The sequence below is a fragment of the Schistocerca gregaria genome, chromosome 2 (assembly GCF_023897955.1).
Source record: "Schistocerca gregaria isolate iqSchGreg1 chromosome 2, iqSchGreg1.2, whole genome shotgun sequence".
Taxonomy (NCBI): Eukaryota; Metazoa; Arthropoda; class Insecta; order Orthoptera; family Acrididae; genus Schistocerca; species Schistocerca gregaria.
This window is the reverse complement of record NC_064921.1, coordinates 141,041,811-141,618,526: the sequence shown is the minus strand read 5'-3', so window position 1 is coordinate 141,618,526 and position 576,716 is coordinate 141,041,811. Positions and strand designations below refer to the sequence as shown.

At 40.0% G+C, this 576,716-nt stretch overlaps 4 protein-coding genes and 1 non-coding gene across 8 annotated transcripts; 2 read left to right on the top strand and 3 right to left on the bottom strand.

Moving 5' to 3' along the window:
• The first annotated feature begins 2,402 nt into the window (after window positions 1–2,402).
• On the top strand, window positions 2,403–60,256 carry LOC126336527 (ER membrane protein complex subunit 5). The gene is made up of 3 exons (XM_050000322.1): window positions 2,403–2,605; window positions 34,593–34,645; window positions 59,439–60,256. Exons 1-3 carry the CDS (start codon window positions 2,527–2,529, stop codon window positions 59,661–59,663), a joined length of 357 nt encoding a protein of 118 aa, XP_049856279.1. The 5' UTR covers window positions 2,403–2,526; the 3' UTR covers window positions 59,664–60,256.
• Window positions 60,257–116,399: 56,143 nt separating this feature from the next.
• On the bottom strand, window positions 116,400–216,041 carry LOC126336526 (mitochondrial uncoupling protein Bmcp). Its single transcript, XM_050000321.1, has 8 exons — window positions 215,903–216,041; window positions 215,559–215,695; window positions 186,944–187,091; window positions 186,588–186,855; window positions 161,173–161,291; window positions 131,062–131,122; window positions 127,235–127,327; window positions 116,400–122,054 (listed from the first exon to the last, which is right to left on the bottom strand). The coding sequence occupies exons 1-8, from the start codon at window positions 216,025–216,027 to the stop codon at window positions 121,935–121,937; spliced, it is 1,071 nt and encodes a 356-aa protein (XP_049856278.1). The 5' UTR covers window positions 216,028–216,041; the 3' UTR covers window positions 116,400–121,934.
• Window positions 216,026–492,257, top strand: LOC126336524 (calpain-5-like). Of its 4 annotated transcripts, XM_050000316.1 has the most exons (15): window positions 216,055–216,099; window positions 282,329–282,438; window positions 294,940–295,126; window positions 323,750–323,881; window positions 338,857–339,065; window positions 351,759–351,951; window positions 389,550–389,671; window positions 392,118–392,195; window positions 411,272–411,421; window positions 420,817–421,015; window positions 435,667–435,786; window positions 449,195–449,400; window positions 449,484–449,605; window positions 475,079–475,215; window positions 490,313–492,257. In XM_050000316.1, the coding sequence occupies exons 2-15, from the start codon at window positions 282,386–282,388 to the stop codon at window positions 490,496–490,498; spliced, it is 2,094 nt and encodes a 697-aa protein (XP_049856273.1). In that variant the 5' UTR covers window positions 216,055–216,099; window positions 282,329–282,385; the 3' UTR covers window positions 490,499–492,257. The 4 variants fall into 4 exon arrangements, with proteins under 4 accessions (XP_049856272.1, XP_049856274.1, XP_049856273.1 ...); XM_050000315.1 differs by lacking the exon at window positions 282,329–282,438 and having other exon boundaries at window positions 216,026–216,402; XM_050000317.1 differs by lacking the exon at window positions 282,329–282,438 and having other exon boundaries at window positions 216,043–216,099.
• LOC126336525 (uncharacterized) lies at window positions 351,933–376,387 on the bottom strand. The gene is made up of 3 exons (XM_050000320.1): window positions 375,850–376,387; window positions 361,584–361,780; window positions 351,933–353,180 (listed from the first exon to the last, which is right to left on the bottom strand). The coding sequence occupies exons 1-3, from the start codon at window positions 376,191–376,193 to the stop codon at window positions 351,985–351,987; spliced, it is 1,737 nt and encodes a 578-aa protein (XP_049856277.1). The 5' UTR covers window positions 376,194–376,387; the 3' UTR covers window positions 351,933–351,984.
• On the bottom strand, window positions 443,414–443,488 carry Trnap-cgg (transfer RNA proline (anticodon CGG)). Its single transcript has one exon. It is a non-coding gene; the product is annotated as a tRNA-Pro (tRNA).
• Window positions 492,258–576,716: the final 84,459 nt, after the last annotated feature.

Genomic DNA, 576,716 nt, shown 5'->3' with positions numbered 1-576,716 from the left:
AGATTAATATACACAATACATTGATTAGTCAGAACATCATGATGACTCACCTATTATTGTTACAAATCCATCCGGGTGATAGCAGCATTACCTGACAGAGAACGAAAGCTAGTCAGGCACACGCATGGTGCATTTAGTATCAGTGAGCGTGCTATCCGTGTGTAGAATGGGGAAGGCATGTGATTTATCTGAGTTTGACCGAGGGCAGGTTGTGATGGCCTAGAGGCCTGGAATGGACATTTTGAAAATGCTCGACTTGTCAGGTCTTCTAGGAGTGTTGTAGTGAGTGTCTTCAACACATCATGAAACAAAGGTGAAACCATGTCCACAAATTGTGCAGTTGGGCAGTCACCCTCAATTACAGCTATTGGACATTGTAGGCTCGACAGACTGGTAAAACAGGACAGGCACTATGGTGGAACTAACATCAGACTTTAATGTTGGGCAGAGCACAAGTGTGTCTCAACAAGCAATGTACCAAATACTTCTAACGATGGGCCTCTGCAACCAACAACATATGTTTCTGCCAATTTTGACACCACAACATTGGCAACTACAATTGAAATGGCCATGTGACCATCAGCACTGGATGTTGGTGCAGTGCAGAGTATTACATCTTCCAATGAATCGCATTACCTTCTTCATCGTGCCGATGGGAGGGTGCAAAACTGCCATCTTCCAGGTGAACAGCTTATTGACACCTTTACTGTGGGCCAGCAACAAGCTGGCAATGGCTCTGTTATGCCCTGGGGAACCTTAAGGTGGGCACTCATCGGTCCAGTGGAGCTTCTGCAAGGCACTATGACATCCAAGGACTATTGTACACACGTGCCCCTTCATGGTGAACGTTTTTTGCAAAAACAGTGGCATTTTTTAACAAGATAATACACCATGTCACAAGGCCTGGAGTGTGATGGAGTGGTCTTACGAGCACAGTGGTGAGTTCCAGTCAGGGGCTATAGCCCCCCCTCCTCACTTGACTGACATCTAGAATCGCCTCTAGTTCCATTTGATGTGCAGGCCTCCCAGTTCATCATATCTGAACTCAACACAACACACCTGGGATGTGAGTCAACAAGGTGTCAGAGCCAATTGCCTTCCCTCCCAGAAATTTACAGGGATTAGGTGACTTGTATATATATTTTGCACTTCTCAGGACAATGAGTTGAACATTTTCAGAGCGACAATTGGAAAACTATCTTGTGTTCCAAACAGTCGACATCTTTGTATATCAACGTTCCGCTCACTGCAGATGTCATGATTATGTGTATCTTGTCTCATGCTGAAAACCACTTGGTTTTTTTCCCCACTAGTAACGCCTAAAAACATGTACTGGCGGAAGATTGTCGTTATTTCTAAGCGGGTGAATATAGCCTTGCAGTGCTCCAGTCTTTCGCTCGGTGCAAGGATTTTGATGGTTTTCTTTTGTAGCATTAATAATCCCTTGCAACTTGAAGTGTTCCCAAAATAGTAGACCATGACGTATGTGGCTATCAAATAGTGCATAATACACTTTCGTAAGGTGTGGGTCAATTAATACACCTTTTAGTCTCTTCAGAAGGCATTACACAGGAGAGCTGTAGCATACATACACACACTGTGTGCTCATCCATTAATAGTTTACTGTCATTCATGAATCCCAGCAGTTTGACAGCCTCCACATTATTGTGGTATCCAACGTTTCAGATGTTGTGTTTCTTCTTCGTTCATTTTCATTTTATAATAAAATGATTTTACTATTGATGAATCATTCTCTGATGTTTTCAAAGAGCTTGCACAGCAGCTTTTCCTTTCGCAAAATGAGTGGCGTTATCAGAAAACTGTAACAAGCGGTTGTTACAGTCAAGATCGTTGACACAAATAAGGAATACGAGAGGTCCTGTGACGGACCTCTGTTTATAGCTGAAATAAGAGGAGTCAGATAGCAGAAGTTTTCTCAGTGTAAGATGTTTAACGTCAACAGCTGCAAGATAGATGTAAAATTGCCGTTTATTTTCAAACTGGGAGCGCTTTGCTGCGCGATAGTAGGAGTGATATGCGCTGAACTGTGTAGGCTCTGCTCTGCCGTGCCTCTGCTCTGCTGTGCGCGGTGTGCAGCAGGCCTACTGTATCTCAAACGCATTGATTAGATGATTACAGCTAATAAGAATGAAACGTTTCCTGACAGATAGCTGACATAAATAGTTTTAATGTTTTGCAAACATTTTTAAACCTCGCAGATTTATTGTATATATTACATTAACTTAAATCCATTTTTAATGTTTAAGCCAAGTATAATACGCATTTTGTACTGAAAATTTAGATTGCTTTTTGTGCTACAGCGTCGAAAGCCAAATACAAAGGTAAATAAATAAATAAAATAAAATTTCCCTCAAATCAAATCGCTGTAAGTTTTGGCTTTTCAATGTTGCCTACCATGGAAGATCATTGTTTATGTTGTTGTCGTCTGCAAAAGTTGTGCTGTGAACACATAATAGTAAGGTCTAAGGTTGCAATATCGGAGAGAGTCGGAAGTGATATTACAATATGGCATCATTAACACACAAATTAATTCTTTCGTTTGGATTGTTATCGTTATTACATGCGGCGTACTCTGCTGCACAACGTGAGTAGTAATCTACATCTGCATTGTTTGAAGTTCTTAATTGCTGATATTACTGTGAAAGCGACAAGAATTTTAAATAATGTTTTGATGGGCCACTATTGTTTTATTTTCAGGAGAGTATTTCGTAAATTGTAAAATTTTGACCTTGGTGCTTGTAAATAAAATAATAATACCTTAGATAGTTAATGGATTTTGACTTGAGTCGTTTCAGACCAGTTCAATTCCATTTATTAGCAGTGTTGTATCTCATAATATATATTATTGTAAGATCTGTTGTAGCTGATATTGCGCCAAGCAACTTTATAATTTTATGTTACTGTTACTTGATAAAATAGTATATGAAGCAATTTTAAAATTATATGTCACTGTTACTTGATAAAATAGTACACGAAGCAATTTGATAACTATATTTTATGTTACCTGATAAAATACTTGTAGGCCTATACAGAACATTAAGCGAGGCGCATCACAGTTGAGATCACAAATTAGCAATGTAAATGAAGTTTTTCGAGGGTGGCCAAATACAATTATAATTTAAAAAAATGAGTTGCTCAATTAGCTTAACAAAGAAAATAAGCTGCCGCACCTTTAATGCTGACGATTCACGTATTCACAGTGCTATAAAAGCTGCTGATTACGTTTTTCTCGAGTTCTTTGTTTTGAATGTGTGGAATTCCGATCACCACATCGTTGGTAATGCACTAAATAGGATTATTGTTTGATAAAGGGTAATTTTTCAATACATGACTCTTGCAGGCCTATGTATTGCACTAGGCCTATAAATCGCCCCTATTTCTTGCTTCATAGCTATAGACTTGACTGTTTAACACTGAGCGTTTCTGAAGTATCTTCAGAAAACATATACTTTCACAAGTGTATTGAGGTGTTAGACTTCCTCATTTTAAATTCCTCGAAGAAATACTTACTTTATTCTCTAAATATGATCCTCCAATTTTTGTAATAGCTGTCTTTTGAAGTAGGCAGACTGGTATTCTCCCAAAACACTATGCCATACCATTACGTGCTGTGTGCAAGTGCAGAGTAGATACACAACACTGTGTCAGTACTACATTAATTTTTAAGCGTCCTTGGCCATGACAATACTGACGTATTTTTTGTTTAACTGTTGTACGTATTTTCCCCACCTTAACAGTTCATCCAGCCATACTCCCTAAACAAAATACATGTGATGTTTGCTCTGTCGTGAACTTGTCTGCATTGGCACTCTGTTAAATATAGCTATGTGATTCTGCCATGGAAGTAAAATCTGACTATTAGCTATGAAGTTTGCTAACAGTGTCACTAACCTTTATGTAAACTGTGCAAAGGATTTTCTGCACACTCCAGATGACTTAGCGTATTTTTTATTGAAAAGCTCTAACTCGTTACTAGTTTTACCACAGGTAATCACTGTGTAACACCATCTGTAAAATGAGGGTAAAAGTAATGTGGCTTTTGTATGGAGTCTACATCTACTTACATATTCGGCAAATTGCTGTGAAGTGCGTGACAGAGAGTACTTAGGTTTTCCTCCTTTCACATAAGGAGCATTTTAGGAATATCTCCTTAAATGCCACTGTGTGGATGTAATTAATCTAATCTTGTCTTCACAGTCCCTATATAAGCAATGCATAGGGAGCTGAAGTATATTCTAAAGTTGTTCACTTAATACTTGTTCTTGAAACTTTATGTGCAGGCTTTTGTGGAGTATCAAGTTTTAGCATTTCAGTGATCGTCTCTCATAAGCTAGAGAAAACTGTGACCACTTGTGCTGCCCTTTGAATACATGCCATATCCTTTTTTAGGTGTATTTGATGAGAGTCCCACACTCCTGAGCAATATCGTAAGACCAGATGCATTAGTGTATTGCAGTCTTCTTAGCAAAGTGCATTTTCCTAGAATCCTCTCAATGAAGTTAATCCTGCCATCTGCTTTATCTATGACTGAGCTAATGAGATCATTGCATTTCATATCCCTGCAAGTTCTTACAATCAGGTATTAAGATCAGAAATTAATGCCAGTTGTGATTTCTCGGCATTGTAGTCGCTGGATTCAAATTTTCTATGTTTTATGAAACACTAAGTTTTACATTTCCCAATGTTTAAAGCAAGTTATCAGTCTTTGTCCTATTTGAAATTGTTCAAGATCTACTTGGATATTTATGCAGCTTTTCATAGATAGCACTTTGTCATGGAAAATTCCAGGTCATTAATATACAACACAGTTAGAAGGGTCCCAAAACACTTTAGGCACACCAGAAATTACTTCTGTTGATGTCTACACATGCAAGGTTACATAGTTTGTGCTCACTCCCAAGACATCCTTAAACCCGTCACAGATTTTGCTTGATACCCTATATGATTGTACTCTTCGCCCTATATGATTGTACTTTTGGTAATCGCTTTTGGAGTAGTATTGAATGAAATGCTTTTTGGAACTAAAGAAATACTGCATCTCGCTTATTGCCTTGATACATGGCTTTCAGAATGTCCTGTGAGGAATTTGGGTTTCATATGATTCAGGTTTTCAGAATTCTTGTTGGCTGGTATGAAGAGTGTCATTCTGTTCAAAATACCTAATTATGTTTGAGCTCAGATTATGTTCCAAGAACCTATAACACATTGCTTTATGGTCCACTTTTGCTACCATTTTTGTAGGCACAGTTTTTTTTTCCAACCTCTGGGCATAGTTTTCTGTCTGAGTGATCTCCAATATAGTATGATTAAAATAAGAATAACACTGCCTCAATTTATGTGTAGAATCTGATGAAGATTCCTTTGCTCCCAGGAGCCTTGTTTCATTTTAGCAATTCAAACTGTTTCTCAACACTACTGCCACTAAAATCTATGTTACATATTTACCTATTTTTGCACTTGTTTTAGTACTTAACTTGGGCACTACTTCATGTTCTGTTATAAAGGAGGTGTAATCCATCTCACTTCTGGCAAAGGGGTTACCTTCATAGTCTCAGATGTTATTGAATTTAGCATATGTTAAAATTTAGGAGCAAGTAAGACATTTTTATTAAAAAAAATAATAATAATAAGTGAAAAGCCTTGCACCTAGATGCAGGTTTCCAAAGATGACACCGCGAACACCACATTGAAGATCCGAGTTTTGTAAAAAAAATTTAAAATGCTGTATCTCTGTAACAGTTCTAGATATTTTGTTGGAGTTGGTATTTTTTTCTTTTTCTTTGAAGGATAACTGCTTTATAATTACAATGGTATCCTCCGTTTGGACATATATGTCAAAGTTCTTTTACCGCCACCTTTTGAATTATTTTTTTATGTTTATAGAAATTTTTTTCCAAAAATACCAGTGATCCAGAAAAATTAGATTTTTTCATGTTGATTAGTAGCATGTAGTACTATATTCTCTGTGAAAGAGAGTTTCCACTTTTAAGTCGGACAGGTTTTATTTTAAAAAATCCCTTTTCTTTAACTTTCAAGGCTGATGAATGTCTTCACTGAAATTGATACTTACTAATTTCTTTGTTACAATGTTTATTTGTTGTAGTTTCTTTGTTGTGGTTGTTCTTTGCAGGTTTCTGTATTTTAGTTGTTCAGTGCTAATTTGTTTACTGAAGAGGCTTTAAAGGAATCGGAGACAACACAGTTGTAGTGAGTTTTGTGAAAAGGACTGTTTGAAATGTCATCTGACTTGGGCCACAGGAGAGTACCTATCCATAAAAGAGTGATATATAGGACAAACAAAAAAACAGACTTTCATCTACATCTACATTCATACTCCGCAAGCCACCCAACGGTGTGTGGCGGAGGGCACTTTACGGGCCACTGTCATTACCTCCCTTTTCTGTTCCAGTCATGTATGGTTCACGGGAAGAACGACTGTCTGAAAGCCTCCGTGCGTGCTCGAATCTCTCTAGTTTTACATTTGTGATCTCCACGGGAGGTATAAGTAGGGGGAAGCAGTATATTTGATACCTCATCCAGAAACACACCCTCTCGAAACCTGGTGGGCAAGCTACACCGCGATGCAGAGCGCCTCTCTTGCAGAGTCTGCCACTTGAGTTTGCTAAACATCTCCGTAACCTTATCACGGTTACCAAATAACCCTGTGACGAAACGCGCCGCTCTTCTTTGGATCTTCTCTATCTCCTCCGTCAACCTGATCTGGTACTTTGTTCAGATTAGGTATAAATGTTCTCATATGAAGGCTCAGTTTCAAAGTGATGATGTTTCCAGTGATGGCTCTTTGTGTTCTAAATGTTTTGACAGAATAACAACAATGATGGTATCTGAACAAGGTGAAGCCTCCTATGGTGCAGATGATGTAGATTTTGCATCAATAGAGGAAGAATTAAATACCCTGAATCAGTCAATTAGGTAGGTAGGTAGGTATTAGCCCTGTTAAAGAACTGTGGTGAGTGAAGTCAAGTCATAAGCTCTATGCATCAAGAAAGTGCAGAGAAATTACTAAAGCTATGGATGAATACACTACAGCAAAACTGACCACACTCTTCAAAGCAGAAATTCTATCTTCAGAAGAAAATGAACCAAAGCATTCGTGCACTTCTTGCAAGGAATTTTTCACAAATATAACTTCAGCTGTCGAATATTCTACATCCTACAGTGAAAAGGTGCAAGTTTTAACTATTATTCCAGAGACATTTTCAAAGAAAACAATTTTGAACCACATTTTCAATCAGTATCAAAGTACATAGTAGACAAATCAAGAAATGTGAGAACTGTAGAAGGAGTCTTTGGAAGTCCAAATCCCTATTATGGTCATCCTGTAGAAGTAGCTCTAGTTCAAATAGCAGTCATTTTATCTGGAAGATAAGTGGGACTGTTCTTGCCAGAGTGCCAACAAAAAAGGCACTATAACTGTAACAGTTGAAGGTCAAAAAATTGTGAAAGTGAAGGGATACATGACTCGCAGTATTAAAGAAACTTTTGCAATTTATAAGAGCAACTATACAACTTCATGTATTGGAAGATCAAAATTTTATGCTCTGTGAGCTAAGTGGGTAGCTCCCCATCCACCTAGGGATGTCTGTTTAAGTGTGTATTGCACAGATTCTGAACTTTGTGGGATAGTTTTGAAGAAATTACTGGAGCACGTGACATATGACACCTTGGTCAGGCATGTGAAGTCATTAGTAGTTTGTGTAGTTTGTGACGTAAAGCGAGAGACAAGTGTTTCAAGAATGTTGTGGCTGCCTTGGAAAGGGAGGACTGTCTTTACAGACACTTGGCCTGGAAGAGGTAGCAGATAACTATGCAGGAACAAACTAAGTAAGAAAACTGTTGCCTTTGACAGTTTCATTGGTGAACTTGGTAAATTGTCAGTGAAATCAGTAACGCACCATCATCTGAAGAAACTGCAACAACATCACATCGGCACATGCTTTGCTAGCAACACACAGAATACTTCAACAATGGCAGCAAAGATCATCATTAGTTCTGTTGGTGCTCCTAGTCATTTTAAAAATCGTTACCACCTGTTTGAATTGAGTAAGTTGCTTGTGCCAACTGACTGGATATACAGTGCTACTGCTCATGAAAAGGGGCCTTGTGATGGTGTAGGGGGCCTGCTGAATCACCATGCTACAAAACATAATCTTTCCAGACCAAATGCAGCTGTGATTCAAAATGCTGAGGATTTTATGAGAGTTGTGAAATCATATACATCCACTTCCCTCATTCTTTTGTCCAAAGAGGAAATCGAAGAATTCCGCGAGCAGAAAAAAAGAATAGTCCAAACGAACTACTGTGAGAGGAATTCAGAAGACACATTTTTGGACTCAAAGTGATGTGCGAACTCCCTTTGCACGCACTTTAAAGAGCAAGAAAGAAGAAATTTCATTTGTTTGGCCAACACCTCAGAAACAGCAGGATAATATTCAGATTCACAACCTGAGATGGGGGATGTTTTTGGTGTTTGTGTATGACTGTGACTGGTGGATTGCAGAGATTATAGACACTAGTTATGAATTAAACAAAATTGTAGTTAACTTTATGCTACCACATGGACCAGCTGCTGGATATAGATTTCCAGCTGAAGGACAGCAACATCGCCATATGTCCTCACTTCCTGTTCACGATGTTGTGAAGATTGTAAGTGCTCCAGTTCCTATTGGATCAGCAGGAAGGCATCACTCTATATCAGCAGAAGATACTGAAGCAATGGAACACAATTTTAGTTCATTGACTGGCTAATTTCAGTACAGAACAGAGTACGCAGGAGTTGTATAAGCTGAAGCCTTTAAGGCCTTGGACTTTTCACATACATTTTGAAACCATTTAAAATTCTTGGAAAATGAGTCCCGTACTCATCTTTCGAAACTAAAATTATGTTAAAGAAGGCTAGGTTTTGGTTTTTATGAGCCTGTTATTTGATAATGTGGTAATAAAACAGGTTTTATTTCTGGCAAAAATTTCAATTGTTTATAAAACCTGTTCAACCTAAAAGTGGAAGCTCTTCTTTTCAGGGAATGTAGAACTGTGTGGTACTAATCAACAGAAAAAAATTATGGATTGGCATTTTTGAAAAAAAAGTTTTTTTTCCAAAAATTATAAAAAAGTTTGGAACCATATAGTAAAAGAACTTTGACAGGTAAGTCCAAATGGAGTATTTCTTTGTAATCACAAAGCAATTACCTTTCAAATATTAAAAAAAATTTGAACTGTTCCAGAGATTAAGATTTTTAAATTTTTTCCAAAATTCGCATCTGTAAAATGGTATGCGCAGTGTCATCTTTGGAGGGCTGTATTTCAGAGCAGAAATTTTTTTGGAGAAACAAAAAAAAAAAGTGCTCTTTACTTAGACCTTCATTTTAACATATGTTGAATTCAATAATATCCGAAACTATGAAGGTAAGATCTTTTCCTAACCTGTCTGAATTGATATGGACTATGCCAGGAACAAAAACTAAGTTGAACTATTGTGTTTTTAATCAGTTTTGGTTCCTGTGTCATCCATATGCGCCTGTCTGTTAATTTTGGTGCCATTGACAGTCTTTACGTATGACCAGAATTGCTTTGTGTTTTGTGAAAGATCTCTTCTCTCTTAACAGTGATTTGGCATTTCATTCAGCTTGCCCCTATCTACAGCTATATTGTTTTTTTTACATTTATTAAGGGGTAGTCATTGTTTCCTTAGAAGTTTCTTTACCGTGACTGTATACCGTGGGGAGTTACATTAGTCACAGACTAATCGGTACATATCTGTCCACTGCTTCATCAACTACCCTTGTAAACTTAAGCCACCATTCGTTTAAATTGTTCTAGCATAAGGTAAATGTTTCAAGTTATTTTTGAGATGTGATAAGACTACTTCTTTATGTAGGTTATTGAACGCGTAAATCTTTACGTTGGTTGTAAGTGCCTTTTCTACTTCAGTAATCACTGTTATTGCAACTGTGGTATGATCAGTGGTAGCAGTTTCAACAAGGACATCATCAAAGAGATTACATATTTTTGTTGCCAAATATATAACATAATTCCATTATGAGCCAGCTTCCAAATTATATATTGTGGGGGTTAAAGGGACCAGACTGCTGTGGTCATCGGTCTCCAAACTATATATTCCAGGTAGTTTTCAGAGGATGTTGTCATACCCACCAATTACAAAACTGTAATTTGTTAGATGATTAAAGTGTTCTCCATTGATGTCAGTATGATTTGGGGTCATATAAATTAGTGAGTTGCAAGTTTCTGAAAAGTTTTTGATTACATCTGGGGTGAGTCCAGTGGTCAGTAGGACCCAATTATGTATAAGTTTATATCCATCCTTGACAATGAGTCTTAGCTAATTAGCGTCACATGCTGCTTCAGTTTTGCATCTCTGTGGATCTGAGTTTTTTTTTCCAATTGCAACAAATACGTCACCTCAATTTACAGTTAGCCTATTTTTTGAGATAGACTTAGGCTTACCATAAAAATCTCACAGCTGTCAAATTCAAGTTTTAGGGAAATTTTTGTTTCTAGTACTGCATGACTTCAATTTTTTTTAGAATTGCTTCACATTCTGGGCCTGTGTTGTGAAAGATTTGACAGTTGATCACTGAATTTTTAATTCTTTCACCTCTTTGTGGGGACGGAGGGAAGGGAGGAGAGTTTATCTGGTCTTACGCTGATGTTTTGGGGTCTCCTACAGCTAAATTGTATGGAGAGGCACATAAGTAAAAAAGAAAAAAGAATACTTCTGCACTCTACACAGTCAGCCACTCAGGTAGCAGCCTCTGACTTGTAGTGCAGCCCTGACACATTTAGGGGAACCATAAGATTCTCAATTCCCAGCTCGTCACTCCCTAGCTGGTCACAAAAATATCAAAGTCTCAGGTTCAAGCGGTATAGGGCCATTGTTCCATTTTGCGAGCTTCTTTAGAACTGTGTAGCAAGGCAGGTCGTCTTGACCACCTCTGACTGTCACTATAATGTACCGAGCATGACCCAAAGACATTAGGGGTGATAGACGTCACACACATAACATAATACAGTTGATAATTGAAAGAAGCAACAAGCTAGTTGTTAACATTACAGTTTTATGTTACAGTTCGCCCATTTAGGATCAAAGAAACATAACTACAAAAACAATGTTTTAAGATAAATCGATTTAAAAGTTTTGTCTGAGAAACTGAGTATTTTCTAATAGCTTTTCACAAACCTTTCTATGGTAAATAAGAAGTATACTTCATTGACTGTTGTTTTCTAGTAGGTGTTACATATTTTAGTCACTCGATTGACACTAATGAAATATTTAGTGAAATTATGCATGCAGTTACATATGTATGACATATAAATGCCAAACAAATAATATGCAGCTTTAAGCGATAATATCATATTAAAGATTACTGCAGTTTTGTTATTAATGTATTTATAGATAAGGTTCACGCGGAACAAGTTATGGGAATGTGTGTCAGTGCTTTCAATGAGAACTATAAGCAAGAGAACTGTTTTCCAGGATGTTTATCAACAGTTTATGATGGAGAATACATAAAAGCCATTATTATTTTCACTTTGCATTATTTGTCTGCAGTATCATTGAATTACAATGAATAATTTGGATTCCGTAGAAATGTTGGAACACATGTGGCAATACTGATCCTAGAAAATAGATTAAGGAAAGGCAAACCTACGTTTATAGCATTTGTAGACTTAGAGAAAGCTTTTGACAACGTTGACTGGAATACTCTCTTTCAAATTCTGAAGGTGGCAGGGGTAAAATACAGGGAGCGAAAGGCTATTTACAATTTGTATAGAAAACAGATGGCACTTATAAAAGTCGGGGGCATGAAACGGAAGCAGTGGTTGGGAAGGGAGTGAGACAGGGTTGTAGCCTTTCCCCGATTTTATTCAATCTGTATATTGAACAAGCAGTAAAGCAAACAAAAGAACAATTTGGAGTAGGTATTAAAATCCATGGAGAAGAAATAATAACTTTGAGGTTTGCTGACGACATTGTAATTCTGTCAGAGACAGCAAAGGACTTGGAAGAGCAGTTTAATGGAATGGGCAGTGTCTTGAAAGAAGGATATAAGATGAACATCAACAAAAGCAAAACGGGGATAATGGAATGTAGTCGAATTAAGCTTGGTGATGCTGAGCAAATTAGATTAGGAAATGAGACACTGAAAGTAGTAGATGAGTTTTGCTATTTGGGGAGAAAATAAACTGATGATGGTCAAAGTAGAGAAGATATAAAATGTAGACTGGCAATGGCAAGGAAAGTGTTTCTGAAGAAGATAAATTTGTTAACATCGAGTATAGATTTAAGTGTCAGGAAGTCATTTCTGAAAGTATTTGTGTGGAGTGTGGCCGTGTATGGAAGTGAAACATGAACCATAAATAGTTTCAACAAGAAGAGAATAGAAACTTTCGAAATGTGGTGCTACAGAAGAATGATAAAGATTAGATGGGTAGATCACATAACTAATGAAGAAGTATTGAACAGAATTGGGGAGAAGAGGAGTTTGTGGCACTACTTGACTAGAAGACAGAATTGTTTGGTAGGACATGTTCTGAGGCATCAAGGGATCACAAATTTAGCATTGGAGGGCAGTGTGAAGGGTAAAAATCGCAAAGGGAGACCAAGAGATGAATACGCTAAGCAGATTCAGAAGGATGTAGGTTGCAGTAGGTACTGAGAGATGAAGAAGCTTGCACAGGATAGAGTAGCATGGAGAGCTGCATCAAACCAGTCTCAGGACTGAAGACCACAACAACAACAACAACAACAACAACAACAACAATAATTTACAGGGAACAGAAATGATATTCTTGTTTTCTAATCTTCACATAACAAACATAGGAAAAATCATTTTAACAAAACACAGTGTTCCCTCAGACCTGTTTTTCTGTTTATGGAATGTTGATTCAAAAATAATACAACACAGACATTTAAATGAACCAAAATTAGTGGTTTATATGAAATAGCTAAGGTTATGAACTAGCAACAATAATAAAGGAGACAAAACCAGAAAATAAACATGAAGTCTATTCCTGTGATTCTTCCATGTTTTCCTCATTTTCTGAATCATTATAGCATTGAGTCCTTGATATAGTGTGTGATACCTGGGAGGTATAATACCCTTGTTACATAAATCTAAAAGATCATTTTTCTTTTCTTTACTTTTGCAGAGAGGACTCTCATTTGCTAGGCACAGAGTATTGTCTTCAGGTCCTGAATTCGAAGAATTTCGTAGGCCAGGTCTTTTCTTGGTGTGCAAAACTTGAAAGTCAAGATCATCGTTGGAATGCTTGAAAAACATGTCAGACTGATCTTTCCTATATTGCATCCAAAGAATCTTAAGCCATTTTACAGTTTCTCCATTCTCAGCAGTTTTCCTGTTCTGAATATTTTCTTCTGAAGCTGGTTGAAATCTAAAATTTGAGTGTTGTCCATTTCTGTTACTCTGTACTTGTTGGAAGTCATTCTTACAATTGTATACCAGCCAATGGGATTGAAAACATCGACATGTTTACTTTATCTTTCGATGCTCGCATGCACTGAGTCTACTTCCATTTGTGTGTGTCCTGGCTCAAAAAAGCATTGGTCGATAGTTGGAGTGTCCATTGTATTTACTGCATGCAAAAACATAGTGCTCATGCTGGCATTCCTGTTCTGGCCCACACATGTATCAGAAAACAAGGTTATCGGTTATCATTATGCATGATTTTTCAAAAAAATACCACAAATATGAAGCCACCTCTATGGACTCCCTTTTTGCTGTTGTCCCGTCCCACATTTAGCAGTCGGTTTTGTTGTCTCCTACATTAAGAACTGTGAGTTTGCACACGGAGAGCATTCTTTTATAGAATACTGCCTTTGCATTCACTTTAGGGCAGCAAAGCACAACTTGTAAGTCAAATTCAGCTAGCAAAGATTCGCCTTTTCTGGCACTTTCTTTTTTAATTTTCTTAAATTCCCGTGCCATTTCTTTCCTTTTCAGATGCTCTTCCTGATCCCTTTTAAAATATTTACCTCCCTTTTTCTCAGTTGAAAGGTGTGAAAACTTTAAACATTTATCACACATATCTTTTCATCGCCTGTGGAATTTCAGATTAAATTCCGTTGTGAATATCTCCCTATACAGCCATAATTTCGTGACTATGTGTCCTTCCTCGTAGTGTTGTTCCTGATGTAACTCATACATTACCTTAGTACTCATCAGCAGGTAAATAATCTACTGTACACTCTTTCCTCTTGTAATGAGAAGGAAGGGTAGGAAAACACATACTGTGTTTCCTTATAGCCTCTTTACTTTCTTTGGATCTCTTTATACCTGGCTCATGACATCCTCTTTGTTCTTTCTCAATTACATGATGTTCATCTCTTTTTTTAAATAGTATTTCTTACAAAGATTTCAGAAATGTCAAATGTCTTGAGAAAAAACTGCATAAACACTTGAATCTTATCAGATCCCTTTATTAGATAGAATTTCTTGGTCCTGTTCCTTCGTGAGTTTTCCAATTTTGTCCGCACACTTCGTTTCTCTTCTTGTTCTACTAACTTATTTAGGTATTTCCTTTGTAGCTCAACTGACCCAAGACCCCAATAGGCTCTAAGGATATTTTGTCTGTCTTGTTCAGTAAACTTACTAGTGCACTGTCGTGGACATTTAGAGCAATCTTTTGGCTTCACATTTCTTGCAGAACTTAGGAATTCTTCGTAGAAATATACGCCCTACCATGCTGTCGATTAATTTTTCTTTGATTTCTTTTCCATTCCTCTTTAACCGCTACCCTTTTCATTTTTTTGTTTTGTTACTATTCTCAGTACCAGTATTGTCATCTGCTGTTTCCCCTTCCTGATTGTGATGATTTACTTGTGCATTAGTAGTATCCTCATCAGTTTTTGTGACATTCTTTACAAGAGATGTACAGTGTTCAGTACTGCTGTCTGTAACAATAACATGACTGGTATTCAGAGGAAGGGAAAAGGTAATTAACTGGAACTGCTATAGTGTCTAGTAATTATTTGGCTACTCGCCAGAATCTGTAGTGTTGTCCAGTTCATAAGAAGGATCATCATCTGTGTCTGAACCAATGAATGTCCTGACCATCTCCACATCATGTTTTTCCTCAGTTATGAATATTATCAATAATAATAAATAAAATAGAAAGAAACATTCCACATGGGAAAAATATATTAAAAACAAAGATTCCATGACTTACCAAGCGGGAAAAAAGGATCCTTTTTTTCCCCCTAAGGTAAGTCTTTCCGCTCCCGGGATTGGAATGACTCCTTACCCTCTCCCTTAAAACCCACATCCTTTCATCTTTCCCCCTCCTTCCCTCTTTCCTGACGAAGCAACCGCCGGTTGCGAAAGCTCGAAATTTTGTGTGTGTGTTTGTGTGTTTTTTATTGTGCCGATCTACCGGCTCTTTCCCGCTTGGTAAATCAATAATAATAATAATGACAACAGCAGTAATAGCAATAATAATAATAATAATAATAATAATAATAATGACAACAGCTGTAACAACAGTAACAACAACAACAATAGTAACAATAATAATAATAATTATTATTATAGTACTTACTACCGAAATATATACACTAAGAAACAGTTTCTAGTAAGATTCCATTAAATTCTGTTCCTTCTTGAGGCACATTTGAACCATCCTCTGGATTCCATAGCACTCCTACTTTCTTGTAAACCCATTCACAACTGAAACAATATTTATCTTTCTCTCCAGGAAGTAGCATTTCATTGTTGTCACACAGTGACAGCGACAATGCCTCTAAAGAGAAATAGCAGGAAAAGCAACTTCTAACAGTTCTGTTAGGATCAGAGAAACGTAAGACCTGTTCCGTTTCACAAATTAACACTGCGTCCAGTGGTCTAAAGACGGATCAGCTCTTCCGTCTATTTGATTCTTACTATTTTTTGTAAAATGTATATATGTTAACAACTAAAATGGAAACCACATAAGATAGAGTTATGCTTGTTTGATTGTAATGTAGGTCTTGATTTCTTGTACCTTATGGTACCAACAACTCAAAAGTGGCAAAAATGTAGTTATGTCTGTCTGATCCTAAATGGGTGAGTTGCTAAATTCCTTTATGTCATAAAATAAGTGTGCTACTAACTAGTCGTGTAGTGTTTGCTGAATGCTCATTCTGGTAAATTTTGTAGAGCTTGTGGAAGCTTATTAAATAATTTTTGCCCCCTGAGTTCATAGCTGTTAAGTGATTTCAAGCTGTTAAGTGATGGTATGGAGTATAAATGCATCTGTTGCTTCGTGTGTTGTGTGTTGTTTGTGTTGTGATTTCCAGTCCAGAGACTGGTTTGGTGCAGCTCTCCATGCTACCCTATCCTCTCCATGTACCTACTGCAACCTGCATCCTTCTGAATCTGCCTAGTGTGTTCATCTCTTGGTCTCCCTCTACAATTTTTACCCTCCACGCTTCCCTCCATCACTAAACTGGTGATCCCTTGATGCCGCAGAACATGTCCTACCGACTGATCCCTTCTTCTAGTTAAGTTGTGCCTCAAATTCCATCAAGTTGTACCACAAATTACTCTTCTCCCCAATTCTGTTCATTATCTTCTCATTAGTTACATTATCTACCCATCTAATCTCCAGCACTCTTCTCTAGCACCACATTTCGAAAGCTATGTTCTCTTCTTGTCTAAACTGTTTATTGTCCATGTTTCACTTCCATATATGGCTGCACTCCATACAAATACTATCAGAAACTACTTCCTGACACTTAAATCTATGCTCGATGTTAGCAAATTTCTCTTCTTCAGAAACACTTTCCTTGCCATTGCCAGTTTACATTTTATATCCTCTCTACTTCCAACATCACCAGTTATTTTGCTCCCCAAATAGCAAAACTCATCTACTACTTTAAGTGTCTCATTTCCTAATCTAATTCCCTCAGCATCATCGGATTTAATTCGACCACATTCCATTATCCTCGTTTTGCTTTTGTTGATGTTCACCTTATGTCCTCCTTTCAAGACACTGTCCATTCTGTTCCACTGCTCTTCCAGGTCTTTCACTGCCTCTGACAGAATTACAATGTCATTGGCAAACCTCAGTTTTATCTCTTCTCCATGGATTTTAATTCTTACTCCGAATTTTTCTTTTGTTTCCTTTACTGCTTGCTCAATATACAGATTGAATAAAATCGGGGAAAGGTTACAACCCTGTCTCACTCCCTTCCCAACAACTGCTTCCCTTTCGTGCCCCTTGACTCTTATAACTGCCATCTGGTTTCTGAACAAATTGTAAATAGCCTTTCGCTCCCTGTATTTGACTCCTGCCACCTTCAAAATTTTGAATAGAGTATTCCAGTCAACATTGTAAAAAGCTTTCTCTAAGTCTCCAAATGCCAGAAATGTAGGTTTACCTCACCTTAATCTATGTTCTAAGATTAGTCATAGGATCAGTATTGCCTCAAGTGTTCCAGCCCAGCTGATCTCCCCTGAGGTCGGCTTCTACTAGTTATTCCATTCGTCTGTAAAGAATTCATGTTAGTATTTTGCAGCTGTGACTTATTAAACTGATAGTTTGGTAATTTCCACACCTGTTAACACCTGCTTTCTTTGGAATTGGAATTATTATATTCTTCTTGAAGTCTGAGGGTATTTCACATGTCTCGTACATCTTGCTCACCAGATGGCAGAGTTCTATCAGGGATGACTCTCCCAAGGCTATCAGTAGTTCTAATGGAATGTTGGCTACTGCCTGGGCCTTGTTTAGACTTAGGTCTTTCAGTGCCTTGTCAAATTCTTCACGCAGTATCATATCTCCCTTTTCATCTTCATTTACGTCCTCTTCCATTTCCCTAATACTGTCCTTGAGTACATCGCCATTATATAGACCCTCTATATACTCCTTCCACCTTTCTGCCTTGCCTTCTTTGCTTAGAACCAGTTTTCCATCTGAGCTCTTGATATTCATACAAGTGTTTCTCTTCTCTGCAAAGGTCTCTATAATTTTCGCGTAGGCAGTGTCTATCTTACTCCTAGTGATATATGCCTCTACATCCTTACATTTGTTCTGTATCCATCCCTGCTTCGCCATTTTGCACATCCTGTCAACCTCATTTTTGAGATGTTTGTATTCCTTTTGACCTGCTTCATTTACTGCATTTTTATATTTTCTCCTTTCATCAATTAAATTCAGTATTTCTTATGTTACCCAAGGATTTCTACTATCACTCGTCTTTTTACCTACTCGATCCTCTGCTGCCTTCACTATTTCATCTGTCAAAGCTACCCATTCTTCTTCTTCCCCCCATTCGTGTCAATCATTCTCTAAAGCTCTTTCTATAACTCTCTACAAGCTCTCATTCTTTGAGTTTATCTAGGTCCCATCTCCTTAAATTCCCACCTTTTTGCAGTTTCTTGAGTTTTAATCTACAGTTCATAACCAGTATAGTGGTCAGAGTCCACACCTGTCCCTGGAAATGTCTTACAGTTTAAAAACCTGGTTCCTAAATCTCTGTCTTATCATTATACAATATATCTGAAACCTTCCAGAGTCTCCAGGCTTCTTCCACGTATACAACCTTCTTTCATCATTCTTGGATCCAAGTGTTAGATATGATTAAGTTACGCTCTGTGCAAAATTCCACCAGGTGATTTCCTCTTTCATTCCTTATCCCCTCCTCTTTCTTTTCCTACTATCAAATTCCAGTTCCCCATGGCTATTAAATTTTCTCCTCCCTTCACTATCTGAATAATTTATTTTATCTCATCATACATTTCATCAGTCTCTTCATCTGTGGAGCTAGTTGGCATATAAACTTGTGCTACAGTGGGTGGTGTGGGCTTCATGTCTATCTTGGCTACAATAATGTGTTCACTATGCTGTTCATAGTAGATTCCTTGCACTCCAATTTTTTTTTCCATTATTAAACCTACTCCAGCATTATCCTTATTTAATCTTGTATTTATAAACCTGTATTCACCTGACCAGAAGTCTTGTTCCTTCTGCCACTGAACTTCACTGATTTTCACTAAATCTAACTTTAACCTATCAATTTCCCTTTTTAAATTTTCTAACCTACCTGTTGGTTTAAGGGATCTGACATTCCACACTCCGATCTGTAGAACGCCACTTTTCTTTCTACTATTAATCAACAAGTGAGGTAGCAGTAATTCTGTCCCTCTGTTTTTTGATGAGAGGCAGAGCCGGATTCCAAGCAGCATTTAAACAAAATCCACCATCTCTGTTAATAAGGTTGCTTGATAGTCTGATTTCGACAGCTTCCTTAATAACACTATCCCAATAGCTGGACTTGCAAGCCAGAGTCTCAGAGTTGTTGTATTCCGTAGGATGACCGGTGTCAAGGCAATGTTCTGCTATAGCAGATTTGCTCGGCTGTTATAAGCGTGTGTGACGCTTATGTTCAATACACTGGTCTTCCACAGTCCTGATTGTCTGACCAATATATGACATGCCACAACTGCAAGGAATACGATAGACCCCAGCCGTACGCAAACCAAGATCATCTTTTATGGACGCCAGCAGGGCCTTAATCTTAAAAGGTGATCAAAAAACACATTTCACATCATCATATTTCCGCAAAATACGGCCAGTCCTGTTGGAAATTCTTCCTGCGTAAGGCAAAAAGGCTGTAGACGTAGGTGCCATTTCGTTGCTATCGTCAGTCACCCGTTACACAGAAGGCTGATAGCACAACGCACGTTTGATCTGCCTCTTACTATAACCATTCTGACGAAAGGTGATTTCGAGATGTGATAGCTCAGCTGCCAAACTTTCAGGGTCTGAGATAACGTGGGCCCTGTGAACCAAGGTGCGAAGTACTCCTTCACGCTGAGCTGGATGGTGACAACTATCAGCTCGCAGATACAAGTCAGTGTGAGTAGGCTTCCTACAAACAGAATGTCCCAACGTACCATCAGTCTGCCTTCTGACCAACACATCAAGGAAGGGAAGGCATCCATTCTCTTCCACCTCCATAGTGAACTGAATATTCGGTTGGATTGAATTCAGGTGTTCCAAAAACCGGTTTAAAATCTCACTACCATGAGGCCAAACAACGAAAGTATCGTCTACATATCTGAAGAAACGCGCAAGTTTCAAGGTCGCTGGCTCCAATGCACGTTCCTCAAAGTCCTTCATGACCAAATTGGCCACAATAAGTTACAACGGGCTTCCCATTGCAGTTCCATCAGTCTGTTCGTAGTACTGATCACTGAATAAAACGTAAGTGGAAGTCAGTACATGTCGAAACAAATTTGTTAACTCGACACCAAATTTAACCTCAATTAGCTGCAACGAATCACAGAGAGGAACGCAAGTGAAAAGAGAAACCACATCAAAACTGACTAAAATATCAAAGTCATTCAAACGCAACCTCCGTGTGATCAAGAGATTAATCACAGAACGTCAAGAATTAGAATTAGACACTGAGCCAAGGAAACGTTCAAACTTCGCCGAATGATGAACAGTTACAGATTGAAATCCCCAGTCAGACTGTGACCAAGAGGCACAGTCCATCCAATCCCAAGAAAATTCAGAAACATTAGACGCCATCATTAAATGAAGCTGAAATAATTCCTTAGAAACAAAATCTAATTGATGGCGATATAGTGGATGCTTTCACGAACAAGAGCTAAACCAGCATGTTGCTTGATGCGATTGGCGGCAGGAGAATTAATATGATGCGCAACCATAGCAAACGTTGGAACCACACTATGACTTCGACACTTCAGGCCTGGATTTCATCCACAACCATATGATCCAACACTTGGACATTCCCCAGAGCCAACAGGTCCTAAAATCTTCAACCACATTTGGCTAACAGGTGCTTTTCCGTCATAATCGTGAGACAGTGTAATTATCCCTGACCTTAAGCCCAGAAAAAATCCAATGTCTCTAGACCCAGTTAGCCTGACGAATGTAATTTGTAAACTGCTCGAAAGGATGATCAGCTTCAGATTATGTTGGGTACTCGAATCTCTGAGCCTTTTTTCCTGTATCAGTGTGGCTTCCGGACAGGGCAATCTCCAACTGACAATTTACTCATGGAATCAGCCATCGAACAGGCTTTTACTCATCGCCAGCACCTTGTTGTGGTCTTCTTTGACCAGCATAAGGTGTGTGCACATGGCTTGGCACCATCACGTTTTAGTTATCCTCCATGACTGGTGCTTCTGGGGTCCCCTTCTGATTTTTATGTGAAAGTTTTTATCCCACTGGCTCTTCCGGGTTAGAGTTGGCGCTTCACTCTGCACCCCTCAGATTCAGGAGAATGGTATCCCACAGGTTTCTGTGCTAAGTGTCACACTTTTCCTCATTGCCATGGGCTTGTGACCTCTGTTGGGCCTCTGGTTACCCTGGCATTGTACGTTGAAGATTTTTGCATCTGGTGCTACTCTTACTCGGTAGCATCTGCTGAGCGCCAGCTCCAAGGTGCCCGCCAGGCCTCTGCGTGTGTCACCGCCCATGGCTTCTAGTTATCTCCCCCCAAAATGTGGGTTATGCATTTCTGTCGTCGACCCACAGTACACCCCAACCCATAACTTTATTTAGGCAACCAGGTCCTTGATGTTGTAGCACAGTCCTGTTTCTGGGGCCTTATTTTTGAGAACAAGCTGACATGGCTGCCCCACATTCGCCACCTAAAGACTACATGTATGTGGAAGCTTAATGCTCTCCGCCTCCTGGCCCACACATCTTGGGGTGCAGACTGTTTCACTCTTCTCCATATTTACCGTGCTCTGATCTTGTGCAGACTACATTATGGTAGTCAGGTTTATGGTTCAGCAGCTCCTTCCACTTTGAAGCTCCTCCACCCTGTTCATCATTGTGGGGTGCATCTGGCTGTTTGTGCCTTTTGCACTAGCCCTGTTGATAGTCTCCTCATAGAAGCAGGGATTGTCCTTCTACACATCAGACGGAGCCAACTCCTTGTTTCTTACGCAATCACCGTTCACCAGTTCTCTGACCATCCTGTGTACCCTGTGCTCTGTGCCAATGAGGGAAGTCTCCCTCCTAGCACCCGCCCGTGGGTGGGATTTCTGATTGATATGTGTCTCACTTCCCTCTGTCAGGATCTCCATCTTCACTCACTGAACTGCACCCCGTGTCTTTCCTCCCATAACCCCACCCCCCACCCCCGCACCCCTTGGATGGTGCCTAGACCACAGATTAGGACCGATCTGTTCCAGGGTCCTAAGATCTCTGTCAGGCCTATGGTTTACTGGTGTCTTGTATGAGCCTTCTTGCAGAGTTCCAGGGTGCCACCATCTTTTACGCTGATGGTTCTAAGACAGTTGATAAGGTGGAATATGCTTTCACATTTCCTACTGGCTTCAAACTCCATTTATTGCCAGGATCATGTAGTGTGTTCACAGCAGAGCTTCTAACCAGGGCCCTCCTTTTTGTTTCTCAGGCCTCCCTCCGCAGTGTTTTAATTTATTCAGACTCCATGAGCAGCCTGTAGGCTATTGACCGATGCTACTTTGTCACCCTTTGGTGTCTGCTATCCACGATCTCTCTGCCCTAGTGCATGCCCCCTGTTCAGCCAGTCACCACCTTTCTCTGGGTCCCAAGGCATGTAGGCATGCCAGGAAATGAATTGGCTGACTGTTTGGTTTGAGAAGCAGATACTTACCACCACCACCCCCCCCCCCCCCCGCACCCCATTTCCTTTCATGATTCCAGTTGTGGGCATGTGGATCTACATCAAATGTAAAATCTCTCTTTGCCCTAAATTGGAATGCCATCTGGAGTGCTACTGCTCATAGTAATAAACTCCGCACAATCAAGGAGTCTGCTGCAGTTTGGTGTTCTTCCTTCTGCTCCTCTCAGAAGGAGTCCACTGTTTTATGCTGTTTAGACAATGGTCGCACTCGGCTCACCCATTGTTTCCTCTTACTTAATGACCCACCCCCACAATGTGATTATGGAGCCAGACTGACGATATCTCACATATTGGTGGAATGTCTGCTTCTTTCAGCCCTTCTTGTTAAGTATGGTCTTCCCAATACCTTAAATTTAAAATTAGACAATCCACGGATGCTTGAACTGGTCCTCATTATCCTCCGTGAAAGTGGTTTTTTTTCCCAGATATAAGGTTCTACTTTAGTCTTGGAGCAGGGCAGGTTGGTTGTGGTTGGGACTTCTTTTACAGTCCTCTTGGTCTGTGACCCCATGACCGCCCCCTTTTCTTCCAGTTTTTAGATTTGGTCTCACCTTTTATGCCTTTACTGTGTGTGATCAACGATCATTATTTTATAATTTGACTCCTCTGGGTTGATCTGTCCACTTTTAGCAGACAATCTTTCTTCTGTAACTCACTTTGGAATTGTGGGACTGCTGAAATCGCCATTTGGTCCCATAAACCCTCTCAATTAATCAGTCAATCAATACTTTAGAGAAAGCTGGGAATATAAATTATTTTGAAAGTGAAACTAAATGAATTGATATTGGGTTGATAACAGCATTTCCCATGTCTTCAGCTGATTTAATAAAAAATATTTGAATTTTTGGGGACAGATTTTAATATTTTTGTTTCTTGCATCTTTTACAACTTTGTTTATTAGTTTCCATGTGGCTGTGCAACTATTGGTGGAATTCTTAATACTGCTACAATTTTGTGTGTGTGTTTTTTGGTTTTTTCCCCCCCTTCAGTGACGGATTTTTTTATACTCATTCCTGCATCAACTTAGGTTAATCTGGCATTGTCAGTCTTCAGACTGTTAAATGTGTTGTACTACAATATAACTCGTGATTTTTGAAATTTGTCATCTGTTCAGTATACCATGGATTTTGTTTATTTGGAACCTTAATTTTGAAGCCTTTTTCAGGTATTTCGTATTTCTTTATAGGGATATTGTCATCAAATTCTATCAAAAATACTTTGAAAAAACTTATCATTGGGGGGTTGTACCCTTTCAGATGAGCCCCCGACAACACAGGGATCACACTTCTGATGCCTGAGCAGCTAGCTCCCCACCAGATGTTTTGTACAGAAATGTATCAAATTACACTAAAACATTGATCATCTGATCCTGGCCACTCGTCAGATAGGTCTAGACATTTCATTGCAGACTCTTATGACACCACTGCTTTCCCTTCCCTGGCTATCCTATAGAAAGAGGGACAAGGCAGATACTTGGGAGCGTAGCAATTTATCCAATACTAAGCATGTACTCAAACTGCTGGAGTACCTTGACTGTGACAAAGTTGTTATTTTTTGTGGAACATATTGAAGATGAAGGTGGAGAAGCTGAGTCTGTGATCATTGCCCAACACAAAATTTTGAGTATGGTCCATGGAATCATCTTTCAGAAGCCTTATGCCCCAGACAGACAATGATCTATGGGCTAATCTCGAGTGGCATACATGTTGCTCGACACATCCAAAAAAGTTCCATTGATAATGGACCAGATACAGGCACCTTTATCTTAGTGTTTGAAGGAAATGTCCTGTTGGACATGATATACAGGCATGATGTGAACACTTAAGCCTCATCACCCGTGAGGTGCTTCCAGTGTGTACACTTCCATCATATGCTGCATGTTGGACCCAAAATGTGGACACTGTGGACGATCTCTCCACTAAGGTAGCTCTTGTGAATAACCACTTTTGCGTGTGTCAGTTACACAGATTCATCATTTTGTCCAGTCTTCAAGAACGAAAAGAAAATACAGGAATATAAATTGACTGAAGTGTCTGTCATATACTGAGGCACGAGGAAAATGTGAACAGTTACAAAGTGCTCAAATGATGACCAGTTATACTAGTCAACAGCCATTTTGCATCTGGGATGTGATACATCAACTAGTATGTATTCTGGTGTGTAGAATCCGAATATACATTTCAAAATGTTCTAGCACATACCATTTTTGGGTGTTTAAAGGTTTTTTTATTTATCATATTCAGTATTTTGCTTTTTGGTGTTCTTCTGTTTTGATGTTTAATGTTTGTTTTTGATTTGCAGAGGAGAGCTAGAAGATCTACAAATCATCTGTAAATGGTTGGTGTGGTAATCCAGTGGTGTGAAAGAAATTCTCAGAGAGTGTTTCCTGTGAAGTGAAAGATAGTGCAAACTTTTTGTGTTTAAAACTTACACTAAGAAAAATGGCAACTAGTAAATCTCATTGCTGTCTAAACCACCCTGACAAATTTTGTTGTGTGCGTGGGAAATTCGCTCCATAAGCCCAAAGAAAAACAACCACTGATTTGGTTAATAAGGCATATAAATTGTACTTTGATTGTCCTGTTGGTGATGAATATAAAAATTTTGCACCTCATATTGCCTGTGTAACCTGTACTACAACCTTAACCAAGTGATTGAAATGAAAACACCGAGCCATGCCATTTGCTGTTTCGATGGTGTGGTGTGAGCCTAAAGACAATTATTCAGACTGTTACGTCCGTCTTAAAAATATTTCGGGACAGTCAGGCAAAACTAGACATAAAATAAAGTATCCAAATATATCTTCAGTGCATTTGCCTGTGCCCCATAATGAGGGGTTGCCTATTCCTGTCTGTAACTTGAAAGCCACATAACCAGACACCATGTCAAGCGAATCAGAAAGTATTGGACATACAGAAGAGTACTGCCCTCAGTATCATGACACTTCTCCTCAGCTCTTTAATCAAAAGGAATTGAACAATTTGGTTTGCGATCTAAAACTTTTAAAACAGCAAGCTGAACTCTTGGGGTTGAGACAATGGAACCTTCTAGCTCCAGGGACAAAAATTTCCTGTTTCAGATCAAGAGGTGCTTCCTTCGCTCAGTATTTCGATATGCAGAATTCTGTGTGTGTATGTAGAGATGTCAATGGTCTGATGATGCAGCTAGGTGCACAACATAATCCTCAGGAGTGGTGACTCTTTGTTGACTCCAGTAAATCCAGCTTGGAAGCAGTACTACTGCATAATGGCAATGAATTTCCATTGGTACCTTTGGCTTACGCAGTAGACATGGAAGAAACTTATGAAATCATGTCTTTGCCGCTACAGACAATCAAATATAAGGATCACAAATTTTGCCTCCTGTTCATATCAAGTTGGGCCCTATCAAAAACTTCGTAAAAGCTCTGGATAAAGAAGGTGAGGCAAACTTAAAAGAAAAGTTTTCCAAGTGAAGTGAGGCAAAGCTGAAAGAAGGTATATTTGTTGGACCGCTAATAAGAAAATTGCTGAAAAATCCAACCTTTGATACCAAACTCGCAGATATCCAATTAGCTGCTTGGTCTTCTTTTAGAACAATTGTGAATGGTTTTTTGGGTAATAGAAAAGATAAAAACTATGTAACCATCGTGAATGATCTGTTGGACAACTATAAGAACATGGGGTGCAGAATGTCGCTTAAAATATGCTTTTTGCCTTCTCAACTTGATTTCTTCCTGGAAAATTTGGGAGCGGTAAGTGATGAGCATGGTGTATGCTTTCACCAAGACATTCTTACCATGGAACACTGTTACCATGGTTATTGGAATCCTTTGATGATTGGTGACTACTTCTGGGTCTTGTTAGGGAGAGTGATGAAACGGCAAACAAAAGAAGAGCTCTGTCATCACGTTTTTCAAAAACCAAAGATGATTAAAGGTGAAAATATCTTCTGAACTAATCTGGACCTTTTATTGGCATCATGCCCTTATGTACATTCAAAATAGTATTGATTTCAAACGTTCTGAATGTGTATTTTTGTTTGACTTAATTGTGTCAGTTTTCGCCATTACCATTTTTTAAACTGCTGTGTATCTAGGAATGTGACATCATAGAGAAAAACTGATTTCACCACTGTATTCAGCACCCCAAAATTAGGTAAATCCACCCATTTACAAACCAATTGCAGAAAAAAAGTTTAAATTTCTGAACTAGTGTTATTTGAAACTCACAGGGTCCATAATCCCCATTACCTGAATTTCTTTTCCAAACCACATATGTCTCACACCCCTCTCTCGTGTTCCCATGGCTCCATCTTGGGGAACCATCTCCTGTACCAAGCCGCAGAAGCAGCTTCCTCCTCCAGTGTGTACCAGTGACCGCTTCCTCTTGGGCCAACCTCTCCCTGGATCCAAGGACTGACACCAGCCGATGGCAGAAGGAACTGTGGCCTGTGTTGGCAAGGCTGCTTGCTCTTCATCTGTCCCCACACTCACCATGGATGGGCCCTCACAAGAATCCCGATCGCCAAAGGCTGTGGAGGACGAGGAGGAGGAGAATGAGAATGAGGGCAAGGCTACTCTGGTGACAGTGGAGGGGCCACATCCAGCCTCCACCCCCAGCCTCCGTTGATGCAGTCAGACTTTGAACCAATGCTTATTTATGTGGTTCCATTCCCATCGGTTGCAGGCACTGATCCTGGGGCATGACTGGTCCTTCTTCACACCTAACCTTGACACGTATAATGTTTTCATTCAGTGAAACTATAATGGATATTACTGTCACATGCCATAACTACAGCACCTTATTTTTTCCCTTTGTGCAATTTGTGTTTTTCTACAAGAAATGTGCTTCAGTAATGACCATTCATCAGTGTTCTATAGTTATCAGAAATGCTGTCATAACTGTGCTGGCCTCTCTCTGTCAGATTGCAAGATGACTCTTGACACACACACGCGTCAGTTGAACTGCTATTCCTCTTTCTACATGTACATTGATACTGTGCAAATCACACTTAAGTACCTGGCAGATGGTTCATCGAACCACCTGCACAATAATTCTCTATTATTCCAATATCGAAGAGTGTGTGGGAAAAACGAACACCTATATCTTTCCTTGTGAGCTCTTATTTACCTTTTTTCATTATGATGATCATTTCTCCCTATGTAAGTTGGTGTCAAGAAAATATTTTCGCATTTGGAGGACAAAGTTCATGATTGAAATTTCATGGGAAGATTCCGCCACAACAAAAAACGCCTTTTTTTTAAATGATGTCCACCCCAAATTCTGCATCATGTCAGTGTGGCACTCTCTCCCCTGTTTCGCAATAATGCAGAACATGCTGCTCTTCTTTGAACTTTCTGGATGTATATCATTAACCCCGTCTGGTAAGGATCCCAGAATGCGCAGCAGTACTCCGAAAGAGGACAGACTAGAGTAGTGTAGGCAGTCTCCTTAGCAGACCTGTTACATTTTCTAAGTGCTCTGTCAGTAAACTGCAGTCTCTGACTTGCCCTCCCCACAACATTTTGTGTGTGTTCTTTCCAATTTAAATTATTCATAACTGTAATTGCTAGGTATTTAGTTGAATTTATGGCCTTTAGATTTGACTGATTTACCGTGTAACCGAAGTTTAATGGATTCCTTTTAGCATTCATGTAGGTGACTGCATACTTTTCATTACTTAGGATCAATTGCCAAGTTTTTGCACCACACAGGTATCTTTTCTAAATCATTTTTCAGTTTGCTTTGATCTTCTGATGAGTTTACTAGACAATAAATGACAGCATCATTTGCAAACAAGCTAAGATGGCTACTTTCTACAGGTCCCTTACATCACCAACCAGTGCCATGGTGGACCAGAAACATTGCAGTAGCTGTTCAAGATAATCACAGAGGCCTACAACATTTCAAGTGAAATCCTTTGGAAACCAACCTTACCACTTTTAAGCAACTTCATGCTAAGGCTTGCCATTTAATTGAATACAATAACAAGGGATGATGGGAGCACTATGCCTCCTTCCAGAGAATGTATGCCTCCTAATCCCAGGTGTGGGCCAAACAATGTAGTCTTCTGGGCAGCCAAAAATCCAGAACAGTGCCAGGTATCTTTCTTCGTGGTGGTCTTTGTACTGAAATCTTGGCTTTTGCTGAACACCTTGTTACCCACCTTGTGATGGCCTTGATGTCCTCTTCTTATGCGGCTGCTTTCTAGATGTGTAAGTGAAAACGAGTCTCACTCTCCTTTTCGCCTTGGCATGCTGAATTATACACAGTCTCCAGTATAATTGGTCAGTGTTCAGAGATGTGACGGGAGTCGTCATTTGAAGCAAAAAAGTGTAGTAAACATAAGCCCCAAAAAGCATACTTTAAGAGCTATGGACACTAGTTCATTAGAACAGATGTGTTTCATAGTAGCAAAGATGAAAAAGTGCTCATAGCTCTTAAGGTGTGGTTCCTGTCAAATCCCTGAATATTGACCGATCCTCCTGGGACAGCCTGGAGAATGAAGCATTCTGGGGATTGGTTCAAACTGTTGCCTCATCTCATGATATGGCCCTGGGCCATGATTCTATTCACAGTCAGATTATCCAACATCTGACTATTATTCAGCAGTGCCATCTCGTCAGGGTCTTCAGCTGTATTTGGAAACAAATGCTGTAGACATTTTGAAACTGACAGGCTGGGTTGGCTCTGATGCCATGATGAGAGGCATCCGTTTGGAACTGAGGCTGATACATTATTAAAAAATGGGCAGACTGTAGGCAAGTTTCCGAAGTTTGAAATGTCAGCTGAGAAACTGTGGACCATTGAAAATGAAAGCACTTTCACTGCAACCTATTCAAAAGATAAGCTATGGAATCTTCTACAAGACTGGCATAATAGGTAATCTTCCCGAGAAACATCTGGATATCCTCACAAGTCTGGGAAAGCATATCTTTGATCTCCTTGACATAGCCCTCTGTGCGCTATAACCCTTCTTTACTAAGGACATATTGTAGATAAGTGACAGAAGATTGAAAAAATCAACATTTAGAAAAATTACACTTGAGATGCTTTCCAGGCATACCTGTGAAAACCTGACTTGAATTGTGTAGATATTCTTTGTCTGTACTGCCTATAACCAGGATGTCATCAAGGTAGTTGTCAAAATGGGGGCATATATGCTATAATCTATTCTAAACATACCTTGGAAAATAACAGGTGTACTTGTGATCCAGGATAGTAGCCTCTTATACTGGTAAAGGCCAAATGTTTTTATAAGACTAAGATTTTCTTTGACTTTTCGGCTAGTGGGACGATCTCAGTGGTGTGAAGTGAAGCAGTCAAGACTGCTTGAGAGTAACCAAAAATGAAGCATAAATTATATGCAATACCACTGGTAACAATGGATCTGACCAATACACACCTCTAGTACAAGTGAGAGAACAATTGGTATCTCCATTTAAACTTTTTGCCAAAAGTGCACACAAATGTACACTTCTAATACCTACTTTGAAGCTCTGCTGCATAGCTTACCAAGTCTAATTTATGCTGTTACAAAAATTCTGGCAGAGCTGCAACCTTATGCATTTTAGTAGAAATATATTCTGCTAACAAAGCATAAATGTCCAAAAGCAGTAACTGAAGGTTCCAAAAATGGGGCCTGTTTATGCACATAATACAACTGAGGCTGCTGCATAGCAATGTTGCCCTCTCCCATTTCAGGCACTGATGTGACTTGTCTGGTAACATAGTGTTAACAGCTTAATGGTAAATGTCAGTGTCCTCTAGGAAATCATTAAACAGTTGGCAGGCTTGAATAGCTAACATGGCTTGCAGACAGAAGTGAACCTGGGCCAGCAGCCCCTTGATCTTAAATTGGCTGGCTAGTGGGCTTGCATTCCTGCGGACCAGAGGTGCTGTATGGTTTCCCATTCACAACGGCCCTGCCGGATGTAGGTGGAGTGCAGCATATCAATAGTTAGCCATCATCTATCAATATGTCCAGTGAGATAAGATTAAAAACCTCATTGTTGTGTGCCTAAACAAACATACTATAATTATGTGAAGATATGCAATATAGTACTAGATTTAATTCAGTTGATTAGAATCAGAGCCAATGAATTCTTAATGCTGCACTCAAGAAAATTATGATTGGCTGTACATGTCTGAGCAAATTTGAAAGTTAATGTGGCAAAGTTAACTTATCTGAAAAGGCCGTCAAAACTGGTGCAATAGTTCATTTCTATCATGTGATATAATATAGGTTCTCTAATGTGTCAATGATGTTACACAGAGATGTTACACAGAGATGTTACACAAACAATCACAAAACCCATAGAGTATTCCTTTGTAGATTTTAGTCCATGTTTATCACTATCACCTTATGGTTCAGCAGGAAGCTATATTTTAATAGAATTGTTGAAAGATGATTCTGTCAGCATAATTTGAAATATTTACTGTAGGTACACTTTATGAATAAGCTCCTTGTAAGCTCTGGATCTCCTTATGCAATAATAATCGTCAAACATGGAAAATACTCTCTTCATGTGAGTATGCTCCACTTAACTTTCATAATTGAAAGATTTGCTCAGAATAAATTCACCTTGAACTTCAGATTCACCAAATGCCCATGAGAAATTGCAAATTTGACTTAACTTGAAAACAGACAAGAAAATAAATACTTTACAGCTCAAAAAAGAAAAAAGAAAAAAAAAGAGAGGTTATTAGACAATTTTCCCCTGCCAGACATAGCATTTAAAATAAAACAATTTTTGTGGAACATAATTTTTTGTGAAAACAGCATTAACAAACCTTTATTCTCTCTGTAAGTATTTCAGTACTAAAGGAAATCACTCACTGAAAGGATGAAAATAATGAACACTTGCTACTTTTTGGAGTAATCCTTACTTGAACTAGAGTACAAATACACAGAAAAAGGAGACGCATGCATGCATATATGTGCCTGTGCCCTGCATGGCGCCATTTGGATGCACAATTTAGGTAGGTGGGATCGTGTCGGTTAGGGTGGATAAAGGGAGAGAGAAATCGAAGACAGGGAGAGGGGCTGGGTTGGGGAATGGGTGGCTAGCAACTTGGAAGGAGACAACTGGTTCGCCAGCTAGAAATGCGGGATGGTGGAGTGGCAGGTGCACAGGCTAGGCATGTGATGCGTGGGTGTCAGAGCCAATGGGAATTGGTGCACACTAAAGGTTATATGGGAATGTGAATTGGGAGGGGTTGATAGTATGTTGGGTGGAGGGTGTGGGTTACTGGAGATTAATGCGAAGATAGTTATGGGAATGAAGGATGTGTTGCAAAGATAACTACGATCTGGGTCATGAAGCAGCCATTGAAATTTAGCATGTTATGTTCAGCTGCATGTTGTTCCACTGGGTGGTCAGCTTTTGTTATTGGAAACAGTTTGGCAGTGGCTATTCAAATTGGTGGACAGCTGATTGGTATTCATACCAACATAAAAAGCTGTATGGTGTTTGCATTAGAACCAGTTTATAGCATGACTGCTTTCACAGGTGGCGCAACCTCTAGTGGGGTAGCCCATGTCATGACTGGAGTAGGAAATGCTGGATGGGAGGATTTGCAGAGTCTTGCACCAGGTCTTCCACAGGGATATGATCCCTTATGTCAAAGGGCTGGGAGTAGGATTGGTATAGGGATGGACTAGGATGTTGTGTGGGTTGGGTGAGTGCCAGAAGACTGCTTTAGAAGTTAGGAGGGTTGGGAAGGATCTTGGTTAGGATATCCCTCATTTCAGGGCATGATGATATATAATGAAAGCTTTGATGAAGGATATGGTTCAGTTGCTCAAATCCAGGACAATATTGAGAGACTAGGCAGATGCTCCTTTGTAGCTGATTATTGTGGGTGTTGGGAAGATAAGGGATGTTTGAGGATATGGCATGGGAACTCTGTTTGCGGGCTAGGTTTCGAGGATAATGCCCATCTGTGGAAGCCTTTGTGCAACCTTCAGATACGGGGCAAGGTAGTTCTCTACACAGCGGGTATGTCATCCGTGGGTGGCCAAGCTGTATGAAGGGGTGTTCTGATGTGGAAGGGATGGCAGCTGTCAAAATGCTGGTACTGTTGGTGGTTAGTGGGTTTAATGTGGACATTGGTGTGGATGGAGCCATCAGAGTGGTGGAGGTTTGTCCATGTTAAACCCACTAACCACCAACATTACCTGTATTTTGACAGCTGCCATGCCTTCCACACCCAAAAATTCCTCCCATAAAGCCTGTGGATAGCATGTCTTTGGTAATGAGAACTTCCTTGCCTAATATGATGAAAATCACATGAAGCCTTCACTTACAGGCACCACCCTCCCAAACCTAATCCGCAAACAAATTTCCTGTGCCCTTTTCTCACACACTCCTAATCCTCCCACCTTCCCCCAGAATTGGCTACAAAGCAGCACATTCCCCGTATCACCCATTGTGACTCTTCACTGGAGCAACTGAGTCATACTTGAGCCAGAGCTTTGATTATATATGCCCTGAAATGAGGGACATTCTACCCAAGATCCTTCCCACCCCTCCATAAGCGGGGTTCTGTTGCCCATTAACCTACACAACATCCTATTCCATCCCTATGCCACTTCCACTCTCATCCATTTACCACGGGGATCATATCCTTCCTGCACTTCTTACTCCAAGCTTGTCACGGGCTTATCCTACCCCTTCATAGGCCAGGACAACTGTGGAAGTAGCCGTGTCAGATACCAACTCTGCTGAAAACATTGCACAGCTTTTTATGTCAGTGTGACTACTAACCAACTGTCCACCAGAATGAATGGCCACCACCAAACTGTTGCCGATAATAAAGTTGACCATCTGGTGGCGCAAATGCACCTGAACACAACATGCTTAATTTTAATAGGTGCTTCACAACCCAGGCCATTTGTGTCCTTCCCTCCACTACCAGCTCATCTGAACAACATAGATGAGAACTATAATTACAACACATCCTTTGCTTCTGTAATCATTCAAGCCTTCATCCTCTGTAACCCATTGTTCCCACATGCTACACTAAACTATTTCCCCTTCCTCCAGCCTGTCACCATCTCCCAATTTGCATCCCGACATCAGCTTCAGCATTGGCTCCGATACCGACACGTCACTTGCTTAGCCCAGGCTCCTGGCACCCCTCTCTCTTGGTAAACAGGCTGCCCCTGCTTTGTCCTCCCAATCTATCCCGCCCAATGCAACCCCCACCCAAACCAGTCCACATGCTGGAGAGAGGGGGGGGGGGGGGGGGGAGAGAGAGAGAGAGAGAGAGAGAGAGAGAGAGAGAGAGAGAGAGAGAGAGAGAGAATGTGTGTGTCGCCAACTCAACACCTCTGCTTTTTAATGAGGGGTCTCCTTTACTCCTAAAATATTTACATTCTATCAGAACTTTATTGTGTATATGTGCGTGATATGTCTTCAAATTAGCACGTCTTCAGTAATGTAACTATCTTGAAAATCATTTACGGATGCTAGCTGTCACTATGTATTATGACATAGCTTTGCAGAGTGCACTCCATGACATATTATCACTACTTGTAACACTACAGGTAAAACATCATGTTGTTAAGTGGATGGCTGTGTGTGTAATCATCTGTTTTCGTGTGGTATCGTGAACTATACTTAATGTTTTTCTTTTTTTCTCTTTGTATAATAGAACAAGAAGGATGTAGTGGTGTTGTCATGAAGGAGATAATGTAATGCGTAGGAGATATTACTCGTATAGAATTTATAATTATGTAATGCGTAGGAGATATTACTCATATAGAATTTATAATTAGATATTTATTATAAGAAATATGATATCTCTGTTTAATATTCTGTATTGCTTCTGATAAGCTGTAGTATATGAAATAAAAAAAAAAACTTGTAATGATAAGTATTCTTTGCACTTTGTTTCAGATCGTTCATACCTTCGAATCACTGAGCAGGAGTTTGTCACCTTGCCATTTGATGTAAGCGAACTTAAGTAGCAAATACAAGTACTTTAAAGATTCCTCTTGATTATCAGTATGTTAACTCATTGTTTTGTGTGATTTTAGAAACACTAATGTTAAGTCTAAACAGCATGTTTTACTGGATAAATTGAAAGTGGCATGTACACATTTATTAATGTTGTGATGAAAGGAAAAAGTTTTAGTATTCACTGTAGATTGTTATTCCTAGATATGTTATGAAATATTTTTGTTTTTATATAATGTTCATTGCAGTTACAAAGTAAAGCTCTATCCTGAAGGAAAAAAAAAAAACATACCATTCATAACTAAAACTGTGTTGTTCAGACCTTATAATTTACAACAGGTTATGGGCCCAGACCACATCTAAAGAACAAAATAGTTCTTTTTAGAAAAAAATTGATTCAATCCAGTGTGTGCTGACAGAAGAATTTTTTGTTAAAACTATTTGTTCAGTAAGAACATAGCTACAATTGGAGGTGAATATTGATAAACTTGAAGCAAATGGGCAAAATGTAATTGGCACATGTCTATGGTGCTCCATTCATATGGTCTCAGACAGTGTTATTGGTATGTGCAAACCTGTTGTGTTGCCTCAGGATTCTACTGTTGAACAGAAGGCAGCATATGCAGAACAGCAAAATAATTATGCGAAAGCAGCAAGGCTTGTGGCAAGTGTGCTAAGCAAACCAGTTGGTGAACTGGTGTAGATGTGCAAAAATGCTAAAGAAATATGGAATAAACTACATGCCCGATTTAAACATAGCAGCATTCAATGTTTGAACATGTTAATTGAAAACTTGTTTTGGATCAAACGCAATGAAAGAGAAGCACACATGTGATTAAGCTGCAGAAGTTATTTGTAGATCTAAATGATTTAATGAAACATGAAGAGAACAAATTGTCTAAAAGAATATTAAATGGTTGAATTATATTTATGCTTGGAAAGGAATATGATAATTTTAAAGATCTCTGGGAGACAGTGCCAGCGGAAAATCAGAGTTTCTACTTACTTATCAAAAAACTGTGTACCATTGAATTGCATGAACAAAATGCAATGGACATAATTGCATTTGTTCATTTCTATGATGTTGGAAGAGCGAGCAGAACAAAAATTTCCATGCAGTAAATGTGAACTACTAGGTCACTGGGCAGAGGGGTGGGCAGCGGGGTGTCCACTGGATGCTCTTGATGCATGCGGTGAGAACAGAAGGTGGGTTGTAACACTATATTTACTTCATGCGCCATGGGTTTGCGTAGTAGAAATTGCATTGACGTAAATAAATGGTATTTTGATAGGTGCTATGAAGCATATCGCTTGGAATAATCAGTACTTCATTTTGTGCAGTGAATTTGATGTTCCTGAAGTGGTTTTGTTGGGAAAGCAAGGTAAAATGTGTGAATGTGATCAAGGTACAGTCTTTATCGAAATAAGACAAAAAAATAAATGGTACAATGCTAGAATGGAAAATGTTTCATATGATCAAAGTACTCATTTCTTCTCTGCCAGAGCAGCTGCTTGTAACAGCTACAATATAATGTTTGGCAGCAAAAGTGTTAGGATTCAGGAAAGAGCCATTGGCAGCATCATCATGACAGGCTATGTGAAAAATGAGCTGTATGTGTTGAAAGTGTGTTGTTTGGCCAGCAAAAAGTAATCAAGTGAACTTAGTGATATCATCTGAAACATTACAAATGTACCATGAAAGAGTTGGTCATCAGAATAAACAAAACATCAAGAACACCTCGGAGAAACTTAAAATACACTCCTGGAAATGGAAAAAAGAACACATTGACACCGGTGTGTCAGACCCACCATACTTGCTCTGGACACTGCGATAGGGCTGTACAAGCAATGATCACACGCACGGCACAGCGGACACACCAGGAACCGCGGTGTTGGCCGTCGAATGGCGCTAGCTGCGCAGCATTTGTGCACCGCCGCCGTCAGTGTCAGCCAGTTTGCCGTGGCATACGCAGCTCCATCGCAGTCTTTAACACTTGTAGCATGCCGTGACAGCGTGGACGTGAACCGTATGTGCAGTTGACGGACTTTGAGTGAGGGCGTATAGTGGGCATGCGGGAGGCCGGGTGGACGTACCGCAGAATTGCTCAACACGTGGGGCGTGAGGTCTCCACAGTGCATCGATGTTGTCGCCAGTGGTCGGCGGAAGGTGCATGTGCCCGTCGACCTGGGACCGGACCGCAGCGACGCACGGATGCACGCCAAGACCGTAGAATCCTACGCAGTGCCGTAGGGGACCGCACCGCCACTTCCCAGCAAATTAGGGACACTGTTGCTCCTGGGGTATCGGCGAAGACCATTCGCAACCCTCTCCATGAAGCTGGGCTACGGTCCCGCACACCGTTAGGCCGTCTTCCGCTCACGCCCCAACATCGTGCAGCCCGCCTCCAGTGGTGTCGCGACAGGCGTGAATGGAGGGACGAATGGAGACGTGTCATCTTCAGCGATGAGAGTCGCTTCTGCCTTGGTGCCAATGATGGTCGTATGCGTGTTTGGCGCCGTGCAGGTGAACGCCACAATCAGGACGAGGCACACAAGGCCAACACCCGGCATCATGGTGTGGGGGAGCGATCTCCTACACTGGCCGTACACCTCTGGTCATCGTTGAGGGGACACTGAATAGTGCACGGTACATCCAAACCATCATCGAACCCATCGTTCTACCATTCCTAGACCGGCAAGGGAACTTGCTGTTCCAACAGGACAATGCACGTCCGCATGTATCCCGTGCCACCCAACGTGCTCTAGAAGGTGTAAGTCAACTACCCTGGCCAGCAAGATCTCCGGATCTGTCCCCCATTGAGCATGTTTGGGACTGGATGAAGCGTTGTCTCACACAGTCCGCACGTCCAGCACGAACGCTGGTCCAACTGAGGCGCCAGGTGGAAATGGCATGGCAAGCCGTTCCACAGGACTACATCTAGCATCTCTACGATCGTCTCCATGGGAGAATAGCAGCCTGCATTGCTGCAAAAGGTGGATATACACTGTACTAGTGCCGACATTGTGCATGCTATGTTGCCTGTGTGTATGTGCCTGTGGTTCTGTCAGTGTGATCATGTTATGTATCTGACCCCAGGAATGTGTCAAAGTTTCCCCTTCCTGGGACAATGAATTCACGGTGTTCTTATTTCAATTTCCAGGAGTGTAATTGCAGAAGGTTGTAAGAATGAATTTTGTGATGGTTGTGCATTAGGAAAGATGCATAGACATAGACTACCATTCAGACAATGAGCAAATCGCTCCACAGCTGCTGGTGAATTAATCCATGTAGATATCAATGGATCAAAGAGTATATAATCATTTGGAGGTGCTTGATATTATATAAGTTTTACAGACAATTTCAGTAAATTTTACTGAAGCACAAAAACGAAGTGTACAGCATGCTTAACAATTCTAAAAAGAAGCTCGTGAAACCAAAGGCCATGCTGTTAAACAGTTCTGATGTGATCGAGGTAAAGAATTTACTAGCAACAGACTTAAGGAATTGCTCATAGATAAGGGAACAGAATTACTGATTCCTCCACCCTATACTCCTGAACAAAGTTGTTTGTCTGAAAGTGAAAATGGAACTGTTGAAGCTGCATGTTCATTGCTGAACGCAAGCAAACTACTAAGAGGATTATGGGCAGAAGCTTGCAATACAGCAGTTTATATTTTAAGTCGAACTGGAAGGTCTTTGGTTCCAGACAAATTTCATGAATGTGTTTTTTGGAAGATGGGGCTAGAAATTGTGTACAGTTTTTATCACTTGTCATAATTTAGTAGAGGCAAAAAAAGTGACAGTTGTAAAATTTGTATCCCATACTTCAGCTGACCCACGTCAGTCAACTGAAGAATAGGATACTAGTGCTAATGAAGGTGAAACAAATTATGTTCTGCTAGGGGTATTACATTTGTAGTTCAGCTGAGACACAGGACATCAGTGTTACATATATTGGTTTTTGCATCGGCACTAGCACTAGTAGCCTATTCTTCAGTTGAACTACATAGGTCAACTGAAGAATAGGATACTAGGATTCAAAAAAGAGATATATCTAAAATTGTATTTAAAATTTGGATGTATGTGATGTATGTCCAACATATGTGTTCTCTGTCCTGCATTCCTTTGTTTCTGAACATTCATCTGTGTTGTTGTTGTTGTTGTTGTTGTTGTTGTGGTGGTGGTGGTGGTGGTGGTGGTGGTGGTGGTGGTCTTCAGTCCTGAGACTGGTTTGATGCAGCTCTCCATGCTACTCTATTCTGTGCAAGTTTCTTCATCTCCCAGTACTTACTGCAACCTACATCCTTCTGAATCTGCTAAATGTATTCATCTCTTGGTCTCCCTGTACGATTTTTAACCTCCATGCTGCCCTCCAATGCTAAATTTGTGATCCCTTGATGCTTCAGAACATGTCTTACCAACCAGTCCCTTCTTCTTGTCAAGTTATGCCACAAACTCCTCTTCTCCCCTATTCTATTCAATACCTCCTCATTAGTTACGTGATCTACCCATCTAATCTTCAGCATTCTTCTGTAGCACCACATTTCCAAAGCTTCTATTCTCTTCCTGTCTAAACTATTTATCGTCCATGTTACACTTCCATTCATGACTGCACTCCATACAAATACTTTCAGAAACGACTTCGTGACATTTAAATCTATACTCGATGTTAACAAATTTTTCTACTTCAGAAACGCTTTCCTTGCCATTGCCAGTCTACATTTTATATCCTCTCTACTTCAACCATCAGTTATTTTGCACCCCAAATAGCAAAACTCATCTACTACTTTAAGCATCTCATTTTCTAATCTAATTCCCTCAGCATCACTCGACTTAATTCGACTACATTCCATTATCCTCGTTTTGATTTTGTTGATGTTCATCTTATATCCTCCTTTCAAGGCCCTGTCCATTCTGTTCAAATGCTCTTCCAAGTCCTTTGCTGTCTCCGACAGAATTACAATGTCATCGGCGAACCTCAAAGTTTTTATTTCTTCTCCATGAATTTTAATACCTACTCTGAATTTTTCTTTTGTTTCATTTACTGCTTGCTCAATATTCAGATTGAATAACATCGGGGAGAGGCTACAACCCTGTCTAACTCCCTTCCCAACCACTTCTTCCCTTTCATACCCCTTGACTCTTATAACTGCCATCTCGTATCTTTACAAATTGTAAATAGTCTTGCGCTCCCTGTATTTTACCCCTGCCTTCTTTAGAATTTGAAAGAGAGTATTAAAGTCCACATTGTCAAAAGCTTTCTCTAAGTCTACAAATGCTAGAAATGAAGTTTTGTCTTTCCATAATCTTTCTTCTAAGATAAGGCGTAAGGTCAGTATTGCCTCGCGTGTTCCAACATTTCTACAGAATCCCAACTGATCTTCCCCGAAGTGGACTTTTACCAGTTTTTCCATTTGTCTGTAAAGAATTCGTGTTAGTATTTTGCAGCCGTGACTTATTAAACTGATAGTTCGGTGATTTTCTCATCTGTCAACACCTGCTTTCTTTGGGATTGGAATTATTATATTCTTCTTGAAGTCTGAGGGTATTTCGCCTGTCTCATACATCTTGCTCACCAGATGGTAGAGTTTAGTCAGAACTGTCTCTCCCAAGGCTGTCAGTAGTTCTAATGGAATGTTGTCTACTCCGGGGGCCTTGCTTCAACTCAGGTCTTTCAGTGCTCTGTCAAACTCTTTACGCAGTATCATATCTCCCATTTCATCTTCATTTACGTCCTCTTCCATTTCCCTAATACTGTCCTCAAGTACATCGCCCTTGTATAGAGCCTCTATATACTCCTTCCACATTTTTGCTTTCCCTTCTTTGCTTGGAACTGGTATTCCATCTCAGTTCTTGGTATTCATACAAATGGTTCTCTTTTCTCCAAAGGTCTCTCTAATTTTCCTGTAGGCTGTATCTATCTTACCCCTAGTGAGATAAGCCTCTACATCCTTACATTTGTCTTCTAGCCATCCCTGCTTAGCCATTTTGCACTTCTCGTTGATTTCATTTTTGAGACATTTGTATTCCTTTTTGCCTTCTTCATTTACTGCATTTTTATATTTTCTCCTTTCATCAGTTACATTCAATATTTCTTCTGTTACCCAAGGGTGTCTACCATCCCTCGTCTTTTTACCTACTTGATCGTCTGCTGCCTTTCTACTTCATCCCTCAGAGCTACCCATTCTTTTTCTATTGTATTTCTTTCCCCCAGTCCTGTCAATTGTTCCTCTCTACAACTTCTGGTTTAGTCAGTTTATCAAGGTCCCATCTCCTTAAATTCCCCCTTTTTTGCAGTTTGTTCAGTTTTAATCTACAGTTCATAACCAATAGATTGTGGTCAGAGTCCACATCTGCCCCTGGAAATGTCTTACCAATTTAAAATCTGGTTCCTAAATCTCTGCCTTACCATTATATAATCTATCTGATACCTTTTAGTATCTCCAGGGTTCTTCCATGTATCCAACCTTCTTTCATGAGTCTCGAACCAAGTGTTAGCTATGATTAATTTACTGTATTTACTCGAATCGAACCCTCACTCGAATCTTAGCCGCACCTGAAATTTGTGACTTAAAATTTAAGGGGAGAGAAAAGTTTTAGGCCACACCTCCAAATCGAAACACAGTTGGTCCATTGTAATATGAGACACAATTTAGGTCAAATGAATGACGATACAGCTACAGTAGTTTGGTTCGAGTCGTAAGCTTAGCAGTTAAGCTTTACCAGGTAGCCATTGCTATGCGTCATGTGCTCCGTCCGTATTTATACGGGTACCCTTCCTTTTTCACGTGCTTCATCTGGTTTAAATTGATTGCTTATTTTTCTTTGATCTCATAAGTGCCGTTCTCTTTCTTATAGGTGGTTACGTCACTCTAAGCTGAAAATGCGTTACTGTACTGTGTCATGCATTGTTAAGCCTGTCTCGCCGCTCGCGGCATGGCTTACTTTTGTGTGCGTTACTGCCGCATACAATTCTCTCTCTCTCTCTCTCTCTCTCTCTCTCTCTCTCTCTCTCTCTCTTTTTTTTTTTTTTTTTTTTTTTTTTTTTTTTTTTTTTTTTTTTAAAAAAAAGAGGGGAATCATCTCATTAGCGAAACAATGGCAAGAGACTGCTATTTGTTGTTACTTACACTGCTGCTTTCTTTGATAATGGTCAACAAGAACCAAATAATAGACTGCGTATGATAGAAGATGTTCTGAACGAGAGATTAGCAAAAATTTTTCTCCGTTTAAAAATCTTTTTCAGACGCCTCTTTAGTATATTACATTCTGCACAAAAATTAGAGTCATCTTAGATTTATAAATCAAGTCAATTATCGTGCTTCATTTGTGACTGTATCACTATTAGGCATAAGAATAATACAAATATAAACATGAATGATATGTATATTTTTTCACCTTTGCTGTTGTCTCATTCTAGTTTCGTAGTTTATTAGGGAGACAGAATTTAAATGAGATAGGAGCAAACACAAAAGAATACATGGCAAAATGTTTGTATTCATATTATTCTTATGGTGAAGAGAATACTGCATGTGATTCACAATTCATAAAAGTTCCCATTAGCAACCATCTTTTCTCACAGGTAGGAAAAAATTCAGAACGTAGAGTTGGCCATATTGACAAACGTCCCAAACAGTCTTGCCAGTCGTTTTTTCGTAGTACATTGAAATGCTGCGATATTTGAAGATGAACAATACAGAATTTGTATTTACTTCTTTGGAGAATGTATGAAAATGCTATGGTCAGGCCAGAGAAAAAGAGCTCGTCTTTCCCCTTTTTTTTTTAATTGTTTACTGGCGCAGAGGTTTTGGCGCCAGTATTTATCTTTGTGCGTGCAAAGCATTCCTGTGTAGCGCTACATATATTCGACGGCAGAAGTTAGTTGTGGCGGCACCTGCCAACATTTTTCACAACTTCCGCTTACTTTGCACTCGATTCTAAGCCGCAGGCGGTTTTTTGGATTACAAAAACCAGAAAAAAAGTGTGGCTTAGGTTCGAGTAAATACGGTATGCTCTGTGAAAAATTATACCAGACGGCTTCCTCTTTCATTGCTTACCCCTTATCCATATTCACCTACTATATTTCTCCCTTTTCTTACTCACGAATTCCAGTCACCCCTGACTATTAAATTTTCGTCTCCCTTCATTATCTGAAAAATTTCTCTTATCTCATCATACATTTCATCAATTTCTTCATGATCTGCAGAGCTAGTTGGCACATAAACTTGAACTACGGTGGTAGACGTGGCCTTTGTATCTATCTTGGCCACAATAATGCGTTCACTATGCTGTTTGTAGTAGCTTACCCGCACTCCTATTTTTTTATTCATTATTAAACCTACTCGTGCATTACCCCTATTTGATTTTGTATTTATAACCCTGTATTCACCTGACCAAAAGTCTTGTTCCTCCTGCCACCAAACTTCACTAATTCCCACTATATCTAACATTAACCTATCCATTTCAGTTTTTAAATTTTCTAACCTGCCTGCCCGATTAAGGGATCTGACATTCCACACTCCGATCCGTAGAACGCCAGTTTTTTCTCTCCTCATAGCGGTGTCCTCCTGAGTAGTCCCTGCCCGTAGATCCAAATGGTGGACTATTTTACCTCTGGAATATTTTACCCAATAGGATGCCATCATTATTTAACCATACAGTAAAGCTGCATGCCCTCGGGAAAAATTACAGCTGTAGTTTCCCCTTGCTTTCAGCCATTCACAGTACCAGCACAGCAAGGCCGTTTTGGTTAGTGTTACAAGGCCAGATCAGTCAATCATCCAGACTGTTGCCCCTGGAACTACTGAAAAGGCTGCTGCCCCTCTTCAGGCTCCACACTTTTGTCTGGCCTCTCAACAGATACTCCTCCATTGTTGTTGCACCTACTGTACGGCTATCTGTATCGCTGAGGCACGCAAGCCTCCCCACCAATGGCAAGGTCCATGGTTCATCTATGTCATTATATCTGTGCAATACATCATATATGGTGACATCATTGGTCACAGCCATCAGGTTGTATCCCATTCTTCATTATTCCAGAAAACTTGATCACCTCAGAATTTTTTGTACAGGTTGCCATGCTCACATAAACAAACATTTTTGTTCAATGTTTGATGGTAAGGCTGTTTTTGGTCATCTTGTTGGGTATGTCAGTGACAAAGATGGATGTAGAGTCTGGACTCCAGTTGAAACATATGACCCCCCTACAGGTTGGGGGTAAGAATAGGCCCGCGGTATTCCTGCCTGTCGTAAGAGGCGACTAGGAGTCTCAACTGTTTTGGCCTTTAATTTGATAGTCCCCTAAGGGGTTTGACCACTTCATTTCAAAATTTTTCGTTAGTGCGTACCATTTGGGGAAGTACGCCTTACGTAGTACATTCTATATCCATCTTGCCTAAGATCTGGCACTTACGATATTGTCATGGAGTTGGACTTACACCGGGCTTCTGGCCACATCAGCTGCAGTGTGTTCTGGGTAGCATCCATCTTTGCCCTTGTGATGTACATGGATATTCAACACCCGGCATCCAGCGCAGTAGCCAGTCCGTTGTGGTGGGGTCGTCATGTACCCTCTTGGTGGTAGCCACCTGACTACACAGGGATCGCACTGCTGATGCCTGAGCTGCTACCTCCCCCTGTATGCCAAGGAGTAGATGCCTATCCCTCTGGGGCATCAGGACTCCCGGCAAAGGCCATCCTGTCAGGTGATCTTTGCTGTGGGTGGGTGGCGCCTGTGGGGAAAGCCCCTGTTCGGAGTTGGTGGCATCAGGGCAGATGACCCGCAATGAAGCGTGGTGCATCATCTCTCGCTGGTGGGCCTCCACCAGCAGTCTCTAAGCGATTGAGGTCTAACCTCAATGGCAAGAAATATGATCCGAGATCATTTCCCTCCCTGGCCACTCCATGGGGGGAACATATGGCTAAAGACGGCAGTGCAGATTATGTACCCTGGTTCCTCATCTGTACTCAAGTTGATGGTGAATCATTTATGCCGACGAAGTCTCAGCTTGTTGTGGAGCATGTAGAGGACAAGTTCGGGGAGGTGGAGGGCTTGTCAAAAATGCGCTCTGGTTCAGGTCTAATCAAAACAGCACCCTCTCTCCAGTCACGGCAGTTGCTCGCTTGTGACAAGTTGGGGGGATGTTTCAGTTACCATCACGCCCCATAAGAGTCTAGACATAGTCCAGGGTATTATATTCCACAGGGATCTTCTTCTGCAGTCAGATGATGAACTACACGCCAACCTAGAACAACGAGGTGTTCACTTCGTCTGGCACGTCCATCGGGGTCCGAGGGATAATCAGGTAGCCACCAGTGCCTTCATCTTGGCCTTGGAGGATGATGTCTTACCCAAAAAGGTCAATGTGATGGTTTACCGCTGTGATGTGAAGCCGTATATCCCTCCTCCGATGCAGTGTTTTAAATGATGGAAGTTTGGGCATATGTCATCCTGATGTACTTCCAGCATCACGTGTCAAGATTGTGTACGTCCTTTGCATCCCAATACTCCATGTGCCCCGCCTCCCATATGTGTTAACTGCGGAGAACACCATTCCCCCTGCTCGCTGGACTGCCGGGTATTCCAGAAAGGATGGATCATGGAATATAAGACCCTGGACTGCCTGACCTACACTGAGGCCAAGCAGAAATATGAGAGGCTACATCCTGTGCCAATGATGTCACCCTACGCCGCTGCTGCAACAACGGTTCTCCCATCTCCTGTGTCGTGACATACGGTTGGCTCTATGATTCATCAGAATCCGCCGGCCCCCTTCATTGTGGAGGGCCCTTCACTCCCAGTTCCTCGTGCTCCATCTACTTCAGGAGCAACACCCCGCCAACCATCGGGGACATCATTTCCCACTTCCCAGCCGGAGAAGCGTAAGACCTTCAGCTCCTCTCACCAGGACGGGGTCCCTTGGGGACCTCCCTTCGCAAGTTCTGACCAGTGGAAAAGCAGACACCTGTAAGTGGCTGAAACAACCACCGTTCGCAGGTTGTATGGCTTCACGGTCGTCGTCCGTCCCTGAGAGTGACCCAGTCAAGCTCTCCCAGCCAGAACCACCGCAGGCACAACGCGAGAAGCAGAAGCAGAAAAAGAAAAAGGTTCCCAAGAATCCCGACATTGCAGTGGCACCCATCCCACCGTTTCGTACGATCTCAGTGTCTGTGGATGAGATTGAGATTCTGGCGTCTGCTGAAGACCTGGATCTCACCGGACCCTCGGACACAATGGATGTCACTCCTGCGGGTACTGAACCGGTGGCAGCAAGTGACCCAGCGGCATAATCTGCCTCCCCAGTCCCTTCACACTTTTCTCAGCCATGGACAATGTCACCCTCCAGTGGAACTGCGGCCGTTTCTTCCACCATCTTGCTGAGCTCCAACAACTTCTCAGCCTTCACCCTTTCTTCTGCATTGCTCTTCAAGAAACTTGGTTTCCAGCTATGCGAACCCCTGCCCTCCGTGGCTATTGGGGTTATTATAAGATCCGGGCAGCTTATGAAAGGATATCTAGTGGCATCTGCATCTATGTCCTTAACTCTCTTCACAGCGAGTCTGTCCCTCTACAAACACCTTTAGAGGCTGTCGCTGTTCGGGTGTGGACACACAGGCTGTTACTGTCTGCAGTCTCTATCTTCCACCAGATGGCGATGTCCCACAGCATGGCCTGGCTGCACTGATAGCCCAATTGCAGCCACCTTTCCTGTTACTCGGCAACTTCAATGCCCATAACCCTCTATGGAGTGGGTCAGTGGCAACAGGTCGAGGCGCTGCCATTGATCATGTATTGACATAGCTCGACCTTTCCATTTTAAATGATGGTGCCTTCACACATTTCAGTGTGGTGCGTGGCACGTACTCAGCCATCGACCTTTCGATTTGCAGCCCTAGCCTCTTACTGTCTGTCCAGTGGAGTGTGCATGACGACCTATGTGGTAGTGACCACTTTCTGATCTTTCTGTCACTGCCACAGTGTCACTCTGCTGGGCGCCCTTGCAGATGGGCTATGAATTAGGCTGACTGGGACTTGTTCTCCTCCATGGCTGCTATTGCGCCTCTTTCTAATGAAGCCATTGAAAGCGGTGGTTCACTCAGTCACCACCAGCATTGTTACTGCCGCAGAATCTGCCATTCCCGGTTCTTCTGAGTCTCCTCGTCAGAGGACTGTGCCGTGGTGTTCGCCTGTGATCGCCGAGGCGATTAAAGATCGCCGGTGGGCGCTCCAGCGTCACAAGCAACATTCCTCAATAGAACACCTCATCGCCTTTAAACGGCTGCTTGCACGAGCCTACTGCCTTATTCACCAACACAAGCAGGAGTGCTGGGATAAGTTTTCCTAGTGGATTGGAGAAGACTTTTAGCAGGGCTAGAATTAGGCTTTGCTCTTTTGCAGACTCCACAGTCATTCGCCATCCTCTCAACATCCTTGTATAAGGAAGACCAAACCACATGGCGCCTAATATTAGTGATAGTTTTGTGGACGCTCAGATACCCCCAAACACCATATGATGAAAGTACCGTAACACAGGCTGGACGAGCTGATAGGGCAAACAGATCCTAAAACCACCTGACTTTGCCCCAGCACGACAAACTAGGCCTTTATGGATGAGATGACCAACCACCTGTTCACCATTCAATAGCTTACCCTTAATGGCCGTAATCTTGGGATCACTGTCCGTCTTTGCCTGAGGTCCCCGAAAAGTTCTGGAACTTCAGATAATATCCTGCCTACACAATCCCCTGGACTGAATACTTTCAGGCTGCTGAACCCCAAAACTCAGACATCTGAATCAAGACATCGGCAACCTGATTGTAGTTGCCATGGATATGTTGCACCTTGTATTGGAAAGCTGACATTCGGACAGCCCAGCAAGCTATACGACCTGTCTTACGTGGGTGTGCCAGCACCCACCTGAGGGCTTGATTGTTAGTTTCAAGCAAGAATTTGTGGTGCTCAAGATAAAAGCTAAACTTCTCTAAAGCGATAAGCACCCCTAGCACCTCCCATTCTTAGACATAATACTTAAGTGCTGACAGATAACCTTTTAGATGCATAGGCCACTGGTCTATGATCCCTTTCCTGTTCCTGTAGGGGGACTGCCGTTACTTCACAAGTAGATGCATCTGTTTGGACCACAAAGGGAAACTCGAATTTTGGTATAGCCAGGATGGGTGGGTTACTGGCAACATGCTTAATAGCTTCGAAGGATGCCTGGTGAGTTTGGTTCCAACAGAAATTAACTCCTTTCCTGGGTAATTCTTTAAGAGGGGTGGCCAGTTGTGCAAATTTAAAAATGCACAAAGTTGTGCTGTCTGTGACAATATTATTTATTCTACTACCAGTTTCGATCTGAAACTATCATTGACAGCAGCTCTACCATATACATAAGTCAAAGTGACTTTTGTATGTTGTACAGCTGCTGTTGGTGATGTTTTAAGACCAAAACCAGTAGCAGAATAAATAACATTATCACAGACAGAACAGCGTTACACGTTTTGTAAAATTCATACATGCAGTTTACAAGTGGCTAAACAAGATGTTCAGTTATGCTAAGTTAGTCACATATTTGTGGAAATAGTTGGCCATCCCAATGTTCATTTACAGGAGGGGGAAATTTTTGGAGATCTTTCATATGCTCCTGATTGATGCTAACCCCTTCGGCAGAGACTAAATGGACTAAAAAGGAAATCTACCAGTGCGTCAAGTTGACCTTAGCAGGTTTCATGGTCAATCCTCCTTCGCTAAATCTCTCTAACAGTGCTTCCAAATGCTACAAGTGCTCCTCAAAGGTGGGGCTATAGATAACATCGTCATCCAAGCAGTTATATATAAACTTAAATTTTAAGTCGCCAAGCACTGGATCCAATCACCTAGATAAAACAGCCACTCCTGTTGACAGGCTGAAAGGAACTTTGTTAAATTCAAAGAGATTCCAATCCGTACAAAATGCAGTAATGTGTTTGGACTCCTGTGACAGCAGAATTTGGTAATAGGCTTAGTTCAGGTCCAAAATGGTGAAATATTTTGCTCCAGAGACCCATGGGCAGAATGATGGATATCACGTAAAGGTATAGACTCCAGTATAACCTTTTCTTTCACCAACCTGTAATCAACTACCAGTCACAACTCTCCCTTACTACCCTTGGGTACCAAGAACATAGGTGATGTGTAGGAGGAAGTAGAAGGTCTTATAACCACTGCACACAACATACCATCTATGAGGGCACACAGGCTCTTCCATCTTGACGAGGGTTAAAAAAGGAGGGGGGGGGGGGGGGGGTACGTGATAAACTGTCGGGAGATAGTGGAACTGGAACATTATAAATCACCCTGATTTTGTACTGGATTTTATTGGTCATGCCAAGCCTATTGGTGAGCACTTTCAGAAACTTATTGACACTCACAACAAGTGATCCCTTTGTTGTGGCTCCAAATGACTCCATTCATAACACCTTAGCAGGCAAAACAGAACATACAAGCAATGAGATTCTATGTGAGCTTAAACCAATTTGTTATCCAGGACAAAATTTAAAATAAATAGTGTGTTGTAGACCATCAAACATTAATAAAGTGTGGTATACAAAATCACAGCCCAAGATTAAATTAACAGACAAATTCTTAACTACTAACAACTTAACTGGCCAGGAAAAGTTCTCAATACTAAAACTAACCACAAACTCACCCACTAAAAGCAGCTGACGGCCGCTAGCAGGTTGACATTTCCGAGAAGAAGCTCATAAAGGAGAAAACTTACATAAAGACCAATACTCCAGGCACCAATGATAGTCCAACAGCGATCCTGAGCATCCAGAATCAACAAGGATGCAGACTGGCTCATGATTCCAGTGAGCAAACACAAAGGGTAAGGGCTCGCGCACAACGCCCCCGGTCTGACGACAATACCTGGAAAAGGAATGTATAGGCTCGTTTCCCAACTTCCAACACTGTGAGCTGTCTCTCTCCCACTTTCACTGAACCGGAAACTCAAGAACAAAATGTCCTACCTGCTGGTAACAAAAACAGTCGTGAGATTGCTGTTATGGGTCACTGTGGAATTTGGATTGCACGGAGCAGCCACTAGCTACCAAGCAACCAAAAGATGACTGAACTCACTGATTATCAGCGTAACTAAGTGTGCCTCAATGCTGAATCTGAAGCACTTAATTGATCAAAGATAGTAGACTTACTAGCAAAGGTGATGTGAGATTGATCCTCTCTGACACCATCCTTTCCAATATGTTATCGACAATTTGACCCTCGGAAAATTGTAGTTCTAAGGCCAAAACAGCGATATCGATCCTCTGGCACCATCCTTTCCAATATGTTATCGACAATTTGACCCTCAGGAACTTGCAGTTCTAAGGTCAAAACAGCAATTCGGTTCCACTCTATATATTTACTCAAGGTCTCGTTACTACTTGATTGCACCCGCCAGTGCCAGTAATACTTACACTGCAGATTGTTGTTCAGATGGAGTGACAGCTTTAAACTGATCACCTGTTGATGTAACTACCTCAACTCTTTTCCCTCGCACAAAATATCAACAAACATTTGATTCGATGTCCCACTAGTTAACGGGTACAATAACTGAAGATCCTGATTATGAGGCAAAATTAACACATTCTTGTGACGCTCAAATTTAACCAAAAGCCATAAAGCTTCCTCAATGTTACTCCTGGACTCAATGGAGAAATTTATCAATTTCCCTCAATAAAATTCCCATAGGGTGTGGTAATTTACAGAAATTACTCATACCAATACACTGAGGCGAAGTAAGTGCTTGAACAGGATTATTCAAACTTGGGTATCAGAAACCTGGTCCCCATTTGAATTTGTTAATTCCTCTAAGACAAACTGATTTACAACGTCTTAAAATTTGGCTGCTTGACCTTGCTGTTGTCAGATAACTTGGACTTGTTCGTCATCCGCCTTAAGACGGCCAAGATCACTAACCCAGTTTCCCAATGGAGAAGCTGTGCTTGAAGGCAAGCGAATTGCTAACAAATGGGAGGAGCACTGTCAAGAAAATCAGTGCTCGGTTCTAAACTGGCCAACACAGCAGTGTGCTGTGCCAGGGCATCACATACCTCACTAACAGTTTCTGCGGTAACGACGAGTGGCTTATCCAATGCCGCCCTCACCCGCGCAACAAGATCGGTAACGCTTCCCTCCACAATTTGAGAGCTAATGTTACATTCATAAGTTTCTTTAACAATTTGAGCCCTAGGCAATGCTACACCTCCATAGTGAACTGTGGCCTGAAAGTCACAAATGTACTCGTAACAACAGTTTACCTTAACTATTACATCACTATATAAACACTCAAGGTGAAAGATACTTAAACATTTGCCTCTCCCCATTCCCCTTCCCACCTCTCCCCTCCTGTGCAATAAAAACCACACATTGCTGCCAGTAGACATGGCCAAATGAATACAGTAACAATTTAAAAAAAAGTAAGGCCAATGGGCCGTGGAACAGCTAGAAAATTTCAGGGAAAATATCTTTTGCCTTTTAGTAAAACACTTTATTTAAACATGACAAGATTGTTGAATTAAAAATTTCCCTGGGGTTTTAAGAAATATAATTTAAAGCAACAACCTGTTTTTTTAATTAAACAAAAAAGAAAGAAAGAAAGAAAAAGAAATGTTTCAAGCATTTAAGAGGAAAAAACACAACAAGAAAGCTGTTAAAATCTTAATGAAATTCGCCAATTCTTAGGATATATGTTAACCATCAAATGTACACCCTTTCTGCAATTTAAAGCAACAATCTTTTCTAAAAAGTTTCCAAGCATTTAGGAGGAAACAATCATTTTAAAGATCAGCCAGATATGTATTCAGGGCAAGCTTCAGTTATTTATAATTGCCACCACATTTAATAAAACCTTACAACTTTCAGTTGAACAAGAAGAAAACTTTAAAATCTTAATGAAATTAGCCAATTCTTACGAGAAAGTTAACCATCAAGCTTACACTTTTTCAGCAATTTAAACCAACCACTTTTTCTAAAAGGGTCCCAAGCATTTAGGGAGAAAACAATTATTTTAGGGACTGGTCACATTTACATTCAGAGCAAACTTCAGTTACGAGGGGCGTTTGAAAAGTTCATGCAAAGTCTGAGAGATGGCACCACCGGCCTGTATCGAGGTCATGTTTAGTTAATAGCATCTTTGGAAAGAACGCACACCATGTTTCAGCCATATTGCTCTATTTGTTTGTGTTTGGCATTTGTGTAAATCAAGGAGTCGAGTTTTGTGTTTGGCATTTGTGTAAATCAAGGAGTCGAGTGATTGTCAAAAAATGGATGAAAAAGGATTTCGTGTAGTGATTAAACATTACTTTATAAAAGGCAAAACGCTTCAGGAGACTAAAGAGAAGCGTGATAAACATTACGGTAACTCGACACCTTCGATTAGAACAGTTTATAAGTGGTTTCAACATTTTCGGAATGGTCATATGGGCACAAGTGATGCTGAACGTTCTGGACGCCCTGTGGAGGTTATGACTCCAGAAATCATTGATAAAAGCCATGATATGGTGATGGATGACAGAAGAGTTAAGGTGAGTGAGATTGCTAGTGCTGTGGGCATCTCGAATGAATGGGTACATAATATTTTGCATAAACATTCAGACATAAGAAAACTATCCACAAAACGGGTTCCGCGATTGCTCATGCTTGACCAAAAATGGAATCGTGTGAAGTGTTGCAAGGATGGTTTGCGGCTGTTCAGGAAGAATCTGCAGGACTTAGTGTCGTTTCGTCACTGTGGATGAAACATGGATACATTATGATACTCTGAGACCAAACAGCAATCTAAACAATGGGTTGCCAAGGAAGAATCTGCACTAAAAAAGGTGAAGACCATTCCTTCAGCCGGAAAGGTTATTGTGCCTGTCTTAGGATTCGCAAGGGATAATCCTCGTCGACTATCTGGGGAGGGATAAAACTATTACAGGTGCATATTGTTCATCATTATTGGACCATCTGAAAACTGAGCTGCAAGAAAAACGCTGCCTATTGGACCGCAAAAAAGTCCTTTTCTATCATGACAATGCACCAGCACACACCTCAGCAGTTGTGGTCTCAAAATTATTGGAAATAGGATTCCAACTCTTTTCACCCCCCCCCCCCCCCCCCCCCCCTCCAAATTTTCCAGACTTCTATTTGTTCCCCAATTTATAGAAATGACTGGCGGGTCAAAGATTTTATTCAAACGAGGAGGTGATTGCAGCAACTAATAGCTATTTTGCAGACTTGGACAGTTCCTATTATTCGGAAGGGATCAACAAATTAGAACACCGTTGGACAAAGAGTATAAGCCTAAAAGGAGACAATGTCGAAAAATAAAAAAGATTTACCCCAAACATGTAAGTAGTTGTTATATTTGCATCGACTTTTCAAATACTTAATAAAATCTTACAAATTTCAATTAAACAAGAAGAAAATGATTAAAATCTTAATGATTTGAGAAAAGCAGGAGAACAAATTTGAGAGCCCTGGCCAAGGTACATCAAGGCAAGCCTTTAACTACATATAATGCTTCACTTAACTCTTGATTCAGTGAGCCAGCTGCTGATCCACCATCCCTCAGTTGTTGCAGGTGTGGGTGTCCTTCCACCCCATCAGATCAGTGGCGTCTTCTACAAGACGTGGCCCTCACATCAGCTAGACTAGAACACCATAAGGCGTGTGTTAATGGCCGGTTCCATACCACTGGTTGAGAAGTAGTTTCAATAAACACACACAGGAGATAAATAAAAGTCCAGTGCGAAACAGCACAGTGAGCCTGTAAAACCACAGTAAATTTGGAAAAGTCAGGCTTCCAGGGGTTCAAAGAGAACAGGCAGAAACTAAAGCCCACAACTCAATGCGGCCGAATCGAACCAAAATACCACAGAGATGTTAGTGAAACTAAGAACGACTGAAAAGGCAATCCCTCAACTTAGGTCAGCTCAAAGAAGCCAGCTACTTATACAGTCCATGGGTGGATTTAACAACCACACAGCCCAATAATATGCTGTTCAAATTAAATGTCATTCTCAGCAGCAATTCTCTTTCTACAGCATTTTGAAACTGGATCTGTAATTATGGACTCCATGCACTAAGACATCATGGAATAACTGGTGTAGTTTTAGAGGGAGCAATTGGGGGGGGGGGGGGGGAGTGGGGGTGGGGAGGGGGGGGGGAGGGGTAAACAGTGTAGGGGAAGACAAAGACTGGAATATATCTGACAAATAATGGAGAATATTGGGCATAAGTGCTACTGTAAAATTAAGTTGGAGGGGGATGTTAGGCTAGGAAGACGGGTTTCTCGGCTAGATGAGGAGGTAATGTTGACCTGCACAGGACTGTGCAAGATCTTTGGGATACTGGAAGAGTGCTACTCACGACTGAAGATGTGGCAGCCATAGGCAGTCAGGCTGTATGAGAGAGATCTTTTTGTGTGGAACTGTTGAAATGATGACATTGTTGGGATTAGTGGCATCCGTGTGAACAGAGATTCTTACGAAGTTGGAAGTCAACATCCAGGAAGATGGCATGATGAGGACCAGGTGAACTTTCTGGGAGAGCGAGTGTTGTTATTCTGGAAGAATAAGGAGGGGATGTGGGATGTGTGTGACTTAAATGCAGATCATAAATATTTCATTACTGAATCTGGACCAGTTTTAAGTTTATAGTTAATGAAGAACAGTTTTGTAGATGACCTATGAAGATTTTGAAATAGGTGTTTGTGTTCCCAGCATAGTGAGTTTTTGGGTGTAGTTCACTCTTGAATAGTAGGAAGGAAGTGGCAACAGTTGAAATCAGTCAATCACTGGGTGAAGTAGTTTTCAGTGCTAGCAGGACCACAGGTATTACATTTAGCTGGTGCAGAGAAAGTTGCCATTAACAACAAAAAGATGATTACTATATAATAAAGGTACAGGAAGTGTGTAGAGCTGGTGCAGGAAAGTAGTTCACGTTTTTTAGATAGATAGTCTTCAGGTAATGGTTTGAAAATGTAGGATATAGATTCTTTCAGTAGAAGTGCAGGAACCAGCCACAGTATGGTATCCCCCATGTTTGGGAAGCATAACAGGAGAGGGACATGGGGGGGGGGGGGGAGACAGAGAGAGAGAGAGAGAGAGAGAGAGAGAGAGAGAGAGAGAGAGAGAGAGATTAAACATAATCTGGACTTCTGATTGGAACGTCTCTTGAACATAATCAAATTTAGACTTGTGGATGTTTGAGGAAGTATGCATATCACACAATATTGCACACAGGATTCTGAATGAAGAAGCTGAGGTTGTGATGGATGGCATATTTGTTGATTGACATCACAGATGCACATGGAAGAACTTTTCAATTTTGAGTTTGTAAACATTATGTAGATCTTAAGTATAATGCAAAGTCTCCCGATATTCGTATGGGACAGTAGACAAAATGTGAAGCCACCATTACACTTTGGGAGACACAATTAAAGTCAAAACAATGCGTTTATGTATATGAAACTTTGCAAAAATGGCAAATGCAGTTGTGTTGATATGAAATGAAGTGTTGACTAACTCTCTTTCTTTCTCAAAGTATATCATTGTGGTTGACTGCATAGGCAAGTGTAGAAAAGTGACTGTCTCTCATTATCCAAAATAATTGAACTGTTGGCATAGGAATTGAAGCAGAAGTTTCCAGCATTTTGGTTCAATGACACAAATACATGTGTCTCAAACCTTTTGGGTCAAATCAAAACAGCAGGTAGTGGGACCACAAACGATTATATTAAGATAGGGGACCAGTGGTCAGAAATGCATATTTATTGTGTTATGGGTGTAAACAGTGTACACTGCAAGAAACAAGGTAGCACGTAGTAATTGTTCAAAGCAACGACCACCAGTCTGCGGATGTACTGCAACAGTGCTTGCGGTTCCACTGCTTGCTCACAAAGATTCTGGGTGTCTGTTGTATACTGAAAAAGGCAGCGGATTATAAAACAATGTACAACCCTGACCAGCAAACAGACATACTGTACACAATTTAGATCATAGCACATGCATCATGTGATAACCACTTGCATCACACCAGTGCTTTAACCTCTGTTGCATGCACAACACTATCCCTAGTGTCAGTCGTCCATCTCATCAGACAGCTTGTGATGTGTCCATGGTGTGTTGGTATGTACAGTGCAATGTTACTTGTCACATGAGGTGGCAGGCATTCATTTGGGAAGTATGGTGCAACAAGATGTAGTGCCCACAAAGTGGCACAAATGCACAGAGAAAATTTTCCAAACAGGCATTGTCCTAATTGGAAGACGTTTATCTCCATGGATACCAACTTACAAGAGGAGTCATTCAACCACATAGAACCATCAAGGATCCCGCCAAGAAAATGTGAGAACACCAGATTTTGAGGAAATGTTGTTGAATCGAGTTTTCAGCTACCCAGAAATAAGCAGCCATCAAGCTACCCGTGAAGGCTATAGTGTGGAGAGTACTGTTGGAACACCCCTATCATAAAGAACATGTGCAAGCACTGGGATCAAAGGATTTTGAACCACACATTCATGTCTGTCAATGGATTATCCACTGTACTGCTATAGTGCTGAACTTCGTAACAGTTTGTGTTGTTCGCAGGTGAGGTCTCATTCATCTGGACGGACATCATCCAAGATCACCTAATAGGACCTTATTTGCTGCCTCCCTGTTTGACTAATTCACATTACTTGGGGTTTCTGTTGGATGTGCTGCCACAGTTCTTGGAGACTGTATTCCTTGTTGTTGACTAAAGGATGTGCTTTCAGCATGAAGATGCATCGGCCAGTTTCAGTGTTTATGTCCATGAGCGCCTAAATGACATGTACCCTCATCGCTGGATTGGAAGGGGAGATCTTGTCTCATGACCAAGGCAGTCATTGAATCTCACAACTCTGGACTTTTTCCTCTAGGGTTACATCAAGATGTTGGTGCATGAAACACAAGTAAAAAAGGATGAAGACCTGCTTGCTAGGGTCCAAGCTGCCTGTCTCCTTGTACAACAGACACCAGGGATTTGAGAGAGAGTGGCAGAACTTCATGCGTCATTGCCATGTGTACATCAAGCCTGCCATTTGTCACTTTGAACAGTTACTAAGAGCCATATTGCTGTTATGCGGTGGTTGCCGTGTATGTCTCTAACACAATTAAATATGCGTTTTCGACCACTTCTTACCTATCTCAATATAATCAGTTGTGGTACCACTACCAGCTGCTTCAATTTGACCCAGAAGGTTTGAACCACCTGTATACCATCTAGAACTGAACTGTTCCCTACCCAGTATTTTACCCAGTTTTGGCTCCACATAAATTCAGTTTTTCCGAATCTCATAACATTGCTTAGAAGGATGAGATTATAACTTAGTGAAGAGAGTATCTTTGCTGCAAGGAACAAATGCATTGATCAGAGTGAAGAATATGTTGAGAAATAAATTTTCAATTTGCCTAAAGAAATTTTTATTTTTCCGCATCATGGGATACAGTACCCTACAGGTGTAATACATTGTGAAGATGGCTTGTGGACAACAAAGACCTCTGTGATTGTGTTTGGAGGACTCAGTTTGTAAACTTATGCTCTTGCACTGAGGAGTTATACCTCCCTCTGACTATGACTATGTCAGAACAATGCCAAGTGTGGGATTGCTGTGGCCTTCTCCACCAGACATCAAGGCACCTAGAGTATCAGCAACCAAACTGACAGCCTGCAGCCGCAGCTTGCCCACTTCGCAGGCACACAGAAGCACTACCCAACTGACAGGCAGTATTGATGAATGGCCACAACAAAAACAACAACAACACATCAGACACCAGCGGTCACCAGGGGCCACTACCGGCCCACATAAACATAAGGAAGAGGTCGCTGCAGATCCCGGAACTATTTTCACACATCAAACCACGTGATGGAAAATAGGTCCGAGGTACTCATCCGCCGAAGCGCTATAAAGTCCGGAGCTCGGCCGCACATTGGCAGTTCATCAACTGCCAGCAGACGTGGATAGCTGCCGCCCCGGCAGCCTGGCTTGGATCTTCTCACTGGTCTCTGGATTAGGCTTGGTATATCGGAGAAGTCTCTGGCGGAGACTAGTAGGAAATTATTTCCTTTGTTTTCTATATTATTCTTGTATGTAGTTGTGATTTGAAGACAGATTGCTGTTTTGTGTTGGTATTACACTTGGAGAATTTGTTTTGGTTAATTGAACAGTCCATTAAATTTTTTTTTGGACTTTGTTCGTTAGTTTCTTGTGCTTTTGCAGACATAACAGGGACAATTATGTTTTTTAATGTCACATACTATTTCACAGCCGTCCCTTGTTATGAGAGTTTAAAACAGTGACTGTAAACATTTATGTGCCACTAAGGATAAGGGTGTGCTCTATGAACTTACCACTACAAGAGGCAGTAGAGCATGAGACTCTCACTGATCATGCAGTTAAACTCCCTAGCCACCTTCTCTCATTGGACTTCAGGACCCACAATGAAAACAGTTTAATTCTGGTGTAAGAGAGTATAGATATAAGGGGCTTTTGAAAAGAAACAAGCCAGAGGCATAATTACAGAAACCAGTACGTGTATGTTAGAAGTATTGACCCTGACTGTTAAGACACTTGTCCCACTGTGACACAAGTTAGTGAATGGCTGTCTCATAAAATTCCCGGGGCTGCGATGTTAACCAGTTCCGCATGTATAGATGGACATTGTCCGAAGTGAATTGTTTGTCCCTTTTGCTGAGGTTCTTCTTTGACCAAAATGCCCCCCTTCTGATTCATTTCCTGCAGCACAGGACAACAGTGAATAGTCAGCGTTACTCGCAAACCTTGACCACCCTTTGCCAAGCGATCAAATCAAAATGGCCAGGCAGTCTCACCCATGGGGTCATTCTGCTTCACGACAATGCCAAGCCTCACAGGGCCAACACAGTTGTGGGACTCCTGCAGAAATTCAAATGGGAGGTTCTCGGCCAACCTCCATACAATCCGGGCCTTTCCCCCTGTGATTATTCCATTTGTAGTCCCCTTAAAAAGGCTCTGAGGGGCAAACGATTCACCTTGGACAACAATGTCATGCTGTAGGTGCGGAACTGGTTAACATCGCAGCCCTGGAAATTTTATGAGTCAGCCTTTCACTGCCTTATGTCACAATGGGACAGGTGTCTCAACAGCTAGGGTCAATACTTCTAACATACAGGTATTGGTTTCTGTAATTATGCCTCCGGCTCATTTCTTTTTGTATAACCCTTATAGAAGTGTGTGAATGTGATTTTTAGCTATGTTTTAATTTATGTATATAATATAATTTAACAACATTTGTATTGGATTTATTAAGAGTGTTAAAAGCCTCACTGTTAAAAACCTCACCTCTGCATGCTTGTCTACAAAGGGGTGCTGCAGTTAACTGATTTTTTTCAGGAGGTATCAAAGTTTTCACTTTGAAACCTCTGTTGGGAAATATATATTTGATTTGGAGTAATAATATAAACAAATGAACATGCGTCAAGTACTAACATAAATTTTAGTTCTGATTTAATTTTCAACTTTAGATTCGTATTGCAGTTGGATTCTTTATTGTGTGTTAAACTTCATATTAAACTTGGCTGCCTTTTTTGGAAGGACCTCTCCATGTTTTGTTATCATAGTATGGTGTCTTGTAAAAAAACCTCTGTATATAGGACATTTTATAGTGTACTCGTATAATGTTAATCCCTTATATTCCATTTACATATGTAAAGTGTAGACAATTTTAAATTACAGCAGACTTTTTCCGTCTTTTTTCAGATAATGATACAAGGAATTGTGAGTCTCTTTGTGACATTATATGGTGTCTTACATATAGCTGGAGACTTTAAGGAAATAAGAGCCACAGTTGATCTGGAGAATAAATCTTGGGAAACTCTGAGAAATATACCTTCATTTTATGTGTTTAGTCACAGAGGAAAAGCTTTGTCACCAAATTATGTGCCACCAATACAAAAATCTGCACTTGAAGAGCCACAGTCATGATATTAGAAATGGGTATATTTTAAAAGTGAAGGAAAATATGTGGTTTGCACATTTGTCTTTCGCTATTTCAGTAACTAATCATTATCCATTCCTTTTTCATCTGCAGAATAATATCTGACAAACTTTTTGTTAAATATGTTCACAATACTATTCAGTTAACATTTGATTTCAGAGTATTTTAACATCACGTTCAAGAAAGTTGAATTGAGGAGCGCACATAAATTTGCAGTGTTGAATAGCATTTATTGAGTTGCTATAATTAATGTAGTAGACCTTTGAAGTTTATACTTTATTAGTTATTCTCATATATTGAGTTGTGTGTAGCATAAGATTTTGAATCCTGGCAATCTTGCTGCAGGTAGAGAGAAACCAACATGCTGCAAATAAACTTTTTGGAAGTGAAAGAAAAGATAGTGTTGTAAAAGATTATTCATTATCTGTATTCCTGCATTCATAATAAGTATGAAAGCAGGCATTTTAGAAACAGCAGCAATGGTGCAATGAAAATGATTTCGTTCAGAGTTACTTAATGCTAGGAGAGGTGTTTAGGAATGGGAAAACACACACACACACACACACACACACACACACACCTCAGGTCATCACCATCTGTACAAGCAAACTCTGTATGAAATAAAGCAAAATATGCCAGGCAAGAAGTGCGTCACAGAAAAATTGTGAATCTACAAATAGTTATCAAAAGGTCAAATATCAGTGAGGTTTGTTGATGTCTTATTTGAGCTATGAGATAATGTTTTATTAACATTTTACTTATCTGTTGGAATTAAAATGTTGTATTATATGACAAAGAGACTAGTAAAAACAATAAATTATTTTCCTTCTTTCCCTAAACTATTCAAAATGTGTATTGTTATTGATTTGAATACATCTGTATGCAACAGCTGAACGGATTGTAACTAAGATACAGTGTTTCTTTATTCTGTAGCAATCTCTGACTTTGATTCAAAACTCCTAACCACAACTTATCTTCCGGGGGCATCTACTGAATGAAAGTATTGACCAGCAATTGAATGGTACACCTCTCCAAGTTTCAATTCATAATACAAGCTGTGGTGTTGTTGCAGAGTGCACCACCAGGGAGCAGGGATATAATACCATGTAGACAAGTCATCTGCTGCATATTGTCACATTGAATTAGTTGTGCTTGTGTATCGACCACTAAGTACCACCAAGTAGGTAGCAGTGAATTGAGTGAATTACATGCATGTGCTCTTATGCCCATATTGATTTATGCCACATCATAAATTGTACCCATACTGAACACCTGCAGTTTGAGTTAAAAACTAGGAGACGTGTTGTATCCAGAGAAATGTGTTTATTTTGTCTATGTCTTGTAGTTTTCACGCAGTCTTCTACTTGGAGGTACTTGTGAATAACTCTGTAGTCTTTAATGTAAAAGGCTGATTTTCTTACAATTAATATTCCACTGGCAGTACCATCACAGCTGAATTAATCTTTCAAGACAGTCTGGTTGCTAGGTTCAAGTTTTGTTTTATTCATAAGCAACAGTAATGCAAAATAACTGAAGTTGATAAATGTAAAATTAGCTCTCATAAAAACACATGCACGTGTGCAAACATATGGTACTGATCACAACTTTTATATTAAAAACAAAGATTCCAAGACTTACCAAGCGGGAAAGCACCGGTAGACAGGCACAGTAAAATAACACACAAACACACACACACACAAAATTTCAAATTTTCGCAACCGGTGGTTGCTTCGTCAGGAAAGAGGGAAGGAGAAGGAAAGATGAAAGGATGTAGGTTTTAAGGGAGAGGGTAAGGAGTCATTCCAATCCCGGGAGCGGAAAGACTGATACACTACATAGATTAAGTTTTTATCTCATGTTAATGTGTACCTTGGCTTATTCAATTTCCCTTTTTTATGGTATACAGGTTTGGACACGGATGTATTTTATGACAAGGAACATTATTCTTCTTTTATTGTAAATGGGTTGCATAAGACAATGCAAAACACTTGATGGCCTTGCATTTATCCCAGTATTCTGCCATGCAGAAAGATTGTGTGTGTTTGTGGTGCTCCATCCATGTCTTCTGTTTGGTCCTTTAAATTTAGTGATTAAAGTTCCTTAATATCTTTTACTGTTTGTTTGTACCAGTTGATTCTATTACTTTTATTTTTTGAGAATGTGTGAATTTGATGGATTAGCTTGTATGGGTTTATTCCTTTTGTGTGCTCCACATTTTGGATTCATTGTGTACACATTGTGACTGTGATTTTTAAGGACGTTCCTATAGATTTCTATGTTGACTTTGTAGATATATTTCCTCTCTCATTCCTTTTTTCATAATTTTACATTCTTTTACTTATAATTGTTGTTTTAACATTTGTACTAGAGAGTGTGTGTCTGATACCTAGAGTGCTCCTGATTTTGTCATTGTTGTATAATGGTGGATTTCACACTTATAAAGAAAGTACTTTTGTTAACTGAAATGTAGTTCCTATTTTGTGAAGTGTGGATTCTGTGGCCTTCTTTTTGTTATAATTTACAGCAATCCATTCACCTATGTGCTTAAACTGTTTGACATGGAATACTTGGTGCTCTGGTCTTGCGGTAGCGTTCTAGTTTCCCCATGCATGGGGTCCTGGGTTCGATTCCCGGTGGGGTCTTCCTGCCTCGAGATGACTGGGTGTTGTTGTGTCGTCTTCATCATCATCATTCATCCACATTACGGTTGGAGGAAGACAATGGAAAACCACCTTCACTAGGATCTTGCCTGGTACAGCGGTGCGGGTCTCCTGCATTGTCCTCTACGCTCCTCGGAGTATGGGACTTCATCATCATCACTTGATGCTAATCTGGTGCTGTTTTTATATCAGTCATGAGATTCCCCCTGAATTAAATTTATACTCGCAAGTTTACCTACTTCTTACTGCAGTATTTAACAGTTCTTTTTAAAATATGTATATCAGTGATGTCTTTGGCAGTTAATGCTGTGTCATCTGCAAAAGCTAGGCAGTCTAATTCAACACCTTGGAGTTTAAGTCGCAGTTGGTGTGTTGATGCAACTGCTCTTTTCTAATCTCTAAAACAATTTTCAGGAACATAGCTGAGTAGTAATAGGGACAGACCAAACCATGACTGTACATCTGTGTCTATTTTAAATTTCCAGTTAATATCTGTTCTTCTGATTCTGTCTGTGTGAGTGATTCCTTTATAATGTTTTTTTGTTTTCTGTACTAATCCAGTGTCAGCTATTACTGTAAAGAGAAAAATGTTTACAAACTGACATGGCTCATTGAGTATACAACAAGGATCAGCAATCACATAGGAACAGGGGATCTCAAAGGTCATCTGGGTCTACTAAATGCCATCGCAGTTATTTAATCGCATGCTACAAATTAATGCCCATTACCGGAGATGCTCAAAGTTCTATCTAGATGCATGGAGAAAAGAAACACTTGACATTGACACTGCATTGAACGATGCACCCTTTCAGAGATACCTGGTATATTTCAAACACATCCTGCTGCCCATTAGGTCCTCCGGTGATATAACAGGTGGCTCATACACAAGGACCTTCAGATACCCCCAAAGAAAAAAATCGAATGGAGACAGATCGGGTGATTGTAGTGGCCATGCAACTGGCCTAATGTGGCCAGGAAAGGTTGCCTGCAGATGCGCCCTCACTTGTCTGCTGAAGTGCGCAGGGGTTCCATCATGCTGAAATCAAATGCAACAATGAATGGACATGGGAATATCATTCAGCATGTCTGGCAGAACTCTTGCAGGAATACGAGATATGTATGACTATCAAGTTGGTCCGAGAGAATAAATGGCCCAGTTAAACAGTCTCCAATGATGCCAGCCCATACATGACCATAATGCCCTCTAGTGGTATTTGTTACTCCTGGTTCCTATGTGATTACCGATCCCTGCTGTATGCCTGATGTGCCATGTCAGTCTGTAAATATTTTTCTGAATCACCCTGTATATGTGCTGAATCATCTAAAACTTGCACCAAAAGTACTGCAGAAAGGAAAGTGCTATTGATGTTCAGTTTCCACAGAATGGATTGGAGTAAGGGTCTCATAATGTTAGCCAATAAACAGATTGCAATATTACTTAAAAGGTGTATTTTTTGTGCACATGTACACTTTTTTAAGTAGAACAATGCCTCTTGACATTAACAGACTAAAAGTGGGGTAAAATAGAATGTCAGTGGTGTTTGTTGCAGGATTCTAATGCCAGTTGTTTACGAGATATATTTGGAAAATTCCCCACACCCAAACTTATACAATACCTGTGATAGTACCCTCTGAAGAACAACCAGGTGCATACACTAGTTATGTGGATTCTGTTCAGCAATGAGACAATTGACCCTCATCAGTTGTGTTCAAAATGACCACCAACAGTAGCAATTCACACTTACAGTCTGTTATGGAACAACTGCTGCTTACATGCTAGCATATCAGTGGGGATGTCTCAGCAGGCTGTAGTAATTCATTATGGCATATCATTGGGTGTAGTTGGTATATCCTTGCAAATAGCCTCTTTCAGATTTCCCCACAGAAAAAAGTTTACAGGCCTCAAATTCAGGGATTGGGATGGCCAAGGTACAGCTCCTCTGCATCCAATCCAATGATTTGGAAACAATCACTGTGCACTAAAGGCTGGACAGCCATCATGTTCGTACCACAGGTTCCTCCTAGTCTGCTGACGAAATTCTTCTAGCATCTATGGAAGGATGGTCTGTTAGGAGGCTGTGATACTGGTGCACATTCAGTGTTAAGTCTATGAAAAATGGGCCTATGAGCTGGTGGTTCACTGTCCCACACTATATGTTTATACCCCATGGACACTGACATTCCACTTGATAAGGCCAACGGGAATTGTCAACAGACTGATAGTGCATGTTTCGGCAGTTTACCTGGTCATGATTGGTAATTGTGGCTTTATCACTAAACAAGAAACATGATATATCTGGAGTATCCTGTTTTAATGCCCATGTGCAGATGCTAACATGATTCTCATGATAGTTTCAATGGAGCCGTTGATGAAGAGAGATGTGATAGGGATGGAACCCATGTCAATGGAGAATGTGTAAGACACTTGCCTGACTCATGCCATTTACTCGTGGGATTGTGGGGGAGCTAATGTGTTGATCAACTGCAACAGCAGTAAGAACATTAATTTCCCCCTTTTCTGTCATCACTTGTTTCCTTCTGTTATGTTGTCTAGATGTTACACTACCACCTTCATGTACCTGTTCAAAGAGTTTGATAAATAATTACTGAGATGGTTAACATCTGTTGTGATATCTTGCTGCATACATTGATTGAAGAAAAACCATCAGGCAAAAATCGAAAATTCAGGATGGAATGTAACAATATTATGAAAAGGAAAGTTGCTACACAGACTCAAACAAAGACAAATGTTGAACTCTGCCTAACTCATTTCACTCCTCCATCCAACCATATCACCCCTTGTTAACTTTCTAGAATTTCCTAACCTCTAACCTTGCCTCACTATCATTCCCCAAATCTCTCAACATGTAAACTAACCTTACATCTCTGGAAGAACCACAGTCCACCACCTAAAAACTGATCCTGATGTTATAATCCTACCTGCAGACAAAGGCTCCACCACTGTTGTTTTGAACTGCAAGGATTACCTGGTAGAAGAACTCCACCAGCTGTCAGATACTTCCACCTACAAACCTTGCCACAGTGACCCCATTCCAGAAATCCAGCAGGATCTCCAGTCACTCCTCAGATCCTTAAGCCCATTCCAGAACCTCTCCCTGGGGTACATCTCTCTGCTCACACCTACCTCTCCCTAAAATCTTACCTTCTACATGCTCCCTGCAATCTTACCTTCTACATGATTCATAAGTCCATCAACCCAACCACACTGGACATACCATTACAGCTGGTTACTGTGCCCCCATTGAGAGAATCTCTGCTCTCGTACACTAACACCTTCAACCTATTACCCAGAACCCACCCTCCTATATAAGAGATACCAACCATTTCCTCCACCCACTCTCCAAAGCTCCTGTCCCTTTACTACACGGTGCTCTGTTTGTCACTATTGATGCCACCTCCATTTACACTAACATCCCTAATGTCCATGGCTAGAGGCACCTGTTTGTGGTGAAAATTTTTGCCCGATTTCGTCAGTTTTAAAAAGTTATTTCGGTATATTTTTTGCTAGATCTTTTTTTTCCATTTTGTCAATAATTTCGCTAAATTTTATTTCCACTTTTCAGCAGTAAAAGGTAAAGGAAATACATTTATGGCACATTTGCAGAGAAAAATCTTTTATTTTAGATAAATTAAAAAAGCACAAAAATTATAATTCTTATTTAAACACAAATACCAAATCATGAAAGTTTGGAAAACATTTATCCTGTCCTAGTCTATGTACACAACACACAAGTCAGTCTGAGAATGACAAGAATACCATGACTTCCATATTAATGGCAGTCAGAGCTGTTCTGTCAGACATTATATTGCAGTTTCTAGATAATGATCTCTCACTATCAACATTACTGACTGGGTCCACAAAGCCTTCACTGCAGCTTCCACAAAAAGTCCATAATCTGCTTTCAGGGAAAGAAGAATACCAATCACATCAACATCTTTACCTTCTATACAAGAACTAGCTACTAAATCCCTAAACAATGTGTATGGTACAAGAAATTCTGACGTTGGAAGTTCTTGTAGAATGGGAATTTTCTTTACCAAAAGAGAAAGCATGCATACATTCAGTTCTTAGCTCAGAAATATGTAGGTGTACCCACAAAAGCTAAACTTTTCCCTATTCCTGTCATCATCAGGTGGAACTCGTGGTTTGAAAGTGTCAAGTACCTTGGAGAAGATCTCTGTGATATAGTAGAATTAGTTGAAACTGTTTAAGATGAGAGAATACCTGTCAATTATTTTAAAGCTTTTACCTCTGCTGAAGCAAAAAAAAAAAAGTACAATACAATGCCTAGCTATCTTTCTTGTTGAGCACTGCTCAAAATGTTGCAATTTGCTGCTGACATTAGAGGGCTCCAAGATACTGTTAATTCATCTTCTGCAGTCTAAGCTCCGTGACCTTGGCAAGAGCTTCAAAAGGACAGGTATACAATCACGCGCGCACACACACACACACACACACACACACACACACACACACACACACACACACACACAGACCCAAGCAGACATTTGTAAAGGCAAAGAGTTTGGGCAGAGATGTCAGTCGAGGCGGAAGTACAGAGGCAAAGATGTTGTTGAATGACAGGTTAGGTATGAGCGGCGGCAGCTTGAAATTGGCGGAGGTTGAGACCTGGTGGGTAACAAGAAGAGAGGATATACTGAAGGGCAAGTTCCCATCTCCGGAGTTCTGACAGGTTGGTGTTAGTGGGAAGTATCCAGACAACCCGAATGGTATAACACTGTGCCAAGATGAGCAGGCCGTGCACCAATGCATGTTTAGCCACAGGGTGATCCTCATTACCAACAAACACTGTCTGCCTGTGTCCATTCATGCGAATGGACAGTTTGGTGCTGGTCATTCCCACATAGAAAGCTTCACACTGTAGGCAGGTCAGTTGGAAAATCACGTGGGTGCTTTCACACGTGGCTCTGTCTTTGATCGTGTACACCTTCTGGATTACAAGACTGGAGTAGGTGGTGGTGGGAGGGTGCATGGGACAGGTTTTACACTGGGGGTGGTTACAAGGGTAGGAGCCAGAAGGTAGGGAAGGTGGTTTGGGTATTTCATAGGGATGAACCAAGAGGTTACAAAGGTTAAGTGGACAGCGGAAAGACACTCTTGGTGGAGTGGGGAGGATTTCATGAAGGATGGATCTCATTTCAGGGCAGGATTTGAGGAAGTTGTATCCCTGCTGAAGAGCCATATTCAGAGTCTGATCCAGTCCCGGAAAGTATCACAAGTGGGGCACTTTTGGGGTTCTTCTGTGGCAGGTTCTGTGTTTGAGGGGATGAGGAAGTGGCTCTGGTAATTTGCTTCTGTACCAGGTCGGGAGGGTAGTTGCGGGATGCGAAAGCTGTTTTCAGGTTGTTGGTGTAATGGTTCAGGGATTCCGGACTGGAGCAGATTCGTTTGCCATGAAGACCTATGCTGTAGGGAAGGGACCGTTTGATGTGGAATGGGTGGCAGCTGCCATAATGGAGGTACTGTTGCTTTGGGTTGGCAGGCCTGGGAAACCAAGAAGGCTTCCTCTAAGTGACCCATAAATAGGTTGGCGTATGAAGGGGCCATCCTGGTACCCACGGCTGTTCCCTTTAATTGTTGTTATGTCTGGCTGTCGAAAGTGAAGAAGTTGTGAGTCAGGATGAAGCTGGATAAGGTAATGAGGAAAGATGTTTTAGGTAGGGTGGCAGGTGATCGGCATGAAAGGAAGTGCTCCATCACAGCGAGGCCCTGGACATGCGGAATATTTGTGTATAAGGAAGTGGCATCAATGCTTACAAGCCGGGATGATTGGGTTTGTGAATTTTACGAAGTAGATAGAAGGTAGGGGTGTGGCGTGTCGGTGGGGTCAGGAGGTTGATGGAGTCAGGTGAAAGGTTTTGTAGGAGGCCTAAGGTTCTGAGGATTCCTTGAAGCTCCGCCTGGACATCAGGAATGGGATTACCTTGGCAAACTTTGTATGTAGAGTTGTCTGAAAGCTGACGCAGTCCCTCAGCCACATACTCCCGACGATCAAGTACCACGGTCGTGGAACCCTTGTCAGCCGGAAGAATGATGATGGATCGGTCAGCTTTCAGATCACGGATAGCCTGGGCTTCAGCAGTGGTGATGTTGGGGGTAGGAAGGATTAAGGTTTTTTAAGAAGGAATGAGAAGCGAGGCTGGAAGTGAGAAATTCCTGGAAGGTTTGGAGAGTGTGATATTGAGGAAGAGGAGGTGGGTCCTGCTGTGACGGAGGACAGAACTAATCCAGGCAGGGCTCAATGTGGATAGTGTCTTGGGGAGTTGGACCATTAGGAGTAGGTTTAGGATTATTTTTCTTCGTAGCAAAGTGATATTTCCAGCGCAGAGAGTACAAGTGTAGGACAGTAAATCTTTGACGAGGGCTGTTTGGTTGAATCTGGAAGTAGGGCTGAAGGTGAGGCCTTTGGATAGGACAGAGGTTTCGGATTGGGAGAGAGGTTTGGAGCAAAGGTTAACTACTGAATTAGGGTGTTGTGTTTCCAGATTGTGTTGATTAGAATTTTGATGTTTTGGGGGGAGTGGACCTGGAAGTGGGGAGAGACTGGGTCTGTGTGCAATGAGAGTAGGTTGAGGTTTGCTGGAAAGGTTGTGGAGGGCATGGGAGAAGATTGGATAGTTTTTGAGTTGGAGTATGGCATGCTGTTCTACTTTACGGTTGGACTGTAGGAGGATGCTCTGATCAGCCGGTGTGGATGTGGGAGACGTAAGATTGAGGACTTTTATTATTTCTCAACCCTTTAATGTGTTTTGGCATCAACACAACCACCTAACCTATGTGCACATCGTTGTTTACCAACCCAAGTTCACCACAGGATCAACATAGCTTAGCTTTAACCAACACTTTTTCGACTTTTTTCACACCAAATCTCCAGTTGCTTTCTAGTTCACCTTTATCTCTCCCCATATATTTTTTTTTAATTTTTATTTCAGCCTCATGTTACACTTTCCACCTTCTAATACCTTGTCACCCTCACAACATCCCCTCAACGACCCCATTAAGTTTTATTTACATTACCTCCACAAACATGCCTTCACCCTAGAGAAATTACACTCCCATATTTTATTTACTCAGGCTTGTCTGACATTTGGCATTACCCCCAAAGGCCTCACACTTAAAGTTCCGATCTCTGGCTGTAACTCTTCTTTCCATCAGTCCCTATGCCAGTTCCAAACTGAACAATCCATTGCCCTTGCCCACCTAATCCTTCATCTACACATCAGCTCAGCCAGTGAACACACCCGTCAACTCCTGTTGTTGTTGTTGTTGTTGTGGTCTTCAGTCCTGAGACTGGTTTGATGCAGCTCTCCATGCTACTCCATCCTGTGCAAGCTTTTTCATCTCCCAGTACCTACCGCAACCTACATCCTTCTGAATAGTGTATTCATCTCTTGGTCTCCCTCTACGACTTTTACCCTCCACGCTGCCCTCCAGTACTAAATTGGTGATCCTTTGATGTATCAGAACATGTCCTACAAACCGATCCCTTCTTCTAGTCAAGTTGTGCCACAAACTTCTCTTCTCCCCAATCCTATTCATTACTTTCTCATTAGTTATGTGGTCTACCCATCAAATCTTCAGCATTCTTCTGTAGCACCACATTTCAAAAGCTTCTATTCTCTTCTTGTCCAAACTATTTATCGTCCATGTTTCACTTCCATACATGGCTACACTCCATACAAATACTTTCAGAAATGACTTCCTGACACTTAAAACTATACTCGATGTTAACAAATTTCTCTTCTTCAGAAACGCTTTCCTTGCCATTGCGAGTTTACATTTTATATCCTCTCTACTTCGACCATCATCAGTTATTTTGCTCCCCAAACAGCAAAACTCCTTTACCACTTTAAGTGTCTCATTTCCTAATCTAATTCCCTCAGCATCACCCAACTTAATTCGACGACATTCCATTATCCTCGTTTTGCTTTTGTTGATGTCCATCTTATATCCTCCTTTCAAGACACTATCCATTCCGTTCAACTGCTCTTCCAAGTCCTTTGCTGTCTCTGACAGAATTACAATGCCATCGGCTAACCTCAAAGTTTTTATTTCTTCTCCATGGATTTTAATACCCACTCCGAATTTTTCTTTTGTTTCCTTCACTGCTTGCTCAATGTACAGATTAAACAACATTGGGGAGAGACTACAACCCTGTCTCACTCCCTTTCCAACCACTGCTTCCCTTTCATACCCCTTGACTCTTATAACTGCCATCTGGTTTCTGTATAAATTGTAAATAGCCTTTCGCTCCCTGTCTTTTACCCCTGCCACCTTCAGAATTTGAAAGCGAGTATTCCAGTCAACATTGTCAAAAGCTTTCTCTAAGTCTACAAATGCTAGAAACGTAGGTTTGCCTTTCGTTAATCTAGCTTCTAAGATAAGTCGTAGGGTCAGTAATGCCCCACGTGTTCCAACGTGTCTATGGAATCCAAACTGATCTTCCCCGAGGTTGGCTTCTACTAGTTTTTCCATTCGTCTGTAAAGAATTCACATTAGTATTTTGCAGCTGTGACTTATTAAACTGATAGTTCGGTAATTTTCACATCTAGCAACACCTGCTTTCTTTGAGATTTTAATTATTATATTCTTGAAGTCTGAGGGTATTTTGCCTGTCTCATACATCTTGCTCACCAGATGGTAGAGTTTTGTCAGGACTGGTTCTCCCAAGGCCGTCAGTAGTTCCAATGGAATGTTATCTCCTCCGGGGGCCTTGTTTCGATTCAGGTCTTTCAGTGCTCTGTCAAACTCTTCACGCAGTATTGTATCCCCCAGTTCATCTTCATCTACATCCTCTTCCATTTCCATAATATTGTCCTCAAGTACATCACCCTTGTATAGACCCTCTATATACTCCATCCACCTTTCTGCTTTCCCTTCTTTGCTTAGAACTGGGTTTCCATCAAAGCTCTTGATATTCATGCAAGTGGTTCTTCTATCTCCAAAGGTCTCTTTAATTTTCCTGTAGGCAGTATCTATCTTACCCCTAGTGAGATAAGCCTCTACATCCTTTCATTTGTCTTCTAGCCATCCCTGCTTAGCCATTTTGCACTTCCTGTTGATCTCATTTTTGAGACGTTTGTATTCCTTTTTGCCTGCGTCATTTACTGCATTTTAATATTTTCTCCTTTCATCAATTAAATTCAATATTTGATCTGTTACCCAAGGATTTCTACTAGCCATAGTCTTTTTACCTATTTGATCCTCTGCTGCCTTCACTACTTCATCCCTCAGAGGTACCCATTCTTTTTCTACTGTATTTCTTTCCCCCATTCCTGTCAATTGTTCCCTTATGCTCTCCCTGAAACTCTGTACAACCTCTGGTTTAGTCAGTTTATCCAGGTCCCATCTCCTTAAATTCCCACCTTTTTGCAGTTTCTTAAGTTTTAATGTACAAGACATAACCAATAGATTGTGGTCAGAGTTTACATCTGCCCCTGGAAATGTCTTACAATTTAAAACCTGATTCCTAAATCTCTGTTTTACCATTATATAATCTATCTGAAACCTGTCAGTATCTCCAGGCTTCTTCCATGTATACAGCCTTCTTTTATGATTCTTGAACCAAGCGTTAGCTATGATTAAGTTGTGCTCTGTTCAAAATTCTACCAGGCAGCTTCATCTTTCATTTCTTAGCCCCAATCCATATTCACCTACTACGTTTCATTCTCTCCCATTTACTACTACTGAATTCCAGTCACCCATGACTATTAAATTTTCGTCACCCTTCACTATCTGAATAATTTCTTTTATTTGACCATACATTTCTTCAATTTCTTCGTCATCTGCAGAGCTAGTTGGCATACAAACTTGTACTACTGTAGTAGGCGTGGGCTTCGTATCTATCTTGGCCACAAAATGCGTTCACTATGCTGTTTGTAGTAGCTTACCCGCATTCCTATTTTCCTATTCATTATTAAACCTACTCCGCCATTACCCCTATTTGATTTTGTATTTATAACCCTGTAGTCACCTGACCAGAAGTCTTGTTCCTCCTGCCACCGAACTTCACTAAGTCCCACTATATCTTAACTTTATCCTATCCATTTCCCTTTTTAAATTTTCTAACCTACCTCTCCCACATCCACACCGGCTGTTCAGAGCAGCCTCCTACAGGCAAACCGCAAATTAGAACAGCATGCCACCCTCCACCTCAAAAACTATCCAGTCTTCTGGTTTCCCACCTCCGGAAAGGCAACTCACTCACTCTCCACAACCTTTCCAGCAAACCTCAACCTACTCTCATTGCACACAGACCCAGACTCTCCCATCTACTCAATATCCCACTTCCAGCTCCACTCCCCCCAAAACCTCAAAATTCTAATCAACACAATCTGGTACCACAACACCCCAATTCAGTAGTTAACCTTTCCTCCAAACCTCTCTCCCAATCTGAAACCTCTGTCCTATCCAAAGGCCTCACCTTCAGCCCTACTCCCAGATTCAACCAAACAGCCCTCGTCAAAGATTTACTGTCCTACACTTGTACTCTCTGCTGGAAATATCACTTTGCCATGAAGAAAAATAATCCTAATCCTACTCCTAATGATCCAACTCCCCAAGACACTATCCAAATTGAGCCCTGCCTGGAACAGTTCCGTCCTCCGTCACAGCAGGACCCACCTCCTCTTCCTCAATATCACACTCTCCAAACCTTCCAGGAATTTCTCACTTCCAGCCTTGCTTCCCAATCCTTCTTAAAAAACCTTAATCCTGCCTACCCCCAACATCACCACTGCTGAAGCCCAGGCTATTCGTGATCTGAAGGCTGACCGATCCATCGTCATTCTTCCGGTGGACAAGGTTTCCACGACTGTGGTACTTGATCGTCGGGAGTATGTGGCTGAGGGACTGCGTCAGCTTTCAGACAACACTACATACAAAGTTTGCCAAGGTAATCCCATTCCTGATGTCCAGGCGGAGCTTCAAGAAATCCTCAGAACCTTAGGCCCCCTGCAAAACCTTTCGCCTGTCTCCATCAACCTCCTGACCCCACCGACACACCCCACCCCTACCTTCTACCTACTTCCCAAAATTCACAAACCCAATCATCCCGGCCGCCCCGTTGTAGCTGGTTACCAAGCCCCCACAGAACGTATCTCTGCCTACGTAGATCAACACCTTCAACCCATTACATGCAGTGTTCCATCCTTCACCAAAGACACCAACCACTTTCTCGAACGCCTGGAATCCTTACCCAATCTGTTACCCCGGAAACCATCCTTGTAACGACTGATGCCACTTCCTTATACACAAATATTCCGCACGTCCAGGGCGTTGCTGCGATGGAGCACTTCCTTTCACGCCGATCACCTGCCACCCTACCTATAACCTCTTTCCTCATTACCTTATCCAGCTCCATCCTGACCCACAACTTCTTCACTTTCGAAAGCCAGACATACCAACAATTAAAGGGAACAGCCGTGGGTACCAGGATGGCCCCCTCATATGCCAACCTATTTATGGGTCGCTTAGAGGAAGCCTTCTTGGTTACCGAGGCCTGCCAACCCAAAGTGTGGTACAGATTTATTAATGACATCTTCATGATCTGGACTCACAGTGAAGAACAACTCCAGAATTTCCTCTCCAACCTCAACTCCTTTGGTTCCATCAGATTCACCTGGTCCTACTCCAAATCCCATGCCACTTTTCTTGACGTTGACCTTCATCTGTCCAATGGCCAGTTTCACACATCCGTCCACATCAAACCCACCAATAAGCAACAGTACCTCCATTATGACAGCTGCCACACATTCCATATCAAACGGTCCCTTCCCTACAGCATAGGTCTTCGTGGCAAACGAATCTGCTCCAGTCCGGAATCCCTGAACCATTACACCAACAACCTGAAAACAGCTTTCGCATCCCGCAACTACCCTCCCGACCTGGTACAGAAGCAAATTACCAGAGCCACTTCCTCATCCCCTCAAACACAGAACCTCCCACAGAAGGACCCCAAAAGTGCCCCACTTGTGATACTTTCCGGGACTGGATCAGACTCTGAATATGGCTCTTCAGCAGGGATACGACTTCCTCAAATCCTGCCCTGAAATGAGATCCATCCTTCATGAAATCCTCCCCACTCCACCAAGAGTGTCTTTCCGCTGTCCACTTAACCTTCGTAACCTCTTGGTTCATCCCTATGAAATACCCAAACCACCTTCCCTACCTTCTGGCTCCTACCCTTGTAACCACCCCCGGTGTAAAACCTGTCCCATGCACCCTCCCACCACCACCTACTCCAGTCTTGTAATCCAGAAGGTGTACACGATCAAAGACAGAGCCACGTGTGAAAGCACCCACGTGATTTTCCAACTGACCTGCCTACAGTGTGAAGCTTTCTATGTGGGAATGACCAGCACCAAACTGTCCATTCACATGAATGGACACAGGCAGACAGTGTTTGTTGGTAATGAGGATCACCCTGTGGCTAAACATGCATTGGTGCACGGCCAGCACATCTTGGCACAGTGTTATACCATCTGGGTTGTCTGCATACTTCCCACTAACACCAATCTGTCAGAAAGCTGGAGATAGGAACTTGCCCTTCAGTATATCCTCTCTTCTTGTTACCCACCAGGCCTCAACCTCCACTAATTTCAAGTTGCCGCCGCTCATACCTCACCTGTCATTCAACAACATCTTTGCCTCTGTACTTCCACCTCGACTGACATCTCTGCCCAAACTCTTTGCCTTTACAAATGTCTGCTTGTGTCTGTGTGTGTGTGTGTGTGTGTGTGTGTGTGTGTGTGTGTGTGTGTGTGTGTGTATTGCAACATTTTGAGCAGTTCTCAACAAGAAACATAGCTAGGCATCGATTTCTTTTTTTTTTTTTTTCAGCATAGGTAAAAGCTTTAAAATAATTGACAGGTATTCTCTCATCTTCAACAGTTTCAACTAATTCTACTATATCACAGAGATCTTCTCCAAGGTACTTGACACTTTCAAACCACGAGTTCCACGTGATGATGACAGGAATAGGGAAAAGTTTAGCTTTTGTGGGTACACCTACATATTTCTGAGCTAAGAACTGAATGTATGCATGCTTTCTCTTTCGGGTATTAAGGAAGACGTTTTTTGTCTGCTAGACACAATGGTTCAAATCACAAAGTTCTGCAGCCCACACATCGCCAACCAAATTTAATTTATGAGCCCAGCATTGTGTGTGTACTATCCCTTCTGAAACTAAACCTTAACTACATTTATACACTTGTCCATATAACGAGCTGAATCTGAAGTTATAGAAACTACATTTCTGTACTGAATTTCAAGTTTCTGTATTACACTCATAATTGCTTGCGCACATTCTGTTGCATTTGCGATAACTTTCACTTCCCCGACAAATAATTTCTGAACTGCACCATCGCCACAACTAAGTATTTTATTCAGAACCTCGAACACACACTGCCCTTTCCTGTCTGTGGTTTCATCACAAAGAATTGAAACTCTTTCGTCTTTCACGGCTCCTTTTAATCTTTACTCTTCTTCTGTGATGATTCAAGGTATGTAACCTTCCCGTAGTCTTCCAGCTGAGAGTAAGTCTCCAGCACCTTAAAAATGTCAATAGAACTGCTATTAGGGTACTATGTAACGAATTAAATCACCACATTACACAATTATAAGACTTTTTAAAGAGGGTGCTCGAGGAAAAATTATTTTTAATATAGGCCTATTCTGACCAACAAAAATTATTGGCTATCGAGATTACCTAATCTTTGCTGCGATTAGCAGACAGTAAATTAATTATTACACAAACCTGGTATGTATTTGTTCGTCTATTCTCTCAGCTTCAGATGATCAACTTTTTCCATCGGAATGTTAGCCTCAATGAAAGCTCGAATAGTCGATAAAAGAAATTCTTCTTTATCATTTTCACTCGTTTTGCCGCTGCAGTGACTTCTGTGAGCGCAGCTTGTCTTTTTGTACAAGTAGTTGTTAGCGCCTTCGCTTTGTTCTTCTGATGGGAAGAAGACTCGATGTATTATATATATCGAAATGGTGTACAATCAATATCCGGATTGTATTACCATAAATCCAATCGAATTTCTGCAGTTAAGTTCAAATGACAAGATTTTGCCAAGTTTCATCAATTATTTTGCGATTTGGCTTAAAAGTAAATAGTTTCACGTTTTCAGCAAAATGTGTAAAATTTCGTGATTTCGCACTTTGCGGAAAACAGGTGCTTCTATCCATGGCCTTACCGCTATTGAACACTACCTTTTCCAACGGCTGACGGATTCCAAAGCAAAACCTCATCCTTAGTTGCCATGACCAATTTTATCTTTACCCACAAATTACTTCTCCTTTGAAAGCATTATCCACAAACAGATCCGGGGTTTATGGCTATAAGCACCCGCATGACATCGCCCTACTCCAATCTATTCACAGACCATTTAGAGGAATCCTTCCTATACACCCAGAATGCCAACTCTTTCACTTGGTTGAGATTCATTGATGACATCATTGCAATCTGGATCAAAGGTGAGGACATCCTGTCCACATTTCTCCAGAACCTCAACAACTTCTCCCCATTTGCTTCACCTGGTCCTACTCAACCCAACAAGCCACCCTCCCAGATGTTGACCTCCACCTCAAAAATGGCTACATCAACATCTCTGTCCATATCAAACCTAATAATTACTAGCAATACCTCCACTTTGACAGCTGCCACATTTTCCGTACCAAGAAGACCCTTTCATACAACGTAGCCACCCATGGTCGTTGCATCTGCAGTGACGAGTGGTACCCCTCGAAATATAACGAGGGTCTCACTGAATCCTTCACAGACCATAACTATCCTTCCAACAATGTGCAAAACCAAATCTCCCGTGTCTTATCTTTCCAGTCCCCCGCCACTTCCCAAAGTCTCACTGGCCATAGAGGAGCATTCCCCTCATAACTTGGTACCACCCAGGACTGGAGCAACTGAATTACCTTCTCTGCCAGAGTCGTGACTACCTATAATTATGTCCTGAAATGAGAAATGTCCTGCCAACTATCCTTCCCATCCCTCCCACAGTGGTATTCCACGGTCCACCGAACTTACACAATATACTTGTCCATCCCTTACCTTATGGCTCATATCCCTGTAATAGACCTAGATGCAAGACCTGCCCCATATATTCTCTCACCACCACCTTCTCCAGTCTGGTCACAAACATTACCTATCCCATCAAAGGCAGGCCTACCTGTGAAACCAGTCGTGTGATCTACAAGCTAATCTGCAACCACTGTGCTGCATTCTGTGTGTGCATGACAACCAACAAGCTGTGTGTCTGCATGAATGGCCACTGACAAACTGGGCGGACCACTCTTTTGCTGAACACACTACTGAACATGGTATCCTTCATTTCAGTGACTGGTTTGCAGCCTGTGCCATATGGTTCCTTCCCACCAGTGCCACCTATTCTGTGTTGTGCGACAAAGGCCTTCTTGGCTGAAAGCTTATTTGTGACTACCTTTTTGTTGTGCCTATCTGTGACTCAGCATCTCCGCTGTATGGTTAGTAGCAACTTCCGTTTACATACTATTATTATTACAGTCTGTTTATTGGATAACAATGCAAGCCCCTGACTTCCAGTCCATTCTGTGAAAACTGCGCACCAATAGCACTGTCCATTTCTGCAATATTTGCAGTGGTCCATTTCTGCAATATTTGCAGTGCATCTTTTATGTGATTCGCCCTGTATGTACCAACAAAAATGATGACTTACTTTGGCTGTGTTTTCATTGAATTCTTCAGGACATTATTGTTGCGTACGACTTTGTAGACAATGGTAAGGAGAGGTGGGCTACAGAGTGCTGCGGCAACTGTCGTCATAAGAAATTTAGACAGGAGCAAAAATGATCAGCAAATAAGTTAACACAGTAAACAGGAGATTTACTTAACTTGTATTTCTCCATGAGAATGAAAATTCTTTACTAATACTGCAGCAAGAAATAAAGTTCAATGTCACTGAGGATGAAGCTGTCTGAACTGTGCACTAGCAGTGGTGTTCGAGCCACAACCAGTCAGCAGCTGCGTAGCGTCATGTAGTGAAGTGGCTCCAAGGGCAGGTGGGCTATTTGGCTGCTACCAGCCATCAGGTATTGCACTGGCAGAGGACACTCATGGTACTGAGCCACTGAAGCCAAGGACCAGCGGCATGCTCCATGGTTCCATCGTATCCCTCACGACCACTACAAGTGTCTGATGGAAACTTGCAGTTCCGTTACCAACTTTGACGCCCATAGGGTGATATCGATACATGATACCATAATTATTCAGTTTATTGTCAAAATATTTTTACATCTCAGTAGTTGGCAATTATTTTTCTTGTAGTTATGCAAGTGGTGCTGTTCTTAAGTTATGATCTTGAAATAATATTCAGACAGACCATGTAGATTGCATTAGTGTCACCATTGCAGCTGTTCCTATGCTGGAATCTTGAAGCTTTGATAAATTTTCATCTTTCTACTAAATAATAGAGAGCACTTCCTGTGAACACAGTTATATTGCACCTTATGTTACAGTTGGTGTGTACAGAAGGAATGGTCATTATTCATGGATGTGTTAGGAGTGGTCATTCATAGTCTAGTAAGTATGGGCTCTAAAGTGAAACCCCTATTTTACATTTTCATATGGTCCAGACTTTTCTTTAAAAAAATGCGGAATTAAGAAAACATTAAAATACCCAAAATACGCACAAGAACATACAGAATTGGCATATATGGTTAAAAATTGTAATTGTTACCAATACATTGTATAAAATCTGTATAAGTGAAGGAAATTTACAGTACAAAGTTTATACAATAATTTATTGCAATGAATTTCATAAGTTCTTAAAAAAATCACAGATGTGTAACACCAAGTAAAGACGCATCAAAAAATTGAAATTGATATCTGGGTACAAGGTAATCGAGCTATCTGCCAAGCTACGATCACAAATTGTATGTCAAAACATGCATTTTTGAGACACCTTTCCTTTGTGCTTACCCAGATAAAGCAAAAATTGATGAATATGGTGAATTAAACCAGAAACTATGAAAGGCATCAGGATGTAACGTGTGGGGGCAGTTTAACTGGGTTGAGTAGACTGCACACTAGACTTTGCAATGGTGATGTCACTAGTGCGCTTTCGACCATCAACTTTTGCAAGTGCTTGCGAATGCCCTTGTGTGAACTGTGTGCATTTCAATCATTCAGTTCCTTTGTAGTGTGTAATTTATATCCGCAGTATGCTGTTTCAAAGCAATGGTGGATTGAAAGTGTATCACAGATACGTCATACTCAACATTAAATATCAATAAAGCATCAGTGATGTAAAGCTTCAAGAGATTTTATGACAACTAATGCACAGTACGAAATGCAGATGAGTAGGCCTTAACATACTGTATAATGTCATGGTTACCGTATTTACTCGAATCTTAGCCGCACTTTTTTCCGGTTTTTGTAATTTACTCGAATCTTAGCCGCACTTTTTTTCCGGTTTTTGTAATCCAAAAAACCGCCTACGGCTTAGAATCGAGTGCAAAGCAAGCGGAAGTTCTGAAACATGTTGGTAGGTGCCGCCACAACTAACTTCTGCCGTCGAATATATGTAGCGCTACACAGGCATGCTTTGTAGGCACAAAGATAAATAGTGGCGCCAAAACCTCTGCGTCAGTAAATAAATTTAAAAAAAGGTGGAAGACGAGCTTTTTTTCTCCGCCTCGAGTTTCAGCCACTACATTTTCATACATTATCCAACGAAGTAAATACAAATTCCGTATTGTTCATCTTCGAATGTAGCAGTCTTTCGATGTACTACGAAAATCCGACTGGCAAGACTGTTTGGGACGTTTGTCAATATGGCCAACTCTACGTTCTGAATTTTTTCCTACCCGTGAGAAGAGGAACCTGATGAAACGTGAATCACATTCAGTATTCTCTTCACCATAAGAATAATACGAATATAAACATTTTGTCATGTATTCTTCTGTGTTTGCTACTATCTCATTTAAATCCTGTCTGCCTAATAAACTACGAAACTAGAGTGAGACAACAGCAAACGCGGAAGAATATAGTATCGTGTCATGTTTATATTCGTATTATTCTTATGCCTAATAGTGCTACAGTCAGAAATGAAGCACGTCAACTGACTAGATTTTTAAATTCTGTGCAGAATTTCATGTACTAAAGAAGCGGCCGCAAAAATTTTCAAACGGAGAAAAATTTTTGTCTAGCTCTCGTTCAGAACATGTTCTATTATACGCAGTCTGTTATTTGGTTCTTGTTGACCATATCAAAGAAAGCAGCAGTGTAAGTAACAACAAATAGCAGTCTCTTGCCATTGTTTCGCTAATGAGACGATTCCTCTCTCTCTTTTTTTAAATTGTAAGCGGCAGTATTGCGCACAAAAGTAAGCCATACCGCGAGCGGTGACAGGCCGTAAACACACACTATCAGAATGCGACAAACAATGCATTTTCAGCTTAGAGTGACGTAAACACCTATAATAAAGAAACCGGCACTTATCAGATTAACGCAAAATAAGCAATCGATTCAAACCAGACGAAGCACGTGAAAAGGGAAGGGTACCCGTATAAATACGGACGGAGCGCCTGACGCATAGCGAAGGGTTACCTGGTAAAGCTTAACTGCTAAGCTTACGACTCGAACCAAACTACTATAGGTGTAGCGTCATTCATTCGACCTAAATTGTGTCTCATCTTACAATGGACCAACTTTGTTTCGATTTGGAGGTGCGGCCTAAAACTTTTCTCTCTCCTTGAATTTCGAGTCTCAAATTTCAGGTGTGGCTTGGATTCGGGAAACTTTTTTGCTCTTTATTTCGAGCCTCATTTTTCAGGTGCGGCTTAGATTCGAGCAAATACGGTAGCTGAGTTAGAGGTTATAGGTTCGCAACTTGCCGCATGCTAATATTTTTTTCAGTTTAGTACTGTCATCACGTTCCGGAAGTTTGTTATGATTGTAATACAATGTGTTCTGCAATATTTGATGTTATTTAACATTTCTGTCTGATTAGAGAACGAACAATGAAATAAATATTTGCTTGTTTACTTTCAAATGTGTGGCGATTTCCAAGTGTGTTGCTAGGCAGAAACCTAAGAGGACAGCTTAATTCCTGTGATTGAAACAAGCAGCAATCATATTGTTCATTGTCACAAGTACTTCGCTGTTTATTTCTGAATATGTGACAATTTCCGGGCTGTCTGATTAAGTAGGAACCTAAGAGAAAAGCTTAAATTGCTGCAAGTTAAACAGTGAGCAGTAACATACATATTCTTCCTTGTCACAAATATTTCGCTCGCTGCAGAACCACAAACACATTCCCTCTGAAGAGTTCTTTCTAGAACTGAGATTCTTGTGTCACTAACACATCTGGAAACATCAACTTGGTGCTATAGCAATTGACAAATATATAGCCTCATTCCTGGTTGCACCACATCACAATTACATCAGTTCCTTCCTGCAAAAAATAGTGTGAAATGAACTCAACCCATAACATTACACGGTGAAGCTAAACATTGCAAGTTGTGCTGGCAGCACTTATAAACCATTGTCACATCAAATCTCAATAAGAAGAAAATGTGATGAAGTCGAGCAAGACATCGAATAAGAACATAGAATCAAGTAAACCTTACTAGCAAGAAATGTAAAATTGGGGATTTTTTTGCATTGATTTTATGGGCTTTTCACAGGGACTATGAATTCTTAGTGTAGAATAATGGGAAACAAAATCAGAGAATGTAAAATCGAACTTACACTTTACCTTAAGAGCTATCAGCACTTATTCATACTTATACTGATATAAGCTAACATTCCCATACAAAAATTAGGCAAACCCAGCCATAGCATTCACTGGAATTCAAACAGTACAAATTCCGATGTAACAAACACTTTGCAAAAAAATGGTTCAAATGGCTCTGAGCACTATGGGACTTAACATCTATGGTCATCAGTCCCCTAGAACTTAGAACTACTTAAACCTAACTAACCTAAGGACAGCACACAACACCAAGTCATCACGAGGCAGAGAAAATCCCTGACCCCGCCGGGAATCGAACCCGGGCGTGGGAAGCGAGAACGCTACCGCACGACCACGAGCTGCGGACAAAAACACTTAGCAACCACTGTTAACATCACCCATAAGAAAACAACACAAACCCTCAGCAGACATTGCCAGAGCATAAATTAAACATACTGAATCCGTACATATTTACTGATGTATATTTGCAAAATATACATACATGATGATTCATTGAATATATACAATCGTTATTATGTTTGATTGTATTCCTCAATAGACATTATATGTTTTACCAAAGCATATATTTATTGATTGTGTCACTGTCATCAGCAAGAGGAGTTACAATGTTAGTGCAAATAGTAATCTTTTGTAGCATTGCATACTATATTCCCTTACTTATTATTACCTACAATATAAATACTACTAAAACTGAGGCACTCATATTCTTATTATTCATTTATTAAACAAGTATATTAATTTTGAAAATGTATTGCCTCAGAAATTCATTTTTAGATTTACAAGGTGTGATCAAAAAGTACTTGGAATTTTAGCATTCTCAGTTGTTTTGGATATTTAGTTTACTGTTGACAGTCAAAAAAATTGTACATGTTTTTGAGTGCTCAGCAAACTTTTATTTTATTTTATTTTATTTTTTTTTTTTTAAAGAGGGATCAAAGAATGTGTATTAAATTTTGCTTGAAAAATGGGAAGAAAGTGCAGCACCACATTCAAAATATTGACTGTAGCTTTTGGTGAATCTAATATCTGATTAAGACACATGTTTATGAGTGGTATGAATGTTTCAAAGAAGGCCAAGAAGATAGTGAAAACAGCAGCTACACTAGATGCCCTATGACATCAATTACTGATGACAATCTGCAAGAAGTAAAGAATACAATTCTGGAAAATTGCCAAATCACCTTCAGAGAGGTTGCTGATGATGTTTGCATATTTTTTGGCTCACGCCAAGCAATTTGATGTTTTGGGCATGAAATATGTAGCTGCAAAGTTTGTTCTGAAATTGTTGAATTTTGACAAAAACAGTGTTGTGTAGACATCCCTCAGGAACTGCTGAATAAAGCTGCCAATGATCCAGAACTTTTAAAGAAGGTTATAACAGGTGACGAAACATGGTTACACGTGTATGACATTGTAACCGAGGACCAATCGTCCCAATGGATACTGCCTGAACAGCCAAGACCGAAAATTTTTGCTAAGTTTGATCACATATCAAGATTCTTCTTACTGTTTTCTTTGATTACAGTGGGACACTACATGACGAGTTCCTGCTGTATGGTCGTATGATCAATAAAGAATGGTACCTGGAAGTTATGTGCCATTTGCTGGAGGCAATCTAAAGATAATGACCAGAATTGTGGCGGAACCACTCATTGAAACTGCACCACAATAATACTCCTGCTCACATCTCCATGATTGTTCATGATTTTTTTAGCAAAAAACATAATTGTTACGTTGTCCCAGCCACTGTATTCATCGGATATGGCTTCCTGTGACTTCTTTCTATTCCTGGGGTTGAAGAGTACCTTGAAAGGATGTTGTTTTGCTACCATTGATCGCATACTTGAAGGAGCTGAACACTGTAATGAAAAGTGAGTTCTACAAATGCTTCATGGTTGGTAAAAGTGCTGGCACAAGTTTATTACATCTGAGGGTGATTTGCTTTGAATGGATAGAGCTGATGTTGATGAATAAATGAAGATTCTTAAAATCCTTTTCTCTTTGACCCTACGACTTATCTTAGAAGAAAGATTAAGGAAAGGCAAACCTACATTTCTATCATTTGTAGATTTAGAAAAAACTTTTGACACTGTTGACTGGAATAATCTCTTTCAAATTCTGAAGGTGGCAGGGGTAAAATACAGGGAGTGAAAGGCTATTTACAATTTGTACAGAAACCTAAATGGCAGTTATACGAGTTGAGGGACATGAAAGGGAAGCAGTGGTTGGGAAGGGAGTGAGGCAGGGTTGTAGCCTCTCCCCAATGCTATTCAATCTGTTTATTGAGCAAGCAGTAAAGGAAACAAAAGAAAAGTTCGGAGTAGGTATTAAAATCCGTGGAGAAGAAATAAAAACTTTGAGGTTCGCCAATGACATTGTAATTCTGTCAGAGACAGCAAAGGACCTGGAAGAGCAGCTGAATGGAATGGACAGTGTCTTCAAAGGAGGGTATAAGATGAACATCAACAAAAACAAAAATAGGATAATGGAATGTAGACGAATTAAGTTGGGTGATGCTGAGGGAATTAGATTAGGAAATGAGACACTTAAAGTAGTAAAGGAGTTTTGCTATTTGGGGAGTAAACTAACTGATGATGGTCGAAGTAGAGAGGATATAAAATGTAGACTGGGAATGCCAAGAAAAGCATTTCTGAAGAAGAGACATGTTTTAACATTGAGTATTGATTTAAGTGTGAGGAAGTCGTTTCTGAAAGTATTTGTATAGAGTGTAGCCATGTATGGAAGTGATACATGGATGATAAACAGTTTAGACAAGAAGAGAATAGAAGCTATCGAAATGTGGTGCTACAGAAGAATGCTAAAGATTAGATGGGTAGATCACATAACTAATGAGGAGGTATTGAATAGAATTGGTGAGAAGAGGAGTTCGTGGCACAACTTGACTAGAAGAAGGGATCGGTTGGTAGGACATGTTCTGAGGCATCAAGGGATTGCCAATTTAGTACTGGAGGGCAGTGTGGAGGGTAAAAATCATAGAGGGAGACCAAGAGATGAATACTCTAAGCAGATTCAGAAGGATGTAGACTGCAGTAGGTACTTGGAGATGATGAAGCTTGCACATGATAGAGTAGCATGCAGAGCTGCATGAAACCAGTCTCAGGACTGAAGACCACAACAACAACAAGGAGATATTTTAGGTGGGAGTGGACAAAAGGTGGTGTCCTAAGATAACTCGGGCTAACAAAAATCTCTGCAAATATTTCTTAAAACATATTATTTATTACAAAGATGAAGACTGTTGATATGCGTACACAAATAAAATGATTGATAAGATATGTGTATGAGAATCACACACTAGAATGATATTAGAAATCTATTTGTGTATGACACATTATGAAGTGTGGTGTGAGACACAAGGAGACCTGTCTCTGGGCAGAAGTATCATGTTTCTCTCCAGTCATGCTTATCACACACATCTAGCTCCTTGGAGCAAACTCATGACAGATTGCTCTTCTACCCTGTTGGCTTGATGAATTTTGAGAAATGTCTTTCTGTCAACCAAAAAGGATGGGGCATTTGTCCTGGTCTGCCTGGATTAGGAGGAATGACAATCTCTTTGTGCTTCTCCATTAATTTTTCTGAGAGGGTCAACATAAATTCCAGTGAGTCCTCTTTTCCCCTCTAGATTTGCCTTACAAAGTAAACAAATTCCACACACAAATTTCCAGCAAATGAAAAAAGATTTTCTTGTAATGATTCAGGTTTCACTTGTTGTTTGGGTATTGGATATGAAACCATTCTCAGATTGGCTTTGTAGAAGGGGAGGGGATGACAATTGAGGAAGGCCTTGATGAGCTGAAATGCTACTGTATTAACAACATATACAATGGATAGCCCCTGATTTCACTAGGCTTGGTGCATTGACCCCCCAGCTACTGACCAGACACTCACAGCAGTTGCTACTTCTCCATCACAGAAAGGTCGTGCACCATGGCAGGCGGTGGTGGGGAGGGCTATGGCTGAATCACTGACCTCCGAAGTGCAGGAGATCCATGTTGTATCCCTGGTGAGGGTAGGGCAGTCTGAAACTCCTCGTCTTTTCCACTCGGTTGGTCACAGGGTGGATCATGGCTTCCTGAGCAGGAGCTTTGCTGAAGGGTAGGGGTTCAGGGCCCAGCAGTGGAAGTAGCAGCTGCATCATCTGCATGGTGAGGAATGTTAAGGACTGACCATACATCAAGGTCCCACTCAGGAACATAAGAAGCCTTAAATATATTTTCAAGGTACTGGGAAACTGGCTAGATTTTGTTCACTTTAGGATTTCAATGATTTGGAGCATCATAAACTTCATTATTAGAAAAATGAAAATACTTTTTCATTTTGCAAAACCTCTGGTAAGACATTGCATCATTGAAAAATGGAGTTGATATGCTTGCCTGCCATGACCAGTACTTCCGCAGTTCAGGCTCCTGAACAACACATTTCAGGGTTAGAGCAAAGAAAATTTGAATTTTTCACATGACAGATGCAAAAAAAAAAAAAAATTTACAGCCAGTGGTTGAAACACATTGACTGATATATTTAGCTGTTTCCACATTTATTGTTTCCAGCAAATCTCTATCAAAAACGCTCAAATATATCAAGTTAATCATTGGCAAAAGGAATTGTACAGCAGAGATTAGCAGTAAACAAAAGTTATGGGGGAGCACAATCAGTATTTGGAGCAATAAGAAGTCATACTCTCACCTGAGGCCAATCTATACCTCTGTCTTCCTCTCTTGGTGGAAGTTCAAAAGAACCGTCACCAGATTCCGAAACAGAGATATCTTCCCACCACTCTTGCTTCCTGGGAGGATCACTATTCGAGCATCAAAATGCTAGTAAAGGACACTGTTATGTTACAGTGACTATGGAAACTCTACTGATACAGTTCTTAATCCCTCAACTCCAAGTGTCTTAAAGGCTTCATAAGCACAAGCCAGCAGATACAAACTGAAACAAATGTGAAACCACAAAAAATGATAACTAGCAGCAGCAGAAGGGACTACAATGATTATAATTGGGATGATGGTGCTAAGTAGTGGCAGCAGAAGGAAATAACATGATCATAACCAGATTTCTGGTGCAGGGACTTGCAAAATTTGGGAATCCAAGTTATCTCTGGATAATATGTCTCAGCAAAACAGTTTAATCTGAGTTATCTTGGGATAAACATTTTGGACTGCACTACTACAACTGAGGTAGGTTCCTCTGTTTTGTAACTATGGAGTATTATTATTATTATTATTATTATTATTATTGTTGGAACATATTGTGCTGCTAGGCACTTAAAACCCCTTCAAATTTCATGAGGCTAACTCCCCTCATTCAACTACTATGTAAGGATACCCTTTTTGACATATCTGCTTTGACATGATGATTTTAACATCCAGTATTCGTATAAGTAAAATATGATTAAATATGTAGGAAAAAAATTCGTATTTGAGTAATGTGCCTTTTCCCTGTTCATTAAACATTTACAAGTTTTGAGGTAATTAACAGAAAACTATTCCTTACAAACTGTGTTCAGTTATCAGTAAGCAATGTGTTTGGCCAGCATCTACAGAATACTCTGTAAAGATCCTAATAAATCTGCTGCTATTAAACCATTTAGAGCTTTTGATATTACTGGATACATTTTATAAGTCCGGTAACTACTATCTTCTTTAACCTTTTAATGTAATTCATGTGTTCTGAAAACTTTCATTGCTTCTCTACTTAAATTATTAATTAATACATTTCTGTATAGTGAAATGTTCATAACCTTTATGCAAAAACTGTATTAGCTCTTCTATCCGAGATGAGAAAGAAATAACTTCTACTGGTAAGAACTGTCATTTACTCTCCAAAACAAAGTATCTTCATTTGTAAACCACTTCTTATCTGTCTTTTATATTGTCCTTGCTCATAGGATTTGATATTGTTTCCAAAATATTTGTCGGTTTTCAATATTCCTTCTATACTTCTAATTAGTACTCTTACTTGATTCTAAATGAGTGCCTGGCACTGTGTTAAGTGAACTTATATTATATATCTGTCTTAAATTCCTGTTAAGGAGAACCATCACATTATTGTACCATGTAGTAGCTTACTCTCCAGCAAGAATTCCAATGCTTGATGATCTGTAAATATTATAATCTTTCAATCCCAGATTACAGTTTGGAATTTTAGAAAATGCCAAATTACAGAAAACTAGTGAAAATGGCAATGATTTGCAATTGCTCCCCCCCCCCCCCCCCCCCACTCTTCCCATCCCCCCCTCCAATCCCAAAAAAACCCTCTCTCTCTGTCCATTTTCTCCCCCTCTCTGCTCATGTCCTCTTCTGCTCACACTCCGACCTAGAGCCTGGTTCATTGTTACTGTAAACAAAATCTCGATTGGGAAATGAAGTCACTTAAAATGAGTGGATAAATCATTTGGGATCATTAATATAAGGGAGAGACCTCTCCAGCTGTTGGATCTGTGAGGATAGTAGCTTCAGTGACAGCATTTCTCAGTGTTTTAATCTGTGAACAGGTAGGATTGCGAAGTTTCAGATGATTCAGACACCATAGTAGTATTCTATTTAGAACTCAATAAGCCATAAATACAACATTTCCCTTCCCTCTTCAAGCTTACTGCAATGAAGAAAACAAAACAACATACTGTTGGGTATATAATTTTTGTTTAAAATTGTAAACACGCACAGCACATATATCCATCTGAATAGCACATAGGTCCATCTGAATGCTAGTAGAGTATCAAATAACACTTTATAGTAAAACAGTCCAGCACTTTTTGAGATTTTTGCTAACATAGTTTCCTCTTTTTTATATTCAGTTCTTGACAGATTTAGTCCAGATTGTTACATGATATACTGTAATGTACTTTGGGATGGACCCAGGCTAAATGTTTCTTTCACCTATATACATTAAATATGTATCATATATATCTAAAAATATACGGCCAATGTCTGTCTGAAAGTACACTATAGCCTCGTGAAAATATTTCAAATACATTGGTGAAGAACTTTATATATATATATATAGCTAATGCCTGTCAGAGGATTTATTAGGGTATTGTGTAAAATCTGAAGCTGTGATGGATCTTATTTTGGTTTAGCCATAAAGTATGTCATTTAATAAGTATCAGAACACTGTGGGGCAAACATGCAATATAAACAAGCCCACATCAAAAAGATATTTGTACAAAAAGAAAGATAAAGATGAACATGTATCTGTATCCTAAGGTTTCCTTAAGCCAATATCAAATTTTTCACTCTTTAGCTAACTGTCTCTTCATGTCCATGAGTCTAAGTGGACGTATTGCTTACATGTCAGAGAACAATATACCAGTATATACATTTGTGTACAAGTTTATACAATGTATCTTCTGGAAAGGGAGGTGGTGTCTTCCATTTCTAAATTGATCATCCTGAAAATGATACCTAGATATGCCATAGCCTGCAATCTTCTGATATAATGATGACATCATTTATGATTGTAGTATACTACAGTCTTTATTATGGAGATAGATGGCACATCTCTTTCTTCAACAAAGAAGAGGTAAATATCACTCAGTTCAAAGGACAGTTAATATATCAATCGATTTAGACTGTTTCAGTAGTAGTTGTAGCGAAGAGACTGTGGAGGTATGAACCTAGAGATGTGAATTGTGTGTGTGTGGTATATATATACTTACCAAGCGGGAAAGTGCCGGCAGACAGGCACAATGAACAAAACACACAAACACACACACAGAATTACTAGCTTTCGCAACACATATATCCATCCGCACATACACAATCACAAGCAGACATATTGGCCGTGTGTGTGTGTGTGTGTGTGTGTGTGTGTGTGTGTGTGTGTGTGTGCGCGTGCGTGCGTGCGCGAGTGTAGACCTGTCCTTTATTTCCTCCTAAGGGAAGTCTTTCCACTCCCGGGATTGGAATGAGTCCTTACCCTCTCCCTTAAAACCCACATCCTTTCATCTTTCCCTCTCCTTCCTGAAGAAGCAACCGTCGGTTGCAGAAAGCTAGTAATTCTGTGTGTGTGTTTGTGTGTTTTGTTCATTGTGCCTGTCTGCCGGCGCTTTCCCGCTTGGTAAGTCTTGGAATCTTTGTTTTTAATATATTTTTCCCATGTGGAAGTTTCTTTCTATTTTATATATGTCATGTTTACTACTGTGGCTTTTACTGGCAAAAGCAACAGTTGTGTGTTCTTCTTATAACACCTATATGTATACATACATTATGCCAAATACGACTTTAACAAGCGTTACCCTCTGGGAGGAATTTTGAATTGTTTGACATGTGTTAACCTAATGGACAGAAGGTATCGAACATAAATTTCATTACTATGGCAATTAATAGAAAGCTGAAAGACTTTAATTTAGGAAATCATGAAAGTAGTGAAAGTTTTCGTGAATGAAATGATAAACGGTCACCAGCCTAATTAGGCATAATAATGTAGGAACATTCAGTTCAAAGAATTTAATTATAATTTTGCAGAAAGGACTCTCATTATTTCTCCCTTTGTAAAGTGCAATGAACACACACAACTACCAGATCAACTGAACAGTGATTAGCAATAGTTATCATTCGCATAAATTAGCAGTCACAGAAAGATAAATGGTACTTGACTCCTGTTAATAATAATCATCATCTCAACCATTAACCTATTCAGCACCAAAAAGCTATCAAAGACATCACGAGACTAAGGACACCTCAGCACATCAACAACAGATGATAACATTGAACCTGTGAAGAAAATTGTTTTGGGAAATCATCAGATTACTGTAAAAGAAGTTGCTGAGGATGTTGGCATATTGGTCGGTTCATGTCATGCAATTTTTTTGGGTGTTTTGGGCATGACACATGTGTCAGTGAAGTTTGTTCCAAAACTTCTGAATTTGATCAGAAGAACTGTCGCATGAGCATCACTCAGGAGCTCTTGAATGACATCAAAGGTGATCCTGATTTGCTCTAATGGGTCATAACTAGTGACGAAACATTCCAATGCATGCATCCGGGAGAGCCAAGGGCAAAAAAACATGCCAAGTTCGGTCAAGTGTCATAGTTTTGTGTACTGCTTTTTTTTTTCATTTACCATGGCATAGTGCATAATGAATTTTTTGCCTCAAGGTCGTACAGTCAATAAGGATGTTACCTTTACTTTACGTGCTGTTTGTGCAAAGCAATATGCAAAAGACGTCCAGAATTGTGAAAAAACAATTCATGGGTCTGCATCACGACAATGCAGCTGTTCATTCATCATTGCTTGTGAGAGATTTTTTGGCTAAAAACAATGCGACAATCATGTCTCAGCCACCACATTCACCAGATTTGGCCACCTGCGACTTTCCCTGTTCCCAGAACTGAAGAGACCAATGAAAGGATGAAGATTTTCAATGACTGAGGAAACAAAAACTGCACTGCTGGAAGTACTCTAGGCTATACCAAAAATTGCTTATGAGAACTGCTTTGAGGATTGGAAGAAATGTTGGCACAAGTCTACTGTATCTTAGGGGCATTACTTTGAAGGGGACAGCATAAATATTGATGAATAAATAAATATTTTTTCTCAAAAATATAAAATCTCCATGCCGCATTGTCTGCTTGCATAGAATACAGTACACCTAATTCTGCCTTTTTTTTCCTGCCACTACTGGTGGCATTTGGGTCTGTTTAGTAGTTGCAAAGAGAGCGTATTGTTGCATAATGTTCAACTATCATATCATGGATATTGCCATAATAGTACTCCAGTGTATAAGATCCAGTTGAAATTCCACAGATGTTCTCCTGTCATCCTTTCTCATTGTCCTTGTATCACCATTTTGGAAGGGAGTGTAGTTCCAACAAAGGAATCACGCCATGTTGACATGCAATGATGGTTCTGCCATGAATTATCTGAAGTAAGAGCCAGCCAATTGCTGCTAAGAACTGTGTTTTCCTAACCAAACCCAGTAACCAACAGTTAGTTAATGATGTGAAAAAGACTAAGAGAACCATGAAAAACGAACCAAGGGACTGTTGGCTGCTGAAACACTATGATGTAATGGTGGTCGAGAATAAGACTAAGTTGATCTATCCTGTTAAATAAGGTATGAGTGCCATACAATTTTATGTTGCAGACTCTGAGTTATTTGACATACTCCGTAAGGCCCATTTGCCTACTATTCCTGGAGGACAGGACAGGATGTTCAAAAAACTTTCACTGAAGTATAAGAACATTACAGATCATGATAATCAGGTGTACATTCACCTTCGCAAGCTTTGCCAGAAGAAGCAAAAAGGTTTTAAAAAATATGGTGTGACCAAGCTAGCATTTTTTTTTTCCCCAGAATGCAGTTCCTACTGTCAGGTCGATCTGTCCGATTTTTGGTCCCATCCTCATAGAGAGTACTAGTTTATAATTGTCTGCCAATATCATCTCACTAAGTCTGTAGTTCTTAGGGCTCTGAAATCAAAGAGAGCATATGAAGTAGCCTACAACCTCATCAAGATACATTGTTTGGTGCTCCACCAATTCTACAGTCTAATAGCAGCAGGGAATTTGCAAACAACAGGGTAAACAGCCTAAAGGGAGTATTGGCCCACCTTGAAGATCATCTTTGACGAGCCACGGCATTCACAAAGTCAGGAAACTTTTGAAAGTGCAAATCAGGACATTGAAAATATGCAGTGTGCTTGGGTGCAAGATGAAAAAACTGGCTGCTGGAATGACAAACTGCTGTTCATCCACTTACGAAAAATGGAGATTTCATTCTGGGATTTACAGGTCATCACACAAAGATCTGTTTGGCAGCAAAGCTAGAGGAGGTTTTTTCATGTGTCCCTATCTGATGACAATTTACAAGACGTAGAGACTGAGGAAGAGCTGGAAAAAATAATGGAGAGTGTACAAAAAACACAACAGCAGGAAGAAAGACGAGATGAATCAATGTAAGAGGCACAGCTCTCTGCAGAAGATATAGAAGAGAATGCAATCCATGATGGAGGAAATCAAAACAAGAGAAAGCCTTGGTTATTGAAGAGCCTTCCATTTATATGGTTACTGAAAATCCTTTTTTGTGATATCTGTTGTATCTGCTTAAAAGAAAGCATTGGTACTCATACATGTCACAAGTGTGGTCAAAAAGTTCATGCTACATGTGGGCATTCTCCCCAAAACAATGACAGCAATGAAGTAGAAGGTATGGAGTTAGCATTTTGTGCAGTGTATGCTTCAATATCGAGAATAGCTATCCAAAGTAAAACAGAATTAAAATTGAACCTTGAGATTCAGGTTTTGGCTGCCACTGTGCGAGTCCCGATTCCCGATGTCGACAAAGGTGGGGTGACTCAAACAATCTGGTGGCAGTTGTTATGAATGTGATGGAAATTGGCTTTTACTGACTTGGAACTGCAGAAGGAATCTTAAAGTTGCCGTACGCGAGATCAGAATTCACCATATGTCCAAAGAACTTAAGAAATGAAGACATTCATGACGGTGAAATACGTCTCCGGTCTGCACCTACTTCTCAGTCCAAACGAAGCGCCCAAGGATATGTGCAATGCAACACAAAATGCCAAAATATGAGGTCCCTTTGTGTGGAAAAGCCGGCCACGGTGGTCTCGCGGTTCTAGGCGAGCAGTCCGGAACCGTGAGACTGCTACGGTCACAGGTTCGAATCCTGCCTCGGGCATGGATGTGTGTGATGTCCTTAGGTTAGTTAGGTTTAAGTAGTTCTAAGTTCTAGGGGACTGATGACCACAGCAGTTGAGTCCCATAGTGCTCAGAGCCATTCGAACCATTTGTGTGGAAAAGCAAATTCAATTCAAATGTCAGTCTAGCCTCCCTGCTGCAACAATTACATCATGCCAGTTTTGCTTTGTGTTTTACTGCTAACAATATTCTGTTCGCATTCTTCTTTAAGTCATGAAATGTATGTAAAAGATCAAATTGCCAAAATCATATGTTTTATCATGAAGAAGAAAAGGGAGAACTTATTGTAACAAGTATTTCAATCTCAGCTCTGCTGCTTTCACTGTTTTCCGGTAAGAATATCCTGTGCTTTATTTCATAGTTTTGTTCTTTCAGTTTCAAATGAGCATTTATTAATAAAGGCTTCTCATTTTGTGCCCTTTAAACACACTTTATAAATGGAACTGGTCATTCTGTATAATGCCAAGGAATTGTATAGAAAGTCTCCTAGACTAGAGTATGTAACGTTTTCACAAAAAACTTACGTTTCATAGTTTGTCTAAAACCATCAAACATTTTATACAATACTGGGATTTCACACAATGCTGGTAACATATGAATCAATAATTCAAAATACATTTGATGTGACATTGTGTGCACTATGTCTGACAGTTAGGAATGACAGCTCTATACGAATCTGACAGATAAATAATTATTTAATTGGATAGATAAAAAATATACTCATCAAGCAAAAGAAGAACACACATTTAAAAGACTGTTGTAATTGGCAAGCTTTTGGAACCAGTGGAGCATTCTTCAGGCAGAAGGGTTGAAGAGGAAGCAAGAAGGGCGAAGGAAAAGGACTGAAGAGGTCTATGAAAAGGGGTAGATTCCGGGAAAGTCACCCAGAACTGATGACTCTGGGGAGACTTACCATACGGATTGAGCAGGAAAGACTGATTGTTGGGAACTTCATTGGACGAGATTTGAAAACCTGGGACCTTAAAAGTGGAAGCCAGGGTAATATGCAAACATAAATTACTGCTTAAATATCTTGCATGAGTTAATAAGAGTGGAAAGCTAAGTGCATTTTATGTAACAGAGTTAGGAGGTGTGGGCGGTAAAAAATAGATGCAAAAGATAATGAAAGCTGTAGAAAACTAAAATGGAGTGAAGCAAAGAGTAGTTACAGTGAAGAAATGCTGAGACGGAAGAAATTAACATAAATTAAGGTCAGGTGGATGGTGAGAACCAAGGACACGTAGCGTTAGTTTCCACCTGCGGAGTTCTGAGAAACTGGTGTCTGGGGGAAGAATCCAGATGGCGCGTGTGGTGAAACAGGCACTGAGGTCATGGATGTCATGTTTTAGAGCATGTTCTGCAACAGGATATTGTGAGTTGCCTAAGCTGATTCACTTTAATTGATAATTTGGTGGTAGTCATGTCGATGTAAAAGGCCAAACAGTGTTTACATAACAGCTAGCATACAACACATCATATGCCAGCTGTTATGCAAAAATTGTTTGGCCTTCTACATCGGCTTGACTACCACCAAATTATCAGTTAGGATAAATGGGCATAGACATAGGACGTATACTGGCAACTCACAATATCCTGTTGCAGAGCATGCTCTACAACATGATATCCATGACCTCAGCACCTGTTTCGCCATATGCGTCATCTGGATTCTTCCACCAGACAGCAGTTTCTGAGAACTCCGCAGGTGGGAACTAGCACTACAACATGTTTTCGGTTCTTACCACACACCAGACCTTAATTTACGTTAATTTCTTTAGTCTTAGCATTTCTTCATTGTAACTATAATTTGCTTCACTCCATTTTAATTTTCTGCAGCTTTCATTGTCTTTTGCATCTATTTTTCACTGCCCACCTCTGTTACATACAATGCACTTAGCTTTTCAGTCTTATTAACTCATGCATGATGTTTAAGCAGTAATCTCTGTCTGTATATTACCCTGACTTCCACCTTTAAGGTCTCAGGTTTTCAAATCTCATGCGATGCAATCCCTAACAATCGGTCTTTCCTTCTCAGCCCGTATGGTAAATCTCCCCATCTTTTATGTGTGTTTTACTGCTGCTTGGTGAGTAGATTTTTTTATCTATCCAATTAAATATTTTTTCCATAATTGATTGTTTTTGTTGTTATGACAGATAAATAAGCATCATATGGCTTCCACAATGTCAGCACCATTGTCTTAGGACACCCTTTCATATAATGGCATGCCACACCTCTGCAATCTGGGATGCCACAGCCTGGAATAACTACCACGCCTGCAGGTATCACAACATGTAGAAAAGTATTGTCATCCCACCTTGCAGATGCACAGCAACCATCTGGAGCAAAGATTAAGAAAACTTTCTGTTTGCCTTTCTAAACTACTTACAAAAAAAACTTTTGACTGTTGCTATCACTGGTCAGTCACTTTACTAAAGTAATATGTTACACCACACCAACCTCTGTTTTCACATATCATGGTAAGTAGTCACAGGAAAGGAACAGTCACTACACTCACTTTATTCAGTAGATTAGTGTGTTTAGAGCTGTTAATAGTGAGAAACACGCATCACCTCTCATTTGCCTATAATAACGATTTCAAATGAAAATCATGCCAAATGTAAAATTTATCCTTTAATACTGTATTTATATGCATAAAACCTGAAAGCTGTTGACATTTATTGAAAAATTGTTCCTGTGCACAGACTGAATGTGTTGAGTGTCAATGGTATTGTTTGATTTGACAGTGGGAGGATGAATATTGATAATAACAAAAGTTGCCATCGGCCTAGTCATCGACAAAGTTGTGCAGCATATTTGACAAAAAAGTTCATGAGATCTGGCGTTCTCTCACATTTCAACTGTCAGGACAGCTATCTGCAGATTTGTTTTGCAGGAGATCATGACCAGATAATTAGGGTACCAAAAGTTGTATGTTGGATCAGTTCAAAAACTCCTTTCTGAGAACAACATAGCTCAATGGATAAGTGCTTCTGTGAGCTTTGTTTTTCATTACAATATGGAAGAACAAATCCTACTGAATAGAATCTTAACCAGTGGTGAGACATTGATTCCTTTATTAACATGGAGACAACATAGAAGTTAATCGTGTGTGATTATTTAAATTTGCAGCCAGCCAGAAAGGTCACAGCTGCCAATTTTTGGGGCACTAAAGGAATTTTATTTAGTAATATTTTTGCAATATGGAAGAACAATCAGTTATGAAGCCTACAGTGGCCTATTATGAAAACTGGCAAGAGGCCTTCAAAATGAGCAGTGTGGTTTCTTGGTTAACAGTGTTGTGTTTTTGTACTACAATGCTCAGCCACAAACACATGAATTGTTTCTTTAAAGCAAATCAAACATTTTCGAACCTCCACCCGACACCATATACTTGGTCCAAGAGATTTCCACATCATCATGCACATGAAAATGAGTCATGGCTCACAGTGCTTTGACTCCAACAAAGAGCTTAAAGATCTGGCTGCAATCTTAGATAGCAGAATTTTTAAGAGATATGATAAATACTAAATTTTCCTGATGACTTTAGTCATGGGCTTTCAACTAAAATCACCAAGCTGGAAATTCCATGAAAGTCCATATTGTACAAGCCTGCAAAAATTTTGACTTACACATGTATCTGCACAATTTAGTAACATTTAAGTGCACACATAATGCAGATGGTTAGCTCTAATCAAGATTTAAAGATCCATTTCAAACAATAACACACAACTTTTCATTAATCTTAAAATGTGAAGAAAGATTCAAATTTTCAAGAGAAAACTTCATAAAGTAAGCTGTATTAAAATCCATAATGACAATAGCAATGAAATAGATTATATTAAATGTAAATCATCAGCCAGTATAGTCATTGGATTCTTCTTAATAGCAGCTGAAAATGCAAACAAGAAAGGGAGAAAAGGTCTATTAGATCAGTATGTACCAAATACACCAATCCAAATGAGACCACAAAAATATTCTCTGGTTGTGGTGGTACTGTTTTTATTTATTACTTCATCCAAAGCAGTTTACACACTGGAAAAGTTAAAAACATGTAGTATGATCATTAGTGTTGACGTGAATTTATAGAGTTTAAATTTGTAATAAACCACAGGAGAGGCTAGTAAGGTACTCTATTATCTTTGAATATCTGGAGACTTCTAGTTACCTTCATAATTTCTGCTGGCATCTTATTAGAGATTTTGGCAACAGAATATAAAAATCTATTATGAACCCTAAATATAGTAGGGAAGTTCTGATGGAATGTAAATAATGTAGGAATAGAGGAGATCACTCACTAAACACAAGAGTTGTTTTGACAGGTACTCACGGAAGAGAAGGCAAAAATGCTAGCTTTCAGAATAAATCTTTTCTTGAGCTAGAGTGCAAATACACATACAAAAATTCAGAAGTCCAGAAAAACCTCCAATCTCTGCTGAAATCCTTTGGCCCATCTCAGAACCTATCATCTGAGTCCATATCCATCTTCACCCCTACAACCCACACACCCACCTATGTGTTCCCCAAAATCCACAAACCCACACAATCCTGAGCGCCCAATTGTAGCAGGTTATTGTGGCTCCTAATTGTAAGAATTTCCACTCTTCTTGACCAATGCCTCCAACCAACTGCCCAAAACCTAGCCTCTCAGATCAAAGACACTAACCACTTTCTTGACTGACACTCCACCCCTTTACCACCTTGGATCCCAACTTCTCAATGTTAATGCCACTTCCCTATACACCAAAATCCGTCATGCCCACGGCGTTGCCACTATTGAACACTACCTCTCCCAATGTCATTCAGACTCCAAACCCACTAACTCATTCCCACATACTCTTTACCAGCTATATCCTGATAGATTACTGCTTCTGCTTTAAGGGAAAGGTATACAAATGAATCTGCAGTACAGCCAAGGGCATCCACATCACATCTTGCTATGCCAACCCATTTATCGGTTGTCTAGAGGAAACCTTCTTAACCTCCCAAACCCATTGCCTGGTTCGGGCTCTCATTGATGATGTCTTCGTGATCTGGACTTGGTGCCAAGATATCATACATTTCTCCAAAACCTCAACACCTCTTCTTCCACCCAGTCCACCTGGCCCTCCTCAATCCAATGTGCCAGCTTCCTGGATGTTGCCCTCCACCTCTCTGATGGCTCTGTCCACATTAAACCCACTATCCACCAACAGTACCTGCATTCAATAGCTGTCATCCCTTCTACAGGAAGAAATGCTTCCTCCACAGCCTGGCCACCAAAGGCCAGCACTGCAGTGATGAGAATTCCCTTGCACAGTGTGAAGAAGACTGCATGTGGGCCTTCACAAACAGGCACTACCTTCAAACCTAGTCCACAAATGTACTTCCCATGCCATGTCCTCACAAGCTGTAATCATTCCACCACCATCAAGAATCAGCTACAAAGTAGTGCACCCTTGTCACCCAATACCACTCATGGACTGGAACAACTGAGTTATTTCCTTAGCCATGGTTTTGATTATTTATTCCCTTAAATAAGGGATGTCCTATGCAAGGTCCTTCCAACTCTACTGGAAATGACCTTTTGTTGCCCACCAACCTACACAACATCCTAGTCCATCCCTATGCCACTACCACTCCCTGTCCCTTGCCACAAAAGAACAAACTCGACCATTAAGAGGCACAACATGCAGCTAAGCATGAAATGCTCAATTTCAATTACTGCTTTACAATCCGGATCCTTTCCTCCATTGCCAGCTTCTCTGAACCACACACACGGGAGTTATCCTTGCAACATATCATTTGCTCCTGTAATTGTCCTGGTCCCAACCTCTGGTAACTAAATGTCCCCACACCTTCCACCCAACAGTTTCCCCTTCCACCATCTTATCACTTCTTCACCACTCACTCACAGAAAGATTCGTACCTAAAGACTGGAAAATTGCTCAAGTCACACCAGTACTCAAAAAGGGAAGTAGGAGTAATCCGATGAATTACAGGCCTATATCACTAACGTCAATTTGCAGTTTTGGAACTTATACTGAATTCGAATATTATGAAGTACCTTGAAGAAAACAATTTATTGACATATAGTCAGCAAACAAAACTAGCTCTTTATACTCATGAAGTAATAAGTGTTATCGACAGGGGATGTCACATTGATAAGGATATTTTTAGATTTCCAGAAGGCTTTCGACACTGTTCCTCACAAGCGTCTTTTAACCAAACTGCATGCCTACGGAGTATCGCCTCAGTTGTGTGACTGGATTCGTGATTTCCTGTCAGAAAGGTCACAGATCATAGCAATAGTTCATAGTAATAGACAGAAAGTCATCGAGTAAAACATAAATAATATCCAGCGTTCCCCAAGGAAGTGTTATAGGCCCTGTATTGTTCCTGACCTATATTAATGACATAGGAGACAATCTGAGTAGCCGTCTTAGATTGTTTGCAGATGATGCTGTCATTTACCGTCTTGTGAAGTCATCAGATGATCAAAAAGACTTGCAAAATGATTTAGATAAGATATCTGTATGGTGCGAAAAGTGTGAAGTTATTCAAATAAGTTCTAAAAGAAATCAGCTAAATACTTAGGGATTACAATTAAAGATAACCTAAATTGGAATGATCACATAGATAATATTGTTGGTAGAGCAAAGCGAAAACTGCGATTCATTGGCAGAACACTTAGAAGGTGCAACAGAATCTACTAAAGAGACTGCTCACATCACACGTGTCCGCCCTTTTCTGGAGTATCCTCTGTGGGATCCGCATCAGGTGGAACTGATGGGATGAAATCGAAAAAGTACAAAGGGCAGCTCGTTTTGTGTTAGCGAAATAACGGAGATAGTGTCACAGACATGATCTTCTCATGAAATTTCAATCACCAGTTTTCTCCTCCAATTGCGAAAACATTCTGTTGGCACCCACCTACATAAGGAAAAATGATCATCACAATGAAATAAGAGAAATCGGGGCTTGCACGGAAAAATTTAAGTGCTTGTTTTTCCCGCATGCCGTTCGAGAATGGACGGTAGAGAGACAGCCTGAAGGTGGTTCATTGAACCCTCTGCCAAGCACTTTACTGTGAATAGCAGAGTAATCATGTAGATGTAGATGTGCCACTCCCCACCATCTGTCACACACTTAGCCCATGCACCTGCCAAATCTCCCTCACACATTTGTAGCCAGCAAATCAGCTGCTTTCCTTTGAGCCAGTAGCAACTCACTATCAACCCCTCTTCCTGCCTCCCACCTCTCTCACCCTCCACCCACACAACAACCACCACTAGATCAGTCCACTTGCTGAACTGCAATCCCTGCATTGTGCATCCAACTGGATGTAATCACACAGGCATACCTATTTGTGTGTGTGCTTGTACTCTAGTTCGAGAGAGGATTTATTCAAAAACCTAACAAGTTTTTCTTTCTTATGTGTGTGCCTGTCGACAAGTCAGTGCTTGTGCTATTTGGTGAGTGGTCTCCTTTGCTCCTAAATTATTCTGAACCCTAGACAGGGATGCATAGTCTATAAGGAAATTATTGTGACTGTGAATTTCACTCTAAAGATCAACTGCAAATACATTATGGAGTTAACATACTCCGTAATAATCTATGTGAGTAGTTTTGGAGAAGTTGCCAGCAGTGGATACTTTTACAGTACCTGCTGCTGTATAACTTGACTCATTCCACATCTGTAACGATTTTATTCCTGATTTAGTTTACAGAACACAATGTGTCAATTAATGAAAAAATAATATAAACCATGTATTGCCAAGTGCAAGTAACTTTTTGTAATTAATTGTAGATATACCAACAGAGAAACTGAAGTTGCAGAAGTCTCCAGGATGATTTCCACAGTACTGATCATCACATAAATCTTGACACTACACCCAGATACTGCTGTTCACTCACATATCAAAATAATGTTCAGGTATTTGTCTTACAGAATGAGACACTGTCTATCTTGTTAGTAGCCATATGGATTAGTGCTGAAACTGGTGAGAAATACTCATTGTTACACAATAATTTGGAGGATCAACTAGTACGCGAAATTTACGTATCTTCAGAGTGTGAGAAAACTACTCATATACAGTCTTCTGTTCTAGTCATTTTGGATGCATTTCCACACTTGCAAGTATGGAATGAAGTGAAGTGGTACAATGGTTTAGACACTGAACTCATATTTGGGATGACGGTGGTTCAAATCCATGTCTCATCATCCAGTTTTAGGTCTTCTATAGTTTCTCTAAACTCCGTCGGGCAAATGCCAGGATGGTTATTTGAAAAGTACCCTGGCAGTGTTTCCTCCTTCCTCCTCACAGATGTATCCTAGTGCACAGCATCAAATTGCTAATCTGCTTCACGAAGTTCATTATCTGAAATACAGTTCCAGTTTCACATACAAGATAAGAATTTTTGTATGCACACTTTGAAAGATAATTCACAAATGCAGCTTCATTTGAATGTCTGTCTGTTGTGACACTTGAAATATGTTGGCTTCGCAACAACTCTTATCCACAACTATGTTAGTACAATAACTTTATAAATAAATAAAAGGATGCACAGTACCAACATAATACACTTTCATAAAAAAATGAGTACACCCTCTTAGAGAATTTGTTGTAGCAACAGTGCATATAGAGTACATGAAATGACTACATTTGCAGATCAATAGCACAAGCTGTTCTGAGGTACCAGGTATCGAACCCTGCTGAAACACACATTAGTACAATCTCTATGGGCGGCAATGCGGATGCTGACTCGGGGCATCCAGTCAACTGTACAGATTGAAAATGCTGTCCTAGGATACATTATGCCAGTTCTGTAAGAGTTGTTGGTTGATGACTCACAAGAGTCACTTCTCATCGCATCACCCCCCACACATACTCAACTGGAGACAAGTACGGAGATGATGCTGCCTCGGGAAGTTGTTGCACATCTTGCAGAGAACGTTGAGGTTCATGGGCAGTGTGTGGGTGAACCTTTATGTTATAAGAATGGGTCTAACAACCTTCTGCATGTGCCAATTGCTAGTTGGTGCCCACTTCAGAAACACCTTAGGTGAACATTTGTTACTGTATCACAGACCATAAGGCCTGATGTGGAGTCACTGTGTCTTGAATGAATGCATTCTACGAGACAGTGTTCATTAGTCTACGTCGTACGCACAACCAACCACCACTTGCATGCAGACAGACTCTGCTTTCATCGCTGGAGACCACACCGCACCAGTCCATCTTCCAAGTGACCAGTTAAGCCATGCACATCCATAGTTCAACTGCTAATAAACAGTTTGCAACAGTTCGTGCTGACGTATTTGAGCTCACAGGTCCTCTTACCTTTGCTGTACAATCTACCACTACAGCCATTAAGATCCTGGCCGGCGTCTGTGCTGGCTGGAACCTCATTTATGGATGTCAGAATATTCACGTGACCACTGACACCAGCACTGTTGCACAACTGATTCAGCACATCCAAACTGTGTGTCAGTTCTCCAAATAAGCAGTCCCACCAGTCGGAAAGCCACAATTTGATCCCTTTCAAACTCGCTCAGTTGGCTGTAGGAAGCAAGAGTGCATCTCCGTGTCATGGTTGCCAGCTTACTTCATGTTTACACCACACGAAGCCTTCTGGATGTGAGCATTCCCTATTAAAGGGTAGACACAGATGGCATTATGGTAGCTATGCCAGTATGCTATCTGTCAATGAATGATGACGGAACCAGCCCATTTACTATCCTCCAGGTGACATATGTCTTCATCAGATTAAAATCGATGTTGTTTTTTCAGGCCTACAATTTTTTTCTGGTAATGTATTTATCTGTCATGAGTCTCAACAAAACCATGACTCACACACAATACAAAAATAAATATGATACAAAAGAACAGAAAAATACAGGGTATTCAGATTAAGAATATAATAATATAAAAAGCAATAACTTGAGAAGTAATTGAGATATTTATTGAGAGTCTGTTTCTACTAGTATGGTAACTTAAAATGTTTTTTCTTGCATACACCTCAATATGTGCACCATTTGTTTTGCGATAGACATCTGCACTGTTTTCCACTTCTCTCATGTTTTGCAGCATCACTGATGTAACATTTGCGATAATTGCTTGAATGCAGTGGTACAGATCTGGCATATGACAAACAGGTGTCCGGTACACTTGATTCTTGATAAACCCATTTTCATCCAATTTTGCCAGAATTGTCTTCACAAATGCCTTCCATTAGAACCTGTTTTCAGGTTTGATTTTGTGGTGAAGCTGCAGTTACATTCTCTTAGACACAGCTTTTTATGGGAGAATGTAAGACATAGTGTACTGCCAAACAAGGTAACTATAACTGCCTACTTGCTTGTCAGATTGACTTATGAGGGCTCCACTGGAAGGACTTATGGTTTAAATCAACAGTAATCTCTGGCACAGTGGTCGGACATCAAAAGCAAACTCCTAGTTTTCCGAAGCCACTTGTCCCATTTTTTTATTGTTACGTTAAGTAGGAACATTGTCAGTGGGTTGCTGTCCATACTCACACAGAAAAAGACAACAGACCATTGTAACTAAATAGTGCACAGAACACCTTCCGCTGTGGAGTCCACGTCTACTGACATACGTTTATGTGAACAAAGCGGTTACGTGCATTCACACATGATAACAACTGCCACAAGCAAAAACAGAAAACATTTTGAATTACCATATTTGTAGAAGCAAACCATCAATAAATCTCTTAATTATGTCTTTAGTTATTACATTTTATACCATATATGTTTAACCAGGACATCCTGTATTGTAAAACAAAAATAAATTAATATTTTGGGAATACATGATTTTACAATTGGTATGTATAATTACAAAATTTTAGTTTTGAGAAACTAAACATGTACAACACATTAACAGCAGCATTAATCAGTCACTCTGAGGAAACCTGAAAGAGCATGTATAATGAATTTGTGTCGGCACTGTTTACGCACAGCCACTAGCTGTTTTCCAAGTCCAGTAGCTCCACTGTATAACAAGGGCTTTGTGACCAACACTATAAAACTTATGCACTTCAGTTAAAAATAGGGGAAAAAAATCCATTGTCTTATGACTCAATACGGAGAAAATCTGTTACAGTATCTTATAATCTAAAGCCTGCAAACTCCTGCTTCAGGTTTACAGAAAATATTGGTCATATGCAAAGAACCTCACTACCCAAAAGATAAAGAAATTACATTACATACTATCATGGTCAGTATTCATGGTTTTATGAACTTTATGCCATGGCCTAAGAGCCTTATGTTTCATCTCATACTGTGTAAGACATTCTGAGGCTATAAATACATGCAATCACGCAAGCATTTTTTGGGTGTACTTTTACTAGAGTTCAAAAGGTAGAGTGAATATCATTCTCTGTTGTGTGTTTCTATGCACCATCTATCTGTCTGCAACATGGGCAAGTGGATGACGTTCCATTATTTTATGCATTTTTCTTTGACACTTATGTTACAAATATCCACTCTCACCTACTTCAAAGCTGTCTTTTTTTATCAGAATCTTTAGAACTGACTGATGACACATTTTAGTGGGTGTGTGTGACTTTCTACATATAATAAAATGGAAAAGGTGGCAGAAGCTGACCTCAGTTGGGATTCTGGAGAAATGCAGGAATTTGCAAGGCAATACTGACCCTACTACTTCTCTTAAAGGTAGGTTCAGGAAAGGGAAATCTATGTTTATAGAATTTGTGGACTTAGAGAAATTCCCTTTGGAATTCTGAAGGTAGCAGGGGTAAAATATAGTGAGTGAAAGGCTATTTACAACTTGTTCAGAAACCAACAGCTGTTATATAGATTGAAGGACATGAAAGGGGAGCACTGGTTGAGAAGAGACTGAATAGCTTATCCCTAACATTATTCAATCTGTGCATTGTGCAAGCAGTAGAGGAAACCAAAGAAAAATCTGGAGAAGGAATCGAAGTTCAGGGAGAATAAATAAAAACTTTTCAGGATTGCCGATCATATTGCAATTCTGTAGCCAGCAAAGGGCTTGGAGGAACAGTAGAATGGAATGAACAGTGTCTTGAAAGGAGCATATAAGATAACATCAACAAATGCAAAACATGGATAAGGGAATGCAGTCAAATTAAATCAGCTGATGCTGAGGGAACTAGATTAGGAAATGAGATACGTAAAGTAGTAGATGAGTTTTGCTATTTAGGCAGTAAAATAAATAATGTTGGCCAAAGTAGAGATGATATGAAATGTAAACTGGCTATGACAATGACAACAAAAGCGTTTCTGCAGATGAAAAATTTGTTAAAATCAAATATAGATTTAAGTGTTAGGAAGTCTTTTCTGAAGGTGTTTGTCAGGGGTGTAGCCATGTACAGAAGTGAAACATTGACAATAAACAGTTTAGACAAGAAAAGAATAGAAGCTTTTGAAATGCAGTGCTACTGAAGAATGTTGAAGATTAGATGGATAAATTACATAACTAACGGAGAGGTACTGAACTGAATTGAGGAAATGTATGTATGTGTGATGAGATAAAACAAGTTAGTCAGGTAGTGAAGGGGGACGAAAATTTAATAGTCATAGGTGACTGGAATTCGTCAGTAGGAAAAAGGGAGAGAAGGAAACATAGTAGGTGAATATGGATTGGGGGGAAGAAATGAAAGAGGAAGCCGTCTGGTAGAATTTTGCTCAGAGCATAACTTAATCATAGCTAATACTTGGTTCAAGAATCATAAAAGAAGGTTGTATACATGGAAGAATCCTGGAGATGGTAAAAGGTATCAGATAGATTATATAATGGTAAGACAGAGATTTAGGAATCAGGTTTTAAATTGTAAGACATTTCCAGGGGCAGATGTGGACTCTGACCACAATCTATTGGTTATGAACTGTAGATTAAAACTGAAGAAACTACAAAAAGGTGCTAATTTAAGGAGATGGGACCTGGATAAACTGACTAAACCAGAGGTTGTACAGAGTTTCAGGGAGAGCATAAGGGAACAATTGACAGGAATGGAGGAAAGAAATACAGTAGAAGAAGAATGGGTAGCTCTGAGGGATGAAGTAGTGAAGGCAGCAGAAGATCAAGTAGGTAAAAAGATGAGGGCTAATAGAAATTCTTGGGTAACACAAGAAATATTGAATTTAATTGATGAAAGGAGAAAATATAAAAATGCAGTAAAGGAAGCAGGCAAAAAGGAATATAAACGTCTCAAAAATGAGATAGACAGGAAGTGCAAAATTGCTAAGCAGGGGTGGCTAGAGGACAAATGTAAGGATGTAGAGGCTTATCTCATTAGGGGTAAGATAGATACTGCCTACAGGAAAATTAAAGAGGTCTTTCGAGAAAAGAGAGCCACTTGTATGAAAATCAAGAGCTCAGATGGAAACCCAGTTCTAAGCAAAGAAGGGAAGGCGGAAAGGTGGAAGTGGTATATAGAAGGTTTATACAAGGGTGATGTACTTGAGGACAATATTATGGAAATGGAAGAGGATGTAGATGAAGACGAAATGGGAGATAAGATACTGTGTGAAGAGTTTGACAAAGCACTGAAGGACCTGAGTCAAAACAAGGCCCCGGGAGTAGACAACATTCCATTAGAACTACTGACGGCCTTGGGAGAGCCAGTCATGACAAAACTCTACCATCTGGTGAGCAAGATGTATGAGACAAGCAAAATACCCTCAGACTTCAAGAAGAATATAATAATACCAATCTCAAAGAAAGCAGGTGTTGACAGATGTGAAAATTACCAAACTATCAGTTTAATAAGTCACAGCTGCAAAATACTAACGCAAATTCTTTACAGACGAATGGAAAAACTGATAGAAGGGGACCTTGGGGAAGATCAGTTTGGATTCCGCAGAAATGTTGGAACATGTGAGGCAATACTAACCTGACGACTTATCTTAGAAGAAAGATTAAGAAAAGGCAAACCTACGTTTCTAGCATTTGTAGACTTAAGAAAGCTTTTGACAATGTTAACTGGAATACTCTCTTTCAAATTCTGAAGGTGGTAGGGGTAAATAAAGGGAGTGTAAGTCTATTTACAATTTGTACAGAAGCCAGATGGCAGTAATAAGAGTTGAGAGGCATAAAACGGCAGCAGTGGTTGGGAAGGGAGTGAGACAGGGTTGTAGCCTCTCCCTGATGTTATTCAATCTGTATATTCAGTAAGCAGTAAAGGAAACAAAAGAAAAACTCGGAGTAGGTATTAAAATTCATGGAGAAGAAATAAAAACTTTGAGGTTCGCCAAAGACATTGTAATTCTGTCAGAGACAGCAAAGGACTTGGAAGAGCAGTTGAACGGAATTGACAGTGTCTTGAAAGGAGGATATAAGATGAACATCAACAAAAGCAAAACAAGGATAATGGAATGTAGTCAAATTAAATCGGGTGATGCTGAGGGAAATTAGATTAGGAAATGAAACACTTAAAGTAGTAAAGGAGTTTTGCTGTTCTGGGGAGCAAAATAACTGATGATGGTCGAAGTAGAGAGGATATAAAATGTAGACTGGCAATGGCAAGGAAAGCGTTTCTGAAGAAGAGAAATTTGCTAACATCGAGCATAGATTTAAGTGTCAGGAAGTCGTTTCTGAATGTATTTGTATGGAGTGTAGCCATGTATGGAAGTGAAACATGGATGATAAATAGTTTGGACAAGAAGAGAATAGAAGCTTTAGAAATGTGGTGCTATAGAAGAATGCTGAAGATTAGATAGGTAGATCACATAACTAATGAGTAGGTATTGAATAGAATTGGGGAGGAGAGGAGTTTGTGGCACAACTTGACAAAAAGAAGGGACCGGTTGGTAGGACATGTTTTGAGACATCAAGGGGAACATCAATTTAGTATGAAGGGAAGTGTAGGAAAGGAGTAAAAAAATGAGAGGGGGAGATCTGAGGATGAATGCAAAATCGAGAGAAATAAAGAGACGACAAAGAGGATTACTAAATCTATTCTATGATACTGCAGTCTGTGGGAAAAATTAGAAAACTGTTGAAACCATTGCTTCCTGAAAATTCATTTCCATCAAAAAAGGCAAAGCATACCTCTGAAAAGTAGGTCTACATGAACTTCATACCATTATGGCATGTTGAAGAACTTAACATCAGAAATGTAATTGACTGAAACAGCCGACTTATCATGAAATAAGGATCTCAGAAAATCAAATAAACTGGATTGAGATTTCAATTTAAGCAATTTTAAGATCCAGTACTCATTGTACAAAGATCTCACCAGCCATTTGTCAGAAGCTTTTCATTTGCGTTTACTGTTATAAGGGTTATTTTCTGCTGCTTGTATCAAAAGGAAAAATTACCTGAGAAAACTGTAAAATTACAAGGAGACAAAATTGCTGGCCAATACTTTCTTTGGAGCAAAATTCCATGTACGACCAATATAAAAGTATTACAGGACCTCACTTCCCACTTTTGAAGCCACTGGTTTCTTTCTCAGAGGTGATAAAGGTAGGATATGTTGGGAAGGAGAGGCATAATTTCATTCAGACCACGGATGTGTGTGTGTGTGTGTGTGTGTGTGTGAGAGAGAGAGAGAGAGAGAGAGAGAGAGAGAGAGAGAGAGAGAGAGAGAGAGAGACCACCTGCCGTAAAAGAAAGATCACAGGAGGCAAAGATTAAGGTAGGCACCAGAGAGACGATGAAGAGGCTGAAGATATAAAGCATTGGTAGTCACTTTGAGTAATTCAATCCAAGGGTGACAGTACAGAGTTAAAAGTAAAGATGGATTATAACCCCATTTCCAGAGGCAAAGAAAACTTGCAAACACATGCTGCCACTATTATGCTTGCCTGTCATACACTTTACTGGCCAGTTAATAAAGTAAAATACCATGTAACATATTGGCCTCATGCACCTTCCACCACTGCTGTCTAAGAGTTCAGCAACTGCCACTATATGGATCTGATCTTGTTTTGCTTTCGTTCATTTGACAGCACACATCTTGAATCATCTGTTTGTATGCGTGAGTAGTTAGTGCCATGGAAAAAAATAAGCCTTGTCTTCAATTCAATAAATAAATAAATAAATAAATACGAGGTCTGTTCAAAAAATTCCGGAACTTTGTCCACAAAATTTTTTTACACTAACCTATTACTTACTATGCATGGGCTCCTTCGAAATATCCTCCTCTAGAATTGATATGCCACTCCAAATGCCATTTCCATTTCCGGAAGCAGTTTTGGTACACCTCTTGCTGGATCATGCGAAGCACCATCTGCAAATTTTCTTTTATTTCGTCTATCATTGCAAATCTTCATCCTTTCAATGGGGATTCCAACACTGGGAATAAAAGATAGTATGCAGGGGGCAGGTCTGGAGAATATGGAGGTTGAGGCAACACTGCGATTTAGTTTTTTGTTCAACTATCATACACCAACAGGGATGAACACGGGTGTGCGTTATCACAATGCAAGAGCCATGAACTGTCCTGTTTCCTTCTCACAGGTGGCGCAACACTTCACAACAGATTAACAGTTTGTGCCTGTGGCACAAATTCATGATGAACTAATCCTTCAAAGTCAAAGGAAACTACCAGCATGGCTGGGTCTCTTAACAAGCATCTCATCTCATTTGTGCAATCTGAAAGCTCTTCACAGATTACAAGACGAAGGTCTTTCTGGTCTTTACTTAGGAGCCATGGAACGAAATTGGTGGCAACATGATGTATTCTAAGACGCTATCTCAGATTTTCATGACATGATCCAGCTGAAATCTTACATTCTTTTGCAATCTCTCAGACGGTAGTCTTCGATTGGCATGCACAATTTCGTTGACGTTCCTAACATGAGTGTCATTGGTAGGCATCAAAGGGTGTCCAGCCATTTTTAAACCACGTGAATCATTCATAACAATTAGTACAGCTTAGGCACTCGTCACTGTAGGTTCCCTGCATCATTTTGGTTTTCTTGAGTTTCATGCTAAATTTAATGCAGATGCATTGCTCCTTTAACTCTGTCATCTTGAAATTTTCAAACTGTATGACACAACATTCTACTAAATATAGCAGTGAATAATAACTAACAGACATACAACAATAAAACTTCCAGCAGTTGCACATTAAACACAGGCATATGCATGGATGCCAACTGCATTTTGCTCCAACACACCACTGGCACAAAATTATGAACATTTCATGAACAATTTCTTGAACAGACCTCACGATTTGTACAGTTGCAAAATGTTCTTCAATCGCATTCTAGTCTTCAGCAAAAGATCTTAATCTCTTAACACAACGTCATTTGCAGCAACACAAAGTAACAGGTGATAAAAAAGCCAGTATAAATTTGAAAACTTAATAAACCATGAAATAAACCATGAAAATTGACACACATGCTTGGAATGACATGGGGTTTTATTTGGGGTGGGGGAAAACACCCGATGGGGTTTTATTCGGGGGGGGGGGGGGGGGGGGGAAATCCCATATTGCTAGACGTGTGAAAGATCTCTTGCGCATGCCGTTTGGTAATGATCGTGTGCTCAGCCACCAGTTTCGTCTTGCTCGGCCTCCCAGGTCTCCGACCTGAAATCGCAAGTGTATCGTGATCGACAGACATCTCTAGGGATGTTGAAAGACAACATCCAACGCCAATGCCTCACCATAACTCCGGACATGCTTTACAGTGCTGTTCACAACTATTGTTGAGGAATGATGGTGGACATATTGAGCATTTCCTGTAAAGAACATCATCTTTGCTTTGTCTTAATTTGTTATGCTAATTATTGCTATTCTGATCCGATGAAGCGCCATCTATTAGACAGTTTTTGAACGTTTGTATTTTTTTGTTTCTAATAAAACCCCATGAGGTCCCCCTCAGGGAATTTCCAGCTATTTCTAGAAAACTTGGATGCTTTGTTGTGCTATCTGTCAGACGGGGGGAAGCAAATTATCATTTGTGGGGATTTCAATGTTGATTCCCTGAAAGAGTGTAATAGGAAGAATGACCTTTTAGTATTACTCAGTTCTTTCAATTTGAGCTCCGTCATTGATTTTCCTACTCGGATAACAAAGAACAGCAGTACATTGATAGATAACTTTTTTATAGACCAAGATAAGTTTAAGGACATAAATGCTTATCCTGTTGAGAATGGTCTTTCAGATCATAGTGCACAGCTTGTTACAGTACATGACATAGCTCCATGCAGTATAATAAATCAGACTTTCAAAGCAGTGCGTTCAATTAACAATATAAATATTGCAAACTTTAGGGAAAGCCTACAGCAGCTAGACTGGGATGAAGTGTATAAGGAACCCGATGCAAACTTGAAATATAACTTATTTCACAATACATTTTTAAGGGTATTTGAAAATTGTTTTCCCAAGAAAATAGTTAAACATAATTCCAAGAAAACATATAAAAAACCTTGGCTAACTAAAGGAATAAGAATATCTTGCAACCGAAAAAGAGAACTGTATCTAACAGCAAGAGGGAGTACTGACCCCGAAATTGTTCAATATTATAAAAACTATTGTGCGGTACTAAGAAAAGTTATTAAAAAGTCCAGAAGCATGTGTATCATGTCTGAGATCAGTAACTCTGATAATAAAATTAAAGCAATTTGGAATATTATTGAAAGGGAAACAGGGCAACCAAGAGCACAGGAAGACTTTAGTGCAATAAAACTGAATGACAAGTGCACTAACAAACAATCAGAAATTGAAAATATTTTGAATAATCATTTTTTAAATGTTGTGGAGAAAATAGGATCTAGATCTTCACTAGAAGAGGCAAGGCTATTAATAGAAGAGGCCACACCTGCGCAGTTTGAAACAACTGTAATTCCACCAACCTCTCCCTCTGAAATCAGTAAAATAATAAACTCACTGAAAAGTAAAAGCTCTTACGGAATTGATGGCATTTCCAGCAAAGTACTTAAAGCTTGTTCCCCACAGATAAGTAGGATTCTTAGCCACGTATGTAATAGCTCTTTGGAGCAGGGTGTTTTCCCTGATAGACTGAAATATGCCATTGTAAAACCATTGCATAAAAAGGGGGATACGTCAGATGTCAACAACTACCGCCCAATCTCTCTTCTGACAGCTCTATCAAAAATTTTTGAGAAAGTAATGTATTCAAGAGTAGCCTCCCATATTTGTAAAAATAAAGTACTAACAAAATGTCAGTTTGGTTTTCAGAAAGGCTTTTCAACAGAAAATGCTATATATGCTTTCACTGATCAAATATTAAATGCTCTGAATAACCGGACATCACCCATTGGTATTTTTTGTGATCTCTCAAAGGCCTTTGATTGTGTAAATCATGGAATTCTTTTAGATAAGCTAAATCATTATGGTTTGAGTGGGGCAGTGCACAAATGGTTTAATTCATACTTAACTGGAAGAATGCAGAAAGTTGAAATAAGTGGTTCGTGTAATGTTAAAACAACAGCTGATTCCTCAAACTGGGGTGCTATCAAGCACGGGGTCCCACAGGGTTCGGTCTTAGGTCCTTTACTGTTCTTGATATACATTAATGACTTACCATTCCACATTGATGAAGATGCAAAGTTAGTTCTTTTTGCTGATGATACAAGTATAGTAATAACATCCAAAAACCAAGAACTAAGTGATGTCATTGTAAATGATGTTTTTCACAAAATTATTAAGTGGTTCTCAGCAAACGGACTCTCTTTAAATTTTGATAAAACACAGTATATACAGTTCCGTACAGTAAATGGCACAACTCCAGTAATAAATATAGAATTTGAACACAAGTCTGTAGCTAAGGTAGAATTTTCAAAATTTTTAGGTGTGTCCATTGATGAGAGGTTAAACTGGAAGCAACACATTGATGGTCTGCTGAAACGTCTGAGTTCAGCTACGTATGCTATTAGGGTTATTGCAAATTTTGGTGATAAGAATCTCAGTAAATTAGCTTACTATGCCTACTTTCATTCACTGCTTTCGTATGGCATCATATTCTGGGGTAATTCATCGTTGAGTAGAAAAGTATTCATTGCACAAAAACGTGTAATCAGAATAATTGCTGGAGCCCACCCACGGTCATCCTGCAGACATCTATTTAAGGATCTAGGGATCCTCACAGTAACCTCACAGTATATATATTCCCTTATGAAATTTGTTGATAATAATCCAACCCAATTCAAAAGTAATAGCAGTGTGCATACCTATAACACCAGGAGAAAGGATGATCTTTACTATGCAGGGTTAAATCTGACTTTGGCACAGAAAGGGGTAAATTATGCTGCCACAAAAGTCTTTGGGCACCTACCAAACAGCATCAAAAGCCTGACAGATAGCCAACTAACATTTAAAAATAAATTAAAAGAATTTCTAGATGACAACTCCTTCTACTCATTGGCTGAATTTTTAGATATAAACTAAAAACTTAATCATTAGTGTCATGCAATATTTTGTGTAATGTAATTTCTTGTACAGGCATCTTTTATTAACCTGACACGTTCCACATCATTACGAAGTGTCGTATTCATGATCTATGGAACAAGTGTTAATCTAATCTAATCTGTCATTCCAAGCATGTGTGTCAATTTGTACCTCTCTATCTACATTATTCCATGATTTATTCAGTTTTCAAATTTATACTGACTTTTTGATCACCCGGTATTCCAAAATTATTGTTACATAGAAGGGGCTTACATAGTTTCACATTAATGCATAAATGTCAGTATTGTTAAGATGTTTTAATTTCAGCATAATAACAATAGAAATAATTGTTTTGCTTTAGTTACTAAATGTAAATATTACAATTAAATGGGAATAGAAAATGTATTTGTGCCTTCAGAGATTTAAAGTTACTGTTGTTCTAAATGAAATGCCATGTAAATATACACTACTGGCAATTAAAATTCCTACACCATGAATATGACGTGCTACAGACGCTAAATTTAACAGACACGAATCAGTGGGTTCAGGAGGGTAATATGGAACACCGCGCTGGATCCCTATAGCCTCTTATCACTAGCAGTTGAGATGACAGGCATCTTATCCGCATTGCTGTAACGGATCGTGCAGCCATGTCTCGATCCCTGAGTTAACAGATGGAGACGTTTGCAAGACAACAACCATTTGCACGAACAGTGCGACGACGTTTGCAGCAGCATGGACTATCAGCTCGGAGACCGTGGCGGCGGTTATCTTTGATGCTGCATCACAGACAGGATGTCTGTACTCGACGACGAGCCTGGGTGCACGAATGGCAAAACGTCATTTTTTTCGGATGAATCCAGGTTGTTTACAGCATCACGATGGTCAGATCCGTGTTTGGCGACATCGCGGTAAACGCACATTGGAAGCATGTATTCATCACCATACTGGCATATCACCCTGCATGATGGTATGGAGTGCCATTGGTTACACGTCTCTGTCACCTCTTGTTCGCATTGACGGCACTTTGAACAGTGGATGTTACATTTCAGATGTGTTACGACCCGTGGCTCTACCCTTCATTCGATCCCTGCGAAACCCTACATTTCAGCAGGATAATGCACGACCGCATGGTGCAGGTCCTGTAAGGACCTTTCTGGATACAGAAAATGTTCAACTGCTGCCCTGGCCAGCACATTCTCCAGATTTCTCACCAAATGAAAATGTCTGGTCAATGGTGGCCGCAACTGGCTCGTCACAATATGCCAGTCACTACTCTTGATGAACTGTGGTATCGTGTTGAAGCTGCATGGGCAACTGTACCTGCACAACCCCTCTAAGCTCTGTTTGACTCAATGCCCAGGCATATCAAGGCCGTTATTACGGGCAGAGGTGGTTGTTCTGGGTACTGATTTCTCAGGATCTATTCACCCACAATGAGTGAAAATTTAATCACACGTCAGTTCTAGTATAATATATTGTACAATGAATACCCGCTTGTCATCTGCATTTCTTCTCGGTGTAGCAATTTTAATGGCCAGTAGTGTAGATGTGTTCTTATTGGTACAGTCCCTGAATGATTACTGGTTGTGTACAGCAGTACAAAGTTTGGTTACAAAATTAAGTACAGGAAAAGCTCTATTTATGGCACCTGTGACCTCTCAGAATTCTAACTTAAAAAAGAAAAAAGTAGAAACTGCACTTTCAGGAACACAATAAGGATACAGCAGTGATAAATAGGGTTTACAGTTACCAGGCATTTCAGTATTACTTGTAACACAAGCTGCCATATCGTCTTCTGATTAGAGTAATAAATGTAACTCAAAAGGGATTCAAAAGTGGTGTTACTTATTCGCTTACTTCTAGAAGACATTTTGTTCTCTGTTGAAAACAGTTTTGTTAGTGTTTTGATGCTCCCAAATGATTTTTATGAGAAATCCATTCTCATGCAAATATTTGTGAGACCATGTTCTGCTCATTAACATTTCACTAAGATTTCTAGAATTACATTTACAACTGCAAAATTTCAGTCAATGACATCTTGAATACATTGCTAGTAAAGAATCCGACTGCGCATGTGGAAACACTTGCTGGTCATTAAGGGTGACAATTGGTGGATGCAATTGCAGGCTTTCGTTGTCCATGGAAATGCCACTTGAGACGAAGAGGAATGAGAAATACATCAATTAATATATAACACTTGGTAGATAACGCTGTAATATAAAAATGCTTTGTGTTGTGAATGATTTGTAAATTATGAGGTGTTTCTTTATTTAATGAAACAGAATCAGTTACAGGCTCTAGTTCAAAACAGCCAAGAACATACAGGTATTTCATTTCACATCCATAATTTAGTTTCAACAATGAGTAAGAATACTCAACACATACAGTAACAAAGATGAATTGTTTTTCACTGTATGAATGCTGACACTGACATCTTTCACCGTCAAGAAAAAATCCAAATTTATTCACTGTTTGATGGAGCCAACAAACACACACACTTGCCGATTTGTCATGAAATAACTGCAAGGATATTATTAAAAAGTGGTTTGTCTTATCTGCCGAGAATATTTCTTTCTATATTGTTTTACATTTTGTTATCAGTTTTTCTGTGAAGCATATGCCTATAATTTACTTCATTCATGCATACACCTTTAGGCCATATCCCAGCAATCACCGTTCTCTTAAATGAATGGCCCCAATGTCACGTCTGTTACAGTTTTATTGTTCTTTTAATGAGAGAGTCTCCATTTTGGTCATCAGCTCTTCTTTTTTTCATATTTATTCCATAAAGTGGATCAAATATGTTTGTACAGAAGAAAATGTGTGAAGCCTTGTTCAGAGAACATAGGAAACTGAGAACTAATGCCTTATGTGAGGATACATCTCTCATTTGAACTTAAATGCAACTTGAAAATTTATTACTTTAAAGATAACACTGATGAGGAAAAGTTATCACTGTATTCATTTACATTGCACTTGCTAGTGACAATGATTTACTTTGACAAGGTAAATGTAATTAAGTGGATAAGAATTGTATAACTTCAAGCAAATTATTCTTATTCTTTACAACATTCCTCTGAAATAAGTCATACTCTTTACAAATACACAAAATATGTAAATTACAAGGAACTTAATATACTGTTGTATAGGGGATTTTTAGTTTTAGATGTTATAGCTGGAACCTCTCTTTAGAAGAATACGCATACAGAACAACATGCAAGAGTACAAACAAAGGAATAAACTTCCTCAACATTAAATGAATGGATGACATACATCAGACATTAAAACCATACATATTTATTAGGATTTCACAGTTTATTTGTTACAATTGTAAATACTGATCTCTTCCTGAGAGACTTTTCAATAATACCTTCAGTTACAGAAATGACATCCCTGTTTCATTCCTACCTTTGTAAATGATGAACATAAGTTTTCTCAGAACACTTCACGCAGTGAACTCTTCTCGTCACTATACCAGCCTCCATGGCCTCCCATATTAAAGATAATGACCTGTTTTAATTATCTACAGTTTAATCAGATTTAGTATTGTGAAATTAGTCTTATTGTTTATAAAAGGCTATTACAAAGAAAAGGTCAACTTTTTTATAATTACAAATAGACAAGTACCAACAACAGTAAGGTATGAGGCATGTAAGGATCGTGAGACACTGATATCTCATTCCTACAAACCCTTGGGCGAAAACTTCTCAAAGAAATATTAAAGGTCCCTCTGAGATTGTACACAAGGGAACAGTGCATTAACAGTTCGCCACTGAAGCAAATATAAATGAAGATTTGGCGATATCAGAAGGCTGGGATGAGGTGCAGTGGCACCAGCTTGGGCCAATGTGAGATAGCTTGGGCCAATGTCAGGTAGGAACAGATGAGTGGGTAGCAAATTTCATCAAGCTGTCAACTATGTGATGCATCCCGCAAACCTTGATTTTTATGACACCTACCTTGATTAAACTACAGTTTTCGTGAATCCAAATGAAATAGGAATAGGACTGTTTTTACAAATTGATAAGATACTTAGCAACAGCATACATTTCTACAGAAGCGAGAGTAATTATAAAATAAGTAAGTTTGCCCAGAACACTTGAGATGCAACACAATACATGAAACACAGTGTTTGACAACAGTGCTAAAGCTCAGGAACACTGCTGATTTTCAAGTTTGGCAACAAATGAAGGGCAAAGTTAGTCCAACAAGGTCCAATTTCTGTTAATTCCGCCCTAGTAAGCTGAGGGGCTAACATACTGTTGTTATTCAGTTTGCTTACTGCTATAAAAACAGTAAATTGCAGTGATTGATAACAGATGAAAGTGACAGCCGTGACTGTTGAGAGTGAAGTTCACAAATGGTGCACGCTGGCAATATGGCACTAATTTTAAGACAACAGTTATCTACAAAGCAGAGGCCACACACAACTGTGAAACAGAAAGAAAATTTGATGTCCCAGAAGTAAATTTTCATAGGCAGAGTCAGATAAGAATGAATTAGAGATCATTAGTTCTACATGCCAAACTCTCAGGGGACTGAATCAGGGGAATGTTTCACAAAACAGAGCAACAAGTGGTCCAGTATGTGTAAGACAACTGCAATTAAGGATTCCTGATTACTTGAAAAATAATCCAAATTAATGTGCAAAGTTGCATGACAATAATGCAGAGAGTAGAGCTCACATTATGGTGAATAAGAACACTTGATCATTAGTTTCCCACGGCATTTGATGAAAAACTACTTGTATATCAGCATCAGATAATTTACTTAAAAAAGTCACCGCTGTTTACAAATGATGGTATAAACTTTATTAGGCAGACCTGAAGATAACGTATAAATAAAGTTTGCAAATGTGATTAATCAGAAGTGTTAAAACTAAAAATTTCTCACACGGAATATCTTCAAAAAATTGAGGTCAATTAAATACAGTATACAGGGTGTATCAAAAAGGATGGCGCAAACTTACACAGCTGAAGGTACACAATAATAGAAGCACAAATATCAAGTAAACATGGGCTCTCAAACGCATACCTTAAGAGCTATGAAATAGTCTTGATTTTTAATACTGTGAAACAAATCTCTTCTACTGCAAGATCTTTGCTTTCCATATTTTGCGAAGTGGTAGTATGGAACAAAACAAGAAAAAAATGTCCCGTAAACATGTGCTCTAAAATGCATACCTTAAAAGTTCTGAGCACTTGTTCATTAGAAGAGTTGTGTTATAAAGTACCGAAAATGAACAGGTGCTCATAGCTGTTAAGGTATGCATCTTAGAGCACAAGTTTACTGGACATTTGTACTTCTATTATCATGTACTTTCAGCCGTGTAAGTTTATGTCATCCTTTTTGATACACCCTGTATAGTTTGTATTGACTATGTGGGTTCCTCTTGATAAATGAGAACACAATGAGTGTTTCTATACTGGCAAGTTACATCTTCAATCTGTATTTAAGGTGAATTGAACAACTTGACTAGGTTAGTTAAGAATTACTTCAATGATCAACATAATACTGTATTATAAATATCCACTCTACAGGAAGAAAAGGAGAAACATACTGAAAGTGACTTAAACAAAAATACACAATATCTAGTTACTATCAAAACAAACCAGCTTGAGTGGATGCATAGATACTGTAGAACGTTTTTGAATTTCAACAGTTCTTAAATAGTGACTTAGTTTGAAATTTCTATTCATCTAGTTAAGCAGGATGATTATTAGAAAGGCAACGCTCTTTTTCATATTCATATGCTGATATTTGACACTATGCACATATATGGTCTTACACAGGCACTTTACAGCATTCAGTTCTTAGAATAACTTGATTTAGCTCCAAACACATAGAGTTCAACAAAGAAAAAAACTAAGCAGCTAACTGCAGAAAGTAGAGTTTAGGCAAGAGATGACATATTCCACGTAATATTATAAAATATTTTCAATATGAAGTAAGAAAAAATTAAACAAAAATTTAAACGTGCATTGAAGGGACAGTTCAGAAAGAGATTTGTATTGGAGCTTCACTGACAGACAGTCTGTAAAATTTAATCAACATGTGTGTCCAACAGGGAGAGGGGAGGGCGGGGGGGGGGGGGGGGGGGGGGCAGACACACAATCCTGAACCAGTTAGATTCTGTATAATTTAACCCTATAGACAGAAGTCAAAATTTGATTCCTATAGTGGATAAAGTACTAGAATCAATAACAGAGTAGAGAACAATATTGATTGGTATGCTGCACTGGATGTTATACCAATGTCATAAAAAGTGCACAATAAATTTCTGCATTCTGTACAGAATTAGAGTAGACTAACTTTGTAAGTGTAAGTATGTTTGAACAAATGTGAATCTGAGCAAGAATGAAGGGGTGGAGTATAAATGCAGGTTTTATATTAATACATTTTTTTTTTCAGTGGAATTTGTCCTAATTCTTGCTCATGCCACTAGTAGTAACATATCTTTTAGAGATCCACTTCTTCTTCAAGCCAATTTTTAAATTGTAAAACCCAATTCAAAATTGATTCACAAATACCACTGTGCATTCTGATTGCAGAAATTTAACAGTTACATTTTGACAGTTTCTTGCCTACCTTTTTTCTGAAAATATTGATTATGTAAATAAGCTGCCAATATTCAAATTCATTGATACATAACTGGAACTTGACAGTGCTGGGACTGACCAATATAAGAGTATTTCTGGAAAAGTACTAAAAATTACACCACTGCTTACCTTTCATGAAATTTAGAATAATTGATGGATAACAGTATTTATGCAATTGAAGGAACCTTTATATCCAATCAGTTGTGAACAATGATTGCAATACTGGTAAGTGTCATTCTTTGTCTGCCACTTGTTCTTTAAATCTTTGGAAATGAGTCACATCACTTACTTAAGGCAAACTGACCAGCAGTTGCTACACAAGAATAGTCAGAAGCATCTAATGCTTTGAACACTACTTGAAATTTTTCAGTCTTCAAAGTAATAAACCATTATAAATATGTTCTGTTATAAGTTAAATAAAAAAGTTTTTTAAAATGTTATATTTAGTGTGATTCCGTGAAATGAATTTTTTTTATCAAAAGTGTATAACAATATTGAAACAAAATTCTGCTCAAATGCAACCAATTTGCTGTTACAATGGAATTAAAAAAAGTATCTACGCAATACAATTTTTGACGTATCACAGTTCCTCTTTTGTCAACAGATACTGGACCTCATTATAAGGCCTATCTTAAGTACTAACAAACATAGTTAATCCAAACATAGAATTCCCAATTCTCAGGTGATTCATTAGAATATCTGGAACAGTACTACACATTAAATGTAAAGGTCCATCCCTTTACAGGAATACTGTGCATAATACTTTTTCTATGAAACATTGTACAATGATTAAAAACTGACTCTTCTGACTTTGAAACCTGCTGTTTCTTGATGTATGCCATTTCTTTAAACATAGATTTCAGATGTGTCCATTAAATACTGTATTTTTATTTATTTTTTAGTCAGCTGTGTGTTTCCTTTAACAAGAAAGCATAACTTCTTCAAAAACAATGACAAAAATGGAAAATGAAAAGTGAGATTCACTGCCACAAATTAAAGCTTTGACTACATAAACAGCACAATCTGAAAATGCAACAAACACAATGCTTTGACCACTCTTAAAAATATGAACCTTTGGGCTGTGCTCTACAAGCAGAATACTTAAAAGAACAGTGTAAAATAAATAATAAGTATTGTGTTTGGTAAATGCTGTAAATGGCATGAGTAGAATGCTCCTCAGTACAACTGCTTCAGCTGTTCGTAAGTTACAAAGAATATGATATTCCAGGGCCCCATTCGAACCCATGTGGGAATAAAGCCTTTGTATAAGGCAAGAAATCCTTCATTCTTCACTGTCTGAAACAACGTAACAAAAAAAAGAATAAAATCATTTCTTTGTAACATATGCAAATTACATATGAAAAATAACAATGCCAGAAATGTTGGGAAGACCTTACCTGTAGCAACTTTACAGCAAAGTTTAAAAAACATTGCATATGGTAAGTATTGAAATACTTCATTATGATTTCAATCCAAATTGCAACTGCAAAATACATTTTTTCCACAGACACATATGCTCTCTTGCAACCACTACACTTACTACAGTTATGATTTATATCAAAGTTACTGAGTCACAACGTAATTTTCAGTTTCCTCTTTATGTACTCTGATTCATTAAAAACAAATTTCAGCGCAACATTCCTGGGTCTAAAAGTTATTGACTCCCTTACAAAATATGCAGACACTGCTAATAGTTTGGCTCTTATGTAAGAAATAAGGAATCAGGTTTGTCTGTCTATCTCATGTACAGAAATGAATAATATAGTCATTACATTTTTCCCAATCAAAATTCCTCAGTTCAATGCTCGGGCGTGTACAACATACAACACTGTGGGAAATGGTGGGCAATAGCAAATCAGCAGCTGGTATCCATGGGGTAATGTTTTTCTGTTGTGAAGCATTAAGTCCACACATCAATTCTTTCACTGTTTATGTTGTTAAGTGGTGCTGTTGGCTAATGAACTCACACAGTTGGCAAGGCTAGAATCGCTGGCAGCCAGGACGTAGGTATGTCACGGCCATCCTCCCTGGATGAATGTAGGTTACCTGTTGCTTGTCTGCCAGCAATTCTAGTATCCACATGTTTTCGCGCCAGCCAGCAGCACCATTTGACTCAAGTTTAGCAATATAAACAGCTGTCACGAGAGATCTGCCATGTGGCCTTAATGCTTTGCTGCATGAAAATGCTTTGCTGCTGGACACTAGCTGCCGTTTTGCTATTGCCTACCATTCACCAATGAAAGTTATCTACCAATCACTTAAGGGAGGGCCACAGGCAATAGCCTGCTAGTATACTACTTCCTAACAATCACCTACTACAGCTGCCTTCCAAATAGCAGCCACCAGATTACTGTACTGCCATTCCCCTCCATAGCAACATCTCTTTGAATCCTCCAATGGGAAGATATTCATTAGTATCCTGTTAAAATGACATGGCTTAACACACAAAATTATTTTATTCAAGCTTACTCGGTTAACTGAGCCAAGATTAAATTTACACGATATTAGTTCAATGATCTGATTATAAATTACTAATTAATGGAAAATCTTATATAAAGATGTGAAACAATTACTAACAAAGAGATAGAGGGGCTGGCCAGTACTTACCTCAGCTCAGTACAGCCGATAGATACACGAAAAACAGAACCAAAAATTTACATTCCTAGCTCTCGGAACAAATGTTCCTTCATCAGGGAGGAGAGAGGGGAAAGAAAGGGAAGAAGGGAAAGTGGATTTAGTTACTCACAACCCAGGTTATGAAGCAACAGGTAAAGGAAAACAGGAAGGGTAGCAAGGATGGAGGCATGGTTGTCAGAGGGAAGCCAAAGATATTCTACTGTAGGTACTGTGCCAGCTTCAAACCAAAGAGGATGCATACAGAAGAGGTGTATAGTATAAAGATGTAGGATGAAAAGATGCATGGACGGCTAAAGAGGAAAGGGAAAGAGGAGAAGACTGAAAAGTAAATGGGAGTGAGGTTGTTTAATGTAGGTTCAGTCCAGGGGGATGGCGGGATGAAAGGATGTGCTGGGGTGCAAGTTCCTATCTCCGCAGTTCAGAGGGACTGGTGTTGGGTGGGAGAAGCCAAATGGCACATACGGTGTAGCAGGTTCCTAGGTCCCTAGAATTATGCTGGAGGGCATGCTCCGCTACTGGGTATTGGACATCTCCTAGGCGGACAGTTCGTCTGTGTCCATTCATGCGCTCAGCCAGTTTAGTTGTTGTCATACCAATGTAAAAGGCTGTGCAGTGCAGGCAAGTCAGCTGCTAAATGACATGTGTAGTTTCACACGTGGCCCTGCCTTGAATTGTGTATGTTTTACCAGTAGCGGGGCTGGAGTAGGTGGTTGTGGGGGGTATGCATGGGGCAGGTTTTGCAGCGGGGTCGGTTACAGGGGTAGGAACCGCTGGGTAGAGAAGGTAGTCTGGGAATATTGTAGGGTTTAACAAGGATGTTACGGAGGTTAGGGGGACGACGAAAGGCAACTCTAGGTGGTGTGTGGAGAATTCTGTCAAGGGATGACCTCATTTCAGGGGTTGACTTGAGAAAGTCATATCCCTGGCAGAGTAATTTATTGATGTATTCGAGGCCAGGATAATATTGGGTGACAAGGGGGATGCTTCTGTGTGGTCTGAGGGTAGGAATATTGTTTTTGGACGGAGAGGAATGTATTGCTCGGGAGATCTGTTTGTGGACAAGGTCTGCAGGATAGTTGCGGGAGAGGAAAGCACTGGTCAGGTTATTGGTGTAATTGTTGAGGGATTCGTCACTGGAGCAGATACGTTTGCCACGAATACCTAGGCTGTAGGGAAGGGAGCATTTGATGTGGAATGGATGGCAGCTATCAAAGTGAAGGTACTGTTATTTGTTGGTGGGTTTGATATGGACAGAGGTGTGGATGTGAGCTTCAACAAGATGAAGGTCAACATCCAGGAAGGTGGCTTGGGTTTTGGAGAAAAAACAGGTGAAATTCAGATTCGAAAAGGAGTTGAGGTTATGGAGGAAATTAAGGAGTGTTTCTTCACCATGAGTCCAGACCACAAAGACATCATCTATAAACCTATACCAGGCCAGGGGAAGCAGCTGTTGGGTCTTCAGGAAAGCCTCCTCCATGCGGCGCATGAAGAGGTTGGCATAGGACGGAGCCATCCTGGTTCCCATGGCAGTTCCCCTGATTTGACAACAACTAAACTAGCTGAGCGCATGAACGGACACAGACGAACTGTCCGCCTAGGGGATGTCCAATACCCAGTAGCGGAGCATGCCCTCCAGCATAATTCTAGGGACCTAGGAACCTGCTACACCGTATGTGCCATTTGGCTTCTCCCACCCAACACCAGTCCCTCTGAACTGCGGAGATAGGAACTTGCACCCCAGCACATCCTTTCATCCCGCCATCCCCCTGGACTGAACCTACATTAAACAACCTCACTCCCATTTACTTTTCAGTCTTCTCCTCTTTCCCTTTCCTCTTTAGCCGTCCATGCATCTTTTCATCCTACATCTTTATACTATACACCTCTTCTGTATGCATCCTCTTTGGTTTGAAGCTGGCACAGTACCTACAGTAGAATATCTTTGGCTTCCCTCTGACAACCATGCCTCCATCCTTGCTACCCTTCCTGTTTTCCTTTACCTGTTGCTTCATAACCTGGGTTGTGAGTAACTAAATCCACTTTCCCTTCTTCCCTTTATTTCCCCTCTATCCTCCCTGATGAAGGAACATTTATTCCGAAAGCTAGGAACTTAAATTTTCGGTTATTTTTTGTGTTTCTATCGGCTGTACTGAGCTGAGGTAAGTACTGGCCAGCCCCTCTATCTCTTTGTTAGTAATTGTTTCACATGATTATAAATTACTACAGGTTAGAATTAATCGAATCACTGAAAGATAAAAATAAAAGTAAGTGAATGAACTGATACTACTTAAATATCTGAACAAAAGGAAAGTTCACTTCAGAAAATTATAAAATTATGAGACAGAATTGTACTGCCAATACACACATAGAAAATTACACAAAACTATTCCTTCTTTTGGAACTATAACTTCTAATAGTTATGACAGTTTTATGTATATTTGTGTGTCAATTGGCAGTATTAAAATTTTTACCTTCTGGCGTTAAGTACTGAACAGCTATTCTGTCTCATAATTTTACTTGAAATTTTTTCCGATTGGTTCAGTCATCACATAAGGGGGCATCCAAAAGAAAATAATTCCAACTTTACTCACATTTTAATCTCAAACCTTCAATGTACTTCAAAGTACTCTCCATTTGCACTAATAGACTTGTCCAATCTTTTATTCCATTTTCCAAAACATTGTTTAATTTCATCTTTAGCGATGCTAAACAGCAACCCCTCCCCTTTTCACTCTAGGAAACAAAATAAAAGTTACACAGAGCAAGCTCAGGTAAGGAACAGGGGTCATAAAATTTTGGTCAAGAACCATCACACATATAGGGCTGTGGGAACAGGGCCAGTGTCATGATGGAATAACCAGTACCCTACTGCCACAAATCAGGCCGCTGCACACTGTTGTGCAACCTTTTCAAAACTTCCAAGAAGAAAGCCTGGTTGATTGTCTGACCCTGTGGAAAACACTCTGAATGGACAACTCCTCCCACATTGAAGAAACAAATCAGCATTTTTTTTTTTAAATGTCCGATTTCACCTGATGAGCTTTCTTGGGGTGACGCAAACTTCAGGTCTTCCACTGGCTTGATTCTTTATTTGCTTCAGGATCTTAATTGCAGAACCAAGTTTCATTACCAGTGATAATTTCTGAAAAGGGGTTTGGATCATTCTGGGACTCTTCTTTCAAAGCACAGCACACTTCCATGTACTCTTGTTTTTGTTCAGCAGTAAGCAGTTGTAACACAAATTTGTTAATTACCCTTTTTCACTCCTAAAGCTTCTGTCACAATTCGCTCGACTGAACTCTAAGTTGCTCAACAATTTCTTTAATGGTCTGCCGTCTAACTTCATTGTTGATTGCACAAGTGTTTTCAACATTTTCATGTATTCGAGCCGTGGAAGAATGACAAGACGGAGATTTTTCCCCATTTCTGAAACGAGAAAGCCGCTCAAACACTTGAGTTTGCCCATAGCATCATCCTTGCACTCCTTTTTTGACATTTCAACAGTTTCAGTTCCTCTTTTTCTGAGCAAAAGGCATACTTTAACCACTGCTTGCAGTTCACAAAAATTGCCATTTGTAAAATGAGAATCATACAAAACAGTTGCCACTATATACTCTGCTGAAACTAGTCCTGATCTTATAAAGCTTACTGACTCTGGAATGTTCACTCTATGGGCTCCTAGTGGCAAAACACAGTACTACAAAAACTCTGCAACCAAAATATTAGTTAAGTTTCTTTTGGGTACTCCCTCATAAACAAAAACAAAGGTTCTATTCACTTTGACACCTCAATATATATTAACAAACCATAAAACTCTCAGCCAACTTTCAAATCCATACCTGGACAAGGCAATCAATACTGCCAGTATATATGCGAACAGATTTGGTATCACGGGTTACAGCTTTAAGTTTCCTCTGGTTCATCAGCCTTGTCTGAGAGAGAGAAAAAAGAAAGTTGTGATTAGTCTGCAATCCAAACATGCAAATAATTGATTAGATAAGTTCCATTTTTCATGCTGATATAAACAAAAGTTGGTTTTAGACATTACTTTTTTTTTAATGAATTTGGTAGTAACGTAATTCATATTTAGACATTGTTATAACTTAGGGTGCAATAAGTTATAACTTGGGCTGTAAGTTGGTGCTTCTTCATTAAGAGTTGGTTTAATCAGCCAAAGGTCCAAGGATTGAGCCTGGTAAAGTCAGTCCTATGATTCTCTGTGATGTTTAAGATAGTTGTCAACTTTGTCTAAACTTTGTTTTTGAGTATAACATTAAGCTGTATCACAGGGCAGGTGCCACAACTTAAAAATGGTTGTTTGAAGTTTTGACACTGGTATTCGATTGCTTATACTATACAGTGGGAGGTACGTATGTTGGCATCATTGCTGTTGTTTTGTTTTTGATGTTGTTGCTGCTGCTGCTTCTGCTGGAGAAAAGGATGGAATTATTGTCTGATTGTAGCTGCACATACTTTAAATAAGGGCAAAGACATTGTTCTTGTAGACCAACAGACATTGTTATTTTACTGTTCTTTACATTCTGGAGACAATATTTTAAGCTGTGAGTAAGCAATTTCTCATGTATGTCCTTTCTTCCAGGAATACTAGTCCCACAAGGTATGCAGGAGAACTTCTGTGGAGTTTGGAAGATAGGGGAGAGGTATTAGCAGAAATAAAAAGGGAAAGGGTCCAGGTTTGAGTCTAAGTCTGCCAGGAATGAGTCCTAGTCTGACAGGAAGTTTCATTATTGTTGAAGATCAACAGGTAATCATCAGCAATTTTTATATGCTCCTCCTGTCACTTAAGCATGAAAACAGTATAGGCAATATTGTGGTAATAGAGGAAGTATTTGTCAGCAGCAAGCAATATTTCATAAAAGTGAAAGCTGTTGGGCACTTCCCAGCCCCTACTTATGTAGTGGCATATTTAGTAATTCATATTTCAGCTATATGACATTTATTAAACTAAGTTTTTTTAACACAGTGCATTAAAAGGAACTTAATACTGCTATGTGCTACTTTGACAAATAAGAAATAAAACTGTCTGAATACATAGGTTTACATTACAGAAGGGAAAAACAAGAGTGCTCTTATATGGCTCCTTGGAAAACAATGTCAGAAATGTTTTGAGCAACGAGGGAGGAAAAAATAGGGAGGGAAGACAAAAAGAAGAGAAATGAATGAAAGCATGTGTTAACACAAATTAGACATACTTTGTAGGAGACACCACAAAGTGATATTTAGTAAATGGGTCTGAAGAGATTGATCCTAGTCTAAGGACATAATTCACAGCCAAAAAACAATTGACACACAACTACAGTGCTTTAGTAATGTGAGCAGTACTGTTTCTTTTATACTGACAAAGCATGCAATAATGTGACTGAAAGAGATACCATAACAATAATTTTTAATGATACAGAAATACTAATTACATATTCACTCAGCAATACCAGATGTCCCATTGCCCAAGGCAGTCATGAGGGACACATGTAAAACAATGCTAAGAATCCATGTGGCGCACTGTTCTAACAATGCTATAACACTGTGCGACGTCTAAGCATGCTCTGATAAAATGTAATTAACAATAATTTAGAATCTCACTTTAATAAAAAATGATAAAAATTATGTCACTATTGCGGGATGGTGGTTTATGAAATCTAACATTACATTGTCTCCTCTGTACAAAACCCACTCATCATCTCCCTATCCTACTCTTTCTCCTAACGAAGCAAAACTTCCAGTAAATCCTTTCACTTCAAATCAACAAAAGTATACTTAGAATAATTACATGACCTTGAAACACAACTAGTATTTTATAGCGAACACTGTGTGAAATGGCTGATCTAGTTTTGCTCTTTGCCGTAATGGAAGCCCCACTCTCTTGAAGTCACTGAACTCTTTTCTCAAGGTCTCTGGAATACAAAAAGTACATAGTAGCATTTAAAAGCACTGTGATACAGTTTTAAACACTGAATGTACAAAAATGTACCCTTTTATCTACCTCACTTCTTAAACATATTAAAAACAAAGATTCCAAGACTTACCAAGCGGGAAAGCGCCGGCAGACAGGCACATGAACAAAACACACAAACACACACACAGAATTACTAGCTTTCGCAACCGATGGTTGCTTCTTCAGGAAGGAGAGGGAAAGACGAAAGGATGTGGGTTTTAAGGGAGAGGGTAAGGAGTCATTCCAGTCCCGGGAGCGGAAAGACTTCCCTTAGGGGGATAAAAAGGACAGGTGTACACTCGCGCGCGCACACACACACACACACACACACACACACACACACACACACACACACACACACATCCATCCGCACATACACAGACACAAGCAGACACTCGCGCGCGCACACACACACACACACACACACACACACACACACACACACACACACACACACATCCATCCGCACATACACAGACACAAGCAGACATGTTGTCTGCTTGTGTCTGTGTATGTGCGGATGGATATGTGTGTGTGTGTGTGTGTGTGTGTGTGTGTGTGTGTGTGTACACCTGTCCTTTTTTTCCCCCTAAGGGAAGTCTTTCCGCTCCCGGGATTGGAATGACTCCTTACCCTCTCCCTTAAAACCCACATCCTTTCGTCTTTCCCTCTCCTTCCTGAAGAAGCAACCATCGGTTGCGAAAGCTAGTAATTCTATGTGTGTGTTTGTGTGGTTTGTTCATGTGCCTGTCTGCCGGCGCTTTCCCGCTTGGTAAGTCTTGGAATCTTTGTTTTTAATATATTTTTCCCATGTGGAAGTTTCTTTCTATTTTATTTACATCACTTCTTAAACATATTGTTTTGATATTTGTTCTTGAAATATTTGAATTTAGTATCAACTGGAAAGGGGAGAATGGACTTAATTTAGCTTCTGAAAGCTTAAGTTATAGTGTCTTGTTCTGTGTGTTGTCATCCTTAGCAAGAACTTTTTTTCTGGAAGATAGGACTGCTTATAAAACAGAATTAATTAATTTATGGTAAACAATTCCTGTCTGTCACCTAATCCTTATTCAATCATAATTAGTCTTTTGACTCAGAATAAAAATGAGAAATGCATTGAATTATGAGGCGCAATGATGACACTAAAATATTAAAAAATTCAAACAAAACTTAATAAAATCCCAGAAATTATGAATAATGGAGTTACAGTTTGTTTATATTGAAATAAGAATACTTTATACCAGATTTGATTTGAGCGATAAGTTCCTTCAGACAGATGCTTTGCAGTGGCACAAAAATGAAATTATTTTAACATTCAATACGTAGATGTTCAACTCAAAAGCTGCAAATGATCCGCTTTTTGGGAGGTAGCAAGCTTATACACCTACAATAAATAACTAACTAAAATCAAGAAACTGAAGCAATATGTGTTTCCAGATCGTAAACAGATACATAAAAGAAACAGAATTTTTAAAAGAAAAGTTGATTTCATCATCAAGTTCACATCACACGTAAATAGTAGCTTCATATATAATATTATTAAAGTTGCAAAGTTGAAAGTAATGGAAGTTATTTGTCACTCAGTTACTTCTTACATTTTTTTACTTGAAAAGTATAAAACATATTTTCATGATGTTTCTCTTTTTTCCCGTTCTTTCCCTGTTGAACCCAAATAACACACAGTTCAGGAAATACAATATGGAAAATACTTACACGTACAACATCAATTGGTGTTGATGCTACTGCACTACCAAGGCTTGCTATGAAACTGGAACTGTAAAATAAAAAACAGTATCACTACAGCTCCTCTGAAACAGCTGAAACAAGTTATGAGAGTTCAACTTTTTACATGTGTTTTCTGTATTCTCATTTTAGTGGGGTGTGTCCATTAGTGTTTTTTCTTTTTTTTAATGTGTGATATGTGAGTAGGATGACAATGTACCTTCCGTCAAAAGCATGGGGTGTGTTGGCGAGGGAACACTAGCCTACGCTAGCCGGTCGCTCTCACCCCATCTGCAACAGACACCCGACAACTGTGAAAAGCAAACACAACAGCTGCCGCATTTTCTCACCCATTACATAAAGCTTAACAACCCACCTACCATATGATTACGAGAAAACAGATTTGCCAATAGATAACTGTCTTGAGGTATACAGTAATTATTAAGTTGTTACAAGCTAAATGAGACCTGTATACTGAAATTTAAAATATAACTAAACAAAGCAAATATCAGACTCAAGAAATGACCATAAACGCTTGCAAAATAAACAATGGTTCTCACACTGTAATGAAAGTCCCACATGGCAGTTCAATGAAGGTGACTTTTCCTAGTCATGTTTCAGAATATAATGCCACATAACAACTGTTAAAACTCCAATATATTGCTAATAAATCATCTAATATCTATTATTAGGGAAAATAAAGATACGGGAAACATCTTATGTAAATCAACTACAAGGATCAAGGCATGAAAACAACTGTTGTGGATATTGTGCAACTGCACTTGCACACATCAACACTGCAGGTCACTAAATGAAACAACAAGTTTTCTGTTACCAATCACTGTTTGTTTATCTCCACAACGTGTTTCAAAGGTTTAAACCTCCATCATCAGGTGGATTTACATTTTGTTATTAAGACATTTGTGTGTGTTGTGTTACGATTTTTTTTTCCCCCGCGGGGTGCACTTGTGGCACTGTCTCCAGTGGTCACAGGTTCCTTTCGCTCTCGTAACACATCACATGCATACTGTCATACTTCTAAACAAATGTTTGCATTTAAACTGAATGTCACGTCATGCACGTCGGGAACGGTGGAGAAAAGACACAGAAAATTTGGGATGAGAATACAATTAGGAAATTGTGGAAAGAGAAAAAAGGTTAAAATGAAGGATAAAAACTTATTAAAAATATTTGTAAGCTACTATATTGTACAGAAATAATCTTCTACATGATGAGGAGAATGCAACAATACTACAATTCACCTATTGGTATTTGAAATATTTTTATACCTGTTATGCAAGTACTTTAAGCCTGTAAACTAACAGTATATGTTGGTGCTAGATACTTAGTGTTCGAACAGTGATGGCAAAGTTGGATGTTACATTACATATTACAGATTCACCATAAAACACCTTTTGTGTTAGTCCGATGCCCACTGAGTACTGTGATCTCTGCTACATCAGACTGGCAGTTTTCAACAGCGTCGCCTATGTCTGGGAAATCATATAGGGGAAGTAAATGAAGTAATCTCTTCAAATGTTGATCTAGCAGCTGCACTGCAATAGGATAATGTCCATTAACATCTTTCATGAGTTGCCCTAATAAGACACAGCTTCTTCCCTGATCTGCCCTTTTGCCTGAAATCACTGTCATTTGACAACAAATGTTGAATAAATTCTTTTCTAGATTTTTCCATGCATTAAAATATTTAGCTTTATGCATCCTTGTTGCTTCTGCATGTTTATTAATGTCACCTAGATAGTAAGGTCTATCTTTTCGTATCTCATGGAGTCGAGCAAAGAACTTCATTGGTCCACCTACTATCCATTCATTTGACTATATGTCCCACTGATCTCTATTTCATTACAGGCACAAATATATATATTCAATTCTTATCTGTTCAATCGTACACTGTTTTTCCATGAATCAATGAACAGCTCTGTTTTTGAACGATCTTATTGCCATAAGTAGGGATTAAAATTCATTGAGAAGAAATAAAAAATTTGAGTTTCGCCGATGACATTGTAATTCTGTCAGAGACAGCAAAGGACCTGGAAGAGCAGCTGAACGGAATGGACAGTGTCTTGAAAGGAGGATATAAGATGAACATCAACAAAAGCAAAACGAGGATAATGGAATGTAGTTTAATTAAATCAGGTGGTGCTGAGGGAATTAGATTAGGGAAGGAGACCCTTAAAGTAGTAAATGAGTTTTGCTATTTGGGGAGCAAAATATCTGATGATGGTCGAAGTAAAGAGGATATAAAATGTAGACTGGAAATGGCAAAGAAAGCGTTGCTGAAAAAGAGAAATTTGTTAACATTGAGTATATATTTAAATGTCAGGAAGTCGTTTCTGAAAGTATTTGTATGGAGTTTAGTCATGTATGTAAGTGAAACATGGACGATAAATAGTTAAAACAAGAAGAGAATAGAAGCTTTCGAAATGTGGTGCTATAGAAGAATACTGAAGATTAGATGGATAGATTGTGTAACTAATGAGGAGATATTGCATAGAATTGGGGAGATAGAAATTTGTGGCATAACTTGACTAGAAGAAGGGATCGGTTGGTAGGACATATTCTGAGGCATCTAGAGAACATCAATTTAGTATTGGAGGGCAGTGTGGAGGGTAAAAATCATAGAGGGAGACCAAGAGATGAATACTGGGAGATGAAGAAGCCTTGCATATGATAGAGTAGCATGGAGAGCTGCATCAAACCAGTCTCTGAACTGAAGACCACAACAACATATAAAATAAGAAAGCTCAGTCATGACAAATCCTGCCGTCCTCCAACCATTAAGGGCAATTTGTGCGGTCGCATGTTTTACACCAAGATTGGTCTGTCCAGTTATTGAAAACACATCCATAAGCTGAGTTGAAATGTTTACTATGCAGGAAGAAGTTATGCATATTCAGAATTGAGTTGCTGCCTATGGCAGTGGCACACTGACTAATCTTCCCATTTCAGAATATCAGATTTTTAATTTTAAAACTACAATTTACTTTTCCAATTTTACTCATTTGTGTATTTCTTTTATTGCCATTCAGTCATTTCCTTGAAGTGCCATAAATAAAAATTTTATGGTTCTATGACTTCACTGTCAATTTGTACAACATGATTTTACGACTTCACTGTTAATTTGTATTATTTACTTTCAAACTGATGGCGATGTCTCACCAGGATTGATTTTAAAACCTATTTTTAAACTTGTCCTATTAAAATTTTCCATTCATTTTTGAAATCTATCTGTGCTAGATGCAAACAATATAGTGTCATCCAATAAACAGACACAGTTCATACATATTCTACTATGTATTTTTTGTTTAGCCAGTTTAAGGATCTGAAGACTTCTTATAGGACTCCTGAAACATGGAATTTCCTTGCCTGACTTCTCAGTTGGCTTAGTATTTCCTACTACCTTGCTATAGACTTCATTTGCCCATGACTCAATTATGACATTCATTCAGCAATAACTACAGTGGTGCTAGGACTCCAGTCAAAATTATGTGTATTGTTGATCTTAGTACATATTCGAAGCCTGTGTGATCTGATATCATGAAGTTCAAAGTTTCTCATTATGTCATAAGTAGCTTCATAAAATACTGGGTTGAACATTCAATGTTAATTTCTTACTGTTTATCCCATAATTGTTTCTATCAGTTTTAGTTGCAGGTGGACTAAAATTCATTAATACTAGCTTGTAACATTTTGGTTGTATCTAATGTAAAGTTTGTGTAACAGTATTTGTAATATAAAATAGAAACAAACTTCCACATGGGAAAAACAAAGATTCCAAGACTTACCAAATGGTAAAGTGCCAGTAGACAGGCACAATAAAATAACACACAAACACACACACAAAATTACGAGCTTTCGCAACCGGCGGTTGCTTCGTCAGGAAAGAGGGAAGGAAAAGGAAAGATGAAAGGACGTGGGTTTTAAGGGAGAGGGTAAGGAGTAATTCCAATCCCGGAAGCGGAAAGACTTACCTTAGGGGGAAAAAAGGACATATTTGTCTGCTTGTGTCTATATATGTATGGATGGATGGATGTGTGTGTGTGTGTGTGTGTGTGTGTGTGTGTGTGTGTGTGTGTGTGTGTAATAGTATATACCTATCCTTCTTTCCCCCTAAGGTAAGTCTTTCTGTTCCCGGAATTGGAATGACTCCTTACCCTCTCCCTTAAAACCCACATCCTTTCATCTTTCCTTTTCCTTCCCTCTTTCCTGACGAAGCAACCGCCGGTTGCAAAAGCTCGTAATTTTGTGTTTGTGTGTTGTGTGTTATTTTATTGTGCCTGTCTACCGGCGCTTTCCCGCTTTGTAAGTCTTGGAATCTTTGTTTTTAAAGTATTTGTAATATTGTGCTTCTGTCACGCCTTTCAGTTCAGAGCATCATCTTCCTTGTTCACATATTTACCATTATGTAATATCACATTTCTGAAAAAGGCTTTACCTTTGGCCATATCCTTTTCATAAGTGTTGGTATTCCATTTCATAATATCATTAATAGGCACAATACCATCAAACTTTATGAAAAATGTAGTAATACCAATTCCAAAGAAAGTAGGCACTGACAGGTGTGAATATTACTGAATCATCAGTATATAAATAAAATAGAAAGAAACTTCCACATGGGGAAAATATATTAAAAACAAAGATTCCAAGACTTACCAAGCGGGAAAGCGCCGGCAGACAGGCACAATGAACAAAACACACAAACACACTCACAGAATTACTAGTTTTCACAACCGATGGTTGCTTCTTCAGGAAGGAGAGGGAAAGACGAAAGGATGTGGGTTTTAAGGGAGAGGGTAAGGAGTCATTCCAGTCCCGGGAGCGGAAAGACTTCCCTTAGGGGGATAAAAAGGACAGGTGTACACTCGCGCGCGCACACACACACACACACACACACACACACACACACACACATATCCATCCGCACATACACAGACACAAGCAGACAAATATGTGTGTGTGTGTGTGTGTGTGTGTGTGTGTGTGTGTGTGTGTGTGTGCGCGCGAGTGTACACCTGTCCTTTTTTTCCCCCTAAGGGAAGTCTTTCCGCTCCCGGGATTGGAATGACTCTTTACCCTCTCCCTTAAAACCCACATCCTTTCGTCTTTCCCTCTCCTTCCTGTAGAAGCAACCATCAGCAGCGAAAGCTAGTAATTCTGTGTGTGTGTTTTGTTCATTGTGCCTGTCTGCCGGCACTTTCCCGCTTGGTAAGTCTTGGAATCTTTGAACCATTAGTATGAATTATTTAAAGAAAAATGGAAAAATGGCAGAAGCTGACCTTGGAGAAGATCAGTTGAGTTCCAGAGACACGTAGGAACATGCGAGGCAATATTGACCCTACAACTTATTTCACAAAATACAGGGTGTCCAGTGAAGGAGTCCCTGATTTTAAAAACAAATATCTTGAAAACTATAAGCAGCAGGTGAGTACAACAAAAGGTATGTTTATTGTGAAAGCTGTAAGAAGTTAATACAGAAAATACTCAGAAGTTTTGAAGTAATTAAAAAAACGGCTAACAGATGATATTGTACACTGTGCAGCTCATATGGAGTATCAGGGTGCGCAATTAAACTTGTGCTCTACAAACAGTATTTTCAACCACATCGCAATCTTTTTGAAATTTCCACCACTCACAGAACAAAGGTGGCCCAAACACACCATTAAATTTGTCATTACATACGGTAGTGTATCAACTGAAAAGGTTTAAAATGCCACACTGACCACCGATTCAAGCTCGTGAAGTGTGGTGGGATGGTTCTAGTATACAACGTCTTTCAATGTGCCCCACAATAAGTGGTTACAAGAAATCAGGTTGGGTGAACATGGAAGCTAATCCATTTCTTCAACAATAAATTGGCAATAATCCAACATAATGGCTCTCTTCCTGAAGTATTCTTCAAAAAAGTGAAACACTTATTCAGTACGATGTGGTTTGGTCCAATCTTGCATGAACCACTCAGTGCTGGTTGAGCCTCCAATGCTACCTGTGTGGTAACAAACTGTTCTAAAATTGAAGCTTAACATTCACTAGTGATCATTTCTCACACGAAAAAAGGGCCAATAATGCCTCTGCAGCCCAAACAGTAACTGGAATTATACAGTGGTTTCACTTCAAACAAATTTTTTAGACCCCACAATCACCAGTTTTGTTTATTCATGAATCTATTCAAGGAGGAGGTCAGATTGTAGATGGGGGCCAAGGAGACTACCAAAAGGAAATTTAAATGCCAGAAGTTTCAATAGTTACACAGAGATGGAGAGACTTGCACAAGATAAGACTAGAGTACGGAAGTGACAACCAAACTAGTCTTTGGACTGATAATTGCAACCACAATATAAATATTACTTATGGAACACTGGTTGTACTAATTTGCTCTGCTTTTGGTTTCTAGATTACTATACACAAACTGATGGCTCATCTGATACTTCTAACTTTAACAATTATGAAATAATGTAAGACGTGTGTGTCCCAGGAAGAATGGCCAATATTTAGGGATAACGCAAAAACGTCTAGTAAACACAGGTTCTAAAAAGCAAATCTTAAGAGCTATATGCACTTCTTTATCTTTGATACTGTGAAACAAATCTCTTTTACTGCAGTCTCTTTGATTTCTACATTTGGAGGCAGGTAGTATGAACCAAAATAAGAAAAACATGCCTTGTACACATGGGCTCTAAAATGAATACCCTAAGAGCTATTAGCACTTGTTCAGTAGAAGAGGTAAATTTAGGATCACATAAACCAAATTTATCATATGGCAGATACACTTAATTGAAAATTATGTCATGACAGAAGGACAGTGTCATGAAAAACATTATGTAAGTTTCGATCTTTTTTGGTAATGTTTTCTTTTCTGGTACTCGGATTATAAAGGTACAAGAAAAATATAAGAGTCACAAACGTAAGATTACTACCTATAGAAAAGACGACTTAGGTTTCTCTTGTTATTTTTCCATGGTTTACACCACTTCTCTTCAATGAAAATATTGCTATTTGCATTTTAATCATGTACAATACCAGGTGAATATAGTCACTTTATTCATTATATGCTGTTAGTCAAAACATACTTTTCATTACTTTTACAGATGAGTGAAACTATCCGAGAAAGAGGTAGATAGATAGATAGATAGATAGATAGATAGAGAGAGAGAGAGAGAGAGAGAGAGAGAGAGATCTAATAGTCAGGCCACTGCAGACGAAGAAACCAAGAAACATAAAGGACTTAGTGTCTTTGGAAACCTATGTTTCCCTTGCTTTGAAAACCCAAATGAACGGGTATAGTGATAAAAGGTGTCTCCAAATAATTACAATTTCATCACATCCTCCCATCTTCCCTTTCTCTTTGCCTAAGCTCCTGAACAGTCTTTCTTGTTCCTTGATTCCACCCTTCTTTTCTCTCTCAAATTAAAGAATCCCCAATACTAAGAACTTGCAAATTCTTTGCATTCTGTGCGAGTGCACTCATTACCTGGTGCCGCATAGTAACAAAATATCTTCTTCTCATAGTATATCTTTTCTGCATTATTTTTTTCCCTCTCATTCAAACTAAACTCTAGTACTCAATTTCTACAAGTATATGTCTCATGGCAATTTAAATACGATTTTGTTCCTCTTAAAATACAAAATTAAGTCTAAATTACTCAACATAGAAATATGGGAATGATAAACTAGCCCACCATTCAGTAATGTACCTACCACTTAAACTGGTTAATAGGCATTCAGTTATAAGACAACATAATTATCTGCAAGCCAGTAGACTTTCTGCTTGTGTGTGTACATAATCATACAATAGTAACATACATTAAACATGCCCAAATTCTTAGTTGACGCAATGATGAAATGTGACAGCTGCATGCTTTATCATGTAACCACTTCACAAGCGTTACATCAGCACTGCATGTACCTTGTGAGAAATCTTCATGCTTTCTCCTCCTAGTCCTCTTCTTCATCACTTACATCAATGCTTTCCTGCACACTTCTGATTATTTTTTCATCTGTTCAATTTGAGTTGTCTTACAGCTTTGCCCATTCAGCCACTTAGCAACATCATCATCATCATCATCAATTTTTCCTCCTCCTTGTGGAACATGCAAAGTATTAGTAGCTTATGATCATGAATTGACTGGCTCATCACTGTCACTCAGTACTGGATCCAACGCTGAATCAACAGGCAGCCACACTTTTCTCCAGCTCTTCACCATGGTAGTGCCCTGCCCTCGGTCCAATGCTTCAGCAGCTTGGAAAAACATCAAGAGAGTTGATTCCTTTCCACACCTTCAGCTTAGCATCAGAACAGTCATCTTCATATTCATTCAGCAAGGAGACAAGTACCGCAGTTCGATAACGACGTTTACCTGATTACAAAATTCACTGATCCACTGGTTGAATCTGGGCTGTCACATAGGGTGGAAGAAAGAGAGCTTGGTATACCATAGGACTTTAGAGTCACATTGGAACGATGACCAGAGCACTGTCAGTAATAAGGATAGCTTTCAGCAGACTACAATTCCTTTACTGTGTTGTTTTATGAACTACCTACTGACAATTATGACCAGTTCTTCATTCTCGTTCTTTTGCTTACCCTTCAATTTTCTCAAGTCACTGTCCTTTTGGGTTGCAAATTCTGCAATAACAACTTTCTTTTTGATGTCATAAACAGTTGCTCATCCAACATTGTACTCAGCCGCAATGGCTTTCTGCAAAAAACTTGGGTTCAACTTATCTAAAATTTTGAGTTTCAGCTTGAAGTCTAGCGTAAAGTGTTTTCTTCTAGAAGACGACATACTGAACTGTAAAGAATGCCCGACTTTCAAATACGTACAACATTGTAATTCACTAACATTGTTGCACATAATAATTCATTGTTGTGGGCCATTTTGGATGTTGGCCAGATTACTTAGAGGCCAGACTACCGAGGCCTGGATTAGTGAGAGTTTAGTGCACTTTTTTAGAAAATGAGAAAAAGATTAGTGATTTCACTATACAGTTTCATAATTAAAGGAAATGGATAGAACAAAATTTTTAGTATTAAGTATTTTTGTTTCAGAAAAATAATGGTCTGATCACTTTTAAGGCCATTTTCATGAAACATCAATAACTGCACCCCAACCTGCAGGCTACAATGGTCCCTATTTCGTGAACCTGCCAAAGATCACTGGCAATGCTGTACAGTCCTGATTATTATACAGGGTGTATACGCGGACAAGGAAAAAAAAATCCTTTGTTTCCTGGTTAGAAGTACACTTTCTCCCGGGTGAAAATATACTTTTTCCTGTTAACTGACAGTACATTTTCTCTCAGAACTGTATAACTTATCAGTCCTTTGAATGGTTATGGTTTTGTATATACACATAGAAATCCCTGGCACTTTAGAAAATGAAACACAGGGAACAAAACACGTTTTGGAAAGATATTAGATGAGCAGCAACATGTACGCTGCATATTTTTGTATTACGAAAGTATAAATTCGAATTCCACCAAACACCCCATGTTACTTTCTGAAGCATTTAAATCGAGTATGCAATGCGCTTTTGTAAGCCAGGCATAGCTCATGTCACGTAATCTCGCCAGCCGATGACAGCGGGTATTCAGAGCTGAGTACACATGATGTAGTCAGCAATAGCAACATCACTGTTAAGTGGCACGAACACACAAACAGGGAAAGTTAATCGTTTAAATTAATATACATAGTGTTGCTACACGAAAAGCAAAGCTTTCACATATAATATTGATCTATAAAATTAATACGCTGCAAGATACACTAAATTTTCACATACAATGTTGGTCATTTATGCTCGTATTACAATGTAAGATATATCACACAAATGTGCCTATAAAATATTTAATAACGACATAAATGTCTGATCTTCTGGGCTCAAAATTCATCTAAATGGCTCATCATCAAAGAGTTCATTTTTAAATGAGAGCCAAACGCTCATGATTTAAGAAATTCATCATACGTTCTCGCACATAGTTCAACTTGCGTAAAAGGAAATTTACTTTGATAGCAATGTTTTTCAAACCACCATTTAGTATATTTTCCTGCGACCTATTCGAATTATTTGAACGTAAGTGTTTAATTCCACACACACTGTTCGCTGCATTTCAAGTGCACGTTTTCAACTTCTAGCACGTATGGCATTATGCCATAATAAAGAACCAAACGTGAGATAACATAGTACTGGTACTCCAAGAAAATTTACATCCCGAAAACTACATTGAAAAGCTTAATATCAGATTGTGGCCTACTTCACTGGGAATCTGGACATACAAATGTGCACTTTAAATATGTCCTTTAAATGTGCACATTTTAGTATGGATCACGAAATTCCGATGCTCTTGAAGTATCCTCTGATGTCTTGTTTCTTTTATGACATAATGTAAGATCTTTTAATGTTTTACACGTACGGACATATGGGCTCCCTACGACATCGTAGCTGCAAACACGCCGTGGCGCCTGTCATCTGGCACTCTCTGGCAATGGCACAAACGAACCTAGTGCATTGCTACTGACATGTTCTCCATAGTTTTTGTACAGTTGGGACTTTAGAACACAACAATGTCTCACACCTTTTGATAAACTGAAGAGAATCAGATGTGCCAGCACTTGTTTTCACAGTCGCAAGATGATTACTGTACATACTTCTGATCAGTGCCTTTCAAGTTTGGTGCAAGCATCTGTCACAACTTTTCACAGACGAAACAGTCAAATGCTTTCCTATACTCAAGGAAGAAGATGAAGACACGAACAATCAGTAACTTTCCATTATTGTTTCTGTTATTAATCCAACAAGAAAGGTTTCAAGAATAATTAAAAGTATTATTCACAACTCTCATGATTTCTTCACAATTTGTCATATGTTGGGAATCTGTTCACAAGCTGCATTTCCTTCAACAAAATCTGCTTGTTCTGTGCAAATGTGAAGCTGAATGTATGTCTTCAAATGTTGGTTCAAGATGTACAGCAAAATTTTGCTTGTGTGGGACATGGGTGCAATGGTTTGGTAGTTGGAGCAGTTTCTGATTGATCCTTTCTTGTAGGGGACGAAGAGAGCTTTCAACCAATCTTCTGGCCCCTCTCCAGTTTCCCATATTACTGCAAATATTGAATGCAGCACATCAAAAACTTCCTGTCCCATTTATTTGATCATCTCACCAGATGTAGTGCCTAGACCAGGGGATTTATATGTTGAACTGTGTTCTCTATTTTATTGTGTAAGACTAAATTCCAATGCAAGTTGCTAAACTGCTGAAGTTTTCATACTGCTGTTAATCCCATAATACAACTTTTCACACAACTGTTCCCACTTCGCAATAGTGTCTCCCTTGTCTCTGATAGGATGGTCTATTTCATGATCTACCATCAGTGTATGAGGATTGAATTCATTGGGGATGCTGTTGAGTTTCTATAAGAGAACAAGTACTTGACTGTGATTACGACATTCCATCTCATCACAGATACTGTTCATTAAGTGTGATCTGCTGTCCTTGCTGCAATGCCACTGTATTTTTTTTGTTAAGATTCTTTATCTCTGTCCTGATCCTGGGTGGCGTTGGATACCAGTTTTCTTCAGCTTGCTTCTCTCTTCTATTAGGTTTAAGTGTGGATTGTGATATCTAAGGATGTTTTGCACATTCAGGCTGTTCTGATGTTGGAAATGATGAGCTAGGAAGTGCTGAGCTAGGAAGTGATGAACAGACTACCTCCTTCATTTGGTCTCATGCTCAAAATGATGATGCAACCTTATCAAGATTGATGTTGAGTTTTCCACTCTTGTTGGTAGACTGGTGCTTAATACACATTTTCGTGGATAGAAGATTGTGATCATTTCCACAATCAGCTCCAGGGAAAGTCTTGCAATCCAAGACTGAAGTCTTCTAATGTCTTCGCATTACGATGAAGTCAGCCTCATTTCTAAATCTACATTCAAGTCATTACTCACACAGTAAGTACTTGCCTCAGTCATTTCTCTCACCTAGACCATAAGGTCCAAAATCTCACCTAGACCATAAGGTCCAAACACAGATTGTAGGTGTTCATCTTGGGTAATATCTCCTATTTTAGCACAGAAATCTCCTTGAATTATTGCCTGTTCTTTGTTAGGGATCTAAGGACATCAGTATACACTCCACATACTCTGTTATAATTTTATTGATTGGGAAATATGATATTATGAAAACTTTGTGAAATGCATAGTTCTATTATTGCTATATGTCAAGGGCATATTATAGTTAATAACATAAACAACCCCAGACAGAAGGCTGCATATGGAATATCTTTGAAATAAAGCAATTTGCAGTGAGGAAACAAGTCACAGGTTGTTGAGATAAGCTTGCTCAGTCAGTGGGTCAGGCGATTTGCCAATATCTGCATAATGAGACACACTGTTATTTGTGACTGGCTATATACATTTGAGTGTACATCCTCAATAAATAAACTGCAATCACTTTCTGTAATGCAGTAGCTGCTTGTTACTGCATATGACATTTGTCTATCAGCTGGTTCCACAAACACATCAAAGTATAGTAGTATGCTCTGCAAAAGCTGAAATGTCATGATAGATACGACAAACCTACTTCCTGTCAGCTATTCATTCAGCCATATTCAAACTAACTCACATGCTGATATTGCACCCTTTGACACCAGACATTAATCTATCTGGCCGCACAAAGAAGTGTGACGTGGTGCCTACCTATACACTTTTCAAGTTTGTATTCATTTGGACCATTCTTTCTCGGTTTATAATTTTCACAAATGTTAACATGAATCCAGTTTCTTCTCACATTTCACAAATACCCTAAGTTGCAACCAGGTGAAAAGACAGAAACCTACTTAATAAGGATTGTGCACAAAATATGGCACACTAGGGCATGGGTTAGCTATACAGCAAACACAAGGGCACAAATGATGATATTTGAACTGCACCATTATCTGCAACTAAAATGGGCAATTCTGTACCATGCACTTCCTCTCTCACTTATAAAACTATGAATAATTTCCTAATTTATCTAGCTCTGTATCGCACAATCTGCATCTAAGGAGTTGATTTTTATTTTATTTTTAGAACCTTATGATGCAATAAACTCACACTTTTTCTTCTTTGCTCTTCATTTGTACATAATTTTGTTTCACAAAACAGTTGGAATACAGTAGTTACAAATAATTATGAAATATATTTTTTGTGGGAAAAACAGTTATTTGGCTTTAGAACTGAATTAGGACAATATTAAATCACAAAACTAGAGCTTGAATACACAACCTTGACTTTTGGTGTAACAGTGAACTGGTGGAGAAAAATATTTATACCTCTGGCAAATTCTGAAACCTATTCAGGGTACACGTTTGGACGTATCGTAAAAAATTTTTAGTCTGCTACAAAAATTTCTTTGTACATTTCACAGGTTCTAAAATTTTTTCCAATGTTTTACAATGCTCATATTTATGACATAGAAGTCATTTCATTATTCATCTACACTTCAACTTATAAAAAAAAAAATAGGTGCAAAGATACATAATGACTTGCCTCTTCACCAGTCATGTTCAACCGGCATCTTGTCCTCCACATCAGTATCTTCACCACAGTATCTATGTTGCAACTCACATCTTTGAAAACTGTTTACATTCAATATTGCCATGTCTTCAGTTTCTTCATCCCATTGTTATTTTCAGGGCAATAACAACTAGCTCCAACTGTCACAAGGGCTTTTTTGGGATTTGTAGAGAAGAATAGTAATATCATATCTGACTTGGAAGTTACTCCAACATGTTTCTGATGTAAGATCGACTACAACTTAAACCAAGTTAAATACATAACAGCAGCACCTACTGTCTGTAGTTGGAAGGTTTCATTTATTCATGTTTATAACAACATCTGTTAGTAACACATGATTACTTTCAAAAATAGATTTATCATCACAAGACAAAGTCTTACAGAACACTATCATTATTAAATAAGAATTGCATCCTTCCAATTTACAGATGACTTCTAATCAATTTTCAGTTACTGCATCTTTAAGCACTATACATTTCATTTGAGCTACTAATTCTTGTGGCAAGGAAAAAGATTCTCTACATGTTCTAAACAAGTATATCAACTGGATCTTTCTAAAATTTCAGAAGATTATCTACTAAAGTAATATGGATATTCAGCATTCTACTGTCGAACAGCACTTTAAAACAACACCTTTACACAAAACCTAAAATGTGTGTAACAGCATAATATTCCAATGCAGTAAATTGTGTGTCTCATTTTATATTAAGCACTAGTGTTACAAATATTAAATAGTACTGCAATCGACACTCAGATTCCACTTGCAAACAAGCTCACAGGACAGAAAAAGGTCAGTTACTTCCTATGTTTTAAGCTAATAGTACCATCAGTGTCCTCAACCATTGGGCATGTATGTTAAGGTGCCTGTGTAAGATCGTTTAGTGCAACTAGAAAAAGACAGGTAGCTTGAAAGCTAGTGATGTTTCCAGGCTGCACTGTTACGAGAGTTTTATGCCATGCATCAAAGAGATCTCTGGGAATGGTTGTCTTCTCACATTTTTATTTTGTTGTTTCTGTACTGCAATTTAAAGAATTGGAATGTTCTAATTGTGTGGGAATGGGCACTTTGATAGAGGTAACCATCTTGTATTACCAGTCTTATATTTCACAAAGACAATATTTGCATCTTCTAACCAAACTCTTTACTGCATGATCAGAGGAAATTCATGAGCAATCACATTTTTTCTCTACCCTCCAAAGTTCCCACATTTGAGAGTGCCTGGAGAAATTAACCACACACTGGAGATGTCATTCTCTGTCTAATAATTAAGTTATCCACTGTCTGTTGAGGCATACAGGAACTATACTGTTGCTCTACCATTAAAAATTCAATAATGGAAGGAAGACGGATGTTATGTCTCACATCACAAAAGGGCATCACTTGGCTATCGCTATTCACCCAGAACATCCTTACGGTTGAAAATTCTGGATCTAGACCTCTTACATAAGAGTGCAATGGACAAAAACACTCTGGTATGTTTATGTAAAAATACAAGGTACCATGAAGTGACGCATTTTGTGTTTGTGCTGAGGGATGCTACTGTTATACGAGCCAAAGTTTGCTCCATTCTGTTTACTGGTTTCATACTGAAAACCAGAGGGTCACTACTGTAGCTACAGTTAACTTTAATGAAGAATACATGGGTGGCAGGATTGCACATTAACCTGTTTTCAGCCAGAAGGTGGCCACTTCTTCATAGCATGAAAAATATACCAACAAATCAATAACCTGAATTGCTGTCACTGTCATATTCATTAAATAGCAGATATTTTGAGTTACACGCAATTCCTTCTAAATAGTTCCTCCTTCCTAAATTTGGTAGCATTTAGCTTTATTTTGTTTCAACGTAATGCTACTGCCAATGTACAGTTTTCAGATTACTGGAGCTTTCATATGAATTACATATATAATGTGTAAACTATTAATTCATGTGTATACAGAAACAGTGACTAAAAAATACACATTCCTTTATTAATAATATAGCAATGACTTGTTAGCAAAAAAAATTATGGGGGCATAAAGGCATAACAACCTAGTGGAAGCATGGGGTAAAATTGTGGCTCTGATCTTGTCTTGTATTTCCTCTTTTTCTTGATGTACAATACTTCAAAATTTGCTAAAAATGTTATTTACATATAAATATTTGACATGTCTCGACTAATTTTTTTACTGTGATTATAATGATGCCAACAAATTAATGGCTGCGCAATTTATATATATTTTTTATTTCTATGCAGATGTTAGATTTTTCATATTAGATTATGATCACATTATCATATTACATTATGGTAACTGTTGTGTGTAAAGACAAGTTATTTCTTCAACATAACATAAGCAATTAATTACAATGTGTAATTGTAACACTGCAATAAGCATCTAAATCAATTATTTGTTTGTAGTTCTGAGGCACTGTGAAGAATTCAGAGTTTTATCCCGCATGCATAAAATGAAACAGATTATTCACTGTCCACATCCCTTCCCCCCAGTGTTGACGACAATTGAGTCTGAAATGTACAAGGCACCTAAAACAAGTTGTGACTTGATTTTTACTTGGAGGCACTGGCTGTGGTGGTGGAAAACTGGGTGTCTTTGCGGGTTAGCTGCTGTTCCTGTACTGGTACGAGTCTCAGCTGGGGTAAAGTCTGGCTTGAGTCTGCTGATGGCTATCATAACCGAAAAGACATTGATATCAGTATGAATGTTTTGTCATGGCATGCCAACAATGTGCACTGACCATCCTATGGTAGCTGGATAGGTTTTTGAATGACATTGTGTCAGACAAAAAAACTGTTTGCAGGACTGTAGGTTGCAGAAGACAAATGGTCATTCAATAGAATGTTCTTCTGAAATGACAGGACAGAGCACACAGATCTGCAAGCAAAGATGCTGTGCAAAGTCTGAGGCTTCAATAGCATTACGAAAAGGATTGATTGCTACTCACCATATAGTGGAAATGTTGAATTGCAGACACAGACAGAAAGACTGCTAAGTACGTAAGCAAGATTTCGGCCAAACAGCCTTTTTCTGAATTAGAAAACACTCACACACATTCACAATGCAACTCTCACACACATGACCACTGTCTCTGACTGTTGAGGACAGATTTTCTATAGCAGTGTTTTTGTTTTGCCTGTCTGCGACTCAACATCTCCACTATATGGTAAGTAGCAATTTATTCTTTTCATAATACTGTCATTATTCCATCCTGAATTTTCCACTGTTTGATTCAAGAATACCGGTTGATATGTTAGTAAAGAATGCCGCTGGTAGTCAAAGTGTTTGTGCGCACACTAACTGTTACGTTGAGATCTAATTCGAAACCCTTCTACAGGCCAAGTGGGACAATGAGGCTGTCAGTCCAGTGTTCTGTGGCATGGCATCTAAGAGAGGCCTTTAACTGTTAATGGAGCTGTTCCATGAGACCATTATCAGTCGGGTGGTAGGCACAGGTTCAAATATAATTCACTTGAACCAGTGCTGAGAGAGCTTTACAGAGGTATGACTCAAACTGTTTGCTCTGATCAGTTGTGACACGGAGAGGAATGCCAAAGTGTGTGATCCACTCATGAAAGAAGGTCGTGGCTTCATTTCATACCACTGTGCCTTCATAAAATACATTTCAGGCCAAAGAGAGAAACAATCATTTGTTGTCAGGCAGTATTGGTAACCTTCTGATTGTGGTAAAGGCCCAATGTGATGATGTGGACATGTTCAAAGTGTTGATTTGCTGGGAGGAAAGTACCAAGTGGAGCTATAGCATGCTGAACTATTTTGTTGATCTGACAAGCGTCGTACTGGTATCGCATGTCTTCATATTTTTCTCAATGTCTGACCAAACAAATGCCTTATTCGCAAGTCATACAGTAGCCATCGGTCCTTGACGAGACAGGCTGTGAAGACAGGGAACTGTTCGTGAAAATCTGCCGTAACAAATGGCTGTGCTTGTGACATTTACATGTTAAAGTATAGTATTATGTTTGAGCTCAGTATTCAAATATATTGAAGCTGTAAGCCTCATGATGTTTGAAGACATACCTTCAATTTTATGCATCCTTCGTGGGCATTGGAAAGTGCTATGAAGTCAAGTTCCTTTCCAATGGTGTCAACATAAGGTGGAGCTGCTGATCCATTCTGCTCACAATTAACATGTTAAATGTTTGTAGTAAATTGTGCAATGAAGTTCAAATGCTGCAATTGGTGCAGCTGATTGAGCCACATGATGTCTTGACCTCGTAGTTATATGTTGACCAAATTGCTTGTGTAGGTGACAATTTTTTGCTTAAAAAAGCTAAAGACTGTCAGTTATGGTGCACATGTTGTTGTAACACAGTTTGAATTGCAGTGTTTTTCGATTCCGAAGGACTCTTGCTTGTGGACATCATGCCAAGTGGAACCAACATATATTCTGATGCATATGTGACGACACTGAAGAAACTTCAATCTCGACTGAGTCATCTTCGACCACATCGGCAAAAGCAGGATGTTTTGCTGTTACATGACAATGCATGGCCACAGGTCAGTCAAAAAATCATGGAAGCGATCACAAAACTTGGATGGGCAACACTGAGACACCTGCCTTACCGTCCTGATCTGGCTCCATGTGACTATCATCTCTTTGGGAAACTGAAAGACTCTCTTCGTGGAAAAAGGTTTGAAGATGATGCACGCTGCCAAACAGTGGGTCCAACAGGTTGGTCCAGAATTTTACTGTGCGGGTATACAGGCGCTGGTCCCAAGATGGCGTAAGGCAGTTGAGAGGGATGGAAATTATGCGGAGAGATGAAAATATTGTTCCTAAAGGATGTATCTATACACTGTAAAACTTTCAAACGTGTGGTATAAAAGATGGATTTAAAAAAAAAATAGTTTGCATTTCTTTTGGAGTGATCCTCGTGCCTAAGGAAACTCGCACATATGAATGTAATTTTTGTTAACATACCACATGGTTATGACCTTTTGAATGTATCCTGAGTAAATCAAGAAGTCAAAAGAGTGAACACTTATTTACCTAAAATATGCCAACAATTCAAAAATTTCAGTATTTTAGATTCAAATGACATTGGAAAGAAGATTTCACACATACCACTGTCTTCACCTCAAAGGCCTTGGAAAGAATTATTTACTACAGCTGAAGTGGAAAATTAAGAAAGTCAAGATTGGGTATGTTAACTAAGTTGGTCATCAGATTGTAATGAATGTTTTTTTTGTTTTTTTTGTAAGTGATGCACGAATGGCCACAAAACTGCAGAGAATTAATCACCAAAATTGCACTGAGACTACCCCCAATAAGCTGTTATGCAAACATGTAGCGTCCACAGGCATTTTTCTTAAAGCAGTAATGGTAACAAAAATGTTATTGGCTGTGAGCACTTTGCGACTTAACATCTGAGGTCACCAGTCCCCTAGAACTAAGAACTACTTAAACCTAACTAACCTAAGGACATCTCACACATCCATGCCCGAGGCAGGATTTGAACCTGCGACTGTAGCGGCCGCGCAGTTCCGTAAATACTCCAGAATCCACAGGCTGTAAACTGAATACTAACACAGTCCTCTTCATTTTCTATCAGAACATACAATCAGTCAGAAATAAGCTCATGTAAACTCTGTCGTACTATCTTAATGAACTGAAAAATTTACACGTACAAGTAATATGCTTTACAAAACACTGCTTAAAGTTATTGATTCTCATTATTTTTTTTATTTATTTCTTATTTCATAACACTAGCCCGTATTACGAACTATAATACTGACATATGCTATGGCAGGACTTCCAAAAGAGGAGGTGGTTGTTTGTTATTAGTCAGAGAAGGTATCTGGTTCTGTTAATTCATAAAAACTAGCAAGCTAATGTTGAGAAACATGTTGAGTACTGTGTTAGATCAACCAACTGAAACAAATCACTGTCTGCATTTACAGGGCACCGGATGGCAATCTATCAATATTTCAAGAGAAATTAGAACAAGTTATGTTTGACTACATGACAAAAAGGGAAAGAATTATATTAAGTAGGGATTTTAATGTAAACTTTGCTATCGAGTCACATGACTCAACAGATGCCATGTTATAAACACTAATTCTATACGTGTACTTAATTTACAAAACCTCACCCAATGGACTTTTTGGCCACGAAGGGCTCTTACTTAACCTCAAACAAACCCTTATTACCAATGATCATGCACAGAAGAGATTAAAAGATATACCAACAGCTTAATGTTAATTTCGCACCTGCTAAAGCAAGAGAGCAGAGAAAAGCTTATTCTGAGGATGACACTCAAAACAAAACAAAATTATTTATTGATAATTATTCTACTATTTTAACACTGACTTTCACCACAAAAACATACAGAATAACCACTGAGAAGCAACTGATACAAAGCCAAACAATGGAAATTCCAGGATAGAATGTAACAGTATTATGAAAAGGAAAGTTGCCACTCACCATATTTGTGACAGTCTTTCTGTTGTACATATCTGCGAGTCAGCATTTCCGCTATACGGTGAGTGGCAACTTTGCTTTTCATAATATTGCTACATTCCATCCTGGATTTTCAACTGTTTAATATTATGAAAAGGATAGTTGCTGCTCACCATATAGCAGAGATACTGAGTCACAGATCGGCACAATGAAAAGACTGTCACAAAATAAGCTTTGTCAAAAATTGACGACACACACACACACACACACACACACACACACACACACACACACACACACAATCACAGTCCCTGGCAGCTGAAGCCAGACTACCTGATTGCTACAAAGGATAGATCACCAAGGGAATAATTACATCCTGTGCAGCCAAGAAACAAACTTTTCATAGAAAGTAAGACAAACAGTGATCCAAACTTCCAAAGATACTTCAAATGTACAAAAAAAATCCTCAAGAAGGTCATCACTAATGCAAAACGGATCTCTAGAAACTAGTTTATTGTAAACTCATGTAACACAAGTAATGCACTTTTGGAGGTTGTCAATGGTAGCATAGGAACCAAAGCCGAACGGGTCTCACGTGAAGACCTCCAGCTACATGAAACAAAAGTCTCTATTGAAGAGATTAACTTGAATTTTTCAAAGATTTCCAACAATGCAGTGCCAGGAATAACTATGCCAGCAGCATCATACAAACCTACATTTCAGTCTTCAGAAATGTCAATTTTCCTGATCCCAGTAACTGAACAAGAGGTAATAAAAATCATAAGCGCCACAAAATCAACATTTTCATGTGGATTTGTCTTCAATCAAGAGCAGTTTGCTTCTGGACTTTACACTGACCTCTTTATCTCATTACTCATTCACTGTTGCTTCAGATGCTAGAATCATATGGCATCAGAGGTACAGCAAATAACTGGTTTAAATCATACCACACCAAATCAAATCAAATGGTAGAAATTACAAGCCCTAAGTCTATAAAAATTTATTCTGAAAGCACCCTGATAAGCTGTGGAGTCTCACAATGTTTGGAATTGGGACCTCTCCCTTCCTAATATTTATCAATTACATTCCTATGAGAAGAATACATTGCTATTCACAAGTCACAGATATGCACAACAACAAGACTGTCAAACACACAAGCTTTCGGCCTTCGTCAGAATTAGACAACACACACACACACACACACACACACACACACACACACACAAACACACAAGAATGCAACTCACACATATGGTGTGTATGTTGTCTAATTGCAACGAAGGACTTTTTGGCCAAAATCCCACGTACCTGACAGTCTTTTTGTTGTGCCTATCCATGACTTTACATCTCCACTTTACGGTGAGTGGCAAAATGAAATGAAATGATCGTATGGCATTGCTGGCCGGGGGGCCCCATCCAGGAAAGTTCAGCCGCCGAGTGCGATTCTTATTGCAGTCAATGCCACATTGGGCAACTCGCGTGCTGGTGATGAGGATGAAATGATGATGAAGACAGCACAACACCCAGTCCACGAGTGGAGAAAATATCCAACTCAGCCGGGAATCGAACTCGGGCCCACTGCATAGGAGGCAAGCAAGTTACCACCCAGCTAGGCAGGCAGACTGGTGAGTAGCAGTCTATCCTTTTTATAATATTTTCATCATTCCATATTGAATTTTGCCTAATACTTTTTCTATTGTTTGCAGATTGCACAAATTTGCTCTTCTAACCAAACTTTTCTCTGCAATTGAAGCTCAAAATTAATAACACAACTGAAAGACTCCTCTATGACTCCACTACAATAAATTACTGTTAAACACAAACAAGGCAGCTCATATGCTCTTCTATCCATCATGAAACCATCCTGCCTATATGGTAACTGAACTAGTAACAGGAACAAAGTTTTTAGGAGACTAGATTGAGAGTAGTTCTCTCCAGAGGAACCACTATGGGGCAAAACTATTAAGCTTTCAGAGTTCTTAGGCAATCAGGTGATATGAACACACTAAAAACATTTTATCACGGGCTTGGGCACTCGAAGTGTAAGCCATCCCTTTCATCACCCATAGCAAAATTTTTCATAATGAAAAAAAGTATATTAAAAATAATGAAGAAGAGATTACCAATATGATCTGCCATCAAAGAGATTAATGAACCGTGTTTTTTTATTATCTATGGACACACTTTTTTTTGTCAAACAACAACTTGAAATGTCCTCTGCGAATGCACATGAACAACAGTTAACATTCATCTGGTGAGAGAAAAACTCAAAAGTTACAGTGGGGTGCGAAATATGGGCAGCCTACTTTTCAACAAACTGCCCCTCACAATTAGAACAAAAGCAATAACTTCATTAAGAAAGGTAAGGATTTACTAACGAAAAATACTTTTTATTCTGTTGATGAGAACATGGAAGCAAACTTGCATTAAATACTTGACCTTATCCTGTCTCACACAGTGCTAAACATAGCTTATAATTACTTTTAATGCTTGCCTCTTGTTAAAAGCAGAATTTCTATTTTGTCAAACAATGGAAAATACAGGACGGAATGTAACAACGTTATGAGAAGGAAAGTAGCTACTCACCATATAGCGGAGATGCTGAGTCGCAGATAGGTACAACAAAAAGACTCTCACATTTAAAGCTTTTGGCCACTGGTGTTTGTCAACAATAGACACACACACACACACACACACACACACACACACACACACACACACACAGCTACAGTCTCAGGCAATTGAGTGTGGTTTCAATTGCCTGAGACTGCAGTCGTGCGTGTGTGTGCGCGTGTATGTGCGCATATGTGTGTCTATTGCTGATGAAGGCCAATGGCCAAAACCTTTAATTGTGAGAGTCTTTCTATTTCGTAGAGTCAGAACAAATAATATGCTTGCAATCATATACAGGGTGTTTATAAATGAATATTGGGGTTTTAAAGCATTATAATATTTATTATATTAAAGTGTGACTTCAGTGATTGTAGCAACAGCTGCTTCAATCCGGTTTCTTAATTCTGGGAGGTCTGCTGGTAGCGGAGGCATGTACACTCGATCCTTGATGAAGCCCCAAAGAAAAAAATCGCATGGCATTAGGTCGGGTGAATGTGGAGGCCATGCAAAGCAAGCCCTGTCATTGTGCCCCTTGTGGCCCATCCAGCACTTGGCTATAGACTTGATGTGTGTCGTGTGACAAATGGTGCTCTCAGTGAACATTTATAAGGTTCTTGGTAAAACTGAGTTGCTCTTTCATTTGTATCATTTATAGCTGTAAGTTTAATGTAATAAATATAATAAAGCATTAAAACCCCGATATTCATTTATAAACACCCTGTATAACATGATCTGTTATGGTATTACCATGTATCTTCTACATATTAGTACATTCAAGTAGATGCTGAGTCTTTTGTCCTTCATGCTATTATAGCCACTATTGTATTTCAAACAATATGAGTGCTGAATTTTTGTGTATATTTCAAGCCAGTTAGCTACTTAAGATAAATGTTAGGTTATTTCTGTCATTACCAAACACCTTTGCATATACAATATGTAAAAATGTAATTAACATCAGCCCCACATCTTTACGCTTAAACAGAATAAGAATTCTGGGCTTCAAAGACACAAGTTTTAATAGCCATTTGCAGTGACAAGCATTTCCTCTATGTTTCTGTTCATCAGTCAACAAACTTGGCACAAATATTGCACTGTCATGATGCATCCCAAGTTTGTAACACATGGCATCGCCCTATGCTGATGCCCACTTTGTTAGTAGCTTCTGTAACAGTTAAATGACAATTCCATGAGTCACAGCACAAATTTTGTTGAAATGTTCATCATCTGTTGATGTGGAAAGTTGTTTAGGCCTAGGGTTCTCACCAACTGACATTTTGCCATGGCCTAAACTTTTAAACCACTCACAGCACTGCATATGTCTTATGTGGTCCTTCCTATCTGCTTGACTTAACAATTAAAATGTCTATGTACATGTTTTGCCACATTTGCAGCAACATCTCTCTCTCTCTCTCTAACACACACACACACACACACACACACACACACACACACACAAACAAACAAAGGACAATTTGTTGTATAAATCTGCTGCTAGGGGTGACAACAGCTGCACACTGTGCTGCCTCTGTTGATTAATGTGCTATTTCAGCCTTTTTTTTGAACACTCCTCATGCAAATTTAACATCATGATCACTTATTGCCATCACAGAGAATAATCAGTGACTAGACAAGCCTTGGTAGAATTAAATCTGCAACTCATGATGGGCTATCAGTTACTGACAAGTATGGCGGCCTTCTTCGAAATTAAGTTTCTAAGGGATCTTAAGCGATTGTAGTGGCCAATCTTGGGGTTGCATATTTATCAGCATTGCTTATCTTAAGGAGCTCATTTTGTTTCCTAGCACTGCACTTTTTATTTTCTATTTTCAGCCTCAGTGCTCAATAGCTTCTGTTTTCCATCTCAGTGCTCAAAGCACTGAATTCCTTCCCAAACTTCGCACAACCATAATGGACCGTTAAGTGCAGTAGTTTTCCAGCAACCAGTTTCAGTCTGACATTGTTTCATGTTGTTCTTTAATAAATCTTTGTATAGATTCTGTTGTCCTCCTAGTTTTCTTTGACCATCATTTAGATGGGAATGCTTAATTTGTTTTGGTAGACGGAACTCAGGCACATGAAAAATGTGGTCCCTCTAATGGAGTTGATGCTTGATAATCATGGCTTCAAAGCTAGTAGAGTTTGCTTCTCCCAGGATGCTGATGTTAGTGTGCCAATCTTGCCATTTCACATGTAGGATCCTGATGGTATTTTTCCAGACATCATAAGTGTAAGTATTTCATGCTTCACACCCATATGTGAGAGATGGCATAACAGTGCCTTGGTATACATGCAGCTTGGTTGTGATGCTGCTGTTATGGCTATCAAAGACCCCCACCCAAAAATTGTACTGGCACATTTGAGGTGGTGTTGTATTTCAGCATCCATATTTGCATTTGATTGATTAATCTGCTTCTCATACTAGTGTTTACTGTATTGTCATTCATGAAAAATCAAAACTGACAGAATGGGACTCAAGAGCCAGACATATGTGAAGTGAAGAAAAACTGCAGTATCAGACATGTTGTGATGGCAAAATTGTTGATGCAGTGGCCACCAAACTGCAGTAATCAGGTCTGTCAAGTTCACCCTATAAATTTCCTATGAACAATGGCAATGATACTCTTATCAACAGTTCTTCCGTTATTTTTTTATTGGGTTCAACAGCTTTTATAAAAATTGAGGTGCTCTCTGAAATGCCGTACTGAATCAAGATAGAGAGCGTCAAACATTTTAAATGGTTATACCACTTGACAATGGCCAAAGAGTACTTGGCAAAAAGCTCATGCAATTTTATTTCCTTGATATGGTTGGCAACCCGAGAACTTTTTATTCAATGTTAGTGCCACGAGACTCAGCATTCTTACATTTTAAATAGTTTTTTATTATTTAAAATTCTTGTACACAGACTAAATTGCAGTCAAATATGAAGGAAATATTGTGGTTTCAGGATATATGATGTGATAGTGTAATATGTACGAACTACTGACTGATCTGGATTTCAGTTAAGTACAAATGACATTATGTAATACCTTAAGCTGCTGTTCTATTAATTCTTTATTATGTGAATGTGATACATGTCACAGATGTGGAAAATATTTCTAGGGTGTTGATGACCTTGCCATTTATTGGTCTAAACCACTAATCATCACCATCCTCCTCGTCATCATGTCATCATTATCGGAAAAATTTCAGAAGAAAAGAATCTCTCTCTCTCTCTCTCTCTCTCTAACACACACACACACACACACACACACACACACACACACACACACACACACAGAGTCAAAAATATAATATTTATAAATAATGTTTTGTCATGCAGAGGTAGACAATATAGACAAAGTGACAGCTACAGACAATTAGCCAAAGAATATTCAATCTAAAAAAGTGAAGAACTGCCTTCATAACCAAGATTACCTTTGCAACAATATATCACAAAAATTTACAAAATATTTCTTATTTGTCAGCTCAAATTGTTCATTTGAAATAGAAATTGGATTTCCTATATAATGTGAAAAAATTTCTGTGTTCCACAAGCTCCACACATTTACCTTTCCTTGTGTTATGTAAAATAGTACTACTGATGTCAATTTTGTATACTCCATGCTTTTCATTTCTTAAATGCATACCAAATGTCAATGGATTGCTGTTCTTTGTATGGTGTACATATTTTTCTACCTGTCTGTCCAATGCAGTATTTACTGCAATCACTGCAGTGCACTTTATATATTTCAAATTAGTGGTGGTATGATACTGGGTCAGATTTATGTCCTATATGAGTCGGAATCTTTAAAGTGTCAGAACCTGTTTTACAAAAATGTAGCTAATTTGTCAAATATTTTCCTGATATATGGTAAGACTGGATATTTTCACTTCTGTTTTATCTCTTCACTTATCAAGATTGTTTCTAGATAAGTTATGAGAGAATGTAAATAATTGAGGACTAATGGAAACCACTCACTGAATAGAAGAATTATTGAGTTGTTGACAGGCACACAGAAAAGAGAATCTAAACTTTGCCAGCTTTCGGAAGAAATACTTTGACAAGCCAGAATACAAATGCAGCCCCCGTCCCACACACAAAATCATGCATCTACACTGTACCGGCAGGAGACACAATGCTGGGTTTGCAGTTCAGCTGGTGGACTGGTTAGGGGTTGTGTTGGGTGGGGATTGAGGTCAGGATGATTATAAGAGTGAAGGTTGTGTTGCATCACAGAGTCCAGAAGTATGGGGACATCCTACCCTATAACCTTCCCACCCCTCCTAAAGTGGTATTCTAACACCTACACAACATCCTGGTCCATTCCTATGCAACTCTCCCCCACCCCTTGCCATGGGGACCATATCCCTGCCATATACCAGCTCTACTACAACTGGTGAACCCTGTTTTATGTGAGCAATGAAACCAATCAGCTGTTCACCAGAATGAATGGTCACTGTCAAACTGTGGACAAGAACAAAGTTGACAACCCGGTAGCATGACACACTTGAGTTCCATGGTTGGTTCACAACCTATCTACTAGGCACAAACCCATTACTCGCACACCATCCAAACAACTGTTTTCCCTTCTTCTGTTATTTATCATGGGCCACACCTGTGTGCCACACGCCAAGCATGTGCACCTACTATCCTCATTCCCACACTCCTTTTATACACACCCGCTGCCTCCTTCTGAACTGTTAGCTACCCATCTCCAACTCCTCCTCCTGCTTCCTGTGCCATTCTCCCCACTCTATCTGACGCAACACCCATCCAGTTAACTTGTTGAACTGAAAACCAGGCATGTATAGCGTCCCCAGCGAAATAATAAGAAAACATAAAAAACATTATTTATAAAGAAGAGACATTTAAAAATTGAATAATATACATTTTTCTCATGTATCCGTATTATAACAATTTCTCTGTGCAAGTTTCGAGGGCAAAGAAATATAACAAAATGATCTAAAGAGACGACAGGATACGTTCTTTTGTTAATTTTTTAGTCGTCTTCACTTCTTCTCGTCTTGATTGCGTGTAGACGGACATCTTGCGAGTGCTGGCAAATGTAAGCATTTTTGTATTAATTAAGCAGATAATATGTTGATTTAATATTATTGTTCACTTTTAATTTGTAAGAGGTGATCCCAATTTCATGTCCGCCTTCCTTGAATTAACTTGCATTAGAGTCATTTACAGTGCAACAATCGCAGCGGCCGATGCAGCCAACGACGCCATTACGTGGCAATATTAACTTATAAAATTTAGCGGAAGCGAAAAACTCGCCCGCTACTAACATAATATACATTTTTCTCCACAGCCGCCCGACACTGTAGGAAATACGGAGCTTTAAGATTCTTATTTTTAGTACAACAGCTGAGAGCCAGAGCCAGGACTCCGACTACAATCAATGGTTAACGGAGGTAAGAAAAAATACTCTCGGGCATGTGGGCCGCGATTGTAATTAAAAACTAAAGATTTTTTGCTTTAAAGTGAACTGACTAGCCGAGGAAATTAATATGAAAAGTTTATTCCATTGTTCAACTTATATGTTCATGCTTTAAGATTCAGTGAGTCTAACGTTCATTAACGTAAAAAATAATTTCCACTCAAGTTTAATATTGTCAAAAAAAAGAGAACTTCACAAAAGCATTTAATTGTAAATCAAAATTGAATGAAATATTATTTTGATTAAGGCCCACCACATAAGTCGGCAACAATCAACATTACCAATAAATAATATATTAAATTACACCGGCCGAGAGACATGGTGTGTCCAGCCGGAACAATGTACGTACACAGGTTCTTGCAGCAGCTAGTTAAATTTTGATTCTCTTTTGTGTGCACCTGCCAATGACTTAACACTTCTTGTTTTTCAGTAAGTGATCTCCTTTACTTCTGAATTATTAACATTATTTCTCTGCTACTTACCTCACAGTTCTTATTTTTCTTATCTCAATAATTTTCATAAACATTTTCACGATTGTATCCATTTTCCATGGGTAAACATCTCAATATATTTAGCTCTATTTCAATGTTCTTATCAGATAGTAGTGGTAAGCAGTTAATTCTGTCTACCATAGCATGTAAACCTCTTTTACTTGTCATGGATGACATGAGGTATTGTGGATTATCTCATTGGGTGTGATTGGTTTTTGGACATCATTAAATGCATGAGTCACAGATAGGCACGCGAATGCACCTTACTGATGACTGCAGTCATACTGCAGTTGATAGAGACAGCAGTCCTGTGTGTGTGTGTGTGTGTGTGTGTGTGTGTGTGTGTGTGTGTGTGTGTGTGTGTGTGTAATATTAGTACATACAGTAATTTTCACAATTTTTGTATTCTTTTGCTCTTTGTTCCAGTACTTTCCTAATTTCTACAACCAAATTTATACAAGCAAGTTTATCTTTAATTATCAAATGTTTAAATCTACTTCATTCTTGAATTGGAGAACACTAATTGTATCACTATCAAAGCTTATCTTAGAGAGAGAGGATGTCTGTCTCTATTAAACTTTTCTTTTGCCCACTATTCCCCACTTAGACTTAATCAATTCTTTTCCTACTGTAACGCCTGGACATATTAATATGATTAAATTCTCACCATATTTCACTCCCTTAGTTAAGTTCCATATTTTCTATAATGTTTTGCAGTATTTCATCAATGTGAAAGCTGATTGCAACCATTTATTAATGTCACAGAATTAGTCAGTTTAGTTTCTGACTCGGCATCATAAAGCATTCCATCAGGGTTTAGTGCACTGTGCCCCACAGAAATAAAGACCTTAGTGAAGGAGCACTGCTGTAAGTGTTGCAAAAGACACACGAAGGAACCCATGAAGGCCTTCAAAAAAACCATTCTGGCATCTGACTGTCTTATGAGGATTGTCTGAATAGCATTTGACCCGATATTCCTAATAAGTGTACTCCATTAATGCAACAATACTTGATTCACCACAATTAAAACTTTATAACAAGGTACATTGCCGACATAAGTAAGTAATAAATGCTACACTTTAAAAGGTAAACTGCATTTTGTAGGTATGTACTGCACTTTTCAAAAGGAAAAAAAATTAAGTATATAATAAGAACTATACTATTTTGAATTTCAGTCAAATAAAGGTGTATGCATGCACCAAACATTTGTACAACACAGATTTTGTTTTACTGGTTTACAAAGGGAACCATCACAGAATACTGAGTTCCTTGAGACAATGCAAAGTGCACACACAAGTAAATTACTGTACAAATAATGTAACATGGATTATTTTATAAGACACACACACACACACACACACACTTTATAGAAAAAGTAAAAAAATAATTATTCAAAAGCATTATACATACTTAATATTTGTATTTCTCTTAAGTTGACATTAAAGAATAAGATGACAAGATGTATACTTTTACAGAGTTAAAGACTGGTGCACTGTTAGCAACATGTAACAGTGAAAACAGGTGTGGAACATTAAATTAGACCAACAAAAATTCGATAAAAATGAACATAAATACTTACATAAAGTGATTAGCAACATGATCGCCAAATGTTGTCATTAGGTGTTGTTTACAGAAGTCATAAACAGGCAATTCCACAGCCGCAATGACTGCTGCTCGTTGGGCTGTGGGTCCAACACCCTGGAAGATAAAGAGTGTGGAATATGATCTAAAATAAAATGTTTGGGTACAAAATATTTCTGATGAAAGATGAGGGAACTATTACTCTCTAAGAAAAATATAAATTATTATTATGCTCTCTCTCATTTTCTTGTTTGCTTTGCGTCTTATTTAATTGGCAAGGTGGCACTGGAACAAAGGCAGAGTTTAAATGTTTTATCAATGATAAAACCATTCATGACGGTTCACAAGCTTGCGTGTGCAAATACAGAGGAGCAAACTTGCCTTGGCATTGTTAAAGGGACTGTGCTATAATTCACCTGAAGTAATTTAATTAAAATATGGAAAATAAATCTATATCAGCAGACAGGCATTTGTACTACACTCTTCTTAAATGTGAGTCTAGTGCCACCTCACAGACTGTGATGTCACTAGAAATGAGCAATAACTTAGTTTGGGGGAAAAAACAAGTGGGGGTGGAGGAAGCAGATATGACTTTCTCAGAGAAACTCTCAATGTATAGCTAAACACAATCCCTAAATAGATAGAAATATATACTTTGGTGATCAAAAATCAGAAATGAGTGAAACTCAAGTTCAGTTAGTCAATGTGGTGACAGTGTGCATATAACACTTTCTAATTATGAAGCAACAGGTAACTCGAGAAGAACATTAAATGCATTTCCAAATACCTGACAAGTAGCAACAATATCTCAATATCTTATGCTATTATTAGACACTTATCAAATTTAAAATCTCCAAAAATTTTGAAACCAGCTTTTTTTCCCCCTCTTGATCTGTAAATCTTCACATGTAGTGTTTCCTGGATTTAACATCTTACAGATAAAGTGAGTGCTCATTTGCAAGAGGATGAAGAAAGAAAACAGCTGTGACCTTTTGTAAGCAATGTTCCACTAGTAGCCTGAACTGATTCACAAAAACCTCAAGCTGAGGTAACTAACTGGCGGGATGAGTAGGAAAGATACATACAGTGAAACCTCTTTATAACGTTCCTCCATATAATGTTTTCCTCTATGTTACGTCCGTTTTTTTCGGCCCCGACTAAAGGCCCATATAAACAATGTTAAATTTTCCTCTTTACTGTGTTTCCTCTATATTACAGTTTCCTCCATGTAACGCTCATATTTTTGGAACCCTGGTCAATTATTTACCTCTTTATAACGTTTAAGTGACTGGATATAGACGCATCGTTTTCCGTTATGTGGTTTCACAGTTTGCACTGGCTAGGAAAGCCCGCGCTCAGCATATTTCATATGTCAGCGGCAAAACCCGGTCATGTGACATGTGACGCACATTCTGCTTGCGATCTTTTTGGCGCCATTTCAGTCGACGGTTTGTATTAGTACTTAGCGTATTGTGTGAACTGAGCAGCAAACAGTTCGTGTGCCTAGTAAGTGTGTGACTTCGATATAACGTTTTTTTAAAGCTTTCTCATCTGTGGACATGGGTGAAAAGCAGAAGAATATTTCTCTGGAAGAGAAGGTTTCTATTATTAAAAATGTGGAGGCATCTCCTGGCGTGAGTCGCATGGCGCTAGCGAAGCAATTGGAACTGGCCCCTTCAACACTCAACACTATTATGAAAAACAGATCGTCGATAATGGAAGGGTTTGAGAATTGTGGAAATTCAAAACGTATGCGTTTGAAACAATCAACTTACGACGAAATGGAGAAAGTTTTATTAACTTGGTTTCAGCAAGCACGTGCTGCAAACATTCCTATAAACGGAAATATTTTGAAGGAGAAGGCGCTTCAAATATCACTTCAGTTAGGAATAGACAATTTTAAGGCGTCCAATGGATGGATTGATAAATTTCGACAGCGTCATGGTGTTGTGTACAAATCGGAATGTGTAGAAAGTAAAAGTGTAGACGAACCAACTGTAGCTCAATAGATACAGACTCTCCCTAATCTGATACAGGGCTACAAACTGCGTGACATTTATAACGCTGACAAAACCGGCATGTTTTTCAATTTTATGGCGGATAAGACATTTACTTTTCGTGGGGAAAATTGCCATGGCGGTAAGAAGAGCAAGGAACGTCTTACCATTTTGTTGTGTACAAATGCTGATGGCAGTGAAAAACTGAAACCTTTGGTTATCGGGAAGCCAAAAAATCAGAGGTGCTTCAAAAACATTTCCACGTTTCCGTGCAAATATACAAACAATGCCAAGGCATGGATGACGAGTGAAATATTTTTACGTTTTCTAAGAGAATTTGACGCCAAAATGGGGAGTGCTGCAAGAAAAGTGGTGCTGTTTGTGGATAGATGTGCGGCACATGCACCAGATGTACCCCTTCTGAGAAATGTTAAAGTAATTTTCCTGTCACCCAACTGCACCAGCTGTCTGCAACCTTTGGACTTGGGCATAATACATGCCCTTAAGGTTAAATAAAGGACAGCCCTTGTAAAAAAGGCCTTGAATTTGATGGACCAAAGAAAACCGGGAAGCCAGCAAAGATCACAACTGAAACTGAACATTTTACAGGCAATAAATTTAATTATGTACTCGTGGAGGGAAGTAAGTGCTGAAACTATTAAAAACTGTTTCACAAAAGCGGGATTCTGTGAGAATGAGATGGCAGCTCACGTGGAAGAAGTTGCAAGTGATTTGCAAGAGTTTCGCCAATTAATAGGCAGTGATTCTGTCACTTTTGAGGACTTTGTGGCTGTGGATGACAACGTGGCAACCAAAGGAGTACAAAGTATTGAAGAGCTGACTGCAGAGAGAAGCTTGGAGAGTAATAGTGACAGTGACAAGGAAGATGATCCTGTGCCCTCATATACTAAGGCAGCTGAAGCCTTTGAAACATTCAGGAGATACATGATGGCCCATAGACTTGAGGACAGAACAGTAGTTCAACTTGCTCATTTGGAGCAAGAAATGATTGCCATAGAGTCTAGGAGAAACAGAAAACAAGCAAGCCTGCTTGAATATTTTAAAAAAATCATAAGTATTTTCAGATTGCTTAGGTTCCTAGAGTTTTGTGCAAATTTAAGTTCCATTTCATAATTTAATTATTGAAGTAATTTTTTTTTAATCTGTCCCATTTACTGTGTTTTTATGTAATATGTTCAGTAAATATAAACAAAATTTGGCTCATACTCTATAATTGGGTCAACTGAAGAATGGGATACAACGTCATCTTTGGAGAATGTCAAGAAAGAAAGAAAAACGAATCACTTGATACATTGATCATTTGCAATGAATATCATATATTGTGAAAATTTAAAATGTCATCTAAGGCACCATTTGTCAAAGCTGATTAGTGGTATCCTGATCTTCAGTAATGCCCTATAATTATTATTTGGAAGCCTTCCTCTTTATAGTGTTTTCCTCTATACAGTGTTCAGAATTTGTGGTCACTTGAAAAACGTTATATAGAGGTTTCACTGTAAATGAGTGTTTCCTTCTCATCCCATCCAGTAAGTCTCTGCTGAGCCGTGTTCTGGGTGACTTTTCTGAAATCTATCCCTTTTCCTAGAACATTCCAGCACATTTTCTTCACCTCCCTTCCTCCCCCTTAAATCCTTCTGCCTGAAGAAGGAGCCATTGGCTTCAAAAGCTTTCCTAATTATAACCTTCTTTTATATGTGTGTCCTGCCACTGCTTGGCGAATAGATTTTGTATCTATCTAAAAATTAAGTGTGAAATATAAGACACAACATGCACTGAAAAGAGGCAAAAAGTTATCAGGTTTGATTCCACATGGGACTACGTGTATATACATGTGTTTCTAATGTTTTAGCTCACATTTATTGCCTGAAGATGGGCACACAGTGACTGAAATCTAGATATGCAATAGAAATCATTTGCGATTGATTGCTACTGATTACTATTTGCAAAAAGGTGTGTTTCTAAAGATTAAAACCTCCTACAACACCAAATTACTGTTGGATGTAATGTACACTGTTGTTCTGCACACTGAGTAATCACCCCAATTACCAGGAACTTGTAAACTTCCGCAAATGTACGATGCAGAGAATCACTATACAGCATACAAACAGGGAATTATTTAAGCAAGAATAACAGTTCATGTTACTGCTACTTGAGATATACTTTATATACTTCATATTCCTTTTCTGAAGAAGAGATTATTACAGACTGTAAAAACTTATACTTAGTGTATAACTGTTATTTCATATGGTTATTCCTAGCGTTTTTTTTTCTTTTTCTTTTCTTTTTTTCTCCTCTGTTTGGCAATGCTTTGTTGTGCTACAAAGCGAAACAGATATATATTTGATTTGGTTGGCCTGAAAAGTGGTTGATTTGGGCACAAAGCAGGGAGGCGTGCTCATACTAAAATGCGCACACACGCGCGCGCGCACACACACACACACACACACACACACACACACACACACACAGAGGGGGGGAGGGGGGAGAGGGGGGGAGAGAGAGAGAGAGAGAGAGAGAGAGAGAGAGAGAGAGAGAGAGAGAGAGAGAGAGAGAGAGAGAGAGAATGTTCCTCAAAAGAGCTGTCAGGTGAATTTCCTCATCTGCAATTTCGTTTACAGGGTGTATATGTGGACAAGGAAAAAAATTCCCGGATTTTTCCCGATTAAAAACACACCTTTTCCCAGATGAAAATACACTTTTTCCGTGTTACGTGACAGTATACTCTTCCTCGGCAATGTAAAAGTCATCAATCCTTTGAATGGTTATGGTTTTATATACCGACGTAGAATTTCCCGGCACTTTAGAAAACGAAACTCAGGGGGAAAAACAAGTTTTGAAAGACCTTTGATGTGCAGCAACATGTACGCTACATATTTTCGTATTACGAAGGTATAAATTTCAATTCCACCAAATAACGCACGTCAGTTCCAAAGCATTGAAATTGAGATTGCGATGCGCTTTTGTAAGCGTCATAGCTCATTCACGTGATCTCGCCAGCTGATGACAGCTATAGGACATGTGATATAGTCATCCAATAGCAAGATCACTCTTAAGCAGCGCGAATACAGAAATAAGAAAAGTTAATGGCTTAAATTAATATACATAGCATTCACATATAATATTGGTCTCGAAGATGAATAAGTTGGACGAGAAGCTAAGCTTCCACATATAACGTTGAACTTATTTGCGTGTGTTGCACTTTAAGATACACACACATTTGTGGCAGTAAATTTTTTTAATAACTACGCAAATGTCTTACCTTCTGGCCTTGAAATACTTCTAAATGGTCGTCCTCAAAGAGTTGATTTTTAAATGAGAGTCAAATGCTTTGTGATTTAAGAAATTCATCGTACACTCTCGCATATAATTTGTCTTGCATAAAAGAAAATCTGCTTTGAATGTAATGCTTTTCAAACCACCATTCACAATATTTTCCCACGACCTGTTAGAAATAGGTTCGATTCAGCAGTTGCAAGAAAGCGCCAAATATCTGGCGTCACCACACTTGCGCAGCTACGATGACGCAGGAAGCCCATATGTTTGTACGTGTAAAATATTAAAAGATCTTACATTATGTCATAAAAGAAACAAGACATCAAAGGATACTTCAAGAGCATTGGGATTTCGCGAACCATGCTAAAGTGCATAATTCGGCTTAAAATGCATATCCGTATGTAAATTTTCTTGGAGTACCAGTACTCATGTTTGGTTCTTTATTATAGTATAATGCCATATGTGCACTTGAAATGCAACGAACAGTTGGTTCAAATGGCTCTGAGCACTATGCGACTTAACTTCTGAGGTCATCGGTCGCCTAGAACTTAGAACTAATTAAACCTAACTAACCTAAGGACATCACACACATCCATGCCCGAGGCACGATTCGAACCTGCAACTGTAGCGTTCGCTCGGTTCCAGACTGTAGCGCCTAGAACCGCACGGCCACTTCAGCTGGTGCAACGAACAGTTGAAACTAGCCAATAGTGTGAAACATTTCGTTTCAAATAAATTGACTGCCTCAGTAGAAAGGATTAATAAAAGCCAAATCTCTTTAGCAAACCAGCAAAAATAACTTCATTGTTCTATAAGGCGATTAATGCTCAACTGTCAAAGGTGGAAATGATATCTGAAACTATGAACATATTCTAGCCTGCCGTAATTATGCGAACGTATTTGAATTCATTTGATAGTTCCCGGCCACCAAAATCTGTTTTGTTATCATTTAACGTGAGAGCAATAAACGAAGAGGAAACAAAAAAATCACTGAACGTAAACACAGGTCACGTGGAGACGACCCACCTCCCCACCACAACTCGGGCTGCTCTGTGCATCAGCCCCGGATCTACGATATTTCCGAACCGGGGCAATATTAAGTATTGGCGCCCAGCCACACTTCCGTAACCAGAAGCGGGAGAAGGTACTACACATACGCGACTCAACTGCGCATGCGCAAGAGAACGCCCACAATTGCTCAAACGAATCTAACTTAAACAGTTGTCATGTCACGCTCATCGGAACCAATTTGTTGTTATAAAGCGTTGCATAGTGTTCCTAAAGCCTTTGACATACTTTACTGTTGGCAGATGCTTGTATGACAACTGTTTTGTTGTTGAATATGGCGCATTTCCTTTGCAACTTTTTTTTTTTTTCCTCCCGTTCATGTTTTGTTGCTGCAGTATCATTCTGCAGTAGTGGGATACAATAATATCCATTGTTAGAGTATTGTTTCTTACCGGTCAAAACCCCAAAAATTTAACTGAGAACTAAAACAATGAAAAATTCCCGGAATTCTAAACAATTCCCGGGTTTTTCCCGGATGTAAAAATTCCCGGGTTTTTCCCGGATCTCCCAGTTGGCCCAGGTGTTTGACACCCTGGTTTAGCAGTGTGTAGCCAGAGTCAGCCCAAACAGATACTGCTCATTGTATCTTTCATGCGACAACCAGGGTCAGCTTTTGCAGCAGAATTTTACATGTTTATTTGACAGAGTGGTCCCAAAAATGGTCTCATGGGATATTCATTTTATTGGTATGTATTAGCAGGGACAGTAAAATACTAAGAATAACTAGTACTCCATCAGTCACAGCTCTGTGCCCTGGGCAGCACTGACTACCACCATCATGCACCAGTGCAGCTCAGTAGTTGCTGTAGTACTGGTTATTCTTAGTGTTTGACTGTCCCTGTTAATACACACTGATAAAGTTAGTATCACACTTGACTAATTCGGGACCACTCTATCCAACTGGCACATAAAATTCCATATAAAAAATAATTTTGTTTGTTGTGAGAAACATGCTGATACTTGCCATTGACACTGGGTGTCACATGAAAGACATGAAGCTCCATATTTGTTTGGGCTGACTATTGCTACATATTGCAAAATAATAACAACAATAATTTGCAAATATCTTCTAAAACATCAGATGACTTTTAGGAGGGACATTGATTTATGAAGCCATGTTTACAGTTTGAAAACTTATAACAAAAAAGAAAGATTCAGTTGACCAATCTAAAATATTGCAATGGCCGGATGTGGCCAGCTGATCACTGTATTAAAAGAGGATGAGCCATCCACTCTGCAACACACTACAACCTCTGGCCTAAACATTAAACTTGAGTCCAAATACTACACAAACGTTTGAAAGTTTTACCACACTCTCATTATCAGCTAAAATGGAAAGTGGGTTACCACATAAAATTTCCTCCTGCCCTCCCATAAAAATATAAAATGTGCTCTGGCAAAATGTGGTGCCTCACGATCTGTAGGCCACAGGCATCACAGACTGGAGGCTAGTTTCATCAGAGTATGAAGTCTGAGTTACTGGGCTGGGTCGTATTGGAGTGGGGGATGACTTCATTCCACTGAAGCATCTGTCATCATGAAGTAAGACAAAGCCAGATGGTTGGCTTCAATAACAACAGCTGATTGTCCCTCAGTGCCAAGCACTCCTTATCTCACAACTGCATGGCTCTCTGGCTTGACAATGAGAAGGGTGTCTTCAATGGAATTACACAATGTATCATACTGTGTTTGATGCAGACATCCTGTATCAGTTTTTTCTTTTCACATAGACACCTATTCCTTGATCCCCTGCATAATTTGTGTAATTTCAAACACAGTTCAAGCTGTAGAGGGAGAATTACCTTTATGGGCAGCTAAATCACCTCTGCCACACATTGCCTGTCTGTTCCATCCTGTGCTGGTGTGCCCAAAATGTTGACATTTTTAGGTGTACAAATCCTAATGTTCAAACGGATGAAACATGTTGCAATGTACTCTCATAAGTTAACTACATTAAATGTTGTCATAATAATACAGAGTTATTATGGTAAACTCTCCTTGAGATTTATCATTTAACAACCTGATTACTTGGGCAGCCATTGCTGTTTCGACTAGGAGGTATTTTGCAGCTATTTAAGTGATTTTAGTGACCCAAAAAGTCCCTCTAACCCTTCTTTTTTTGAAATAGAAAGGTGACATTATTTTCAGAAGTCCGTACCTCACTCTTCATAATAACAAATACATTGTTAACCATTGAATGTGGTCTGTAACTAATGTTATTACCCAGCAGACCACCCGAACTGCTGAGAGAATATAGGCATTTTAGGACCCAATCACATCTGCTGAGCAGCTAGAGAACTAAAAAGAACTTGTATACAAAGCTTGCCTGGGTAAGCCTCATGCACTGTTATGCACTGAGTTGTGGTTGGGTCCCTGTAGATTGTGCACAAATGGCTATATAACCTGGTTGGCTGTTAATGACTATATAGGCTCAACAGACATCCATCTCACTGGACAAGAGCACACCTCAAAATTGAGGTTTTTTTCTTTTCTCCTCCCCCCCCCCCCCCCAATCCCAAGAGTTGTTTCTCCTAACACCCACACTTGAAATAATTATCACTCCTCACAGTTTGTTGTTAGTATAATTTACAGAAGTAGCCAGCTGTGGTTGCCCCTGCTTGCTAATGCATTAACTTGACTTGTTCCACAACCCTTCACGATAGGACTGCCGGAACATGATGTATGAATGAATGTACATGATTAAAATTCCATGAAGCTATTGCTCTACCAACACAGTTATACGGAAGTGAATCATGAGGTTGTGAACAGGAAGAAAGATATGCATGTCTACAGATGGAGTTTTTAAGAAGTATCAAGGGGTGTAAACGAACAGATATAATCAAAAATGTGGTACCAGAAATTAAGTAAATATATGCAGTGCAAAAGAGGAATTAGAAGAAGATGAGAGAAGATGAACTGAACAGCAACAAATAATGGATAATGATTGACTACCCATAAAAATAAATACAAATCAAAATGTCTGCTTGTGTCTGTATATGTGTGGATGGATATGTATTTGTGTGCGCGCGAGTGTATACCTGTTCTTTTCTCCCCCTAAGGTAAGTCTTTCCGCTCCCGCGATTGGAATGACTCCTTACCCTCTCCCTTAAAACCCACATCCTTTCCTCTTTCCCTTTCCTTCCTTCTTTCCTGACGAAACAGCCATTGGTTGCGAAAGCTTGAATTTTTGCGCACGTTTGTGTTTGTTTGTGTGTCTATCGATGTGCCAGCGCTTTCGTTTGGTAAGTCACATCATCTTTGTTTTTAGATATAATACAAATCAAAAGGAACATAAGATGTAGGACAAAGGAAATGGGAACCATAACAGGTTGTAAACAACCTGAAATGGAATGCAAAGAAGAAAAGCACTTAACAAGACAACACTTTCTTAACAATCAATGTGATACATAGGAGGAAGGAAACTACAGCAGAGTACTGATTATCTGAAACAAATATGGCTGAATGTGCTTGGACAACAGATTTTTTGGCTACTGGATAATAGACTTTTTGCATAGTATATCACAGTGAATATCACAGGAGCTATATGAGAGAAGGAAACTGTTATATAATGCACAAAACTGTACACATTTTGTATTAAACATCTTACTAATGTGTAACTAATGTCTAACAGCAGCAAATGGAAGTTTACAACAAGAGGCCCTATATTTTCTTTTTATTCGCAACAGAAAGACATTCTGTTGCTGTTAAATACCCCATACAGTTAACAAACAGCTATTACACAGCATTACATTCTTCTTCATTTTATTGGCTTCATAGCCACTTTAGCACAATAATTGTGACTTTGCTTTTCCTAGCTGTTGTTAGGATTTTGGCTATTTGGCCATTGATGACACTGGCAATGATTTTTTCGTCTGCCAGTGAGTGGCAGCCAGACTTATCTACACTACATTCCAGTTAGTCCCTAATGGATTCTGTTGCTACTGCATTTTTCATAGTAATCATATTCTTTAATCAGATCAGCCAGTTATGATACAAAATGGGTGTTTGGTGGCTCTTCATGTGCAGCAAGAGATCCATCTAATAGAAGTAGATTAGTCCCACTTATGATAGTATAGTGTCCTCGGTAGTAACTTAATCAGAACAATATGCAGCAATGCATTTGCGAAGAAATATCTGAAGCTTTCACTGCCCCCCTGGTTCACTGGTTCAAAAATTGAAGTATTGCTAAGAGGTAATGCTTAAATTTGAACGTTCTCTTTCCCCAGTGAAACAGAATTGAGAATGACTTCAGGTGTCATCACTAAACAACAAAACACTTCCACAGAATTTCTGATCATAGGCTAATGCCTTTTGACTTCCCACATTTGGAATACTTAGTCAGTGATATAGGAGCTAAAGTGTCAAGAGATTTGAACAATAGACCTATCTGTATGATGAAGATTCTAATAAAGATACAGACTGAAGCTTTTTGACTTAAATTTCATATTTATTTTGCATGTTTTGTGTTTGTGTTATTTTATTAACAGTGATCTGCCTCTGTGTCCAAGTTCTGAATTATAATTTGTTTATCTTTACACGGTGAGAGCATATCTGCTTGGCACTGGCACTTGTTGAGAGGATCTGTAAGGTCTTGAGAAATGAAAAGAAGCTTAATTAACATTATAGTTGGAAAGTACAAAATTGTAGATGTTCTACTGTACAACATCCACAATTCTGTGCTTTTCATATACAGATTTTCTACTAAACAGCAACAGAGGAGACAATTAACATAACTGACCAACAGAGTTAATGCCAGGAAGGCTTAAAGAAAAGTCACAGGATACTGGAAACAGCACAACAGTATCCTGTAACATAAATTTTCTTGGTTTTTTAACTGCAGAAGTTTGCAAGAGGTAAAAAAGAGAGTAGCTACCTCCAGATGAAGCAGCTGATGTGTCAGAACAACAATTACATTTCTTCTTTGTTTAACACAACATAATTTTTCCAACCAAAATTTTTCATTGACATCGATATATCCAGGATTGATAAAGACAACCACAGAGGCATCCCAGACACTAAATGCCAAGCTTAAGGTATGTAATGAAAATATTACTCCTTGATAAAAACAACGACTGAAAGTCATGAATCTAGAACAGGGCACAGCTTAAGGTTTATAAAGAACACCTTCCTGTGAGGCCTGTGGTCAACAGTTCTAGTGGTCCTTTTAGTAAGATCATCCACAAACGCTTAAAATTTCTGAAAGGCGCATTATATATTTCACCACCAATAGTCTGTTCAAAGTAGTTACAAACTGTCTGCAAACATTCGTCATGTCCCTACAGCTAACACTGTGAAATTTGTATCCTTGTGTATCATTAACCTTTATACAAATATACCTACTGAGTTTGGATTCCGTAAAAATGTTGGAACATATGAGGTAATACTGACCTTACGCCTTATCTTAGAAGAAACATTAAGGAAAGGCAAACCTACTTTTCTAGCATTTGTAGACTTAGAGAAGGTTTTTGACAATGCTCACTGGAATACTCTCTTTCAAATTCTGAAGGTGGCAGGAGTAAAATACAGGGAGTGAAAGGCTATTTACGATTTGTACAGAAACCAGATGGCAGTTATACGAGTCGAAGGGCATGAAAGGGAAGCAGTGGTTGGGAAGGGAGAAAGACAGTGTTGTAGCCTCTCCCCGATGTTATTCAATCTGTATATTGAGCAAGAAGTAAAGGAAACAAAAGAAAAAAAATCAGAGTAGGTATTAAAACCCATGGAGAAGGAATAAAAACTTTGAGGTTTGCCGATGACATTGTAATTCGTCAGAGACAGCAAAGGACATGGATGAGCAGTTGAACGGGATGGACAGTATCTTGAAAGGAGGATATAAGATGAACATCAACAAAAGCAAAACGAGGATAATGGAATGTAGTCGAATTAAGTCAGGTGATGCTGAGGGTATTAGATTAGGGAATGAGACCCTTAAAGTAGTAAAGGAGTTTTGCTATTTTGGGGAGCAAAATAACTGATGATAGTCGAAGTAGAGAGATATAAAATGTAGACTGGCAATGGCAAGGAATGCGTTTCTGAAGAAGAGGAATTTTGTTAACATAGAGTATAGATTTACGTGTCAGGAAGTCTTTTCTGAAAGTATTTGTATGGAGTGTACCATGTATGAAGTGAAACATGGACGATAAATAGTTTGGACAGGAAGAGAATAGAAGCTTTCGAAATGTGGTGCTACAGAAGAATGCTGAAGATTAGATGGGTAGATCACATAACTAATGAGGAGTTTGTGGCACAACTTGACAAGAAGAAGGGACCAGTTGGTAGGGCATGTTCTGAGGCATTAAGGGATCACAAATTCAGCATTGGAGGGCAGCGTGGTGGGTAAAAATCGTACAGGGAGACCAAGAGATGAACACATTAAGCAGATTCAGAAGGATGTAGGTTGCAGTAAGTACTGGGAGATGAAGAAGCTTGCACAGGATAGAGTAACATGGAGCGCTGCATCAAACCAGTCTCAGGACCGAAGACCACAACAACAACAACAACAACAACAACAACAACATACTGAGAAATACTATTGTGATTATTTGGAGAAACGGTCTACTGCTCAAGAAAAGATTATCACAACCTGAAGCTGATGAAATCCTCGATTTACTTTCTTTCATCCTAAACTACAATTACTTTAAATTCAGTAATGAAGAGTATTATCAGAAAGATAGCCTAAGTATGGGCAGTGCTACCTCAGGTTTTTCGGCTGACATTTTTATTAAATGCCTTGAAAGTAAGTTCTTTCTCAAGAATCCCACCTTAGTGAGAAAAATCTTGTATTACTTCAGATATGTGGCTGATTCAAAGCAATGACAGGAAATTGAGGATATGGTAAATAAATTCAAAACATTACATGGTAAAATTAAATTTACATTTGAGATCGGAATGGAAGGGTCCATTAATTTCCTGGACGCAAATGTCAAAAATTTAGGTGGTAAACACAAGTTTAGCATATTCAAAGAAAAAATCAGATTGTATAGTAAATTATGAGTCAAAGCACCCATCTCAGCACAAAAAATACTTTTTTTTGTTTTGCTTTCACAGGTTGTTCAAATTACCTCTTTCTCAAAAGAAGCATGACTTAGAAACTGACACAATTATCTGTATAGAAAAATCAAGTATTACTCTGCTAATTATGAAATTAATATTTAAAAAAAATAATTGTTAAGAAGCATAACAATGATAAAGAACTACAGGGGATTCAAACCCAGGGGATGAAGAGAGTAACAAGAGGTACATTTCACTGTCGTACTATGGAATCTTCAGCACAAAATTTGCATCAATTTTCAGAAAGCATAAAACTAGCATTTTTTATCAACTAATAACAATTTAGAATTATTTTTGGCTAATAGTGCAATGACATTGTAATTCTGTCAGAGACAGCAAAGGACTTGGAAGAGCAGTGGAACGGAATGGACAGTGTCCTGAAAGTAGGGTACAAAATGAAAATCAACAAAAGCAAAACAAGGATAATGGAATGTAGTCGAATTAAGTGGGGTGAAGCTGAGGGAATTAGGTTAGGAAATGAGGCACTTAAAGTAGTAAAGGAGTTTTGCTATTTGGGGAGCAAAATAACTGATGATGGTCGAAGTAGAGAGGATATAAAATGTAGACTGACAATAGCAAGGAAAGCATTTTTGAAGAAGAGAAATTTGTTAACATCGAGTATAGATTTAAGTGTCAGGAAGTCGTTTCTGAAAGTATTTGTTCGGAGTGTAGCCATGTATGGAAGTGAAACATGGACAATAAATAGTTTGGACAAGAAGAGAATAGAAGCTTTCGAAATGTGGTGCTACAGAAGAATGCTGAAGATTAGATGGGTAGATCATATAACTAATGAAGAAGTATTGAACAGAATTGGGGAGAAGAGGAGTTTGTGGCACAACTTGACCAGAAGAAAGGATTGGTTGGTAGGACATGTTCTGAGGCATCAAGGGATCACAAATTTAACATTGGAGGGCAGCGTGAAGGGTAAAAATCGTAGAGGGAGACCAAGAGATGAATACGCTAAGCAGATTCAGAAGGCTGTAGGTTGCAGTAGGTACTGAGAGATGAAGAAGCTTGCACAGGATAGAGTAGCATGGAGAGCTGCATCAAACCAGTCTCAGGACTGAAGACAACAACAACAACAACAACAACAACAACAATAGTGCAATAAGAAAAACCTTCTACATGAATCTGGAGTATACAAAATACTGTGCCCTAAATGTAAAGTATGTTACAGCAGGCAAACTGGATGCAGAGTCAAAGTTCGGTACAGTAACACGTAGCGCTCGAATGGAGGAATGAGGCATAAATGTTGCTGTTCATCGGATCCAGAGCAGGTGTGCAATTCTGTCTTGCTTGTCAGTTTACTTGTTGCATCACGCATGGAAGGGATGGTTTAAGGACCTACTGGCCAAGGTTGAGATTTTTCATCACAATAGATCCTCTGACATCCACCTGCTAAATGAAAAGGTTATGGTAAAAAGTACCCACTTCTGGGAAATTTTTGAGGAACATCTCATTAAAAGAAGGCGGTAACAAGACTGCATTCAACATGAATGTATCCATTTCACTTACCTATTTGACCAATTAACAGGTCAATATTCAAGTACAGTCTTGTTTGTTACTCATAATTGTTTTCCCCACCTTAAGGTCTACTATACCTCAATATGTAATACATTTAAGATCAACCGAATATTTCACAATGTTGATTTATAGCTCACAGTAAAATCTGTGCCATTACTTAATCATAATGTACTGCCTGTGGCATTTCTTTCTTCGCCAGAATAGGGCACGTATCAGCCGTATATAAAGTGTCCATGAGTTACTAGACATTTCAAGTCAACATATATCCTCTACGGAAGCCCTTTTAACTCATTATACTATTTTATATTTTTACTTGCTTCTGGGGAAGCTATCTTGTTCCTTAGCTGGTTTCATGACTTACATTAGCCCAGTGAGGGCACACATTTGAAAATAACCACATCCTCACTTAATCCCATTTGTTTGAACATATTTTATTTCCCATAACTCTGTTACATTCTTCTACTTTACTTATTTGTTCAGTTTTTATGCATCACTTGTTAGCTTCATACCTTTCAATGTTATATGCTGTTTTATTCCCAGAGATGGCACTCATGTGTTTTTACAACTTGTATGAGTCTAGTTTACTGCACTGTTTTCATTCCCTTATTTTACTTATTCATTCATTTATGTGCCACTTTACTTTTGGACATTGTAAAGCTGCTTTGTTCCACTTATCTCTACTGTAAGCCCAGAGATGATGCTGAAGTAATTTTACGAGCTTTACGATTTTAGTTTAAGCTTAGAGAGGGTAAACCATGTTTTATTGTACTATTTTCATTCCTTTAAATTTTAATGATTTTGGTGCATTATTTTAAAAATGTATTTTTTTTGTTGTATGGAATTATAAAAGGATCCTCTTCCATTAGTTTGTAATGCATAGTACATGACATACTGTCCTGTATTTACTGTCATATACTTACAGCTGCACACGTATGATTTGCTTTCCATGGTTTTACCATCACTTATGGTTTTATTGTCTGTAGGTAAAAAAATTAAATTATACAGCTTTACTATTATTTAACCTATCATCAACACCACAGTAGAGGGCACCACTTTTTTACATCACATTTTCTTGCTTTTCAACCATGTAAGCAATGGCCTCAGTTCATGTAAGACTCCTGTACGCTGTACACAACACATCATTTACTACGTGACACTTTCGAGAAATGTCGCACATTGTTACATGATATGTCACGGTGTGGTGCTTATGTTTACACTTACAATACATTGTCAACTGTCTTATATTTGTTCCTAATTCTCCTCTTCTGTAATTTTTAGCACAGAAAATGACTATGTAATAGTTGAAATATAAATCTGCTGTAATAAAGTGATGGATTTCACAGCCAACTGCTATTCTTTTCTCCATTGTCTAATCTTTCCAATGTCAATGTAAGGCATCCAGCATACAAGCCTCTGTCATCTAAACAAAAATGTGAGATGAGCATGGTTAAAATGGGTTTGAAATATTTAGAAACTGCTGCTGACTTCACCTCCCTTTTCGTCACTTTATTGCTCTTTCCCCCGTGTCAAATCCCCTCACACCATCTCAAAAAGTCTGGCCTGCTTTCCACTAACAAATAGAAAGAAAATACTGCAAAGACTGTGAAGATTTGGACGTCCTCCTGCCCTCTCCCTCATAATGTACAAAGAAGCACCTATACAACTTAATAATTTAGCTTAAATTACACAACACACACACACATTTCAGTATCAAGTAAAGTACAGAACATGTACAAGGTTAATTAATGAACTGACAGTTCATCAGAAAATTAAATGAGGACCTGGTAAATTACTGTTACCAAAAGTGGATACTATCCACATAATACGGTGACATATCCAATATAAAAAATAAAAATGTGTGTTGGAAGACAATTTCCTATTGGCTGTCACCACTGCTCACCATGGAATCATTGTCTACACATATCTGAATGAGATACAGCCTGGCTATAGATGACTGTTCTCTTCCAAGCATTTATTCTTCTGTAGTCAACTGACATTCCAACTTCAACTATGAATAAGGAGATAGGAATTGGCTACAGCTCAACAAATGCCAAGTTTCCCTCAACCTTGTTTACTCTTCTGGCCAGTTAGTTTCTCTGAAATCACTGTATGCCCTGGGAATAATCAGCATGGTGCTTTTTGAGCCTATCACTTCACTAACACCATGGATTATTTTTCTGCCTAGAACATTTTTAACCGGTTTTCATTTAGTTTTTTGTGTAATGGCTCTGATATACTTATTTTAATGCCAATGGTTAATAAATGTCAGATCACAATGAGGGCAAATCTGTCATATGATCTGATCAAACAAGCTAGATATGTTCCCCATTCTGTATGTACTCTACTCAGTTACGGAGGCTCTTTGGCATTGGATCAGAGGGTTCATTAAAACTTCACAATATTTATTTAGATGAGACACTTTCTCCTCATTTCTGGATGTGATTTGAAGAACAGAAGATCAGAGTTTTATATTCTGTACATGAGAAGGTCACAAGAGATGAAGCACACCATCAATTTAGATGAGGACAGGGAAAGAAATAGCCATGTGCTTTTGAAAGGAACCATTTTGCAATTTTTCTTAAACAAAAGGCAAGAGAATATAATCTGTACAACTGAACGGATCTGGACCTTATTTCCTAGAATGCAAGACAGTGCTTAAACACTGTGCAACTTCACACTCGGCAACAATGATTGCAGCTAGACAACTCAAGAAGGCATCAATCAAGCCAGCAAAATAAATTACTAAGTGCTGAATGGTGCTACTCAGACTGGCACCTGGATAAAAGTTCTCTCAATTAAAAAGACAATGAAAATATGCTATCAGGTAGTTGACATGATTTTAGCACAACAAGTCGCAGGTTATACCCCAGCACTTCTGCTGATGAAATGATCAGTACATGCAGTTGTGGTTAGCCTCTTTGACAGTACTCTCCTCCGATACGACACTCAAGTTTTAATGCCAACATCTAATATAAGAGCCAAGAGAAGAATATTTTTCGCATGACTAGAATTCATATAGGGTACGATCATACCATATCGAAGAAAAACTTTGTACTCCTATAGACTGGTAAAGGTACACCTACACACATCTACAGACTGTAATTAGAGCTATACAGTCGAGTGCAAAAATAACAGATTAACTTATCTCTTGTAATACCATTACATTTTTTAGTTTTGTGTGGCTGAAAGCATTATTCAGACTTTACTTTTACAGGTCAGTCCAGCACAGGAGTAGAATGCATGAAGCTGGCATATAGTATAGATTATTGCTGGTACACATATCACAAAAGTTTAGTCCACTGGTACACCAAAACAAATTGTTATGCAAAGTCCATAATAACCAGTTTTACTGAATGGACTGTGTTGTTGTTGTTGTTGTTGTCTTCAGTCCTGAGACTGGTTTGATGCAGCTCTCCATGCTACTCTATCCTGTGCAAGCTGCTTCATCTCCCAGTACCTACTGCAACCTACATCCTTCTGAATCTGCTTAGTGTACTCATCTCTCGGTCTCCCTCTACGATTTTACCCTCCACGCTGCCCTCCAATGCTAAATTGGTGATCCCTTGATGCCTCAAAACATGTCCTACCAACTGATCCCTTCTGGTCAAGTTGTGCCACAAACTTCTCTTCTCCCCAATCCTATTCAATACCTCATTAGTTATGTGATCTATCCACCTTATCTTCAGTATTCTTCTGTAGCACCACATTTCGAAAGCTTCTATTCTCTTCTTGTCCAAACTAGTTATCGTCCATGTTTCACTTCCGTACATGGCTACACTCCAAACAAATACTTTCAGAAACGACTTCCTGATACATAAATCTATATTCGATGTTAACAAATTTCTCTTCTTCAGAAACGCTTTCCTTGCCATTGCCAGTCTACATTTTATATCCTCTCTACTTCGACCATCATCAGTTATTTTGCTCCCCAAATAGCAAAACTCCTTTACTACTTTAAGCGTCTCATTTCCTAATCTAATTCCCTCAGCATCACCCGATTTAATTTGACTACATTCCATTATCCCCGTTTTGCTTTTGTTGATGTTCATCTTATATGTTCCTTTCAAGACACTATCCATTCCGTTCAACTGCTCTTCCAAGTCCTTTGCCGTCTCTGACAGAATTACAATGTCATCGGCAAACCTCAAAGTTTTTACTTCTTCTCCATGAATTTTAATACCTACTCCAAATTTTTCTTTTGTTTCCTTTACAGCTTGCTCAATATACAGATTGAATAACATCGGGGAGAGGCTACAACCCTGTCTCACTCCTTTCCCAACCACTGCTTCCCTTTCATGCCCCTCGACTCTTATGACTGCCATCTGGTTTCTGTACAAATTGTAAATAGTCTTTCGCTCCCTGTATTTTACCCCTGCCACCTTTAGAATTTGAAAGAGAGTATTCCAGTCAACATTGTCAAAAGCTTTCTCTAAGTCTACAAATGCTAGAAACTTAGGTTTGCCTTTTCTTAATCTTTCTTCTAAGATAAGTCGTAAGGTCAGTATTGCCTCACGTGTTCCTACATTTCTACGAAATCCAAACTGATCCTCCCCAAGGTCCGCATCTACCAGTTTTTCCATTCGTCTGTAAAGAATTCGCGATAGTATTTTGCAGCTGTGACTTATTAAACTGATAGTTCGGTAATTTTCACATCTGTCAACACCTGCTTATGGACTGTGTACTGCAGTCTAATTAAACATTATTACAAGTAAGTATCTATGAATAAGGATAGAACACTGAAATTTGCAGTGTGTGTTGATCTACATTCAGCGTCATTTAAGTAGAGATTTTTCTAAATTTAACCCTTAAGGGAGTGAAACAGGGGATGAGAGGTTTTTTGAAAATATGTCGCAATTAGGGTAACATTGAAGCTAGACCTAAAAAATTGGTATTTGGTTTCTGGGCCAGAAATAAAGAAATACTTATTTCTGCATTTTTGTAATATTAATCCCTCTGGAGATGAAATAGTGGCAGATATTTAAAAAAAAATAAACCATTATTGAGGAAACTACTAAGGAATTTTTTAAGTCTACATCTATGAAAAAAGGTAATTGACTTCTTGGTTAAAAATGAAAAAAAGCATGTGTTTCACTGTTTTAGGGAATTCAGTCACTAAGGGGGCCAGACTGATTCACTGCCTCGTTATCATCCATCCATCCATCCATCCATCCATCCATCCCAAACCACTAAGGACAGACACTTGAAATTTGGACAGGGTAGAGATCTTGTACCGTAGGCATCGTTTAAGATATTGTTCAAAATTCCACTCCTAAGAGGATGAAATAGGGGATGAATGGTTTTGAAAATATGTAGCTACTAAGGCAATTTTGAAGCTACACCTACAAAAATTGATATTTTGTTTCATCAGATACAAAAAATGTTTCTCAGCATTTTTGGAAAATCTAGTAGGTGAAAGCTTTTTGAAAATAAATTATTATTAGAGAGCTACTAGTGCATTTTAAAGCTACATCTATTAAAATTGGAATATGACTTATCCATCAGAAATAAAAAATAAAATATTTTATGAATATATTTCGTTACATTAAAAAAATTTGAAGCTAAATCTATTAAAAGTGGTATTTCATTCCTCGGTTAGAAATAAAAAAATATTTGTTGAGGGATGGAAGCTTCTACTGAATATCACCACAACAATGCAAATTCCTGATTAATAAACACCTTGGGCTCTAGTTACCACAATCGCTTTTTGGTCAGAAGTACATTTGGAAAAGATCATGCTTCTGTGGCCTTAGTTAGCATGGAAAGTTTAGAAGATGGTGCAATTTGCAAACAACATAAAATTCGACCATACAGTTTACGTGAACAAAGCAGTGAGCACAAAGACAGCCAATACCACTCCAAAAGTTTCTTATGTACATCCTTTAACCCATTTATAAGACAGACTGTCAGTTACCCTAAGTACGAAAAACTAACAAGGGACATAAGTTCTAAACTAATCTGAACTTACTTCAAAATTTCTACCTAACCGACAACACAAGTGTACTTAACGTTAGTGGTTCACAATGGTAACCAGTATCTCAGCATTAATTAGTTAACGAAGTCATCCTGAAACAGCAAGAAACAAAATCTTGAAGTGCACTGCATTTTCCCACAAAAGGATTTTTTTGACACAGCTAGTAAAGCATTACAATATAACACTTCAAGGAAATCTGTATCGTGTTTTCATACTACTGTTGCAGCACACATACAATTATTTTCCTCAGGGTCAGTTGCAAAAATTGTTCCCACAGGAATGTGTGTAATGGTTCTGTAAGCCAGAAAATCTAGAACAGTAGAGTACCTGCACACCTGACGCACCATGAGGAGCTGCTGCAGGTGACAAGGGCACCTACTCTGTCTCAGACAAGAGTCTAGGTACCTGTGGCTATCCTAATCCCCTCATGGTGGATGACATCATTGATCTCAATGTAATTAGGTCTTGCTGATCCATATACCACGCATCCATAGTGTAGTCAGAATTGTACAAAAGCTTTATAAACTGGAACAGACTCTGCTCCACAAGATATGTGACTAAGGTATTTTAAAATGATCAGTGCCTCGAGGTACCTTGCCTTTAGGTCACCCGGGTATAACAACAACAAATAATACGCATCCCAGAACCTTCACCAAATCTTTGAAATTTAAAACTGTCCCCTCATTTACAGGTCAAGTATATTAAAAAAACTACACAAGTAAGAGAATGACTCACATTCCAAGGATCCTGTACAACTTAGTTATGTAGGCTTTTATAAATAGTTCATCCATCCCAGGGATCGAGAATCTTGACACTTTCTGCCTGTTATCGATGTCAATACTGGCAAGATATCAGTCCCAGGAATTCCAAGACTTTTTAAGTTTTAGATTTAAATTTTTGTATAATTTCATATTCACTACTGTAATTTTCCTTTTATTTTATTAGTCTTGGAGTTATATTAACATTCTACACTAACTGGCAATGTGTTGAATTTGTCTGTTCTCATCCCTGTTGCCTTAACTAATATGATTTGATGGGAGTCTCCAGGGGAGAGAATGTTACAGCCAGCCATAGGGCTACTGCTGTCATGCAAATGCCAAATATTTCTATGGTATGCTTCAATGGAAATTTTATGAGAGGTTACAATCTTATTCCAAACAATGGAAGTGCAATTCTGCATCAATTACCAGTATTACTTTGCTTTGAAATATTACATATGCTATACGTGTCATAGGCACAGACTACCAGGGGATGTCAGGCAGACAAAAAAGTGATCCCATAAGGGTTCCATTTTTACCAACTGAGGTACAAAACCCCAAAAAGTGATGAGAATGGTTAAAATAAAACACTCTCTCTCTCTCTCTTTTTTCTGTTGAAAATCTAAAATTGGCATAAGAAGCCCACTCTTACGTGTTAGATGATCTAATGGCTTTGCACTTAGCCCCTTTTATGTTTTTATTTATCCGTGTGATATTTCTCTATCAATGGCAATGCTGGCAGTGATGGATGTTTTGGCATGCTGTTTGTTGCTCTCTGTGACATTCTTGGTTGTGGTGTGAATGCCCTCTTGTGTCTGGTATTCTCTGCAATGGTTTTGCTTGTTGCCAAAATGGAAACAGTTGCTGTTTTTGCAACTACACTTGAAGTAACGTGTATTTTTGCTTACACTACAGGTCTGCATTGCAGGACATATCATCCATTATTACAGGTTCCCCCTGATGCAAATAACATTGTTAATGTCTGCAGATGCTATGCTTTTTGATTCAGCATAGGATATCCTCTTCATTATTTTAATCTCCTGCACCCACCTTTGGTCCTGAAATACTTTGCAGCTTTATTCCATACCCCCTGATCACCACCACCATTAACAAAGCATTCTGGAAGAGAAAAAGACTCCCGCTTCACCATATCTACCATATGACACACTGCTGGCAGGCAAGAGTTCTGTGGCTGTATCATTGAAATTTAAAACATTGCACGGGGTTAACATCAAACAATGGAAAATCCAGGACGGAATGTAACAATATTATGAGAAGGGAAGTTGCTACTCTCATACAGCAGAGATGCTGAGTCACAGATAGGGGGGGAAAAAAAGACTATCACAGTTAAAGCTTTCAGCCACTGGCCTTTGTCAACAATAGATATGCATACAAACAAACAAACAAACACACACACACACACACACACACACACACACACACACAACTACAGTCTCAGGCAACTGAAAACATGTTTTCAGTTGCCTGAGACAGCAGTCGATGTGTGTGTGCACGCGCGTGTATTGTTGACAAAGGCCGAAAGCTTTAACAGTGGAAGTCTATTTGTTGTGCCTATTGTCACTCAGCATCCCTGCTATATGGTGAGTAGCAACGTTCCTTCTCATAATATTATTGCAAAGGGGTTAGGAATATACAGCAACACTTTCAGTTCAAGGAATCCTGCCTTAATATACTCAAGTAAGTTCAGTGAATCAAAAATTGGAATAAAGGCATCAGTCATTTGAAGCTTGCCGTTGACACACTTCATCATATTTTGTTATCTCTGTTACTCTCTCAAGGTATCATTCCATCAGTTAGTCTTTTGTCTACATATTCACAATATTATGTCATGAAACCACACTTCTGCTTGACTTACAGGTATTATGCTTTTCTACGACTAAAAGTAATTCCCCAACCTTCTTGCACTTAAGCAGCTGCTCAGCTTCTTTAGCACAGTTTGTTTTTGTTAATAACACCCATTTCCAAGCTGTTTTACTGATTCGAGTGATGTAGTGATTTATTCCAGTGCATGCTGAATATAAAAAAGGTGAGACATAATTCCTGGTAATTAATTACCTTCAGGAGACTAAGTGTTTACTGCGCGCGCGCGCACACACACACACACACACACACACACACACACACACACACACACACAGAGAGAGAGAGAGAGAGAGAGAGAGAGAGAGAGAGAGAGAGAGAGAGAGAGAGAGAGAGCAAGTGCAAGTGATGACATTATCCTAGCTTTTGAAACAGCTGTATGCTTCCTTGGATAAGAGAGAGGGATAGAGTAGTACAGAGTAAAAGGGAAAGATTGGTCATTCAGACTGCAGCATGAGAGGAACTCATCTGTAGTGAGGAGGATGAGGAGGAGGAGGATGGACAAAGATATTCTCACTAAAGGTGGGTCCTTCTCATCATGGAGTCTGAGTGACCTGTCTTTCTGTTTTAACTTTCCCCATTCTATCCCCCTCTACTGCCCGACGAAGTATCTAGGAGTTCCAAAAGCTAAGAAAATATCACCACTTTTACTTTTATGCGAGTATATTTCACCTTCTGGTGAAATACTGGCCAGATATTCTATCTCATATTTATTCACATATGGACATTATATATTATGATATGAGACAACACACTGTTGTGTTCAATTATATTGTTTACTACAATAGGCCTATATCTGCAGGACTGCCACCTTCAGGTCTATGGAAAGCACACTGTATGGCACAATATTTCAAATTTTGAAGCAGATAATTTAACTTTTATAGAATTGTGGTTGCTATGTACATCAGGCAGTCTTGATATCCATATGACATCAATGTCTCAGTTGCTGTCAGACTACTGCATAAGTATGCTCCTTTGGTATTGATGGAGCTACATTAGATTTTAAACTTACGCTGGAGCAGATATTTGTGAAGATGTTGAATTACGAGAGTTTTTCATAATGATGTTACTTAACAACTGTAGTGGTAGTTGAGTCAGCGATGTTATGCGGTTACAGGCTGTTTGCTTCTATGGTATTCTGTAGGTCATATCTTTCTTCTTGCCAGCTACATTACACTGCTTATATGATTTGCGTTCATGTGGTTCTACATTCATATATAAAACCTTGACAGCCTGTTCTACATCGCCCACGTGTTCATTGTCTTCAAGTGATGGAAGGAAGTTCATGGGTTACTGTCGTCCCCTCTAACGTGTTCTTGGTTGAATTTTCCTTAATTACATTTCAACACATCTGTACCAAGCTACTGTTCACACTTGTAGTAGAAAGTGTTGATTTTTCTGGAGGGCTAAAACGTCGAGCTCCCTTTGAAGGTTGGTTGGCAATGAGATCCACTTGACCACTGTAAGATTTTGAACATTGTTAATCATAAGCCAATTCTGTCCCACAACCAGCTAGAGGAGCTCAGGAAACCCAGGTTTGCCAAACCTGCACCCCGTCACCTGAGCTCGCTGAGTTGCTCACTGTTTGCCATTATCCCAAGAGGCAGGTGTGTGGCTAATCAAATATCACAGCCATGATGAGCATTATGCCCCTGTATTGGTCCCGGTAGGAATTACTAAATTGGTCCCGGTAGGAATTACTAAATTGGTCCCGGTAGGAATTACTAAGTAAAGTTAAACTCTATTTAGTAATTCTGAAAACTTACAGCCAACCCTTATTAGAAAGCAGCACATCACACATTAAAATTTTAGTTCTGTCTGCAGAGCCTTACAGTTTATGTTATTGGATAAAGTGGAAAATAAAACTTACCCTCCACAGCCCACCAACTCCTTCATACCGATAAACTTCTTGGAAACAGTCAAGCAATCCTCTCTGGCCACCCAGCACTTGCATGCGCACCTTAAGTACATCTGTTGGATTGGCAATTGCACTGGAGACCATGCCTGCAATAACTGCACAACACACATTGACGGCAACATCATCTTCCTTGCCTTGCGAAACAATGCGTTTCAACGAATAATACGTGCCAAATTTTATCGTGCCGTAGGTGGCTTGCCTTAGAACAGCGGGCCAAATACTGGAACAAGCAAAGCAGGAAACTAAATATGGTGGACAAGTTCACAAAAATTATTTAGAAAATACACTTATTATCTGCACATGCTCACCCAGCGTATAATGCCCCAAAACCTTCTTTCTTTGTTATCTTACAAAAAGCATCAATCATTCCACGATACTTAAGCTCAGCATAGTTGCTATCAATTTTCTGCCCCTGAATTTGCAGACGAGTCTTCGTAGTATCAATTGGAAATGTACCTACGGATTACAATAATTGTCAATTTCATTATTCTGAATACTACAGATATAATTTTGTTCATATTATGGTATGTATGGGGCAGCACTGTAAGTCAAACTGATGGTTTTCCAATAGTGGTCTGTAACATTCACACAGTATATACACCAACACAAAGTGTATGAGAAGACAAACATGCATGACAGGACAGTTCTATAATAATTATGGTTTAGGGCAGACTATTTCACTTTCACGGCATTCAATACAGACTGAAGTTTGTACGACAAGATTTAATCCACGTATGATTAACCATTATGGTTAGTGATGCAGCTGACACTTTGCACCCTGCTTTAAATTTTTTAATGTATCAAATATGGATTTCAAAACAATTTAAAAATTCCTAGATTGAAGCAATTAACAATAACATACTCTTTAGTCAGCAAATTAAAATGGTGCCCTACCAATATGTGTTTTAAGAGTACAGTACACTCATTAACATGAGACACTGTGCATTAAACAACAAAATTCTGAACAGAATCACTACAATATTTGAGTTATGGAGCAATTACTCATTCAGTTCTTTGCAATCACCATGATTTTCCAATGTAAGAAAACCTAATTACATCTACCAAGTGAGGTAATATAATATAACACATCAAGGAGACAGGTATGTAGGTAATCATCAAACTGGACAATGAATGCAAGGAGAAGGGATAGATTTACACAAGTTTTAAGATGTACTGGTGCTGCAAGTGACTGGAATGGAAATATTGCTTATGGAAATGAAGAAATAACATTTTCAAGAGAAATGGTCTGTAGCAGAATATCATTGCAAGTTAACATACAACTATTAAAAGTGGTGGATTTATCTTCACTGTTATGCTCTGCACACTATTCAATCACAGTCAGGCATTAAACTAAAACTGAAGCACTCTGATATTATGATTTTTTTAAAATTATATTGAATTGGATTTTAATGTTAATCAGTAGCTTGAGCAACTCCTGAATGGCAATTTGGTATTTGGATATTCTCCTTCCTCCACATCCATGATCCTCATTGTTTGAACGTAACTGAGTAGAACAGAAATTCCTTTGAAAATGAATGTTTGCGTACCAACAATTGGTTCTACCAATGAAAACATGTCCTATGTTCAACAGTGAGCAGCAGATGTCAATGTTTCTCCCAATACACCCACTGTATTCTTTTAAATGGATCTGCACAATCACTATTATCTTGCTCAAGAATTTAACTCCGGTAGTCAAAAATCAAATGTAAAATTCGAAACTGTAAGAGTGAACATAAATTTAGTGAAAAACAATTGTGTATACTTTCATCCTCTGTTGGCAAACATCAAAACAGCCACACATTAAGAAGCCAGAAAAGTAAAGACTTGTAAACTATGGTACACCTTCCTACGCTTTTCGAAATAATTATTAGTTTCTCAATGTTCAGAGGGCATAGCTTTCACAACTGTACGTTCAATTAATGAAAAGATGCTCCAGTTCCTAATAAGAACTTAATGAAGTCCATAGGACTGGTTTCAGCCTTTATATTACACCATTATCAAGTGTATCTGAAAGTTATGCTGTAGAGAAGTATTTTATAATTTGACAGTCTTTTCTTCAGCATAGCTCTCAGAGACACTTGATAATGGTCTAATATAACAGCCAAAATTAATCTTGTGGACTTCATAACTTTCTTATCAGCAACTGGAGGAGATTTTCATTAACTTTCAAAAGATTTCAGGAGTTAGAATTACACTTTTCTGCTCATAGTGTGACTAAAATGAAACCAATTCTGGAGTAATCCTGATGTGGGCACTTCCACATTCATCTTACAGCTCTGATTGGCTTCCATCTGATTTCTTTCAGTTACAATAAGAGAAAGATATCATCCATGGGTATAATGTTTTCAGTTCTAAAACTGGTTGTCCCTGCCTAAAAGTATTTCTAAACAACATTACCAAGGAGACAAACCATCACTCTTTAAGTGGCTTGAGACAGTGCATTAAAGAAGTGAGTATCCTTAAGAGGACCACAATGTGGTCCAGGTAAAAAAAAAATTGATTTTCGGTTTTCATCATATTTTGATAGATCAAGGTTTTATTTAAATACTCTGAAAAGGATTTTGCTGAATTTTTTTTCTGGGCATTTAAAGAGCATTTTCCTACCCACTTTTCTGCATATATTTTAGATCTTTATATCCCCTAGATTGCACATTAGAGATTTTTTTTTCCTTTTTTTTTATTTTTTAATTTACTCCCGAGTGTGTTGGCTATTCTTCGAATGCAACGGTCAGTATTCTTTTGTTTCTGCTGTTTGTAAACAACACGCTTTCAAACACATGGTTAGTTTTGTTCAAGTGTGATTGCGAGTAGTTGTTATACTTACGTTTGTAGTGCTTGTTTACATGTGTTTTGTTGTGTTTATTGAAGATGACAAAACGTAAAGGCATTTTCAAGAAATGACAATTTAGAGGAAACAAGTTTAGAAAGTTTTCTGTGCAAGAGGTTATGTCGCCTGGCAACGATGTTTCTAATTGTAATTCTTCAACAAATGCATCATCAAAGAAGCTCTCGCCATTTCAAGAGAGTTACAACGAATTTACTGCAAGTGGCAAGGGGTGCAGTAACATTATTACATATTTGAGTATTTTATCGGATGTAATTTCTAAATTAGTACCATGTAGACAGTGTGGTGAGTCACAGAGTGTGAAAATTTGTGAGAGCGCCAGTGGGAGAAAAGGCCTAGCAATTGCTTTGGATTTAATTTGCACTAAATGCTCAGCTGTGGTTTCATTTATGAGTTTTTCAAAACCAGATGCAAGTGGTCCTCATGAAATCAATACTAGATTAGTTTATGCCTTATGATCCATTGGCAAGGGCATGGCTGCAGGGAGAACATTTAGTTCAGTGATGAACTTACATCAATCACCAAATAAATTTAAAAACTGACTGCAATATTAGAGAAAGCTGTATGTGAGGTCAGTGAGGAAAGCATGAAACTGGCTGCTAGGGAAGCAGTGGAAGAAAATGATGGATGTTCGGATATTGCAGTTGCACTTGATGGAAGTTGGCAGAAAAAAAGGACATACTTCTCTGAATGGAGTAGTGACTGCCATGAGTGTAGACACCGGTAAAGTGTTAGATGTGGAGATAATGTCTAAATATTGAAAATGTTATAAAGTCAATGAACATAAAGAACACAACTGTGTGGTTAATTTTAAAGGAACAAGTGGCGGTATGGAAGTTCATGGAGTACAACAAATATTTCATCGCTCCGTAGAAACAAGAGGCGTATGGTACACCAAATATCTGGGCGATGGTGACAGTAAGGCATACAACAAAGTGGTGAACTCTAAGCCATATGAAGATACCATTATTAGCTAAATAGAATGTGTAGGTCATGTTCAAAAACGTTTGGGAACAAGGCTGAGAAAACTAACTGTTGATACGAGAGGAAAAAAATTAGAAGATGGAAAACTGTTGACCGGACAGAGTCAGTTAACTAAAACTGAAATAGAAAACTTGCAGGTATACTATGGGTAGACAATTAGGAGATATAAAGAAAATTAGGAGGCAATGAAGAGAGATGTTTGGGCCATATTCTTCCATAAGTCCTCTTCTGATCATAAGCCATGTCGTGGATTGTGTCCTGCAAGAGAAAATTCGTGGTGCATATACAATAGGGCTCAGGCAACTGGAGAATCTTATTCTCACCAGCACTCTCTTCCTGCTGCTGTTATTACAGCAATTAAACCTATTTTCAGAGGCTTGGCACATCCTGACCTTCTAAGGAAATTTCTGCAATGGCAGACACAGAACCCAAATGAATGTTTCGACAGCATAATTGGGAACCACCTTCCTAAAACTGTATTTGTAGGCATGCATACAATGAAGCTACAAGTTCATGATGCTGTTATTACATTCAATTGTGGTAATATTGGAAAGTGCTGTGTACTGAAAAAGCTGGGAATTAATCCTGGTGAAAATATGATCACTGGGCTGCAACACTGCGAGATAAAATGAGGATAGCCAATGCAGACAGGTCTGCATCTAATATGGCCAAGAAAGCAAGACAAACAACCAGGAAGGTGAAAAAGAAGCTGGAACACCTGCTAGAGGCCAAAGAAGGGCCATCATATACAGCAGGACAGTTTTGATTAACTGTAAGTAACAAATTTCAAAAGTTTTTTCTTTAGAGTCAATTTCCTGCAAACTAAACTTTTCAGTACATATGCCCTATTATATCAAACTATCATAGATAAATGAATGAAACTTTTGGAGCCTCTGCATAACATAAAAAGCCGCCTCCGGTACTACATTAATTAATATTCCCTATCAGGAAATTCACAAAAAAATATTTTCTGCAGAAAAAACTTAATATTTTTTGTTAGTATACTTAAAAAAATATTTCTTAAAAACTATAAAATGGATAAAGTAGATTTTAGTACAGTTTACTCTATTATCATCATGTAAATACAGTAAAAATATTAAGGTCCTGCATCAATTTTTTTTTCAGAAATGGGTCAAACACTTGCTTAAATTAACATGGGTTAGATAGGCAAGGTGTGGTCCCCTTAAAACCATGAATTTTCATTAAAAACTTCTGGATGTTTCCCACATTTGTTTCTTAATTCTGTCTGCTTCCTGGGTCATTATTTGTTCACTGATTCAGTTTGTACTCTTACTTTCATATCCTTTTCTTGAGCTTTGTAAAAATGAGTGATTTTATTCTTGTGATAGTACACTCTGTGTGCCCTTTCGCATAAATCCACAACATAAGAGTCTTCAATTGACTGCAGTGATTGACGTCACATGCATTTCAATAATATATAGTGGAATTATGTTTATGAACATGCTGTTGAAACAACATAGCGCAAAATGTATGCATCATTGCAAAATGTATACATCATCCCACATTTTAGGTAACCAATTTCCCTGTCTATGACACCACAACAAACATTTACTTCTTACTTTATATAGGGATTAAACATAAATTTTGAGTGCAGCAGAACAAATTATGGTGAACACAGGTATCCACTAAATTTTAATTATATTAGGTCAGTGCTTAATTTGTAAGAAAAGAAAGAGGTTCCAGTACTGTGACCTCCCAGATGTTTTTGAAGTTTATAGACTTCTTAAAACATTATGTTAACTTATGAGCATTTTGAGTGCAGCAGAACAAATTATGCTGAACACAGTTATCCATTAAATATTAATTATATCAGGTCAGTGCTTGATTTGTAAGATAGAGGTTCCAGTACTGTGATGTTTTTGAAGTTTAGACTTCTTAAAACGTTATGTTAACTTATGAGTATTTTAGACGGGTGACTACAACATTTGTTTCACATCACTACAACTACAGCAAACATTGTATCATACCACAGCGTAAAATCAATGGCTCTGTTTTTTTTTGTCGGTGGTAACAGTACAGCATACCTGTGTCTACCATTACAAATCAACCACTGCATTAGGTCACAATAAGAAGAGTTACAGAGGACTAGAACCCAGATTAGCAATGCTCTGGTATAATCACAGAAAAGAATGTGCAACCTCGCAGTCTTATAAGCTACCACAAGACAAAGGGTTTTAATCAGTGGCAGAAGGCACAAAAACATCTGAAAATAATAAAACAACTGCATTCAGCCTTCCATGCAATGAATTTACAATTATAGTAACAAAATGGTGAGGAATAAAAATAATTCCAAATAATATGAGGTAAATTCCAAGCAGCAGTATTTAACAGCTTTTCCCACATTTTTTCTTTGCCATTCTAAAAATTTTAGACATTTTAGTATAATAAGGGAGCATATATGATTATACTCATTTAGTGAATGTTTATTAACAATATACTTATAAGTTTAGCAGAAATATAGATCAAATATATGTCCACTGTCACTTTCTGGAGACTTGCTGTCTTGAATAACTTTTCCAGTCATCATAACTGTTAAAAGCATTTCACAAGGAACAATAACAAAATGTGATCTTAGTGTACTTAATAGATGCAACTGAATACCACAGTGACTTTAGTACTTCTAACACCTAGCACTCTGTGCTTTGCACTTGTCGGTGATTCGTAGGAAAAAAATACAGAAAGCAACTTTCACCTTTGCAGAAAGTGATATCAAAGTACAATTCACACTAAGAGCCAATTAAAAAATAAATAAATAAATAAATAAAAAATATTGAGAGGAAATTTAAAAAATATTATTTCAAGTATTTTGAGACACTCAGATATTATCAAGTCTGACCTGTATTTTTAAGTAATTTTTTCAAATTAAAATTGAAGAAATTAAGGATATCTTCTACAACAATTTTTATTCACCACTAACCTGTTTTCGACTTCTCAGATCATCACAGGTGACAACTGGTAGTTGTGACTTGTGAAGACAAAGGTGTGAGGCAATACAGAAGTTACTGCATTTCAAATTATGATAATTATTTTAAAGATACTTCATAAAAAATAAATTGCCATAATTTAAAACTGATATTACTGTAAGTGCATACTTCTCCTATATACAGACAGATTAAAGAGAAAAAAGGAAACTTTTATATTTCTTCTAGCAATCACAAAGGATTTTATTTATACAATTATTGCTTTTAACTGCAATCTACAGTTCCCTTCTGATCCTATGTTACAGTGCAAGTAACCTCATAATACAGAGGAGAATATGTTGTTGTACTGCTTAGCATTGCCTTAAGCAGTGTGGCAACCACTGTGTCTCTGTGTTGTACTGCAACAATGGACCTGAAGACAACTGTACAGTATTGTATGCATACAACCTGCCATTGTCATCCAGTTAAATAAATAGGTGAAAAACAATTTCTACAGCAATGACAGTGCTTCCCAAATTGACAATTATGTTGCTGCTTGACTGACCGACATATTATTCTTCAAAATGCTTGCAGACGAAATTACAGACATCACTTTGTGCCAGCGGCTTTGGAGTATCTAAACTGTTGAATCAAAATTTAAGTATGTTATTGTTAGTACAATATGGATGTCTTTGATGTCTTTATTTACAGAAATTTAACATTTACATAAAAGTCTTTGAACTCATGTCAATATTTGGGATCATGCCCCCCCCCCCCCCCTTCCCCCCGATTCATGCTGACTAGAACAGAAAGGGTACACTTTTATGTCATTTTTATTTGTATAGAATGTTGTTAATCACGTTAAGAGCTTTAGCTGTTGCTGAAGGCTATCATATAATTATGTTTGAAAGGCTGAGTTGTAACATGGAAAAGATATGAAGAAATGCACCATGGACTGGAAACCAGATGTTTGTAACTTAGTGGGTGCTGGTAGCTTGCAGATACTGTATTATTACTATCTATTATATTTTGTATATATTGAACATGTGGCTGTATTTTTCTAAAGCCTTTACTAAGGTCCAAGACATTTCCAGAAATGTCTCCCTCCTATACTGTGAATTTATTTTTATCATCTTGGAAATTCAAGTGTTCAAACAACGTATTTAATGGTCAGAATATATCAATCCTCAGGTACAGCACAGCACTGCACATCATGCCCATATCTGAACCCAGTATTTGATTATACAACTGAAGGTCTAATTTTTAAGAAAATTGATACTTAATTGAAATTTCTGAGCTGATTAAAATTGTATGCAGAATCAGGACTCAAACCCAGGTCCTTGCCTTTGACAAGTAATGGCCTTATTGACTGAGCTATCCAGGTACGATTTGCAAATGGCCCCAAACAGCTTCACTCCTGTCAATACCCTTCCCACTACTTTCCAAACTTCACAAAAATCCTCCTTCTTGCCGGACTAGCACTCCCGGAAGAAAGGATATTGTGGAGAAATGGATTAGTCACAACATAGGAGATTGTTTTCCGAGTTTCTTTCACTCTTTAGCATTTTGAAGTTTCTTGTCACATTAAAACTCTATACTGGAACAGAACTTGAACTGCCGAGGTCTAGGCAATGGCTATATTTCTCCACAACATCCTTTATTCTAGGAAAGCTAGCCTGGCAAGGCGCAGGAGAATTTTTACAAAATTTCAAAAGCAGGAGGGAAGAGAGAGAGTAAAAGCAGGTCATAAATCATGCCTGGATACTCAGTTCGTAAGGGCATTGCACACAAAAGGAAAGGTTCGAGTCCTAATTGGGCATACAGTTTTAACCTGTCAGGCGGTTTCACAACAGCCACTGTTCAAAAGTGTCCACTAAAATTATGGATAATAATGGACGGAGGGAGGGGGATCCAATAGCTGCTTCAATGTAAATAATATTCTGGAACAGATGAAAATTCTATTTTATATTGGTTTTATTAGCAAAGATCATTTCGTATAATTATATCACATTCATATCGGTCCTGCATTAAAGAACACATTGCAGGTACATTTGTAAATAAATTTTTGATGTTGAGAAAGACTAGGTAGTTTGAACCCAGGTAAAACTGGCAAATCATTAATTTAATCCACAAGGGCTATAGAATTTTTGATATGAACCATTTGCTTAATTTATGATTATTTTGATGATGTAATTTATTTCTCTATCTATTAAATTAACAGGGAGTAAATTTCTAAACCGAATATTTGATTATGCAATTGAAGGTCTAATCTTTTAGAAAATTAATTCTTAGTTGAAACTTGTGGCCTGGTTAAAATTGTGCACAGAATGAGGACTCAGACGGATGGCCCAACTGGAACCACTGGGGCACCATGCTTACGTACTTTAGGTGGACTATACAATATGGGAACCGCAGGGTTCATCTACTCAAGTGTCCAACTATTACTCTAGGATATTGTGTTCTTGGGTGATTTTGTGAAAGTTTTCATTTGCTTACTACAAACTGTAATCAAACAGTTTAGTGAAAGAATACAAATTGTTGTGGAATAAGTAGAAAGCATCTCTTTTTTCATTCTTGTTATCATGTTTTGTTGACATCTAATAGGTAATTCAATTAATGTATACAATAAATGAACATCAAGTGTATCAGACAAGCTAATAATGGCTCTGTTATTAGATATGTGAAAAGGATATTAACACGACATACCTGAATCTTAACATTTTCAGACATCTTAGTTCCCTATCAGTTGACAACCTCTGATAATTCCAAGCTTTTGACATATACACTTCCATAGCTGTGGTAGATACCTTTAGTCAATTAATATACCTACAACAGTTTGGCCGCTACAAGAATTGGACGTAGTTCCTGCCAAATATGATTCCTTCTGGTCTCCTTCAAATACAGCAAAAAAATTGTTTTAATTTCACCATCCTATGTGTGTGTCTAATTTAGAAGATTATCTGTAAAGTTGAGCTGGTTGCGAGTAAGAAATTGGTATTTACCTCACAAGAAGCAATGAATCAGGTGACAGGAATAGAAAAAACACCACTAAACAAGCTAGCTTTATACATGCTCACTGTTGGAGCACCATCAACAAAACTACATGCAGAGGAAATGAAAACTAGGAACCAGAGAAAAAACTGCTTGGTGTCAGAATAAAGTACAACATGCCACGAGAGGAACTTCAAACCTTAACTAAAGGACTGGAGGAAGAACACTTGATCAGCTGTGTACATGGATATAATGACAGCATGTATAACATTGTGGTGTTTTACTAACATTAGCATATAATGATTTTAAATCAAATAATTCCTCTACCCTATTAAAGCTGTGCATTTTCCATACACAATTTTTGGTACTTACCTACAAGCAGTCTTTAGACAAATAATAATTGTCACAGATTCACGAATTCCCTTTGTTGGTGAAACAGAAGAGCTTCAGAAAGACTCTTCCAAAAAATTTTGGCGAAAATCATTTTTCTAGCTGCTTTGGGGTGAAAACTCAAGATACATTTTGATTAAGATGTGCCTCAAAGGTGTTCTCTAAGTAACACCACATCCACAAACCTATTAGAAACAACTCTCGTCAGTTCACTATTGAAACAAGCGAATGACATCCATCACATGAAAGTCAGTGTAAACATGGGGAAAATGTTAATCTAATTAAAAAATGAAATAAAGAGGACAAATTTAAATAACACTGAAAGCATGTAAGAAACAAATTGTCTAAACAAAGCAAAAGAAGAATGAAGAATACTAACAAAATGGACAGAAAAATAGGTTCTGCTCATTTACTAAATGCCATGAAGTAAGGATTTTACATAAACAATGCTTTTCGCATTATGATACTACGGCTGGAACCTATTTGTCTGTCCTAGATATCTACAAAAACAAAATCTTTTGCTATTACACTATTAAGCTTTCTTACAGCTATAAAGTACCCAACTAATCACGATCATTCTGTTTAATATTACAAGCTTTTTCTGAAACATAAGAAACATTATATTTGTTGCAAATTTACTTCTGCATGACAAAAGTTGATCAACCCTACATCTCTTTTCTCTTATTCTCCATTTCAAGCTATTTATTACTAATGAAATAAAGCTATCAACTTTTCTGGTTGGAGTACATGCGGCAAGTATACACAATAGTAAACTTGCAGCACCTGGAGGAGATGGCTGGGTCAGTCATCGAAATATTGAGCATAAAATGGAAACAACAGCCTACATGTAGCACTACATCTACACTCTGCTAATGACTGTAAAGTGCATGACAGAGTATAGATTCTATTATACCATTTAGTAGTCTTCCGATTCCACTCATGTATTGTGTGTGGAAAGAATGATAATTTAAATGTCACTGTGTGTGATGTAATTAATATAATCTTGTCCTTATGATCCCAAAGTGAGTAATTAAGCATAGGGCTGTAACATATTCCTAGAATCACATTTAAAGGTGGTTCTTGAAATTTTGCAAGTAGGGTCTCAAAGGATAGTTTACATCTATCTTAAAGAGTCTGCCAGTTCAGTTTTTTCAGCACCTTGTGACCCTCACACAGGTGAAACAAAAGCTGCGACCTTTCGTGCTGCCATTCTTTGTAAAACTTCAATAATACCCTGTTATTTCTATTTAGCCCAGGTCCCAAACACTCAAGCAATATTGAATAGGTTGCACAAGTGATTTATGAGTGATCTCCATTTTTGACTGAATGCATTTTCCTAGCATTCTACCAATAAACCAAAGTCTGTCACTTGTATTACGTGTTACTGAGCCCCTGTGATGATTCCATTTCATCTCCCTACGAAGTGTTACACCTTGGTGTTTGTAGGAGGATTCTAACTGTTTTATTGATATTATAGGATACTATGTTTTTTAGTTTTGTGAAGTGCACAAGTTTACATTTTTTTGAAGGAAGTTGCCAATCTTTGCACCATATATAAATATTATCAAGATCTGACTGAATATTTATGCAGCTTCTTTCAAACAGTACTACACTATAAAGAACTGCATCATCTGCAAAAAGTCTGAGTTCAGTATTAACTTTGTCCGCAAGGTCATTAATATACAGCATGAATTTAAGTGTCCCAACACTCTTCCCTGGAGCATACTCAAAGTTACTTCTACATCTGAAAATGACTTCCCATCCAAGGTAATGCTGCATCCTGCTTACCAAAAAATCATCAATGTAGTCACGAATTTCATTTGATATCACATATGATTGTACTTTTGACAATTGCATAGGTCTGGCAATGAGTCAAATGCTTTTTGGAAATTAAATGAACTGCCTTGATCCAAAGCTTTCAGTACGTCACATGAGATAAGCGAGAGATATTTACAAAACATCACTGATTGTTTACTTGCAAGTGGCTTTTCATGCTCATGCATCAGTGGTGCTGAGAACAATATTATCCGGCACAGATATAATGAAAACTAGTATAATTCTTACCTTTCTTTGCTACATTTATATGTTAATTGAAATTTTATCTTATTATCACTTCTCTGACAACATGCATATCTAGAATACAAAAAGATCTATTCCTGTAGATACCTCTGTATGAAAGCAGAAAGGAATACCAAATAATGGCTAAGTTAGGAAGTGTAATTATGCCTCTCATAGTGAGGGAACATCTGCTTTATGAAAATAGCAGCCCATATATTTCAACTCAAATGATTTGCGGATTAAAGTGCCCTACAAAATGCTATGTGCAAATGAGTACTTACATACAAGGAGCATCTTCTTTCACAACGTGTACAAAAATTCCCTGCACCGAATGTATGGAGCAGAAGTTTAAGGTGGTTGGTTAGTTGATTTGTGGTAAGAGGCCAAACAGCAAGGTCATCGGTCCCATCAGATTAGGGAAGAATGGGGAAGGAAATTGGCCGTGCCCTTTCAAAGAAGCCATCCTGGCATTTGCCTGAAGCAATTTAGGGAAATCGCAGAAAACCTATACCAGCATGGCCAGACGTGGCTTTGAACCATCATCCTCCCAAATGCCAGTGCAGTGTGCTAACCACTGCATCACCTTGCTTGATGTGTGTTGATGAATAATTTGAATTTATCTTTCTATTGGAGAACAAACAATGTATGGACAAATTAGTCTTAGGTTCATTATTATACAGAGTGTCCCAGGAGAAATGGTCAATATTCAAGGATACAACAGGAACAACCACATGAAGCACAAAACTTTGTATGGACATATGCCCTATGCTGAATGGTTACAGAGATAGGTCACATATGATTACACTATTATTCATTTTCTGTATTATTCAGTACATTGTCAGGTTTATACATGTACAGCAGTTAGTAAACATTACAACATGCATTTTACAAAGTATCAATTGAAAAATATGTATTAACACATTCAGCTCTAAGCATTATCATATAAGTGCACTCTCTTACACATGCATGAAAATTGGAACTTGGAAAAATACAAGGTTCACACAATTTGCAAAAAACTTTGGTAAATACCCTCCGACCAGGTATTTAACATACTGGAAAGTGTTGATGGTATTCAACAGGAGCACTACTATCATAAAAGACATAAATACACACAATGTGTGCATATTCCATGTTAGTGTAGATATGTTACTATTTAGCCAGCACATGTACAAATACAGCTTTCTCTCTGATACACTCTCAATCTCTTGCTCTTCACTCACAACACAACACAGACAACTTGTGTTCAATGTGCTAGTTTGACGGCAGAAAGACATCCCTAGCAAAGAGGCTCAAAGTAATAAGGTTGTTTGGGCTGGAATAAAACCTCAAAGAGGGCAGGTGGGTAACACACACACACACACACACACACACACACACACACACACACACACACACACACACACACACACACCAAAAACAAATGTGCATTAAATGAAATCTATCTCAGAAACCATTTGGAACAGACCAGTTGTCCATATAACATTTTTTTGATTAAAATGAGCACTCCTGTGATTTCCCCAAGTGCTGACCATTCCTCCTGGGACACCATGTAGATATAGGTAGACAGTCAAATATATGATAGAAGGTTCTCCTAACTGCCTAGATAAAAATGTCAAACTATTTTTCAGGGGGACACATTTCCCAACAATATCAAACTTAAAACCATATAACCTGCTACTTTCGAAATGGTAGTATCTGTTTTTCTCAGTTTAGCTGTTAAAGGGTAAAAGTGGGAATTAAGTTGCAGGACTATCCTTACAAATCAATGGCCAGGAAAAGTAGTATAATAGAATAGAGAGAATAATAACACAGAAGGCAGTTTCAACATATTCTACAGACAAGGAAGTTGCAGTATTCAGTACTCATGGCAATGGTATAATATGGTAATTTACATGACGAAAGGGCAGAGGAGACAAGGTTCAGCTACGTTATAATCCCTAACAAAAATTCAAAGGTGACAATTTTTCAGTGACTTCTCTATAGTAATCCTTTGGTAAGATCGACAATGCAGGAAAAGACAATTGCGTCGCAATTAAAAGACACATACATAAAGCTTTCAGCCACTGTCTTCATCAGCAAAGAGAGACACACACACACACACACACACACACACACACACACACACACACCATTCATACACACAAGCAAGCACACCTCATGCCTGAGATGCCAGTCATGTGCACATGAGATGTGCTGCTTGTGTGTATGAATAGCGTGTGTCTCTCTTTTACTGATGAAGACTATGACCAAAAGTTTTATGTAAGTTGTCTTTTTCGTGCGCCTGTCTGCAACTTAATGTGTCTTTTTTACAGGAAGTAGCTATCTGTCGTTTCTTACATTGTTGATATTCCTACCTGGAGTTTCCATTGTTTGGTTTGGTAATCTTTCAGTATTAAGACTACATTTATGAGCATGATTTATCCATGCTAGATATTTGGATTGTCAGCACTTGAAATGTTGGTTACTAAAAATTAGTTACATTCTTGTTTGGAGATTTATAATTTCAATCACTTTGTTTCAAGGCATATACAGCAACAGATGTATTAATATATCCCAAGAAATACTGTATAAATGTGTCGAACAGCAAGAAAATACACAGGATTCTACAAAGTCTGAGTTTTTTTAATGCTTTTAAAAATTAGTAATTGCTAATTTTGTACCCATCTGGGCCTGCTGTGTCATTTAAGGACATTATTTATTGTGCTACGAGAGCAAGACACAGCTGTGTTTTCTATAATATCTTTTATTACAATAGGCCTATTTTGGCATTATTGCCATCCTCAGGTTATCTGTGGAAATACATAGTTGTGTACAATATTTCAGATTTTGAAGTAGGCAATTTAACATACCATAGAATTATGCCTTGTTACATAATGTATATCAGATGGTTTTATGAAAGTTTACTTCATCATGATGTTAAATGACAGTTACACTCCTGGAAATGGAAAAAAGAACACATTGACACCGGTGAGTCAGACCCACCATACTTGCTCCGGACACTGCGAGAGGGCTGTACAAGCAATGATCACACGCACGGCACAGCGGACACACCAGGAAGCGCGGTGTTGGCCGTCGAATGGCGCGAGCTGCGCAGCATTTGTGCACCGCCGCCGTCAGTGTCAGCCAGTTTGCCGTGTCATACGGAGCTCCATCGCAGTCTTTACCACTGGTAGCACGCCGCGACAGCGTGACGTGAACCGTATGTGCAGTTGACGGACTTTGAGCGAGGGCGTATAGTGGGCATGCGGGAGGCCGGGTGGACGTACCGCCGAATTGCTCAACACGTGGGGCGTGAGGTCTGCACAGTACATCGATGTTGTCGCCAGTGGTCGGCGGAAGGTGCACGTGCCCATCGACCTGGGATCGGACCGCAGCAACGCACGGATGTACGCCAAGACCGTAGGATCCTACGCAGTGCCGTAGGGGACCGCACCGCCACTTCCCAGCAAATTAGGGACACTGTTGCTCCTGGGGTATCGGCGAGGACCATTCGCAACCGTCTCCATGAAGCTGGGCTACGGTCCCGCACACCGTTAGGCCATCTTCCGCTCACGCCCCAACATCGTGCAGCCCGTCTCCAGTGGTGTCGCGACAGGCGTGAATGGAGGGACGAATGGAGACGTGTCGTCTTCAGCGATGAGAGTCGCTTCTGCCTTGGTGCCAATGATGGTCGAATGCGTGTTTGGCGCCGTGCAGGTGAGCGCCACAATCAGGACTGCATACGACCGAGGCACACAGGGCCAACACCTGGCATTATGGTGTGGGGAGCGATCTCCTACACTGGCCGTACACCTCTGGTGATCGTCGAGGAGACACTGAATAGTGCACGGTACATCTAAACCGTCATCGAACCCATCGTTCTACCATTCCTAGACCGACAAGGGAACTTGCTGTTCCAACAGGACAATGCACGTCCGCATGTATCCCGTGCCACCCAACGTGCTCTAGAAGGTGTTAGTCAACTACCCTGGCCAGCAAGATCTCCGGATCTGTCTCCCATTGAGCATGTTTGGGACTGGATGAAGCGTCGTCTCACGTGGTCTGCACGTCCAGCACGAACGCTGGTCCAACTGAGGCGCCAGGTGGAAATGGCATGGCAAGCCGTTCCACAGGACTGCATCCAGCATCTCTACGATCGTCTCCATGGGAGAATAGCAGCCTGCATTGCTGCGAAAGGTGGATATACACTGTACTAGTGCCAACGTTGTGCATGCTCTGTTGCCTGTGTCTATGTGCCTGTGGTTCTGTCAGTGTGATCATGTGATGTATCTGACCCCAGGAATGTGTCAATAAAGTTTCCCCTTCCTGGGACAATGAATTCACAGTGTTCTTATTTCAATTTCCAGGAGTGTATATTGATGTCACCTACAGACTACCACTGAAACAAACAGCCTGTAAGCAGATAACATCACTGACTCGACTGTCAACACAGCTGTCAATTAACGTTAGTATGAAATAAACTTTCACATCTGGAAAACTTCAGAAACAGCTGATCCAACTACAGTTTAACACCTACTGTATCTCCACCACTGTCAAAGGAGCTAACTTATGCAGTAGTAACAACAACTATGACAGCAATATCATATGGACATAAAGACCACTTGATATACAGTATGTAGGATAATCAAATACAGCAGTGTCTTGATCTCATAGCACAATAGATAATGATAATTTTGTGTCACATCAATACTGCCAAACTTTATTAATTGAAAATAAATCAACTGATCAATTATTTGCTTATTATTGTACCAGTGAAATTGTAAACCAACATTATCTTTATATTTTCTATAGTAAACATTATCATTTGATCCAACTATTTTATTTATTTGCCAAATAATCTTCATTTTTTTATAAATTGCTCTCACAAATAATTTTCATTAGTCAAAAGCATCAAGGTAGGAAATGGATCTTCTGAAGTGCTGCTTCCTGAATAATTCTCATTTAGCAACTATTTTGGTGAAATAAGCAATTTAGAGACACAAAATTTCGATAAAATAAATATGTGGTTAAAAGTATCCGGACACCCTCAAAAACATACGTTTTTCATATTAGGTACTGCCACTTACTGCCAGGTACTCCATATCAGCGACCTCAGTAGTCATTAGACATAGTGAGAGAACAGAATGGGGCGCTCCATGGAACTCATGGACTTCGAACGTGGTCAGGTGATTGGGTGTCACATGTCTGTATGCGAGATTTCCACACTCTTAAACATCCATAGGTCCACTGTTTTCAATGTGATAGTGAAGCGGAAATGTGAAGGGACACGTACAGCACAAAAGCGTACAGGCTGACCTCATCTGCTGACCGCCAACAGTTGAAGAGGGCCTTATGTGTAATAGGCATACATCTAACCAAACCATCATACAGGAATTCCAAACTGCATCAGGGTCCACTGCAAGTACTATGCCAGTTAGGTGGGAGGTGAGAAAATTTGTATTTCATGCTCGAGCAGCTGCTCATAAGCCACACATCACGCTGGTAAATGCCAAACGATTCCTCGCTTGGGGTAAGGAGTGTAAACATTGGACGATTGAACAGTGGAAAAACATTGTGTGGAGTGACAAATCATGGTACACAATGTGACGATCCGATGGCAGGGGGTGTGTATGGCGAATGCCCGGTAAACGTCATCTGCCAGGGTGTGTAGTGCCAACAGTAAAATTCAAAGGTGGTGGTATTATGGTGTGGTCACGTTTTTCATGACAGGGGTTTGTGCCCCTTGTTGTTTTGCATGGTACTATCACAGTACAGGTCTACATTGATGTTTTAAGCAACTTCTTATTTCCCACTGTTGAAGAGCAATCTGGGGTCGGAGATTACATCTTTCAACACCATCGAGCACCTGTTCATAATGCAATCCTATAATAACACCTTTGGGATGTTTTGGAATGCCGAATTTGTACAAAACCTCATTGACCGACATAGAGACCTCTCCTTGGTGCAGCACTCCATGAAGAATGGGCTGCCATTCCCCCAAGGAACCTTCCAGCACCTAATTGAATGTATGCTTGCGAGAGTGGAAGCTGTCATCAAGGCTAAGGGTGGGCCAACACCATATTGAATTACAGCATTACTGATGCAAGGTGCCGTGAACTTGTAAGTGTCCGGATACTTTTGATCACATAGTGTAGCTATAAGTGAAGAAGCCATGCAAAATGTTTACTGGCGAAACAAATGAATTTAGAAACTGCCCTATGGTGGAGAAAAGGCAGCCAATTTTCAAATTTCAATCAATTTGGTAGTTGCATAGGTAGTTTCAGTTCCAAGCTGCAATTTGGACCAGTAATTTCAGAACAAACAGCCTGATTTGTAAAAAAGAAAAAGAAGGGGGAAAAAAAAAGAGAGGTTGTGGTACAGTGACCTTCCAGAGAGCAGGGATGTTTCTCTGAAATTTAGACATCTTAAAACAATGCTTTTTTTCCGTCAGAGGAACTGGTATGGCATACCAGCACAAACCATCACAAATTAAGCACCGGGAATACATCAAATGACTATAATTCAATAAAAAGATACAAAGGCTGATGCAAATCTGACAGCTACATCTTACCATATTTTACAATGAAAATAATCAATTATTGATAATATAATGCAAATGGACAGATAAAAAAAAATCTACTCACCAAGCGACGGCAGGGGAACACACACACACACACACACACACACACACACACACACACACACACGAAAAGATTTAACTTTTGCAAGCTTTCAGAGCCAGTGGCTCCTTCTCCTGGCAGAAGAGTTGAAGGGCAAGGAAGATGGGTGGAATGCCAATAATCAGACTTTCCTTTTTGTTCCGTCCGGTAAGTCTCCCCTGACCTGAGGTTCTGGGTGACTACTAATCTGTACCCCTTTCCCCAAACCTCTCCAGTCCTTTTCCTTCAATCCTCTTCCTTCCCCTTCAACTCCTTGCCCAGAAGAAGGAGCCCTTGGCTCTGAAAGCTTGTAAAAGTGAAATCCTGTTGTGTGTGTTCCCCTGCTGCCACTTGGTGAATAGATTTTTTTATCTGGCCATTTACATTAGCGTATTTTATGGATTATAAGATTCACTTTAATTTTTCAGCAATTTTTTAATAAGTAACGTTTTTATTATTAGATTGCGTAGAAAGACTAAAAAAATCTTAGTTTATCAAATTGACTGACCTTTAAAACCCCTAAGTACATAGTCACTGCAAAGAAATTTCGAAACAGAGACTACTGTATAACTTATGTAACACAAAGCATTGAGCTATAGAGAGAGAGATTCTGAATTAAGGTTGTCAAGAGGGCAAGGTGAGAAGACTATAGAGACTAGCACAGTAGAATATTATCGAAAGATTTATAACAAAACCCAAAGAAATTCTAGTTATATGTAAAGGCTGTTAATAGCACCAAAGTTAGCTCCAGATACTCATGGATGATACAGGACCTGAAATGGAGGGTAGCACAGCAAAAGCAGAAATACTACACTGTTTTGAAATGTGCCTTTGCAAATGAAAATCCAGGAGTATTGTCCAATTTAATTTTCACACCAATGTAGAGATGAGTGCAATTGATACTAGTGTCAGGGGATTTTAGAAAAAGCTGATATCATTTAAACTGAACAAATCTCAAGGGATTGATATAAACCACATCAAATTGAATACTGAATAAGTTGTTGGCTTAGCCCTTCTATTAACCATAATGTATTGTAGATCCGTAGCACAAATAATCATGTTCAGTGGTTGGAAGAAAGCATAGGGCACATCTGTCAACCCTCCTCAGAGGACATTGCCTTAACATAGCACTGTCCATGTGGACAAGGAGGTTTGCGTGCTCTGCATCTGGAGGGCTATTATGGCGGTAGCTTAGCTACCAGAAGGGTCACCCAAGCTGGACAGACCAAAGGGAAGGAGACAGACAAAGTGTGTCCCACAACGTCCTATCACTCCCCCTTTCCTAACCCAAACCTGTCCTAACCCATTTTCCTGTCATTTCCTGTTATATTTATAAGACCTCAACGGCAGCATCAGCAGAGAAGAGTCTTTTGGAACAGTGAAGCTGGCAGAAGAGGCACCTTTTCTCTTTGGGTACAAAAAGAGTACAAGTAGCAACTGTACCCAAGAGGGGCAGCTACAGACAGTGCCTGACTCATAGTGAGCAGCTGATTTTAAGCTGGCCCTATGTGGAAAGTAACAGGAAACTACCAGATTACATTCCCCAGCAGTACGTGGTATGTTTCTCCATGTGAAAGATTCCGGAGTTAAAACTTCCCCCCGATTCGGATCTCAGGGAGGGGAACACACTGAATAGACATGTTTGAAAGGAAAGAAGGGGCAGTGAAGGAAGGAAAGATAAGGATTGGAACATGGAATATGAGGACACTACTGAAAGCAGGAAAGCTAGGGAATGCAAAACAGGATATGAAAAGGAACAGATTAGATGCCCTTGGTTTGTGTGAAATGAGATGGGGAGAGAATGGGAAGATAGAAAGTGGAGATTATAAGCTCTTTTACTCAGGGGAAACCAAGAGTGGTGAAAATGGAGTAGGAATACTGATAGGGCAAAAGCTGAAAAATAAGGTATTCAAGGTACAATTTGCTGATGGAAGACTGATGATGATATGACTGAAGGGTAGTTCAAAAGATTTGTTTTAATACAGGTATATATGCCTTACAGCCAGCATGAGATGAGGAAGTGGAATAATATAAGAAAATACAAGAACTCATTGAGAAAGAAAATAGAAATGCCTGCATTATCATCATGATGGGGGACTGGAATGCAGTGCTGGGTGAAGGAAGAGATGAAGATACAGTAGGAAAATTTGATTAGGATTAAGAAACGAGAGAGGTGAATGACTAATTAGTTTCTGTAAAGAAAATGCATCAGCAGTGGGTAACACATTATTTGAACACCACAAAGAGACACTGCACATGGATGTCAAATTTCAATAGGGGAAGATATCAGTTGGACTACATACTGATACAAAAAATGTTTAGGAACTGTTTGAAGAATGCCAAAGCTTATTCAGGAGTGGATATAAATTTAGACCACAACCTACTAGTGGGAGAAATACAAGTGAAGTTGAAAAAGTCTGGAGAGGTAAAACAAAAGAAAGACTAAACATAGAAAGACTCAAAGAGGTAGGAAAGGCATCAGATTTGGAAAACAAATGGATAAAAATGAGGGAAGGACTCATGGACTCTGCCAAAGAAGTACTAGGAATAAGAGTATTACAAACTACCAGGAAAGAATGGATAACACAAAACACGTTGAAAAAGATGGAAGAGAGGAGAAAGTGGAAAAATGTAGAAACTGAAGAAGGCAAAAAGAGGTACAGGAAACAATAATGAATTAAGAAGAGAAACTGAAGAAGCAAGGGAAAACTGGATGAAACATAAATGTGACAAAACAGAGAAAATGTAGAAAGAGGGAAGTATGAAAAATGATGTATAGAGTGGCCAGTGAGATAGTTTTTGAATGTAAAAGAAAGAGGAATAACATGGAAATAGAAAGGGCGGATGGTACTCTAGCAAAAAAACCACAGGAGATTTTGAACAGATGGCAAGAATATATTGAATGTCTGTATAAGGGGGATGAAATACAATGCGAAATTAAGGTTGAAGAGGAGCTGGTAGATGGAAAAGGATTCACCATCTTGGAAGTAGAAGTAGAAAAGGTGCTGAAGGAGATGAAGATTAGGAAGGCATATGGAATTGATGATTTGTCAGCAGAACTGTTGAAGAGTCTGGGAAACAAGGCAAGAAAAGAAATAGTCTCTCTCTGTAATGAGATATATGACAAAGTGGAATGTCCTGAGGACTTCCTTGCAACAGTTATGATACCAACAGAGAAAAAGAGAACCACTAAAAAATTTGAAGAGCACAGGACCATCAATCTAATTTCTAATGCAGCCTATGTGTTGCTGAGAGTGTTGAATAGAAGGCTATTTGGCAAGGTGGTTAGAGGGATTGCAGAGTAGTAGTTTGGATTTAGAAGAGGAAAAGGAACAAGAGATGCTATTGGCCTGTTAAGTAGTATAGGGGAAAGATATATGGAAAAAGGTAGAGAAATCTTTGCTGTTTTTATAGATTTAGAAAAGGCTTTTGGCTGAGTTCAGTGGAACAAGCTGATGGATATTTTGAAGAAGAAAGGAGTAGATTGGAAGGAGAGATGACTGATACAGAATCTGTATTTACACCAGAAAGTAAGGATAAGGATTGGAAATGAAATGTCAGAAGGAAGCATTGGACGAGGTGTTAGACAAGGTTGTTGCCTTTCCCCACTGTTGTTTAATGTATACCTTGAAGAGATTATTGTGAAAAGCTTAGATGGGAAAAGAGGAATATGTATTGGTGGAAAGAGAACAGAATGTATAAGATTTGCTGATGATATGGTATTAGTGGCAGAAAGTGAGCGAACAGTGAATAACATGCTGGAAGATCTGAATGAAGCTTGTGTGGAATATGGGATGCAAATAAACACAGCAAAACAGAGAGTATCGCCATCAGTACAAGACACAGATTGTCCAATATTAAAATAGGACAATCTACCATTAGACAAGTCAGTGCATTTAAATATCTTGGAAGCACAATAACTGAATACTTGAGATGTCGCTAGGAGGTGAAAACTTGAATTGTCATAGCAAAGGAGGCATTCAACAGAAAGAGGAGACTCTTATGTGGCAGATTAGATAAAGGTCTAAGGAAACGCTTGGCAAATGTTTTGTCTGGAGTGTGGCACTATATGGGGCAGAAACATGGACGCTGAGACAAGTGGATGAAAAAAGGTTAGAAGCATCTGAGATGTCGATGTCAAGGAGAATGGAGAGAATAAGTTGGATGGAAAGAGTGAGTAATGAAAGAGTACTAGACAGGGTTGGTGAGAGAAGATGTCTGCTGAAGGTTGTAAGAGAAAGGAAAAAGAACTGGTTGGAACATTCATTGAGAAGGGAGCACTTGCTAGCAGATGCTTTGGAAGGATTGGTTTGTGGGAGAAGACTGAGAGGAAGAAGGAGATACAAGATGATAGACGACATAAAGGGAAGAGGAAATTATGCAGACCTGAAGAGGATAGCAGAAGACCGGACAGCCTGGAGAATTACCATGTGAAAACCTGCCTTTCAGCAGAATACTAATGTTGTTGTTGTTGATGATGATGATGACATCTGTCAACAAGAAAGATAGTTGATGTGATTCACAAAACTATTGTTCAATATCCTTGACATACAACTGCTTTAGAATCTTTTAACACATTCTGAGTTGAAATATAATGGGGTATCACAAACAAAATGTCTTCCTCCATGTCAAACAGCACAGACTCCAAAAATATCGATCATGTGAAACACAATTAGTGCTTTTCTCACATGATATTCTTAAAGGCACAGATTAGGGCTGTCAGGTAGATGCTTTGTTTCTTGACTTCTGAAAAACATTTCCAATTTATTATAGACAGTAAGGTATGGAGTGTCAAGGGAAATTTGTGACTAGATTGAGGATTTCTTGGTAGGAAGGACATGGCATGTTATCTTGGATGGAGAGTCATCAACAGGTATAGAAATAACTCCAGGTGTGCCTAGGGATGATAGTTGAGACCCTTGCTCTTTACATATTACATTAATGACCCTTCAGACAGTATTAGTTGTGATGTAACACTTTTCATAGATGATGCATTTATCCACACTGCTTGACAAGTGCTAAGAAAATACTGACACATGCTAAGGAATAACTGCCAATTGCTACTGAACAACCGACATTTGCTACAGAACCAATGATAGTAAAAGGAAATTAATTTAGAGGGCAGGACATAATTACTGTTGCAAAGACGGTGCATGAACACATTGTATGCCTTTGACAGTTGCAGTACAGTGTTTGATGAAGTCTATTAGTGTGACATTCCGCAAGGTATGACAAGTCTGGAAGACTTCATTTCAGTGCTTACGATTGTACATGAGTAGCTGGATGGCTTGAACCCAGTCAAAGTGTTGTTACTGTGGCCACAGTAATGTATGTCTCCAAAAGTGTCATCTCTTGATTAAAAAAGGTCACTGAAGGTGGAAATGCTATGCACAAGTATGCCGCCAATGTCGACGGACCACCATACTGCAAGAGGATTGATACATAGCTCTAGTGGTGAAAAGGAACAAATATCTCACTTCTAGGTTGATCGATGCAGACACTGCAACCACTACTGGTCCAAGTGTGTATGCCAGAACAGTTTTGCAATGATTAAATGAAGATGTTTTGTATGCTCAGAAGCCTGTTAAATGCATCCCACTTCATGCATGCCTTCATCAAGAAGAGAGTTCATTGGTGTAGGGAGCATGTTGGTTGGTGTCGGTTCTTTAATGACTCCCATTTCACTGCGACAAGTGATTATGGGCACTAGTTGATGTGGGGAAAGATGGGAACATGTTACATGCCACAAAATGTTCTTGAATATCATCAGTATGGCTTAGGCACTATGGGATGGACATGCATTCTGCACAATAGCCAAACATCACTGCATATCTTTGCACGAGGTACTGCTACAGTACAGTGGTATTGTAGGGAGATTATCCTGGATCATGTCCACCTGCTTAGTGGTGTGGTAGGTCACAACTTTCTGTTGTTGGATGACATGCCTGCCCATGCAGAACTACTAAGGTGTCAAACACTGTAAAGTGAAGGTACTCAACATATGGAATGGCCTGCTTATTCACTGGACCTAAATCCTAGACAGCATGGCTGAGATGCTCTTGGCAGGCGTGCTGCTCAATGAACATCTCGGACACTATCCCTCAATGACTCCTCAACAATTTGGTAACTATCATCCACCATTGCCTACGGTTATTCCTGTCCAACAATATTGCTGTTCCTTAGAAATTGTCAGGTAGTGTATAATGAAGCACTGTTTGAAAAAAGCTGAACAAATATTCAGTAACATCTTGATAAGATTTCAAAATAGTACAAAGAGAGGTGTAACTTGCTTTAAATATTCAGAAATGTAAAATTTTGTATTTCACAAAAAAAAAAGTATTTTATGACTGCAATACAAACTGTTCACAGTTGAAATACACCACTCATACAAACAGGTGGGTGAAACAGTTTGTAGCATACTGAATGAAACGTTCAAACAGGCTTAGTCATAGGAGAAGTAGGTGGCAGGCTTCAGTTCATCAGTAGAATACAATGGAAATCCAGTTAGTCGACAGAGGATATTGCTTATAAAGCACTTGAGCAACCATTCTAGAATATTGCTAAAGTGTGTGGGACATATGCCAAACAGAACTAAACAGGGAAAACTGAACACACACAATGAATGGCAGCATGAATGATCACAGGTTTGTTTCACCCGAGGGAGAGAGTCACAGAGATGCTGCAAAAAATGACTGGCAAGGGCTTCAAGATAAGACACAAAGTATCCCTTGAAAGTCTACTTAGTGAGTTTAAAGAATAAATTTTAAGCAAAATTTTAAGCAATGAATATAGGAATCTATTACAACTCCATATGTTTTCACTGCTTTAAGGGGTGTGAAGACAAGAAGGCACATTTGTGATGCACTCAGAGGTAGTTATCATACCACAGCAGTGCTAAACAATGTAAACAGCTAACTGCAGAGTTTGTCAGCGAATGCTACAAGCAGTTTGTGGTCTGCCATAGAGAAGGGCATATGCATATCATCCCCATTATGTATTCTTTTGGTAGAACAGTTTTAAATTTTGCTCATGCATGTTGGATCACTTTAATAATAGTTCGATAGTAAATATGGACAATGATTGCCAATATTACTGATAAGGTGATGGAACAATAAGTACAAAGCAAAAAATTATGGCTAAGCCTGATGATTCCATAACTTGATGTTTTCAATGTATAAAAATTAACGTCATTCCTAACCCTCTGTGTGAGTTTTAGTGCTGTCAAGATGGGCTGATGCTCACAGTATGGAGCACAGCATTGAATATCTGTGAAATGTGGACCACAGAAGATGAAACTGATACCATCTGAAACAGACTGCTACTGCAACTGTGTCCGAGGTGAGCAGTAATATTTGCTTGGATGTGTGGTAGGGGTAGATGTCGAGAATACACATGAGATGGGGAAGTGGAGGGACTGCTGGGAAGGGGAGGGATAGAAGAGCAGGGGTGGGGGATGGTGCTAATGTTGCCTATGGGAACGTGTAAGGACACACTGAGTGCAAATAGTGCTAGGAGTATGCAGATGCACTGGCAGGATAGAAAGCATGTGTAGGGCTGCAGCGGAGAGGACAGTGTGTAATGAAGGTTGAGACCTGGGTAGGGGGATAACAGGACAGACTGATATGTTACAATTTTGAAAGGAGAGTTCCTACACACGCTAACCAGAAAATCTGGAGTTGATGGAAAGAATCCAGACAGTACAGACTGTAAAGCTGTTGAAGTCGAGCACACCGTCTTCGGTGGTATGCTCAGCAACTACATGGTCCAGCTATCTTTTGGCCAGTTTGTATTGAACATTCCTCTTGATCCCACTGTAGCTACCATTAGTGTACGCAATATTTTTAAAAACTTACTTTATCAGTCATTTGTAAATTACTGAAATATCAATAAGCTACTTCAACATTGATTAAAATATATTTAAATATTATTTTATTGTCAATGAAATTGATCAGTTTTTGAAAATATAATGTAATTGGACAGATAAAGAAAAATTCTGAAAGTGGTGACATGAGAACACACATATAAAAGGTACTAAAGTTTGCAAGCTTTCAGAGCCAATGGTTCCTTCTTCTGGCAGAATGCTTGACAGGGAAAGGAGAGGTGATGGAAAAGGACTGGTGAAATTGAGGTAAAGGGGCAGAGTTCAGAAAAATTGCCCAGAACCTCAGTCAGTGGAGACTTATCACATGGAATGAATAGGAAAGACTGATTGTTGGGGACTGCACTGGATGAGATTTGTAAACCTGCAAGCTCTCGTATGGTGCAGTAATCCAACAATCAGTTTTTCCCTCTCACCCCATCCACTAAGTTTTCCCCAACCCAAGATTCTGGGAGACTTTTCCGAACTCTCCCCATTTTCCTAAACCACCTCACCAGTCCTATTCTGTCGCCTCTCTTCCTCCCTCTTCAAACCCTTCTGCCAGAAGATAGAGCCACTGGCTCCAAAAGCTTGCAAACTTTAATACCTTTTATATATGTGTTCTCCTGCCACTGCTTGGTGAGTGCATTTTTTCCTATCTTTCCAGTTACATTGGATTACTTTTCTGTATCAGTTCTACCTCTCATGCAGTTGTATAGTGGCTGCAATGTATGACAAAGGTGTGGCTTGCTTCCTCCACTCACTTCACCACACACTATTATCGTTCAAGAAAAGTTCAAAGATGTTACCAATCATCAGCATACTGATCATACACTTTTACTTGGCCTGTGGGTAGAGGATACATAGAGAAGCAGCTTGTGATGAACTTATAGCACACTGGTTGCTAAAGCAAGCTCGACCTCTTTCTCCAAGACCAGCCAGCTTATAGCTTAGGAAACAAACATTAACGCATCACAAAAGTGACAATGAAAGTTGGTGGAAAGCCACTAGAAGGAGCAGGTCTAGCCTCTTTGCTCATTTTTGTACATAATAGTAACTACCATACAATACTACACACAGATCAACACAAGTGTAAAGTCAGCCGACTCCCACTGATAACAGAAGGTTGACGATCAAGTGTACAACCAGTAAGCAGTCCGATTCTAGAGTTAAGCTGATGTGTAATATCTTAACCGAATGATCATTTCAATTTTTATATGTTAAACTAATTATGCAGCACTGAAATTTACATACTGGTTGTTCTTTTTATTTTCATTCATTGGAGAAAGGAATAAGAAGTACCTACAGCACTCTTGTAACATATACCGAGAAATAAAGTGGTATAGTAAAGCAAGTCATTTACACTAATTGTTCCACACACCTGAAGGCTCTCATTCGTAATGTCATTTACAGAACATGATTTGGGGATGAAGTTACTTAGTTAATGGAACAAAAACTCAATGTACTTATGGTTGTGACAACATTTTGCACCTATCTCAATAACTGCATCTCACACAGAAATTGCCTCATAGTTTAGAAACAGGAGTTCAAAAAAGAGACTAGAATAACAGCTACATCACTAGTGTACAGTCACCCACTTCAGAATATACTTGTGTTTCCTGTAAACTAAAAATTTGAAGAGCCAAGCTTCAACTGTGAACAACAAATCATTATACATTTACTTAATACAATATGGTACGCAGAAAGTGGTACACATCACATACCAGAAATTTGTACACAGATTAACGTTTACCAACTGGCTGTTTGTATGTTCACATATTGGTCACAGGAAAATCCTGTAATCTGATTGTTTAAGTGCCACAATAAACAATTAAATAAGACCATAAACTAATTAATTTGTATACGATTAATGTCAGCTAAGGGAAACTTGACGTAAAAAGATCATAAGTGTACAGAATGATATCCAGTTACAGAAAGTTCCCAACATGACAGAATAAACATTGCATTACTGAAAATCTAACCACAACCCACTAAAACTTACCAAAACATATTGCAAAACAATCTTACATGGCGATAGTTGTAATGCTATATTTTTAATTCCATTATTTTTTATCATCTTACAGACATAACCAGTATTGCTATTTCCAATTAACTGCAGAAAGATTCATAAGCCTGTCATTGCATGATACAATGATATGCATTTTGTTGTTGTTTGTGTAACAGAACTCCCTGCGCTTCAAACAAACTTAATAAACAGCTAAAGAAATTATGACAAACCGAATTCGGCTGCGCAGGAAGCAAGACCTCCATATACGAAAGGCCGCCAATCCGCTTCTCCCATCCCACTTTCTGCCGTTTGTTGAGGGCCTGCTGCGGGAGGCACCCTTTCCTCTGGGGCGTCTGCTGCCGTAGTCCTGTATTAAATGTAATAGTACACCGTTGTGTCTGAGCAGAACAAGAATGATGATACTTTAAACACCGGCGAACGAAGCTATCATTACTATGACTTCTCGTCACTGTTACGTAATAAAGCGCAACATTCATTCACGTAATCTAACGACTGAGCAATAATTGTGTTCAAGAACGGGATTACTGGTGTATTATGCACCCAATTAACTTACACGTTATCAATTTTTTCTCGCGTGATGAAACGCAGCCGATCACACCACAATTGTTGAAACAAACCCTCGATATAATCGTTTCTGTTGTGACATGTCGAGATAATAATGTAAGGTCGATAGTACATAACTCCGATAATGTTCCTCGATATTGGTCGCATAGCAAATGTTAAAAGGCGGTGCCGCACCTGTATTTGAAAGTATGTTTACAAATTAACTAATTGAGAGAGTGGTGGGCAGAAATTCTAAGTTGTGTTTATAACCATTATAATAATCATTTCCTATATTTCTACACATGAGTCACGTATAAATTCTTTCGGAAATCAGAAACTTTGTTCTATTTATAAATCGTGACCTATGCGCTGTGACATTCCAAGCGTCAAGAGACGGTAAATGCACAGAATTTAGATATGGATGCTGTCAGTTGAAAAAAAAAAAAAAATTAAAAGATTTCTGCCGCGCGAAAAGAAAGTATCAACTCAATCTTCAAATTTACGCTTAAGGTAAACGCTTTAATAGAAGTACCACGTTGGATGTGTCCCTGCATACGTTTAAGTAATGGTGTAGCCGATGAATGCACTGATTGGCACTAATTCTATACATGGACAGAAGGGTAACCTTTCTGTATACATTTAACTGTATACGTCTGCAGAACATCCATTGTTATTACACGTTAACAGGACGTCTTATAATAGGGACAAACCGAATGAGGCAGTGCAGGTTGCTAAGAAACTGACATATATTGGCTGATGGTGTTTAGTCTGTTTGACCATCCTTCTTTAGGCTTTCCTTGGTTTTCCTACTCATTCGAAGCAAACTTCTAGAAAGGGTTCATTACCAGGGCTACGGCTGACGACCCATCTTATCCTCATAAAACACGTGCTTGCATGTTGAGCCAATGATTTTCATTGTGTTATGATGACAAATCCTATATCATTGCGATATGATCCCTTGATGAACAAATAAATGAAATCAAAATTGAGAGTGTGAGTGACATTGTTGTTTTGACTGTGTTCAGATTGTTGCAAACCACTTCTACTGCTGTAAGTTATTTTGACATTTGTGTTATCGCATAGCCAGCTCTATTTTGGCTCTGTGTAGGTTATAATGAATAACACAAGGTATTGTTATTTGAGTTGATTGATTTGTTTATTAATCCAGGGGTCGTCCTACGATCATATAGGATTTGTTATCATAGTACAATGAAAATAAATAGCTCAAAATACACATAGAATTTAAATTTATGTTACTATTAGAAGGGGACCAGGGGCCAGCCTTGGCCTTGTGAAGGAACCATCCTGTCATATGCCAGAAATGATTTAGAAGAACCACAGAAAACCTAAATCAGAGTGGCTGGACAGAGAAAACTCCATCCTTCTGATAATAAAATCATTTTAACAACTGTGCTACTTCATTTAGTCATTATTGTAAATGTTCTTTGGTTTACACACAATTTTTACCATATAACATATGAAACAGTTTTGCACTGCAACACTGTACACACTAACATCTACACTCCTGGACCACAAAAATGCTGCTATGCTCCTTGCACTCCCATGCATGTATTTGGAAAACTGACTCCAGGCACATAAACATGTAACTATGCCCCATGCATTTCCTCATGTCCATCCCTCAGTCTGCCTAAAAAACTGAGTCACCATCCCTCCATGATTAGTGAGATGTTGAGCTCTTAGAGTGACAGGTCATTACCATCACTCACTATAGGTCTTCGCATGTGCTTTTCATGTAAAATAATTAAATTATAATCATGTCTTGTAATATGACAGGGCATTCTAATTTCCCATTTCATTATTTACCATTACTCTGAGTGTCCTAAATAATCTTGACTTGTGTAGTACCAGTATGCATTACTTATGAAGAATGTTTAATCCACTTTTAAACAGATTTATTTTAGTAATCCTCCTTGCCCAATTTATAATGCAGTTTTATTCCGAGATAGGAAATGCTGTATTGAGTTTTCTGTATTTTTTCTGTGGTAAATGTAGGTACAAGCTGGCTCTTGTTCCATTATTATTTATAGAGATATTAATGAAATACTTAGTAATGTTTTCCCTGATTTGCCCAACAGATTGGTAGATGTACTCAGGCCTAAGGATACTGGTTTTAAAATAGTCCGTTATACTAAACCCAGCTACTACTTCTAGCTGTTATTCTTACAGACCCTGTCTGCAGTTTAAAAACGGTGTCCATGTTTTCTGCCTTTGTTCCCCAGAAAAGAATCCCGCAGCTAAGAATGTATGCGCATCAAGGAATAATATGTCAACACAAAACATTGGCTGTTACAAACTAATTAGAAAACCGTATTAACATAACATACCGATCACATTCATTTTGTATCTTTTAGTGTTTGTTCCATTTTAATTGACAGTCAAAATTTATTCCTAAATATGTGTGACACAATCTATAACCTGTGCTTAATGTGACTGCATTGTTTTTTTTCTCTTGATCTGAAGTGCATATAATTCTTTTTTTCTTTCTGTTTGATGTTAATTTATTACATGTTAGCCAATCGTAAACAGTCTTTGATGTTTCATTTGGTTTCCTTAATAGGAGTCCTGGTGTTTCATGATTAACTATGATGCTCCACGTCTTATACAGTCTGGAAAGTCATTGAAATATATTAAGAACAAAGTTGGATCCAATACACTACCCTGAGGCAGACCTATGTTTGTGTTTCTTGTAAGATTAGATTAGTTTTTCATTCCATAGATCCGTGTTGAGGAGATCCTTGTGGATGTGGAACATGTCACTTTTTTTTAAGCTGAAATAACAATTCTAATAGTATGAATATATACAACACATCATTTGTTTCTATTAAAAAATTCGTCAGTGGAGTAGGAGGAGTTGGCCACTAGTAAGTCTTTCAGGCTCCTTTTAAACTGATCTTTATTTGTAACTAAATTTTTTATGTTTGCTGGCAAATTATTGAAGATGAGTGTTCCTGAGTAGTGGACCCCTTTTTGAACTAAAGTAAGTGCTTTTAAGTCCTTGGTCAGATCATTTTTGTTCCTGGTATTGTATACATGAACTGAGCTGTTTGTTGGAAAAAGAGATATATTATTTAGGACAAATTTCATTAAGGAGTAAATATACTGAGAGGCAGTAGTTAGTATACCCATTTCTTTGAAGAGGTTTCTACAAGATGTCCATGAGTTTACTCCACAAATAATATGTATTACACGCTTTTGGACTCTGAAAACTTTTCTTTGACTTGAAGAGTTACCCCAAAATATTATACCATATGTCATTATGGAATGAAAGTAGGCAAAGTATGCAAGCTTTTTCACTTTTATGTCGCCTATGTCTGCTAACACTCGAACTGCAAATACAGATTTGTTAAGGCGTTTCTGGAGTTCTGTGGTGTGCTCCTCCCAACTGAATTTATTATCAAGTTGTAATCCCAGGAATTTAAGACTGTCAACCTCTTCTATCTGCTCTTCTTCGTACTTTATGCATATGCTGGGTGGAAACCTCTTACAGGTTCTGAATTGCATATAGTGAGTCTTTTCGAAGTTTAATGTCAGTGAGTTGGCTTTAAACCATTTATTAATATCCATGAAAATATCATTAGCAGATCTTTCCAGAACTACACTCAACATACTATTTATTGCAATACTTGTGTCATCTGCAAACAAAACGAACTCTGCTTCTGGCAGTGTAATTGATGAGGTATCATTAATGTACACAAGAAAAAGCAATGGCCGTAATGAGGATCCTTGTGGGACACCACATGTAATTTCTTCCCATTCTGATGATGACTTAATTCACTAGTCCCTTGTGCTGACACCCTTTGTCTCCTGTTAGCGAGGTATGACTTTTCCATTTTGCAGCACTGCCCGTGACACCATAGAATTCTAATTTATTTAAGAGGATGTTGTGGTTTACACAATTGAATGCCTTTGACAAATCACAGAAAATACCTGCTGCTTGTAACTTGTTATTTAATGAATTAAGTACATTTTCACTGTAGGTGTAAATAGCCTTTTCAATATCAGAACCCTTCAGAAATCCAAACTGTGTTCTTGATAATATGTTATTTGTGGTCAGATGGTTGAGAAGCTGCCTGTACATTACTTTTTCTAAAATTTTTGAGAATGCTGGCAAAAGTGAAATCGGTCTGTAGTTTGATGGCATCTCTTTATCCCCTTTCTTGAATAGAGGCTTAACATCTGCATATTTGAGCCACTCAGGAAATGTCCTAGTTATAATTGACTGGTTACACAAGTAACTCAGAATTGTACTAAACTCACAAGAACATGCCTTAATTAACTTTGTTGATATTTCATCGTAACCATTAGAATGCTTTGTTTTTAAAGATTTTATTATGGAAGTTATTTCTTTTGGTGAAGTGAGTGACATATTCATGAACCTGAAGCTATTTGTAAAGGCTAGTTTCAGATATTCAAGGGCATTATTTACTAATCCTGACAATCCCATTCTATCAGTAACGGATATAAAGTACTTGTTAAATAGATTTGCCACACTATGCCCATCGGTTACTAATGTGTCATCTACCCTTAGTGCTATTTGCTCCTGTTCCTTTCTGGTTATACCAGTCTCCTCTTTCACTATATCCCATATTGTTTTTATTTTGTTCCCTGACATTGCTATCTTCTCGTAGTGTATTTGTTTAGACGTCTGAATTACTTTTTTTAATGTTTTACAGTATTCCTTGTATTTAGCTAAATCATCAGCATTGGAGCTATTCTTGGTCGACAGATACATTTTCCTTTTTGTCTTACAGGAAATCTTTATTCCTTGTGTGATCCATGGTTTTCTTATAGACTTCTGTTTAATTTGAGTAACTTTTAGAGGAAAACAGTTTTCAAACATGGTACTGACATTGTTCATGAATGTGTTATATTTTTCATTCATGTCATGAGCACTATAAACATCTTTCCAGTTCATATCTTTGAGCAGTTTTCTAAAACACTCAATTTTTGGTTGATTGAATACTCTCCTGTTCTCAGATTTAGCAGTCTAGATAATCTGCTTAGAATTTACATCTAAAACAAGGAGCTCCATGTCATGATCTGATAGTCCAATTATTACAGGTTTTATGATATGATTTTGTTCCTTTGATTTGTCTCTAAAAATGTTATCAATGGCGGTCCTTGAGGATTTAGTGATCCTAGTTGGGAATTTTACAGTGTGGGTTAGATTGAAAGACAACATTACTAACTGCAGTAAATGTTTACTGAATTAGAAAATCTGTATCAAAGTCACCAGCAATCAAAATTTCTTTGTTTCTTACTGTTAAATAACCCAAAAGAGCTTCTAGATGATTTATGAATAGATTATAGTTTCCTGCAGGTGCTTGGTAAATAGTTACTATTATATAGGATCTGTTATGGAACTCTACTTCTGTTGCACATGCTTCTAGATGCTACTCTAAACAGAATTTATTAGTGTCAATGTTCTTGAATTTATGGCAGTTTTTAATAAATGTGGCAACTCCTCCTCCATCCGTATCTACTCTGCAAAAGTAGGAAGCTAGCTTAAATCCTGAAATGTCTAACATATCTATACCAGTGGTCACTTCATGTTCAGAGAGGCATATTATGTCAATTTGGTTAGATGAATTCATTTCATCAATAGAAATGAGTAGTTCATCAACTTTATTTCTGAGTCACAGAATGTTCTGGTGTAATACAGATAACTGATACTGCATACTAATGGGATTATAACTGCTTTGGTGAAGATGAACTGGCATTTTCTGATTACTTTCTGTTATACATTGTTTAAATGGAGGCTGTATGCTAAAATCTGACTCCTGTTCATCTGTTTTCTCAAACTGAGTGTGTCTGCCAATCTCTCTTAAAACTCGTTTTCTATCCCCCTTCCCTATCCTAAAAAAGGCATCCCTCTGACACCTGTGACCACTGGTATTTTACCACTTGTGACAGTTTTCCCTTCCCTTTCCTATTGAGGTGAAGGCCATGCCTAGTGTAGTCCCACCTATCAATAGCATCAACAGGAATGAAACCAATATGGGACCCTATATCTGTCCTAAGCAGCCACTCCAACTTCAAGTTCACCCTCCCTACAGAAGAGTTCAAATGAGGCCGATCATGGTGTCTCAACCCAGAGACAAATCCCACACTCATATGCTTCGTTGCTGATGCTATCTTCACCAGGTCACTCTCTATGGAATATTTAGAGTCTCTGTCAATGCTGTTTCCCGGACCACCCACTATAACCACGGCATCCACCTTCGTGAAATCCTTGCATAAAGAACCTATATCCTCTGTTACCTGCACTAGGCTTGAAAAAGTTTGTGACCTGGTACTCTGGACCTAGATTTTCCTGCAGTAGTTGGCCAACACCTCTACCATGGGAACTACCTAACAACAGAACTTTCTTTCTCTTTACAAATTTCCCCACCTTTTTCAAGTCCTTGGAAGCTTGTTGTGCCCTTTCTACAGCTTCAGCTACATGAGGCTCATCCGATTCTGACTGAGGCAACAAGTCAAATCTATTTTCTAGATTGATCACAAAGCTGTCTGATGCTCTCCTTTGCCTGTTCCCCGTATTACCTGTTGCCACTTCCCACCTCTGTTCACCCTTCTCCCTCTTTAACCTGTCCAGATCCTCCCTTGCCTTGTCTAGGTCAGCTTGAAGAGCTGCAATTTTTGCTTCCTGTTCCAGTATTTTCCTATCTCTACTGCAGATTCTACAATACCACTGGTGAGCCTCATTTATGTCCCCATTTCCCACACCACTACATTCGCCCCAATGAAAGAAACTACAACACCCATCACACCACACCCCGGAACTAACGATCCTACGGCATGTCACACACTTCTCACTCATGGCAAAAACAGAAATCATATAAACTGATTTAAGTACTGGCTAATACGTAAACAAAGGACCCTAGAAACTATTCAGGCAGATATAAATAAGTTGAAAGAGTAATGAATAAAAACACTGGTGAAGACAATTGCTTTACCGAAAATTTATAGTCAGCAGAATGTGAAGTATTTGTATCTCTCACACTCAGTTTTTCAGGGAAGACTGGAGCCATTTATTTACTATTCATCTTACATCAAGTGCTTCTATCTTGTTTATTATTATTTTATGGCAGCAGTGTCAAAAGTCTTTGACAAGCCTAAGCATATGTCTGCAACAGTTACCCTTGTCAAGAGCTTCAGGTACCATTTTTGTGAACTCCGTAATGGCTGAGATTGTACTGCTCCCAAATTTGAAACCAAACTGTGCTTAATTAAAGTGTTGTATTTATTCATGTGACTAATTAGTATATCATTCATGATTGAGTCGGGTATTTTTGAGAATGCAGACAGTAGTGAAACCGGCATTTGGTGAAGGACTCATTTATTATACTTGTTAATGGCTTAGGTATGCTGCCTAAACGTGCCTTCAGAACATAGACTGTAACCTCATCTGTGCCTGCTGACTTCTTATTGTTTCATTTCTATGATGTCTTCTTGACTTCAAACTATGTTGTGAGAAAACCCTATCATTGTTCTTACTGTGTAAGTTATTATGAGTGCTATGTGCGATTTAAGAAGATTTTGTTGCAACTATTTCTCAAAGTTTAGATGATATCCATGATATTACTATTTTTATGTTTCAGTTGTAGACGCCATTCATGTGTTTTATTTACAATATTTTGTTTAGTTCTTGTGGGTAAAAATTTAGATTGTGTTATTTATTTGCCTTGTATTGGATTCATGGAAACGGCAAACTATTGGGGGGTATGGGAGAGGGGGAAGGAATTGATTTGGAAGATTTTATAGAACTATGTAGGACTAGTGCAGGTTGTGGTGGGTTGTGTTGTATACTGAACCTGTTAGATCTACTGGTGATTCCAGGCACATTGTAGATCGCGATGTTGCTTTTGGGCTTTCTTTCTGTAGATTGTGACAAATCACTGAACTGTAGAGTTATCCAAGGTCTATGTTGGTCTGGAGGGTAATAGTGTGGTTCAGGGTTGGCATAGTCAAAGAACCCATTACAAAAAATTGTTATTTTCTTCAAATCCAGGTTGTGGTGCAAGATTGAACATTAATATGCCTGGTATCTCAGCCCAGTAAGTTTAGAAGCCCACCAGAAGGCATGGACCTTGATGGCAGCTGCTAGGCGACACTGCTACATCTGTGGATGCTGACATTACTGCTTCAAGCACTAGCCGCAAAGCCACAACTGTTGTGCTGGAAATACGGAAGCATCTGATCCCGCCTGTCAGCTTTGACCCATGATGTCACAAATATGGTGGAAACGACCATTGACCACAATTCCAATATGGCGCATATAAAGTCGGTACGTACACATTATGAGGACGAAAATACATCGAAAAACAAACACACTTTCCACAAAAAGCCTAATGACACTAACGGGACAAGCGCGGGAAATGGGGTGTTTTTAGGTGAGGGCAAACTAAATACAAACAAATTTAGACACCACATAGAACGACGAAAGAAACCGACATCACAAAACTCCCCAAATACCACTAAACACAATGTCATATGGAATCGGACACTTCCCTGCTCAACAGCAGCTCCCGATCCCATAAATTAGGATCAAACACTTCCCTTGACCTATATAGCTCAAAAACATCACCCGATACCAATATCAACATACACAGCCACACATTGGGACCGAACACTTCCCTTGACCTGCGCACTTAATTTTATCTGTCATATCCATTCCTGAACAAAAACAACCAATTAATTTTACTAAAATTACCACACGATGTACAGTGAACAACACTAAATTAACCTTCACACAAAATCGTTAACTCACTGAAACGAATTCCACTACAAACACAGCCGACACTCGAACAATTCTGGATAATGAGCAAAAGCAAACTGAGCCCATTACACCACACAAACGAAAACCCTGAACATACCACCAGAGAACACAACAAACCACAACACGATGACATCTACAAACACGCCACACTCACAAACCAAACTCCGCGCCGTCATGACGTCACACATAACACCATTACGTGACGGGTCAAAGCCGAAGCGTGGGATTGGACGCTTCTGTCAACCCGTTGTGCTGGCCTATCAGTGCCTATGTCTGCCCTTGAAAGCTAGCAACAAGCAGCCCAGTCTTCAGTTGTGATTTCACTGCACTCTTATACTGGTCTCACTACAGATTCTTGTTTGTTTCTGGATTCACTACATCTTAGGCTTCACATCTCAATTTACTCACTGGACTTTTTATTCCACCATGTCATCTCCATTGTCTGTCCTATTCTTATTGCAATTTGCTGTTGACACATCTGCCTGGTCGGCCAGTTTCCGCTACTTCTTGAGTCATCCCCTGTCTTCTCAAATTCTGATGAAGTTAGCATTGTTCCATGAATTCAAAGTTCATGCAACTCTTGGAACAGTAACAGAAACAGCTGCTCTTGCAACAGCAATAGCAACAGCAGTTTCAACAACAGCAGTGGCAAACTGACCTATTCCATCAGAGAATTCTGCTTTTGAAGGATCAACTACAGGTTCAGGGTATCCAATCCATCTAGGCTAGGGTCACTTTCCAGGCGGAGAACTGCCTACCCTCATTTCCACCACTTAATCATGCAAAGAGGTCTAGAATGTGTATTTACAGCAGCTGAAATGAAATGGCACTGCACCACTTTTTGGATCTCTCACAAAGTTCTCAAATGGTTGCTTTTCCTTTTTTTGCTTTCCTGGAGACATTTTTCTTATTGAAGAAGTTGGCTTCACACTGGAATCCTGTCACACTCACCTTCGAGGAGATGTGTTCGTTCCTTTTGAATTATTATTTGCAACAATTGCATGTTATCAAATCATGCCTTGGTTCCCATCAATACCCCAAGCAACCTGGTCAGTCATATCACTTGTTAGTGACGAATTTGCAAGGATGGGTCACAATTGTGATTTTGGTTATACAAACCTGGCTTGCAAAACCTCAAATGCTGATTCTTTGATGTGAGTTGTTATGGTCCAATTGGCTCTCAATCTGTAGATAAAAACTGTAGCCCTCAAACTAGACAGCCCTCCTTTTGTCGATATTTTGAAAATCGCGCATTGTTTCAAGGTTGCCCAGACAGCAAATGAACATGTTGTGGCTTGTTTAGAAGTAGCAGCAGTTCAGCTGCCACCTCATGGCTTGATGGTGCAGAATCCTTGTAAACATCTTCTATGACAGCGTCATGGTGATTCATCTATATCTGATGTGTCAGTGGCTTCTGAACTGCTGATCACACCTCATCAGTGTAAGCAGCAGGGTCTTCCACCTTATCCTGGCTGCTTCACAGAACACACATGTGCAGACTGTCCATATCACTGGGTGCATTGCGCCCCTTGCAGGAAAAATGGGCATCTCCAAGCCGCCTGTCATAAACAGTCAGGGTGACTAGAGCCCGTTTCCACACACATGTCAAGGAACATTGTGTGAACTTCAGGCAAGTGTTCCGAAGGGTGTTCCTTCTACTACCAACTTGTTTATTCAGCTCACAGTTGCGAACCAGGACATCTCCAAGAGTATACAGCTGCTACCATTTCCTTGTTCAGACTCCAGGCGTATGCTCATCTAGGTTTCCCTGGATTGGCCCCACCTGACCATTTGTTAGTCATTGCCTGCTTGATTTCTCTCTGGGAGCCGATTCATGATCATAGCTGCCTACGAAAAGGTCACTTGGTTGATAATGCTGTTCATTTTTGATAGTCATTTGGCTGTCAACATTTTTGGTCTGAATGCCTTCTCATTGTTTGGACACTCCATCACTGGTAGGGTTCACATTGTCTCTGTCACAGGTCCCTACCAGGAACTTGACGACCTTTGTGGTGCTTTTGTACCTACATTTAATGCTGATCTGGGGTGCACCGCAGATTTCCAAGCACATTTGCCTTTGTGTCCCGATGCAGTACCCCATTTCTGCTGGGCACAACCTATTCCAGGCAGCCATTAAGCAGGAGCTTGATTAACTTCGTACGGCTGGAGTGATTGAACATGTTAAAATCAGTGTGAGAGTCACATTGCTGCTAGTGGTCGAGAAACTTGATGACTCCTTCCTGCTATGTGTAGATTTTCAGTTGACAGTCAGTGCCCAGACACATCTGGAAACCTACCCAATACCTTGGCTGGAGGACTCCCTCACAAAGTCCCTCTGCAGGTCCGGGCATTAGAGTAGACCAGACGTATCCTTGCCTGTCGTAAGAGGCGACTAAAAAAGCCTCACACTTTTTGTCCCTATAAATTCAGGTCCCATTTTATGGTGTGACCTGCCACATTCCAAATTCTGCGGAAGTGGGGGCCGTATGGGGAAGTATGCCTTACATGGTGCATGAATTATCCACAGTGCCCTTAGATTCGATTTCCTGAACCTCTAGTCATGGCTTTGCATCTCCACCTGCAATTCAACTATTTGGGCGAGGACACTTTGCGGGGTATGTCATCTTCTTCCATTGTCTCCTGTCCTCTTTCACCCCTATGACAGTATTGGATTTCTCTGCACCCAATATCCAGCATGGTAGCCAGTCCGCTGTGGTGGGACACCCATTTGTTGTTAGCCCCCTGACAACACAGGCATCACACTACTGATGCCTGAGCTGTAAACTCCCCATGTATCCCAAGGAGTAGATGTCTGTCTTTCTGGGGCATCAGGACTCCCGGGAACGGTCATCATGCCAGGTGGCCTTTGCTGTGGCTGGGTGGCGCCCTTGGGGAGAACCCCTGATCAGAGTGGCTGGCATTAGGGCGGATGACCTGGAGTGAAGCGGACAAGTCATCTCTTGCTGATGATCGTATGGCACCAGCAGTCTCTAAGAAGGGCAACAACAAGTACAATGCTGACAAATATGACCCTAAATCGTTTCCTTCCCTCACTACACCATGGGAGGAATACAGGGCTACAGAAAGAGGAGAGCCTTTGTATTTAGTATGTAGCAGAATGGACGGGGACTCCTTTCTACCTGTGAAGCCTCAATTTTTGGTTGAAAATCTTGAGGATAAGTTTGGGGAAGTGATAGCACTGCCCAAGATGAGAAGCAGTGCAATCTTGATACAGACAGCATCCCCAGCCCAATCCCAGCCGTTATTTGCCTGTGACTGGCTGGGTGATATACCTGTTTCTGTCACTCCCCATAAAAGCCTCAACATGGTCCAGGGGATTATTTTCCATCGCGACCTCCTCTGGCAGTTTGACAATGAGGTCAGTGCCAATCTAGAATGGGGTGTTCATTTCTTCTGGCGCGTTCGCAGGGGACCCAAAGACAACAGGGTTGCTACTGGTGCCTTCATTTTGGTCTTTGAGGGTGATTCATTGCCTGAAAAGTCAAGGTGATGGTTTACCGCAGTGATGTTAATCCATATGCGCTGCCTCCCCCCCCCCCCCCCTCCCCCCTATCTCCCCTCTCCCTATTCGGTGCTTTAAGTGCTGGAAATTCAGGCACATGTCTTCCCACTGCACTTCCAGCACCACATGTTGAGTCTGTGGATTTCCACATCCTCCCACTTGTATTAACTGTAGACAACAGCACTCCTCCTGCTCACCCGAGTGCACAATACTCCAAAAGGAGTGGAAAATCATGGAGTACAACCCTGGACCAGTTGACTTACGAAGAGGCTAAACGTAAGTTTGAACGATTGCAACCTGTTTGGTTGATGTTCACATATGCTGCAGCTACATTACTATCGCTGTCACAAGTGCCAGTCATACTACACTCTGTGCCATAAACAGTGGGTCCTCTGGGTGTCCAGAATACATCTGGCTCCTCGTGCAGAAGGGGTCCCTTGGGATCTAGAGACCCTCCTCCCAAGGTCTCCACTAATGCCACAGTAGACACTCGCCAGTGGCTCAAGGAGCCCAAAGCTGCTGGACAAAGAGCTTCACGGTCTTCCACTGCGCCTGAAGCTACTTCGGAAAAGTCCTCCCAGCAAGCCCCTAAACAGAAGCCAGAGGGCAAGCAAACAAATAAGTCTGCTAAGAAAAAAGACCCTCCGGTGGTCCCAACACCAATACTCCCTACCAGTTCTGCACCTGAGGATGAGCTGGAGATCTTAGCAGCCCCTGAGGATCTGGCTCTCACTGATGCGTCATCCACAATAGGAACGGTTACAAATACTCAGTCAGTGTGCAGCAGGTGACCCTGAGGTGTAACTTGCCTCCTTGAATGCTTCATGCCTTCCCAGCCTCACCATAACGTCATCCTCCAGTGGAACTGCTGTGGTATTTTCCATCACCTGGCTGAGCTACAGCAACTGTTAAGCTTTACACCTGCTTTCTGCATTGCCCTCCAGGAAACCTGCTGCTGTGGAAAACAAGATCCCTTGTTCTTTAGGGTGCGCCGGCGAGCTCTACAGCGACATATGCAGCACCCTTCCCTAGAGCAACTATTAGCTTTTAAATGACTCCATACCCGCATTCGCCCAGCTTATAAAACCACTCCTGTCCATGACTATAGCTCTACAGCGACATATGCAGCACCCTTCCCTAGAGCAACTATTAGCTTTTAAATGGCTCCATACCCGCATTCGTCCAGCTTATAATACCACTCCTGTCCGTGACTATAGCTTGGCAGAGCTTCTCTGTCGGTGGCAGCCACATACTCTCCTCCATCTCCTGATCCCACAGCCTGAGGGACTCCAGGCACTATACGCCAAGCACAGCCATGTGGGCGTGCTAGTATGGGGCAAAACATTCGTAGATGCTGGTTATGGTGTTTACCACCCATTGATGTGTCCTTACAACAGTTCACACTCTGAGGAGTTTGGAGTGCCTTCATACCAAACAACTTCATCCATGCCTCCCAACTGCACTTCCATTAGTGTATGAATCGGACGTGCAACAACCACCCTTGCTGGTCCCACAACCGTACAGGCACAACTTGCACTGCAGGGGACCAGTGGTATTTCATATGGATGTGGACTGGAGATGGAGATCTCACCACAGTCTCTGTCACCTTGGCTGTCATCGGCCATGCTGCTGTGCCACAGCATATTGCCATAACAGCCAGCAGGCTGCAGTGCCGTGACTCCAACCATGCCTCCAGTTCACCTTCAAGAGCATCATCCAGGGCACATCCAGCCATGCATGTCCATCTCAGGGAGGAGGAATGTAATATCCCATATCGGTGAGTTTGAAGGCCCACAGGAAAGTGGGAACTCAATGACAGCTGCTAGATGGCATTGCTACACTGCCACTGCCACCATCACTGCCGGTGCTAGCCACAGGATTACTCCCATCTTGCTGGCCTATCAGCACCTGCAGCCACCCTTTAAAGCTAGCAGCTCAGTCATCAGCTGTGGTTTCACTGTGCTCTTGTATTGATCTCGCTATACATCCTTGTTTGGTTTTTCACTGGTCTGTTGTCTGTCCCTCTGTTGTTGTGTCCTCTTGTTTACTCTTAGCAACTCATTGTTGATAACCTCAGCTGGTTGGCCATTTCAGCTGGTTTTTGAGTCTTGTCTGACTCCATTCACTATAGCATATCCCAAGACCTAGGTTAGGTTGGAATGCGAGTTTGGTTGTGAATTGGCAAAGTCAATGAATGTTTCAAGATTGTTTTATTATTTTTGTATTTAGCTTATGACAAGTACATCACATGAATTTATTATATATAAATAATCTAAAATAAAGACTAAAATGTATATAAGACATGGCAGCCATATAGAAAGAAGAAAAAAAAAAACATATACAAATACATAAAATACATACAACCACAAAATGGTAATATAGCCGAATTGTTGGCAGCCATGGGGGTTTGACAGACCCATCATTGTGCCTTTGGCAGACAATACAATAAACAAGATTCCTTCTTTCAAGTCTCCTTACTGTCATTGCGTACTGGATTCACTGGTGATAATGACAAGAGTGGGACGAGGGTCTGGATACAGATGTCACTGAGAAGGCAGGAGCTGGAATTGTGGCCAGTGGGACATTCGCCTTGTTAATGACGGGGAACACCGGCCGAAAAATCAGTCTCAGGCTGCACACCTATGCCCAGGGACAGAGTGTCTTCTTGAACTGGTGTTGATGTTCCAGTGTTCTTGGAGGCAAGCGGAGAAAGGAAAAGTAGCTGGGTGTAGAGGACCAGACCTCTGTGACGGGTCTGCTGATTCTGTGGTGGTGATGGCAGCACCGCTTCAACATCTAGGGCTCTCCATCCAGCGCTGGTGGTGCAGGACCATAGGGAGCCAGGGCATCTGGGGCTGTGAGGTCCTTAGGGATATCTCTGAAACCAACAAATTCATGGAAGGATCGTGCAGCCAACAGGATCAGAGCTGATTCTGACACTGTCTATGCAGTCGGGACAAACCCCGTACAAGATAAAGAGAGCAGATTGACTTCAGTAATAATATCCCTTTCCCAGCGAAAAATTAAATTTAAATTTATGGGAGGAGATTCAAAGTCAACTGCAAAATGCTCATGAAAGTCCGGCAGCTCAATTAATTCTAACACTTGCTTCAAAGTTGGGCCCAGATACTGATCCCAGAGTCAGACTCTTTCTGGGTGATAGCATCTTGAATCATGGCATCACTGTAACATTAACCATATTCACACCAAAATTTGCAGTGCCTGGTCAGCCCTTGTAAATCAGCTATCCACTGTTTTTTTAGTTTGATGAGGTTGTCTTCATAACCTGAAAAAAAATTAATGAACAGCAGCCACATTCACTTGTCCATCAAAGTACTTGTCTGATGCCGCCATCATTCCTCATAGTCTACACTTTCGGGATGGGTGGTGGCAGAAAGTTTACATGCCAGTCTGTATACTATGATAACTACTGTTGCCAAAACTGTGGTTGCCTCTCTGTAACTTGAATATGACGAGCAGACAAGTGGGTGTCAAGCTGAACCCAGTATAGAACTAGTCTTTGTGCTGTGCATTGAATGTGCAGGACTTTGTTGCACAGACAGGCATTGCTTGTTGCACCGTTGCTTGGGCTGCTGAGAGTGATGCAAACATAGCTTTTTGGAATTGCATCAATTTCATCATTGCTTCCATAAGTTGTTGAATTTGCGGAAACTCCAACTGAATAAATTGGGTTTGAGACAGTTCCTATGTACATTGGCCATAATTCAATACACAACACACACACTGAATAGAAACAAAATATAAACACTGTAAAAAAAGTCTCAGTTAGAAGTCACAGGCAAAAAATGCATAAAAAATCAACCTCTGTAAACAGAAAACAACAAAAACTGCAAGTTGTAGGTTGGAAGTCAGTACCAAAATAAAATTAAAAAAAAGTGGCAGGCAAGCATAGTGTTTGTCCACGAATCTGCAAGGGACACACTCAACTTTGCTGTCATAATGTTGCTGTGTCAGCAAGACACAGATCCTCCAAAGACCAGGCAATCGAAGGACCAAATTCATTGCCAGTGTTGTTGTATCCTGTAGCGATGTGTGGGTTCTACAGCACAAAGCAGAGAATGAAAGAAATGACAACAGTTAGGTAGAAATCATTTACATGACTTCAGTGGAACATAAGTGTAGGCAAAACCAATGTACAGTCCAGAAAAAGCAGAGTCCTTTACCAAGTCTGTATTAATGTTGTTGTATCACAAGATTAGATGATTATCCACTGGTGTAGAACAAGCAACTGAAGAGCTGATGACAGATTGCGAAGCCTCTTACACTTTAAGATAGCAGCCCTACCTGCACTGGGAACAGTCAGTGTGTACATGGAGTAGCCGTTGGTGCTAATGCATTCCTATTTTATAGTTACATTTATGCCCCTGATGAATCTTCCTATTTTCCCACTATGCTTTGTCATTTTAAAGCTATTATATATTTGACAGTATTAATTAGAATAATATCCCCAGCAAAAATCCCTACTCTTATGAATTAATGATTTTTGTTTTTGTACTGTTAGTGACATCATTCATTGGTCACTTCCTAAGATTGTATCATGAGCAATCAGTGTGATATCATGTTGTATAGTAATTCCTTGACTCTTGATCAGTCCAGGGCATTGTATTTAGTACTCTTCTATAGCTAAGCAGAAGTCCATAGCCTTGACCAGTGTGCAGCTTGCTCAATCAGTCTTCTGGAGGCCAAAGGAGGAGATGGGCAGATTGTGTGAAGGAGCAAGAGGAGGTGGACACAGAGAGCAGTATAGAGGAGGTGGACAGAAAGAAGGATGAGAAGGAGATGTACAAAGAGAGGTGGGGGAGGAGATCGATAGGGAGGTGGGTGCAGGAGGAGAGTGATGGAGGCAGGAGGAAATGACAGAGAGGGGAGGGGAGCAAGAGGTTGCCAGAGAGAGAGAGGAGGAAGGAGGAGGGGACATGGGGGAAGAGGCAGGAGAGAGAGAGAGATGCAGGATGCAAGCAAAGGTGTAGATGGGTAGTGGACAGGTGGTAAAATTTGGTACAAATACTACTTGCTATATGAGAAACAGCACTTTGGAAGTATAACCTCATAACATTGATACGAGCGGAGATAGTGCAAAACAGGATTTTCTACCCCTGACATGTGGGCTGCACTCGTGACATACACAATGTGTGGGAAATACTTGCATGCCTTTCAGGGGCTACACATGCAGAAAGGGAGGGAGATGAATAGTGAGAGAGGGGGGAGGATGAGGTGGTCAGAGAAAGGGGGAAGGAGGATATGGGCAGAAAAAAGGGTGAGGAGATGGACAGATAGAAAGGGGTGAGATGATAATGGATAGAGACATGGGGAGAATGAAATGGATAGACTAAAATGGACAGGTAGAATATGAAGGAGAAGGAGACTGACATATTGACAGCAGTGGAGGAGATAAAAAGAGAGAGAGGAAGAGGGCAAGGACAGTGAGAGAGGGGAGGAGGAGATGTACAGTAAGAGGGGGAAGAGGAGGAGGAGATGACATGGTGAGGTGATAGAGGAGATGGACACAGAGAGAGGGAAGAGGGATGGTGAGAAAGGAGGAGGAGGAGGAGGAGTAGTGATGATCAGAGAGAGAAAGAGAGAGAGAGAGAGTGAGAGAGAGAGAGAGAGAGGGAGGACAAGACCGACAGAAAGAGGGAACGGGCAGATGAAGGAGGAAGGTATAGAGGGGTAATGGGTAGGCAGGAAAGGGAGAGGGGGAAGGAGGAAATGAACAGAGAGAGGGGACAAGGAAATGGACAGAGAGAGGAGGATGGAAGATATGGTCAGAGAAAGGAGTGATGGAGATAGATAAAGAGAGGGGGAGGAGATGAAGAGAAAGAGAAACTAAGAAAGAGGAGATTGACAGATGAGGTGGACAGGAGATTTTTTAGGGGGGAGGTGGACACAGAGAGAGGGGAGGAGGAGAAGTGTGCAGTTTGTGTTGAACACATTTACGTGGACTAAGCCACAGGAAAAAGGCTAGTTAAAAATAAAATAACAAACCATGTGGAGTAAGATGGGAAAAGTCTTGATTGAAATACATCCTTCAGTATATTGTACCCAGTTAATTACCTTATATTACATCTGGTTTTCTGTACTGTCTTATTTGTCTCTCATAGGAATACTGGTAAACACTATAACACAAGTTTTGTTAGTTGTTAGGTGTTTACCCACTAAAGAGATAGTCATGCAGAGGAAGGAAAGTCAGTATTAACAATATATTTGACTGGCCATACAATGAAGGCTTTCATGACCTGTTGTCTTAGTTGCTGGTAAATCTCCTGGGTTGTATGGTCGTGATTCACAAATCTTTTTGTCCATAACATTTCATCCAGAGCTGCAGCAGACATTTTCAGAGGTGATTGTGATTCTGTCATGGCTTGTTGACAATTGGCGGGACTCAGTGGAGTCCAGAGCACCTTTAAAGAGCCCATTACAGTTCTGGATGAAACATCAGTAATGAAAACATTTTGTGGGCCATAACCACTCAACTCAGAAGATTCGCCAGCAACTTATTTGACTGACCTGCTTATCACAATGTCTGCTACCGGCACCTAACCTGGTTTAGCTTTTCTTCTGACTTGCTTGAATTGTGTCTGTCAAAGGGCATGTTCTCCTTTTCTTCTACAGTTGAGCTGGTGCTTTAGAGGTCATTAAAATGCACCCTTCCTTCTTTTCCTGTTTATGAGTTTAGTGACCTGTCTTTTTTTTTTCTTATGCAGCCACTTCAGTATCCAGACTTCTTCTTCTCAGTATCCTATCAATGGATTGAAACCTGCCCTTTGCTTATCTACAGTTAAACCATTTGCGTTAAGCATATAACACACAGTAACCAAATCCTAACTGTGCCCCAGAATTTTCCTAACATTCTGTTGTAATATACCACTCAGGAGGCTCACAACTCTTTCTTGAGTATATATGGGGAGAGAGCTCAGGGTCATAGCTATTGTAGGACCTACTTTCTTCTGTTACGATCTCCCATGTCTGACTATCCTTATTTCTCTTACTTTCTTTCTCATGGCGGCAGTCTTAGATGTTTACACTAAGTTCTGCTTTCTTTTGTCCACTTCTTTATTCATTTTCTTTAAATCACTTTTTGGCTGAAGTAATTTTTGGCCTTATTTTGGGTTTGATCTCCATTTTCAAAATTGTTTCTCTTGTGCAGACCAACTGGTGAAGAATGCCGTGTGTTTTTGCTTTTAGGAAGCTTTAATTGTCGAGTGCTACTAATAGTGTTCCATAGATTTCGTGTTTGTTTTGAATACAGTCAGATAGAGTCCCTTTAGTCAGTCATAGTGCCAGTAGTGCTAGTGTTTGTTTTGAATACAGTCCAGAGACAGGTAGTGCTATTTTCATTGTTTTCTACAGGAAGTGGTTAGCAATCACAGTTTAGTCAATAATCAGCCACCTTTAGTGAATTAGCAGTCTAGTTAAAAGTTGATTAAGTCTCTTCAGTAAATTGATTCCTTAGGATGGATAGGATGTGTGACTGCTGTGTACGGACGTAGGAGGAGCTGGCCACTCTTCGCGAACAGCTGAGCGTGTTGATGGCCGCGGTCAGCTGTCTTCAGGCTGCTGCCTTGGAGTGTAGCGGCAGTGGGGAGTCTGGTGCGTCGCAAGGTACACCCCAGGTGTTACATGCTTCACCCACTGTCCCTGCTGTCGAGACATCTTCGCGGGTACCAGGCGCGGTTGGACCACCCTCTCTCCAAGGGGAGTGGCGGTTCAGCAACGTTTGCGGCGCACAAGGTGGAGGGTAAATGTGGAGGCTGGCCGTGTGGCATCGCCCGCTCTGCCTGTAAGTGGACATGTGGCTGCTCCTTCAGCAAGGTCCAAGCAGGCACACGGGGGGAGGGGTTTATTAGTTATTGGGAGCTCCAACGTTAGGCAGGTGATGGAGCCCCTTAGGGAAATAGCGGAAAGGTTGGGGAAGAAGGCCAGTGTTCACTTTGTCTGCTTGCCAGGGGGTCTCATCCGAGATGTGGAGGAGGCCCTACTGGCGGCGATAGAAGGCACTGGGTGCACCCGACTGCAAATTGTTGCTCATGTCGGCACCAATGACTCCTGCCGTCTGGGTTCAGAGGTCATCCTCAGTTCGTACAGGCAGTTGGCGGAATTGGTGAAGGCGGAAAGCCTTGCTCGCGGGGTGGAATCAGAGCTAACTATTTGTAGTATCATTCCCAGAACCGATCGCGGTCCTCTGGTTTGGAGCCAAGTGGAAGGCTTAAACCAGAGGCTCAGACGATTCTGCGGAGAGCTAGGGTGCAAATTTCTCGACCTCTGCTATTGGGTGAAGAAATGTAGGGTCCCCCTGAATAGGTCAGGTGTGCACTACATGCCGGAAGCAGTTACTAGGGTAGCGGAGTACGTGTGGAGTGCACATGGGGGTTTTTTAGGTTAGAGAATTCCCTCCCTAGGCCCGACAAGACGCCTCCTGAGACGCGGCAAGGTAGGAGTAGGCAAAATGCAACAGGGAATAACAATATTAATGTGCTAATAGTAAACTGCAGGAGCGTCTATAGAAAGGTCCCAGAACTGCTCTCATTAATAAACGGTCACAACACCCATATAGTACTAGGGACAGAAAGTTGGCTGAAACCAGACATAAACAGTAATGAAATCCTAAACTCGGATTGGAATGTATACCGCAGAGACAGGCTAGACAGTGAATGGGGAGGCGTGTTTATAGCGATAAGAAGTGCAATAGTATCGAAGGAAATTCACGGAGATACGAGTTGTGAAATGATTTGGGTGAAGGTCACGGTTAAAGCAGGCTCAGACATTGTAATTGGATGTCTCTATAGGCCCCTGGGCTCAGGAGCTGTTGTGGCTGAGCACCTGAAGAATAATTTGGAAAAAATTTCGAGTAGATTTCCCCACCATGTTATAGTTCTGGGTGGAGATTTTAATTTGCCGAATATAGACTGGAAGTCTGAAACGTTCATAATGGGTGGCAGGGAAAAAGAATCCAGTGAAATTTTTTTAAGTGCTTTATCTGGAAACTACCTTGAGCAGTTAAACAGAGAATCGACTCGTGGCGATAACATATTAGACCTTCTGGTGACAAACAGACGCGAACTATTTGAATCAGTCAATGCAGAACAGGGAATCAGCGATCATAAGGCAGTTACTGCATCGATGATTTCAGCCGTAAATAGAAATATTAAAAAAGGTAGGAAGATTTTTCTGTTTAGCAAAAGTGACAAAAAGCAGATTTCGGAGTACTTGATGGCTCAACACAAAAGTTTTGTCTCAAGTACAGATAGTTTTGAGGATCAGTGGACAAAGTTCAAAACCATCGTACAATATGCGTTAGATGAGTATGTGCCAAGCAAGATCGTAAGAGATGGAAAAGAGCCACTGTGGTACAACAACCGAATTAGAAAACTGCTGCAGAAGCAAAGGGAACTTCACAGCAAACATAAACATAGCCAAAGCCTTGCAGACAAACAAAAATTATGCGAAGTGAAATGTAGTGTGAGGAGGGCTATGCGAGAGGTGTTCAATGAATTCGAAAGTAAAGTTCTATGTACTGACTTGGCAGAAAATCCTAAGAAATTTTGGTCCTATGTCAAAGCGGTAGGTGGATCAAAACAAAATGTCCAGACACTCTGTGACCAAAATGGTACTGAAACACAGGATGACAGACTAAGGGCCGAAATACTGAATGTCTTCTTCCAAAGCTGTTTCACAGAGGAAGACTGCATTGTAGTTCCTTCTCTAGATTGTTGCACAGATGACAAAATGGTAGATCTTACCCTGTTGCACAGCAGACGACTGAGGGATAGAGAAGCAATTAAAATTGCTCAAAAGAGGAAAGGCCGCTGGACCTGATGGGATACCAGTTCGATTTTACACAGAGTATGCGAAGGAATTTGCCCCCCTTCTTGCAGCCGTGTACCATAGGTCTCTAGAAGAGTGAAGCATTCCAAAGGATTGGAAAAGGGCACAGGTCAACCTCGTTTTCAAGAAGGGACATCGAACAGATGTGCAAAACTATAGACCTATATCTCTAACGTCGATCAGTTGTAGAATTTTGGAACACGTATTGTGTTCGAGTATAATGACTTTTCTGGAGACTAGAAATCTACTCTGTAGGAATCAGCATGGATTTCGAAAAAGACAGTCGTGTGAAACCCAGCTCGCACTATTCGTTCACGAGACTCAGAGGGCCATAGACACGGGTTCACAGGTAGATGCTGTGTTTCTTGACTTCCGCAAGGCGTTTGACACAGTTCCCCACAGTCGTTTAATGAACAAAGTAAGAGCATACGGACTATCAGACCAATTGTGTGATTGGATTGAGGAGTTCCTACATAACAGAACGCAGCATGTCATTCTCAACGGAGAGAAGTCTTCCAAAGTAAGAGTGATTTCAGGTGTGCTGCAGGGGAGTGTCATAGAACCATTGCTGTTCACAATATACATAAATGACCTGGTGGATGACATTGGAAGTTCACTGAGGCTTTTTGCAGATGATGCTGTGGTGTATCGAGAGGTTGCAACAATGAAAAATTGTACTGAAACACAGGTGGATCTGCAGCGAATTGACGCATGGTGCAGGGAATGGCAATTGAATCTCAGTGTAGACAAGTGTAATGTGTTGCGAATACATAGAAATATAGATCCCTTATCATTTAGCTACAAAATAGCAGGTCAGCAACTAGAAGCAGTTAATTCCATAAATTATCCGGGAGTACGCATTAGGAGTGATTTAAAATGGAATGATCATATAAAGTTGATCGTTGGTAAAGCAGATGCCAGGCTGAGATTCATTGGAAGAATCCTAAGGAAATGCAATCCGAAAACAAAGGAAGTAGGTTACAGTACACTTGTTCGCCCATTGCTTGAATACTGCTCAACAGTGTGGGATCCGTACCAGATAGGGTTGATAGAAGAGATAGAGAAGATCCAACGGAGAGCAGTGCGCTTTGTTACAGGATCATTTAGTAATCGTGAAAGCGTTACGGAGATGATAGATAAACTCCAGTGGAAGACTCTGCAGGAGATACGCTCAGTAGCTCGGTACCGGCTTTTGTTGAAGTTTCGAGAACATACCTTCACCGAGGAGTCAAGCAGTATATTGCTCCCTCCTACGTATATCTCGCGAAGAGACCATGAGGATAAAATCAGAGAGATTAGAGCCCACACAGAAGCATACCGACAATCCTTCTTTCCACGAACAATACGAGACTGGAATAGAAGGGAGAACCGATAGAGGTACTCAGGGTACTCTCCGCCACACACTGTCAGGTGGCTTGCGGAGTATGGATGTAGATGTAGATGTAGAAGTAGCATCTACTGCTTAAAGTGTTTAAGATCTCTGTGCTCAATAACTGCATAGACCTATACATATGATTAAAAGCCTATGCGGTAGATCAAACTTCTGATGCCTGAGCTGCTAGCTCCTGATGCAGGCACCAGCAATGGCTGTCGTGCAAGATGGCCTTTCCTGTGGCTGGATGGTGCCCATGGGGAGACCCATCGATTGATGCAGGTAGCATCAGGGCAGACATTTCACATGTGAAACACATAAAACTAAATCAGCATAATTGCTATACTGATTCGGCTGTATCAACAGATGGGTATTGATATTTCAGTGCAGCTACAGTTTAACACCTTTCTCTACTGTGGCCATGACATGGGAAGATGGACAAGTTAGAATACTGAGAATGAAACAATTTATTGAGTACCTGGTGGCTACTGCAACACATGGAGATATTTTTATAATGATGTCATTATTTTTTTATGTAACCAATAGAAGATAAATTTGGAAAAGTGGATTCATTGTAGAATGGATCACTTTTGGTTAAAGCCTGCTCTGCTGCACAATCTCCAGAATGTTAGGCACATGAAAGACTGTATGACCTACCAATGACTATTATTTCATATAAAACTTTGAGTACAGTATGGGAAGTTACCATTCACATAGACATTAAATGCCAGACAGACATGTAGGTATAAGCTAATCTAGAATGGTGAGGCATACATTTTGTCTGACATGTACATAAAGGCCCAAAATATAACCACATAGATAAAGATACTTTCTTCTTAACTTTTAAAAGAAATGTCCTCCCAGAAAAGTTACAGTTACAATGTATAGGTGTGGCCTGAAACCTTACATTCCACTGCCCATGAGATGTCTTTTTACAAATCTTACCCTGTTGCACAGCAGACCAAAAATGTGGAAACTGTAAATATTGTTTCACGATGGTTATGAAGAACCTTCTTTATGTGTAAATTGTACAGGACACTGCCGTCCATCTTCATGAGATTGCCCAATGATCCAAAAAGAAAAGGAAGTTCAGGAATATAAATAACTTTATTGCCTGTTATGTACTGAGACAAGAAAAAAAATATGAATGTGTACATCGATGTGATGGCAAATTATGCAAAAGTTGCAGCTATTACCCTGCTTACCTCAATTTTGTTAAGAACAAATCTACCCTGCCCTCCCCTCATGTGGTACCCAAGGCACCGTCTTGGGGAACCAATCCCCACGCCTGGCCAATGAAGCAACTTCCTCCTTTGGCACCTACCAGTGACAGGGCTTTCTTTCAGGATCTCTCCCCCCAGAAATGCACAGCTCAGAGGCCTGATAATTGCCAGTGCCAGAAGGATTCATGGATTGTAGGTCTCAGGACTGTCTGCTCTTCCTCCATTCCTACACTTACAGTGAATAGGTCCACAGAAGTATCTTGACCACCAAAAGTTGCAGAAGAGGAGGAGGAGGAGGAGAAGGAGAAGGAGAAATCTAGGGAGAAGGCTCCTCCGGTGACCTCAGAAGAGCCAGATCCCCCATGCTTGCAGATTCTGAGCCAATGTCCATTGATGTTTGGCCATATCCACTGTTGACAGACTGTGGTCCTATGATGGGACCTGACATACTGTCCCCTTCATGAATATCTAGGACACCCTCAATGTGATGATCCAAAGGACTTTTTTTTTTGCCGCACTCTGTTTTCCATTTTAGGAGTAGTATTTAGTTGACTAGCGGGTGACATTCCCCTCTTTAGCCTTTGACTATAATGAGTCAGGGATGGGATGGGTGTGGGAGGCTCCTGTTGTATGCAGAGACCTGGGGCACGCTTGTGTGGCTCCACCCATCTGCTGCCTTGATTATTGCTTCCACCTTTTTTTTACTTTTTATTTATGATTGATGGGCCAATTGGTGCCCATTAAGATTTTAGCCTGCTCTGACGCCTGTATCGTTCCCTCTATTTTTACTTGATGAACTAACTTGTGACTGAGGGACTGATGACCTTGCAGTTTAATCCTTTGACCCCCCCCCCCCCCAAACACCCCCCTCCCCCACCCACACACACAAAGCATTGAATCAACTATTCTAATATACATATACAGGTGTTTTGGCACACAGATTATGTGGGGATATTCATTGGCCCTCTACAGAGATGTTACCTCACTTTCTGGACCTGGACATTATTTTAGAACTCTGAATGTGTGTGTTTTCGAAAGCATACTGGCCTTGTTTATTGTTACTGATTTGTACATACTGCAATGTTTGCAGCAATTGACTTAGAACTTATCATGATTTCCGTATGCTTCGTCTCCACAGAAGTGACCTGTCTAGCTTGTATCAGGCAATGACACAAAAGTATGATAAGGAATTGAAACCCAAAGTTTATTGGACTGTGGTAGCAGCAGCTGATGCTGAAACAGCAAGAACATCAGCAACAAATGTGCAGACAGTTAAAGATCTTTCAGAGACAGCAGAGTGATCTGATGAGTGCATGGCAGTGGGTAACAGTATTCCAGCAACTGTATCAACAATACTGTTACCCGAGCCAGATTTATCAACACTAGCTTTTCCAGTATATAGTGATTTAATGGAAACTTGGAATATAATTTTCTAGTTGTTTCTGGTGTTGTGTAAGGCTAGTAACATTCCTAACACTCATGTTCTATTTGCTTTGTTATTGCTTCCTAGTAGTAACATTCATGAGCTTGTACACAAATTACAACCACTCATAGAATCTAGTAACTTCTTGTTCAACCTCTTGTGTAGTTTCTAATCCACTCATAGAGAGACACACTCACTCACTGGTAGACTGAGTTTTAGCTAGTGCATGAGAAAATGGACAATCCTCATGAATTATGGTGGTCTGGTTTATACAGTATTGGCCAACAATGAAATTTCCTGTGGTTATTGTGTAACACTTCTTATGCTGAATCTTTAATTTGTGATGTTGTTGTGCGTCTAGCTCCCAGTTAGGAAGTCTGGACTAACACACTCAGAAAATCTGACTACAGTTCAAGCTATGTTTTTTACTTAGCTCAGCCAACTGAAATGTGCATCAGGCATTGGTGTAGGAGAGGCAAAAATAGATCCTAGATAATACTCCCTGACGTCAGTTGATGACACAACGTCATCATCATTAAATTCCATGGCAACTTCACACAAGGGTGCAAATAAGGTGATTAGAAATGTAGTTTGAAATTGCCCCTCATTGTCAGCTCAAGCAAAAACACAAAGTTGTATTCTAGCATTAGTAGGGATAGTTCATATAGTGATAGTTCACAAAGTGTGGCTAAAACAAGTAAATGTTCCACAGATATGAATTAGGATAGTTTGATATTCATCACACATCCGAGGCATTGAAAAGCAGACAAGCACCTTTAAAAGTAGACTAAGCTATTGCGCAAAGTTCTTTTTCATAATTGAGCAAAACAAACACACACACACACACACACACACACACACACACACGAGATCACTGTCATCTCCATGTGATGCATCCCAACTGCCAGTCCTTGAGTTGAGTCCCTCTCCCCGGGGCTCAACACTCTTTGGCGAGTTCATGTTTTTCTGTCACGAGCCCCCAGTGTTTGAAGCATCTTTTTCCTTCCATGCTGCATCTCTATCCTCCTCCTATTTTTTTTCCTCTCCATTGGCGAACATGTCTGGGATATTTCTGGGAATGTGTTGTGCATTTTCAGTAGCCTGACATCAGAACGGTCCCACAGTGTTGTTTTTTTTTTCTTTCTTTCTTCATTCTCCATCTCTTATCCTTCCTCTGCTTCATCATTTGAGGTTCTGCTTTGTTTATTCTTCCTCCCTGTGTGCTCCTGAAGGCCAGTCTATGTGTCTGCTGTGTAACAAGTGACTGAGTAACGCATAATTCCCAGCCCTGGATCAACAGGTAGGGTTTGCACATGCCCCCTGGTACATTGCAGACCCAGGGAGGTGTGATTGCCTGAGCTGTTACCTTCCCAAATTGCCAATTGGTCTCTCTGTCAGGAGTTAAGGAGGTGTGAACAATCACCTAAGGTGAGAGAGCCTGCCTTCAGAGGTGGCTCCCAGTTGGAAGGAGCACGTCATCAGAGACATTGGCAATCATGGGGCATTTTCTCGCAGTGAGCAAGTCACTATCTCAGTCTATGTAAACGGAATCAGGCTAAAGATTCCAAGACTCTTCTAACTGCAACTCGGTTCCTCATGGTTTCATGTACTGCTACAGTTAATCTGTTTATAATTAAGAAATGTGTTGATGCAGTTGCCAGCACTGTGAAATCCTGCTCTCGTTTACATAATGGTGTTTTGCTTTTGGAGACGTATTGTGATTCGCAAGCCCAACAACTGCTTGCAGCTACACTCCTCTACAGCTATCTTGCTCATTTTGAAGCCCATCAAATGATGAATTCTTCACATTGTGTTATTTACACTAGGCTGCTTGATGGTCTGACCAAGGGAGAAATTCAAACTTATCTCTCTGATAAGGTTGTCACTGCAGTCCACTGGGTAATGAAATAGGCTGATGCAAACTTAGTGACTTCACGCACTCTTTTTCTCACATCCGATAGGATTGTGCTTCCATCAGAGATCAAAGCAGGCTATGAAGTCATCAGGTCCAACTGAATATCCCAAAGCAATGTGCTGCTACCAGTGTCAGTATTACAGCTATGCTTGAGTGTCCTGTGGAAACTCAGCCAAATGTGTTATTCTCTGTTGGTCCATTATGGACAGGGGACATTGGCTGGTTTAAGTAATTGTCAATGTCAATTAAATTCACCAGCAGCCATGTAACTTAAGGTGTTTGTTTATTTTATTTTTAAGGCTACCAGTTTCAGCATTTCATTATGCCATCTTCAGGCCCCATATGCATCTCTTCAAATAAACGAAAATGTCATATAGAGCCATAAATATCAGGACATCATTAATTCAATCGGTACACTAGTCTACTAGCGTCCTCCCATGTGTCTTGCCCTTCTGTCCACTGCACCCAGTCCTCAATGTCCTACGTGTCCTAAGTGGTATTTCCTAAGGAGCAGATCGGACTACCCTCATCTATTTGTACCAATTCCATGTCCATTCAAAACTAGACTATGAAGATTTCGTTTATGCAGCTGTATGTCCATCCATCCTAAATACAATCTACCATCATGGAATTTTGTTTGGTAACTGATGCCTTTTACACTAGCCTGGTTGAGAGTCTCTATGCACAGGAAACTGCTGAACTGCTGCTGTCATATGAGCGTGATGTTATACTCAGCAGATACACATGCCATTTGTCTGCCATGCTCGACCACCCATCCTATGCCTCCTCCTTCGATGACTCCTTTGGCTGCCAGTATGTGATGTGTCCTTCTCTGCTACCTCCTGGAGTTTGCTTGTGGCTATTGCTCTGGCACCCACCTGCGGGTCCGGGGGTTAGAATAGGCCCAAGGTATTCCTGCCTGTTGTATGAGGTGACTAAAAGGAGTTTCACATGTTTCAGCCTTTATGTGATTGTCCCCTGTAGAGTTTGACCTCCATCCTTCAAAAGTTTCCTGAAGAGCAAGCCAATTGGGGAAGGACGCCTTACAAGGTGCATTGTGTCCATCGTGCATTGAGATCTTTAACCCACTTTCTCGCCGTCGCATTGCAGTCGTGCCCATTCTACATCTCTTGGGTGAGGATACATTCCTGGGTGTGTTTTCCACCATGTACTATGCAGTGTCGATTTCTGCATTGACGTTGACCATGGACTACTTTGCACCTGATATCCAGCACGGTGCCAGTCCATTGTGGTGGGGCCGCCATGTACCCTGTTGGTTGTAGCCCCTGACCACACAGGGATTGCTCTGCTGATGTCTGCACCGTTAACTCCCCATGTATGCCAAGGGGTAGATGCCCATTCCCCTCGGGCATGAGGACACCTGGCAATGGCCCACCTGCCAGGTGGCCTTTGCTGCAGCTGGCTGGGTGGCGCATGTGGGGAGGGCCCCTGGTTGGAGTGGGTGGTATCTGGGTGGATGACACACGATGAAGCGTAGTCTATCGTCTCTTGCTGGTGGTGAAACACCAGCAGTCTCTAAGCAATCATGAGCTCATTTCAACACTCAGAAATACGACCCCTAATCATTCCTCTCCCTGGCCACACCATGGGAGGAATGTCAGGCTAAGGATGGCAGCGGATCTTATTTGCCCCGGTACCTTGTATGTTCGAGAGCTGATGGGGAATCTTTCATGACGATGAAGCCTCAGTTTTTTGTTGAGCATTTAGAGGACAACTTCAGGGAGGTGGAGGGCTTGTCCAAAATGAGATCTGGGGCACTCTTGATCAAAACAACATCCTTTGTCTGGTCACGGGATTTACTCGCTTGTGACAAGCTAGGGGATGTTTCTATAACCATCATGCCCCATAAGAGCTTAAATATGGTCCAGGGTATCATATTTCACAGAGACCTTCTTTTGTTGTCCGATGATGAGCTGTGCGGCAATTTAGAGTGGTGAGGTGTACATTTCATCTGGCGTGTCCACCAGGGTCTGAAGGATAATCAGGTTGCCACCGGTGCCTTCATCTTGGCCTCTGAGGGTGATACAATGCCAAAGAAGGTCAAGTTGGTGGTCTACCGGTGTGATGTAAAGCACTATATCCCTCCCTCAACACGGTGCTTTAAATGCTGGAAGTTTGGCCATATGTCTTCCCGCTGTACTTCCAGCGTCACATGCCGAGATTGTGGACACCCATCACATCCCAATACTCCATGTGCCCCGCTTTCCCATCTGTGTCAACTGCGGACAGCACCATTTGTCTTACTTGCCTGACAGCAGGATTCTCCAGAAAGAAAGGAAAATCATGGAGCACAAGACCCTGGAGAGACTGACCTACACTGAGGCTAAGAGAATATTTGAACGCCTGCATCCTGCGTGTATGACATCTTACGCCGCTGTTACAACAGTTCTAGCACCATCAGTTCTGCCAACCCAGGTCACGTCTCAGAGCCGGAAGACTACACCTGCCCCCTTGATGGGGGGGGGGGGGGGCGGCATTTCCCTCCATGTTGCTCCTGCATCACCTACTTCGGGAGCAATACCACCCCAACCATCGGGTATGACCGTCCCCACTTCTAAGCCGGAGAGACTTAAGTCTTCTTTGGCTTCTCTCGCTAGGAAGGGGTCCGTTGGGTCACTCCCTTCCCAGGTTTCTTCTAGTGGGAAAGACGACACCTGCCAGTGGCTGAAGAGCCCAAAAGCAGCTGGTCGTAGGGCTTCACGCTTATCCTCAGTCCCGGAGACTGAACCGGTGAAGTGCTCCCAGCCAGGGGAACCCAAGGAGCAGTGAGAGAAATCCAAAAAGAAAACCCCTAATACCAAGGAAATTGCAGTGGCACCCACACCACCACTACCTACAAGCTCTGCATCTGAGTATGGGGTGGAGACTTTGGCGTCCGCTGAGGACCTAGATCTCACAAGACCCTCAGAGACAATGTATATAGACTGCTCAAGCAATAAATCGGTGGCAGCAGGTGACTCTGAGGTGTAAACTGCCTCATTGAATGTTCCATGCCTTCCTAGTCTCACAATGTCATCCTCCAGTGGAACTGTGGCAGTTTTTTCCACCGCCTGGCTGAGCTACAGCAACTGTTAAGCTTTACACCTGCTATCTGCATTGCTCTCCACGAAACCTGGTTCCCAGCAATTCAGACCCCTGCCCTCTGTGGCTATAAGGGATATTACAGGAACCGTAGCGACTATAGTAGTGTGTCAGGTGGAATTTGCGTTTATGCCATAAATTCGGTTTGTAGTGAACATGTACACCTTCAAACCCCTCTTGAAGCTGTGGCTGTCAGAATAAGGACAACACAAGAAATAACTGTTTGCAATGTATATCTTCCTCCAGATGGTGCATTACCCCTGAATGTATTAGCTGCACTGATTGGTCAGCTCCCTAAACCTTTCCTACTTCTGGGAGATTTTAATACCCATAACCCTGTGTCGGATGGTACCATGCTTACTGGTCAAGACAGAGATGTGGAAACTTTACTGTCGCAATTCGACCTCTGCCTCTTAAATACTGGGGCCACCACACATTTCATTATGGCTCATGGTACTTACTAGGCCATTGATTTATCAATTTGCAGCCCAGGACTTCTCCCATCTATCCACTGAAGAGCACATGATGACCTGTGTGGTAGTGACCACTTCCCCATCTTCCTGTCACTGCCCCAGCATCAGGCAGTTGGACACCTGCCCAGATGGGCTTTGAACAAGGTGGACTGGGGAACTTTCACCTCTGCTGGCACCACTGAATCTCCCCCACATGGTAACATCAAAAATGTTCAAATGAGTGTGAAATCTTATGGGACTTAACTGCATAGTAACATCAATGTGATGGTTGAACAGGTGACTAGCACAATTGTTTCTGCGGCAGAAAAGAGATCCCTCGCTCTTTAGTGTACCCGAGGCATAAGACAGTCCCTTGGTGGTCGCCAGAAGTTGCTGAAGCAATTAAGGAGCATCAGCAAGCTCTACAGCGGCGTAATTGGCATCCTTCCCTGGAGCACCTCATAGCCTTTAAATGGCTCCGTGCCCGTGTTCCTTTCCTTATCAAACAACAGAAGAAAGAGTGTTGGGAGAGATATGTCTCCACCATTGGGTGCCACACGTCATCTTCCCAAGTCTGGGAAAAGATCAAACATTTTTTCGAGTGCCAGGCCCCAACAGCTGTCCCTGGTGTTACCATAAATGGCGAGTTATGTACCGACTCAAATGAGATTGCTGAGTACTTTGCTGGAGCCTCTGCCTCGGAGAATTACCCCCCAGCCTTTTGCACACTCAAACAGCAGCTGGAAGGGAACGTCCTCTCATTCACTACACGCTGCAGTGAATCCTATAACGCCCCATTTACAGAGTGGGAGCTCCTCAGTGCCCTTGCACATTGCCCCGACATAGCTCCTGGCCCTGATCGCATCCACATCCAGATGATTAAACATCTCTTCTGCCTACAAGCGACATCATCTTGTCATCTTCAACTGGATCCGGTGCGTTGGCATCTTTGCATCACAATGGCAGGAGAGCACCATCATTCTGGAGCTCAAACCCAGTAAAAACCCGCTTGATGTGGATAGCTATTGGCCCATCAGCCTCACCAACGTTCTTTGTAAGCTGCTGGAACACATGGTATGACGGAGGTTGGGTTGCGTCCTGGAGTCACGTGGCTTGCTTGCTCCATTTCAGAGTGGCTTCCACCAGGGTCGCTCTACCACTGATAATCTTGTGTCTATCGAGTCTGCCCTCCGAACCGCCTTTTCCAGATGGCAACACCTGATTGCCGTCTTTTTTTATGTACGTAAAGCATACGGCATGACTTGGTGACATCATATCCTTGCCACATTGTATGAGTGGGGTCTCCGGGGACCACTCCCGATATTTATCCAAAACTTTCTGTCGCTCCATACTTTCTGTGTCCAAGTTGGTGACTCCCACAGTTCCATCCATATCCAGGAGAATGGGGTCCCGCAGGGCTCTGTATTGAGTGTCTGTCTATTTTTAGTGGGCATTAATGGTCTAGCAGCAGCTGTCGGCCCTCCATCTCACATTCCCTGTATGCAGACGACTTCTGCATTTCGTACTGCTGTTCCAGTACTGTTGTTGCTGAGCGGCACCTCCAGGGAGCCATCCACAAGGCACAGTCTTGGGCTCTAGCCCACAGCTTCCACTTTTCAGCTGCAAAGTCGTGTGTCATGCACTTCTGTTGGTGTCGTACCATTAATCCGGAACCCACACTTTACCTTAATATGATGATCCACTCACTGTAGTGGAGACATATCAATTCCTAGGACTGGTTTTTGACACTCGATTGACTTGGTTCCCTCATCTTTATCAGCTTAAGCAGAAGTGCTGGCAGCACCTCAATTCCCTCCGTTGCCTGAGCAACACCAATTGGGGTGCAGTTCGCTGTACAGTGCTGCAGCTCTACAGAGTCCTTGTCCAACCCCTAATTGACTATGGGAATGTGGTTTATGGTTTGGCAGCACCTTCAGCATTGCATTTACTCGACCCTGTGTACCACTGTGGGGTTCGATTAGTGACAGGAGCTTTTAGGACGAGTACGGTGACCAGAGTACTGGTGAAGGCTGGTGTCCCCACTGCAGATCAGACGTGTGCAGCTGCTTGCAAGTTATGCAGCACACAGTCATAATTCCCCTGAGCATCCGAATTACTGTCTCCTTTTCCTGCCCGCGGCAGTCCATCTCCCACTTCGGTGGCCCAGATCGGGGCTAACGATTGCAGTTCGCGTCCAGTCCCTTCTCTCCGAACTGGAGTCCTCCCTTTTACCACCTCTACTTGCGGTCCATTCATGTACACCTCTGTGGTGTATGCCTCAACTGCAGCTTTGTCTGGACCTTTTCATGGCACTAAGGACTCTGTTAACCCTGTCGCTCTCCACTGTCACTTCCTCTCGATTCTTGACGTGTTCCAGGGGTCTGAAGTAGTTTACACTGACAGCTCAATGGCTGATGGTCACGTAGGTTTTGCAGATGTTCGTGGAGGACATATTGAGCAGCACTCCTTGCCATTTGGCTGCAGTGTTTTCACTGCTGAGCTGGCGGCCATATCTTGTGCTCTTGAGTACATCTGCTTATGCCACAGCATCTCATCCTCCTGTGTACTGAGTCATTTAGCAGCCTACAAGCTGTCAACGAGTGGTACCCTCACCACCCTCTGGTAGCATCCATTCAGGAGTCTATGTATGCCCTGGAACAGTCTCGCCATGCTGTGGTGTTTGTGTGCACCCCAGGACACATCAGAATCCCAGGCAACGAACTTGCCAGCAGGTTGGCCAAACAGGCGACGCAGAAACCGCTTCTGGAGATAGGCATCTCAGAAGTTGACCTATGTTCTGTCTTACACTGCAGGGTTTTCCACTTTGGGAGACGAAATGGCACAACAGCACCAACAACAAACTGTGTGTCATTAAGGAGACTATGAATGTGTGGAGGTCTTTCATGCAGGCCTCTTGCAGGAAATAAGTTTTCCTCTGCCAGCTCCGCATTGGCCATACGTGGCTAACGCATGGTTACCTATTCCGTTGTGAGGACCCACCCCAGTGTTGCTGTGGCTCCCAAATTGCAGTCGTCCAACTCTTGCTGGATTGTCCACTTTTAGCCGCTCTGCGGCAGACTTTTTAACTTTCCCAGCAGCCTGCCTTCAGTGTTGGGCAACAATGCCTCCAAAGCAGCTTTAGTTTTATGTTTTATCTGTGAGAGTGGATTTTATACTCCTATGTAGGTTTTAGTGCTTGTCCTTTGTCCCTCTGTGTCCTCCACACTAGTACTTTTAGGGTGGAGGTTTTAATGTGTTAGAGTGGCTGGCTTTCCCTTTTTATTCTCGTGGTTGGCCAGCCACTGTAATCTGCTTTCATGTTTTACTCCCTTCTGTTTCTAGCGTCTCTCTGTTGTTTTCTTGTGCTCTTTTGTTCCATTTAGTGTTCATTGCCTTCCCTTTGTTCTTGTGGCTTTTCCTTTCTTTCCGTTTTGTGTTAAATGTTTCTTCAGTTTTATTCTCACACTTGTGGCATTGTTTTATTAGAAACAAGGGACCCATGACCTCGTAGTTTGGTCCCTTCTCCCGCCTTTAAACCAACCAACCAACTGACCTATTGCTCTGGCAGGTTTCTGTAAGTTTCTGAACTTTGTTAGGGAACCTAGAAATAGTACCTTTATGTACATTGATGGCTCTTGCACTGATCATGGTGTAGGGTGTGCCTTTGTCATTGGCACCAATAGTTTTTGGTACTGACTTCCAGAACACTGCTCAGTATTTACAGCAGAACTCTTCGCCCTGTGTCAGGCCACACTGTACATCCAGCGAAACAGGCTTTTTGATTGTGTCATCTGCTCCGACTCTCTGTGCCTTTCAGAGCCTCTGTGTAGTGTACACAGACCATCCCTTAGTGCAATGGGCACAGGAAAACTTCAACTTGCTCACTCTTGAGGGAGGCACTGTGATGTTTATGTGGGTTCCTGGTCATGTCAGTCTGATGGGAAATGAGGTTGCTGATGCTGTTACAAAGGCTACAGTCCTACCTTGGCCTGCTAGTTCTTCCATTCCTTCTGAAGATCTCGGTGTTGCTGTCTGCTAGCAGGTGGTGTCACTTTGGCATCAACACTGGTCTTCCCTGCATGGGAACAAGTGTAGTGTCTAGGAAGCCTGCATACTTGTCATATTAATGAGTTTTATTACAATAAGAAAAGATAAAATACTTAACTTTGGCAATTACACAGCTGTGCTGCAAGCAAAGGGTAATATACAAAATAATCTATCTGTTTCAGTATAGACAATCCCATTTTCATGCTACATAGAGAGTACAAGTGAAGTGATTAGCATTGAAGCTGCTATCATTGCTAATCTTGAAGCTGCTATTGAACTGGGCCATCAGCAGTTGGTTGCGGCACTTATGTTCTCTCCACATAGAGAAAACTGCCATCACGTGGCATCCTGGAGAAGGGTTGGTCGGCGTGCTACTGGCTGACTTCTTCTCACAGCCATCTTTTCTCTCTCATTCGCAGCTGGTGTGCCAGCACTTGACTTTATGCCATAACAACAAGCTCCAGGAAATTAAATCTCTCCCAGAGGCTGAGCCGACCTCTTCTTGGCTGTCTCACTGTGAGGAGATCATTTTAGCTTGGTTGCGTATTGGGCACTCTTGTTTTAGCCATCCCCATTTGTTAAGTGGTGATTGCCCACCACATTGTGTTCATTGTCATCAACCTTCAACAATTAGCCATTTCCTGTCTGAATGCCCTTTCCTTAATCACTTATGTTCTAGTGTCTGTTTGCCATCTGAGTTGTTGTTGTTGTTGTTGTTGTTGTTGTGGTCTTCAGTCCAGAGACTGGTTTGATGCAGCTCTCCATGCTACTCTATCCAGTGCAAGCTTCTTCATCTCCCAGAACCCACTGCAACCCACATCCTTCTGAATCTGCTTAGTGTAGTCATCTCTTGGTCTCCCTCTACGATTTTTACCCTCTACGCTGCCCTCCAATACTCAATTGGTGATCCCTTGATGCCTCAGAACATGTCCCACCAACCAATCCCTTCTTCTGGTCAAGTTGTGCTACAAACTTCTCTTCTCCCCAATCCTATTCAATACTTCCTCATTAGTTATGTGATCTACCCATCTAATCTTCAGCATTTTTCTGTAGCACTACATTTCGAAAGCTTCTATTCTCTTCTTGTCCAAACTATTTATCGTCCATGTTTCACTTCCTTACATGGCTACACTCCATACAAATACTTTCAGAAATGGCTTCCTGACACTTGCATCAATAGTTGATGTTAACAAATTTCTCTTCTTCAGAAACGCTTTCCTTGCCATTGCCAGTCTACATTTTATATCCTCTCTACTTCGACCATCATCAGTTATTCTGCTCCTCAAATAGCAAAACTCCTTTACTACTTTAAGTGTCTCATTTTTTAATCTAATTCCCTCAGCATCACCCGACTTAATTCGACTACATTCCATTATCCTCGTTTTGCTTTTGTTGATGTTCATCTTATATCATCCTTTCAAGACACTATCCATTCCGTTCAACTGCTTTTCCAAGTCCTTTGCTGTCTCTGGCACAATTACAATGTCATCGGTGAACCTCAAAGTTTTTATTTCTTCTCCGTGGATTTTAATACCTACTCCAAATTTTTCTTTTGTTTCCTTTACTGCTTGCTCAATATACAGATTGAATAACGTCGGGGAGAGGCTACAACCCTGTCTTACTCCCTTCCCGACCACTGCTTGCCTTTCATGTCCCTCAACTCTTATAACTGCCATCTGGTTTCTGTACAAATTGTAAATAGCCTTGCACTCCCTGTATTTTACCCCTGCCACCTTCAGAATTTGAAAGAGAGTATTCCAGTCAACATTGTCAAAAGCTTTCTCTAAGTCTACAAATGCTAGAAACATAGGTTTGCCCTTCCTTAATCTAGCTTCTAAGATAAGTCGTAGGGTCAGTATTGCCTCACTTGTTCCAACATTTCTACGGAATCCAAACTGATCTTCCCTGAGGTTGGCTTCTACTAGTTTTTCCATTCACGTTAGTATTTTGCAGCTGTGACTTAGTTCGATAATTTTTACATTTGTCAACACCTGCTTTCTTTGGGATTGGAATTATTATATTCTTCTTGATGTCTGAGGGTATTTCACCTGTCTCATACATCTTGCTCACCAGATGGTAGAGTTTTGTCAGGACTGGCTCTCCCAAGGTCATCAGTAGTTCCAATGGAATGTTGTCTACTCCGGGGGCCTTGTTTCGACTCAGGTCTTTCAGTGCTCTGTCAAACTCTACACGCAGTATCGTATCTCCCATTTCATCTTTGTCTACGTCCTCTTCCATTTCCATAATATCCATCTGAGTTATCGGCCATTTTAATGAATTATGTGCAGGTTGTCGCCTGTGTTTTACTTTTTATCCATCACAGCAATATGGCTAAGGACATTCAATTTTCGTGTGGAACCTCCATTGTCTCTATGGCATATTTATGTTTATGGACCTTTCTCCAAGAGGAAGCCCTTGTTCTTAGCTCTCTTTTCCTCCCCTCGATTGGGCTTAACGTGTAGTCATTTTTAACTCCTTTTTTATATTAATGCTCTAAGGTTCTCACTTAGGTGCACATGACCTTAGTTATTTTTGCACTCCAAAACAAAACAAACAAAAATACTTGTGAGTTAATTTTCTAGTTTAGGAATGAACACTTTCTTCTGTGTATTAGTTTTTTTATTTGATTGTAGGTGATCAATACCTCTATTTCTGCTATGTCTAGGATACAGTAAAAGATATGGATTGGCGATCTCCTGCAAGCAAACTTAACTGAATGTTTGTGTGTCATACATTATGTATATATCCATACATTATGGAGTTATAGAAGGTAATGTTTTCTAGTTTCTTCTTTCTTTCTTGATTCTGCAGGATATAATGTACTGAGTAGGAATATCACCTTCCAAAAAACCCTAGGCTGGACAGCTTGATCATATGGAATGAAGAAAATGCTAATAGTTTACTACAAATATGATAATTAATATATCCAGTTCACTGGTACCTACAACTTCTAAATATATCAAAATTTAGTTTTAATATTGTGTTAACACAAAAATAAAAAAGAAAGGCTTGTCCTTTGTATTTTTATTTGTAATGCATGAATTTGCCATTTAAAATGGAATGATTTTTTATGAGCATTTAGTGGCAATATAATAAATTCAATTCAAATTTCAGATAAAAAAGAGAGAGAAAAAATTGTGAAGAAAATGTCCGACAGAAACATGATCACTGGTTTGTGTTTTTGAATTCATATCTTGTGTTGTTCTTCACTGCTTTCAGTAGACCTTCCCTGTGCCCCCTCTCTTTCAGAAAATTCAATAATTCACGACAACTTCCAAAAAGTTCACATTTATTTTAAGTTCTTTCACGAATGCCGAGGACATCCCATTTTTTTTCTTCTGAAGAGTCTTTCAGCAAATTCTTTACGGTAGGAACTGAAGATACACTCTAAGACAAAGAAACCGATGCACCACAAGAGAATTATCTGAATGGGACTGAAATTGGTAGATATGATTTACATCCACAGGCAAACAAATGATTACAGTTTTAGAAAAACTGGACAATTTATTCAAGAGAAAGAGCTTCACAAATTGAGCAAGTCACCTCTGGCATTTAAGCAAGTAGTTATTCTGCTTGCCACTGATTGTTGGATGACCTCCTGTAGGATATCGTGCAAAATTCTGTCCAGTTGGTGTATTACATCATCAAAATACCATGCTGATTGGAGGACCCTGCCCATAATACTCAAAACAGTCTCAACTGGGTAATTTCTTCACGGTTCATCATGTTTTTTTGTCTTATAGTGTATGTTGATATTGGCCGAAGCAATTGGGAATGGGAGATGTTAACTGTGGTGTGCTGCTTAAAGAAATCTACCCCAATCTGGTCTTCTGCTTTACTTTTATCAAGTCCAGCATATGCATTCTGGGAATCGCAGAATTCATTGTGTAACTGATCTTCATCCAGAAATTTTCCCGGTGTATTTCTTCTTCCAGTAATTTTCGGGTTTGCAGCTGGATCCCATCAACATTCTGCCACAATATTTTGGCCCAGAGATGTCTGGCCATCCTCAGGTGAGTAGACAAAGTACTGAAGAGACCTGATGGTATTTATAGTGAATTCCACAGATGCGAATCGTATTGGCAGGTTACGGTGCATGCCTTAGGAGACGACGTGCGAGACAGCCAAATTGTGTGTGCTGCCCTCAGTAGTGAAGTAAAAACAATCTAATCGCTGAGTATCGACTGAGAGTATCAATTCTGTTGTGGCTGCATAATTTTAAGAATTGGATTCCAATTTTTATCCAGCTGAAAGCTGTTATCACGATTTATTAAGTTATCAGCAAGACATATTTCCACGGATTCTTTAATGACACAGTCCCAGAAGCTGGAAACCGGTGCTAAAATTTTGGTATTATTGTATTCCATTGAATGTCCCATGGAAATGCAATATTCTGCTACTGCTGATTTTAAAGGTTGCCGCAGACGGGTGTGTCTTTCGTGTTCTACACAGCGTTCCTGGACCGTTTGTGTTGTCTGACCTATATATGCAGAGCCACACTCACAGGGAATTTTATAAACATCTGCCTACCACAATTGTAGATCATCTTTAATGAATCCTACTAAGGCCCTGCTCTTTGCTGATGGATGGAAGATGACATTAATATTATTCTTCCTAAGTAACCTGCCTATTTTAGATGACACGTTCCCAGCACAGGGAAGGAGCACAGTTGATTTATAGTCGTGATCAGTGTCCTCAGAGTGTGGCTTCTTGTTATTATAATTGGGCATGGTCTTCTGTATTTGATGTGAAGTATAGCCATTCTCTTTAAAAACCTTCGTGAAGGCTATCAGCGTCTGATATTACATGCACCCGATGAATTAAACTGCTAAGAACACCAGCGGTTTGTGCGGGGTGATGGCAGCTGGACACCAGAAGATACAGATCTGTATGTGTAGTTATGAAGCTAACAAGTAAATCCAAGCTGTTCAGCTTGTTAAGTCTTCAAACGATTGATAAAGTCCTTGGAATTATGTAAATGGTGGCAGTACAGCTTCAATGTGGTCTCACTTTTTACCAAAGTGCCTTTATTTGACTTGTTACATCTTATTGGTAACTTGTTCAGTGATGATTTGATGGCTTCGTTTGAACACACTCTCTCTTCAACTTATTTTTTGTTTAGTAACGAATTTTTTGAGGAAACTGACGTTGTGCCCATGGGGACCTCTTGTCCCCTGTGGTCACTACTCTTTTTATGGACGACTTTGAGGAGAAAGCCCTTGTGTCAGCAGTCTTGAAGCCTATTGTTTTCTGGAATTATGTAGATGATACTTTTGTTGTATGGTCTCATTTCAGACAAGAACTAGAAAAATTCTTTTGTCATTTAAACTCTTTTTATGAGAACATGAAGTTTACTATGGAGATTGAGAAAGATGGGACTTTACCCTTTCTAGATGTGTTAGTACGCCATAAGAATGATGGATCTTTGGACATTCAGTGTACAGAAAGCCCACACATACAGATCTATATCTTCAGGCGACCAGCTGCCATCACCCCACACAAACTGCCGGTGTTTTTAGCACTTTAATTCATTGGACGCTTGTAATATGGGATGCTGATAACCTTCACAAAGAATTAGGGCATCAGTGTATCAAATATGGAAGGACATGCACAATTATAACAACAAGAAGCAATGCTCTGAGGACACTGATGACGACTATTAATCAACTGTGTTCCTTCCCTGTGCTGGGAACGTGTCTCCTAAAATAGGAAGATTGCTTAGGAAGAATAATATTAATGTCATCTTCCATCTCAGCAAAGAGAAGGGCCTTAGTAGGATTCATTAAAGACAATCTACAATTGTGGTAGGTGGGTGTTTATAAAATTCCCTGTGAGTCTGGCTCTGCATATATAGGTCAGACAACACGAACGGTCCAGGAACGCTGTGTAAAACACGAAAGACACACCCGTCTGGGGCACCCTTTAAAATCAGCAGTAGCAGAATATTGCATTTCTGTGGAACATTCAATGGAATACAATAATACCAAAATTTTAGCACTGGTTTCCAGTTTCTGGGACTGTGTCATGAGAGAATCCATGGAAATATGTCTTGCTGATAACTTAATAAATCGTGATAACAGCTTTCAGCTGGATAGAAATTGGAACACAATTATTAAAATTATGCAGTCACAACAGAATTGACACGTTCAGTCGACACTCAGCAGTTAGATTGTTGTTGCTTCACCACTGAGGGCAGCACACACAATTTGGTTGCCTCACACGTCATCTCTTAAGGCATGAAGCATAAACTGCCAGTACGATTCGCATGTGTGGAATTCGCTGTAAATACCATGACTGCATCAAGTCTCTTCAGTACTTTGTCTACTCACCTGAGGATGGCCGGATGTCTCTGGGCCGAAATAACATGGCAGAATGTCGATGGGATCTGGTGCAAACCCGAAAATTGTTGGAAGACCTTCATTCAGATTGCGATTCAGTTTGTTGATAACCTTTAAAGCATACTGCTATTGCAGTCACAAATCATCTTGTTCTTTAAGCAAAAATGAAGATGACCACACTGTTGTCAGAGAAGCCAGTTTTGGTACAAGTAATCAGTGCTAGGCAACAAAAAAGATTTTTGTCATTTTCAAAACTAGACCTCTGTGATTTTGTTTTTTTTCCCCAGAGTTTTATGAACTTTCTTTTCTAAGAATTTATTATGTTTCCTGATCTCTAGCTTGCTCTTAAGTTCCATATTAGTCTGTACAACTTAGCAGGTGTAACTGAGATGTTTTTCGGTTTTCTAAACAACATTTTCAAATGGACAAAATATAATTCAGAAAATGTAAATAGCATTTGGGAAGTGAATATTAAGTTTCTTCAGCACCATGCTCCCTATTTGATGTTACGAACAGCCAGATCAGTACTGAACAATCTTCTTCAACCTTCAAAACGAAATATTACTTGATGGGATGCCAACAGTACAATTATGCAAAATACAACGTACAAACTCTGAAAATCTCGTAGTGAGTTAATATTTGATGCAGAGGAACCAAATTTACTGTATCTTTTGAGAGCTAATGCTTCTGCATCACAATGAAATGTTTTAAGACCATTTTTACAGTATTATGTATGACTTCGGAGTTCCAATTAGATTTCAAAATGGATAGATTTTTGTTTTTCAGTATGACAAAACCTGAATTGTTTTTGCCGTAATTCACTGGAGCATTGTTAGCATGGTATCCACTTATCTGATTCAGATGAAAGCTTTTAGATCCTTTAATGTTCTTTGTTCCATGGAAAATGTCTTTATTGTGTTTTTTTGGAGTTTTCATAAAAATCTAGCAATCTCTGCAGGATCTGACACACAGGATTGGTGCTTTAAGTGTCAGCAAGAGGGACATGTAGAAAAATATTGCCACAACTGAGTGACATGTATAAAGTGTTTTGGAGGTCATGACAGCTACACGTGCACAATGACGTGTGAAGACATGTCGATGTGCTTCCACTGCAGCGGACCACACATGGCTAGTTGGCATGGCTGCAAGGCCATTGTGGGCCATGGCAACATCAATGACAAGGCGCAGAAGATGATGATGATGAACCAGGCACAATGTGCACCTGAAGAAAATGCTGAGAAGAAGAAACACGGGAGAAGAAGACACAGGAAAACAGTGGCTTCACCTCCAGAGCAGAACAAAGGCGAGACATCAGTAAGCAGCCCTTCTGTGTGGCCAGCCATCCACACCTCCAGTGAGAGAGTTGGAGGGCAGGGCCAGCAGCGTGTGACTGGTTAGAGGCAGTCAGCTCCAGACCACCGAGATGACAAAGACAACACAGTGGCAGAACACGGCGCATGACAGACCACAGTGAAAATAACCCACATGCAGTCATAGAAGCCACACTAAAAGAAGCCGAGATCTGCTTCAAGACGGCACTCCCTGTACAGATGGAGGCTGCTTGCCTCACGCTGAGGAAGCATACCACCGCAGTCCACAGATGGAAGTTAGGGCGGTGTAAAGGAACGTGCAGTTGGTGCGACGCAGTGATTTCCCAAACAAAAGGTTGCACCATGCTAGACCAAGACATGCAAACCAGCAGGCAGAAGAAGATGATGGTAAACTGTGCTACACAGACAATGAGCGACTCCAGAGGAGATGCATTGACACACACCAGCAGCATGGCCCAAACAAAGGAGTTTGTCAACTGGGACAAAGAGTAGTAGACAGTGATATACTGGATCTGATAGTTGCAAATGTGGAGGAATGAGACTACTTCCAATGTAGCTAGCTAGCGATCTGGAAAAGAAAAGAGGAAGAAGAAAAGGAATGCATGAAGAAGAGGAAGAAAGCCAATGCTGTGGTGAATGTTGCAGCAACTGCAGCAGCAAATACCACCAGGCGAATTATCACCACTGTCACTGACAGAAGAATGACATGGGGGATACATTCACCACATGGCACAACGCAGCCGCACCAGCACTGACACCCTGAAATGAATGATGACATAGTGTCTCCAGAGTGGACGCTCAAGAAGCAGCAAACGGTGGCAACACCAGCAGTTCCAGCCAGGGTTTTGGAGGTATTCCGTAGGTTGTAAGGAAAATGCTGGAACTGTTCCCAACATCCTCCTCTACTCCTGATTTGGAAAATCGAAGATACTCCCATAAGGTCAAGAAGCCAAAAACAGAACCAAATCCATAACCCTATATTAGCAGCATGTATGAATTTAAATAAAAAGTTAGGAAATCCCACCCTCGCTGCCTGAATAGGAGATTTACTTGCCTTCAAACAGCCTGCCCACATTCCTAAGAGGTGGAAAAAAAAGAAAAATTGCATACCATGGTTAACATCAAAGTGCTGAACTGCACAAGGAAAAGTTTTTATATTTCTTTGTGTGAAGCATCCAAGGACACAGAAAAATAAAAGGCTCTATGAAGCCCTCCTATGACTACATATTAATTGTATAGCAAAAGAACATTTTCTGAGATAGCCATTGCGTTAGTTCTGTGCAAAATTTTAGATACAATATTACTATCTCATAACAAGGAATGATGCAATTTCATTTGCCAATCCAGTGACTGGTAGCTAATGCAGTGTTTTACATTATGATAAACAGATGCAACTTCAGCACATATCATGGCATCATCTTCAGAAGTATGTTTCTTCACAAAGAAAGTTATAATTGTTTTATTTACAACACTGCTATCATGCCAGAATGTGTTTTTGTGTCTTCTGATGATCTAGTGCAGCTTTTATTCCTTGACAGTTTATTGAAAACATGATGGGCCAAATCACACTCTTTTCTGTGAAGTCCTTTAATTTCGTCAACCATGTGGAAAAATCGTTATTTTCTAACCGGTCTTTGTTGAAAGCCATATATCTTTTAATTTCCTTCTTCAGAACAGATGAACTTGGCAAACTATCTTCATTATTAGAGGAAGAACAAAACATTTTTTTCCGGACGCCGATCGTTTCTAATTCTAAGATGCTCAAACTGGACGTAAAATACACTGGCAATGTAACTACCCAATAATCGCTAATTTAAAAAGCAAATGTGCATTTTGGATCATGTATGGTGATACGGGAGGAAATTCGTACATCATTCTTTCTCTTCATTCACATGATTTGCAAATTCAGCATAAGGTGGGATAAAAGTGTGTCCTGAGTCCGTTTACATGGGATCCTGGACAGTACTTTAAATTCCATGAGAATCCTGCTGAAAACAAAACAGGTGACAACACTAGTGCTGAGATTAATGACATTCTTAGTCTTCTTCCCTTGACACACTGTCAGGGTGCACCCTGACTTATTAGTATTTTTCAAGATGATGGTGGAATGTAAGTCAGAGCTACCCTTTTTCATGCAGTTCATGATTTCTCAAAGTATCTTGTTCATTGTTATCACTAACATTGTTTACATATGTTGAAATTTCTTGGAAGATGAAGGGATTTGAAGAAGTTGTCTGTTGTCATGTTCCTTTCTTGGTTCAGAAATGACATCAAGCAGCAAAGAACTACATACTCTCACTACAGTTGCTCGTCTAGTTGGCCTTCCTCCTTGCTATGGTACGGGAAGTAGTGCAAATGTATTTACATGCCATGTCTACGGCTGTCCGAAACTTGAGTTTGTATTTGTCCAGTTTGTTTGACATAAACTGGATAAATCTGCATCTTACTTTGCTTGGACATAAGCAATCATCATTTGTGGTACTTTCATGAGATTGGTAAGTATGGAGGCAGCTTTCCACAAACTTGTCCCAGATTTCAGATATGAGAATGAACATAGCAGCAGGGATTTGTTGAGTTCTGTATGGTTTACTGAAATGTTCTGTTAAGTTCACAGACTCTGTCTCCTGTCAATTTGTCTCTGATAAAATTAGTCCTTCAAGAATGTGATTGGAGGTCATCCAAGGACATCTTAAGCACAAGAAACACCTCTGACATACATGATACCAATCATTGCCTCACAATTCCTCCAGTGAAATGGATCAGGTGGTGTCTACACACAGGGTGTATCACAATTAATGGCGTAAACACATATAGTTGAAAGTACATGAAACTAGTAACAAAAAAGTCTTAGTAAATATAGGGTTGGAAATGCATACCTTAAGAGCTACGAGCAATTGTTGATCTTCAGTACTGTGAAAAAAATCTCTTCTATTGCAAGTTCTTTGCTTTTCATATTTTGGGAACTGGTAGCATGGACCAAAACATGAAAAAAAGTCCAGTAAACATGTGCTCTAAAATGCATTCCTTAAGAGCTATGAGCACTTGTTCATATTTGCTACTTTGAATCACAACTCTTCTAATGATCACATGTTTGTAACGTTTAAGGTATGTGTTTAAGAGCACATGTTTAGTGGACTTTTTTTTCTTATTTTGGTCCATACTACCATTTCCCAAAATATGGAAAGGAAAGAAAGTGCAGTAGAAAAGATTTGTTTCACAGTATCGAAGATGAAAAATTGCTCACAGCTCTTAAGGTATGCATTTTCAGCCCTATGTTTACTAAGACTTTTTTTGTTTCTAGTGCCATGTACTTTCAACTGTATGAGTTTATGCTATAAATTGTGATACACCCTGTGTGTGTGTGTGTGTGTGTGTGTGTGTGTGTGTGTGTGTGTGTGTGTTTGTTTGTGTGTGTGTGTGTGTGTGTGTGTGTGTGTGTGTGTAGTGCCGCCGTGCAGTTACGTGCGTCCTCTACATGTGGCACTGTCTGCCAGCCAAGCAGCAACAGCACCACCTAAGCAGCCAGCCAGCCAGCGGCCGCTAGACTTGGACTCAGTTATGATTTGACTGTCAAAGTGTACACACGTCCTACTCTTTTACTTGATCTGTGACTTTCATGTATTTGTTCAACTTGAAGTTATAACAATTGGCAACAAGGATGGGATTTTTCTTTTCCATTGTTGACTCACATGTTTCCATAGCTACTTTAGAGCAACTATTGCAAGGTCTCATAGAACAGCAAATGCTTCTCACAAATGCGATTCATGATTTCGTCGCGGCATCAAATGCTGGGCGTCTCTCATCGTTGTCTCTACCTGCTTTTCCTCCTGGTCTGATTACGAAAAACATCTTCAACAGCACTTCTTGGCATTTCATGTCGCAGATGAACAAACGTGTAAGCCTCTGTTCCTTTCATGGATTTCACCTCAAATGTATCGGTTGTTGTCGCAGTTGGCTCCTTTGAAAGATCCTGCGTCTTTGTCCTTTGCTGAAATGTGCTCATTTCTGTCCGTCTATTTTCAAAAGCAGACGCATGTGGTAGCCTCTCGTGTTGCCTTTTATCGTTGTCAAAAACAAACAAATCAATCCTATAGCTCTTGGGCTGCTGAACTTCACGGCCTCAGTAGAAAGTGTCAGTTTGTTACTGTAGTTCACAAAGAATCCTACGCCGATTCCATGGTACGGGATGCTATTATCTGATCGGCACCCAACAAAGAAGTTAGGCAATGTGCCCTTAAGTTGGCAAGTCTGACTCTAGATGAAGTCCTATCCATCGTTCAGTCTTTTGAAATTTCTTGCACCCCTGGAGCGCAAATAGAGGCATGGGGCGATGTCGGGGAAATACAACCTCTGTGCGATGTTTACGAGGTGTGTGGCGTGTCCCCGCCGGCCGACATGGCCGCAGTACGTTCCCAAACACAGTCTCGGCCTAACCGTAAACAATCCTCTAAGAAACTGCAGCAAAACCAACGGCAACTTCCTTCATGTCTGCGGTGTTTTGCAAAACATTCATGAGAAGATTGTCCACAATGTTAGGCCGTGTGTCACAAAAGCAAAAAAAAAAAAAAAGAAGAAGAAGAGAGAGAGAGAAAAGAACGGCTCATGTGTCATCCGTTTGAAAATCCGCCGCATTCATGATGTTCATGAACATGATTCTGATTCTGATTCTGTGTTGTCTGTCAATTGTACTTCTTCCCTTTCAGGGAAGTTATTCCTCACTGACCAAATACTTGGTCGAGATGATCGCATGCAGGTGGATACTGGTTCTGCTGCCACTATCATCAATTCTCAGACATATCTTCAATTGGGTTCTCCAGCCCTGTCACCTGTCACTAGGCAATTACGGACTTACAATAAACAGGTTTCTCTCTTGGGACAATTTGATGCTGAGGTATCTTACAAATCTGTCATTCACACTGTTCCCATATTTCTGATCGACCATAGTAATGCAGAGAATCTTTTTGGTTTCGATGCCTTTCGCGTTTTTGGGTTCTCCATCGATGACTCTGTCAATACCGTCTCAGATGCTATTCCTTATGCTCAATTGGATTCCTTGTTGATGACATTTTTGTCCCTATTTTCTCCTGGGTTAGGCCGTGCCAACAACTTTGAAGCTCATATCACGCTCAAACCCACCGCTCGGCCTAAGTTTTTTTGGGCTCGGCCCATTCCTGTGGCCCTCCATGATCAGGTCAAATGGGAGCCGGATCGTCCCACTGCTTCAGGGGTCTTGCTTCCTGTCACTTCCAATGAGTGGTCCTCTCCTGTCATTGTCGTTGCTAAGCCAAATGGTAATATTCATCTCTGTGGCGATTTCAAAGCCACTGTAAATGCTCAATGCCTTATTGACTCTTACCCTATGCCTCGACCTGAAGAATTGTTCACTATACTTGCTGGAGGCCAGTATTTTTCTAAACTTGACCTGTCAGAATCTTATCATCAACTTCCTCGTGATGCTGCTTCCTGGCAGTTTCTGGTCCTTAACATGCCTTTCGGCTTCTATCAATACCAACGGTTGCCATTCGGGGTGGCCAGCGCCCCTGCTCTCTTTCAGCGATTGGTGTATAAATTAGGTGTATAAATTACCAGGACAACATTGTTGTCACTGGCTCCACCACTGACGAACATCTTCAAAATCTCTGCACACTTTTTTATGTCTTACAGACTGTCGGTCTTAAGTGTATTCTTCAGAAATCAAAATATTTCAGGCATCTATCACATACTTGGGGTTTCAACTCTCTCGGCATGGTATTCGTCTGCTTCAGCAAACTGTCGCTGTGATCAATGCCCTTCCTTGCCCTACATCTGTTAAGGAACTACAGGCCTTCTTGGGGAAAATGGCATACTATCACAAGTTTTTACCGTCTGCTGCTTCGGTGGCTCAGCCATTGCATCGCCTGTTGCATAAAAACGTGCCTTTTCACTGGTCCGTTTCATGCTATACAGCTTTCCAGAAATTGAAGACTATGGTGAAACAGGCCCTGTGCCTGGCTACTTATTGACCTGGCCAACATCTTGTTCTTGCCACAGACGCCTCTCAATAAGGGGTCGGTGCAGTCCTTGCGCACTGTTTTTCTGACGGTTCTGAACAACCCATTGCTTATGCCTCCAAAACGCTCACGGATGTCCAACAAAAGTATTCTCAAATTGAAAAAGAAGCTTTGGCCATTATTTATACTCTTCATAAGTTTGGTGTTTTTCTCTATGGATCCAAATTTCTTCTTGTTACGGATCACAAACCACTTGTTTCCTTGTTTCATCCATCAACGTCACTTCCCGACAAGGCTGCACACTGCCTCCAGCTTTGGGCTCTTTACTTGTCTCATTTCAATTATGAGATTCATTTCTGGCTGACGGCTCAACATGCAAATGTTGATGCACTGTTTCGCCTTCCCATGGGTCCTGATCTGGCATTCAATAGGGATGACCTTTTGTGTTTCCACCTGGATGTTGCCGAGCAGCGGATTGTGGATGGGTTCCCTATTACCGGGGACCGGCTGGCAGCTACTGTGGGTTCTGACCCTACCCTCTCCTGGGTTTTATGCTGTATTCAGAAGGGTTGGCCAGATCGTCCGTCCGCTAAGACTTCTGATGCATTGTGGAACTACAATGCTTTTCGTTACCGCCTCACGGCTAGGGATGGTGTTATCCTCCTTTCCCCTGAAAATGCTTCGCCGCTTGTTGTGGTTCCTGCATCTTTGCGTGCGTCGGTCTTGTGCCTCCTTCATCAAGGGCACTGGGGTGTGTCTCACACAAAATCTCTGGCGCGCTATCATATGTTCTGGCCCGGCATCAACTCTGAAATCATGGTCATTGCCTGCGGTCCTTGTGCGTCACAGACCGCCGCCCCAAAGTCATCTTTGTCAATGTGGCCTTCATGTGAGAAGCCCTGGGAGCGTATTCATGCTGACTTCGCGAGACCATTTTTAGGTACTTATTAGTTTCTCGTTATTGACGCCTACTCTAACTTTCCTTTCATTGTCTGTTGCACATCGCCTACCACTGCAGCAACCACCAATGCTCTAGCTCGCATTTTCTCTATCTAAGGCTTTCCTTCTACTCTTGTCACTGATAATGGTCCGCAATTTGCCTCTTCTGATTTTGTGGATTTTTGTGCCCGTCACGACGTCATGCACGTCACGGCCGCTCCGTTCCATCCACAGTCAAATGGTGAGGTTGAATGACTGGTCCACACATTTAAGGCTCAGATGATGAATAACAAGACCTTTGATGGAAACCGAGTTCTAAGCAAAGAATGGAAAGCAGAAAAGTGGAAGGAGTGTATACAGGGTCTATACAAGGGCGATGTACTTGAGGACAATATTATGGAAATGGAAGAGGATGTAGATGAAGATGAAATGGGAGATATGATACTGTGTGAAGAGTCTGACAGAACACTGAAAGACCTGAGTCGAAACAAGGCCCCTGGAGTAGACAACATTCCATTAGAACTACTGGCAGCCTTGGGAGAGCCAGTCCTGACAAAACTCTACCATCTGGTGAGCAAGATGTATGAGACAGATGAAATACCCTCAGACTTCAAGAAGAATATAATAATTCCAATCCCAAAGAAAGCAGGTGTTGATAGATGTGAAAATAACCGAACTATCAGTTTAATAAGTCACAGCTGCAAAATACTAACGCGAATTCTTTACAGACGAATGCAAAAAATGATAGAAGCCAACCTCGGGGAAGATCAATTTGGATTCCGTAGAAATGTTGGAACACATGAGGGAATACTGACCCTACGACTAATCTTAGGAGAAAGATTAAGGAAAGACAAACCAACATTTCTAGCATTTGTAGACTTAGAGAAAGCCTTTGACAATGTTGATTGGAATACTCTCTTCCAAATACTGAAGGTGGCAAGGGTAAAATACAGGGAGCGAAAGGCTATTTACAATTTGTACAGAAAGCAGATGGCAGTTATAAGAGTCGAGGGGTATGAAAGGGAAGCAGCGGTTGGGAAGGGAGTGAGACAGGGTTGTAGCCTATCCCCGCTGTTATTCAATCTGTATATTGATCAAGTGATAAAGGAAACAAAAGAAAAGTTTGGAGTAGGTATTAAAATCCATGGAGAAGAAATAAAAACTTTGAGGTTCGCCTATGACATTGTAATTCTGTCAGAGACAGCAAAGGACTTGAAAGAGCAGTTGAACGGAATGGACAGTGTCTTGAAAGGAGGGTATAAGATGAACATCAACAAAAGCAAAACGAGGATAATGGAATGTAGTCGAATTAAGTCGGCTGATGCTGAGGGAATTAGATTAGAAAATGAGACACTTAAAGTAGTAAAGGAGTTTTGCTATTTGGGGAGAAAAATGACTGATGTTGGTCAAAGTAGAGAGGATATAAAATGTAGACTAGCAATGGGAAGAAAAATTTGTTTACATCGAGTATAGATTTAAATGTCAGGCAGTCGTTTCTGAAAGTATTCGTATGAAGTGTAGCCATGTATGTAAGTGAAACATGGACGATAAATAGTTTAGACAAGAAGAGATAGAAGCTTTTGAAATGTGGTGCTACAGAAGAATGCTGAAGACTAGGTGGCTAGATCACGTAACTAATGAGGAGGTATTGAATAGAATTGGGGAGAAGAGGAGCTTGCGGCACAACTTGACTAGAAGAAGGGATCGGTTGGTAGGACATGTTCTGAGACATTGAGGGATCACCAGTTTAGTATTGGAGGGCAGCGTGGATGGTAAAAATCATAGAGGGAGACAAAGAGATGAATACGCTAAACAGATTCAGAAGGATGTATGTTGCAGTAGGTACTGGGAGATGAAAAAGCTTGCACAGGATAGAGTAGCATGGAGAGCTGCATCAAACCAGTCTCAGGACTGAAGACCTGAACAGGCCTTTACAAATGTCTACTTGTGTCTGTGTATGTGCGGATGGATATATGTGTGTGTGTGTGTGTGTGTGTGTGTGTGTGTGTGTGTGTGTGTGTGTGTGTGTGTGTGTGAGTGAGTGTGTATACCTGTCCTTTTTCCCCTTAAGGTAAGTCTTTCTGCTCCCGGGATTGGAATGACTCCTTATCCTCTCCCTTAAAACCCACATCCTTTTGTCTTTCCCTTTCCTTCCCTCTTTCCTGAAGAAGCAACCGTTGGTTGCAAATGCTTGAATTTTGTGTGTATGTTTGTGTTTGTTTGTGTATCTATCGACCTGCCAGTGCTTTTGTTTGGTAAGTCACATATAATCACTCCGTGCATTTGATCCTGTCAGAGTTTTTATTATGATGCACATTGCCAAACCCTTTGCTAGATAGTAGCAACCTTAAATTCCATTCCATTCCATCTCTAGCTGTCATCTTCACTGCTGCACCAATTGTAGAAGGAGATGAGATGATGAGACGGTTACTGATAGCAATTCTGCCTCAGTCTTGCTATATTCACTATCAGCTGTCTCTGAGAGAAAAGCACCATCTGAGCCCGATATGTTGGAATACTCTGCTGTAACATTTGAAAAGCCTGTTACAGCCAAAAAGCCACTGTGTAACTGATGAGATGAATAACACCAGCAACACACGAGATACAACTGAAAAGTTACATTACAGTATCTAGTATGGAAACATTTCCAACAATATGTGTATCATCAGTCAAGGCTGTGATTATTGATCAAAGCAAAATGCAACACAAATACCTTTGCAATTATGAGAACAGCAATAGTCTAAAAAGGAGTTAGGCCAAGTGTCAATTGACGCCTCCAGCTTTTGTAGGTATACTTAATGAAAGTTCCATGAAATCATGAAAATTCAAAAAACTGTGGTATGCTACTGTCATTAGAAGAAATGAGACCGAGTTATAAAGTTTGCATAACAGATGGTAAAAACTTAAAAACTGAATTCATCATTGTGTAAATAAAAACTGAGAGGTGTCATTTGAATTCCCTTAAGCTGTTCTAGTGTTAAGTAGATGTAGTTTTTCTTTCAATGAAGTGTTCAGTACCTTGTACATATACTGAAGAAAGAATGTCTCAGGTCCATGTTGAAAAATACATAATCTCCTTGTGCCCAACAATTTGAAGGAGCTGTATTTGTTCTTGGGCAAGATAAATTATTATGGTCAATTTATGATGTAGCACAGACACCATACTGCCAATCAGCTTTGAAAAAAGGAGTCAAATTTCAGTGATCAAAATTAAAAATTTTTATTAAATTTTATGCAAATATGCTGGGACACTAAAAGTGCTTGTATGCATGTAAATATGTTTACCCATGCTGTACCTGAAAACTATGTAACCACTTCCAGAAACAGAGCACAGTAGTATGTTTTCAAAAACTTTTGTAAACTGATCAGTCACCTGGAGATGAGCCATCTAGATTCATAACTAGTGACTTAACGTGGTTTGTTTTAACTTTTATGATTAATTAGCTACCAAAGAGTGCCATTACTGATGTCAAGGAAATGGAAGGAGTAAATACTCAGCAGTCATGGCAGTCTTTGGTAGCTACTCAAGTTTTGATTGAAACACAGCATCATTTAGATTCATAAAAAACAAAACAAACTGCATTCAGTCACTAGTCATGACACATTTCGGGCCCTGACGGCTTGTCTTCAGGTGATCATAGCAACATCTTCCAGGATATTGACTCCTCACATATAAGTCGAGAAGGAGTGTCCTCCTCTGTTATTCAGGGATAACAAGTCTGTCTTTAGGGAACACCTTGCCAAAAATCTACAGACCAGCGTCTCACCCATTGGCTGAAGGAACCATGGGTTGGAGGTTCCAGACCAGCTTGCTCCTGTTCAGTTCCCATTACCACAGTGGATAAGCCCTCATGTGAGTTCCTACCACGTAAAGTGATTAATGAGAAAAATAAAAAATCTCCCCTCATATGTGTGAGCATGACCTGCCATTTTGACAGCTTCTTTCCTGACCAGAATCCCCTTAACGTGACAATTCAGTGAAACCACAATTGGTGTTACTGTCACCTGCCTGAAGTACAACTGATATTGTCCTGTCCTTCGATCTGTGTTGTTCTCCAAGAAATATGTTTCACTGATGTCCATTCTCCAATTCTGTGAGGTTATCATGTATTCTGTCAGAACTGTACTTGCCCTGAGAGAGCATCAGGAGGGTATTGTATCTTGGTTCACACAGATGCCAGTGAGTGACTTCACTGCCATTTTTCTGTCCATTCTCAATACAAATGCATAATCTATAAAGAAAGCTGACATTGTTGTGAGCTGGGCACTGAATAGAAACAAATAGTGTGGTCAAGAAAGTCAGTGTCCAAAGAAGATTTATTACCCAAATAACAGTAAGGCATGTAAAGTAATAAGTCTTGCAGCATATTAGACAAGAATGAACTAGCAGGTGCCTTCATGGCCTCACTCCCACAAGAGCCAATAGACTCACAAGAAGCATTGTGTGCACCTCTGGCGGAAATCAGTGATTGCCAAATGCAGCACCTCAGGACTGCAATTGTTACATGGTGTTGGCTGCCATACTAAATGTTTCCACCCTGAAATTGGTACATAGAGCTGAAAATGCCCAGACTAATGCGGTCAGATGGGGCTGGGTGGGGCAGGGGGTGAAGACCTTCCCTCAGTGAACTGAGCTGCATAAGTTCTGCAGATGTGATGGAGGTGAGTTAAGGCTTGTGCGGTGCGGAAGGAGTGCTTTTGTCTCAATGGGTTCTTAGATTGTGATTGACTCACCCACCTGCTGGAGAGTGGTGGTGCATGTGTGTAGGCCATACTGAGGTATGGGCAGCACTGTAAAAAGATGATGGGCATGGAAGGTGGTTGCCCTGGCATCCAGAGTCCATTGGTTGGAGGTGGCTGCTTTTTTTGGGGGGGAGGGGGGGGGGGGAAGGGGAGATGCTGGTGGCAACTGCAGTCACAGCCAAAGCTGGTTGTACAGTGGAAAGTCTGGAGGTTGCGCCTGGTCGCGATGTGAAACAGATGACAGCCCCTGTGTCCTACGATCACCCATTGGATTCACTCCAGATGCAAGCTGTGTTTAGGCAGGCCTGTATGCACACTGGATATGTTGTACGCAACACAGGACATCTAACATGTAGCGATGCTGGTTCTCATATAATATTTCAGCCTGATTGACACTGGCAATGAGGATGAACTGATATGTGGTGAGGAAACTGTGGAGTACTTCTTTGGTAGATGACATCATCAGCAAGGCCTTCTGCATCTGTGTTTGAAAGGTGTTGTGCCATCCACTCGACCTCCAAGTTTTAGCTGGGTGAAGTGAGGCAATGGTCATATGTTTGATGCTGTTACAGTGACAGAAGGCCTGGAACTATGACATAAATTGGGGCCGTTGTCTGACACCAGGGTGCAGAGTGCTCCCTCAGTGGCAGATATCAGTGAGATGGCATAGAGAGTAGTGCCATATAAGGGAAATTTGAGAGGGCGTCCACCACTATACTCACCGTCATGAAATTCGATGCCTCAAGGTCATATGTGACAGCTGCTTATGTCACATGTGTTTTCCTCCAGGCTCAGCAGTATTCCCATGTACCAGCTGATTAGTAGTCACAATCTGCTTCTTTCATGCTCCATGAGAGTTCTCCTCCGCGATACTTATGCGTAGTGTGGAAGATCAAAGTCTGGTTCATAGCATAGTAGCTAGGTCCACCCTCTTCATGTATGCCTTCACTGAGTGGAAATTATTCAACAAATCCAGTGTGTAATATATAATACCCCAAAGATTTCTACAAACTTGCTCATGATAAAGGCACTAGACTGAACATTAACTTTGTCCAAGCATAAATGGTGGCAGCATGTGGAGTCTCAGAAAGAACTGCATAATGTGTTAGCGTTATTCTAAATTCTTTAGAAGCTGTAAGTTTGAGTGCTATCTCCAATCTGCTATGAAAGGAATATGGATGGGAAAGCAGATTTACTAAAACAGATAATCTTAATAAACAAGTGGTGTGCAGAGCTGTGCTACAGTAGACTAGAGCAACCTACTACTTTAAAGCCCATGCCCAACTAAAACAAAAAATTGAGTACAAGGGCTCATAAACATCCACTAGTTGCCTTCTACAAGACCTTGGTTTGAAGTTGAGGAAGTGTAGTTATGGATGCAAATTTCTTATGGAATGAAGGCGTATTGCTTCTCGAGTGCTACATTTTTGTGGACTTTGTATTTTTAGCATAGAGAGGATAATGCATCTACATCTATATGGATGCTCTGCAAATCATGCTTAAGTGGCTGGCAGAGGGTTCATTGAACCACCTTCACAATAACACTCTATTATTCCACTCTTGGGCAGTGTACATAAAAATGAACAGCTATATCTTTCTGTGCAAACTCTGATTTCCGTTATTTCATTGTGAAGATCATTTCTCCTTATGTAGGTTGACATCAACAAAATATTTTCATGTTTGGAGGAGAAAGTTTGTGATTGAAATCTAGTGAGAAGATTCCACTGCAATGAAAAATGCCTTTTGTTTTAATGGTGTCCATCCCTGCATAGTGTATATGGATGTTTCACGTGATGTGTGCCGTGATGGAGAATCAGTAACAGCTACAAATATAATTTCTTTTCGGATTAGAGAATATTCCAGGTCCATTATACGAGGGTGGTTTGAAAAGTTCTCGGAATCACCATGAGAGGTCAGCGCTAGCTTCAAAAGTTGTTCACGTGATATTCATTGGACTGATTCCTGTAAACACATGCTACATCAGTGCTTTTGGAAGAGAGATACGGCAGTGATGTGGCTCTGTTGTTCCCACATAGTGATTTGCAAAGATGGAAAAAATTGAGATTCAAGCAATGATTAAATACTTTGTAAAGAAAGGCATGAAAGCAAAGGGCATTCATGTTGATTTCCAGAATACACTGGGGGACTCTGCTCCTTGATATTCAATTGTTGCCAAGCAGATAAATGAATTTAAATTTGGTCGGGAGAGCTTAGATGATGATCCACACAGTGGTTGCCCAAGATGTGTCGCTACTCCATAAATCATTGCAAAAGTGCACATACTGGTCATGGAGGATCACCAATTGAAAGTGTGTGAAATAGCTCACGCTAACCAGATGTCATCTGAAAGGGTATAACACATTTTAACTGAAGAATTAGAAATGAAAAAAATTATCTGGCCGCGAGTACTTGATGCTGGATCAAAAATGCACGAGAATGGACATATTGGAATGTGGTAAAATTACACAAACTAAGGAATGAATTGTTGCCACACCGGCCTTATTCACCAGTTATGGTTCCGTCAGGATTCCATATCTTCCCAAATCAGAATTTTTTTTTTGTGGACTTCAAAAGAAGAATGATAGCCGGAGTTGATAACTACTTTACAGGCCTGGAGGAAACTCATTTTTGATATGGGATCAAGGCACTGGAACATCATTGAACCAAGTGCATTAATCTACAAGGAGACTACATTGAAAAAATTAAAAAAGTTTCAGTGATGTGAGTACTTTCTTTCTATTCCATTCTGAGAACTTTTCAAACCACCCTTGTAACACAAATCCTAAAGGTGGTATGCAAGCTGTAGTTTTCCTAACATCTTTCTCACCGGAAGTTTCTCTAAGGCCAAACAGCATTAAAAATTCTGCAGAGACAACATTTTTTGTTACACAGGCAAACAATTTCACACCTTCTATGGTATCTTTTTTTTTGTAACTAGTTTTATGTTTTCATGATAAAATACCAGGTGTACCAGTATGAAATGAGCGTTTTTTTGTGAAAATAAAACACTAATTTTGAATTGAAAAGTAAAAATATTTTATTCAAAGTACTGACCATTGCTTTCTATACATTTTGACCACCTTTCTGTTCGTCTTTTGAAGCAAACCAATCAGACACCCAATTTTCGACCTCTTCGTAAGAATCAAAATGTTGCTCAGCCAATGCGTGTCCCACTGATGAAAACAAATGGTAGTCGGAAGGGGCCAAGTCTGGTGAATACGGCAGGTGGGGTAGCAGCTCCCAGCCAACTGTTTTGATTGTATCCTGAACCAGTTTTGCTTTGTGTGCAGGTGCATTGTCGTGTAAAAAAATTACTTTGCCATGTCTTTTGGCCCATTCTGGTCTTTTTTCGATCAATGCATAGTTCAAATTGTTCATTTGTTGTCTGTAGCAATTAGTATTCACAGTTTCATAAGGTTTTAGAAGCTCATGATACACCACACCTTTCTGATCCCACCAAACACAGAGCATTGTCTTCTTACCGAATCGATCTGGTTTTGCAGTCGATATTGATGGTTGTCCCGGATTAATCCATAATTTTTCTCATTTAGGATTCTTAAAATAAATCCATTTTTCATCACCAGTAACAATTCAATGCAAAATTGATTTTCTTTCATGTCTTTGAAGCAAAATTTGACAAATGGTTTTTCGGTTTTCCATCCGTCTTTCATTCAATTCATGTGACACCCATTTTCCACACTTTTGGATCTTTCCCATAGCTTTCAAATGGTCAGAAATTATTTGTTGTGCAACATTTAGCATTGCTGCCATTTTCTTCTAACTCAAAGTATCATCTTCATCCAATATTGCTTGCAATTCGGCGTCTTAGAACTTTTTTGGTGGTCTTCCACGTTCTTCATTTTTTACATCAAAATCATTATTTCTGAACCGTTGAAGCCATCTTTTGTATGTTGCTTCTGATAGAGCGTGATCACCATATGCCTCGACAAGCATTCGATGCGACTCTGCAGCGCTTTTTTTCAAATGAAAACAAAAAATTAATGCTTTCCGCAAATCATCACTTTCTGGTACAAAATTCAACATTGTTAACACGATGAAAACATACAAAGTTGTTTGTTCCGTAACTTGATGTATACTACATATCTTTGACAGATGTCATACCAACCAAACAAAAAAAAAATTAAGGCTCGTTCACAACAAATGTTCCCTACCAACACATTTGTATCTGAATGCTCATTTCATACTGGTACACCTGGTATGTCGGGCTTTACAATATGCAAAAAGAAATATATATCAGATTTTTAAAAATTTGTAATGCTATAAGTGTCCCCTGTTGCAACGCATAAGTTTTAATCTTGGCTCAAAAGTGCCTACAACCCTCCTCTGTAATGGTGCGAAGACATGGTGCCCCACATCATCATCCCACCTAAATGGTGGTGACTGGGCTGCTGTGAGGTGCCACTTTGCTTAGAGGGATCCTTTGCTGTTTTATTCATCCACGTGTCAATGATACACCCCTCCATAGCTACTCCACAGGATCATACAAAACAGGAGGGCTGAAAAAGTGTAAACAACTATTGCTGCTTCAGGTAACGTTCAAATGATGTTGAATGGTTCTGAACTAGTGGTTCCACCCTGTGTACCAGGGCAAAAATTGACATTGCACTACACTCAAAAGGGGTCAGGTCACATTCAATGGGGATGCAGCCACATGATGTCCTTATGGTAGCATTGAATCACCTCTTGGGTATCAGCAGTGTCAGATTTCAAGAACATTATCCTGTTACTCATCACACTATGACCCCCAGGGGGCTCACCGCTTTTTGGTGGGTTTGTGTTTGGCTACCCCGGGGACCCAGCCTTTGCAGCACTTTTCCTTTCAATGCTGCATGTCTATTCTTGTGTCATACTTCTGCCCCTCCTTTGGGGAACATGTCTGGGATGTTGTTGGAAATCTGTTCTGCATATTCAGTCAGTGATATGAGAACAGTCTCTCCACTGTCTTTCATTCCTTCTTTCATTTTTCCATTCCCCTTCTCCTATCCTTCCTCCACTTCAGCATTTGAGGTTCCTTGTTTTCTTCTTCCTTCCTGTGCACTCCTGAAGGCCAGCCCATGTGTCTGATGCAACATCAGTAACTGGGTAATGTGTAATTCCCAGCCCCAGGTTGACGGGTAGGGTTCCCACATACCCCCTGGTAAAGCCCAGGTCCAAGGAGGGGTGATTGCCTGAGCTGATACCTTCCTAAATTGCTGATTGATCTCTCTCTCAGGTGTTTGGGAGGTGTGAACAATCACCTAAGGCGGGTGTCCCCCATTCTGAGGAGGGCCCCCAGTTGGAAGGAGCAAGTCATTGGAGATGCTGGCAGTCATGGGGGATTTTTTCGCAGTGAGCTTATCATCTTTTTCACCACCAACGTCTATCAAACATAAATGGAATGAGGCTAATGGTTCAAAGACCCTCCCAGCTGCACCACCCATCCTTATGGTTTCACGTACTGCAGATGGCCAGTTCTTTGCTATGATAAATCCATTTATTATTTAGAAAGGTGTTGATGCAATTGCTGGCCCTGTAAAATCCTGCTCTTGTTTACAAAATGACACTTTGCTTTTGGAGACTACTACTGATTATCAGGCATAACAATTGCTTGCAGCTTTGCTCCTCCATGGCTATTCTGTTCATGTCAAGGACCATCGAATGTTGAATTCTTCCCATGGCGTTATGTACACTAGGCTGCTCAAAGGTCTAACTGAGGCAGAAATCCAAATGTACCCTCTGATCAGGGTGTCATTGCATTCCATTGGCTGATGAAAAAGCTAGATGCTTCCTTAGTGCCCACACACTCTTTTTCTCACTTTTAATAGAGTGACTCTTCCATCAAAGATCAAATCAGGCTGTGAAGTTATCACAGTATGACCATACATTCCAATCCTGATGCACTGCTACCATTGTTATCATTAGAACCACACTCAAGAGTCCTGTCAGTACTCAGCCAAATGTGTAACCTGTGGTAGAGATGCTCATGAGGGCGATCCTCTGCCTACGTCTCCCCAGTGTATCAACTGGAAAGTTGCCCATGCTGCCTCCTACCGAGATTGTCCTGTGTATTTCGATGAGTAAGCTGTCCAAGAGATTTGGGTGAAGGAAAATGTGCCTTACCCAGTCACTTGCAAGTTGTTGGCTAGTCAGAAACCCCACATTCTACCACCTGACACCTACATCTTGCTTCATCTTGCTCCATGAAGGACATGGCCCTGCAGACATGCGACCTCAGATTTAGCACCATGGTTGTGAAATTGGCCAGCATCACAGTAGCACCCCAGTTCCTCCTCCAGCTGTGCAACAAGCCACCGAACTTTCACCTCACTGGGCAAAGTCACGTGCTACACAACCAGCAGGCCAGGAAGGACAAAAGGACTACTTCCACTATCATTTCCTATGTCCCTCCAGCCAACAAACACCTGAGTCTTCCTCTGCCAACAGAAAAGGTTCCAAGAAATCAAACAAAGGGAAACGGCCTTCTCCTTCTCCGTCTCAAAGATCCTATTCAGTGGTGTCGCAAAGATCCTCTTAGATGGTGTCGCCATGTGATACCCTCACCCAGCCGACCTCTGTGTCACCATTGTGCACCACCAACTGTTTTTGTCCCCTGGATTCTGTAGACTGACAGGAGGAGGATGCCAACACCTCTGTAGATCTCGTGGAGCAGGATCCTCCTGCCTCTGTGCCCTAGCAGTGAATCTGAAGACTGGCACTTGGCAGCCATCAAGGTGCCAACCCTTCATTTTTTCCTCGTCATGACTCATCTCCAATGGAACATTCACAGCCTTTGATCCAACAAAGAGGATTTATGGCTGCTCTTAGAATCACAGCGTCTGCTAGTACTTTGCCTCCAGGAAACAAAATTGCATCCACATGACCACTCCGAGCTGTTGCAGTCCATGTTTTTCTTCCTCCCTTGACCTTTTCCCTTTGTGCCATTTACAACCCTGCATCATTCTGTGTCACCAGGTCAGACTTCCTCCAGCTTATTGGGCATCTCCCTCACCCCTCTCCGCTGCTTGATGATTTAAGTGTGCACCATACCCTTGGGGCTCACCCAGAACCTGTCAGAGAGGTGCACTCTTGGCTGACCTTCTCAATCATCTTAACCCCCTCTGCCTTAACATGGGAGCACCCACGTTCCTTTCAGACTCACTTGCACCTATTGCCATTTGGACCTCTCCTTCTCCACTGCCCAGTTTGCCCATCATCTTGAGTGGTCCATTCTCTCTGAAACATACTTGAGCAATCATTTCCTGTGTGCCATCCGTTTGCTGACTCCTACCCTTCCCACATGCACACCCAAATGGCAGCTTTCTAAGGCCAACTGGAGGCTTTACTCCTCCCTGGTGACCTTCGATGAACAACTTTTCCCCAATTGCAATGACCAGGTGTGATCTCTTACAAACATTGTCCTTACCACCACTGAATGTTCCATTCCTCGCACTTCTTTTTTACCACACTGTTCCCAGTTTCTTGGTGGACTGAGGCATGCTGTGATGCCATTCATGTGCTGAGATGTGCTCTCAATGTTCTTAACTGTCATACTATGGTGGCAAATTGCATTCATTATAAACGGTTGCATGCACAGTGTCTTTGCATTCTTCAGGATAGCAAATAAGCTAGCTGGATTTCATTTATTAGTTCTTTTAATATTTCCATTTCCTCTTCCATTGTGTGGGCCAAGCTCCGAAGGCTCTCTGGGACCAAGTTCCAGTCCCCAGTTTTCAGCCTGACAGCAGCAGATGATGTCATAGTGGATGCTATTGCTATCTCCAGCACCTTGGCCTGCCATTTTGCAGAGATTTTGAGCTCCTCCCACAATCACCCTGTCTCCCTCCATTGGAAATGAGTAGAGGAGGCTTGGGTAATACCCTTCTCTTCCCAGAATAGTGAGTGCTACAGTGCCACCTTTACTATGAGGGAACTACATCGTGCTATCACTTCATCCCAATCCTCTGCCCCAGGGCCAGATGATGTACACATTCAGATGTTGCAACACATTTCTCTTGTGGGCATGCATCTTCTCCTTCCTCCAACAACCACATCTGGGCAGAGGGCATGTTCCTAGATGCTGGCATGAAGCCACTGTCATGCCCATACGTAAGTCCAGTAAGGACAAACACCTTCCATCTAACTACCACCACATTTCTCTCACAAGCTTGTCTGCAAGGGTTTTGTCCTGAGTGTTGTCCTCTTTGCTACGGCTATTAATGCTATAATTGCCTGTCTCTCGCCAGGCATCTCCAGCTCCCTTTTCATTGCCAATGCTGCAGAGTACTCCTTGAAAAATCAAACTGGGATCCTATCTGGTCCTGGTGCCTTATTTGTTTTCATCTCTTTGAGTTGTTTCTCTATGCCAGGGATGCTTATTACCATGTCATCCACACGGAAGTTCATTCAGTGGTCAAACAGTGATATGTTTGTACGATTCTCTGGTATGAATTATTTTTTAAATATGAAGTTTAAAACATCAGCTATTGTTTTGCCATCTGTAGCTGCCATACCAGACTGGTCAACATATGGCTGGATAGAAGCTGTAGACCTATTTAGTGGTTTTACATAGGACCATAATTTTCTCAAGTTCTCTTCCAGATCTTTTACTAAGGTATAATGGGGGTAGTTACATGCTTGGTGCATAGATCTTTTCACCCACGCACAAGTATTTTCTAAGCTTTGCTTGCCGTCTCTTTTGAACCAAGGGTGCAAAAGCCTCTGCTGTGTCAGCATTATCTGAACCTCGTTATTAAACTATGGTGGATCTTTTCCACCCCTAACCGTCATCATCTTTTTAAGTATGTACTGTAGTTTTATCATTACAAATGGATTCCAGCAGGAGAATGCTGTCATTTGTTCTGCTGTTTTCCCTGATAGGGTTTTTAAAGTGTGTCTTCCAGAACAATTTATAAATTATGATGCGGAGTTATATGGCATTCTGATGGCACTGGAGAGGGTTCTCAGATGTCACTGTATGAGTTTTCTTGTCTGTTCAGACTCTCTTAGTGCACGGCAAGCACTTCACCAAATGTATCCAGTAGACCAGCTGATTCAGCTCATCCATGACTCCTTATAGTGTCTCCAACATCATGGCAAGGAAGTGATATTTTACTGTGTACCTGGCCACATTGGGATACAGGGTAATGACATGGCTGATAAAGCTGCCAAGGGAGCATGTCTGTAGTGCTGTCCATCGAAGGCCCATCCCATTGCGCACCATCATCTCATTTTCTGACAGATGCATCATGCGTTAGTGGGAGACTGAATGGTTCCTGGTGACGGACAACAAACTGTGGCCACTCAAATCGACCACAAAGGCTTGGTGGACTACATGTCAGCCTTGCCGCTAGCAGGAGGTTTTGCTTACCAGACTGCGCATCAGGCATAGCCCTTTCACACATGGCTTTCTCCGCCAGTGGGAGGTTCCACCACACTGTGGAGTTTTTGGTGTGTCACTTTCAGTTCAGCATATTGTGATTACATGTGTCCTATATACTGATATTAGGGCAGCCCTCAGTCTCACTGGAGATCTGCCCACCATCCTCACAAATACTGATACTGTTGTTGCAAGAGTGGTGAAATTTTGTGAAATGTCAGGCCTCATCCCTAAATTGGTGGGCAAGACTGGCAGACTTTAATATGTTATAAACTGCTCCACATACAGGGACAGCCTTCATCCCCACCCATGAGATCAGCATGCTGACTTTTTGTCAGGGTGCTGATGACCATGATGTCGAGTGCCTTCTCAACCCAAATAATCATCATCATCCATCACTAACCCACTTGCTAGGCACATAATTCTCTAGACCACGATTTACAATCTGCTTAAACTTTGTCCATAATTCCTCTGCGCCCATCTTACTGGAACTAAGTGATGTCAGTTCACTGTCTAAGAGAGATGCTAACAACTGCTTCTCAGATCTTTCTAGCAGAAACACTCTCTTATCCTTCTTAATTGATTTGTTAACTTTTGTAATCATAGTTGCTATAATGACATCATAATTGCCAATCCCCGTTTCTACACTGATGTTGTTGATAAAGTCCGGTCTTTTTGTAGTCACAAGGTCTAAGATATTTCCTTAGCCCATGACCCACTGAACTAGCTGCTCAGGACACATTTTCAAAAATGTGTTGAAAAGCACTTCATCTGACTTCGTCTGTATCCCCTGCAATTAATCCATAGACATCCAAGCCTATGTTCTGTAGGCTAACACTGCCTCCAATTAGTATTGCATGTCTGAGTATTTATGCACTACTGACCATAGACTTACTTTGAATGACCCTAGAACTTTCACAGCAGAATCACGTGGCCAGTAAAAATATCCAACAATTAACTGGGTTTCACCCAGACCTGATATATGTGCCTTCACTGCCACACTCAACTTCGACCTCAATAGAGACAATATTTTTGTCAGCTGCAGTGAACACTCCCCCTCACTTACCCTCTGTTCTGTCTTTCTGTTGTGTATTCCATGACTCACTAAACACCTCACAGTTTACCACTTTGGGTTTCATCCAGTTCTTGGTCCTGAGAATAATTTTAGCCTGAGAGCTTTCTTGGAGGGCAGTAAATTTGTGAGTTCCATTATGAATAGTTCCAAAATTTACTGATAGTATTCCGACAGTCGAAGTGTCTTTAACCTGAACACAGTCTGACTTGCCGTGCTGTGTATCAACTGGCAAGTGCACATCAGAACTCTTCAAATTAATGCTTGCCCTACAAGTGGCAAGTGGATTAGATTGGGGTGTGGTTTTAGCCAGGTGGAATGGGTGGAGGGAGAGAGGGGGGGACAGGTAGGGAGAGGATTTGGGGACAGGTGGCTAACACCTTGGAGTGAGATAGCCGACTTGGTAGCTAGGAATGCGGGAGAGAGAGTTGGCAGGTGCATGGATTAGATGTGTGATGCACAATTGCAAAGCCAGTAGGGAGTGACACATACTGAAGGTGACTTGGAGATGTGAATTGGGAGGGGGTGACAGGATGGAGGAAGGGAAAGTTGTTGGGTCGAGGGTGTGGAGACATTGGGTTACTGGAAATTGAGGTCAGAGTGATTACAGGAGTGCTGGCTGGTTATGTTGCAAAGATAACTCCAATATTTGTTGTTCATAGAAGCTGATGGTACAGGGAAGGATCTAAGTGGTCTGGACTATGAAGCAGACATTGGAATTGAATGTGTTATGCTCAGCTGCATGTTGTGCCATCAGGTGGTCAACTTTGTTCTTGGCAGCAGTTTGGTGTTGGCCATTCATCCTGGTGGGCAGCTGGTTGGTAGTTGTACCAACATAAAAAGCTGTGCAATGTTTACAGCAGAGTTGGTTTATATGGTAAATTAGATCGATATCAGTGCCACCATCATCTCACAGTTGACAACAGAAACACACATTGTGACAGATGCTGATAGCGGTTGTGCAGGGACCCGGTGGTCCAATGACGTGTGCCTGCTGAGCCATGCCTTCAGTGGCTCCAACTGCGAGTGCCCTCTTCCACTGTGATATAGGATGGTGAGTGTCAGCTACATATTCAGTCTCAGTCGTCGACAGTCTTCTGTCATTGTCAGCCATCAACGGTTCACTCGTGCATTGCTAGTGGGAGCCTCACATTGCATTGCACTCTTTGCTTCTTTTAATAGTTGGACTTTATTGCTGTTTGTTCTTCCATAAAGTTTCTCAACAACACTTGGAGGATGTTGGAAGTTTATTAAAAATTGTGTTTACTGTACTTACGTGTTTGCTAATCTTCTCTGCTCCTGTCCAGCTTCCATATAACACCTGCTGCAGTCCTCTATAGTCCAACTCTCCTTACCATCGTGTACAAAGTAGTACACAACAGTTTCTGATAAGGCTGCTTTCACAGGTGCATTGCCCTCAGGTGGGGTAGAATAAGCCCATGACAGGACCGGAGTAGAAAGTGCTGCGTGAGTGGGTTAGGCAGGTTTTGCACCTGGACCTTCCTCAGCAATATGGTGCCTGTGGCAAGTGGTTGGGCATGGGAGTGGCTTAGGGATGGACTAGGATATTTTGTAAGATGAATGGGTGATGGAACGCCACTTTAGGAGAGGTGAGATAGACCTTGGGTAAGGTGTCCCTCATTTTAGGGTATGCAGAGAGAGAATCAGTTTTTCCAGTCTAAGGTGAATTTGGTAATGAGGGCACACTCCTATGCATCTGATTCTTGGGTGTGGTGAGAGGATTGGGGGTTTGTGAGGATATGGCAGAGGAAACCTGTCTGCAGACTGGGTTTGGGGGATAGTGTGTATCTGTGAAGACATTTGTGAGACGTACAGCTTACTGGACAAGGGAGTTATTGTCACTGCATATGTGTTGTCCATGGGTGGCCAGGCTATGTGGGAGTGATTTTTTGGTGTGGAAGGGATTACAGCTGTTGAATTGTAGGCACTGCTGATAGTGGGTTGAATGTGAACAGAGGTTTGGATGGAGCCATCAGAAAGGAGGAGGTCAACATCCAGAAAGGTGACATTTGGGTTGAGTAGGACCAGCAGAAATGTGTGGGAGAGAATGTCTTGAACTAGTGAAGAAATGAGGTTAGGGCATCTTGGCCATGGGTCCAGATCATGAAGATACAGACAATAAACCTAAACCACACTAGGGATTGGGAGTTTTGAAAATCTGCGAAAGTTTCCTCTTGTCGGCCAATAAACAGGTTGGCATAGGAGTGTGCCATGCAGTGCCACAGATTTGTTTGTATACCTTCCCTTCAAAGAGAAAGATAGTTGTGTGATAGGATACAGCTGGTAAGATGGGCAAGGAATGAGTAGTGGATGGACATTCTGAGACGTAGTCTTCTCTAGCAGCAAGACCATGGGAACGAGGGAAGTTGGTGTATAGCAAGGTGGCATCAACAGGAAAGAGTAGGGATCCAGGAGGGGGCTGGTGGAGAGTTGGTGAAGGAAGTGCTTATTATCTTGGAGTAGTGAGCTAGGTTTCTGGAAACTGGTTGGAGGTGTTGGTCAACAAGAGCAGAAATACTTTCAGTGGGAGCACAATAGTCAACTACAGGGAGTGGCCAGGATTGTTAGGTTTGTGGATTTTGGGGAGTGTGTAGAAGGAGGGTATGCAGGGTGTCATTAGGGTGAGGAGGAAGACATACTCAGGGGAGAGGCTCTGGGAAAAGCCATTGGATTTCAGTGGGGATTGGAGATTGTGTTGGGCTTGTGGAATGGGAGCACTATGGCAAGGGTTTAAGTGGAAGAATCAGGCAGCTGGTAGAGGCCTTTTGCCAGTCACTGTGACTCATCATGTCACTGGTGTAGCCTTTGTCTTTAGGGAGGATTATTAAGTCAGGAACTGTTTTTAGGTTGTGTATGTTGTCCTTACTTCTGCTCAGAGGTTCGTACGCTTAGGAGGGGTTTTATGAAATGATGGTGAGGCCACACTGCAGGTAACAAATTTGTGGAAGATGACCAGAGAATGGTCAGGTGGGAGAGGGGAAGAGTCACAGTTGGATTGTGATATGAACAGGGAGAGGCAAGTATCAGTGTTAGGATTGGGTTGGCTTTGTTTGGAGGGTTTGATGGCAAAGAAGTGCTTCCAGTACAGGGATCAGGAGAAGAAAAGTAAGTGTTTGACAAGCCAAACATGATTAAACTTGGATGTAGGTCTGAATTTGAGACCTTTGTATGGGACTGAAACTTCTGTTGGACCAAAATTTCTTGTGGAAAGGTTAACAACAGTGTTTTGGTTTGCTTGGATTCTGGAATTTGTGAAGTGCTGGGAGGGAATGTTGGAGGATGAAAAGTCAGCTAGGCATGGTCTGGGTGCTATGAGTGGTTGACAAGGGTTTCACTGTGGGTAAGATAGGTGTCGATGAATAGTGATGCCCCAAGGTGGGAGTAGGGTATCAACTGGCTGGACAATGTATGGAGGCAGTTTCTGGAACACTCTTCTAGATGTTGGAATGAAAGGATTTTAATTTCAGAGAATTGGAGTGTGAGAGTGTGCTGTAAAGTAGTGCCTCCAAATTTTTTATGTAAAAACTCTTAAAGCTGTTTAAATAAAACAAACTTCATTAACATTCTGTATCTTCATTCTCTATGTCTACAAATTTATTTCTCAACATCATCAACCTAGCAATTAACACATTTATCCCTTCAAGAGACCTGGTTTTTGATACAATCACTGTTGCACGTTTGACTTTGTTGATGGAGGCACGGCCTCATCTCTGTTTGCACTGCTTCATCACTATCAAAATGACATCCTTGGAAGAGTTCATAAAGTTTCTCAATTGATGCTGTCATGTTTTTGGGGTCAAGATGATGAACACCACTTTCATCATCTGTCAGAATGTTGTTGAAGAATCCATTACTCTCACACTCAAAACACAAAGAAATAGTTGAAAGATGTCCAGTCTCCTCTGTTTCATGTCGAAAATGAGTGCTGGAGGCACCTACCATGCACACAGTTTTCTGCACTGCACCCTGCAATGATGTCCTGTACACATTCTCATGATTAGACCTCAGACTTTTAGAGTCTAAAAATCTTCATTTAGGTATCTAAAATAGGTTCTATCACTTACAGAAATAGGTTATCAAAATCTGACATTTTATTGTCTAGAAAGATAAACAGATTGGCAAAAATCCACATTATGTTATTGTCCATGTCCATAATTACAGTCACAGTAAATAACTAACACTTTCTCCAGATTTTTCTGTTAATAGCATCTTATATGGCGAGAATGAGCATTTCACGTCAACAGATTTCACCGGAGCATATTTAAATGTGGGACCGTACACTCATGTTCTGTTGATTTACCTAATAAGATGTCAGCCACTGTGCAGATGGTGGTCAGTCCTGGGTTTTCTTGTAGCACTGTCTTTAGTTTCTCACTGACTTTCATACCAATAGAACCTGGGACCAAGTTGATTTTTTCTGTCACCCCTTCTATCAGTCGCAGTTACGTGTAGACTGGTTTCCCTGAATACTCAGAGGTTTAATAATAGGGACCAAAAGTGCATAATGAGATTTTATGTATGCAATGTCGTTGGATATTGTTGGATCCTTTAGAAGATCTTTAGCTGAAGTAATGCTCACTGCCTCCCCCTGTAATTTAAGAACAATGTTGTTAATTTCTTCCAAATGATCGCTGTAATATTCTGCAGCCTCTAGCCACATTCCCCAGTGAGGAAGTCTGAGTTCTGGAGGAAGTGATATACTGGGAAGTTCCTCACAAAATAACTGGATTCTTGGGGGTGCTTTAATAAAAACTCTTTTGATGTGGAAATTAGGGACATATTGTCTCAGCTACACGATTCATGGCATGGGCAAGACATGTGATTTAGATCAAGGATGGGTAAAATACTTTCAACCATTTAACAGCAGCAATCATGTATGCAGCTGCATCAGTGTAGATTACAAGTACTTCATTTTCATCTAGACTGTTGGGGAAACGTAATTTGAGAGCTTTATTAACAAAGTGAGCAATTGTTCCCTGGGTAGTCCTTTTTAGCTGCTGCAGATCAGATGAGGTACAGAGTGAGTGTCAACTTTCCAACAATCAAATCAGCCACATATTGACCTTGTCTGTCAGTTGTCTCATCGACAGATATCCACATGTATGAATCATCTATATCTTCCCTTATCCTGCTCAATGTATTTTCATATAAAGTATCTAAACAGTTAGTTCTTGCTCAGTGTGGATTCTGATGGAATGCTGTGGTGACAGTATTTCTCTAGAAAACTTTTGAACTAGCTATTTTCAGCTGTATTGAATGGTGTGTTTGCTGCAACGATGGCTCGACACAGGTCAAGATGAAATTCGTTTTTGTTTGTTGCATTTGGTTTAGTTAAAAATGGTGGTTTCAAGTTTTATTTATATTTTAAATTTGCCTGATGTTTAATCCCTGCAACATGCTGACTTAAATGTGACCTCTGTTCAGAACATACCTAAAAACTAAAAAAAATGATATACCTTGTGGAATAATTTATGTATGAGATCTACTTAGCAAAATTAACTTATTTTAAGGGGTTAGAAACAATGTTCTTTGTGGGTATAGCAGATAAAAGGCTAAAATTTTGCTTACATCTTTGTTGCACACATTGCGGTGAATAATTTCTGTCCTTAGATAAATCAGGAAATTCTTGTAACCACTGATAAATCGGAGATGATTTGGATGTGGCTATTTCTGCATGCTTGACTTTCCACAAATACACTCTGCTGAGAAACATTGCACCACATCCAAACAGCACACTGACCAACTGAATGAAGACAGTGCAGTTGTTTTAGACAGGCCAGGAAGGCACCGGAGGCAGATCACAAGGCTCCTACATGCCCTGCCGGCCCATATGAGCAGGGTGGGCTGTAACAGCCTGTCATATGCTGTCATTGTTGCAGTAGGGGAATGAACTGTTTACCATAAATGCGGAGACGCCGGTAAACTGGCGCCAACGGGGGCGACCCAAGGTCAGAGTAAGTTTGTGCATTCAACAAGGAAACTGCCGTGCCCGTATCTACTTGCAGTTGTAGTTGGTGTGACCGAACCGACACCTCAATGAAGAATTTGTGTGCCGATGCGTCGGGAGCCTGGCCCGATGAAACTTCCTGACTGACAACGTCCATGTCCTCTGTACCTGCTTCCTTCGATTCTTTTGAGGCTGAGCGGCAAACTTTAGCAATGTGTACTTTTTTAATTACATTTGCGACAAACGGCCCAACGCTGAGGGCACTCCGACTGATCATGATGTATATAGCACAACACAGAGGACGGTAACAGGGGCCAGCGGCCGGAACTCTGTTTACACGCCGTGCAGGAGCGGCTGTAACGTCCGGATTGTACCACTCGCACGTCGTCCACCCCGGACGCAGTGGACGTGGCCGTACCGCCCTGAATCACCACGACATCGCACCATGCTTCCAGCTGTTGACCTGCGGTGTGAGAGACTTCATACGATTGAGCAATGGACAGAACCTCCTTAAGGGAAGGGTCTTCCAACTGCAGGGCCCGTTGCCGGACCTCCCTATCAGGGGCCAAACGAACAATGACGTCTCGTACCATAACGTGTGCATACGACTCTCGCGACTGCTCCGTGACAAAATGACACTTGCAACTGAGACCGTGCAGGGTAGCGGCCGTTGCCCGGTTAGACTGATGGGGCTGTTTCTTGCATTGATAGAAGTCGACCCTAGCTGCCACAACATGCGTGCAGTAGTGATAATATGAAGATAGCAATGAACACAGTGCGTCAAAAGACAAGGACGAGGGTTCCTGCAATGGAGCTAGCTGCCGCAAAACTTGATACAGTGAGGGAGATATCCTAGACAAGAAAAGAGTACGACATACCTCCGCATCAGCAACATGAAATGCCTGGAAATGCTGCCGAAGGCGATGTTCGTATGCATCCCAATCCTCTGCCGTCTTGTCATATGGGGGAAAGGGAGGAGAGAACAGCGCTGGAGCAGACTGTGTGGAGAGCAACTTGGCATTCACACTTGCAAACAAACCAGTTATCATTCAATTACTGTTTTCTAATTAGCCAGGAAGACCAGAAGAGTAGTCTTAGTAATGCAAATTTTATTTGACTGGTTTTTTTTAAAATGTGGTACAGTCAGGTTCTAACATGAATTTACGTATTTTTAAGATTTTTAAAAAATGAGGTAAATCAGGGTCTAACAAAAAATTAGGTATTTTAAGGTGCTATAAAATTATAATTTTTGATAAAATATTTGCATAATTCTTAACTAGGAAGATCACAAGAAAATGTTAGTCATAAAAAATTTTATTTAATTGGATTTTTAAAATTTAGGTACAATCAGATACCAACCTGAAATTAGGTATTTTTAGGTGCTATAAAACTAGCGTTTTCAATCATAAATTGGTGTAATTTGTGTATGTACAACTTTTATTGCCTTTATTTAATGAGGAACAAAATAGGTTTTTACCTAAAATCCAAGGTCTACTCATGATACAGCAAACCTAACTGAGAGCTGTGTCTGTGTTATCTGATGACTTCCTCTGATGAATTCATCAGCCTACTTCTGATGATTCTCATTGATTGCTGCATACAGTCATCTACTCTGTCACACACATTGAGGTTAGCACCACTGGTTCCTTCATTGCAAGCATGAATAAACCATCATATATTACTGATGTTGATAAAATCATCACTGTATACAGCTCTTCATTCCTCAATATATTTCAGTTGGAGGCACGTTTTCTGCTGTTAGAACCTCAATTCAATTACTGCATGCTGTTTTTATGCCCTAACATATTAAGCTACACAGTTACATTTTGCACACTATAATTCGGAGCTGTCCACTAGTGGGAGTGCATTGCAACTTGTCCCAGCAAAGTGGGAAAGTTGACTGAGTAATATGTATGACATGTAATATCTCAGTCAATATTGAGAACAGGACAAAAAATGCAGATGCATTACTTTTCAGCACACACTCGTAGTAAGCACTGCCCAGTAACAGTATGTTGTGGAGGGAGACGTTGTGGTTCTGGGATGCCTGTGTCACTGAGAGGTTTTTCTACAGTACCAGGTTTGTGAGGGTTAGGGTCTGGCAGAGCCTAAAAAGGTGAAAGTTGTTGTAAATGTAGGGGTGGGATTCAGAAAACAGGATTTTTGTGGTTGGGTTGTTGGGTGGGGATTCCATGGTATAGGCGGCATTTAAAGAAAGGGATGTGGGACTGGGTTTTAATTGTCCTTGCCTCAATCTCCGGTAATCCACTATCCCCACACCCTCCACCCAACAGTTTTCCATTCCTCTGTCCTGTCACCCCCTCCCAATTCACATCCCCACGTCACCTTCAGCATGCGCTGTCCCTAACTAGCTTCGACAACCATGTATCACATAAGTAGCTTGTGCACCTGACATGCCTCCTCCCCCCCTCCCCCCCCCCCCTCTATATTCCTAGATAGCAAACTGGCTGTCTTCCCTCCAAGCCACTAGCCACCCTACCCCAACCCCTCTTCCTATCTCCCAGTTTTCTCCCCCACTACTCATCCACCTGGAACATGTGTGGTCCTTTTCTCCTACTGTGTTTACATACCACCAGAATTTTCCTGCAAAGATATCTTATCATGTACATGAGTGTATAATGTAAGTACATTAGAACATCATGGAATTCTTTATTAAGACATTCAATTAGTTTGTTGTACCTGAAAGGCTCATTTTATAGTTTTACATAACAGAGAATGAGCTAGCATCTGATTGGCGTATTGTATTGTATCGTATTTTTTATTGGTCCAGTTGTCTACATAGCAGCTTATGCATAAGACATTGGACAAGTCAAGTTATAAATATACAGGCTGAAAGTCATTTCAAGGCATACATATTTAAGGTTACAATAATACACTTTACACATAAGTATTTATATAACACATTTCATAAATTTAAATATTCTTCAATGCAGTAAAAGCAGTGATGCTGTAAATATGACTTTAGAGATTTTCCAAATGTATTGACCTCAGTGATAGCTTTTAAGTTTTCAGGAAGTTTGTTATAAAGCTTAACTCTCATGTGAAAAGTACCTTTTTAGCACAGTGCTGTGCTGATTTGAGTCATATGTAAGATTCTGTTTTGTCTGGTAAAGTGATCGTGTATATCACAGTTTTTTTGCAGTCTCTAGTCCTTGCCTATTACATTTAATTTAAAGAACCAAAGGGTTACCATAATGTATACACATGGTAATGGAGGAATACCAGATTTCTTAAACAGGGGTTTACAAGAGTCTCTAGGCTTGCACCCAAACAAGAGTCTAATAGCCCTTTTTTGTAGTTTAAAAGTGCTATAGTGTAACATGGTGTGTTCTACAGGTTTGCACACTGGGAACTCTTTTTTTTTTTATATACATTAGTAATGTGCCTTCAACTGCAGTACATTATTCTAAAGCTTTTTTGTGTACAGTTAATATAAGCATAATGGACACAAGCTTAGATCAGAAGCTGTATAATATTGCAAATGCTGTAAAAGCTGATTGTCACTATTATGCAGACACTATGTTGTGACAGTTTTAGGTGGGGAGTGCTGAGAACTATGGTTGCACAAGATACCAGTAGAGGTCGAGCCTGTGTCAACTGCAGCAAACAATTGCATTGTAGCCACTGCCGAATGCTTTGTGTACTCCAGTTTGATTTCTCTTGTGGATTGCTTGGTTTTTTTCACTTTGAAGTGAGTAAGAGACTGATACTGGTGCATAAATGGATTCGAATGAGATACTCACAACAAAAGGAATCAGCAATCCCTATGACTGTTATGTCAGTTCTTCTTTTGTGGAAGCACAGAAGATGGATGTAGGATCACAGCTCTGTGAGAGGGAAGCAGAGCTTTTTCCCTCTCACCACTCCTCTCCTCTTGGGCAGTCTAAGTTCCTGTTTGTTTACAGTCCTTGCCAACTGCCACAGTATACTGTCTGCATAATATCTTAACAATCTCGTACTTTCAAAATATGTAAGATGTTATCCTGCATAGCTTGTTGGATTAGTTTTCTTAAGTGAAAGGATGTCATTGAGATTCACCTATATGTACATACATATTCTGCAAACTACCATGTGGTATTTGGTAAGGGGTACCTTGTACCCATACTGCTCATTTCCTTTCCTGTTCCACTTGTAAACAGACCAAAGTGATTGTCTATATGCTCTGTACGAGCCTTAATTTCCCTAATCTTTTGTGTCAGTGGCAATAGAATTGTTCTGCAGTCAATTTCAAATGCTGGTCATTTAAATTTTCTCAATAATATTTTGTGAAAAGAACAGTGTCTTCCCTTTCAGTTCACAAAGCATCTCATTAATACTCTTGTGTTGATCAGACCTACTGGTAACCAATCTAACAGCCCACCTCTAAGTTGGTTCAATGTCTTTCTTTAATTCAACCTGATCCCAAGCACTTGGGCAGCACTCAAGAATGGGTCGCACTTTGTTGTGTACGCAGTCTCCTTTACGGATGAACCTCATTTTTCTAAAATTCTCCCTATAAACCAAACCTTCCCTATCTAATGTCATTACATGCTCATTCTATTTTATATTGCTTTGCCACATTATGCCTAAACATTGAATCAGTGTGACTGTGTTGAGCAGCACCCTACTAATGTTGTATTCAAACATTACAGGTTTGTTTTTCCTACTCATACACATTAACTTATGCTTTCCTACAATTAGATCAAGCTGCCATTCATTACACTAACTAGAAATTCTAAGTCATCTTGTATACTTCTGCCTTCACTCAATGATGACACCTTTCCGTACATCACAGCATTATCATCAAATAGGTAAAGACTGCTGCTCACTCTGTCCATCAGACCATTATTGTATATAAAAAATAAGAATGGTCCTGTCACACTTCCCTATTATACTTCTGATGGTACTCTTGTCTCTGATTAACACTCACAGCAGAACATGTGTTGTTGTATGATTGCTGATATTTGTCACTGTTTTTATCATGTTAGACTGTAATAAGTGCAGTATAACATGTTAATTTTGTACAGAAGTGTTATAATTTCCTTTCAAATACACTTTTGTCATAATATATTATGCCTACACAATAACTGCAACAAACCCACACTCTCAAATAATAAGATAAAGATCAAAATGTTATTTTGCATGACATAAGAGATGGGCTGCTAGATTTGTTACCAATAGGTTTGATCAACACGTGAATGATATGGACGTGCTTCATGAACACAAATGGAAACCGGAGGGGGGGGGAGATGATGTTCCTTTCATGGAACACTATTGAGAAAATTTAGAGAACTGTTCTTGAAACTGACTGCAGAATGATTCTACTGCTGCAATCCTAAATTTCATGTAAGGATCTTGAACATAAGAAAACAGAAATTTTGGCTCGTACAGAGGCATACAGACAGTTGTTTTTCTCTCATTCTAGTTGCGAGTGGAACAGAAAAGGAAATGACTAGTAGCAGTACAAGGTACCTGTGCCACACACTATGTGAGGACTTGTGGAGTATGTATGTAGATATTTTTGGGTGACCTCCCAGATGTCAGTAACTTGCTGCCACAGTATTTCAAAGCAGAGCCTTCTCCCCATCTTTAATTGTACACTCAGAAGACCACACAAAAATATTGCTGCAGCAAGTTACTGACATCTGGCAGTTCGCCTGAAATTTTGTGGAACAGTCTACACACCAGGAAAGTCTTAAATTCCACCATTAACATATTTCCTAAACTTGGCTATTCACATACAAGTTGAACTACAAGTTGTACCCACTGATGCATGTAAAATAATGCCTAAGCTTGGACTATTCAGATGCAAGATGAAAGATGATTTATTTCATCCTGCAGGTGAAGAAATACAATTTGTATTGCAAGCTTCATGTGAATAACCCAAGTTCAGACATTATATTATTTGTCAGTGTCTAAAGTTGTTGTCTCCATTGCTGTAAAGAGGGACACAACCATATAAGAGTATCATTACTTATGTAACTCATACCTGTGTCATCTCAGGCATCAAATATCTGTGCTTGACGGAGTGCCAAAAACGTACAAAGCCATAAGCAAAAGATGCTATCTTTGAAACAGTTCTTACAGGCTGCAGGCACCTATTACAAGAAACGATGTAAATTGCCATGGAAATTAATTCAAGGCAGTCACAATGTGCTCATTGAAATAAAATTTCTGGCAGATAGCAGAAGTGTTTTCAAATATAGTTCACAGGTGGTTCTCCTTAATAACTCCTTCTATACTATAGCAAAATTCTTGACTAGAAATCAGTAGTCAATTACAAGCTAGAAAATGGCCTCACATTCTTTTGTTCAGTTGATATGTTCCACATCACAATGTTTATCGTGAATATGACTTATGAAACGTGGAATTAACAAAACCTCTCAAAGCGTACAGTTCCAAAGCTTACACATTGAATGAGTGGGTGCAGTGGTAAAGCACTGGACTTGCCCTTGAAAAGACTGTGTATCAAATCCCTATCAGGCCATCCACATTTAGGTTTTCCTACGGTTTCCTTGAATTGCTTAAGGCAAAAACTGGGCTGATTTTGTGAAAGGGATAAGATTGATTTCCTTCTCAATCCTTCTCTAACTCAAACTTGTACTCCATCCATAATGACATCATCGTCAATGGGGTGCTAAATTCTTATCTCCTTCCAAGGACCACGGAAAGTGCAAAAGTACCTGAATTTAAAATATAATGATCAGCAAATAGAGAAAGTAAATTCTTCAAAGCTCTTCAACTCACCTAAAATACAGACATAGATCTTATCAGAGCTTTGTGCTTAGAATACGTCTAATTATTATTATATTGAGGTTTCATTTTCCAAGGACACATTCACTATAAAAGAATTTTTTTTTTTTTTTTTTTTTTTTTTGCTTCAAACTGAGTAATCTGAATTATGATTGGATTACATCAGATATATTTGTTCGCAATTCTCTTCCTGAAAACATAGATACGCACGCTGACTTTACAGAATATTTCTCCATTATGTACTTTATTTAAGAGAACCTTTCCCTCTACAAAGCAGTGGCCATTGTGAGCTCTAGTCAAGGTTAAAATGAGATTAGCACTACAAAAAAGTAAAATTTTTGTCTTTTGTAGAAAGGAGTATATTATTCAAACACAAAAGTGTTCACTGGAGTTCCATTGGACGTGAGTAGCATCAGTAGTACAACTTGACAATTTGAGATCTGATTAAAAGGATATCTTTTTAAAAAGTAATTTTACTTACTATGATTTTTTTGTAAATAAGTAAGTGTAAACTGCCAATTTTTTACAGGAATGTCACATTAATGCATATGTTAAATTGCAGCTTAAGTTATACAGTTGTAAGCACTATATTAATTAGTGTATTAACTTACATCATGGGCTACAGTGGTGTAAGCCATGTAATTGTACTATTTTAATTACATATTACATCAATATGCGGCTATTTCAAATGCTTTTCTTTTTCACTTCTCAATCAAATCTTTTGAACTTGTGTCATACCCTTTTCATTGTGACTTGTGTAACAGTCGTAAATGTTTTATTTTATGTCTTTAAATACATAGAACTATTTCCATAATGCTATGTCTATTGATTCAGGGACTTTCTGAAGATGGTAAGAAGCAGGATGAAACCAAAACATTACAGGGGTCAGAAATATGAGAGTCTGAGGAAAAGACAAATGAAGATAAAGAAGCCATTTAATGACCCCCTGTTTCCAGATATAAAATCAAGTATTGGTAACACTGAATCTATTCCTGACAATTTAGAATGGAAAAGGCCAAGTGTAAGTGACATTTTCCTTTTCTTTATCCACAACACATTCCACCATTTAACTTAAAAAAAAAATGGATGAGAGCCAGAAACTGATTTTTTAAAAATGTTCAGCTGTAACTGTTAATTATGTCACTATTTAAATACTTTAAGGAGTAAATTTTATTCTAAAATTTGTATATATGCTACATATATAATTAAGAACTATACAGCATTTGGACTTTTTTTGTGTCCACATTCTCTTCTATACCCATATAACCTGAAGTCACCTGCCGCGAATCTGTCCATATGTTCAGGTAATCCCAGGAACTGCTGTATCTGGTAGGTATTTTGGTACAGTTTTCTATAATAAATGGATTATTCCTGAGGAAGGTTTGTGTATATAATTTATAAACATTTTGTGCAAATTGACTGAACTGTGTCGTATTAAAGTCCACCACCATTGTGCAAATCATGACATTGCCATCTAGCTGTTAATAACAGGTCTCCTTGGGAGCACAGCTTTGTGCAGCATGACATAGCCCCAATCAAACTGAGAGCATGTGTTCTGCTTATGTTAATTTATTGACAACAGGCTGAATATGTTTGGTGCAGTGAGCTCAATGTCGACACTCCTTAATGTAGTTTGATATTATTGTTTGGACACTTTGAAATTGTATGTAAGACTGGTAAACAATATCCACCTTCAAGAAGCAGATATAGACCTTTTACAATCATAAACAAATATTTCAATGTATCACTTACATTTTGTGCAGAGCAGTGTATAACGTAAAGTGCACCAACTGGAATGTTGCAGCATTGCTTATAGACTTTGGTGGATATGTGAGCTTCTTACAGGAAGAGATAGAAGTGGATACAATCTTCTTGACATCTTAAAAGTAAAGGGCGGAAAGGGGTTCAGAAAGTCCTTGTGGATGACTGCAGAATTTTTCTAAATACTTGTACAGATGGTTTGGGGAAACATTAAAAAGAAAAGGAAAGAAAAGAAAGATGATAATTTCTGACTGCCAATTTCTACTTCTGTCAGATTAGCAATTGCAAACATCACTTGTGATTCATTGTAAATTCTTCGAATAGTGGACAGTGAATTAGTTAACTGCATAGTTATAAATATGCCCAATAATGAAAAGATAACCACTTCTTCATCAAGCTGTGATGAGAGATTATAAAATGTGAAGGAATTAAATACTGTCGCCAGATAGTCTCATTTGAGAACAATTTCATAGCAAAAAACATGTAAATCCAAAATCAGAAAATTTTTAATTGCTTATGCAAAAATTAAAACATTTTCTGAAAAATCACATCAGCATGGGGTGCACTTTTGCTTATTTTACATAAAGTAAGTTTTTCAATAAGACAACGTGACTGAAGTTTCAACTTTCTGCTCGCATTCAATCAAACATAGATGGGGAAAAGATTTTTTATGTGACAGAGCAAAAACGTTTGCCACGAGGGGTCCAAGATAAATAATTGTGCCAATGACTCTGAATGATGAACCAGTGCATACTCAGCTTTACAAGAGGAATGCTGTCATGAGCTACATGTCTAGATTGTCACGGGTTTTTGTTCTTTATCATACTTTTGTTGTAACCTTTGGACATGATCCACTCAGTCAACCTCCAATACATGATGTGCTACAAATTAAAAGACATATGCAATATCCATCCATCCCTCCCTCCCTCCCCCCCCCCTCTCTCTCTCTCTCTCTCTCTCTCTCTCTCACACACACACACACACACACACACACACACAAAAATTCAGATAGAGCGTTTACATTGGTTGTAAACATATTAATTAAATCAAGTTGTGCTCCCATCACTTTCAAAAGATGTTATTCCAAATGCCAATCAAAAATGGAACAGGTCACAACCATGCCTTCTGAAAACTTTCTTGATGTATGCTGCTTTTAAATAATATGAAAGTGATGATGTTTGGTTACCTAATGTATTATACCCAGACACATTTTTGAGAATAAAAGCACATAGCAGTGACTTTATATATTTTAATGATACAGTAAAAAATAATGTTCATGTTGGAAATGCATTTCTAGAAGAGAAGCAATAGCAAGGCTGACGGTTACATTGAAGGAAAAAAGGAGGGCAGCATAACTAAAATGCATAGATATAAATGTCATGCAAAAGGGTTTCCTCCAAAATGGAGGGAAGCAAAGAAATTGTCCTAAAAGACATTATGTTCATTTTGCAATGACTTCAAGGGGTCTTCAACAGGGGAATGAAAAGCACAAAACACAGTTACCAAGAAAAGCCCCAAAAGGTGCAAGGTGTAGTTCATTCTGGAACAACTGAGTGCTGTACATAGGGCAGTATTGCCATGTCACAAAGGATTATAACAGTCCGGTTTACTGTAAAAGCATTGCATAATCAAGTAAGATTGGAATTTTTGTAATGAGTTGACCTATGGCCACTGCCTTACCATATGCAGCATTTGTGCAGGGCAGAATGACTTGTATACTTCGGTGAATGACTGGACTATGCCAGCAGTGGTATAGCTAATGGTAGGATCGGATCACCCATTCTGCATAGCATTCAGCAGTGCAATCAAATAAACAATGTGTGACAGCTCAGGGAAATGTTTTGCGCCTTGGAGGAGAGGAGGGGACAGGGGTGGTTTAAGTATGTGACTTACGAAGATTGGCTGATGAGATGTAACATTCATTTGTAGGCAACTTGACTGGCATCTGGCCCACTTCAGTTGAATAAAGCTTGCTCATTTATCGTATATAAAAGGCTCTACCTGATTAAACACATATGTGCATAGTTGATTGTTAAAATGCAAGAAGCAAGACTCAGTTAAAGAGTCTCAACAGGAAGGGTGTTCTGTCAGGTAGCACCTACCCCCTTCTCTGCACCCCCTCCATCCCCCTCCCAACCTTTACACCTGGTCTCCGATGGCCAATCTGTCTGAAAAATTAACAGAAACAGTTAATTATATTGATTTTAGGGTATTCAATATCATTCTTATTACTATCCTCACTGAAAATAAACACAGTCTTTTATGTCAAAGTCCCATGGGCACAAATTGGTAACTTTTAAGAGAATCTTAGATGGAGCCAATTATTGTGAGGATGATCATGTTTTAGCATACTGTACTGAATCTTATCCACCCAAGGTGAGATAGCTGATTGCAGTTCCCACACTGTGAGTGATGATTATACACCTCTGTGTTGTTTGTCAGAAAACTCAGCATATTCCGCTCTGAAGCTTCATAGTACAGCTAGAATGTGGGGCATCGGCTTTTTAAACTTAGATTTGGAGGAGTGTTTTCCCATTGTATGGGGTATGTTTTCTGTAGTGGAAAATACAATTTTTTTAAATACAGTTATGAGTTCACATATTCATCCTTCTACTTGACTTGACAAAACTGTGCCTTCAATGGACCACATATATAATTACTTCAAATTTAATTTCTTGTTTTTCCAATAATTTTTGCTTTATTCTGGAGGTGGAAATCAAACTCCTTCTTTTGAAACATATCTGTGCTCATATTTTCATGTTCCTCAAACTTCATGTCTCTGGGATTACTTCTGATTTCTTGGAACCAATTGCACCAGGAACATTTTTGATGGTTGAGATGTTCAAAAATTTTCTCTCATATCCAGCTTTCATTCATCCATTCCAGATAGCTGTAGATCATCATACTGTGTTTTCTCATAGTTACATTTAGCAGTTCAATTTTCTTGTACAGATCTTCATTCCTGTATTCATCAGTGCATTTTATTGGCCCCAATATTTTTCTTAAAATTTCCCTTTTTCCCATTTTTTTCTGTTTCTCCCATCTTGGTCAAACCAGGCATTTGGCTGCATATAAAAAGTCTGGTTTTAGCACTGCAACATAGTGCTGTAACTTTGCTTTAACTAACCTCACTAAGCTCTACTGTGATCTAGTTTTTCCATACTCTGAACAATGTATAGCCAAGATTTGAATATTGACTATTATAAAAGTATAGATCGCTACTCATTGTAAATATGGCACATTGAGTTGCAGACAGGCACAACTAAAAGACTGTTATACACCAATGTTTCAGCCAAAGCCTTCCTCAGAAAAGAAAGAAAGAAAAAAAAAAAAAAAACCATGCGCGCCCACACACACACACACACACACACACACACACACACACACACACACACACACACATACACACCAGCTACCTCCAGCTAATCTGGCCAGATTGCAGTTATTGTGTTGAACAATATCAGCATGGGGGCAGGGAAGGGGGAGAGATAGTAAGTTATGGGGGAGAGAAGAGTGCTGTCTGCCAGTGCATGCAGGAACTAGAAGGCCATTGGAGAAGGCTGCCTGGTGCAGCTGTGGGGGAGGGAGGGAGGGAGGGAGGGGGGCGGCATGAAGTGGCAAAAGGTGAGTAGCAGAGAGAGAGAGGGGGGAGCCTGGTTGACGAATTAGCAGAGAGTGGCGCACAGTGAGAGTGAGGATATGTGAAATGGGAGGAGATAATTGGACAGAGGAGGTGGAAACTGTTGGTTGGGAGATGTGAGGACAGTAGATTAATTTTGGGAACAGTGAATGTGTTGCAAGAGTAACTCCCATCTGCATAGTGCATAAAAGCTGGTGATGGAGGGAAGGATCCAGATGACTTGGGTTGTGAAGCAGCCATTGAAGTGAAGCATGTTATGATCAGCTGCATTTTGTGTGACAGGGTGGTTTACTTTGCTCTTGGCCAGAGTTTGGCAGTAGCAGTTTGTCCAAGTGGGCAATTGGTAGTCATACCAAAATAGAAAACTGTGCTGTTATTGCAGCAGTTGATATATAACATGACTACTTGTGCAGATGACTTGGCTTCTGATAGGGTAGGATAAGTCAGTGACAGGATCAGAATAGGAAGTCCTGTGTGTGTGTGTGGGGGGGGGGGGGGGGGGGGAGGGGTTGACAGGTCTTGCATGTGGGTCTTCAACGTGGATATGATGATATCGCCAAGATCTGGACTCAGGGCAGAGATACCTTATCTTCATTCCCTCACAATCTCAACATATGCTCTCCCATCTGCTCTACCTGGTCCATCTCAATCCAGTGTACCACCATCCTAGACATTGACAGCCTCCTCTATGATGGCTACGTCAACACCTCTGTCTCCATTAAACACATTAACTACCAACAGTACCTCCACTTTGACAGCTGCTGTCCCTTCCACACCAAGAAATCCCTCTGATACAGCCCAGCCACCTGCTGACATCTGACACTGTATTTGCAGTGACGAGAACTCCATTGCTCAGTGTGCTGAAGGTTGCACAAAGGCTTTCCCTGACAGACACTAGTCCCCAGATCTAATCTGCAGATAGATTTACCGTGCCATATCCCCACACACTCCCAATCCTCCCATCACCCCCAAGAACGGCTACAAAGAAGCACCACCTTCAACACTCAGTACCACCCCAAACTGGAGCAACTGAACAACGTTCTTCATCAGATGTTTGATTATTTATCAAGATGTCCTGAAATGACGGACATCATACCCAAAATCCCTCCAACCCCTTGTAAAGTTGTGTTCCATCACCAGTCCAATCTCCACGACATCCTAGTCCATCCCTCTGCCACTCACAGTACCAGCACCCTTGCCACAGGGATCATATCCCTGTGGAAGGCCCAGGTGTGAGACCTGCCCAATTCATCCACCCAGCACTTGCTATTCCAGTCCTGTCATAGGCTTATCTTACCACGTCAGAGGCTGGACAACCTGTGAAACGAGCCATGTCATATACCAGCCCTGCTGCAGTCACTGCACAGCTTTTTATGTTGGTATGACCACCAATTAGCTGTGCACCGTGATGAATGGCCACTGCCCAATGGTGGCCAGAAGCAATGTGGACCTCTTGCAGCAAAACATGCAGCTGAACTAACATGATTGACTTCAATGGCTGCTTCACAACCCAGGCCATCTGGCTATTCCCCCACACCACTAGCTTTCTGAACTGCACAGATGGGATTTATCATTACAACACATTCTCTGCTCCCAAAATATACCGACCTCAACCTACAATTACCTACTGTGCCTACACCTTCCACCCAAAAGTTTCTACCCTCTCTGTACTGTCACCTCCTCCAAATTCACATCCTCTCATCCTCATTGTGGGTCTCTCTTTACCAGTATTTTCCCCTCTCTGCTCCTCTCCATTTCTGTTCCCCTTCCTCTCCCCTCCCCTCCCCACACACACAGCTTCCTACACTGAACCTATCACTCTTGTCCTGACACCTTCTAGCCCATGCACTGCCTACCAGACAGTGCAATTCTCTCCCCCCATCCACACCCTGCTTTTGCCCATTCCCTGCTCCACTTCAGATTGCTGCTTTCGTTCAATGCAACATTTGCAGTGTGGCCAGAGCAGCCGGAGATAGCGATCATTTGTGCATCAGGTGTGCCTGCTTATGTGAATATGTGTGTGTATTTTCCTTTCTTTTCTGAAGAACACTTTGCATGGAAGCTCAAAGTGTAACACTCTTTTTGTTGTACCTGTCTGCAGCTCGTCTTTACAGTGGGTAGCAATCTATCCTGTTATAATAGTTGACTGAGTGGAAATAAAAGTTAGAATTTCCATTAATTTATGTTCATGTTACTAAAATGTTCATTTGATTATCTTCTGTTTGTCAATCATCACTATTCATTCTCATTAATGGAGAATTTTCTAATTGCTTGCAAAATCAATTCAGGGCTTATTTTATATCAATAAATGAAATGTCACAGGTTTTTACTTAAATGTTTCCTATTTTATTTATAAACAAACAACACAAGGTTAATAACAACACACAAACACTACATGAACTACTCAACATAACCACACTATTTTTGCCGGAACTTTACATCAAAGATATTGCAATACAAAATTATTCCAGTAGTTTCAGTATTAACATTTTAACAGACAAGAATTTCACTTACAAGACATTTTAATGTACAAAACAATACCCAAATGTTTCAAAAAATCAATACCGACTACAGTAACGGCAGTAGTAGTAGTAGTAGAGTAATATAATAATAATAATAATAATAATAATAATGTGTTGTTGTTGTTGTTTTCGTTGTCGTTGTCATTGTGGTCTTCAGTCCTGAGGCAGGTTTGATGCAGCTCTCCATCTACTCTATCCTGTGCAAGCTTCTTCATCTCCCAGTACTTACTGCAACCTACATCCTTCTGAATTTGCTCAGTGTATTCATCTCTTGGTTTCCCTCTACGATTTTTACCCTCTACGCTGTACTTCAGTACTAAATTTGTAATTCCTTGATGCCTCAGAACATGTCCTACCAACCGGTCCCTTCTTCTTTTCAAGTTGTGCCACAAACTCCTCTTCTCCCCAATTCTATTCAATACCTCCTCAGTAGTTATGTGATCTACCCATCTAATCTTCAGCATTCTTCTGTAGCACCACATTTCAAAAGCTTCTATTCTCTTCTTGTCCAAACCATTTATTGTCTTTGTTTCACTGTGTTCACACTCCAGACAAATACTTTCAGAAATGACTTCCTGACACTTAAATCTATACTCAATGTTAACAAATTTCTCTTCTTCAGAAACGCTTTCCTTGTCATTGCCAGTCTACATTTTATATCCTCTCTACTTCGACCATCATCAGTTATTTTGCTCCCCAGAACAGCAAAACTCCTTTACTACTTTAAGGGTCTCATTCCCTAATCTAATTCCCTCAGCATCACCCGACTTAATTCGACTACATTCCATTATCCTCGTTTTGCTTATGTTGATGTTCATGTTATATCCTCCTTTCAAGATACTGTCCATCCCGTTCAAGTGCTCTTCCAGGTCCTTTGCTGTCTCTGACAGAATTACAATGTCATCGGTGAACCTCAAAGTTTTTATTTCTTCTCCATGGATTTTAATACCTATTCTGAATTTTTGTTTTGTTTCCTTCACTTCTTGCTCATTATACAGATTGAATAACATCGGGGAGAGGCTACAACCCTGTCTCACTCCCTTCCCAACCGCTGCTTCCCTTTCATACCCCTCGACTCTTATAACTGCCATCTGCTTTCTGTACAAATTGTAAATAGCCTTTTGCTCCCTGTATTTTACCCTTGGCATCTTCAGAATTTGAAAGAGAGTATTCCAGTCAACATTGTCAAAAGCTTTCTCTAAGTCTACAAATGCTAGAAACATAGGTTTGCCGTTCCTTAATCTAGCTTCTAAGATAAGTCATAAGGTCAGTATTGCCTCACATGTTCCAACAATTCTACGGAACCCAAACTGATCTTCCCCAAGGTTGGCTTCTCCCAGTTTTTCCATTCGTCTGTAAAGAATTCGCGTTAGTATTTTGCAGCTGTGACTTATTAAACTGATAGTTCAGTAATTTCCACATCTGTCATCACCTGCTTTCTTTGGGATTGTATTATTATATTCTTCTTGAAGTCTGAGGGTATTTCGCCTGTCTCATACATCTTGCTCACCAGGTGGTAGAGTTTTGACAGAGCTGGCTCTCCCAAGGCCGTCAGTAGTTCTAATGGAATGTTGTCTACTCCGGGGCCTTGTTTCGACTCAGGTCTTTCAGTGCTCTGTCAAACTCCTCACGCAGTATCATATCTCCCATTTCATCTTCATCTTCATCCTCTTCAATTTCCATAATATTGTCCTCAAGTACATCGCCCTTGTATAGACCCTCTATATATTCCTTCCACCTTTCTGCTTTACCTTCTTTGTTTAGAACTGGCTTTCCATCTGACCTCTTGATAATCTGTTCATACAAGTGTTTCTCTTTTCTCCAAAGATCTCTTTAATTTTCCTGTAGGCAGTATCTATCTTACCCCTAGTGATATATGCCTCTACATCCTTACATTGGTACTCTAGCCATCCCTGCTTAGCAATTTTGCACTTTATGTCGATTTCATTTTTGAGACATTTGTATTCCTTTTGGCCTGCTTCATTTACTGCATTTTTATATTTTCTCTTTTCATCAATTAAATACAATATTTCTTCTGTTACCCTAGGATTGCTACTAGCCCTTGTCTTTTTACCTACTGACCCTCTGCTGCCTTCACTACTTCATCCCTCAGAGCTACCCATTCTTCTTCTACTGTATTTCTTTCCCCCATTCTTGTCAATTGTTCCCTTATGCTTTCCTCGAAACTCTGTACAACCTCTGGTTTAGCCAGTTTATCCAGGTACCATCTCCTTAAATTTCCACCTTTTTGCAGTTTCTTCAGTTTTAATCTACAGTTCATAACCAGTTGATTGTGGTCAGAGTTTACATCTGCCCCTGGAAATGTCTTACAATTTAAAACCTGGTTCCTAAATCTCTGTCTTACCATTATATAATCTATCTGATACCTTTTAGTATCTCCAGGATTCTTCCATGCATACAACCTTATTTTATGGTTCTTGAACCAAGTGTTAGCTTTGATTAAGTTATGCTCTGTACAAAATTCTACCAGACAGCTTCCTATTTCATTTCTTACCCCCAATCCATATTCACCTACTATGTTTCCTTCTCTCCCTTTTCCTATTCTCGAATTCCAGTCGCCCATGACTATTAAATTTTCATCTCCCTTCACTACCTAAATAATTTCTTTTATCTCATCATACATTTCACCATTTCATCATTTTCTTCATCATTTGCAGAGCTAGTTGGCATATAAACTTGTACTACTGTAGTAGGCATGGGCTTCGTGTCTATCTTGGCCACAATAATGCGTTTACTATGCTGTTTGTAGTAGCTTACCCACATTCCTTTTTTTTTATTCATTATTAAACCTACTCCTGCATTAACCCTATTTGATTTTGTATTTATAACCCTGTATTCACCTGACCAGAAGTATTGTTCCTCCAGCCACCAAACTTCATTAATTCCCACTGTCTTTAACTTTAACCTGTCCATTTCCCTTTTAAATTTTCTAACCTACCTGCCTGATTAATGTATCTGACATTCCACTCTCTGATCTGTAGAACGCCAGTTTTGTTTCTCCTGATAATTATGCCCTCCTGAGTAGTCCCCACCCAAAGATCTGAATGGGGGACTATTTAATCTCCGGAATATTTTATCCTGTAGGACGCCATCATCTTTTACCCATACAGTAAAGCTGCATGCTCTCGGGAAAAATTACGGCTGTAGTTTCCCCCTGCTTTTAGCCGTTCACAGTACCAGCACAGCAAGGCTGTTTTGGTTAGTGTTACAAGGCCAGATCAGTCATCCTCCAGACTGTTGCCCCTGAAACTACTGAAAAGGCTGCTGCCCCTCTTCAGATGCCTCTCAACAGATACCCCTCCGTTGTGGCTGCACCTACGGTACGGTTAACTGTATTGCTGAGGCACGCAAGCCTCCCCACCAACAGCAAGGTCCATAATTTAAATTTTAAAAAATGTGAAATATGCATATTAAAAACAAAGATTCCAAGACTTACAAAGAAGGAAAGCGGCGGTAGATAGGCACAATGAATAAAACACACAAACACACACACAGAATTTCGAGCTTTCGCAACCGGCGGCTGCTTCGTCAGGAAAGAGGGAAGGAAATGGAAAGATGAAAGGATGTGGGTTTTAAGGGAGAGGGTAAGGAGTCATTCCAATCCCGGGAGTGGAAAGACTTACCTTAGGGGGAAAAAAGGACAGGTGTACACTCGCGTACCCACACACATATCCATCCGCACATACACAGACCCAAGCAGACATTTGTAAAGGCAAAGAGTTCGGGCAGAGATGTCAGTCGAGGCGGAAGTACAGAGGCAAAGAAGTTGTTGAAAGACAGGTGAGGTATGAGCGGCGGCAACTTGAAATTAGCGGAGGTTGAGGCCTGGCAGATATCGAGAAGAGAGGATATACTGAAGGGCGAGTTCCCATCTCCGGAGTTCGGATAGGTTGGTGTTGGTGGGAAGTATCCAGATAACCCGGACGGTGTAACACTGTGCCAAGATGTGCTGGCCGTGCACCAAGGCATGTTTAGCCACAGGGTGATCCTCATTACCAACAAACACTGTCTGCCTGTGTCCATTCATGCGAATGGACAGTTTGTTGCTGGTCGTTCCCACATAGAAAGCGTCACAGTGTAGGCAGGTCAGTTGGTAAACCACATGGGTGCTTTCATACGTGGCTCTTCCTTTGATCGTGTACACATTCCGGATTACAGGACTGGAGTAGGTGGTGGTGGGAGGGTGCATAGGACAGGTTTTACACTGGGGGCGGTTACAAGGGTAGGAGCCAGAGGGTAGGGAAGGTGGTTTGGGGATTTCATAGGGATGAATCAAGAGGTTACGAAGGTTAGGTGGACGGCAGAAAGACACTCTTGGTGGAGTGGGAAGGATTTCATGAAGGATGGATCTCATTTCGGGGCAGGATTTTAGGAAGTCGTATCCCTGCTGGAGAGCCACATTCAGAGTCTGATCCAGTCCTGGGAAGTATCCTTCTGGGTTACCCTCTCCCTTAAAACCCGCCGGTTGCGAAAGCTAGAAATTCTGTGTGTGTGTGTTTGTGTGTTTTATTTATTGTGCCTATCTACTGGCGCTTTCCCGCTTGGTAAGTCTTGGAATCTTTGTTTTTAACATGTATTTATTGTGTTTGGCATCACAAGATGTCAAGATTTTAAACATGGTTGAAACAGCAACTGTTGAAATTCTTTACGGTAAATGATGACAGCCAAAACTGTTGCAGGATAGAGTGTCACAATAGTTCATAGGTGAAGTACTGATGCAAAGCTATATTCGCATCGACCCTCTGTCCATAATCATGTTGTATAAATGGAGATGATGTTTTAACTACTGATGATGCCTTTGGCACAATTGTTTTATTAATCTCCATTGCAGGATGTAATTTTAGATATTTTACTTCTGATGAAGGTATATTTATGTATACCGAAATTGTGGTCAAGAATTTTAATAAATCTTTATCCTGCAACTATTTTGGCTGTCATCATTTACCGTGAATTACAAAATGTTGTAAATTTAGGATACACGTGACCTAAGAAATGGTGTGTATTACTGTATGAAATGTCAGAATGAAATTAGCAAATTAAAAAAATGCGCCTTAACCCAGGATCGATTACTCTGTATATACATTGTGAGTTAGGAGGAAAGGTACATGCTTTGAGGGGTGATAGTATTAGTGATTCTAAACAAAAAACTTCATATGGATGTAACCCCTATTCCAAATGGTTTCTGAGATAGAACACATTTAATATCACTTTTGTATATTTTTCTTGAATAACTTGAAAACTGCACCCTCCAGCAAAAACACGCTGCAGTACAAAATTAAACTATATTAAATTTCCTACAAAAAAGGTCCTATTCATTTTTTTTGTGCGAAGAGACTGCGAGAATGTTAAAAAACTCGCTCAATGTGCATGCGCTGTAGCTTCCGTAGTTTTTGTAGGCCAATTTGAGGTAGTTTCCTGATTTGATAGATTACAACTGTCCCATATCAAACTGTTCATCTCAACTTGCTACCTCAAATTGGCCTACAAAAACTATGTATGCTACAGTGCACGCATCTCAAGTGAGTTTTTCAACATCCCCCCGCTCTCTTCACAGAAACCATTAGTTCTAGAGAAAATAATGAATAGGACCTTTTTTGTAGGAAATTTAATATAGTTTAATTTTGTACTGTGACAAATTTTCACTAGAGGGCGCGGTTTTTTTTATTTAACAAAAATGTACAAAAGTGATATTAAATGTTTCTATCTTGGAATCCAATCAGAATAGGGCATATGTCCGTATGAAGTTTTTTGTTCAGAATCACTAATACTATCACCCCTCAAAGCATGTACCTTCCTTCCTGACTCACCCTGTGTATGGTAGGCAACGAAATTCTCATAACTCCATTTCGTTAAATTTTACAGGAGAAGCAAAAAGGCTTCTTAAAAAACAATATAAACTGATACAGATAAAGTTTCTACATATGGAATAAAAAAGTATAAGCCTAGTTACTAACAGATGAGAGAAATCCTTGCACTTTCAAATTTCTCTTTGGTAATGGAATGTCTGGTTATGGGAATTATGAGGTTTCCACAGACAGGTGGAGTTACAAGGTTATCATTGCCTACCATCGATATGTCATGCATCGTAATTATAAATGTAATATTAATGAAATTTAATATCTTAGTTATTTCAGACAAGGGTACTGTAGTAACAGTCTGCCTTCAGCTCAGCAAGGTAAGAAATATGGACTCTGCAGTACTCTTGCTTTGTCATTAATGAAAAATGGAACGCCAAACAAAATTGTGTCTGCACTATCTTAAGCACATGTTGAGCAGAGTACGACATAAATAACTTGGGCTGTAAAGGTATGACAATTTCTTGTCAACAGATAATTGCATGAGACCCACATTACTGAGTGCATCAGTATGTGTCAAAATGTCACTGTGGCCTACTGAAAAATGCAGTTTATGTGGAATGGTTATTAAAACAATTGTACTTAGGCCCTAAGTAATAATGCTGACACCCAGCAGACGGAAGAAGATGGAGCTAATCCATGTTCTCTTATCTTATTTCAAAAATGAGCACAAACAGTCTCCAGTGTAAAAGCATTTATTTTGAGGTAACTGATATTGGTCTGCTTTTGAGTGTCTTCAGACCTCATACTGAAATCAGAACATAGAATGGATATAGAAGGATGTCTGAAAATAATAGTAACATATAAAATACATCATCTATAACAAATATTAAAAGAAGAAATTTGATGATGCTGAAATATGGGATGCTCCACCCACTGCATACTGAATTAAATCACCGATAGCCAATCAGGCATACAGAACGTAAAACAGGTATTACAATAATGTGTATACAGCATGGTTACACAAAAGCTAATAACAAGTGAAGAAATAGGTGTATTACATGATATAAAGTAACTGCTGTAAACAGCATTTCATCAACCTCTGATAAAAAGTATATAAAAGAGATAACCAACCGTAATTGGTTGTAAGAACATTGACAGCCACCTGTGGGGATTTCTCACAAACTCATAGATTGTACACTTTGGGGGTGTTTCGCAAACTCATAGATTTTATGGCAGCAAAAATGGTGGTTAAGCGAAGCTAATGGTACCCATGGAGACAGTGTGATTGTATCTAATGTGCCATCAAGCAGAAGATAATTTCAGACCTTCAACAGTGGCTGGATATGAAATATGTAGTGGCATTCAAGCCAACACACAGGAAAACATGTCAGGTATTGCATACTGCTCCTAGGTCATAATGCCAATAAAAGTACTGCTTGAGTGATGCCATTATTTGCTATTGAAGTGGCAGGGAGGTATAAATGTGCACATTTCAGCAGAAGACGATTTCAAAGTTGCAACAGTGACTAGTTATTACAAAATATTTTCTTGCAAGTCAGATGACTGTCATAATAAGTGTCATATCCCACGATGACATTGACCAAGTAACCAACAAGATAATAAGTAAAGTAGGATACATAATACCTAAAGCACGAAAACTACATGTTACAAAAAAAAAAAAAAAAAAAAAAAAAAAGAAAAAAAGAAAGAAAGAAAGAAAGTAAGTGTGGCACAAAATCTCATTTGCCATTGAAGTAGTCAAAGACATAAAACAATGAGTGTAACAAACTGAAGTTTAAAAGAATTGTGAACATGTTTGTTTACAGTTATAAATATTTCATGCTATTCCATAAAATAGGCAAATACATTGTCAGATGTATAGAAATATAGGTTACATCGTTACAATATAATACATCATAGACCCATCTAATCAGCCATAAATGTAAAACAAAAGCATAAGCAGTGACAGGTTAAAAGATACCATGAATTTAGTTATTTACAGTCACAGAAAGTCGAAAATAGTAATAAGCATGAAGTTACAATTATCATTTGGAGAATTAATAGAGGAATAAAAATGAACAGAAGTAAAATAAGTTTCCTTAAGTAGTCTAGATCAAAATCATCGTATTACCTCAAGGCAACTGTCATGAAGCAAACTGAGTCCATTTAGATAGTCATGAGTAAAAAGTAAAAACATAAGCAGCTATAAGTTTAAAATAAAGTGTACAAAGTTTTATATAGTCATGAAAACATTCCATAAAAAATAAAAGAAAGAATAAAAGAAGAACAGAAGAGCAGGAACATTCTATAGCAAGTCTTCTTTTTCTCTAAAGTCTAACTGCATATGGAGTATGGTCAAGGGTTTTTACTTGTAGTGCACTCAAATTTCTATCTCTTCCAATCTGTTAAGTAACAATCCTTTAGGTGCACTATGAAGAACTTTTAAGTTATTCGTTATAGATCTGTCTGAGTGACTGTCATTTGGTGGGCGTTGGCCAAATGCTGATTTGTTATGCGACATACCTGAAGTGTGTTCCTTATAATGAGTAGTGATGTTCTGAATTGTCTGGCCAGTGTACTGTTTGTTGCAGTCTTTGCATAATGTTTTATAAACACCAGAATTTAGATAGATATTACTGCAGTTTCCTGTTGTATGTTTCAGCCTATTCTGCAAGAGGTTATCAGTAGTAAAGGCCATTTTCAAATTAGTGTTCTTGAACAATTTATTAATTTTGTCAAAATTTAAACCAGTGTATGTCATTTTGGAAAGTTTGCTTTTGGGAGTAGTAAGATTGTTGCCAGATTGTTGAATTTGCAAAGCAAGTAATCAACTTCATTTCGGTTAAACAGTTAGCTTTGGCAGTTTGCTTTAAAATGCTTAGTTATTTGCATTAATAATAACGAAAGTGGTAGTTGACTTCCTGTAAATGGTAAAACAATGTTTACCACTACAATTTTATATGATTATATCTAAAAAGTTGATGCTCTTGTTATTTTCATGTTCTATTGTAAAAGTGAGATTAGGATGAACGTTATTTAAAATGTTTGTGAGTGAGTACACCTCGTTTATGGAACCTTTATATAACAACAAAGTATCATCAACAAGTCTCTTAAAATATAAAATTTTATATGTGATGTGTGGGTTGATCCTGAAAAACAGTAATTTTGCATTATTAACAAAGATGTCAACTATGGTACCTGCTAGTGAACTGTACAGGAAAAACAGTAATTCAACATTATTAACAACGATGTCAACTGTGGTACCTGCTAGTGAATTGTACACAGCTAATCCATCCTTTTTGAAATAGATTTTGCCAATGAATGAAGAGTATTTAAAAGCAAGAATGTTTTCAAGTAAGTCAATGAACTGTGTTATTGTCCCTGTACTCATAATCTTATCTTGAAGGAAATTATTTTTTGTAATGGCTATTGTTTTGGTGACTGGTATGGTGTACAGGTTAATAATGTCTAATTAGACAAACCTTGCATTGTTAGGAATTTCAAAGTTGCAAACTAACTGTGCTTGTTCATAGCTGTTCTTTATGCTAAAATTATCTTCAAAACCATAAAATGCTTTTAAAATATCATTCAGTTCTTTGTTTAGGTTGTATGATGGACAGTTCATGTTGTTAACAATTGTATTAATTGGCACATCGTGCTTATGTAGCTTTACTGGGATCTTAATTTAGGTAATTGGGGATTCATTATCCTCAATGAATGTTTTTCTTTTGGTAAAAAAAGGAAATTATTATTGCCAGTCAGCTGTTTAGTCATATTTTGAAATTTTGTGGTTGTATCTTTGCCCTTCTCACTGAAAAAGTTAGTCTTTGAGATGTAATCACGTATATTATTAATTGTAAAAATGTCATTAATATTTTTAGCTGTTTGAGATTCATGATCTCTCTTGCTTGTCTTTTTTTCTTTGATGATTATGTCTTTAGTTTTTAGTGTAATTGTGCAAACATTTGATTTACTCAAATGGGAACATTTCATCGCAACTTTAACATTGCCTACTATGTGTTTAATGTTTACATCACTTAGAGTAGGCGTTAAATTATATTTTAACCCTTTATTTAAAAGGACAGTTTCAGCTGGAGTAAAATGAATATTAGTGAGTCTGGAAGTCCTTGGATAGAATTATGCTCATTAATGAAAGAATTGATGTGCAGTTTTATGTTGCCAGCTGATCAGAGTATCTATTTCCTTTTGAAGCTTATTCATACACCAAAGAGCCAAAGAAACTGGTACAACTGCCTAATATCCTGTAGGGCCCCGCGAAATCGCAGAAGTGCCACTACACAACATGGCATGGACTTGACTAATGTCTGAAATAGTGCTGGAGGGAAGTGACACCATGAATCTTGCAGGGTTGTCTGTAAATCCATAACAGTATGATGGGGTGGAGATCTCTTCTGAACAGCACATTGCAATGCATCTCAGGTATGCTCAATAATGTTCACGTCTGGGGAGTTTGGTGGCCAGCGGAAATTCTTAAACTCACAAGAGTGTTCCTGGAGCCACTCTGCAGCAATTTTGAACATGTGGGGTGTCGCATTGTCCTGCTGGAATCCCAAGACCGTCGTAATGCACGATGAACATGAATGAATGCAGGTGATCAGAGAGGATGCTTATCTATGTGTCACCTGTCAGTCGTATCTCGACGTATCAGGAGTCCCACAGCACTCCAGCTGCACACGCGCCACACCATTACGAGCCTCCACCACCTTGAACCACCTGATGACATGCAGGGTCCATGGGTTTGTGAAGTTGTCTCCATACCTGCCACGTCCATCCACTTGATACAGTTTTAAATGAGATGCATCTGACCAGGCAACATGTTTCCAGCCATCAACAGTCCAATGTTGGAGTTGATTTGCCAAGGAGAGGCATAAAACTTTGTGTCGTGCTTTCTTCAAGGTTACAGGAGTGGGCATGGAACTCCAAAAGCCCCTATCAATGATGCTTCATCAAATGGTTCGCTGACACTTGTTGGTGACCCAGCACTGAAATCTGGAGCAATTTGCAGAAGGGTTGCTCTTCTGTCACTTTGAATGACGTTGGAGATTTGATGTTCTACCATATTCCTGATATTCATAGTACACATGTGAAATGGTCATATGAGAAAATCCCCAATTCATTACTACGTTGGAGATTCTGTGTCCCATCACTTGTATGCTGACTATAACACAATGTTCAAACTCACTTAAATTGATAACCTTCCATCGTAGCAGCAGTAAACAATCCAACAGCTGCACCAGACACTTGTTGTCGTATTATAGGAGTTGACAACCTCAGTGCCGCATCATGTCAGTTTACATCGCTCTGAATTTGAATATGCATGCTTATACCAGTTTCTTTGGTGCTTCAGTGTAATTGTTTCCCATAAGAAGTTGGTTTTCTCATGAGTGGTATAGATCGGATCAAAGAAGATAGTTGCTTAGTTAAAAGGAAGTGCAATTTATACATTTTATAATTTAGCTTGTCTTTTTGAATGAAACCATTCCTAATTTTGCACTTCATCCATAGAATGCTATCCTTCTGTTGAACAATTAGAATAACACTAGACTTTAATTTCATACTAACTCTAGCATATTTTGGAAAAGTGTGATTAGCTAAACACTGTTTGTTAAAATGTATTTTCGCATTCAGTTTCATTATTTTAAACCTAATCCCTCTATATTTTAAAATCACCAAATACCTGACTAGGTAAGGAACCATTAATTTTTGAGAACATATCTCATGGAGAACAGCAGTCTGGCAAAAACTTCTTTAAAAGTGAACACAAACAGTCTCGCCCGCTTTAAAAAAAAAAAAAAAAAAAAATTAGTTATCAGTTTCGGTCAGTTTTTGACCATCTATAGATGTCATACTGAAATACGAACATAAAATGGGTTTAGAAGGATGCCTGAAAAAAGTAGTAAAATATAAAACACATAATCTATAACAAATATTAAAAGAGGAAATTATACCCATGGTGGTAGGCGGTGGCAGAGAATGGAGTGGCTGTTATGACTCCACAAATGTCAAGTGCTAAGGAGAGCAATGGAGCTGTTGCTTAAATACATGATGCTCTGCCCACTGCATACTGAGTTACAGTAGCAATAACCAATCAGGCATACAGGATGTAAAACAGGTATTACAATATTACAGAATGGTTACACAAAGCTAATAACAAATGAAGAAATATGTGAATTGCGTTATACAAAGTAACTGTATTTCACAATCATGATAAATATATATATAAAAAAGATAACCAATCATAATCGGTTGTGAGAACATTGATAGCCATCTGTGAGAATTTCTCGCAAACTCATAGACTATACAATAGCAGAGATGGTGGAGAAGTGACGCTAATGGTTCCCATGGTGACACCATCCAATAGAAGAGAATTTTAGAGCTGCAACAGTGGTTAGATGTGACATCATGTGTAAATGCTTGCCAGATATTACATACTACTCCTAGATAGTAGAGTTAGTGAAAATACCACTTGAATGACACCATTATTTACCATCGAAATGGCGTGGAGGTGTCACTGTGCATGTTTCAGTAGAATATGATATAAAAGCTGCTACAGTGACTAGTTCTTAAAAAATATTGGTGTGCAAGTAAGATGACTGTCATGATATGTGTCAGATCCTTCCAAATGACATTGACTAAGTAACCAACAGGATAACTAGTAAAGTAGGGTACATAATACCTAAAGCATGAAAAATATCTTACATAAAAAAAACTACACCCATCGAGGTATTTAAAGTAGTATTTTCACTGGCACTACGGTCTAGGAGCAATATGCAATACCTTGAATGCATTTCTACATGTCAGCCTGCATGCCAGTACTCATTTCAAATCCAGCCGTTGTCACAGTTCTGAAGTGCTCTTCTACTGGATAGCGCAATCGATATAACCACACCATCTTCATGGGAACCATTAGTGTTGTTTAACCCCCATCTTTGCTGTCATACAATCTACAAGTTTGTGAGAAATCCCCACAGGTGGCCATCAGTGTTCTCACAACCAATTATGGTTGGTTCTCTCTTTTGTATACATTTTTATTACAGATTAATGAAATACAATTACATCATATAATGTAACACATCGATTTCTTCATTTGTTATTAGCTTTTGTGTAACCATTCTGTACACACCTTACTGTAATAACTTTCTACATCCTGTATGCCTGATTGACTACATCACTGATGTAATTTGGTATGCTGTGGATGGAGCATCGCGTGTTCAAGCAACAGCTGCATTGCTCTCCTTAGAAGTTGATGTTTGTGGAGGTATAACAGCCACACCTTTCACCACAACTGCCTGCAATAATGGGTGTAATTTCTTCTTTTAATATTTGTTGTAGAGGATCAATTTTATATGTTACTACTATTTTCAAGCATTCCTCTAAATCCATTCTGTCTTCATATTTCAGTATGAGGTCTAAAGACTGACTGCAAGCAATTACCTCAAAATAAATTTGTTTTGTGGTCAAGACAGTTTGTGCTTGTTTTTAAAGTACTTTTTGCCAGACAGCTGTTCTCCATGAGAAATGTTCTCAAAAATTACTAACCCTTATCTTAAATAAATGAAAAGCAGAATCGCATCAACAACGCAACTCTGAGTCTTAAGCAGCTACTGTGGTTGCAGAGATTAATTATTCCTAACAGACATACACTAGCAGTAAAGTTGGGACCATTACTTCTTGCTCTCTTATTTGTTGTTTCCTGATGCTGAATCTATTCTGCCAAGAGTTTTTGTAGTTAGGAAATCAAGGAGTGTGTTTCTGTCACAAAGAACTAAGGATTTAAATAGTTCATCCATTTGCCTGCATAAGCCTTAATACAACTGATGAAGTGTTGCAGGTGCCCCAAAGACTACCTGCTGACAACTGATTTTCTTTAACAGCTACCAATTGCCTTGGCTTGTAGCACACTTGAAGTTGAGTCTCTCTCTCTCTCTCTCTCTCTCTCTCTCTCTCTCTCTCTCTCAAATATCTGTATCTTCCTTGCAGTATGGGTGGATAAGCAAAGACCACCATTCCTTGTATCCCATCATCACACTTACCAATGGTTGTTGGAGAACTGGGGGTGTAGGGGCACTGGCTGCCTCCCAGCCATTAATGGCTGGGTAGTTAGAAGTTAGACTTGCAACGCAGAAAGGAAAGTAGTACTACAATGGCTGTTTGCCAATCACATGCTTACAAAAGAGCTGTGAGTCTCTGCACTGCAAAAACAAGCCTCTTCATAATAGTAACAGACCATATCCCATGGTAAACAGCGTGTGTATTGTAATGAAAACAGATGGAGAGACTTTGGATAAAATCTCATCATTCTACTTACACAGAGCTTTGGAATGAGTCATAAGGTCACTAAATTCAAAGAAGAGACTGCAGAATGGCAGACCGTCAATTAAGATAGCTAAAATGACGCTCATAAGTTTGAAATGACTTGGAGTTTTCTGTGGCCATTCTCTTACACTGCTCTAATTATTAAGAGTTAGGGCACAGTATCACAGTCTGTAAGGACCAACCAACATAAGCAGGATACAGCTCAGCTGCATGCGAATAAATCTCCAACCACACTGCCTAGTCTTCAAATGTCAGCGTTCCCAAGCCCATCTTGCGTAGAGCAGTGTGTGTCCAATCATTTTGGAAAAAAAAGTCAAAAAGTAAATGTAAACTTTCATATGCCTTACACAGAGACAAAGAAGATATGTTAGACAACACTCCTCTAACACTCATAAAAACAGTGCACAAACAACCTACTGCTTGGATTGATGTTGGCACAAAAATGAGAAATGCTGCAGACAATACCAGAAAGTGGACTGATGCTTTTACAAAAATGAGAACTGCTGCTGCAATACCAGAACCTGCACTTGTATGTGCAGCTGTGGAGTTGCCATCCTAAACAGTGCATGAAAGAAAGCAAACCCAGAAAGAACAGCAGTGAAAGAATGAAGTGTTCTTCGTGCAAGCACATCAACTAAAAAGATAAACAAGCAGAAACAAAACTTAATATTAAAAAAACTGCTACAAAAATACACAAAACACAAAATCTAGCAGACTACAGCAATTAACCTGAGAGGTCAACATTGAATCCATCAGACCATGTTTCCTCTGTGATATCTGATGGCTCACAGTACTACTCATCTAATGAAGAAACTGACTTTGAGCTCCATTTTCCACCTAGTAGTCAATCCAGGAAAGCTGACATACACCTGGCATAAACCAAGCCACGAGTAATGGTATGCAGGTTAGTCCACTTTTCTTCTATCACTGATGGAATGTCAAGAAAAGTGTCTCAAGAGCCAGAACCAATCAGGAAATAAGAAGAAAAGCAAGAGATAAAAAATTACCTGGCCATCTCAGTCATCCCTGCTTCACCACTTCCAAAGAATGAGAATTGCTTGTGACGCACCATCGAAGTACTGGTGCAGACCAAAAAGACTGTATAGACCCCATTGTCCAGCCTCGAACCATGGCAGTGCTGCAATCAGACCACAGTGGCTGTTACTGCATGAATAAAAGTTTCACAGAGTTCTTGCCACATCAAATTTGGCAATCTTGAGCCTTTGGAAATCTTGAGCCTTTGTCAACTTTCTCTTTCATCATGGTCAGAAGATATTTCAGTTGGCCATTAGATGCTTAAGTTGCCAAATTATATTATGAGGATGTTGAAAACTCAAGACTGACAAACCTGATGTGGCAAGAACTCTTCCAAGCATTTATTCAAGAATGTTCCCATGAAAAATCATGTTGGCTGTTACTACTACCTAGGTGAGTTTCACCCACTGTCCACAGTCCATTTACATCTCGCAGTACAATTTGCAAGAACTAGTCGGTCTACTTAAACAGCTAGCTCCACCATTTTTAATGCTGGAATACGCCAGTGCCCACAACCAACAGCAGAGCCTTCCTTAAAGCTCCAGCAGAGACAAATTAATTGAGCGTCTAATCACTAAGATCAGCTCCTGCATTCTCAATACCGGGAAACCAATACACTTTGGTGCAGCACATGCCACTCACTCCAGCATAGTTTTAAGAATTAGTAGTCCAGTCTTCTCCATTTCACTCCAGTGGAATACCCATGAGGACCTACGTGATAAAGACTATTTCTCATTTATCCTATTCGTCTCTGCCTCCAGCCAGCAGAATGCCTGTTGTGCGGGGTATTCCAAAATAAAATTGGCCCCACTTCAGCTCCATAGTCAAGTTCAGAGCTGACATTTTCTCCAGAGAGTCCATGCCATGTGCCTCTGTAGGCTCAGTACAGTCTACCCTCATCCTGAACTCTCTTTAAGCAAACCATTAATGTAAATGTTTGAATGAAGTCACCTCCTTGGCCTTCTACTTGATCAATCTGTTGTGCTTACCACACAGCTAGCATTAGCTGAAGGCCAGCTGCATGATGAAACTTGATCTTCTTGGCTTCTAATTGACACCACATTGGCAACTGATTACACAATTCTTCTGTGTTTCAAAGTCCTGAATTGTCCTCTCACTGGACTATGGATGTGTAGCCTGTGGGTCTGTACAACAGTTGGTGTTAAACCTATTTGGTCTAGTACACTGCACCGATGTGAGAAGCTGGAGCTGGAAGTTTTTGCGTGAGATCGTTTAGAATTCTTCTGGCAGAAGTTTGTGTCCACCACTACATTTCTATAACAGTAGTTACTTGTCATCTATGCAGTAGCAATGTATCTGACGTCCAGCCATCTATATCACTGAGTTCTTTTTAAAAACCACCATTATAGTCTCCATAAGCATCTCAAAACAAGAATATCAATTCTTGTGCAACTGGAAGTTACGAGAAGTGATGTTCAACTTTCTCTTTTGGTTTGTTTATGTAATACCCTCCTCAAGTACCTACATGGCATTAGCTTGTCTTGAGATGCATCTAGCTTTTTTTCATGGACCAAAGGAAAATTCCAAACCCACAGCATTTTAATGACAGTTTCTGTTGGTTCTCAACAAATATCCCAAATTACAAACAACCGGTACCTATTCTAATGGCTCTAGAAACAATGACAGAGCTTACCTTGCATTTGTTTGCATGGATGGCTAAGAGCAACAGTCTGTACCAAATATATATAGTGTGTACACCGTGAACTTACAACCAATAAACTAAATCCAGTATCACACCAGAAGTCAGGAGAGCAAGAACTTCACATTGCGCTGTGACTCAGTGAGTAGCCTAGCCCATATACCAACTTCACCCACAGTATGTTCTCTCATATAACATTTGGCAGCAAAGATCTGTTTTCAAAGCTCCAAGATGCTGACATCCCATCATTTTAGGACATGAGGGCATATTGGCATCCTAGGAAATGAGCTTTCATATCAAAAGGTCAGAGTGATATGTCCTGCCCCAGTGTAGGTGCAATGAGAACAATGCCCAGATAAACAATGTAGAACAAGTTTATTAATAAATACATATACAAAAGCTCCTTCCTGGAGTAATTTAGTGACAAGAACTGTTTGTGGTAATCACTGAATTTACACGAGTTCACAAGTTTGCAGATAGCCCCAATAACAGACAAAGTCAATGTCAGAATTCACTCTGTAGTAGAGCAGTTGTAGATGAAAACATCGCAATTGATACATTTGTTTCATCTCTTCCTTATATTTGCAAGTCATAGTTCAAACATTTCTTCTGTAATGTGATCCATCTTTTCCCTTGTGGTAGATATGCCAAGTCACATAAAAATGTGATCAGATTTGTTTGGCAGTGTCTGAAGTAAACATGCATACAAATCAGCATCATCTGTTGGTTTATTTAGCAGGGACATATTTGATTGAGAATGAAACATGGTCCAAGTAGGCCATAATCTGTTTATTATCCATGAAATTGGCCAGTTTCAACCATGGATCATTTGCAAGCTAATCATCAGTATTATAGATTTGGTAGAACTATGTAGTACGTTTATAAATTTTAGAAGTTTTCACACACTCTGGAACCATACCCTGAGTGCCACGCCTTATCTTTCATCCAGTTTGTTTCAGTATACTTTCCTTTCATTAATTTATCCACTTACCTTCCCTACCTATATACATATATATTTTAAAAAAAGTATGTGCTTCATATCTTAGAAAGATTTATGCACTGTTTATCTTACGGTACTGCAGCACATATAAGAGATATGCGGAATTTGGATATTTTATGTATGTATAATGTACTAGAACTTCAAGTTAGTGTATTATGTATAAATGTTTATGTTGGTTTAAAATATGCTGTTAATAATTTACAAATGGAGATTTTAGTTAGTAGTCTGACAAATATGCCCCATGGGGAAGTCTGGTATATTTTTAGTGATTTTAACAAGACAACAAATCTTACATGACACAGAGTGTGTGAGCTATATGAGTCAACTAGTACTACTTACAAAATATGAGCTCTAAATGACGTTATTTGCCTCAAAACTGTAGTTACTACTTCCATTTCATATCAAGTTGTATGATAATTTAGACAGCCCCATCTAGAGTAGGTCCATTCTCCTTCACATACCACCTATGTATTTCAACACATGTACGGTAAAATATTGTTGAAATAACTGTTCTGACACGGTATAATCCAACTTTTGTTTTCATTTGTATTATAATACCATATAAAAGAGAGAGTGAAACTGTACCTAGTGTGTGTGTGTGTGTGTGTGTGTGTGTGTGTGTGTGTGTGTGTGTACACAGTATAAAAATTAACAAAATAAAACCAACAAACTGCAGGGATTAATTCCTGGCTGGAAATGTAGAAAAAAGAGCCCTATGAAAATGTGTCCAGAAATGCATCATTGCCACATTAGATGGTACTGACAAATGAAACTTCCTCTGACCATTTGCCTTTTGTTCCTTGGGTGCTGCAGGCTGTGTTATTGATGCGGTATGCTGTAAGCAGCAGAATGGTTCAGTATTCGTTTTGGGAATGAGTTGAGGTGGTGTTTGTGTGTGGCCAAGCAGATGGAAATGGTTAAGAGACAGCACAGCTGTACCAAAAATTTCACAGACACCAACCACATCACACAACATTTCAAGCCCTTTTTGAGAGTTTGGGGGTAATGGGTCCTTTCAGACAGCCAAACGTGCAGGGAGACTGCAGACTGCGGGAGTACACCAGATTTGGGGGACAGGGTTCTACAGGATGTTGAAATAAACCCTAGTGCAAGCTCCAGGCAAGTGACCCACCAACATGGTGTAAGCTAAAGTACAATAATGTGTATATGCATGTTGGTGGGCCACTTTGCTTGATCCTCCAAATCTGGTGTATGCGCAGTCCGCCACCTCCCTGCATGTTCATTTGTCTGAAAGGACCCATGATCCCCCAAATGTCCAAAAAGTACTTGAAATGTTGTGTGATGTGGTTGGTGGCTCTGAGGATACTTATTTTGTTATAGTTGTGCTGCTTCTTGACCATTTCCATCTGCTTGGCCATATGCAACACTTATCTCAGCTTGTTCCCAACATGCATACCAGACCATTCTGCTGCTTACAGTATGCGCATCAATTAGGCAGCGTGCAACACACAAGGAACACATGGCAGGTGATCAGAGGAACTTTAATTCTTCAGCAAAGTCTTCTGTGGCTACAATGCATTTCCGAACACATACTCATAAGACCTCTTCTGCATCCATTTTCAGTCAGGAACCTGACCATGCACTTTGTCGGTTTTATTAATGTTCACCCTGTGTAATCTGTTACTAGTTCTGATGTACCATATGGTATATTTGTTACATCATCACTATTGTTTTATTTTATAGACTGACTGCACACCTAATTAAAATGCCCTAAATAATATTTTGTAGTTCAGACTTTGTACCGTAATGTTTAATACTACATGTAACATGACATATGATTTATGAGTTTTTATCCTCTACTTTTAATATGATAGTATATGGGAAAATAATGAACATAACATGCCAGTGAAGTAACAATTTTGTATCTAGTGACAAAATGAACTGTTTCTTTGCCTTGGAATTCACTTTCATGCAAGTAGCTAATTTTTCAGCATAACTGTCAACATTTACTTCTTTCTTGAAAAAAATACCATCTACCATATCATAAACTGAATAATATTCCAAAATAACCTTCATGAGACTATGCCATGTTTCCTAGTTCTCTTTGCCAGTTAATTTCTCAGCCTGTTGTTTTTCTGCACTCATGATATTTCTTCTTGTCCACACATGTCAGTTGAGGTACATTTTACCTTCTTTGTATTCTTTTAAACTTGCAAATGCATTGAATGACCTCATAAACTGCCCACAATACTGAGGAATAATATCACAATCCATTTTCTTGAATTCGTTGTTTCTTAGATAACTTTACTAAATTACACGCCCAGTACTTCATCAAAACAATGTTTAGCAGAAGCACACTCTGATACCATATCAGGAAGAAAATATGTAACTAATATGCTGCATAAACAAAGATTTATTCAGTGATATATATCAACATGTTACTCATAGCCACATAGCAAGAATAACAGCAATTCACCTAAGAATTTGCACAGCAACACTGATATCATTACATGTACAATACAATATGAAATTGTAGTTTATGCACTCCTTTACAATTTCAAACCATTCCTAAACATTTTCTCACTTACATGCTCAATGTCAGATATTTAACATTTAAATTCACTTTTAAAGTAATAAGACATTTGAAGAGGTTTTATATTTATGAATTCAGTTCTTTAAAGACTCAGTGGTTTACTGGTCATTCAAGAAAGTTGTTACTAAGTTTTTATGCAAATAAATAAAATAAAGGGTCCACATTATGTATGTGTCGTAGCTTACATGTTGGAAAAGTTAAAGAATGTAGTTTACTCATCTGTTATGAGCCTCACAATTGCCTTTTTGAACAGTCATCTTGGTTTTTTTCTCTGAGAATTTGGGTGATGTCAATGAGGAACAAGATATATGCTTTCATCAGAATATCAAAGTGATGGACTGATTATATTAGGGCTACTGGAATATCAATACAGTACGAGACCAAGACACACAGTGGACAATTTACTGGTGAAAAAAGTGTATTAGGTGATTTTAAATATTCACAAAACCATTTGCAACAGAGATTGGTTTCAAATTTTGGAACATTGAACCACTGTTGCTGCATCAGACCAAAATGGAGGGGAGTAATGTGTACATCAGAGAATAATGAGTCTAAATTTCAAAAATTAGTAGTGTGGCTTTTTTTCTCCCAACCAAGCACATTTTAGAAACTCTATATGTGGTAGAAATAAACTAATATTGGTCTCACTGTAAAGATGACATGTTCACTCGCAAACATGAACAACAAAAAACCACTAACAAATTAGCTTTGAGCCAAAGCCTTCTTCAGAAAGGGAAACAATCACACACATTCATTCACACAAGAAAGCACACATCACACACATGACCACTACATCTGGCAGTTCAGCCTGGAATGCACTCTGGTCCGAGCTGCTGAAGCTAATGGACATCTGTGCATGAGATGTGCTTGCTTGAGTGAATGAATCTGTGTGTGTTTTCTTTACTGAAGAAGGATTTGGCCGATAGCTAGTGTGTAAGTGTCTTTTTGTGGTGCCTGTCTGCATGATGAATTCTTAGATATGAAGTAGTAACTGTAAAAAAATTTAAATAATTAATTAATTATTTTGTGTAAAGAAAACTTATGTTAAAGTAACACATTCCACATCAATATGAAATGTTGTATTCATGATCTATGGAACAATGATTAAAGTATATCTGTATGTATTCAATGTATCATCTTTACAACGAGTAACTCTCTACCTTTTCCTTATATTGTTGATATTCTAACCTGGTTTCCATTGTTGGAAATGAACTGAAGTTAGATGTAAATTCAGAGCTCAAAAAACCGTTTGAATATTTTATTATCTGAAATTTTGCTTTTTCTCTAAACTAGTTATTTTATTATTATTGTTTTAGGAATTATGTGATCAGCCTTGCCTGTTCAGTGAAAATGTGCTGCCAGAAGATGTGCTTAAAGGACAACTAAGTAGCAGATGGTTTGTGTCAGCTTGTGCTGTTTTAGCTGGAGTCGGAGAGTTACGTAACAAGGTATGTTGCTGTAGATGTAGGGATGAGACACACAATTTTTTGAGCTCTCCATTAATTGTAGGCATATAAAGTAGATATTTGTAGTGTGAGTAGGAAAAATGGTGAAAAAGAGGGTGGTACTCAAGCAGAAATTTGTTGAAAAGAAATACAAAAGAAAGTTATACAGATTTTAAATTTCCATTTATGTATCGTATGGTAATTTTTGTACCTTAACATTGCACCAGGACAGCTATGGCTGCTTCTTATTTGCATGTTCCTCAAGACACTGCTGTTAAGTAGACTCATTTTGTTGTGTGATTTTTGATGCACTGTACTCTTGGAATATGTGTGTATTAATGTGTACAGCAGTTAATCACTCCAGGTAACCATTCTCCATGCTGTTGATCTTCAAGAGCAGGATTCTTTTGTTGATACTTTTGTAGAAATCACATTACACAGGAAATTCGCGGGAACTCACCCTAATTTCATCACAAGTTGACATATATATAGACTGCTCCTTGGAGACAATGCAAGCTATCTTAAGTCCATATTTCAAAGCAAATCCCATTCATTGCCATATTAGTGTTCCACCTATTACAAAGTAAATTCCAAAATGTGATGCAGTAGCCAAACTGATAGTAAACATGCCATTTACTCTACAGATAGCATTAGAAGTGAGTGTAACTGGCCATGGGCTGGCTTATATGCCTGATTCTGCTGTAATCTCATCAGAGGGCACTCACGATGATAAGCACACTCATGGGTACAGGCACCCTAGCAGTCAACAGTAATATTGTGCCTGCTACTTGGTTTCCATAGTGACAGCAGGTGGTGCCACTACAACCCTCCCCCTCCCCACTTCCCAGCAGCATCTGCCAAGGAAGAAAAACATAGGTGGTTGATGATCCGGAGGAGCTATCTCCTCCCCCCCCCCCCCCCCCCCCTCTCGTCCTCCTTCAATGCATGGTGTCTGCTGCGATGTTAAGTCTTCTCAAATTCCTTCTTGTCTCTTCCAACCATTCTGAGGACTTTTTTAATTTCAAAATGTAACTGACAAATTTTCTTGGTTATCCTTTTGCCATTTATTCTGAGTATGCGTGTAAAACTTTAATCTCTTCTTCCTTTTGTGTCTGTGATTGTTTCTTTATTTCTTTATAAATCTTCATGTCTCCTCTTTGTCCAGTTGTTATCTTGGCTCTTTTGTGATTAAAAAATTTGTCTTAGTGTTTTCCTTGATTTTTGTAATTCATTTTAGGTGCAATTTTGTGAAATATTTCTTTCATTCTCTTTGCTTCTGGTTTGTTCTCACAAATTATATCAATCCCATCATCAAAAGCAAGAAATTTCAGCTAAATCTTCCTATTCTGTGTCAAAGGTGGTTTCCTTCAATATTTTTCTCATGTACTTGTGTATCCCACTCTCTCATGACTTGTATGACACCAAACTGAAGAAAATTGTTGAGAGTCTATTCCCCTGCAAAAACTCTTTGTTAATTCTGAAGGACTGAAAAACTCCTTCTAGGAATTTAAATTTTGAAATTATGTCTGTGAGTATCTGTTTGACTAATTATTCTTTGATATACACATCACTCCCCTCCAGTTTGGTCTGATGCAGCAACAGTAGTTCAATGTGAAAAATTTGAAATCAATCTCTGTTGCAAATGTGAATGTTTTTGTGAATATTTAAAAGCCATTGATGGCTTTTAAATATGACTAATGCAGTCTGCACTGCTCAAGAGAAGTACTCACTTACTCCTCTGGTTTAGCTTAGCTACCCTATTCATTGATGATAGATAGGATTACGAATAAACTGGATCGTTGTTACTTATTACAGATAATCTGAAGATGTGCTAATCATGTGAAACATGTCATTATTAATAGAACATTTACAGCAATTACTGTTTTCTAATTTTGGACAGTTGTCTTGTGGTTCTGTCAATATCTGCTTCTTCTGATGTTAGGAACACTTCCTGTCTGCCTATGGAATCATAGGCTTTTTTGAAGCTGTTGAAGGTAATTGTGTTAAGATTCTGTATTGTCCTGATGCTGAGGATTGTTTTGAAATGCTCTTGACATGACCTACTTTCCTTGAACCCCACATGGAACTTTCCAGTTGTGCATTCTTCTTTGTCTTATTCAGTAGTGCTTTGAATGACATAATTTTGTAAGTTACTGGAAGTAAAGATATACCTCAGTAATTGTGTGTGTCCCATTTCCCTTCTTATGTAGTGGATGGATTATAGATCATTTCTCATCATCCATTATCTGTAACAACCTCATAAATGGTTTCAGCTGCCTGTTTCCCTCCTAGCTACCACATATCAGCTAATATCGTGTCTTCCCCTGGGACTCTGCTCCTTTTTTTCTGCTGACCAGTATACTGTTTAACTTAATGCAGTCACGATGGTTCTGAAGATAGGTGTTTCTTTTGGGACTGTCTGAAAATTAATGTTGCGTTGGTTCCTCACAGTTTAGAAGATTCTTGAAGTATTTTGCTAGTAGCTCACAGTTAGCTTTATTGTTGGTAACCATTTTGATTCTGGAATCTTTGAAGTGAAGACTCATTGGTTTGTACTGTGTTATGTCTTTTTTGAAGACTTTGTAGAAGTCCTTAATGCTGTTCTGTCTGAAGTTGTATCTAATTTCTCAATCATTTTTGCCATATTTCCATTTCTTTCTTCTAGTAATTTTTGGTGTCCATTTTCCGACACTGACAATTATTACAAGAAAGAAATGATCTCAGTGAATGTGCTCCAGTCTCTTTCCTGTTTGTGGCAGTTCCATTTTTTCCAAGCTGTTGATCCACGTTCAGTTGCTTCATCACATTTCTTGTTCCACTGTGTGTTTTCTTCCTATGGGTGGCTGTTCTGTTTCTCTCACCATTTCTATAATTTCTGCTCTGATCTCATCCCAGTTCTTATATCGTTTGTACAAAGCTTTTTAACAAATTCATTCCTGTTGTCTGACACAAGTGTTATGTAAGTTCTCAGAACTTTTTTAATTTTGGGTTTGGGTCATTTAGGTTGAAATTTGGCTTTGATTTCTCTTAAAATGTGGTCCAAGTCAACACCTAGTTTTCTTCTGAATCCATACATTCATGATTTCTCCGTGGCTTTGTTTGGCTATTGCCATTTGATCCAGTTGATATGAGCCAAAATGTATATTATGAGAAGACCATATCTTCTTCCTCCTTGATAATTTTCTGACAAAGGTTGAATTAGTTTTAAGTCGAATTGTCTTCAGAAGCTGATGAGCCCTTCTCCATTCTTATTGGTGTGTTTGTGTGCTCTAAACTTTCCTGCCTTTTCCTTGTACCTGTGACTGAAATCCCCTATGAGTAGTTTTATGTGGTACTTTGGTATTTCTGAATCTCATTTTCAAGTGTTTTTAAGATTATTCAACTTATTTTGGATTTTTTCTGTTGTCATTGTTACTAGATGTGTGGACATTTATCAACAGTATTTATACATCTCATGAACTAGTTTTCATGTTAAGTGGCTGTTGTGAGGTAACAACATACTATTTCCTTGATAAATTATAAGAAGCTGGTTAACAAGAGTAATTGCTACCACCCTTGCAATGTCATCTACATATGCAGACATGTGAGTGGATTTCATCTTCATAATTCTAGTTTCTGTACTACACTGTTTATTGTTAGGTGAAAGACTATTGTGACATGGTTATCACCCTGTTTAAAATCAGATGTATTTGTTATTTTCTTATGTAGCTTTATGTTCATTTTGATATCCTTGAATATTGCTTCACAAGTATTAAGCAAAAGCTAATTTTTTCAGTGTATTATGCAAGCCTTGTCAGTTTACAGTATCATTTGCCTGCTTATAGTAAACAATTAAGAACTATATGTTGATAGGATAATATATGCTAGACCATGTGTGCAATAAATGTGATATGCCATACCATAATTGTAGGGAATGTGTTGATCACTTGGTCCATGAGTAGACAAGTAACCTGTAATCATGTAGAGGAAGCAAGAGTCTAGTCTGGAGGACAATGACGTGTGTGTTCAGAGGACTTGCCTGATAATTGTTGATTTTTGGGTCTATATTATTAATTAGCTAACCCCCACCCCCCTCCATGTCCATGAATCACAGACTCCTTTCAGAGTCTTCTCTCAGTTCCTTTTATTTTTGGTCAGCTCCTCTGTGTAAAATAAATTACATTAAATGTTTTGTGTGACTGTTCTTGTTAAAACTGTCCTGCAGTGGCATAACTTGGTATGTAGACTCTCTGTTGGCTCATTTTCGTTGTTTCTGACCTTATCCGCGTAATCCTGCATGTTTGCAAGGTCGGCATGTCAATCTGGATTTGGCAATGTTAGGGGCAATGTGTGGCTGGATGTGGTTCTGACCAACAACAACAACAACAACAACAACAACAACAACAACAACAACCTCCCTCCCTCTCCCCCTCCCCCCTGCCCCCCCCCCTCCCCCTGCCCCTGCCCCTGCCCCTCTCCCTCTCCAGGACAGAATTAGTGCACCCTGATCTGTCTAAGTCTAGTGTTATCCCATGTGAAAGTGTTTGAATGGTTTTGAAATGTTTGTGAATTTTATAACTGAGGTGGGATGTCCAATATTTCTTTCACACTTTAAATGAGGTTAACAATATTATCTATAAATCTTATCATTGATATTCTTTGACCCTGTATTTTAGTCCCTCTACCAAAACTCTCTTATTTCCATTATTGTCTTTTTTATGTGCAGGTTGAAGGGCAGGAAAGAAAGAGTGCACCCATGTCTTCCACTCTTATCAATTGTTGCACTTCTCTCTTAGTGTTCTATTCTTATTCTTCCCTCTAGGTTCTTACACATATTGTATATCACTTGCCTTTCCCTATAACATATACCTATTCACTTTCTCCAAGTCAGTAAATCCAATGAAGGTGTCTTCGTTTATTTTAAAGTTTGGTTCCAGAACATTTAGTGCCTCTCTGTTACTGTAATCTTTCCTAAAGCCAAACTGATAGTCACCTACCAAATTCTAAATTGTCCTTTCGATTCTTATGTATATTACAATAGTCAGAAACTTGGATACATGAGATGCTCAGCTGACTGTGTGGTAGTCTTTGCATTTATCTGCCCTTGCAACTTTAGAAATTAAGTGAATAATACTATCCCCAAAGTCCAATGGATCGAGTCCGGTCTCATGGATATTACACACTAACTTGAACAGTCATTTGGTTGCCAGTTCTCCCAATGATTTTAGAAGTTCTAAAGGCTTATTATCTGTTTCTTCTGCCATGGTTCCTCCCCCCCCCCCCCCCCCCCCCCCAAGTCATAAAAGGTCTATGTGACTCTGATACTGGATCCCCTATTTCTCCCAAATTGATATCTATTGCTTCTTCTATCATGTCAGCAGATAGTTCCCTCCCCCCCCCCCCCTCTCCCCCCTCTCCCCTCCTTCACAGAGGCACTCAGTGTACTCTTTCCACCTATTTGGCCACTGCTCTGCATTTAACAGAAGAATTACTTTTGCACTCATAATAGTGGCACTTTAGCTTTTAATTTCAAAAATAGTTATTCTAACTTACCTATATGCTCAATCTTTCTTCATTTCCTCAAGTTTTTCTGCCACTATTTGCTTTAGCTACCCAGTAATTCATCTTTTTCATTCCTGAGTGATTTATATTGATTTATTCCTTTCATTTTCCAAATACTTTAGTATTTCCTTCTGTTGTCAATCAGTCTAAGTATTTCTTCTGTTACCCAAGGTTTCTTCACAGTTACTTCTTTGTGTCTGTATCTTATGACTGAACTTTTTAAAGTTGTCTTTCCTTGTCCACATAACTGTGTTTTGTGATATTCAGAAAACTTCAAATGCAGCTCATTATTCATCATTATTTCAGTGTCCACTTCTTATCACACTGAATGTTCTTAATGATTCTCTTGATCTTCTGGCTACATTTCAGCATTATTAAATTGTGATCTGAGTCTATATCTACTGTAGGATATGCCTTACAGTGCAATATGTGACTGTGGGATCTCTAACTCACCAAGATGTAATCCAGCTGCTTTATTTTGTGTCACCAGTCCTGTTCCAAGAATACCACCTCATCTTATGATTCTTGAACAGTGTGTTAGCTTTATTAGCTGAAATTTGTTTCGAAACTCAGACTCTTTCTTTTCTCTCATTGATACAGGTACAACAGAGTCCATATTCTTGCATAGTTGTCTTCTGTTCCTTCCACTACTACAGCATTCCAATCCCTCATGATTATTAGATATTCATCTCACTTTTTATACTGATTTACCCATCCACTATCCTCATATGCCCTCTCTACTTCTTCATCTTCTGCTTACAGTAACAATATATGTACCTGAACTATTCATGTCCGCATTGATGTGCTATTGATTCTGATGAGAATAATCCTATCACTGAACTGTGCACAGTAACACACTCTTTGCTATACTTTCCTATTAATAATGTATCCTGCTCCCATATAACATTTTCTACTGCTACTGATATTTCTCTATAGTCATCTGATCAGAAATCATTAACTTCTTTCTTTTTCGCTTCAATGAGTCTTACTAAACCTACATTGAGCCTTTGCATTTTGTTTTTCAGACTTTCTACCTTACCTGCCACATTCAGACTTCTGACGTTCCATGCTCTGACTCATAGAATGTTACTGATTTGCAAGCATTTCAGTCCTTTTCTTGTGGTTGCTTAAGTGGCCCACACGGAGCGTGGTACACAAGAACTACCTCTTTAATAGACAAGAAGAACAAAACATTTGTTTAGTAACCACATAAAATAATAGTTATGAGATCCAAAGCACTTCAGTTACAAACAAGAAAAGTCACAACCAATTCAGCTCCGTGTGAGCACTTAAAAAGTTTAATCAAGGAAAGTAACTGTTTGTGATAGCTGACAAATCCACTGACTCTAACTGATAAAAAGTCTGTGTCCAGAAGGAAACACAGTTATGGGTGGCTGTCCAACAACACAACACAGTGACAGACCATGACCAACTTGCATCGTAGCCTAGACATGGGTAACTGGTGGCTTGAGGTAGTCTCTGTTTGGGGGTATTCCTAGACTGATGAGCAGACCAAGTACTGGACTCTAACTGTGCAACATCTTACGTATCGTGCCGGTGAAAGCACCTGTTGCGGGCTATTCGCAATCATATGACAGCATGGAAGTAAATATGCCTATGTTAGTTGCACCTCCTTGGGGCGACGAGTTCAACGCCACTGGTAACTGTGTAGCTTCCTGAGTTAGCCTTGACAACACACTGTGGTTGTTTTCTTGCAATGCTCACATAGTTTTGACTCTTGTTACCTTGGCTCCTGAAAGCTTGTGTATCTGCTACTCATGGTGCTGTCCTGCTATGTTTATTGCAGCAATCAAGCTTCCTTTCACATTCACTTGCAAAAGATCTGAATAGGAGACTAATCCAAAATTTTTGCCAATAAAGATTATTCTGACACTTCTTCAGTCACATTTTATGTGGCTTTAATGCAGTGGTTTCCATTACCTTCTGCATCCTAATACTATTGATTGTTGCTGATTATTCCACCTTTAGAGGCAGTTTCCCACCATAAGGGCAACAGGGTACTCTGAATCTTTCCCCACTCTTTCACCTTTCTTGGCAATACTGTTGCCAGGATGAGAGTGACCCCTTATATCAAGTGTGTTTGGCCTCCATTTCTGATCAATTTTATACAAAAATTTAAGCTGTGACTGGGATAAAACTGGGTTCAGAACATTTGGGTTGGAAGTCCAAACTGCCACCTCAGATCTGTTATCATTTTTTTAATTAAAAATCTTTATTTAGGTTAAGCAAGGAATTAATGAATTAAAATTTGGTGAGGGGTGTGAGAGGGGTAATACTGGCGTACATTTTGTATCCACAAGAACATTACAAAATCATAAGTTGATTTTAACTACTTCTCACAGAATCTTTCCTCTGTTTTATCCTGAAATATGAATTTCATGTGTGTTACAGGAAACATATGATATTTATGTTAATGAAATGATTGATTCAGTCATATTTGATCCGGGTGAAAGTGATTTGCCCATTTTTTGTTAATTAAACTGAATGCATGATAAAATTATATGTGAAATGTTAAATGTCTTTTTCTTCACTTAAATAAGGAAAAGGAATAAATCCAAAGTTACACCGAACAATACTTTGTCTCTATTGCACTCTCATGTGGAGTTTCAAAACAGTCTACATATTAAATCTATTTTCTTTGTGAGTTTACATGATTTTCCCAACTGCCTTGTTCAATCAGGAGTGTGTTTTATTGACTTGAATGCAAAAATGTGGTGATTTGAAAAAAGCACCAACTGACAAACCAATTTCTGTGCCACAAAGAATAACAGTAATTCATTTTCCTAGCCTTGCTGGCTCTACAAAAACTTTCTTGTGAGGCTATAAAGAAATAAATAATGCACTTCTAGAAACTTTAGAGTACAAAGAAGAGTGAGTAAAATTCATGTTTTATTGCTATAAGTCAATGACTGAAATTGAGTTGTACACAGAATTTTGGCCTGATATCTTGGGAGAAGTAAACAAAACTAGAAAAACTCCAGAATCCTAGATTGGGTGTGAATCTAATCTCATGAACATTTACATCCCTAACAGGCTTGATAGAAATGAAAAGGGATAGTCTTGAAGTCTGGAGGTGAGAGCTACTGAGATAACTGACTGCACTGCGTATGAAAATGAAATATATTGAAGTCATCTGAGGCAAGCAAAGTAGTTGTTTAAAAAAAAAGTAGTTATTTCACAAGCAAAGTAGTTGTTGCCTGTTTTGTGTTTCTCAACATGTATATTCTTACCATGAAGAGAAAATTGCAGCAGCTCAAAACTTTGATGAAACATTATTATAATCACTTACCAGGAACTACACAGTAATCAGTTATTTTTTTATATTTATGGTATGTGAAGTTCATAGCTCAAATATCAGTATTATGAAGCATTTCGATTCAACTATCCAAACTTTGTGAGAAAATTGCCTTTTAAGTTTTACAAGTAGCTTTGATTCACTAAAATTAGGAAATTTTTATGGTGCGCCACCTGGCAGTACAGTAGAATGCTTGCTTGAGATGTTGGCAGCCCTGGTTCAATTTCCAGCTGAGACAGAATGTTTAAACTAAGGTGCATGTTCTATGAGCATTTCCATGAAGAATACATAAGAATGGAAAAAAAAAATCTGTCGTGCTCGAGACTGGTAATCACTCAGTCAAATCCAATTACTGTCATTATTTCTTTCATATTTCTCCATCAGTTTGAATACTACATTGTTTAAATATAAAGTTCATCAAGCATGTACTCATTAACATACATCTAATTATAATTTTTCATAAATGCCTGTCGTCTTATTTGTAGTTACATTCCACACTCAAAATTCCAGTCTTAGTTGTAAATATAAATTCTTAATTTGCAGTCTTTTGTGAAAGAAATAGTTAATAACAATTATTTAATTTTAAGAAAAATACAATTAAATTTTGGGCAAAAATGAAAAATCAAGTACTCTTTAGTTGGACTGTGCCCATTAAATTAAACTACAGATGCGGTCTCACATGAGCCAGAGTGATATATCTACATCTACATTTATACTCCGCAAGCCACCCAACGGTGTGTGGCGGAGGGCACTTTATGTGCCACTGTCAATACCTCCCTTTTCAATTACAGTCGCGTATGGTTTGCAGGAAGAACGACTGCCGGAAAGCCTCCGTGCACGCTCAAATCTCTCTAATTTTACATTCATGATCTTCTCGGGAGGTATAAGTAGGGGGAAGCAATATGTTCGATACCTCATCCAGAAACGTACCCTCTCGAAACCTGGCCAGCAAGCTACACCACGATGCAGAGCACCTCTCTTGCAGAGTCTGCCACTTGAGTTTGCTAAACACCTCCGTAATGCTATCATGGTTACCAAATAACCCTGTGACGAAACGTGCCGCTCTTCTTTGGATCTTCTCTATTTCCTCCGTCAACCCAGCCTGGTACGGATCCCACACTGATGAGCAATACTCAAGTATAGGTCGAACGAGTGTTTTGTAAGCCACCTCCTTTGTTAATGGACTACATTTACTAAGGACTCTCCCAATGAATCTCAACCTGTTACCCGCCTTACCAACTATTAATTTTATATGATCATTCCACTTCAAATCGTTCCGCACACATACTCCCAGATATTTTACAGAAGTAAGTGCTACCAGTGTTTGTTCTGCTATCATATAATCATACAATAAAGGACCCTTCTTTCTATGTATTCGCAATACATTACATTAGTCTATATTTAGGGTCAGTTGCCACTCCCTGCACCAAGTGCCTATCTGCTGCAGATCTTCCTGCTTTTCGCTACAATTTTCTAATACTGCAACTTCTCTGTATACTACAGCATCATACGCGAAAAGCCGCATGGAACTTCCGACAATATCTACTAGGTGATTTATATATATTGTGAAAAGCAATGGTCCCATAACACTCCCCTGTGGCACGCCAGAGGTTACTTTAATGTCTGTAGATGTCTCTCCATTGATAACAACATGCTGTGTTCTGTTTGCTAAAAACTCTTCAATCCAGCCACACAGCTGCTCTGATATTCCGTAGGCTCTTACTTTGTTTATCAGGCGACAGTGTGGAACTGTATCGAATGCCTTCCAGAAGTCAAGGAAAATAGCATCTACCTGGGAGCCTGTATCTAATATTTTCTGGGTCTCATGAACAAATAAAGCGAGTTGGGTCTCACACGATCACTGTTTCCGGAATCCATGTTGATTCCTACAGAGTAGATTCTGGGTTTCCAAAAACGACATGATACTCGAGCAAAAAACATGTTCTAAAATTGTACAACAGATCGACATCATAGATATAGGTCTATAGTTTTGCGCATCTGCTCGATGACACTTCTTGAAGACTGGGACTACCTGTGCTCTTTTCCAATCATTTGGAACCTTCCGTTCCTCTAGAGACTTGCGGTACACAGCTGTTAGAAGGGGGGGCAAGTTCTTTCGCGTACTCTGTGTAGAAACGAATTGTTATCCCGTCAGGTCCATTGGACTTTCCTCTGTTGAGTGATTCCAGTTGCTTTTCTATTCCTTGGATACTTATTCGATGTCCCTCACAGATTTACTCGGCACGTATCTGTCTAAAACGCATTTTACAATTGCCTTAAACTTTTTCCATAAACACTCAACATTGTCAGTGTCGGAACAGAAATTTTCATTTTGATCTGTTAGGTAGTCTGAAATCTGCCTTCTATTACTCTTGCTAAACAGATAAACCTCCCTCCCTTTTTTTATATTCCTATTAAATTCCATATTCAGGGATGCTGCAACGGCCTTATGATCACTGATTCCCTGTTCTGCACTTACAGAGTCGAAAAGGTCGGGTCTGTTTGTTATCAGTAGGTCCAAGATGTTATCTCCACGAGTCGGTTCTCTGTTTTATTGCTCGAGGTAATTTTCGGATAGCGCACTCAATATAATGTCACTCGATGATCTGTCCCTACCACTCATCCTAAACATCTGAGTGTCCCAGTCTATATCTGGTAAATTGAAATTTCCACCTAAGACTATAATATGCTGAGAAAATTGATGTGAAATGTATTCCAAATTTTCTCTCAGTTGTTCTGCCACTAATGCTGCTGAGTTGGGAGGTCTGTAAAAGGAGCCAATTATTAACGTAGCTCGGTTGTTGAGTGTAACCTCCACCCATAATATGCCACATTTGTATCATGTGTCCACTCAGTTCATATGCAATTTTCATAAAAATGATAATTAGACTATGTTAATCACCAGAAAATATGTGATGAATTTTATATTTAAATAATGGAAGTATTTTAATAGAAGAAGAAAAAAAAAGGGAAAGAAAAGAAAAGAAAAGACTGAAACGAGAGTCAAACCAGCAATTACCTATGTTAAGTGCTACTGATTTCTTTTTCATCTGTATGTATTTCATAAGTGTATGGATAAAAAATCCACTCACCAATCGACGACAGGAGAACACACACATAAAAGGTATTAAAGTTTTCATGCTTTTGGAGCCAGTAGCTCCTCCTCCTAGCAGAGCAGCAGAAGGGTTGAAGGAGAAGGAAGATCGGTGAAGGAAAAGGACTGGTGAGATTTAGGAAAAGGGGTGGAGTTCAGAAAAGTCATGCAGAACCCCAGGACAGGGGAGACTTACCGGACACAATGAGAAGGAAAGACTGATTGTTGGGGACTGCATCACACGAGATCCAAAAACCTGAAATCTTAAGGTGGAAGGTAGGGGTAATATGCAAGAAAGAGATTTCTGCCAAAACACCATGTGCAAGTTAATAAGAGTGAAAGGCTAAGTTCATTGTGCTGGGGAGAGGGGGGGGGGGGGGCACAAAAAATAGACAGGGGATGGGGGTGAAAAGTAGACAGGTGAGAAAATGAAAGATGTAGAAAACTAAAAAGGAGTTAAGAAAGGAACAGTTACTGTGAAGAAATGCTTATACTGAAGAATTTAATGTAAATTAATGCCAGTTGGGTGGTGAGAATTGAGGACATCTTGTAGCGCCAGTTCCCACCTGCGGAGTTCTCAGAAACTGGTGACTGGAGGAGGGGGGAGAATCAAGATGGCATGTGTGGTGAAACTGTCACTAAGGTCATAACTATCATGTTGTAGAGCATGCCCACAACAGGGTAGTATGTGTTGCCAGTATTACGTCGCTGCCTATGCCAATTCATCCTAACTGATAACTTGGTGGTGGTCATGCCGATGTAAAAGGGCAAACAGTGTTTGTGTAACTTCTGGTATATGACTTTTTGTATGTGTGTTCTCTTGCCACCAATTGGTGAGTAGATTTTTTATCTATCCATTTACATTATATTTTCAAAAATTGATTATTTTCATTGATTTTTGTGTATTTTGTGCATCATGGAAATGCTCGTAGAAGATGTACCATTGTTTAAAAATTTTGCCTGAGCTGGAAATTAAACCTAAATTAAACCTGGGCTGCCCACATGGCAGGCAAGCATTCTTTCACATAGGCATATGTCCCACCAAAAAAAATCTCCTAATTTTAGTTAGTTAAATACATACAGAAAACTTCAAAAGTCGACCTCCTCGAAATTTTATTAGAATTGCATCATGTGCTTTGGCAGATTGATATTTGAGCCCTGAACTTCACGTAGGTACCATAAATACAAGAAATTACAAAAATCTGATTGTTGTGTTGTGCCCTTGTTAAATAATTGGTTAGGACATTAACCATTTAACATAGAGTTTCTATCATGAATGTCAAAATAATAATGTGGAAAATGAAAAAATAATTGCTCAGGAAAAGTGGATGTATTATATCCTCCATTAAAAAAAGTAGTGATCAGAAAAGGTCAGAGATGGTTTCCTAATGTCAAGGTCATTCTCAGAAAGTACTTATCACTTATAGTCAGAAGCAGCCATGGAGAAAGAATTTTCAAATTTGAAGTTGATCAGAAACAGGCTTTGAATGTTCACATTAGAAAACAGGCTTACACTTGGACTGCACTCGGTACTAAAAGTAACTAAATCATCAATTTGTAGCTTTAATTAATATTAAGGGTAGATGCAAATCCATTATCCAGTATGATTATATAAAACTTTCATTTTGGCACTGGTGTTGTCTTTCATTTTAACGCTGTTTGGGGAGGGGGGGAATATTATATACGAATTAAATGTAAGTAAACTTTAGTTGATTGCTACATTTAATTTCATACATTGCACCTGCCTACCAAAAATGTTTGCTAATAGTTACAGTATCCTCTTCCTCCTGTTTTTAAATCAAAATAATGGCATTTGCATAAATCATAAATCACAAATCATAAACTTTTTAAAATATAATTGTTCACAGCAAAGCTAATAACGCATGCTGAATTTGTGAATTATTTCAATTCTTGTCATTTTTCAAACTCATCAGTACATTAAATCGTGTATTGTGTAGTAAAATTTTATACAATTGAATAATAAAACATAAATGGTGCATTAAGTGTTGTATTTCAAAAATGCTATAAAAAATTCTGGTGTAACATGCACTACATTTTCATCTTAGGAATCTATACATTCTAAAGACTGTTCTGACACACACTATAAATGTGCTACCAAGACTACCTTAAGAAGCTCTGCTACCATCAAACATTCCCTTCAAAATTTTTGATGAAGTCAGTCATATTGGAATGACGGCAGTTTTTGTTAAGTAAGGTAATGAAAACACTGAGTCTAGATCACAACTAATATTTATTTACTCTGGTAACTGGTTTCAGTCAAATGTGACCATTTTCAAACAATTAACATCATGATGAAGTGTAGAGGTGGTACAGAGAATTGGTGTGCATACCAAAAGGCACCAGTCAATAACTGCAGCTGATTAAATCAATTGACATGAATCCAGTATGGTTAATTAAACAAAGCCATTCTCTATTTTGTTGTGATCATTGGCCATTCTGTACGTGTGCTTATTTTCTTATTACCTTGATGTCAAGGAGTTGTTAAACCTTAAACCTCCTCTCCTCCACTTTCATTTGTGGCAGTTGCCTTCAAGTAAGAGGACTAGATGGTGCTTGTACAAAAGCAAGTTGTGGATGAAGCAGGATCACATTATCAAGGCTAATTGGGCACCTTTCATCTCCAAAGTAGCCAATCAGTATGGGAGAATGGAGCCAGCAGCAGCAGGCTATTACAAACATATGTCACCAGTGATATCTGTGATAGTTGCAGCGAAGAATATGATGGTAGTAGCTTGATGGCACATTGCTGAAGTATTTTGTCAGCCATGTGAATAGTGAATTGTCTTCTTTTGATTGTGATAATCCCATTCAAAGCTTTCTTCTTGATCTTTGTAACTAACAGACTGGATAGGAGAAAGCCAACCTGTACACCAATATCATTTAGAAGCCATTTCCTGCTAAATTGTTACATTGTTTGTACTTCAGTTAATATGTTTGTTCTGTAAAAGTATCAGATTACAATCTAAAATAACTGAAGCACTTTATCTAACATCATTGTTCTCTTAGGTTGTTCCAGATTACTCAAAACAAGAATGGAACCCAAACAAAACAGATGAATATACAGGAATATTTCACTTTCAGTTTTGGAGGTTTGGTGAATGGGTAGATGTTGTTGTAGATGATCTTCTTCCAACTGTGAATGGTACTTTATTATTCACTCATTCAACAAAAGAGAATGAATTCTGGATTCCACTTATGGAAAAAGCTTATGCAAAGTAAGTGCATGTTAGTTCTGTCACTTCATGATTTTCTTTAAATATGTTCTTTGCAAAGTATTGAGAAAACTGTTATATTGCAAAATTTGGAGGATAAAATTCAGAAAACCTACACTGTTTGGAAATAGAAAGCTCAGAAGGGGAAATTGTGTAAACTGTCATTAGTTATGCCAGAAGGCATTCTTCTAAAGTACGTACACACACACACACACACACACACACACACACACACACACACACACACACACACACACACCACACATTCACACAAGTGTGTAAGTTGTGCTTGTGTAAACATGTTTCTATTGTCTGCATCACAAGAAGTCCTTTAGGCTGAAAGCTCACATGTTTAGCCGTCTTTTCTGTGCGCCTGCCTGTGACTCGACATCTCCTGTGTATGGTGAGTAGCAATCTATCCTTTTCATAATAGTGTCGCTGTATAATATAGTCATATAAGACAACAAAAATAGCAGAACAAATTGTTGTGTTTGTTTCAATGTTGTTCTTTAAGTTGCTTCTCTAACCACCATGCAGACTAGAACTGTAGTTACATAAAAAATGTGATAAAATTATATTTAATTCATTTTCTAAAATATGATTGGGTGCACATATTAAAGAATTCTTCCCAGAGCACTGGGCAGTATAAAGTTGATTTACAGTAGGAGCTAAACAACAAGCCACATGGCATGGTGGCTGGTATTGTCAGACTTCTCTTAATGAAAAGTTTCCTGTATTCAAAATTCTGAACTTTATATTTAGATTGAAGTAAATCAATGCATAAGTGTAAGTTTCATACAGAATGTGTACATCAAGTTTAATGACTACTTTATTAGGAATTGGAGTACTTAGGAACTATTGATGAAGTGAAGCACATAAGAGGTCTTGTTGTAAGCTCATTAAATATAGGTCTCATCCTTATGTAAGGACCACTGCTGAGGAGGCAGCACAGCAATAACGCACTGGACTCACATTCAGGACAGCAGTGGTTCAGAGCTTCATCCAACCAACCACATTTGTTGTCATTGGTTATCCTAAATTGCCTAACACATTGTAGACCGAGCCAAAGCATAGCTCGGGCCACGGAGCTGTGTTCAAAAGACCACACCCATGTATAACTCGGACCACAATTTTCTCGAAGCATGAGCCACATATTGTTTGGAAACTGGACTCATTTCATATAAGGAAAATGTGTGGATGTCTCACTGTCTGTCCCTTGACAGGTGCTGCCTTCTGTTGTCAATTTTGAGAGTTATTTAAAAGGAAATATTAGTGAACATAACAGCTAATGTCACAGTTGGCTGAGCCAATATGTGATCACACTGACATAATTTTGTGCAGGTCCTTGTTAGGTTTATAACAATATTATGAAAAGGAAAGTTGCTACTCACCATATAGTAGAGATGATGAGTCGCAGATAGGCACAACGGAAAGACTGTTCCAAATAAAGCTTTCTGCCCATAAGGCCTTTGTAAAAAATAACCGACACAGAGAGAGAGAGAGAGAGAGAGAGAGAGAGAGAGAGAGAGAGAGAGAGACACACACACACACACACAACTCACACACACACATCAGCAGTCTAAGGCAACTATAGCTACACTGCGAGCAGCAACACCAGTGCATGATGGAAGTGGTGGCTGGGTAGGGGTAAGGAGGAGGCTGAGGTGGGGAGGAGGAGGGATAGTAGGGTAGGGGTGACAGATAGTGCAGTGCTGCTAGGGAGCATGCAGGGATGTAGTGGAGAGGGTGGGGCAGCTGTGTGCAGACATGAGATTAGATGGAGGACAGGGGCAAGGTGGGGAGATGTGGTAGCGGAAGCTGGATGGGTGAGGACAATGACTTGTAAAGGCTGAGGCCAGGAGGGTTACGGGAATGTAGGATATATTGCAGGGAAAGTTCCCACTTGTGAAATTCAGAAAAGCTGGTGTTGGTGGAAAGAATCCATATGGCATATTCTGTGAAGCAGTCATTGAAATGAAGGATATCATGTTTGGCAGAGTGTTCAGCAACCAGGAGATCCACTTGTTTCTTGGTCACATGTGGACAGACATCTTGTTAGTTGTCATGCTCACATAGAATGCAGCACAGTGGTTACAGCTTAGCTTATAGATCACATGACTGGTTTCACAGGTAGCCCTGCCTTTGATGGTATAGGTCTTGTTTGTGATCGGACTGGAGTAGGTAGTGGTGGGAGGATGTATGGGACAGGACTTGCATCTAGGTCTATTAGAGGGGTATGAGCCATGAGGTAAGGGATTGGGAGCAGGGGTTGTGTAGTGATTCATGAGTACATTGTGCAGGTTTAGTGGATGGTGGTATACCACTGTGGGAGGGGTGGGAAGGATAGTGGGCAGGACATTTCTCATTTCAGGGCATGATGAGAAGTAGTTGAAACCCTGGCAGAGAATGTAATTGAGTTGCTCCTGTCCTTGGTGGTACTGAGTTGTGAGGGGGAACACTCCTCTGTGGCCAGATGAGGGGACTTTGAGAGGTGGTGAGAGGGTGGAAAAAATGAAACACGGGAGATTTGTTTTTGTACAAGGTTGGGAGGATAATTACAGTCTGTGAAGGCTTCAGTGAGACCCTCGGTATATTTCGAGAGAGATCAGTCATCACTGCAGATGCGACAACCAGGGATGGCTAGGCTGTGTGGAAGGGACTTTTTGGTATGGAACAGGTGGAAGCTGTCAGAGTGGAGGTATTGCTGATGGTTAAGAGGTCTGATATGGATGGAGGCACTGATGTAGCCATCTTTGAGGTGGAGGTAAACATCTAGGAAGGTGGCTTGTTGAGTTGAGAAACACCAGCTGAAGCAAATGGGGGAGAAGTAGTTGAGGCTCTGGAGGAATGTGGAAAGGCTGTCCTCACCCTCGATCCAGATCGCAAAGATGTCATAAAAGAATCTGAACCATTGCTGGATTTCTGGAGTGGGGACACTGTTTCAAGGTTTGTAGGTGGAGGTATCTGATGGCTGGCAGAGTCCTTCTGCCAGGTAATCCTTGTGGCTCAAAACAACAGTGGTGGAGGCTCAAAACAGCAGTGGTGGAGCCTTCGTCAGCAGGTAGGATTATAAGGTCAGGATCAGGACAGTGATGCTTTCTGTGGATGTAAGGTTAGTTTGGTACTCCAGTCACTCCTCAAATCCTTAGGCTCATCCCAGAACATCTCCCCAGAGTCCATCTCTTTGCTCACCCCTACCATTCCCTGCACTTCTATCTCTTACATGCTTCCTAAAGTTCATAAACCCAATCACTCATTTCTGCTCTCTTAGACAAACACCTTCAGCCCTATTAGACAAACACCTTCAGCCCTATTAGACAAACACCTTCAGCCTGTTACCTGGAACCTACTCTCCTATGTAAAAGATATCAATCATTTCCTCCACTGATTCTCCACAGTTCCTGTCCCTTTACCACGTAGTGCCCTGCTCATCACTGTCAATGCCATCTCCCTTTACACTAACATGCCTAATGCCCGTGGCCCTACCATCTTTCCCAATGCCCAATGGATTTTAAACCAAAACCGCCTTCCTAGTTGCCATGACCAACTATATCATCACCCACAATTACTTCTCCTTTGAAGGCATTACCTACAAACAAATCCAGGGTATGGCTATTGGCACCCACATGGCAGTATCCACGCCAACCTATTCATGGGCCATCTAGAGGAATCCTTCCTATACACCCAGAGTCCTAAAACCCTCACCTGCTTAAAATTCATTGATGACATCTTTGTGATCCGGATCAAGGGTGAGGACACTATACACATTCTTCCAGGACGTCAACTACTTCTCCCTCATTTCTTCACCTAGTGCTGCTCAACCCAACAAGCCACCTTCCTAGATGATGGCCTCCACCTCAAAGATGGCTACATCAGTAACTCCTTCCACATCAAACCTACTAACCACCAGCAATACTTCCACTTTGACAGCTGCCACCTGTTACATACCAAAATGTCCCTTACATACATGTTAGCCACCTGTGGTTGTCACATCTGCAGTGATGAGCAGTCTCTCTTGAAATATACCGAGAGTCTCGCTGAAGCCTTCACAGACTGTAATTATCCTCCCAACCTTGTACAAACACAAATTTCCTGTGCATTATCTTTCCAGTCTCCCACCATCTGCCAAAGTCCCACCGTCCAGCCACAGAGGAGCATTCCTCTCATAACGCAGTACCACCCTGGACTGGAGCAACTCAATTACATTTTCCGCAAAGGTTTCGACTACCTCTCGTCATCCCTTGAAATGAGAAATGTCCTTCCCACTATCATTCTCACCCCTCCCACAGTGGTATTCCACTGTCCGCCGATCTTGCACAATATACTCGTACATTCCTACACAACCCTTGCTCCCAACCCCTTACCTCTTGGCTCACATGCCTCTAGTAGACCTAGACACAAGTCCTGTCCCATATAGCCTCCCACCACCACAGACTCCAATCCAATCACGAACATCACCTATCCCATCAAAGGCAGGGCTACCTGTGAAACCAGTCATGTGATAAAAAGAAGTTCAAATGGCTCTGAGCACTATGGGACTCAACTGCTGTGGTCATTAGTCCCCTAGAACTTAGAACTACTTAAACCTAACTAACCTAAGGACATCACACACATCCATGCCCGAGGCAGGATTTGAACCTGCGACCATAGCAGTCGCACGGTTCCGGACTGTGCGCCTAGAACCACGAGACCACTGCGGCCAGCATGTGATCTGCAAGCTAAGCTGCAATGACTGTGCTACATTCTATGTGAGCATGACAAACAACAAGCTGTCTGTCCGCATGAATGGCAACCTACAAACTGTGGCCAAGAAACAAGTGGATCACCTGGTTCTGAGCATGCTGCCAAACATGACATCCTTCATTTCAATGACTGCTTCACAGCCTGTGCCATATGGATCCTTCCCACCAACACTAGCTTTTCTGAATTGCACAGGTGGGAACTTTCCCTGCAATATATCCTATATTCCTGTAACCCTCCTGGTCTCAATCTTTGCTAGACATTTTCCTCAACCATCTAGCCTCCCTGTTCCCATTCCAGCACTATACAGCCCTCATTCCACCACTGCACCCAGTCTTTTTACTTCTCTCCTTTTCCACCACCCCCTCTCGATCTCTCCCCTGTCTTCCGTCAAACCTCCTGACTGCACATTGCTGCCCTACACTCTCCACATCGTCCCTGCTTGCTGCCTAGCAGCACTGCACTGTCCGCCACCCCTACCTTACTATTCCTCTTGGGTAGTCCCTACCTGGAAATCTGAATGGTGTGCTATTTTATCTTTGGAATATTTTACCCAAAAGGATATCATCATCATTAAACTACAAATTAGAGTGGTATGTTCTCAAGAAATCTAACAGCTGTTGGTTCCCTTGTTTTCATCTGTTTGCAGTATCGAAGTATCAGTGCCACATTTGTTGATGTGACTAGGTCTGATCAGCCAAACATCCAGACTTGCTCTTGCAACTAATGAAAAGGCAGTTGCCCCTCTACAGGGATTGGATGTTAGTCTGATCTCTAGAGATATCCCTGCAGTGTGTTTGCGCCTATGCTATGACTATCTGTATCATTGAGGCACATAAGCGACCCTATATGGCAAAATTCATGGTTCATGGAGGGATTTCATTGTAACTATACGATTCTGGAAGAAGGCAAGTTAATCTTGGAATTTCAAGCAGGCGTGGTAGTTGCAAAGGAAGAGGTATCATAATTCCAATCTGCAGTTTGCAGTAGTACCTTTAGGACTATATTGAGATTATATTTCAAGCCTTATTACGTCAGTGAAAAGATCCATGCAATCTACAATTCTGATCCAGAGACTTGTTTGATACTGCTCTCCATGCTACTTTATACTGTACAAGCTTCTTCATCTCCAAGTAACTACTGCAACCTACATCCTTCTGAGTGTGCTTAGTGTATTCATCTCTTTGGCTCCCTGTATGATTTTTACCACCCACGCTACCCTCCAGTACTAAACTGATGAACCTTTGATGTCTCAATTGATCATTTCTTCTAATCAAGTTGTGCCACAAATTCCTCTTCTCCCCTATTCTATTCAGTACCTTCTCATTAGTTACATGAGCTACCCATCTGATTTTTAGCATTCTTCTGTAGCACTACATTTTGGAAGCTTCTACTCTCTTCATGTCTAAACTACTTATCATCAATGTTTCACGTCCATACATGGCTACACTCCATACAAATATTTTCAGAAAATACTTTCTGACACTTAAATTTATATTTGATGGTAACAAATTTCTCTTCTTCAGAAACACTTTCTTTGCCATAGGTAGTCTACATTTTATATGCTCTCTACTTAGACCATTTACTACTTTAAGTGACTCATTTCCTTATCTAATTCCCTCAGGATCATCAGATTTAATTCGACTACATTCCATTATCCTCATTTTGCTTTTGTTGGTGTTCGTATTATATCCTCCTTTCAAGCCATTGACCGTTCTGTTCAACTGCTCTTCCAGGTCCTTTGCTGTCCCTGACAAAATTACAATGTCATTGGCAAACCTCAAAGTTTTATTTCTTCTCCCTGGATTTTAATTCCTACTCCAAATTTTTCTTTTGTTTCCTTTACTGCTTGCTCAGTATACAGATTGAATAACATTGGGAATAGGCTACAACCCAGTCTCACTCTCGTCCCAATGACTGCTTACCTTTCATACCCCTTGACTCTTACAACTACCATCTGGTTTCTGTATAATTTGTAATTTTTTTTTGCTACCTGTATTTTACTCCTGCCACCTTCAAAATTTGAAAGTGAGTATTGAAATCAACATTGTCAAAAGATTTTTCTAAGTCTATAAACGCTAGAAACATAGCTTTGCTTTTACTTAATCTGTCTGATAAGATAAATCATAGGGTCAGTATTGCCTTACATGTTCCAACATTTCTGCTGCATCCAAACTGATCTTCCTGTAGTTTTTCCATTCGTCTGTAAAGAATTCGTGTTGGTATTTTGAAGCTGTGACTTATTGAACTGATAGTTTGGTAATTTTCACACCTGTCAACACCTGCTTTCTTTGGGGTTAGAATTATTATATTCTTCTTAAAGTCTGTGGATATTTCACCTATGTGATACATCTTGCTCACCAGGTGGTAGTTTTGACAGAGCTAGCTCTCCCAAGACTATCAGTAGCTCTAATTGAATGTTGTCTACTCCTGGGGCCTTGTTTTGACTTAGGTCTTTCAGTGCTCTGTCAAACTCTTCATGCAGTATAATATCTCCCATTTCATCTTTATCTATGTCCTCTCCCTTTTCCATAATATTACCCTCAAGTACATCACCCTTGTATAGACCCTATTTATACTCCTTCCACCTTTCTGCTTTCCCTTCCTTGCTTAGAACTGTATTTCCAACTGAGCTCTTGATATTCGTACCAGTGGTTCTCTTTGCTCCAAAGATCTCTCTAATTTTCCTGTAGCCATTATCTATCTTACCCCTAGTGATATATGCCTTTACATCCTTACATTTGTCCTCTAGCAATCCCTGTTTAGCCATTTTGCACTTCCTGTCGATCTCATTTTTGAGACGTTTGTATTCCTTTTTGCCTGCTTCATTAAGTGCATTTTTATATTTTCTCCTTTCATCAGTTTAATTCACTATCTCCTCTGTTACCCAAGGATTTCTACTATCCCTCTTTCTTTTACCTATTGGATCCTTTGCTGTGTCATCTCTCAAAGCTACCCATTGTTGTTCTATTGTATTTCTTCCTACCGTTCTTGTCAATTGTTCCCTAATGCTCTCTCTGAAACTCTCTACAACCTCTGGTTCTTTCAGTTTATCCAGATCTCATCTCCTTAAATTCCTAACTTTTTGCAGTTTCTTCAGTTTTAATCTACAGTTCGTAACCAATAAATTGCAGTCCCAGTCCACATCTGCTCCTGAAAATACCTTAAGATTAAAACCTGCTTCCTAAATCTCTTATTATATAGTCACTCTGAAAACTTCCAATGTCTCCAAGTCTCTTCAACATATACAGCCTTCTTTCATGATCCTTAAACTAAGTGTTAGCAATGATTAACTATGCTCTGTGAAAAATTCTACCAGGCAGCTTACTCTTTCATTCCATACCTCCAGTCTATATTCACCCTCTACTTTTTCTTCTCTTCCTTTTCCTACTACCTAATTCCAATACCCCATGACTTTTGAATTTTCATCTCCCATCACTATCTGAATAATTTCTTTTGTCTCATCATACATTTGTTTGACCTCTTCATTGTCTCATCTGTATAGCTAGTTGGCATAAAACTTGTACTCCTGTGGGAGGCAAGGGCTTTGTGTCTATCTTGGCTACAATAATGCTTTCAGCTTGTAGCATTTTATCCACATTCATTTATTCATTATTAAACCTACTCCTGCATTACCTGTATTTGATTTTGTATTTATAACCTTGTATTCACCTGACCAGAAGTATTGTTCCTCCTGCCACCAAACTTCATTAGTTCCCACTATATTTAACTTTAACCTATCCATTTCCCTTTTTAAATTTTCTAACCTACCTGCCCGATTAAAGGATCTGACATTCCACGCTGTGATCTGTAGAACGTCAGTTTTCTTTCTCCTGATAATGATGTCCTCCTGAGTAGTCCCCACCCAGACATCTATTTGATCTCCGGAATATTTTATCCAAGAGGACACCATCATCTTTTACCCATACAGTAAAGCTGGATGCCCTCGGGAAAAATTATGGCTGTAGTTTTCGCTTGCTTTTAGCTGTTTGCAGTACCAACATAGCAAGGCCATTTTGGGTAATGTTACAAGGCCAGATAAGTCAATCAACTGGACTGTTGCCCCTGCAACTACTGAAAAGGCTGCTGCCCCTCCTCAGGAACCACACTTTTGTCTCGCCTCTCAACAGATACCTCTCCATTGGGGTTGCACCTATGGTGTGGCTCTCTGTATCGCTGAGACATGCAAGTGGCCTCACCAACGGCAGTTCTGGCAGATAAAGTCTAGACTTCTGATAGATAAAGTCTAGATCTCTGCAGTAGCTTCAGTGCTTCGGATAATGTGGACAGAAGCATTCAGGCAACCCAGTAAATTGAGTCTGACAGCACAGAGTATAAGCTGCAAACTAAAGCTAAAAAGGAAGGGTTTATAAGATGAAGCAGCTATTATTGCTAGGTAATAGTAATGGGAGAGGAACATCAGAAGTGGTACATAACTAAATGGGTAATTATTACCAAGTAGCGTGTAATTTGAAGCAAACTGCAGGGTCAGCAAAGTAATGTTTGATTTAGGCTCTGTGAGGAAACATCTTTACAAAGACAGCCGTGGAATTATGATCCAGAGATTGGGCAACAGTATAGATCCTCAACCTTTAGTTATACAGTTGAGAATGGCATCAGACACATAAGTGAGAATATTCTCCACAAATGCGAATATAGAATCAATCTTTGTGTTTTATGACATTCCTTGGGTGAAACATAAAGTAGAATGTATTAGTAAAGAGCTTGATAAGCTACTGAGGAAAGTGGACTATATTAACACATTGTTGTGGCCGATGCATACCATCCCAATCCCACCCAGTCATGTTTCATGTGGTGGGGTTTCCTTGTGAATTCATCTGGAAATAGGTTAAGTGCACAGTTGATTTCCAACAGTATTCAGTCTATATACAATAAAACCGCTTACACTTTCCAGCAGACTGACCCAAAAACTGTGAAAGACAGGAAAGTGTAAAATATGGGAGATCATAGGAAACACAACACGCAAAATGAATAAACTACTGTTATTGTCATTCTCTTTATATTGTTCAAAATATGAAATTAAAACAATTTAAATTTTGGTTATTTAAAAAAACTGAAATAATTAAATGTTTTTGTTTCTTTCTAACAGTAATTAGGTCTACTGTTTCTCCACAGTATACAAAGCATCAGTCACAAAGGCAGTGACAAAGTGGTGAAACACAAAAAGACATATGCATGTTTCGGTTGTCGTTCCAGTTGTGTCAAAAAAAGTTGGTGGGTGAAAAAGAGGGCAGAAATTGTCATCATGATATGGAACAGCATGAGGAGGAATGTTTACATCTGATATCACGTTGTACCACCTAGGATTGCACGCCTAGTATGGATTAGAGTATTTCATACAGAAGTAATGACAATTCATGAAAGCCATTTATAAAGACAGCTATCTTCAAAAGTGGGTATTTATTTGTATAAATTATGGTGAAATTAAATTAATGTTCTAATACAACACAATGAGCAGAAGGAAGGTTGTTATTAGTCACTATCATCAGATCATGATTATCATTATGGCAGTGACTTACCATACTTTCCCATCCTTTGAAACACTGGAAATATATAATACAAGTAGCTGTGACCCAACCACTGACAAAAAAACTCTTGCTTACCACGTTAATGCTACATTACATAACCAATAATTCTGTGTACAATCTAAGTTTTCTGCTTTGTTCCCAGGCTGACTTTGAGCAGGAATATATTGCTCTTTTTGCAGAAATCTGTATAAAAGTCAGTGTTAAAGGTCATGGTACCACCAAAGAAAACTTAATATGTGAGAAAGGTTGAAACAGAATTATTAATGATGGGAAAGCATTGTATTGAGAGAATAGTACTTCTGTTGAGACCACAACAATGACTGTAAAAAGAGGAAAAACATAAAATGCGGGAACATAAAAACAGGGTTTTACTGTAGTTACATTTAGAAAAGCAAAATAATGCCTTCAAAACAAATCCATGTATCTAAAAGAATACTTTTGCATCAGACCATAAGATGCTTGACAAATAAAAATGATGAACTTTTAAGATGAGGAAAGGTAGCTGAAAGGCCCAGGGGAAGGTCAACAAATGTTTTGCACCTGTCAGATGTCAGTGGAAATCATTGCAATGAAATCATACATCAAAATGGATACAAGATTAATATATTGTTGTAAAACCAGCAAAAGTATACGAGAAATGGTTAGAAATAAAAAAACCTGTTATGTTCTGTGATTTTGCATAACCTTTTGCTTGTGTAAAATACATTCTACATGGGAATCTTCCATTTTATGGTATTAGTGGCATTCCTCTTACATGGATGGAATCTTACCTTCATAATTGATGGTCACATTGACATACTGCAGTAAAATTAAATGTAGAATTGGAGAATATAAGATACGGGATCCTGCAAGATTTGGCACTGGACTGGTCAAAAAGTGTGACGTTTGATAATGGGACAAGCACCAAAATCAAGGATCAAAATTTGATTCTCCTGAGAGAGAGAGAGAGGGGTGGGGGGGGGTGGGGGGGGGGGAGGCGGCTATGTCCTGAAAGAATAAGTTGCTTATATATCAACAAGCTACAATTAATTACAGTCATGTAATTCAATATTTACAATAACTGTCACTGACCTTTTGTATTGATATAAAATATGCCTCTATATAAAAGAAAATGTTCTGACTGATTCACTAACAAGTCATTACCCAGCTCAAATAGCTAAGGACAGAAACTTGAAATTTGGAGAGCGTGTTAATCGTATGCAGTAGGCATAGTTTAAGAAGGGATTTTTCAAAATTCCATCCCTAAGGGAGTGACACAGGTGATGGATTGTTTTATGAAAATATTTCATTATATTACGAAGAGGAAAAGAAAAGTTGCTACTCACCACATAGCAGAGGAATGTCACAGTCGTCAACCATCCACCCTAACCCATTCATATTGCAGCACCACACAGCTGTCACCCCAACATTACACTCAGTCTTTTTACTTTTCTCCTTTTCCACTACTTCCCCTGCCCCCCCACCCCCCACCCTCCCGTGCCACCTGCCCTCTGTCTAACCTGCAGTACTTCACTCTCTGCCATCCTCACCATACCATCCCTCCCCCTCCCCATCCCACCTCATCCGTACCCCCATCCAGTCGCCACTCCCATCAGGAACTGGAGATGCTGCTCGCAGTGTGGTTTCAGTTTCCTGAGACTGCAGTTTTGTGTGTGTGTGTGTGTGTGTGTGTGTGTGTGTGTGTGTGTGTGTGTGTGTGTGTGTGTGTGTATTGTTGACTAAGGCCTTAATGGCCGAAAGGTTTATTTGCGACAGTCGTTTTGTTGCGCCTATCTGCGACTAAGCATCTCCGCTATACGGTGGGTAGCAGCTTAGCTTTTCATAATATTGTTACATTCCATCCTTGATTTTCCATTTTTTGATTTCATTATATTAGACTTTTTAAAGATAAATCTATGGAAATTGATGGTATGCTGTTCGGTTAGGTGTAAATAAAGAACTCTTTGAAGGGGATGAAATTTTCTGTGAAAATATCACCACCAGAACTCGACAGGCAGGATTAACAAAAACCTCCATCTAAGCTGCTGATCAGTTTTTGGTCAGAAATATGTTCAAAAAAGACCATGCTTCTATGGCCTTAATTAGCATGAAAAATTTAGAAGGTGTTGCAATTTGAGGACAAAATCAATGTTTAACTGTCCCAGCTTCATCAGAAGTTCATATAAAAAGAAGTAATTCTTTACTATACTAACTTTTCATTCAGCCTAATACAGGTACATGTTTATAAAATTATTTTTGTTTTAATTACTACACAAATCCAAGCAAAGCAGTAGGCACCAAGCTAGTTTATAATAATGTTAATATCTTTATACTTAATTGTTTAGCTATTACCTATTATTTTTATATATTAATCCTTCCAATATAAAGGAGAGACAAAAATACCAGTAATATGAATAACTTATTACAGGCTACATGGCTCATACGATGGTCTTCATGGGGGACATATGGCTGATGCCCTAGTGGATTTCACAGGGGGTGTGTCAGAAATTATAGACATGAGGGCAAATGAGTATGCTGACAGTCATGATAAACGTTCATCACTATTTGATACACTTTCTGCTGAAATGAGAAATCATTCCTTGGTGTGTGCTGCATGTACAGTAAGTGCAGATGAATTTATTAATTTAGTTTTGTCACATTCCGTCATACATTTTCACTGTTTTTGGCTTCAATATACAAAGGTAGTAGACAAATGTTAGCATACTTAACACCATGCTTGCACACATTAGAACTAGCACATATGTTTCCCACCAACCTTTCACCTCTATTGAAATAAACCATATGGATGTTATTATTACATCTTCAATGTTCAGTATTAAGAAATATATAATGTAACTAAGCAGCCATCTTCTAAATCTAATTTTAAATTCTATTAAACAGAACAGATAAATGTAGCTGAGACTCAGACGAGCTAATACTTTTTCAAGCTGAGAAATATTTTTATAAAGAAGAATAGTAGCAGTTAGTACATATTGCAGAGCACATAGACCAAATGCCACAAATGGAAAAGACTGTGAAAAACTTGCTATAGCTAACATGCGTGAAAGAAGAAATAGGAACCAGTACAAAGCTGAAACACACATTCCCATGGGATCATCAAGTTCTGATCCTGTTTTCTGCAGTTTTTCTTCTGATGAGAGTGATGAAACTGTACTCCTAAATTGAGGAGGAACAGTTTCAAGAGTTTGAGATGCTTGAAGGGAACGTATTATGAAATTTTGCTGATTTTTGTTAACTAGTATCGGTGGTGGAGGTGCTTCTTCTTCAGGAGGCCTTAAAGAAAGGTAATCACTTTGCACAGTTTGCTCATGTGATGAGTGATGCACAGTGTGTGTTTCTTGTGAACCAGAAAGCTCCAAATACCTATCCTCATGGCCAATATGGGATTCCTGATCCTCACTAGAACTGTCACCTGAATGTCTGTCATTTTGTTGTGAGATGTCTTGCTTTGATAAAGGACCATTTTTTGGCTGTAAATATGGAGTTGAAGTTTCACTGTCACTCAGTTCACAATCATGTGTATATTGTTGATATTCAGTTTCTTGCTGTTTTATGTCTTCGACTCTTGAAATGTTTTCCCAGAATGATTCAGGAAAAATGGTAGTCTGCCCTTCATCTTTAGTGAAATTGTCACCTTCTTTTGCTTCAGATCCATTGGTTTCCATACCTTTACATATTTTTTTGTTGTGGTCATCTTGCTGCAGCCAGTTTTTTAAAGACCATGGCTTACTTCGACCAAGTACTTTCTGGCTTTCAAATAATTGGAATGATGCTACAGTTGATGATAAGATCAGAAGAGATGAAATTATGCACGTCACATGCATATAATCTGTGGAAAAGCAAACAACCAATTAGTGGTGCTAACTCATTGTAGCATTTTAATGAGTACCAGAGATTTTTAATTTGTAATGAGGTTAGTGTGGCCAATTTCTTTCCTATTCTTACTGAATAAAGTTCTGAATTAATGTCTTGTGTGTAGTAAGTTGCAGTTTCTCAAAATTAAGACATTATAAACTTCATCATTTAAGTTATGTTAAGTTATATTTTGGGCAATCTATACATCACGTGGCATGTATTCTTATTATGTCCATTTATACTTACGGAATATTAAAACAAAACAAAATTATTAACTTTTAATTCTTTTCTTATCAGTATCAACTATTACCTACAATACAAAAATCACAGAACTGACACTTCAGAGCAATTGAATGTACTGTTTTGTGCATGTGTAGTCACAAGTGATTTAGAGAAACTGAATCAATAATTTACAAAAAAATTTCTTATTTCTTCCTTGGTGTTGAAGTATTCATTAGTTCAGACTGTAATGCAATGCCAACAAAAATAAATATTTCAACTTATTCACTATATGCTAGATCATTTGTATATAACAAGAATAAATGTGAAACCAGTATTTTCATAATAATCTGTAATACAATAACATTTGTCAACATTGCGGAAGTTATTGTTTTTAATTGAGTCTTTGGAAGAGGATGCTTTGTTGTGTTCATATGGTATCAGAAAATACGAATGCTGGCAATATACTGTGAACAACATAGTGAACATATTGTAGTAGTCAAGATAGATGTGAAGCCAACACCCATTAAAGAAATGATAGTTTATTGCCTACAAGCACTGCAGATGACAAAGGGAGAGAATGGAATTATTATCAGATACAAGAACTAAATCTGATTGTTAAGGGAGAGGCAAATTTTACTGTGAGAGTGGACTGGAATTTGATAGGAGGTACAGGAAGAGAAAGAAAAATAGTTGGATAACATGCACGAAAAGGGGAGCTACCTTGTAGAATTTTGCACAAAGCACAATTTAACCCTAGCAGTACCAATGGCGGGGAGGAGTACTTTATGTGCAGCTTTTGAAAGTATTGCAATAAGGCTATGTATTCTATATTTATAAATTTTGAAAGGAAATATTTATTGTTTTTAATGAATTCTTCTACCAGATTCAATAATTGTTTTAAATTTTTAGTTAAACTTCAACAAAAAATTTATTCTTTTTAGTAGATGGTACTTTTCACAACAATTTTCAGTTTCTGGACTGTACTTACACAGCACTATCTCTTTTAAAAGTGTTACATTTACACTTACACAATCATGATTTCAGCTACAAAGTGCCATTATCAAGTCTTTTAAATTGACTAAGATGGTGTACTCAGTAATGAAATAAAGCAGTAGGCTCTGCCAGAAATATCAACTCTTAGACAATATGTCTAATAGTGTATTTTAATATGACAGTATGCCATCTTAGGCAATGTATAACACTTAAAACACTTGATAATGGCACTTTGAAGCTGAAATTATGATTGTGTATTGTGTAACTGTAAATGTAACACTGTAAATAAACATGTCTAATGGCGGTACTGACTTTAAAGAACGAATTAATGTAATTTGCATTTTGTTATGGTCATAATGTAACCACACACCCCCCCCCCCCCCCCCCCCCCCCTCCGACCTTAGCCAACTCCCTCCAACCCTCTCACCCTGCTTGATAGTTCACATTACTGGTATTGCTAAGAGAGTGCTAAAAGATATTTTCAACTTCTGGACCCTACTTACACATCAGCACCTCTTTAAAAAGTATGTTGTTAATACAAGTCAATAACAATTACATTTTTTTGCATTAAGTTTGTCCCTCAACCATACTGCTGATAGTAGTACACATAATTGAAAATGCATTGGTATTGCTAGGGTTAATCAGGGCAGGCACTTGTTTTAAGACTTACGAAAGAAGGCTGCATATGTGGATGAGGCTTCCAGTAAGACCCTCAAAGATTTAAGATAGATAACATAATGGTAAAATGGTGATGTTGAAACCAGATTTCAAACTGCAGGGGCAGATGTGGAATCTGACCATAATTTATTAGACATAAACTACAGATTACAATTGAAAAAATTCAGAATATCAGGAAATTAAGGTGATGGGACTTACATAAAGTGAAAGAACCAGGTTGTTGAGAATTTTAAAGGGAGCACTAGGTGACAAATGACAAAAAAGGGGAAAGGAATACGGTAAGAGGTGAGCTGGTTACTTTGAGAGATGAAATAGTGAAGACAGAGAAGGATCAAAAAGGTAAAAAGCAAATGCCTTCTTGAAGACCTTGGATATTGCAGGAGATGTTAAATTTGATTGATGAAAGAAGAAAATAAAAAGCTATAGTAAATGAAGCAGACAAAAGGGAATGGAGATATCTAAAAAATGAAAGTGATGGTGAATGCATGAATGACTAGGAGTGAAATATTACACTGCAGAAACATGCATGACTTTGGGTATGATTGATGCTGTGTATAGGCAAATTAAAGAAATCTTTGGAGGAAAGAGGAGAAGTTGTATGAATTTAGAAGCTCAGATGGCAAAACAATATTCAGCAAAGAAGAAACGATGAAAGGCAGGAGGAGTATCTAGAAAGGCTACACAAAGGAATCGATCTTGCAGACAATATTATGGAAAGGGAAGATAAAGTAGATGAAGATGAGATGGGATGGAGAATTTGACAGAACACTGAAAGAGCAAAGTTTAAAAAAAGCCCCAGAGTAGATGACACTCCCTCAGAATTATTGAGATACTTGGGAGAGCAGCTCCTGGCAAAACTGTTCCACTTGGTATGTGAGATATATGAAACAGGTGAATTACCCTCAGATTTCAGGAAGAATCTAATAATTCCTGTCCCAAAGGAGGCAGGTGCTGGCTATTGTGAATACTACCAAATCATCACTTTAATATGTCATGTTTGCAAAACATCAATACAAATTATTTACAGAAGAATGGAAAGACTGTTAAAAACTGAATTCAGGGGAGATCAGTTTCGGTACTGGAATATATAGGAGCAGATGAGGCCTATGACATTTCTTATAGTGCAAACCTACAATTATAGCATTTGTAGATGTGGAGAGCTTTTGACAGTATTAGTGGATTACACTATTTGAAATTCTGGGGTAACAGGGATAAAATACAGAGAGAAAAACATTATATACAGCTTCTGCAGAAACCAGACTGCAGTCATAACACTCAAAGGAAAGGAAAGGGAAACACTGGTTGAGAAGGGAGTGAAATTACGCTGCAGGCTGTCCCCCATATTTTTCAATCTGTACATCAAGCAAGCGATAAAGCAAGCTAAGAAGAAATTTTGAAAGGAAATTAAAGTTTTGGGAGTGATAAAAACTTTGAGATTTGCCAGTGACTTTGTAATTCTGCCGGAGACAGCAATAGGCTGATGATGACCAAAGTACACACATCAAAAAAAAATTTTGCATCACCCCAGCTACCAGAACTCCTGAAGATAGATGTTGACTGTGGATATTGTATCACAGACACCATCCCTTTGACTGTTCAGAGCTGTCAGTAAATCCAACCACATATGTAAACAACCATATATAAGCAGTGACTATTAGATGGAGGGGGTCCGGCAGCTGATCAGTTCCAGTCATTCCATTGGAAAGGAAGTTCTCAACTTGTGTTGTCTGTAGTTAAACCACACCTAGACAGTCAGTACCGCAGTTTGACCATGTCCGCATTGTTACTTTGTGCCAGGAAGGGCTCTCAACAAAGGAAATGTCACGGCATCTCGCAGTGAACCAAAGCGATGTTGTTTGGACATGGAGGAGATACAGAGAAACAGTAACCATCGGTGACATGCCTCGCTCAGGCCGCCCAAGGGCTACTACTGCAGTGGATGACCGCTACCTGCGGAATAAGGCTTGGAGGAACCCTGGAAATGCCACCATGTTGAATAATGCTTTTCTTGCTGCTGCAGGACATCGTGACGCAACTCACACTGTGCGCAAAGGCTGCATGATGCGCAACTTCACACCCAATGTCCATGGCAAGGTCCATATTTGCAACCACACCGTACAGGGTGGTACAGAAGGGCTCAACAACATACTGAATGGACCGCTCAGGATTGGCATCACGTTCTCTTCACCAAAAAGTGTTGCATATACCTTCAATCAGACAGTTGTTGGAGACGTGTTTGGAGGCAACTTGGTCAGAGAGTGCAGCTAGGTGGAGGTTCCCTGCTGTTTTGTGGTAGCATTATGTGGGGCCAACGTACACTACTGGTGGTCATGAGAGGTGGTGTAATGGCTACATGATACGTTAATGCCATCCTCTGACTGGTAATGCAACCACATTGGCAGCATATTGGCAAGACATTGGTCTTCATGGATGACAATTTGTGCCCCCACCGTGCACATCTTGTGACTGATTTCCTTCAGGATAACGACATCGCTCGACTAGAGTGGCCAGCATGTTATCCAGACATGAACCCTATCGAACGTGCCTGGGATAGATTGAAAATGGCTGTTTATTGACGAAGTGATCCACCAGCCACTCTGAGGTATCTATGCCGAATCGCCATTGAGGAGTGGGACAATCTGGACCAACAGTGCCTTGATGAACTTGTGGATAATATGCCATGACAAATATAGGCATGTATCAAGTCAAGAGGACATGCTACTGGGTATCAGAGGTACCGGTATGTACAACAATCTAGACCACTACCCTTGAAGGTCTCCCTGTATGGTGGTACAACATGTAATGTGTGGTTTTCATGAGCAATAAAAAGGGCAGAAATGATGATTATGTTGATATCTGTTGCAATTTTCTGTACAGGTTCCGGAACTCTCGTAACTGAGGTGAAGAAAAAAAAAATTTATGTCTGTACATAAGATATAAAATATGGAGTGGCTATAGTAAGGAAAGTATTTTTGAAAAAGATGAATTTGTTAACATATGATATAAAGAATCATCTTGCTCAGGGCTGAAAGCTCCTGTTGATGTTTTTTTCTGTATTTTCCAATTAAAACAAATGTTATACAAATTAATGTATTAAATAGTCTTTTATGAAGGTATTTTCCCGGAGTGTAGCCTTGTACAGAACTAGAATGTGGATGGTAGGCAGTTCAGACAAGAATTCAGTAAAAGCTTTGATATGTGGTAACACAGAAGAATGCTGAACATTAGGTGGGTAGATAGGATAACTAATGGAGAGATCTGAACCAAATCAGGGAGAAAACAAATTTGTAGCATAACTTGATTAAAAGAATGGATCAGTTGATAGAACACATCCTGAGGCATCAAGTGATAATCAGTTTTGTGATGGAAGGAAGTGTGTGTCTATGTGGGGTGGGATTTCCATTTTGTAGAAGAACTTCAAAGTTTGTTTACAATAAGCAATATCATATGGATAAACATTTAGTAGTTGTGCAAAAGTGGAGAGCCTTGCACAGGAGAGACTATTGTGGTGAACACCAGTCAGTCATCTGATTTATGAAAACAACATCTTGAAATGTTTAAGTTTTTAAAAATTACTTTATTTAATCTAGTCCTTATAATATGAAATCAATTATAGAACTATGCAAGTCTACTCTGTTTTTTTGGCCATGCAATATTTTGTTTCATTTTTATCTTGACTGCTTTGATTTTTAGATGTTTTCTTGCAAAAACTGCTATTGATGAGCAATGGAAATTTTTCCTTGTTGAGTTTTGGCATGTTATACTCATTTTTCAGTAACCTTCTTGCAAGGTGCTCTTGAAATATTCTATTCTCACTCTAATTGTATTATTTTCTAAGTTTTTTATTGTAGTTGTTTATGCATTCTGGTCACAGAGAATGATTATGACTGCATAAATATTTATGTAATTGATTACAAATTCATGTGAAAGTACATTATTAAACTTCTAATGTTCTGCATAGTTCTAGTTGAAAACTTTGCAACAACATTCAAGTTATAAAAGTTTGACATTTCCAAATCATTTCTTTTGCCATTCTAGTGTATCTTTGAAAGAATTAATATTAAGTTCTTCACAGTTTATGGCTTGCTCTTTTCTATTTGGAAGGTCTGCCAGGTATTCAATGCACTAGGCTGTGTTTGTAACTTTTCTGCCTCTGTTGCCCAACATTAACCCTATAAGTCCAATGTAGCAATGAAACTCTTCCTCTCATTGTATTGCCTTAGTATTTTGTTTTTGTACAATTGATTGGACCTCCTTCCACTTCTCTGTATGCATGTTACCATGTCCATAAAAGTCTTTTTATCTTTCTCTCAGCTGCTCTTATTTAATTCTCATAACTTGTGTTTCTACCCAGATTGGACATATTTATTGTTTGCCAACTGCTTTGTGATCTTAAAGTTGTTTGCTCATACTCTTCATACCATGCAAACGTTTTGCTGCAGTTTCTCCGGTGAAACTGAAAATTACGGTTCTCATACGCCACTCCCAAACTAGCTTCCCTGTGAGAGCATGCACAATTGTCGCACATGTTAAAAATTTTATGTAAAATTGCACAGGCATTACAAAAGATATAACATTTTAGTCCAAAAGTTCTGGTTCAAAAACTGAGCTCTTAACTATATATTGTTAGTTCCTGAGACTGTGTTTTTACAAGTGAGTCACAACCTTTTGCCCTAGATGACTTTCTGTAACTTATTTTATCTGACAACAATACATGCAGAAACCCATTGCAAAAATACAATAAACTAGTGTTATGTGTAACAGCACTGAAAAGAGATCAGTTTCTGAAGTAGTGCTTCAGTAATGAGAAGTACTGGTATTTATCAACCCATAATATTATAGCAGACACCAGTGTGTGTAGTGCAAAATGGAATAATGTCTGGAGGTGTATTTAAGAGAACAATTGATCTTTATTTAAAAGCAAAAGACAGAAGACAGTGCTGCTGCAACGTACTCAAATGAAACAATTTAAAATTTTATCAGAACTCTGCAAGTAAGAACTGGCACTAAAACGTGTGTTTGGTTCTTGCCACCCACATGGTCTCAGTGTACATTAATTTCTTTGGTTTCAGCATTTCTTCACAGTAACTATATCTTTCTTCACTCCATTTTAGTTTCCTATATCGATCATTTTCTGACCTGTCTACTTTTCACCCCCGCCCTCCATCCCGTCCACTTGCATCGCATACAATGAACTTATCCCTATGCTCCTATTAACTTGTGCACAATGTTTTGACAGTAATCTCTTTCTTGCATATTACCCTGTCTTCTACCTTTAAGCTCTCAGGTTTTAAAATCTCATACGGTGCAGTTCCCAACAATCAGTTATTCCTTCTCATCCTGTTCAGTATGGCGTCTCTGATCTGAGGTTCTGGGTAACTTTTCTGAACTCCAGTCATTTTCCTTCATCCCTCTTCCTTCCCCTTAACACCTCTGCCCTTCTGCCTGAAGAAGGAGCCACTGGTTCCGAAAGCTTGCAAACTGTAATACGTTTCATATGTGTGTTCTCCTGGTACTGTTTGGTGAATAGATTTTTATCTAAATTGATTATTTTCTTTGATAAACTAACAATATAGTATTTTTTCTGAAATAACCAAGTACAATTTTGCTTTAGAGAAAATACTATACTCAGCTTATTCAAAGTAGATAGTTCGAAATTTTTTAATCATAGGAAGTGTTTATTTTTATCATTACAGTGTGGAAGCTTGGTTCATATTTGAGCTGGGAACATGGGGTAATATGTTTTTGGTTTAGCCCAGACCAGCAGCCATTTGTATAGACATTGAAACATCTATCTTACTGTAGCTATACTACAGTGTATTATGCAAGGTTTGGATGATGAACTGGAGCTGGTGCCCAGGCATATTGTGCAAATTGATTAATTCCTTTTGCAAAAGACTTTAATTGGGCTGAAATTAATGCTCAGCTAATATAACCATTAGCATGTACACCATTCAGATTTTATTTGCAAAAACAGTCATCCTCAGATCCTTCAGTTGTTCAAATTTGGTCCACCAATGTATTGGACCTTGGTCTAAGTTAAGTTTTAACCATTTGAAAAATCTTGCTTCATTTGAATTTTGTGTGCAAAAAACATCTTTTTCTGGGAGGTTTTTGAACCACACCACTTCTGTTCTTTAAACTTGTATGAATCATTTCAAACTTTGCATGAATGTAGATAAATGGATAAAATCAAAATGATTTTTTTCATTCAATAATCTTTATGTGTTGTCAAGATACACTAGTTTAACATTGAGTTAAATATAACACATAAAAGTGACCACTGGTGAAATAACACTACAAGAAATGTGTAACATGTAGTGCTTCTGGAATAAGTGAAGAGTTTTGTGAACATGATGACAGTGAAGAGACCATGAACATAGTCTTTCTTTCAAATTTTATAAATTGTATTTACTTAATAATAAATTTTCTAGTTGCTCACTTGTATTGATATGAAGTCATTTTCCCACAGATGAGACGTTACCTGTTTCTATTTGATTGTCGTATTGTTTAAGTAGAACATAAAGCTGCAGGAAAGCTTGTGGTGCTGATTGGAGGAAAGCCTGAAGAAACAAATACAGATGTATTCGACTTGGTTTTCCTGCTATCTCTATTGCATTTTGTTGCTCTTCGCCATCTCTAAGTAAAGCTTCAACAGACCAAAAGAGTTGCTTTGTATACCTGAAAATTTGCAGGACAATATTTTATTTTAAACATAGTATTACTTAATTGTTAGACAGTTCACAAAGAAAATCTAAAAATTAAAATGTTATTTGACAGTGAAAAATGATGTGCACATATATTCATTTTTCTTTGTACACTATGCTCTTTGTATCTCATGAGAAAGAGCAACTGTTAGGTATGAGGGAAGAGTCAAGAGAACAATAATATTAAAAATGTGTGACTATTGTGTACAAACAGGTATAATAAATATGATATGGAAAGTTGTGGCAGAATGTAAATAATTTAGGACAATGGATAACAAATTATGGAATGGTAGAAGCATTGAGTCATTGACTGGCACACAAAAAAGGGGGGGGGGGGGGGGGGGGGAAAGTCCCAATTGAGTACAGAGAGAGAGAGAGAGAGAGAGAGAGAGAGAGAGGGGGGGGGGGGGCACATGCATGCACACATACATGCATGCCTACATACTGTAGCTGAAAAATGATTTGTCCAGAACTGAATTTTACTTCTTTTTTGTGTGCCTTTCTATAATTCAGTTAGTAAAAGGCAATTAACTAAAAGTGTGCATAGCACCTAAAGTACAGACAATCCATGATTTAACAAAAAGTGCAACTTTTACATTATGATGTGATTGTTTGCCTACCAGTGTGTACTTCATATAACTGTAACGTAAGGGTGCTTACTATAGAAAATATTTATCAATGTATTATGAGACTGTGGTATATTTTATTGCACACTTTATTCTCTACTGTACCAACAGACATTTCTCATTCAAAAATCCATATAATTTTAAAATGTGAGCTTTAAATTTATTTTTTATTAAATGTGTTTCCCTACATCCTGTCTTTTACTAAAGGGCAGCTTGCTAAACATTTTCGTGTCACCACACAAAACTTGACCCATATTATCAACCTTAGACAAGTCTGTAATCAGTTTTATATTGCGTTCTGTTTGTGTGTATTACAGTTCATCTTAAACTAAGTTTTATTATTAGCAATAAAGAGCAAAGGTATTGGCAAGTAGGTGTAAATATTCCATTTGTCATGATGAGACCTCTACAAGGTGTTCAGTTACCAATTTACACAATGTTCTTAATCCTGTTTCCACTGAATAAATATTTTGTTGGCCCTTATTTCACCCCTTTGAAAAATTATCATGCCTTGGTAACACACAAATTAATGTAATGCTTTAAGAGCAGTGTGTTCTCTGATTTTATAGATTGCTATTCATCTCGACTCCAAAAATATCATTAATGTAATTTCACTTATTTCACAACTATTAATATTGGTATCTGGGACTTGTAGGTCATTGCTTCTTATTTGAAATTGCACAATATCAGTCATGTAAAGAAACTGGGGTAGCACTAACAATTCAGGGACTCAATGGTTGATGATACTTCCCACTTATAAGTGAATGCTCATTCCTGCTGAAGTGTCTACTTGTGTGATTTTCCTTTTTATGCTACAGGAACTAAATTCTATCCAATCAAATTGCTCAACAATGATACAGTAACATTGTAATTTCCTTTGTTAATTTTAAAATCCACACAGTCAAAAGCTTGGGTCATGATACAGAAATGTATTATGGGGCTAATGTTTCTTGTACATCCTCCCATAACGTTATTAGCAGAGTCAAATATTTCTGACTTAATAGACTAGACACATAAGCGGGGATAACTAGAAAGTTATTTGTAAGGTTGGAGGTTGAATATAGATCTCATGTTAAGATCTATAAGGGATGGGTGTTTTTACACAAAGGAAGTGGCTATTCAGATAAATTTGACAAATATACAATAAGTAGGGGAACAAGATAACTGAGTGGTTTTATAGAACACCTGCTTAGTGATTTTATAGACTACCTGATTCAGGATCTGAAGCACCAAAATATTTCAGGGAAAACTTTGAGAGTGTCATGCATTTATTTCTTGATCATGCTGTGCTGTTCAGGCAACTTACCTGTATTGACTGAGAAACTCATATTATTAAAGCAGTTGGTATCAGGGAGTTGGGATTCATGTTATATTGTGTTGAATACCTTTTCTGGAATTGGAAGGAACACAGAGAAAATGTTGTGGGGAAGGCTAACCAAAGACTGCATTTTATTGGCAGGACACATAGAAAATGAAAAAGATCTACAAAAGAGACTGCCTACACTATGCTTGTTCTTCCTCTTTTAGAATACTGCTAAGTTGTGTGGGATCCTTACCAGATGGGATTGACGGAGTACATTGAGAAAGTTCAAAGAACAGCAGCACATTTTGTATTATCACGAAATAGGGGAGAGAGTGTCACTGAAATTAAACATGATTTGGGGTGGACATCATTAAAACAAAGGCTTTTTTCATTGCGACGGAATCTTCTCACGAAATTTCAATCACCCACTTCCTCCTCTGAATGCAAAAATATTTTGTTGATGCCAATCTACATCGGTAGAAACAGTCCTCATAATAAAATAAGGAAAATAAGATCTCGCACGGAAAGGCATAGCTGTTCATTTTTTCCGTGTGCTGTTCAATGAACTCTCTGCCAGGCACTTAAATGTGATTTGCAGAGTATCCACATAGATGTAGATATAGATGAAAATTACTTTGAGCTGTAGAGAATAGTTCATTTAAGTCAATACAGAGCAAGAAATTGATGATCACAAAACCATTACAGCTCAAAAACTACACGTTTGAAAACTATTAATTACCGATTCTGTGTCTTTCATCAGCCATGACTGGACAGACAGCATCAAGTTTACAGTAATATATAATATATAAAATGAATTCAATATAATGTGATTTTGCAATTTGAACTATACTTAAATAGGTACTGTAAAAATAAGAAGACAATCAGTACTAGAACAGATCACTATTACTATTACTAAGTCAGCATCATTCACTGGCCATGACCAGACAGATTGCATCACATCTTAGTGATTATATACTGAAACTGTTACTAAAACTAAGATAAGACACAAGAAGCATTACACAAAAGTGTTGTTATAAACTGTGATTTGCAGCTCTTAAATGTGTCCAGTTTGTGGCTTCACATGTGATAGTATCACTGTAGAATGGTAACATGTTACCAGTCAACAGTTCCACTTGCAGAGAAAAATTCATTTACAGAATATAGTAACTGCTACGTTAGCATACAAGATGTCTAACTCTGAACATCCTCAGTGGCAATGTTCAAACATTCGGAGGTAGATGGTTGAACATCTTCAGGGCAGCTGTGAGAAAACTGTCCTGAGTCTTACTTAGAAGATCAATGTCAGCCTTATTTTATGTGTCTTAGTTGTGAATCTCTTGTCTCTTGCAGAAGGAGCCTTTTCTTTTATATAGACAAGAGGATTGAAGACATACCTACTAAATATTGTCTTTATTCCCAACTGCTTGAAAATGAATCTACAGTGATCAAATTTCTTGCTAGAAGATATTATCCTTACAGCCTTCTTTTGTAGGAATAATATGTTTTTACTTCCAGCAGTGTGTCTCCACAGCATAAGTGATGTGACTGTGGATCAATGCATAATACAGGGTGATTCAAAAAGAATACCACAACTTTAGGAATTTAAAACTCTGCAACGACAAAAGGCAGAGCTAAGCACTATCTGTCGGCGAATTAAGGGAGCTATAAAGTTTCATTTAGTTGTACATTTGTTCGCTTGAGGCGCTGTTGACTAGGCGTCAGCGTCAGTTGATGCTAAGATGGCGACCGCTCAACAGAAAGCTTTTTGTGTTATTGAGTACAGCAGAAGTGAATCGACGACAGTTGTTCAGCGTGCATTTTGAACGAAGTATGGTGTTAAACCTCCTGATAGGTGGTGTATTAAACGTTGGTGTAAACAATTTACAGAGAATGGGTGTTTGTGCAAAGGGAAAAGTTCTGGACGGCAGAGAACGAGTGATGAAAATGTAGCATGCATCCAGCAAACATTTGTTTGCAGCCCAGGAAAATCAACTCGCAGAGCTAACAGAGAGCTGCAAATTCCACAATCAACTGTATGGAGAGTCCTACAAAAAAGGTTAGTTGTGAAACCTTATCGTCTGAAATTGGTTTAAGCACTGTCTGCAGCTGATAAGATTAAAAGAATCAATTTGTATGATTTTATCCTTGCTGAAATGGAAACAGATGAATCTTTCGTTTCAAAGATTGTGTTTAGTGATGAAGCAACTTTCCACACTAACGGGAAAGTCAACCATCACAATGTCTGTATATGCGACACTGAGAATCCGTGGGAAACAACTCAGTATGAACGTGACTCGCCTAAGGTGAACGTTTTCTGTGCCATTTCAGCCAATAAAGTTTTTGGTCCCTTTTTCTTTGAAGGTGCTACTGTAACTGGACTACAGTATCTGGAGATGTTAGAGAATTGGCTGTTCCCTCAGCTCGAACAAGAAGCACAACAATTCATATTTCAGCAGGATGGAGCGCCACCACATTGGCACTTATCTGTCCGTAACTACCTGAACGTCAACTACCCGAGGCTATGAATCGGCCGCCAGGCAGCCCGTGACAAAGCACTTCATCACTGGCCTCCAAGAAGCCCTGATCTTACCCCCTGCAATTTTTTCTTATGGGGGTATGTTAAGGATATGGTGTTTCGGCCACCTCTCCCAGCCACCATTGATGATTTGAAACGAGAAATAACAGCAGCTATCCAAACTGTTACGCCTGATATGCTACAGAGAGTGTGGAACGAGTTGGAGTATGGGGTTGATATTGCTCGAGTGTCTGGAGGGGGCCATATTGAACATCTCTGAACTTGTTTTTGAGTGAAAAAAAAAAACCTTTTTGAATACTCTTTGTAATGTTGTATAAAATAAGGTTATATTATGTTTCTTTCATTAAATACACATTTTTAAAGTTGTGGTATTCTTTTTTAATCACCCTGTATATTGCGATTAAGCACTGATCTGTTATCACACATTTGAACTTCCTGAGGAGATAAATTACTCTTGACAGCGTAGAACACAAATGTGCAACATTTTCTGTCCACGTCAGGTTATTGTCAATTGTGATTCCCAGAGTCTGACACTGTCAACATTTGCTATAGGCCAACAATCACAAAGACTTCATAATATTTTCTAGGTTTTATCTTCATTTAATTTCATCAGTGTCCTTTTGTACATCATCTGAATTTCTACCCTTAGTCATTAATATTGTATAATGTGCAAATACCAGTGTATGGCAGTCATCACTTATGTCACTGATAAATATTAAAAAGAGCAGAGTGCCAAGTACGGAGCTGTGCAGCACACTGTGTTCAAGTATCACTTCATGAGATTTCGCTCCCTGGATACAAATGCTCTGCTGCCTTTCTCCTAGGTAAGATGACAGTGTCACAAAAATGACACACTGTATACCACAAGATTTTAAAATTCCCGACAGTGTCTTATGAGAAATACAACTGAATGCCTTTCTTTGACCACAAATAATTGCTGTCATGCAATTCTTTTCTTCAAATGATTCTATTATTTTTGTTATTACATCAAGCATTGCAGTATATGTAGATTTCCCTCTTCTAAATCCATGTTGGTTATCCAGAAAGACATTGTCATCTTCAAAGTAACATAACATCTGATTCTTCATTAAAATTTCAATCATTTTTGCTAGAATAGGTATTGCTCTATAGCTGAATGGACAGTTAGGATCACCTTTTTTATACACTGGCACTATCTTTGCCAGTTTTAAAAAGTGTGCAAAAGTACCATCCTCAAGGCATTGCTTAATGACAGTAGTCAAAGGTTCAGCAATATCAGATACAGTATAATTCAGAACAGCACATGACATGCCAAATATATCTGTGCTAACAGTGTTTAAAACCTTTCACGATTTTTATTATGTTCTCTGGAAGCACCTGGTGAAGGTGCACCGATTGTTAATGCTTGTTGTTGTTGTCTTCAGTCCTGAGACTGGTTTGATGCAGCTCTCCATGCCACTCTATCCTGTGCAAGCTTCTTCATCTCCCAGTATTTACTGCAACCTACATCCTTCTGAATCTGCTTAGTGTATTCATCTTTTGGTCTCCCTCTACAATTTTTACCCTCCACGCTGTCCTCCAATGCTAAATTTGTGATCCCTTGATGCCTCAGAACATGCCCTACCAGCTGGTCCCTCCTTCTTGTCAAGTTGTGCCACAAACTCTTCTGCTTCCCAATTCTATTCAATACCTCCTCATTAGTTACGTGATCTACCCATCTAATCTTCAACATTCTTCTGTATCACCACATTTCAAAAGCTTCTATTCTCTTCTTGTCCAAAATATTTATCGTCCATGTTTCACTTCCATACGTGGCTACACACCACACAAATTCTTTCAGAAACAACTTCCTGACACTTAAATCTATACTCAATGTTAACAAATTTCTCTTCTTCAGAAATGCTTTCCTTGCCATTGCCAGTCTACATTTTATATCCTCTCTACTTCGACCATCATCAGTTATTTTGCTTCCCAAATAGCAAACCCCCTTTACTACTTTAAGCGTCTCATTTCCTAATCTAATTCCCTCAGCATCACCTGACTTAATTTGACTACATTCCATTATCCTCGTTTTGCTTTTGTTGATGTTCATCTTATATCCTTCTTTCAAGACACTGTCCATTCCGTTCAATTGCTCTTACATTCCTTTGCTGTCTCTGACAGAATTACAATGTCATCAGCGAGCCTCAAAGTTTTTATTTCTTCTCCCTGGACTTTAATACCCACTCCAAATTTTTCTTTTGTTTCCTTTACTGCTTGCTCAACATACAGATTGAATAACATCGGGGACAGGCTACAACCCTGTCTCACTCCCTTCCCAACCATTGCTTCCCTTTCATGTCCCTCGACTCTTATAACTGCCATCTGGTTTCTGTATAAATTGTAAATAGCCTTTCGTTCCCTGTATTTTACCTCTGCCACATTCAGAATTTGAAAGAGAGTATTTCAGTCAACATTGTCAAAAGCTTTCTCTAAGTCTACAAATGCTAGAAACGTAGGTTTACCTTCCCTTAATCTAGTTTCTAAGATAAGTTGTAGTGTCAGTATTGTCTCACGTGTTCCAACATGTCTACGGAATCCAAACTGATCTTCCCCGAGGTCAGCTTCTACTAGTTTTTCCATTTGTCTGTAAAGAATTCACATTAGTATTTTGCAGCTGTGACTTATTAAACTGATTTTCACATTTGTCAACACCTGCTTTCTTTGGGATTGGAATTATTATATTCTTCTTGAGGTAGAGGGTATTTCGCCTGTGTCATACATCTTGCTCACCAGATGGTAGAGTTTTGTCAGGACTGGCTCTCCCAAGGCCGTCAGTAGTTCCAATGGAATGTTGTCTACTCCGTGGGCTTTGTTTCGATTCACGTCTTTCAGTGCTCTGTGAAACTCTTCACGCAGTATTGTATCCCCCATTACATCTTCATCTACATCCTCTTCCATTTCCATAATATTGTCCTCAAGTACATCACCCTTGTATAGACCCTCTATATACTCCTTCCATCTTTCTGCTTTCCCTTCTTTGCTTAGAACTGGGTTTCCATCTGAGCTCTTGATTTTCATACAAGTGGCTCTCTTTTCTCCAAAGGTCTCTTTAATTTTCCTGAAGGCTTTATCTATCTTACCCCTCGTGGGATAAGCCTCTACATCCTTAAATTTGTCCTCTAGTCATCCCTGTTTAGCCATTTTGCACTTCCTGTCGATCTCATATTTGAGACGTTTGTATTCCCTTTTGCCTGCTTCATTTACTGCGCTTTTATATTTTTTCCTTTCATTAATTAAATACAATATTTCATCTGTTACCCAAGGATATCTAGTAGCCCTCGTCTTTTTACCTACTTGATCCTCTGCTGCCTTCACTGTTTCATTCCTCAAAGCTACCCATTCTTCTTCTACTGTCATTCTTTCCCCCATTCCTGTCAGTTTTTCCCTTATGCTCTCCCTGAAACTCTGTACAACCTCTGGTTTAGTCAGTTTATCCAGGTCCCATCTCCTTAAATTCCCACCTTTTTGCAGTTTCTTCAGTTTTAATCTACAGTTCATAACCAATAGATTGTGGTCAGAGTCCACATCTGCCCCTGGAAATGTCTTACAATTTAAAACCTGGTTCCTAAATCTCTTACCATTATATAATCTATCTGATACCTTCTAGTAACTCCAGGATTCTTCCACATATACAACCTTCTTTGATGATTCTTGAACCAATTGTTAGCTATAATTAAGTTATGCTCTTTGCAAAATTCTACCAGTCAGCTTCCTCTTTCATTTCTCTCCCCCAATCCATATTCACCCACTATGTTTCCTTCTCTCCCTTTTCCTACTCTCGAATTACAGTCACCCATGACTATTAAATTTTCGTCTCCCTTGACTACCTGAATAATTTCTTTTATCTCATCATACATTTCATAAGTTTCTTCATCATCTGCAGAGCTAGTTGGCATATAAACTTGTACTACTGTAGTAGGCATGGGCTTCGTGTCTATCTTGACCACAATAATGCATTCACTATGCTGTTTGTAGTAGCTTACCCACATTCCTATTTTTTTATTCATTATTAAACCTACTCCTGCATTACCCCTATTTCATTTTGTATTTATAACCCTGTATTCACCTGACCAAAAGTCTTGTTCCTCCTGCCACCGAACTTCACTAATTCCCACTATATCTAACTTAAACCTATCCATTTCTCTTTTTAAATTTTCCAACCTACCTGCCCGATTAAGGGATCTGACATTCCACGCTCCAATCCGTAGAACGCCAGTTTTCTTTCTCCTGATAACGACGTACTCGTGAGTAGTCCCCGCCCGGAGATCCGAATGGGGGACTATTTTACCTCCGGAATATTTTACCCAAGAGGACGCCATCATCATTTAACCATACAGTTAAGCTGCATGCCCTCGGGAAAAATTACTGCTGTAGTTTCCCCTCGCTTTCAGCAGTTCGCAGTACCAGCACAGCAAGGCCGTTTTGGTTAGTGTTGCAAGGCCAGATCAGTCAATCATCCAGACTGTTGCCCGTGCAACTGCTGAAAAGGCTGCTTCCCCTCTTCAGGAACCACATGTTTGTCTGGCCTCTCAACAGATACCCTCCGTTGTGGTTGCACCTACGGTACGGACATCTGTATCGCTGAGGCACGCAAACCTACCCTCCAATGGCAAGGTCCCAGGTTCATGCGGGTAGGGCTAATGCTTATATTGTTTTAATATCAAGTTCTAAATGTGGTGCTTCAGCTACATTATTCCCAACAACATTGATAAAATATTTGTTAAAATCATTAGGGTTACATGTGTGTAATGGTGCAGTGGATCTTTTTCTGTGTTTGTTAACCAGTTCCCAGAAATATTCCAACATATTTCTGCTTAGCAAGTTTAGCTAGAACAAACAGCACATTACATGAACAGTTGACATCAATCATTATTCTCTGGAATTTAGAATGTCGAGTAGCAGTGGATTCTTTAGACAGGTACAAGGAAAATCCCCACACCTGATTCTTTATGGAATTAGAAACCCATGTATAAAACTGTTTCTAACATCTGATTACTTCACAAATGAGGTACTGTAGAGACTATTTTATATTAGGCATGTAAGCAAGAAAGAGTTTGGAAAAGGTTTGAAATTATGTTTAAGTTTTGTTGAAAGTCACTAAATGATCTCATTATCACACACTGGATGAGTATAATTATCACAAACTGGATGAGCATAGTCGGAGTAATTTGTGCTCTGTTTCAAGCAAAATTTAGTTTTTCATGCATCACAATGTTTATGATGTCATATCTTGTGGACTGTATGTCATCTAATGATATAATTTTGCAGGTACATGCTATGTTATATGTGGATACTGTCTGTAGAATTTATTGTGTGCATGGCTAGTAGTAAAGAAGTCGGAGTAATTTGTGCTCTGTTTCAAGCAAAATTTAGTTTTTCATGCATCACAATGTTTATGACATCATATCCTATGGACTATATGTCATATAATGATAATTTTGCAAGTACATGAAGTATTATATGTGGATACTGTCTACAGAATTTATTGTGGGTATGGTTAGTAATAAAGAAGTAATAAATTAAAACATCATGTTTGATGTTGAAGTTTTACTACATTGATGACAAAAATATAGTGAATGGTTAACTTTTGTCCTTTGATCATTTTGTGGGGGATGTGAGAGAGAAGTAGTTCCTAAAAGAATAAAAATAATGTCTCAAGTTTGTTGGAAGTTGCCAAATGCTATCACTCTCAAATACTGGAGTAATATATTGTGGCTAAATTTGTTGTACTCTGTCAAATCGTTAACATAATGTTATACCTCTTAATGACTGACAGCATTATGATAGCATTTTAAATTTTAAAATTTGCTCAATAATTATATGAAATATTGAAAATCAAATTTTTGTTGCTCCTGGAAGCTATCAGATAGGCAGCCTTAAGGTGGGACTATGCTCAATAAACTGGGCTAGCCATTTAGTAATGCAGCTGTGTTGAGTTAGATTGTGAGGGCTAGAAAATATCCACCATACTTCAATAGTCATCGTAGAAAGTTGGTATGGAAGTAAACAGTGCTCCATTGGAAATATAAACAGCGTTTCCAAACAAAATCTGAAGGAAGTCAAAATAAGTGAATGCAGAGCAATACGAGAAGAATGATGAATTTGAAGGTAAATTTTGTATCTACATATCTGACAAAAATCTTAAGCAGATTTGATACTGGAAAGGCCAGAGGCCAGAGTGGAATACAAATAATTGAGGAACTAAAGGTAACCCTGTGTAGTTGAGACACTGAGTGGTCAACAAGCACAAAAATAAGGTCAAAGGTGTGTGTGTGTGTGTGTGTGTGTGTGTGTGTGTGTGTGTGTGTGTGTGTGTGAACTATATCTGAAGAACAACATTGTCCAAAACCTCATCAACATTTTTAGTCTGTTTTGTAATTTATGTGCTTGTCAGTGACTCAGTGTCTCCACTATAAGGTATGTGTTTATCTCTGCTATTTACATTATAAGAAAATTTGATTATGTGTGAAGTAAGTATTTCTAGGGCCCCTATAAGGTTTGAGAATATGGGCCATCAGAAAAGCTAGTCATAAAAATATGGATGCATGTGAAATGTGAGGATGTAGGATATTATTGCAAGTATTGTGGATTGAAAGAAGAACGAATGTCTCTGTTATGTAAGAATTAAAGGTAAAAATGAGGCTGTGTGCTAAATGCTGTCACAGAATTTTGTTGTTCTTTGGACATGTAATTTGAGGACAAGGACACAATTTGGAGTAACTACCATCAAACAGAAAACAACACAAAGCGCTGCAGGAAAGATGTCTTGGGACATGTTGAGACCAAAGTGAGAAAATGTAGAAGAATAATATCATTTGAAAGGAATTTGTAGTAACATTTTATGATGAGACATGAACTTCCAACATTGAAAGAAAAGATTTGAATAAATATCAGCAAACAGATAAAAACCATCTATCCTTCATCCAGTGTTCATACTGGCACCAGAACAAGAGATAAGACTATGAAATTCTAGTAATTTGATTATTTTTTGTGATAGGTTGCAATAAAGTTTGACCTGTACAGAACAGATTTACTAAAACACACATTTGTTAATCACAATATATACAAACATTTTACCCTCAAGGTGACCAACAACAGAATGCCTGCTCCTTTCTCTCTGAGCTCCCTCGCACACCCTTGGCCTGTCACGACATCTGACAGTTACAAAGGATGCATTCACTACACCACTGCAACTTAAAATATATCCTTGACCACATATGTAACTACCTATTACATTTATGTGGAGGCTGTGACTCATATTGTCGCAGTATAAAGAAGACGGAAAAAATAGTATAGTTGTAGACATGCTGGTATGAACTTTACACTTTGAACCCCAGCTTAATTGCAGACATAACGATGTTTTATGTCAGCACAAGATTTCAGTACTTGAATAGTTACAAAAATTACTATTATTCAATGGCCCCAATGATTTATGCAGCCCTTATTGTGGCTGTATCACTGAAACTGTCCTGAGAAAGTCAGATGTATTATTTCTTATTCTTAAATCTTAGGCTTTATACTATTGTTACAAGGAATTCTTTGAATATGGCAGCCAGTGATTTTAGACTTCCTCAGCTACTTCCGTAACAAAACTGAGTCACATTTTCAGTATTGATTTATTTGCTTTCTCTCTCTCTCTCTAAAAAATTCAACACCATTCTGAGAAATAAAATCTTCCCTTCCCTTGTTGGGAATCTTATCAAGAGGAATAATCCAAAGCCATTCTATTATACCATTCTTAGAATGTCTTATAATAACTGACATTTAAAGAAAGACTCTATATGTTTATACCAAATGTCATTAATCTTCAACTGATGAGCTGCATAACCTTTGTTTAGGGTCTCTGAAGCGTCACTAAAGTGTTTCATCATTGAAATACTGATCATTACAGCTTTCGTTCACTTCAAGGACCTATAAATTACGTCTCTTCATTCTGTAAAACCTACCTGGTATTGTACCCAGACTGATAATCAGCATTAAGAAATTGGTCAAACAAGGATTTTTATGAGCTGCCTACTGTTGTTGCTGACTCCTGCTATTAATATCCAATGGTGCAATCAAACACTTACGTATTTCATCATCTTTTTCATGAATTATTAGATTGGTACATAAGTTCGTAGCATTTTTGTTTTGCGTGTTGGTATTCTGGTTGTTATGGGTTCATTTATTGATTGTCATTTTTTATTTCTATTTCACATACTCTTCTGTTTGATTTCAATAGAGAGGCGACAACAGTGGAGACAGCCAAAAACATTTACACCATGTGTGGGGATAATGCTTATTGACAGAGCATAGCAAGAAAATAATTTTCTCATTTTAAGGAGGATCATTTCGACATTAGTAACACTCTACATTCAGGAAGACCTTTGGGGGTTTGATGAAGATCATTTAAATGCATTAATCCACAATGATCCCATACTTGAGAACTAGAAAATGTGATGAATAATGACAATTCCACCATTGTGCATCTCTGCTTCCTTGTAATTAATTGCCTTGTAAACAGTACCAACCATTCCTATACTGTGATGAAAAATGGTGTCTTTACGTTAACAAATGTTTCAAATCGCTCTGCGCACTATGGGACTTAACATCTGAGGTCATCAGTCCCCTAGAACGTAGAACTACTTAAACCTAACTAACCTAAGGACATCACACACATCCATGTCCGAGGCAGGACTCAAACCTGCAACCGTAGCGCTCACGTGGTTCCGGACTGAAGCACGTAGAACCCCTCAGCCACTATGGCTGGCCTGTCTTTCCATTAACATAAGGAAAAGAAAGGAATAATTGAGCCCAAACAAAGCAGCAACTTCTCATACAAATACCTGTGTACACACCCAAAAGATAATATTATACATCTGGTGAAACAGCGATGATGTAGTGTACTAGGAATTGCTTCCCTGAGGTGTCACTATAACGTGTTACATTTATTATCAACAGCTGAGACATCATGCAGATGCAATCCAAGAACAACAACCAGGAAGACTGCGTGAAGTGATGCTACTCAATGATAACACCCACCATCATTCTGCTAGACTGACAAAAAACACTCTACAGGAGTTTTTCAAGTCTCCACCTTGTTCACATGATCTTGTGCCCTCTGGTTTTCACCTTTTCCAGTCCCTATAGAACAACCTTCAAGGAACTTCCTTTTCAGATGAAAATGCACTTCAAACATGGCTTAATGATTTCTTCACCTCCAAACCACATGATTTCCACAGTCACAGATTTGAAAAGTTACCCAACATTATCAAACTATTGTAAATAGTGAAGGAGAATGTTATTGTTGACATCTGTTTTGCGTATACTAATGCTGTTGATGCTGATAATAATAATAATAATAATAATAATAATAATAACAATAATAAACTAAATTGTTACAATGAAAGAAGTTGAACCTCTTGAGCTATAATGTAGTGCAGAAAATAAGTGCTGTGTGTGATTTAGAATGATGGGCTGTCAGCTTGTATAATTCTTTTCTTTATTTTTATAAATTTATTTAGAAAGAAGGTGCTAAATTGTGCTAAATCAAAATTCTATAAATATTAACCTCTTACCTGTAAATAACCCAAACTGGGAATGCCACAATTTGCAGAAAACGTGCCAAAAACCAGAGAGCAGTTTTTGTTGTATTGGGTTGTTCCTCCCACAAATGTGGCTTAGACACTGTATGCACAAAAAATACTAGAGAAGGCAAATATATGAAGAGGACAGTGAAACTACCCCAGACATAATTTTGCTCTTCAAAATAACGCCATGCTAGTGCAACACTTGTTCCAAAGTCTACTGCATATAGAGAACAGTTTATGACCATAGGTATCAGGTGTCCTATCCATATTTGTTGTGTTGTAGGTAGCTTGCGACCAAACAGACGTGTATGATCAATACCTTTTACAACCATTTCACTATTGTTTCTACCATTGTTCAGTGTTGATTACCCCTTGCTGTTTTCACACATTATGGAGACTTGAATAACGTCAGTAGCACAATGTAAGTATAAAGCAAAATTGCAAAGTCTTAGTAGGAAACATTCTGAGAGCTCTGTGCATTGATTATATGGTTGACTCATGTCATTTATCTTTCTGTACCTGTCACGGAGGTGGACCACTATACTGATAACATACTTTACAGAAGATTAGATAGCATGCACTGATAATATATGATCTGAATGAAGGTGTATGTAGAATTGTGCTTTTCTCCCACTGTATGTGATTTTGTGATTTAATGGACCCTCTAATGTTGTATCTTGAAAATATAATTAACATACAAAAACTTTACTTTACAAATAGAACAGTTACAGTCTAGCTTCTGATGGATTCTTAGCTATTGACATATTCCTTTTTTGAGACATATTGACTAGAGAACAAACTCTCCCTTCCGTTCTCACTGTGTTAGGCTTATATCTGAACTATTGGTAGTTGGTATTTACAGAACAAGTTTGTGATTTTTCCTTCCGAAGAACATAAAAGAAAACTGTGTATTCAGTTCAGATGTTAACAACAGTGAAGAAATGTCTTTTTGCAGTAACAACACATGTCCACATTCTACCCATTTACATTAAGTATAAAGCTAAACCTCTGTTTCATTTAGCAGGCGTAATATATAATACACCTGTTACAAATGTTGGTGACAAAATGTTGAAGTTCCCCAAATGTTGTGAACTCTATGAGTTGGATGAACAAATGTAAAAATAACCTTTATATCTTATTGTCATAATCACCATAATGAGCAGTAGCAGCTGTTCCATGAGGTTTAGTCTCTGTCTTTCCATATATGTTGGAATCAAGTAATTCAAACTTGTGAGTTCCTATATCATCCCACAGTGGAATATGGTTATTTGCAGTATGTTCATTCATTTGAGAGTTTCAGTGCGAAAAAATCGATGTCCTAGAGTGGCACATAGAATCTCAATTACATGTGCATATTTTAAATGTGTTTCCTATGAGTCTTGCTACAAAAAATAAATTCTACTGTTTGTTTTCTGCTAAAAATAACTGTTCTTAATTGGACCTGACATTATGCTCTTCCCTAAATCGTCAATCATTCGGTTACCTGCCTTGCAATTAATGGAGTTGCGAGAGGCAGCAGCATTGTCACAATACAGCATGTACACAGTAATCATATTATAATCACATACAAGGAAGCGATAGTTACAAATGGGTGTTCTGCAGAAGTTTACAGTAGTTTAACAGTTCAACGCATTTAATATAGAATATTTTCCAGACCACAGATAGCATCTTAGCAGGAGTAGTAAAACCAGTGAAGTATGTTCATGTCTAGTAATGTTAAAAATACAAGAAAAAATGGGTAACTGATTCCTGAATTAGTGGAATAAATATGCTTCTCTAAGGGAATTAGAAAGTAGTTATCTTTTTTGGACAACACTACACAGTTGATTCCAAAAAGTGAAAACTAGCATTTTTCTACCAGAATATTAAAGGCATATGTAGCAGGCTCAATTAGCTTTGCAGTTATAGTCTATATTTGTCAAGGTGTAGAACATGCCCTATGCTATGTTTTCATGAGTGCAATGTATGCTAAGGTCATAAGAGACATTTTCATAAATGATTACAACTTAATGACACCATATTATAGAAAACAAAAATAATGAAGATTTATATATTTATTTATTACATTTTAGCCTATTGCTTGTAGTTTAAACACAGGCTGTATTCTTTCTTATTCAAATTGCTACTAACTACAGTCATTTTTCCTATACATCAGCAACTAATGATACAAATTGCTCTATTACAGCTAACACAGTACTGCTTCTGATCACCATCACTATGTGTGTTATTAGAGAAGACTACATTTGCTACCGTACTTGTATATGTACCACTACTAGGGCCCTATTGCTGTTTTTCTCATACCTTTCACTAGTATGCACTAACAAACTGAAACAGATTATAAACAATGATGACACTCATTTTTTGTTTGCCACATCCCGCAACATGCTCATTATTTCCTGTCTGAAGGCATTCTGTATCAGTTCCATGGGTGCTGCAGAGGGTGTTGTAATGGAATCTGTCTCTTCTGTGGCCTGCTGCCTCCCTGGATGCAGAGGACAACTCCCCGTTTCGGAGGGAGCAACATTGTTACTAGTGAGGGGTGCCACCACTTGTCAGTTCACATCACCATCGTGCTAGTTCCTTTGGTGATATAATACGGGTCTGCAGCTGTACCTCCACCCAAGTGTTGTTACGATTGCTATGTTTGAACTGTTGGCTGTCCATCTATGAAAGATGTAGACCTCAGCTGTCTTCAGTTCATTGCTTCTCAGTCTTCCTTCACAACCACCATAGTGCTGCACTTGGGGATTGATTGACAAGGTCACATGCTTCACTAGCCTTTCTTGAAACAGCCTTATTGATATTGTCCAGGATCTGCCAAGTTATCTCATAACACAGCTCCTCCCTGACATTGAGTCTTCAGTGGTAATTCAGTTGTCACTGATCGGTATCAACAACATTGATATACAGCAAATATCCCCAGATAGTATGTTGTAGCATGCCTCCTTCACCACAGGCACATTTGGAGATTTTTCTTTGCCCAATACGATGCTGCTATGTGGAATAAGGTACGTGACCCATAGAGTAATGTGTCGGACATCTTTAGGGATTCAGGTGCCTCATTCTCAGTCTCAGTTTTATGTTGGAAAAAAACCACAGATGTGTTTTGCTGTTTGGGCACCATCAAATCATTTATGCTGTAAGAGGAGGATCTGATTGATAATTTGCTGGTTGCTTATAATATTCATAATAAATTCTGCCCTTCATGACGTTCTTCTTTTATCTGCCAAGCTGCAATAACTTCTGAATGCTTCTAATTTCTCATCATTAGTAACAAATTCTCTGATATTGTAACTATTCATGCAGCTTTTCACAAACGCATCCAGAAAGTTCCTAATAGCTGCTAACCTGTTTCATGTCTCATATCTCTATTTTCTTTATTGTCAAACGCCTGAGAAGCAATAAAAGTCTCTTGTAACTCATGCAGAATCTCAAAATATATTGCACAGTTTTTATATTTGAGGCTAGTCAAATAAAGAATGCCTAATGCTGCATCAATTTCATCACAGTCTGTCAACTTGGCAGCCCTATCTCCAGAATAATTTTCTTCTTGCTTTTTTCTGTGAATGTATACATTTGTAAAATACACAATATGATATCAATACTGATGATCTTATGGAACAATTCAGTTTTCTCTATAATACCTCATTCTTCCATTTTACAGCCTGGGAAGTTGTTGACAGTATCTTTTGCTGGTACTTGTGATATCTTTGTATGCATGTCAGTTTTCATCCATTTTCGTTTTTTGTCCCTACCAATAACTGTATTATCTTCAGTATGAAAGGAAGATAATCTTTCGTCACATCCAATTTCAGAGTCACTATCTTGATAACACAGTAATATTGCTTCATCCTCTCCATCAGAAAACAAATCATCAGTACCTCTGCTGTCATTGTCTTCTGCCAGCACCTCTAAAAGGGTCCACTGTAATTACTCCTCTGTCAAGATTTTTTGACCCTACAATCAGAAATTAGCAGCTAATGAAGCATGATAATGGGCTTCTCTAAAATATACCACTTCTTAGCAAACTGCTTTATGTATACATACAGGAGATAACATAGTACTTACATGACCAGGTGTGTTGTGTATACAGTACACTGCTGCTCCAGTTCCAGGAATAAATTATCATTGCCCTTGACCTATTGATGCTGCCAGCATTCTTACATAACTAAATGTAAGCCAAACAATGACTAGAAAGGATCATCAGTCAGATGGCTATAAAGCTTGCCCTTTTTCCAGTGGAGGGCTATATATAAGTCTGGTGAATAAAACGTACCAGCATGTCTGCTCTGGGGTTAATACAATATAGGATTAAAAGTCAACTTCCTTCCCTGAACCTGCTGCAGACAGTGGCATAAATTGCATACAAAATGTATCAATGGCTTGACAGTATACCGACAGATTGATGGAGTTCATTTCATGATGCAATGACAGTTCAAAGGTAGAATACATGTCATGCCCAAAAATATTCGTGACTGTAGGATCTGCCCCAACCAAAAATGAAAATGTTCAAGACACATGGTTATAATGACTATCAATTATACATGGCTTAAAAGTGGCACCTCATAGTGGATATATCACACACACACACTAGTTTGTTTGCCATTCACTGAGTGAGGGAGCACCCACACTGAAGTATATAGACTGGTTAATCACTGAGACTGATGCATCAGTATCAAAACAAAATGTCAGTGGAATGTCTTGCACTTTTGCATGTAACAAAATTTTGCACGGTGCCAGCACTTGATCAGTACCTTAGATGATGTTAACTTGAATCAGTATGGGCAGTGCTGAGAGCCCTTCATGCTAAGGCATACTTCTGCAGTATGACCTCTAGGTGAACACTTATAACATTTGTTCTCATAATGTGGACATTCACATGTAGGATGCAAGGAAAAACAGTTTGGGCATCTTGGAGACAAAGTGTGTTGCCACAAACAACACCGGGCACTAATCCAGCTCTGCAGAGAATGAAGCCTTGTTTATCACTTTATAGTCTGTTACAGAAGCCCACTGCAGTATATCACTATAGCTAAGGCCCCCATGTGAAATGTCAAAGTCAACTGTGAAAGTTTGTTGTGCAGCTTGTGATATTTCAAAAGCATGCCCAATTTACAGCACTTCAGTCAGTGAGGGATCATAGTGTCTTAATGCTTGCATGTAGACATCTTTATCTGTTACTAAACAAATTTCTGGGCTGGGAACAGGGGTTGTGTAGGGATGGATGAGTACATTTTGCAAGAATACACCCAAATAAGCGTGAAAATTCGCAAAAAGATGAAATGGATGCAAAAATGAGAAACAAGACAAAATCTGGGGGAGTTGACGATAGCGATATCCCAAAACTCACTATAATTGGTGAGAAGGTACAAGGATTAATGTAAAGAATAACTAATATAGATGTATTTTACTATGGGTAGCAGGTCTGAGGGTTTATAAGTGTGGAGAGGGGGATGGTAGATGTGACTGGATGGTGAAATTAGTGGGTGCGAACTGGGATAGAATGGAGAAAGTGTGGGGGTTGGGGGAGGTGTTCATTAAATGAAATACAATATCATGTGACACTGGAAAGGTGCAGGAGTAAACTCGCAAAACTACAGGAAATGACGCAGGATGAGTGATCATTTTGAAAGAATAGGATTAATTATATTGGCGGGAGTAGCATAGGACATAAGATGCTGATCAACAATCAGCGTTGTCTCATAGTTGTCTGTTGTGTGTGGCCAAGACAGTTGATACAGTGTGACTCGTAAGTAGAGCATGCAGTGTGGTTTGTAAGGCAACAAGAAAAATACAGGAAAGAAGAGAAAGAGGACAGACTAGAGTATAGTGATGCAAAAGAAAATAGCGACAAAGGAGAACAGCACTGGGTTAGGATCGAAGAAAAGACATCGTGCAAAAATCAAACAATGGAAAACCCAGGATGGAATTTAACAATATTATGAAAAGGAAAGTTGCTACTCACCATATAGCGGAGATGCTGAGTCACAGATAGGCACAACAAAAAGACTTTCACAATTAAAGCTTTCAGCCAGTGGCCTTCATCAACAATAGACACAAATACACGCACGTGCGCCCACACACACACACACACACACACACACACACACACACACACACACACACACAATTGCAGTCTCAGGCAACTGAAACCACACTGTGAGCAGCAGCAGCACCAGTGCATAATTGGAGTGGCAACTGGGTGGGGGTGAGGAGGAGGCTGGGGTGGGGAGGGGCAGGGATAGTATGGGGGGGATGGTGAACAGTGAAGTGCTGCAGGTTAGGCGGTGGGCAGGGGAGAGGTGGGGAGTGGGGGGATGGGAGTAAGTAACGGAAAAGGAGAGAAATTAATTAATTAAAAGACTGGGTGTGGTGGTGGAATGATTACTGTTTATTACTGGAATGGTAGCAGGGAAAGGGCTGGAAGGTTGAGACCAGGAGGGTTACAGGAACGAAGGATGTATTGCAGGGAAAGTTCCCACCTGTGCAATTCAGAAAAGCTGGTGTTGATGGGAAGGTTTCATATGGTACAGGCTGTGAAGCAGTCATTCAAATGAAGGATATCACATTTGTCAGCATGTTTAGCAACATTTACAACATCATAACTGACACTGAACCCTGCCTTGAACAGTCTAGACCACGATCCCAACTTGATCCACCACCACTACCTCAAAATCATCCCTTACAACCCTTCCAAGAATTCCTCACAGCCAGCATTGCCTCATAACCCTTCCTCAGGTCCCTACAACATGACACTAACCTGTCCTCTGCAGAACTCCAGGCTTTATGTTCCCTAAAAGCTGATGACTCCATCATTATCCTCCCAACAGACAAAGGATCTACCATTGTAGTACTTGTCCAAAATGAGTATGTTAGTGAAGGTCTACCCTAGCTATTTGACACCTCTACATGCAGGGTCTGCCATCAAGATCGCATCCCTGTGATTCAAACTGACCTGCAGGCCCTCCTTAAAACCTCAGGCACCTCACAAGGACTAACCCCTCAATCCATAGAACTTCTCACCCCACCCAAACCACACACTCCTACCTCTTATCTTCTTCCTAAGATTCACAAACACAGTCATCATGGCCATCCTATAGTTGCTGGCTTCAAAGCACTCACCAAATGTATAGCTGCCTTAGTTGATCAACACCTGCAACCTATAGTACAAACACTCTTCTCCCACATGAAAGATACCAACTATTTCCTACATCATCTGAAATCCATGCCCTCCCACTCCCACCACACTCCTTGCTTGTCACCGTTTATGCCACCTCCCTCTATACCAACATCCCCCACGTAGATGGTCTGTCTGCTGTTGAACATTTCCTCAGTAAGTGCCCACCTGATTCCAAACCTATGATGTCCTTCCTACTCACCTTAATCAACCACATAATTACTAACAACTACTTCACCTTTGAGGGGCAGACATACATACAGGTCAGGAGTACATCCATGGAAACCAGGATGGCCACTTCCTGTGCCAACTTTTTCATGGGTCGCTTGTAAGGGGTTTTCCTGGGATCCATAAGTCTTCAGCTCCTGGTTTGCTTTAGATACTAGATACATTGATGACATATTTACCATACGGTCTCATGGTAATGCGGACCTGCTAAAATTCCTGGAATCTCTGAATACCTTCTCCCAATTAAATTTCAATTGGTCCTATTCTGGATCCCATGCCACTTTCCTTGGCGTTGATCTCGTCCTGACCAAAGGCCAGCTACACACTTCCATCCACATTAAAGCTACCAACAAACAACAGTACTTACACTTTCACAACTGCCATCCTTTACATGTCAGATGTTCCCTCCCATACAGCCTTGGCATCCAAGGCAAATGTATTTGTTAGTATGGAGCCTCTTTACAGCAATACACCATCATTCTCACTTCAGCCTTCAGTGCATGTAATTACCCCACCAGCCTAGTTAACAAGCAGATTTCCTGGGCCATCAAATCCAATCCTGGGACTTTCTGATCCATCCACAAAAAAAACATCGGACCACATAATTGGTGAGTTAGTATTTCCTGGTGTGAGATGTGTTAATGAGCTACTTCAACAGGGCCATGACATCCTAAAATCATGGCCTGAAATGAGATCCATTCTGTCTCAAATTTTTCCCACCATACCTAGAATAGCTTTCCGTCGATGTCCCAATCTCTGCAATATTCTTGTCAGATGCTCCTTCTGCACCCATCTCCCTACCCTATGGCTTCTACCTCTGTGATCATCCCCACTGCAAGACTTGCCCTATGCACCCTCCTACCACCACCTGCAATAGCCCTGTAACTGGCAAAACGCATACTATCAAAGGGAGAGCCACCTGTGAAACAACATGTCATATATCAGCTTTTATGTAAACACTGTTCAGCCTTCTACATCGGCATAACTACCACCAAATTATCAATTAAGATGAGTGGGCATAGGCAGAGGGTATATACTGGCAACAGGCAGAGGGTATATACTGGCAACTCGTAATATCCTGTAGCAGAGCATGCTCTACAACATGACATTTGTGACCTCGGTGCCTGTTTCACCACACGTGCCATCTGGATTCTCCCCCCAGGCACCAGTTTCGCAGAACTCCACAGGTGGGAACTAGCACTACAGCATGTCCTTGGTTCTCACCACCCACATGGCCTTAATTACATTAATTTCTTTGGTCTCAGCTTTTCTTCTCTGTAACTACTCTTTGCTTCACTCTGTTCTACATCTTTCATTCTTTCCCCTCTATTTTTCATTGCCCCCTCCAACCTCTGTTACATACAATGCACTTAGGTTCTCACTCTTATTAACTCATGCAGATGTTTTAGTAGTAATCTCTGTCTTACATGTTACCCTGTCTTCCACCTTTAAGCTCTCAGGTTTTTAAATCTTTTCCAATGCAGTCCCCAACAGTCAGTCTTTCCTTCTCATCCCATATAGTAAGTCTCCCCTGGGTCAATTTCCCAAAACCTACCCCTTTTCATAGATCTCTCCAGTCCTTTTCCTTCACCCTTCTTCCTTCCCCTTCAACCCTTCTGCCTGAAGAAGGCTCCGCTGGCTCCGAAATCTTGATGAGTAGATTTTTTATCAATCCAATTAAATAATTTTATCAATAATTGATTGTTTTTGTTTACACTATATGTCTTGGTATATAGTCACAGTTTTGTTCCTCCCATAACCTTTCACCCTTATACTATAAACCACTTGGTAGCAATGACATCCGCACAGGCCACGGTTATCAACATGACAGTTGTTTCCAGTACACGGAAAGCTGATGGAGTGCTTGTACCACTGTCCATTCTATGGCTGCTGCATGCTGATAGACTGCTTATGCAATTGAGAAAATTGTAAGTGTCATCTTGAACAGCCACCTCCTCATCATACCCATGTTTCCTTTGCATGTACTTTAGTCATCCTTTGTACTTTCAGATATATTTTACATTACTGCTCCTATATTTAACATGCATGTATGTTTTTATATATTATTAATTTACACCTCTTTTATGTTTGTAAGCTAACCATTGCACTATATATATATATATATATATATATATATATATATATATATATATATATATATATATATATATATATATATATACCTGTCCTTTTTTTTCCCCTAAGGGAAGTCTTTCCGCTCCCGGGATTGGAATGACTCCTTACCCTCTCCCTTAAAACCCACATCCTTTCATTTTTCCCTCTCCCTCCCTCTTTCCTGACGAAGCAACTGCCAGTTGCGAAAGCTCGTAATTCTGTGTGTGTGTTTTGTTCATGTGCCTGTCTGCCGGCGCTTTCCCGCTTGGTAAGTCTTGGAATCTTTGTTTATATATATATATATATATATATATATATATCAATGAATCTAATTTTTAACTATACTTTCTTATATTCTGATATGTGATTACTCTCATTAAATACAAGGACTGGCCAGAAGTAGCCAACCTAACATCTGCACAGTTATCCACACAGTATATTCTTGACTCCCAAAATCATCCTGGCCTCAACTTATAGTGACCTTCTGTCCCCACACCCACCACCCAAACATTTGCACCCCCTCTGTCAATCATCTCATCTCAACTCATGTACCCTCACCCTCATAGTGCACTGTTCTCTGCCAATGCACCCACAGATCTTTTCCCCTTCCTTGCTCCTCTTCTTTCTGCTCCCTTTTTATCCCTTCCCTCCCTCCCTCCCCACAGCTTCCCAGCACTGCACCATGTAGTCATGTCTGCCACATCTAGTCCGTGCTTGCTTTACCAAGCAGCACTGGTTCTTCTTCCCCTATTCGTACCTGGCTATCTCCCCCCTCTCCCACTACACTATGGGCTGTTGTTCCCATTCAACAAGTTGCAGTTTCAATCTGGCCTGAACAGCTAGAGGTAGAAGTTCTGTGTGTCTGAGACATGCTTGCTTGTGTGAGTGTGTGTTTTTCTTTTCTGATGAAGGTTTTGACAGAAAACTTAATGTCTTTTCGTTATGCCTGTCTGCAACTCAACATGTTTAGATTAGATTAGATTAGATTAATACTTGTTCCATAGATCATGAATACGACACTTCGTAATGATGTGGAACGTGTCAGGTTAATAAAAGATGTCTGTACAAGAAATTACATTACACAAAATATTGCATGACACTAATGATTAAGTTTTTAGTTTATATCTAAAAATTCAGCCAATGAGTAGAAGGAGTTGTCATCTAGAAATTCTTTTAATTTATTTTTAAATGTTAGTTGGCTATCTGTCAGGCTTTTGATGCTGTTTGGTAGGTGCCCAAAGACTTTTGTGGCAGCATAATTTACCCCTTTCTGTGCCAAAGTCAGATTTAACCCTGCATAGTGAAGATCATCCTTTCTCCTGGTGTTATAGGTATGCACACTGCTATTACTTTTGAATTGGGTTGGATTATTATCAACAAATTTCATAAGGGAATATATATACTGTGAGGTTACTGTGAGGATCCCTAGATCCTTAAATAGATGTCTGCAGGATGACCGTGGGTGGGCTCCAGCAATTATTCTGATTACACGTTTTTGTGCAATGAATACTTTTCTACTCAACGATGAATTACCCCAGAATATGATGCCATACGAAAGCAGTGAACGAAAGTAGGCATAGTAAGCTAATTTACTGAGATTCTTATCACCAAAATTTGCAATAACCCTAATAGCATACGTAGCTGAACTCAGACGTTTCAGCAGACCATCAATGTGTTGCTTCCAGTTTAACCTCTCATCAATGGACACACCTAAAAATTTTGAAAATTCTACCTTAGCTACAGACTTCTGTTCAAATTCTATATTTATTACTGGAGTTGTGCCATTTACTGTACGGAACTGTATATACTGTGTTTTATCAAAATTTAAAGAGTGTCCGTTTGCTGAGAACCACTTAATAATTTTGTGAAAAACATCATTTACAATGACATCACTTAGTTCTTGGTTTTTGGATGTTATTACTATACTTGTATCATCAGCAAAAAGAACTAACTTTGCATCTTCATCAATGTGGAATGGTAAGTCATTAATGTATATCAAGAACAGTAAAGGACCTAAGACTGAACCCTGTGGGACCCCGTGCTTGATAGCACCCCAGTTTGAGGAATCAGCTGTTGTTTTAACATTACACGAACCACTTATTTCAACTTTCTGCATTTTTCCAGTTACGTATGAATTAAACCATTTGTGCACTGCCCCACTCAAACCATAATGATTTAGCTTATCTAAAAGAATTCCATGATTTACACAATCAAAGGCCTTTGAGAGATCACAAAAAATACCAATGGGTGATGTCCGGTTATTCAAAGCATTTAATATTTGATCAGTGAAAGCATATATAGCATTTTCTGTTGAAAAGCCTTTCTGAAAACCAAACTGACATTTTGTTAGTACTTTATTTTTACAAATATGGGAGGCTACTCTTGAATACATTACTTTCTCAAAAATTTTTGATAGAGCTGTCAGAAGAGAGATTGGGCGGTAGTTGTTGACATCCGACGTATCCCCCTTTTTATGCAATGGTTTTACAATGGCATATTTCAGTCTATCAGGGAAAACACCCTGCTCCAAAGAGCTATTACATACGTGGCTAAGAATCCTACTTATCTGTTGGGAACAAGCTTTAAGTACTTTGCTGGAAATGCCATCAATTCCGTAAGAGCTTTTACTTTTCAGTGAGTTTATTATTTTACTGATTTAAGAGGGAGAGGTTGGTGGAATTACAGTTGTTTCAAACTGCGCAGGTGTGGCGTCTTCTATTAATAGCCTTGCCTCTTCTAGTGAAGATCTAGATCCTATTTTCTCCACAACATTTAAAAAATGATTATTCAAAATATTTTCAATTTCTGATTGTTTGTTAGTGCACTTGTCATTCAGTTTTATTGCACTAAAGTCTTCCTGTGCTCTTGGTTGCCCTGTTTCCCTTTCAATAATATTCCAAATTGCTTTAATTTTATTATCAGAGTTACTGATCTCAGACATGATACACATGCTTCTGGACTTTTTAATAACTTTTCTTAGTACCGCACAATAGTTTTTATAATATTGAACAATTTCAGGGTCAGTACTCCCTCTTGCTGTTAGATACAGTTCTCTTTTTCGGTTGCAAGATATTCTTATTCCTTTAGTTAGCCAAGGTTTTTTATATGTTTTCTTGGAATTATGTTTAACTATTTTCTTGGGAAAACAATTTTCAAATACCCTTAAAAATGTATTGTGAAATACATCTTTGTGTGAGTAGCAGTCTGTCCTTTCCATAACTGTTGATATTCCAACCTGGACTTTGGATTGTTTGGTTAAGCAGTGATTTTCATACATAATTTGAAAATTGAAATATGGTCATAAATATAGAAATAAGTGACAAATTGATGTTGTATTGATCCCTAGTAAAGAGATGTATAATTCAGAATATTTGTTCTGTTACATTGGTCATCTCATATATCAGAGTGAAAATGCTGAGTGCTTAAAATAAGGGAAAGACAACCAGTCAATTATAGCAGACTAATGTGTGAACTATAGACACATGTACCAGAAAACAGTATTCATACTAGCTATCAAGCTCTTGCTCTTTTTCTGTCAAAGTAACACAGATTCACATACACAACCACACAAACACCCAAGGGCACGCTCCCACAGTGAGACTGACAGAATGTTTCACAGAAAACCTATAAAACTAAAAAAACAAATAATTACCAAAGAGTTAAGTGGGCACCAGAAATCAAACATAGTTATAAATAGTGGTGTAACACAAACAATATTTCAGAGGTTGATTGGTGTCCATGCAGTATATATGTGTTAAACACATCACAGCACATGAAGGAAGTAACTGGAGCTTATTGAAATATTATACAGAATAATGAAATTAACGACTCGTATGAACACCCAACAGCATGTCACTAAGCACATATCATTAATCAGTTCAGTCACCAACCATGTGTCCTTTGCGTTGCTGTCTTGTAAGGTAATAAGCTTACTTTCTTTTGTTTATGTAGAATATGTTCATTTGATGCAAAAGCTGAAATACCTTTGTTATTTTTTCGTCTTATAGATCTGATGATGATTATGATGTCTGTAAAGCTGAAACTGCTTAACTACTCAAATATAATACAATGTGACCAAGACTGCAAATTCTGTAATTTATTTTTTTTAATTCAACTTAATGGAAGACAGTTTTGTTAAATGTCAGTTTATTTCTTCTGTCACATTTAGGTTCTGAATGAAGAAGAATTTGGTACCAGAACAGATATGGGTCTCTGCAGAGGAACTGCCTATGCTGTGACAGCTGTCAAAAAAGTTTATTTGGGAGAAACAAGCCTGAGGAATATTTTCAAGTAAGAGTTAAGTAAAATACTGTACTGATAAATCATGCTTTTGTATAAGCTAATAATGGTAGGAGCATGTTTAAGACCTGCTTTCAGTGGAACACAACTACAAGTAGCCCTTCCAAACAAAGCAATCTGTGGGTCAGCAACTTGTGATTATTTCTCTCTGTGTCTGTGAATTTGATACTCCATGTGCAGGCACGTTTAAATGATAATGTGCGCATACTGACATTGTTTTCTCTGTATATGTTTGGACACTAAATTATTGAGCTGACTTGTCATTTATTAATTTTTTTATAATGCTGTACACTTTCTCGTGTGTCTGATGTATCTTTGCTTGGTATACAGTTACATTTTTGATTACTCTTTCTTGTGAAGAAGCAAGTAGCAACTAAATAATTTTTATAAAATCAATGTAAAGAATGGTTTATATACAGTGTTAGCACTCAACCTGAGTATTCTGGATTTAGTTTCTTCTGTTGACCTTTTATGGATTGTTTGGAAACATTTAATTATCAAGATGCTCCTAAAATAAAGCTATAAACAGAAAGAGAACATTGTTGGCTGGAAACGTTTGTGGAAGCTAATATAGCAATCACTGGGGTATTTCTTGGTATGCTTACCACTTAAAAGAGACACATTTCATATCATGGGATCAACTTTTGCCTTCCTTGGCCATAAATGTCTGCCTAGGACTAAAACCAGTGCATGGCAGCTCTTTGCACATTTTCATCAATTGAAAATAGTAATGAGATAGTCATTTCTTCATATGTAAAAAAGGATGGAAATCACTAGGAACAAATTTTTCTATAGAACAAATGGTAAAACACCTAATGAGTTGTTCTTCATAATCCAGCCCAGTTCAAGAGTCATAGCAGTGTGCATAGCTATAACACCAGGAGAAAGGATGATCTTCACTATGCAGGGTTAAATCTGACTTTGGCACAGGAGGTGGTAAATTATGCTGCCACAAAAGTCTTTGGTCACCTACCAAACAGCATCAAAAGCCTGACAGATAGTCAACCAACATTTAAAAATAAATTAAAAGAATTTCTAGATGACAACTCCTCCTACTCATTGGCTGAATTTATAGAGGGAAAAAAAACTAACTTAACCATTAGTGTCATGCAATATTTTGTGTAATGTAATATCTTGTACAGACATCTTTCATTAACCTGACACGTTCCACATCATTATGAAGTGTCGTATTCATGATCTATGGAACAAGTATTAATCTAATCTAATCTAATCTCTAATCTATCTTCATACAGTGGTGATCAGGGAAAGCTTATCATTGTATGTGATTATCATATCCTCAGTCTCCCACATGAATAATGGGAAATCCGGGATGGAAAATGACTATATTATGAACTGGATAGATTCCTATTCACCACATAGTGGAGATGTTGAATCGCAGACAAAACACTGCTAAATAAGGAAGCTTTCAAATAAAAGGCCTTCTTCTGAAGTAGAGAACACAGTGTGTGTGTGTGTGTGTGTGTACTTCACAAGAAGGCCTTTTGACCTAAAGCTTACTTGTTTAGCGATTTTTTTTGTTGTACCTGTCTGGAGTTCAACATCTCCAATACATGGTGATTAACAATCTAATCATTTCATAATATTGTCATTAAACCCCTCAAACACATACACTAGCCTTCACAATTCATGGATTGCAATTTATGGATAACGTCTGTTATTTTATTCACTGATGGTGCCTCACAGGCTGTAAATATTTTTAAAAAGTCATTATCATCTAATACTATGAGCTGCTAATAAATGAACATGTTTTGCTACTATTTTCAATCTTTCTGGTAATAAGGGCACATAAAAAATGTTGTTGCAGGCTAAATAGCAGCATATTACTGCTTTGGTGTCAATAATAAAATTAAAATTAAAATAACACATTATGTAGCACTGTTGTCAAAAGGTTAAAATGCATTTACACATTTTAATAATGTTTCCCCACTTCCATACTCATTGACATTACATGGCATGCCCTCCACATACTGCATGTTACATTATGTTGATCATAAAGACTTAAATTGGTAGCAAATAAAGGTGTCTTTAATAGCAGCTAATGGTGTCACATAAAAATGCCTGAGTAATGATTCTTTAACGTGTCCTAAAGTATTTTTGACAGAAGAGTCTGATTTCCGTGCGTTTGATGATGGCGACAGAGTTGCTAGCCAAAATATTGTGCCCATTGGACACTGAGAACTGGCAGAACAATTGTAGACTCTTCTGTCAATGACTTTCTTCATTATATTATAGTAACTTTCTTATTGGTTGTCACGAACTTTGTCTTTGCCATTTCTTTAAAATTATAGTGACATCACTTTAAGTTATTCAACTGTTGGTTCTTGGTGATACATTATATATTGCAGTAACTAAATGAAACACATTTTTAGCCTTGTCTCAAAAACTTTATTGTTATAGTGATATGTTGTACTTGCAGAGGACGTGAGAAGCTCCGAATGGTTCGACTTCGAGATCTGCTTAATGATAAGATCAAGAGTGAGACAGAGTCCAAAGGGTTTGTAGAAGAGTTATTTCATTTGGAATTGTCCTTTATTTGTTAATAAACTATAAGAAAAATCAAACAATGGAAAATCCGGGCTGAAATAATGACAATATTACGAAAAGGACAGTTGCTACTCACTATATAGCAGGGATGCTGAGTCGCACATAGGCACATTGAAAAGAGTGTAAACAAAACTTTCGACCAACTGGGCCTTCACATCAGAAAAAACACACACACACACACACACACACACACACACACACACACACACACACACACACAAACATGCTCTGTGTGTGTGTGTGTGTGTGTGTGTGTGTGTGTGTGTGTGTGTGTGTGTGTGCTATCGCGCGCACATGCGTGCGTGTGTTCTGATGAAGACCTGTTTGGCCAAAAGCTTTGTTTGACAGTATTTTTGTTGTGCCTGTCTACAACTCAGCAACTCCATTGTATGGTGAATTGCAACTTTTCTTCTGATAATATTGTCATTAAGCTACAAGAAGAGTTATCAGTAGCTTAAATATGAGGGGGATTGGAAAGTAATGCAGAATAATTTTTCTCCCCTGGTATTGCAGCAGGAAGTTGAAATTTCATGATGATGTAGTTTGAAGTTTTCGCTGCAAAGGGTATTTTGTTTTCATGTCAAGCTCTAGCCAGAGAAGCCTGAACTATGAAACAAACATGGTGAGTATGTTACTGTCTCGAATGTGTGAAGATCAGCGAAGTGTAGTTAGATATATGGGCCAAAGGGCTGAAACTTAAGTGAAATTCACAGGGTCCAATTGTATCAACTGTAGAAATGTCTCCAGGTGGTGTGCATACTTCCAGGAGGGCTGTGTGAACCATAGATAAAGTGCTGCCAGTAACAGGTGCAACCCCACAGAATGTTGGAGCCACTGAGGTAGCAGTTTTGAATAACCAGCATATGCGACTGTGAACTTTATCACAGCAGTTCAGCATTTCCTGTGGTGCAGTGTATGATATTGTTGATGGCACGTAGAAATTTCGTGAAGTTAGTGCTCGCCTGGGTGCCTAAGAACCTGAGGGAAAACCAAAAGGGGCAGGGAATGATGACAAGCTTGGATCAGTTAACGTGTTATGCTGCAGAAGGACATGGCTTTCTGGAATCGTCACTGCTGATGAGTCATGAGCATACCACTACATGCCCAAAACCAAGCGTGGCTCAATGGAACGGAAACGTACTGGTTCCCCAGTATGAAAAAAAAATTCAAAGTGGGTCACTCTGCTAGAATAGTGCTTGTGACTGTGTTTTGGGATATGTGCGGTGTGGTATTGGTGGAATTTGTTGAACACAGCAGCACTGTGAATGCTGCAGCCCACATTAAAACTTTAGTTAAGCTGCATTGTGCCCTTCGTGACAAACGCAACAACATTGATGCAGATTGTGTCAAACTTCTTCGTGACAATCCTCACCCCCTTATGACAAAATTCCCAAAATTGAGTGGGAGGTGCTCCAGCATCCACCATACAGTCTGGACCTTGCACCACTGGACTTTCATCTGTTTGGTTCCATAAAGAAATTCCTGGCCAGCCAACACTTTGCGACAGATGTGGAAATGAAATCAGCAGACGGCAGATGGCTGTACTCCAATCAAACAGACTTCTGTGAACAGATCATATTGAAACTTGTTCCATGATGGGAGAAATGTGTTGAGAATATAGGTGGCCATGTGGAAAAGTGGGTAAAATATGTAAGTTCATTTGTGATTTTTTTGTTTTGTTTTGTTGTCTATTACACATTTTGGTAATAAAATTATTGTGAATTACCTTCTTATCTTCCTCATATAACTGGAAGTGCATGGCATGATTAGTCCCTTTCTGAAATTCTGATTCTTTTTTTTTTTAGAAATTATTGTCTTAGTTCTTTTGTCATCTAATGGGATTTCTGCTGTTTGTATTCTTTTCTGTTAGTTACTTTCTTCTCACTTATATTGCTGTTCTTTTTAATATTGCATCAGATATGAAATATTTGGTCAGTAGTTTTTATATGCACATACTACATGCTATTCAGTGAAGTCACTGAAATCACAGTACATTACAATTTCATAACTTAATTTTACTATAGAATGGTGAAATGAGAGAGTTTTTGGCAGAATTTGAGCATTAGGCTAAAATCAAATTTTGCAGGAAAGTTCTGAAAGAATTTGAATACTTTAGTTGTAAAGGAGACCATGCACCATTAAGCAGAAGCATTGTCAGTGGGCACACACACAAAAAAAGAAAATTTCCTAGCTTTTTTAGGCTAGAATCCAATACATACAGAACATCCAAACCACATCCTTTGTCAGGGGTATGATTATCTCTCACCATGCTCTGAAATGAATGGACATCCTACCCAAGATTCTTCCTGTCCTTCCTAAAATGGTGGTCCATCACCCACCCAACCTACACAACATCCTAACCCACCCATATGCCATCGCACTCCCAACCTCTTGCACTGTGGAAGACCAAGGTTCAAGATCTGCCGAATCCACCCATCCAGCACTTCCCACTTTTGTCCTGTCACAGGCTCATCCTTCCCCATCAATCGTCAGGCCATCTTTAAAAGCATCTATGTCATATACTAACTCAAATGCATCACTGCACATGTTTTTATGTTGGTATGATTAACAAGCAGGTGTCCAACAGGATGAATGCCCACCACCAAACCTTTTCCAATAACACAGATGCTCATGCAGTGGCACAACACAGCTAAACACAACTATGCTCAGTTTCAGTGGCTACCTCTCAGCCCAGGTCATCTGGATCCCTCCATCACCAGCTGCTTTGAACTATGCAGATGGGAGATACCCTTACAACACTCCTTCACCCCCATAATTGTTCTGGCCTCAATCTCCAGTAACCCACTGTCTCCACATCCTCCACCCAACAGTGTCCCCTTCCTCCATCCTGTGACCATCTCCCAATTCACATCCCCATGTCACCTTCAGTATGTGCAACTCTTCGCCGGCTTCAACAACCATGCATCACACGCCATGCTCTTGCACCTCTCGCCCTCCCTCAAGGATTCCTAGCCAGCATTCTGGCTGACTCCCTCCCAGCAACTATCCATCCACCTGCAATCCTCCCCCATGCCTGCTGCCTCACTCTCCCTCTACCCACCCTATCCAACACAACTCCCACACCACCCTAGAAAAACAGCATAGGCAGGGCAGTGGGCATCCAACCAGTGCGATGTCGTGTGTGTGTGTGTGTGTGTGTGTGTGAGAGAGAGAGAGAGAGAGAGAGAGAGAGAGAGAGAGAGAGAGAGAGAGAGAGAGTGGGGGGGGGGGCAAAAGGGGGGGGGGGGTATTGTGCATTGTCTCCTTTACTCCTAAAATACTTAGGTTTAAATAAAAATGTTCACCAAGGTGTTTATCAAATTTTCCTTACACAAAAAAATAATGAGCTTTAATTAGATTAACACATCTGGTATGCAAGACACATAGGCAGGCAAACCTGCAGACTTCAAGGTCAATGTAATAAATCTAGTTCCAAAAAAGGCAAGCGCTGACAGATGTGAATATTACTGAACTATCAATTTAATAAGTAATGCTTGCAAAATACTGACACAAATTAGTTACAAGAGAATGGTAAAATTTATAGAAACCACCTCCAGGGAAGATTAGTTTGGGTTCTGGAGAAATATAGGAACATGCCACGCATTATTGTCCATAATTTATCTTAGAAGATAAGTTAAATAAAGGCAGACTGACGTCCATAGCATTTGTAGATGTGGAGAAACATTCTGAAGGTAGCATTGAAATTCTGATCGTAGCAGAGATAAAATACAGAGAGCAAAAGGTTATTTAAACTTGTATAGAAACCCTGACTGCAGTTACAAAACTCAAAGGATATGAAAGGAAAGCAGTGGCTGAGCAGAGAGTGAGCTGCAGCATGAGGCTATGTTATTCCATGTGTACATTGAGCAAGCAGTAAAGGAAATCAAGGAGAAATTTATGTAGTAAATTTAAATTCAGAGAGAAGAAATAAAAACGAGACAGCCAATGACTTGGGAAAACAACTGAATGGAATGGATAGTGTTGTAAAAAAGAGATTATAAGATGAACATCATCAAAAGTAAAACAAGTATAATTGAATTTAGTGAAAGCAAATCAGGTGATGCTGAAGAAATTAGATTAGGAAGTGAGACACAAAATGTAGTAGATGAGACTTGCTATTTGGGGAGCAAAATAACCAGTTGTGGCTGAAGTAGAGGGGATATAAAGTGCACACTGGCCATAGAATGAAAGGTTTTTTCTGAAAAAGAGGAATTTGTAAACAGGTAACATAAATTTAAGTGTTAGGAAGTATTTTCTAAAGGTATTTGTTTGGATCAAACCCTTGTACAGAGGAGAAATGTAGACAATGAACACAGTTCACACAAGAAGAGTATAAAAGCATTTGAAATGTGATGCTACAGAGGAATACTGAAGATTAGATGAGCAGATCAAGTAGCTATTGAGGAGATACTGAATCAAGTTGAAGAAAAAAGAAACTTATGACACAACTTATCTAAAAGAAGGGATCATTTGATAGGATGCATCCTCGAGCATGATGAGATTACCGATCTGTAGGGGAGAGAAGTGTAAGGAGTAAAACTGCAGGGGAAGACTGAGGGATGAACAGTAACGTCAGATCACCAAAGTTAAGCACTGCCGGGCTGGGCTAGCACTTGAATGGGTGACCATCCGGTCTGCCGAGCACTGTTGGCAAGTGGGGTGCACTCAGCCCTTGAGAGGCAAACTGAGGGGTGACTTGATTGAGAAGTAGTGGCTCTGGTCTTGGAAACTGACATACAGTTGGGAGAGCGGTGTGCTGGACATGCCCCTCCATATCTGCATCCAGTGACGCCTATGGGATGAGGGTGACACGGTGGCCAGTCGGTACCTTTGGGCCTTCATGTCCTGTTCGGGAGGAGTATAGTTTAGTTTAGTTTATTGTAAATAAAGAGGGTTATACAGGGTAGAGTAGCATAGTGAGTTGCATCAAACCATTCTTTAGACTAAAGACGATGACAACAACAACACCAACAACAACAGATCCCTTATTTTATGAGCCATTATGCGATTGCTGAGAGCATTCCGTAAAAGCTCAACAAAGATTTCAGAATTAATATTATTGTTTTTATACATTACAACCTGCTGAATGCTTCATACCACAGCGGTGGTTTGCATCTCAAGTGTCTTAAATTCAACTGTTTTTTTGTAGATGACTGTGATGACTAGATGTCGAATATAGTGTTGACTTTGTCTTATTATGGAAGTTATGCAAATGAGAACTTTCCTTTTATAAATGATCACATGAAACTTCTCAGAGAGTTTGGATACTGTCTTCCAGTCAGATTTCTTGCTGTAGATGAAATGTCAATTGTCATTTTCCTTGAGATGGAAAAGCTTCTGTCCACAAATCATCATGGTTTTAGAAAGCATCACTCATGCAACACTCAGCTTCCCCTTTTCTCACATGATCTAAGCAGATTCCATATTTCTAGATTTCTGAAATGCATTTGAAAGGGTGTTCTACTGTGAACTATTAATGAAGTTATGAGCATATGGAGTAGGTTCCCAGATGTATGAGTGGCTTGAGGGCTCGTTAAGAAACAGAACCCAGTACAATGTGCTGAATGGCAAGTGTTAATCAGAGGCAAGGTTATTTTCTACGTCTGGTGGACCTAGTGAGCAGCCACATGCAGCTGTTTGCTGTGGTGTATGGGAAGGTGTCATAATTGAGTGACTGTAGGAGGATACACGGTGACTTAGACGAAATTTCTTGTTGATGAGATGAATGGTGGCTAGCTGTAAAAGTACAAAAAATGTAAGTTAATGCAGATGAGCAGTAAATACAAACCCATAATGTTTGAATGCAGCAGTAGTGTATGCTGCTTGACAGAGTAACATTGATTAAATATCTAGGTGTAATGTTGCAAAGTGATATGAAACAGAATAAGCATATAAGGATTGTAGTAGGTACGGTGAATGGTCATCATTTGGGTTATTGGGAGAATTTTTGGAAAGTGGGGTTCATCTGTAAAGGAGACTGCGTATAGAACAATAGTGTGACACATTCTTGAGTGCTGCTCAAGTATTTGCGATCTGCAGCAGGTCGGATTAAAAGAAGACATCCAACCAATTCAGAGGTTCAGACACCACACAAGAAATATATCAATGCTTCAGGAACTGAAATGGGAAACCCTGGATGCAAGGCAAAGTTCTTTTCAAGGAACACAATTGAGGCAATTTGAAGAACTGACATTTGAAGTCGACTGCAGAACAGTTCTATTTCCGCCAATGTATATTTCGTGAAAGAACCACAAAAGATAAGGTAAAACAACTTAGGGATTGTACAGAGGCATTAAGGTAGTTAGTGGCGTGCAAAGTATGTACGTAGATGTAAATGTAGATTTAGAAGTAGGTGTAGATTTCAACTGTTAGTAGTGTAGGGTGAATAATATTTCATTCATCTTGAATATTTTTCACTGCTTCAATTTTGTCATCACGGAATCTTCTGACTTTATAGGATTATTACAATGAAATGAATACACCTAGCTGCATACAAGCATTGATATAAGTCAACGCGGTCAGTTGAAAATGTGTGCCCCGACCAGGACTCGAGCCCGGGATCTCCTGCTTACATGGCAGACACTCTATCCATCTGAGCCACCGAGGACACAGAGGATAGTATGACTGCAGGGCCATATCTTTGACATGCCTCCTGTGAGACCCACATTCCCAACTCATTGTCCCACACTATATTCATAGTGTCCCTGCCCATTATACTCATAACTCGCTGATTTTTGCCGATTCCTGTAAGAGTTCAGGCACTGTTTGTGCATCCGCACAGAAGAAGAGGGTCAAATGGCTGGTGTGCCTTAAAAACAAAGATTCCAAGACTTACCAAGCGGGAAAGCGCCGGCAGACAGGCACAATGAACAAAACACACAAACACACACACAGAATTACTAGCTTTCGCAACCGATGGTTGCTTCTTCAGGAAGGAGAGGGAAAGACAAAAGGAAGTGGGTTTTAAGGGAGAGGGTAAGGAGTCAAGGAGTCATTCCAATCCCGGGAGCGGAAAGACTTCCCTTAGGGGGAAAAAAAGGACAGGTGTACACTCACGCACACACACACACACACACACACACACACACACACACACACATATAGAATGTTATTGTGTTTGAGTGGGTAATAGAAGGTTGCTTGTTTGTGACGTCATGTTACTGTTTATTGAAAAGACTTTATTTTTTTGTATAGCTTGAGATGGTACTGTTCCTGATCCTAACTGAGTTATATGGTTGACATTTAGTAGAATTCTCTATGAGGTGGTAGAAATACACCAGTAAGAAGATGGAAATGACAAAATAGAAACACAATTTATTGACCAGCATAATACAAGAAACACTGCTGTCTTTTGTGAAGTCCTTGCTTGCTACCATTGGTCATAGGTCATTGCCTCCTTTCCTAGTGCAGAGCACTGAAGGGATAACGTTTGTGGGGATGAAAACTGATGAGACGGATGGCATGGACATGGCTGTATTTCAGGGTTCGGAGGTGCAGTTGCATGTGACCAAATGTACCTTGACTGGCATGGATACGAGTCATGGTTGGAGTGTTTCTCAGTGGTAGTTGATGTAATTGAATATGATGGACTGGCTATAACAGTTGCTGGTGTGGGCCACAGTTTTGGACCTTTTTTTAGTGGTAGGTTTGTAGGTGGGTATGATGCTTATGCCCAACAGATGTTATGGTTGCTAGTGTTGAGTGTATCTGAAGAACGAAGCAGAGCCAGGCGGCAAGTTGAAGCAGACAGTGTAGTACTAACCTTCGAGCTGTGTGGAAGTGATGATGAGGTGCGATCAGATGGCATGGGCTGTATGTGGGTGTGTCTGTGCAATGGCCAATGCCATGTATGAACAAAGTACACTGCAGCTGTTCCTGTGCTAATATAACGGTGGGGAAAGTGCCATTGATACACTGAAATAGGGAAACATTTTCTGCACAGAGCGCATTGTTACTGGCCCAGCAGTTGTCATAATGTTGATGGTTTATGAGAAGTTCCTATGCCATTGTGTCAGACTCACAGAGTCATTGGAAATGGTGAGAAAAATCAATGCGCAACACACATTCAGTGACATCGGTGATGTAGAATGCCCATGTGACTTGGTGTTTATTTGAGAGGTGTAAATTACATGCCATGGATCCTTGCACTCTGATCATGGGGTTCTTGGCTGCATGCAGTTGGAGTGATAGTGTGCTATTGTCTGTCGAAGTGTCATTTTGTGCTATGGTGCTGATATTGGAACAATGTTGATGAGAAAGTATTCAGCAAAGTTGAGATCAAGGATATATAACATGCCTCCTCAATGAGTGTGCAGGAAGATGCATGTTTGTAACACATTTAGCAGTTGGTGACAACTTGATGTAGTTGTGTGAGCTGGTGCTTGCAGTTTTGGAAATAGCACAAGGTGCAGCATTTGAATGTGGCATCACTGAACTGGTGTGATACCAGCAGGTTAGTAACCTTGAATCAGCCGCCATAGTCTTTGTGGTATTGTTCAGTGCTCGGTTGGTGCCATGTGCAGTCTGCCGTTATGCAGTGGCAGTGATATGACTGTTGGTGGAATTTGGCTGTACTCTGTTTTGTCTGTCCATGTGGGTGGGTTGCCAATTTATAGCGTGTTGTGCGGATTCTGTGGCTTCCTGGTTGATGCCATGCTTGTGATGTAATATCATAAACAACCTATTGGCAGTGGCCAAGTGTTGCTCCAGCTGTTCTGTTTCATGTGGTGTCAGTGGTAGTTGTAACTGCTCCAGTAGTTTGTCAATCCAGAGCATCCACAAAGTGGCAGTAGTCATGAGATTTGTGTCAACAGTGGGGTGTAGACAGTGCCAAAGTAGCAACAGCGTCTTGTCTTTGAGTTGTTCACCTTGCAGGGATTGTTGTAATTGTGCCTCCTGTGTTTTTTGATAGTCTTTGCAACAGCACTGTCGTAGCTATGTTGTATTTATTTTTGGCAGGTGATGAAAAGATGAAATCACTGATTAAATCAGTATGTTCCACAAGTTTACTGATGAGCATGATGTATTCGATGTTGTCATAGATGATATTTAGTGAACTGAATATACACTCAGCAGTGGCAAACTGTAGTGCCGGCTGTTCTGTTCTTAGTGCTGATACTCTCAGTTGAGACAAAAGTTTGTGCAAATGTAAACGTCCAAATGGTGGTGCAATCGTAGTTGGCCAGTTCAATGTTGAAAACAAAGGAGGTAATGAATTTGGAATCCAGTGCATCGGCACGCTCAACAGTTTGTGTCGGCAGATGTGAGACAGGCAGGAGTTCAGACACTTTACATTACACGGAGCAGGAGGTGTGGACTATTTGCAAAATATATCACAGTTAGTGGTGAATTTCACTTGATGGGTCAGTACACACTGATGTGGATAGTAACTGAATGCAGAACGTGCAAATGTTCGAGCAAAGCTCACATCGCAGTAGGCATGAACGTTTCATGAAATAGTTCATTGTTAGACACAGTTGGCACATGGTGATTTGTAGCACAGCAGTAGTTTGTCTGTTGTCGGCCATTGTCACGGCATGATTGCTGCAGTGGTTGGTGCATTATTTAACATTGTGTTGCACTAGTTACACTGATGGCTGCATTGTTAATGCATGGTAGGCCATTCATAATGAAAATTCATATGTTGTGGTTGTACTTTCCTAGAATTCACTATAAGACAGTAGGAAAATACCAATTACGAGATGGGGAAAAATGACATAGAAACACAGCTTATTGACAAGCACAATACAAGATGCATGTCCATTCACAGACATAGTTCTGAACACACTGCCACCTTTGATCGAGTCACAGATTTTCAGCTCTTGCTGGCATTGATCGTAGGTATCGATATCCCCACATACGTATACCATTCCATGTTGAAGTACTTGGTAATCTGGGAAGTTCATTTGAGGCATTTGACGGAGGAATTCTGGGGGTGAGAACTGTAAGAAATGGCTCTGTACATGGACAAAGTCATTAAGATAACTTTGAAGTCTATAGATATTGATAAGGTTGTTAGCATAACTATTAACATAACTATTAGCATAACAACAGATCTGCTACACAGCCCTAGATTATGAAATAAGTACTACTTTACACTGAACAAATGGTAGCTGCTGGTATGAAGGTGCTGCTGATAAATTCTTCTTTTTGTGGGGACTGGAGTAATGGTTTGTGCACAAAGAGAAGTGGGTCATAATATTCATAAAGATAATTCTGCAACAAAAAAAGGTTTTAGCAGATATGATGATAGAGGTAGTGAAGGATATCTGCTTCATCATGTCCAGACTGTAAAGCTGTCATAATTGGATTTATCATCATCATCATCATAATCATCATCATCATCATCATCGGCTGTTACCCTTAATTGTCTGGAAGTCAGGTCCTCAAATGTGAAGTAATTGTTAGTAAGATTGATATCTACAAGGGATGTAAGGAGGTAGACTTTGGTTGGTTTCCAAGTTAATTATAGGAAAGTTAATTCTCAGCACTGACAAGACTTTTTACATGCCAATGTTGGTACAGAAGGAGCAGTTTTTTACTTTTAAGACAGTGAGGCATGATGATGAGGTATGCCCAAAAATAAAATGTAGAAACAGGATGGGAACACCCTACATAATAGCATTGAAATGATGATCTAGTGGAGTTAATATACAGTATATCCACTGATAAGTTTCAAACTTTCTGCACCGGTAATGTCAAAGATGGTTTTGGGTACATGCTTTGGGGAATAGTGAGAAGGTGAGTACAAGAAATGATCATTCATATAAGCTGAGACAGCTAACAGCTCCATTATACAGCAAAACAGAAACAAATACAATAATCCTTTAATGTGGTGTGCTTAGGGATTGCTTGTCCAAAAATAAATGGTCATCAGCTTTCTGATCCCTTTGAACAGTTGACAGGATCCACACTTATCATCTCATTCCTTTGAATTCTCTCTCCTGGTTTTGCAGAATGTTCAATAGCTTCTCGAAGTGGGCTTCCATTTTCTCAAAGCAGAACTGCATATTTGTGTGTTATGTTGCATTCAATGTTCTTTCAAGCCAGAGAACCATAATATTTAAGTCTGCAACTTTACGTCTAGGAAGATCTTTTAATTGTTTTACTTTTATACTTATAATCCACACTGAAAAACATGGCAGCAAGTAATAGTGCAACACTTCTTCCCTCGTGCAACAACCCTTCTTTAAATTATGAAAAGGTTAGAAAGTGCTAAAAAGTAATGCAAAAGTTGGATCAAGTGTAGAGGATGCAATAATTTGTTCTACTTTTGATATGCTAAAATTGATTAATCAGTGAAAGAAAACAATGAATTTATGACAGGCTGGGCAATGTAATCAATGATGCCTTAAAAACTCAGCTAAAATAAGAAAAACAAAAAATGTGACTGTGAGTGCAAATTATCAGCAGTAGTTGAACATTTAATAAGTGAAATTCAGTGGCTAAAGGCTGAGGCTACTTTACTAAATAAAAAGGTGAACGAAATTGTTCAACAGTGCGTGCTGAATGATTATAAGCATAAATCAAAAACCGAGGAAAGCTTTCCATCCATTGTTACTCAAAATAGCAGATTCTGGACAAACTAGTGGAATATGCATTGTTTACATCTGTGGGAACTAAAAGAAAACATTCAAAAGAAAAAAAAAATTATCCAGTGATAAGTTCAAAAAATACCAGGTCCTAACGTCATGTGCTAACTTAGTAAGTGAAAGTATATAAACTGTCTAAGGTAATGATGGTGAAATCAGTGAAACTATATGCAAGAAACTATCCCAAAAGAAAAAGAAAAGAAGCAAAGAGAACCAGAAATTCAAGAAGGGCCAGATTCTAATATATGGAGATAGTCATGGTTGCAGAGTGGCACAAAAGATTGCTAATAGCTATACGTCTGTGGCTCACATTCAACATGGACCAATCCTTTTTGCTGTGGTGAAGCTGTGCATGTAAGATAGTGAATCCTTCTCATTAATGGATAGCATCATTATCATGTGAGGTACATCAAGCAAATGCACTATCAGACCAATGGAAGTAACATTCAGTAGTTAATTGTCACTAAAATAATTGTCATTAACATTCCATAGAGACATGATCTAATGGAACAATGTTCTGAAGTTGGAAATTGCATAAAACAAATTATAGGCTTAAAATAACGTGTAATCAATTTCACAATATGTGTCAGTAAATGCCGGTCATCTAGAAAGGAACCTGTACATGACTCATGGTATGCACATAAATGAGAGGTTAACAAGAATATCAGTAAATTAATTATCAAGGAAACTAGATTACATTTTCTGTGAAATGGTGTAAATAATTGCATTGCCAATGGAATGGTACAACCATGTCATACAGGATCTGCTGCACAAAAAGTCACTGCAGGAAAGCCAATGACAATTGTAAAGCCCTAAATCACCCTTAATGACCCAGCAGGAGTAAAGAAGAATTTTTGTAGTCTCAAAAAGAAGCACAATGATCTGGATTTCATTAAAAGGATTGATAGATGTGACTTATTATCTCTAGCTAAACTCAGTACACTGAAGGCCTAACTAGCATTAGTCAGCTACTCTCAATGAAATTTTACTTGAACTTAGTAAGATAGAAGACTAGGGCTGGTGTAGCAATATTCACTGTAAAAGAAAGTAATTTCAATGTTATTGATCTAAGTACTTCCTGGTTAGAAAGTGTCTACAGGAATGTGGATAAGCTACTACAAACAGCATAGTGAATGCGTTACTGCAACCAAGATAGATACAAATCTCCCGGCTACCACAGTAGTACAAGTTTATATGCTAACTAGCTTGGCAGATGATGAAGAGATTGAAGAAATGTATGATATGATACAAGAAATTATTCAGATAGTTAAGAGAGACGAAAATTTAGTAGTCATGGGGACTGGAATTCGACTGTAGAAAAAGGAAGAGAAGGAAAAGTAGTAGTGAATATGGATTGAGGGTAAGGAATGAAAGAGGAAGCCGCCTGGTAGAATTTTGCGCAGAGCATAACTTAATCAGATTCGCAGAAGAGCTTCTGTGAAATTTGGAAGGTAGGAGACAAGAAATTGGCAGAATTGAAGCTGTGAGGATGGGGCGTGAGTTGTGCTTGGGTAGCTCAGATGGCAGTACACTTGCCTGTGAGAGGCAAAGGTTCTGAGTTCAAGGCTCAGTCTGGCACACAGTTTTAACCTGCCAGGAAGTTTCATATCAGTGCACACTCTGCTGCAGAGTGAAAATCTCATTCTGGAAACTTAATCATAGCTAACACTTGGTTTAAGAATCATTAAAGAAGGTTGTATACATGGAAGAGGCTTGGAGACACAGGAAGGTTCCAGATAGATTATATAATGGTATGACAGAGGTTTAGGAAACAAATTTGAAATTGTAAGACATTTCCTGGGGCAAATGGGGACTCTGACCACAGTTTATTGGTTATGAAATGTAGACTAAAACTGAAGAAACTGCTAAAAGGTACGAATTTAAGGAAACAGAGTCTGGATAAACTGAAAGAACCAGAGGGTGTAGAGAATTTGAGAGAGAGCATTAGGAAACAATTGACAATAACAGAGGAAAGAGATACAGTAGAAGAAGAATGGGTAGCTTTGAGAGATAAATAGTGAAGGCAGCAGAGGATCAAATAGGTAAAAAGATAAGAGATACTAGAAATCCAAGGGTAACAGAAGAGATATTGAATTTAATTAATGAAAGGAGAAAATATAAAAATGCTGTTAATGAAGAAGGCAAAAAGGAATACAAACATCTCAAAAATGCGATCGACAGGAAGTACAAAATGGCTAAGCAGAAATGGCTAGAGGACAAATGTATGGATGTAGAAGCACTTATCACTAGGGGTAAGATAGGTACTGCCGACAGGAAAATTAAAGAGACTTTTGGAGATAAGAGAACCACTTGTATGAACATCAAGAGCTCAGATGGAAACCCAGTTCTAAACAAAGAAGGTAAAGCATAAAGGTGGAAGGAGTACATAAAGGGTCTGAACAAGGGTAATGTACTTGAGGACAATATTATGGAAATGGAAGACGATGTTGATGGAGATGAAATGGAAGATATGATACTGTGTGAAGAGTTTGACAGAGCACTGAAAGACTTAAGTCGAAACAAGGCCCTGGGAGTAGACAACTGATAGCCTTGGGAAAGCCATCCCTGACAAAATTTTACCATTTGGTGAGCAAGATGTATGAGACAGGCAAAATACCCTCAGACTTCAGGAAGAGCGTAATAATTCCAAGGTGTTGACAGGTGTGAAAATTACTGAACTATCAGTTTAATAAGTCACGGTAGCAAAATACTAACATGAATTCTTTGCAGAAGAATGGAACAACTGGTAGAATCCAATCTTGGGGAAGATCAGTCTGCATTCTATAGAAATGTTGGAACACACGATGCAATACTGACCCTACAACTTATCTTAGAAGATAGATTAAGGAAAGGCAAACCTAGGTTTCTAGCATTTGTAGACTTAGAGAAAGCTTTTGACAATGTTGTCTGGAATACTCCCTTTCAAATTCTGAAGATGGCAGGGGTAAAATACAGGGAGCAAAAGGCTGTTTACAATTTGTTCCGAAACCAGATGGAGCTGTAAGAGTCCAGTGACTGAGAAAAGAGTGAGACAGAGTTGTAGCGTATCACTGGTGTTATTTAATCTGTGTATTTAGCAAGCAGTAAAGGAAACAAAAGAAAAATTTGGAGTGGGAATTAAAATCTATGGAGAAGAAATAAAAACTTTGAGGTTTGCCGACAACATTGTAATTTTGTCAGAGACAGCAAGGGACCTGGATGAGCAGTTAAACAGAATGGTCAGTGTCTTGAAAGAAAGATATAAGATGAACATCAACAAAAGTAAAACGAGGATAATGGAATGTAGTCAATTTAAGTCGGGTGATGCTGAGGGAATTAGATTAGGAAATGAGAGTCTTAAAGTAGTTAATCCGTTTTGCTATTTGGGGAGCAAAATAACTGATGATGGTCAAAGTAGAGAGGATGTAAAATGTAGACTGGCAATGGCAAGGAAAGTGTTTCTGAAGAAGAGAAATTTGTTAACATCGAGTATAGATTTAAGTGTTAGGAAGTCTTTTCTGAAAGTATTTGTATGGAGTGCAGCCACGTACGGAAGTGAAACATGGACGATAACTAGTTTAGACAAGAAGAGACTAGAAGCTTTCGGAATGTGGTGCTACAGAAGAATGCTAAAGATTAGATGGGCAGATCACGTAACTAAAGACTGTCCACAGAATAGAATTGGAGAGAAGAGGAGTTTGTGGCACAATTGGACTAGAAGAAGGGATTGGTTGGTAGGACACATTCTGAGGCATCAAGGGATCACCAATTTAGTATTGGAGTGAAGTGTGGAGGGTAAAAATCATAAAGGGAGACCAAGAGATGAATACACTAAGTAGATTCAGAAGGATGTAGGTCGCAGTAGTTACTCAAAGATGAAGAGGCTTGCTCAGGATAGATTAGCATGGAGAGCTGCATCAAACCAGTATCTGGACTGAAGCCCACAACAACAACAAAAACAACAACAACAACAACAAACAAGCCATCTGTGGAAAACCGAGCGAGGTGGCACAGTGGTTAGACACTGGACTCGCATTTGGAAGGACGAGGGTTCAATCTCACGTCCGGCCATCCTGATTTAGGTTTTCCGTGATTTCCCTAAATCACTCCAGGCAAATGCCGGGATGGTTCCTCTGAAAGGGCACGGCCGACTTCCTTCCCTAATCTGATGAGACCGATGACCACGCTGTCTGGTCTCCTTCCCCAAAAACAACCAATCAACCATCTGTGGCAAATATGGATATATTTTTCAAAAATCTATCTGACTTATTTGTGTACACACACAGGACATTTTCAGCGTTAAGTTGTCAAGTAAATAATAACAGGGAATATGAATGTAGACTTATTAACCAATGATTACAACTCCAAACATCTAACGCCACCCATTCATGAGCCAACTACAGAAACTGACAGCTGAAAAACAGGTCTGGATAACATGATAATAAACACGACCATCTGCAGTAGATCTATTCTAAAATTAGCCATTTCTGACCACCACACAGCGCAGCTTCAATTGGAGTCCTATGAGGTGCCTGCCATCACTAAAAAGGAACAATATTTAAGCAAAAGAATTATGTTCAAAGATAACATCAACTGACTGAAATGCATGAATCACACATACCATGGTTTGACAATGGTAGCTTTTCCTATGACAGCTTGGCTCCTGACTTTTACTGCTGTTCTGATGCCACATGTCCAGTTATGCCCACAAGAGTTAAACAAGCAAAAACTGTAAATAAAAGTATCATTGAAGCTAGGGAAAAATTAAAATTACTCCATACTGCAATGATGAATGACAGAGAAAATCTCAAACAAAAATAAACCTTCAGCATTTATCACAAATACTATAAAGGTTTATTGATATAGAATAGGAGGAACTATGTTGCAAATAAGATTCAGGCTTCACATAGTGTTACTGCTGGTGTCCGGGCAGTGATAAACAGTTTTAGAACAACTTTGCTATTAATTACAATGGGAGTTCATAAAACATCAACTTGAAACTTCAAACATATTGAATGAATGGGCCTACTTTTCTTCATTAGTGGAAAACATCAGTGACAATCATAAAAACCCATTAAGCCCTAACAAATTGCTAGAAGTAATGAATATACTAGCTCTTTAAAATCATCCAGTGTGGGGCATCATGAAGTCAATCAGGCATTTTATCAGACTGACTAAAAATAGTCCAGGTAACACTGATCTTTAAATAAATTGGACAAATACAAAATTGAAAACTACAAGCAAAGAGAACCTAATGTTGGAAAATCAGAATAGATTCCTAAAAATAAATCAACTAGCACAGTAGCTGCTCAGTTAATTGAAGAGGTATTAAATGGCATCAAAAACAAGGAAAATGTTGCAGGTATATACCTAGACCTTGAGAAAACTTTTGACTGTGTGAATATCACTATTCTATTAGATAAGCCCAGCAGCACTGATTATGACCTACCTGAGTAACCAAAAACAGGTTACACTGCTTAAAACTGAAAATGGTGTTCACAAATCTAAAATAACTAATATAAATATAGAGAGCCAGGGATCAGTATTGGGTCGTCTTCTGTTTTTGATTTATGTAAATGACATTAAATATTGCTCTCTAAGTTCCAAAGTAGTTCTAAATGCAGATGTTATATCCATCATGTATAAAAAGGAATCATTTAAAGAACTAAAGAGCTATTGCAGTAATGTGAAAAATAAATTGTTCAGTACTTAATGAAAGCCATCGAAATGTGAGCACCTACGAGGACATGTCTCACGGAGTTACCACTAGTTGTTTTAGTGATTAGATTAAACTGCACATAGGCAGTGAACTGGTAAAAAAGAGCTTAGTGTAATATTTCTCAGTTTGACCATTCATAGCAATCTGAAATGGGGACATGCATGTTGACTCTCTAGCATGTAAGTTATCTCAGAAGGTATATGCAGCTAATATGATTAGAAGTTTTGCAAAGGCAGTGTTTCCTAAAGACTGCATACCATGCTTTATTTTTCTCAAATTTAAACTATAGAACAGAAATGTGGGGAGCAGCAACCAAAGCAAATATAAAGCCACTAATACTTCAAAAAAGTTCTATATGAATCACCTGTACAAGAAGGAATCATGCTGTGACTTGTTTCCAAAAGCTGGTGTGCTTGCCATAGTAAACATGAAGATTCTAAAAGCCATATTGCTGTACACCAACATTTATTTTTATTCAGTAGAATACCAGAAATAAAGAAAAATTTTGCATCAGTTGCCTCAGTCATCACACTGTGAAAGTCGTCCACACTGTCCAAGATTAAAATTAGTCAATGCACTGCTCATTGCATTTATGACTTTTTCCACATTAAGTTTAAATTTCAGTGTAGGAAATTCCTGTTACAGAATCCTTTTTACACATTAGGAGAACATTATACTTACGTGCAGAATAAGAAGTGCTTTGAAAAATGTGTGTAAATAGTGTTCAGCAAACCATTTATTTATGATCTTAGTAGATGTTAATCAATGAAGAATAATATAAGGAAAAAGATGGATTGTGTAATACTGCTATAGATGACACTTTTGAGTTGCAGACAGGCACAACGAAAAGACAGTTACACATTTACTTTCAGCCAAAGCCTTCTCCAAAAAAGGAAACAGGCACACATTCATTCATTCAACCAAGCACACCTCATGCACGCATAACCGCCACCTCCGGCAGCTTGGTCCAGTATGGATTCTGGTCTGAGCAGCCAGAGGTGGTGATCATATGTGCTTGAATTGTGCTTGCTTGTGTGAATGAGTATGTGTGTGCTTCCTTTTCTGATGAAGGTTTTGGCCTGTCTGCAGTTCAGTGTGTCAGCCTTACAGTGTGTAGCAATCTATCCTTTTTCTTATATTGTTGGTACTCCAACCCTCAATTGTTTGTTAATCTGTAATATATTCAAAAGAATGTATTATTGTGTTATGTACGAGAATTGTAATCTTCATTGTTTTCGTGCATATGCAATGAATAATTTGATGTTGAATGAAGTCTGTGTTAAACCCATCATAGTGTCAATAAACACATACTTCTGACATTAAATGTGGAGAAATATTTGAAGTGAAATTTGTGACATTTTGCAATACACACTGCTCATGCAGTCACAAAGCAATCACATCACCATTCTTACAAGTCCTGTACAAGATATCTTTCATTTCTCTTTCTGCAGTAAGTAATGTTGGGGGACTGTCATTAACAGTCTCATTTTCTGTTAGTAACTCATTGACTGTGCCACCTGGTATGACCATCACTCAGGTTATCTGTTAGCTTCATCATTACTTTAGTCTCCAAAAGAACAGCTTGCCTTTTGAACTATATGGTTAATTAATATTCTAATGTTCTCAGTGTTGGAGCTCTGTACACTATGAAAAGATTTAAATTAATATTGCATCATCAGAGTCCTGCAGTGACATTGTAAAAGGATTCTATTGTGATATAATCTTTATTTCTTCCAGTGAAGATGGTGATGCACGAAGTAATAAAGAATACGCTTATACAACATCTCAATTAACAAGGCTCCTGTCATCATCACCAGAATGGTCAAAGGTCAGAGAATCTGAAAGAGATAGAATGGGGCTAACTCTAGATTATGAGACTGAATTTTGGTAAGTTAGTTTCAACTTCATCTTCCATCCCCCCCCCCCCCCCCCTTTTTTCCCAATCCAAATTCTGTTAAATGTCATTATTCATGGCAAGAATCTATGACTAATGTAAAACAAAAAAGTGAGCTTAAATTTCATGAGATTCACAGGAATTAAACTTTAAACTATGTACTCCTGCTACATTACCAAAGAATTGTAGAAATTTCAGTATAATATATACAACAAGCCACACACAAATGTGCAGTTCATAGCAACCTTTTCATGTCTGGAGAAATATTATAAATCCACTAAAGTGCTAGGAAGCTTTGAACTTCACTTGGCACTGTATTAAATGTTGACTCATTGCTGAGATTAACGGTAAGAACAGACGTCTCATTGTCTCCAGTTAAAGCCAACATTTATCCCCAAAAATTTACTGAGCAATTTTAAGTACATCATAAATCCTGTATGTTATTATTAGCTTGTACAGTTTCTGTTGCAAATATTTCAATAATACATCAAGCAGTTCATCATATCAGACAGGCATCATGTTGATTTCTTAGGAAATCCTACCTCTGATTTTTTTTCTTCTCTGGGATTACGAACTCAGAACACCTAGTTCTTAACAAAAGTTTGTTATCAAGATATGTTGTATACGTCCATGGTAGGTCTATTTGGAAGATCCATACTACTGACAGCTTGCAGTAGCTGAGCATATTTCATGACATTTAACTCAAAATTTGCATGCTTACTATAGCACTATAATACAAATATTTTTGAAACAAAGGAGACCACTCACCATAAAGCAAAAGCATTGAGTTTTGATAGGCACAAAAAAACCTCAATTCTCCTGCTCTTCATGAGTGGTCTTCTTTAATCCAAAAGTATTTACATTCTACAGTAACTTTGCTAACACACTATAATACACTCCTGGAAATTGAAATAAGAACACCGTGAATTCATTGCCCCAGGAAGGGGAAACTTTATTGACACATTCATGGGGTCAGATACATCACATGATCACACTGACAGCACCACAGGCACATAGACACAGGCAACAGAGCATGCACAATGTCGGCACTAGTACAGTGTATATCCATCTTTCGCAGCAATGCAGGCTGCTATTCTCCCATGGAAACGATCGTAGAGATGCTGGATGTAGTCCTGTGGAACGGCTTCCCATGCCATTTCCACCTGGCGCCTCAGTTGGACCAGCGTTCGTGCTGGACGTGCAGACTGCGTGAGACGACGCTTCATCCAGTCCCAAACATGCTCAATGGGGGACAGATCCGGAGATCTTGCTGGCCAGGGTAGTTGACTTACACCTTTGAGAGCACGTTGGGTGGCACGGGATACATGCGGACGTGCATTGTCCTGTTGGAACAGCAAGTTCCCTTGCCGGTCTAGGAATGGTAGAACGATGGGTTCGATGACGGTTTGGATGTACCGTGCACTATTCAGTGTCCCCTCGACGATCACCAGAGGTGTACGGCCAGTGTAGGAGATCGCTCCCCACACCATGATGCCGGGTGTTGGCCCTGTGTGCCTCGGTCGTATGCAGTCCTGATTGTGGCGCTCACCTGCACGGCGCCAAACACGCATACGACCATCATTGGCACCAAGGCAGAAGCGACTCTCATCTCTGAAGACGACACGTCTCCATTCGTCCCTCCATTCACGCCTGTCGCGACACCACTGGAGGCGGGCTGCACGATGTTGGGGCGTGAGCGGAAGACGGCCTAACGGTGTGCGGGACCGTAGCCCAGCTTCATGGAGACGGTTGGGAATGGTTCTCGCCGATACCCCAGGAGCAACAGTGTCCCTAATTTGCTGGGAAGTGGCGGTGCGGTCCCCTACGGCACTGCGTAGGATCCTACGGTCTTGGCGTGCATCCATGCGTCGCTGCGGTCCGGTCCCAGGTTGACGGGCACGTGCACCTTCCGCCGACCACTGGCGACAACATCGATGTACTGTGGAGACCTCACGCCCCACGTGTTGAGCAATTCGGCGGTACGTCCACCCGGCCTCCCGCATGCCCACTATACGCCCTCGCTCAAAGTCCGTCAACTGCACATACGGTTCACGTCCACGCTGTCGCGGCATGCTACCAGTGTTAAAGACTGCGATGGAGCTCCGTATGCCACGGCAAACTGGCTGAGACTGATGGCGGCGGTGCACAAATGCTGCGCAGCTAGCGCCATTCGACAGCCAACACCGCGGTTCCTGGTGTGTCCGCTGTGCCGTGCGTGTGATCATTGCTTGTACAGCCCTCTCGCAGTGTCCGGAGCAAGTATGGTGGGTCTGACACACCGGTGTCAATGTGTTCTTTTTTCTATTTCCAGGAGTGTATAATTATGCTCAAATCTGATATCTTTTGGTTTAAAATCGCACTTCATATTGTGTCCAATATTATAAAAAGGATTGATTGCTGCTCTCCATATAGTGGTCATATTGAGCCACCAGCAGGCACAATAGAAAGACTACTAAACAAATAAGCTTTCGGCAAGAAGGCCTTCATCCAAAATAGACAACATACACACATTTTTTCACTGAAACAGAGTTCACACACATCACACGTGACCACTGCCTCTGGCTGCCAGCCAACCAGCCAGAGATGATGGCCAGGGGCGATTCAAAAAGTTGGTCAAGGGTTGGAGGGCTAATGGAGGAGGGGATGGAATATCGCTTAACAAAAGGATAGTTGAGGTTCTCCACTAACAATCTGGTAAAATTTGTTGTTGCTTAAAGTAGTTTTTGGTAACTCTTTTGGAGTTCAGGGTTTAAAATATGTATTAATAAATAATAAGATGCCCACTTTAAGTTAAATTTTATTTATTGGTTTAAATATTAAGCCATGTGCCACTCTTATTCTTTTGTTAAAATGTGTTTGAAATACATTGCAACCTATTTTGCTACATAATTATTAAAAAAAGATTGAATCTGTTGGAGTAATATATTCAGTGATTTCTGAAGTCATTTTAACCAGTGTAATATGATGCTCCTTTGTGGGGGGAGGGGGGCTATAGTTTATACTTTAAATATACATACAGGAAAGCTGCCTATTCTTAACCTTACAAGAAATGAGACTATTCATCTTTCTACATCTGCAAAAAATGTAGATGTACATGTAGATTAGTCTTTTCCTTTAATGTGTATATCCTCACCATACAATAGTCAGTTTACTTATTATAAACCAAAAACGTCTGAAAGTCTTACTGTGACTCTGGTTAGTACATAGTGCTTAAAAAAAGGACTTTACAAAGTTCTAGGTAATTAAAGAAAATAAAAACTCAATACGAAAAAATCAAACAATGGAAAATTTAGGATGGAACAATGACAATGGGGGGGGGGGGGGGGGGGCGGGCGGCTATGGGGACTATAGCCCCCCCCCCTCCTTTCCACCACCTCTGATAGTGGCCATGTGTGTGTGAGCTATGTTTGTGTGAATGTGTGCGTGTATGTTGTATATTTTGGAAGAAGACCTCCTCCCTGAAAGCTTACACGTTTAGTAGTCTTTTTGTTGTGCCTCTCTGCGACTCAGCATTTCCACTATATGGTGTGAATTGCAGAGTAATCATGTAGATGTAGATGAGTGGCAATTTATCCTTTTCAAAATATTGTCTTTATTCCATCCTGAATTTTCCATTGTATGATTTTTTTCATATTGAGTTTTTATTTTCATTAATTACCTAGAAAATTGTAAAGTCCTTTTTTTAAGCACTATTTACTAACCAGAGTCACAGAAGACTTTCAGACTTTTTGGTTTATAATAAGTAAACTGACTATTGTATGGTGAGGAATACACATTAAAGGAAAAGACTAATCTACATGTACCTCTACATTTTTTGTAGATTTAGAAAGATGGATAGTCTCATTTCCTGTATGTCAGGACAGTTGTCACAGTTGTCCTTGTGTTTATACTTTAAACTTTCTATTGCCATCATTAATTAATCCTGATTTTCATTTATTAACTTCCCTGTTTATATGAATTGTATTAATCTGATCTGCCCCTCAGTATAATGTGCACCAGTGGCTGACAAAGAAGCTGGTAATTTCTTTTAGAGAGATATTTCTTCAGGCAGATGCTTACTGCATTCATTAAATTTGTGAAATGAAAATTATGTATTAAATATGTATTAATTGAAGATTTGGTGATATAATTCCACAGAACAGATCAAAATGTTTTTTCAGTACACAGTTAATTCAATATTTATAATATTTGGTATTTCTAGCAGATAAATTTACTCTCTGGTGCCTTTCAGTGCACATAATGATACTTATAGCACTGTTCTTCTGTTCAGAAAATATTCCAAATTTTTCTTGGTATGGCATCTTTTATTGTGTGGCATAGGTTCTCAATGAGAAATGCAGATCCATGAAATATACAGAACTTTTATTTTGCCAAAGAATAACAGCATAACTGATTTAGGCCATGGAGTGACATCATATAGAGCAGGTACAGAGTAGAAGAGACATGTGCAATCATATGAGTAGTACAGACATATTGATGCATTCAGACTGACAGATACAGAACAGCGACAAGTATAGAATGGCTGACAGGAGCAGACTGCTGGCTAGCAATAGTGGACACTGAAACATCCTGAAGAAGATCCCAGCAGATGGGCCAAGATGTTGATTATTTTAGAATGAAATATGATGCGGCCTGACAACCGAAAAGATTTTAACTTTAGTGGCAACAGCCACAAAAGCCTGCATACTTACATAAGGCCTACATACCTACATATAAAAACCATTTTGCCTGCCAGAGGCCATTGGCTCTTGGCTCTTGGCTGCAGGAAATTGAGGCAATGCACACTGATTGGTGACCTCTAGTGAGAGACTGCAGCGGCCAAATGGTTTGCTGCTCAAATCGTTTTACATGCACCACAGAAGTGGCAGCTAAGGAGTAGAAACATATGGATTTCTACAATCCTGCTTCATTGAGGGGGAGGGGGCAACTGGATGTTCCATTCCCCCATGACTTACTGAAGGGTGGCACATTCATAGTGCCTGAGGCAGACATTCCGAATGTGCACAGTTCTGGGTCTGTGTCGACCCACAGGCCAGGTCAGCAGTGGTCCCACACCTTCGCCCTCCCCCCACTTCCCACCTCCCCCCCTCCAGGAAAGGCCGATGGATGGCCCCGATACCCCAGAGGCAGGGCCTATGTGATGTTAGCATTGTCACTAGGTGCCGTATCTGGCGAGCCGTGGTGTCTGGTGGGAGGGTAGGAAGTACCTGTGTCAGTATGTGGAAGGTGTCTACATAGGAGCAGGAGCCATCTGCATCAGAGTAGGAGGCACCTGCAGTTATGCTGAAAGTGACTGGAGGCACCGCGTCATGCAGTAGGCGCCTGGTGCAAGGTAGGGGACACCTGCATTGCTGTTGGAGGTCCCTGGATGTGCCTGCAAAGGTGCTGGTGGCACGTGGAGGCACTCACTTTGGCACATAAGATGTCGAGAGACCAAACTGTTTCGTCCACGTGGGGCAGTCAACTGGTAGGAAGGTGGTCAGACACAGCCAGGGCAGTGTGCTGCCACAGTGAACTACGATACTGGCAGATGCCAAGGCAGAAGCAAAAATCTTTAAAGGAGATAAACCAGGAAAACATTGTACAAGGGAGGCATCTGACATCAATGTGAGACAGGGTCACAAGAGTCATGTCAATGGCAATAAATGGACAACAAACAACAAAAGGGAATGTGGAAGGCACTTAAGTAAAGGTGATAAGGATTCTGTTGCAAGGTACCATGGATGCCAGTGCATGGTGCTGAACATGGGTTGTGGCAGGCCTTGACCAAGATAGGAAAGTACTGTAAGTAGCTTACCAGAGCGGTTGCTGGAAGTCAATGATGGGGACCCCAGCAACGCAGACAGTTGTGAAGTGAAGAGTGAAAACAGCTGCTCCGGTGTTTATATGCAGCTCTTTCATGTTGCAGCAAGAAAGAGGGGCAAGACAGAGGTGCTGCATGGTGCCCTTGATACTATTGCCAACAGAGCCATCCATAGCAGCACATTTCCTGGTTGGGACTGCAGTGGCTTCCTCTTCACCAATCGGATATGTCACAATGTACCAATGTGTTCCACGAAAAGCAGTGGTGCCATCCCATCCACGCTACTATTTGATAATTGAAGAAACAACATCACGGACAGATCTCAACAGTAAAGGATTCACTGACAAACTACTTTGTTGAGCACGAGATGGAGAATCACATCACAAACAACGAGCTGCCATAGGAAGAGGACACTAGGAAAAATTCGACACACGTGGCAAAAAACAACAAACAAACAGGACAACAAGAGAGACCAAAGCCGGGCTTGAAAAGAGGGCTAACTGACACAAGAGAAGGAAGCAGGTCCTCCAGGAGGTCAAAAAACTAAGAGGAGGAGGTGGTTCCAGAAAAGGGAGCCAGTGAACCATAGGAAGGAGTTGGGTCTTGAGGAGGAGGCCAATAACTGAAGAGAAGGAAACAGGTACTGACAAGGATGCCAGTGAACAGAGTAGTCCTGAAAAGAGTGCTGATGAACAGAGAAGGGAGGCCAGTGCTGATAAAGGTGCCAATCAACAGAACAAGGAGGCCAGTCAGGGAAAGGATGCCAAACTAACAGAGCAATAAAAAAGGGAGTCTGTTCCTGTAAAGGAAGCCAGAACAACGCATACCAAGATCTGTGTCCGTTTTCTGAAATACAACCAAGTGGAGGCACAACCATGCCACACAGGCTTGCCAAACTCAAAATGTGACAATGTAGAGGTGCAGTCATGTGTCAGAGCTTTCCCAGCTTGCAGCAAAATCACAGTACGGAGAACATAACAGTACACCAAGAAATGGTGGAGCTTGTACTGCCAGTGTTGCAATGAAATGGTTGCAGGTAGCCATACAAAATAGTCATCATTGTAGAAGCTCATGACTGTTCCAGAGCAGAGCACACGAAAGTCACCAACTTGTGTTTTGATTTGAACAAGGAAGAGTGAAGCAGTGTGGACTTGAGACACATACAGTAGGATGACTAGTACTGCATATTTACAGGTACAGACAGTGACAAATACGGACTGACAGATACAGAACAGTGACAAGTACAGAATGGTTGATGGGTACATATTGCCAGCCAAGCCGGTGCACTCACATATAATGAGTATTTTGCCCACCAGGATTTGATGGGTCTCATCTGCATATGACTGAGGCACCAGACTATGATCAGTGACCTATGGTGGGGGCCAGGAACAGCTGAATGGTTTTCTACTCAGACTGCATCCTACACTCCGCAGTTATGGAGGGCAAGGTGTAGTAACAGACAGGTTACTACACCTTTTCTTACTATGAATGTAAACAGCATGACCACAGAGCTGACTGACTAGATTAGTTTTGTGGCTCTGCCAATGGTATTGGCAAATGTGCAGCCACACAATAGTGTGTGCTATCAATACTATCAGGGCACTTTAGAAGGGACAGCTGCAGCCCTGTTTGGCAGCTCAAATCTATCAGTCATATGTAAATATTCCAAGCTACCAGGAATGTCAACAACAACATTAAGCCACCATTTCTACAAGAGACTCTGTTTTCCATTCAATTGTTGTGTCTCACCAAAATGACTACCTGTAACTTAGATTCTGCTCGCAATGTGCTCTGCAGGAGACAACTTCAACAGTTCTCCATGGACCTAGATTCTAATGTGTAACCCTCAATACTGGGACCATACGTGTATTTATTTTGTACATGTCAGAAAACTATATATCTTTCTCTATAATTAAAGCATTGTGTCAGAATTAGACTAGGGTACAGCAATTTGTATGCAACCGTAGTCATCCTTTTTAGGTGTCTCCTTAATAGATAGTCATTGAATTTGTGATTGTTGAACAAGCAGTGGGACAGCTAATAAACACTACTAAATAAAGAAGTTAATACTGATTGCCAAGATCTAGTAACTTCTTCAGTGTTTACATTATCAACACATACTTTCTTGTGCTGTTTTTATTGACATTTAGGTTTTTGTATTACATACCCACTCTTCAAATGTAGATAATTAGCTTATAATTCTTTCTATAATACATTTCAGTGTATCAAAGAATGGAAATTCCACATTGGAATATAAACAATAGAAGGAGAAAATAGATTGCTTCTCACTGTAAAGATGACAGGTTGAGTTGTAGTCAAGTGCAGTGAAGGCACTTGCACATTAGCTTTTGGCCAAAGCATTCTTCAAAAAATGAAACACACCCACATTCATTCAGACAAGGAAGCACATCTTATATACTCATGACCACTCCTGCAACAGCTTAGACTGGAATGCTGAAAGCTAATGTGTAAATGTCCTTTTGTAGTGCCCGTTTGTAACTAGACACCTTTACTGTGAATAGCAATCTATCTTTTCCTTATATTGTTCACATTTCAGATTATAATATTTTGATTAATATAAAACTTTCCCATCCACTTTTGTGAAATAATCACATCACCTTCACAGTCATATAATGGCATTACTTTTCTATTCTTACTTACTTTACTTTATGCATTCACACCGGGGGACCCCATGACATTGCAGTTAAGGCTATTCTCTGCTTCTGTCTTTTGCTGTCTGTCTCTTGTTTTCCAAGACTCGCAGCTGCATCAAGTCTTGTCTCAGTCCATCCATCCATCTTGTCTTAGGTCTTCCCACTTGTCTGCTGCCTGATGTTTTCCTGTGGTATCTCATTTCTTCCATTCTTACTGCATGTCCAGACCATTGGAGTACTTTGTGGCTCATGTTTTGGACTACCAAACTATACCATTAACCTTTCTCAATTACTGGCACTGCCATTCCAACCAGATTAAATATTTCTTTTTGATGTATCAAGGATTACAGTTATTAACTCCATAAATATCACACACCGCTTCTTTACTAACATCAGTATTAACTTTACAGGAGCTCTACTCAATTCAGAGCTCTTAAAGAAAACTAACTGAAAATTCATCATAATAAAAAGAACACCTGCCTGTCAACTCATGATTTTAATGCAGGAAAAATCTAATGGTTTACACCCTTGTCTTTATAACTTAAATCTGTTGTAGCTATTCCCCTGGAGTATATGCTACTCCAGCAGTGTTCATACCTTCCCAACATTAATAAGTATTTAATGTTTCATGCTCTGCATGTTCCTCCTTATTCCAGGATACTGACTGACTTTTATGTTTAATTTCAAAATATCACTTCCTTCACCCTCTTCTTCTCTTTCTACAGAAAAGATACTCCAGTTTTCTAAAGGTAGAGTTGATGTCACCTTTTAATGCATGTGCATTCCTCCGCTACTGCTTAATAACCAGAAATTATTTGTGCATTTTCTTCCTGGTAGTTTCATTCCAGAAATCATTTCCTTTATAAATCATATGATATTGCTTTTATTAATGTGGAGGAGACAAATGTCTATTTCTTTCTCTTTTTTGAAGGATGCCATTGGAGGATTTTGTGAGAAATTTTAGTGAGCTGACTATATGTCGTCTCTATAACACCAATATATTTGCTCTGTCACAAACGTGGAAGGAGGAGTCAATAAGAGGAGAATGGACTACTGGAGTTAAAGGCTCCCTATCTGACAGAGCTGGTGGAAGTTCTGAATTTCCAGAAACATTTCTTCGGAATCCACAGGTAAAATAATTTCTTTTGAGCTTACAAAATGATATTCAGCTGCTAGAAGCATTTACAACAATAATACTACGTACCGTGATCTGAGAACCAGTTTTACTGCTGGCCAAATGCAGTGTGTTCGTATTAATAACTTGAAAACTGGTGTCAGTGACAAAGTTAGGAAAAATAGTCTCACATGAGGTATCTAGAGAAGGAGAGAGAGAAGGATAGGAAAAGGTTCCAGTTGATGAGATAGAGTGAAGTTGAAAAATAACTGGAGTGGGGGGGGGGAAAGGATGGGGGGCTAACAGCAGGATGGGATGGAGGCAATAAGAAAATGGGGGCTGTCAGTGGTGGGAGGTCACATGACTGCCTGGTACCAGTCCTGCACCATCTACAGCACTCCAAAGTGATCAGTGTGCTCTTTTAAGGGAGTGACTAATATTTTGTACATTTCTAACTGTATTGTGATTATGGTATCAAACATTGTCCTATGAGCTTGCTACATTTTACAGTTTGCAGTTTGAAGTTTGAAATTGTGAAAATTGTTAAGTGTAGTGTACACTGCTGGAAAAACCGTCACTTATTTTATTTTCTTCAGATACAGTAACAGACATGCTGAATTTTATTTCTTGACTATTTGCTCTCCAAAGTCCCAATAATTTATAACTACTTTCTGTATGTTTGAAAATTAGTAGTCTTGCATTCAAATTCAAAAATGGCATACTCTGTTATATACCAGACAGTTTTTATCATGCAGTTCTGAATCATATTAGAAATACAGTGTAATATTTATTTAATTTTGGATGAATAAAAATGCAATTTTCTCCCATCCACATTATTCTTTATGCAATTTAAATAACATTCATCTGCCATCTATGAATAAAATGTTCTGGGCAACTATGTCGTCATCAAATAGATTTCACATTTAAACCCAACTTTTCATCCCTGTCTGTGGAGAAAATTTTCAAGGGGGATTGTAACAGTACTCTGCATACCCACCTGGAAGATACAAGGTCACCTAAAATAAATCAAATGCTCATAAACTGCTGGAAAAGCAGGAATGTATAGGATGCTGTGTAGTGGATACTACAAAAAGAATGGTCAGAAATAACTAGCGGAGCACAAGATCAATTCCAGAAGGGGGGAGGCTGATAGATAAGCTGTTGCAGAACATGTTTAGCAACCAGGAGACCACCAAATTCATGTTGATAGGACTCTAGTACTGGCAGTCACAAGTGGATACCATGAAAGGCTATACAGAGAGGCCATAGAGATTGTGAAACATCATAAGAGTTACAGTGGGTAGGAGGAGGGCATGAAATTGAAAGACATTTGGACCCTGATGCTGAAGAAGATGTGTATTAGTCTTTCACCATGGGGTGATAGCAACAGTGGACAATGGCAGTCGACAACTGCCAATTGTGCTCATATATTCAAAATGTGTGACATCACACCACTGCACAGAAGTATGCTTTAACAGAATTTTGCTGCAAGCAGTAGTGAGCCAGGGTGTGAATTGGACACTCAAAGAGCTGTAATCCACCTTGAAAATGTCTTCCACACATGCAGATGAAACATTGGGTTTAAATGTGAAATCCATTCAACCATGACATATGAGCCCAGAACATTTTATTAATTTTGACATTTCTAGCTGTGAAAGTTTACATTTTAAAATATATTGTTCGAACACAAATTGTTTTTCCCCCACTATCACCAACATTTTCAGCACAGCCAGTGTATAAATGTCTTACCGATGCAGTATCCTGTACAGTGGTTGTAGAGAAAATAATAAACAGTGTGACTTCTTTTGCAGGTGATCCTGTCTCTGAAGGGGTAAAAAATTCCATTGGCAGAGTTGAAATAGGAAATGATGGTTGAAGATTGTGACAGATTTTGTACTTGGGAGGAGATGTTGGATTGCAAACAAGCACAAACAAAAAGACTGCTTAAAATTTAAGCTTTTGGCCAAAAGTTCTTCTCAAATAGAAAACACACATTCACAAAACTCGCATATATATGACCGCTGTTTTTGGCTGCTGTGGTCAGATTGCAGACAAAAACTACACCTGACAGAAGCAGCAGTCTGACATTAAGTGGTGGGAATAAGTAGGAGACATGGGGTGAGGAGGGGGAAGAATAGCATTGTAGCATTGTAGAGGTGGGGGAAGGTAAGTGATGCATTTGACAGCATGCAGGGACATTGCGGGGACATGGTAGGGCTACTAGGTGCTGTTGGGAGATTTAAAGGAGAGGGCTGGGGGAGGGGGGGGGGGGAGGAAAAGGAGAAAAGTAGGGAAGTGGGAAAATTCTAGTGGGTGTATTGGCAGAATAAAAGACTGTGTAGTGCTGGAGTGGAAGGATAGAAGGGTATAGGTGTGTGGAGGACAGGGACTAGCAAAGGTTGAGATCAGGGGGGTTAGTGGAATGTGGGATATATTGCAGAGAGTGTTTCCCCTTGTGCAGTTCAGAAAAGCTGGTATTGGTGGGAAGGATCCGGATGATGCAGGCTTCTTGGCCACTGTTTGGCAGTGGTCATTCATGCAGAAAAACAGCTTCTTAGTTGTCATACCCAGGTGATCATAACTTTCATCTACCATATTTTACCGACTATAAGATGCACTTTTTTCTTTGAAAAATTACCTACAAAATTCACGTGCATCTTATATTCTAAATTCATATAACAATGTCCAGTATTTGATTTAACATTCCCCTCAGTCTTAAAAATGGCCATTTATTCAATACCTTGGGAAACCTATCTCTATCTGGCAACACTGGATTCAACTGGCAGCAGCAGTGCTCTGATGTGACAAATATGAGTTGTGGGTATTCACAAGCTTGCTAACACTGTCTCCCTCCCATCCTGCCATCACACACCCAGAACACTGTCTAGCATATGATGTGCCATTGCAGTCTACAGTGCCAGTTAATTTGAATTGAAAGTGATTTTATTATAGGTAACAGCTTAATATTTTTGTTACTAGCTGGTTTCATAGTGAAAAAAAAAGATATTTGTATGATGCAGGCTGTAAATTGAAAGTAATAGCATATGCAGAATAACATGGAAACAGAGCATCTGGAGAGCATTTTGGCCCTCTACCAAAAGAAAAAAAAATTCATGATTGGTGGGTAGTAAAGAAGAACTGAAATAAATTAGCAACATTAAATGTGCAAATAGAAGGCTGAATACAAAAAGGCCAAAACTAGAAGGTGACATATTGAAATGGATTGAAGGACACCGTCAAAATGGCATTGGAATTAATACACTATGGTTCAAATACACACTCACAAGCTAGCACTACAGTGGAACTTTAAGGGAGGAATTGGTTTGTGCTACAGTTTTATGAAGTATCATGGACTTAGCATGTGAACTAAAACCAGAAAATCTTAGAAAATGCCACAAGAGTATGACAAGAAAATATTATCTTTCCATCGTTTTATTATTCAACATTGAAAGAAAGCCAGTGTGGAACTAAGCCAAACAGCAAATTTGGACAAAGCTCCTCTGATGTCTAATGTGCTGAGTAACAGAACTATTGCTATGAAAGGTGCTAAACTGTAACTATAAAAAAAAGTGGACTTTAAAAAATGCACTACAATGTTATCCTTTCATGTTGTGTTTACTAAACTTAATCCAATGATCATTTTCAGCCACAAAAAAATGACAAAAGTCCTCTTAAATACCACCAGGAGGTGGTGTTCATGTACATGACAAGGGTTGGAATGGCGAGTCTGGTATGAAATTATGGATTCACAGTGTGTGGGATAGAAAGAAAGGTGCTCTATTGAAGAAGAGTTCTCTTCTTGTAGTAGATCAGTTCAGTAGTCATTTGTAAAATTCTGTGAAAGAAAAATTGAGACAGGGAAGAACAGAGATTGTTTTTATTCTGGGAGGACTTGCTTCACAACTGCAGCCTATTTACATCTCGATAAATAATCAATTTAAGGTGTATATGAGAGTGGAATGGAAGAAGTGGATGATGGATGAAACTCAAAATGAATTCACGACAAAGGGAGCTTTAAAATGATCTACACTCAAAGAAGTGTGTCAGCGGATAAAACAGTCATATCCTAGAGCAAGAGAAGACATTATTGTTAAAGTTTTTTTAAGAAGTGTGGCATAAGTAATGCTCTGAATCGCAATGGAGACCATTTTATACATCAAGAGTACAACGAAGTAGTCCAGTGAAACTGTCAGAAAAAAAGCTTTTACCTTGCAAAAGGTGGGGTAGAAGATTTTATTTTTTTTAACTCGTTCATATTGTTGGAAAGGTTAGAAAACTAAGTTTTGCCAACAAAATTTCTCTTGGGAAAACTTTCTGCAGTCAAAAAAACTTCGAAAATTTTCGGACTTTTTTCAGTTTTTTCAAGATATCTCAGTTTCATTTGCTCCTATCGCTTTAACGTCTATTTTATTTTTTCAAGAGCACAAAATTCTCTACAAATTTGATTATTACCATTTTTTTCTACTCCCAGTATCTAAGGCACTACAGCACATCAAAAACTACCAATTTATCAAATTTCGAGCAAAGTGGCAAATTACCTAATTTTTGAACACTGTTATTTCAGTTTCTATTTGTGTAGTATCAAAATATTACTCATCATGTTATTCTTTGGAATTTACTATCTCACTCTGCTGCAGGGCGAGGACAAACAGCATCATATTCAGTAACTACGAACACATTCACGTCGGATTGCATGAAGTTTATTTATGTTACAATATGTAATACGACTGCATGCAGGTGCCATACATTTTCTACAGTTGATTGACGTTAATGGTCAGTTATAAGAAAAAGTATGTAGGAATTGTTCTTTAGCGGACAAAAGGGTATTTATTCTTTGGCGGGCGGAAGGAGATTATCTCTGGTGATTGTTCACAGCACGCTGACAGCTATTAGCACACAACAATAAGGGTCCTACAGTTTGGAGTCGCTTCCATTCAGTATATGTTGTGGTGCTGAAAATGAGTATGTCTGACATGAATTTGTGTTTCATTTGCAAAAAAACTGTGGTGATTGGTGGACGCAATGTGAAAAAGAAGCTGGCCGGTGTGGCTTCAGCCTGGAACCGCGTGACCGCTACGGTTGCAGGTTCGAATCCTGACTCGGGCATGGATGTGTGTGATGTCCTTAGGTTAGTTAGGTTTAAGTAGTTCTAAGTTCTAGGGGACTGATGACCATTGATGTTAAGTCCCATAGTGCTCAGAGCCATTTGAACCATTTGTGAAAAAGAAAGGACTGAGCACACTTATCGATTGTAGTGCTAAACGCAGGGAGTCTGCCCACACCCGTTTTTTGAAAACGCTCAGTGAAGTGATGTTGCATGAAGCATGCCACAAGAAGTACATTAATGAGAGAATGATAGCAGCTAGCCTTCGACACCCTCAGGAACCAACAGGTGTGCTACCTCGGTCGCAGGAAAAAGGTCAGTTCAATTTCATAGAGAAATGCTTGTTATTTGCAAAAGGGAATTCTGATGACTTTTTAACCAAGCAGTTAAGTTTGCTATATGCCAAACGAAATTTTGTTTACAAACTAATGAAATTGGAAGTGCAACCGACCATATTAGAACAGGCTAAACAACATGGTGATGAATTTGGTCAACAAGTGATAGAGCGGATTCAAAATGTAAATGATTTGGTTGCTGCAGATGGGTGATACCACAGATTTTGCTACAGAAAGTTCTTTCACCGTGTTTCCGCTACTGGACAGAATCGAGACTACCAACCTGCAACACAAGTAGATGAAGACATGGAGGCTATATTTGCCTATCTGGAAACCAATACGGTAGAATGTCAGTGTTCTATGGACAATCTGTTAGAGCAAATACCCACATCACCTCGTCCCGATATTCGAACTGTCAAGGCTCGCCTTTCCCAGAAATATGGTGACAATGCGGTGATAGCTGAAACAGCTTAAAAGCCAGGCACAAGAAGATGTTGACGTTATGATTGTAACATCTGCCATTTCAAGAACCAAAGATTTTGGAAGTGTTTTCATTGTAAGAGAAGATGTTGACCTGCTTCTGCTCATGACCGGTTTGGGGCAAGGCATTGAAAATTTATTTTTCTTAAAGCCACGAAGAGGAAATGTAGAAGACAAGTGGTTTTCCACTGCATCTTACAAGTCTGACAGTGAATATATTCTGTTCACTCATGCCTTTAGCTTTTTTTTTGTCAAGGAAAAATTAAGTGCTGCAGTATTGTTGCGAAAAATGAACACCTAACCTCAGCGCTTTGCACCTTCAGTAAACCACATGCTACCCTTGAAGAAATAATAACAGCAGGAGAACAGGTTACTATCGCATTGTATAGTGGAGGTGTCAGCAGTTCCCACACACTAGACCATTTGCGGTACCAGCTGTTCGCCAAGTCTGCCGCAAAAAGCAAACTGAATCTTGCACGGTTGCCAACTACACAAGATGCTGCGCAACATCATTCATTGCGGACTTACCAACAAGTCCAAAGTTGGATGGGAAACTGGAAACCTCCTGAGAAATGGGGCTGGAATCACAGTGACCATGGTCCAATACCCGTTATAATGAGCCAAGATCCAGTACCTGAAGCACTTCTTCACATTGACATCTTGGGTTGTCGGGTGTTGTGCTGGATATCAGCATTGTCCTTGCATGATATTTCGGTCACGTAGCTCGTAACCTTCATCAGGTGAGACCCGAGACTGCTCCTCGAGTGGACCTGGTCCAGTATTTATGCCTATGGCCTTCCCCCTCCACCAACAGATGCAGGCACTTCCTCTGTGGTCTGCACCCATTCCCTGCGACCTGCTGGAGCGTTGTTGCTCCGTTTTCCGTCTGCTGCTGTTCTAGGTTTTCCCTCTGCGGTCCGCGCCGACCAAACCCGTTCCTGGGGGTTTCATCTACGATCTGGGGTACAAAGTGTTGTGCCTGCAGTTCGCGCCCGCTCACCATGACCTGTTGGAGTGTTGCCGCTCCGTTTTTCATCCACTGCGGCTCTGGATGTTCCCTCTGCAGTCCGCGCCCACCAGTCCCACTTCTGGGTGTTCCATCTTCTGTCTGGTGCGCCTGGCAGTCTGATAGGGGCTCGTTTTCCATCTCCATGTCTCTGGTTCTTCTGTTTGTGTAGTGTTGCAGCTGGCCGTGTTGCTCCTTTAACAATTCCAGAGCCTGATCCCAGGCTCTGCTTAGCTGGTACCCTGTGTCACGGTTCATAAGATTGTCAGCCATTTTTATTTCTATCGATTCTCGTATAACACTGTCCCAAAATATGGGTGTTTGTGCTAGAATCTTGGTATCCTCATACTTCATGCATGATATAGTTCTAGACAGTGTTCAGCTATGGCTGACTTAATCTAGTGTTCCTCTGATGTTCTTTGCACCTGATCTCCACAGTTCTTGTCGTCTGGCCAATGTAGGACACATTGACAAGGTATATTGTAAATCCCTGGTTTTCGTAACCCCACGTCGTCTTTGACACTCCCCAGCAGTCCCCGATCTTGTTGGATGGACAGAAAACACACTTGATATTGTGGTTATGGAGGATCCTACTGATTCTGGCAGAAATAGAGCCAGCACAGGGCAGATATGCCACCTTCTTTGCTTCATCTTGGCCTTCTTCAGGAACCTGTGGTATAGTGGCTGGTTGGAGTGTCCTCTCAATTTGTCTGTCCGTGTATCCATTCTTGGAGAAAACTGTTTTGAGACGTTCTATCTCTACAGATAGATTCTCTTGGTCTGACAGGGCCCACCTTTTGCAAGGTATATCTGCAATTTGACTGGACTAAAGAGGAAGAAGATGAAGAAGAACAACAACAAAGTTCAAATGACAATTTTCAGTGATTTTAAGGGTCGTTTTTTTGTCTGGCTTTGCAATCAAATAATAAAAATGGTTAAAATGTTATTTTCTGAAAAAATTGCTTAAAAATTAAGGTGTGTCTTGTAGTTCACAAAATATGATGGGTCTATTACAGGGGCATGTGTCATGAGGCAAGTGGTTGGAAGCAGGAGTGGAGCAGGGATAGACAAGAATATTGTGTAGGTTCTGCAGGTGGCAGAATACCAGTGTGGGAGGGGTTGGGAAAATAGTGAGTAGGATAGTCCTCATTTCAGGGCACAATGAGAGGTAGTCGCCCTGGCGGAGAATGTGATACAGGTGCTCTACTTCTGCGTGTTACTGCATCATGAGAGGAGTGCTCGTTTGTGGCCAGACAGTGAGTGTGTGGCTGGAGATACAAGGCACAGAAGATCTATTCTGTAAAAGGTCTTCAGTGAGACTCTTGATGTATCTGGATACAGACACTCATCACTATACATGTGATGACTGCAGGTGACTAGGCCGTGTAGAAGGGACTTCTTAGTATGGGATGAGTGGCAGTTTGGGGGTATTAGTGATGATGGTACATTTGATATGGATGGAGGTACTGATGTAGCCAACCTTGAGGTGGAGGTCAATATTGAGGAAGGTGGCTTGTTTGGTTGAGGAGGACCAGGTCAAGCAATTGGGGGGAGAAGATGTTAACGTTCTGGAGGAATGTGGATAAGGCGTCCTCACCTTTGGCCCAGATCATGAAGATGTCATCATGAATCTGAACCAGATGAGGGGTTTGGGAGTCTGGGTGGTTAGAAGGGATTTCTCTACATGGCCCACAAACAGGTTGGCATAGGATGGTGCCATGCAGGTACCCATAGCTCCACCATGGGTATTTTTGTAGGTGCTACCCTCAAAGGAGAAGTGACCAGGAAGGAAGTTGTAGGTTTGGAGTCAGTCAGGAATCGGGAAAGGTTGCATTCAATAACAGGAAGGTCATGAGTATAGGGTATGTTAGATGGATGAAGGTGGTATCAATAGTTACAAGCAGGGCATTGCTTGGTAAAGTATCAAGAACTGTGGAGAGCTGATGGAAGAAACAGTTGGTGTCTTTGATGTGGGAGGGTAGGTTATAGTTAATGGGCTGAAGGTGTTGGTTCGCAAGAGTGTGAATTCTCTCTGTGGGGGAACACAGTAACTGGCCACAATGTGGGGTATTTTGGATGATTGGGTTTATGAACATTAGGAAGCATACAGAAGACAAGAGTGGGAGAAGTGGTAGGAGTGAGGGGAGAGACAGACTCAGGAGAGAGGTTCTGGTATGGAGGACAGTGTTTGAATGATGTCAGTGGATAAATATGTTACAACTGCTTTTATGCACTTCATTTAGTAGGCTAATTACTTCTTATCACCTATTAATACACATTTTTCTTACTTACTTGATTTGTTTATAGATTAAATTTGCTCATCTCCATTCTGCATTTCAAAATTGTTTACGACTTCTTCATTGAAATTTGGACAATTCAATCATTCTTTTTCGAGAGAATTGTTCACAAATGCACCAAGTGGGTCTTCGTTCATAGTATATCATACAAATACTTTCAACTGCTTTAACATGAAGCAGCAGTAGTCCCATTGGGAAGGTCACTATTATCTGGTGGAGGCTAACACTTTCAGGAAATGCTTTTACCAGATTGTTTTTATAAATGAATTTCAATAAGGTCAAAGAATTTATGCTTTCTTGACATCCTTTCACCTCTACAACACATTCACTTCATGACCTAAGTAGAAAGACTAATTTGAACAAATTAACAGCAACGCCCAGTTCTTTTTCTGAGAAAATAATTTGATGTTTTGAAACAACAACATTATAAATAGCTTGCCACTGATAATTGTTTGCTGAAAATTAATCAGTCACTTATCTTAGTCGTGATGTAGTTGCAGACATCTCATGCCCATACCCTTCTTGATACTGTAAAGTGTCTGCATTTTGTATTTGGTTTATATTATTCTCAGTGAGTGTCAGTACCAAGGGAGGCTCTTAACAGGACATATTTGGTGTGAATATTTCCTCTAATCATTTGTGATACTCTCGCTAAGTGGTGACACTTACGTAAACCTTATTGCCGTACACTGTAGTGGGTTATTTACTAATTTATTCTTGCAGTGGATAAAATGGGCAATGCTAGAAACAAAAAACTATCTAAAACACTATCAATACATTAATACTAAATTTGATTAATAACACATCAAAGCATAATAGAGATATAAAGAGATTCGATAGCAAAGTTTCAGCCACTCTGTTCATTCCATTATAATTTAGCAAGTGGAACACGAATGTAGTGCGGAGGCTGGTATGACATTCTTAGGATGAATGAACAGAGCCTTTGGGAGGCCTGTAAAAGCTGTACTCTGTAGAAGCCATCCTTCCAAACCTCTACTACATAGATCTAACCAGCATTTGAAGGTGCAGCCTTAAGATTAGTTATTACCTGTTGTTATCAACAGTGCCAAACACATTGCCTGTTATTATTTAAATCTGTCTGTTGCCATTAACACATTTTCCATTACAGGTGTTTCCCTGTCCATCCTGTGAAAAGCATCCTGATAATTTAATACATTATTGTGAAACATATTTTAATATGCACTGACATGACAAAAGTCGTGGGATACCTCCTAATATTGTGTCGGACCTCTTTTCACCCAGAATACTGCAGCAACTTAATGTGGCATGGACTCAACAAGTCATTCTTCTTCAAACCAATTGTGAACAAATGTGGCCTGGTGACATGGCACATTGTCATCCATAAAAATTCCATCGTTGTTTGGGAACATGAAGTCCTTGGAATGCCTCAAAATGGTCTCCAAGTAGCCAAACATAATGGAGGACCTAGTCCATTTTGTGTAAATACAGCCCACAACATTATGAGGCCACCACCAGCTTGCACAGTGCCCTGTTGACAACTGGGTGCATAGCTTCATCGGGTCTGCACCATACTTGTCTCCTACCATCAGTTATTACCAATTGGAATCGGGACTCATCTGACCAGGCCACAGTTTTCCAGTCATCTAGTGTCCAACCAGTAGGGTCACGAGCCCAGGAGAGATGCTGCAGATGATGTCGTGCTGTTAGCAAAGGCACTAACATTGATCGTCTGCTGCCAAAGCAAATTTACGCCAAATTTCAATGCACTCCTCTAATGGACACATTCATCGTATGTCCCACATTGATTTATATGGTTATTTCACACAGTGTTATCTGTCTGTTAACACTGACAACTCTACACAAATGCCACTGCTCTCTGTCATTAAGTGAGGGCCGTCAGCCACTGCATTGCCTGTGGTGAGAGGTGTAATGCCTGAAATTTGATACTCTCAACACACTCTTGACACCGTGGATCTCAGAATATTGAATTCCCTAATGATTTCCAAAATGAAATGTCCCATGCCTTAAGCTCCAACTACCATTCTGCATTCAGTCTGTTAATTCCCATCATGGAGCCATAATCATGCCAGAAACCTTTTCACATAAATCACCTTAGTACAGTTCACTACCCCTTTAAACGATACACCCACCATCTGTATACATACATATCACTATCCCATGACTTTTGTCTTCTCACTGTATATTCTGGGGTAGTTCCACCTCAGATCTTTAGCTACGGGCCATACCTGGTTGACACCATACACTTTGGGGACTCACTGATTTTTGCAAAGTTGGCCCCACATACAACTGACTTTGAATTTTCTTCTTCTTCTTCTTTCTGTACGAGAAAATACATATGCATGTGTGTGCGCGCGCGCGCGCGCACACACACACACACGCGCGCGCACACACACACACACACACACACACACACACACACACACACACACACACACACACACACACACGTGCGCACACACACACACACACACACACACACACACACACACACACACTGTTATTTCTTAGCAATGTACACGATATAGACCAAGTTTCTGTATTTTCTGAAATGGGTGATCAAAATGAAGGGTGTTGGGGGAGGAATAGGTCTGTAGGGGATTATGAAAGACAATGCTTCTGTGGAACATGTAGGTGCATGCTGTGTAGGTAGCAAGGGTAGCAAGTATCAACTCAGGGAAGTTTGCGGTGGGGTAAAATTCTGTTCAGGGAAAAGTGAGGAAAAAACTACTGAGAGAAGTTAAATGTACTGGAGTAGAAAAAAGAGATAATGGAAGGCTACATTGTGTAATCTAGTACAGAGTAACAAAGTAGCAGAGAGAATTTGGATTTAGTATGGAGGCAAGACAGTAGAATGAGGTGGAAAGAGAAAGGGAGTTGAGGCAGGTGAAAGTATGCAGCTATCTGTCAGCAGATACTGAAGGCCATTCCACTGATTGACTCTTGCCTCTTTGGAGGAAGCTGCTCACAAAATGGACATAGTTTTCTAATGCATAATTGCTGTGAAAAATGAATATATTGCCTAACTGTTGATCATACGTCTGGACACTCTACTCTGTCATAAACATGTTCACTTCCTCCTAAAACTGTTGTGCCCTCTGATTTATACTGTTGTTTTGTGTGTCCTTTCGTGTGACAAACATAGTAATATGCCTGGATGAAATGCCATATTCAACCTTAAGATTGCTGATAAAAGAAATCGAAGCATCAAAATTGTTCAAGCCAACCATTTTAGACAGTACTAGAGCCAGCATTTGCAGAGATGCCAGTAGTGAACTGGAAACCATATACCTTGCTCTATAAAATTTTTATATTACATTTCTTTTATAACTTATAATTGTAGCAGTCTGTTTCCTTTGTATTGAGCTCCTGCATGCCTTTTGCCACACACGTAATTTAGAACTAACCTGCAATTTGATTTACTTTTAATGCATTTATAGCACTTAATTACCTTTCTGTAGGAATAAAGCCACAATTGTAATAGTCTTCATCAGTGTTCTCTAGTACATTGTCATCAATATCTTCTAATACAATGGGCCTCAGCTGTTTGGATGGAGATAGTTTATATTCACTTTGACTGAAGTGTTCCTATTGCTCTCGAGATGAATGTCATTTACTGCTTGAACAGCCACCTTTAGGTTCAAGTTCTTCCTGTCAGTATACCTATCCAGTGTAACTTCATGTATTCCTGCATCATCCCCATTATATGTATGGATTATTATGTTACATACTATGTCTGCAAACTCTCTATTCCTGACTCCAATTTCATTGCCACATTCAGCACTTTGCAACTTTGTCCTTAATATTTGGACCACATTCATAGGATTAATTCTCTTCGTGATATCACTCTACACAGTTTTACATAGTAACCCACATATAACTTTCCAAGAGACACATTCATAATGCAGCTATACCGCTCACCCAACTCATGGACTTCTTAGTGCAGCAACAACATGCCACTGTCTGATGGCTCTAACAGACAAGTGCAGAATTTTGCACCTAAATGACACAAACTACTGTTGTTTTTATGACCAAGTGTTAGTCTAAACATGGTTTCGTGCAGTTCCGAGTGTTTGAGGTAAAAGATTTCCCTTGTAAATATATGTTGCTGTGTAATTTTCTTTGATGGATTATTACAAGATACTGTATTTACTGTAACATATGATGCAAACATTAACTGTGTTCTGTGCCACACTCAATCATTTTGTTTTGGGGGCTTGTTAGAGCTACTAACGATTTGTGGACACTGATTTTAAAAACAGCGCTTCCACAATACTGTAATTGATCTGCTAAATTCTGCCATTGGACTGTGTTTGTGATATATGTGCTTTTTATATTATGAAGTTAAGAAATTTGCCCTTGTCCCAGTAATGAGACATCAAAGTTAATAAATATGTTAAAAAGGAGAAACCAAAAATGTGATTTTGTGTCCATTATTAAATAAACACCACCCAGTTTCCATTAAGATTTTCGCTTGCACACCTACAGTGGGATGTGCTACCAAAGAGGCAAAAAAGAAGAGATGACAGTACTCAGCTTGGCTTTCTTAGCTTTCTCACAATTGGAACAAAAGTTTTTATTGTAGAACTCAATTTTCAGCTCTTTCTCAAGATAGCTCTAATGTTGCACATTGTGCAGCTAAGTAAGTAGTTTGGGCCGTATCTGAGCACGCACTCTACATAAAACCATTATCACTCATGTCATTCTGCCACTGACATTGATCTGCCTAACCATTTACAAGACTGTAAAATTTGCTGTGAAGCAGTGTGAGACCACAATCAGGTACTGTCTTTTTAAAGCAGACTGGCAAAAGCCCATATCTGGATTTCTATCCTCACTTAACATGTATTTTTAATCCAGTGTGGAAGGCTCTGCTGTTACTACTTCCTTTGAAATAAATTTTGTATACCTGCATGCAGTACTTCTGTATTCTGGTCGCTTTATGTCTACACATCTTGGCATGGTAGCTGTTAATAAATTTACATGTGGATTTTGGTTTTTATTACTCCACTTTCTGCAAAGTTCAAAATTGTTTCTTTTGAATCAGACATGTTTTAGCACATAGTTACCATCTTGTGTGACTACTATTTATGTATGAAAAATATGTGTTACTATTTTGGATGATTTTGAACATTATCCTTATTTTTATTTTCAAAAATAGATGCACACGTACTCTCCTGAGCTTCAAAGTAACCATTCAAAATCATGCATAATTGTCTATTTCAGAAATATTAGATATTCAGAGAGGATGGAAAGCATGGCCCAAAACTTATCAAGATAATTAAAAGAAAAAATTCTTTGTTTTCCAAATGAATCATTTCTAAAAATGAAATCTTAATTATCAATAATAAATATAAGAAGTGCAACATACATTGAGATGGTGATGTATGTGGAAAATATTTTATCAGAGAGTGAAATGTTTTTATTTTTATGGAATTTTTTCAGTATTTATTTGATGTACGGGATGAAGATGAAATAGTTCTGCAGATGCTTCAATGGGATACAGCTTCTGTGCATCAAGTAGCAGGACTTCAGAAACTTTTGATTGGCTTCAACATTATCAAGGTACTCTTATAAGCTTTAGTGTGTTGTGAGCTGATTTTGTAGTGGAGAGATAGCCTTATGCAGTGTAGCAGCTTTACATAGATTTACCTAGTGACTCCTTAGGATAGTAGTATAATTCTTGTTGCATAGTTGAATACAGGTAAAGATGGATAGAGACTATGTCTTTTGTGTATGTTTAAGAATTGGCTACTGTTCAGAAACAGTTGGAAGCTGCATTGCCCACAGTCAGCAGGCACCAGTCTGCTGCCTTGGATTACAGTGACAATAAAGCATCTGTGGCAAAAGCTATGGCATTCTTGCTTCCCCGAGCACCATCTGGAATCCCCAGTGTTGTAGTCCCTTCCGATATGCCTGACCTGGACAATTCACACTTGCCTGATGGCATACAACTACAGTGGCAGTGTCACAAATCTGTGGGTGGAAGACAAAAGTGTGTACTATCCACATGGCTGTTACCTTAACCTTAAAAATGAATTTGAGTTCTTACACATTCCTGATACAAGTGAACCAGCATGGGATGCCTCGTCTTTTGGGACTGGGATCACTCTTTCCTGAAGGTTCCAGATATCTGCAGAGGATGGACACACTGATCACTGGGAGCTCAAATATTGGAAGGCTGATGGAACCGAATAGAGAAATGGATGACAGGCTGACAACATAGACCATTGTCCAAGTGGTACATTTGCTTTAAGGTGGATAGAGTCTGCCAGTGCTTACTGAGTACACTGAGTGTGACCAGCTGCAAATCATAGCTCGTATCAAAACAAATTATGCTCACCACCTGGATTCGGAGACCATCTTTGGTTCCTACAGGTGCTTAGTTGAAATGGTGAAGGTAACTCCCACACACACAGGGAGAAGCTGAGCTAAAGTTTTGTATTGCCTTTCTCAAAACTGATCAGTCCTCTGATTTAAAGTCAGGTACAGAGCATGAAACTCATACTAGAATGATTCCTTGATTACCTTGAATGTGGACTTGTTGACCTCTGCTATCAGGTTGAAAACTGTGGAACACCATTCTAAGAGATGTGTGCTACTCGCAAGAAGTAGCTACTAGGATGGCAGAGTACTTGTGGCATGCGCTTGTGTTGTAGCAGTTCCTTAAAAAAAATTACCAATGTGCTGTAATATTATAATAATAATCAGAAAATAAATTCACAAAAAATATATTAAAATAAAAGGTACCACTCACTCAGTGATGAAAAATGAAGTCCATATGTTACAGTTCTCTGATGAAGAATTTATCCATAACTTTGGAGTTGAAACCCTCTCAGATGGTTACCATATTCTTGTTAGTTTTCCTGCCTAACGGCACCCTCAGAATTCATGATCTATTTGTCATTGCTGATCCCAGAATCTGTTACAAATGCAAAGGATGAAAAAAACTATTAGCTTGCAACAGGATGTAATCTGCTTTCTTTAGTTCTGTAACTTGAAATCTCTAATCACAGGGTCTTGCTGAACGTACACAGTGTTTAACATCAATATTATTTATGTTAGGATCCCTTTAATGCTTTTTCTGCTCATAGTCATTTTTATTTAATTATATGAAATCATACCAAGGGTGACATGTTTGTGATAAATCTTCAATGTGCCAAAAACGATAGTATAAACCTGTTCACAAGTGAAACATAGCCCTTTTTAATTGACCTTCCAGATCTAACTTTTCATAGCTCACTTGGTTTGAGCTCTGACAGCGTGGTGGAGATATTGCTAGACCCTGTGTTACTTCTGTTCAGTGCTGCGAGGAATGTAGCACAGTTACTGCTGCCACAGATGATGTCACATCAAAGCATGTGCAATTAGAGATATCTGCATCCTTTTCTGACTGAATAATACCACAGTTGAAATAATTTCAGCACTCAGCACCATGGTTTCTAGTTGACACATAGAGAGCTCTACAAAACACATTTTTGTCCATATTGTTTGCATATCAGCATACATTCAAAGATAAATAGCACCTTTTAGTGTGATTTCTGGCTCTCATTTAAAGAGAAATTTTATTATTAAAGTTGCCAGTGACTGCAATCGTGTGCGTGTGTGTGTGTGTGTGTGTGTGTGTGTGTGTGTGTGGCTTTATTTGTGACTGTCTTTTTGCTCTGCCTGTCTGCGACTCAGCATATCTGCTATGTGATGAGTGGCAGCTGTCCTTCTCATAATATTATCATAATTTTATTATGTTATTTAGAGTGTGCTGTAGCACATTTTTATGCCAGTATCACTGGCCACCACTACAGTGTGGATTTTTTTTGGATAGAGGAAACCCTTAATAGACTCAATAAATCACGTACAGATTTTGAAGAGGATAGAATATCAATTACTATTAATTACAGAAGGTAGCACTTGCAAACCAGAGAAAGAAAATATTAATTCTGTATTAGTTAGCTGAAGGAACACCCATCTAAAGATGCCAGAATTAGTCTTGCTTATAAATGGCAATATGCACACACAGTACAAAGAGCAGAAAGCTGGCTGAAACTAGGTATGAGTAGCAACAGAATTTTAATTTTCTGTTGGAATGTATATCACATAGATAGGCTGGACATGGTCGTGAGGCTGTGCATATAGCCATAAATAACATGATAATATATCATAAGATTAGTAAAAATAGCCTACTGAATGTGAAATAATTTGGAGATAAGTGATCAGGGTTGATCAAAAATGGTAACTGATGTTTCTGTAGAGCCCCTGCCTCAGGAACCATAGTGGTGGAAGATTTCCGGGAAAACTGGACGAACATCACTTGCAAATTTCATGACCATGTTATAGTATTAGAGGATTCAACATACTGGCTATAGATTGGGAGACTCATGTGATTAGGATGGATGCTGGGGACAGAAAATCACATTATATTGTTCCAAATACCTAACCCAAAAATTTCCTTGAGCAGCTACTCAGAGAGATGCCTGTTGATGGTACCCTTTTAGATCTGCTAGTTACAATCAAGTCTGAAATGTTGATGGTGTTAGGACAGCAACCAGCCACAAATTTACTTTCAATTTCTTTATTCAAAGGCTACCATCACCAGTTTCGAATCATTGTGATTCATCCTCAGACGCTTTACATGCTTTCTTTATGACATGTGGTATGTTTTTTACAGATTAATTGTCCTAAAATATAAATAATACATAATTATAAACACGCCACACACAGATGGTTGGGTTACAGATTTTCGTTGCATGTGACTTACGTGAAACGTTGGTTTCGATTGTTTGTTTTCATAAAATTTGTCCAGCAGATGTAATTGCATTCCCACTGCATTATTATTGTTGCACACGTTCAGTGAGAATAATTAACGTGTGCAACAATAAGAATGCAATGGGAATGCATTTACATCTGCTGGACGAATTTTATGAAAACAAACACTGGAAACTGACGTTTCACGTAAGTCACATGCAACAAAAATCTATAACCCAGCCATCTGTGTGTGGCGTGTTTATAATTATGTATTATTTATATTTTAGGACAATTAATCTGTAAAAAACACACCACATGTCATAAAGAAAGCATGTAAACTGTCTGAGGATGAATCACAATGATTCGAAACTGATGATGGTAGCCTTTGAATAAAGAAATTGAAAGTAAATTTGTGGCTGGTTGCTGTCCTAACACCATCAACATTTGTATTCAAACAACAGCCATGTTCTCCATCATGTCATCATATGACAAAATTGCAACAAGTCTGAAATATTTGAGTCAGTAAACATGGAGCAGAAAATCAGTGCTCGTATGGTCCGAGAAGCATCACTGGCTTTGAATATCACTAGGAATGTCAAGAAAGATAGGAACAAACAAACAAGGAAGGAAGGTATTTTTGTTTAGTAAGTGAGACAAGAGACAGATTTTAGATTGCCTGAGCAGTTAACATCAAGCATTCATCCCTGAGAAAGTAAGTGTTAAGTATAAATGAACAAGTTTCAAGAGTATTGTACAATATTCCCTCCCATGGTTCAACAGCTGTACTACAAAGTTGCTGTGAAAGCAAAGGGAACTTCACCACAGCTTTAAACGTAGCGAAATCTTTTTTTTATGGGGACTCAAATAAGTCAAAATGTGTACAGGAAGAAGTACAATGAAGTGTTCAATGCATTCAAAAGTAAAATTCTGTCTATCAATCTAAGAAAAAATCCTAGTAAGTTTCGATCTTAAATCAGTAAATGGATCAAAGCCACCTGCCCCATCACACAATGACCATACTGGCACTGACACAGAGGATAACAGAGAGGAGGCCAAGATGTTAAATTCTGCTTTCTAAAACTGTTTTACTGAGGAAGAGAGTTCTACAGTTCCTCCTTTCGATCGTTCTATGAACACCATAATGTCAGACGGAAAGATAAGTGACTGCAAGATAAGAAATTAACTTACATCAAAGGAAAATGGTCGTGAACGAATTCTTATGTAGATCTACTTGATAGATTACATAAAAGAACATGTTGCACTGCTAGCAGCATTGTATTATGGGTTTCTGGATGAATGAAATGTTCTGAGTGATTGGTAAAATATATACACAATTCCTGTTTTCAAAAAGGGTCATTTAACAGATACACATAACTGAGAGCCTATGTTAGTGACATCAGTCTGTTGTAGGACTTTAGAACCTATTTTACACTTGTGTTTTTGACCACCCTTAGTGCTTGAAATCTCCTCTGTAGGAAAAAACATCTATTCTGCAAACAACAAATGTGTGAAAACCGATCTTGCTCCATTCATTCACAAGGCCTGGAAGACAGCAGATACTGGGAGGTAGGTTGATGTGATGTTCCATAGCTTCTGAAAGTATTTGATAGGGTTCTGCACTGTCATCTAGTGAACAAAATACCAGCATATGGAATATCAGAACAGCTCTGTGACTGGATGAAGCACTCATAGAAGAAAGTGTATTATTATTAACAGAGAGAAATCATCTCACTCAAAAGTGGCTTTGAGTGTGTCCCTAGGAAAATAATATATATACACACACACACACACACACACACACACACACACACACAAAATTCAAGCTTTCGCAACCCACGGTTGCTTCATCAGGAAAGAGGGAAGGAGAGAGAAAGACGAAAGGATGTGGGTTTTAAGGGAGAGGGTAAGGAGTCATTCCAATCCCGGGAAAGACTTCCCTTAGGGGGAAAAAGGACAGACACACACACACACACACACACACACACACACACACACATATATACAGACATAAGCAGACATTTGTAAAGCAGTTAAGTCCCATAGTGCTTAGAGCCATTTGAACCATTTTTTTTAAACCAAGAAGACAGAAGCATAGCAGAGGGAGAAATGGATGGCAAATTTATTTATTTATTTAACCTGGTCTGATTAGTGCTATTAGGACCTCTCTTACATCAGACCACAGTCTGACACATACAGAACCTTTTTTACATCATAGTTTCCTAAAAAAAAAAAAAAAGAACAATATTAATATGACAAACAGCATTAAAATAATTTGAGTCTGAAGTGACAGTTGAGTAAATAATGCTGATTATGATGTAATAAAGTTAATACTGGCAACACCTGTACTACTGCAGCTGCTGCCACTAACAGTCATAATGATAATAATAATAATAATAATAATAATTATTATTATTATTATTATTATTATTATTATTATTTTATGAGAATAATAACAATAATTATAGTGGTAGACATAAAAAGAATTAGATGTTTTCTGATGTAGTGAGTTCTGGGGAAAGGAAATTTAAGGAAACTGCCAGCAGAGAATACTGGGAAAAGATGAAGATATGGTTGGAAAATAGGGTGTGCAGGGACAACAAGTGCATAAAGGGACAATGATAATCTTTATTGTTGCTTTAGTAGATAGGTCATTAACTGTCTTCTGAAGCTGGAGCTGTTATTCAGTTCTCTTATACAATGCAGGAGACAGGTGCTACTGAGAAGTATTTCGAGAAAGTGCTGAGTGATGGAAGAGGGAGAAAGGATTTCACTTTGATGGGAACAGGAATTTCTGCCATGTTGTTCAGGTAAGAGCATTAGGGGCGAAGAAAGATATGAGGCACAGTGTTCTTTGGCAAGACAGTAGAGAAGACAGAGGAAGAGGAAATCTCTGCGCTTGTCTGCACATGGCCAGGAAAGCTGTGCATATGGTGATGGAATATAATCAAAGAGTCAAACATCATAGATATAATGAACATGGGCATTCACAACGATTTCCAGGCACCATGAGCTTTCCTGAGAAAGGCCATGCAGAATAATGTCACTGTAACCAATAATTGGAAGTATAAGTAAACAGTTTTTGATGTTACTGAGCAACAGTCATATAGTATTTTTTAAAGGAACACACCACCATTTGACTGTTTATTGTTTATTTAAGAACAACCCAGGTTTTGGCTTTCTATGCTATTTTAAAGTATTTGATTTTATGTCTTTAACATATATTTCTGGACACTTGACGTGTTGTCAAGCGGCAAGTTGACCATAAATTAAGAAAAATATTGGCTCCCCACAAAGTTCCGTATGTAAAATCACCATCTTGTAATAGAATAAAAGTATGAGCAATCAAATATTCAGTTGTTCTGTTACTCATACTCACCAATTTCACTATAATTATATTTTAAAGGCTTGTGCTCATCTTTAATTTATCAACATCAACTGGTTTTTACTAAATATGACATTCTCCCACATTTATTTACTGATCTGTTACAAGATGGTGATTTTACATCTAGCATTTCCAGTGTGACTCTATGGTGCTGGACATCACACATTGCTGACAAGATGTCAGGTATGAGTGAAACCACTTGTTGAGAAATTTAGGCTCCTTAGTTCAGCAAGTAAAATGTCGAATATGATGGTGTCACAGGCTTTGCTAAAGTCTAAGAAGCGTATGATATATCTTCTTGTGCATGTGTGGCAAGCTTCAGATCATATGTTGCCTTCATTAAGGCAGATGCTGTGCTGTATGGTTTGTGGAAACCTGATCGTATTTGACTAGTAGGTTGTCTGTAATTGGGTAGTTTGTTTGCTGGTGATTGACCATACATTCTGTGGCCTTGGTCAATGCAAGAAGAATGCAAATAGTAATCAGAGGGGGCTATGGCCATGGCCTAATTAGTTGCTTGCTTAACTAGTCCCTGTTTCCAGGACTCAGGGAAAACACTTGTCATCAAGGGGTGATTGAATATATTTATTGTAGGGGGCAGTAGTGTCAGTAGTAAGCTTCATTATTTGGATTGTGATGCCATCATGTGCAGTAGTTGCTGATCTGATACTCGTCCATCCTTACACAAGCCCAGCTCCCAATCCCTCACCTCGTGGCTCCTAACTCTTTAAGAGACCTAGATGCAAGACCTGTCCTGTACATCCTCCCAGCACCACCCACTTCAGTCTGGTCACTAACATCACCTATGCCCATCAAAGGCAGGGCTACCTGTGAAACCAGTCATGGGGTCTACGAGCAAAGCTGCAACCACTGTGCTGCATTTTATGTAGGGATGACAACCAACAAGCTGTCTGTCGGCGTGAATGTCCACCAACAAACTGTGGCCAAAAAGTAAGTGGATCACCCTGTTGCTGAATGCACTGACAAACATGATATCCTTCAGAATGAGATTTTCACTCTGCAGCGGAGTGTGCGCTGATATGAAACTTCCTGGCAGATTAAAACTGTGTGCCCGACCGAGACTCGAACTCGGGACCTTTGCCTTCCGCGGGCAAGTGCTCTACCAACTGAGCTACCGAAGCACGACTCACGTCCGGTACTCACAGCTTTACTTCTGCCAGTATCCGTCTCCTACCTTCCAAACTTTACAGAAGCTCTTCTACGAAACTTGCAGAACTAGCACTCCTGAAAGAAAGGATATTGCGGAGACATGGCTTAGCCACAGCCTGGGGGATGTTTCCAAAATGAGATTTTCACTCTGCAGCGGAGTGTGCGCTGATATGAAACTTCCTGGCAGATTAAAACTGTGTGCCCAACCGAGACTCGAACTCGGGACCTTTGCCTTTCACGAGCAAGTGCTCTACCAACTGAGCTACCGAAGCACGACTCATGTCCGGTACTCACAGCTTTACTTCTGCCAGTATCCGTCTCCTACCTTCCAAACTTTACAGAAGCTCTTCTGCGAAACTTGCAGAACTAGCACTCCTGAAAGAAAGGATATTGCGGAGACATGGCTTAGCCACAGCCTGGGGGATGTTTCCAGAATGAGATTTTCACTCTGCAGCGGAGTGTGCGCTGATATGAAACTTCCTGGCAGATTAAAACTGTGTGCCCGACCGAGACTCGAACTCGGGACCTTTGCCTTTCGCGGGCAAGTGCTCTACCAACTGAGCTACCGAAGCACGACTCAAATCCGGTACTCACAGCTTTACTTCTGCCAGTATCCGTCTCCTACTTTCCAAACTTTACAGAAGCTCTTCTACGAAACTTGCAGAACTATATGATATCCTTCATTTCAATGACCGCTTCACAGCCTGTGCTATATGGATCCTTCCTGCCAACACCAGCTTTCCTGAATTGGGCAGGCAGGAACTTTCCCTGCAATACATCCTATGTTCCCATAACCCTCCTGGCCTCAGCCTTTGTTAGTCACTGTCCTCACCCATCCATCCCCCTCCCTCCTCCCATTCCAGCACTACACAGTCGCCATTCCACCACAACACCCAGTCTTTTTTAATTTTTTTATTTGTTTTTCTCTCTATGTCTCTCCTCTTCCGCTACTCCACCCCTCCCCCTTTCCCCATTCCACACCTCTCCTCTGCCCGCTGCCCAACCTGCAGCACTTCACTGCCCCCTGTCCCTATCAAACTATCACTGTCCCTCCCCACCCAAGCCTCCTCCTTTCCCCCACCTAGTCGCCACTCCCATCATGCACTGCTCACAGTGTGGTTTCAGTTACCTGGCACTGCAGTTGTTTGTGTGACTTGCATTTGCATGAGTGAGTGTGTGTTTGTGTGTGTTTGTGTGTGTGTGTGTGTGTGTGTGTGTGTGTGTGTGTGTGTGTGTGTGTCTATTGTTGACAAAGACCATTGACCTAAAGCTTTAAGTGTGAAAATCCTTTTCCTGTGCCTATCTGCGACTCAGAATTTCTGCTATATGGTGCGTAGCAACTTTCCTTCTAACAATATTTTTACATTCCATCATGGATTTTCCATTGTTTAAGATGTACTATGTTGCAAATGTTCATGCAGCGCAAATGCAGAGTATCCCTTTCATTGGCTGTCACATGCAAATTAATTTTGTTTTCAATATAATGAAAATATTGTCTCCTATGATAGTCAAAGACTCTGGATTTGGAAGACATAATGAGGATCGCGTGCAATCAAATTTGTGGAAATATGGACAACTCTTTCCTAGCCCACAGTGAATGTACTGGGATTTGGTGGGTGGTGGTGTGTGGTGAGATGAGGGGTGGGGGTTGGGGGGAAGTGTCTAGTGGCTCCTGAGAGAGTGTGGAGCCATCTGTGGGCTAGTTAAGGCTGCAGGCAGAGGGCGCAGGTGGCACACAGCTGTGCATTTTATAGGCTAGAGCATGAGATAACAGCACACAAATTTGGAAGGTGGAGACGAGGTACTGGCGGAAGTAAAGGTGTAAGGATGGGGCATGAGTCGTGCTTGAGTAGCTCAGTTGGTAGAGCACTTGCCCACGAAAGGCAAAGGTCCCGAGTTTGAGTCCGGTCTGGCACACAATGTTAATGTGCCAGGAAAGTTTCAGCAAGATTATGATTTCATAAATATATATGGAAGGAACAGCTAGGATGTGCAGTTTCTGAAATAATGAGTGACAGGATTTTGTTTGTTGTGCAGTAGACATGTGTCTGATAATTTTCTTCTGCAGCTGCAGTATTCCAGCCATGATATTTGAACTTCCCAGATAGTTGTACCATACCTAATGACAGAATCAAAATAACTACTCTTGTATCTCTTCTTATCTTTTGTGTACTCGTGTCAGTAGAATTTGCTAGTATTTGCATTACAAATGCAAAACTGCATAGTTTGTATAACAGGAAGTCAGTATGTGGATTCCACCTTGCCCACATGTAGTCCTAGAGATTTGATCATGTCCACTTCTTCCATAAGTTATTTGTTATGTTGTATTTTAAGTTGCACACATTTTGAATGTTTGGTTTTGAAATGTACCATATGGGTTTTTGCAGTGTTCAGTTTCAGCCCATTTAGTTGGAAATAATTTTCTAGGGTATCCAATGTGATCGTTATCGAGCTCAGAATTTTTTTCCACACCATCATCTGTTATTAAAACAGAATTATTGGCTGAAAACAGACATGTTGAGGAATTTGTATTTTTGGGTAAGTCATTTACATAGAATAGGGAGAGAATTGGCCCAAAAATGGAGCCCTGAGGATCGCCTTGTGTACTGTTCTCTATTTAGAATAAAAATTCACTGCATTGAAATATGGGATATATTGAAATGATACAAGATGTGGGGTGGACATAATTAAAACAAAGGCATTTTGTGTTGTGGCTGAATCTTCTCACGAAATTCCAATCACCAACTTTCTATTCTGAATGCGAAAATATTTTGTTGAGGCCAACCTACATAGGGAGAATCGATCACCATAATAAAATAAGTGAAATCAGAGCTTTTACAGAAAGATATATGCATTTGCTCTTTCCGTATGCTGTACGAAATTTGAATAATAGAAAATTGTGAAAGTGGTGCGATGAAGTCTCTGCCAGGCACTTAAATGTGATTTGCAGCGTACCCACATAGATGTAGATGTAGATGTAGATGTAGATGTAAGTCATGTGGTACATTTACTTCGGATGGCTTCTGTGAATTTGATCCTGACCCACCCTTTGTTCATAATCTGTGCTTCAGCAATAGATTCTTTTGTGGTTTGTGTGTGGTATCCTCTCTTTGAGATGAGTCTTGCACATATCAATGTGTTAGGTTAAAGCTGGAACTAGTCAATTTGAAAAATTAATCTGACTCCTCTCATAAGATTTTAGTACAGATGCTAAAGACAATGCAGCTGTGCACTCAGGCATCATCATATCATCATCATCACTTAACAACTGGTTAGTTGTATTGTTACAGTCTTGGATGAATCATTCTTCCATATGATCCCTACATAGCACTACAGCCTAGCATCCATCAAGATTTATGTGAGTGTTCATTCTGAGTTACTCCAGATGGGTAGTGAGTCCACTTATTGGAAACTACATATTGCATTACAATGCATTTAGTTGCATTGAGTTAAAAGTTTCTTAAAATTTACACCACATTCAGAGGCATTTGAAAAGTATTCAGAGGCATTTGAAATGCATATGAGCACGCTGCCAGCATCTGGATGCACCCAGATAGTTCATTCTTTTCACCACTATCATAGGACACAATCAGTGTTATCACTTTCAATCCAATCATTCAACTTAAGGTGTGCAGAGTACTCTTCCTGAATATTGAATGCATCTGTCTTAGCTACAAGTGTGAAAGTGTCTAAGAGCCACATGAAATCATTCAGAATTCAGTCTTCTTTATGAATTAATATTTGAACTTTCATGTCTAATATAGTTTGTTTTTTTTAAATAAACTTCTTAAATAGACAGTTTGTTCTCATGGTCAAATTCAAAATTAATTGAATCTGTCTACAGTTTGCAGTTCTGGAATACAGGATAGAAACAATAACTGAATTCAAAAGAAACAGTGGAATATAATTATAAATAATGGTGAATTACATATATTTCAGTTCGAAAGGAAGGAAGGAAGATGGGGCGTTAATACCCCATCGACATCGAGGCCATTAGAGGTGAAGCACAAGCTCAGGTGGTGCCAAGGATGGGAAAAGAAATTGGCCATATCCTTTCAAGGGACCACCCTGGCATTTGCCTGTAGTGATTTAGGGAAATCACAGAAAACCTAAATCTGGATGGGTGGATGAGTGTTTGAACCATCGTCCTCCTGAATGCAAGTCCAGTGTACTAACCCCGCAACCTTGTTCAGTTTATATTTCAATTCAGTGCCACACATTTAGATAATTATCTTTGCATCAACAATACTAGAACACTAAATTATAAAACAGTCCTTACTAATCCTTTTAACATATTTTCTTTAATTATACAGAGACTGTCATCTGAATTATTATTTTGCAATGCAATTCAGTTATTGATAATGAAAGAGGGAGCAATACATGTTACCTTTAAGGGTAATAACGAGAGAGAGAATGTTAATTTTTTAATTGGACTTGTACATGCTTTTACATAAATAAAATCACTCAGCACATAAAATGTGGATAAATTCTGATTTAAACAATGAAATTGGACCTTTCTGCATGTGCAGTCACTGACATGTGCATTCCTACATGCTATCTCTGTTTCGGCATCACAAACATATCACCACTGGATTTTGTCTGCTTTGAACAGATGGCACTAGTGTTGCATCTCACATATTCATGAAGTGTGAAAATACAGGAGTGCATTAATATGTTGTTTCACACTTAATGTAAAACCAGAACCACAATGACAGCCCATAATCCACTGCCCTGCACGGCCCATGGCCAGTTAAGGTGACTACAAAGGGAAGGCTAGCAATGAGAAGGTGCCGAGAACTTGCCTGCTGCTCAGAGAAAGTTCTAAAGGTGCCCCTAATGCAGTGGCCACCTCCAGCGTCCAAAAATCTGTCTCTATAGCCGAGTTTAATTCTCCTACTGCTACTCAAGTGATGCAAGTACTGTGAGATCAGTCAGTGGTTTACCTTAACCCAAATAGTCCATTAGAATAATCTCAATCAGGGAACATTTAGATACACCAAAGGCAAATGAAATTGTATGATAATCACTGAAACAAAATGAAAGGCGAAGTGCCTGATGAGTATTACCATGGCCTGCCCAGAAGGCACTGCCATCTTTCATGGTGCTATAGAAAATTAAGTGAACTGTAGGTAACAAAGGTAACAAATATGGTGGTTCTCCATAGATCAGTGAGGAAAACACTGACAAGAAGGAGGGACAAGATCATTAAAGAAATAATTATTTGACCATTATCTCAATCTGTTACTATTATTCTTCTTTACAATTGAAGATTTATGCCTAGTGCTCGTTAAATTCATTTTGCTCTGTAACCTCACTTGTATTTGTTCATCATTTTATCCTTTTTATGTCAGTTACCATGACTCTTCTTAAAGTTTTGCAGAGTTCTGAATATTTTAATGTGCCATAGTGTAGATTTTCATTATTTTAACAGCTCTTTGCTTTTCTCATTGAATCAGCTGGTGAATCAGCTGGTTTGCTTGTTGTTCTTGCAGGGTAAATCCTTGATTGTCATTTACCACTGTTGACTTCCTGGAATAATTTTTCACTTGAGATTAACATCTCTCATACCAGTTTATGTCTTTCAGTTTTTATGGTTAACACAACTCTTGCTGTACTTTTTAAACTGTTTGTATCTGAATGTATAAGTAAATAATTGTTATTAAACTTCCAATTATGCAGGTTGAAGAAAACCGCAAATACCGCCTTCACAAGCAATGGGAACACAATCCAACTATTGTATCATTTAATTATATAAGGAAAAGGGAGATTTTTTACAAAGGACATTTGCCTAGAGGACGTTACATCTTGATTCCAACAACACTGAAACCAGGAGACACAGGAGGCTATTTCGTTCGAATTTTCTCTACCTCAAATATTAAATTACGGTAAGAGAGAATCTAAATGACATTTTTTTACATAGTGCACAGTGTTAATTTTAATATATAAGGTTTATTTTTTGTATTTACAGGACAGTAAAGCGGGATGTACCATACAAAACATGTTACTGCTGTAAATCAGGATATCCTGTGTGGGTGACAGTGGTCCATGTTAAAGGAGCTGAAGGCCTTAAAAAAATGGACAGAATTGGTTGTAAGTGTAACATACAAAAGGCACTTATTAATTTTTTTATGCAGCAGCAGCCACAGTAGTAGCAGCCATTTGACATCCATTGCTGGATAAAGACCTTATCTAGTGTATTACATGCTTTACAGTCTTCAGTTATATGCCTGCATGTTGCTTCTCTGTCTTTTCTAATTTCATCTATCCATCCTTCATTAGGTCATCATATAGTGTTGTCTTATCTCTGTTAATTGCAAAAATAACTTTCTTAGTCTATCCATCATCCATTCAACTGAACCCATCGCCATTTCAATTCAATTTCAGTCACAATTATTTCTTCCACCCTAGTTTATTGTGCAGATCCATTTACTTGTTTTCCTGTATCACCTAGTGATTAGTAACATCCATCTTTCCTTTAATCACTGAGCAATCATCTGTTTTTGAATGGCTTTCTCATTTAAAGTCTGTATCACTGATTTAAGTTAAAACTATCAATAGTCACTGACTTCCCTATTCTGAACATTAGAAGCTTTTGAAAACCACTGTTTAACGGCACTCCAACCCAATTTTGCTCATCTGCTTATTTCTCTCCTGTCTCCCGCTTAGTCCTCAACTCATTCTTTGGTCTCATAGTTAACTTTGCTAATTTCTTTTTGTGTTTCCATTGTACATTAATTTAGATATATTATAATTGATTTCCAAGTGTACTTTCAAACTTTTTCTATAAAGCTCTTTAATCATTTGTTGATTTTTTGCTGCACTAATGGAAAATAGTGTAGAGATTAATCTTATCCTCTCTCACATCACCAATTGATTTTCATTCTTCTAAATAATAGATTTGTTTCATAAGCTTCAAGAAGAGTAAGATGTACAAATAACTTATTTCCACCCCCCCCCCCCCCCCCCTTGTTGTTGGCTGCAGTTTGACACATCTAGGGGTAAATTCTTGAGGCTGAAATTTTTTAACTTTGTAGGTTCCAGATGATATGATAAGCCTCTTGCATAACTTTTGTTTGCACTTGTTTTTTATTATGCCACATTTTTCTGTATCACACTGTCTTTACAATCTCCACTTCCATAAAACAAAAAATTACATTGTTATTGCCGAAATTAAAAACACTTCCAATTCCATTAGAGGCATGCGCACTGCTACTGACTCACCCTGCGGTACTAACAATATTCCAAAGAGTTTACAAAACAAAAAGAATTTACAAACTTTCTTGACAAAAGAAGAATCTTCACTAATTTATACCATTGGTTTATAAATTAGTCCAGAAATAAATTTATTAAATATAGTTAGATTGTGCAGTTAATCATAGGAATTTTAATTATGCCAAATGTTTCTAAAAGAAGAGTAATTTTAGCTGTACATACAGAGTTAATGCACATTGACTATAATAAAGTAATTTCTTTTTGTACATTTTAACCTGAAATATAATCCATCATATACAAAATCATATGAAATTCATTTAGTTAAACAGCTGAGATAATGGTCACCTATACAAGATTCAAAAATATTCCTGGTATCAACTACTTCGGTTAAAGAACGCTAGAGGATCATATTCCTTTACAATATCCCCTGCACAAATTTGGAAACAACGTGTTTACAATATTTTGCGACAGACTATAAGGTCAGCCAGACGGTGTACAAAATGATGCCAAAAAATAGAATACAGATGTATAGAAGTATCTGATACATATTACAGAAAACATAAGAAAAATATCTACTATACAAGTCATAATCTATACATATATCAGGATATGGCATTCAGATTTTCAGATCTGTGGAACATACTGTCACAAGACAAACAATACAAAGTCAGAAGTACAACACTGCATCACTAAACTATGGAAATAAATACAGAGACAAGGTAAATATCTATGATTACAAATTGTAAGTTAACTTCCATACAATCACACCTTCAAAATCTTCCAACGAGAAGAGAAAAAAGAAAATTAGAGCTTAAGTGTACGACGAATGAGCTGACTCAAAAACTCACAACAGGTACAGACCAGAAGAGCAGGGGTACGGTAGAAAATCAATCAGCCACATAAACTAGAGTATTTAAGGATGTGTTGACTCTTGAAAGGACAAAATAATGGAAAAATATTAGGGCCTAAGTTTACAATGTGATGTCCGACCCATCACTCCAAACTACACTGGGTACAAACCAGCAAAAAATCTTTTGACTCAGCAAAATGAATAAAGCTCACAATCATATCAATACGTTCAATCATATGCAAAAAGTAACTGTGAGAAGCATCTAGCCTCAATCAATGGTTGTACGCTGTTCTTGAGTACACACATACACAGTCGCAATGACCAGGTGCATCCAAAACATAGTTAAGCATGAATCTGCCCACAAATCAAGTTCCAGTCAGATACCATATTGATGTACTCAGGATAAATAATGTAAACAGTCATAAATAACTTTGAGCAATGACATAATTGATTAGCTTGAGCACGAAAATGATTGTGTGAAAGCAGACATGTATACATCTTGTTATATTATCTATACTATTAAATGTCTTCCACACTGTTTGCTAATTGTCCATACACACCAACCTGTGTATATAGAGACCTAAAAGATTCATTTACCATTGATAAAATAAAATAAAAATACATACTGATTTAAAGTTACATAATGTATTGGAAAGTCAATCCCACTACTTGAAAAAACATACATTTATGTGAAATAACAATTTACAAATCTCAGTCACTAAACTGATGTAGTTGATGGATGATCGAGTACATTACCCAGCACCTGTGATCTCTTGTAAGTCAACTGGTCCAGCCATACAGTAGTGTGGTGAGTGGATGCGCCAACATCTTTCAGTTTCCTCCCTAGAGTTCTCATCACACACTCCAATGCATAAGTAACTTCCTGCCTAATATTCACATCAAATCCTGAAACATTGTTTTGTGTACTAAATATGCTGTTCAATACCTTCTTCACGTTACATGGCATACGCTCTCCCTATTAATTTTTCAAAGTCAATTATATGGGGACTATGTCAGGTGCAATTAAGAAGTGTTCACACATGAAACATTAATAATCAGAGTTAACTGCAATAAAAAAAATGAACTAACAAGGTGATACACACAGATATACTAACATCCTAGTCCTAATTTTTGCAGTACAAATTATGAAAAAATATGTATCAAATTCTAAAACACAAATCTACACACATCAAAAAAAGTTGTGCCTTACCCCAGTTCCCAGAGCTCCTGAAGATAAACATTGGCCGTGGATACTGTGTCACAGACACAGCCCCTTTGGCTGCTCAGAGATGTCATTAAACCCACCCAAAGATGTAAACAATCATGCATGAGTAGCGCCTATTAGAAGGAGGGGGGTCTGACAGCCGATCAGTTCCAGTCATTCCACCAGGAAGGAGGTACATGGCTCATGTTGTCTGTAGTTCAACCATGTCTGGATGGTCAATACTGCGTTTTGATTGCTTCCGCATTGTTCTTTGTGCCAGGAAGGGCCCTCTACAAGGGAAATGTCCAGGTGTCTCGGAGTGAAACAAAGTGATGTTGTTTGGACACGGAGGAGATACAGAGAGACAGGAACAGTCAATGACATGCTTCACTCAGGCCGTCCAAGGGCTACTACTGCAATGGATGACCACTACGTATGAATTATGGCTCAGAGGAACACTGACAGCTACGCTACCGTGTTGAATAATGAGTTTCGTGCAGCCACAAGACGTCGTGTTATGACTCAAACTGTGCGCAATAGGCTGCATGATGTGCAACTTCATTCCCAATGTCCATGATGAGGTCCATAACTCCATGCAGCAGGGTTCAAATGGGACCAACAACATGCTGAATGGACCGACAGGATTGACATTACATTCTCCTCACCAATGAGTGTTGCACGTGCCCTCAGTCAGACAATCGTCCAGTGAGTGCAGCAAGGTGGAGGTTGCCTGCTGTTTTGGTGTGGCATTATTTGGGGCCAACATACGCCACTGGTGGTCATAGAAAGCACCATAACAGCTGTACGATATGTGAATGTCATCCTCTGACCGATAGTGCAAGCATATTGGCGAGGCATTTGTCTTGATGGACAACAATTCACACCCCCATTGTGCACATCTTGCGAATGACTTCCTTCAGTATAATGACAAAGCTCGACTAGAGCGTCCAGCATGTTCTCCAGACATGAACGCCATTGAACATGCCTGGGACAAATTGAAGAGGTCCATTTGTGGAAGACATGACCCACCAACCACTATGAGGGATCTACACCGAATCGCTATTGAGGAGTGGGACAATCTGGACTGACAGTGCCTTGATGAACTTGTGGATAGTATGCCACAATGAATATAGGCATGCATCATTGCAAGAGTACGTGCTACCTGGTATTAGAGGTACCTGTGTCTACATCAATCTGGACCACCACCTCTGAAGGTCTCGCTGTATGATGGTACAACATGCAATGTGTGGTTTTCATGCACAATAAAAAGGTCAGAAATGACGTTTATGTTGATCTCTATTGCAATTTTCTGTGCAGGTTCTGGAACTCTCAGGACCAAGGTGATGCAAACTTTTATTTGGCGTGCGTATTATAGAACATAATTATATAATGTATCATAGATTTTAACTCAGTCATTGGATAAGACAAAACTTTAGAAATTACATCGTTTTACATACTAAATTCATGACAGACAAAACATAATTATGTAGTCTTATAAATCTACAAACATAGTATATATTTTCTGCTAGACTAGGGATCATTGTTGTTTTTGTTGTGGTCTTCAGTCCTGAGACTGGTTTGATTCAGCTCTCCATGCTACTCGATCCTGTGCAAGCTTCTTCATCTCCCAGCTGTGACTTATTAAACTGATAGTTCGATAATTTTCACTTCTGTCAACACCTGCTTTCTTTGGGATTGGAATTATTATATTCTTCTTGAAGTCTGAGGGTATTTTGCCTGTTTCATACATCTTGCTCACCAGATGGTAGAGTTTTGTCAGGACTGGCTCTCCCAAGGCCGTCAGTAGTTCCAATGAAATGTTGTCTACTCCGGGGGATCATTAAGCATTCATATTCACAGGTCTTGTCCTCTATGCTAAACATTAACAGTACTTGACATTTTACATACTTGCTTTGGTTACCAGTAGCCCTTTGTATCTTTACATGTACAATAGGATTCCCAAAAAATTCTTACTATACTTGATTTTGTCTCTAAGTTGTTCAGATATACCACAAATCAGGCCTACCTTCATCAAACAGTTTTCTTCCCAATGATCAATCTTAATCTTAATGTAAGGACACCCAAAATCTGACTCATCATCTCCATTTAATCAAATGAGACATCCACATGGGTTTTGCAGGGTTTAATCAACTTTACTGGTATCACAGCATTAGCTTCTGCCTCAGGTTTGTAGATTGTAGATTGTATTTTATTGGTCCTGTTGTCTACATAGCAGCTTATGCATAAGACATTGGACAAGTCAAGTTATAAATATACAAGCTGAAAGTAATTTCAAGGCATACATATGTAAGCTTACAATATACACTTTACACGTAAGTAAGTATTTATATAACACATTTCATAAATTTAAATATTCTTCAATTGAGTAAAAGCAGTGATGCTGTAAATATGACTTTAGAGATTTTCCAAATGTATTGACCTCAGTGATAGCTTTTATGTTTTCAGGAAGTTTGTTATAAAGCTTAACTCCCATGTGAAAAGTACCTTTTTGGCACAGTGCTGTGCTGATTTGAGTCATATGTAAGTTTCTGTTTTGTCTGGTAAAGTGCTCATGTATATCACAGTTTTTTTGTAGTGTCCGGTCCTTGCCTATTACATTTAATTTAAAGAACAAAAGGGTTTCCATAATGTATACACATGGTAATGGGGGAATAGCAGATTTCTTAAACAGGGGTTTACAAGAGTCTCTAGGCTTGCACCCAAACAAGATTCTAATGGCCCTTTTTTGTAGTTTAAAAGTGCTATTGGCTGCTTTAGAGTTTCCCCAGAAGGTGACCCCATATCTAAGACGAGAATGAAAGTACGCATGATATGCATTCAATACTGTTTTCTCACTACAGCATGATTTTAATGAACAAAGAAGATAACATGTTTTGCTCAGTTCAGAATTGAGATATTCAATATGCTTATTCCATCTGATGTTACTCTGCAGCCAAAGTCCTAAGAATTTGGTTTCAGTACAGTTACCAACTGGCTCATCATTGATAGAGACTGATGGGATAAACATGTCCTTGTTAGGAACATTGTGGAATTTTAGAGCAAGGGTTTTCTTACTGTTTATTACAAGCTGATTACTCTGTGCCCAGTTACTAATTTGTTTCGTGACCGTGTTTACTGTCTGCTGTAACTGTTCATCGTCGCCTCCTTTTAGTAGAATCGTGGTGTCATCTGCAAATATGATTGTTTTGTGTGCATCAATATTTAAGCTTAGATCATTTATGTACAGAAGAAACAGAAGGGGTCCCAATACGGATCCTTGGGGTACACCACATTTTATTTGTTTATAGTCAGATAAGTGATTAGATACAGTTTTTAGTTCAATATTTGTGTGCTTGACGCACACTGCCTGCATACGATTTGTCACTGATCCACTTGTTGGACAGACCTCGAATACCATATCTTTCTATCTTTGATAGCAGAATTTTATGGTCCACCATGTCAAAAGCTTTTGACAAGTCAATAAAGACTCCTATTGTTTCCTGTTTTTTGTCCATCAGGTTTAGAATGGAATTGATGCACTCATAGATAGCAGTTGTTGTTGACCTCTTATTTCTGAATCCATGTTGTTCATTACATAGGATGCTGTTTTTATTAATAAATTTCATAAGTTTCTCATACATCACTTTTTCCAGCTCTTTAGAGCTGCAGGAGGAAATTGTGATGGGTCTGTAGTTATTTACATTGACTTTATCCCCTTTTTTAAATACAGGAATAACTTTTGATGTTTTCAACACATCAGGGAAAGTGCCTGCCCGAAGTGAGCAGTTGCATAAATGTGTGAGTACTTCAATCAGGTTTGATGCGCTCTTCTTTAACATTGTTGCAGGTATACCATCAATACCTGCCAATTTGGAATTTTTTAGTCCTTTTATTGCTTTAGCTACTTCATCTTGTGAAACAGAACTGATGTACATTGATCCTCTACATGTACTTATTTTATATTCATTTGCCTGGGTGCTCTTAAAGTTTGACTGTATCATATTTTCAGCAACACCTGTGAAAAAGTTGTTAAATGTGTTGGCTACTTCTAAGGGGTTTGTTACTTTTTTATTTTTATGTGATATTGTTATATTTTTCCAAGGTTGTCTGTATTCTCCGCATTCTTTTTTTATAACACTCCACATAGCCTTTGATTTATTAGCTGAATTATAAATGATTTCATCATTATGCATTATTTTTGCTGCTTTTATTACATTTCTTAATATTTTGGAGTATTTTTTATAGTATGCGCGTACTACAGGTGAGGAATTTTTTGAGTTACATATTTCATTAAGTAGTCTTTTCTTCTGGCATGAAACTCTTATTCCCTTTGTGATCCAGCTGTTTGTTCTAGAGTTTCCCCGTATGGTTAATGTTTTCAGTGGGAACGCAAGTTCAAAGAAATGGGTTAATACATCAATGAAAGTGTTGAATTTTTCATTTATATCGTTCATTTTGTACACTCCTAGCCATTTTTCTTTCTGTAATAAGTTGTCGAAGTAGTTCACATTATGCTGATTATAACTTTGATATGCTGTTCTGAAAGACATGTTGTTAATAATACTGCCTTGTACTTTTATGCTTAATATTTGAACAAGATGATCACTAAAACCTGCATTGAAAATTCTTAGTGAGGTGTTGTGTAAACTCTTCTTGACTAGAAACTGATCAAGAGCTGTTTGGCAAGTTTCTGATACTCGGGTAGCTGCTTTTACTACAGCCTTTAAATTGTAGGACGTTGCAAGGTTCAAAATGGTCTCCCTATTTCCACTATTCGTGAGGAAGTCAATATTGAAGTCCCCACAGATTATCAATTCACAATCCATTTTATTTACTTTATTTAGTAGTGACTCCATTTTGTTTAAGAAAAGTTCAAAATTCCCGGACGGTGATCGGTAAACTGTAGCAATAACCAGGTTGAACCGAGTAATTTTTATAGCTGCAATTTCATAATCCTTTTTGACATTTGCTCTAGTTAAGGCAGGTAGTGTAATAAAATCTACATTATCCTTAGTGTAAATTGCTACCCCACCCTGCTTGCTGTTTTTCCTGCAGTAGTAAGTAGCCAAGACAAATTTGTTTATTTTTGTATTCTGGATTAATTCTGGGTTAAGCCAGTGCTCAGAAATGCGTAACACTGAGATATCATTAAGATTGTGTGTTAATAAAACGTTAATTTCATCGATCTTATTACGCAGGGATTGCACATTATGGTGATAAATTTTTAGTTCGGGCGTATTCACGGTTTGGTAATTGGGAATCATATTTACAGCATCACATACCTCTAGTTTAAATTAGGAACGTCAGCAGTGTTGTATTTTCGTTCTTCTTTCTTGTTTATTTTGTTTTCCTCACTTTTGGAAGGATATTCAGGAAGCTGATAAATTGTTCTATCCCTTCTTCGGCCGATGTTCATTTGATGATTTTACTGACGTTTCGCCAGCACAAGTGGCTGACATTGTCAAAGCTTCACCCTCCACCGGCAATGGAGGGTGAAACTTTGACAATGCCAGCCACTTGTGCTGGTGAAATGTCAGTAAAATCATCAGATGAATGTCAGCCGAAGAATCCGAGACAGAAGCCAATAGGCAGTTTGTCAACAAGTGGCCACAAAAGCCTTAACAATTTTGTATCGTAGAATTACTTTTGTTACTCAGAAGTGGTTTGGTAAGGATTTAACACATGAATGGATTACATAGTGCAACTAACATCACTTATTACAGAAGGAATACAAAATATATTACTGTTAAAATTACACTTCCTACTTAGATTTTCTTTCACTTCATTCCACCAATTTGGATACAAATTATGACTAACCACAGCTAACTAATTCCAGATTGCACTTTTAACTGTGTTATCATTAATCTGGTCCCAAACAAACTTCAAAAAGCTTTCACGTTAATTTTCTAGGCTTACAGATAACTCACCTTTATTGTTTGCATCACTACTCTGCATGACGTTAATCAAAAACTGCTTTGACTGTACTAGTATTCCATGACTCTCATTTATATCATCACATACATAACTTACATTAAAAACAAAGATTCCAAGACTTACCAAGCGGGAAAGCGCCGGCAGACAGGCACAATGAACAAAACACACAAACACACACACAGAATTACTAGCTTTCGCAACTGATGGTTGCTTCTTCAGGAGGGAGAGGGAAAGACGAAAGGATGTGGGTTTTAAGGGAGAGAGTAACGAGTCATTCCAATCCCAGGAGCGGAAAGACTTCCCTTAGGGGGAAAAAAAGGACAGGTGTACACTCGCGCGCACACACACACACACACACACACACACACACACACACACACACACACACACATATCCATCCGCACATACACAGACACAAGCAGACATATTTAGGCAAAGAGTAAGGGCAGAGATGTCAGTCGAGGCGGAAGTACAGAGGCAAAGAAGTTGTTGAAAGACAGGTGAGGTATGAGCGGCGGCAACTTGAAATTAGCGGAGGTTGAGGCCTGGCGGATATCGAGAAGAGAGGATATACTGAAGGGTGAGTTCCCATCTCCGGAGTTCGGATAGGTTGGTGTTTGTGGGAAGTATCCAGATAACTCGGACGGTGTAACACTGTGCCAAGATGTGCTGGCCGTGCACCAAGGCATGTTTAGCCACAGGGTGATCCTCATTACCAACAAACACTGTCTGCCTGTGTCCATTCATGCGAATGGACAGTTTGTTGCTGGTCATTCCCACATAGAAAGCGTCACAGTGCAGGCAGGTCAGTTGGTAAATCACGTGGGTGCTTTCACACATGGCTCTCCCTTTGATCGTGTATACCTTCCGGGTTACAGGACTGGAGTAGGTGGTGGTGGGAGGGTGCATAGGACAGGTTTTACACCGGGGGCGGTTGCAAGGGTAGGAGCCAGAGGGTAGGGAAGGTGGTTTGGGGATTTCACAGGGATGAACCAAGAGGTTACGAAGGTTAGGTGGACGGCGGAAAGACACTCTTGGTGGAGTGGGGAGGATTTCATGAAGGATGGATCTCATTTCGGGGCAGGATTTTAGGAAGTCGTATCCCTGCTGGAGAGCCACATTCAAGGTCTGATCCAGTCCCGAGAAGTATTCTGTCACAAGTGGGGCACTTTTGGGGTTCTTCTGTGAGAGGTTCTGGGTTTGAGGGGATGAGGAAGTGGCTCTGGTTATCTGCTTCTGTACCAGGTCGGGAGGGTAGTTGCGGGATGCGAAAGCTGTTTTCAGGTTGTTGGTGTAATGGTCGAGGGATTCAGGACTGGAGCAGATTCATTTGCCACGAAGGCCTAGGCTGTAGGGAAGGGACCGTTTGATATGGAATGGGTGGCAGCTGTCATAATGGAAGTACTGTTGCTTATTGGTGGGTTTGATGTGGACGGATGTGTGAAGCTGGCCATTGGACAGATGGAGGTCAATGTCTAGGAAAGTGGCATGGGATTTGGAGTGAGACTAGGTGAATCTGATGGAACCAAAGGAGTTGAGGTTGGAGAAGAAATTCTGGAGTTGTTCTTCACTGTGAGTCCAGATCATGAAGATGTCATCAATAAATCTGTACCAAACTTTGGGTTGGCAGGCTTGGGTAACCAAGAAGGCTTCCTGTAAGCGACCCATAAATAGGTTGGCATACGAGGGGGCCATCCTGGTACCCATGGCTGTTGCCTTTAATTGTTGGTATGTCTGGCCCTCAAAAGTGAAGAAGTTGTGGGTTAGGATGAAGCTGGCTAAGGTGACGAGGAAAGAGGTTTTAGGTAGGGTGGCAGGTGATCGGCGTGAAAGGATGTGCTCCATTGCAGCGAGGCCCTGGACGTGCAGGATATTCGTGTATAGGGAAGTGGCATCAATGGTTACAAGGATGGTTTCCGGGGTAACAGACTGGGTACGGATTCCAGGCATTCGAGAAAGTGGTTGGTGTCTTTGATGAAGGATGGGAGACTGCATGTAATGGGTTGAAGGTGTTGATCTACGTAGGCAAAGATACGTTCTGTGGGGGTTGGTAACCAGTTACAATGGGACAGCCAGGATGTTTGGGTTTGTGAATTTTAGGAAGTAGGTAGAAGGTAGGAGTGTGAGGTGTCGCTGGGGTCAGGAGTTTGATGGAGTCAGGTGAAAGGTTTTGTAGGGGGCCTAAGGTTCTGAGGATTCCTTGAAGCTCCGCCTGGACATCAGGAATGGGCTTACCTTGGCAAACTTTGTATGTAGAGTTGTCTGAAAGCTGACGCAGTCCCTCGGCCACATACTCCCGACGATCAAGTACCACGGTCGTGGAACCCTTGTCAGCCGGAAGAATGATGATGGATCGGTCAGCTTTCAGATCACGGATAGCCTGGGCTTCGGCTGTGGTGATGTTGGGAGTAGGATTAAGGTTTTTCAAGAAAGATTGAGAGGCAAGACTGGAAGTGAGAAATTCCTGGAAGGTTTGGAGAGGGTGATTTTGAGGAAGAGGAGATGGGTCCCGCAGTGATGGAGGACGGAACTGTTGCAGGCAGGGTTCAATTTGGATCGTGTCTTGGGGAGTTGGATCACTAGGAGTGGGATCAGGATTATTTTTCTTCATGGCAAAGTGATATTTCCAGGAGAGACTACGAGTGTAGGACAGTAAATCTTTGACAAGGGCAGTTTGGTTGAACCTGGGCGTGGGGCTGAAGGTAAGGCCTTTGGATAGGACAGAGGTTTTGGATTGGGAGAGGGGTTTGGAGGAAAGGTTAACTACTGAATTGGGGTGTTGTGGTTCCATATTGTGTTGACTAGAATTTTGAGGTGTTGGGGGGACTGGAGCTGGAAGTGGGAGATTGAGTAGATGCGAGAGACTGGGTCTGTGTGCAATGAGAGGAGGTTGAGGTTTGTTGGAAAGGTTGTGGAGGGTGAGTGAGTTGCCTTTCCAGAGGTGGGAAACCAGGAGATTGGATAGTTTTTTGAGGTGGAGGGTGGCATGCTGTTCTAATTTGCGGAGGATGCTATGTACAGCCGGTGTGGATGTGGGAGAGGAAAGATTGAGGACTTTGATTTGGGATAGGAGTTGACGGGTGTGTTCATTGGCCAAGTCGATGTATAGCTTAAGGATTAGGCGGATGAGGGCTATGGATTGTGCTGTTTGGAACTGGTATAAGGACTGATGGAAAGAAGGATTGCAGCCAGAGATGGGAACTTTAAGTGTGAGGCCTTTGGGAGTAACGCCAAATGTCAGACAATCCTGAGTAAATAAAATATGGGAGCGTAATCTGGCTAGGGTGAAGGCATGTTTGCGGAGGGAATGTAAATAAAATTTAATGGGGTCGTTGTAGGGATGTTGTGAGGTTGACATGGTATTAAAAGGTGGAAAGGGTAATATGAGGTTAAAGTGAAAGTAAATAGAAATTTATATAGGGAGAGATAAAGGTGTGAAAAAAGTCGAAAAAGTGTTGGTTTGAGATGAGCTATGTTGATCCTGTGCTGAAGTTAGGTTGATGAACAACAATGGGTGCAAAGGTTAGGTAGTTATGTTGTCTCCAGATCACGTTAAAGGGTGGGGAAATTCAAGAAAAATTCGAAAAACATTTTTCGAAAAAAGTTTCGAACGAAAAAAAAGTTTCGAAAGAGAAAAAGGTTTCGAAAGGAAAAAAAAGTTTCAAAAAAATAATTTCCGAAAAAATAAAATTAGACAAAATTTTTCGCATAAAATCTCGACAAATATGTTTGTAAATGTATTCAAAGGACTGGTTGTGGACTGGCAGGTTATGAGAATGGGGCTAACAATTGTTTTATGAAGAAATAATAACGTGTAAACCTGTGGGAAGCTGCTAAAAATGATCGGTTATGTGGGAAAAACAGGAATGGAAATAAAACGAAAGTTGTTGGAAATAACTGAGATGAGATGGTTGTTTAATGGGTGAAAGGAACTGAAGCTGTGAAATAGTATTCACGAGTTTACACGAAATGTTTGTAAATTTGGAACAGTGGATTTTATAGCAGCGGTTATGTTGAAAGCATTAAAAAAATTTTAGGTTATGGTTTGGAAGTAAATTACGTATTATTGAGTATAATTAGGCAGGATAAAATGTAGGGTAGATTCGGAAAAAGGGAAGATGAATACAAAATGAAACTAATTGTACAAACGAGAAGAGAAAGTAAGATGACAGAGAAGATTTCGAAATGCAACAGAGACAATAACAAACGTAATTGTTGGGTTCAAATTAATGATGATGTAAATAAAATAGAAAGGAACTTCCACATGGGAAAAATATATTAAAAACAAAGATTCCAAGACTTACCAAGCGGGAAAGCGCCGGCAGACAGGCACAATGAACAAAACACACATACACACACACAGAATTACTAGCTTTCGCAACCGATGGTTGCTTCTTCAGGAAGGAGAGGGAAAGACGAAAAGATGTGGGTTTTAAGGGAGAGGGTAAGGAGTCATTCCAATCCCGGGAGCGGAAAGACTTCCCTTAGGGGGAAAAAAGGACAGGTGTACACTCGCGCGCACACACACACGCACGCACGCACGCACGCACACACACACACACACACACACACACACACACACACACACACACACACACACATATCCATCCGCACATACACAGATACAAGCAGACATATTTAGGCAAAGAGTAAGGGCAGAGATGTCAGTCAAGGCGGAAGTACAGAGGCAAAGAAGTTGTTGATAGACAGGTGAGGTATGAGCGGCGGCTACTTGAAATTAGCGGAGTTTGAGGCCTGGCGGATATCGAGAAGAGAGGATATACTGAAGGGCGAGTTCCCATCTCCGGAGTTCGGATAGGTTGGTGTTGGTGGGAAGTATCCAGATAACTCGGACAGTGTAACACTGTGCCAAGATGTGCTAGCCGTGCACCAAGGCATGTTTAGCCACAGGGTGATCCTCATTACCAACAAACAGTTCTGTTTTCCATCACAGCGGGACCCACCTCCTCTTCCTCAAAATCACCCTCTCCAAACCTTCCAGGAATTTCTCACTTCCAGTCTTGCCTCTCAATCTTTCTTGAAAAACCTTAATCCTACTCCCAACATCACCACAGCCGAAGCCCAGGCTATCCGTGATCTGAAAGCTGACCGATCCATCATCATTCTTCCGGCTGACAAGGGTTCCACGACCGTGGTACTTGATCGTCGGGAGTATGTGGCTGAGGGACTGCGTCAGCTTTCAGACAACTCTACATACAAAGTTTGCCAAGGTAAGCCCATTCCTGATGTCCAGGCGGAGCTTCAAGGAATCCTCAGAACCTTAGGCCCCCTACAAAACCTTTCACCTGACTCCATCAAACTCCTGACCCCACCGACACCTCGCACTCCTACCTTCTACCTACTTCCTAAAATTCACAAACCCAAACATCCTGGCCGTCCCATTGTAGCTGGTTACCAAGCCCCCACAGAACGTATCTCTGCCTACGTAGATCAACACCTTCAACCCATTACATGCCGTCTCCCATCCTTCATCAAAGACATCAACCACTTTCTCGAACGCCTGGAATCCGTACTCAGTCTGTTACCCCTGGAAACCATCCTTGTAACCATTGGTGCCACTTCCCTATACACGAATATCCTGCACGTCCAGGGCCTCGCTGCAATGGAGCACTTCCTTTCACGCCGATCACCTGCCACCCTACCTAAAACCTCTTTCCTCGTCACCTTCGCCAGCTTCATCCTGACCCACAACTTCTTCACTTTTGAAGGCCAGACATACCAACAATTAAAGGCAACAGCCATGGGTACCAGGATGGCCCCCTCGTATGCCAACCTATTTATGGGTCGCTTACAGGAAGCCTTCTTGGTTACCCAAGACTGCCAACCCAAAGTTTGATACAGATTTATTGATGACATCTTCATGATCTGGACTCACAGTGAAGAACAACTCCAGAATTTCATCTCCAACCTCAACTCCTTTGGTTCCATCAGATTCACCTAGTCTCACTCCAAATCCCATGCCACTTTCCTAGACGTTGACCTCCATCTGTCCAATGTCCAGCTTCACACATCCGTCCACATCAAACCCACCAACAAGCAACAGTACCTCAATTATGACAGCTGCCACCCATTCCATATCAAACGGTCCCTTCCCTACAGCCTAGGCCTTCGTGGCAAACGAATCTGCTCCAGTCCTGAATCCCTCGACCATTACACCAACAACCTGAAAACAGCTTTCGCATCCCGCAACTACCCTCCCGACCTGGTACAGAAGCAGATAACCAGAGCCACTTCCTCATCCCCTCAAACCCAGAACCTCTCACAGAAGAACCCCAAAAGTGCCCCACTTGTGACAGAATACTTCCCGGGACTGGATCAGACCTTGAATGTGGCTCTCCAGCAGGGATACGACTTCCTAAAATCCTGCCCCGAAATGAGATCCATCCTTCATGAAATCCTCCCCACTCCACCAAGAGTGTCTTTCCGCCGTCCTCCTAACCTTCGTAACCTCTTGGTTCATCCCTGTGAAATCCCCAAACCACCTTCCCTACCCTCTGGCTCCTACCCTTGCAACCGCCCCCGGTGTAAAACCTGTCCTATGCACCCTCCCACCACCACCTACTCCAGTCCTGTAACCCGGAAGGTGTACATGATCAAAGGGAGAGCCATGTGTGAAAGCACCCACGTGATTTACCAACTGACCTGCCTGCACTGTGATGCTTTCTATGTGGGAATGACCAGCAACAAACTGTCCATTCGCATGAATGGACACAGGCAGACAGTGTTTGTTGGTAATGAGGATCACCCTGTGGCTAAACATGCCTTGGTGCACGTCAGCACATCTTGGCACAGTGTTACACCGTCCGAGTTATCTGGATACTTCCCACAAACACCAACCTATCCGAACTCCGGAGATGGGAACTCGCCCTTCAGTATATCCTCTCTTCTCGATATCCCCCAGGCCTCAACCTCCGCTGATTTCAAGTTGCCGCCGCTCATACCTCACCTGTCTATCAACAACTTCTTTGCCTCTGTACTTCCGCCTTGACTGACATCTCTGCCCTTACTCTTTTCCTAAATATGTCTGCTTGTGTCTGTGTATGTGCGGATGGATATGTGTGTGTGTGTGTGTGTGTGTGTGTGTGTGTGTGTGTGTGTGTGGGTGTGTATGTGTGTGTGTGTGTGTACACCTGTCCTTTTTTTCCCCCTAAGGGAAGTCTTTCCTCTCCCGGGATTGGAATGACTCCTTACCCTCTCCCTTAAAACCCACATCCTTTCGTCTTTCCCTCTCCTTCCTGAAGAAGCAACCATCGGTTGCGAAAGCTAGTAATTCTGTGTGTGTGTTTGTGTGTTTGGTTCATTGTGCCTGTCTGCCGGCGCTTTGCCGCTTGGTAAGTCTTGGAATCTTTGTTTTTATATATTTTTCCCATGTGGAAGTTTCTTTCTATTTTATTTACATACATAACTTACCTTACCTGTATTCACAAATAACTCTGAAACTTCATTATTCTTAAACTCCACAAATACCTGATACTCACCATCATCATATTCTTCCAAAATTACTTCATCAACAACATCATGAACAACACAAGTCTCTTCAACATCAAAGTCACACATCTCACCTACATTGATTTGCAATAAGCTACCAGTCTCTGACTTATCAACCTAAGTTATTTCACAGCTCTCATTTGCATCTACATCAAAAATACCACCTAAGTCAGATCCAACAAAGTCATCACCTGTTTTAAATACATCAGTAACACTGGGGGTTGTTTGGGGGAATAGATCGTATTAGGGAAGGATGGGGACAGAAATCGGCCGTGCCCTTTCAAAGGAACCATCCCGGTATTTGCCTGGACCGATTTAGGGAAATCACAGAAAACCTAAATCAGGATGGCTGGACACGGGATTGAACCATTGTCCTCCCAAATGCAAGTCCAGTGTGCTAACAGTAATACTGTTTACTGACCAAGAGAAGCAATCATTAGTAGATACTACATCAAAATTCTCATTACTCTCACATTCCAGTTTGCGATTACCACCTACATCACTATAATTAAACATAGTATCCCAAAACGTTTGATCCAAACATAAATGAGAGATCTGATATTCATTCTGTTCAACATCAGATTCATGTGCCACATCATTAACACTTTTATTATTGTCTAACTGTAAAGGGAGAGTCCTGTACATGTTGTGTTTCCTCGCTCAGAGCTGTGGACCTCCACTGAGGTGGGCTGCCATTTGACAGATAGTTTACCTCTAGATTGTTTCTCCTATTAAATGGCCCATGGTTATCCCCACTATCCCTATTCTGCTGATGTTCAAATTTTCTGTCTCCAGTAACATTTTCACCTTGATAGATGTTACCATATCTTCGATTTCAGTTATTGTGGAACATGCTTGTTTCTACTGCCCTATCCAGCCTGTCAACATACCATAAAAATTGTTCAAGACAATTGTCAGGTCCATGTACTAAATCCCACTGCAACCTTTCTGGTAATCTCCTTTTGAGTGCATCAATCAATGTCATTTTATCAAATGGTTTGTCTAAGTTTGTTAATTTCCTAAGTTGGTTCTTATGAAACTCTTTGAGAGTACTGTCCCTAATCCTATAGTTAGGACCATTCAGAAATTCACTTTTAATTCTCCCCTGTTCAGCTTCCAACCAAAATTTATTTAAAAACTTTTCGAAACTTATGTGTCCCATTGACTTAAATTTTGATTTACCCTGGCATCTTTTAATAAATTTAATTTTTTTTTTATCGTCGCTCATGCCTGACACAAAACTATACAATGGTAAATAAAATCCACTGGATGTAAATTGTCTGATGGAAAACTTTTGATTGGTATGATGGACCATGCTATACCATTGTTTGAAAACAAATTGTTGTGAATGTAATTTCCCTGAACTATTGAAATTTTTCGATCTGAAACATTTACATTAGTTAACATACTGCTTCCTACATCGAAAATTTTTTGATCTAAACTACTAAATTTCTGTTCCATTTTTTTCCACTACAGTCTTCTGTTCAGCTCTAACGTCATTAACATTCTTCTTCCGATTCACAGACTCAGCAGTAAATTCATTTTCCAAACAATAAATTTATTTTGGAAGACATTGACTTTTTCAATCACACTTTTTAATCTCTCTGACAACCCAGTTTTAGCTCCGTAACCTGATTACTGAGTTGGTGTATTTGGTATTGTACGCTGTCCATTTTACTATTGTTTTCAGTTCATATTTCTGGTAACTGATTTTATATTTATTTATTTACATGTCAAGTTCTGTAGGACCAAATTGAGGAGCGAATCTCCAAAGTCATGGAACATGTCAGTACACGAAATTATAATGTAAAAGTAATAGCAGATAAAAATAAAATGTTTAAGAACATGAAAAAAGTTAATCCATAAGGTTAAGTAAATGCATTGACTGCACTAAATTTTCTATTGTTATCTGTCTTCATTTCCTCTAATTTTACCAAAATCAACTGCATAATATCAGTTATTACTGTTTATTTGCTAACTATGATTTTACTTGTTTCAAACATGTCCTGGCTCGGTCCCACAGCTTTCATTTCTCCATTACTACTGCCCTCCTCTCTATTCATTTTGACAGCAATCACACGAGTCCACAGAAAAGAAATAATTAATTTCACAAATAGATTGTACTTATCTTTTCTTTTTGATTTCCCTCGTCATAGTTGTAAAGTCCTCTTTCAATTGATCCAGTCCGTAACTGTTGACAGTATCTTGTCACTGTTGATACGAATTTGTTGGGCAGCTGTCGGTTTCTTTTTTCGCATGATTGGAATTTCATATAAACTCAATTGATGCAGATCACTGTCCTTTCTTCTTCTTCTTCTTCTTCTTCTTCTTCTTCTGTGACAGACAAAACTTCATTATCAGTCAACTGACCATGGATGATGCCACAATTGTAATTTTACCCTCTCTCACATCACCAGTTGATTTTCGTTCTTCTAAATAATTGACTCATTTCATCAGCTTTGAGAGGAGTAAGATGTCAAATAACGGTTTTTATTTTATTTTTCTTGTTGCTGGCTGCAGTTTGTCATGTCTGGAGGTAAATTCTTGAGGCTGAATTTTTTTAACTTTATAGGTTCCAGATGATATGATAAATATTAACTAAGCATCCTGTGTCATTTCTGTTTGCACTTGTTTTTATTATGTCACATTCTTCTATATCACACTGTCTTTACAATCTCCATTTCCATAAAACAAAATATTACATTGTTATTGCCAAAATTAAAAACATATTCGATTCCACTAGAGACATGCCCACTACTACTGACTCATTCTGTGGTACTAACAATATTCCAAAGAGTTTACAAAACAAAAAGAGTTTACAAACTTTCTTGACAAAAGAAGAATCTTCACCAAGTCATATCATTATATTATAAATGAGTCCAGAAATAAATTTAATAAATATCGTCAGATTGTGCAATTAATCATAGGATTTTTAAATATGCCAAATATTTTGTAATTTCAAGTGTTTCTAAAGAAGAATAATTTTACCTTTACATACAGAGTTAATACATATTGATTGTAATAAAGTAATTTCTTTTTATACATTTTATCCTGAAATATAATACGTCATATACAAAAGTCTTGTACCATTCATTAGTTAAACAACTGAGGTAATGTTCACCTATCCAAGATTCAAAAATATTTCTGGCTTTGTCTATTTCTGTTAAAGAAAGGTAATGCTAGAGGATGGTGTCCCTTTACAAGAGTCATCAATGAAAGGAAGTTGATTCACATATGTTATATTATCATGTATTCCTTATTCATTTTCTCAGTTTAAGAATCTGTAATGTTTTCTTGGACTGTTGATGAAAGTGAATAGATGATGTAGCATTATGTGTACATCATGTTTCAGTGCACTAACATAGGTTGAAAAAATGCATTGTTTTTCAAGTGCTGTGAGTACAGACTTCATCTAAACTGCGTCAAAATCTATGAAGCCGAATAAAGTGCAAAGTCAGACTCTTTACTCTGTTCTATAATTGTATTTATGATTTGCAAATAGTTCATTATGCTGTATCCACCTCTAATTTTTTAAATAACTGCAGGTTTTATTGTAATTAAACTTAACAGTGAACAAAATATTTCTTTTGTTGGGGACAAATATATAAACAGAAACAATGTTCTATGTTTGCAACCTGCTTTTTTGTGACGTATTGCCTATTGGCTTTCATATGGGGACCTTTAGCCAACATTTGTTTAGTGATTTTTCCAATGCTTCACCAGCATGAATGACAGACATTGTTAAAGATTTACCCTCCATTACTGATGATGGATGCACCTGACATGCCCACATCTGAGGGCTTTTCCTAGGTCATTACCACTATGATTGTCCATTTGTTACCAGTAATGGTCATTCACTGCAGCATGTGAATTCTTGAGGCCTTCTTCTTTCTTGTTTAAACTGTTGTCAAACTTATGAATTCCAATAGCTTCCCAGAACAAATGGACATTGTAGTTCTGCTAAACAGCAAGAGTCTGTATGTCGGCGAATTTTATTCTTTGGTTGGCACCACTCAGTGTGTGCTCTGCCATGGTTGATATTTTCACCTGTTATGTCCTACAGTGCTATTCATATTCAATTATTGTACGAGGGTAATCCCAAAAGTAAGGTCTCCTATTTTTTTATAAGTACATAGACTGTTTATTTCTACAATGGTTTACATCAATTTACAGCTGGAACATTTAGCTATTTTTCAACATAATCTACATTTCTGTCAATGTATTTTTGTAGACACTGTGGCATTTTTGTATGCCCATGTCATACCAGCTCACCGCCACGCTGTTCAGAAAGTTATGAACCTCTTCTTTTACCTCGTCGTCAGAGCTGAATCACTTTCCGGCCAAATATTCTTTTAATCTAGGGAACAGGTGATAGTCACTGGACACCAAGTCAGGACTATAGGGTGGGTGGGTGATTATGTTCCACTGAAACTGTTGCAGGAAAGCAATGGTCTGCCGAGCGATGTGCGGGTGAGCATTGTCATGGCCTTGCTCAACATTCCTTTTCTCCGGTTCTGAATTACCCGTTTGGGTTTTTTCAGAGTCTCACAGTACCTGTCAGTGTTAATTGTGGTCCCAGTGATTCAGCTCCAACGACGAGACGAAAGAAGATGTTTGTAATGTTCTGAACAGCATGGCAGCTAGCTGGTATGACATGGGCATACAAAAACTGCCACAGCACCTACAAAAATCGACAGAAATGGTTATTATGTCAAAAAATAGCTAAATGTTCAAGCTGTAAACTGATGTAAACCATTGTAGAAATAAACAGGTCTATGTAGCTATAAAAAAAAGGAGACCTTACTGTTGGGATTACCCTCGTAGCATTCATGGAACATCTGATCATTCAAACATAGATTTTTCCACATGTACATGCTAAATGATGTACTTCCAACATTGCAAGTGGGTTTCTCTTATCCTTAGCTAATCTGAGACATTCTCTGATCTTCTTTTTCGGTTTGTGTATAGCCTTCACAAAGTATTTATGAAATATATGGTCAATTCTATCTGTCATTTCTTTTTTACAAGTATTATTATTAAGTATTTCACAAAGCAATGATAAATTTCACAGATGTCATGTGCACTTTTTTGTTCATTTCTTTTATGTAAAAATTTAAAACTATGTGACAAGAAGATATTGAGTAGTGTCAATAATGAAGTTGCTAAGCAAACATAATTTGAGTGTTTTCTAATGACACAAACATTTCTGAGATAAGTATTTGACCTTTCAAGAAATGGACTCCCTTTAATTTTTTTCTCTCTTTTTAAGAAATTTAACATACCTTTGGCCATACCTTTTTCCTCGTGTTTTCTTTGTTGAAAAGACAACTTTTAGCATTAGTGTTAAATTCTTATTTGTCATGCTTTATTATTTGCCCCTTGATACCATGAGTATTTTGCAATAATTTGAAAATCATATTATTATTTTTAAAAAATTATACTGATAGTGTTGATCACAGTTGTGCCATGAAATAAATTGCAACATTATATGAGACGGAGAACAGGTGCACAGGGTTACAGTTTTGTTTTAAACAGAAGTGTTTTGAAGAAGAACATTTTATAAATAGCTTTTAGAATTTATCTCATTTAGCAGTTCTTAAAAACAAATGTAACTATGAATTTTAGCTCAGATGTTATTTAGTTATTGAAAAATACTGTAAATATTGAAATAACATATAGAAACCACAACGTAAAACAAAAATAATAAACCATATGTATTGTTGGCGAAGAATACTCGGGCTTCCAGCCGGGTGGTGGTGTCTTCAAACTGCAACGTTTCGACGAGTGACATAATCGTCATCTTGTGGCGAAGTGCTCAGACTCTGCAGATGCCGGTCCCTTTATACCTGCGACGTGCCCCCCCACCACCTGGCCACTGGAGGCTGGGTCCAGACGAGCCGGCGGGTGGGGTGGAGGGAGAAGCGGGTGTGCCTTTCGTGTCTCCGTCAGATCATTCCGGTCACGTCTCGTGAGCTGCACGGTTCTTGGTGCAATCCTGGTGTATTGCGGCTAATGCTGGATTCCAGGCCGTGCTCAGTTGATAACCTTCGTCCCTGTTCACAAGATTCTCGTGGACCCGTATTTCTATTGATTCTTTAATGATGCTGTCCCAATAGCTCGGCACAGCACCCTGGTGTTCTCGAAATCAAAGGTGTGGTTTTCTTTGATGCTATAGCAGATTTCTCCATCTGGCCAAGTTGGACATGCCTGGTGTATTCCTCACGGGGAGGAGATGCTCCGCAGCTTCAAGCTGCTGCAGAAAGAACACAACAGGAAAGCCAAAATTTTCAGCTCATTGGCTTTCCTCCAACGTTGCCAAGACTTGAACATCTTGCCATGATTTGCAGAATTAAGACATCCTGTGAAAACGAAGAAAACCGAACGTATTTTACGGTGAGCAGGAATGGACATTGTCAGGGAACGCATTCACTACACACAGCAAGAACTGGACAACAATGCACGCATCCTGATCGCATGTCACCTGAAAATGGCAGAAGCGTTACCGGCACACACTTGGGAGTGGGTTGACTGCAGTTCTCATGCCGACAGTGATTTGCAGAAACGGCGTGTTGCCGCAAAACAGATCGACAAATCCAACAGACTCTCTGGAGCTCAGTTGACCCAGAGGGTGACAAATAGCTATTGTAAATTTGACAGATAAGGTGCTAGATGCAGCCACAACTTCTGTCCTCACAAAAGGGTTGAACTTTGCACCTGTACCAAGGACCATACCGAAATGGGACATCATCAGCAGCGTAGAGGAAGCAATGGGCCTACCCAAGGAGGAAGCTGAGCAGATCCGAAGGAAGACCTGCAGGATCATCGACAAGTCACGACTCCTGAAAGCCAATATTACTGCGCCGGAGCGAGAGGCTATCCGCACACTGAGGGATGATGCTGACATCATTGTCCTTCCAGCAGACAAGGGAAATGTGACGGTGCTGATTCGCACAGTTGACTACCAACAGAAAATCTGCTCTCTGCTGCAAGACCCAGCCTACAGGTAACTCAACAACTACCCTACATCGGCGATGACCAGGAAAACCGTGGTGCTACTGAAGGACTCAGATTTACCAGAGGCAGTGCAGAAACGGCTGTATCCCAGAGTGCCAATGACACCACGCCTGTATGGATTGCCCAAGATTCACAAAGATGGGGTGCCTCTATGGCCGATTATGGAGACTATCAACTCACACAGTTATGGACTGGCCAAATACCTGGCGACACTATTAAAACCACTGGTGGGACACTGCAGCCATCACGTGAAAAACTCCGCAGATTTTGTAAGAATACTGAAGGACATTCGAATACAGAGAGATGACCTACTCGTGAGCTTCAACATCACCTCCTTGTTCACGAAAGTACCTCTACAAGACACCTTGGCACTCCTTAATCAGCACTTCGAGCCTGAAACAGTGAAGCTCTTTGAATATGCACTTACAACCACCTACTTCAAATGCAATGAAGAGCATTATGAACAAGTGTATGGAGTGGCCATGGGATCTCCCCTTGCTCCAGGGATCTTTATATGGAACACTTTGAGGAGGTGGCACTACAAACTGCTCACCGTAAACCCAGGCACTTCTTTCGCTACGTGGATGACAGTTTCATGGTTTGGCAGCATGGCAGGCAGGCACTGGAGGAGTTTATGAACCACCTAAATGGCATACATGAGAATATCACCTTCACGATGGAAGTAGAAGAGACTGGATGTATTCCATTCCTGGACATACTGATCAGGAAGAAACGGATGGCACGCTGGGCCATTCAGTATATAGAAAGACACACACAGACCTGTACCTTCATGCAACCAGCTGCCACTATCCAGCGCAACGCCAGTCAGTACTGACCACCTAGGTACATAGGGCATGCGTCATTTGTGACAAAGAAAGCCTCTCAGATGAATTACACCACCTAAGACAGGTATTTCAGAAAAACGGGTACAGTGAAACACAGATTGGTAGGGCCTTCAAGAGAAGACAGGCTGACAAATTTCAGGAAGAGGAAGAATAGGAAGAGAAAGTTAACAAGAGACTCGCCTTTCTTCCATATTTGGGGCCCATGTCAACCAAAATTGGGAGGCTACTGAGATAATCAAACATAAATACCATCTTCTGACCACCGCCGAAGACGAAAGAGCTGCTGGACTCGGCTAAAGACCCACTCAAACTCAACACACCTGGTATATACAGCATTGCCTGCGAATGTGGTGTACATTACATTGGACAAACGCAGAGGTGCATCTCGAAAAGGTGCGAGGAACACACCAGGCATGTCCGACTTGGACAAATAGAGAAATCTGTTATAGCTGAACATAGCATCAAAGAAAACCACACCTTTGATTTCGAGAACACCAGGGTGCTGTGCCGAGCTATTGGTAAAGCGTCATTAAAGAATGAATAGAAATACGAGTCCACGAGAATCTTGTGAACAGGGACGAAGGTTATCAACTGAGCGTGGCCTGGAATCCAGCATTAGCCGCAATACGCCAGGATCACACCAAGAACCATCAAGCTCACAAGACGCGACCGGAATGCTCTGACGGAGACACGAACGGCGCACCCGCTTCCCCCTCCAGCCGACCCACCGGCTCCTCTGGACCCAGCCTCCCACGGGCAGGTGGTGGGGGGAACGCCGCAGGTATGAAGGGATCGGCATCCGCAAAGTCTTGGCACTTCGCCAGAAGATGACGAGTATGTCACTCGTCGAAATGTCGCAGTTTGAAGACACCGCCACCCGTCACCAAGCTGTATACGCCGGGAATGCATACATTCACATATGTATTGTATTCATACACTTAAATTTGTAAAGGAATGATGTACTTTTATAATAATGCTTTTATTACTTACTGCAGCATGTGATGCCTACTGCATAGTGAAAAGTGAAGGCAAGAAAGCAAAGACACACATGGAAAAAAATTCCTTGAATCCCACATGGAATTCTACTTTTGTCTTCTATCGCAGCTCTGTTGATGAACCTGTAATAATCAAGGTAATTCTATGTTGTAAGCATCTAAATTGAAAACAAGCTGTATACATTGTGCAAATGCTATAAAGAATGCTGTTGAATGGTGACTACACACATATACACTTGCTATAATGAATAGTGCATTGAAGTGCCAAAACTGGTAGCTACACAATAAATAAGATCATAAGGGTGGCTGTAGGCATTTCATTTTCTTACAATAATAAATGACTGTGCTCCTCCAGTCAAAAGGATTAACATACAAAAAGATGCCTTTAATATCCCCACAGCTCTTCTGCTGTGACATACTCAGCCACTTGGTTCCTGCTTGCCCCACTTCCACCAACAGCATGCATTCCTATAGTTGACTGGTGCCTACAAGATTGGGGGAAAGGCACACTTTGAAATCATTCACAGAAGCCTCTGGTAAAATTGGTAGTCTACTGCACCAGAAAAAATGTGTAAAAATACTGAGTGTTCACATTTTCATTAGATAACTGTAATTGTTACAGTGTTTGAAGGACAGGTCTTTTCCACTATTAATTTTGAGTTATAGATACAATTTTTGGTATATACGTATATCTAGCCCTGAGATGTACAGTTCACAAAACTGCATGACATTTACTTCCTGTTCATAAGGCTCTACACAGTTGTCACTACAAAGATGACTGTAGTCGGCACAACATTAGCATGAAGCAAATATTCAGTCAGTTGTGTAGTATTATTTATTGTAATACTTTCTGTTGCACTGATATTTCACTTCAAAGCATCTAGTCCACAAATGCTCATGTCTCCTGAAAACTGCCCCAGTGCAAGTGATTCTCAACCCCAAGTCGCAGCACACATACTCAGAAGTTGATTATATAATGTAACTGGAGGGATAAAAAAAAATCTATCACCAGCAACATCAGGAGAACACACACATAAAGGTATTCAAATTTGCAAACTTTTTGGGGCCAGTGGTTCCTTCTTCTGGCAGCAGGGTTGAAGGGGAAGGGAGAGGGGTGAAGGAAAAGGACTGGTGAGGTTTAGGAAATGGGGAGAATTTGGAAAAGTTGCCGAGAACCCTAGGTCATGGGAGACACACTTGATGGGATGAGAGGAAAAAATTGGTTGTTGGGGACTGCACGGGACAAGATTTGAACACTTGAGAGCTTAAAGGTGGAAGATAAAATGCCACACTTAAATGTGTGAAAGGAGGGGAGCATTTTTATTACCATTGATGCTGAGTAAGAATAAAATATACAGTTTCAGTAGTTCTGTCTATAAGTAGATGGTGGTAATAGTGAATTCTCAACCATACCATCAGAGCAACATAATAGTTTGGACACCTGCCATTCACAAGTATGAAGATAGGTGAAAACTAGAAAATTTCAATTACAGTTAATGAAATTTCATGTAGGAACTTACCTGCTCCATATAATGAGATACTCAACTTTGCTCCAGAAAGTCTCAGCATTCGATGTTGCTGATGTACTAACTTTTAAATAAAACAGAAAGTATGTCACTTTTCTTGTCTTATATTGTGACCAATTAGCATTTACGTTAGTGGAATATACATTTCTCATCTGACAGCCTCCAGGCTCTCTCACTGCCTCTTTCTCACTCTAACTGCTCCAGTGGTTCATGCACCACTTCCTTTTATATAAATCTAAACAATTGAATACATTGTTAAATGTAAGATTTACAAAATAACAATTAGAAGTCATTAGATGATTTTAGTTAGTTACATCAAAAACTGGGCCACATATTGCCCTACATGAACCGATATTCAGTTTGGGAAAGTTTGCTTAATTTCATGTACCATTTCAATGAATTTTACAATACAACAATTTAAATTACATTTTAGTTAATTATAAACAAATCAATTTGAATAAAATATTGTTAAGAGTATTTCAGTTTCCACTCAAGCAGAACTATCATTTTAATTAATCATAATGAATAAACATCATAGTTTTTCAGTAATTGGAGAGAAGTAACTTTCCAGGAATATGGGGTGGGGGGGGGGGGGGGATTCCAGGGAAAATGGACAGGGCAGAAAATGAAAGATATAGAAAACTCAGTGGGTATGAAGAAAGGAATTGTTACGTAGAAGATATGCTGAGATCAAAGAAATTGAGGTAAATTAAGACCAGGTGGGTGGTGAGAACCGAGGACATGTTGTAATGCCAGTTCCCACATGTTGAATTCAGAGGAACCAGTGTCTGCAGGGAATAATACCAATGGCATATTTGATGAAACGGGCACTGAGGTCACAACTATTATGTTGTAGATCTATGTTGTAGATCATGCTCTATGACTGGATATTGTGTGTAGCCACTGCACACCATCTGCCTATCCTCATTCACCCTAATGGATTGTATTGTGACTCATGCTGAAATTACATATACAGGAATTTACTTAGAATAAATTTAACTTTCTATTGGACAGCAGCAGTCTCCCCTAGTGACTCCAAGCCTAGAGAACTTTTCTTACAATAATCTTGTAACCAAGATGGCTGCTGAGGGAGATCACAAGTTTTTTTCTTCGTCCCCTAAAATAACTTATTTAATAGGAAGTAGTGTCAAATTTAAATTTTCTTTGTTTTGTATACTTGCTGTAGTGTCCATTCTTGTCACAAAACTGAATATTAACATCCCAGCAGTGCTTGTTCTTGAAGCTGAAGTCCCGATAATCATGACATCCAAAATTTTGCGTGGCATAAGCACAAAAAATTCTGTTCAAGTTTTCTTGATAGTGTAAAATTTGTTTAAAAAAGACATCTACTAGTTTCATCAGTGTCTATTGTCACAATAAAAGTGTAATTAAATGCTTGTAAATCATATTTAAGTAACACATTTCATATTGCTTACTAGTTAGATAGATGCGATTTAGGCCTAAATTTTCTGAACTATAAACGTTTAAAAACCTGACCAAACACACCTGATAACATAAATTCTCTAAAAGCAAATTAATTCCAAATTCATTCTTCTGTCATTGTATCTCTAAATCAGCACAAAAACAACAACCACCACACATAAAACCTTTGTGTTGTTTTTTGTTTACACATAGCCAATCTTGCATCCTTGACAAATTTAAAACATTCTTTAAACTTAATTATTCTTTCGAAACTGACCATGAGTGAAAAATGTGGGAGCTGTTATAGAGTAGTAAGTAGAGGGATTTGTTGCCAATCTTGTAGGAAATATTTTCACTGGGGGCGATGCAGGGGAGAATGTTGGGAGAACAAAAGAGGCTCTCTCCTGGAACTGCAGAGTAAGCAGTAGGAACATTTTGAATGCGGGACAGGAAAGAAAAATCTGTGCCCTTCGGGCACAGTTGGAGGAATCAAGGAAGGAACTCATGAGGATCAAGGGAGATAGGGGGGAGGAAGGTGCTTGGGAACTGGCAGCTGGTAGGAAGATAGGAAAAAAGAGGACGCTAACTGACAGTTTTATCATCAACACAAAAACAATTATCTACCACTGTCAGAGTTAAGTGGACAAAAGCCTCAGGTAGAACAAGCAGCAGGAAATGTGGAGCACACTTCAACCGAGGCCAAGAACCCTAGGAGTTTACAAAGTCTTAGGAAGGAAAAAAGTGCTGCTGCTAGGTGGTAGCCATGGGTGAGGTGTAGGCCCTCAGTTACAGGAAAGGTTAGGGGAAATGTACGTGGCCACCAATACCTTCAAACCAAATGCAGGGCTAAGTCATGTGATAGAGGACCTAGGGTCTTTATGTAAGGACTTTACAAAAAGAGGACCATGTAGTGATAGTGGGTTGGTCGGAAAACAGTTTGGACAAGGCTGGGAGCTAGCTTCCCTGACTCATGGCACCAATGTACACTTTGTTGAGCTGTTGTGGCGTCATGGTTAGGGATGGCTCTGAGGACAGCCAACTTTGCTCATGTTTCTCTGGTGCCCGTCGGGACTATCAACACATGGGATTTCACTAGGCATCACCTACACCTAAACAGGACTGGGAAAGGAAGATTAGTACAGCTGATTCGTGAAAGTATAGGGGTGGATCTTGGGCAACACATGGTCAAATACCTGCTGTAAGAGGTAGGAAAAGTAGATCTTTTTTAGGATGAATCCAGACAACAGATTTCCCTGCCTAGAGACTATCTCCACTTTAAAAAATACTGAAACAATCACTCACAAGACAGATTTTAACACCTCAAATATCACATATACCAGATCTCACAAAGAAAAACAAATCACTGGAAAGAGTAACGTGGGGCATTTCACAGACTTAACAGTCTTCCATCAAAACATGCAATCAATAAAAAATAAAATACAACTATTAGAAGTTGAGCTCCAATCTTTGAACTGCACAGTAGTTTGTATTACTAAGCACTGGTGTAGAGACACAGAAATCCAACATGTAGCATTATCACTGTATGAAAAGGCAAACTCTTACTGCAGAACTACTTCAAGGGGTGGAGGATCATGCATTTATATCACAAAAGGAACACAGTTCAAATCAAGACATGACCTTAGTACAGTAATTGAAGACAAACACTTTGAAATATCATCTATTGAATTAACAGGGCATGATACCACCAAGAAATTAATCAGTTTGTGTGTGTATAGTTAACAGAAGTTCTAGATATAGCCTCAAGTACAAAGGTCAACATAATTCTGTGTGGGGACATTAGCATCAACACTAATATCATAAATGAATCCAGCAGCACCTTCAAAAACATCCTTCAAAGTTTTGGCATGTCCCTAAGGGTCAATAGTGCAACAAGGGTTACTACAATGACTGCATCAGTAATTGACCATGTGGCCACAAATATGGACAGGAAAAAATGCGGAATAACATACTGTTAAGGGAGAAGGATAAGGTAATAAAATGGTCCACAACACTTACCAAACTATGTAAACAAGCATTTTTCAAGTATTGCAGAGACGTTACAGCAAAAGTTCCCCCAAACAAATATGTTGTTGTTGTTGCGGTCTTCAGTCCTGAGACTGGTTTGATACAGCTCTCCATGCTACTCTATCCTGTGCAAGCTTCTTCATCTCCCTGTACCTACTGCAACCTACATCCTTCTGAATGCTTAGTGTATTAATCTCTTGGTCTCCCTCTACGATTTTTACCCTCCACACTGCCCTCCAATACCAAATTGGTGATCCCTTGATGCCTCAGAACATGTCCTACCAACTGATCCCTTCTTCTGGTCAAGTTATGCCACAAACTTCTCTTCTCCCCAATCCTATTCAATACTTCCTCATTAGTTATGTGATCTACCCATCTAATCTTCAGCATTTTTCTGTAGCAACACATTTCGAAAGCTTCTATTCTCTTCTTGTCCAAACTATTTATCGTCCATGTTTCACTTCAATACATGGCTACACTCCATACAAATACTTTCAGAAATGGCTTCCTGACACTTGCATCAATAGTCGATGTTAACAAATTTCTCTTCTTCAGAAACGCTTTCCTTGCCATTGCCAGTCTACATTTTATATCCTCTCTACTTCGACCATCATCAGTTATTCTGCTCCCCAAATAGCAAAACTCTTTTACTACTTTAAGTGTCTCATTTTCTAATCTAATTCCCTCAGCATCACCCGCCTTAATTCGACTACATTCCATTATCCTCGTTTTGCTTTTGTTGATGTTCATCTTGTATCTTCTTTTCAAGACACTGTCCATTCCATTCAAGTGCTCTTCCAAGTCCTTTGGTGTCTCTGACAGAATTACAATGTCATCGGCAAACCTCAGAGTTTTTATTTCTTCTCCGTGTATTTTAATACCTACTCCGAATTTTTCTTTTGTTTCCTTTACTGCTTGCTCAATATACAGATTGAATAACATCGGGGAGAGGCTACAACCCTGTCTTACTCCCTTCCCAACCACTGCTTCCCTATCATGTCCCTTGACTCTTATAACTGCCATCCGGTTTCTGTACAAATTGTAAATAGCCTTTCACTCCCTATATTTCACCCCTGTCACCTTCAGAATTTGAAAGAGAATATTCCAGTCAACATTGTCAAAAGCTTTCTCTAAGTCTACAAATGCTAGAAATGTAGGTTTGCCTTTCCTTAATCTTTCTTCTAAGATAAGTCGTAAGGTCAGTATTGCCTCACGTGTTCCAGTGTTTCTACAGAATCCAAACTGATCTTCCCCGAGGTCGGCTTCTACTAGTTTTTCCATTCGTCTGTAAGGAATTCGTGTTAGTATTTTGCAGCTGTGGCTTATTAAACTGATTGTTCAGTAATTTTCACATCTGTCAACACCTGCTTTCTTTGGGATTGGAATTATTATATTCTTCTTGAAGTCTGAGGGTATTTCGCCTGTTTCATACATCTTGCTTACCAGATGGTAGAGTTTTGTCAGGGCTGCCTCTCCCAAGGCCGTGAGTAGTTCCAATGGAATGTTGTCTACCTCGGGGTCCTTGTTTCGACTCAGGTCTTTCAGTGCTCTGTCAAACTCTTCACACAATATCATATCTCCCATTTCATCTTCATCTACATCCTCTTCCATTTCCATAATATTGTCCTCAAGTGCATCGCCCTTCTATAGACCCTCTATATACTCCTTCCACCTTTCTGCTTTCCCTTCATTGCTTAGAACTGGGTTTCCATCTGAGCTCTTGATGTTCATACAAGTGGTTGTCTTATCTCCAAAGGTCTCTTTAATTTTCCTGTAGACAGTATCTATCTTACCCCTAGTGAGTTAAGCCTCTACATCCTTACATTTGTCATCTAGCCATCCCTGCTTAGCCATTTTGCACTTCCTGTCGGATCCATTTTTGAGACGTTTGTATTCCTTTTTGTCTGCTTCATTTACTGCATTTTTATATTTTCTCCTTTCATCAATTAAATTCAATATTTCTTCTGTTACCCAAGGATTTCTACTAGCCCTCGTCTTTTTACCTACTTGATCCTCTGCTGCCTTCACTACGTCATCTGTCAAAGCTACCCATTCTTCTTCTACTGTATTTCTTTTCCCCATTCCTGTCAATTGTTCCCTTATGCTCTCCCTGAAACTCTGTACAACCTCTGGTTCTTTCAGTTTATCCAGGTCCCATCTCCTTAATTTCCCACATTTTTGCAGTTTCTTCAGTTTTAATCTACTGGAAATGTCTTACAATTTAAAACCTGACTCCTAAATCTCTGTCTTACCATTATATAATCTATCTGATACCTTTTAGTATCTCCAGGGTTCTTCCATGTATACAACCTTCTTTCATGATTCTTAAACCAAGTGTTAGCTATGATTAAGTTGTGCTCTGTGCAAAATTCTACCAGGCGGCATCCTCTTACATTTCTTAGCCCCAATCCATATTCACCTACTTTGTTTCCTTCTCTCCCTTTTCCTACACTCGAATTCCAGTCTCCCATGACTATTAAATTTTTGTCTCCCTTCACTATCTGAATAATATCTTTTATTTCGTCATACATTTCTTCAATTTCTTCGTCATCTGCAGAGCTATTTGGCATATAAACTTGTACTACTGTAGTAGGTGTGGGCTTCGTATCTATCTTGGCCACAATAATACATTCACTATGCTGTTTGTAGTAGCTTACCCGCATTCCTATTTTCCTATTCATTATTAAACCTAATCCTGCATTACCCTTACTTGATTTTGTGTTTATAACCCTGTAGTCACGTGACCCGAAGTCTTGTTCCTCCTGCCACCGAACTTCACTAATTCCCACTATATCTAACTTTAACCTATCCATTTCCCTTTTTAAATTTTCTAACCTACCTGCCCGATTAGAGGATCTGACATTCCACGCTCCGTAGAACGCCAGTTTTCATTCTCCTGATAACGACATCCTCTTGAGTAGTCCCCGCCCGGAGATCCGAATGGGGGACTATTTTACCTCTGGAATATTTTACCCAAGAGGACGTCATCATCATTTAACCATACAGCAAAGCTGCATGCCCTCGGGAAAAATTACAGCCGTAGTTTCCCCTTGCTTTCAGCCGTTCGCAGTACCAGGACAGCCAGGCCGTTTTGGTTATTTTTACAAGGCCAGATCAGTCAATCATCCAGACTGTTGCCCTTGCAACTACTGAAAAGGCTGCTGCCCCTCTTCAGGAACCACACGTTTGTCTGGCCTCTCAACAGATACCTCTCCGTTGTGGTTGCACGTATGGTACGGCTATCTGTATCGCTGAGGCATGCAAGCCTCCCCACCAACGGCAAGGTTTATGGGGGGGGGGGGGGGGGGGGGCAAACAAATATAATACCTGTAAATAATGCTGCACTAAATACAATGATGTTACTTCCAACCACAGAGAATGAAGTAAATAAAACTGTTCAAAAAGTACAAAATAAAAAGTCAGTAGGCTTAGATGAAGTACCAGTGTGTGTACTGAAACAATGCATAGTGATTACACAAGGCCCCTTAACAAATATAATAAATGAATCCTTCACATCAGGGACATTTCCAGAGTAGTTAAAACAGACAAGAGTTATAACTTGGCTTAAGAAAGGTAATGCAGAAGACATAGACAATTACCAGCCCATTTGCCTGCTGTCAGCATTCTCAAAAATAATAGAAGCAATTATGAAAGACAGATTAATCAATTACCTAAATAAATACAATCTTTTAAGTGAATCACAATTTGGTTTCTGAAGTGGCAAAAATACTGAGTCAGCCATAGTAGAATTCACAAAAGTTGTACTTGATGCTCTTGATAACGATGACTGTGTCACAGGCATATTTTTGCATCTTTCTAAAGTGTCTGATACAGTCGACTACAAGATTCTATTAAATAAATTAGAAGCATTAGGAATAAGAGACACCCCCCCCCCAATGGACCATGGACCTTGCTATTGGTGGGGAGGCTTGCATGCCTCAGCAATACAGATAGTCATACTGTAGGGGCAACCACAACGGAGGGGTATCTGTTGAGAGGCCAGACAAACTTGTGGTTCCTGAAGAGGGGCAGCAGTCTTTTCAATAGTTGCAGGGGCAACTGTCTGGATGATTGACAGATCTGGCCTTGTAACACTAACCAAAACAGCCTTATTGTGCTGGTACTGTGAAAGGCTGAAACCAAGGGGAAACTACAGCCTTAATTTTTCCTGAGGGCTTGCAGCTTTACTGTATGGTTAAATGATGATAGCATTCTCTTGGGTAAAATAGTCCCACATTCGGATCTTCGGGCAGGGACTACTCAGGATGACGTTGTTATCAGGATAAAGAAAACTGGCATTCTACGGGTCGGAGCATGGAGTGTCAGATCCCTAAATTGGACAGGTAGGTTAGAAAATTTAAAAAGGGGAATGGGTAGGTTAAAGTCAGTTATAGTGGGAATTAGTGAAGTTCGGTGACAGGAGGAACAAGACTTCTGGTCAGTTGAATACAGGGTTATAAATACAAAATCAAATAGGGGTAATGCAGGAGTATGTTTAATAATAAATAAAAATATAGGTGTGCTGGTAAGCTACTATGAACACCATAGTGAATGCATTATTGTGGCCAAGATAGATATCAAGCCCACACCTACTACAGTAGTTCAAGTTTACATGCCAATTAGCTCCGCAGATGACGAAGAGATTGATGAAATGTATGATGAGATAAAAGAAATTATTCAGATAGGAAAGGAGATGAAAATTTAATAGTCATGGGTGAATGGAATTTGATAGTAGGAAAAGGAAGAGAAGGAAATGTAGTAGGTGAATATGGAATGGAGGTAAGGAATGAAAGAGGAAGCCGCCTGGTAGAAATTTGCACAGATCATAACTTAATCATAGGTAACAGTTGGTTCAAGAATCATGAAAGAAGCCTGGAGATACTGGAAGGTTTCAGATAGATTATATAATGGTCGGACAGAGCTTGAGGAACCAGGGTTTAAATTGTAAGACATTTCCAGGCACAGATGTGGACTCTGACAACAATCTATTGGTTGTGAACTGTAGATTAAAACTGAAGAAACTGAAAAAAGGTGGGTATTTAAGGAGATGGGACCTGGATAAATTGACAGAACCAGATGTTGTAGAGAGTTTCGGGGAGAGCATTAGGGAATGATTGACAGGAAAGGGGGAAGAAATACAGTAGAAGAAGAATGGGTAGCTTTGAGAGATGAAACGTGAAGGCAGCAGAGGATCAAGTAGGTAAAAAGGCGAGGGCTAATAGAAATTCTTGGATAACAGAAGAGATGTTGAATTTAACTGAGGAAAGGAGAAAATACAAAAATGCAGTAAATGAAGCAGACAAAAAGGAATATAAACATCTCAAAAATGAGATTGACAGGAAGTGCAAAATGGCTAAGCAGGGATTGCTAGAGGACAAACGTAGGATGTAGAGACTTACATCACTAGGGGTAAGACAGATACTGTCTACAGGAAAATTAGAGACCTTTGGAGAAGAGAGAACTACTTGCATGAATATCAAGAGCTCAGATGGAAACCCAGTTCTAAGCAAAGAAGGGAAAGCAGAAAAGTGGAAGGAGTATTTAGAGGGTCTGTACAAGGGTGATGTACTTGAGGACAGTATTATGGAAATGGAAGAGGATGTGGATGAAGATGAAAAGAGAGATGTGCTACTGCGTGAAGAGTTTGACAGACCACTGAAAGACCTAAGTTGAAACAAGGCCCTGGGAGTAGACAACATTCCATTAGAACCACTGACAGCCTTAGGAGAGCCAGCCCTGACAAAACTCTACCATCTGGTGAGCAAGATGTATGAGACAGGCGAAATACCCTCAGACTTCAAGAAGAATATAATAATTCCAATCCCAAAGAAAGCAGGTGTTGACAGATGCGAAAATTACTGAACTATCAGTTTAATAAACCATGGCTGCAAAATACTAACATGGCAATACTGACCCTACGACTTGTCTTAGAAAACAGATTCAGGAAAGGCAAACATACATTTCTAGCATTTGTAGACTTAGAGAAAGCTTTTGACAATGTTGACTGGAATACTTTCTTTCAAATTCTGAAGGTGGCAGCAGGGGTGAAATACAGGGAGCGAAAGGCTATTTACAATTTATACAGAAGCCAGATGGCAGTTATAAGAGTTGAGAGGCATGAAAGGGAAACAGTGGTTGGGAAGTGAGTGAGACAGGGTTGTAGCCTATCTCCGATGTTATTCAATCTGTATATTGAGGCAAGCAGTAAAGGAAACAAAAGGAAAATTTGGAGTAGGAATTAAAATCCATGGAGAAGAAATAAAAACTTTGAGGTTCACCGATGACATTGTAATCCTGTTAGAGATAGCAAAGGACCTGGAAGAGCAGCTGAATGGAATGGACAGTGTCTTGAAAGGAGGATATAAGATGAACGCCAACAAAAGCAAAACAAGGATAATGGAATGTAGCCAAATGAAATCGGGTGATGCTGAGGGAATTAGATTAGGAAATGAGATGCTTAACGTAGTAAACGAGTTTTGCTATTTGTGGAGCAAAAAACTGATGATCGTCGAAGTAGAGAGGTTGTATAATGTAGACTGGCAATGGCAAGGAAAGTGTTTCTGAAGAATAGAAATTTGTTAACATCGAGTATAGATTTAAGTGTCAAGAAGTCGTTTCTAAAAGTATTTGTATGGAGTGTAGCACATATGGAAGTGAAATGTGGCAATAAATAGTTTAGACAAGAAGAGACTAGAAGTTTTCGAAATGTGGTGCTACAGAAGAATGCTGTAAATTAGATGGGTAGATCACATAACTGGTGAGGTGGTATTTAATATAATTGGGAAGAAGAGAAATTTGTGGTACAACTTGACTAGAAGAAGGGATCGGTTGCTAGGACACATTCTGAGGCTTCAATGGATCACCAATTTAGTACTGGATGGCAGCGTTGAGGGTAAAAATCGTAGAGGGAAACCAAGAGATGAATACAGTAAGCAGATTCAGAAGGATGTAGGTTGCAGTAAGTACTGGGAGATGATGAAGCTTGCAGGGGATAGAGTAGCATGGAGAGGTGCATCAAACCAGTCTCTGGACTGAAGACCACAACAACAACAACAACAACAAAAACAACAGGAATGAGAGGGGTAGCTAATGACTGGTATCAATTATACCTAACAGATAGGGTACAAAGAGTAGAGATAACACATACTTCAAATAGATCTAAACATTTAGTAAAACACTTATCAGACCCAAAATACAATAATATAGGGGTTTCGCAAGGTAGCATCTTAGGACCAGTACTATTCCTGATATACATCATACACTTTCCTGGTGGTGTTACTCATGGTGAAAAAATTCTCTTCACTGATAATAGCAACATTATGCTCACTGAGAAAACGAGAACTCATTGCCAAGAAAGCAAATGAAACTCTCGAGGAAGTTTACGATTGGTCGGTAAGCAATAAAGTGACATTGAACATAAAGAACACTAACACCACGAATTTCAGTTTGAAGGGGAAAAATGACAATGTTGAATTAAATGTAGATGGCATCTCTATAGACTATGTAACAAATGCAAAATTTCTAGGATTGAATATTGATTCTCAGTTAAAGTGGTGTGAGCACACAAAGCTACTTGCAAACAGAATGTCATCAGCATGTTATGCCCTTAGAATCCTATCATCAGTATATAACATGCAGTGTCTGTTAGTTACATATTATTCATACGTACACTCAGTTCTTGGCTATGGCATTCTTTTTTGGGGATAAAATGCGCAAAATATGAACACAGTTTTCAAACTCCATAATAGAGCCATAAGAATAATAACCAAAAACACTAGTCGAGCTCATTGTAAAGATCTGTTCAAAACACTGGGGATTTTAACTGCTCCGTGTGAATACATTTACCAGTCAGTTTTACCGATCAAAACTAACATTGGTAATAACAGCACAAACAGATCTGTCCATGACCACGCAATAAGAGATAGACTCAATTTACATTTACCAAGAAAAAATAAACATAAAACTCAAAAAGCATTTTCTACCAAGGAATAAAACTGGACAATAAATTATCAAAAGTGATTAAAGTAATTGCAAAAATACACTTATTTAAAAAGGCAGCTAAAAAGTACCTGTTATGCAATACATTTTACACATTGAAAGATTACTTAGCTAAAACATAGTAGGGGTTTGATAAAAAAATGTTATACAAATAAATAATAATAACAATAATTAATTTTTATTACTATTATAATAAAATATCCAATATACCACATAACACCTTCACTTTATGTTTTTTTCCTTATTTTTTTCCTTTCTAGAAATACTTGCCCCCAAGCTATGCATAGCACAATAATAACACCTCTTCCTCTTTCTGAGGTCAACATCTCTCTCATTATGGAGGGATGCTGATTCAGTTTATAAGGGTAGCAAATGGGAAGATCCGGTACAGAAAATGGCCCAGAGATCACCAGTGTGTGTGTGTGTGTGTGTGTGTGTGTGTGTGTGTGTGTGTGTGTGTAGTGTGTGCAGTGACTGATGGTGAGATATGAGTGAACAGTGTGGCATTACATTATTTAATGAGTCATTTGTAAAAAAACTATTGTATACCAGGAGTAGATCTAATGATTGTCTCTAACTAGATGTCTAAAAATATATGTGTACACAAATTAACTTATTTTAAATTGATCTAAATTTGTAAACACTTTGACATGTCCTACATCCTTGTAAAAAGAGATCTACGGGTGAATAAAGCTAATACTACTACTACTACTACAACTACACTTCATCTATATTAAAATCGAAAATGTGTAAGAATTCAAATTTTGTCACTGAGTACGCCAAATTGCTGTTTTATTGCGGCTTCATATTCTTCTGGAACATTCACACTATCATACTTCTCTAATCTCAGAATCAGAACAGTCAGAAATGGCGTTTAATTGGAAAGTGAAACACATTATCTTCTTGGTGTGCCCACAGTGAGTTAGATCAAGACAAAATCAAATCATTGCATAGTTGTAGTTTATCACAGGACAGCCATCAGATAGAATTTAATGATTTAATAATATATGATGTAAAGATTCATTTATCAACACTAAAAACTCTTGAAGGGCTTTGCTTCCCCTTCTTGAGACAGAAAGAACTCCAACTTGTGAGTATCTATTAGAGTAGTAAATGCATTTAACTGTGTTGTAGTGACCCCTAATGGAAGATGTGCTTTGTCAGAACTCAAACATTTTCACTTTTTCAGTGTGACAAACTGATGCTCCAGTGTTCATCTTCGGATCACTAGAGTAGAAGATAACAGAAATTCAGCAGAGTAAAAAAAACCTGTTCATTTTGCACAGTTATTTACGTACAGCATAATACATCTTGATTTTACTTTGTTTGAGTGTACATGTGCCAGATAGGTCCAATTTGAAATTCAAGTAGTTTATTGTTTGTATTGGTTTCTGATAATCTTTCAATAATTGAGTCAAGGCTGCTGTCTACTAGTGATGTATTGTGTATTTTCAAACAAAATAAAATTCATACTATATAATTAATTGTGATCCTAAGAAATTTTTGGCAATGGTCTCCTCATTGAAAACCAGTCATTCCCCTTGACAGCATTGTTTATTTATTTGATATTAAGTGGAAAATTATGTTAGTGACTAACTGAACAGAATGTTGGCAGTTTCTTAGACAAATAATAGTAAGACAGCATTGCTGGTCAGTACATACTTTCTAGAGAAATGTCAATACTGCTGAGAGGCAGATATAGAAGTGCATACACTATCTTAGGTTTTTGAACTAATAGTTCCTGTCTTCAGAAGGATAAGAGGAATATATTGAGGAAGGTTGAAAAGGAGGCCACATCACCCAATCTGTTGTGAAGATGAGGGGAGACAAAGATGATGAATACGTACAAACACTGGTTTTCAGTGTTTCTTTGCTTTTCTTCTTTATCTGTCATGATGAAGAAAGTCACTATGCATATATTTGGCTTGATTGTGCTAAAATGCACCCAAACTCTAGTCACTAATAAAATGGTTCTTACATAACCTCAAAGTTGTAATGACTTTTGTCGTTAAAATTTAAATTTCTTAAGTTATGAACATGTAATAGTTTGTAGGATATTCATAATGTGAAAAATAGGCAATGAAATGTACAGCTTCATTCTGCATAAACTATTTTTATTCTACTATATAAAATGCCTTTTGACACCTGTAATCTTGGACATACTTTATTCTTTGGAGTATTTTAAACATGTATTAGACTGTTTTTTGTAAGATGTAATATGCAGCATTTCATTGGTATAAACTCCACTGGCCTTCTTTTTCAGGTCTTCAATCATAACTCATGTTTACCAGATAACTTCATGGGACAAGTCAAGTTACCAGCCACAGTGAATCAGCATCCAAGCCCTATTACTGTTGATTTAATGGGAAAAGGAAAGAATGAAGGACAACCAACAAAGGGCTCACTAATGCTTGAAATATTCACCAATGACAATTTAATGATGGTTTAATTGTGCCTTTCTGTAGCTTAAAAGTGATGCTAATCCCTCTAATGACCAAAGATAATTGTGTGTGTGTGTGTGTGTGTGTGTGTGTGTGTGTGTGTGTGTGTGTGTGTGTGTTTGTGTCTGTGTCTGAGAGAGAAAGTGTGTTGAGTTTATCTTCTATGCAAAACATTTCCCTTACAAATGCTTTTTAAGTGTGTAATGACTACAAAGCTAAATTCATTGTTATCAGTTAGCTGTAATTGTGTCCCCATAAGACAACTGTCTGTATTTTATATGCACAATCACAAAATGCTGTGCCTCTCAATAAATATTTTTGAAAACTTTTCAACCACAATCATTTCCAGTATGACGATATATCATACTTAGCTGAAAGGTTAATATAGTGGTAAATCTGGTGGTAAATGTCCTTTTCACAACAGTAAAAAAACATGCAATTAATTGTTCAGAATATCCATGTTTACCAATATTTAGACAAGAAACTACTTCTGTCTGGCATGTTTTCAGCCTATTACATTGTCATCTTACCATTCATCTTATTATTGGTGAAAGTGCGTTCAAAAAATAACTGAATATAGCTTGTTCAGCTGATATAAGTTCTCAATTCTTTGTGTTAATTACAATTTTTATGTACCTCTATCTGTAAAATTCCCTATTCGAAATAGTTTTGAATGTGACTCACTGACATATCTGAAATAATGTACAAAGATAATGAATTTTATGACTCTATGTAGCTTAAAGGTTACTAGTATCCAAACTGTGGCTTTTGTTACAGTTAGTTTTAGAACTTGTGCCTATATGCTTGGGAGGAAGATCTAAAAACTGATGTCAGTTTGTACAACTTATCTGATGAAGTTGAGAATTACACATACATGTTGCATTAATATATGCAAGGAAAATGTTATATATAGATATAAATAATTCTTGCCTCAAGTGTGTTATTGTAGTAATAGCTCTTCTTTTAGGAGACTGAATATATGTGTTGTTATTTTTACCAGTAATTTTATTTATGTTACTGAGCCTTCCTCAGTGTACAATAAGTCACATTAAAATGACAATCAACAGACATTAGATATGGAAATAGTGATGTGAAAATTATAGAAATTTTATGTAAAATATTGGCTTGCAATTGTGATAACTGTATGTTCTAAAAAGTTGGACTAGCCAATGGAGATTTTGCATAATGTAATGGAATTGAATAGCTAAACTTACTCTGTGGAAGAGGGAGTCAGATATTAAAGAAATGGAATAATGAGTTTCATGTTGGGGAAAGAGTGGCCAGAGGATAGAAAACACCAACTTAAACTGATGCAGAGGAGGAAGAGGAGGGGGGGGGGGGGGGGGTCGGGATAACAGAAGAGCATTCTGAATAATAGGTAAGAAAAGACAACATAAAAAAGTGAAGTGAAATATTGCATGACAGTTCACTATTTGACACAAGGACACTGTCACATCTCCTATACAAAAACATTTACAAGCATCTTTTGATCTTGATGAGATTGTCTAAAACCATCATGCACCACAATTGTAAGAGAATAACATTGCGTAAGTCCTCTCCATAATCTGCGTATGATGTCCTGCTACATGTTTAGCCACTACTCAATATTACTGCAGCGTATTTTACAGCCTCAAATGGATTGGACTCTGCTCAGTTCATCCCACTTCACACATCGTCGTGTATACTGAAAGTGGAAAATAAACCTTAGAAAGTTGTGATTTTGTATAGTACCTACATTGTAGTATAATATTCATCCTCTGATTTATTGTGTGTGAAAAATGATTACACCCTAAAATTCTCTCATCTTATCATTCACTTAAAGAGTGGAGGCATTGCCTCTCATTTCTAGACTTTTTATGGTTTTGTTTCTGTGCCCCATTCTCTCTCTAGCTTCTTGCTTTTCCATTTTTCAGGTATTGACCTACCTTTATACTCTCACTCCCTGTCTCTCAAAGTAGCTAATTACCACTACATATTTTATTTATTTAGCATATGATGTGCAAAGTGCACAATAATATAAAATTAAGCATAAAAATTAAATTTACGACAGTGTATCTGTAGTAATCCACAGACCGAAGACTAAGTTCACAGTTAATCTGATGACTAGCAGAAATGTTCTCTTGCCTTAGTGTGTTGTTAGATTGTGTGATTAATGGTAGGAAATGATAGAGTGCTACTTCCTGCAAAGAAGACATGTAAAGTTGCAGACAGGCCAAATTAAATTGTGTCTTTTAATTGTGCTTGTCTGCAACATAACATGTCTATGTTACAGTAAGTAGCAATCTGTCTTTTCCTACATTGTTGATATTCTTACCTGGAGTTTCCATTGTTAGATCATACCATTGTCTGATATGTGCAGTTATTTGACACTACTCCATTTCCTTAATTTAATCACTGTCATTCATTCCTTTTTTTCATATTCTTTGTTGATCCTAAAGTTTTTCTTGAACAAATGTGAATATACTTACAAAGGTTTCTTTGCATTCCAAATTGTGTTCTTTATTAATGTCCCTAAACTTGTTTCCATGATAAATTTGCATATATTGAACTGGTGATGCAGATTTCTGTGAACCACTCCATTGGTATACAGGTCAGGTTTTTCGGATTTTTTTATTACTGTTGCACAGATAGTTTTGCTGGATGCTACAGATGTGGTGACAGTAGTACAGGTTTGAGTGTTGTTGAACAATAAGCATGAAGTTGTGTCAATATTTGTTGATAACATCAACTTTAGAAACAGGGTGTTTTCTTAACCACACTGATGTACCATATTCAGCCAGACTTGGACAAAATTCAGATTGAGTTGCTAGTTACTTTTGCAGTCATCCCACAAGTGGAAGCATACAGCCTCTTACTAATATTATATCTGTAGCTTTGCAAGTATGTTTGGACACTACTTGTAAAAGAAGTGTGATTTCCAAGTAATTGGAAGTAAGATCGTGCTTGACATATAAATCATTCCAGTCCATTGGATGTTCCATAGTAACTTGGTTAGTATACAGATGTAAACAAGAACCTTCAGTTTTAGTAGTCATTTGAATTAATCTCCATTTTAATAGACTGCTGTTTATTCAGCGAGATCTTTATTTGACAACTGTCTCAAGTTTTCAATGACTTGGCCAAGTCCTTTCTACAGTCACAAATTTTTGTGATATGTCTGGAAGCAATAATTTCTAGATCGTCCGAACAAAGATGGGAGCAAACCTAAGAATGTTATTATTCAGCACTTTCTCGTAAATAAATGTGATTATAAACTGAATACCTATAGTGAAAAAATTGTTCAAAATCATCAAGAACTCTGATAAAAATTCATAGTCAGGCTCAACATGTGATCTATAAAATTTATTCCTGTTCAGTTGGAGTATTTTCTATCAGTCTTCCAGTGAATCAGTTGAGAATAAGATGCTTCAAAAATTAATAACAGGAAATGAGAAGAGCAAAAAACAGTTCTCAGGGCAGTTCCTCATTTTTTTAAGTTTCTCCACCCCTATAAATCTTGCTCTTTTAAATACTTTGTTGTGCATGTCACATTCATCTTTCAGGATATGATGAAATTTTCATCATTGTGGCTCATATCAGCTAGAGGTATACTGTTTAGTGCAACTCTGCACCATATTTGCCTTCCCTGTTGATGTTAGAGTACTCATATAATTTTGTAAATGTTTTAATGTACACACTAATTTGTGCCCAAAAGTCTGATCATCTTTATGCTTTGCTTTGGAGGTTCTCTTATCTGACTGACTCATCAGTGATCAATAGGAATGTGAATTTATATGTTCTTTGCAGTCTCTGCTCCAAGACTTGATACGAATGTCAAGAAATAGTGTGGTTGTTCAGAGAGCCCTGTAATCAGTAGGTCATTTCTTGTTTCCCATTTCTTATATAGCCTTATTTGTAATAATAAGTTGGTGTTTCTCTAGTTACTTTCTTTACCCAATCCATCAACACTTTTATTAGGCATTCTGCAATGACGGAGCAGGTTTCTTATATACCATCATACATTTTTTTTTATGGATATCTGCTGTGTATACAGCTGCTATGTCCTCCCTGCAGTTTACAGTTGTACCATAGGACCAGTGCTCCTTGAAATTTTTTCTGTGGAACCTGTTATCCAGTATATTACTTGCATCTTTGCTTTCATGACCTGACAGTGATTCTTTAATTTGAAGATTTAATCTAGTTTCATCACTAAAATGTTTTCCACTATATTGTTCCAGTTTCTGCATTTACACCTACATTTACATTGCCATGGTTTCCCCATAACAGTCAAAATTTATAACTCCCGAGTAATAGTAGTTATAGTAGTAGTAGGAATAGGAGTAATAGTAGTAGTTGTAATTTGGAGTAAGAGGGAACTTGATCCATGAGTCATTCCATTGCATCAGAAACTCCATATAACTTTTTGCCCTACTCTTCAAGTGGAAGACAAGTCTCACCTCTTGATGAACTGACCTGTAATATGAAGTTAGATTATTCAGAACCTTTATAGATTCATTTCCTTATCACTGTCACTCATAAGTACTGTATCACCACCCTTTAGGCAGATATGTTTGTTCATTGAGTGTACACATCCAGGAAAGGAAAATATCTCTTATTTTTAGGTGGTCTGTTTGATTTTACCTTCATGATTTTTTAAAATTTTATATAAATAAATTATCTGTTTTGTGACATATTTCATCAGAGATGTTACTTTGTAGCTGTGTACTAAAATGTTGTTCCACTGTATCATGTGGTACAGAAGCATCTAGAGAATGGATAAAGAGTGTAGTTCATAGCTTTCGTATGGCATTACAGTTTGCAATAATGTGCCTTCCCCAACACTTTTTTTAATAACCAGGGTTTAATTTCTGGTTTTTACTTTACAGTGTCTTTTGTTCTTGCAATCAACTGAGAATCAGGCAAAAACCTTGCTGTTCTTGACATTAGGTAATGTTTCCTCAGAACATCTGTAAGTTAAAAATGCATTGTCAGTGGCTCTGTTGTGAGTAATATGTAGCGCTTGCCAGTCAGGCTTCCTGTCCACTTTCTCTTGATATGTATGCAGGGGAGGAAGAAACACTTTGAATTTGATAAAGTACTAGAAACGCATCTCTTACAGTGATTGCTGCAAGTTGCTTAATTTGTTTTATAATAAATGAAGTCAGGGAGTCTACTTATGCATTAATATAAAAGAATGAAGAACTATTTTGCTTTTACTTTTATTGCTAATATTTTAGACTTATTGCTGTGAAATAGTAAACTAATGGTGCATGAGGCAAAATTAAGGACTGCATCATGATTAATTTGATGACCTTGTAAAAATACTGTATGAGTCCGCTGCATGAATTACAATTCCAACCTGCATCAGTGTTATAACAATCCTTACATATCGTCTATTGTACAATATAAGCATATATAATTTTTGTCAATTATGCTGCCAGACAAAAAATCATACACACCTCTGTATGTGTGTCAATTTTCTCACACTATGGTGTCTACATTGGTCAGCCTTATGCAGTGGAGAAGAAGCTGTACTAGCGTAATATTGAGTGTTCCTGCAGCATCAAGCTTTTGTCGATTTTTGAGCTTGCATTTATTTCTTAATCTTCCATGATCTGTTACATACCTCAACTGTAATGTTGCTTGCTGGCAAAAATTTCTATTTTGAGAAGAATGTTTTGTATTTGTTATTGTATCTTGTCTTCTTGGACTTCCATTATATACGAAAACATTTATAAAACTAAATGTACAGAGGAAGTCATAGTTTGACATATATGCCATTTATCTTTTAGATTTAAGTGCTAAAGGAAATGATCTTTTAAACTTCAATGTGTTGCTGTTTACAAGTGCCTTTTATCGAAACAGTGAAGATTGTATTTTTGTCCATACAAATATCTATGTGCCTTTCACTAAAAAATTAAGACATGGTTTTTAATTTTCATTAAAGTGAACACTTTATTTTGTATGCTTTTTATATGCAATAATTTTACTGACCGTTACCAGATAGCATATTCAGAGATTTATACTGTACATTTTTATGTTCCACATTTTACTTTAATAAAATATCTATTAGTTATACTTAAAATTTGGATAAAGATGTACTTTCATACTCCCTTCCTTTCAATTTAATTAAAGTATTCATTTGCATTGTCTTACAGCCGGAAGTCTGGGAAATATTTAAAAATTATTGTAAATGGCTGTTTGATACTTACACCAGATTGTGGATATGTGTGTATCTTCTGTTTATAACAGGATAATGAAAGGGATAGTTGTTACTCACAATATAACAGAGATGCTGAAGAAAGACACAATAAAAGACTGGTGGAAAGTTAGCTTTTGGCCAACAAGGCCTTTTTTCTGTTTATAAGAAAGTCTCTTGCCTATAAGAAACCATAATAGCATTGTAAACAGTTTCTCTCTGTAGCAAAAGATCGAAAGTACTTCTTTAATGAATAGAAATGAAGAAAATAATAAATGAGACTTTTCATATTACTGGGGACCATTTTTTGTGACATATTAGTGAACATCTGTTTTTGACCTTAAATTGTATCCTCATATTGTGTGATAGGTTTAATTAAATTTGATCAAATCAGCAGCATTGGATGGGCACTTTTCTACAAACAAATTTTTGGTCCCCACCAGAAAATCTTGCATAGGAGGTCTGTCACGATGTATATGAGACTGATTCTACAAATTTGTGAACTTATCAGATACGTTCAGCTAGTGATGGCTGCCTTCAAAATAGCAACAATTTGAGTCCACCCACACCCATGTATGTTCCTTTCAAGTGCAGAAACATAAGATAAATAATGTTGTGTTAGACCTCAACCCACTACCGGTTGTGGTCTCCGTCAAAAATCTTTAACTGAATAACAACCACAACTTCAACAAGGTGAAGAATGGGTAAAATAACATAGAAACTTCACTCCCAGCTGAGAGCAAGAACATGTCTAGTAAACTCGTCATCCATTGACACTGAGATTATAGGTTTTGATTAAACTTGTCACAACATAAAACCACAGTTTATTGTCAAAAGCAGTCATACACTAATGCCACTGTCTATACAGTGCTAATAACTTAATCATTAGTGTCATGCAATATTTTGTGTAATGTAATTTCTTGTACAGACATCTTTTATTAACCTGACACGTTCCACATCATTACGAAGTATCGTATTCATGATCTATGGAACAAGTATTAATCTAATCTAATCTAATCTAAGCTATGACAACTCCGTTTTTACTGAAATGAGCAGCTTCATTTGTACTTTGTGTAGTTATATATAGTAGAGGAAGTTTGTTTATCCTTTGATAACTATTTGTAAGTGGTACAGGACCAGGAACTGTGCATGCATACCCAAATTTGATATTATATACACAGAATGCACATGTAACATTCATCTAAGCATATAAAATGATTAGAGCTTAAAACTCCACAAACATCAGTGATTAAATACAAAGGACTATCAATCTATAGAAGGAAGAGGAGGAGGAATACAAAACATTTGCCAACATTGATAACACACGTCATTAAAGTGAGTGTCGCACTAGACTACTTTGTGATCACTCTAATTAACATGCATATAAATCTCCACTTTTTCTTCCCCTTCGTCTTCTTCTTCTTCTTCTTCTCCTCCTCCAATGAGCCAGCTAAGGACCATGTGCCAATTTCAGTTCTTTATTCACTGTTCTCGTCTTTTCTTCCAGTACTTCATCTGCTAACTATGTTTTTTCTTTCTGCCTTTTGACCACTTCGGAGTAGCTTTTTTTCATTTTTCTGCATTGTAATCCTACCACATTCAATACTTTTCCCTTAAACAGTTCTCTGTGAGTTGTTTCTTCAGCTGTTATATTAATCTTAAGGCTACATACCTCAATCAGTAAAAACAGAACCTTGTATGCTCACTTCATTGCCCGTCTGTCGGTCTGACTGACTGACTGACTGACTGTTGAGACCCCTTTGTCTCACAAATGGGTGGTCAGATCAAGCTGAAAATTATATTGGATACTAAGGTCTATGGTCCCTTGGCTGTATGAAAAAGTTAAGCTTGTAACAAGGGAACCTCCCCATCGCACCCCCTCAGATTTAGTTATCAGTTGGCACAGCGGATAGGCCTTGAAAAACTAAACACAGATCAATCGAGGAAACAGGAAGAAGTTGTGTGGAACTATGAAAAAATAAGCAAAATATACAAACTGCATAGTCCATGCGCAAGATAGGCAACATCGAGGATAGTGTTAGCTCAGGAGCGCCGTGGTCCTGTGGTTAGCGTGAATAGCTGCGGAACAAGAGGTCCTTGGTTCAATTCTTCCCTCGAGTGAAAAGTTTATCTTCTTTATTTTCACAAAATTATGATCTGTCTGTTCGTTCATTGATGTCTCTGTTCACTGTAATAAGTTTAGTGTCTGTGTTTTGCAACCGCACCGCAAAACCGTGCGATTAGTAGACGAAAGGATGTGCCTCTCCAATGGGAACCGAAAACATTTGATTGCAAGGTCATAGGTCAACCGATACCTCCACGGGAAAACACGTCTGATATATTCTATATGACACTGGTGATGGCATGTGCGTCATATGACAGGAACATGTTGTCGACCCACCTAACTTGTACACTTGGCGAATGGGTAAAAAGATTCTTCTTGCCCGATTTAGGTTTTCTTGTGGATGTGGTAATCACTCCCAAAAAAGTGATGAAAATAAAAATTTTAACTTTTCACTTGAGGGAAGACTCGAACCACGGACCTCTCGTTCCACAGCTGCACACGCTAACCATAGGACCACGGCGCTCCTGAGCTCACAGTAGCCTTGATGTTGCCTATCTTGCGCATGGACTACTCAGTTTGTTCATTTTGCTTCTTTTTGTCATAGTTCAACACAACTTCTTCCGGTTTTCTCGATTGATCTGTGTTCAGTTCTTCAAGGCCTATCCACTGTGCCAACTTATAAATAAATCTGCGGGGGAGCGATGGAGAGGTTCCCTTGTAAGCCAGTGCATTCAGAAGATACTGCTATTTAAGTCACATATTTTTTATACTTGCAAATTCATTCATCAAACTATAGAGTACTTCTAATGGCCTAGAATTATGATACTTGGCAAGAAGCAGTGTTTCACAGTGCTAGTAAGTGTAAAAAGTCCAGAAAATTTTAATTTGTGATTATATCACCTGAAAAAAACATTTCTGCCAAACAGTGAAAATGCAAGGGTGGAATATCAACAATGTAAGGAAAAGACAGAGTGCTACTTAACATAGAGATGACAACATTAAGTTGCAGGCAGGAACAGCTAAAAGACAATTACACAATAGCTTTCAGCCACAGCCTTCATTGAGAAAAGAAAACACACAACTAACCCTGTCTCGTAAACCTACTACATTTACCTATCATACCCTTAAAAACCCCCTCCCACTGTAATGGGAGATCATCATCTAGCATTACTTTTCCTCAACAGTTGTTCAAATTTTGGACAGGTCAATATTATCTCAGCTGCTTTTCTCAAAACTTTCATATAATTTTATACACAATATGTTATATTTCAAACTAAAATTTAAGGAAAGGAATCACTTTATTTTCGGTGTTACAATCATCTCTGAATGTACAATTAATTTTTTTTGTAGAAACATTTGAAATTACAAATTATCTGACACTTAAAATTTCTATTATTAATTATGCAATCTAGTACTGTTTATTATGTTTATTTCTGGATTCTTTTAAGAAATAATAAAACTAGTAGAGATTTGTGATTCTTGAGTTTCTCCCGGCGTATTTGATAATCAAAATATCCACGGGGGTACTGCCGGTCTATAGTGTCCAATGGGCACAATATTTCGGCGATCAAACATGTCGCCATCATCAGGTGAACTGACGGACTGAGCTCCTGTGAACGTGCCGGCACGGATCTCTGTGCTGGCACGTTCACAGGAGCTCAGTCCGTCAGTTCACCTGATGATGGCGACATCGCCGAAATATTGTGCCCGTTGGACACTATAGACCGGCAGTACACCCATGGATATTTTGATTATAGTAGAGATTTGTTAGCGAAGAAAAATTGCAAACCCTTCAGAATATTTTTATTTCCACTAATTGAAGCAGTACAAAGCATGCCTCTGATGTGATCAGATGTATTTTTGTATTTTGGGAGAACAATGTGATTTCTGATTTGTTAATATGAAAGTTCAAAAGAATTTGTGATATACTAAAACCTGACAAAATATAATAACATAATAAAAATTCTGCAATAACAATCTTCAAATTTAGAGTGAACACACACACACACACACACACACACACACACACACACACACACACTATCCAGACGTATGCCCAAGAGACTAATACTGCCCTCAGATCTCTAGTAGCTTGTAACTGATGCAACGTTATCACTTTACAGTAGTTACCACAACCACACACTCACTTTGCAAGACAGAAATTGCTTCGCGATTGTAAACCACAGGCTCCCTGCCGATGCATCACCGAGATACTAATATATCCCTCAGGTCTCTAGCAGCTCGTAACATATGCACCAATGACACTTTAATGCATGGTGACCCATCTACAAGAGACTAATACCAGCTTCACGTCTCTAGCAGCTGGTAACTGATACACTGCTCTCATTTTTCTGTAGTCCCCCACCCTTATGCTGACGATGCATCACACAAATTTCTTTGCGATGCATACTACAGGCTGTATGGAGACACATCTCCAAAAGACTAATATCGCACTCAGATCTCTACTAGCTTGGAACTGATGCACCACTGCCAATTTAAAATAGTTCCCACATCCACACAATGACATTGCAAGAGAGAAATTGCTCGCGATTGCATACCACAGTCTGCCTGCAGACGTATCGCCAGGAGACTTTTACCACTCTCAGGTCTCTAGTAGCTCGTAACAGATGTACCAATGTCACTTTACTGAAGTCGCCGCACACCCACAATGATGATGCGTCACCAAAATTGCTTCGTGATGGCATTATATATATATATGATGATCTGCTGCCACTTTACTGTAGTCCCCACACCCTAACACTGATGAACCGACACAAAAATTGCTTCACAATTACAGATTACAGGTTCCCTGCCAATGTATCTCCAAGAGACTAATACCACCTTCAGGTCTCTAGTAGCTTATAACTGATGCATACATTGGTATGTATGGATGGATGTGTGTGTGTCTGTCTGTGTGTGTGTGTGTGTGTGTGTGTGTGTTTGTGTGTGTGTGTGCGTGTGTGTGCATGTGCGTGAGTATATACCTATCCTTTTTCCCCCCTAAGGTAAGTCTTTCTGCTCCCGGGATTGGAATGACTCCTTACCCTCTCCCTTAAAACCCACATCCTTTCATCTTTCCTTTTCCTTCCCTCTTTCCTGAAGAAGCAGCCGCTGGTTGCGAAAGCTCGAAATTCTGTGTGTGTGTTTCATTCATTGTGCCTATCTACCGGCGCTTTCCCGCTTGGTAAGTCTTGGAATCTTTGTTTTTTAATATATTTTTCCCATGTGGAAGTTTCTTTCTATTTTATATATATATATATATATATATATATATATATATATATACCGAGCGAGGTGGCGCTGTGGTTAGCACACTGGACTCGCATTCGGGAGGACGACGGTTCAATCCCGTCTCCGCCCATCCTGAATTAGGTTTTCCGTGATTTCCCTAAATCGCTTCAGGCAAATGCCGGGATGGTTCCTTTGAAAGGGCACGGCCGATTTCCTTCCCAATCCTTCCCTAACCCGAGCTTGCGCTCCGTCTCTAATGACCTCGTTATCGACGGGACGTTAAACACTAACCACCACCATATATATACATATATGATGTAAATAAAATAGAAAAAAACTTCCACATGGAAAAAATATATTAAAAACAAAGATTCCAAGACTTACCAAGCGGGAAAGTGCCGGTAGACAGGCACAATAAATAAAACACACAAACACACACACAGAATTTCTAGCTTTCGCAACCGACAGTTGCTTCTTCAGGAAAGAGGGAAAGAGAGGGAAAGACGAAAGGATGTGGTTTTTAAGGGAGAGGGTAAGGAGTCATTCCAATCCCGGGAGTGGAAATACTTACCTTAGGGGGAAAAAAGGACAGGTGTACACTCGCACACACACATATAAAAAGGGAGAGAAAACAGAATATATGAAGAGCTTAAAAGTCATGAAAGCAGACATAGTCAGTTTGAAACAAGCCTATAAAGAATTGCCAAATATGGTAGCTAGTCTAACAACAGACATACAAAATCTGTAGGTAGAGCAGAATAGCATGAAGGAAGATATTCAGGACATAACCGAGAGGATAGAAAATATAGAGATAGGAAATGAGGAAAGAATTGCCTATCAGAACATACTAACAAGATCATAGAAAAAGTAGAGAAATGGATAGATAACGAAGAGTAACAGATAGATAATAAAATACAGTCAGTAGTGACATGCGTAATTCTTGCAGTTCATTTGGCTATTGAGATTAATCAGACAAAACAGAAAAGAGTAAATGATGTGAGAATGGAGGACAATTATATAAATGCTCCACATGTTTCACACAAAAATCCTGTGTTCTGTGCCACCTATAATACAGTATGTGGGGTACAGGCATGAAAGTGTAGTGCTAACAGTTAACAGTTGAATGGTGCAGGAGCTGTGCCGTCTGTGTCTTCAATAATGATGGAAGAGAGTTTAATTAAACACCGCTAGTTTCAAACATTCTCCCCAACAAGAAAAATATTCACCCAGTTGTATTCATAAAGAGTTTTTGAAACATACTGCCCAGAGCAGGGACCGAGAAACAAAAGGTACAGTTTATTATTCCGCATATAGTAGGAGACGCTGTTCTATGGGCAACAGATGCAGCTGAAACTAGCTATACCTGTGAACAATTTGTGAAAGCATTTTTAAATAAGTACTGGTCGCCTTGTATTCAGGAAAGACTTAGAAAAGAAGTATACAGTCCAGAGTCATATAGTCCTAAACACGGAAGCCTAAGAAAGTATTTTGAAAAATATATTAACAAAGCATGATATTGGGATGAACCGATCTCAAATCGTGATGTGATCAGGCTATTAAAATCTAGACTTCCACCAAATATTAGAGAGAAACTAAACAATGTTCCAGATAATGATTTGGATAACTTCTTATCTGTCTTGGATTCAATGGACTTAATTCAGGAAGACTTAAAGTTACAAAGTAGCAATGGAAATGGTTACGAGTATACAGAAAGGAACAATAACAGACAAACTAGTTGGAATAATTGTGGGAATTGTTCTAATGAGCGGAACTGAAATGGCAATCCTATGGAAGTAACTCAGTCAATTAACAGTCATCCGAACGATGACAAAGGTAGTAACAATTTACAGGCTTTGGCAAACAGTTCACCTCGATACAGACGAAAACGAAGATATGAGGTAAGATTTGGCCCAGGAGGTGGCAATCAACAACAGATGCAAGACAAAGGGCCACAGGGGAAGAATAGGTTTGCAATGCCTTGGTACCTGAGACAGGACAATCAGAATAACCCTGAAAGATACTCGAACAATAGCAATAATAGGAACGAACACAGTCAAGCAGGTACTTCAAACAACCCGGCTTGGCAGAACCAGAATTGAGTGTGAGAATAGTTGATGTGACAAATGATAATCGTCCTAAATCAACCGATTCGACAAACTAAAGACGGACGCAATTAGCTCTCTGTTGTTGGCCCTTGGATGGAGGGAGAGCTCACAAGAGACTAAAGAGAAACAGAATGTAGTCAATATGTTAAGCTATAACAATGGTGTTGGAATGAAGGATGAACTTTTATCTGAGAATAAGAGATGTAACGAAGTAGATAGTGAGTTGATGCAGGCTGTGGTTCAGGCTAAAGTTCTTAGTATACCGGTCAATATCATAATTGATATGGAAGCTACAGCTAATGTGATGAATTATGATTTCGATAAGAAATTGTGCCAATTGCATAAAGTGCCAGTGTTGCCAGTTCAGAATTGCAAAGTGTCGGGTGCCATTGGTGCGCAATCACAAGTTGTTATGTGCCAGGTACAGATGGACGTATATATGGGAAACGGAGCATTCAATTGCACATTTCTGGTTGTAAAGGGATTGAGAGGCGCCTGTATTCTGGATTGGGAGTTTTTGAGAGAAATGAATTCCTATATGGACCTCTCTCAAGGTCTTTGCAGTTCAGAGCATGGAGAAGTAAGGGTGAAACTGGAATTGCTGCACACAAAAGCTATACATGGCAATTATTGTCAGAATGTTAAATTCAAATGTAACCTGCCAAAAATACTGCTTAGGCAGCAGTGTTTTGGGAGCGTGAGATTATATCTATTACAGTGGAGAGAAAGTTAGTACCACAGAGTCCTGTCAATCAACAAGATAGAGTAGAGGAATCTACATATATGACACCAGAGTAACAATTACAACTATCTCAGATATTAAAGGAGCATATAGAAGTATTCTCTGAGAGAGCAGAGGTTATACATATAATATTGATGTGATACCACACAAGACATTTTGTAATGCTATTTACTCCATTCCATGGTCGAAAAAGGATGCAGTGAAACTAGAAATAAGTAAGATGCATCTGGTGTTCGATGCTCATTACATTAATAAAATTACTTTGCCAGTAAGGACTAGGCCAGAGAATTTGGAGGCACAGTTGGAAAAGTTTTTTGGAATAAAATATCTTTCCTCCATTCATTTGCTATTTTGATATTGGCAAATCTCCCTGTCAGAACAGTCGAAAAAATATACAGCTTTTATTTTCGCTGGTTGGAGTTACCAGTTCAAAATACGCCCATTTGGTTTAAATACAACTTCGGGGGTATTCACAGCAACTCTTGATTCAGTGTTAGTTCCAGAATTACTTGATAGAGTCAAGGTATATGTGGATGACATTTTGATTGCGACTCCCACATGGGAAGAGCATATGGAGACAATAAACAGAATATTGAACAAATTCGAAAAGGCGTGAGTCTCCGCCAGTAGTAGAACCAAGTGTGTGTGGCCCCACGTTCCATTGCTGGCAGATGTATTCAAGATGGCGGTGATGACGTCATCCAAGATGGCATCGTGTAGACTTGACAACAGTGCATTACGTAATCCAAGATGCTGGCTGTGACATCATAGATACCCCCCCCCCCAAATGTGATGTCACCCCAAAGTAGGTCACCCCAGCTGGCAGCCGTGACATCAATCAAGATGGTGTATTTTTGTGGCAAGAAGGTCAATTGGGCTAACTCCACTAACCTAAACCCCTCCCCCCCAAAAAAATGGCGGGAAGTTCAAATTCCAGCAGGATAATGCATCCCATCTAGGAAAATGCCGGTGAAAAGGGACTTGTCTTTATTATTTAACTAATTTCGTGGAGGTGTGTCCACCAAGAGCTCCAGAGCCCAACTGACTTAGTTCATATCACTGTCACCAGAGAGTGCCAATGTGACATCAGATCATGACGCAAGTACCGTTACTCAAGATGTCTGCACCCAGTGTATCCAACGTGTGGTGTAGGTCTAGTTCATATCGTCGCCACCAGAGGGCTCTGTCAAAGCCTCAGGTGATGATGTTCTAAAGGTGGGGGAAATGGCGGGATCCAATAGGAGCCCTTAATCTAGTCACGTGTTCATCTTGGTCAGTCAGTCAGTCAGTGGGAGTGTTTAGATTAGATTAGATTTACTTTCATTCCAATTGATCCGTAGTGAGGAGGTCCTCTAGGATGGGGAACATGTCAGGAACACAACAATACATGACAAATATTTACAACTAAAAGAAATAAGCTAATGTACCATACCACAGGTCCCAAGTGGAATGATCGTCATTTTTTAATGAACACTATATGAAAGTCATTTTACGAATACTAATGCACTGAATTTAAAATAAAAATGTTTTTATTTATTTACAAGGTAATAAACATGTAATACAACTACTATAATACTTATTTACAATGAACACATTACTGCACTGAAATGGTACAGAAGTTAGATTGTACTTACACACACACACACACCTAAACAGGATTTTGCAGGATGTTCTTGACTTCACACCACATATAACTCTAACTACACATTTTTGTGCCCGGAAAACTTTAGCTTGGCTTGATGAATTACCCCAAAAAATAATCCCGTATGACATTATGGAATGAAAGTAAGCTTAGTATGCCAGCTTTTTCATTTTTATATCCCCATGTCTGACAAAATTCGCATTGCAAACAGAGATTTGTTAAGATGCTTCAGCAGTTCTGTCGTGTGCTCCTCCCAGTTGAATTTATTATCAAGCTGTAATCCCAAGAATTTAACACTGTCCACTTCTTCTATCTTCTTGTCATCATCTGTTAGACATATACTCATGGGACACCACTTACAAGTTCTGAACTGCATGTAGTGTGTTTCTTCAAAGTTTAGTGACAAAGAATTGGCTAGGAACCAGTGATTAATGTCCACAAATATTTTATTAGCTGATCTTTCTAAGACTACGCTTAATTATTACAATATTTGTATCATCGGCAAACAAAACAAACTTGGCATCTGGTAATGTTACTGATGAAAGGTCATTGATATACACAAGAAAAAGTAAGGGTCCCAAAATGGAACCTTGTGGGACCCCCACATGTAATTAGTTCCCAGTTGGATGATGCCTAATAGCTTGATACGTGTCTCTTTCCTAATAACACCCTTTGTTTCCTGCCAGAGATATAAGATTTGAACCATTTTGCAGCATTTCCAGTTACACTATAATACTCTAATTAACTTAAAAGGATATCATTAGTGTCATGCAATATTTTGTGTAATGTAATTTCTTGTACAGACATCTTTTATTAACCTGACACGTTCCACATCATTACGAAGTGTCGTATTCATGATCTATGGAACAAGTATTAATCTAATCTAATCTAATCTAATCTGTGATTTACACAGTCAAATGCCTTTGACAGATCACAAAATAGACCAGTTGCCTGCAATTTTTTGTCTAATGAATTAAGCACATTTTCACTGTAAGTTAGATAGCCTTCTCAATATCAGAACCTTTTAGAAATCCAAACTGTGACTGTGACTGTATGTTATCTGAGATAAGATGGTTATAAAGCTGACTGCACATTACTTTTTCGAAAATTTTTGAGAATGCTGGCAACAGTGAAATTAGACGGAAATTTGATGCTATTTCTTTATCTCCCTTCTTAAACAGTACTTAACTTCAGCATATTTCAGCCATTCAGGAAATATTCCACTGATAAATGACTGGTTACACAGATAGCTTAATATGTTACTTAGCTCAGAATAACATTCTTTAATTAACTTTGGTGATATTTCATTATACTCACTAGATATTTTTGATTTTAAAGATTTTATGATGGACATTATTTCTGTTGGGGTAGTGAGGATCAAATTCATATTATGGAAGTTGCTAGAAATTTCTGGTCTGAGGTATTCCATAGCAGCATCTACCGAACCTGACAACTCCATCTTTTTGGTAACAGTTATAAAATGTTTCTTAAAAATTTCTGCAACACTATACACATCTGTCACCAATGTATCATTTACTCTTAATGCTATTTGTTCCTGTTCATGTCTGGTTCTACCGGTCTCCTCCTTCACTATATCCCATATTGTCTTTATTTTGTTATCTGATATGACTATCTTTTCCTTGTAATATATTTGCTTTGACATCCATATTACAGTCTTTAATATTTTGCAGTATTTCTTGTAATGTGCTATAGCATCAACATCGGAACTGTTTTGGATTGACAGATACAGTTTTCTTTTTGTTTTACAAGAGACCCCTATTCCTTGAGTAATCCATGGTTTTTTCGTAGACTTTACTCTAACCTTGGTAAGTTTTGGGGGAAAACAGTGTTCGAATAAGGTAAGCACTTTATTAGCAAAAGTGTTATATTTTTCATTCATGCCATGAGCACTGTAAACATCAGTCCAGTGAATGTCTCTGAGGAGCGTCCTAAAATAATCAATTTTTGGCTTATTGATTACCCTCTTGAGCTCAGATTTAACAGCTTTTATATCCTGGTCAGTATTAAAATTTAACAGACGGAACTGCATGTCATGGCCTGAGAGGCCATTGACTATTGGTTTTGTAATATAATTTTGTTCATTGGACTTTTCAATAAAGATATTATAAATGGCTGTTTGTGAGCAAGTGGCTACCCTAGTGGGGAACTTTACAGTGTGAATTATATTATAAGTTGGATGATAGTGTTACTAACGCAAATAAGTTCTTATTGGGAGAGTGTTTAAGGAAATCTACATTGAAATCACCAGCAACCACAATTTCTTTGTTTTTGGTTGTTAAATGGGCCAGTAAAGCTTCAAGGTGGTTTACAAACAGAGTAAAGTTTCCTGCAGGTGCTCGATATACACTTAATATTATGAAGGATTTTTTGTGAAATTCTAATTCTGTTGCACATGCTTCCATATGCTGTTCTAGGCAAAATTTATGAATGTCTATGTTCTTAAATTTATGACAGTTCCTAATGAATGTGTCAACTCCTCCTTTCTCCATTTCTGATCTACAAAAATGAGATGCTAACCTAAACCCTGTAAGAAGAACAACCATGAAGCGGCAGCAGCAGCAGTCAAACTCCAGCGCAGTCACTCAGAACAGGATTAAACGGAAAAGAAAGTATCATACTTCACATTATTCTATCTCGCTTGTTAGCCTTATTATTCTTCAAAGTTTTCATGTATTTGCTCATATCTAATCACTCACTGTCTTTGTTCAACAGAGTCATGCACCAACATGTCTAGTCCCTCAGACGCGTCCGGACCTGCACCATCCTCGACAACCATCTCATCGAGACCTACAGCAATGGCACCCATCTTGTCTGACCCAGTAGCGACCACAGTGGATCCTGTAGTGCACCTAGTCTACATGTTGGAGCAAGACAAGTAGTTGCTGCTCTCTGTCCCACTCAGCAACTTGTGTGATGAGGATGCACGACCTGCACATGACACAACGAATGCAACCACTGGCAGTGTTAAACAGCAACTAAATGGAGGTCAGTACTGGGTGCCAACATATGACTAATCCCAATCAAACATTCCTGTGATTGTCCAACCACAGAGTTTAGATACTGTAGATAAAACGAATACCTCTAGTGCAGCTACGCTTTTGACCACTACTACAATTTAAGCCCCAGTGGGTCCAAATGTGTGAACATTGCTATAGAACTGCACCATGTCTGGGGGATCCAAGCTATAAAGGAGATTGAAAATGTATCCAAATGCGATAAAGTGTGAATTTCCAAGTTCGACTGGGATGAGATATGCAGTGCAGAGCGCTACATCAACCAGCAAATGACCACCGAATATAATCCATCCCATTCTCCCCCAGACATTTGTCTTACTGGTGCTACACTTTCTATTACTACAATATATGATGACTGTGCCTTATGCATCAAATCAGGTGTCAACTGTGTCTATGTAAGACATCCGTCAGTTATCAAGTTATTCAATCTAGACTCCACCATATGATTTGTGCTGGAGAGACTGAGCCATTGGTTGCCAGCATAGAGGCGGCATATAGTGATCTTGTAAACTTTCTATGTGTGAATAGTATACATATTGACGATTTTGAGCAGCATCTTCATACGCACATGACCATTAAAGCTGAAGACTTCCATTTGAAATGCATGTGTCAAAAATCAGTGTACTGTGAGTCACCTATTGGAGTGAGTGAGTTATGTGCCGAATTTATTGGTTACCAAAAACAATTATTTGGTAGATATTGTACAGGTGCTAAGAAGAAACATGCAGATTATGATGATACCCCAGAAATACTACATCCAATGTACGATTTTTAAATAAATAATTTACCTCTAAACTCAATTCATGTTTGTGTTTTATTTCATACCACTTTCCAATTCCAATCAAATTATTACAATAATTTTTTTCTTTGCTATACCACTTACTGAGATTATGATCATACTACTCTTCAAGTGTAAAATGTATACTTCTTTTCTTCGTGTAGTCAATATAGCTCCATCGGTTAAGTGATGGAACTATACAGGTTACACACAAATACTATTATTATCCTTCCAGATTTCTTTTCTGTATACAGGTCAACTACATAACTGTGCATGACTCATTTAGTACTGTGGTGGGCTGGGTGAAGCACCCTCGCCACAAGGACTTTGTTGTTGGTGACTGGTCATCTGAAGATTCAAGTGAAGAGCTGAAGAAGAACAAGAAGAATGGAATTCTCCTTCCTGATAATATATGAGCAATTATTGTACTTACCACTACTCACTTGTAGCAAGAGAAAGGTTGGGGGACTCTGATTGAGAGAGAGAGAGAGAGAAGGGGGGGGGGGGGGAGGGGGGGTGATACATAGAGTGTCCGCAGAGTAATAGTATGACCCTTTATCATAGTGTAAATAGTGGATGAAAGTGTTGTGTGGTGTGTATACGTTTCCATGCCTTTGTGTATGAGTGTGGGAATGAGTGTGGTAGCCAGTGTTACATGTATATATATTTTCACAAAGGAAATAAAAAAAAATTTAAAAACTGAAAAAAATTATTTAGAGAAAAAGTCTATATATGTAAATATTTTTCACCATTGCTAGTACATAATATATGAACAAAAGATAAATTTTCCCACTTCAGTTGGAACTTCTACATGAAGAAAAATCAACTTTTAGCACTTCATATGTGCTTCGGTGTGAGTGGCTATAGATTAGATTTTAGTTTGTAAGTTTCACCTACCGCTAGCCATCCAGCCAGAACTAGTTTTAAGTATATGAGTTCTACCAATTAATTTCTTTATATGTATGTTCATTTGCTTGTTGTAGTGGAAAAATGTTTAAAACCATCGACTTCAACGAAATATGTATACAAGTTCACTTGCTTATTGTAGTGGAAAATGTTTAGAGCCACTTACTTGAGAGAAATATATTTTCAAATGCTTGTGGTAGTGGAATATGTTATAGAACCACCCACTTGAAGTAACTATATTCGCCTTTAGTTAAAAGTATTTTCTTTTTTTTCGGATGGAACTTCACTAGTGATAGTATTTACCTTGTAAGATAGTGTAATAAAGAAACTTCCACATGGGAAAAATATATTAAAAACAAAGATTCCAAGACTTACCAAGCGGGAAAGCGCCGGCAGACAGGCACATGAACAAAACACACAAACACACACACAGAATTACGAGCTTTTGCAACTGGCAGTTGCTTCGTCAGGAAAGAGGGAAGGAGAGGGAAAAATGAAAGGATGTGGGTTTTAAGGGAGAGGGTAAGGAGTCATTCCAATCCCGGGAGCGGAAAGACTTCCCTTAGGGGAAAAAAAGGACAGGTGTACACTCGCACACACACACATATCCATCCGCACATACACAGACACAAGCAGACATATTTAAAGGCCTGTATGTGTGTGCGATTGTACACCTGTCCTTTTTTTTCCCTAAGGGAAGTCTTTCCGCTCCCGGGATTGGAATGACTCCTTACCCTCTCCCTTAAAACCCACATCCTTTCGTCTTTCCCTCTCCTTCCTGAAGAAGCAACCATCGGTTGCGAAAGCTAGTAATTCTGTGTGTGTGTTTGTGTGTTTTGTTCATGTGCCTGTCTGCCGGCGCTTTCCCGCTTGGTAAGTCTTGGAATCTTTGTTTTTAATATATATATATATATATATATATATATATATATATATATATATATATTAAAAAATTCTTAATTCAATAATAAATTGACTTATTTTATTGTAAAAATGTCCAATCTTATTATTATTTCACTCCTTAATCATCATCATTATTTTTATTTAAAAAAATGATAAATGTATTTCTCTGTAAGTGCAAGACATGGATACAGCCACATTGCACTGCACAGACCTAAAAGGTCTTCTGCTTTAAAAACCAATGAATTCTGATGACACATGCTGGACTTTGTCCGGCGGTCATGAACACGCAGCTCGCCTCAGCACATGGTGGAAACATTGGGTGCACCCATCTTGAATTATGGTACTTGCCTCATGATCTGATACCACGGTGGCACTCCCTGGTGACAGCGATATGAACTAAGCCAGTTGGGCTCTGGAGCTCATGATGGACACACCTCCATGAAATTAGTTAAATAATAAAGACAAGTCCTTTTTCACCGGCATTTTCCTAGGTGTGATGCATTATCCTGCTGGAATTTGAACTTCCCGCCATTTTTTTGGGGGGGGGGGAGGGGGAGGGGTTCAGGTTAGTGGAGTTAGCCCAATTGACCTTCTTGCCGCCAAAATACACCATCTTGATTGACGTCACGTCTGCCATCTGGGGTGACCTACTTTGGAGTGACACCTTGAGAGGGGGAGGGGGGGGGGGGGGGTGTCTGTGATGTCACGGCAACCATCTTGGATTACATAATGCACTGTTGCCAAGTCTACATGACGCCATCTTGTATGACGTCATCACCAAAATCTTGAATACATCTGGCAACAATGGAATGTGGAGACACACACACTTTGTTCTACTACTGGCAGTGACTCCAGCCTGTTCGAATTTGCTCAATATTCTGTTTATTGTCTCCATATGCTCTTCACATGTGGGAGTCGCAATCAAAATGCCATCCACATATACCGTGACTCTATGAAGTAACTCTGGAACTAACACTGAATCAAGAGCTGTTATGAATACCCCCGCAGTTGTATTTAAACCGAATGTGCGTAATTTGGTCTGGTAACTCCGACCAGCGAAAATAAAAGCTGTATATTTTTTCGACTGTTCCGTCAGGGGGATTTCCAATATCAAAATCACAAATGAATGGAGGAAAGATATTTTATTTCAAAGAACTTTTGCAACTGTTAATCCAAATTCTCTAGCCCTTACTGGCACAGTAATGTTATTAATGTAACGAGCATCAAACACCAGACATATTTTCCCACTAGCTTTTGTAATGGGTGACATTGATGGTTCAATACTTTCTCATTCTAGCATCTCACTTATTTCTAGTTTCACTCCATCCTTTTTCGACCTTGGAATGGAGTAAGTAGCATTACAAAATGTCTTGTGTGGTATCACATCAATATTATATGTATAACCTCTGATGACCTCTGCTCTCTCAGAGAATACTTCTATGTGCTCCTTTAATATCTGAGATAGTTGTAATTGTTACTCTGGTGTCATATATGTGGATTCCTCTACTCTATCTTATTGATTAACAGGACTCTGTGGTACTAACTTTCTCTCCACTGTGATAGATATAATCTCACCCTCCCAAAACACTGCTGCCAAAGCAGTATTTTTGGCAGGTTACATTTGAATTTAACATTCTGACAATATTTGCCATGTATAGGTTTTGTGTGCAGCAATTCCAGTTTCACCCTTACTTCTCCATTCTCTGAACTGCAAAAGACCTTGAGAGAGGTCCATATAGGAATTCATTTCTCTCAAAAACTCCCAATCCAGAATACAGGCGCCTCTCAATCCCTTTACAACCAGAAATGTGCAATTGAATGCTCCGTTTCCCATAAATACGTCCACCTGTACCTGGCTCTTAACAACTTGTGATTGGGCACCAATGGCACCTGACACTTTGCAATTCTGAACTGGCAACACTGGCACTTTATGCAATTGGCACAATTTCTTATCGAAATCATAATTCATCACATTAGCTGTAGCTTCCATATCAATTATGATATTGACCGGTATACTAAGAACTTTAGCCTGAACCACAACCTGCATCAACTCATTATCTACTTCGTTACCTCTCTTATTCTCAGATAAAAGTTCATCCTTCATTCCAACACCATTGTTATAGCTTAACATATTGACTACATTCTGTTTCTCTTTAGTCTCTTGTGAGCTCTCCCTCCATCCCAGGGCCAACAACAGAGAGCTAATTGCGTCCATCTTTAGTTTGTCGAATCGGTTGATTTAGGATGATTATCATTCGTCACATCAACTATTCTCACACTCAATTCTGGTTCTGCCAAGCCGGGTTGTTTGAAGTACCTGCTTGACTGTGTTCGTTCCTACTATTGCTAATGTTCAAGTATCTTTCAGGGTTATTCTGATTGTCCTGTCTCAGGTACCAAGGCATTGCAAATCTATTCTTCCCCTGTGGCCCTTTGTCTTGCATCTGTTGTTGATTGCCACCTCCTGGGCCAAATCTTACCTCATATCTTCGTTTTCGTCTGTATCGAGGTGAACTGTTTGCCAAAGCCTGTATATTGTTACTACCTTTGTCATCATTCGGATGACTGTTAATTGACTGAGTTCCTTTCATAGGATTGCCATTTCAGTTCCGCTCATTAGAACAATTCCCACAATTATTCCAACTAGTTTGTCTGTTATTGTTCCTTTCTGTATACTCGTAACCATTTCCATTGCTACTTTGTAACTTTAAGTCTTCCTGAATTAAGTCCATTGAATCCAAGACAGATAAGAAGTTATCCAAATCATTATCTGGAACATTGTTTAGTTTCTCTCTAATATTTGGTGGAAGTCTAGATTTTAATAGCCTGATCACATCACGATTTGAGATCGGTTCATCCCAATATCATGCTTTGTTAATATATTTTTCAAAATACTTTCTTAGGTTTCCGTGTTTAGGACTATATGACTCTGGACTGTATACTTCTTTTCTAAGTCTTTCCTGAATACAAGGCGACCAGTACTTATTTAAAAATGCTTTCACAAATTGTTTACAGGTATAGCTAGTTTCAGCTGCATCTGTTGCCCATAGAACAGCGTCTCCTACTATATGCGGAATAATAAACTGTACCTTTTGTTTCTCGGTCCCTGCTCTGGGCAGTATGTTTCAAAAACTCTTTATGAATACAACTGGGTGAATATTTTTCTTGTTGGGGAGAATGTTTGAAACTAGCGGTGTTTAATTAAACTCTCTTCCATCATTATTGAAGACACAGATGGCACAGCTCCTGCACCATTCAACTGTTAACTGTTAGCACTACACTTTCATGCCTATACCCCACATATTGTATTATAGGTGGCACAGAACACAGGATTTTTGTGTGAAACATGTGGAGCATTTATATAATTGTCCTCCATTCTCACATCATTTACTCTTTCCTGTTTTGTCTGATTAATCTCAATAGCCAAGTGAACTGCAAGAATTACGCATGTCACTACTGTCTGTATTTTATCATCTATCTGTTACTCTTCGTTATCTATCCATTTCTCTACTTTTTCTATGATCTTGTTAGTATGTTCTGATAGGCAATTCTTTCCTCATTTCCTATCTCTATATTTTCTATCCTCTCGGTTATGTCCTGAATATCTTCCTTCATGCTATTCTGCTCTACCTACAGATTTTGTATGTCTGTTGTTAGACTAGCTACCATATTTGGAAATTCTTTATAGGCTTGTTTCAAACTGACTATGTCTGCTTTCATGACTTTTAAGCTCTTCATATATTCTGTTTTCTCTCCCTTTTTTCCCTTTCCTCTCTCTCTCTCTCTCTCTCTCTCTCTCTCTCTCTCTCTCTCTCTCTCTCTCCTCCTGCTGTTTCCACATTTCTAAGTGTATTCTTTTCCTCTCTTTATCTCTCTCTCCTGTTGTTTCTGGAACTGATCTAACTTCATTAGGATTGCAGTTACGGCATCGTAACCCTGTGCAGCGCATTTAACTGTTTGCTTAGATGCAGTCGTGTCTGTTCCAACCACAACAGTTGGCAACACACTCTATTTCTGAGCACTGATGTGCAGTCTCTAGTTCATGACCCGTAATATTTTCTTGCATATTTCTATTGAATGTAGATCCTATGGGATTTCCTCCAATTCGTTATCACTACCCTCTCATGAATCTGCTTCCACATCAACTTCTCTCCTAGTCTTACCTCGTATTCTCATGGACTCCGAACGAGACATTATTCTATCACAATTATTTCCACGTGGCAAGCACCAAAATAATAATAATAATAATAATAATAATAATAATAATAATAATAATACAATCTACAATTTCTACTTCTACACAAAATTTACAGCAAATATAAATTACCACACGCTACGAACCATGAATACTGGCAAACAACACAACACACGAAAGCAAGAGATATTTTCAGAAGCTGTTACTTTCATTTTTATTGTTGGTTCTATTCTTATTCAAATCGTTGGTGGGTTCCAGGTCCTCAGTTTCTCTTAACATCGAAAGTAATAATCCTCGTACACATAAAACAGATAACATATACACGCATTAATTTCCTTATCTTACTAATATATTCTTTTTACATACATAGATTTTCCAGAACATTGTGCACCACGTAGGGTGCCGGTTATCCCATAATAATTTTTTTTAAGGAGAATATTGCGATAATTGATTGAAATGTTTTGTTAAATACTCTTTTATGTTTGTTAAAATCCATGGCTAAATTTTCTCAGTGGGCTATTGCCACAAATATCATATATACTCCAAATGTGAAGACATCCATCTTACTCACGGTTGATTAAAAAGAAGAAACCTTTCTTTAATATGATCCTATAAGCAAATTACACACAATACTTAATTATTTTTTCTGTGAGGCTTGAGGCTTCAGTATGGCTGCCCATGTGCAATGGCAGGGTACAAATTTATTGAAATTAATCTTAATAAAACTGCACCTCTGGCCAAAACTGAATTGGAAAATATTACAAGACGCCATTTTGTATTCATTGAGACATTTCCTTTTAATATCTTTAGCATTAAATGACTATTAAAATAGCTTATATCAATTTTGTTATTAATGGTGTTGCTACAACAATTAACCTATACAAAATGGCCAGGGCAACATTTAATTATTACATAACCAAATCATGGGCACAAAAGATACTTGCTACTGATAAAAAACACAATTTTTATAAGCAGTTGTTTTATATATATTCAAAATATTACTAGTATTGCTACAGTTAACTGTATTAGTTACAGACTGTCAGCTAGAACATAAAAATAAATTTTCAAATATGTGTGAATTCCTGAGGGACATAACTGCTTAGGTCATCAGTTTCTAGACTTACACACTACTTAAACATACTTATACTAAGAACTACACACACACACACACACACACACACACACACACACACACACACACCAATGTCCGAAGGATGACTCGAAGACCCAGAAGACAGTGAAACAAAAACAGTAATCCCTTTGGTACCAAATGACAAATATAATTCAAATTACTATTCTGAGAGCTCATATAGCGCTTCCAGTGTTGAGTATCGATAAATTAATTTACACCCTTTTTTTCTGGAGGCTATGCTATAGACTAGTGCCAGCTGTGCATCAGTCACAAGCCACAAGAGACCTCAAGGTGGTATAATTCTCTTGCAGATATGTCAGCAGGGAGCCTATAGTATTCAAATGCAAAGCTATTTCTGTATCGCATTGTCAGTGTCATGATGCGGGGACTACAGTAAGGTGGCAGCGGTGCATCATTTACAGGCATCTAGAGACCTGAGGCAAGTATTAGTCTCTTGGAGATATGTAGGCAGGGGGCCTGTAGTATGCATTCACAAAGCAATTTTTGTGTTGCATCATTAGTGTGAGGGTGTTGGGGTTACAGTAAAGTAGCAGCAGTGCATCAGTTATAAGCTACTAGAGACCTGAGGCAGTATTAGTTGATTGGAGATACTTTCGGCAGGGAGCCTGTGGTATGCAATCATGAAGCAATATCTGTCTCACATTTTCAGTGCGTGGGTGTGGGAACTACAGCAAAGTGGCAGCGGTGCTTCAGATTCAAGCTACTAGGGACATGAGGGCAGTATAAGTCTCTTGGAGATACGTCTCAATAGAGCCAGTAGTATGCAATCATGAGGCAATTAATGTGAAGCATCGACAGCATGAGGGTGCAGCAACTACATTAAAGTGACAGCAGTGCATCTGTTAGGAGCTACTAGAGACACGAGAGTGATATTAGTCTCTTGTTGATACATGGGCACAGAGCCTGTGGTATGCAATTGTGAAGCAATTTCTGTCTCTCAACGGCAGTGTTTGAGTGTAGGAACTACTGTAAAGTGGCAGGGGCATCGGTTACAAGCTACTAGTGACCTGAGAGCGATATTAGTCACTTGGAGGTATGTCTCCAAATAGCCTGTAGTTTGCAACCAGGAAGGAATTTGAGTGTTGTATCATCATTGTGACTGCACAGGGACTACAGCGATATGGCAGCAGTATATCAGTTCCAGGCTATTAGAGACTTGAGGTTGGTATAAGTCTCTGGGTGAAACGTCCGCAGGTAGACTGTAGTATGCAATCTATAAGCAGTTTCTGTGTCGCATCGTCAGTGTGAGGGTGCATGGACTACAGTAAATTGGCAGCAGTGCATCAGATAGAAGCTATTAGAGAATTGAAGGTGTTGGAGATGCGACGGAAAGGAGCCTGTAGTATGGAATTGCAAAGCAATTTCTGTGTCACATAGCTGCGGGGAATATACACTCCTGGAAATTGAAATAAGAACACCGTGAATTCATTGTCCCAGGAAGGGGAAACTTTATTGACACATTCATGGGGTCAGATACATCACATGATCACACTCACAGAACCACAGGCACATAGACACAGGCAACAGAGCATGCACAATGTCGGCACTAGTACAGTGTATATCCACCTTTTGCAGCAATGCAGGCTGCTATTCTCCCATGGAGACGATCGTAGAGATGCTGGATGTAGTCCTATGGAACGGCTTGTCATGCCATTTCCACCTGGCACCTCAGACTGCGTGAGACAACGTTTCATCCAGTCCCAAACATGCTCAATGGGGGACAGATCCGGAGATCTTGCTGGCCAGGGTAGTTGACTTACACCTTCTAGAGCACGTTGGGTGGCACGGGATACATGCGGACGTGCATTGTCCTGTTGGAACAGCAAGTTCCCTTGCCGGTCTAGGAATGGTAGAACGATGGGTTCGATGACGGTTTGGATGTACCGTGCACAATTCAGTGTCCCCTCAACGATCACCAGAGGTGTACAGCCAGTGTAGGAGATCGCTCCCCACACCATGATGCCGGGTGTTGGCCCTGTATGCCTCAGTTGTATGCAGTCCTGATTGTGGCGCTCACCTGCACGGCGCCAAACACGCATACGAGCATCATTGGCACCAAGGCAGAAGCGACTCTCATTGCTGAAGACGACACGTCTCCATTCGTCCCTCCATTCATGCCTGTCGTGACACCACTGGAGGCGGGCTGCACGATGTTGGGGCGTGAGCGGAAGACGGTCTAACGGTGTGCGGGACCGTAGCCCAGCTTCATGGAGACAGTTGCGAATGGTCCTCGCCGATACCCCAGGAGCAACAGTGTCCCTAATTTGCTGGGAAGTGGCGGTGCGGTCCCCTATGGCACTGCGTAGGATCCTACGGTCTTGGCATGCATCCGTGCGTCGCTGCGGTCCGGCCCCAGATCGACGGGCACGTGCACCGTCCGCCGACCACTGGCGACAACATCGATGTACTGTGGAGACCTCACGCCCCACGTGTTGAGCAATTCGGCGGTACATCCACCCGGCCTCCCGCATGCCCACTATACGCCCTCGCTCAAAGTCCGTCAACTGCACATACGGTTCATGTCCACGCTGTCGTGGCATGCTACCAGTGTTAAAGACTGCAATGGAGCTCCATATGCCACGGCAAACTGGCTGACATTGACGGCGGCGGTGCCGAAATGCTGCGCAGCTAGTGCCATTCGACGGCCAACACCGCGGTTCCTGGTGTGTCCGCTGTGCCGTGCGTGTGATCATTGCTTGTACAGCCCTCTCGCAGTGTCCAGAGCAAGTATGGTGGGTCTGACACACCGGTGTCAATGTGTTCTCTTTTCCATTTCCAGGAGTGTATAAAGTGGCAATAGTGCCTCAGTTACAAGTTACTGGAGACATGAGGGTAGTATTAGTCTCTTGCCAGTTTCTCAGCAGGAAACCTGTACTATGCAATTGCCTAGCAATTTGTGTGTCGCATCTTCACTCTGAGGGTGCTGTGACTAACCTATTAGTTACAGGCTAGTAGAGACCTTAATGTGGTTGTAGGCTCTTGGAGATTCGTGAGCAGGGAGCCTGTAGAACGCAATTGCGACACAATTTCTGTGTTGAATTGTCAATCAGTTACAAGCTACTAGAAAGCTATGAGCATAATTTAGTCTCTTGGAGATAAATCGGATGGTGGATTCTAGCATGCAATCATGAAGCAATTTTTGTGTCGCATCGTTAGTGTGAGGGTCTTGGGGTTACAGTAAAGTAGCAGCAATGCATCAGTTATAAGCTACTAGAGACCTGAAGGTGGTATTAGTCTCTTGGAGATACATTGGCAGGGAACCTGTAATCTGTAATTGTGAAGCAATTTTTGTGTCGGTTCATCAGTGTTAGGGTGTGGGGACTACAGTAAAGTGGCAGCAGATCACGAAGCACTTTCGGTGACGCATCATCATTGTGGGTGTGCGGCGACTTCAGTAAAGTGGCATTGGTAAATCTGTTACGAGCTACTAGAGACCTAAGAGTGGTATAAGTCTCCCGGTGATACATCTGCAGGCAGACACTGGTAGGCAATCGCGAGCAATTTCTCTCTTGCAACGTCATTGTGTGGATGTAAGAATTATTTTAAATTGGCAGTGGTGCATCAGCTACAAGCTAGTAGAGATCTGAGGGCAGTATTAGTCTCTTGGAGATACGTCTGGATAGTGTGTGTGTGTGTGTGTGTGTGTGTGTGTGTGTGTGTGTGTGAGTGTGTGAACAACAGTAAAGTGTCAATAGTGTATCAGTTACAATCTACTACAGAACTGATGGCAGTAATAGACTCTTGGAGATTCGTCAGCAGGGGGCCTATGGTACGAAAGTGTGAAGAAATTTCTGTCACGCATCGTCAGTGTGTGGGTGTATGAACTTCAGTTAAGTGGCAGTGGTACATCAGTTACAAGCAGTAGAGATCTGTGGGCGTTATTAGTCTTTTGGAGATTTGTCTTTAAGGATACCATAATATGTATCCGCGAAGGAATTTCTGTGATGCATCGCCACAGTGAGGGTGCGGCGCCTAGAGTAAAGTCTCAGCGGTACATCTGCTATGAGCTGCTGGATACATGACATTGTCATAAGTCTCTTGGTAATACATCAGCAGGTAGCCAGTGGAATGCAATAGCGAAGCAATTTCTGTCTTTTAATGTCAGTCTGTAGGTGTCACTTTACAACATTAAAGTGGCAGCAGTGCATCATTTTCAGGCTACTAGAGACCTGAGGGCAGTATTAGTCTCTTGGAGAAATGTCCACAGGTAGCCTGTAGTATATAATCGATATGCAATTTCTGTTTTGCATCATCATATTTAGGGTGCGTGGACTACAGCAAAGTGTCAGCGGTGCATACGTTAGAAGCTACTAAAGAACTGAGTGTGATTGAAGTCTTTTGGAGGTATGACAGCACAGAGCCTGTAGTATGCAATCAGAAAGCAATTTCTGTGTCACATTGCCAGTGTGAGGGTGTGGGGAATATAATGACGTGGCACCAGAGCAACACGTACAAATTACTGGAGACATGAATGTGGTATTAGTCTCTTGCCAGTTTGTCAGGAGCAAGCCTGTAGTATGCAGTCATGAAGCAATTTCTGTGTTGCATTGTCAGTCTGAGTGTGTGGTGATTACAGTAAAGTAGAAGCAGTGCATGAATTACAAGTTACTAGAGACTTGAGGGTGATATTAGTCTATTGTACATACTTTGGCAGGAAACATGTAGTATGAAAGTGTGAAGCAATTATTGTGTCGCATTGCTAGTGTGAGTGAGCGGGGACCTCATTAAAGTGGCAGCAGTTCATAATTTACAAGCTACTAGAGACCCTAGGGTGGTATTAGTCTCTTGGAAACGTCAGTATTAATTTGCGGGGACTACAGCAAAGTGAAAATGGTGCATCATTTAGAAGCTACTAGTAAGCTGAGAGGCAGGGAGCCTGTAGTATGCAATCGCAAAGCAATTTCTGTGTCGCATATTCAGTGTGAGGGTGCAGGGACTACAGTAAAGTTGAAGCATGCATCAGTTACAGGCTACTATAGACCTTATAACGGTATTGGTCTCTTGGAGATACATCAGCATGGAGCCAGTTGTATACAATAGTGGAGAAATGTCTTTGTGAAGGTGCACGGTATACAGTAAAGAGGCAGCAGTGCATCAGTTAAAAGCAACTAGAGACCTGAGGGCAGTATTAGCCTCCTGGAGGTACATCGGAAGAGAGCCTGTAGTATGCAGTCACAAAGCAATTTCTATGTCACTTGTTCAGTGTGACAGTTGGGGGACTCCATCAAGGTGGCAGCGGTGAATCAGTTACAAGGTGCTAGAGACCTGAGGGTGGTATTAGTCTCCTGGAGATACTCCGGCAGGGAGGCAGTTGTATGAAATCACAAAAACATTTCTATGTCGCATTGTCAGTGAAAGGTTGCGGTGACTACAGCAGCATGACATCAGTGCTTCAGTTACCAGTTAATAGAGAGCTGAGGGTGACATTAGTGTCTTGGAAATGTGTCACCAGAAGACTCTACTATGCAACTGAGAAGCAGTTTCTGTGTTTCATTGTCAGAGTGAGGATGCAGATACTGTGGTAAAATGGTAGCAGTGCACCAGATACTAGCTACTAGAAACCTGAGGATGCTGCTAGTCTCTTCTAGATACGTCGGCAGGGAGCCTGTGGTATGCAATTACAAAGCAATTCATTTGTCACATTGTCAATGAGATGGTGCCCGAACTACAGTAAAGTGGCAGCGTTGCATCAGCTACATGCTACAAGAGACCTGAGGGTGGTATTGGTCTCTCGGAGATACATTGGCATAGAACCTGTAGTAGTCAAATGCGAAAAAATTGTTTTGTCGCTTTGTAACAGTGAGGGAGTGAGGACTACAGTAAAAAGGCAGCAGTGCATCAGTTACAAGCTACTACAAACCTGAAGGTGGTATTAGACTCTTTGAATTACGTTGGCAGGTAGCCTGTAGTACGAAATCACAAAGCAATTTCTGTGTCGCATTGTCAGTAAGAGGGTGTGGGGACTACACTAAAGTGCCAGTGGTGCACCAGTTAGAATCTAGTAGAGACCTGAGGGTGGTATTAGTCTTGTGTAAATATTTTGGCAGGGAGCCTTTTGTATGAAACCAGAAATCAATTTCTGTGCTGCATCGGCAGTGTGAAACTACAGGGACTACAGTAAAGCAGCAGCAGAGCATCAGTTACTAGCTTCGAAGGACCTGCAGGTGGTGTCAGTCTTTTGGAGATACGTCAGAATGTAGAGTGTGGTATACAATCATGAAGCAATTTCTGTGTCGCTTGGTCGATGTGAGTGTGCACGGACTACAGTAAAGTGGAAGTGGTGCATCAGTTATAAGTAACTAGAGACCTGTGGGTGGTATTGGTCTCTTGGCGACACATTGGCACAGACTCTGTAGAATGCAATCACGATGGAATTTCTGTGTTGCATCATCAGTATGATGGTGCGGGGCTACAGTAAATTGGCAGTGGTGCATCAGTTACATCTTTCTAGAGAGCAGAGGATGTAATAAATTTCTTGGTGATACGTCGAAGGAAGGCTGTACTATGCAATTTCCAAGTCTCATCGTCAGTGTGAGGATACATGGACTACAGTAGAATGGCAGCAGTGCAACAGGTACAGGCTACTATAGACCTGAGCATAATATTAGTCTCGTGTAGACACATCGGCTGGGAGCCTTTATAATGCATTCGTGAAGAAAATTGTGAGTCGCATTATCAGTGTGATTGTGTGGGGACTACAGTAAAGTGGCAGCAGTGCTTCATTTACAAGCTATTAGAGTCCTGAGTGTGGTACTAGTCTCCTGGGAATATTTCGGCAGGGAGCATGTGGTATGAAATCGGTTAGTAATTTCTATGTCGCATCTTAAGTGTTAGGGTGTGGGGAGTACAGTAAAGTGGCAGTGGTGATTCTGTTAGAAGCTACTAGAGACCTGAGGGTGGTATCAGTCTCCTGGATATACTCCAGCAGGAAATCATGAAGCAATTTCTGTTTCGCATTGTCAGTATGAGAGTGCGAGAGTGACAGTAACGTGGCAGCAGTGCATCAGATACAAGCTACTAATGGCTTGAGGGTAGTATTAGTCTCTAAGAGAGTTCAGAAGGGAATTTGTGGTATGCATTCGCGAAGTAATTTCCGTGTCGCATTGTTAGCGCAAGTGTGCGGAGAGTACAGTACAGTGGCAGTGGTGAATCAGTTAGAAGCTACTAGAGACCTTAGGGTGGAATTAGTATCCTGGAGGTACTTTAGCAGGGAGCCTGTTGTATGAAATCACGAAGAAATTTCTGTGTCGCATCGTAAGTGTTTGGGTGCGGGATCTACAGTAACGTGACATCAGTGCATTGGTTACGGATTAGTAGACATGTGGGCAGTATTAATCTCTATGATATACATTGGGATGGAGCCTGTAGTATGCAATCGAGAAGAAATTTGTGTGTCGCATCGTCAGTGAGAGGGTGCGGCGGCTACAATAACAGGGCAGTGTGCATCAGCTACAAGTTAATAGAGACCTGAGGGTGATATTAGTTTCTTGGAAATATGTCCACTGCGAAGCAATTGGTCTGTTGGAGATATGTTGGCAGTGACTCTTGGTATGCAGTCATGAAGCAATTACTGTGCCGCTTCATCGGTATGAGGGTGCGGGGACTTCAGTAAAGTGTCAGTGGCACACCAGTTAGAGCTACTAGAGACCTGACAGCGGTATGTCTCCTGGAGATACTTCCTCAGGGAACCTGTTGTATGAAATCACGAAGCAATTTCTGTTCAGCAATTACAGTATGAGGGTGTTGAACTGCACTAATGCGGTAGCAGTGCACCACTTACAAGCTGATAAAAACATGAGGGTGGAAGTAGTCTCTAATAGCTACTCCAGCAGGGAAAATGTAATATGGAGTTGTGAAATACTTTCCTTGTCGCCTCGAGAGTGTGAGGGTGAGTAGAGTACAGTAAAGTGGCACTGGAGAATAAGTTACAAGCTACTAAATACCTGAGGGTGGTATTAGTCTCTAAGAGATACTTTGGCAACGAGAGTGTGTTATGCAATCACAAAGTAATCTCCGTGTCACTTCGTCTGTATGAGGTTGCAGAGAGTACAGCAATGTGGCAGCAGAGCATCCGGTACAAGCTACTAGACACTTGAGGATGGTATCAATCTGTAGTAGGTACGTTGGCATGGAGCCTGTAGAATGTAATTGCAAAGTCATTGCTGTGTCGCATCATCAATGTGAGGATGTGGGGACTACAGTAAAGTGGCAGCAGTGCATCAATGACAAGCTCCTAGAGTCCAGAGGGTGGTATTAGGCTCTTAGAGGTATGTTGGTACGAGGTCTTTAGTATGCTGTCGCAATTCAATTTCAGTGTTGCATCATCAGTGTTAGAGTGCGGTGACTACAATAAAATGGCAGCAGTGCATCAGTTTCAAGCTTTTAGAGATCTGAGTCTGGTATTATGCTCTTGGAGATACGTCAGTAGATCATCTGTAGTATGCAATTGCAGTGCAGTTTCTATGTCACAACGTGAGTGTGATGATGCGAGGATTACAGTAATGTGGCAGTTGTGCAATCAGTTACAAGGTACAAATGACCTGAGGGGGTATTAGTTTCTTGGAGATACTTTGGCAGTGAGCCTATTGTATGAAATTGTGAAACAATACCTACATCGCATATATCAGTGGGATGTTGCGGGGACTACAGTAAAGTGGCGGTGGTGCAACAGCTACAAGCTCTAGAGAGATATGGCAGCAGTGAGCCTGTAGTATGCATTCATGAAGAAATTTCTGTGTCGCATCATCAGTGAGAGGGTGCGAGTACTACAGTAAAGTGATAGCAATACATCAGTGACTAGAGACTTGAGGGAGTTATTAATCTCTTGGAGATACGTCTTCAGGGAGCGTCTACTATGCAATTGCGAAGCAATTTCTGCATCATGTAGTTAGAGTGAGGGTTATGGAGAATACAAGAACGTGGCAGCAGTGCATCAGTTACAAACTACTAGAATCCTGTGGTCAGTATTAGTCTCTTGGATATTCGTCTGGAGGGGTCCTGTAATAAGCAATAGTGAAGGAATTTCATCATCAGTGTGAGGGTGTGGGGACTGCAGTAAAGTTTCAGTGGTGCATCATTTACAAGCAGCTAGATACTTGAGGTTGTTATTAGTCTATTGGAGATATGTCAGCAGGGAGCGTGTAGTATGCAATCATGAACCAATTTCTGTGTCGCATCGTCAGTATGAATTCGCGGGAACTACAGCAAAGTGAAGTGGAACATCAATTAGAAGCTACTAGAGAGCTGATGGTAGTATTAGTCTCTTGGAGATATGTCATCTGGGAGCCTGTACTATACAGTTGCGAAGGAATTTCTGTGTCGTATTGTTAATGTGAGGGTGCGAGGACTACAGTAAAATGGTAGCTGTTGCAAGGTACTAGAAACTTGAGGGCAGTATTAGTCTCTAAGACATACTTCGATAGGGAGCCTGTAGTATGCAATCGCAATTTAATTTCCGTGTCGCATAAAAAGTATTAGGGTTCAGGGACTACAGTAAAATGGCAACGGTGTATTAGGTATAAGCTACTAAATACCTAACAGAGGCATTACACTCTTGAAAATACATCGGCATAGAGCCTGTAGTATGCAATTGCGTAGCAATTTCTGCATCACATGTGTGTGTGTGCAGGGACTACAGTAAAATGGTAGCAGTGCATCAGTTATAAGGTACTAGTGGCCTGATGGTGGTGATGGTCTCTTTGAGATACTCAACTGGGTCCCTCTAGTATGCAATCACGATGCAATTTCTGTGTTGCATATTCAATATGGTCTTGCAGGGGTTACAGTAAAGTGGCAGCGGTGCTTCAGATCAAGTTACTAGAGACCTGAGGGAGGTATTAGCCGTATCAGTTGCTAAAAGATATCTTGGCAGGGAGCATGTAGTATGCAATCACAATGAAATTGCTGTCACTTCTTTGGTACCAGGGTGATGGAGCTACAGTAAGGTGGCAGTGGTGCAGCTTACTAGAGTCTTGATGAGGTATTAGTCCTTTATAAACATGTCAGCAGGGGGCCTGTAGCAAGCAGTTGTGAAGCAATTTCAATGTGGTATCATCAGTATGAGTGTGTGGGGACTACAGTAAAGTGGCTGCAGAGCATGTGTTACAAGCTAACAGAAAGGTGAGGTTTTTATTAGTCTATTTGAAATATGTCATCTAGGGGCCTGTAGTACGCAATCATAATACAATCAATACAATTTCTGCATTACATTGTCAGTGTGAGTCTGCGGTGACAATGGTTAAGTGGTAGCACTGCATCAGTTACAAGCTACTAGAGACCTGATGATGATATTGGTTTCTTGGAGATACGTCAGTAGGGACCCTGTATTATGCAGTCCGATGCAATATCTGTGTTGCATCATCAGTATGGTGGTGCAGAGACTACAGTAAAATGGTGGCGGTGAATCAGTTACAAGTTACTGGAGACCCAAGGATATTAACAGTTTCTCAGTGATACATCGCCAAGAAAATTATACTATGCAGTTTCTGAGCAAATTCGGTGTCTCATCATCAGTGTGAGGATGCAGGGACTATAGTAGAACGGCAGTGATGAAACAGGTACCAACTATTAGAGACCTGAGGGTGGTATTATTCTCTTGGACATACAATGGCTGGGAGCCTGTTGTATGCAATCATGAAGCAAATCCTGTGTCGCATCAACATTGAATGTGCATGGACTACAATAATGTGGCAGCGGTGCATCAGTTGAAAGCTACTAGGGACCTGAGGTCCGTATTAGTCTCTTGGAGATATGTCGGCATTGAGATTGTTGTATGCAATCACGAAGCAATTTCAGTGTGGCATCGTTAGAGTGAGGGTGCAGGTGCAAAAGTAAAGTGGTAGCGGTGCATTAGCTACGAGCTAGGTAGAGACATGACTGTGGTATTAGTCTCTTGGCAATACGTTAGCTGAGAGACTGTAGTATGCAATTGCGAAACAATGTCTGTGTGCATCTTTAGTGTGAGGATGGTGGGATTACAGTAAAGTGGCAAAGGTGCATCAGTTACAAGCCACAAGAGTCCTGAGCGCTGTTTTAGTGTCTTGGAGATGTGTTGGCAGCTAGCCTGTAGTTTGCAATTGTGAAACAACTTCTGTTTCGCTTCGTCAGTGTAAGGGTGCGGGGACCACAGCAAAATGAAGATGAAGCATCAGGCACAAGCTACTGAGGGCACTATTAGTCTCCTGGAAATACGTCGGCATTGGGCCTGTAGTATGCAATAATGAACAATTTCTGTGTCACATCGTCGGTATCAGGGAGCTGGGACTACAGTAAACTTGCAGCGGTTAGTCAGTTACAAGCTTCTAGAGACATGGTGGAGGGGGTATTAATCTCTTGTAAATACGTCGGCCGGGAGCCTGTAGTTTGTAATTACGAAGCAATTTCTGAGTCGCTTCATCAGTGTGAGAGTGCAGGGACTACAGTAACGTCTGAGCGTTACATCAGTTACAAGCTACTAGTGACCTGGGAGAGTTATTACTGGCTTCGAGATATGTCGGGAGGGTGCTGCAGTCGCATAGCAATTTCTGTGTCCCATCATGAGTGTGACAGTGCAAGGACTATAGTAAAGTGGCAGCAGTGCATGAGGTACAAGTTAATATTTACCTTAGGTCAGTAATACTCTTTCAGAGAACATTTATAATGCATTCGTGAAACAACATCTATATCACCCTGTCAGAGTGAGGTTGCAGGGACTACAGTAATGTGGCAGTGATGTGTCAGTCTTGGAGATATGTTGGCAGGAAGGTCTGTATTATGAAGTCTTGATGGAATTTCTTTGTCGTATTGTCAGAATGAGGGTGCAGGGATTACAGTAAAGTGGCAGCAATGCATGAGCTACAAGCTACTAGAGACGCAAAGCTGCTGTTAGTCACTTTGAGATACGTTGGCAGGGAGCCTGTAGTACACAATCGTGATGCAATTTCTGTTTTGCATCATCAGTGTGAGGGTGTGGTGACTATAGTAAAGTGGCTGTAGTGCATCACTTAGAAGCTACTAGAATCCTCAGGACAGTATTACTCTCTTGGAGATACGTTGGCACAGAGCCTGTAGTATGAAATACAAAGCTATTTCTGTATTGTATTGACAGTGCGAGGGTGCAACGACTAAAGGAGTGTGAAAATGGTGCATCAGTTACAAACTACTGGAGACCTAAGACCGGTTTTAGTCTCTTACAGATACTTTGCTCTGACCCTATTGTATGCAATCACCAGCAAATTCTGTGTTGCATTGTCAGTGTGAGGGTGCTTTGACTACAGTAAACTGGCAGCAGTGTATCAGTTACTAGCTACGATAGACCTAAGGGTGGTATTAGTCTCATGGAGATATTACAGAAGTTGGGCTGTTGTATGCAATCACGGAACACTTTCTGTCTCACTTCGTCAGTGTGAGGGTGCGTGGACTACAGTTCTGTTACAGCGGTTCATTAGTTACAAGTTACTAGAGATCTGATTCTGGTATTAGCATGTTATATGAAATTTCAAAGCAACTTCTGTGTCGCTTCGTCAGTCTAGCTGCTAGAGGCATGAGGGTGGTATTAGCCTCTTGGAGATACATCGGCAGGGAGCCTGTAGTATACTATCGCGAAGCAATTTCTGTGTCGCATCAACTATGTGACGGTGTGTGGACCACAATAAATTAGCAGTGGTACAACAGTGACAAGCTACTAGGCACCTGATGACGATATTAATCTCTTGGAGATACGATGGCAGGGAGCCTGTTGTATGCATATATAGAACAGTTTCAGTGTCGCATTTTCAGTGTAAGGAACAAGGACTAAAGTAAATTGGTAGTGGTGCATCAGTTATAAGCTATTAGAGACCTGCAGGTGCTAATAGTCTTTTGGGATTATGTTGCCAGGCCGCCCGTATTATGCAGTCATGAAGCAATTTCTGCGTCACATCGTTAGTGTGAGTGTGTGGGGACTAAAGTGAAGTGGCAGCAGAGCATCAGTTACAAGCTACTATATACCTGAGTGTGGTATTAGTCTTATGAGATATGTCGGCAGGGAGCATGTAGTATGCCATTGCAAAGCATTTTTTGTGTCGCATAGTCTGTGAGGGTGAGGGGACTACAGTAAAACGTCAGCAGTGTATCAGTTACAAGGTACAAGAGTCCAGAGCACGTTAATAGTCTGTTGGAGATATGTCAGCAGGGAGCCTGAGTATGCAATTGCGATGCAATTACTTTGTCGCATTGTCTATGTAAGGGTGAGGGGACTACAGTATAGTGGTTGCAGTGCATCAGTTACTAGCTACTAGAGACCGCAGGGTGCTATTAGCCCACTGGCGATACATCATTAGGGAGATGTAGTACACCATCACGAAGCTATTTCTTGGTCGCATTGTCAGTGTGAGGGTGCGGGCTGTAGTAAATTGCAAATAGTGATTCACTTACAAGCTACTAGAGACCTAAGGGTGGTAGTAGTCTCTTGCAGATACAGCAGCATTGAGCCTATGGTATTCATTGACGAACGAAGTTCTGTGTCACATTGTCAGTGCGAGGTTGAGGGAACTACAGTAAAGTGGCAGCAGTGCATCATTTACTAGCTTCTTGAGACATGAGATTGTCTTAGTCTCTTTTAGACACTTCATCAGGGAGACCTATAGTATGCAATCATGAAGCAATTCCTGTGTCACATTGTCAGTGTGATGGGTGCTGGGACTACAGTAAAGTGGTAGTGGTGCATCAGCTACAAGGTACAAGAGACCTAAGGGTTCTAATACTCTCTGAGAGATACATCGCCAGTGAGTTTGTAATATGCAATTCTGAAGCAATTTCTGTGTTTCATTCTCTGTGTGGGTGTGGGAGCTACATTATTGTGGCATCAGTTACTAGCTACTATAGCCCTGAGGCTGGTATTACCCACTTGGAAATACGTCGGCAGGGAGCCTGTAGTATGCAATTGTGAAGCAATTTCTGTGCCACATCATCAGTGTGAGGGTGTGTGAATTACAGTATAGTGGCGGCAGTGCATCAGTTACTAGCTGCTAGTGGCATGATGGTGGTATTAGCCTCTTGGATATACGCTGACAGGAAGCCTGTAGTATGCTATTGTGAAGCTATTCTGTGTCACACCAACTGTGTAATGGAGTGTGGACCACAATAAAGTAGCAGTGGTGCAACAGTAACAAGCTAGGAGGCACCTGATGACGATATTAATCTGTTGGATATGCGATGGCAGGGACCCTGATGTATGTAAATACAGAATAGTTTATGTGTCGCATTTTCAGTGGGGGGATGATAGGATTAAAGTAAATTGGTAGCGGTGCATCAGTTACAAGCTAGTAGACACCTGAAGGTATTAGTTGTCTCTTGAAGGTATTTGGGCAGCGAGCCTGTAGTATGGAATGATGAAGCACGTTTGTATCACTTCGTCAGTTTGACAGTGTAGGGACTACAGTAATGTGGCATCGGTACATCAGTTACACACTATTAGAGACCTGTTGTTGTTGTGATTTTCAGTACTCAGACTGGTTTGATACAGCTCTCCACGATACTCTATCCTGTGCAAGCTTCTGCGTTTCCCAATACCTACTGCAGCCTAGATCCTTCTGAATCTGCTTAGTGTATTCATCTCTTGGTCTCCCTCTACGATTTTTACCTTCCACGTTGCCCTCCAGTACTAAATTGGTGATCCCTTGCTGCCTCAGAAGATGTCCTACCAACCGATCCCTTCTTCTAGTCAAGTTGTGCCACAAACTCCTTTTCTCCACAATTCTATTCAATACCTCCTCATTAGTTATGCGATCTACCCATCTAATCTTCAGCATTCTTCTGTAGCACCACATTTTGAAAGCTTCTATTCTCTTCTTGTATAAACTATTTATCGTCCATGTTTCACTTCCATACATGGCTACACTCCATAAAAATACTTTCAGAAACGACTTCCTGACACTTAAATCAATACTCAATGTTAACATATTTCTCTTCTTCAGAAACGCTTTCCTTGCCACTGCCAGTCTACATTTTCTATCCTCTGTACTTCGACCATCATCAGTTATTTTGCTCCCCAAATAGCAAAACTCATTTACCACTTTAATTGTCTCATTTTCTAATCTAATTCCCTCAGCATCACCCATCTTAATTTGACAACATTCCATTATCCTCGTTTTGCTTTTGTTGATGTTCATCTTATACCCTCCTTTCAAGACACTGTCCATTCCGTTCAACTGTTCTTTCAAGTCCTTTGCTGTCTCTGACAGAATTACAATGTCATCGGCGAACCTCAAAGTTTTTATTTCTTCTCCATGGATTTTAATTCCTACTCCAAACTTTTCTTTTGATTCCTTTACTGCTTGCTCAATATACAGATTGAATAGCATCAAGGAGAGACTACAACTGTGTCTTACTCCCTTCCCAACCACTGCTTCTCTTTCATGCCCCTCGACTCTTATAACTGCCATCTGGTTTCTGTACAAATTGTAAATATCCTTTCGCTCCTTGTCTTTTACCCCTGCCACCTTCAGAATTTGAAAGAGAGTATTCCAGTAAACATTGTCAAAAGCTTTCTCTAAGTCTACAAATGCTAGAAACGAAGGTTTGCCTTTCTTCTGAGATAAGACGTAGGGTCAGTACTGCCTCACGTGTTCCAACATTTCTACGGAATCCAACCTGATCTTCCACGAGGTCGGCTTCTACCAGTTTTTCCATTCATCTGTAATGAATTTGCGTTAGTATTTTGCAGCTGTGACATATTAAACTGATAGTTCGGTAATTTTCACACCTGTCAACACCTGCTTTCTTTGGGATTGGAATTATTTTATTCTTCTTGAAGTCTGAGGGAATTTCGCCTGTCTCATATACATCTTGCTCACCAGATGCTAGAGTTTTGTCAGAACTGGCTCTCTCAAGTCCGTCAGTAGTTCTAATGGAATGTTGTCTACTCCCGGGGCCATGTTTTGACTTAGGTCTTTCAGTGCTCTGTCAAACTCTCCCATTTCATCTTCATCTACCTCCTCTTCCATTTCTATAATATTGTCCTCAAGAACATTGCTCTTGTATAGACCCTCTATATACTCCTTCCACCTTTCTGCTTTCCCTTCTTTGCTTAGAACTGGGTTTCCATCTGAGCTCTTGATGTTCATACAAGTGGTTCTCTTATCTCCAAAAGTCTCTTTAATTTTCCTGTCGGCAGTATCTATCTTACCCCTAGTGAGATAAGCCTCTACATCCTTACATTTGTCCTCTATCCATCCCTGCTTAGCCATTTTGCACTTCCTGTCGATCTCATTTTTGAGACGTTTGTATTCCTTTTTGTCTGCTTCCATTTACTGCATTTTTATATTTTATCCTTTCATCAACTAAATTTAATATTTCTTCTGTTACCCAAGGATTTCTACTAGCCCTCGTCTTTTTACCTACTTAATCCTCTGCTGCCTTCACTATTTCATTCTTCAAAGCTTCCCATTCTTCTTCTACTGTATTTCTCTCCCCCATTCCTGTCAATTGTTCCCTTACGCTCTCCCTGAAACTCTGTACAACCTCTGGTTCTTTCAGTTTATGCAGGTCCCATCTCCTTAAATTCCCACCTTTTTGCAGTTTCTTCAGTTTTAATCTACAGTTCATAACCAATATATTGTGGTCAGAGTCCACATCTGCCCCTGGAAATATCTTACAATTTAAAATCTGGTTCCTAAATGTCTGTCTTACCATTATATAATCTATCTGAAACCTTTTAGTATCTCCAGGATTCTTCCATGTATACAACCTTCTTTCATGATTCTTGAACCAAGTGTTAGCTATGATTAAGTTATGCTGTGTGCAAAGTTCTATCAGGCGACTTCCTCTTTCATTTCTTAGCCCTAATCCATATTCACCTACTACATTTCTTTCTCTTCCTTTTCCTACTGTTGAGTTTCAGTCACCCATGACTATTAAATGTTCGTCTCTCCTCACTACCTGAATAATTTATTTTATCTCATCACACATTTCTTCAATTTCTTCATCATCTGCAGAGCTAGTTGGAATATATACCTGCACTGCTGTAGTAGGTTTGGGCTTCATGTCTATCTTGGTCACAATAATGCTTTCACTATGCTGTGTTTAGTAGCTTACCCGCACTCCTATTTTTTTATTGATTATTAAACCTACTCCTGCATTACCCCTATTTGATTTTGTATTTATAAGCCTGTATTCACGTGATCAAAGGTCTTGTTCCTTCTTCCACCGAACTTCACTAATTCCCACTATATCTAACTTTAACCTATCTATTTCCTTTTTTAAATTTTCTAACCTACCTGCCCAATTAAGGGATCTGACATTCCACGCTCCAATCCGTAGAACGCCAGTTTTCTTTCTCCTGATAACGAAGTCCTCTTGAGTAGTCCCCGCTCGCAGATCCGAATAGGGGACTATTTTTCCTCCAGAATATTTTACCCAAGAAGATGCCATCATCATTTAATCATACAGTAAAGCTGCATGCCCTTGGGAAAAATTACGGCTGTAGTTTCCCCTTGCTTTCAGCCGTTTGCAGTACCAAAACAGCAAGGCTGTTTTGATTTGTGATACAGGGCCAGATCAGTCAATCATCCAGACTGTTGCCCCTGCAACTACTGAAAAGGTTGCTGCCCCTCTTCAGGAACCACAAGTTTGTCTGGCCTCTCAACAGATACCCCTCTGTTGTGGTTGCAGCTATGGTATGGCTATCTGTATCGTTGAGGCACGCAAGCCTCTCCACCGACGGCAATGTCCATGGGGGGGGGGGGGGGGGGGATTAGAGACCTATGGGACCCAATAATCTCTTGCAATTATGTCACCAGGCAGCCCGTAGTGTGCAATTGTGAATCAAATTCTGTGTCACATTGTTAGTGTGAGTGTATGGGGACTAAACTAAAGTGGCAGAGGAGTATCAGTTACAAGCTACTATGTACCTCACTGTGGCATATTCTTATGAGATACTTAGGCAGGAAGTGTGTAGTATGCCATTGCAAAGCATTTACTTTGTCACATCGTCAGTGTGAGGGTGAGGGGACTACAGTAAAGTGGGAGCAGTTCAACAGTTACAAGCTACAAGGGTCCTGATCGTGATAATAGTCTGTTGGAGGTCATCTGCAGGGAGCCTATAATATGCAATCCTGAATCAATTTCTGCCTCGAATCATAAGTGTGAAGGTGCGGGAACTAAAGTAAAGTGGCAGTGGTGCATCAGCAGCTTGCTTCTAGAGACATGGGATAGGTATCAGTCTCTTTTAGGTATGTCGGCAGGGAGCATGTAGTATGCAATCGTGATAATATATCTGTGTCACATCATTAGTGTGAGGGTGCGGGGACTACAGGTAAGTGGCATTGGGGCATCCGTAACAAGCTCCTAGAGATATCGTGGTCTTATTAGTCTCTCCAATATACATTGCCCAGCCAATAGCATGCAATTGCAATGCAATTTCTGCACTGCATCATCAGTCTAAGGGTGCAGGGCTTACAGTAAAGTGGGGCAGCGGTGCAATGGTTTCAAGCTACTAGAGACTTGAGGGTGGTATTGGTCTCATGGAGGCACATTGGCAGGGAACCTGTAGTATGTAGTCAGAAAGCATCTTCTGTGTTGCATCGTCAGTGTGAGGGTGCTGGGACTACAGTAATGTTGCAGCAGTGCATCAGTTGCAAGCTACAAGACTCCTGAGCACGGTATTAGTTATTTGGAGATACGTAGGTAAGGAGCCTCAGTATGCAATCACGAAGCAATATCTGTGTCACATCGTCTGTTTGGGGGTGTGAGGACTACAGTATAGTGGATGCAGCCCATCAGTTACTAGCTAATTGAGACCTGAGATTGTTATTAGCATCTAGGCAATACATTGCCAGGGAGCCTGTAGCATGCTATTGCAAAGCAATTTCTTGGTCGTATTGTCAGTGTGAGGCTGTGGGGACTACTGTTAAAGTGGCAACTTGGAGATACATTGGTAGGGAGCCTAAAGTATGAACAATTTCTGTGTAGCATTGTCAGTGTGAGGATCTGGTGAATACAGTAAAGTGGCAGCAGTGCATCAATTACAAGCTAGTGGAGACCTGCCATGGTTTAATTTGCTTGGGGATACGAGGCAGGCAGCATGTAGTATACAAATGCGAAGCAATTTCTGTGTCTCATTGACAGTGTGAGGTTGTGAGAACTACAGTAAAGTGGCAATGGTGTATCAGTTACAAGCGACTAGAGACCAGAGGGTGGTATTATTCTCTTCAAGAAACATCGGCAGGCAGCCAGTAGTATGCAATAGTGAAGCATCTTCTTTGTCACATCGTCAGTTTGAGGTTTCTGGGACCACAATAGATTCGCAGTGGCGTACAAGCCACTAGAAACATGAGTACCGTATGACTCTCTCGGAGTTACATGGTGAGGCAGCCTGTAGTATGGAATCGCAAAGCAATTTCTGTGTCTCATCATCGATGTGATAGTGCAAAGGCCACAGTAAGGTGGTATCGGTGCATGAGATACAAGCTACCAGAAATCTGAGCGCGGCATTACACTCTTCAAGACACATTGGCAGGGGGTCTGTAGTATGCAATCAGAATGCAATTTCTTTGTTGCACCGTGAGGGTGCGGAGACAACAGTGAAGGGGCAGCAGTGCATCAATAACAAGCTACTAGTGATCTGTATGCGGTATTAGTCTGTTGGAAATACGTCAGCATAAAGCCTGTAGTATTCAATCTCAAAGCAATTTATGGGTCTCATCATCAGTGTGTGTGTGTGTGTGGGGGGGGGGGGGGGGCTATGATAAAGTAGTAACAGTGCATCAGTTACAAGCAACTAGAGACCTTAATGTGGAATTAATCTCTAGGAAATGCACTGGTAGGGAGTCTAAAACATGAAATCGTGAAGTAATTCCTGTGGCGCATAATGAGTATGAGAGTGTGGGCATTACAGTAAAAAGGCAGCGGTGCACAAGTTATAAGCTGCTAGAGACCTGAGGGTGGTACTGATCTCCTGGAGACACGTCAGCAGGGAGCATGTAGTATGCAATCGCAAAGCAATTTCTGAGTCGCATCGTCAGTGTGAGGGTACGGAGACTACACTAAAGCGACAGCAGTACATTAGTTACAAGCTATAAGACTCCTGAGGGCGGCAGTAGCCTCTTGGAGACAACTGGGCCGGAAGCCTATAGTATGCAGTAGTAAAGCAATTTCTGTATCGCTTCATCAGTGTTAGAGTGTGGGGACTACAGTAGAGTGGCATCGGTGCTTCAGCTTGAATCTACTAGACATCTGGTGGTGGTGGTGGTTAGTGTTTAACGTCCCATCGACAATGAGGTCATTAGAGACAGAGCGCAAGCTCGAGTTAGGGAAGGATTGGGAAGGAAATCGGCCGTGCCCTTTTCAAAGGAACCATCCTGGCATTTGCCTGAAACGATTTAGGGAAATCACGGAAAACCTAAATCAGGATGGCTGGAGACGGGATTGAACCATCGTCCTCCCGAATGCGAGTCCAGTGTGCTAACCACTGCGCCATCTCGCTCGGTCTAGACATCTGAATGTGGTATTAATCACTTGGAGATATGTTGGCAGGGAACCTCTATTATGGAATCACAGGCAGTAATTCTGTCGCATTATCATGTGAGGGTGTGGGGACTACAGTAAAGTGATAGCAGTGCATCAGTTACAAGCTACCAGAGGCCTGAGTGTGGTGTTAGTCTCTTGGAGATACGTTGGCATGGAGCCTGTGGTGTGCAATCTTCACTGTGAGTGTAAGGGAACTACTGTAAAGTGGCAGCAGTGCATCAGTTACAAACTACTATGAGTCCTGAAGGTGGTATTAGTCTCTGGGGAATACGTCTGCAGGGAGCCTATAGTATGCAATAGTGAAGTAATTTCTGTGGCGCCTTGTAATTGTGAGGGTGCCAGGACTACAGTAAAAGGCAGCGGTGCATCAATTGCAAGCTGCTAGAGACCTGAGGATGGTACTGGTCTCTTGCATGTACGTCGACTGGGAGCCTGTAGCGTGCAACTGCATAGCAATTTTTGTGTCACATTGTCAGTGTGAGGGTGAGGGAACTGCAGTAAAGTGGTAGCGGTGCATTAGATACAGCCAGTAGAGACCTTAGGCTAGTATTAGTCTCTTGGCGATACGAGGCAAGGTGCCTGTAGTGTGCAAACGTGAAGAAATTTCCCTGTTGCATCAACCAACTGTGGGTGCAGGGTCTACAGCAAAGTAGCAGTGGTGCATCAGTCACAAGCTACTAGAGACCTGAGGGTGGTGTTAGTCTCTTGGAGATACGTTGATGGGGAGCCACTGGTATGCAATGTGAGGTTGTGCAGAGTACAGTAAAGTGGCAGCAGTGTACCAGTTACAAGCTACGATACACCTGAATGCGGTATTAGTCTCTAGGAGATACGTCAGTAGGGAACATGTAGTATGCACTGCAAAGCAATTTCTGTGTACATCGTCATTGGGAGGGGGGAATATAGTAAAGTGACAGTAGTGTATCAGTTACAAGCTACTATAGACCTGAATGTGGTATTAGTTTCTTGGAAATACATTGGTAGGGAGCCTATAGCATGCAATTGTGAAGAAATTTCTGTGACACATTGTCTGTGTGATGGTGTGTGGACAACAGTAAAAAGTCAACAGTGCATCAGTTACAAGTTACTAGAGATCTGAGGGTGGTATTAGTCTCTTGCAGATAAATCATCAGGGAGCCTATAGTATGCGATCTCAAAGCACTTTATGTGGCGTATCATCATTGTGTGTGGGCGGGGACCACAGTAAAGTGGCAGCAGTGCATGAGATACAAGCTAGTGCTGTACTTATGGTGGTATCATTCTCTTGGAGATTTTTCGGCAGGGAGCCTGTAGTATGCAATCGTGCAGTATTTTCTGTGTTGCATCATCAGTGTGAGAATGTGGGGACTGCAGTAAAGTGGCAGCGGTGCATCAGTTACAAGCTGCTAGTGTAGTGATGGCGGTATTAGACTCTTGGAGATACTTCTTCAGGGAACTTGTAGTATGCAATCACGAATCAATTTCTACTTCGCATTGGCATCGTGTGGGTGCAGGAACTACAGTAAAGTGGCAGTGGTGCCTAAGTTACAAGCTCTAAGAGACCTGGGGACGGTATTAGTCTCTTGGTGCTACGTCAGCAGGGCGCCTATAGAATGCAATCACGAAGCAATTTCTTTGACGCTACGTCAGATTGAGGCTGTGGGTACTACAGTAATGTGGCAGCGGTGAGTAAGACGCATCTACTAGAGACTTGCGTGCGATATTAGTCTCTTAGCGATACATGGGGAGGGATCATGTTGTAAGCAATCATAAAGTAATTTCTGTGTCACGTAGTGAGTGTGAGGGTCCAGTTACGACAGAAAAGTAGCAGTGGTTCATCAGTTACAGGCTACAAGACATCTGAAGTTAGTATTAGCCTCTTGGCGATTCATCAGCAAGTAGCCTGTAGTATGCAATCGGGAAGCAATATCTGTGTTGCATTGTCGGTGTGAGGGTGCGGGGACTACAGTAAAGTGGCAGCTGTGCATCGGTTACGAGATACTAAGGACCTGAGGGAAGTATTAGTCATTTGTAGATACGTCAGCAGGGAGCATGTAGTATGCAATCGCGAAACAATTTCTGTGTCAGATCGTCAAGTGAGGGTTCAGGGACTACAGTAAAGTGGCAGCGATGGATCTGTTACAAGCTACTAGAGGCCTGAGTGTGGTACTACTCTCTTGGAGATATGTTGGCAGGGAGCATGTAGTATGCACTCACGAAGGAATTTCTGCATCGCATCACAGTGTGAGAGTGTGGAGACTACAGTTTGAAGTTACTAATATATATTGCTCAAATATTACAGAACTTCTTGAGTGTGTTACTTGGCTTTTATTGTATGACTGTATACTAAAAACGCAATCAAATTAGCAATCACACAAAAACTCACAAATTAATTCAACAAACCAACACGAAGCCGTCAAATGCAAAACTAAGGATAATCGTGGAACTAAAGGAGTTCCATGCGCAATCGTACTCTGCTGCGTTGGAACGTCTCTGCTTTTAGCGTGACCACCTGAAATTACTGTCGTTCGCCACACAGCCTCCTTGCTTGAAAATTCGGAGCACCAGGTACATATTGGTACTTGAAGCGTACCCGCCGACCTGCTCATGTATGTCTATGCAATACTTGCTTGGGCAATGTCTGAAGACTGGACGGTGGAGGCACAAGAGAAATTTTTTCCTCCGATATCCTCGGTGGTGGACTGTTTGCTGAGTGAGGTTCTTCGTAACCGTCAGCAGGCATGTAAGTTGGCTTGACCCTTTCTATTGACACCACTGTTGACTTCCTGTTGTAGGAGATTTCCATCGTACGCGTATTTCAGCGCAGAACTTTGTAAGGCCCGAATGCTGTTGTTGCAATGGTGGTTAGACGATGTCTGATCTCAACATAATACGGGTACAACTGCTCAAGTCTTTGTGCATGAATGTTTGTTGATGTCCATGCATATTGCCCGGAATTGTACCCAGACGCGACACTTGTCGTAACTGCGCTATGAACACAGATGATGTATCAGATTCTCCTGTCGTAGGGCTCCTGTCTTCTATGACGGCTGCTGATACGTGGATATTCTGGCTATACATCATTTCTGCAGTAGACATACCTAAGTCAGGCTTATAAGATGTGCGCAATCCAAGTAATACCGAAGGCAGAGCCCGTATCCATTTATCTTCATGACACGTAAGATCTGCTTTTAAAGTCCAATGCCATCTTTCAACCATATCGTTTCCCTTGGGATGATAACTGGTAGTTTTGTGGTGATTCATTCCACACAGCTTGGCTAACTGTTGAAATAAAGTTGACTCAAACTGTCGCCCTCTATGCTTGATTACACGTACAGGACATCCAAAACGCGCTATCCACACGCCCGTGAAGGTGTTTGGTGTCGTTGCTCCTGAAATATCCGCTATCGCAATGGCTTCTGCCCAACGGGTATATCGATCAATTACCGTAAGGAAGTTGCGGAAACCATCTGAGGGTGGTAATGGTCCCACCAAGTCAAGATGGACGTGAGCGAATCTTTCGCAACTGTCAGGAAACGTCCGTAATGTAGGATGGGCGTGACCACCCACTTTGCTTCTTTGGCAGGCCAAACATTCTTGCGCCCATCTCCTGCGTTCTTTGCTTACCCCGGGCCATACTAAATGTTCTACCACCAGGCGGACCGTGCTCCTGGTGCCAGGATGGGCCAGATCGTGAACACTATGGAATGCTCGTGTGCGGTAGTCTGTTGGCACAAATGGGCGCTTCCTACCTGTGCAGACATCGCTCCAAAGTTCGAGACTCGAGTTCGGTAATCTAATTTGCACTAGATGGAGACCCGAATACTCATTCCAAAGGAAATGCTGTATTACTGCATCTTCCTCTTGTGCCGCTACCAACTCGTGAATGTTAATAGTTTGGGATACGCCATTTATTCGGGAAAGATAATCTGCTGCAAAATTGTCTGCCCTTTCTATATGCCGTATGTCGATTGTGAGTTGAGCTATAAATTAAACCTGTCTGTGTTGCCTCGGAGAACTGTGTTTGCCTCGCTATTTGAAAACAAACGTTAAGGGTTTATGGCCCGTGAAAACGGTGAAGTCTTTGGCCTCTCTACTGATGATCTGAAATATTTGATTGCCTCGAAAATCGCCAGCAACTCACGATCATATGTACTCCAACTTCTTGGCTGCGCATTTAAGTTTTTGGGAAAAAAAAATACCAAAGGCTGCCACGCCAAAGTAACATATTGTTGCAGGACTGCGCCTATAGCTGCCTGACTTGCATCGACAACAAGTGCCGAAGTTGCGGTCGGATCAGGGTGTGCTAGAGGCCTTGCGTTAACTGCACTTTGTTTCACTGCCTCGAACGAGCTTTACACTTCCACAGACCACTGAATTCCGCGCTTACCTTCAGCGTTGGTACCTGCGAATGCTGCTGTCAACGGCTCCTGTTTCTCCGCCGTACCTGGTAAGCGCCGTCTATAGAAATTTACCTACCCTAGAAATTTTGATAATTCTTGATATGTGGTCGGGGATGATACTTCCTGTATCGTTGCACCTTCTCCGGCGTTGGAGTAATTCCTGCTGCGGTAACTAAATACCCTAAAAGAGTCACTTGGTTTTGTCCTAGGACACACTTCTTGAAATTAATGGTCACATCATAACCACTGAGACGTTTAAAAAGATGTGTCAGATGGTCCTTATGCTTGGTTGTAGTTTTATAAAATACTAGAATGTCGTCAATGTAAGAGAAACAGAAATGTAGGCCACGCAAAACCTCGTCGATAAACCTTTGCCATGTATGGGCTGCATTTTTAAGTCCAAAAGGCATATACATGTGTTCGAAAAGGCCAAACAGGATAGTTATAGCTTTCTTGGGGGCGTCTTCTGCCGCCACTGGAATTTGCATATAAGTTCTCGCAGAATCCACTACACTGAACACATGTGATCCTTCTAGAAAACTGTTAAACTCATGTAAATTCGGAACCGGTTACTTATCTGGTATTGTCCTTGCGTTTAGTGCCCGGAAATCGCCACAGGGTCTCCACGTTTTGTCTTTCTTGGGAATTAAATGCAATGGCGAAGCCCACGGACTGTCAGACGGACGGATAATGTTTCCCTTCAACAATTTCTCAAATTCTTGTTTTGCCATTACTAGGCGGTCATGTATTTTCCGTGGTCGTGCAGACACTGGTGGACCTGGTGTGGTTTTGATGAAATGTTGCGTATTATGTTTCACGTCTTTCTTCTCGTATTGTGGTGTAACCATGTCTGGAAAATGGTGAAACAGCTGGGTATATTCATTTATGACGAATGATTCTAGCACCTGTTTCATGGGATGAGGTGTCTGGGTGCCTCTTGTACTGCAACCGGAAGTATTATCGATTAGACAGCCATTCCTGACACCAGGCAGCAAGCTGAAATTCGTGAGGTAGTCTGCTCCTATTAAGGCATATACATGTGTTTGAAAAGGGCAAACAGGATAGTTATAGCTGTCTTCTGGACGTTTTCTGCCTCACTGGAATTTGCATATAAGCTCTCGCAGAATCCACTACAATGAACACGTGTTCTGCTACATCAGTTACAGTAAACTGCCACTGATATCTCTTTCCCAGTCCGAAATCTAACGGCAAAGATATTTCACCAAATGCCTTAATCACCGAGCTGTTTGCTGCAGGAAACTCTAAGCGCATGGGCTTCACACGAATACGTAACATCTTGTGCGGATGTAAGGAAGCATCCGACCCTGTGTCTAAGAGGAACTTGCACTGCGAAAGTTTATGTTCCAGAAAGAGTCTGTGCGAAAATGAATTTTTTTGTTGGCGCCGGCCGCGGTGGCCGTGCGGTTCTAGGCACTTCCGTCCGGAACCCCCTGACTGCTACGGTCGCAGCTTCGAATCCTGCCTCGGGCATGGATGTGTGGGATGTCCTTAGGTTAGTTAGGTTTAAGTAGTTCTAAGTTCTAGGGGACTGATGACCTCAGATGTTGAGTCCCATAGTGTTCAGAGCCTTTTTTTTCTTTTTGGCGCTGTAAATAACGTGTTGCACGTTCACCAAAACGTTCGTGATACCAACTAAATTGACGTCTATGTGGGCTCGGGCAGTTGCTCCCAGCTAGTGATTCAGAGTACGTTTTCCGACGTCCCTGAATGTCTTTCTCTTTATCGTCAACTTCCGTTTGCTCATGCTGCACTGTTAACGCCTCTACTTGACATGACAGTTCCTGTACTGCATTTGTTAACTGTTGCAACTCGTCCTGTATATCTGTATGGTACTTCCGCTGTGTTGCTAGGACCATCTCTGTGGACGCTGCTGTAAAATGTCGTGGAAGCTCTGTGATTAGTGGTAGCGGAAGAGAAATTATTTCCTCTACTCGCTCAGCCATCTCTGCCAGCTTATCTAAATTCAATTCCATGCATGAATGTACGATGGTTTGCACTGATACAGGTAGGCCACTTGTCAGTCCACAGCACTCGCAGCATTGAGTCTGGCATTTCCGTGTCCTCTGCGAGGCTTCTCAGGCGTCGGAGAAATTGCGAAGGCGTCTTGCCTCCCATCCCTTCATGATACAATAAATGTAGGATTTGTTGCTCAACAACTTGGAAACCCTTTGTATTAACCCTGACTTCAGGTGCTGGTAACAGTTTTCAGATGGTGAGCTGACAATTATATCTTCCACCATAGATACGTAGTTTCGGTGCAACTGGCTTACCACTTGTTTTCTCGTTCGTTATTCCACTGTACAGGAAATTTGCTTCTGCGAGTGCAAACCAAATTTTCGGGTTCTGTGGCGAAAACGTAAACCCCTTTCTGATTCGCCGCTATTACGAAACGGCACGGATGAATTTTTAATTAGAGTAGCATGAACTCCGCTGCTTTCGTCTTCCTGCCGTCCAATTTCTGTACATGATCGAGTACCTTCCATTCTTCGGTCACTTTTTCTGGTGAGCTAATTTTCGTGTTCGTAATATCGGTGTCACCACTGAAGTTACTAATATATACTGCTGAAATAACGCAGAACTTCTTGAGAGTATTACTTTGCTTTTATTGATTGACTGCATCCACTAAACACAATCAAATTAGCAGTCACACAAAAACACACAAAATAATTCCAGAAACCAACACGAAGTGGTCCAATACAAAAACTAAGAATAATCTAGTAACCAAAGCTAAATCCGCGTGCAGTCATACTCCGCTGCTAGCAATCTCTCTGCTTTTAGCGCGGCCATTCGAAACCACTGTCGTTTGCCACACAGCCTCCCTGCTGAAAGTGCGGAGCACCCGGGACGTATGGGTCCCGCCGACATGCTCGTGTACGTCTATGCGGTATTTGCTCGGTCGATGTCTGCCCACTGGATAGTAGAGGCACAAGAGGAATTGATTCCTCCAACATCCTCGGTGCTAGCTTGTTTGCTGGGTGATGTTCTTCGTTACCATCAGCAGGAATGTAAGATGGTTTGACTCATTCTATTGACACCATTTTAGGAGATTTCCATCGTATGCGTGTTTCGTCGCAAAACTTCGTAAGTCCAGGAATACGGTTGCTCCAATGGTGGTTTCACGATGTCTGATCACTGTCGTTTGTCAAACAGTAAAGTGGCAGGGGAGCATAAGTTACAAGCTACAATCCTGGAAATTGAAATAAGAACACCGTGAAGGGGAAACTTTATTGACACATTCCTGGGGTCAGATACATCACATGATCACACTGACAGAACCACAGGCACATAGACACAGGCAACAGAGCATGCACAATGTCGGCACTAGTACAGTGTATATCCACCTTTCGCAGCAATGCAGGCTGCTATTCTCCCATGGAGACGATCGTAGAGATGCTGGATGTAGTCCTGTGGAACGGCTTGCCATGCCATTTCCACCTGGCGCCTCAGTTGCACCAGCGTTCGTGCTGGACGTGCAGACCGCGTGAGACGACGCTTCATCCAGTCCCAAACATGCTCAATGGGGGACAGATCCGGAGATCTTGCTGGCCAGGGTAGCTGACTTACACTTTTTAGAGCACGTTGGGTGGCACGGGATACATGCGGACGTGCATTGTCCTGTTGGAACAGCAAGTTCCCTTGCCGGTCTAGGAATGGTAGAACGATGGGTTCGATGACGGTTTGGATGTACCGTGCACTATTCAGTGTCCCCTCGACGATCACCAGAGGTGTACGGCCAGTGTAGGAAATCGCTCCCCACACCATGATGCCGGGTGTTGGCCCTGTGTGCCTCGGTCGTATGCAGTCCTGATTGTGGCGCTCACCTGCACGGCGCCAAACACGCATACGACCATCATTGGCACCAAGGCAGAAGCGACTCTCATCGCTGAAGACGACACGTCTCCATTCGTCCCTCCATTCACGCCTGTCGCGACACCACTGGAGGCGGGCTGCACGATGTTGGGGCGTGAGCGGAAGACGGCCTAACGGTGTGCGGGACCGTAGCCCAGCTTCATGGAGACGGTTGCGAATGGTCCTCGCCGATACCCCAGGAGCAACAGTGTCCCTAATTTGCTGGGAAGTGGCGGTGCGGTCCCCTACGGCACTGCGTAGGATTCTACGGTCTTGGCGTGCATCCGTGCGTCGCTGCGGTCTGGTCCCAGGTCGACGGGCACGTGCACCTTCCGCCGACCACTGGCGACAACATCGATGTACTGTGGAGACCTCACGCCCCACGTGTCGAGCAATTCGGCGGTACGTCCACCCGGCCTCCCGCATGCCCACTATACGCCCTCGCTCAAAGTCCGTCAACTGCACATACGGTTCACGTCCACGCTGTCGCGGCATGCTACCAGTGTTAAAGACTGCGATGGAGCTCCGTATGCCACGGCAAACTGGCTGACACTGACGGCGGCGGTGCACAAATGCTGCGCAGCTAGCGCCATTCGACGGCCAACACCGCGGTTCCTGGTGTGTCCGCTATGCCGTGCGTGTGATCATTGCTTGTACAGCCCTCTCGCAGTGTCCGGAGCAAGTATGGTGGGTCTGACACACCAGTGACAATGTGTTCTTTTTTCCATTTCCAGGAGTGTATAAGAGACCACAGGATGGTATCAGTCTCTTAGTGATACGTCGGGAGGGAGCCTGTAGCATGCAAGCACAAAGCAACTTCTGTGTTGCATCGTTAGTGTGAGGGTGCGAGGACTACAGTAAAGTGACCGCGGTGCATCAGTTACAAGCTACTAGAGACCTCAGGGTGGTATTAATATCTTGCAGATATGTCGGCAGGGAGCTTGTAGTATGCAATCGCAAAGCATTTTCTGTATTGTGACGTCAGTGCGTGGCCGCGAGGACTACAGTAAAATGGATGCGATGCATCAGTTAAAAGCTACTAGAGTACTGACTGCGGTATTACACTCTTGGAGACATGTCGTCAGGGAGCCTGTAGTATGCAACCGCAACGCAATTTCTATGATGCATCATCAGTGTGGGGGTCCAGGGACTACAGTAAAGTGGCAGCAGTGCATGAGTTAAGAGGTACTAAAGACCTAAGGGCGGTATTAGTCTCTTGGATATACGTCGTCTGGGAGCCACTAGTATGCAATAGTGAAGCAATTTTTGTGTCGCATCGTCAGTGTGATGGTGCGGGAACTAGGGTAAAGTGGCAGTGCATCAGTTATAAGCTACTAAAGCTCTGAGGGCGGTGTTGGTCTCTTGTCGATACGTCGGGAGAGAGCCTGTAGCATGCAAGCACAAAGCAACTTCTGTGTCGCATCGGCAGTGTGAGGGTGCGAGGAGTACAGTAAAGTGAAAGTGATGCATCAGTTACAAGCTACTAGAGACCTGACGGTAGTATCAGTCACTTGGAGATACGTTGCAGGGAGCCTGAACTATGTAATCGTAAGGGAATTTCTGTGTCGCATCGTCAGCATGAGGGTGTGGGGACTACAGAAAAATGGCAGCAGTGTATCAGTTACCAGCTGCTAGAGACGTGAAGGTGGTATTAGTCTCTTGTAGATGGGTCACCATGGAGCCTATGGTATGCAATCTTGAAGCAATTTCAGTGTCGCATCGTCAGCGTCAGGGTGCATGGACTACAGTAAAGTGGCAGCGGTGCATCATCTTCAAGCTATTAGAAACATGAGGACGGTATTAGTCTATTCGAACTAAGTTGGCAAGCATCCTGTAATAAGCAATTGGGAAGCAATTACTGTATTGAATCGTCAGACTGAGGGTGCAGGGAGTACAGTAAAGTGGTAACAGTACATCAGTTAAAAACTACTAGAGACCTGAAGGTGGTATTAATCTCTTAGACATACGTCAGCATTGCTGTAGTAGTATGCTATAGCTACGGAATTTCAGTGTCGCATTGTTAGTGTGACGGTGCGGGGAATTCAGCAAAGCAGCAATGGTGCATCAGTTGCATGCTGCTAGAGTCCTGAGGTTATATTAGTCTCTTGAAGATACGTCGCAGAGAGCCTGTAGAATGTAATCGCGAAATTTCCGCGGAGCATCGTCATTATGAAGGTGCGGGGTCTACAGAAAAGTGGCAGTGCTTCATCAGTTATAAGCTACTACAGACCTGGAAGTACCACTTTTCTCTTTGAAATAAGTGGCAAAGAGCCTATAGCATACAACCACTATGGAGTTCTTTGTCGCAATGTGAGTGTCAGGTGACTACAGTACAGTGGCATCGCTGCATCAGTCACAAGCTGCAACAAACGTGTGGGTGGAATTAGCCTCTTGGAGATAATTCGGCAGTGAGTCAGTAGTATGCAATCAAGAAGCAATTACTGTGTTGCATTATAAGTGTGATGGTGCGCGTCAACAGTAAATTGGCAGTGTTGTTATGAGTTATCAGCTACTAGAGACCTGAGGGTGCAATTACTCTCTTTGAGATATGTCAGAGGAGCGTCTGTAGTAGGCAATCATGACGCAGTTTCTGTGTTGCATCGTCAGCGAGAGGGCACAGACACCACGGTAAAGTGACAGTGGTGCATCACTTACAAACTACTAGAGGCCTAAGGATGGCATTAGGCTCTTGGAGATATGTCGTTAGAGAGCATGTAGTATATACTCGTCAAGGAATTTCTGAATTGCGTGGTCAGTGTCATGGTGCAGGGACTACAGTAAAGTGGCAGCAGTGCATAAGTTACAAGCTACAAAATATCTGAGAATGGTCAGTTACAAGCCACTAGAGTGCTGATGGCGGTATTAGGCTCTTGGAGATACTTCCGTATGGAGCCTGTAGTATGCAATTCTATGATGAGTCGTCAGCATAAGGGTACGGGGAGTACAGTAAAGTGGCAGCGGTGCAACAGTTACAAGCTACTAACGACCTGAGGGTGGTATTAGTGTCTTGGTGACATGTCAGCAGGAGGCCTGTAGTATGCAAAAGCGAATTAATTTCTGTGTCACATTGTCAGTTTCAGTGTGTGTGGTCGACAGTAAAGGGGCACTGGAGCATCAGTTCAATCTACTAGAGACCCGAGGGAGGTATTAGCCTCTTGGAGATATGTCATCAGGGAGCCTGCAGTACATAGTCACGAAGGAATATCTCAGTCGCTTCGACCGTGTGAGGGTGCGGGGACTACAGTAAGGTGGCAGCAGTGCATTAGTTACAAGCTATTAGAAACTTGTGGGTGGTATTAGTCTATTGGAGGTAAGTCAGCAAGCAGCCCTTAATACTCAACGGGAAGCAATTTCTGTGTCGCATCGTCACTGTGAGTGTACAGCAACTACAGTAAAGTGTCATTGGTGCAACAGTTACAAGCTACTAGAGACCTGAGAGTGGTATTAGTCTTTTGGAGATATCTCAGCAATTAGGTTGTAGTATGCAATCGCTAATATATCTGTGTCGTTACGTCCATCTGAGGTTGCGGGGGGTACAGTAAAGTGGCAACAGTGCATCAGTTACAAGCTTCTAGAGAAATGAATGTGGTATTAGTCTATTTTAGATGCGTCGTAGTTAGCCTGTATTATTAAACGTGAAGCAATTTCTGTGTCGCATCGTCAATGTGAAGAAGCAGGGACTACAGAAAACTTGCTGTGGTGGATCGGTTACGAGCTACTACATACCTGAATGTGGTATTCATGTGTTAGAGATACATTGACAGGGAGCCTGTATTATGCAACCGCGAAGCATTTTCTTTGTCGCATCGTCATTGTGAGGCTGAGGGGATGACAGTAAAGTGGCAGCGGTGCATCCGTTACAAGCTACTAGAGAACAGAGTGTGTTATTAGTCTCTTGGAGATACGTCGGCAAGGTGTCTGTAGTATGCAGTTGTGAATCAATTTCTAGTTTTCATCGTCACTGAGAGGGTGCAGGGACAACAGCAAAGTGGCAGCGGTGCATCAGTTACCAGCAAGAACAGAGCTGTGCATCAGTTATAAGCTACTAAAGCTCTGATTGTGGTATTAGTCTCTTGGAGATATGTCGGCAGGGAGGCTGTAGTACATAATCAAGAACCAATTTCTTTGTTGCATCGTCAGTGTGAGAGTGTGGCGACTACAGTAATGTGGCAACGGTGCATCAGTTAGAAGCTACTAGAGACCTGAAGGTCGTATTAGTCTTTTGGATATATGTCTGCAGAGAGCCTGTAGTATGCATTGGTGAAGCAATTTTAGTGTTGCATTGTCAGTTGGAGGGTGTGGGAACTACAGTAAAGTGACAGTGATGCATCAGTTACAATCTAATAGATATCGAGTACAGTTTAGTCTCTTGGATTCAAGTCGGTAGGAAGCCCTTGGTATTAAGTCGTATTGCAATTTCTGTGTCACATCATCATTGTGAGGGTGCAGGGATTACAGTAAATTGCCAGTGGTGAATCAGTTTCATGCTACTAGAGACCTTAGGTTGGTATTAGTCTCTCAGAGATAGGTCAGCATTGGGGTGTAGTATGCAATTCCTAGGTAATTTCTATGTCGCATCGCCAGTCTGAGGGTGTGGAGAGTACAGTAAAATGGCAATGGTTCATCAGTTACAAGCTACTAGAGACTTGAGGGTGGTATAGATTTCTTGGAGATACGTCCCTAGGGAGCCTGTAGTAAGTAATCGCGAAGAAATTTCTGTGTCACATCATCAGTGTGGCGGTGCGGGGACTACAGAAGAGTGGCAGTGGTGCACCATTAAGAGCTACTAGAGACCTGAGGGTGGTAACAGTCTCTTGGAAATACGTCGGCAGGCAGCCTGTAGTACGAAATCGTAAAGTAATTTCTGTGTCGCCCTGTCAGTATGAGGATGCGGGGACTACACTACGGTGGAAGCGGTGTATCAGTTAGAAGCTACTTGCGTCCTGAAGCCTGTATTAAGCAATCGCAAAGCAATTTATGTGTCGCTTCGTCAGTGTGAGAGTGTGGGGACTACAGTTATGGGTCAGCTGTGCATCAGTTACAAGCTACTGCAGGCATGAAGGTGGCATTAGTCTCTTGGAGATACGTTGGCCGGGAGCCTGTAGTATGCAATCGTGAAGCAATTTTCGCGTTGTGACAGTGTGATTGTGCTGGGACTACAGTTAAGTGGCAGTGGTGCATCAGTTACAAGCTATTAGAGACATGAGGGTGGTATTAGTCTCTTGCATAAACGTCTGCATGGAACCTGTAGTATGCAATTGCAAATCAAGTTCTGTGTATCATCGTTAGTGTTAGGGTGTGCGTACTATAGTAAAGTGGGAGCACTCGATCAGTTGTAACTGATGCATCGCTACCACTTACCTGCAGTTGCCCGCACTCACACACACAATGAGACACGGAATTTGCTCCACCATTCATACTACAGTCTACCTGCCGAGATATCTCCAAGAGACTAATACCGCCTTCAGAACTGTAGTAGTTTTTAACAGATGCACTGCTGCCACTTTGTTGTATTCCCCGACCCTCACACTGAGGATGTGACACAGAAATTGCTTCGTGTTTGCACACTACAGGCTCCATGCGACGTATCTGCAACAGAATAGTACCACTCACACGTCTCTAGTAGGATGTAACTGAGTCATCGCTGCCAATTAACTTTAGTCCCCGCACCTTCATACTGATTGATCTGATTTGATTCGATTTTGACAGGGAAGCTAAAACAGCTGAGGTCTAACTGGCCATGACCGCACCGAAACCGAGTTTATTGTGTGGTATCGCTCCCTGTGTAATTAGTAAAGCCTACCAGTGCCCTTAAATTGTACAAGGAGTCAATTTACCAGTTTTTTGTTAGACACAATTTCTTCAGGTCTAGTTGTCCTGAAGATTCTGTATCTTTTGCTCTCCATTGTCATGCATTCGAAGATTAGGTGTGATGCAGTCTCTTCAACCTCATCACAGATCCTACATGTAGGATCTTCTTCCGTTATACCCATTGTGTGTAGGTGTTTTTTGAAGTTCCCATGGCTGGTCATCAGTCCAGATATGAGTTAGATCTTTTTCATTTTCAATCCCAGGATCACAGAGTTTCTTTTAATACATGGCTAGGGCGTCATTACCTTAGCACGTTTTTGTTTATTGATCTTGGTCCAGTATTCTATGTGCTGTTTCTAGAGCCAGTTCCGTCGTTCTAGTTTGATCATACACTTGGTGATTGTCAGGACAGTTTCCGGCCCAATAAATGGAGTCGTTGCCCCATCCTGGCCAATCTGTCGGCGTGTTCATTGCCACAGATCCCTGAGTGGCCAGGGACCCACACTATGTGTACCCTATTGCTTCCCCCTATCTCCACCAGAGCCCTGTGGCATTCTGCAACAATCATAGATCTTGTTGCAGGAGTTGCCAGTGATTTCAGGGCTGCCTGGCAGTCTGAATAGATGTAGATGGTAAGGTCCTTGTAGCACCCTACGCATATTATCCTCCACACGTGCCCTGATTGCAGTAAATTCAGCTTGGAATATAGAGGCCAGTTTTATAGAGGGCTAATGCCCTCTAGTCTTGGCTGAACCTCGTACACCCCTGCCTCAATTCCTTGGTCTGATTTCGACCCATTTGGATTCAAACAATGTCCCCCTTATCGGGTCGAACTGTTTTTTCCCACTGCTCCCTGCTTCCAGTTATTATATTGTAAGGCTTGTTGAAGCAGTTGGGGGTTATTATTTAGTCGGCTGGCATTTCCCCAGCCATTGCTATGTTTACCTCACTCACTATGTTAGTGTGTGATTCCCGATATCCCGATGAGATCCAGTTTTTGTCAGTTTTGAGTCTGTATGCCCCAGCTGCTGTCTCCATCTTGACCCAAAGATGTAGTAGAGGCATGTTCGGCATGGCTTCCATGCCAGCGGTTGGTGTGCTGCTAATTGCGTCTGTTATGGCTAAGCAGGCCAGTCTCTGCAACTTAGCAAGCCCTTAGCTGCTACCCACTGTTCTACCTTCTTCCACCACACTACAGCTCCATAGAAAATCCTAGATCTAACCACTGTGATGTATATCCAGTGCATACCGCTAGGGCTTATGCCACAGTTTTTACCACAAGCCCTGCCAGTACTCACTAGAGTACTTTTTGCCTTGGAGCAGATGTTCTTAATGTCAGAGATTCATGTTAGTTTCTCATATACGGTTAACCCTAGATATGTCACTATCCCCTTCACAGGTAGAGTTTCATTGTAAAGCCTTAGATTCCAACTTGGGTGTTGTATACGCCTCTTTGTAAATGGCACCATATTAGTCTTCTTAGGATTAACACTCACCAATTTTGCACAATGTCCAATCCACCTTGTGCCATATTTCTAACTGAGTCAGTAAATTTGCCAAGTATTACTACAACAAGGTCACCTGGGTATCCTTGGCATAAGCATTGTCTGGAATTTAGTTCCTCAATGAGTTCCTTCACCACTAGATTCCACAATAAAGAGGACAGAACTCCTCCTTGTGGGCAGCCTCTAGTGGTGTTAATCATCATCTTTTCATTCATCATGGTAGCTTCTACCTTCCTTCCACTAAGTATGGCTCTGGCCCACCTACATATAGTGGTCCCTAGGTCATGCACCTCTGCTGCCCTTACCATGCAATTGAAGGTCGTGTTATTGAAGGCCCGCTCCATATCCAGGAAGATGCAGAAGGCTATTTCTTGGAAGTGAAATCCTTTCTCCACCCTCCCAATGAGTTGGTGTAGAGCTGTCTCAGTTGATTTACATGGTTGATATGTGTGTTGGTTTGAATGCAGAGGGACCCTAATTAGCCTCCTCTCCCCAAAGTATACATTTGAAAGCTTTTCGAATGTGTTGAGAATGAAGAAGGACAACTGATCGGTATCATATGCTTGGCATTGGTATGATCAATTCTCCCTGGCTTTGGAATGAAGACAACCTTCACTGTCCTCTAAACATTGGGAATGATTTCTACTGCTAGGCTAACATTGAATAACCTGCATAGTTCTCTTAAGAGGTTTTCTCCAGCCTGTTGCAGGAGAGCTAGAAAAATTCCATTTGGGCCAGGTGACTTCAACGGTTGGAATGTTCCCACCGCCCATTGGATTTTACTGAAGTCCACACATTCCTTCACCGATTCCCAGACATCGCTTCGTGTGCCTGAGAACCACTGTCTCGCATGGCTCACATTCTGCTCTGTGTAGTCTGGCAGAGCATATTGACGAAAGTGAGTTTCGAGGAACAGTCTAGCGTCTCACACCACAGGCTCCTTTGCCGAAGAATCTCTAAGAGACTAACAGCACCCGCAGGTCTCCAGTACCAGCTGCCACTTAACTGTAGTCCCCGCACTCTCACACTGATGATACGACACAGAAATTGCTCCGCAATTGCATACTACAGGCTCCATGCTGACGTATCTCCAAGAGACTAATACCACCCTCAGAACTCTAGTACCTTGTAAATGATCCAACGCTACCACTTCATTCTTGTACTGGAACTCTCACACTGACGATGTGACACAGTAACGACTTCGCGATTCCATACTATACCCCCCCCCCCCCCCTCTAACGTATCTCCTAGAACTAATACCACCCTCAGATCTCTAGTAGCTTGTCCCTGATTCGCAACTGCCACTTTAATGCAGACCGCCCAGCCTCACACTGTCGAACCAACACAGAAATTGCTTTTCAAATGGATACCATAGGTTGCATGCCGTCGTATCTCCAAGAGATTAATACCACCCTCAGGCCTCTATTAGCTAGTAACTGATGCTCTGCTGCCATTTTACAGTAGTCCCCACATCCTCGCACTGACGATGTAACATAGAAATTCCTAAAGTGAATGCGTACTACAGTCTCCCTGACGACGTATTTCCAACTGACTAATACCGCCTTCAGATCACTAGTAGCTTGTTACTGATGCGCCGTTGCCACTTTACTGTAGTCTTCAAACCTGCTCACTGACGATACGACAAAGAAATTGATTAACAATTGCATACTACAGACTTCCTGCTCACGTATCTCCAATGGACTAATACCGCTTTCGGGTCTCTAGGGGCTTGTGTCTTATGCATTTCTGCCACATTACTGTAGTATACACATCCCAATACTAACGAACCGACGCAGAAATTGCTTCGCGATTGCGTACAACAGGGTCATTGACAAGGTATTTCCAGGAGACTATTACCACCCTCGTGTCTCTACCAGCTTGTAACTGATGCACCGCTGCCACTTTACTATAGTCCTCAAACCCTCACACAGACGATACGACAAAGAAATTTATTTGCGATTGAATACTAGAGGCTCCCTGCTGAGGTATTTCCAAAAGAGTAATAACACCCTCAGGTCTCTAGTAGCTTTGATTGATGGACTGCTGCCACTTTACTGTAGTCACTGCACCCTCACACGGACAATGCAACACAGAAATTGCTTTGTAATTGCATACTACCGGATCCCTGACGATGTATCTCCTAGGGAATAATACTATCTCTAATAATTCCCGCGCCCTGTCACTGACGATTGGTCAAAGACATTTCTTCGTGATTACATAATACATGCTACCTGCCGAAGTATATCCAGGAGACTAATACCTCCCTATTTTCTGTAGTAGCCCGTAACTGATGCACATCTGCCATTTTACTGTACTCCCTGCACCATCACACTGAATGTGCAACACAGAAATTGCCTTGCGCTTGTATACTACAGGCCCTCTGTTGACGTACCTCCAAGAGACTAATATCCCCCTCAGGCATCACATAGCTTGTAACTTATGCACTGCTGTACCTATACTGTAGTCCCCACACCCTCTCATTGATGATGCGAGACAAATATTTCTTAGCGATTGCACACAACTGCCTCCCTGCAAAGTACTCCAAGAGATTAATATCACACGCAGGTCTCTAGTAGCTTATAAATGATGCACCGTTGCCACTTTACTGTAGCCCCACACCCTTACATTGACGATGAGACACAGAAATTACTTCATGATTGCATACTAAAGTCTCCCATCCAACATATCTCCCAGAGACTAATACCACCCACAGATCTGTACTAGGTAGTAACTGATGCAAAGCTGACTCTTTACTCTTACCCCACACTCTCACACTGACGATGTGACATGCATTTTCTTCGTTATTGCGTACTACAGGCTCCCCTCCTCCATATCTCCAAGAGACTAATTCCACCTTGAAGAGTGTAGTAGTTTGTAACTGATGCACCACCTCAACATTACTGTAGTCGCCCCCATCTTACATTGACAAGGCGACACAGAAATTGCTTTGTGATTGCTTTCCAAAGGCTTCCTGGCAACGTATCTCCAAGAGACTAATGCCACTCTCCGGTCTGTAGTAGCTTGTAACTAATGCATCCCTGCCACTTTACTGTAGTTCCCACACACTCATACTGACGATGCAACATTGCAATACATTCACGATTGTATTCTAAACGCACCCTGCCGATGTACTGCAAGAGACGAATACCACCATCAGGTCTCTAGCAACTAGTAACTGATGCCCCACTGCCATTTTACTGTAGTCGCCGCACTCTCACATTGACAAGACGGCACAGAAATTGCATCGGGACTGCATATAACAGGCTCCCAGCTGATGTTTCACCAAGAGTCTAATAGCACCCTCTGGTCTCTAGTAGCTTCAAACTGTTGGACCGCTGCCCCTTTACTGTAGTTCCCATACCCTCCCACTAACGATGCAGACAAACAAATTGCTTCGAAATTGCATACTACGGGCTTCCTGCCAACGTATCTCCAAGAGATTAATACCGCACAGTGACGACACGACACAAAAATTGCTTCACTTGTGGATACTACAGGCAACCCTGCCGACGTGTCTCGAAGAGACTAGTAACACCGTCTGGTCTCTTGTAGTTTGGAACTGATACACCGCTGCCCTTTTACTGTAGTCCCCACACTGTCACAATGGAGATGCGACAAACAAATTTCTTCTCGATTGCATACTACAGGTTCCCTACTGACGTATCTGGAAGAAATCAATACCACCCTCAGGCCTCTAGCAGCATGTGACTGAAGCATTGCTACCACTTTTCTGCTGTTCCGTCTCCCTCACACCGACGATGCACCCGAAAATTCATTCGAGATTGCATACTGCAGCCTCCCTTCTGAAGTATCTCCAATAGACTAATACCGCGCTTAGGACTCTAGTAGCTTGTAACTGAAGCACTGCTGCCATTTACTGAAGTCCCGGAACCCTCACACTGACGATGCACCACAAAATTGCTTCACGATTCGATTATACGGCCTCCCAGCTGAAGTATCTCCAAGAGAATATTACCACCATCAGGTCTCTAGTTGATTGTAACTGCTGCTCCACTACCGCTTTACTCTAGTTCCCACAACTTCAAACTGACGATTCAACACAGAAATTACTTCGTGTTTGCATACTAAAATCTCCATGCCGACGGATCTACAAGAGACTCATACCACCGTCAGACCTCTAGTAACTTGTAACTGACGTCCCACTGCCACTTCACTGTATTCCACACACATCCTCACACTGACGATCCAACACAGAAATTGCTTCGTTACTGCATACTACAAGATCCCCTGACGTATCTCCAAGAGAATAACACCGCCCTCAGGTCTCTAGTAGCTTGTAACTGTTGCACCAATGACACATTGCTGTAGTCCCCTCAGCATCAGACTTACACTATGAGACAGAAATTGTTTTGGGATTGCATACTACAGGGTCCCCTCTGACGTACCTTAGGTCTCTAATACATTGTGACAGATGCAACGCTGCAACATTACTATAATACCCATACCCTCACACAGACAATGCGACACAGAAATTAGATCATTTTTGCATTTTATGGGCTCCTTGCTTACGTATTTCCAAGAGATGCACCACTGCCACATTACTGTAGTCTCCGCTCCCTTACATTTAGGACGCGCACAGACATTGTATTATGATCTGAGGTCATGAGTCCCCTAGATTTTAGAACTACTTAAACATAACTAACCTAAGGACATCACACACATCCAAGCCCGAGGCAGAATTCGAACCTGCGACCGTACCGGTCTCGCGGTTCCAGACTGTAGCACCTAGAACCGCTCGGCCACTCCGGCCGGCTGTCCGCGCTTCTCCAGGAAACAAATACCACCCTCTGGTCTCCAGTAGCTTGTAACTGATGCACCACTGCCACATTACTGTAGTCTCCTCTCCCTTACACTTACGACGCGCACAGACATTGTATCATGATCGGTTACTACAGTCTCCCTGCCGATGTATCTCCAAGAGAATAATACAAACCTCAGGTCTCGGGAAGCTTGTTACTGGTTCACCACTGCCACTCTTATGTAGTCCCCTTCTTCACACTGTCTGCCCCCAGTAGCTGAGTGGTCAGCGTGACAGAATGTCAGTCAGGGCTCGATACCCGGCTAGGTCGGAGACTTTTTCCACTCAGAGGCTGCGTTTTGTATTGTGCTAATCATCATCATTTCATCCCCATCGCCGCGCAAGTCGCCGAAGTGGCTTAAGATCGACAGACTTGCGCCCGGAAAACGGTCTACCCAACGTGAGGCCCTTGTCACACGACATTTACGTTACTCTCACGCTGATGATGCAACACTGAAAATGTTTCGTGACTGCATAGTACAGGCTCCCTGCTGACGTTTCTCCAAGAGACTAATACCACCCTCAGATCTCTAGAAGCTCCTAACCGATGTAGTAACCACACCCGCACAGTGTTGATGCGATACAGAACATACTTCACAATTTCATACTACCGGCTCCCTGCCGCTATATCACAAAGGGACTAATACCTCCCTCAGATCTCTAGTAGCTTTTAACTAATGTACCGCTGCCACTTTATTTTAGACCCCGCATCCTCACACTGGCAATGTGAAGTAGAAATTACTTGGCGATTGCATACTACAGAATCCCTTCTGTCGTATCTCCAAGAAACTAATACCACCCTTAGGACTCTTGTACCTTGTAACTAATGCACAGTCGCCTCTTCAGTGTAGTCCATGCAGCATCCTACTGACGATGCAACACAATAATTGCTTTGTGATTTCATACTATTACACTCCCTGCCGATTGATCTGCAATACACTAATACCACCCTCAAGTCTCTAGTAGCTTGTATTTAATGCACAACCGCAACTTTACTCTGGTCCCCGCACCCTCACGCTGACGATGCGAACGAGAAATTTCTTTGACATTGCATACAAGAGGTTTCCTGCCAACTTTTCTCCAACAGACTAATAATGCCCTCAGGTCTCTGATGCACCGTTGCCACCTTACTGTACTCCCCTCACCCTCACACTGATGATGCGACACAAAAATTACTTCGCAATTACATATTGCATGCTCACTGCCGACGTGTCTCCAAGAGACTAATACCACCCTCAGGACTCTAATAGCTTGTAACTAATGCACCGCTGCCACTTAACTGTAGTCCACTCACCCTCACACTGAAGATGCGAAATAGAAATTGCTGCAATTTGCATACAACAGGTTACCTGCCAACGTACCTCCAAGAGACTAATAACTCCCTCTGGACTCTAGTTCCTAGTAGCTGATGCACCACTGCCACTTTACTATAGTGTCCGCACTCGCATACTGACAATGTATCACGATTACATAGTACAGGCTCCCTGATCACATATCACCAAGAGACTAATATCACCCTCAGGTCTCTAGCACCCTGCAGCTGACACAGTGCTGCCACTTTATTGTAGTCGCCACACCATCACACTGACAATGCGACACAGAAATTGCTTTTTGATTGCATAGTACAGGCTCCATGCCAACATAAATCCAAGACATTAATAACGCCCTCAAAACACTATTAACTTGTAACTGATGCACCGCTGCCTCCTTACTGTAGACCCTGCATCCTCACACTGACGTTGCGACACCAAAATTGCTTCGCGGTTGCATACTACAGACTGCCTGCCGACATGTCCCCAAGAGACTTGTACCTTTCTCTAGTAGCTACTAAGTGATGTGCCACTGCCACATTAATGTCGTGTTTGGACTAGCACACTAACGACTCGACACAAAAATTGCCTCGCAATTGCATACTAGCGGCTCCGAGCCGACTTATCTCCAAGAGTGTAATACTGGACTCAGTTCGTTAGCAGATTATAAATGATGCGCTGCTGCCCCTTTATTGTAGTCTCAACACACTCACACCAGCGATACAACATAGATATTACTTTGCAATTGAATACTACTGGCACCCTGCTGGCGCATGTCCAAGAAGCTAATATAATACCAACCCCCGGTTCTCTAGTAGCTTGTAACAGATGCACAACAGCGACTTTACTGTTGCCGGTGCACACTCACACCAACAATGTGACACAGAAACTGACCCACCTTCAAACTGACGATGAGATACAGGAATTGCTTTGCGATTGCATACTACTTGCTCTCTGCTGGCGAATCTCCAAGAGACTAACACCACCCTCAGGTGTCGAGTCGCTTGTAACTGATGCACCCTTGTCACTGTGCTGCTGTCCCCGCATCTTCACACTGATGAAGTGACACAGAAATTACTTCACAATTGCATTCTACAGTCTCAATGTCGACGTATCTCCAAGAGACGAATATGCCCTCAGGTCTCTTGTTGCTTGTAACTGATGCACTGCTGCCACTTTACTGAGAGCCCCGCACCCTGGCACTCTGACACTGACGATGCGACAAAGAATAGCTCCAGGATTAAAGCTACTGGCTACCTGCTGACGTATCTCCAAGAGACTAATACCATCTCATGTCTCTAGTACCCTTTACCTGATGAACCGATGCTACTTTACTGTATTCCCCACAACCTCACACTGATGATGAGACACAGAAATTACTTTGAACTTTTAAAAATGCAAGATCATTGCTGACTTATCTCCAAGAGACTAATAGTCACCCTCAGGTCTCTAGTAACACGTAACTGATGCACTGCTGCCACCTCAATGTAGTCCCAAACCCTCACACAGATGATGCGACACAAAAATTACTTCACCTCTCTAGTAGACTATAACAGATTCACCCTTGCAGCTCTACTGTATTCCCCTCACACTCACAATGCGAAACAGAAATTACTTCGCGACAGAATATGACACCTAGAGAATAATACCATCCTCAAGTCTCTAATAGCTTGTAACTGATGCACCACTGTAATTTCACTGTAGTCCCCGCACCCTCACAGCGACAATGCAACACATAGCTTGCTTCGCGATGGCATACTACTTGTCCATTTTCCAAGTATCTGCAAGAGACTAATTCCACTCTCAGGTCTCTAGTACATTCTATCTGATTCCTCATTGCCACTTTAGTATAGTCCCTGCACCCTCACGCTCATGATCCAACACAGAAATTGCTTCATGATTGCCTACTGCAGCCTCAATGGTGACGTTTCTCCAAGACGCTGCTACCGACCCAGGACGCTAGCTCCACTGCCAATTTACTGTGGCCCTGCATCCTCACGCTGGCGATACAAAACACAAATTGTTCGCAATTCAATACTAATAGCTCCGGCCAACGTATCTCTAAGAGACTAATACCACCTTCAGATCTCTAGCAGCCTTTATCTGATATACCGCTGTAACTTTACTGTAGTCCCCGACCCTCACACTGATGATGCGACATAAAATTACTTGGCGATTGCATACTACAGGCGCATTGCCGACGTATCTCGAAGTGACTAACCTACCCTCAGGTCTCTAGTAGCTTGTAACTGATTCACCGCTGCCACTATACTGTAGTCCCCCACCCTTAACACTGACAATGCGACACAGATTGATTGCAGGCTCCATGCCATCGTAAATCCTGATGCAAGGCTGTCTCCTTGTAGATCCCGAATCCTCATACTAACGATGCAACACCGAAATTGCATCGTGACTGCATACTACAGGCTGCCTGCCTACGTGTCTCCAAGAGACTTATACCACCTTCATTTCTCTAATAACTAGTAAGTGATTTGCCCGCCACTGCCACATTAATGCCCGCATCTCGTGGTCGTGCGGTAGCTTTCTCGCTTCCCGCGCCCGGGTTCCCGGGTTCGATTCCCGGCGGGGTCAGGGATTTTCTCTGCCTCGTGATGGCTGGTGTTGTGTGTTGTCCTTATGTTAGTTAGGTTTAAGTAGTTCTAAGTTCTAGGGGACTGATGACCATAGATGTTAAGTCCCATGGTGCTCACAGCCATTTGAACCATTTGAACCACATTAATGCAGTGTTTGCACTAGCACACTACCAATCCGACACAAAAATAACCTCGCAATTACATACTAGCGACTCCCATCCAACGTATCTCCGAGAGTGAAATACGGGTCTCAGGTCGCTAGTACATTGTAAATGATGCACTGCTGCCAATTTATTGTAGTCCCTGCACCATCACACTGACGATGAAATACAGAAATTTCTTTGCGATTTCAAACTAAGGCTCCCTGTCGATGTTTCTAAAAATGACTAATACTACCTTCAGGCTCTAGTAGCTTTTAACTAATGCACTGCTGTCACTTTAGTATAGGCCCCTCTAACTCACACTGAAGATGCGCCACAGGAATTGCTTTGCGATTGCGTACTATAGGCTCCCTGCAAACTTATGTACAAGAGAATAACACAGCCCACAGGTCTCTTGTAATTTGTAAGTGATGCACAGCTGCCACTTTACTGTAGTCCCCACACACTCACACCAGCGATACGACATAGATATTAATTTGTAACTGAATACTACTGGCTCCCTGCTGACGTGTATCCAAGAAGCTAATACCACCCTCAGTTCTCTAGTAGCTTGTAACAGATGCACAACAGCGACTTTACTGCTGTCGGTGCTCACTCACACCAACAATATGACACAGAAACTGACGCACCTTCAAACTGGCGATGCAATACAGGAATTGCTTTGCAATTGCATACTACTTGCTCTCTGCTGACGAATCTCCAAGAGACTAACACCATCCTCAGGTCTCAAGTAGCTTGTAACTGCTGCACCACTGTCACTTTGCTGTTGTTCCTATACCTTCACACTAAAAATGCGACACAGGTATGGCTTTGCTATTTCATACTACTTGCTTCCTGCCGACAATTCTCTAAGAGATTAATACAGCCCTCAGTTCTGTAGCAAATTCTACCTCAAGCACCGCTGCAGCTTTACTGTAGTCTCTGCATCCTCATAGTGATGAAGCGATACAGATATTACTTCGCGATTGCATTCGACAGAATCAAAGCCGACGTATCTCCAAGAGACGAATATGCAATCAGGTCCCTTGTTACCTGAAACTAATGCATTGCTGCCACTTTACTGAAAGCCCCGCAACCTGACACTGATGATGCGACAAAGAAATACCTTTCGGTTTGCATATTACTGGCTACCTGCTGATGTATCTTCAAGAGACTAACACCACCTCATGTCTCTAGTACCCTTTAACTGTTGCACCGATGCGAATTTACTATACACACCACACACTCACGTGGATAATGCGACACAGGAATTACTATGCAATTACATACTACAAATTCGTTGCCAACTTATCTCCAAGAGACTAATACCCACAATCAAGTCTCTAGTAGATTGTAACTGATTCACCGCTGCCACTGTATGGTAGTTCCCACACTCTCACACTCACAATGCAAAACAGAAATTACTTCGCCATAGAATACTACAATCTATCAGAGGATGAATCACCAAGATACTAATACCATCCTCAAGTCTCTACTAGCTTGCAGCTGATGCACCACTGCAACTTTACTGTAGTCCATGCACCCTCACAGTGACAATGCAACACATAGCTTGCTTCGTGATTGCATACTACTGTCCCATTGCAAAAGTAACTCCAAGAGACAAATTCCTCCCTCATGTCTCTACAACTTCTAACTGATTCACCGCTGCTACTTCAGTGTAGTCCCTGCATCCTCACACTGATGATGCAACACAGAAATTGCTTTATTTATTTACGTCCTGAATCTTTGAGGTACATATACCATACCTTAGATGTTCGACAAAATTACAGTACATTAATATACTGTTACATTGATTGTATACATTACATTTATAAATTGTTACATTTGTGTAGTGCTATATTGTTACATTACATTTTTATTTTGACACAACCGAAATTAACTTACTTTTCAAGATACTATTTTACTGAGTAAAACCAGTTTGCCAAGAGATATGAAGTTACAGATTTTTAAAGCTATGGGTTTTGTTTATGGCCTTTAGGTTACTTGGCAGCTTATTAAACAAATGTGAACCTGAGTGATTTACACGTTTCTTGTACAGTGTGGTATAACAATGACGTCTGTGTATGTCACAATTTGCCCTCGTATTTTGTTCATGTACAGATTTTTTTTGAATAAATACATTTCCATTTTTTAGCATGCTTTTTTTATGAACATTACAACTTCTAGTATATACACTCCTGGAAATTGAAATAAGAACACCGTGAATTCATTGTCCCAGGAAGGGGAAACTTTATTGACACATTCCTGGGGCCAGATACATCACATGATCACACTCACAGAACCACAGGCACATAGACACAGGCAACAGAGCATGCACAATGTCGGCACTAGTACAGTGTATATCCACCTTTCGCAGCAATGCAGGCTGCTATTCTCCCATGGAGAAGATCGTAGGGATGCTGGATGTAGTCCTGTGGAATGGCTTGCCATGCCATTTCCACCGGCGCCTCAGTTGGACCAGCTTTCGTGCTGGACGTGCAGACCGCGTGAGACGACGCTTCATCCAGTCCCAAACATGCTCAATGGGGGACAGATCAAGAGATCTTGCTGGCCAGGGTAGTTGACTTACACCTTCTAGAGCACGTTGGGTGGCACGGGATACATGCGGACGTGGATTGTCCTGTTGGAACAGCAAGTTCCCTTGCCGGTCTAGGAATGGTAGAACGATGGGTTCGATGACGGTTTGGATGTACCGTGCACTATTCAGTGTCCCCTCGACGATCACCAGAGGTGTACGGCCAGTGTAGGAGATCGCTCCCCACACCATGATGCCGCGTGTTGGCCCTGTGTGCCTCGGTCGTATGCAGTCCTGATTGTGGCGCTCACCTGCACGGCGCCAAACACGCATACGACCATCATTGGCACCAAGGCAGAAGCGACTCTCATCGCTGAAGACGACACGTCTCCATTCGTCCCTCCATTCATGCCTGTCGTGACACCACTGGAGGCGGGCTGCACGATGTTGGGGCGTGAGCGGAAGACGGCCTAACGGTGTGCGGGACCGTAGCCCAGCTTCATGGAGACGGTTGCGAATGGTCCTCGCCATTACCCCAGGAGCAACAGTGTCCCTAATTTGCTGGGAAGTGGCGGTGCGGTCCCCTACGGCACTGCGTAGGATCCTACGGTCTTGGCGTGCATTCGTGCGTCGCTGCGGTCCGATCCCAGGTCGACGGGCACGTGCACCTTCCGCCGACCACTGGCGACAACATCGATGTACTGTGGAGACCTCACGCCCCACGTGTCGAGCAATTCGGCGGTACGCCCACCCGGCCTCCCGCATGCCCACTATACGCCCTCGCTCAAAGTCCGTCAACTGCACATACGGTTCACGTCCACGCTGTCGCGGCACGCTACCAGAGTTAAAGACTGCGATGGAGCTCCGTATGCCACGGCAAACTGGCTGACACTGACGGCGGCGGTGCACAAATGCTGCGCAGCTAGCGCCATTCGACGGCCAACACCGCGGTTCCTGGTGTGTCCGCTGTGCCGTGCGTGTGATCATTGCTTGTACAGCCCTCTCGCAGTGTCCGGAGCAAGTATGGTGGGTCTGACACACCGGTGTCAATGTGTTCTTTTTTCCATTTCCAGGAGTGTAGATACATGGTAGGTGTAGAATCCCCAGTTCTTTAAAGAATGGTTTGCATGATTTTCGGCTGTTAGCATTTTTGTTTATCCTCACAATCTTTTTTTGTTTCCGGAATTTGGTTATGCTATGAGGAGAATTACCCCAGAATATGATGCCATATCTCAAATCTCAATAGGGAGTGTATGCAAGCGTAATACACCACTCTTAACTGTTTCAGGATTTGTGTTGTTCCATATAATCCTCATCGCATAAGTCATGTTCGATAGTTTAGAATTTAATGATGTGATATGGGAATTCCATTTAAGATTGCGTTGTAAGTAGATGTCAAGAAATTTAGTTTCAGTGACACAGTTAATTCTTTGGTTTTCCATGGACATGTTTGGTTTTAATGGGTTTTTATTTTGTTGTGTATGGAAGTGTAAGACGACTGTTTTTTGAGGGTTTATCAGTAATTTATTCCTTATAAACCACTCTGTGACATTTTCACTTGTGACTTTAGCATTTAAACTTAGAGCCATTTCATTTCCACCTTCAGTTAATATGCTTGTGTCATCTGCAAATAGCACTGGTTCCGAGTGTTGAACGTGTAGGGGGAAGTCGTTTATGAAAATTAAGAAGGGAAAGGGACCTAAAATTGAGCCTTGTGGTACACCGTGGGTTAATGTGGAAGGTTTCGATTGATAAGCTTGGAGTTCGTTTTTCCCATGTGTTTTACCTCTGTTATCTGAGAGCGATTTTCTAGGTAGGACTTCAGCCCCTCGTGTGGCAGGCCTCTTACACCACACTACTCTAACTTTATTAGGAGAATTTCATGGTCTATTAGATCAAATGCTTTTGTTAAATCCAGGTAAATCCCTGAAACATTTTTGTGACTATCCACTGAACTTAAAATACGATTTATGAGGCTAAAAGTGGCTGTTTCAGTACTTCCCTGAGGCCTGAAGCCATGCTGACATCCTGAAATCATTTTTTTTGTTAAAGAAATCAGTTAGTTGTAGCAGAACTAGTTTTTCAATGATTTTTGAAAAACCTGAGAGGAGTGACACAGGCCTATAGTTGATCATCTACTGCCGATCGCCCTTTTTGTAAAGAGGTAAAACTTTTGCAGTTTTTAACTGTTGTGGGAAAATACCACTTGATAGTGAAGTATTACATATATCTAGCAGTGGTGCGAGTATCTGTTCAGCTGATACTTTTATAATATAGTCTGGCACATCGTCAACTCTGGATGAATATTTATTTTTTAATGACTTTATGCTGTTTAACAGTTCTTCCCTACTTATTGGACGAAGGTACATGGATATATTTGTTACAGTATTTCCAGAAATTTCCTGTAATATTTTGTTTGATGTTTTTCCCATTTGTTTCTTCACTAACTCACGAGCAATATTTGTGTAGTAAGTATTGAAGTGGTTAACAATTAATTTTTGATCTTGCTGCCCGCCTGTGACAATACAATATTTTTGTGTTTTTCCACCTTTCCAGTAAGTCTCTGTACCGTATTCCATTTTGTCTTAGCTTGGTTTGATGATTACATAATGAGTTTGTCATTTTCTCTTAATTTTTCTTCCCTTATTACACGACTCAGAGTTAACTAGTCACGATTGAATGCTACAGGCACCCAGCTAGCGAATCAGGAAGAGATTGATACCACCCTCAAGTAGCTAGTAGCTTGTAACTGTTGCACCAGCTGCCACTTCAGTGTAGTCCCCACACCCTCACACTGACGTTGTGAACAGAAATTACTTCTTGGTTAAATGCTACAGGGTTCCTTCCGACATATCTCCAAGAGACTAATACCTCACTCCATTATCTAGTAGCTTGTACCGATGCACAACTGCGACTTTACTGTAGTCCCTGCACCCTCCCACTAATGATACCACATAATACTCGGTTTCTGATTTAATTCTACTCGTTCCCTGCTGACGTATTTCCAAGAAAATAAAACCACCTTCAGGTCTCTAGTCGGTTGTAACTGATGCACCGCTGGCACTTGTGCTGTAGTCCCCGCACCTTCACAAGGATGATGCGACACAAGTTTTACTTCGAGATTGCATACTACAGGCTCATTGCCGGCGTATTTCCAAAAGACTAATATCGCCCTCAGGTCTCCAGTAGCCTGTAACTGACGCACCACTGCATCTTAACCGTAGTGAATGAACTCTCACACTGACAATGCGTCACAAAAATTGCTTCTCAATTGCATACTAGAGGGCTCCTGCCAACGTTTCTCCAAGAGACTAAAACCACCCACAGATCTCTACTTGCTTGTAAATGATGCACTGCATCAATTATGCTATAATCCCCACACCCTCACAGTGATGATATGACACAGAAATTTCTTTGCGATTGCACACTGCGGGCTCAATGCTGACGCATCTTTAAGAGGCTGATACCAACCCCGGTCGCTAGCTGCATTTAACTTATGCCCCACTGCCAATTTACTGTGGTCCCTCACCCTCATGCTGGCGATACAACACAGAAATTGTTCGCAATTCAGTACTTCTAGCTCCCTGCCAACGCATTCCTAAGAGACTAATACCACCCTCAGGTCTCTAGCAGCCTTTCACAGATGCACCACTGCAACTTTACTGTAGTCCCCGCACCCTCACACTGATGATGCGACATAACAATTACTTGCCGATTGTGTACTACAGGGGGATTGCCAACGTATCTCGAGGTGACTAATACTACCCTCAGTTCTCTAGTAGCTTGTATCTGATTCATCGCTGCCACTATACTGTAGTCCTCATACCCTCACACTGACGGTGCGACACATTAATTGCTTTGCGATTGCGTACTACAGGCTCATTCCCAGTGTATCTCCAAAAGGCTGATACTATCCTCAGGTCTCTAGTAGCTTGTAATAAATGCACTGTCCCACTTTACTGTAGTCCCCACACCCTCATACTGACAATGCACCAGCCGGCCGATGTGGCCGTGTCGTTCTAGGCACTGCAGACTGGAACCGCGAGACCGCTACAGTCGCAGGTTCGAATCCTGCCTCGGGCATGGATGTGTGTGATGTCCTTAGGTTAGTTAAGTTTAACTAGTTGTACGTTCTAGGGAACTAATGACCTCAGAAGTTGACTCCCATAGTGCTCAGAGCCATTTGAACCAGTTTGAACAATGCATCGCAGCAATTGCTTCACGATTGAATACTACATGCTACCTGCTGACAAATCGCCAAGACACAATACACCCCTCAGGTCTGTAACTGCTTGTTAGTGATGCCAGGCCAAAACTTCGCTGTGGTTTCATCATCCTCACACTGACAATGGGACAGTGAAATTGCTTCACAATTGCACACTACAGGCTCTCTGAAAATTTATCTCCAAGAGACTAATACCCGGCTCTAGTCTCTATTAGCTTGTAACTGATGCACTGCTCCGACTTTCTGTAGTCTCCACACCCTCATACTGACCATGCGACACAGAAATTGTTCCACAGTTGCATACCACAGGCTCTCTGTCGTCGTATCTCCAAGAGAGTAATGTTATGTTTAAGTCCCTACTACCTTGTAACTGATGCACTGCTGCCACTTTCTTGTAGTCCCCAAGCGCACACACTGCTAATGCAACTCAGAGGGCTCCCTGTCGATATATCTTCAAGAGACTGTTACCACCCTCAGGTCTCTAGTAGCTTGTAACTGATTCACTGGTTCCATTTCACTGTAGTCCCTCTACCCTCACACTGACGATGTGATACAGATATTTCTTCTGAGTTTCGTACTACAGGCTCCGTGCCGACATATCTCCAAAGGAGTAATGCCAAGCCCGATCACTAGTAGCTTCTAACTGATGCACCGCTGACACTTTACTGTAGTTCCCAACCTCACACTGACGATGCGTCACAGAAATTGCTTCGCAATTGCATACTACAGGCTCTCTGAACACGCATCTCCAAAACGCTCAAGTCTCTAGTAGCTTGTGACTGATGCAGTGCTCCCCTTTTCTGTAGCCCCGCACCCTCACATCGAATATGCAACACAGAAATTGCTCCACATTTGCATACTACAGGCTCCCTGCCAACGTATCTCCAAGAGACTTGCACAGTCTGCAGATTTCTAGTATCTGTAACTGATGCAATGAGGATGTGACACAGAAAATGCATCGTGATTGCATACTGCTCGCTACCTACAGACTTATTACCAAGAGATTAGTACAGCCCAAAGGTCTCTAAAAGACTGTAACTGATTCACTGCTGCCACTTTGCTGTAGTCACCGAACCCTCACACTCATGATGTGACATGGAGTTGGTTCATGATTGCATACTGCATTCTTTCTGTCAACCTATTTACAAGTGACTAATACTGCCCTCAAGTCTCTAGTAGTTTGTATCTGATGCACCACTGCTAGTTTGTATTAGTTCCCAAACTCTCACACTGACGATTTGACACAGAAATTGATATTCAGCTGCATAGTACAGGCTCCCTACCGACGTATCTTCAAGACGAATACCACCTCAGGTCTCTCGTAGGTTGTAACTGTTGCCCCACTGCCACTTTTCTGTGGTCCCCACGCCCTCACCCTGACGCTGCGAAACAGAAATTGATCCGCACTTGCATCATACAGGTTCCCTGGCGACGGATATCCAAGAGACTAATACCTTGCTCATGTCTGCAGTAGCTTTTAACTGATGCATAGCTGCTACTTTACTGTTGTCCCCACTTCCGCACACTGACGAAGCGACATAGAATTTTTTTGTAATTGCATACTACAGGCTGCCAGCTGACATATCTTCAAGAGAGTAATACCGCCCTCTGATGTCTAGTAGCTTGTAACTGACGCACTGCTGCCACTTTACTGTAGTCCGTGCTCCCTCCCTCTAACGATGCAACACAGATATTGCTTCGTGATTGCATCCTACAGGCTCACCGCCGACATATCTCCAAGAGCCTAATACCGCCCTCAGGTCTCCAGTAACAGATAACTGATGCACCGCTGCCACCTCACTGCAGTCCCCAAACCCTCACACAGATAATGCGACACAGAAAATGCTTCACGATTGCATACTACAGGCTCAGTTTCGACGTGTCTCCAAGAGACTAATAACACTGTCAGGTCTCTAGTAGGTTTTAACTGAAGCAGAACTGCCACTTCACTGTAGTCCCAGCAACCTCACACTCGATATGACACAGAAATTGCTTTATGATTGCATACTACAGGTTCCATTCCGACGTATCTCCACGAGAGATCTATTGTAGCTTGTAACTGACACACCATCGCCACTTTGCTGTAGTCACAGCACCCTCACACTTGCGATGCGACACTGAAATTGCTTCGCGATCGCATCGTACAGGCTCCCAGCCGACGTATCACCATTGAGTCTAAAGCCTCGTTTACGCTGGAGCAACGCGTTACAACATTGTGGCGTGTTACGGAAATGTGGCGTGCGTTGTCTTGTAGCATGCTACAAAAGGAAATATCTTGCGGCCTGTGTTGCATGCGGCAGATTAATTTATATCAAAGCAACAGAATCTGCGCCATATTCGGTCGTTTTTGCAGGAGAATGGGCGATAAAGTAATTGCAGCGGCTGTTTACTTCGTCATCGTACGTGCCGCTAGCAATGGAAATGAATATAAATGGGAAAGGTAATAATGGTGGAACAGAAGGATATTTACGGGGGGCCCACGAACGAGTAGCTATACTAGGAAATCCAGCAGCAGATGATGGTGAATTGTTTAGTATTTTTATGAGAATGTCTCATTGTCAACATATATAATTTCGCAGTCAGCTTCAGGACAGCTTATTTTTGCACTGTTTTCCGATACGACAACCGGTAGTGATGAGATGCTGGGAGTTTGCTTCTCATACTCCCCCAACGCCGCTTTGAATAGCACATTTGCAAATATGTGCTTCACAGATGTTTGTGTTGTCGGGGTAAAGTCTCTCATTTCATTGGCGATGAACTGTCCATAAACACTCCATTCATCTCTATTGTTAACAATTTCTAAAATCCGGCAACCTGTCTCAGCTCGAGCATCACTCTCCATTTCCTGCGATGTTCTTGTTTTGGCTTTAGTAATTCTCTTTCGCTGTTCCCATGTGACGTAGTTGGTGTTTGAGGCATGTTTTCTTCAGAAGGCTGACTTGCATCTTCATCTTTTGTTTATGTGTCCTCTGTGTTGTCATTCTAAAAAAATAGCGAAACTAATGATTATGTTTTACTTTTCAGATCCCAAAGGATACTGAAAATGTTAGAATATAGCCAGAAATTTCGAAGTGGGTCTTCCCTCACTATTCAGGAGCCATGGATGGCAAATTATATGTCCTACCAATATTTGAAGTGAATATATTAATTACAAAAAAATTAGCATAGTGTTTATGATGTTTGCAGACGAATTACTGCTTTGAATATGTATATGCTGGTTGTCAGGGCTGGATATTAACTGGAGGAGTTCTTAAGAGCACTTCGTTCCATAAAGCTTAACGGAAAATAAATTACATATTTCATCCACAGAAACTCTTCCGGAAGAGAAAATTTGGCACTATGTGCTTTCGTAGCGGATGAAGCATTTCCATTGACCACAAATATAGTGAAACCGTATGCTGGTCGGTTACCAAGGTCGGACAAAAGAATATTTAATTACCAACTTTCTCGGACACGACGTATTGTCGAAAACGCTTTCGGAATTATTTCCTCGGCTTTTAGAGTGTTTAGGAAGTCAATGTTACTTAAAGCTGATTATGTTGAAAAAGGTACAAAAACTTGTACTTTCCTCCACAATTTTTTAAGATAAACTGCAATGTCCAGAACTATCTATTTACCTCCAAGTAGTCTGGACACAGAATATTTAGATAATGGTGTATTTACTCTTGAAGAGTGTAGAGAAGCTACTCGCAGTTATACAGGCTTAACGAATTTATCAAAGGTACCTCGAAGAACTTCCTGTGATGCACAGGCAATACGAGAGGAATTCAAAGAATATTTTATAACATCACATGGAAAGCTTGAGTGGCAAGAGATATACCAGTAGTATAATCCTGCATCGATTTATGTTATGTTCGTTCTGCAATGTACATTAATTTACGTAAATAAACAGAAGTTACATGAACTTAAACTTTTTAGTTACTTTTTTCCTGCAAACTTGTTTGTGTGGTCTACCACAGTAAAATGAATTTTGAAACTACTGTTTACATCTATCGATTACAAATTTATTCGCGTGCTTTTCGTACAATGTATTATATGCAGCCTATTCATTATAACAGATTAAAAATAGTGGGACTTTATAAAAACAGAACAAAATTTCCTATTTTACAAATATACTTACTGATAATTTTATCGCTATGGATTTGTTTACTACAGTACTCAGTTAAGAAGTAATATACCTATAGTAATCGAAATGCTTACAATTAATCTGTCAATTCCTGCACATGATTCTGTCACAAGAGCTGAGCCGCTTTTTTTTTCGTCTCACGTGTATGTTCACATGAAATGCACTTCTCAGATTTTTTATCTTCTTCCTCATAGCGTTCTCATCGATTTCTGAAGCGAGATTACGTGTAACGTCTCTTTCCACTACATTATTTTTATAATTACTTTCACGCGCTTTCCACAAAACCACAGCTTCTCTGGAATCCTCTATGAATGTTAATTGCTCCTCATTCGACCATACCATATCTTTAAATTTACCGCTGCCGCACAGAAAATGTCACACACGAACCCAGTCAGCTACACCACACTGCGGTAGCTTGCGAAATGACGCACAGTGATGTCTATGCCACATGAACCATGCGACACGGTGCGTCATGTAGCATACAGAACTCTAGCATGCTATAATGTTGCAAGATGTTGCCCCAGCGTAAACGAAGCTTAATACCTCCCTCATGTCTCTAGTATCTTGTGACTGATGCATCTCTGCCACTTTACAGTAATTCCCACAACCTCAAACTGACGATGACAAACAGAAATATCTTGGCAATTAAATTCTAGAGGCTCCGTGACGACGTATCTCCAAGAGACTAATACTACCCTCAGGTCTCTAGTAACTGAAAACTGATGCACCGCTTCTGATTTACTGTGATCCCCGCCCCATCAAACAGACGATGTGACACAGATATTACTGTAGTCCCCGCACCCTAACACTGACGATGTATCGTAGAAATTGTTTCGCGATTGCATACTACAGGTAATCTGCTGACATATCTCCTTAACACTAATACCACACTCTGTAACCTAATATTTTGTAAATGATGCAATGCTCCCACATTACTGTAGTCTCTGCACCCTCACACTAACGATGCAACGCCAAATTGCTTTGTGATTGCATACTACAGGCTCCTCACCGACATAGCTCCAAGAGATTAATAGCACCCTCAGGTCTCACATAGTTGGTCACTGATGCACTGCTCCCACTTTCCTTAAGTCCACTCACCATCACACTGACGATGCAACACAGAAATTCCCTAGCAATTGCATACTACAGGCTCCCTGCCGACATTCTCCAGGAGACTAATACACCCCCAGGTCTCTAGCAGCTTGTAGCTGGTGCACCGCTGACACTTTACTGTAGTGCCTGCACCCTCACACCAAAGCTCCAAAGCTGTGACACAGGAATTACTTCGTGATTTATACTACAAGCACACTTCGAATGTATCTCCAAGAAATTCTACCACCCTCAAGTGTGTGGTCGACATTAACTGATTCACTGCTGCCACGTTTTAGTGTATTCCCTGCACCCTCACACTGGAGAAGCGACACGAAAATTGCTTCGTGAATGCATACAACAGGCTCCCTGTTGACGTATCTCCAAGATAGTAATACCACCCTCAGGCCTCTAGTAGCTTGTAGCTGATGCATGACTGCCAAAGTACTGTAGACCCCGCACCCTAACAATGACAACGCTACTCTCAAATTGCTTGGAGATTGCATACTACAGGCTCCCTTCTTACGTACCACCAAGAGACTAATACCGCCCACAGGTCTCTAGTAGCTTGTAGCTGATGCACCACTGCCACTTTACTGTAGTCCCCGCACCCACACATTGAAGATGCAACAGAGAAATTGCTTCGCGACTGCATACTACAGGCTCTACGCCGGCGTAGCTGCAAGATATTAATACCGCCCTCAGGTCTCTAGCAAATTATAACTGATGCACCACTGCCACTTTATTGTAGTATCGCACATTGACATTGATGATGAGACAAAAAAATTGCTTTACGATTGCATACTACAGGCTCCCTGCCGGCATATCTCCAAGAGACTGATATTGCCCTCATGTTCCTAGAAACTTGTAACTGATGCACCAATTCCACTTCACTGTAGTTCCTGCTGCGTCACACTGACGATGCGACACAGAATTTGCTTTGCTGACGAATCTGCAAGAGACTAATACCGCCCTCAGGACTTCATTAGCTTATAACTGATGCACTGCTGACACTTTACTGTAGTCCCCGCACCCTCACACTAATGATGCAACACAGAAATTTCTTTGTGACTGCATACTACATGTTCCCTGCTGACGTATCTCCAAAAGACTAATACCACCCTCGGTTCTCTAGTATCTTGTCACTGATGCACCAATGCCCCTTTACTGTAGTCCCTGCCTTCTCACACTATGTTGTGACACAGAAATTGCTTCACGATTGCATACTACAGGCTCACTAGCGACGTATCTCCAAGAGACTATTACCGCCCTCAGGCCTCTAGTAGCTTGTAACTAATGCACTGCTCAAACTTTACTGTAGTCCTAGCACCCTCACACTGATGATGCGACACAGAAATTGCTTTGTGATTACATACTACATGCTCCCTGCTGACATATCTTCAAGAGACTAATACCACCCTCAGGTGTCTAGTATCTTGTAACTGGTGAGCTGCTGCCACTTTACTGTAGTCCCTGCACCCTCACACTAATGATGCGACATAGAAATTGCTTCGCAATTGCATACTACAGGCTCCCTGCTGAGATGTCTCTAAGGTCCGAATACAGCCTCAGGTCTCTAGTAGCTAGTAACTGATGCACCGCTCCCACTTCTCTGTAGTCCTACTACCCTGCCGAAGATGATACAACACCATCTCGCTCTCTTCTCAGTCACCATTTGCCTTCCATGTCCTTCAAATCATAACTGCGGTCTGTATTCTGTACAACTTGTACATAACCTTTTACTACCTTCACAACTCCAAAGAGTGTACTCCAGTCAACCCCGACAACAGAAGCTTTCTGTAAATCTAGAAATCCTTTCGTCAGTCTACCTTAAAAAATAAATAGTAGAATGAGTATTTCGTTACGTGTTTCTACGTTACTCTGGAACTATAAAGTTGTTTCCAGAGGGTAGCTACTGTAAGTTTTTACATTCTTTGAAAATAATTAGTTTTAGTGTTTTACAACCACGATTCAGTTAACTGCTGATTTGGTTATATTTGTACTTGTCAACCCCTTGAAAATTACGTTCTTCTTCAAGTCTCAAGGTGTTTCGCCTACCTCATATATCTTGCATAGGTCATCTACTAAATGTGGCTTGTTTCAAGTTAAGTGTCACAGCACCCTGTTACATTCTCTCAAGGTATCATATGTGCCATCCAACGTTAATTTTTTTCTCCTAGCTTTTTATTATAACATAATTAAGTACCCATTCATACAGTATAACACAGATCTTTACATACAGGTGTTAAGACAGTTAAAATATAAAACTGAATGAAAAGTCTAGTAGTCATAACTAGTTTCACAACTTTTAAGTTGTTTTTGCTGGAGTGTATCTGTGCAGATTTTCTTTTATGAATCAATACCTTTATAATAACATTCAAGATCATTTTCTTTGTATAGAT

Bases quoted from the DNA above. Each gene is read 5' to 3' on its own strand.
- LOC126336526 (XM_050000321.1), bottom strand. From the start codon at position 216,027: ATGTACTATCGACCTTACATTATTATCTCGACATGTCACAACAGAAAC. The intron at 215,696-215,902 runs GTAAGTTAATTG...CATTTAATACAG, and splicing joins CGAGAAAAAATTGATAACGT to GACTACGGCAGCAGACGCCC. The intron at 131,123-161,172 runs GTAAGTATTTAT...TTTATTTTACAG, and splicing joins CATGTTGCTAATCACTTTAT to TTCCAGTTTCATAGCAAGCC.
- LOC126336524 (XM_050000315.1), top strand. From the start codon at position 216,314: ATGCTGTCAGTTGAAAAAAAAAAAAAAATTAAAAGATTTCTGCCGCGC. The intron at 435,787-449,194 runs GTACTCTTATAA...CCAATTATGCAG, and splicing joins TTGGCTTCAACATTATCAAG to GTTGAAGAAAACCGCAAATA. The intron at 449,606-475,078 runs GTAAGTGTAACA...TACTTACTGCAG, and splicing joins AAAAATGGACAGAATTGGTT to CATGTGATGCCTACTGCATA.
- LOC126336527 (XM_050000322.1), top strand. From the start codon at position 2,527: ATGGCATCATTAACACACAAATTAATTCTTTCGTTTGGATTGTTATCG. The intron at 2,606-34,592 runs GTGAGTAGTAAT...ACTTTGTTTCAG, and splicing joins GGCGTACTCTGCTGCACAAC to ATCGTTCATACCTTCGAATC. The intron at 34,646-59,438 runs GTAAGCGAACTT...GTCTTTTTTCAG, and splicing joins TTGTCACCTTGCCATTTGAT to ATAATGATACAAGGAATTGT.
- LOC126336525 (XM_050000320.1), bottom strand. From the start codon at position 376,193: ATGGTTGTAAAAGGTATTGATCATACACGTCTGTTTGGTCGCAAGCTA. The intron at 361,781-375,849 runs GTAAGAGGTTAA...GCAAATTTTCAG, and splicing joins CCAGTTTGGGTTATTTACAG to GTATACAAAGCAACTCTTTT. The intron at 353,181-361,583 runs GTAACGTCTCAT...GCTTTTCCACAG, and splicing joins CGACAATCAAATAGAAACAG to ATTATATGCATGTGACGTGC.